The 511974-nt window shown below is 41.5% G+C and overlaps 4 protein-coding genes across 8 annotated transcripts; 1 reads left to right on the top strand and 3 right to left on the bottom strand.

Moving 5' to 3' along the window:
- Window positions 1-12160: 12160 nt before the first annotated feature.
- On the bottom strand, window positions 12161-37696 carry LOC127568017 (uncharacterized). The gene is given in 6 exon segments (XM_052011264.1): window positions 12161-14904; window positions 14907-15021; window positions 15023-15277; window positions 32342-32490; window positions 33764-33959; window positions 37607-37696. Coding segments are annotated over 6 exon segments (915 nt in total). The 3' UTR covers window positions 12161-14794.
- A 23305-nt stretch (window positions 37697-61001) lies between these two features.
- Window positions 61002-426437, bottom strand: LOC127568408 (regulator of G-protein signaling 7). Of its 4 annotated transcripts, none has more exons than XM_052012099.1 (17): window positions 426266-426437; window positions 425348-425453; window positions 216077-216173; window positions 162664-162738; window positions 128534-128640; window positions 121516-121567; window positions 113847-113911; window positions 104701-104777; window positions 101507-101588; window positions 82420-82494; window positions 81062-81160; window positions 80914-80975; window positions 79926-80036; window positions 75777-75902; window positions 70869-71055; window positions 68846-68935; window positions 61020-61206 (listed from the first exon to the last, which is right to left on the bottom strand). In XM_052012099.1, the coding sequence occupies exons 2-17, from the start codon at window positions 425429-425431 to the stop codon at window positions 61156-61158; spliced, it is 1440 nt and encodes a 479-aa protein (XP_051868059.1). In that variant the 5' UTR covers window positions 425432-425453; window positions 426266-426437; the 3' UTR covers window positions 61020-61155. The 4 variants fall into 4 exon arrangements, with proteins under 4 accessions (XP_051868060.1, XP_051868062.1, XP_051868059.1 ...); XM_052012101.1 differs by having other exon boundaries at window positions 162688-162738; XM_052012100.1 differs by lacking the exons at window positions 425348-425453; window positions 426266-426437 and adding an exon at window positions 216543-216627 and having other exon boundaries at window positions 61002-61208; window positions 68847-68935.
- Window positions 426438-462854: 36417 nt separating this feature from the next.
- Window positions 462855-483293, bottom strand: fh (fumarate hydratase). Its single transcript, XM_052013235.1, has 10 exons — window positions 483151-483293; window positions 478099-478233; window positions 476717-476827; window positions 474457-474633; window positions 473744-473926; window positions 471666-471831; window positions 470708-470911; window positions 469577-469704; window positions 467111-467264; window positions 462855-464661 (listed from the first exon to the last, which is right to left on the bottom strand). The coding sequence occupies exons 1-10, from the start codon at window positions 483268-483270 to the stop codon at window positions 464519-464521; spliced, it is 1521 nt and encodes a 506-aa protein (XP_051869195.1). The 5' UTR covers window positions 483271-483293; the 3' UTR covers window positions 462855-464518.
- LOC127568965 (kynurenine 3-monooxygenase) lies at window positions 483212-511560 on the top strand. Of its 2 annotated transcripts, none has more exons than XM_052013237.1 (15): window positions 483212-483340; window positions 487936-488005; window positions 491765-491862; window positions 495933-496022; window positions 498254-498302; window positions 498392-498479; window positions 500768-500933; window positions 501041-501112; window positions 502887-503008; window positions 505346-505493; window positions 506874-506931; window positions 507420-507502; window positions 508702-508803; window positions 508916-508975; window positions 510843-511560. In XM_052013237.1, exons 1-15 carry the CDS (start codon window positions 483269-483271, stop codon window positions 510969-510971), a joined length of 1407 nt encoding a protein of 468 aa, XP_051869197.1. In that variant the 5' UTR covers window positions 483212-483268; the 3' UTR covers window positions 510972-511560. The 2 variants fall into 2 exon arrangements, with proteins under 2 accessions (XP_051869197.1, XP_051869196.1); XM_052013236.1 differs by lacking the exon at window positions 483212-483340 and adding an exon at window positions 485362-485978.
- The last annotated feature ends 414 nt before the right edge of the window (window positions 511561-511974 follow it).

Raw genomic sequence — 511974 nt, 5'->3', positions numbered from 1 at the left:
TGCTGAAAGAATGGTGGAGGTAGAAACACTTGCTATGCTTAAGAAGTACCTGGATGCGTTCTTGAAGAGCAGACCAACAGCTGGGAAGTGGGATTAACCTAAAGTCCATTTTTGGCTGACATGGATATGGCAGCTGAATGAACTCTGGTGCTGTGAACTTCTGTTAATGTGACTCCACAGTCCAATTTGTTACATTGTAAGAGACATAAGTACATAAAGGATAAGAGCAGGAGTAGGCCATTTGGCCTGAAGGCACCACCATTCAACAAGATCAAGATTGGTCTTTTTCCAGCGTTATCCCATACCTCTTTGTTCCTTTAATATTCAGAAATCTATCAATCTCTGTTTAGAACAACCTCAATAGAGAATTCCAGAGATTCACTGAGAATCCACAGTGAGTTCATAAATTGGAACCAGAATTGGTTTGTTCATAGAAGGTAGTGGTGGAGAGGTGTTTTTTCTAACTGGAGGTCCGTGACCAATGGTGTTCCGCAAGGATTAGTGCTGGAACCTCTGTTGTTTGTAATATTTAATAGTGACTTGAATAAAAATGTAGGTGGTCTGATTAGTAAGTTTGTAGATGACAGGGAAAGTGGTGAAGTTGTGACTAGCAAGGAAGGTTGTCAAAGGATACAGCAGGATATAGATCAGTTGCAAATTTGGCAGAGAAATGCAGTTGGAGTTTAATCTTGACAGATGGGAGCTGTTACACTTTGGAAGGTCAAATACAAGAGGAAAGTACACAGTAAATGACACAACCCGGAGGATTAATGTACAGAGAGATCTTGGGATGCAAGTCCATAGCTTTGTGAAAGTGGCAACACATGTGGGTAGGTTGGTAAAGAAGGTGTATGACATGCCTACATTTATCAGTCAGGACATTGAGTATGAAAGTTGGCAAGTCGTGCTGTAGCTGTATGAAACTGTGGTTAGGCCACATTTTGGTGTTGGTATTGGTTTATTATTCTCACTCGTACTGAGGTACAGTGAAAAACTTGTCTTGCATACCGATCATACAGGTCAATTCACTACACAGTGCAGTTACATTGAGTGAGTACAGAGTGCATTGAGGTAATACAGGTAAAAACAATAACAGTACAGAGTAAAGTGTCACAGCTACAGAGGAAGTGCAGTGCAATAAGGTGCAAGGTCAAGAAAGTGCAGTGCATTGAGGTGCAAGGTCTGTGTGCATTCCTGGTTGCCACACTGTCGGAAGGAGGCCGGGGTGTTGGAGAGGGTGCAAAAGAGGTTCACTGGGGTGCTGCCTGGATTGGATAATATTAACTATAGGGAGAGGATTGTCAAACTTGGATTATTTTCTCTGGAGCTTCGGAGGCTGAGAGGCAACCTGATAGAAGTATATAAGATTATGGGGAAGAGAGGTGCAGGTAAATCTCTGTCTCACCCGAAAGGTCTGTTTGGGTCCTTGGATGGAGGTGGTGTAGGGGGCAGGTGTTGCACCTATGGCGGGGGCAGTGGAAAGTTCCTGAGGTGGGAGCGGGATGGGTGGGGGGGAGGAGTGAACGAGGGAGTCGCAGAGAAAGCGGTCCATGCGAAAGGCAGAAAGGGGTGGGGAGGGGAAGATATGCTTGGTAGTGGGGTCCCGTTGGAGATGGCGGAAGTGGCGGAGAATGATGTCGTGGATACATAGGCTGGTGTGATGAAATGTGAGGACAAGGGGGACCCTATCCCTGTTGGGTCTGGGAGGGGTGGAGGTGAGAGCATAGGTGAGGGAAATGGCAGAGATACGGGTGCGAGCTCTCTCCACCACAGTCGGGGAGAAGCCCCGGTTAGAAAAGAAGTTGGACATCTCGGATGTCCTGGAGTGGAAAGCCTCATCATGGGAGCAGATGCGGTGGAGGCAGAGAAATTGAGAAAAAGGGATAGCATCTTTCTTTTCAAGAGGACAGGGTGGGAGGAGCTGTAATCGAGGTAGCTGTGGACGTCAGTGGGTTTGTAGAAGATGTCAGTGGATAAGGAATCTCCTGAGATGGAGACGGAAAGATCGAGGAAAGAGAGAGAGGTGTCAGAGATAGTCCAAGTTAATTAGAGAGCTGGGTGAAGATTAGTGGCAAAATTGATTATGAGAGATATTGAGAGGGCAGATAGAGTCTTTCTCCCAGGGCGCAAATGTCAAATACTAGAGGGCATAGGTTTAAGGTGCGAGGAGGAAAGTTTAAAGGAGATTTGGAAGGCAAGTTTTATTTACACAGTGCCTGGAATGCACTGCTACGTGTTGGGGTGAGGGGTGTCTGGGATTGGTAGAAGCAGATACGATCGCAAAGTTTGGAAGGCATTTAGTCAGACACGTGAACAGGCAGATTCAGATGAGTTTAACTTGGCACCATGGTCCGTGCATACACAGTGGGTCAAAGGGCCTGTTCCTGTCCTGTATTGTGTTGTGTTTCTATGAAGAAATTTCTCATCTCAATCCTAAGTGGCCTACTCTTCATTTTGAAACTATGACCCCTGACTGCAAGCTCCTCAGTCAGGCGAAATATCCTTCCTGCATCCAGCACATTGAACCTCATGAGAACTTCATAAGTTTTAGTGAGATCCCCTCCCACTTTTCTAAACTCTAGAGAATACAGTGTCAGTTTACTCAATCTCTTCACATCTCTGTCATCCTTAGAGGTCGTCTGATGAATCTTTGCACTTCCTCTATAGCAAGTACAGGGATAATCCAATGACTCACTGACAACAAAAATCATCACATGCCCACAAGGTCCTGACTCTGCACTGAGCAGCATTACTATGTTAATGAAAACGATCCAGCGCTGGATCCAAGAACGCTCTCTGGAGAGCCAAAGGGACTGCTTGAGGGAGAATCAGGCACAGCTGACAGGTGTTAACCTTTCAACAACCAAGCCCTGTACCCAGAGTCCAACGGAGGAGGTCACATTTCTGCTTCCTCAGGTCGTGGGATTATTTTTGATCTTGTGCGGTCCACAGATACCCAGTCACTGATCCTTGTGCAATGTTTTGCCATTGATAGAGTAGGTTGTCTCCCTTATTTATCTGCTCAGAGCCATGGCAAGTAACCAGCAGCCTGTTTTATGAGAGCTCTGGGATGCAAGCCTTCAGAATTCCTTGCAGCCTTCCCGTCTCTGTGTGGTCTGTGGAGCCAATGTCAACTTCTTCTGTAGTTGATGATCCACCAGATCCAGACCATGACCTTGTTGGGGGAAGGGGTGGTCTGTCTAATGGGGTAATCACAAGTCCATCATAAAATCTCTTGGTCGAACAAATATTCATAGCACTTGAACAACAAATCTTGTTAAATTGCAGAGCGACACACAAAAAGCTGGAGGAACTCAGCGGGTCAGGCAACATCTATAGACGGAAATGGACAGTTGATGTTTCGGGTCGAGACCCTTCACCTGGACTGGACAGGAAGAGGGGAGGTAGCCATTATAAAAAGGTGGGGTGGAGGGAAGGGCTGGAGCGAGTGCTGGTGGGTGATAGGTGGATCCAGGTGAGGAAGGTGCAGAGTGGGAATGATGTAAGAAGCTCAGAGGTGATAGGTGCAAGTGACAAAGGACTGAAGAAGATGGAATCTGATAAGAGAGGACAGTGGACCATGGAATAAAGGGAAGGAGGGGAGGAGGGGAACCGGAGGGAGGAATGTGTGGGTGATGGGCAGATTGAGAGGGTGGGGGAGGGGAAGAGATGGGGTGATGGGCCGGTGGGATAAGGGATAAAAGGTGACAGAGGGGAGTGGTTTCCAGAAATTAGAGAAATCGATGTTCACGCTGTCAGGTTGGAGACTACAAGGCAGAATATGAGGCGCTGTTCCTCTAACCTGCGTCTAGTCTCAGCTTGGCAGTAGAGGAGGCCGTGGTCAGACATGTCAGTGTGGGAATGGGAAGTGGAATGAAAGTGGCTGGTCACCGGGAGACCCCAGTGGTACGCCAGACGAAGTGATCCCCCCAGTCTGCATCAGGTCTCACTGATGTAGAGGAGGCCGCACTGGGAGCACCGGATGCAATAAATGACACTGATGGATTCACGTGTGAAGGACTGCCTCACCTGGAAGGACTGTTTAGGGCCCTGAATGGTGGTGAGAGAGGAGGTGTAGATGTAACACTTAGCACGGTTGCAGGGATAGTTGCCTCGAGGGTAATCGGTGGGAAGGGACGAGTAGACAAGGGAGTCACAGAGAGAACGATCCCTATGGAAAGTGGAGAGGGGAGGGGAGGGAAGAGGAAGATATGCCTAGCGGTGGGATCCCATTGGAGATAGTGGAAGTTGCAGAGAATGATACGTTGGTTGCGTGGGTTCATGGGGTAGTAGGTGAAGACTAGGGGAACTCTATACCTGTAATGTCTGGGAGGGGATGGGGGGAACGCAGATGTATGGGAAGTCGAAGAAATCCGGGTGAGGGCTGCATCAATAACAGTTGGGGTGAAATCCCATCTTCTGAAAAAAAAGAGAAGACCTCGGATGTCCTGGAGTGGAAAGTCTCACCACAAGAACAGATGTGATGGAGACAGAGGAACTGAGGAAAGGGAATTGAGTCCTTACAAGAGACAGGGTGGGAAGAGGTATAACTGAGGTAATTGTGGGAGTCAGTGGGTTGTAGAAGATGTCCGTGGATAATCTGTCTCCCGAGATGGAGACCGAGGGATCAAGAATGGGGAGAGAGGTGTCGGAGATGGAGCGAGTGAGTTGAGGGCAGGGTGGAATTTGGCAGTGAAGCTGATGAAATTGATGAGCTCCTCATGGGCGCAGGAAGCAGCACCAATGAGGTCATCGATGTAGCGGAGAAAGAGTTGGGAGTGTTGCCGGTGTAGGTTTGGAACATGGATGCTCCACAGAGCCAACAAGAAGTAAGGCATAACTGGGGCCCATGCGGGCATCCACGGCTACACCTTTGGTCTGGAGAAAGTGTGAGGAGCCAAAAGAGAAGTTGTTGAGGGTAAGCACCAGCTCTGCCAGACGGAGGAGGGTGGTGGGGGACGGGAACTGGTTGGGTCTGTATCCAGAAAGAAATGGAGAGCCCTGAAGCCTTTCTGGTGGGAGATAGAAGTGTACAGGGACTGGATGTCCATGGTGAAAATGAAGCGGTTAGGGCCAGGGAACTGAAAGTTGTTGATGTGATGGAGAGCATGCGAGGTGTCACGGATGTACGTGGGAAGGGACTGGACCAAGGGGGACAAGATGGAGTTGAGATATGAGGATAAGTGTTTGGAAGGGCAGGAGCAGGCAGAAACAATGGGCCTACTGGGACAGTTTGGTTTGTGAATCTTGGGTTGGAGGTAGAAATGGGCAGCGCAGTGTTGGGGAACAATGAGATTGGAGGTTGTAGAGGGGACATCTCCGGAGGTGATGAGGTCAGTAATGGTGCGGGAGACAGTGGCCGATGCTTCTCAGTAGAGTCCTAGTTTGGGGTAAGTAAGAGGAGGTGTCTGAGTACAGTATCTGCAGTCTCTTGTGTTCCCTTGTTAAATCACAGCTGTGAAAGCAGGATTATATTCCATATTTTCCATCGACAAGCAGGGTTTTTACTTTTGAAGCAGATAAAGAGGTAGGATGGATTATTTTTTCCACTGACCGTTGGTAAAATAAAATTCTAGGTATCGGACATCTCTGCGGGTTTGCAATGGCAAAACATGAGAGAAAATCCCTTACATAGGGGATAAAACCAACAATTAACTTGAAGCATACTGATATGTGGGCATAGACACGTGACCCAGTCTCCTAATGGCATTAGAACCAATTAGAGAAGAAAGCATAGCATTTGTAATATGGCAATAATGTTTCTATGAGGAGACAATGGGGCTATAGTCACCTAGTTTCTAGTCGTGTGTATTTTGCAGCTGCCCCATTTATGTTATTTATGTTACTTGACATATAGGAAATTCCACATTCCACAGAAAATTTGATCATCCCAATGCATCCATAGCCTTGTAAAAGTCAAGGTTGAAATGCCTTACTCTACTCATCTGATATTCATTATGAGATAGGTACCACCATCTGAGAAAACAAACTTCAGCCAAATCAATTCACTCCAAATATACTGATTAAATAATGGCTGAGAGAGCTGGACGTACCGCAATGTTATGGGATTCAGGCTGAAGCATCTCAGAACCAGCAGTGCCACTAACCTAACAGGATGAAAAGCAAAGCAAATCTAATTCAACCAATTATCATCTCATCAGTCTACTCTCAATTATTATCAATTAGAAGGTGCGATCGGAAGTGGTCTCAAGTAACACTTACTCACTATATTCATTGTATAGGGTCTTGGTGAGACCTTAACAGGAGTACTGTGTACAATTTTGGTCTACTCACCCAAAAAAAAATGTACTTGCCATAGAGGTGACTAGACTGATTCCAGGGATGACAGGTTTGATATATGAGGAGAAATTTAATGGACTGGGACTGTGTTCTTTAGAGTTTAGAAGGATGAGAAGAGATATCATCCAAACTTTCAAAATTTTTAAAGGGTTTGACAGACTAAATGCAAGAAACATGTTTCCCCTGACCGAGGAGTCTAGGATTAGGGCCATAGTTGAAGAATAAGGCATAGATCATTTAAGACTGACAGTAGGAGACTTTTTTTTAACACAGAATTGGTGAACCTTTGGAATTATCTACTCCAGACACCGATGGGAACCCAGTTGTTACTGTTGTTCAAAACAACGATTGATAGATTTCTGTGCATTAAAGAATCAAGGATAAGGGATAGTGCTGGAAAATGGCACTGAGGTAGAAGACTATCCATGATCTTAGTGAATAATGGAGGAGGCTTGAAGGGATGTGTGACCTGCTTCTATTTCTTATGTTCTGAAGAGATAGTCCAAATGCCTATCCTTGGTTTAAATTACATTCCCATTCCAAGTATATCACCATCTATGTCCTGCTGGGTGACCCTTAAGCAGAAACTTAAACTGGGCCAGTCACACAAATACAATGGCCACAAGATCAAATACAACGCTGAGTATCCTGCAGCAGGTAACTCACCTCCTGACTCTCCAAAGTACTTACACAGTCTACAAAGCACAAATCAGTAGTGTGGTGCTGTGCTCTCCACATACTTGAACTAGCCACTGCTTTCAACACAACCCAGTAGAAAAGAGTCCACAACTTTGCACTCCACCCACTACCCAAAACATTCACTCTCCAAAACCAGTGCACCATGGTGTGTTCTGTATTATCCACTAAATGCTTTACAGTAACCCTTAAGTCTAAGGTCGCTACCAAACACAGACAACATGGTAACGCTACCACCAACAAATCTCTTACTCTCTTGACATGGAAACATATGACTATTCATTATCATAATTAAGTCTGTCAGAATTCCATGCCCAACACATGGATACTGATTTAAATGGCAGGTCACCACCACTTTCCCAAGAGCAGCTAGACATATGTGATAGTTGCTGGTCCTGCCAGCAATACCCTAATTCCACCACTATATAAAGGTTGCATAGAGGGGCAACCAGTAAAACTGCTGCATCCAGCAACTAGGTTCAATCTTAACCTCTGGTGCTGTCTGTGTGGAGTTTGCATGTTCTCCCTGTGACCACATGGGTTTTTTCCAGTTCCCTCCCACGTGCCAAACAAAGATGTGTGGGTTGGTAGTATAACTGACCACTTTAAGTTGCCCCAACTGTGTACGTGAGTGATAGGCTCTGGAGGAAGTTGATAGGAATGTGAGGAAAATGATATGGGAATAGTGTAGGATTAGTGTAAATAGATGCTTGATGGTTGGCTTGGACTTGTTGGGCGTAAGGGCCTGTTTTCATGCTGAATGAGAAAACAAACTTCAAACCCATGCCTTGATGTTTAATTAACATTTTTAGAGTAAAGACAAATATGCTGCAAATGTCTTTTTTGAGTTACAGTCCTGTCATAAAATCACCATTCAGAATAATCAAACATCAAGTTAAAACAACACTGAGAACACGCCAGTTTAAAATGTGGAACTTTATGTAAGAAGCCATTTTGTACTTGTGCACTCATCCATTAGAAAGCACTGATAACAATTGGATAACAACACAAGGTTTCTTCATATAGGTCTGAAAGCACTCTCAGACCCAGATGAATATAGATTATCACGATTCTCCTATTCACCATACAGTACTTGAAATGTAAAGCCACTTTATCCCAGGCATTTTTCGTGCTTACTTATGACCTTTAATTTGTTGTTATAGTTTAAATTAAAACTTCTTTAATTTACAACATTGTGTTTGTTTTATTTATTTTAATTATGCGGACCAACCTCGTTTACCTATCAAAGTGAATTTGGATAGGACTGAAAAGAAAAATGTGAGAGCTATGGAAAAACAACAATGAAATGAGACTAATTGGATAGCTATTCCAAAGCACGACAGAGCCACAATTAACTTTTTATGAGCTGTATGATTCCAGACGCATTAATCTGTTTTCCTTTACCAAAAACCAGTTCAGCGATCATTGTTTGAGCCACTAAATTCCATAATCACCCTTGTTGATCTTTTCTGTACCATCCCAATGTATTAATATCCTGTTTAGGATAAACTGCCAAGAATTTTCCACCATTTCAAAATACAGGATTGAAGCAACCTGTTGTGACTTGTACATAAGTGCCTTTAATATACATAGCAGTATGCGATAAGCATTGTTGAGTACCCAGTGATAGGGTACTTACAGCTACAGATACATAATCATCCTCAAATCCTGAGAGTTTTCCACTGTTTGCCAATGAAAACTTCCTCCTTTTCCTGTCCCATTCATACTAGATATAAAGAAGCAGACATTGACCAAGGCACAGGTCGATCCCAACAAACAATCTGCTGGAAGAATTCAGCGAGTCGAGCAGCATCTGTGAGAGTAAAGAATTGTTTCGAGTCAAAGCCCTGCATCAGGACTAAGAGTGGAGAGGCAAGGTGGCCAGTATAAAGAGGAGAAGGGGAGCTGCGAGACCTTATCTCACTGCTCCCCCTCTGTGGTTTCTACTGCTCTCTGGCTCTTCATGTTTCACACCACTCCCCTTCTCCTCTGAGATTATTTCACCCACTGGCTGCTTGAAAGTCAGCTCCAGTTTAACATGAGGAGCTCTTTATGTGTGCATTCATCATTGGGAAGTATTGGTAAGAGACAGGATATATCGCAGGGAAAGGGTGCAACAAGTCTACGGTTTAAGATGGTGAATTAGTCCACTGTTTCTCCAGTCCTTTGCTGAAGATGGTGACTCTGGGTGAGGTAATGGTTTGCAATCTGCTGCCAGCCAGAATACACCCACATTTGCTGCTGACCTATGTGGTAAATAGGAACTTATATTTTGCAGCTCCACCATTGTCAACCTATGTACCGAACGTGGCCTGATCCTCAACAGTGGGACCGTCTGCAGTGCCAGGCCTTGTGCAACAAAATGTAGTCATGTAGGCTGTGGGGCAGACGGGGGGTGGGGGTTGGTGCGGGGTGTGTGGCCCGACACATTGAAGGCATGCCAGTGGCTGTACGTCGTTAAGAGTTTGAGGAGATTTGATATGTCACCAAAGACTGTTAGACATTTCTATAGATGTACGGTGGAGAGCATCCTGACTGGTTGCATCACAGCCTGGTATGGACCCTCCAATGCACAGGATCGCAAGAGACTGCAGAGGGTTGTAGACTCAGCCAGCTCCATCATGGGCACAACCCTCCCCGCCATTGAGGACATCTTCAAGAGATGGTGCCTCAAGAAGGCAGCATCTATCATTAAGGATCCTCACCATCCGGGACATGACCTCTTCTCGTTACTACCATCAGGGAGGAGATACAGGAGCCTGAAAACCCAAACTCAGTGATTCAGGAACAGCTATTTCGTCTCCACCATCAGATTTCTGATAAATCCACAAACCCATGAACAATACCTCATTATTCCTTTTTTGCACTATTTGTTTATTTCTGTAATTAACAGATTTTTATGTCTTGCACTGTACTGCTGCCGCAAAACAACAAATTTCACGACATATGTCAGTGATAATAAACCCAATTCTGATTCTGAGCCCCACCCATAATCCAACTGAACAACCTTTGACGGCTGGCTAAGTCACACCCACATGCTTAACCAGCAATCAAACTTATCAAAAATTATGGATGTTTCTGAATTTCTCTGACCTTTTAAAGATTAATACAATTAATATATTTTTCACAAAACATAGACAAAAATAAAGTGCATAAAATACTTTTAACCTATTATGTTCAGCTGTGCTCAATTAATTCATCAAAAAATGTACATTGACTCAATAATTTCTATCTCCTTCTCTGATATTCTGCCACCAGACACATCTTCCCTTTCCCTCCTAGTTTTCCAAAGGGACTGTTCACTTTGTGACTCCCTAGTCTCCACTTCCACCTCCACTGATCCTTCTCTTCGTGGCACCTACCCATCAGACACAGGAGATAAAACACCCACCCTTTTTCCTCATACCTTCCCACCACTGAGGGACTGAAACAAGTCTTCAGGTGAAGCAGTGATTCACTTGCATTTCCTCCAACCATTTAATGTTCATGATGTGTTCCCCTCTACTTTGGAGAAACCAATCATAGATTGGGCAGCTGCCTTCTTGAACATCTCTCCTCAGTTCACGGGGTGATGCTGTCGTTTGTCACCTTAATTCTCCATCTCACTCCAATTCTCCATCTCACTCCCACAATGACTTCTCCATCTTTGGCCTCTTATTAAGTCCTAGGAACAACACCTCATCTTTTGTCTGGGCAAGTTGCAGCCCTTGGGACTCAATAGTGAAGTTAACAATTTCAAATAACCAGGCTTTTCTACTTGTGTTAGGTACTCCATCTGTAAAAGTGTCTCGGCTTTTCTCTCCACATAGACGCCACCTGATCTGCTGGGTACTTCCATCAGTCATTTTGCTTCAGACTTCAAGTGACTGCTGTTTACTGCTTCTCAGAGTTCCAGCTCGTTATTTTGTTTTTCTGCTCCCCTCTTTCTAACTTTTGTTTGTTAACTAGATTGCACTGAAAGCATTTGTGTTATCTGGACACCCTTGGTCTTCACCTGATTAAAGATATTCCCTTAGATCTTTCCACCCTCTCCCTCATTGCAAATGAAAATATATTTGTTTTCTTACTTTTCCAGTTCTGTTGAAGGCTCTTTGATCTGAAACATTAAATCTGTTTCTTGGTCCATAGATGCTGCCTGACCTGCTGAGTATTTCCAGCACTTTTTATTTTGCATTACCTTACACTTTCTTTGGTGTCTAGCAGCTATTCCTTTCCACTCAAATGAATGGAGCAACTGTTCCTGCATCAGGGCAGATTTTTCAGTGTAAATGCTGGATAAGTTCTGCAAGTTCCTGTTCTGCCACTGAGCTCCACGTTGGACTGCAGCCAGGAAAAAAAAAACAAAGAATGTCCTGTAAGTTTGGGATTTCAGTGTTTTAGCCCTGGAATCCCAAACCGATGAGCACTTACATGGAGAAATGGGAATCTTCTGTGTGGAAAGCAACTATTTTCCTGCAAGAGCAGTTCTATAGTTGTGTAGCCTATTTCTTCTCCTACGTCACATACTGTAGGTACCATTACTTGTATGAGAAACGTTAGCAAATAAAATGACATTACCCGACTGGAGTACACTTCACCAGAAAGCTCAGTGATAACTTCAAGCAGCACCCTCTCTTGTAAGTGTCTAGGCATTGCCCCTGTACATCACATGTGGTCCCTGGGGTAATTATCAAGGATTCAACAGTAATACTCTTAATAATCCTTGCTTCATTGAAGTGAATGAATTCAATGCACATAGAGGATTAAATCCTATATTTTTACATGGTGTGAATTTGAGGTGGTGACTTTGTCTCTAAATGACCAGGTTAACTGGTGCAGATATGCTGATTTCCAATCATATCAACTGATCGTAATGTATTCGATACAAGGAAATTCAAGGAAGCACAAAGGCCAAAAGGTCTAATAAAAATTAATAAAGGTGAATTTTATTCCATGAGTTCTGTACCAGGCTGTGTTAGAGAAAAGGAATTCACAAACGTCCGACATAGTTCATGTGATAAAAGGTTATCAAGCTGAAACATTAGCCTGGTTCTCTTTTCACAGATACTGACTGACTTGGTGCATATCTCTAGCATTCACTGTTTTTAATCACAAACTTGAGACTATGGACATTTTTTAAAATTCAAGAACTTCTTTATTATTTTCTTCTATATAATTTACAGAGTACCTATAAAATAATCATATTTCTCAGTGTGATAGCACTTCTTCATTTTAATAGTATCCATAAAACTTTGTAAGTTCTTCAAACCAGTACAAGGCAACCTTCTTTGTACATCATGAATCCCAACAGGAAGTTACATTGTTCAGATTAATAAAAAACTAAGAAACTTAACTCTTGGAACAAATCAAATTCAAGCAGATGCCTGTTATTCCTTGGGTATGATTATTATAAGTAGACAATGTACTTTCAAATGTAATGATAGGCATTGGCAGACTTCTTACACTTTGATGACTAGGTTGTCTGTGGGATTTGAAAGATGCACGTATTATCACTGAGCAAACAGAAAGGAAACAACTCAAGACTGTGGGAGTGATAGAAGTAGATCCTTTCTATCTATAGATGACTGGAATGCTACTCAATTGAAGACTTTGAATCTGAGACACAGAATGTTCAGAATCCAACCTCCATTAACATTGTGAGTACTATGATGTATCCTGTAATCTGTCTGGCTAACAGCTTATTCAATGATGCCATTTTGGCATGCCAAGTTCGATATTGTATCAAAAACTTGCAAACGAAAGGTTCAGGTCTTTACACAATAGCTATATCAGGATTGTTATCCAAAGCACATCAGGGAACTAAAGGAATTTTCTCATAAATGCCTCTATGTTGGTTTTAACATCAAATGACAGTTCAAGACTCCAACACTGATATCTCATTGTGGAACAATCCAGGAATGAATCTGTGCTGACGAAAGCATGAATAAAGTTAGCAGATGGTGAGAATGTCAAAATCCAAGGACTAAGGAAAATTAACTGCTGTTGGACAAGAAGAGAAGTGTTTTAAAAACATCATAAATCAGAATGTGAGGATCTGCCAAGATCAAATTAACTCCTGGGAAGTCATAACTAACTCTACGAGTGGATGAAGAACTATTGTCCATGCTGCAGTTCGAATGAAGGAAGCCAGAATTGGAGAAACCTGGCAAGTGGTCCAGAAAGACAGACAACAGTCGAAGCATTGAGAAGTTGTGATGGAGAACATGCAGGTACCAGCCACCACTGTTGAAGACCCAAGGCTGTTACTCAGCGTCCCAGTCAACAGAGTGGGATCATCAGTACCAAACCATAACCGCAGACAATGGTCAGCTCAGGCCCAGCACTTAGCTCATTGTTTTGGCATTCAATTATTAAATAGAATTGAACCATTGCACCAAGAGTTACAATCACACTACAACCGCCTCTGAACAATGTTTGATGAAATCTGCAAAACAAAAATGTACTTGCCTGTAAATGAACTGAACTGCTTCAATTAAAAAGCTTTTACTGTTACAACACATTTTGCTCATTATGTCTTTTGGATCCTAAGTGCTTAAAATCCTTTCATGTGTAAAATAGCAATGCAATAAATGGTTTTCCCCTTTGTTCTACATAATCTGCAGCAATACTTGGTGTATCTACATTGTAGTGAGAGGGCTTTAATTGAGCAAAAATATTTGTGGCACAAACTTTTCTCTTAATTAATACCATGTCCTTTCTGACTTAAGTTTCAACTTGCATTTCTATGTGATATTAAATGCAACAAAAGTATATAGTGGAATAACTACCTTCTATTACAATGAAGTATTATTGAGACCGCCATAACATGGGTCACTGTCACTTCTGAAACACCAGAACAAAATACTGTCCACATGCAGTTAAAAAAGATAGAATAAAGAATATACATCAATAACTGTACTAATTTACACTTTCATCATATATTAACAATAATCGTTTATAAAAGAAGAAAGGAAATATAATCCATTGTCAATTTAGTGCCTTTTCTATATTCAGCTCATTGAGATAATGTTTGAAAAGTGCCATTAATTCATACTTGCATGTACAAAATTATGGTCATGAATACTGAAATATAAAAGGCAAAAGGAGGAAAATAATAATTAAACAATGTTTTGAATAGTTAAATATATACTATTATCTTCAATGCAGTTTGATCAGAATAATCCCATGTAAAACATTGTTGAGAATTTGGATTTCTGGCAGTCCAGAGGTGCAGAGTACTGGCTCAGTCCCAGGCTCTATCTCTGTGCTCCAGGAGCACAGTTCATGTCTGTCCACAGTCTAAGCAGTTCAAATTCTCTTATCTGCATTTAACCATCAAAAAGTCTCCTATCTGTTTTGGCACCACATCCGTATCAAATCATGGGCAACAGCAGTGAGCAAAATGAAAGTGAAAATGTCCAGACTGTAAGAAAAAATCTTTAAAGATAGTCAGAATAGGGATGGCTGTATTTCAACAATTTGGAGTCTGCAACTTGGGTTTAGGGCAGCTTGTAATATTAGAATGGAATTTATTTTTAAACAAAATTTTGTCAGGAGGATTTTGCTCTCCTTTTTGTAACAAACAAGAATTTTTATAGTCATTCATGTTTGGATGACTAGGGTATCCAGCTCAATGCTCCCAACGAAGTACTGCTGGCCATGCTCAAACTAAAATGTTGCTCACACATTAGGGCAAGTTTTGTACAGTGTTTGCTTTCTACAGGTATTTATCTGATGGCTGTGTTGAAAGTCGGGTGTATTTCCTACTAACTAGGGAGGCTGTGATTGTTTATCTTATCTCACTGTTTGCTCCAGTCATTCACATTACTGACATACATTTGCACTGCTTGACTCGTTGGATTTTCTTGTGTCTAAAGGGAGGCTGCAGGTCAGGGCAGTTCAGCTTGACAGTCAGGGTAGTAAATTCTGTGGTTTACAGAAGGCGCAGGACTGGAAAGATTCTTGATCCCTTTTAACATGCCTGGGGATATAGAAGGAGTTGCATTGTCCATAGCAGAATCTGTTGATGACAGTTTGGCTCACACAAACCATCCTCATTAATGGTTTGCCTGAGGGGCTGGGTTTTACACCAGTCGCTCTTCAGGTACTTGCGCTCTGTCACCACCAGTGCCTCTTGACTGGACGCTAGGACATCGGGCCTCCGGTGCTGGCGCTTCTCCGAGCTGTTGGTGTTCCCTTGTAAAGAGGTGGAATGGCTCCAGGAGGCCGGTTTTTTTTCAATTCCACTGCCACCATTAATGTCCCAACCAGGAAAAGGAGGATGACAAACTTCTGACACATCCTACAGAAAAAAACACAGTTGAGAGTGAAGCCAGATTCCACAATTTAATTACCCATTTTATTAGCATTCCTTGACTTCTGACACAATAGGTGCGTTAGTGTCCTTACTTCAAAGGAAAATATAATCATTCCAATCAGCCTAGTCCAGTACTTGAATCGCGTTTCAATACTACCTTGTGCAATGTAAGTCCTAGGTTTCATGAACAGTGAAAGTTTATTTATCTGAGGTGGGTCCACCCCAGCCACCAATTCCAAGACACAAGAGTTCTGCAGATGCTGGAATCTGGAGCAATACACACAAAATGCTGGAGGAACTCATGGAGGGAAATAAACAGTTAATGTTTTGGGTTGAAACCCTTCATCAGGACTGCCTTAGAAATTCCAATTCCAATTCTTCTTCTACCCTATCTTAATGTTATACATCTAATGTAGAGTCTGCTTGGATATGAAACTAAAACCTCACCAGACAATGGCCAACTTGAACCCGAGCACCAGCAGTTCTGACTGTTTTCCATTTCTGACCTAACCTGGCCATCTCTGTCAATGTAACGCTTCTAACCATACTATTCAAACGTGGTAATGATCTGTATGATCAGTATGCAAGACAAGTTTTTCACTGTACCTCGGTACAAGTGACAATAATAAACCAATACCAATGTTAGGCAAATCATCCTAAGCTGGATAAAGTCTGCCCAATGTATCATTAAGATATCCAACTTGAGCAGAACTCACTGGTCTTGAGTCAGATCGCCAGACACTTGTCTAAAGCATGAGAACATAGGCAGGAATTTAATTTGACTGCATTTTCAGAGGCACATTCAATATCCACACGGATGCCCATGTCCTTCATGCACTTAAAAAGTTATTGAGGAGGCTTATATCCCTCAGGCCCACTCCCTCCATCAAAACCCCCATATGAACATGTCAATGCTAATTCTCTAGTTAAACCTTTGCCTTCCATTTGCACACCACTGGCAAACATGCCTCCAATCATCTGGGTTTTCAAGTTGTAAAACCCCTTGCCCAATCTATTTAGTTCTCTCTTTCAACTTTTAGGCAGCTAATTGAAAACTACATCTTCAGCCCAGTATTGGTCAGCTACACTAACCTCGGTGTTAGTTTTTGTCTGTGAAGTGTTTTGGCACATTAAATATCCGAATTGTTACTGTTCAGCAGGTAGCTGGAAGGTTACCTTCTAAAGCCCTCCCAGTGCTGCTCTGTAGCTGGCCTGATATGAAGTCTATCGGAATTTTTTTCCCACTACTCATCCAAGTGGAAAAAGGCAATCCTACCTCCTCATAATAGCGCACTATGTAGAACATATACCATTGAGAATTGTGAACCCAAATTCAAGGGCTGTGCTACCTGCCAGTTTGTTGTCCCTCATAGCAACAGCCAATACTATTTAAACCAACAGTCACCATTTAACAAGTCTCCTCACAGCCAGGAGGTGGCATATTTGAGTCCCCAGCCTGACTTTCACCTTGACTGTAGCATTCAATTGATATTTCTATTAACTTCTAGCCCCTCCACTAGATGGAGCCCTACACAGAGATGAGAGTTCCCACTTCGGGAGGGAAGGTTGACTTTGTTCCTATGATTCCATATGGACACCATATCCTTGACCGGTGCAATAAAGGAAAGATAGCAGCTGGCTTTCTGCTGACATCTCTGGTGTCAAGTACCATTAAAGGGAGAAAAATGTGGAAAAGTTTGAAGTGAGGAGTTTTATGTCACTCTTTTGCAAGTATGTGAATTGATGTCGCCTTACACATGAAGTATTCGAAGCTGTACTCCCACCTACTGCGAATTGAATTTCATCATTAATCTACAATTGGTCTCGTATTTCCCAATGAGCTGAAAGAAAATAAATGAGGTGTGTACCCATTAGATAAAACTGAATTGGTGAGAATTACTTTATGTAATATCATAGCTACAAGGCCAAGACTTCTGCTGCAGACCCAGACAAAACTGACAAGTCAATAAGATGTAAATAGGACATCTTGTTCTTGCTTCAAAAAGTGGGAAGAAATCTCATACTGGAAATCTGAAATAAAAATCAAGATGCTGGAAATACTCAGTAGGTCTGGCAGCATCTGTGGAGTGAGGAACAGAGTTAACATTTCAGGCTGATGACCTTTCATTAGAGTCCTAACAAAGGTCATTGACCTGAAAGGTGAGCTCTGATCTTCACTCCATAGATGCTTGCTGACCTGCTGAGTATCTCCAGCACTTTTGTTTTGTTCCTGCAGGTTAGACTCACAATGGAGCTTAGGAATTTATGCTTTAGTTCAAAAGACTTCACTGTGAAAGAAGGGAAGAATGCATGATAAAAGAAATGTGTGCAATAGTTTGGGAAGAGTCCAGCTTAATAGTTTGTGAACCAAAGAGCAGGTTTAAAAAGTCATTCATCTAATGGTTGCATTGAATGTTGGGGCTGGAATGGTCTTATCCTTTTAAGCTCTCTGCCCTTTATCCCTTATCCCAGTACAACATTTCCTGGAATGCTGGTCGCAAGTCCATTAATGACTGCTGGCCAGAATCATTGATTTGACTAAACCATTTACTAATGGCTTCTTAATAACAACACTGAAAGCAGCAGGACCACATTACAGTGACAGCTCCGCACTATGGACTCACACAGAGCTCTAGCTCGGGGCATGCTTTGTCCCAACCTCCACTCAAAGAATGTTAATAAAGAGTCAACTATCCTTAACTTTATTTTCATTGGAAAAGATTCCTTCATGCCAGTTACACCACAGTTTACCGGGTCAAAGTTTCCATTGCTTGTAAATTGACAAACTAAAACTACAGTTATGATTTACTTCTGTAAAAAAATCATCTGCTGAAACCCTCATCCCTGCCCTTTGTTACCTCTAGACGCTACTATTCCAGCAAATTCCTGAGTGGCCTACATTGTTCTTCATAATCTTGAGACCATTACCCCTCTTATTTTGGGCCTCTGTTCATGCACCCATCCCCCGAGTTTCATTTCTCTACCATTGGCTTCAGATGTCCTGAACGCAAGCTCTGAAATATCCTCCCTAAGCCTCTTTAACTTTCTTTCCTCTTTTGAAGTACACTGAAAAACCCAGCTCTTGAACAAACTTTGGTTCATCTTCTCTTCAAATATCTTTCTGTGTCTCGTCTTCATTTATAGGTTTGCTTGAATAACATGATGCACCTTAATATGTTTTTGTTCTATTAAGGTGCTAATTTAATTTTGCATCAAAGAAATTATAGTGCCTGATTCAGCAAGATTATTCAGTGAATAATAAATGGTCAATATACACTTGCTCTACCTTACTCTGCTATTGTGTATTGGTATTGGTTTATTATTGTCACTTGTACCGAGGTACAGTGAAAAATCTGTCTTGCATACCGATCGTACAGGTCAATTCATTACACAGTGTAGTTACATTGGGTTAGTACAGAGTGCATTGATGTAGTACAGGTAAAAACAATAACAGTACGGAGTAAAGCGTCACAGCTACAGAGAAAGTGCAGTGCAATAAAGTGCAAGGTCACAACAAGGTAGATCGTGAGGTCAGAGTCCATCTCATCGTATAAGGGAACCGTTCACAGTGGTGTAGAAGCTGTCCTTAAGTCTGGTGGTACGTGCAAGTAAAGCATGTATGCTGACTGTGCTCAGTACATTAATATAACATAGTTTATGTTCCACTAGTTAAAGTGGATAAAACTTTGTTGAAGGCAGATGATTCAAAATAAGTCCTGGGCATGTAGATAAACTAACACTGGAAAATAAAGATCTAATCATATAGGAAGTATATTCAGCGCAAAATAGAGCACAAATTTGAGTTGCACATTTAGAAATGGTGTTATAATTCAGTGAGCCTTATCTCTTGGGTTATCCCATGAGAACTGTGATTTTTAGCATTCATGAGATGAATAACAGGAAATACAAAAAGCCACTCAGAAGTGGAAAGTTGAGCTTGTGCATATATTGTGGCATTTTCTTGCCAATTACGTTACATTGTCCAAGTTTGGGCAGATGGTTGAAGACCCCCCCATTCAAATGACACAGCAGGCCTGCACCTACATTTCCTCTATTAACTCATAGAATTCAATATGTTCTCATTATTTCCCATGAATAAAAAGCAATCTGGATAAAATTATCTTAAATGCATGCTGTTCAATTCATTGCTGCTGTTAAATGTTGATGTCGTTGTAGTTCAACAATATCTTTATATAAACTTTCAGTAATTGAGTCTAATTCTAGAGACAAGCATTTAGGTTTCCTGAAGATGGTTATTTGTTTTATTTATTCATTTCTTGAGTCCTGGGCTAACATTCGGGCCAGAATTTATTCGACATTTATAATCGACACTGAGGAAGTGGTGGTGAGTTATCTTCTTCTGGTGAAAGTACTCCCACAATGCTGTTCAGTAGGGACTTCCAAGATTTAGACCCAATGATGATGGACAGCAGTATATTTTCCAGTCAGAATGTTGTGCAACTTAATGAGGGACATGCAGGTTTTCCCATCGCACCTTCTGCCTTTGACCATCTTGGTGGTGGAGATCACTGGCTTTGGAGTAAACCAGATATTTTGTAGATTATACACATTGCAGACACAGTGGATGGGATAGCACTTGACTGAGTTGCTTTGTCTTGCATAACCAAACCATACAGCACAAACAGGCCTTCGGCCCACCATAGTGTACTTTTCTTGTGTGTCATTAGAGTGGCAGTGGAGGGCAGCATGCTTCTGACATGTGCCTTGTGGATGGTAGAATGCCCTGGGGGGGGGGGGGGTGGTTCAGGAGCTGAGTCACTCATTTTGGAATACTCAGCTTGTAACCACAGTTTTATGTGGCTGGTCCAGTTGATATTTTTTTAAATAGTAAATCCCAGGATATTAATGAGGGTGGGGGTGGGGTGAGGGGGTTCTCAGTACTGTTAATGCCATTGAATGCCAAGGATGAGTGGTTAGACTCTCCTTTCAGAGATGATCGTTGCCTGACGCTTCTGTGAAATGAACGTTATGTATCACTTATTAGCCCCAGCCTGAACGTTGTCAAGGTCTTAAAGGCATGCAGGAATAAGATATTTATTTATTAGTCACATGTACATCGAAACACACAGCGAAACGCATCTTTTTGCGTTACTGAGAATGTGCTGGGGGCAGCCTGCAAGTGTCGCCACTCTTCCAGCGCCAACATAGCATGCCCACAGCTCCTCACCTGTACGGCTTTGGAATGTGGGAGGAAACCGGAGCACCCAGAGGAAACCCATGCAGACATGGGGAGAACGTAAAAACTCCTTACTGACAGCAGTGGGAATTGACATTTGCTGAGAAATTGCAAATGGAATTAACATAGTACAATCATCAATAAACATCCTAACTCTTGACTCTTTGATGGAAGTTTAGCTGAAGCTAAAGATAATTGAGGCTAGGACACTGTCCTAAGGGACTCCTGCAGAGATGTCCTGGCGCTGAGAAGATTGACCTTCAATGACAATATGTGACACATGACTCAAACCATTGGAATGGTTTCTCCTTGATTCCCATTGACTTCGATATTATCAGAGCTCCTTGATGCCACACTCAGTCAAATGCTGCCTTGGATGTCTAGGGCTGTCACTCTCAGCTCACCTCTGGAACTCAGCTCTTTGATCCATCTTTGGATTAAGACTGAGTAGAGATCTGTAACTGAATGGGACTGGTGAAATCCAAACTGGGCACGTGTGAGCAGATTATTGTTGAATAAGTGCTGCATGATAGCTCTATTGATGATTTCTTCCATTATTCTGCAGAACTTTGAAAATAAGCTAATTGGATTTCGATTGCTCTTTGTGAACAAGACGCACCTGGGCAATATTCCACATTGTGGGTAGATGCTAATGTTGTAACTGTACTGGGACAGCTTGAAAGCCATGTAGGCAGTTTTGGAACACAGGTTGTTAGTATAACAGCTAGGATATTTTCTGGTCCTATAGCCTTTATTGCATCCAGTATGATGGTGTACATATCAGCTGCTCCTAGTCATGGTGATTTGCCATTGATACAAGGAAATAAGGTGCATTCTTACTATTCTGCTTTGATGTAATTATGAGTCTTTTTACATGTGTCAGTGCACAGAATGACAGGAAGGTTTACAACAGTAAATTTTCTTCAATACAAGCTTCCAACCTCAGTGTCAAAGTGATGAGAGGTACCAGCAGGGAGGGGACAAGGAGGGTAGAGAGGTTTCCCTTCCAGATCCAGAAGAGGTTCTTCTCCTACTTACCTTCCAAACCAGGACCTGGTGTGCAGTTCAACAGTACATGAACTAAATGCTTTTAGTTTTTTCTCACTGGCTCATCATTCAGTCTATCGGTGGCACTGCCTCTGCCTGGGAAGTGTTTGTTTTTAGTATGTGATTTTCCATGCAATGTGGGTGAAGGGCAGACTGTGGTAAGCACTTAAAATGTGTTTTGCATACTATTACATCATGGAAATAGTCCATGAAGATCATGTACTGAGAATGTTATCACATGAGGTTTACCCTGTGGTTTATTTTATACTCAATTGAAGACATACACCTAAAATCTGACACTAAAGTGATGATATATCCCCTGAATTCACAATGACTTGAAGGTTATTTACAGACTTTGATTTTTCTCCCAAATTACTTCTATAATTTTGCCATCATACATCTTTAGATATAGTTTATTCCACCCTCTATTTAGCTACTAAATACCTTTGGAAATAATCTCACAGCAATGCTGGGTTGATGGGAATGTGGAAAGAATAAAAAATCAGATTAATGTTGATTAGTGTAAATGGATGGTTGATGGTCAGCGCAGATTCGGTGGGCCAAGGGCCTGTTTCTGTACTGTAATTCTCTATAATGCTATGACTTTATGACTCAATAACACAAAACTTGCACCCTTAACATAGTACTGATCTCAAAGTGCTTCACAGGAACATTGTCAAACAAAATTTGACTCTAAGCCACTTAAGAAGAGACTAGAACAGCTGACCAAAAATCCTGGCCATAGATGCAGTTTCTAGGGAGCGATTTTTAAGGAGGAAAGAGAGACTTAAGGAAAGAAAGATGACAGAGTTTAAGAGCCTAAGCAACCAAAGGCAGGGTCTAGTTATGCATTTGATTCTCCTCACATCTTTTTGGTGTTTTTCTTTTCTTTCTGCAAGATACTTAGTGATACTGAATTATGCAGAGAATTAGTCTGTAACTACGTAAGTTGTTGGTGTTGCCATAGCCCGTCCCATGAAAGGAATGATATTAGGATCATGAAACTGTACAGCACATTAACGGGCCAGTCAGCCCATCGTGTCCGTGCTGACCTTTTTGCCCATCTAACTGTTTCCCATTTGCCAGCATTAGGACCATAACCTTCTATGCCTTGCGTATTGTTTTAATTAGTTTTCTGCCCCAACAAATTCTTTTTTTGGGTTGTACCAGTGTACCTGTGGATGAAGGGATTAAGACTCAGAGTTCTATGATACTATGAAATATAAGGATGTTTATCAAGATGAACAGAACATGCAGTAGTTAATGAAAAGCCTCTGCCTCATATTTGGAAACCACAATATAATTTCTGATCATCTTCCTGTACAGGCATGCTTTACAGTGCCAATGACTCGGGTTCAAATCCGGCCGCTGTCTGTAAGGAGTTTGTACGTTCTCCCCGTGTCTGTGTGGGTTTCCTCCGGGTGCTCCGGTTCCACCCACATTCCAAAGATGTACAGGTTAGGAAGTTATGGGCATGCTATGTTGGCGCCGGAAGCGTGGCGACACTTGCGGGCTGCTCCCCAAAATCACTACGCAAAAGATGTATTTCACTGTGTGTTTCAATGTACATGTGACTAATAAAGATCTTATCTTATCTCTTATCTTATCCCAGCAAACATCAGGGACATCTTATAACATTACAGTGATTTCTGTATACACACTATTATTAATAGTCACCCTTATCTACTCTACTGCTTTATCTACTTTATGCTCAAGGCAATAAAAATCTAAGGCTTGACTCTTCTTGGATTTTGAGAAAAAAATCAAGATATCTCAGAAATCACTTTCATTAGTGGCATTGATAGTTTACGTGTGTCTATGCAGGAAAATGTGTTTGTGTGTTTGCTTAAACAGCCTAATGCTAATTATTTAGATTAGTCAATTGAACTGTTGGTTTTCTGAGATTGTTTGGGGTTGCTTTACATATCTTGCTGTAGCTTCACCCTCCTGCATTAATTCAGTCAATAACTGAATGGATACAATTGGACTAAGCTGGTTTACTAACATTTAAAACATGTTCAACACAATTCACAAACCAGTGCAAAATGAAACAAATATGTACTTTTAACATATTTGAATTTTGGCTTGAACCAAGACCACTTCCTACAGCCTTCTGATTTTCATCTGGTCCTATGAAGGACTCATGGATCTATGTCAGAAGACACCATAACTGATTTGGAGAACACGTGAAATATATCTAAATGAAGATTATTCTTTGCATTTTTCACACTTTCTGATTTATGTCTGCTCATCCCCTGACAAACTATCTTCAGTTGTACTGCAAGAGACACAGATTACTCTGTGCTGAATGAAACTGCAACAATGCTTAACTGAAGCAAAAGTCTGTTGTGTATCATTGAGCACTTAGGAGATAGAAACAGCCTTTTCTACTTAAGCATCACAACGTCAAGCAAACAATCCAAAACCTATCCACCAGGAAAATTCTACAATAAGCCCAAGCCCAAGTGTAATTAGTAAGGCGCTGCCCTGGATCTGAAATTTATGTAGATGTTATTGGCTATAGCACTTCAGTTATTGAGTAAGTAGATAAGAGCAAGCTGATCTCTTTGTTAAATCTAACCCATTTGTTAGCCAGCACTTTTTTATTAATTTATGTTGCTTGCAGGTTTACCACTGTTAAAATATAAGAGATTTAATTTGCAATCAGTCCTCCAACACTGATACACAATGGCTGCAGTGTGTACAATCTGTAAAATGCACTGCGGCAACTGACCAAGGCTCAACAGAAAGAAGCTCACACATCCACGACCACTAAGAGCTGTAAGGATCAGGACAGCAGGGGACGCCCACCTACAGCTTCCCTCCAATTCACATCGTATCCTGGCTTGGATATTATGTGAACTGCTGTTCCTTCTGGGCCTAAATCAAGGGATTTCCTTCCGAGTAGTACCGTGGAAGCATCTTCACACAACAGATTGCAAAGGTTCAAGAAGAGGACCTCTTTTGCAAGGGTAATCAAACATATGTATGCCTTACATGTTTTGCTTGAGAGTGACAACTGCATCCCATAAGAAGATTAACAAAATACAGAGTAGTTGCTTTTACATATAAAGTTATTATTTTGGTTGAATGCCAATGTGACTGCTTCACTCCCTGAAAATTTATAATCAGTGTTTTTATTCAATGAATAGGTAGCAAAGTTAGTTATTTAGACTGGATGGAACAATGTCACAGAAGATAGAGCTGCTGCCTCACAGTTCTAGTGACTCAGGTTCAATCCCGACATCCGGTACTGTCTGTGCATGTTCTCCCTGTGACCATAGGTTAGTTTCCTCCCACATCTCAAAGATTTGCTGGCTGGTAGTTAATTGCCAATTGTAAATTACCCCTAGTGTTGGGAGGTAAGAGAATCAGGGTGCTCGAAGGTAGAATGAGTCATAGGAAAATAGGATTGATAGCACTGCTTGGCACAAATTCTGTGGGCCAAATGGCCTCCTTCTATGCCATGAGGAAAAATGAGAAGAAAAAAAAGATTGAAATTTAAATCTGAAAACTAGAAGGGCAGCACAGGGGTTTAATGCTGCTGCCTCAGAGCTTCAGAGACCTGGGTCTCAATCCTGACCTTGGATTCCGTTGTGCTGAGTTTGCACATTCTCTCTGTGACTTCATGGGTTTCCTCAGTGTGCTCTGGTTTCTCCTAACACCCTAAAGGCCTGCTGGTGTGCTATTTGGCTACAGTAAAATACCTCTCAGTGTAGGTTATCTGCAAAATTTATCAAAGGGGGAGAGGATTGACATGTGTGAGAGGGAACAATTTGCAGAGATACAAGGTGAGTGGGAATGGTACTAATCGGATTGATTCCTTGGGAGCCAGCATGGATACCAATGAGCAGCAGAGCTGTTTTAAAAAGTGAGAGTATTAACTGTGTGAAAATGTATTTACAAATCTTTGTTTGTAGGCATTGAAAATCAACATGTCATTTTCATCATAACAATGTAACCACAAGTGATGTGTTTTAATAAGACTTATACCATTTCATTCTGTGTTCATTAAATCACTTCTTGAATTACATCCAAACATTCCTGCCTTCTAATTCCAAGTTGGAATTTTTACAATAAAAAGGGGCCCAGAGAGCAGCATCCAACTTCTTACTATATTAATTTTTTTTTTAAAGTACAAAATGCCTGGTGGAAGTGTCCTTCTCACCTGGGCTGCTTTAGGTGCTGAACCAAGCACTTTCCAAAGCAAGCTTCTGTAAAACTGCCCATCTGAACTCGGTGTGCTTGGGACCAGCCACCTGAGTCACGGGGTCACCTTTATGCCTTTACACACTTGAAATTGATTGGCAGCACCATGACTGAATCCATGGTACACTGGATGCTGGAATGGCGTGTGCAGTCTTTGGAAACTCTGCAGAGGAAATTCGGAGCATGGGCTTTTAGGTAAACAGGATAAAAATGAAAATCTAATGGATCAACAACTTTCTCACAGGATCTCGTAATCCAGGATCTACGGTGACACTGAGATGCGTGGGAATGGTACTGATAGGATTGATTCCTGGGAGCCAGCATGGATGCAATGGGCCAATGAGCTGCTGTGCTGTTCTGAGAAGGGAGAGTATTAACTGTGTAAAAACGTATTTACAAATCTTTGTTTATAGCCATTGAAAATCAATATTTATCAAGATATGATGCCAATCTTCAGATGTATTGTTCAGAATTACACTGATGCACTAGGCAATGGTTAATCTGGGTAAGAACATAATACCATTGTGTCTGTTACATCCAACAAACATCTACTTCAGTCCAATTTTGTTTCTTGTAATAACTCTTTGGACTGGGCCTTAATGAAGCATCAAAACAGGATCTTTGTTGCATCCTCTGCATTTGGTCAAGTGAATCTGCCACCAATGGTTCAGAAAGATGGATGCCAATCTCCCCTAAGTATCACAACCGTGAAAGCATTTATCATTATTTTGGCATGTGACCAGATTCAACCAGTCACATCATATTTCAGCACTCAACACATTTATCTTTCAATAACTTGGAGATGCCCTTCTTAAAGCTCCACAATTCCAAAACTCCTGACTCTGTATCATTACAGCTGATGTCAAATCCTAGAATATAGGGATGCTCTTCACCATAAGGAGAGTGACGATATGGAATGTGAAGACTCACCAAGCAAAATTCTGAAGGAGCACATCAGGAAGATGATGGTGACGAGTGATCATACAGAGTTGGATACCAGTGATCATGTTTACCTTGGAAAGTTAAGAAGTGGAACTTTGATGATTGTTGGTCAGCACCAGATAAAGTACTCATGAAGGCTTTCAGGTTGCTGTAATGATCCCACAGACTTATCATTGACATCTGGGAAAGGAAACCTGCCAGCAACAGGTGATATGGTCTAAGTGTGCTTCCAACCTTTTACTGTACAATTTCTTCCTCCTGGACCATGAAACAGCACAGCAAGTCAATCAATTTTGCGGACAATCTCTCTAAAATTAGAGGACCCATTATCACACCCACAGCAACTGAAAATGGTTAATAAATCCAGCTTTACCAGACTCATCTGCACTCCAAGGACAAATAGTTAGCTGAGGCTGTTGGTAATTCATTGACAACGAGTGGCATCCTGCTGAACACAGAGACTCCTCTTCATTCGTTCCTTCAATCCCTCACACCTTCCAACTTTTGTTTTTATTTGAAGTTTTTGCAGTTTACACATTACATTGCATTACCTCACATTGGACTTTTGGTTCTAGTTTCAGATAAGTTTTAATAAAGATACATTTGTGGGTACCAGTCATCCGAGCACCAATCATCCGAGCACACAGCCAATGGAAACAAAGTGCAGATAACCCAAGATCCATTTAATTGTATTAATCTTACATATCTAATCAGTGTTGAGCATCCATAATTTGTATCTACCTCACACTTATACAAGATACTTCATCAACAAGTAATTTTCTCAAATTTAGGAATAACTTGACTTCCATATATTTAAACAGCACATTGCATCCCACCATCCCATACCAAACTATTGATTATAGTTTTAGATCAACTTCAACAAAGAATAAAATGAGGATTGCATATATTATCACTGGAGAAGAAAGCATTCATGAACATTTTATTTCCTTAAGGGAAAATTTTGCCCATACCCTGTGCACAGACCTGTTTGTAAAAGGGAGTGGGAGGGATCGTAATCCCATTTTTGACTGATAAAAATTCACACAGTAGCTACAGATGTTTCCTGCTGTTTGTTTCAACATAGTATTGGGAAATTGCACACGTGGCTTCTAATTGTTTTCTTGACAGGATACTTGAGCATGTTATTGGATAACCTGTCAATCCATCAGCAGTAAGTAATGAATAGCATGGGATCTACCAGTTAGCGACAGTCCCAGGATTCCCTCATAACCAGGAGCCACTGCAATGTGCAGAAGCTGATTAGCTCAGCCATTTCACCAATGCAGTGTCAGTGTTACTGAGCTCCAGCTAATCAAACTACTGCACACCAGACACAGAAATGGTGGGTTAGTGGACATCAGGGATTTATTGGCCCATGTGTCATGGGACTGACAAAAGATTGGAGCTGGAGAAACCAGAGAGAATGGTGACTCCTGACACTAGATAAGCTACAAGCTAATGTAAGAAAATGGAAATAATAAAGCAATTATCTCCAGTTAATGAGCATTCCAAAAACCTAGATGTCATTGATGTAAATCAGACAACTCAGACTTGGCAGTTGTTAAATTGGTTTATTATTGCCATATGTACCGAAGTACAGTGAAAAACTCTGTTTTGCCTGCCATCCACACAGATCATTTCATTACAGCAGTACATCGAGATACAAGGGAAAAGCAATCACAAAATGCAAAATAAAGTGTTACAGTTACAGAGGAAGTGCAGTGCAGGCAGACAATAAGGTGCAAGGCCATGATGAGGTATATCGCTCCAGATTCCAGCATCTGCAGTCTCTTGTATCTCCAGACATGGCAGTATTTTATTGAACCCACCCCATCCCACCACCACCACCACTCACCAAAAACCATTTGCGAATTTGACTTATCTAACAAATAAGTGTGAATTGGCTGATGATGCAGTTAAAGTCATCTATAATGGGCTCCTTCAGTTTGTCCCATTACAACCAGTTCAACTCATGAGAGAAAGAATGTAAGTTGTCTTTCTTGTTAATATTTCACTGATATCTCTCTTTGGATAAAGTTTCAAGTCAGAGGAAGTGGGCAAGGTCCCTGTCTGACAGAATACAAGAAACAGTGGTGCAGATCATACTTGAAATATGTCTGTGCATGGGAGCGGGAAACTAACTAACGGGTTGCCACTCTGAGAGTGACACATCGATCGTTGGTATGAGTCTTGTGAAGTGAGGGCTGGGCGGAATGGAGCCCCTGTTCGTTGTACCAACAGCTCACTGAAGTAACACAGCACCGACAATGTCTCCATTACCAACAAATATTGTGCCTTCCTGACATCCCTTTGCTCACAAGTAAATCTCATTGAGATATCATTCAGTGGAAGAAAATGATAGATAGGGTATTTTGTGGGGAAGCTCTGACTTCAGCCCTGCTCTACCCAAACTGCAATCATTTGTCTGACTTAATGTCAAATTAGATGATGAGATATTGCCCGTCTTGTCTTTTGAAGGACTTCAGCAATGCTCAAGGTCAGTGCTTCATGGCCCTGGCTAAACTCAGGGGATTTGGGAAAATACTTTCCAATGAAAACTTGATAGTTAAAAGAGATCAGTGGAGTATGTGGGGGCGAGGTGCTGGCACTGTCAGTGGAGCTCAGTCAGATTTCTCCCTGCCACTTTGGTGTCTCTCTGCTGGATTCAGACTGAGTTGAGATGCGAGGGGTGACCATCTGGATGAGACTGAGAACAGGATGCTGGTCTAAGCTTCACATCTAGGCAACTTGCCCCATGTAACTGAGGCTTCAGTTTCATTTGTCCCAAATGGTGACTGGTGAAAAAGAGGTGAATTTACAGAATGCCCTTCCTCCCACCTCAAAGTACACAGCTGTTAGTGTGTTGTCACTGTTGTAGTGAAGTAAACATGACAGCAGTTCTTACACAGCAATCTCCCAAATCATTGGTATTGGTTCATTATTGTCACTTGTACCAAGGTACAGTGAAAAACTTGTCTTGCATACCAATCGTACAGGTCAATTCATTACACAGTGCAGTACATTGAGTTAGTATAGAATGCATTGAGGTAGTACAGTTAAAAACAATAGCAGTACAAAGTGTCACAGCTACTGAGGTAGTGCAGTGCAGGTAGACAATAAACTGCAAGGTCACAAGGTAGGTCGTGAGGTCAGAGTCCATCTCATTGCATTCAATAGTCTTATCACAGTGGGATAGAAGCTGTTCTTGAGCCTGGTGGTAACCTGGTTCATGTGATAATCTGATAATCATGTGATAATCTCATGTGATAATCTTGTCATGTGATAATCTGGGGACGCAAAATACTGGAATCTGGAGCAACAAACAATCTGCTGGAGGAACTCAGCAGGGCGAGCAGCACCCGTGGGAGGAAAATCCTTCCCCCCCACAGACGCTGCTCCACCTACTGAGTTCCTCCAGCAGATGGTATGTTGTTTTATCTGACAATCTGTTTGTTGAAGAATAAATGGTGGCGAAGGAGCCCGGGATCTTTAGTGATAGGCATCTATAGTTAGCACCTCGGACAGTGCAGCGCTTCCTCAGTACTGCACTAGGGCATCAAGCCGGATCTTACAGAATGGTTGCGGCACGGAAGGTGGCCGTTTGGCCAATTGAATCCGTCCTTGCCCCATGTAAGAGACAACCAGCTCGTTCCACTCCCAAACCCCTCCAAATTCTTTCAATCCTGATACTTACCCAGCTCCCGTGTGAAGCGACTGTTGAGTCCCTCTTCCCAGTACCGCTGTCAGCGCAGTTCAGACTCTGATCGCGGACAAAGTAAAACAATAATTCTCTTCGTTGCCAGTCGCTCCTATTCGTTTGTGCTCCAGTGCGTGAAGGTCTTCAGTTTAGAATTTAGATGCTGGAGCGACGGTCTTCCGGCCGCTTCTGCTCACCGTCCTCATTTGCCTTGCCAGACTTCACCGTCAACATAAGATCCCGGCTAGCCGTTCACATCAATGGTTTGCGCCGCCCTCCCCACACACCCCCTTGTGAGCGAACATGGGGCGCTGGTGGGTAAGGAGAGACTTCAGCACCGGTGGAGTCAGTGAGTTCACCCACCGGCCCCCTAGCGGCTGCGCCGGCCGTGTGTGAGCATCTTCCATCCGCATGGCCGGGCGGGGCGGATTATCAAAAAACCGCGCAACAAGTACTCTGCCAACTCACTGGAACATTAGAGGGGGAATTCTCTGCCGATCTCTCAGCATCACATCTAATCGTCTCTTCCACTCTTCGAGCCAACTTTCCTCTGCGCCGCTATCCCGCGGCAACAGCTACGAGTTACTATTTCTACGCGCTGATGTGAAGATTGACAAAGTTGGTGCGTTTCAAACCAGAGCGGACAGCGATTGTGAATAACACTGCACCATGGAAAAGGTGGGCGAGTGGTACTTAAACTGTGTGTGTGTGTGTGTGGTGACTCAGAAATGATACTGAGACCGACCTGCGTATCTGATATTCCCGTCTTTCGCTCAAAAGTGTCCCCTTTCCTCTGCTCGGCGCCGCACCCCAACTCTGTAAATGCATCATCATTCCGAATCCGTCTTATTCCAACCTGAGCTGACAGCTATTATTGGAAACAATCCCATTTAAAGAGGCATTTTCCAAAGTATAGGCTTGTCTAAGAAAGATCTTTCTCTATCCGCCAGGATACTTGGTGGATTCCACCCCTCTCCAGGAGGAGTGTCACAAGGCTCGGTAACCCGGGATCAGATAACAGCGTATTTCTACCAACGACTGATACAGGGTTCACAGGATGGGGAGATCGCTGTGAATTAACGTGTGTGCGCGACTGACACCTGGCCCGTATGTGTGTGTGTGTCTGTGTGTCTGTGTGTGTGTGTATAGATAGATAGATAGATAGATAGATAGATAGATAGATAGATAGATAGATAGATAGATAGATAAAACTTTATCCAGCTCTCTCAACCAAAGCCACTTGAGAGCTGTAATTTACTGATCCAATTTCAAGTTACTAAGATGCCACTTGAAAGAGCCAAGAAAGCGAGTCTGCGTGGGGGCGCACGTTAGAAGTGACCGACCCCGCGTGGGGAAGAGTATGCCACAGAGGTTAACCGCCCAGCCAAGTGTAGGGACGAATGCTTGGTCCATCCGTAGGGCAGCGAGTATCACAACTGAATGACAGAAATGTTACAGCACAGAAGGAAACCACTCTGTCCACCGAGTTCCCGCTGGCTCAGTAACGTCAGTCTCTCAATGCCCTCCGTTAAATAATTCTCTCCTGTGCCTCCCTATTTGTCTCGGAAAAGACACACGAGTCCATTCTGCGTCCACCACCCTACAGCCTGAATCCAGATCCTAATTACTCTCTGAATATTTTCCCTTACAGTCCCTTTGTCTCTTTTGCCCAATTTTTAAAATTTACTCCCCACACTCGTCCCTGGACCCTCACTATTGGGAACAGCTTTCTTCGATTTACCCTAACATATTCACAGTGTGTGAATGACACGCATCCTCTCCAAAAACGATGTGCTTTCCGAAAAGTATAACAACGTGCATGATTAGGCATCCTGCCTGAAAAATCATCCACTTTAATCTGTAAAACTCAGCGATGATCTGTATCAGCTCACAGGTCGGTTTGATATCGCAGCTTTTCGAATTACAAGTGCCTTGCCAATGTTTTAATTGTCCTTACCTGAAGAAGAGATGTTGGCCGGCCGCAGCTTTGGTATCTAAAACCGGGGATGTTGATCTGCAGCGAGGTTGTCAACAGTGAGCAGCCCTGTTGCCTGGAAGACTGAATCCCACATACACAAGTAGAGGTGAAGAGAGCTTCAGACTGCGCTGGTTGTATAGCCAGCGCCGTTTAGTCTCACTTCTAGTTGATCAGAGAGTCTGCATGTGGATGTTATCAGAATGTGGGGCTCGGATTGGCTGTGATCAAACACTCAGCCAAAAAAACAAATCACACACTCCTCTGACTAATATTACACAAGCAACAGCCCACGGTGCCGCGGAGGGAAATTCCTTCTCCGCGCTCTGCAGAGCACAAGCAAATCAGGCTGGGCTGCAGAGTGGCACAGTGATAGTATGCAGGTTGGCACAAACCCACAGCATGCCACCGCATCTGTCAAACAAAGGACCTCACGCAAGTGGCCCAGACTGACAGGCGGTGCTCACAGCAACACTAGGTCAGGACACAGACACTCGTTTGAAGCAGGATAGGCTCCAAGCTGGAGACAGACTCAAGGGGCACCGTGTCGGCCTTCGCTACTAAAATGGGAAAAACAGTATGCAAGATGGAATGAAGTAGTGTCACATATTTATCACGCCGTTCTTGACGGGGGGCGTTAAATTCCATTTGCACACCGAACCGTTTTTGAAGGGGATCGCCGCGCTACTCGGCAGCGCACTCTCAAATGTTTGGACGATCAATGTTAGTGTACAAGGCCAGAGATATCAATGGGATAAACTCACTTTCTCTTTCAGTGCCGCTAACAAGCACTTCGCATGCCTTAATTAGCCGCAGGATAACACTCCCCTCCACTGTGCTTCCGAAATATCGTTCCTCATCCATTTGCCGCTGTTTACGAATGGGCAATCAATTCACTGAAACGCGTAGCATTCTTAATAAACTCAGAGGGTAGGCGCGGGGGTTGGTTGTTCCCTTTCTGGCTGGGGTGTCTAGTATCGAGATTGACTGTCTCAGAGTAAGGGGTTTCCCATCTGGTGCAGAGATGGGGAGAAGGTAGCACTTCTTTGAACTCCCTGAGCAATCGGGTCGTGGAGGCACAATCGCTGAGTGCGTTCAAAACAGAGAACTGATAGATTTTGAGGCGTTCAGGGAATCAAGGGCGATAGTGACGCTGAGGTAAATGATCGGCCACGCTCTCATTGCAGGGTGCAGCCACTATCTCTTATGTTTTATTTCTTATGCCCCCGGACACTGTCTCAAATCACACCGGGGCAAATTGCCTTAGAATTGCTTTGTCACCCAAAGCACCCGGAGCCCTCCCTGACACGATGCCACGGGGTGGCAGGAGACAATAAGGAGGTGAGGCTCGCTTGATCGGGGGGCACTCAAGTTGACGCAGAGAATATGCCAAGCATCACTCACAATTCCTCAAAGCTTTGGCAAATTCGGTGAAGCTCGCTGGGTCCACATAGCGCTTGCGTGCAATGAACTGCTCTTCGTTGTCAATCACATGCTTATATTGGGGTTTGTTAAGATAACTCTTTTGGGCGCAAGCTTCATATGCTAACCAGAAATTATCTGTTAATGCAAAACATTGGAAGACGCTCACTGTAAACTTCTAGAATGTTTGGGAAAAAAAAGACGAACGGAATATAAAACAGGAATTGTTTTGAACTGAATTAGTCGCGGTTGCATTTTTTATGAATGTATTCTCCTAACTACATTTACAAATCAGATGCATGGGTGTTGATCCATCCGGCATTCATGTCACGTCTCAGTGTAAGTGCGCTAATGTTTAACACATCTTTCAGCAGGGGCCAGCGAATCCCGACCATATTTTACACACGGATCCTGCATCTTATCAACGGCAACGCTACTAAAAGTTGGACAAGCTCCTGGCGTGCAAGTAATTCCTTAAACCTTTTATTTGCGAGGCAAGAAAGAGAGAGAACAATCTTTTTCTAGAATTGGTATAGAAATGTGTTGGAAGTGACCATTATCCGTCCCGTTGGCTACTTGTCATCCTTGGCGTGTTACTTTGGAAATTCCGATTCAGTGGGAAGAAGCGTCCGTCCCTCGCCAACAAATAGCCAAACACTTGTACGAGGTGCTGACAGAACCTGGGCTTTCGTCTAGGTACTTGCACTTTCCGAAAAAAAAGCGGATCCTATACTGCCCTGTCCTCGGTCAGTTCTGGTTCAAGCGGCCTGTCATCTCCCAGAGCCCTAGGTGTATCTGATTCACGTCTGTTTGGAGGTTGCTTACAATTAAAGTGAATCAACGCCAATTGGTATCAGTGCAATCTGAGGAGGTCCTCAGAAGAAAGAAGCTCTGATAATTGATTTATAAATGATGCCTAAATTTGTTTACCGTTACGTGATTGCCCTCTTCTAACAAGCTGCTTTAACTGCTTTCCCCAATATGCCTGCTTCCTCGCCGTATGACGTCTTCTACAAGACGACCCCCATCCACATGGCACCATCACCAGCTGCACCACCCCCCCCCCCCACCCCGCCCCATATAACAGCGCTCTGGGAGCCCTGTCCTGTGTGACTCTTCTTTCCACGTGACTGTTTACACCTTCCGTATAACCCCTTGCTCTTCTATGATCTCCCCATTTCAATCTCTTCTTTCCCGTCTGACCATTTATATGACTTGTCACCTCACCGACTTCATACCTACCTCATAATCGTACGTCTCATTCTTGCCTGTGAGTGCTCATTCCCGTGTAGCCGCTGTCTCCACCGACATGTTTGCTCCGCCTCTCTCCCTCCTGTAGCTCTCTCCCAAGCGCCCGATACCTTTTTATTGTCTTTTCTTCCCCTGCATAAATTCTTCCTATCACTTAACCATTCTCTTATTTAATACAACTGATCTGTCCAGTTCCAGTTGATTTATGTGGCCGTTTACTCATTTATTCCTGCTCTCTTAATTTATGTGTGACCGGCTTCAGTCCTTTACAAATATTATCTTCCGTATAACTAATTGCTCCATTCGACATGACTGCATTCTCCGAGATGCTGCCCTCTCCCGCTTTACAGCCATGTCTCCTGTTTGGTAGTTCTTTTCTTGCACGATGTATTTTTCTCACATGGTTGCTGTTTTTATCCGCATGACCTATACTTTGTTTTGCCAATTCTTCTTCTGAATTAGTGTTTTTAGATAGTCAGTGAATACGGTCAGTGCAGGGAAGTGGCGCTGAGGTCAAGGGTCAACCATGATTTCATTGAACAGAAGATCAGCCACGGGGGCCGAATGGCCGTTTATGCTTCTGTTTTCTTTCTTGTGCCCTCCCAAAACACCATTTTCCCATGACTTATTTATTTTATGTGCTTGTTTTACCTAACAAGACCCATATGAATCTTCTCACCTCTTTCCTGATACTAACCGACTGCGTGTTTGCTGTTTTATACGCCAATGCTCTAGTATACGGATACGATAGGGTCTTTCAAGGGACTGTTAGACAGGTACGTGGAGCTGAGTAAAATAAAGGGCTATGGGTAAGCCTAGTAATTTCTAGGGTAGGGACATGTTAGGCACAGCTTTGTGGGCCGAAGGGCCTGAATTGTGCTGTAGATTTTCTATGTTCCATGTTCTATATGCCTTTCTCCTATATGTAGTCACTGTCACCTTACTGGTTTCCGTACGTGAGTGCTCTTTTTAAAACAAAGCAGAAGACTGGAAGAACTCAGCGGGTCAAGCAGCATCCGTGGAGGCGAAGTGTGTCCGCCGACGTTCCGGGTCGAGATCCTACATCAGGACTCCCTGTTCTCTCCCGTGTGGTATTTCACACTTTCATCATATCTCTTCCTTTTCCGTCTGATTATTGCTTCCGCTGGGACTTCTCTCTCCGATATGCTTGCTTTGCCTTCTCTGACAGGACTCTCTGAAGAGATGACTCCCTGCTGTGATGCATTACTCCTCTCCCGGAGGATTGCCCTGATCGACGCTGCCCTGGTCCACCACAATTGCCTTCTCCATTCTCAATACCAGCTCTTGTAGTATAACATTCTCCGGACTCACCCTCTTCTGGAGAACTCCTCTCTCTTGTCTAGTTTCTCTTTCTCTAACTGCTCCCACTTACACCATTATCCTAGCCCATTTTGCTCGGATTCATTTATATTATTCTGGATTCTCTTCTTACATTGATAACTCTTTCCAACTATCACCGACCTTGTTCCGTTTCTCAGAAATAATGATACCCCCCGGTCACATGTATATCGAAACACACAGTGAAATGCATCGTTTGCGTAGAATTTTCTGGGGGCAGCCCGCAAGTGTCGCCAAGTTTCCGGCGCCAAAATAACATGCCCACAACTTCCTAACCCGTACGTTTTTTTTGCAGGACATGGTCACTCAGGACATGGTCTAAAGATTAGAATTGGTGTTTTCAAAAGCAAGATTAGGAAACATTTCTCAGTAAGGAAGGTGATAGATGTCTGGAACAATCTTCCCCTCTGTCAACGTGGTGCTCTCTCCTTCACTCCTCTGATCGATCGCTTTGTTTAATTGACTTATGTGTATCCCTCCGACATTCACACCATTTATCCTACTCTCAATGTTTTTTCGGAACCATGTATTTGTCTCGCCCACCCCTGCTCTCCTCGACCCCCGGCTTTCTCTCTCTCCCTCCTTTTAATCTGGTCAGAGAATTCAGTCCTCCCTACAGGAGAGAAAAGTCCCATTAAATGAAAAACCCCCGCGACAATGTTGCACCCGGGGTTGATGTGGCCAATCACTCCCGCAGGTCAGAATGTTCCTTTGTGATTGGATCAACTACAGAATTAATCAAAGTGCTGGGGAGATTATCTTAATCTGATTCGCCGAGCGGATCCAAATGTTTGATGTAGAAAAGGGTGGGACAGAAACCGGCTGGTATCATGTGTGTGTGTGTGTGTGTGTGTGTGTGAGTGCGCGCATGTGTTAATGAAGAGATTGTTCCAAGGCTGCCTCGTTAATCTCAAATATTATCTGGAGCCCACAAGGTTTCTTCGGCTGATATTAATACCGGCTGATGTGTTGATTCTTGGAAAGTGGCGCCTGGTTTCAGTTATTCTAAGTGACTGTATAAACACAAAAGTAAAGAAGACGCAAATTTACAATCTCGCTCCTTCCCAGACGATGCCTTTCTCCAGATATTTATCTCTCACTTCAGTCTGTGTTTCTATTTCGGGTTTAAAGCAAACCAAAAGAGTACTGACTGTCTGATTGCACTGATAACAATTTGTTCTGCTCCAGTGGGAGAGAAAGGTGAACTGGACCGACCCATTCACGTTTCACTCGCGCTTTCAGCCGGTGTACCATATGTGAAGGGAAGGTTTTGTGCAAACGCATGGTCCATCGCCTGCCCTCCATCCGCCCGATGCCAATTTTGGGGAGAGGGTCTGCGGCAAGGCAATGTTTGGATTTCCTCCCATCCCGCCTTTTATAACCAAAAAATGCTGCCACTCGCTGGAATAAAGAGAAGTGACATTTAATCAAAGCGAACGGTTCAACTGGACAGCATCAATCCCGTTACTTAGGCAGCAGAAGTATAAACAAATCCGTCCTGATATTGCGAAGAATGCAACTGTGAATTCATTCCCACGTGTGCTATTAAAGATCTGTGGCCAGTGCCGGGTGCAATCTATAATTCCGGATAATTCAAAGATCTTAAGTAAATGGTCGATATTTAAAAGCGACCAGTCTGGAACTATAGCCTTAGAAACATTTATTCATATATGTTTCAAATGCAGAAAAGTTAGAAAAGTGCAACGCAGCAAAACCATCCCGGTGAGACGGCACTGACCAGAGTCAACTGCTAGATGTTATCCTACACCAGCTGATGCTATTTCTTCCTCGATCTCGCTGCCTTTGCCCGTTGCGAAACTCTTGCTTTTCTCTGAGTCTATATTTCAGAATTCAGCATGCGTTTTACGTTATCTTTGGAGGTTCGAATCTCGAGTGATTTCCCATCGGTGGTAGGACGCGCTACCTTCTGATGTTTTTAGCTTGTCTGGTGTAATTAACAGCGATCTGAGCTGTTTCAGGGTGAAATGTTATCAGTCAGTGGCAGGGAAAGTCATCGTGTGCAGCAGCTGCCCTCCGGCGCCCTCTGCCGTCACATCCAGTCAACTTCCCTCAGACTTTAACATTTACGTTGTGTCCTTTCCGGCTCTTCGCTCATGGATATTGGAACTTGGGAAGGGGTCACGTATCAAGTTTAAATCAACGTTCCCATTAATTGGTATATATCCCCAACTGTGCAATCCAAAAGATTTTGTTATTTGGGCTGGTATTATCACAGACATTTGTAGCACAGAAGACCTAACAATTGGCTGATAATAGAAACGTCTGAGATTGAGAACTATGCTGAGGTGCAAGACCCCAACAGTTTTATGAACTGTCTACAGTTTCCAGACAAAGATAAACTAATTAAAACAACATCTTATATATCTAGCATTAAAAACAATCGACAAAAACCAATCCATTGAAATAATTTTTAAATTCATTGTCAATTCCTCTTTAAATAAAAATCACAGCAGAGGTTTGTTACAAAGATAAACCAACTTTTATTTTAAATAAAGGAGAGATAAGGACATTTAAACTTCTTTGCAGCTTCCTCTGAAAACCATAATCCAGGACAGCAGGCCTGATCATGTGACTTCTGAGAGCTCTCCCACAGTGGTCTCTCAGTGACGTCAGATATCTTACACGTCTTCTCCTCCAAAAGTAATTTGTCATTTCCCTGAAATATATATATACAATGGGAGCAGACACTATGAAGCATGACCCGATCAGCCTTTGACTCCTGCTGCTGGAGCTACACCAAGTCTCTGCCTTGTAGCAACATATCCAATAAAAAGAACTTCTTGCCTCACAGAGATTCATTTTATCCTTTTTTAGCACAGTTGCCAGCTCATTGCACCGAAGCAGGAAAGCTCCTAGGTGTTTCTCTTGGTCTTCAATTGGTTCTTCCACTGTTTCTCCAAAATCTACAGCCACAAAATTGTCTGCAACAGCTTTTTTTTCTGCAAACACCACTGGTGCAGAGTTGATCACAAACGGCAGATGCTTCCAGAATGTGTGGATAAAGTGGTTAAATGCAACAATAGTTCAGCTAAACTCAAAGGTCAACAACCCATCTTGAACATCAAGAATTGTGAAGCCTTTAGTATCATCTAGGTGAGTACAGTAGCTGGACTTCACATCATTGCAGTTCTCTCTTGATAGCCATATTCAAGTCTTCAGGATCTAAAATGATACAAAGTAATCCATCCTCCTTAGTTATTGCTACCATTGAGTTAGTAATTGGAGATTTACCAGTATTTATTGGTAATTGGTTTAGTGTTACAGAATATGGTGTTACAGTTACCATTACAGAGAAAGTGCAGTGCAGGTAGACAATAAGGTGCAAGGGGCATGACAAGTTAGATTGATAGATCAAGAGTTCATCTTTATCATACAAAAGATCCATTCAAGAATCTTGTAAGAGCAGGATAGAAGCTATCCTTGAGCCTGTTACAAGCTTTTGTATCTTCTGCCAATAAAAGGAGGGAGAAGAGAAAATAATCAGGGTAGGAGGGGTCTTTGATTATGTTGGCTGCTTTCCTGAGGCAGCAAGAAGTTTAAGATTCAATGGAGGGGGAGGCTGGTTTTCGTGATGGACTGAGCTAAGTCCAGAACTCTCTGGAATTTCTTGCGGTCTTGGGCAGAGCCGTGATGCATCCAGATAGGATGTTTTCTATGGTGCATCTATAAAAGTTGATGAGGGTCAATGGAGATGCTGAATTTCGTTAGCCTTCTGTGGAAGTATAGGCGCTGGTGTGCTTTCTTGGCTGCGTACCTTGTTACCAATGATGTTGTCTGACAAGACCATCCAGGGTTTCCTTCAGATCCCATACAACAACTTGCACTGCACCTGCAGTTTAGTCAAGTCTGAATTTGTAGTTTCATAGAACCTCGAACCTAGAACAGTGCAGAACAGGAACAGGCCCTTCAACCCACAATGTCTGTGCCGACCACGATGCCAATTTAAACTAATCCCATCTGCCTGCACATGGTCTGTCTCTCCAGCCCCTGACTGTTCATCTGTCTGTCTAAATGCTTCCTAAACATTGGAATCATATCTGCTTCCATCACCTTCCCTGGCAGTGTGTTCCAGGCACCTACTGCTCTCTGGGCAAAAATCTCACCTCATAAATCTTCTTTAAATTTGTCCCTCTCATCTTTAAGCTATGCCCTCCTGGTATTTGACATTTCCTTTAAGTTGTCCAAATCATCAGTAAACTTATGAATTAAAATACTCCTTGCTTAGTGACATATGGTCATTTATCAGCACAGAATGTTTCTATTAATTGCAGCATTATTATTTGATAATATCTATGCCTAAACAAAATCATTCTTCCTGCAGAAGTCTTATATTATCAAAAAGCTTACAATTTAATGTCCACTTACAACCACCACATTAGCCTAAGAGTCATTCCTGCCCACTTAAAGGCGGGCCGGCTCTACCACAACCTTTAAACCACAACATTAAATAGTGACAAACTTAGTAGCGTAGTTTGCATAACATTACTTCATCTATTTAAAATCTCAGGTAGTTGCCTGACCCTTAGTGTAAAATGCTCCTCATCATTCAAATGAAATGCATTGACTCCACAGGCAACAAATCTGTTGTTTCCTTGAGTGTGTAAGTGAGTGATAGAGGCTGGGTGGGAGGTAGTTGATGAGAATGTGGAGAAAATAGTTTACGGCGGAAATTAGTGGGGGACAAAGTAGTAGACACTTGTTAGGCTGACATGGTCTCCCTTGCTGTCCCAAGGAAATATGGAAATATGAATGTTCCCACCAGTTCCTGTGCTTTATCTTAGTTTCCCCATTATCCAGAATTTGCAGTCAGCAGTGAAGCAATGGTGCCCACACCGACCTTGAAGAAAGATCCAAAAAAGGTCTGGTGACCCCTGTGGCGAGATCTGCTGCTGCTGTCTGGTGACAGTTCAAAGGGATCCATGGTGACCAGCTGCTGTAGTATCATTAAGCTGGTGGAGCATTTGATCACATTAAAGAATCCTCACAGACAGCATACCAGAGAACAAAAATAAAGCTTGGAGCTTGCACATATGACAACAGTACAATCTTAAATATTTGAAGTAAATGATGTTTTATTTTTAAATTCCCTTATATTTTAAGATATCCATGTGAGGGTATTACAATGTTTGTGCACAAATGTACTATATGTTTGCAAAGCAGTAGTTGTGGATTAATACCTCATTAAAGATAGTGTAATGCTATTACAGTGTCAACGACCCAGGTTCAATTCTGGCCACTGTCTGTAAGGAGTTAGTACGTTCTCCCCGTGTCTGCGTGGCTTCCTCCAGGTGCTCCGGTTCCTCCCACATTCCAAAAAGATGTACGGGTTAGGAAGTTGTGGGCATGCTATGTTGGCGCCGGAAGCGTGGCGCTATTTGTGGGCTGCCCCCCAGAACACTCTACGCAAAAGATGCATTTCACTGTGTGTTTAAATGTACATGTGACTAATAAAAGATAACATATCTTATGAGCATGACCAGTCCAAATCTGTCCTGAGGCCAAACACTCATCATTTTTTTTCCAAATCCAGCCTAAATGCCATAAATGTAACAGTCTTAAATCTGCTGTTCACCGGCCTGTAACATAGACCAGACTATCCTATTCGGGATAAAGTCAGCATGGCTGAAGTATGAATGTTTCACTAGAATGTACACCCACACCATTCTGAACCTACCTTATATAAACAGGTTGATCAGGCCTGGATTGGCTAATCAGACTGTCACTTAGACCTCTTGAAGCAGAGGATTATCTGACTATTTTACAGCAGGTCTAGTTCATAACCGGCTTAACATCATGACAGCTCAACTGCTTTCCCTTGGAGCACAGCACAGCCTGCGGTGGACCACTGAATCACTGACGGCAGATTCAGGATTCCACATTAAACAATGCACATATGGAAATCCCAAAGATACCCTCATTTTTGTTTAGTAATGACAGTGATGGGCATAACTTTCACTGGCATTTACTACCACAAACTCTGGAACTGTGCATCAGCAACCATGTGGTGATTTATTGCATAGTAGGCTAAAAGAAATATCTTATAGCTACTTTATAGGGTCACAAATATTACACAGAATATTTTTGTAAATTTGTTTGCTACTTTTTGAAGTTTCTCTGAGCTCACTGTAATGTGCAAAATACAGAAATGTTGTGGTAATAAACTGCTCAGATATCACAGCAGGCTTATTTGTTTGTTTGTCATTCATAGCCAAATGAAAATTGCTGTAAGTCTTTAAAAAATCTGGATCATCTGTTTCTTTTCTTTTTCTACCCTTCATTCCTTATTCTATCATTTAATTTCTTATTTTTATGCTATTTTTACCTAATAAACCCAGGTATATTAGGTATATTAGTAGACTTGGCAATGAAATGTAAAGTTTACTATATCTTAAGTGTCATATTACATCGGAAAATTAGAGTTACAGGATATAATTTAAATAAGTGTTCCATAATTTTAATTGAGTACAGGAAAATGCACCTAAGTGATTATTATTGAGGCTGATCTTTTGATTTTAATTGAAGTCCATGTGATTGGCATTGTCCATATACACAGAGATAAATTACAGCAAAGGGGTTGCTTTACATCACAGATCTGTTATCGCAGTTTAATAATCTAAAATGCTAAAGATCAAACTATTTATATTCTTACTTGAGCCTATCTACTCTGACTTGCTTTGGATTATAATTGAGCCTGCTTTATCTCAACATTTTGTGAGATCATGTAGACCCTAATAAACGTAACTTCTTAAAATTAATAGCAAAAGTTAGAACATAAAAAAGCATTTAACAAGATAAACCCTGTTAGAACAACACTACAGTATTTTGGCACAAGGATTTATAACTGGAAAACTTTTGCATCATTGAATTATGGCTTCCTTTTAATTGCTGCAGAGAAGTGTAGAGTAGGAGGCAGAGGTTATTGTTACTCAACTCCTGGATACAGGTTCAGGGCACTACTATCACTTCCTTGGCTTCTTCCCATCAGGATGAAGACCTGGCCAGTTGTATGCCCAGCTGTGTTAATATGTAGTGGTGCCAATGAAGTACACTAAGCAGGAAGAAGGATGTGGAGACACAAAAGGCTGTAGCTGCTGGAATCTGGAGCACAAAACACAAACTGCTGAGGATCTCAACCGCTCAGGCAATATCTGTGGAGGGAAATGGATAGTCGATGCTTCAGATCGAGACCTTTCATCTGGGCGAAAGAGTAGAAGGGAGAGATAGCGTGTGTAAAGAGGTGAGGGGAAGGTGTGGGGCAAGAGCTGGCAAGCGATAGGGGGATCTGTGTGAGGAGGGGTGATTGGGCAGATGGAGGAGGAACGGGTGGAAGTTGTGACAGAGGCTGCGAGGTGAGGATGGGTGGGAGGCAGCAAAGAACGGCAGATGATCTGCAGGATCTGATAGGAAAGAAAGGTGGAACATGAAGCAAAATAAGGGAGGTGGGGAGGACAGATGGGAACAGTGGGGAGAGGGGAGCCAATGGGAGGAGCGTGTGGGTCGATGGGCAGATGGAGGAGGTGGAGGAGGGGAAACAAACAGGGTAAAAGGGGGGCTGAGGGACGGGTTGGGTGTGTGTAGGATGAACTGGGTGGACCAGGAGAAGGGAGAATGGGAAAACAATGGGGAGCAGGTTACCTGAAATTGGAGAATTCAAAGTTCATGCCATTGGGTTGTAGACTACCCAGGTGGAATATGAGGTGCTGAATCTTCTGGTTTGCATTTGGCCTTAACCTGGCAGTGGAGGAGGCAGAGGGCAGACAGGTCGGTGTGGCAATGGGGAGGGGAATTAAAATGGCCGGCAACCAGGAGCTCCAGATGGCCATGGCAGATGGAGCACAGGTGCTCAGCAAAGCAGTCACCTAGTCTGTGCTGGGTCTCACCGATGTACGTCTCTGTTCCAATACCTTTCAATGTAACATTATTCATGACCTCCTTTGTCAACCACAGATTGTGCCTCTTTCTCATGGAATCCCTGTTTCTAAGTGGGATCAATCCCTGCTGAATGTTATGGACCAACTATTTGAATACCTGACAATGTTCATCTGTTGACCTGTCTCTTAGCTTATCTTCCCAGTCCATCTTAGACAACTCCACCTTCATACCATTATAATTGCCCTTATTTAAGTTGAAGACTGTGGTTATTGTCCTGTAGTGTTTACCCTCAATCTGCATCCGGAATTCTATCATATCACATTCGTTACCTCCGAGGGGGTCTTTACCCTAATTAATCCTTTCTCATTACTCATGACCAGATCTAAAATAGCCTGTTCCTGGGTAGGTTCAGTAACGTACCATTCTAAGAAGCAAGTCCTGACTCACTCTATGAATTCTTCTTTTATGTAGTATCCAAGTTCCCAGAAGTGGTATAACTTTCAGGTCCAGTGCTTTGGGTTTGCTTATTGAAGGGTGGATGTTCTAGGTACTGAGCTGTAAGTTGGGGAGGAGAAAATGCCTGTGTGTGATTTCTTTTCAAGGAAGAAGGCTGCTGTACACCAGCTACCATAATGGCATCCAAGGCAACTGAAGACCAGGCATCAGGATACCATGAAACAAAGCTGTTAACATGAGACAAGTCCTTGAAATGAGAGAATTAGACATATCATAAACCTGTAATATCTTAAAAGCTTAAGCATTGTCTATAGCATTGGCTGCAGGAGATAATCAAGCTGCATTAATGAAAGCTCTTTAACTTTTATCCATTTTTAAAATTCCTTCAGCTTATCTCCTCTTCCTAGCATTAAATTTGCCAATATTTCCTTTTAAGTGAGCACTAAAACAGTGAGGGTGATTCAAAAGTGTTTCATTGCCCATGAATTGGCCTTGGGTCATCCTGAAGTTGTGAAGCATATGCAATAAATGCAAGTTCTTTCCTTAAGAGGTTAATGGTAGGTTTGTGCTCACTCAGACTCAGTTCCACGGCCATGTGACCTTCCTCGCTCTGTGTCTACACTGCCATCTTGTTTCACTTTTCCCTCCTATATACTGGGCTTCCCCTTTTCCTATCTTCAGTCCTGAAGAAGGATCCTGACCCGAAACATTGACTGCTTGCTTTTCTCCATGGATACTGCCTGGCCTGCTGAGTTCCTCCAGCATCATCTTGTTTTTCGTCTAGATTCCAGCATCTGCAGTCCTTTGTTTCTCTAATGGTCGGCTTTTATGTTTTGATTCTGGGATAGTTTTGCCTCCATGGTGCACTTGCTTTCTCTCACTTTTCTTGTGAAAGTGAACAAAAGGATTACCAGGAATTACTGGCACAGAGGAAACCTGGAAACTCAGGCAATTACAAGTAAAAAGAAACATTGCTTATCATTTTAAATTAAACATTAAACCACGTCTTGAAAGGAGCAACAAATTTTCAAGAATGATTTTAAGACAGTACTTAAATTGTATCACACTCGTAAAGTTTGTAAGATCCTTCAGTTCCACCATTGTGACATTATGTGTTCAATGTTCAGGGATGAAGAAAATATTAGTTCTCCTTCTAACCTATTTCTGCATTTGAACCTCAGTGTTATACATCATTTCTTCATCTATTTCTGTTTTTTTTTTGCTTGTTTGGGCTTTATGTTGTAGAACCCGGGATTTAATTCCTTTGGCAGAAGAGTAGTTCTAGCAGATAATGTCGTCCAAATGAAAGGATTACTCCTTTTACAAATAACCTTGGCCTGAGGATAAAAGCAAGCAGCAAGACAGAGTTCTATGATTGGATGTTCTGTGCATCAAACCTGCTTAATAGCCAAGCAGGGTATTTTACAAAAGTTTCTTTATGCCTTGATTCCTTGATTCCAGCATCTGCAGAATTTCTTGTCAGTCCTGATGAAGGCTTTCGGCCCAAAACGTTGACTGTTTATTTCCCTCCATGGATGCTGCCTGACCTGCTGAGTTCCTCCAGCAGTTCTTGTGTGTTGCTCCAGATTCCAGCATCTGCAGATTATGTTGTGTCTCCTCTATGCCATAAATGTTTTTTACAGCTACTCTATATTTTGTTTAACTTAAAAGGCACAGGGCACCTATCAGAAGCATGATGAAATACCTCCCACTTGCCCAGATGAGTGCAATGTATAACTCGAAAGAAGCATGTTAGCATCCAGGACAAAAGTCAAATTGATCCTTGATTGGTTATAAAGCCTGAACTGAGAGTCTGATCATATTGGTTTCTCATTAAGATGAGGAGAATATGCTAAGAGAGGCACTTAGAAAGTTAAACTTATACTTTGTAGAAAATTAGAAGACTTAATTATCTTTTAAAACTTCAAGGTATAAAGTAAGGTTTGAGAAATCCAGTTAATACAGTGTGGGTCCAAACAGTGGTAGGTGATCTCTTTTGTGCTTCAAGAGCAAAAGATTTCTTCAGTAGAACCGGGAAATGAAACATCGTGGAACGAAGAATAAATGACTGAAGGGTGAAAACAATTTAGCAGAAATGAACTGTGGGGGAGATCCCAGGGCATCACCCGTCTGCGGGGAGAATAAAATGGGATTAGTGTAAAAGGGTGTTTGTTGGTTGCCACCGATTTGGTGGGTCAAAGGGCCTGTTTCCATGGTGTATGATTGTATGAAAAGTGCACTGTGACACAACAACCTATTCAAGGAGAAGCTGTGGATGCGTGGAGAGACAAGATACTTTTGCTGGCTATCATTTCTTACCTGTTCATAAGCTTTACTATTTGAAATTCATGTCATTAAACAGCAATTTTAATACCATATAGGTTGCTTTTCTATATGTATTCATTTGCATCTGGGTGCTCCAGTTTCCTCCCACATGCCAAAGACGTGCTGGTTGGTAGATTAGAGGTCCACTGTAAATTGCCTTAGTGTCAGTGGGTGGAGGAGAATCAGGGTGTATTGACGGACATTTGGGAGGGAATAAGTCACAGGGAAATAATTGGTGGAGTGGCAACGATGGGTATGCACTGACTAGATAGACTCGATGGTTTGAATGGCCTCCTTCTGGTGTCATCAGGAAGTAATAGAATATTTCAGTGACTTCCCTTCTGGAATATATTAAGATCACATGACCATCATTCTATTGTGGAACCAGCATAACTGCAGTCATCAGCACAGATGACCAACCTTGGAAGCCATGTGTAGGGCCAATAATGTTGTCAAGGATTCTAGCCAGAAATGGAAGACCACTTTTGCTCTTGTGTTTAAGGGTATGAATCATGGTAAATAGGTTTTAATGTGATAAATCTCATCTTCATTCAGCTGATGCATTAAAAACCAAGAAGTCAAGAAACTGATCTCCCTGATAACCTGATGACCCCCAACCAATAACAAGCATAGAGAATGTCCACAGCATCAGAACTATCCTGAAGTCCACCACGATTAACCTCTTTGGACAGACACTTGGCTTCTCCACATGAAAAAATGCAGGACCTGCTGACAATGACCAGTTTAAGAAGATCCAGAGCTAATTAATCACAAAGCTCTCTTGGACCAGGAACTTCACCACACCCCAAGGGAAAAGAAACAGGTCACTGTAAATTGCCCCTAATGTGTAGGGAAGTTGTAGAATCAGGGAGGCAATGATGGGAATGTGAGGAGATTGAAATGAGATTAGTATAGGATTAGAGTGGGTGGGTGCTTGGTGACTGGTGCAGACTCGAGAGGATGGAGGGCTGCTTCCTTGCTCTATGACTCTATAACTCCTTTGCGTTTCAGAAGGTGGCACACTCATCATCTTGCTCATTAAGTTAGCTATCTCCTGTATCTTGTGTCTCACTCAGGGTGGCATTGTTGATGTCAGAGCGTCTGAGTTCCTGGATGATGGTAGTAGAGTGACAGTTCTATCAATGTTGTTTTGTCCATGACAGTCCTTATGTTCCAGGTCCCAGAGTTCATATTGAGGATCGGCAGCTACCTGTAGGAGACTTCTAATGCAAAATGGCTGCTGCATTCAAAAATCACATGGGCTTAATAGGATGAGGTCTTGGTCCATGGAAAGTGGGAGACCAACCTCTGTATGGATATTAACACATAGACGCTAATGGAATTTGTCAACACTCACAGAGTGGGTTTAGACTCAGACACCACTGGGTCCTCCTTTCCCCCTCCCCCAACTCCCACCCAGCCTCCCCTTGAGCTCTTTCATTCTCAATTCTACCCATTCCTGAACCTCTGATGTCGCCCCATTTCTCTAACCTCCTCCCACCCCTTCTCAGGCTCCCTCCTCTAGCCCCTGCATTCCCCTTTCCCTGAACTAGGGAACTCACCCTCTTTTTTTTCCTGCAATTTACTGCTCTGTGTGGTAGCTGATGGCAGTGACCTTGGGTCAGTGGCTGGACACTGTGAAAGGACCAGCGGTGTGGCTGTGGGCATCGTGGGAGGGGAGGGAGATCACATTGTTTGGTGGATCTCTCCTGCATTTTGTGGAGAGGTAAATGGCAGTGTTATAACTGCTTCAGAGGAGCTGCCTCCCATCCTTCATCAGCTAACTAATCAACATATATCTTTTGTTCTTTTTTTGTTATCTAACTTTCCTTCTCAGCCATTCCTGGTGGATGCATGTTCTGCCTTCTCACGTCTCTCAGCCCAAGGATGTTCTCCTGAATTCATTGTAGAATGTACTAGAACATAGAACATAGAATACTACAGCACAGTACAGGCCCTTCGGCCCACAATGTTGTGCCACCATTTTATCCTGCTCTAAGATCTATCTGACCCTTCCCTCCCACGTAGCTCCCCATTTTTCTATTATTCACGTGTCTATCTAAAAGTCTCTTAAATGTCCCTTACGTATCTTCCCCGCAACCTCTGCTGGCAGTGTGTTCCATGCGCCCGCCACTCTCTGTGTAAAAAACTTACCTGTGACATCTCCCTTATATCTTCCTCCAATCACCTTAAAATTATGTCCCCTCGTGTTAGCCATTGTCACTCTGGGAAAAAGTCTCTGAGTGTCCACTTGATCTATGCCTCTTATCATCTTGTACACCTCTATCAAGTCACCTCTCATCCTCCTCTCCAAAGAGAAAAGCCCTAGCTCGCTCAACCTATCTAGTCAATAATGCTTACTTGTGGCATGCAGTTGTTCCTGACTTCTGAAAGCTGGCTAACCATTTCCTGAACGTGTAATGTAGGCTGTTACTTTAATGCAGTACTGTGGGAGCTCTGCATTGTCAGAGGTGTCATTTTGTTGAAGGAATCCTGCTTGCCCTTTCCGGTGGGTTTAGAAGATACTGTGCCACAAGCTGAAGAAGTGCAGGAAAACTCTGCCCAGTTCTCTTGCTAATATTTAATCCTTCAGCCCTAAGCAATCACCTCAAAACAGACTAATAGGATATCTCAAAAAGCAAAAGACTGCAGATGCTGTATATCTGAAATAAATGGAAAAAATGTTGGAAGTGTTCAGCAGGTCAGGCAGCATCTTTGGAGAGTGAAACAGAGTTAACACTTGAGGTCAATTTCCTTCCCAGTTCTGATGCAAGCTCATCAATCTCAAATGGTGACTATGTTTCTTCCTCAACAGATGCTGCCTGACCTGCCGAGAACTTCCAGCATTCTCTGTTTTTATTAACTGAATATTTGTCGCAATGCTGTCTATAAGGAATTATCTTCTGTGAGTTGCCCGCTAAGCTGGACTAAGTAACAGACGTGATTACACTTCAAAGGTAGTGCATTGGCTGTGAAATGCTTTGGCCTATACCATGGATGCAATCGTCTTTATCCTTGATGCTTCTAGCAAGTATTAAGCTATCTGTCATTCAATGTTACGCTGAAGTTGTGCTTTGAACAGATGTTGTTTGATTTGCAATCAAAATATTTTAGAACAGGTTGGAAAGAATGGTTCAAAGTGGGATAATTTAGGCATCATACATAAACATCGAAAATTAAATGTAAATGCTAATCAAATCTTCTAGAATAAGTCGGTAAATGAGAGATTTATCCAACAGTCTTCGACTAAATATTTCTAACATAACATAAGGATTATGTAGAATTTCCCTTTTTCACTTCTATGCCTTGGCAGATTTTGTTTTTGGGAGGTGGGGGGGGGGGTACTCCTGTTTGAGTGAGATAAACCTTGCAGCAGATCTAAGCCACAACTGAGCCAGCTGACATTATTGATCACCTGCATCAGACGTGTGATCCTTAACAGCCATATGACACCAAGTGACGCTTCCTGAATGTAAACGAGAAAAGGTAGAAGACGTGATCTTTGTACCACAGCCTCTTTAATCATCCATCCAGCAACTTGGTCAGTGGGGGGAACTGCAGGAAACAGTGAACGAAAACAGATTGTGCACTGAAACCATTAGACTTCTAAACCCTGCAGTTATCCTCGGGATAAATTCAGTAGCAGATTGAGCATACGTTGCTGAGTATTAAAAAAGTGGGTAATTGGGGGAACATGTTATGCTTGGAGTGGAATTCTGATTTGCATTTTGTATTTATGTGTTATGTCTGGGGAAGGAATTGCACTGAATTTGAGTGCATGGCTTGGCACGTTGGATCAAACTTGTGCTTTGATCAGAGGCACATTTATTTGAAGTTGACAGCACTGGCCTCCATTTGTGTTTGTACTAAGTGAGCTCGCAGCCTCCAGTGGCAGAACTACAATAATACATTGTAAAGTCTACACTGTGTCAGATAGCTGCTGTCTCAGGTACAGACAATTGGAAATGTTATAAATACCACATGAAACAATATAGATCATAAAGTCAGAGAGACAAAACCAGTGTATTGATTCTCAAACTGCTCCTGCTGGGAATAATGTTGTCAAGGACTCCAGCCAAAAATGGAAGAGCACGTTTGCTTCTGTGTTTTAGGATGTGAATCATGATAAATAGTTTCTAATGTGATAAATCTTATCTTTATTCGGCTTACTTCTGATGCATTTGAAACAAAAAGCCTCTTTAAAAATCATATGTTTTAAATGGTTTTATGTACATTGTCACTTACTGTTTCAATTTCAAATAATTAAGGAGAGGCTGTAAAGAGTCATGGTTAACAGCGAAGGAAAGATTTCATATGAACTGTTCTCCATATGAAATCTTAAAACCAAAGGAAATTTGTATTCCTTTGATGTAATCATTTCCTGTTACCTTCAAGGAGCCATTTCTGGAGTCATTCCAATGATGCAGATTACCGTGTTCTTGCTAATGCAGAATGCTGCAATCACGGAGTGTTTGAACTGAAAATATTTATTTGCCTTAATTTGAAGTGTCCATGGAGTAAAAAATCATCAGGATTTGAATAAGAATGGAAAAGAAGGTCAGATTAATCCCGAGGCAACTACTTGCTAGTATGTGATATGGATTTTAAGAATTGGTACACTGTTAATAGATTGGAAATCCAAGAGTAACTGGAACCCCAGTGGTTAATAGTTCTGGACTGAAGGATTAGAGGGGACTTGAGGAAAGAAATTTTCTCTGAGTGAGTGGTGGGGATCTGGAACACACTAACTGAGAAGTTGGTGGAGGCAGCATCCCTCTTCATGTTTAAAAACTACCACAACAGTAACTAAAAGTCTACAGAGAGTAGGGATTAACCTACAAAGTTCCTTTTCTGGATAAATGGCATCCTGTCTGAGCTGCAGAAACATAATATGTATGAGAACCCTTCAGTACAATTTTAAGAGGATTAGGGAAGAATAAAAGTGCAAGCATCACAACCATAACCCATATTTGCCTCCAAACCATCCAGTTCCAAAACTAGTGTTTGTTGGTTGTTGGAGGGGTACAACTGGAAGAAGGTAAGGAATAAGTCTGCTCTCCAGAGTGAGTTCATGATTAAATATTTTGATGCAGCTCTTGGTATCACACTATGCCAGAATAAATATTTAACACTTGAAGAGTGGCTTTCCCGAGAATGAGTTGGGCTTGTGGGCTAGGAGGAGCAAAAGAAGATCCTCTCCAACCCCTTGCATGGTAAATTGGTTCCGTACTTGTCAGGGGTCAAAGTAATTAAATTTCTAACTGGTATCGCCCTCTCTCAAACACAAGTAACATTGGTTGATCACTTGAATCGCCAAAGGATTGAAAGCTGTGGACCAAATGCTGGTAAATGGGTTTAATATAAATTGGTATTTGATGGTCACCATGGACGTGATGGGCTGAAGGACCAGTTTCGGTGGTGTATGACTCTATGTTTGTGCCAACTGATCGCTCCCAGTCTTTGTCCAATTTCCCTCTAATCTCCACAGGACCTTTGATCTCCCTTCTCCATGACCTCCAATAAACCTTCTAACCTCTGGACCTCCCAGAGATCTGTTTCCTCACCACATTTTTCATGCCTCTAGATTTTCCCTTCTCTGTTTTCTAACTAAAAGGTTATGCCATAGACCATTGCTGACCATCACCCCCCCCCCCCACCCCTTCCCCAGCACCTTGAAGGGAGAAAAACTGGATTCACATTATTCACATTTTCAGGTCCCTAAAAACCTCATAGCAACCCCTTCCATAAACAAGGGCAGCAATCAGTTCATGCATCACCTGCACTTATGGAGTCTTCTGCCTTTGCAGGTGGGAATTAAAATAATGTTAAGTGATATTCATCAATTTAAAAGCAAAACTTCTGAAGCTGTACAGCAACTTTTAACTAAGTAGTATCCCCAAAGCCTTCCCTCTTTTCCAAAGCCCAATCTCTTGATATTAATGGAATTTCAAATGAATGTTCACTGAATTTATTTTGGCAGCACAGTTGTGCAGCTGCTGAAGCAAGGGACCAATCCTGACCTTGGGCGCTGTCTGCGTGGATTTTGCATGTTCTCCCCATGACTGCATGGATATCCTCCAGACGCTTTGGTTTCCTCTCCTAGTGTGTAAGTGAGTGGTAGAATGGGGGCTGGGGGGGGGGGGGAGGTGGGGTGGTGGTGTTGATGACAATGAGAGGAGAATAAAAATATGCTTCAATGTAGGATTAGTGTAAATGGGTGGTTCATGAATGGCTCAGACTTGGTGGGACAAAGGACCTGTTTCCTTGCTCTATGACTCTATTGAGTCTACATCTCTAAGATATGAATCAGGAACAGGAAAAAGGCCTTTGGTCCTTCAAGACTGCTCCGCATTCAATGGCTGACCTGACTATAATGTCAGCTTCTGGTTCTTGTCTGCCCGTTGCATCCCTTCACCCTCTTGTTCACTCCAAGGCGTTGCTTCCAACACCCTTTGAGCAGGACATTTCTAAAGACTCATGGCCCTCTGAGAGGAAAAAACCTCATCTCTGTCTAAAATGGATGACTCCTTATTTTTAACAGCAATTCTTACAAATTCCTTGCTGCTGGGCATTTTTCTAAGAGATTCCTCCCTCCTTCCCTGCAATTTTCCCATGTACCCTCATCAACATTCACTATTTGAACAGACTCTTTCTTTAAAAAAATAATCCAACAGAAAAAAAAGACGTTAAAATTGGTCATAATTCTTTATAACTGCTTCGATTTAAAAGGGGTCCTGATGGCGCTACTCCCTCTTTAATATAAACTGTCTTGGTCCAATGCTTTCTATTTTTTATATTATATTCCGCCAATTTTGGTCTCATGTCAGACGATTGTCCCGTAAATGTACAATTTGCCATTAACACCAGTTTTATTGTGATCTGTTTGACAGTATATTAAACAGTTGTCCCACAGCTCCCTGGTTAATATCCACGTTTAATTAGAGTACACTGGCTCCTGTGTAAAAATGAGATGCTAAACTTTAAACTTAACACAGTTTGCTTGGAAAAAAGAGAAAATGTTTAGTCACAAAGAGATAGCATTAGAACAGTGATCATACCCAGGGCACTTGTGCGTTCTCTCGTTCCCAGGCTATGTGTTAATTTCACACTGGCACCTGATTAAAATGAGTCAGACTTGCAGCCAGCACTAATCAGACTATTCATTGGCTGCCTGCCCCTTTGGAGAGACTGGCTATCAGGGATATCTGATGCCTAAAATGGCAGCCAGTCTTAAAGGGGAGGTAGAGAAAAGCAAGTTGTAGGAATGCCCCAAGTTGTAAAATGACTTCAAACTCTACCATTGGAAGAGGTCACAGAGGTTATTGCCTGCATCCCAATGTCAGGAATATGGCTTTAATGTAGAAAAAAATTCAAACCTTCACAAGAGTCGTCAAAGTAAGATGGTTGTTCTCTCAGTGTCTCTTTCACGTCTTCACCACCCCCATTTTTATTGATCACAATATTTCCTCAGTTAGTTCCTTCTGCTTTCTTGCAATTACTTCAATGCACTTCACCTTTTCAATCAGACTCACTGCAATTGCTCACCTCTTACAAATGGCACGATGACTACTTGACTACAGACACATTCTGGACATAACTCACAAGATGGTCCTCAACATTCTCGCACCTTTTTTGGAATGAAGAAGTCATGCATGCTTTGAGATGAGAGGAGGCTGAGCTCCCCCACCCTCCTCCAAGCATATCCCTGCCAATTTCTGTGCTGTATTGCTCTATGACTCTAATGTCAATGCTTTAACTAATTTAAATGTATTAAAATTAATATATTGTTTATTTCTTGAGGAATATTCCTAGTGTTCCTAAATACTTATGATCATCAGGGACCTTCTAACTGAGCTGAAAGACCATCATGGTGATCTATGGCTCAGACCTCAGACCTAGCCATCACTGACAGCCTGCTCTGCTTTCCAAAATAGCCAGGCGGTTAGACCTCAGGGACCCAATGAGTTGTGTGGGCACAAAAAGTAAGTGCAGGAGGCAATGGAAAGGAACAGGGTAAGTCAAGGACTATTTGCCTCATTAACTCCATTTCCCTTTCCACAGATGCTCTGTGATTTGCTGGGTATTTCCAGCATCCTTTGTTTTTATTTTGGATTTTCAGCAGCTGCTGCAATTTACTTTTGTATTCTTTCATAATAAATTTTATTACTGCAAGATGAAAGCTTTCACAAGCTCACTTTTAACTATAAAACAAAAACAGAAAAAAGCTGGAAATACTCAGTGGGTCAGGCAGCATCAGCGGAGGAAGATAAAGATAACAGAGAAATAGAGTTAATATTTCAAGGCAATGACCACTCATCAGTTTTAATTGTGTTGTTCACTCTGAAAGACCAGAATATTGTTCAATGTGTATAGTTACAATGTGTTACAATTCTAAATATATTTATAGTAGTATTAACAACATAGACTACTTGAGGGAGCACTCAGAGGGAGCATCACCTAATAGTGTTGTTTGGTCAGATAACTAAATGATTGATTAATTGATTGAAACAGTGTTCCTTTTCCTTTAGTTGTAAGTAATGGATCAAAACTTTAAAGACTATTCAGAATAAACACTTTTTTTACAATGAGTTCTCTTTCGTATTTAAAAAGTGGATACCTTAATGGGATTTTTTTTGGAAAGTGAAGGCAATAAATTTTTATGTGACATTCTTGTGATGGCTTTTTATTATAATAAAGAAAATTTCTTGACAGTTGTCAACATTTGAAATGGACAAATAGAGAAACATTGTTTAATCTCTATCATCACTATTACTTTTTTGGAGATAAGCACCAAGTCTGTATTGAACCACTGGATTTTTTTAAGTACAATTGGATAGTATAATATACATTTACTTCAAAACTCTTGTTGTTCGAGTATAAAGAATATTATTATCAATCTATACAGCCACAAGTTAATCAGGAAGCAAATGTGTAGAATAATTTGGTACACATGTAATTACAACTAACTTGACAGTGAAGTAACTTCTAGAGTGCAAGTGTAGACCAAAGGGACTGAAACTTTTGTTTCACATTACTCGAGAGTGAAAATCTTTCTAACTCATGTCTTAGCAATCACTGCCTCAGAGTTCACACATCCCAATGCTGCATCGTTAAATATGGCGATAAGCAGGCATTCACAATTTTTTTTCACTAAAAGCGGAATTTTACCCTATCCAGTCACTGACCACTAAAACACAGAGTTCAAAAGTACAATTGGTGGAGTGCTGACAGTGTTGTCAGTTAAGCCTGGAAACTGAAAAAAAGAACACACTAGGAGTTACTTAAAAATCTCAACATATGGCACATGTGCAGCACAGCAGTCTGAATGAGGCCAGACAGATTGATAATAAGAGTGACAACATTGTTTGCTTCGGGGCCTTGTGGTCTCTTTACCAACCTTAAAGCTTCATAATAACCCAAAATGCCTGAACAAAAATGCACTTGCTGCGGTTTGCTTAGCTAAATTATGAAAAGCAGTGAACTCGCAATGTGTGAAATAGAGTCTGCATAGATAAGATTGCTACGATACCATTGCTGTACATAGAACTACTGAGACTGCATTAAACTGAAGGAATATGCTTGGAATAATAATTGCATTTATGAGTACAAAAGTTTCCAAAGTGATACATGATTGTATGCAAAGCTGTTGTAGGCAAACGAGCAAGTGGCTTTTAAAACCCATTTGCTGTGATTTGGAAAATTTTATCTTAATCCACTACAACCACAAAGACAATAAATTTCTACATTTTATTATTGTAATTCTATAAAGAGTAATCACATTTCCTAAAGAATTTGTAAGATATAGAAATGGTTCAGGCTCTCCTTATATGTTTAATCAGTGAAGATTTAATTATAGTTCTGAGTTAATTATGTTTTACATTTCTTGTAAGATGTTTTAATGACGTACACCCCTGTTAAACCAGGCTACTTCTACAAGTATAGTCTGTGACACAGTTCATAAGAAAGTTGCATTTTACTCTTTACGTAAACATTAAACAAATGTGAGCAACCGTAAAACAATTTGGCTTAAATATTTACTCAGTTGCTATTATTATCCTGATGATCAGTATGTTTCAGTAAAAAAAGAATGTGGATGCAGTGTCCCAATAAAAAGACGTAACTCTATAGTCATGACTCTATGACTATTCCAAGTTGATGTCAAAATCAGAGTCTAGGACATGTAACATGTAGGATCTTATCCTCAGCAGCAGAAAATCCATTCAAGATTTTATCCATCAAAATTGGTAAATAATAGACACTTTGCTATTTATCAATCTACATTAGCAAAAAAAGATAGCTTGGCATGAAATGGACATTTTGCACTTTATCTCTACTTCCATGCCAACTGCTGCTGAGTTAGAGGAGATGGAAGCCTTAGTATTTGAGTGAAGCACTGGTGTTTTCAGAAAGCATAACTCTGGAAATCTTCTCACTGAAGGTGACAACTGTGCCCAGTCCACTGTACCACTGAATGGCTGGCTGCACAGCAATATTTGAACAGAGGCCTCTTTCACATTATTCAGAATGTCAGAATAAGAGTGATCCTGGCAGAAGCAGACACTAACAGGATTGAATCACTTGATGTCACTCTCTTAGTAAGAAGTCTTTAGAGAAATGACTGAAAATAATAAAAATGAACTAAAAATGTTTTCAATCGATCTGGATAGGTTAAAATTTAGATAATTCATGCTCAGTGCATTGATTGATTGTCAGGTGGTGTTTTAAACAATGATTTGGAAAGAATGGAAGCTGAATTGGAACAACAAGAATGACTGGCAAAATCATCAGTCTTGCTTTCTGTGATTGGCATTGGATAGCTGTTTTATTGAGTTTCCTGGAGCAGGCAGGCTAACATACCTAACAGTGAGGTAAAAATCACTTCCAAGGAATGGACTGTAGACCAATGCATAATGTTGTTGCTGACTTAAAACTGATATTTGAGATTAAGGAGTTTCTGGAGGAATAAATAAAGCAGCCGGAAAGTAGGTCACACCTAAATGTTTTCTGTGGTGTCCGTGCTCTGCATGACATAAGGCTTTATACTTCCAGATGCTGGCTATCTGCAGAATCTGTAAAATTAGACACTTGTTTCAGTTGTTATGTCCTATTGACAGCTAATAAAACAGCATATTCCTTATTCATAGCTAAATAGGCATTCATGGGCTGTAATTCATGGGCATTCAGTATGCTTGTGGCTGCCAAAGTTAAACTCTCCCAATTCAGGTACAGCCCAGCTAAAAAAAGTTGTGTATCACTGGCTATCACCTGCTGCAAATATATGCCCGAACTGTAGCAGTGTGACATTACTAACCAACCTTGTAGTGAGATAGCCAAATAAATTCAAATTAGCCGTTTGCCCGAGCATGATAAACCATGATGACTGTTCAACTTAATTTTAATTCCAAGGTTGACAGGATACAGAGAGTGGAGATTTTAAGGATCAACTTGAAGATTCTGTGCTTACAGCAAGCATATTCTGGGCATACTGCCCGTGGCATTACACTCATTCAAATGAACAGATGGAAAATTATGCGTGCCTGCAATGTCCTGTGATGCATTCTCAGCAAGAGCCGAAAAGGCCTTTTTCATCGCTTGGTATATTTTGGATTTAAGCTCAAGTCCCAAAGGTGAAATGATACCTGGGCTAATTAATTATTCCCCATCCCCATTCAAACTGTAACACCTCTCCTCAACAACTGTGCTTTTAATATTAAATCAATGCTCCTGAAATCAATAGTTAAACAAACCATCTGGGTCATTGATGAGTAACCTTTATCTGTGCTTTTGATTTTCTTGAAATGATCAGATTAGTTGCAAAGCTCTTATACATTTTGACTCATATCTCTGGTTATTTCCAATTCCACTTATCCATCCCCTGACTGACAGAAAGCAAAATGGATCTTTTAGACTGTCTATAATCTAATGATTAAAATGTTGAGGGTGCCAGCAGCATAAAGGCTGAGTCAATAGAGGGAAGGGAGCGTGAGCTGGTTCATTAAATCAAGATAAATAAGTGGAAACAGAGAATGTAATATGGAAGACTCGGAAAATGAAAGTTTGTTTATCCTCATTTCGAAGCACTATCTGCACAATTATGTGTAGTGTTCTGCATCTGCAAGTAAACACCCTTGATATCAATGCAAACAGACCTAAGAGGTACAAATTTCTACCTTATTGTAAGTCTTAATTTAGGATTTCAAGGAGTATTTTTCATGATTGTTTTTTTATTCAACATATTATAGTAATATTAAATGAATCGTCAGATTCAGTGTGTTAAGTGAATGGGTTGTTTCATTAGATACATTGATCTGATGAGTTGCAGTGCATTTAGCAATGGTAGTATTTTTACCAGTGGAATAGATAAAGCCTTGCTCATTTCATAGGGCTTTCTTCTTGGATGATGAGAGATGGTTCTCATGGCAAATCGTTTTGTTTTTAAAGACTATTAAACCTGTTCTTGCACTTGTTTTTATTCTTTCTCTGGTGGGTCATCTCATTCTGAATGTCACATTACGTGCCTCTTTCCTCAGGTTATCATCTCCCTTTCTATCGAAGCCACATCCCTCCATGCCTTCTGTTTGTCAGTATTGGGACTTCAGCTGGTTTATTTGGATTTTTCTCCTGGGTGAAAACTGTACATTGAAATCTCTTATTTTATAGTCAGGTTGGTATTTTGTTTCCTTATTGATCACTTCTGTATTCACAGTGAACTACTGCAGAGACAGGGAGTTCTTTCAAACTTTCTATTGAGCAACCTTCACCACCTGCTGACTGCCTGTTGCATAGAATTAACAGGATAATTCTTTGCATCTTTTTTTTTGTTTTCAAGAATAAAAATGCCCTACTTGCAAATTGCAGATAGGGAAGAAGAAGGATAACTGGACCATGGATCTGAAAATGTTAAGAATTGCAGTCATCTCTTATAAAGGGGCTGCTGTACCTTAGTGATAGGATTTCCCTTACAACAGGCTTCCATCCTACATTGCTTTCAGCTGATCTGAGAAGTTCTTTCCTTTCAGTGAGTGAATTAGCAAGTACATGTTGAAGCGAAACTAAGATCCTTGAAATAAGCTAATATTCCTGCAAGAACTCTTTTCAGTGATTGTCACAACTTAGTGATTAAAATGCATGCCTGCTTTTCAGCATTACCTGCAACATACTTACATTTTCTTACAAAGAAAATATTAAAAAAACTCTGAACTACTTTAAACTCATTATATTTATTTTATTTTGACTTACCTAGTTATTAAGAAATAAACCTGAAATTTACAAAATATCTCTATGGTGCTAAGTGTTTTTTTTAATATTCTTCAAGCAAGATTGACTAGCCATTTGCAATATCATATAACTGCTTTGAATTTTTAAGAAATGAAACTCAATGACTTAATTAACATAATGGCTCTCATCTTGTGAAACAATATCAAAACAATGTAGTGAATAACCCAAATTAAATAAAACCACCTGAAAATAAATGAATGTGAAAAAATAAAGAGAAAAAGACAAACTTTAATAAATTTGGAATAAATAGTGAATTCATTGTATTGTATAAAAATAAGACAGAAAAACACTGAAAGTAGTAGCACAGATTACTTCCAACAAGGACATTCTAATACGCCCTTGTAATGGAATCTTTCTGTACTCATTGCCTTTTGTGGTGCAACATAACATTGGATTGTGGAAACAGCATATGTACCATGTACATAATAAACCTTTCTAATATTTCAGTGTATGATAATCATAATCATTATTGATTTTCTGAGTTAGTTTGGTGTATGAATTATATTCTGAGCTGGAGCTTTAATGTTATGATGAACCTTAACTTATTATCAATGGAGATACAACACACAACAGCTTGGTTGATATGGCACTGGATGAAGTAAACAGAAAAGATTTGGGGAACACTCGTCCCTCCCTTCCCACCCTCTCCATACATGTCTGCAATGTCTTTGTACACACGGAGAGGAAACAAAAGTCAGATCCTCATTCATGCAAAGAATGGTACAATGTCTTTTGGGTTCAGGATACACAGTGAATTATAGCTTTGAACAACTGATCAGGCCTGCTCCTCAGCTGAGGTGTGAGTGATCGCATCAGTAAGACTGCACCAGACTTGTCAACCGCTTCGAAGTGAGTGACTTTCCCTGTGCAAGAAGAGCAAAGGAGAATTTGCTGGTTAAACCAATGGCTATAGTATCCATTCACTTGCAGAAAATTGACTTCAAAACCAAATGAACCAACATCCTCATTGAATGCTTTACTGTAAACAGAAGATGAAAAAACTATTAAACACTACTCATGGCATACATGAAAGTCAGACAGGGTGACAGAATAATAAATCCCTATATTTACACTTTCCAATTACTGTATTGCACTAAACCTTCCTCTCAAAAATAAACATTAATCTCATTTGGCAATTGTAATAACCAACATCTCTGCATTCTAAATAATATTTTCATTATTAGAAGGTAGACTGCATTGCGCCTGCGATCTAGGATGGCTCCAAGCTAAGTAATAGAAAATGAGAATAAAGTGGGGACTCAGAACCAATGGGAAAGAAATTTAAATTGTCCTTAAGGTCTCCAACTATACAGCATGGCAATTTTAAATTTATTGTCGCAGGCATACATACACAGGGTATAAATGCCATGAAAATTAGCTTTTTGTAGCAACCGTACAGTACATTACAAATGTGACAAACATGTTAACATAAACTTAAATTAACATAAATTATACGAAACTTAAATGACAAAATAAATAAACATAACATTAGTGCATCACATATATAAAGTAATAAGACCAATATTACAATTAATATTAGTTCTCTAATCATGAAGCCTTTTGTTCTCATGTCTTTTCAGCACAATGATTATTAAAATGAATCAAATTGTCCCTGCCTTAACCTAATTTTTGGAGATCATTAATACCTGTGGGAGTTTGTTGCTTTCATTTCTTATAGGCAGGGGCTGGTGACTGCTCGGTACAACTTGCATCAGAGATTATTCATTAGCACTTTAGTTTCACCAATCAAACAAAGAAGTTTTAAAATAAGCTAAAACCTGTTGAAATTCTACAATGCAAGTTGGACACACTGCAGGGGCTGAGCTCTCTCAGATGTTAAAAGCCAATCCTGCAAAATGTCTGAGCGTTTTCTGTTGCCCTCTGGGGAGCAAAACCAGTCTCTAATTTTCAAAATCTCTGTCACCTCAAGAGCATCTGTAGTTCCACTAATTTCAGAAATGCATCCAGCAGGATATATTCATGTGCAATGAAGCTGGGTAATTGGTCACCTACCAAAGATAAATATAAAAAGCTTGGTGCAACTCTTACTTTCTGAAAAAAAAGCAGAAAATGCTGGCAATACTCAGCATTCGGGCAAAATCTGTGGAGAGAGAATCTGAGTTAATGTTCCAGATGGATGACCTTTCATCATAACTCTGATACTGAGCAATATTCTAATGAAAGGTCATTGGCATGCAAATGTTAACTCAGTTTCTCTCTCCACAGATGCTGTCTGACCAGCTGAGTATTTTCAGCATCTGCAGTATTTTGCTTTTGTCCTACTATATGAAAGTATTTACTTTGATTCTCTGACCTGTACCTTCCTGATGTATTATTTTCAGGTTTGTTTTGTAGCTAATGACTGGTTTGTATGTTGATTACCTTTTATTTGAAGCACCTGTTAGCCCATCTTCCTGTATAATCCATTGTCCTGTATGCCCCTCAGTCCTGCTTGGCCTACTCTCCTGTATACCTCAGGGTCCTGAATGTCCCTCAGTCTTGTGTGCTCTTTCGTGTTGGATGCCCCTCTGTACTGCATGCATTACTATCTGCATGCCCATACTTTATTTAGTAAAATATGTATATCAAACTAAAAACACATGGACTGAATAAAATGTTTGATTTCGCGGAAGTAATTAATTCTGATATGAAAGTTGTGTTACAGCAATGAGCACATACTACTTCCAGATTTATAAAAGGTGGACTATCCCAGTAAGATTCATCTTTAAACTAACATGTAGATCTATTAGCATTTGTGTCACTAGAATTACCTCAATTTGTAAATCAGAGAGTTCATAATCAAGACTTGCTAGTTTGGAAGAATAACTTTGCATAAGTTTAATTGGCTGACAATTACTCAGAATTTCTATTTCTAGATTCATAGAAATATAGGACACAACAAAAGGTGGCATTGCATTTGTTTCAGTCATAATCAGATGTTTTGGTCAAAATGAAAAAAATTATAGTGGTTTGAGCATATCCACAAATTGTATTATTTTCTGCTTTATTGAAAGCATTTTTTATATACAGAAGGCAGCAAGAGTGCAGACGTAAACGAGATATGTGGAATAAGAAAATAACGCATTGTATCAGAGGAACAAAGCTGCACTAAAAAGAATAAAAATATTCTTCTTATGCTCTGAAACTAAAGATATAATTTATTAAAATGGTCCACGGGTAAGAGCTTCATACTGAGGATCAGCTTAACCACATTGTTGGGAACGGAAGGATATTTACTCTACATTGACTCTGCTGATACCAGGCACGTAAAAGTAAATGTGTTTGGTTCCCCTCTCTGGCACCCATGTTCCTCTTCATGGCAAACACTATCATGATTCTAAAACCTTGACTGAAGCTGAGTGAATGGGTATTTATGGGACAGAGGATTTTGCAACTGGACAGTGTAGTTCTAGAACTAGCAGTCATCAGCTTCCATTCTCCACCTCTAATATATTTCCCATGACAAGCACAAGAAATTAGTGTTAAGCATTCATACTTCAACATTTTTTCCAATTATTACTCAGGGACAGAGACTTCCACAATCTGCATACAAATGTAAAGGATCGTGAGGGTGATCCATTTGAGCAGGAGAAGACTATATGACCCCTTTGAGCCTGCTTCACTATTTAATAAGATCATGATTGGTCTGATCTTTGCTTCAACTGTACATTGCTGCTTATTCCCAAAACTCCTAGCATTCCTTATGCTCCAAAAATCTAACTGGACCTTGAATATATTCAGTGTTTGTCTTCACAGTTCCCTCAGGTAGGAAATTCCAATGATTCAAGACTGTCTGAGAGAAGAAATTTGTCTTTCCATCTTTTTGATGCAGACCCTTTTGTTCACTCATGAGAAAATAGGAGCAGGAGTAGACCGGCAGACCCCTCAAGGGTGCCACACCATTCAATAAGATCATGGGTGATCTACTGCAGGCCTCAATGTGTTCCCTGTGTCAAATCCCCACAGCCCTCAGTCACTATTCTTTCAAAAATTTATTTACCTCCACTTCAAGAACTTCTAAAGAGCTATAATCCACAACTCTCTGGAGCAGGGTCAACATTTAGAGTCTTGTATCATTCAATAAGATAACCTGCCATGCCTTTTCTAAAGTTGCAAAATAACATCCCAACTTTTATATTCTATGCCATAACCTATGAAGGCACATGTGCCATAAGTCTTCCTCGCCACCCAATCTACTTGGGTTGCCATTTTCAGGGAACTATGGACTTGAATCCAAGCATTCCTTGCTCACATTGGTGTTCCCTCCAAACCATAGAAACCCACTCCAGCACTTGCTAGAACTGATAAGATGCATGTTTTTGGGGTCCCATACATAACTATATGACAAGAAGTGAAATGACGGTAAGCCAAATATAGGCATCAATTTCAATTGCATATTAGAAAGAGACTTAACATTTGTCCAAAATATAAGTTCCTTCTGCATGGATTTGAACTCTTTTAGATATAAATATTTAAAGACTTGAATGAGCAAAATCAACTATTCTTGGACAAGAGCTGGCAGGCACTGTTCGTTGTCTTCTACTTAACATTATCAAATATTTAGACCTTTACAAGTTCCAACGTAACGTGACATTCCATATCCTGTATTTCAATGTGGAGGTGTTCTTGGTGGGAGATCCGGCTACAACACTGTAGCCCTTATTCTCCAACCTGGGGCCTCTAAGTATTGGAGTTTAAAGATATATTCAGCCATCAGTCAGTACAGGCTAATGTTTTGGCAAGGAAAGACTGGAGTTCAAGAAAGTACATCAAGGATCGAATTGCACCAGCAAGCAAACAGAAAAAAACAATGTTAATGCTGAACTTGAAGTAATTCCAACCTACAACACTCATTTGGGATTGAATCATTTTGCAGTTACAAATTTTGATTTTTATTATTTATTAAATAGTCAGACAACTTCACTGCTAGAATGTTTGATAAAGCCATGGTGCTTTTCTTTACAAAAAACAAGTATCAGTAACATCAGACAAGATGACTTCCAAAGAAAGAGAAGCAACGGACTACAGATGCTGGAAGATGACTTTTAACAGTTGTGGATAAAGTGGATCTAATTGCGTAAGTTTCTCATGTGCAAATTGTGCATAAAAACAGGTCTACCTGGGTTGGATCATGGCATCATTTCCAGGTGAAACTGCACTCATTGGGAAGCTGGCCCATTCACTTCAATGTACGATTCACCTCAGCACGGCTGACGCATTCCCAGTGCCACTTGGGCACCTAATGCTATCACAAGTCATGCATAGCTCATATCCTGCCATACTACCATAAATCAAATCTCTTGGGTACAACCTATGACCTTCACTGAACATTAAGCAAATCAAGGACCAAATTGCCACTGAGACATCGGTTACTGTGATGCTGAAGTTTTGCACACAGTAGCTGCCAGCCTCATTCTTCAAAATAATGGAAACCGCATCAGTGGTGCTTCCTTCACACCTCACAGCCTTTTTCACATCTGAGCTCCATGCTGAGATCTCCATTCCCTTGATCATTCCACGCCTCATGGTGACTTGGGGCTATCCCGGCAGGGGTATGTCGTTAGAGCTGAAGACTCATTGGAGGAGGGGGAGGGAGGGGGCACTGGGGGAATCAAACACACAGGAGGTCACTGTGTCTCCCCTGGTCCTTGTTTCCTTTGCCTCCATGGAAGCCTTTAAAGCTGCTGTTCTGTAGCTGCCACAGGAGTTCCTTGAAGGTAGAATGCTCAAGCCCGTGACTGGTGCGACAAAGTTACTGAGATTTTCAAGAAGTTTCTGCTGGGAAACATACAGCTCCTGTTTTGGCGCATGGCTTTACACGCAAACGTCTATGGTGCTGCTTTTAGAACATAGAACATAGAACACTACAGTGCAGTATAGGCCCTTCGGCCCACAATGTTGTGCCGACATTTTATCCTGCTCTAAGATCTATCTAACTCTTCTCTTTCACATAGCCCCCTATTTTTCTATCATTCATGTGTCTATGAGCCTCTCAAATGTCCTTAATGTATCTGCCCCCACCACCTCTGCCGGCAGTGCGTTCCACGCACCCACCACTCTCTGTGTAAAAAACTTACCCCTGACATCCCCCTTATACCTTCCTACAATCACCTTAAAATTATGTCCTCTTGTGTTAGCCATTGTCGCCCTGGGAAAATGTCTCTGACCGTCCACTCGATCTACGCCTCTTATCACCTTGTATACCTCTATCAAGTCACCTCTCATCCTCCTTCTCTCCAAAGAGAAAATCCCTAGCTCGCTCAACCTATCCTCATAAGACATGCTTTCCAATCCAGGCAATATCCTGGTAAATGTCCTCTGCACCCTCTCTAAAGCTTCCACATCCTTCCTATAATAAGGTGACCAGAAATGAACACAATACTCCAAGTGCAGTCTAACCAGAGTTCGATAGAGCTGCAACATTACCTCGTGGCTCTTGAACTCAATACCCTGACTAATGAAGGCCAACACTCCATATGCCTTCTTAACAACCCTATCAACCTGCATGGCAACCTTGAGGGATCTATGGCCGTGGGCCCCAAGATCCCTCTGTTCGTCCACAATGCTAAGAGTCCTACCATTAACCTTGTATTCTGCCTTCAAATTCAATCTCTCGAAGTGTATCACTTCACACTTATCCGGGTTGAACTCCATCTACCACTTCTCAGCCCAGCTCTGCATTCTATCAATATCCTGTTGTAATCTACAGCAACCTTCTACGCTATTCACAACACCACCAACCTTTGTATCATCAGCAAACTTACTAACCCACCCTTCCACATCCTCATCCAAGTCACTTATAAAAATCACAAAGAGCAGGGGTCCCAGAACAGACCCCTGCGGAACACGACTGGTCACCGACCTCCAGGCAGAATATGCTCCATCTACCACCACCCTCTGTCTTCTATGGGTGAGTCAAGTCTGAATCTACACAGCCAAGTTTCCCAGGATTCCATGCCTCCTGACTTTCTAAATAAGTCTTCCATGAGGAACTTTATGGAAGGCTTATAATGTATTCTTGCTGATTAATGAATCCTACCCTGGGGTCCCACTAGCTGTTAGCATTTAGTGCAGCACATTTAAGTGGAATGTATCAAAAATGGGTGAAAGTCAATGTCTGGGACAATGCAAGACAAAGATCCTCTACCAACCTGCCCCTGACTGCACCACACTGTTCTCCAACAACTATGATTCATAGTGACACCCTGGAAAAAGTGGATCATTTCCCATATTACAGGGAAAGTAGACATCAACAGTGAAATTCATCACTGACTTCAATGGGTCAGCACAGCCGTTACTCAGTTGAGGAGACAGCTATTTGAAGATCAAGACCTTAGACCTTAGAACGTCACTGTCCTACTCTAGGACAACATCCCAGTGCTCGTTTCATTCCATCAGCGGTGTTGGGCAAGCCATGTTATTTGCAAGCCTGACACCAGACTCCTGAAACAGACACTTTATTCCAAGCTCGGTCACGGGAAGAAATTGCCAGGGGAACAGAGAAAAATATATGCAAGGAACTGCTCAAAACCTCCTTGGAAAAAATGCAACATCTCCACTCATTTCTGGGAATCTCTGGCCCAGGAGAAGGAGCATTTGGGATGTTAGTGAGAACCTCAAGACCGTGCTTTGGGAGCACACCGAAGTTCTGTGTAAGTGGGAGAAGAAGTGCACCACCTCACTAATTACTTTAGGGATCAGAATTATGAGTTACTGAAATGCGCATACTCAGAGGCCAAGTTCCAAGCAATTGTGGACTTGTTCACTGATATACATGAGAGGATGACCCTTACATTAAACAGCTGCAAGACAAAGGTCCCCTCCCAACCTATCTCTACTGGACCACACTGCCTTCTGATCGTAAAGTATCATGGCGACACTTTGGAAAACATGGAACCACTTCCCATATATCAGGAGACATCAGTCGATGAAGGTGGATATTAATGATGACATTCACCGTAACTTTAATATGCCAACATAGCCTATGGTCAATTGAAGAAAAGTGTGTATGAAGACCAAGATGTCAGACCTGGCACAAAGCTCATGATCTGAGACATAACTCTCCCAATAAGAACCTCACTCATAAAATAAGACAGAAGGTCCACCCTCAAGGCTATTGGACGCTCAGATGAAAAGGCATGGTGAACATTCTCAGCAAAGAAGACCAGACATTAATGCCAAAACGCTTTAGGATATTCCTTTTAATGCAGTATTGCTAAAGTTCTTTATTGAATTTGCTGTTTAGTGATCTCAATATTATTGAATATTGAAAAAGACTGACATAATTGTATTGCTACCACACAAAATGCAAGTTAAATTGATAAACAAATTATGAATCTGATTTAATTCACTAGCCAATGTTATGCGTGGCATTGTAAGTTCAAAGGTGATCTTCATTGCCTTTTTCACTGCTCCAATACCTACAGTACCACTTGTCCTGTATTTCCAGTATATCACTGAAGGCTTGTCAAGTGCAAACAAAACACGACTGTGAACAAGTACCTTTTTTTTAGCCTGGAGCAGCTCCTGATAGGCACTGGAACGTATGAAACGAGGGTAGGAATCACTCTTCATCAGTTTGTAAATGTGCTCCTGGAAGAATAAGTTGTCAGCTGTAAACTTAAGTTGGTTGTATTATGGAAGCACATTGATAATGAAGTCTAACAATGGGAACATAAGAATATAAGAAACATTCCCCCCTCCCCCATCTTCCCTGCAGTTTAACAAGATTCTTTTGTCTCCTTCCCAGTTCTGAAGAAGGGTTTTTGACCTGAAACGTTAACTCTGTTTACCTTCCCTCAGATGCTGCTTGACCTCCTGAGTATTTTCAGCACTTTCTATTTTTATCTTATATTTTCCTGTGCAATAATACTCGATGTCCAGCTCTGCTGCATCTGACCTAGGCACTGATTTTTTTTATTCTTCTGTAGTATGCAGGCATTGATGGCCATGCTAATATTTAATGACCATTCCTAATCTGATGCTGGGTTACCCTCTGGAGCCCCAGCAGTCCCCATGGTGAAGGAATTTATCTGGTGCTGTTAGATATTGAGCTTGACCCAATGGCATGTCAGAAATAGGATTTCACCTTGAACACAGTTGATTCCTTTTGTGCAAGTTGCACTGATGAATATCAATGTTCTATCTAACTTTCTATGTTTTTGCTCAGAAGATATGAGGGGTATAGATAGGGCGAACGCACACAGTCTTTTTCCCAGGGAAGGGGAACTAAAAACTAGAGGGCATCGGTTTAAGGTGAGAGGTGAAAGATTTAAAAGGGTCCTGAGGGGCAACTTCTTCAGGCAGAGGGTGGTGCATATATGGAATGAGCTGCCAGAGAAAGTGGTCGAGGCAGGTACAATGACAACATTTTTAAAATATTTGAATAAGTATCTGGATAGGAACGGTCTAGAGGGACATGAGTCAATCATGAACTAATGGGATTAACTTGGTGGGAACCATGGTTGGCATTGACAAGTTGGGCCAAAGGACCTGCTGCTATGCTGTACTACTCTGTGACAGTAAATATGTTGCAGTTGTGTAGCATTAATACTATTAGAACTCTAAAATAAAGGGCAGGTGAAAAAATAAAGGGAATGACTAATGGGATTGAGGGCTGAAGATCAGATGACAGAATTTGGTGAAATATTTCTCTTTGAACTTTAAACATTTATATTGGGTTGGAAGTTAGGCCACTATGGTTAATGTGGTGTTGATACAAGTTTATTTAACTGAATCGAATTTAATGTTACTTTAATGTTATAAGGCTTTTCATGTAGTTCTACAGCACAGAAACAAGTCCACTAAGTCTATTCCAACCATCATGCACCCATTTACATTAATCCTGCTCTAACCCATTTTATTCTCCCCAAAATCCCATCAATTTACCCCCAGATTCTACACCTACATACTGAGGGTCAACTAACCCACCAACCTGGACATCTTTAGAATGTGGGAGGAAACCGGGGCACCCAGAGGAAACCCACACAGTCACAGAGGGGATGTGCAAACTGCACACAGACAACACCTGAGGTCTCCATTGAACCTGGGTTACTGGATCCCTGAGGCAGCAACCCTACAACTGCGCCACTGTGCCACCCCATTTCCATTTTGTTTCTTCTTAAGCATTGATTGATCTTCCTCTCGGTTTTGGAGTACTTCATGTGTCAGGTGTCAATCTGCAGGCAAAGGAGTAAGTTGGCAATCTGCTCACTGGCCCCTGAATTGGCTGCTGAAAGATCTCTGAAGAGACACTTGTGGTGATTCATCTTTCCATTGCCTCGGTATGGGAAGATGGATGATGACACACTGACACTTTTCCATCATTTCCCTTCTTGTAGAAAGTATTTAGTTTCATAGTGCAGATAATAGTAAAAAGATTTTTTATAACTACGTACCTTCAGTGCACTTTGTGATGTCCAATAATGTTTTCCCTGGACACGTGCAGCTTATGTGAATGCACACGTGAATACAACAATTCTAAAAAAATGAGCTTTTTTTTGCATCAGCAGTATAACGTGCTCACCTGAGCATCTTCAAATGCGTATCTTCCTGGGTCTTTCACATTTTGTGTGGTCTTGTCGTAGCTTTTGGAGTCTACATTTATGGCACTAGGGGCTCCTGGGGCTAAAAACTCTTGCCAGATTTCTTGAACACGAGACGGCACCTCACGAATGGGCCTTTTCTTCAGGTCCAGGACAGCTAACCAGAACCTGTTCAAACGTCAACATACGCTCTGTTTATCATGGCTTGCATTACTAAATGTTATCAATTGTTAGCTAATGAGATAACATCAGAAATAGGAGGCCATTCAGCCCTTCAACCATGCTCCACCTTGCCACATGATCCTGGCTGATCATCCACTTCAGTAGCCTGTTCCCGCCCTTTCCTCATATCCTGGGATCCCTTTAGAATGAAGAAATAAATTTACCTTTTTTGGATTTATTTATTGACTTAGCCTTCACTGCCTTCTGTGGTAGATAATTCCACAGGTGCACCCCCGGGTGAAAGACATTTCTCCTGATCTCAGTTCTAAATCATATACTGTACCCCATATCCTGAGGCTGTGACCCAGGTCCGGGACTCCCCTCTTATTGGGACCATCCTCCTTGTACCTCATCTGTCTTGTCCTGTTAGAATTTTATAGGTTTCTGCGAGATTCCCTCTCGTCCTCACATCTCCACTGAATTATAAGCCTAACAGACCCAATTTTTCCTCAGATAGCTTTTTGACAAATGAGGAGGGAAACAGAAAGAGATAAACTCGAGGGGATTATTCCTGTGAAGATTCAACTGAAAATAAACCTCCGTGTAATTTCAGGCCAAAAGCTAATGACAGGGCCCATTGCCTAACCAAGAAAATATCAAGATGTCATGAAAGAGAACAAGGGCTTATGACAAGGATCCCATTGATGGCTATGTAGATCATTTGTAGGTATGGGCAGAGAAAGGCAGATGGAGTTTAATCCAGCCAAATGTGAGGTGTTACTCTTTGGGTGATCAATTGTAAAGGGACGGTACACTGTTAATAGCAAGAGCCCTAACAGTGTTGATGTACAGAGGGATCTTGGGGTCCAAGTCCATAGCTCCCTGAAAGTGACTGCACAGGTTGATAGGGTGATAAAGAAGGTGTATGGGGTATGCTTGTAGTTATTGGTCGAGGCATTCAGTTCAAGAGGCAGGAAGATATGTTCTATCAAACTCTATTTAGGCCGTATCTGGAGTATTGTATTCAGTTCTGGTCGTCCCATTATAGGAAGGGTGTGGAGGCTTTGGAGAGGGTGCATAAGAGGTTTACCAGCATGCTGCCTGGATTAAAGGGCATCTGCTATGATGAGAGGTTGAACAAACTTGGGTTGTTTTCTCTGGAGCAGCAGAGGCTAAAGGCAGACCTGATGGAAGTTTATAAAATTATGAGAGGCATAGATAGAGTAGACAGCTGGTATCTTTTTCCGGGGTTGAAATGTCTAATACTAGAGGGCATGCATTTAAGGTGAGAGGGGGTAAGTTCAAAGGAGATGTGCGGAGCAAGTTTTTTACGTAGAGAGTGGTGGGTGCCTGGAATGCACTGTCAGGGATGGTAGTGGAGGCAAATATGATGGAGGCATTTAAAAGGCTCTTAGATAGGCACATGGATGTGCAAAGAATGAAGGGATACGGACATTGTGTAGGCAGAAGGGATTAGTTTAGTTTGACACTTAATTACTACTTTAAGTTAGCTTGGCACAACATCATGGGCCAAAGGCCTGTTCCTGTGCTGTACCGTCCTAAGTTCTATGTAATAGAACATCATAGAAACTTATACTTGTATATTAAATAGTTTATAATCCACGCAGAAGAGTGATGTGTAGAAACCAAAGCAGACTGAGATGGAACAAGATAGAAAACATAAATTAAGAGATAATCAGCAATATATTATGAGGAAGAGCTGTCAGAATGTCGTTCAAGAGTACCAACTCTTACCAGATAATTTTCTGATCATGAGATGCCTCACCTGTAGTTTGTGTGCAAACAATGCATACCTGATCAAGACATAAAATGTACCCAAGAGGCTATTATGCCTCAACACCTCCAGCAAGCCCAATCACATGTACTTTGCCCTGTACATATGTTCCTTTATTTCCTTTCAATTGGCTGCTCAGCTAACCTATTCTTAAATAATAACTTGATCTCTGCTTCAGTCATTAATTCTGGACATGTATTCTTTGGTTTCATGACCAGCTGTCAAGAAAAAAGTCTTTCTCCTGCTTCCTGTCCTAAATAGCTTGTGTTTAATCTTGCATCTAATTTTTTGAGCATATACTGTATATTTCACCTTTAGGGTAAAAAAAGTGTCCCAAGGGACTTCACTGGAGGGTGATTAAACAAAACTTACTGGAAACAGTCTATCTCTATATACACATTACCTTATTTGTCTTATTTAATATTTCTCTATTAACAGCAGCCATTGTTGTTCCAATTTGGTCTTCATGTTCTGTTTCTTCAAGTAACACCTTCAATGGTCTAAACTACACCTTCTCATATACCACAGTAAGTTTAGTAAGTTCTCTATAACATCAGGATGCTTGCATGCTTCTTGTCAGCCCTGACTACTTTGCAGGATTATTTTAGCCTAATTAACTCACTAGTGTCTCCCTTTTGTTTATTATAATACTTCTCACCTATCTTTTGGCTGATTCTTGATATATCATATTCCCGATATCTCTTTTACAAATGGTAGAACAAAGTAACTACTGACTCACTCACCCTTCACCAACTCATTATTTCCCATTCTGCGGGATCCAAACCCCTATTGAACAAATCTGTTTTTCTGCTGGTCCCTCAAGGCAATCAATCCCAATGAATGAGATTGTGAAGTCAGTAGATTCATCCCTCTAGAGTGATGGTGATCAGGTTTTTGGTTTTGTAGTGCATGAACATGTATGCACAAGCATTTTCTTTATTTCCTCATGAGGGAAATATCTTTGAATTCTGGCAGCACAGCTGGTACAAGGGAGGTTCCAGAAGTTTTGATCTCACAGCAACAGCAGCAGGAAACAGCCCAACAGTTTCATGAAAACCCACCCCCAGCATTTCAACTCATGGAAAAGTCAAGGTGATATCGAACAACTGTTTGGTGCTTGATAACATCAAAGATCTAGATTAGGCTTGTTCTAAATTGAACTTAATGTGCATTAACACTATAATTCTGCTGAATATTCAGTTGATATCAGCATAGAACATAGAACAGTACAGCACAGGTACAGGCCCTTCAGCCCACACTGTTGTGCCGAACTAATTAAACAAGTAATTAAATGCCTAACTAAACTAATCCCTTCTACCTACACAATGTCCACTGTGTTACACCTGCACTGTGTAATGAATTGACCTGTACGATCGGTATGCAAGACAAGTTTTTCACTGTACCTCGGTACAAGTGACAATAATAAACCAATACCAATATCCCTCCATCCTTCACATATTCATGTGCCTAAGAGCCTCTTAAATGCCTCTATCGTATTTGCCTCCGCCATCACCCCGGCAGCATCTTCCAGGCACCCACCACTCTCTGTGTAAAAAAAATGCCCTGCACATCTCCTTTGAATTTACCCCTCTCACCTGAAATGCATGCCCTCTAGTATTAGACATTTCGACTCTGGGAAAAAGATACTGGTTTTCTATCTATGCCCCTCATCATTTTATAAACTTCTATCAGGTCTCCCCTCAGCTGCTGCCGCTCCATAGAAAATTTGTCCAACCTCTCCTTGTAGCACATGCCCTCTAGTCCAGTCAGCATCCTGATAAACATCTTCTGCACTCTCTCCAAAGCCTCCACATCCTTCCTATAATGGCACGACCAGAACTGAATCCAGATGCAGCCTAACCTGAGTTTTATAAAGCTGCATCATAACTTCCTGACTCTTGAACTCAGTGCCTTGACTAATAAAGGCAAGCATACCATATGCCTTCTTTACCACCCTATCGACCTGTGCAGTCACTTTCAGGGAGCTATGGACTTGGACCCCAAGATCCCACTCTACATCAACACTGTTAAGTGTCCTGCCATTAAAAGTGTATTGTCCCTTTACATTTGATCCCCCAAAGTGCAATACCTCACATTTGGCTGGATTAAACTCCATCTGCTTTATCTCCATCCATATCTGCAACTGATCTATATCCCTTTGTATCCTTTGGCAATCTTTTAAATTATCCACAACACCACCAATCCTTGTATCGCCTGCAAATTTACTAATCCATCCATCCACATCTTCATCCAGGTTATATCACAAACAGCAGAGGTCTCAGTACAGATCCCTGCAGAACATCGCTAGTCATGGACCTCCAGACGGAATAAGTCCCATTGACCACTACCCTCTGTCTTCTACGGGCAAGCCAATTCTGAATCCAAACGGCCAAGTCACCATGGATCCTGTGCATCTTAATCTTCCGGATGAGCCTACCATGAGGGCCCTTGTCAAACGCCTTACTAAAATCCATGTAGACCACATCCTGTGTTATCTCCCCGAAAAACTCAATCAAGTTGGTAGGACATGACTTGCCCTACACAAAGCCATGTTAACTCTCCCTAATTAGGCCATGGTGTTCCAAATGCTCATAAATCCTATCCTTAAGAATCCTCTCCAATAGCTTCTCCATCACTGATGTGAGACTCATCAGTCTATAGTTTCCAGGATTATCCCTATTTCCATTGTTGAATAACAAAATAACATTAGCTACTTGCCGGTCCTCTGGGACCTTGCCTGTGGCTACAGAGGACACAAAGCTCTTGGTCAAGGCCCCAGCAATCTCATCTCTTGCCTCTCTCAATAACCTGGGGTATATCCCATCAGGCCCTGGGGACTTCATGCAGGGTATGTGAGGATTTTACCAGATACATGAGCAGTCTTGATATTAGTTTGTTCACTTTTCCCTGGGAAGAATCGTACTGTACATACCGGAGGTTCTCAGAACTGAATTCAGACTCCACAAACTTAAGGAACTGTTCACGGCCAACAGGATCTTTTAAAACTTCATCAATGCAGAAACCCCATCGCTTTACCCTCTGTCCATATGGTTCCTTGCTGCAAACATAAGTATTAAAGGGTTTTAAGAGTTATTAACAGTAGCAGCAAGTTGCACTTGTGCATATGGGCTACAAGGAATTACAGGCATTATGCTATAATATCTCAAGGAACCTCAGTCAATGCACTACTTTGGAAACAGTCAATGCCGTAACCAGACTCTAACAGGAACCACAATGAAATGGATGATCACATTGAATTTCTTTCTTTTAGAAATTATTACTGGATGGTTATAAGGTTGCTATATTTACTACGTGGTTTTATTCATCTGGGAAAAGATATTACTGGTAAATCTGTATTTAAATGGATTGGGTTTATAAATGCAGTTTCAAACTGTTCCGTGTTCCTTATATTGACAAAAAATGTCTGCGCATCACTTCCTGTGCCTAGGCAAGCAGGAAGATAGCCAATGTAGAATCACTCAGTCTCATTACTCTTGCCTTTCCCTACACACGGGTAAATGTTTAATTTCCAAATATTTATCTGTTTCCCCCACTGCATCTAGTATGTCACAGCAACTCTGCGTGAAAAGAATTCTCTAACTTCTCCCTCTGATTTTATGGTGATGACCTTCATTTTATGCCCTCTGGTTATGAACTCACTGACTAATGGAGATATTTTCTTTTCCCCTTTTTTGAAAAACATTTCAACATTTTGAATAACCTTGTTAGGTCTCCTCATAACTTTCAATGATGTGTTGGAAATTCATCACTGGCTGATAGTGTTAAACAACATAAAACTTTGAATTGGTTCAATGGAACTGAATGCAGCATACTGACACAATGGTATATCCTGTTTAGTCCTACCAAATAAGGATGGATTTCCAGGTACCACACATTTTCCAGCCTCATCCGAGGTACTTTGGGTCTGGGAGAGGAAAAGAGCCACTGCCAAGAAACTGAGAGAACGAGTGTTGCTTAATGTAACTGAATTCTGGTCCACCATGAGGGGAAGAAACCTGAGGCTTGACAAAAGGGCAACTTTTCCTGAACTCTTAGTTCACATTGGTCTATATACATACCAAGATATTGGTGTTCATTCTCTCTTGACTGTGCCAAACTGCCACCCAATTGAGTGACATGCCCAAAAAATCAGGGAATTGGTGGAAAAAAATCATTATGGGGGGTTTAAACTAGAGCCTTGTCATCTAATTTTCCCTGAGTGGCTGTCAATTGCATGTGCCTGCAAACATTGTAATGCACTGACTACAGGGAACTGGCTCAGCTCTGAAAGAACCCTCTCCATAAAAGGCTGCCATGGAGGTGAGGGAAAATTGATGAGTGGGAGAGAGGAGACATAGCGCTCTCCTCTGTGGAAAGGACGTGACCCCATTCAGTCACATAATATGCGACATGGGCTCATCAAAGAACCAGTTATCATAGTACAGGCCACCCCAGGTAACAAACAGGTTCCATTTTTACAGACTTCCATAAGTCGATTTTGTCTTTTAAGTCAGAAAATACACAAAAATTACTCCATGTGGTAACTGTACCTCCACAGTATTGTAATGAATGGCATTAGGAGCACAAGACTGGTAAGAAAGAGCAATTACTAAATGTGGAGAGAGAGAGGAAACTCGTTCTGCCACTTGTAGGAATGAATGTATGTATGTACATCAGACTTTTGAATTTAATAATATTATGGGAGCTTGCTCGTATGCAGGGATGTTCATAAGTTGGGTGTTCGTAGCCTGTTTCTTGAACTAAGGTGCATAATGTAGAGATGCTGAGATCATTGTCACTGATGCTTGTGGCAAAATGAGTCTGGCAGAGGCTGTGGGCAAAACATCAATTCCCCTGTGGATTCGCATCTCTTTGTTGACTTCCTTGGGGGTTTACTCCTTGATTTACTGTGAGAATAAAATACAGATCACAGGTTTGCACCTTTAGCAGTCAATTTCTGTTGGTAAAAGTAGAAATGATGGCAATAGACTGTGATGCATATCTGATAGTTGGTGCACTTCAGACACAATAAGGTGAAGCGCAACCAGAACTGAAATTATGCATGAAATGGGTCCACTTTCCAGGCAACGATCTTTAACATAAAATAACCAACTTGCATTTTTATTCCTTTAAAGACTTATATATTAAGAAGTGAAACCTATTCATTAAGTGAGATTTGTTAATTCAAACAATCAACATCATTATTCTAGCTGCTAATTGGTAAAATTGGCACCATAGTGGCAAAATATACTGTCTTATTTAACATCCAGCTTCTTGTTGCCATATCCTTTAATGTCTTTTAATAAAACTTTTAAAATATTCTGGTTGTAGCCATGATATAAGCAATGATTAAGGATCAAATGCAGTCCATTCATTATTTGAATGTTGGATTGAGGACCCAGAAGTATTCCACAAATTCTAACCAAGGTTTAGGTGCTGAGATAACAGTGTAGGGATGGAGAGAAGTATGGAGGTAAACACTCATCTTTCCCTTTAAGGACCATTGCGTTATCCTTTGCGTCAAACAGGCCTCTAGGAAGTGGTCCCGGCAGCCTGACATTCTCTGCACAAAAGATTGGCACAGACTCTTTATCCTTTAAACAGTGCAACTATGCAACAACATTCCAGCAGCTATTGGAAGCTCTCCCTGTTATCTCAAAACCCATTTGATATTAAAATAGCAAACTAAAGTATCTGTATTTTGGAATCTCAGTGTCTGAACTTATCTAAACATGCATTCCACAGAGACACTTAGTGAGACAATTCTGGATCTCAATCTGCCTTTGGTGTTTTTTTTTCAAGATTAAACATTGCTACTTTCCACTGACAGGACTAAATACCTTGTTACTTTCCTTAACAAAATTTAGAGAAATTAAAGAACCTCTGATACATTTTTCATCCTAATATATAACAAGATGCATTGAATAGAACTTAATTAAACAAGTAAATTGGAGGCCAAAGATTGTGTCATTATTTTTTATAGTTGTAGCAGTATTACATATATTATGCAAAATAAAATTTAAATAACCCAGGGTCTGGGTCAATTAAACTAAACTGTCAACTTTGATACATTGACTATTTAAACTTTGTTGTAGTTTAACAAATGTTTGTAGTTCTTCATTGGGAGACAGAAAAGGAAGGTTACAAAAACTTGTTTTTATGTGCCTGGTTTGAAGTAATCTACACAATATAATTAACTCAACATGATACAGCTGCAAGATTTTAGGCATTTTTGCAATTTAACTGGACAAACAGGCTTTATAATCTAACACCTGTTGATATCCCTGCCTGATGTAAGCTGCACAGTTCCAGTGGAGGGCACTGGAGAGAGCATTTAAGGACTCAGAAATGGAGGTCAGTCTCTATCTATGACAATTCAACTTTCGTGCCTGATTCCTCCAGATTGCACACTAACTACATCAATGCAAAACATTATTATGCCCTGTTCTGAGAGTGAAATGGAACAATATCACTTACAGTCAATTTATTGAATTACAAAATATCTTCAAATGACGCGCAATAAAGAAAAAGTTAATGAGTGGTAATAAAAATGCTTAATTTACCATTTTGCAACAGTCGTTTTTCCCAGAAAATATCAAATCCCAGTTCCAATGAGAGCTTATATTTGAAGGAACTGACAACATTGAATGATTTGTATGGAGTTTAGACTGTGATACACATACAAAAATCTATCAAGTAAATATTCTATTTTTCAAAGTTATCAGCATTATATAAAAATTGAAAAAGTCTTTCCCTGACTTTCTATGCCAGCAAACTAAAGGAATCAACACAGACCGTCTCTGCTCGGCAGCAGTCTGACTCATTTTATCTAGTCAGTGTGCAATACAGGTAACGACGAGACAAGCCATTCTGCTGGTAAAGAATAAATAAAAACAAGGTATAACGTTGGACCAAAGGTCACTTAAAAATTTGAGTTTATCTACTTAACAACATTAAATGTATACTGCTCCTTTAAAAGCTGATGTATTCAAGTGTAGATGACAGACTTTTGGCAGCACAACCTATGGAATTTAAGGAATGCCTCCCATTTTCAAGTGGAAGAGGAAAAGTAAAGACAGACCTTGCTTCCAGCTCCCAGAAGGAAATATCATCAGATGTCCATGGGTTTGAAGGTTCAGGGCTTATGAGGAATGGATCAAATTCCATATACTGCTCTGTGTACCCTATCAGACTAAAGTCAAAATAAACAGCTGGTGAGATAAAAGCATGCTACATGTGTGATTATAACACCAAGAACTACATTTTCTAAATAAAGGGTTAATTGGTCTTCAAATACGGCAAATAAGAAACTCAAATCGAGATGACAGCTCCTGGAGTTTCTGTGAATATGATGGCAGAGACAAGTTAAACCTTTTCTTAATGATGTTCTTGTAGCACTATACAAATAATAGCACAACACATCTATGAATTGTGAATACCTTATCCATTCAACTTTGATGTGTGCAGACTTATAAGAATAGGAAAAGAAGGGAGTCAAAATATTTGTTTCCTGAGCTGCAGTACTGAAATCAAGGTTGTCAGAATGCTCTGTTGATTTGGAATGCGTGGATAGTATTTATATCGCAGTTTTTTTTACCTCCATAGTAAGTCTCAAAACCTTAACCAACTGGTTTGTGCAGACCAAAGAGAAGAGCTATGAATGACCAATCAGTTCTCCTTTGTAGTTTTGGTTACTAGATGTTGACCATGATTTTGATGGAACTCCCCTGCTCTGTTTGAAATTGTAACCTGATCTATTTTCTGCCCATCCAATGTAACTGCTGATCCAAAAGGTGCATCTTCTCACAATGCAACACTCCTTCACTGAAGTCTCAGTCTAACTAATATACTCAAGGTCCAGAGTGGAATTTATACCCAAGGCCTTTAAAAGATTACCAATTAATATTAATATAAAGGACCTATGGGTGCAGGTCTGATTCATGTATTTGACGTAATGGTCAAACATATGCATGCACGAACCAGGATTGGGAGATAATGCCTGGTACAGAGAGGACCGATATAAAACAAGGAAATATCAGCAAATCAAGAAATGGAAAATAGAAACCTACCTCTCTGCAACTTTTGACATTTTTAACCGATGCCTATCTAGCTGCATTTGCCAGAATTTTATCTGTAAAAGGAACATACATCAAAATAAACTCACAAAGTTGTAAAAGATTGATCTTATATAAATCACATCCAATCAATGTTACCAACCAGTTGATGTAGCTCTTCTACTGTTGGTTGCTTAGCTTCTGGCACAGGGGCATGGGTGGGACTGTGACCTCGGACATCGTTTTGTAGTCCATAGACAGACTAAACAATGGGATGGAAAATAGAACCATTAGGAAATGGAAGTCCCTGGCTTGTTTTACAGCTAGCTCATTTTGATTCACATAAGAACCTAAGAAATAGAAGCAGAAACCCTTTGTAAGGGGCACACCATTCAATGGGTCTTTTGTGCAGTTATAAAATATTTGCTTAATTTATCTGCCAGTTTCTGATTCCCCCAAATATTAATAGTTTGAAACAATTGGTAATCTAGAGTCATTTACAGCTGACTAGACAGGGATACTAGATGAAGTACAGCTTTAAGAAGCTGTCAGAAAGGTTCCAGGAAGTTTCATTACCTTCCTCGATCCAAGTAAAGCAGCAAAGCACTCTCAGATTAAGGGCCAATCCCGAGAAGAAATTACATTTGCTGTCTAGTATAATTTATGTATAGTCTATCAATAATTTATGTTCTGTGTGTTGTTTGTACCTATGTGCCTGTGATGCTGCTGCAAGAAAGATTTTCATTGTACCTGTACCTCACCATTCTTGTGCATATGACAATAAACTTGACTTGACTTGATATGTGACCACTCTTCACTTCCAGCTGAATGACAGGCTTGTTGAGCCTTCACACAATTACCGCATGGTATGTTGATGTCACAGCACTTCCTAATAGTATCATTATATTTTGCATTCAGTGAGTTCGAGAACCCAGCAACTTACATTCATCATTGGTTCTAACCTTACCAATTTTAACATAGCTGCTTGCAGTTTTATAACATGTCTAATGTAATAAATTATCCCAATAAACCATTTCTCCTACTTCATCTATCTGGCAGATCACAATCTGGAGCGTTTCCATAAAAAGTGCTTTTTTAACCGGACTAAAAGTTGCCTATCAGGAATACTGTCCATGGTGGGATATACACTTTATTGCTTCTCATTGCTTTGCCAGTGTGTTAGATTCAATATTGTATACCATGCTTTCTCAATGCATGAGTGGCACATGCACTGGGCTCTCCATCGGGCTGTCAGTAAACTGGATCTTACAATGCTCTGTCAACACATTTTGGCAATGGACTAGGTTCCAAAATATTCCACCAGTGCATAAGGTTTCATGTTGTTCTGCCAATACATTTGGTTGCACAATGCACTGTCGATATGTTGGATTTCACAATGTTCTGCCAATATACTGAATCCACAATATTTTGTCCCAGTACTTTATTTCACATCAGACCCTATGTTGCTCTTGTCAATATAGTGAATTTAACAATCTTCTGTTTTTTGAAAATATGTTTTACCTTTCTTGTTTTGTGAGGATTTCTCATTCGGGATGATTTCTTAATGTCCACTTCTGTAGTATTTACACATCCTGGCTAAAAACAAAACATGCATCATAATTTTAAGTCAATGCATATCTTTGCTTTCCATATCTACATGTCTTCTACCTAAGGTATAGCATAAAACTGTGTTGGAAAACGTTGCTCTCCAGCCCATAAAGGACATGAAAAAAAGCAAAACTTTGTACTAGTGATCTGAGACTTCAAATGTTCTTAAAATAGTTGTCTAATTATATAGCAAAAATGAAGCATGGATTTGTAAAATTACTTGATGAGCACTGGGACACAAAAATACTTTACAAGTCGCAGTATGGAACTATACATCAGTGTGCTACAGAATACATGCTGGGCCACCTTTTGTGTAATATTTATCCAATTCTTTTGTGTTGTAGAAATGACTTGACCCAAAGTAGATAATCAGCTAAAAAGGTACCATGACGTCAGGTTTTCCCAGAGAAAATGAGAAATGCCCAATAGGCTCCCAATGGAGAAAAACAGTTTATGAAAATAAAAGAAGATAAAATGTACTTCAAACATGTCAAGGCAATCTCACAGTCTAGAAATTGTACTGTGCACTGTGATACACAATAGACTTTCAAAAGGAAAACTGGCTGTACACTTATCACATTGATCTTGAAGTCTGCAATTTTGCTTCCAAGTATAAAAACTAAATCACAGGCTGCTTAGACGTGTGATGGCATCCAATAGCATAACTTCCATGAAATTCACACATGCAGGCATGGCAAGACAGAGAGCTCATTTGTGTGGAGGGTGGCCTTCATAACATTCATGGTATTTAAAGGGTAGCTGCTGTGGAGATTCCAGCCTGTGGTCTGGGGTCTGGAACCCACTTAAGGTAGGTTCCTGTTAAGTTAAAGCTTCATCCCACATTGCAACTCTCTCTCATATCCTTCTACTAACCCCCACAACATCATACCTCAACTTCAATGCACCCCACCCTGTACCATGGCCCTGATAAGATAGGATAAGATAAGATTTCTTTATTAGTCACATGTACATCGAAACACACAGTGAAATACATATTTTGCCTAGAGTGTTCTGGGGGCAGCCCACAAGTGTCGCCACACATGATGCCCCAAGCAGATAAAGATCCCAAGGAGTTGTGTATCGGGGAACACCCTCAATTTCCTCATGCAATCTTTGAGCTTCCAGGTCCCCACTGACTACTCCCCTGACCTCCTGACCTACTGCAGCCCAATTGCCTCCTTGTGCCTTTTACATATGGAGAAAGTGCTTTGGGTCCAGAGTGCAAAACAATTTTGCTACTCTTGCACAAACCATCCATCGGGGCATCTGGATGAGCCAGTTAATGTGTCTTTATCTTACCAAAGTACTTCTACGCCTGGATGTACATTATTGTCTGACGCAGACCATAGGAAACAGAAAGAAATGCATTCCCTTAGGCAACCCATTTAATCTTGCACACAAATGTAAGCAGGCTGGCTCCATTCTGTGTGTTTGTCTCTCTGTGCCTGCTTTCCAGCAAAGATTTGTGCCCAGCTGGTCATTTCATTTCCAAATGACACATCTGCTCTGTCCAGTCAACACCTTCAGGTGGCAGTGTGGCCTCGAACCCCAGCACAGTAGATTCTGTGACTGTGATCGTGCTGATGGCAGTGATCAATTTCTAAATTTAGATCATCAGCTAAACAGTAGGGGTTTTAGACATTCAGCATTAAATAACGAGCACGTTTTGTTTCGTGCAAGCTAAAAAAGTCAAAGAAAACAGTGAGAAATTTGCCAAGAGATCCAAAGTCAAAAACCTGACACTGGGGCACCAGCGCCATATTGAGGGAATGCTGTGCTGTTGGAGGTGCTGTCTTTAAGGTGAGGTGTAAGGCCAAGGCTCCATCTCCTCCCTCAGATGGATGCTATAGATCCTATGGTGGTATTTTTAAGCCCATGTGTTATAACTGGTGCACCATGGAAGAGATTATACATGCACAGGGTTGAAGGATGTTGGGAGCTTTGATGGGTGTTACATCAGCCAAGGCCTACTCACCAGATGCCTGGCGATGCCTCTTGGATGACTCCCAGATGCAGGTGGGTGAACCTACTTGGCCCTCCACACTGACACCAGCAGGTACAGCCAAGGGGCAAGCCCAATCCAATTCAGTTTGATGCTCATCTTGCCGCTGTTCTTGGGAGCTTGCTGTGCACAAAATGGCTACCACATTTCTTACGTTAAAGCTTACTACATTTCAAGAGTAAAACCCTCATGAATCTCCTGAAAGGGATACGAAAGATCCTACATAAAGTCATTTCTTCTGTGGTGGCAAGTGTTAAGTGTGTGTATCATCTCTTAGTTATATCCACCTTCAAACCTTTGGTTCAATGGACCTCCCCTGACTTCAGTGAAGCCGAATCTGCACAGGTGAATATAAACTGTGGTCCTTAGTCTCCCAAGAGCTGAGCACAGGTAATCAAAGACAAATTTTTCTCTACTTCATCTCATGGGCTGAACAGTAGAGCTTAATTATTGGTATTGGTTTATTATTGTCACTTGTACTGAGGTACAGTGAAAAGCTTGTCTTGCAAACCGATCGTACAGGTCAGTTCATTACACAGTGCAGTTACATTGAGTTAGTACAGAGTGCATTGATGTAGTACAGGTAAAAACAATAACAGTACAGAGTAAAGTGTCACAGCTACAGAGAAAGTGCAGTGCAATAACGTGCAAGGTCACAACAAGGTAGATCGTGAGGTCAATAGACAATAGACAATAGACAATAGGAGCAGAAGTAGGCCATTCGGCCCTTCGAGTCTGCACCGCCATTTTGAGATCATGGCTGATCCTCAACAATCAATATCCTGTTCCTGCCTTGTCCCCATATCCCTTGATTCCCCTATCTATAAGAAACCTATCAAGCTCCTTCTTGAAAGTGCCCAGCGAATTGGCCTCCGCTGCCCTCTGAGGCAGTGCATTCCACAAATTCACAACCCTCTGGGAGAAGAAGTTTTTCCTCACCTCTGTCCTAAATGGCCTAGCCCTTATTCTTAAATCATGCCCCCTGGTCCTGGACTTCCCCAACACCTGGAACATATTTCATGTCTCTATCTTGTCTAATCCCTTAATAATCCTGTATGTTTCAATCAGATCCCCTCTCAATCTTCTCAATTCCAGCGTGTACAATCCCAGTCTCTCCAACCTCTCGGCATAAGACAGTCCCGACATCCCCGGAATTAACCTCGTAAACCTACGCTGCACGCCCTCTATAGCCAGGATATCCTTCCTTAACCTTGGAGACCAAAACTGTACACAATACTCCAGGAATGGTCTCACCAGGGCCCTGTACAAATGCAAAAGAATCTCTTTGCTTTTGTACCCAATTCCCCTTGTAATACAGGCCAACATTCCATTAGCCTTCATCACTGCCTGCTGCACTTGCTCATTCACTTTCAGTGACTGATGAACAAGGACTCCTAGATCCCTTTGTATTTCCCCCTTACCTAACTCCACACCATTCAGATAATAATCCGCCTTCCTGTTCCTGCTCCCAAAGTGGATAACCTCACACTTATCCACATTAAACTTCATCTGCCAAGTATCTGCCCACTTACCCAACCTATCCTTGAATTCTCCTAACTTCCTCTACACATGTCGCACTGCCACCCAACTTTGTATCATCAGCAAACTTGCTAATGTTATTCACAATGCCTTCATCTAAATCATCAACATAGATCGTAAACAGCTGCAGTCCCAGCACCGAGCCCTGTGGCACCCCACTAGTCACGGCCTGCCATTCTGAGAAACATCCATCCACCCCTACCCTTTGTTTCCTATCCGCCAACCAGTTTTTTATCCATGTTAATACCTGCCCCCCAATTCCATGAGCCCTAATTTTACCCGCCAATCTCCTGTGCGGCACTTTATCAAATACCTTCTGAAAGTCGAGGTATACAACATCCACTGAATCTCCCTCGTCTATTTTCCTGGTTACGTCCTCAAAAAACTCCAGTAGATTAGTCAAGCATGATTTGCCCTTGGTAAATCCATGTTGACTCGACCCAATCCTATCATTGCTATCCAAATATGCCACTATTTCATCCTTAATAATGGACTCTAGCATCTTCCCCACCACAGATGTTAGGCTAACTGGACGATAGTTCCCCGTTTTCTCCCTCCCTCCTTTCTTAAAAAGTGGGATAACATTATCATAGTCTATCTCATTGTATAAGGGAATCGTTCAATAGTCTTATCACAGTGGGGTAGAAGCTGTCCTTAAGTCTGGTGGTACGTGCCCTCAGGCTCCTGGATCTTCTACCCGATGGATGAGGAGAGAAGAGAGAGTGCAGGTCAGAGAGCTTAAGTGCTTAATTCCACATTGCAAGGCATTTCAAGGCATTTTGAATTCACCTCTTGGTTCTCAATGCCTTTTACAATGTCTCTTTCACAAAGAGTACTCATTTTCTGTCCAATCACCACAGTGCTGTGAAATATTTTACACAAAGCTCCCCAGTCTGAGTCTTGGGGAAAGCTGGTTAGATCTCCAGGTAAATGTTTGATTCTTCTTACTGGAAGAACAGTGTCTGCATATTGGGTATAGGCAAGCAAAGGACATCTTTTGCCCACTTTGGAAGTCATGAACAAAGAGCCGTGAGGTGATGTTGCAGCTCTATAGAACCCTGGTTAGACCACTCTTGGAGTATTGTGTTCAGTTCTGGTCGCCACATTATAGGAAGGATGTGGAAGCTTTAGAGAGGATGCAGGGGACATTTACCAGGATATTGCCTGGATTGGAGAGCATGTCTTATTGAGGATAGGTTGAGTGAGCTAGGGCTTTTCTCTTTGAAGAGAAGGAGGATGAGAGGTGACTTGATAGAGGTGTACAAGATGATAAGAGGCATAGATAGAGCAGACAGTCAGAGACTTTTTTCCCAGGGCAACAATGGCTAACACAAGGGGACATAATTTTAAGGTGATTGGAGGAAGGTATAAGGGGGATGTCAGGGGTAAGTTTTTTACACAGAGAGTGGTGGGTGTGTGGAATGCACGGCCTGCAGAGGTTGTGGGGGCAGATACATTAGGGACATTTAAGAAACTCTTAAATAGACAAATGAATGATAGAAAAATGGGGAGCTATGTGGAAGGGACTGGTTTGATAGATCTTAGAGCGGGCTAAAATGTCGGCACAACATTGTGGGCCGAAGGGCCTGTACTGTGCTGTAGTGTTCTATGTTCTAAATCCTCTGCATGAGTAAATAAGGGACTTAACTTCAGCTATCAGTGTCATCTTATAAGGTGTGTCATGAGTCTCACTCAGGAAACCAGCCCAGTCCCTCACCTGTGACTGAGGTAACTTACCTGAATGTGGGAGCCAGTAGGCTCCCAACCTCACACAAGGTGATCCATTCTGCATATTCTGAATTCTGTTTTTTTTCCTTGATGTACTTATGTATGGAATGAACTGTCTAGATGGTACGCAAACAAAAGCTTTTCACTGTATCTTGGTACGTGTGATAATAATAGACAAATTACCAATTACCATTGGCACACCTTCCAAATATTCATTTACAGGAAAATCTAGACTCACTAACTTAACTCCAGTTGCAGCAACTTGGTGAATCAATGCTTTGATTTAAAGAAAACATTTGTTTGGAGGGACTTGAATCTGCTCCTTTCTCCATAGATGCTGCCTGACCTGCTGATTCTTTCCAGTATTTCTGCTTTGATATTCTCTGCAGCTCCTCTGCACACAATTGTAATGTCAGAAAATTACTTGAAATCTCTGAAAACTTGCCCTTAATGATGCAGTGCCTGGATTAATAACTTGCTGCTACCACATAGTGCAGTGCAACGATTGGATTCTATTTTTAGAAATGCTAAATGAATTGCTTGGCATTGCTTTGATTCTGTCCCAATAGATTCATTAAAGCCAAGAGACACAGTGGCTTGTAAATTCTTTGTCACTGGAAAATATAAAATATGAAAAACTGTATAAACTGTAAAAGTTAGCTGTGTGTTTTTTGTTGCTCTTAATAATAGGAGATTGGTTTATTGAAGATTATTCCTGTTTAATTTAAAATGTTAATTACAGTATTTAAGGTCAAATCAACACAAATTGAGAAAAACAACCCAAATAATTGAAGGCAATGTCCATCTATTATTTGTCATCACACACACATATAAACATTAGAATTATTTCTATTGTTGAGGGGCAATTATATTTTTATATTAAACATTTATTCACAACCATAGTGGCTTCCTCACTTTAAACTGATAATCTTTATGAAGGTTTTCCAATTGATCATAATTATTTTAGAAAGACCTGGTGAAATGCCAGAGGTCAAGCATACACTGGTTCCCTAGGGCTCTCACTGAAGTTGTGGCAGGAAATCAGACGACTTTCTTGTAGAAATTCTAGTTCTTAGAATATTCTTTCATATTAAAAACAGTCATGACCACATATGTGCTGACAACTTGTCCATTGAACTCTAAACATGTTATTAGTTGTATTAAGTGTCAAACACAATGTATGCATCAGTATTGGAACTTAAAAATGCTCCATTACTCACAGAAATTTTGTTCAAGAAAATTACTTATTCGCAAGCAAACAGTTTGCACGCAAGCTTTTTTTAATCTCTTGATGTCCAAGTGTGAATGGAATGCTGAGTTTTTCTTTCAGGGGCAATAAAGTAGTGAACTGGGATTATTGCTGAGGCACAACCAACACGTTCCTCAAAGGCATGTGAGGTGGGATGGTGAGTGGATTCCCATTGTCAAGATAGAGGCTGTCTGGATCGAGGTACCACATTAAATGTGATTAAATGTAGTTAAAGAGGAAGAGGATATGTAAAGATAAAAGCAGCATGAAGGCAGTATGCCAGGGGTTGGGGAGGGAGAAGGGTAGATGATAAAGTAGCAAGTGTTGTATTTTTCATTGCTGGAAAATCCAGCATTTATTGCCTGTTCCATTGCCCTTGAGAAGGTGGCGATGGGCTGCCTTCTTGAGCTGTTGCAGTCCTTCTGGTGGATGCTGTTTGGGAGAGAGTTCCAGGATTTACCCCAGACTCAGCGATGATGGGGAACAATGATATATTTCCAAATCAAGGTGGTGTGTGACTAACAGGGAAAAAAGCAATTGATGGTTCTCTCATGCACCTGCTGCCTTTCTTGATGGTAGAGGTGTGGGTTCGTTGGGGTCCTCAGGGAAGTAACTGGAGAATATTTTGTAAATGGTGTACACTGCAGCCACAATGTGGCAGTGATGGAAGGAATGAATGTTCAGAGTGATGGATGGGATGCCAATCAAGTGGCCTACTTTTTCCTGGATGGCACTCAGCAGTGTTGTTGGAGCTGCACTCATCCAGGGAAGTGGAAAGTATTCCTTCACTTGTATTTTTTGGATGCTGGAAAGGCTTTGGGTGTCAAGAGATGACTCACTTGCTGCAAGATACTCAGAATCTACGCTGCTCTTGCATCACAGAATTCATAAGGCAGGTCCAGTTTAGTTTCTGGTCAACGCTGATGTCAAGCATGTTGACGGCGGTGATGTCATTGAATGTCAAAGGTAGATGGTCATTGCCTAGCACTTTTACTGTGGGAATGTTTCTTACCACTTATTAGCCCATGTCTGCATATGGTATGGGTTTTGTTGTGTGCAGGCATGGGCTATTTCATTTGCTAAGTAGTTGTGAATGGAATTGAACATTGAGCAATCATCAGCAAGCATCTCCACTCCTGACATTATGGTGGAAGTAAGGCACACAAGAACACAAGAAAATAGAAACAGGGGTAATCCAATCTGCCCCTCAAGCCTGCCCCACCATTCATTATGACCATGGCTGATCTATGCTGGCCTCAACTCCTCTTCTGAGCTGGTTCTTTATAACCCTCAATTCCTATCAAATAGTTATCCGTCTCCACCTTAAATATATCTAATGATCTGGCCTCCACCATCCTCAGAGGCAGAGAACTCCAGCGATTCACTACCCTCTGAGAGAAGGAAGTTCTACACACCTCCGTTTTAAATGACCAGCCCCTTATTTTGTAGCTGTGCCCCTTGTTCATGACTCTCCCACTACTGGAAACATTTCAACATTTACCCAGTCAAGCCCCCGTAGGATCTTATGTTTGAATAAGGACACTCTTTTTTTCTTCTGAACTCTAAGGAATACAAACCAAAACTTTCTAGCCTCTCTTGATACAACAACCCTCTCATTCCTGGAATGAGCCTGATGAATCTCTTTTGGACTGTCTCCAGTGCTATTATTTCCCTTTTAGGTGACGGGGACCAAAGCTGTTCACAGTATTCCAGATGTAGCCTCAGCAACACTCTGTACAACTGCAACAAAACCTCCTTACTCTCAAATTCCAATCTCTTTGCAATAAAAGGCAATGTGTTGTTTGCTTTCTTGGCTACTTGTTGGACTTGCTTGCTAATGATGAAGGAGCTGAGGGTGGTCAGGTCTAGGACCCTGCCCTGTGGAACTTCTGCAATGATGTTATGGGGCCAGGTTGATTAACCTCCAACAACCATAACCGCCTTCATTGAGGCACGTCGTTGGAGTGTTTTCTTTAATATTCTCTTTGATACCACTCTTGGTAAAAGTTGTCAGTATTAAGGGCAGGCAGTGTCACCTCACCTCTGGAATTCAGCTCTTTGTTCCATATGTAGACAAGATCTGTGATGATGTCTGTAGCTGAGTGGTCTTGGCTAATCCCAAATTGGGAAGCAGCAAGCAGCGTGTTGGATAGTAAGTGCTGCACGATGGCACTGTCAATAACACATTTCGTCACTTTGCGATGACTGAGAATAGAGTGATTGGATGATAATTAACCGGATTGGATTTGTCCTGCTTTATGTGAAGAGAATCTATCTGGGCACATTGTCACATAGATGCTAGTAATGTAATTGCACTGGAACAGCTTGGCTACAGACACGGCTACCTCTGGAGCGCAAGTCCTCAGCATGCTGCCTGGTCTGCATGTTGTCTGGTCCCGTGGCCTTTAGTGTATCCAGTGGCCTCAGTTGTTTTTGTGCCGCTTGGTGCGATCAGTTCATTGCCACTACCTTGCTGCTGAATTTCAGGTTGTATTGTGGAGGCAGACTTAACTTGGACTATGTTATATTGCTTCATTTAATGATTCTTTAAAACATCATCCCTCCAGCTAAATGTGGTGAAGTGGCCATTTGTCAGCTTCTAATGAGCACCTTTCGAAATGGAGGTGGCTCCTTGCTTCCTTGTGCTGGGTTTTGAGATGACCTCGGCAATTGCTCATTCTACATCCAGTGCTGCTGTGAAGTGAATATATTAGCATGGGTGTACGTGACAAGTGGAGTGCATGTAATATGCTGTGCTGCTGGCTAAACATCCTCAGAGTCTGTCAACGGCAGCAGTTCCTGATGTTATATGATAACTCACAAGAGAAAGACATATTTGTAATGGCATTAGCAACATGTTCCTTCAAGCACATTTGACTTTCCAATGTAAGGCATACAATATCGCACACTAAATTTGTGAATGATACGAATGTTGGAATTTGCAGCTGGTTTGGAGCAGGTAATGTAAACAGCAAAGATGGGCAGTGATCTGCAACTTGCTGGAATTCTCCTGCATGGCATTCTCCAATGGGATCTTCTTTTTCCAGTTCCTCAATGGTGTGGACACTCCCTCATCGATTCTCCACTGACCTGCTGAGTAGTTCAAGTATCTTATTATCTATCCAGCAATGTGGAAAATTGGCCAGATATATTCTGTTTGCAAACAGCAGGTCAAATCCAATCCAGTTAATTATCATCTAATCAGCCTATTATTCACCTGCATTTTTTGTGGGGATCCCAATCCACTTCCCGTGCACTTGGACAGGGCCGGAAATAAACACGATGAGAGCACACAATTAAGTGTCATAGAATAATACAGCACGGAAACAGGCCCTTCAGCCCAACTTGTCCATGCTGACAAAGATGCCCATCTAAGCTAGTCCCTTTTGTCCGTGCTTGGTCCATATCCCTTTAAACCTTTCCTATCTATGTACCTATCCAAGTATCTTTTAAATGCAGTTATTGTACCTGCCACAACCACTTCCCCTGGAAGCTCGTTCCCTTATACATACCACCCTCTGCTTGAAGAAGTTGCCCCTCAGGTCCCTTTTAAATCTTTCCCTTTCACCTTAAACCTATGCCCTCTAGTTTTTGATTCCATTTCCCTGGGAAAAAAGACTGTGAACTCACCCTAACTATGCCCTTCAATGGTTGTGGTCCATCTGCAACTCCTTTACACAGTAATGAATAACAAGAATAACAATGTCATTAATGCAAGTGATAGGATTTAAATTATGGAATAAATATACAACAGTGGGATACTACTAAGAGAATACATTGAAGATAAGGCATTTCATTCAATTCAGCAATGCTACATAAAAGCATGAAAGCTATAATTAAGTCTGCCATTAAAAATCGTAGTGGTGTAGTGGCCCGGACCCGCAGGACTTGAACTGTCATCAGCGGCCGCGGGCACATGCGCCAGAGCGCGATGCGAACTAACTGTGACGTGGACTAACCGCGGGGCGGGCCTTCAGGCGGGGACCCCATGTCACGTCCGCCGGAGAGGCTCTCAGTTACTTTGGCGGGCACGCGCGCTTTGTTTCAGTCGGTGAAGTGTGCTCCAGTCCAGCCTCCGTGTTTCTGCGTTTTCTTTCCTACCACGCGCTGCGTTTGGCTACAGTGCATCTATTTACTATATCTTAGCTTTGCTTATAACCTGACTTGATGAATGTGTTTAAAAGTGCCTACAAAATTATCATATAATTTGGTAATTCATAATTAATTAACCATTTAACTCCTGTTCTGTGAAAGATACTAAGGTACATAACAACTTTAATTTTCTTTAATTTTCTGATCAACTTTGGTCATGCAGAGGGTCAACTATGTTCCAAAGCTATGATAATGAAGCTTGTAGGAGTTTAAACTAGTTGATCAATGCTATCAAGCCGCACTTCAGAAAAGGAACTCCTTATTGTTTCATCTCCAAACATGCTGCTAATTAATGAATTGTCCAAATTGTTCAATATTTATGCTAACATTGCAAATCATTATGTTGCTTCTTCCCAATGGATACAAGAACAATTGGAGCAAAAAGAAAATTGCAGCAGATGTAAATTTGAAACACAAAAAGAAAATGCTGGGAGCACTCAACATCATCAGTGTGCAAGGAAAGAGTCGACATTTATAGAACATAGAACAGTACAGCATAGGAACAGGCCCTTCGGTCCATGATGTCTGCGCTGAACATGATGCTGAATTAAATTAAATCTCTTCTGCCTGTACCCGATCCGTATCCCTCTATTACTTGATTGCTTGCATATTCATGTGCCTATCTAACAGCCAACACTATTGGATCTGCTTCCACCACTCCCATGGCAGCCCAGTCCAGGCACCCAACCAATGTCTGTGTAAAAAAGTTGCCCTGCACATCTGCTTTAAGCTTTCCCTCTCTCACCTTAAATGCATGTCCTCTTGTATTAGTATTTCAGATGAACCTTCATCAGAATTGGAAAAGTGAGAAGGCAAGCATATTTTAAGTTGCAGAAACTGGGGATGATATGGTGTGTGATAGAGTACAGATTAAAGTTGTCAAGGTAGCAATTACTTTAAAAGCTGCCATTCAAGGACATAGAACATTACAGCACAGTACAGGCTCTTCAGCCCACGATGTTGTGCCAACGTTTTATCCTACTCTAAGATCAATCTAACCCTTCTCTCCCACATAGCCCTTCATTTTTCTATCATTCATGTGCCTATCTCTTAAATGTCCCTAATGTATCTACCTCCACCACCTCTGCAGGCCATGTGTTCCATGCACTCAGCACTCTCTGTGTAAAAAACTTACCTCTGACATCCACCCCCACACCTTCCTCCAATCACCTTAAAATTATGCCCCCTTCGTGTTAGCCATTTTCACCCTTGGAAAATGTCTCTGACTGTCCACTCGATCTATGCCTCTTATCATCTTGTACACCTCTATCAAGTGCCCCAGCTTGCTCAACCTATTCTCATAAGACATGGTCTCCAATCCAGGCAACATCCTGGTAAATCTCCTCTGCACCCTCTCTAAAGCTTCCACATCCTTCCTACAATGAGGCGACTAGAACTGAAGACAATACTCCATGTGCTCTAACCAGACTTTCATAGAGCTGCAACATCACCTTGTGGCTCTTGAACTCAATACCCTGACTAATGAAGACTAACACACCATATGCCTTCTTAACAACCCTATCAACCTATGCGGCAACCTTGAGGGATCCATGGACGTGGGCCCCAAGATCCCTCTATTCCTCCACACTGCTCAGAGTCCTGCCATTAACCTCGTATTCTGCCTTCAAATTCAATCTTACAAAGTATATGACCACACTTATCTGGGTTGAATTCCATCTGCCACTTCTCAGCCCAGCTCTGCATGCTATCAATGTCCTGTTGTGACCTACAGCAACCTTCTGCACTATCCACAACACCACCTACCTTTGTGTCATCTGCAAACTTACTAACCCATCTTTCCACATCCACATCCAAGTCATTTATAAAAATCACAAAGAGCAGTGGTCCCAGAACAGATTCCTGCAGAATACACTCCATCTACAACCACCCTCTGTCTTCTATGGGTGAGTCAATTCTGAATCCACACAGCCAAGTTTCTCTGGATCCCATGCCTCCTGACTTTCTGAATGAGTCTTCCATGAGGAATCTTATCAGATGCCTTACTAAAATCCAGGTACACCACATCCACTGCTCTACCTTCATCAATGTGCTTTGTCACATCCTCAAAGAATTCAATTGGGCTCGTGAGGCACGACCTGCCCCTCACAGAGCCATGCTGACTGTCCCTAAACAGCCTATGCTTTAAGAAAAGAAAAATGAAACAAACTGAAACAGAAAAGTACAGCCACATCTCCGGAGTGAAAAAGGAGATTCCTGGAAACTGTTACATTCAACATTAAATCATAATGACTGTATCTAATCCAGGTAGAATATAAAATACTGATACTTAAGCTTACAGTGGGAGTCTTGCAGCAATATAGGAGGCAAAAGACAGAGAGCTGGGACAGAGAATTAAACTACAGGTGACTGGAAACTCAGAATCAGTCCTGTGGACTGAAGGGAGGTTTTCTGCAAAGCGGTCACTGAATTTGTGCTTGGTTTCCCCAACATGCAGGAAACCACATTTTGGGCACTGAGTACAATACAGTAAGCTGGTAGAAGTGTAAGTGATTGAATGCCACACTTGGAAGACCATTTGGGTCCCTGGATGGTGGGAATGAAAGAGGTAAGAGAGCAGATGTGCACCTCCTGTGGCTGTATGGAAAGGCATAAGAACATAAGAAATAGGGGCAGGAGTAGGCCCGTTGAACCTGCTCCACCATTCAATAAGATCATGGCTGATCTGGCCATGGACTCAGGTCCACTAACCTGCCTTTTTCCCATAACCCTGAGTTCTCCTACTATGCAAAAATTAGTGTAGAGGTTAGCGTAACACTTTACAGTGCCAGCGACCTGGGTTTAAACCCGGCCTCTGTCTGTAAGGAGTTTGTACATTCTCCCTGTGTCTCCGTGGGTTTCCTCCTCCGGGTGCTCCAGTTTCCTCCCACATTCCAAAGACATACGGGTTAGGAAGTTGTGGGCATGCTATGTTGGCGCCGGAAACGTGGTGACACTTGGGGGCTGCCCCCAGAACACTCTACGCAAAAAGATGTACTTCACTGTGTGTTTCAATGTACATGTGACTAATAAAGATATCTTAAATATATTTAATGAGGTGGCCTCTACTGCTTCCCTGGGCAGAGAATTCCACAGATTCACGACTTGTGAATTGTAAGAAGTGGAATAATAGGTTGATGTTAAGAGTGGATCAAGGAATTGCATAGAAAATGTTCCCTTCAGAGAGGAGAGCGGTAAGTATGTCTGGTGGCGAAATTTTGTTGGAGGTGGTGGGGTGGAAGCTGAGGACAGGAGGAACCCTATCCTTGTTCTGGCTGGGAGGAGAAGGGGTGAGAACAGAAGTGTGGGAAGTAGAGGAGTAACTGTTGGGAGCCCTCCCAATTATGGCAGAAGGAAAACCATTATTAAGAAAAAAGGAGGATATCTTAAAGTTGTTGGCTTGGAAAATCTCAATATCAGAACAGATATAAAGGAGAGAAAGAAACTGGGAGAATAGAATTGAGTCATTACAGGAAGGAGAGTGGGAAGAGGAGGAGTTGAGATAATTGGGCAAATTAGTGGGCATAATGGATACTATCCTCCGAGATGGAGATAAGGACGTCAAGAAAGGAAGAGTCAGGTATGGGCCACGAGAATGTGAGAGCAGGGTGGAAGTTGGCAGCCAAGGTACTGACATTTTTTTGAGGTGTGCTGAACATAGTCATCAATACAGTGGAAAAAAAGAGTTCAGAGAGGGGGCCTGAATAAGCCTGAAATAAGAACTGTTCCAGTTTAGCATAGTGACCAGCAAAGCCTGGGCCCATGCGAGTTCCCATGGCTTTGACTTGGAGAAAGTGAGTGGCATCGAAAGAGAGTGGTGGTAGAAGACGACTGGTTGGGTCTTTGTTCACAGAAGGGCCCTCAGACCATGGAGCAAAGAGATTTGATGTCCATGGTGAAAACAAGTCAGTTGGACCAGGCAAGGGGAAACTGTCAGAATAGCAGAAGCTATCAGGGATATCACAGATGTAAGTGGGAAGGGACTGGGCAAGGGAATAAGGCAAAGTTAGAGAAAGAAGAAATATATCCTGTGGGGCAAGAATGAAATGGGTAAGAAAGTGAAAATAAGGAGTGTGGTTAAATGACTTACATGTTTCCTGTGCCTGCTAAGCTGGGAAAAATCTCTTGTCATGAATGAGTATACCATACGACATCTTAAATTGTCTGGTTGGACATCTGCTCTTAACTTTCTGAAAATTTGCAGCCACAATGTGTGCTGCTCACTGTCCGATGATGAGCTTGCTTATCTCTTGACTGAATTCAACCCAACGGCACACGCCATGCCATGTTGTGTTAGGTTGGGGCGGGGTGGGGAGTGTGGAGTCAGGTTACAACCCTTGTGTAGGCTGATGGCATCGCTTCTTATGATTGAAATGAAAACCCTTGGTGATGTTTCACGCCGAGTCATTTTTTGCAGTCATTCAGCACCCCAAAAAAAGGACACAATTGGGAAGAGATGTCAGAGTTCCCATATCTGTCCCATTGGAGGAAATAGAAGGTTGAACAAATCTTTCAAATACTTCGATCAAATTTTTAAAACAGGGCCAGATTCACTTAATTTTTTTTTACTTGAAATGCCTTTGCTTGGCCGGTATTTGGGCAATCACTTATAAGGGCAATGTTCACCAAATTCACTTTCCCTCCCCTGGTCTCACCAACCACCTCCCTCCAGAGTCCGAGAATAAGCTGGCAGTCCCAGCAAAGGTAGTGGTTTCACACGGTTGAAGGACCCCCAGCTATTTAGCCATTGAGTTATGGTCGGACATTCTATCTGCCAGTGGCATTGCTAGGGACCAGCCTTGCCTTCAGGTGGGTGGTCAGTGATCAACTTGCCCCTCAGCTAGTCTGGCACACCTTCCAGCTGGGAGCATAGCTGAGTACCAACAGCTTCAGGGGTAACTGTCGGTCCGTGGGTTGGATGATCTGGTCCATTGTACATTAAAGGAAAGAATCAAAGTAATATAATAATCAATTCTTTAATAAAGACTCCAAACTTCCAGGTGATATATATTTTTGATGTACTTAAAGGTTCTTACTTTATATCCTTGACTTTGTGATGGAGTTAATAATGTTTTGCTTTTAAATATTTCAAGAGAATCCTGAAATTGTGCATCAAAAAGGAATTACAAATCTTTGGCGATACTTTGAAACTTTTAGCACTGGTTATTATTCTTACTTACAAGTCTACATTGGTCATTCCTCCCATAGGCAGATAAATTGCTTGCAGGAACATTATAATCATAGCATTTCTTACTGCTTTTGAAACCAAACATTTCCATTTAATATATATATATTTCTCAGAAACAAGCAATATTGCTCCCAAAAAATAACAAGTTACTGGTTATAATCATTGTTATCAGTCAGGATTCATCTTGAGTAAAATGTCCAGTAGGCATAGGAGGTGTAAGGCTATTTTATGTTCAATGAAAGGGATTTTTATTCATAAGTGAACATGCACTTTTAAGTTATGTTTTGACAAGGTTGGAGGAAGTGCTGGAAAAGATCAACAAGCTCAATTATTTGTCCCTAGCTTTTATTTTTAGATTCTTGGAACAACAAAGTAATTATTCCTGTTTCTACAGTCAGTTTCTGTGGTTCTAGTATTAATAGTTCAATGTGTTTATAAGGTACCTGAGCTGTTATTAAGCTGTCTTTTTAAATAAAAAGAAATTGTGCATATAATTAAAGTAATATTAATTATCATCAAACCTAGATATTTATGCTTTCTTTATGGAAAAAGTTAGGAATACAAGTCTCTTTGATACTGACTCAACATAACCTAGCAAACTACAATGGCCAAATGGGAATTTATTGAAAAAGCAACATTTGAATTCTACCAAGACTAATTTTATAATGTAGTCCAGACTGATGGGATGAAAATGGGAGTAGCATGGTAGCGTAGCGGTTAGCATAATGCTATTACAGCGCCAGCGATCGGGTTTCGATTCCCGCCGCTGTCTGTAAGGAGTTTGTACATTCTCCCCGTGACTGCATGGGTTTCCTCCGAATGCTCCAGTTTCCTCCCACATTCCAAAGACGCACAGGTTAGTAGGTTAACGTGGGTGTAATTGGGCTGCATGGGCTTGTTGGGCTGGAAGGGCCTGTTACCGTGATGTATAAGTAAAGTTTAGAGTTTAAAAATCTCACTTCCATCCCAGTTGAATGTATTCAAATGGAGATTTAGTGTGTCCTGCCCAAATCCAAGTGGGAAAAGCACATAGAACAAGACTACATATAATCCTCCATTAACTGGTGCTAAGCAAGCAATGGCATTCAGGTTGGCATGGATTATACTTTATTGGTGAAGTGATCCTTTTTTAAGACTGAACATACTTGTTGGCCATCCAGGTGAAATTTACAACACCCATATCATTCATTGTTCTTAATCCAGAGAGCTTCATATTGACACCAGGAACAAAACTCGGGAAAGCTCTCCATTCTGTAGTGTTGGTATAATTCAATTTGCTGCATAGAATTTACCAACATAATAAATAGTTGCATTAGTGGCTGACCTCCCTTGTTTTATCCTCTAAGCTTGAGGTTTTCCAAAACTCTGTGCCTGCCTCCTACCGCCTACTACAAAGCATCTTGAGGCAGTTCATTTTCATTTGGCAAGTAATGCAAAGACAGGAACATGAATTGGAATTTCAATTTTCAGCCTTATAATTGCAACAACTAAGCTCTGAAAGCCAATACTCTTGGGTGAAAAATCACTAAATATAAACTAGTAGATAGGCACTTAATAAATAACACTTGGCTCAAAGCTAATTATAAATAGCACTTACAGTTAATTTTCCTGAAATATAATGGTTCCTACTTTAAATTTTGACTTCTTGCCTTATAGACAGCAAACACAAAACACTGCACATTCCAAGAGAAATTTCCTGCACACTAAAACACATACCATTACAAAAGAATATTCATGAAATGAAAGCCTTGTATGTTACGGACAAGAACTCCAAATACCATCTCGTGAGATGCTGATGCACATTGATGCATGGTAGGCACAGCCAATGTGTGCCCATGCCCTGTCTTCCTTCTACATCTCTTCTGTTAAAACACATTGACTAAAGATTCACCCTTGCATCAAACTACATGTGAAAGTGGTGCTGTCAGGTGGACTGCATTTGCGTGATCTGGGACTGATGGGGAGTGATACTCTCATGGATGTGATTTGTGGAGCTGTTGAGTTGATGTACACACTATCTTTGCATCATTTTGGGAGCCATTCATAAATTGCAATGTCTCATTACAGCTGCAGTATTGAAAGTGATAGCTCTCAATTTCAAATGCTATTGGAAGTACTGGGAGGATCTGAGACGGGCCTGTTATCAACAGATGAGTGGACTGAATTGAAGATCATGGCAATAGAGGTGGACTTGCAGGTAAGGATTAAGAACCCTGGTAAAAATATGGAAAGTCTCACCTGAAATTATAAGTAGATATGTGGCCCATCATTCCAACTGAGTCAAGACCATCAAAGTCATCTCTAATAAACACCAGCAATAATGAAGTGAAGGTCCCTTTAAGGAGAGCTTGAGTTGGCCTGTTTCCTTCTTGTTAGGGTCTGCTTTACTGTTCAAGGCCATGTATCCATGTTACAGCCATAACATTGAATGTACATTTCCTGACTTCTGATATTATCCAGAATCCTTTATATTTAGGTTACACATACAGAAGGATGTGATCCAATGTGATATAATGCCCTGTGCATGCAATTAAGTCCCATTTGGATTCCACATTCAATTTTACATGTCAATTCCATTCTGTAGTGCATTAGCTACGTATTTTAAGCAATTACATTTCTGGGCCAGTGTCTGTTACTGGGTGGAATAATTGGGCACCTCAAATCTTCTTGATGATTTGTGCTATGGTTTGTTGTGCTTAATGGGAAGCATGCTATTATAACCCAATCACTTTGATCAACCTTAATCACAATTGCCTCGTTACATTTTCATGGGATTCGCAAAAGTGAACCACGAATCTAACTTCAAATAACCAAACTTATTTCACATAATTACACTTAGCAAAGTGACCTTCAAGGCATTTTGGAAGGCTTGTAAATCACAAATGCCCAATGAAGTGCTGATATTGTTAGTCACTATGACCCCCCCACAACTCCATCGCCAAATGCAGATATTCATGATTATTTAAGATGGCAATATAATCATAGGCAACTGCACACATTACAGCAATGCAAATGTTTCATCTCTAAAGCTACATTCTTGGAGACTATTTGTCTCAAAGTGAGTCTTTCCTGAGAGCTGCACAAAACCACGAACATCATTACATGAATTATCCATGGCTCATTTTCACATCCGGAGGTTACTTACCACAGGTCTGTGTACATCCCAGAATGCTCTTTCTTGACTATCAAGAATTTTTCTTTCAATTTTATCTCTTTTCTTATCAACTCTGAAAATTAAAGAAACGATACTTTAATCTATTTATCTTTGATGTTCAAATTACTTTTTATACAGAGAGTGGTTGATATGTGGAAGTTGCTGCCAGAGGAGGTGGTGGAGTCGGATACAATTACTATGTTTAGGAGACACTTTGACAGGCTCTTAAATAGGTAAGGCATAGAAGGATGTGGGGCCAATTCAGCAAATGGGATGAGCGTAGGTGGGCAAAATGTTCGGCACAGATGTAGTCGGCCAAAGGGCCCATTTCCTGTGCTGTATAACGTTATGACTTGATAACTATTTATATGTAGCACGTTGCTTAAAAAAAAGTTTGAAATGGAAGAATGGATGTTATTTTGGAATTAAAGCATTGATTTTTAGCTAAATCTTCAATACAGATAGTGGGAAAAGTGGTTTAGGAAGAGATCTCCTGAGTGCAGCTGTGTATTAGATCAAAGATTGACATCTCAAGGTGGGCAGGTGAACATGCATTAATCCAGATTAAGAGGGTGAGGGTCTGCATGTGTGCTTGGACTTGAAGATCTTGGAGTGCTTTGGCTGGGTCACAATTTGGAGAATATAAGAGTGATGGTGCACAGACATTTGCCTGGGAATAGACACATGATATAGGGATTCGGATTAGTTGGTGTGTGCATGAAAATTAGAGACATGGAGTCAACAGGAATGAGGAATTTACCTTTAGAACAGCAGAGATGCAGATGCGATTTACAGTAATGGCCGGTCATGTTCCAGATGTGGACGAAGGCAGCATTAGTTATGGGACAGCTATGGAGCTGAGATCCCTTCTTGGGTTGGATCAGTAGGGACCCAAAGATTGCAGGACATTGAAACCACAGACAACGAGGTTTATGAAGGTGGAGCCAGACACAGCACACATAAGAGATTCTGCGGATGCTGGAATCTGGAGCAACATGCACAAAGTGCTGGAGGAACTTAGCAGGTCAGGCAGCATCTATGGAGGGAAATGAACAGTCGATGTTTTGGGTCGAGACCCTTCATCAGGACTGGAAAGGAAGAGGGCAGAAGCCAGAATAAGAAGGTCAGGGGATGGGGAGGAGCACAGGCTGGCAGGTGATAGGTGAGTCCAGGTGAGAGGGGGAAGGTAGGTGGGTGGGGGAGGGGGGGATGTAAGAAGCTGAGAGGTGATACATGGAAGAGGCAAAGGGCTGAAGAAGAAGGAATCTGGAATAAAGGGAAGGAGTTGGGGAAATAGATGGGCAGGTCAGGAGGGCGGGGAGGGGAAAGAGAAAAGGGTGAGGGGGCCACAGGAATGAGGGAAGCCAAAGGGGGGGAAGGAGGGAGGGAAAAAAAGGGGGCAGGAAGAAGAGGGTAGGGATTACTGCAAGTTATAGAAGTCGATGTTGATGCCATCAGATTAGACACTACCAAGGCAGAATATGAGGTGTTGTTTCACCAACCTGCGTCTGGCCTCAACGTGGCAGTAGAGGAGGCCATGGATAGACATGTCAGTATGGGAGTGGGATGTGGAATTGAAGCAGTTGGCCACCAGGAGATCCTTGCTTTTGCGGCAGACGGAGCAAAGGTGCTCGACGAAGTGGTCACCCGATCTGCGTCGGGTCTCATCGATATAGAGGAGGCCGCACCAGGAGCACCAGATGCAATAAATGACACTGATGGATCCACAGGTGAAGCGCTGCTTCACCTGGAAGGGCTATTTAGGGCCTTGAATGGTGGTGAGGGAGGAGGTGTAAGGGCAGGTGTTGCACTTAGTGTGGTTGCAGGGATAAGTGCTGGGAGGGTCATCAGTGGGGAGGGACGTGGACAAGGGAGTTGCAGAGAGAGCAGACCCTATAGAAAGCGGAGAGAGGGGAGAGGGAAAGATGTGTCCGGTGGTGGGATCCCGTTGGAGGTGGCAGAAGTTGCGGAGAATGATGTGTTGATTGTGGAGGCTCATGGGGTGGTAGGTGAGGACAAGGGGAACTCTGTCCCTATTACGTTGGGGGAGGGATGGGGTGAGGGCAGACACACGGGAAATGGAGAAGATGCAGATGAGGGCAGCATTGATGGTGATGGTCCCAGACTGACACTCCCATACTGACATGTCTATCCATGGCCTCCTCTACTGCCACATTGAGGCCAGATTGAGGTTGGAGAACAACACCTCATATTACGCTTTAGTAGTCTCTAACCTGATGGCATCAACATCTATTTCTCTAACTTCTGGTAACCCCTCCCCTCTTCTTAGCCCCACCCTCCCTTTTTTCTGTCCCTCCCTTTGCCTTCCCTCATTCCTGTGGGGCCCTCATCCCTTCTCTTTCTCCTTCCCCCACCCTCATGACCTGCCCCACCTCTGTTCCCCACCTCCTTCCCCTTATTCCATGTTCCACCGCCCTCTCCTACCGGATTCCCTCTTCTTCAGCCCTTTGCCTCTTCTACCTATCCCTTCTCAGCTTCTTACATCTCCCCCCTCCCCCACCCACCTACCTTCCCCCCTCACCTGGACTCACCTATCACCTGCCAGCCTGTGCTCTTACCGCCTCCCCCAACCTTCTTATTCTGGCTTCTGCCCTCTTCCTTTCCAGTCCTGATGAAGGGTCTCAACCTGAAACGTCCACTGCTTATTTCCCTCCATAGATGCTGCCTGACCTGCTGAGTTCCTCCAGCACTTTGTAACAGTGGTGGCACAGTGGTGCAGCTATAGAGCTGCTGCCTCACCATGCCAGAGATCTGGGTTCGATCCTGACCTCGGATACTGTCTGTGTGGAGTTTGCACACACTCCCTGTGACTGTGTGGATTTCCTCCGGGTGCTCCAGTCTCCTCCCACATCCCAAAGGCATGCGACTCGGTAGGTTAATTGGCCATTGCAAGTTGTCCCTAGTGTGTGGGTGAGTGGGGGGGGGGGGGGGTCAGGGGGAATTTATAAGAATGTAGGGAGAATTAAAATGGGATTAATGTAGGATTAGTGTAAATGAGTGGTTGATGGTCGGTGCAGATTCGGTGAGCTGAAGAGCCCGTTTCCATGCTTTATCTCCCTATGACTCTCCAACCATTATATCTGTGCTAATGACAAATATTTCAGTGCTGGTGCCGAATATATTCAAGCTGATAACACCGTGAAAGGAAGCTGCATCACACTCACTTTGCTTGGGCTTCTGCTTGCATGAAGATAAATTCCCATTTTCGAGCAAATGCTCTTTGTAGACGAGCCAAACTCTCCTAGAATTTGAACATTCTATATTAAATTTGAGCAGCCAACATCCAAGACCATTAAAATACTGGAATAAGTACAGATGCTTCTGCGTCAGCCAATGAGTTGGAGGAAGGCAAGGTTAATGTCACGACTTTCAGAAAACAGGATTTACTTTACAGCAGATTCTATTTACTCAACAGAATCTACTTCAACTGAATCTCTAACAAAAAATTCACAACTGAAACTGTACTGAAAGCTGTCCAGATAAAAGTAGAATAACTTCATCAGCAAAACACCATCAGCAAAACACAATGAATGGAAGTCTATTACATCATAAAAATAGATTACATCCCCAGTAAACTCCAATCACAACCTGACAAAACTTTGTTCCTAACTAAGGTTAGAAGTCAGTAAGAACTGTTGATTCAGTGACAGAGGTTTGATCATAGCATGATAAATTGCCATGAAAGCAAATATTTTGGCTGCATAAAATGATGCCACATACTTCCCCATAAGTTACACACAAAAAAAAGTCCCAGTCACATCCAGAAGTATAGTCACCAGACAAGACTGAAAGAGGAATTTACCATTCATTCGAGCCAGGAGTTGGAGCATCACTCTGTAACTGTATTATACCTAAGGGAACATACCTATTCATTCACATGCCTAATTGATAGTCTTTACCGACTTACTTCAGATCTTGGTAATGAACAAGGCTTTGTCAGATTGTATGGTGGTAGGGGTGATGCTTGCATTGTAACAATTCTTTAACTACAGGCTGGGTTTCTCTGTTTCTCTGCCAGAGGTTCTGAAGGGAATTGCCCATTGGGAATTGCCCAACAGTGCATTGGTCCAGACTTTCACATCCCCGCACTGTACAGTGGATGTACAGAAGAGGCTGGAGGTCAGATTGCAGTGTGTCTGACCTTTATCTCCACTGCTGGACTCAGGTGACTTCTAATCACGGCAAGCTGGGGGTCTGGATAAACTTTGCATCTCACCCCTTAGCTTTCTGCCAACTATTGCTGATGTATCTGACAGGGCCCTATTCATTGAATGGTGTCACCATTCTTCATTGAAGAGGTAAGTGAAGCTTTTCTTCATCTTTTGAATTAAAATTTCTGTCTTTAATTAAATTACATGAAGTGATTTAAATATATTTTTTCAAAATTATTTTTAATTATTAAAAATTATTTAAATGTATTTCAACTGTTTATGTCTCTAATCATTGGAGACATTTAGAAACAACAGGAAAGTCTTTGCCAGCAGAAGCTGTCAGAAGGCCAGCACATTGGTCTGTGCAATACAGACTCTAGATACAATGGCTGAGGCCTGGTTGTGACGTGTAAATGACTCTGCTTTGGTAGATCAGTCATAGTATTGATTACTCCAGGAGTCACACAGTTGATAAGGGTAAGTGTGACCGTGGGGATCAAGTAGGAGCTGAACACATGGCAAGAGTCAGGATAAGCACAATCTGGCCTAATTAAATACATGACAATCTCATAACAAACCAGCTACAGTGCTGGTAGAGTCACAGCAGTGTTCCAGTCCCTGGCCCTGTAGTCTTAATGTTATCACAAAGTGCTGTATCTTAATGTACAAAAAAAACTGGAGGCTGAGTTTTGTCTTATCGTAAGGTTATTCATTTTCTTCAAGCCTGCTGAGTGCACGTGTCTGCATAATTCTTAAAGAGATTGACTAAAATGGTATCTGCCAAATATCAAAAGCACTATGACCTCTGCTGGCTTGACAGAGAAGAACTATCAACTATATATATATTAACTTAAATATAGACAAAACAGCATATCTCCTGTGAATATCTGTTGGAAGTTTGTGTTAAATTTTCAGGTTACAGTTTTTCCAAGTGTAAATGCCATGTTTTGTTTAATTACTGGAAGTCTTACAAGCATAGTCAATTAATCACAGAAGTCAGCAATAATTAAGGTTATTCACCTGATGTAAATTTAATACTGTCTCCTTCTCCTTGCACTTAAACTCCCATATTCACAAGCATCAAGCGCCCTATTCAAAGTCACCTGTCAACCTTCTTTGTCATGAGTTGTATTTCCACAGTCTTGATCACAAGCCCATGTCCATTCCCTTCCACGTATCTCTAACTGCCCATATCCCCCCACCAACACCATGTAACCTTACATCTACTGCAGAGAAATTACTCAAAATTGCTTTTTTCAAATTCCTATTTGCTTAGTCTTCGATTTTACATTCACCACGAGGCTTCTGCACTGTTTATCTTCTGAAATTCTCTCAGATCTTCAACTTTTACTCTCTCTTAGCCTGGGTATTTCCCCTAATATAGTGCCCAACTTGTCTTCCTGAATTCCAAAGGACACACATTTGTGTATTTCTGGCAGGTAACCGGTTAAGCCGCATTTCACCAGTCGTGACAGGATCACATTAGGTGCTGTTGAGCTTCAATCTCCTCTTCTGAAATCACAAACCACTCCACACTCATCCCAGAGAGCCAAATTGGGTCCTGGATCTCCTTCATTCCTTCTGTTCCTAAACCCTCACCTACTCATGATCTTACATCACTAAGGGGTGGCACAGTCGCACAGTCAGTAGAGCTGCTGCTTCTCAGCTCCAGTGACCCAAGTTCAATCCTGGCTGTGTGGAGTCGGCACATTCTCCCCGTGACTGCGTGGGTTTTTTCTCTGGGTCCTCACACATCCCAACGACATGCAGTTGGTAGGTTAATTGACCACTGTAAGTTGCGCCCAGTGTGTAGGTGAGTGATAGAATCTCATGGAGTTGATGGGAATTTGGGGAAAATAAGATAGGATTAGTGTAGGAATAGCATAAATGGGAGTTTGGAAGTTGGCACAAACTGGGTGAGTTAGAGGGCCTGATTCCATGCTGTACAACTCCAGGAGAGTGGAACCATACGTTCAGCTGCTTCTTTCTTACCTCTTATTCCCCTTTGCATCAAACTCTCCCCCAGACTCCTTTCCTTGTCCTTGATCTTGGAACGGTATCGTGGGTTTCATTCATAACTTCCCTATGTGCCCTCCAAAGTCATCACCTATAGCTTTAGGAATGCTGAAACCACAATAAAGAATTGGCTTTTGTCTCAGATTGCTTTGGATGTAGTTTCAAAGTCTGGCTTATGAATTCCTTGGCCTGATGATGAATACATCCATTCCCTTCTTAACTCAGCTGTACTGATCACCCGTTACAGTAGAGAACAGGACAGAAAAGATATTGGACTTTGAACCATAAGACTTAAAAATCCTGGATTCATTTTTGGAATATATTTCAGATTAACATAAATGTCCATGTTGGGTCAAGTCACAAGTAATTCTCAGTCCTGTGAAAAGCAACAGGTAAAGCTACTAATAACTTGTTAGGTTTGTTAGTATGGAGCACTGACCACAAACACTGTTTTGGCCACAGTTAAATGAGTTTATTTACCCATTGTAGAAAGGATGATAAAACTATAGAGAGAACATGCAAGTGTTAATTCACGAGCTTGAGAATGCAAGAGTGCAGTCTAGAGCTTCACTCCCAATTTTCAATGTTAAACACACTATCTAGTCACGTCCATGGATTGTACTCTGTCTCATTAATTAATTTTGAGGAAATAATTGTAATGAAGGGCCTGAGACATTTGAGCTATGTCAATGGAACAGAGAAAACAACTAGGAAATTTAATGAGGATGTTCCTCTGATTGAAAGGTTGGCGGGGAGGTATCATCAATTCAAAATTGCTACCAAAGTGGAAAGAAGGGAGTTTAAATAAAACCTCTTTTTACAAGAGGATTGTAGGTATTGGTATTGGCATTGGTTTATTATTGTCACTTGTACCGAGGTACAGTGAAAAACTTGTCTTACGAACTGATCTTACATTGAATGCTTTGTAACAGTCATTGATTTAGGCAGATACCATTATATTTTGGGGGGGATAATGCATAAAGCAAAGGAAGGTCTGGAGCCAATGAAAATAACAGGAGGGCAGCAGTAATTTTGTACTGTTCTAGCAATAATCCAGCTCACATTTATTGTATCAAAAGACCTTCTTCTATGCTGTTCACTTTCATTCTTCTGCAGATTAAAACATACTCAATTCCAGGGATCAAAAGGACATGATGAACAATTTGTGCTTTATGATGGTGGATGAATAGATCAGCTCCCCTGTTAAACCTTTGCTATTCTACCAGTCAGGATAGTTGGAATTAACTCCGTTAATGGTGTTTAGTGGTAAATTCTTCCTCAATTAAATGTAGAACAGGGGATTGAGATTAGAAGATCAGGTGAGTATGAGTCAGGTACATTCTGTGTCCAATTCCTTCTACTCGTGGTTTGTTTTGGTGCTTAACTCCTCACGCCATGGCCTCACTCTGATGGAAACTGATGGAAGGAATCTTTGCCACAATTCCTCAGTTCCAGAATACCCACATTTTCCAAATAAATGCTGTAACTATGGGAACACGCATGGGTCCAAGCAACCCCTCTCTCTTTGTGGGATACATGGAATAGTCTTTGCTTCAGTTTAACTCAGGCCCCCTCCATCAAATCTTTTTCTCCAGCACATTGACAACTGTATTTGCACTGCATTCATACAGAACTCAAACACTCCATAATTTTTGTTGTCAGTTTCCAAACCTGCTTTCACTTTTACATGGTCCCTTCCCTTTCTGGATTTATCTATCTCTATCTCAGGGGACAGATTATTAACAAACATCCATTACAACCCTACAGACTCACACAGCTTTTTTGACTTCTTCCCACCCTCCCTCCTGTGAGGATTCCACTTTATTCTCCCAGTTCCTTCAAATCTGTCATATCTGCTGTGATGATCAGCAGATATGATCTCTGACAATTTCCTTCTGTAGGAAACTTGCCGTTAAGGTGGAAAGAGTGCAGAGGAGATTTACGAGGATGTTGCCGGGACTCGAGGGACTGAGTTATGGAGAGAGGTTGAGCAGGTTGGGAATTTTTTCATTGGAGTGTAGGAGAATGAGAGGTGATCTTATAAAGGTGTATAAAGTTATGAGGGGCGTAGATAGGGTGAATGCATACAGTCTTTTTTCCAGAGTTGGTGAATCAAGAACTAGAGGGCATAGGTCTAAGATGAGAGGGGAGAAATTTAATAGGAACCTGAGGAGCGACTTTTTCACCCAGAGAGTGGTCAGTATTTGGAATGAGCTGCCAGAGGAAGTAGTTGAGGCAGGTACATTAACAACATTTTAAAAGTACTTGGACAGGTACTTGGATAGGAATGGATTAGTAGTTGGGCCAAACATGGGCAAATGGGACTAATTTAGATGAGAATATTGGTAAGCATGGACCAGTTGGGCCGAAGGGCATGTTTCCATGCTGTATGGCTCTATGAGTCTTTTCATACAGGTACCTTTGAGATGTATTGCTTTATCCATAACCATGGTCATTGCTCCACTGTTGTTGACAGAGTCCTTGACTGTGTCTCATCTATTCCCTGCACCTCTGCTCTCACCCCCTCTCCTTCTGGCCAGAACAAGGTTAGGTTTTCTCTGGTCCTCACCTACTATCCCAACAGCCTCGACTTTCAACAGATCACCCTTCATAATTTCCACCACCTCCAGTAAGATTCCACCACCAGACACATCTTTCCCCACTTTCTCTTTCAGCATCCTGAGGGGCTGTTCCCTTCACAATTCCCTGATCTGCTCTTCCAACTCCACCAATCAATCCTCTTGCCATGGAACAAGTGCAGGAGATGCAATACCTGCAACTTTGCTTCATCCTTCCCCCATTCCAGGGATCCAAACAGTCCTTCTAACTGAAGCAGAGATCCAGGTGCACATTTTCTAATCTAGTGCATTCAGTGTTCACAATGTGGATTCTTCTACCTTGCAGAAATTAGGCTGTGTGAGTACTTTGTGGAGCACATCCATTCAGTCAACATAGAACCATAGAACCATAGAACCATACAGCACAAAACAGCCCCTTCGGCCCACCATGTTGTGCCGTCCATCAAACCACCCTCACACTACCTAACCCCTTCCTCCCGCATATCCCCCCATCCCACACTCCTCCATATGCCTATCCAACAAGCTCTTGAACCTGTCCAATGTATCTGCCTCCACCACCACCCCAGGCAGTGCATTCCATGCACCAACCACTCTCTGGGTGAAAAACCTCCCCCTGACATCTCCCCTGAACCTCCCACCCATAACCTTAAAGCCATGCCCTCTCGTCTTGAGCATTGGTGCCCTGGGAAGGAGGCGCTGGCTGTCTACTCTATCTATTCCTCTCAATATTTTATATACCTCTATCATGTCTCCTCTCATCCTCCTCCTTTCCAGTGAATAAAGCCCTAGCACCTTAAGCCTCTCCTCATATTCAATACTCTCTAATCCAGGCAGCATCCTGGTAAATCTCCTCTGCACCCTCTCCAACGCCTCCACATCCTTCCTATAATGAGGCGACCAGAACTGAACACAGTACTCTAAAGTGTGGCCTAACTAGAGTTTTGTAAAGCTGCATCATCACCTCGCGGCTCTTAAACTCAATCCCGCGACTAATGAAAGCCAACATCCCATTGGCTTTCTTAACTGCTCTTTCCACCTGTGAGGCAACTTTCAATGAACTGTGAATATGAACCCCCAGATCCCTCTGCTCCTCCACACTGCCAAGTACCTTGCCATTTACCCAGTACTCTGCTCTGGAGTTTGTCCTTCCAAAGTGTACCACCTCACACTTCTCCGGATTGAACTCCATTTGCCACCTGTCAGCCCAGCTCTGCATCCTATCAAGATCCCTCTGTAAGCTCCGACAGCCCTCCACACTATCCACAGCACCACCGATCTTAGTGTCGTCCGCAAACTTACTAACCCAGCCCTCCACCCCCTCATCTAAGTCATCTATAAATATCACAAAAAGTAGAGGTCCCAGAACCGATCCCTGCTGGACACCACTAGTCACTACCTTCCAATCTGAGGGCACTCCTTCCACTACAACCCTCTGCTTTCTACATGCAAGCCAATTCCTAATCCACACAGCCAAGCTTCCTTGGATCCCTTGGCCTCTGACCTTCTGAAGAAGCCTACCATGAGGAACATTATCAAACGCCTTACTAAAATCCATGTAAACCACATCCACCGCACTGCCCTCATCAATCTTCCTGGTCACCTCCTCAAAGAACTCTATCAGGCTTGTGAGGCAAGATCTTCCCTTCACAAAGCCATGTTGGCTATCCCTAATCAGTCCATGATTCTCTAGGTGTTCATAAATCCTATCCCTTAGAATCCTTTCTAACAGCTTACCCACCACAGACGTGACACTCACCGGTCTATAATTCCCTGGCCTATCCCTATTACCTTTTTTGAACAAGGGGACAACATTCGCAACCCTCCAATCCTCCGGCACCATCCCCGTGGACAATGAGGACTCAAAGATCCTTACCAGCGGTTCAACAATCTGCTCCCTAGCCTCTCGAAGCACCCTGGGGAAAATCCCGTCAGGCCCCGGAGATTTATCTGTCTTAATATTATTTAACAACTTCAACACATCCTCTCTCTTGATATCTACAACCTCGAGAACATTACCCCTACCAGCACTCCCTTCCGTGTCATCAAGACCCCTCTCCCTGGTGAATACCGAAGAGAAGTACTCATTGAGAACTTCTCCCACTTCCGCCGCCTCCAGGCAAATTCTCCCACCTTTGTCCTTAATCGGACCTACCTTTACCCTAGCCATCCTCCTACCCTTCACGTACTTGAAAAAGGCCTTGGGATTTTCCTTAACCCTACTAGCCAATGTCTTTTCATGTCCCCTTCTAGCCCTCCTCAGCCCTTTCTTAAGTTCCTTCCTCGCTACCCTATATTCCTCACTGGCCCTGTCTGAACCTTGCTGCTTATACCTCATGTACGCTACCTTCTTCTCCCTAACAAGTCGTTCCACCTCTCTCGTCACCTGCGGTTCCTTCACCCTGCCATTCCTTCTCTGCCTCACCGGGACATATTTATCCCTAACATCCTGCATAAGATCCCTGAACATCGACCACATCTCCATGGTACATTTTCCTTCAAAAAGGACATCCCAATTCACACTCCCAAGTTCTCTCCTTATAGCCTCATAGCTCGCCCTTCCCCAATTAAAAATCCTCTTGTCCTCTCTGCACCTGTCCCTGTCCATGACAATTTTAAAGGTTATGGAGCAATGGTCACTGTCCCCCAAATGCTCACCCACCAATAGATCCTTCACCTGTCCCGGTTCATTTCCTAAAACTAGATCTAACATGGCATTCCCTCTAGTCGGCCTGTCAACATACTGCATCAGGAATCCCTCCTGGACACATTTAACAAATTCCGTCCCATCTAAACCTTTGGCACTAAGCAGGTTCCAGTCTATATTTGGGAAGTTGAAGTCTCCCATTATAACAACCCTGTTATTTTTGCTTCTTGACCTTACCCATCGACACTTTAAATCTGCATCCCATTCCTGCTCTGACATATCCTGCATTGTTTCAACAAGGTACACAACATTAGCTTGAGGAACAGCATTTCAACAACTTAAAACTGACTTATTTCCTCACTTTTCCAGTTCTGAGGGAGGGTCTCTGACCTGAATGGTTACTTCTGTTTCATTTTCCACAGAGACTATCTGACCTGTTGAGTGTTTACAATGTTTTCTGTTTTTATTTCATCTCACACTTTGGGGCTTAGTATTCAAAGCAACTTCACAATTCCTTTCGCTAAATGGTTGTGACATTAATTGTTAATTGGGTCCTGCTCCCTGCTGGAAGTGTTTGACCATTATTTTGACATGTCCTGTGTCTGGGTGGCTATTTGCAACAGTTTCAGGCCTTTGTTTGTAGTTTCTTTAATCAAGTTATGGGATCCCAGATGAGAAACAATCCAAAATCAATTAGCCCATGACTAATTTAACATGCGCTTCATAATTTGAGTAGTTGTCAGTCTATTACACTTTATAATTCAAACGCAAAACTACTTTGAAGGGTGAGAGGCATTTTCTAAAAGCTGGTATTTTAAGTACCTAAAGATGATGATACTCATTAGGTGAGTCACTCAGTGCTTATCCAAATAGTTAGTAAATTCTGTCCTTCAAGATAAATGAATCAGACAAGTACTCACAGCTTCATAATCCGCCAACTCCAACCGGGCTTTATTTTGCATTGTTCGCTTGCAGAGATAAACCGCTGGGAAAAGAAGCAAAATAATTATTGCTGCCTTCAAAAAGCAAAGAACCAACAAGATCATGAGTTAAACATAGCAAACTGTCATGATCAGGTGTGGACAGCATTAAAGAGTAGTGGAAGCAAATTTAATGAAATTTCTTAGACGAGAATTATATCTGCATTTGAAAGAGAAGATTTGCAGAGCTGTGGGGAGAAGCAGAGTAATGGAAATACTTAGCAATTTCCAGTAGGGGCACAATGGTCTAAAATTGTTAAAAATGAACTTATCATTGCGTATTCTAAACTAGGCTGCAAAATCATTGCCGACCTTGTCTCACAGGAGTCAATTGGGTATATTTACAATTATCAAAGGGACTTTGCTAGAACCATGAACATCATAATTGTTTTCTTTGAGATTTCTCGCACTTAACTGCTTTGGCAGAAAATCTGAATTTGAGATAGATGGGTGATAGGGATTGCCACTGATTGACTGGTTAATGTAGCTGATCTGGGAAGGGAATTCCTGATGAAGCTGCCTTGTAGTGTTGGCTTTGCCACTTACTAGACTGTGTATTTCAAAGTCAGAAGTTTGTGAGTTTAGTCTCAGAATGGAGCAATGGAAAAAAATAGAATTATGGAAATATTGCAGATGCTTGGCCCATCAAACCCGTGCTGGTTGAAGAGTGATCCAGTTAGTCCCATTCCCTAGTTCTCTCTCCATATCTCCACATCCCTGCGAACTTTACCTCTTCCATTCCTATTGAAAGCAGGCACTGAATCTGCTTCCAGGACTTTCAAACAGTGAATCTCCAAGCTCATTAATATGCAGCCTGATAAGTTTTGCCACACATCAATCCCGGTACTTCTGTCAATCGCCTTAAATCACAAGAAACATGAGCAGGAGTAAAGCATTATCCCTTGAGACAGCTTTGTCATTCAAGAAGATCATGGTCAATCTTCTCCCTCAACACCATTTCCCCTGATTCCATTAATATCGAAAATTGATCTCATTTCAGAATGTATTCAATAGCCGACACTCCACAACCCTCAGGGTTCAAGAATTGCAAAGATTCATTGCCCTCCTCATTTCTCCTGAAATTTCTCCTCATTTCATTTCTAACTGGCCTCCCCTTTATTCTGAGACAATCAAAGACAATCAGGAAAGAGACATACAGCACGGAAACAGGCCCTTTGGCCCACCAAGTCCATGTCATCTATCAAATACCTAATTACACCAATCCTATTTCGTTCTTCTTACATTCATTCCTATCAACATTCCCCTAGATTCTACCGCATGCCTACACCAGGGGCAATTTACAACAGCCAATTCACCTATCCACCTGCACATCTTTGAGATGTGGAGGAAATCAGAGCACGTGGAGGAAACCCAGATGATTACAAGGAGAACATGCAAACTCTACACACATAGCATTGGGGGTCAGGATTGAACACAGGTCCTTGGAGCTGGGAGGCAGCAGCTGTACCAGCTGTGCCATCGTGCCACCCATCTCTCTGCACCTCAGCCACCATCCAATCATCAACTAACATTTTCCAAAGTAAATTATCTGGTAATTTGCCGGGTGCTGGACTTTGATGTGCACAGTCTGCCAACTGCATTTCCTTGGGTAATCTCCACTTCAACGGCAATAGATTGGTTGCGACGTTCACTAGGGGGTTTTACAAATTTGAGAAGTGGTTTCTCAAAAGCAGATTCTTTCTTTGTTTTGAGAAAAAGTGCAATGGAGCTTCAACGCTTGGGACAGTATGTTCTATAGCTGCTATGCATCTGCCAAATTGGCAACAGGATATAAAATTGACCTAATTTAAGCTGGCAATCATGCTGTAGCATCTGGAAATGACATACTGTATCGATAGTTGAAATGTGGCTGATTGAACTGGAGAGAATTCTCTAATTCAATAGGTATCTTGTTCTCTTGTAACTCCTCTTGTCATTGCATTTAACAACTGTTGTTTGCTGCAGAAGAATCAAGATAATGAGGTCAAACTATATCACTGGAGAATATCTTAACCCATAAAATTCACTGAGTTTTGGGCCAAGGCAAATGCTCATCAACACTACAACTGTGTCCCTGCTTTTGTGGCCTGGGCCAGCTCCAGGTTTTTGCTGTGGCTTCATTGTTGCTGGGTCAAGATCCTGGAACTCCCTAGACTCCTACACTGTGTGGGCACCTTCACCAGAAGGACTGCTGTGGTTCGAGAAGGTGACTTCCCAAAAACCTCCACTAGGGCAATGATTGTTGAACCCACCAATGATGCCCACATTCCATGAATGAATATAAAAAAAACATTTGTTTAATTATTGATAAGTGATCCAGCTCTGATATTTACAGTAATAACAACAAACTTCAATTTTTCAACCACATTTTGTATTGCAATTACTTTGCAATCTTGGCGAATTGTAAAACTTACTACTTCTCTCCCTCATCTAATGGCCTCCAGCCATGCCGTACACAAGGGTTGAAAAAGCACCTTTTTAAGTAGTCTATGGGATGTGGGAGGAAATTGGAGCACCTGGAGGAAACCCATGTGATCACAAGGAGAACATGCTGCAAAACAAGTCATTAAGTCATACAGCATGGAAAAGGGCCCATTGACCCACTGTATCTGCATCAATCATCACACAGCCATTCACACTAATCTCATACTAATCCCATTTTATTCTCTCTACATTCCTATCAACTCCCTCTCATAGTCTATCACTCATCTAGACACAAGGGGGAATTTACAGAAGCCAATTAACCTACCAACCCACACATGTGGGAAGAAACCAGAATGCCCAGAGGAAAACCACCCAGTCACAAGGAGGACGTACAAATTTGACACAGGCAGATTAGAACCTGGGTGCTCAGCGCTGTGAGGCAGCAGCTCTACCAGCTGTACCACTGTGCCACCCAAGTGGAGGGGAAGACACTGCATCACTTATTTCTCCCATCTGAATGGTGTCAACAGACTTCAGCTGAATCATAAAAGATTATTTGGATTCTGACTGGCTTGCACATACAGAAACACCTCAGCGTGCTTGAGAGTGCCCAGACTTCACAGCTCCAGGTCAGAAGAACAAGGCTTAAAGATGCCCAGTTAGGTGCAGCAGTGCAGTGCTAAAGACTGTACGTTCTCCCCGTTCCTCTGGGTGCTCCGGTTTCCTCCCACATTCCAAAGACGTACAGGTTAGGTGCTATGGGCACATTACGTTGGCGCCGGAAGCATGGCGACACTTGTGGGCTGCCCCCAGAGCACAAGATGCATTTCACTGTGTGTTTCGATGTGTATGTGACTAATAAAGATATCTTGTCTTATATTACAGCAAAAACACTGGCTCAGACAAGATGGATTCAATGGATCATTTTCAGTGTGTGCTTTCTAAGGAGGATGCAACTTCAAGAGTACGCAAATAAATACTTTACAAACAAATAAGTATTTTTTTAAGTAGTCATAATTTTAATGTAGAAAATGCAGCAATCAAAATATGCACATCAAGATCCCACAAACGGCAATGTAGTAAATGAAAGCATGAATGTTGGCCAAGGCACCTGCAGAATTCCCTTGCTCGTCATCAGATGGAGCCATGAGGCCTGTTAAGGCATCTGAAATGGACAAAGGGATGTCCGTTTAATGTCCAGCTATAGTATTGTGCATCAGTGTAAGTTTGGATTAGATGTCTCCATGACTAGCAGATGCAGAGATAAGAAAGTTAGGATAAATAAATCATCTTCTTTGTTTTTAACAGCACCAAGGTATATCCATTGGCTTGCAGCTATATCACCTTAATAGGCAAGCAAATGGCAGAGCTCTCAACTATGTCTGTATCATTTCCCACACTTCTCATCCCCTCTCCTCCCACCCAGAACGAGGAAAGGGATCCCTTTGTCCTCACTCTACACCCCATCAGCCTCCACATTTGATGTAATTTCTGCAAACTTTAAGGTGAGGCCGTCATCTCCCCATTGCCTTTCCCTTCCTTACCACCACAGCCTTCCCTAGCAGCATTCGGAAACAGCTGGTCCTTCTGCAGTGCTCAGCTTCACTCTTCCACCTCCACTAACATGCATTTTCTCCTCAATCCACCCTCCCATTCAACTGCCCTTTTACCTCATCCCTTCCTACCACCCAGGGACCTAAACTGCGTCTAAACTATGCTACTGTAAATTCCCCCTCGTGTATAGATGAGTGATAAAATATGAGAGGAAGCTGACAATTCCAGTTTAGGCCACTGTTCATAGTGTGTCCTCCTCTGCTCCTTTCAGTGCACAAGGGTGACCCTGAGTTTCCAGTGTCTGTACCTCAATTCTCTCTGCATCCCCACTCTGACCTCTCTGTCTTTGCACTTCTACATTGGTTCAATGAAGTAAAAACAGAAATGGCTGGAAACACTTAGCAGGTCAGGCAACACGTATGGAAAGAGAAACAGTTTACCTTTCAGGTCCAGGATTCCTCATAAGAACTTTCTATCGATGCTGCCTGACCTGCTGAGTGTTTACAGCATTTTCTGTTTTTATTTCAGATTTCCAGCATCTACAGTTTTTTCATGTTCTTTTCCAGGTTCAATGAAGCCCAATGTCAGCTGGAAGAACAGCATCCCATCTTCCAACCTCGCACAATATAGCCCTCAGGACTTAACACTGAATACAATTTCAGTTACTCAGCCTTTCCAGTTCATATAAGAACTGGTGAGTCCTAAGGAAAGGTCATCAACCTGAAACATTAACTCTGCTTTCCTCTCCTCATAGACGTTGCCCGATCTACAGAATATGTACAGCATTCTCTGTCTTGTTATTTCAGATTTCTGAAACATTAACTCTGCTTTCCTCTCCTCATAGACGTTGCCCGATCTACAGAATATGTACAGCATTCTCTGTCTTGTTATTTCAGATTTCTGGCATCTGTAGTTTATGTTCTGCATTTTGGCACTTCGCAGACCTTTAACAAAAGTTATGTTGTCGAGACAAGGGAGGAGTGAAATTACTGCATCTGACAAAGCTCGTTTGCACATGCTGGGCAGGTTTGCATGCAGGTCTAGGCAGTAATCTGAGGTTCTGATTTTTTTTATTGTAATCTCTAAATCTTATCACTTCCACTTTTGCAGCAGGTTTGAGGCATTCTTATCTTTTAATTTATGTTAGGAAATGTTAATTTTTATGTTTTAATCTTGTTATCTCTTGCAAAATGACAAGTTTTTGGGAATTATTATGTAACATTAGAAGACTGTGGCAGTGGGGGAATAGGCGTGAACATCTGTCAGAAACAAGGGAACTCATTTAAAAATGATCACACAGAAATATCCCCGCTATCTCTTGGAGAAAGAACATCATGGGGTACAAAGGAATCTACTTATGCTAATTTGGAGTATGAATAATTAATTTTGTTTATCACTCAAAACAGACTCAGGAATTTTCAATATTTGTGCACTAACAAATTAATCGAGGTAGGCTTGCGTTAAGACAAGTGCCAGAGGAAGAAAGGGCTGAAATACTAATAATTTGTTAGTTCAATATTTTTAATTGACAAACCATAATATTACCTAGGAAAAGCTTCAAGCTTTGTTTCTGGTATTGAACTGAATTTTGGAAACTCAAGAAGACGCAAAGCCTCTATTCTAATGATGATAAATGGTGGTGAACTTCTGCATGTGAATGTTTGCTGCATTTGGCCAGGAGAACCAAATTAGTGGTTCCCAAACTATGGTGTGTGTGCCGCTGGGATATGCAAGACAGCTCTGTGCCAGGTACATGGAAGATACCGTGAAATAGTGGCTTATATTTCATCATGGTGTGAGGACATAAATACCTACATCAATTCTTATACCAATGTTCTTTTACCAGTAAAGGGTCTTCTCAGTTCCCTTTGGACTTTACAGCTCAAGTTTTCTTCACTTCCTCCTGTTCTTCTTGTGCCCCACTCAAGGCAGTGGTAGGGACTAGGTGCTTGCCCCTCCACTGAACTACCTTGACCTGTAGCTCGATTCTTCCTGTATGATTAACTGCTCTAATACTGGGTTTCATCAGGAGCCAGAACAATGGAGCTGCCTGCATAGCAGTTTAGTTATTCTTTCATTTTTCTGTGATCCTGGCATCGCTGACAAGGCCAACCTTATTTGCCCATTGCTAATTACCCTTGAGAATGTGGTTGTGAATCACACATTATGTAACCTTACTGAATCACTGCAGTCCTTATGGTGAAAGCCCATCCACAGTGCTATGGAGTAACGAGATTCAGGATTTAGACCGAGTGATGATGAAGGAACAGCAATTAGTTCCAAATCAGGATGACAGGTAATCTGGAATACAACCCGCAGATGATGGCATTCCCATGTGTCTGCTGCCCTTGTCCTTCTTGTTTTGATGGTGGGGATCTTGATGCAAAAAAGAGATGGATCATCTGTTCAGCACTTCTGGTTGAATACATTAGCCTTGCTTGAGGTACTTACATGCTGGGCCCCACCGTTGTAAAGGAGGGGGATATTCTTGGAGCCGACATCACCTCTGCTGCTTAAATTGTCCACTGATTCTCACAACTAGAAGTGGCAGGACTGCAGAGCTTTGACTTGGTTGGTTGTGAGATTGCCTAGCTCTTGTCTACTGCACTTTTTCCTGTTTATCCCGCACATGGTCCTGTGTTTCAGCTTCACAGAGTTGGCAACTATCTTTTAGGTTGTTTAACAAATGAACTGGGCAACGGCAGGATGTTGGGTGAGGCAGTATGATTAATAAATATGGTTTGTCAATACTAATTTATTTTAAACTAGGCAACAGCCTTTGAATTGATAAACAGTTTTGGAAGGTGATCAGAGAAAATCTGGAGCAGGTTTAACAATCCATCAACAACATTTAATCAGTTTCAAAAATGCATTTAAGGGGTAAAACTGCACAGTGCATGCTGGTGGAACTACCCAGGCAACTGGTAAATTTAGAAAGGCTATGTCATTAACAACAAGTCAGGACCTCTGAATTGCCTTGATTGAATGTGGTTTGCTCATCATCACCTCCCTATGTGGTGATTAGTTTACTTCTACCGTGAGACATAAATTAAAAGCAATTTCATTGCTGCATAATTAAATGAGTCAAAACTGAGCTGTATACAACATCACAGTTCATCTGCAAGTTGAAACGAACACAGAAAATGTTGGAAACATTCAGGTCAGTTAACATCTGTGAAAGGAGAAACAGAGTAAGCCTTTGATCTGAAATGTTAATTCTGCTTCTCTTATCACAAATGCTGCCTGACTTGCTGAGTGTTTTCAGTATTTTCTGTTTTTTGTTTCAGATTTCCAACATCTACAGTTATTTTGATTTTCATTGAATGGATAAATAGATATTCTATTTTGGAAGGTAAGTTTGATTTTCATAAGCTACCTGGTTGTGAGCTATTGCTTTCTTTGGGGACCAGAATACTAAGACTGGTTATGGAATTTGAAAAGTGTCACACTAAATTCAAAATTAACTGAGATATTTCTCTATAAAAATGATCAATCATAAGATATTTGAATAAAATGCTCTAATCTCCACCACTGAAATGGAACCATTGACCTGTATGACATTTTCAAGTAGACCAGCTACTGTTACATCTCTTATGCATATATTAAGGAAATACCTTATACAAGGACTAACCATAGTCAGTATTTTCTGGCTCCCAACAGTTGGATGGCCAAAAGTATGGTGTCTGTAAAAGAACAAAATGGCATGGAGAGTACATTTGTAGATCATTGCTTTCCTTTGAAAAAATATCAATAAATGTTCATTTTCATTTTTGAGTAATTTAAGATTTAACAAAACCTCATAAAGCACAAACGGTAATAAAATATGATGCTTCATTGGAATTTCATCCATGTGCTGAGAGCAACAGGCTCAAAATTTATCTGGGCCTGTTTTGGGGGAGACACAATCAGGGCATGACCTGACAGTCCAAAGACTTCCTTAAAAATGCACCTGGCCTAATTTCAATGCTTTAGATCAACTGACCAAATGCGTCGGCCAGACTGCTGCATTACCTCCTCCCAGGTATTTTGCCACTTGGCTCTGCTTTCAGATTTTGAAGCTCTAGATCTTTTGGTGCCTTTCATGCCTGGTTGACAGGTATGGTGTTTGATGAAGCCAGTTCACTATGAAGTGTGAAAGGCTTCTGGATCTCTTTGTTTCCAGATACTATAATCCTCTCAAACAGTCCCTCAATCCAAGTGACCCATTCCAATCTTTACCCACAATATTAGATGCACACTCATGGCCCATAACTGCAGTTGGCAACAGAACCCATGCTTCTCCGTGGCCTTTTCCCTCTGCCTCAACAGAAGATGGCTGGAGCATTTCCTCTGCATATCTTGGACTATTACAGACTGACTTGCTGCAGAATCAATGTACATGACCATTGCTCCCTTCTCAATCATTAACTTGACCTGAAAGGTACTATCCTAATCATGATCCCATTGTGTGCTGTCAATATTGTTCCTCATTCCACCTTCTCATTATCCAATTCTGCCATGTGGGTCTGTTCCATACCAATGCTCCCTTGCAATATGAGGCAAATGGGGACTTCAGTCATGGTAGTTACTTCCCTTGGGGATTTGGACTCCTGCTATATGCACTTATAGCACCAGGCCATTTTAAATAGGCACTGTGAAGCTGGGTGTAACCCATGAAAAGCAGTTAGCTGAACCGGACCAGCCACATAAAGATCATGGCTATAAGAGCAGGTCCCTTCAGTGAGTGACTCACCTTCTGACACCCCAAAGCCTTTCCATTACTGAGAAGGCACAGGTAAGGAAAGTGATGGAGAACTCTCCATTTGCCTGGATGAGTGCAGCACCAACAACTCTCAAGAACCGCATAATGTGCACCATTTATAAAATGCATTGCAGTTATTTGCTGCTCTTTTATGGTTCCCAGAGTGCAGTTATCCCACTTCCCAGCACAGCATGCGGTTTGTCTCAGTATATTCTCCAACAACATCTCCCAAACCTGTGAATCCAATCACCATGAGGGACTAGGGCAACCAATGCAAGGCAACACCACCACCTGCAGGTTTTCCTCCAAGCTGAACGCCATCTTGACTTGGAAATATGTCCTTCATTATCACAGGATCTAAGTCCTGGAACTCCTAATGCAACAGCATAGGGAGGGTATATTCACCTGGAGAACTGTTCAACTAAATGCTAACCACTGCTTTTTCAAGGACAATTAGGGATGGGCAGTAAATGGTCTTGCCTGTGAATTCCAGATCCCAAAAATAATTTTAAAAAATTAAGCTGGATTAAATTTAAATGCCCCTTTCTGTTAACTTTCTGTCCTTTTTATTCTAACCGCCATCCACTTTTCATAAAATTCAAAATTAAGGTAGTTCTTGAAGATACACTATTGATTCATATCTGAAACGAAATGTATTCTAGACTGAGATTGGATCATGGAGTGCGACATGCTATCCTAAAGGTCCCTGGTAATCGCTGAGGCAAAATAGAACAGTTATCCCAGAATAGACAGTACATTCAGAACACCAGTCTGGGAGAGGCAATTGTAATGTTGGCTCGAAATGAAGGGAAGGAACTACAGATGGAGCAGAAAGTGAAGACTTTCACTGCCATAATGAGCGTGATGCCTACAGAGTGTTACTGATGAGCCATTCACTGACGACAGAACATTTAGCCATGTGACCAATTAAGAGCAGTTTTTAAAGTTTCTTAATGTGCTATGAAGTAGACAGAATGCAATTAGCAACATTTTAAGGAATTTTAAATTACAAAATACACTTTACATTATTGAGGGGGGCTATTTGACCTGTTACCCATTGCCTGTTAATTTGCTCTGACAATGGAAGATATGGCAGCAGTTGTTCTGTTGCCTGAAATTGGTCACCACTTGTCCCTGTGCCAGGTTTTTTTGGTTCCCATAGTGCAGTTGTCCTTGGGATCCCACTTCCCAGCACAGCATTGGGTTGTCTCAGTATATTCCGTCTGTTGGATACAGTGAAAGTTAAAGAAAAATCTGCAGATGCTGGAAATCTAAAACACTAATGGAAAATGACGAGAATGCTCAGCAGGTCAGGCGGTATCTGTGGGAAGAGAAACAGAGTCAATGTTTAAGGTGACAAAGGGTCTCCGACCTGAAGTGTTGACTCTGTTTCTCTTCCCACAGATGCTGCCTGACCTGCTGAGTATTTCCAGCATTTCCTGTTTTTGTGCAGGACTCACAGGATGGCTTTGGTTGCTGATGAGGACCTGTACCCCTCCCTCCCCCACCCCACCAGACTCACGAGCTGTCAAAACTATCAATGTATCCGGAGGTCTTGAAATGCTTGTGAATGTCATTAGGAACAGACCCAGGGTCAGCTTTCCCGGCCAACTGAGTGCACCAGTTCTGGAATCCAGAACTTCCATAGGGATACACAAGTAAAACCCCACATCAGAGCTGGCACTTAGTGGGGGGAGGGGGTCCCTGTGGTTTTATCAAAGGGAAACATTGTCCATTCTTAATTAGCAATTATTGACCTGAAACAGTAACTCTTTCTTTCTCTACAGATGCTGCCTGCCGTGCTGAGTACTTCCTGCATTTTCTCTGTTATCTTTTTTTTTAGATTTGGATGTGGCTAACTGATGAATGTTAAACCTAACTAAAATGGTCAGCAACAAAAGGGCTAGATTGTGAGGAAAGAACCGCATGTATGTACCCTGGAGAAGATTAAGGGGTAATTTAACTTAGACTTTCAAGATATTCGGAGGAAGTTATAGCATTTCGTTTCATTCATTCATTTTTAGCATCTGAGCATCAGTGGCAAAGCCAGCATTTATTGCCCATCCCTAGCTATCCCATGGCAAGTGGGGGGTAAGCCACTGCCTTGAACTGCACAAGTAAGGTAGTCCCACAGCGTAGAGTTCCAGGATTTAGACCCTGTGACAGTGAAGGAACAACAAAAAGAATGGTTGGAGTGCGACTCGGAAGGAAACCTGCAGATGGCGCCTGCTTCCCTTGTCCTTTCCAGGAGTTCCAGGACTTACAACCAGTGATGATGAACGGTCAGTGATATATTTCCACATGAGGATGGTGTACAACTTGCAGGTAATGGTTTTCCCATGCACCCAAAGGCTTTTTCCTTCTTGGTGTTGAGGTCATGGGTTGGACGAGCCTAGATGGGAACTACAGTGCAGTTTGTCGATAGTACACACTGCAATACTGGTGGTGGAGAGAAAGAACATATAGAATTGTGGATGAATCAAGTGGGCTGCTTTGTCCTGGATGGTGTTAAGCTCCTTGTGCTTTTTTGCACTCATCCAGGCGAGTGAAAAGACTTTGCTCCTTTGTGGTGTCAGGAGGTAACTTGATCACCACAGGATATCCAGCCTCTGACTGCTCTCACAGCTACAGTATTGATGTGGCTGGTCCAGTTGAGTGAACAGACAAAATTTTTCTTCCTAGCAATGAGAGATAGGCCATTCAAGAGAGAAATTGAGAAAATCTTCTTCATGGAAAAGATGGTTCAGCCATAACTCAATCACACTTAATTAATAATATTGAAGATGAGACTTTTTTAACAGCCAAGGGTATCAAGGGATATAGAGTTGAGGCAAGTAATTGTGTTAGGATTGAAATCAGCCATTGGATAGTATAAGTCTAGAGGGGCTGAATGGCCTACTTCTATTCTTATAATTACCAGATTCACTCAGCTACAGATCTTTAAATTCTGAGCCATAGTTTGCCAATTTGCAACCTCACTGCGAATTTAAGCACATCACTGGGACAGGAGTGTGCATACCTTTGGGCTTGGAGGGCCATTTTCAAATAAGATTTAGAAGGCAGCAAGCCAAAATTGTTGTTGACACTTCTGTATCCATGGCACATGAGTGCATGGAAGCCACTGAACCTTTCCTGTAAAGGCAAGTTGTGTGCAAATCCCATTTAGACATCACTGATACAAAGATCTACTTTGCAAGACTGGATTTCTACTTACCAAGACTGGATTTTCAGAAGGCCTTTGACAAGGTGCCGCACATGAGGCTGCTAAACAAGATAGGAGCCCATGGTATTACAGGAAAGGTACTAGCATGGATAGAAGATTGGCTGACTGACAGAAGGCAGAGAGTGGGAATAAAGGGGGCCTTTTCTGGTTGGCTGCCGGTGACTAGTGGTGTTCCGCAGGGGCTGGTGTTGAGTCCGCTACTTTTCACGTTATATGTTAATGATCTGGATGATGGCTTTGTGGCCAAATTTGTGGATGATATAAAGAAAGATGGAGGGGCAGGAAGTGTGAGGAGGCAGGGAGTCTGCAGAAGGATTTGGATAGGTTGGGAGAATGGGCAAAGAAGTGTCAGATGAAATACAGCATAGGGAAGTGTATGGTCATGCACTTTGGTAGAAGGAATAAAGGTATAGATTATTTTCTAAACGGGGAGAGAATTCAGAAATTGGAGGTGCAAAGAGACTTGGGAGTCCTAGTGCAGGATTCCCTAAAGGTTAACTTGCAGGTTGAGTCAGTAGTAAGGAAGGCAAATGCAATGTTCGCATTCATTTCGAGAGGACTAGAATATAAAATCAAGGATGTAATGCTGAGGCTTTATAAGGCATTGGTCAGACTACATTTGGTGTATTGTGAACAGCTTTGGGCCCCATATCTAAGGATGGATGTGCTGGCATTGGAGCGGGTCCAGAGGAGGTTTACAAGAATGATCCCAGGAATGAAAGGGTTAATGTATGAGGAGCATTTGATGGCTCTGGGCCTGTACTCACTGGAGTTTAGAAGGATGAGGGGAGATCTCATTGAAACATACTGAATATTGAAAGTCCTGGATAGAGTGGACGTGGAGAGGATGTTTCCAGTAGTGAGAGAGTCCAGGACTAGAGGGCACAGCCTCAGAAGAGAAGGACGTCCCTTTAGAACAGAGATGAGGAGGAATTTCTTTAGCCAGAGGGTGGAGAATCTATGGAATTCATTGTCACAGACGGCTGTGGAGCCAAGTCACTGGGTATATTTAAAGTGCAGGTTGATAGGTTCTTGATTAGTAAGCATGTCAAAGGTTACAGGGAGAAGGCAGGAGAATGGGGTTGAGAGGGAAAAATAAATCAACCATGATTGAATGGCGGAGCGGACTCGATGGGTCGAATGACCTTATTCATGGTCTTGTGGTCTAAGTTTTGAAAGCCTGTCGAAAGTGGTCAAAAATGATCTCCATCCATTATTAGAACTTTACAAGGTTAAAGGAGCAAAGAATTAAAATGGATCAAAGCTTTTTGTTCATTTACGGAATAGCTGCTGAGGCCAGTTTTTTTTTTGCCTATCCATTACTGCTCAGAGACAAGGTGGTGGTGAGCTACCTTCTTGAACCATTGAAATCCTTCTGGAGAAAGCATTTCCACAGTATGGCTGGGCCGAGAGTTCCAAGCATTAGACACAATGACGAAGGAACAACAAGGATTCTGATAGGTGTGTTACCATAAAATACAAACTGACAGATCAATTAATCTTATTCAAGATACCCTGCTATGCACAGTCATTGGTTATGCCCTATTTTGAATGCAATAAAGATAATCTAACCCTCCCTGTCATTCCTGACCTGCCTGTTTCAAATGATTGACCACACCATACCCTTCCACTGTAGACCCATTTGGTGGGACCACTTTCTCTTGATTTCATCCTTATCTATCAAGCCTTTGCTGGAGAATCACCTTCAATAGTGATTTTCTCATTGGTAGGAACAAAACATTGGTCTTTGGTTCCTCGTACAAACTCTTTTCTCTTGTCATCAGCTCTACTCACTTCCCTGACAACCGTCTGAAACTGAACCAGACTGTTCTTAACCTTTGTGTTATATTTGACCCCAAATTATGCTTTGAAAAGTGGATCTGAGGAAGTCAGATCAGCTATAATTCTATTGAACAGTGGAGCAGGCTTTGGGAGCTGAGTTACCTCCTCCTGTCCTTATTTCTTATAGTCTTATGGACTTCATACATGGCTGTTAATATAGACCATTTAATTCCTCCTCTGTGACTTCACCTACTCCACCGTAGTCACTGCTCATCTCCTGCTGAAACCCTCACCAACGTACTCTGTCTCTGGAACTGACTATTCCAAAGCATTCCTAGGTGACCCCCTCCCCTCCACTTCTACTCTGTTGCCCATCCAAGCCTCTGTTCACCAAGATTTTACCTCTGATCAGCCTGTACTTGCTGATGGACCCTGGTTTCCAGTTAAGTAACATTTCAATTTTACAATACCCTTCCTTCCTTTCAAATTACACAATGGTCTCAGTTCTCCATATCTCAATAATCTCCTCCAGTCCTAAACCCTCCAGGATATCTGTGGTCTAATTCTGTCTATCTGAACATCCCCAAATTTAATTGCTCCATCATTGACAACCATGCCTTCAGTTGCCAAAGCTTCGGAATCCACACTTTTACTATCTCTATCTTTCTGCTTCTCTTTCTTCCTTTGGGATGCTTTATCTAACTTTTTGGTCATCTGCCAAGATATTGAATGTGACTCTTCACGTGATAATATCCTGGGACACTTCTGTTATGTTGAAAGCGCTTAATCATTGCAAGTTGTCATTGTAATTAAAAGTGCAGCAAATTTAACAGAGATTATAAATCAAATAAAAGAAAAAAAGGCTCAGTTTTGCATTTCGACAATAACTTTGCATCAGCCCACCTGGAATCTGTAGAAAGTTCCATCATCTTTCAGCGTCAGTACATGGTCTGAGATTGGGAAGAAATAGCCATGAGCTGCCATCAGTGTTCCAAGGTGCAGTGCTTCCACTGTTCACAGAACAACATGAGAAGTATTGAGATTTTACCAAGATTAAATGTTCATTAAGGTATAATTAACCTGCTGACAATTAAGTATTAGTATGCATATCATATTTCAATAGGTCTTAATAAATTTCACATAATGATAATGAATTGCAAATGCAGAATTATGAGTTAAATTTAAAAGAATTAATCTCAAATATCTCTAAATAACAGGAGAGAGAGTTTCTTGAGGAGGGTCTGGGCATGAGGAATGGGAGGAGAGGTAGCAATTACCATGACATTCAATAACAGGGACAGCCAACTTTTATCTTGGACCTGAATCAATGGGGCTGGGATAGTTTACATAATGCATAGCCCTGGAGGCTCAGATTATAGGTATGTTTACTACCCACACAAGGGGCAAAGCAGAACAACTATTACTCCTGGTGATAACACCAGTTATTAAGATGGTTCTTTGAATTAACATGGCACATACTTTAACTGTGACAGAAGCCCAAAAAATATTTCGGGAAACAATGGGCTACATTTTGTTCTTCTGAATACATAAGGTTGTTTGCTACATATGCCCTTATGAGACAGTATATAGCAGTCAAGAAACTCTAACAGTAGAAGCACATGGTCAAGTCTTGTATTTTGGCTGGGACATGCTTTCTAGTGCACTCCACTCTTTCAAAGGAAAGAGGCAAATTTATCAACAGTTAATGTTTTTATTTCATATCTTCATCAATGCACTGGATGTCACAATGCAGGAGTTCATTTTACCAGTTCAAGTACTCTTGACATTCATGCAGCATTCCCTCCCCTCTGTGACTTTGATTATTTGATCCAGGGATGCATTAGTGAATTCACTGACCCTGTGCACTGATTTATGCTTGTTTGCTATTTCCATTTGCTGATTATTCCTAAGTATTTTGGTGATACTGATGCATGGATATAAGAGGCTCATTAAGCATATAATTAATTTCAAAATCCAACAATACCATAAGCCATAAACCATTAAAAACAGTATTGTTATATACAGTACAGTTGACTTTTTAACAAGAGAAAATAAGAATGTAGACTGAGCTGATAACCTATTTTTTCATATAATTTCATCCTTATGATTGAGAAGGAGGCTATTTATCCCATCGAGTCTCTGTCAGCTCTCGGAGCAATCTCATCAATCCCATTACCCTCTTAATTCCTTATAACCTATTCTGTCATACATGCCCATTAACACCACCACCCGAAAATTCTTCTACCATCCATTTTCACTGGGAATAATTTACGGTAGTCAATTCAGCTAACAACCAGTACTTCTCTGGGATGTGGGAGGAAACCGAAGCGCGTGGAGAAAATCCATGCAGGGAGCTGCACTACCTGCTGCATCTGAGTGTCGCCCAATCATACAACAGTCATAGGTTGAAGAAGGTTTAGTCTGACCCGAGGAGTGAAACAACTGGCTTGCCACTGTTAGCTACCCAATGGCCAACCTGTTGGCAGAAGTCTGAAAGAAACCAGCTGGCTTGTCACCTCAAAAGGAAATGGAAACTCTTCATCAAATCAGAAGTCTTGCCCTTATTTTAGTCACTTGCCCCTATTTCAGGGCATAGCAGTGTCTGCAACCTACTACAAGGAAATCCTATCCCATGCTCACTGCTATTTTGAGTAACAGATCAGTGAGACAGGTCTTTATTCCTTGGAGTTTAGGAGAATAAAAGGTGACCTTATTCAAACAAATAATATCCTAAGTGGCAACAAACAAAAAAACAATCTGCTGGAGGAACTAGGCGGGTTGAGCAGCATCTGTTGGGGGAAAGGAACTGTTGACGTTTCAGTGTGAAACCCAGCATCAGGGCTCAAGGATCTGCAGTCACTTGTGTCTCCAAGATCCCATGGGGGCTTGACGGGGTAGATGTTGAGATGTTTCCACTAGTGGAAGAGTCATGAACAAGGGGACATAGCTGCAAAATAAGAGACCAATCGTTCAAAACGTAGAAATTTCTTCTCTCAGAGAGTAGGGAATCTCTGGAACTCTCTGCCCCCGAGGGTGGTGCAGGCTAGATCATTAGACATATATAGGGTGGAGACAGATAAATATTTGAAAGATCGAGGAATCAAGGGTTATGGGGAACCAACATAAATCAGCCATGATCATATTGAATGGTGGGGCAGGCTTGAGGCGCCAAGTGACTTCCTCTTGCTCTGATTGTCTTGTGTTCTGAACTCAACTTTCAACTCTGGAACTGAGGCAAACCATTGATGATAATGTGCAGACCTTTGGCGTGATTGATCAAGGTTTCCACGTAAGGAAGGAACAGTAGCCTCCAGGCTCTGACCATTTCAGACAGAGCTAGATAATTGCTCAACAATGGATATTGCTGTAATTGAAGTGAATGCAAAACTTCTGTAATAGATTTCACTAATCGAAAGTTCTCGGATTGCACCTTGGAACCCTAAAGCAGGATGGGGAGGATGACTCTCTGTTGCCATTGTGGTATTGCAGTACCAGATGTATCTTTCAAGCTGACCCTTCATGTACACATGCATAATTGATGCTGAGATGGGAGTGAAATGTCGGCAGAATGTCAATGCCAATTAAACAATTCAGATAAATAAACATGTGGGCACCATATGAGTTTATGAATTCAGTGGGGCAGGTGCAGGCAGAAACAATGGGCCTACTGGGGCAGTTAGGTTTGTGGATCTTGGTCAGGAGGTTGGAGGCTGTAGAGGGGAGATCTCCAGAGGTGATGAGGTCGGTGACGGTGCGGGAGACAGTGGCCTGATGCTCCTTAGTCAGGTCCTGGTTGAGGGGTAAGTAGGAGGAGGTGTCCGAGAGCTGCAGACTGGCTTCGGCAAGGTAGAGGTCAATCTGCCAGACTACAGCAGCACCACCCTTCTCTGTGGGTTTGATGGTGAGGTTAGGATTTGTACAGAGAAAGTGGAGAGCAGTGTATTTCAGACTGGGTGAGGTTGGAATAGGTGAGGGGAGTGGTGAAGTCGAGACGGTTAATGTCCCGTAGGCAGTTAGAGATGGAAAGATCCAGAGCAGGCAGAAGGCCAGAGAGGGGTGTTCAAGAAGAGACCCTTCAGTCTTTCAAGATCATTTTTCCCATTTACTCTTAACATGACCTCTGCTTAGACCATAAGACGATAAGACATAGAAGCAGGTTTAGGCTATTTGGCCCATTGAGTCTGCTTCGCCATTTAATCATGGCTGATTTATTACTCCCTCTCAGCCCTATTCTCCTTGATCCAGATGACTGCACTGTGCCATCAACAATAATGGATCTCATTCAAACGTGAACTCATTTGTCTGATGGAATGCTATTCCATGATCAGCCAATATTGCTGCATGTGTCAAACTGTTGGCTTAACTTTGTGTTGACAGTACAGGCCTTACTTTGCCTTTCCTTCAATGACTCCCATCTTGTGCCAGTCAAAAACATGAACTGCAACTTTTCTGGCTGTGTGCCTTGTAATTTTGTCCTTTGCAAGTGTTCCCTGTGTCCTATCACCAATGCTGCAAACCTTCAGATTGATTCTGAATGTATCTCTGCAGCTCACATCATCAAGTTAATCCCCTGGGATCATGCATATTTCATGATTGCTCTCAGGTAATTACAATATTGAAAATTCGTTCTTATGTGTCAACTTTTTGATCATGACCTGCTGTTTTTTCAGAAGCACCTCCCCTCCAATCTTCAGAAAATAGCCCGTAGATTATTTCCATCACTGCAGAATGTGCCTACCCCTGTTTCTAAGCAGGTATTTATAGAGACATTTTTTGAGAGTTAACCAAAAGACCATTAACTGGCTCTAAACCCACACTGTTCTGTGGAGGGAGTGTGTAAGGTAGACAATGGTCCAATAGCTTTAGGACTGTACGAACCTACAGACAAAGGGAATTTTACCACCATAAATGGAATGAAGTTTTAAGATAAGATGCCTTTATTAGTCACATGTACATTGAAACACACAGTGAAGTGCATCTTTTGCTAGAGTGTTCTGGGGGCAGCCCGCAAGTGGCGCCAACATAGCATGCCTACAACTTCATAACTCGTACATGTTTGGAATGTGGGAGGAAACCAGAGCTCCCAGAGGAAACACAAGCAGACAAGGGGAGAACGTACAAACTCCTTACAGACAGCAGCCAGAATTGAACCCAGGTCGCTGGCGCTGTAAAGCGTACGCTAACCGCTAAAGTTTTGAAGTTACCAGGACTTAGAAGCCCTCTGTCTAAAGTGGTATGTATCTTAGCTGTACATTTCTTGCTTAGTCTGGCAATTGTCCAAATATAACAGAACAATCTGACAACATTAGTGGCAGCAGCCAGAGGTGGAAACTATCAAACACAACTGATGACAATTCAGAAGGAAAAGAATGAATAATAAATTGCCCATTGACAGCTGGTGGCACAGTGTCAGCACAGTGAAAAGTTCCATGAACACAAGCCTGCTGAGATTTCCACTGCAGGGCAAACCTTGCTTCACAGCTGGTTCTGCTCCATGGTAACACGGAGGTGGAAAGGTTGCTTGCTGCAACAAACAGAATGAAAAAAAAACTAAGGGCCGAAATTGGCTGAAAACAGTGTTGTGCAGCATGTGATGTTTAACAAGCCCGTTTCACTTCCTGACTGCCAATGAGCAGCTTCCACTTTGGGAAATCTAATCAGAAATATGGTAGAAAGGAAGGTTGCTGTAACAATCCACATGTAAATCGGTTTATTCTGAAGCTCTGTGTTTATCATCAATTACCCTGAAGCATGATATAATCAGCAAAATAACTGTCATTTTATTAACTGCTTTCATTTTAGTGGTGTGCTACGCTCATGTGGTATAATCTCTAGTAAAATAGAGCCACATGCATTAATGTTGATTTACATATCAAATGAGTCTATGACAGAGGAAGTCTTTAAATAGTGAGCGTCCAGTGGATGGAGCTTGTACAGGAAGTCCCTGAGTAACGAATAGGTTCCGTTTTCACAGACATCCATTCGTTGATTTTGTTCATATGTTGGAAAACACACAAAATTCACTCCCCATGTAACCATATCCCCACAGTATTGTAAGAATGGTATGAAAAGCACATAAGGCTGATAAGAAAGAACAATTACTAAAACTGGAGAGAGAGAGAATAAACTAGTCTTGCCATTCGTAGGAACAAACGTACGTACGTGCGTCAGACTTTTGCATTTAGTAAGATTATGGGAGCTCGTTTGTGTGTAGGGGTGTCCATAAGTCAGATGTTCGTAGCCTAGGGACAGCCTGTAAGTAACGAGGTATAGCGAGTGGGCTCTGTAAATAGCAAATGTACCGCAGATGGAGTTTGTATATAGTAAGTATATCACGTGTGGGCTCTGTAAATTGTGAGTGCATAAGGGATGGGGTCTGTCAACAGCGAGTGCGTAGTGGGTGCCTTCTATAACGTAGCCAGTGGAGTCTAAGTAGTGAGTGTATAGCAGATGGGGTCTGTAATCAGTAAGTATAGAGTAAATGGGGTTTGTATATAGTGTATGTATATCAGGTGGAATTTATATATAGTGAGTGTATAGTGTTGGGGCTCTGTAAATGGTGAATGTATGAAGGGTGGTGTCTGTAAATAGCAAGTGTGTAGTAGGTGGATACTGTAAATAGCCAGTGGAGTCATTAAATAGTGAGTATATAGCCGGTGGGGTCTGCAAATAGAAAGTGTACAATGGGGGAGTCTGAAAAGCATGTGAATAGCGGATAGTGTCTGTAAATAGTGAGTACATAGCAAATAGAGTTTGCAAATAACAAGAGTATAGTGGGTGAATTCTGTAAATAGTGAGAGTCTAGCAGAACAGGTCTGTAAATAGTATAAAGTAGGTGGGAGCTGTGAATAACCAGTGTACGGCAGGTGGAGTCTGTAAAGACTGAGTGTATTGTGGGTTGCATCTGTAAATTTTGAGTGTGGAGGATGTGTCTTTAAGTATTGTGTTTTTACAGCATGGAGTCTATAAATAGCAAGTCCATAATGTGTGGGCTCTGTACTGTGGGTCAAGTTTGTAAATATAATTTGAGTACAAAATGGTGTCTGTAAATTATGAATGTAAGATATCTTTATTAGTCACATGTACATCAAAACACACAGTGAAATGCATCTTTTGCGTAGAGTGTTCTGGGGGCAGCCCGCAAGTGTCGCCACGCTTCTGGCGCCAACATAACATGCCCACAACTTCCTAACCCATATGTCTTTGGAATGTGGAAGGAAACTGGAGCACCCGGAGGAAACCCACGCAGACACGGGGAGAACGTACAAACTGCTTAGAGGGAGTGGAGTCTGCAAATAGCAGGAATTTTTCAGGTTGAGACATTAAGTTATAAGAGTACACTTGAGACGTCTGTAATAGCGAGTCTATGATGGTTGGAGTTGCAATAATCCCATTTGCCCACACCAATTCTGTATCCTACTATGCCTTACCTATTTAAGTGCCTCTCTAAATCTCACTGAAATGTAGTGATTGTATTTGATTCCACCATCTTCTCTGGCAGTGAGCTCCAGATATCAATCATTCTCTGTGGAAAAAAACTTTCCCCTCAAATACCTCAGTTTATCGACGTTACTTTGCACCCCATAAGTTATTGTACATGTCCTACCCCTATTTAACTTCACAAAGTGCACTTTGTCAGAATTAAATTCCATCTGCCAACTCTCCACCCAACTTTCCATCTGATCTATACCCTGCAGTAGCCTGAGACAACTTTCTTCACTGTCCACAGCTCCACCAAGTCACCTATCATTTGCAAACTTACTAAGGATAGCTCCTACATTCACATCCAAGTCATTAATTATATATCACAAACAACAAGGGCCCCAGCACAGATCCTGATAGCTCATCTAGCATTCTGCATCCAGAGGTAATAAGTGAGGGCAGTAGGCCAGCACAAGGTCTGAGTGTCAGGGTGGTAGGCTTGGTGAAGCAACATGATCTGGCCCAATGTATAGCAGGTAAGGTACATAAGTGGCGGGGTGTGTTAAGAGCACGGTATGGGCAGCAGGGGTCTATGAATAGAAGATGTATATCTAGAGGGATGTAGTACAGACAAGGTGTGAAGCCAGGGAGTTGTACAGCGAGAGGGTGTATAGCAGGAAATGTGTTGTGGACAGGGTGTATTACAGGCAGGGTGTAAGCCATGGAGATGTATAGTTAGTGCATAATGAGAGAGTGTATTCTGGGCAGGGTGTATTGTGGAAGGGTGGGAAGAAGCAGAGTGTATTGCTGGAGAATGTATTGCCAGATAATGAACAGGATGTATTGTGGGCAGGGTTTATAAGGAATTTATACTAACAAGTGATCAGTTTTGATGAAGAGTCCCAAACCTGAAACATTAACTCTTTCTCTTTCCACAGATGCTGCCTGACATATTGAGGTTTTCCAGCATTTTAGGTTTTTATTTCAGATTTCCAGCATCTGTAGTTTTCTGATTTTCATTCACAAACTGTTTTTTTAATGAGCTGAAACCGTGCAGCTTGTCAGCCCAGATCACTGGTAAACTTGCAATGTTTAATGCTGCAGCATTAATTTAAAGGATTATCTGGAGTCCATGGGTCGGAATCACAGCCTCTAGTAATGAGTTGCCACTTTTTCTGCTCATTAGGAATTCAGGATGACTGATCAGTCACATACACTGCTCCAGAGTGCAGCAAAATTGTCTGTCTCAGATACATTATCAGATTTCCAAGTATGTCACTCGGGATTGTTTCAATCCCAATCTTTCACTGCCAGGCCTACCAGCTCAATCCCAAAGATGCATTGCTTGCTCTTCTCTTTTACTTGTCAGATCTGCTATACATCCGTCTTAACCTGTTAAATGAAAATATCTTCCTCCGTCAGCGACAAGCATCCTCTGTAAAATTACTTTAGTCAGTCAGATCATTAACATCAATCTACATCTAATAAATATTCATAATTCACTAAACTGGTGAGACCACAATGTGTCGGTATTATACTGAGATTTATAGAACATGCTCACTGTGAATCCATAACAAATTAGTTTGCCCAGTGTTTCATCTAGTTTCACTGAGTTTGGGAAAAGCTACCATCACCTTGGCTCTAAGGACCAAGAATTCTGCTGCACAAAGTCCATTTTATCTGGCACATAGTGGTTTATTAAGCTCCCAATCTGGAGGCAGGATGTACTTCTGAAAGTGCTTCCTATATCATGAAGAAAAAAATTAGAACTATTTACTGACAGGGACCAGCTACCTAATCGTATTCTTAAAGGTATACTTACCCTATAAAGTACCCTTCTCCTTTGCTTTTGATTACCAATCTCCCTTTCCTGAGTTAGGAACTTAGTAGGATATGATCTTCCAGGGCTTTGGGCCTGAAGTTCAGCTTCAGTTTAGAATCCATATCCTTTTGGCATGAGAACATAGAACATAGAACAGTACAGCACAGGGACAATGCCTTTGGTTCATGATGTTTGTGCTGAACATGATGCCAAATTAAACTAAATCTCTGCTGCCTTAACATGATTCATATCCATCCATTCCTTGCATATTCAAGTGCTGGTCTAAAAGCCTCTTAAGCACCATAATGAGGCAGAGGATTGGAGTGTGAGATGAAGCATGTTAGGCTAGACAAGATTTCCCAAATAATTGGTGCTGTTGGTAATAGTGGGGCGGCTGGGGGAGTGCAAGTCATGCTTATGCATCAGACCACCATGTCCCATTCAGTCTAATCCTGCCCAAACCATTGGCCACATCAGAATCTACAGAACTGGAATGGAGGCAAGTCATTCTTGAGGGACTGCCCAAGAGATGATACTCTTCCCATTACAATGCACAGTTGGTTGGGTACATGCAGAATAAGGCCATGACAGAAAGTGCAATGAAAGTAACAGTCTTGGAATTGTTGTGTTGGAGCCCAGGGGGCCTGCAGGAGTACAGGAGCAAGACTTGACAAGGATTGGTGCTGAGGAGTTGTAAACTTTGTGATAGGAGCACTCTTAGAGAAATCAGAATGAGAAAATTAGAAGCAGACTCATGCAGAAATTGGATGTCATATTTTAACCAGCAGCAATACATCTGTGCAACAGATTCTATTAGTAATTAAAGCAGTGATGATTAACTCATTTTATAAAGATCCACATGACTAACCAGATAAGAACACAATTATAGGCATAAAGGATCAAACACACAGGTCTGTGCTACCTCAGTGACTCAACTGGATAAGGCAGAGAGGAACAGAGCCACACAGACACAGAACGTCACTGACTGAACCCAATCTATACCTTTCCTGTCTCAGCCGGGAGTGCTGGGAAAGTTAAAGAACTATAATTGGCCTCAGCAGCCCAGGCAACACCTAGATATCAAACCACATGCTGTTGCATATCAAAGGTAATTATGTTGGCTTCCAGGTTTAATTGCACCACTCCAGAAATCTGATCCTACGTGTCCTGTTGCAAACCGTGGTAATGATGCCTAATCCTGCCCAAGCCATTGGCTGCATCGGAAACTTCAGAACTAAAATGGAAGCAGGTCATTCTCAAGGAACTGAGAAGATTCTTGAGAAGTTCCTCACCCCATTGTAATACCTGTTTGGAGCTATAGTGGAGAGGTTACCAAAGCACATCTGTTGTCCTGTAATTGCAGGTAGAGTGACATTCATGGCACAAGATGTTTAAAAGATGTTTCTGACACAAGTAAGTTATTTCATCTTCAACTGATATTTCTGCACCAACAGCTACATTCATTACTCAGTTCATCCCCTTCCCTGCCCCACTATCACAATCACCTCACTAACCTACATTGATCTCTATCAACCAGTACCAAGGCCCTTTCATCCACATGTTTGACCTCACCTTCACACACCTAGGGCCATTGTAAGAATGGCATCCAACAATTTGCACCAAGCATGCACTGGCATTTACTCAAACCAGACTGCCAAGCCCAATGCTATGAAGTTGAAGTTGCAGTTTTCAGTCACAATCTCTTTAGTGAAGCACAGATGTCACATACATTGGACCTTGCTGAGGCTGAGGTAACAGAATTAATCCTTAAGTATCCTATGGCTTTTTGGGTGAGAAGCCTTCTTCTCTTCCTCTTTCTGGCAGCTTGTCCTCCTCAACATGGCCATTCTTCATTCTTACAATCATGAACAATTCCTTGTGGAAAACCTACTAGGTCTGACCTACCTGTTTCAGCAAATTCTCCTCAATGGCAAAGATCCTATCTCAGTACAAGCGCAGTTACTCTCTGTGGACTATTCAAACATTAGCTTTTTATAATATCTCCCAAATCACATGCACTCATGCCAGCACTAAGAAGAAATAATCCAGTAAATAACCATAGGTAGATCATCAACCCTTTAAGTAGTGTTGATAACTGGTGGGAGATAGCAATGGTGGGGAAAAACGGGGAGAGAGCAAGATTTCATTGTCCTTCATAGCTGAACCAGGTTAAGATAGCTGAACCATGGGTTTAGAATTGGCAGCACTGGTGTTAAGTCAGAATTATACACAGATTCACTTCATGATCTAAAATAAAAACAGAAAATGCTGGAAATATTTAGTAGGTCAGGCCACATCTGTGGGAAGATCACTACATAGAGTCATAGAGTTATACAACATAGAAACAGGCTCCTCGGCTTACCATGTCTATGCTGACCATCACACCTAGCTATACCGATCCCACTTCCCTGCTTTAATTCCAGATCCCTCTATGTCCTGCACATTCAAGTACATGTCAAGCTGCCTTGGTGAAGCAGCCAGCATAATTAAAGACCCCACCCACCCGGGTCATTCTCTCTTCTCTCCTCTTCCATCGGGTAGAAGATATAGGAGCCTGAGGGCATGTACCACCAGGTTTAAGGACAGCTTCTATCCTACTGTGATAAGACTATTGAAAGGTTCCCTTATACGATGAGATGGACTCTGACCTCACGATTTACCTTGTGACCTTGCAGCTTATTGTCTACCTGCAATGTACTTTCTCTGTAGCTGTGACACTTTACTCTGTACTGTTATTGTTTATACTTGTACTACCTCAATGCACTCTGTAATACCTCAATGTAACTGCACTGTGTAATGAATTGACCTGTACAATCAGTATGCAAGACAAGTTTTTCACTGTACCTCAGTACAAGTGACAATAATAAACCAATACTAATACCAATAAATGTTGCTACTGTGCCTGCCTCCACTACCTGCTCTGGCAGCTCATTCCACATATTAACTACTCTTTGTGTGAAAAATTTATCCCTCAGATCTTCTTTAAATCTCCTCCCCCTCACCTTAAACGATGCCCTCTAGTTTTAGACACCCCTACTATGGGAAACAGACACTGGCTATCTCCCCTATTTATGACTCTCATCATTTTATATACCTTTTTTATGTCACCCCTAAGCCTCCTTCACTCCAGGGAAAGCAGACCCAGCCTATCCTGATAACTCAAGCCCTCCAAAGAAGGCAACATCCTTGTGAATCTTTTCTGCAACTTAGCTTAACCATGTCCTTCCTATAGCCTGGTGATAAGAATTGCACACAATACTCCTCGTGCGGCCTAACCAATGTTTAGTACAACTTCACGATCAGTTTGCTCTGTCTGCCACTAGCAATCATTAGGGTCACACATACAAGCTTCCTTGTCAAGATGGCATGCTGAGCACCTCCTCTCGGAATTCTGCATGCACGTCACAGACCCGGGTTTCAAAACGATGGACTCAGCACAACCCAGTTTACTGCTCACAATGTCTGAAGGCATCTAAACCTTCAGGCAGGCACGGTAGTGTAGCAGTTATCATAACGCTATTACAGTGCCAGCGACCTGGGTTCAATTTTGGCCGCTGTCTGTAAGGAGTTTGTACATTCTCCCTGTGTCTGCGTGGGTTTCCTCCGGGTGCCCCGGTTTCCTCCCACATTCCAAAGACGTACAGGTTAGGAAATTGTGGGCATGCTATGTTGGCGCCAGAAGCGTGGCGACACTTGCAGGCTGCCCCCAGAATACCCTACGCAAAAGATTCATTTCACTGTGTGTTTTGATGTACATGTGACTAATAAAGATATCTTATCTTAAACCTGGTGACTGCAATCAAAGAACATATGCTTTTCGATGAGTAAAATCTGCTCTACATAGCAGGTTACTTTGCACTTGTACATTCAAACTGGGAAGGAGGGGTCTCATTTAGTGCATGAAGAAGAGGCCTTTGCTGGATAATGTGTACAGATAGATTCAGTCAGCAATGTTTGATGGTCAGACAGACATGACCATCAACAAATTGCCAAAGAAAAGTTGTAACAGTAGCACCAGAAGCACCTGGCTGACGTTCCTAATAAACTCATCACACCTACATCTGAGAGTTAATACTGGCTTCCAGCAGCAGTATTGCATCCACAGAGGTATGAAGTGAGCAGTCCATTAATGTGCCAAAATAGCCAGCATGCCTCTGGCACTTGAAATCAATCACTGAAACAACTTGAGGAAGTTTTTTTCCCCTTTTGGCATTTAAAGGCTTGTGTATCGCTGAGGAAAAAAATAATGGTGCAGATTACTTGGGAAAGCTTTTCATGTTTTGGCAAACATATAAAACATGAGTTTAAACAATGGTTTTAAATAAAGGACAGAAGGCAGGCAGTCTGTCAGAAACAGTCGAGATTAACTGATCTGGAAATGAGTCAAGATGCAGGGTCCTTGTTCAAGACATAAATTATATTGCACATTGCTGGGCTAATCATAAGTCTCCGTTACACAAAGATGTGCAATTAAATGCTCATTACCATTCAACGTGGTACTGCTCAAGGTAAAATTGCACCATTACTCATGGACTTGTGACTTGATGTTCAATAAATTGCGTGGATGGGAAACCATGAATCTTTGAAATAGGTGCTGAACCAAGCACACAGACCTATTTTGCGCCAGGAGAGTTAAAGATGAAAATTGTGCCTTTTATTATGAAGGACTTTTATTATTAGGCCATTCTGAAACTATGGTATTCCTTGAACAAACACTGGCAATGCAGTAGCTCACACCAGTGCTCGGCCTCCATTTTATTCAGGCCAGTGAGCTCTGGAGAGTTGCTCCACATCCCCAGTGAACCTAACATCAGTTTCAGGCTGCAGTGATGCCGATGGTTAGTCGTTGGGTACATGCTGAGAGGAGCAGGTTGGGATAGGCAAAAAGTAATTGGGAGGAGGCTGGATTGGATCCTCTGCTGAGATGTGAGGAGCACCCTTGCTCTTCCTGATTTCCTGGAAAGGTTTTAAAAAGCACACTCATTTCAGCAACTGAACGCTTGTTGGTGATTGGGAGGACTGGAGAGTTCTGTTCAAGTTCAAACTGCATTCCACTTATAGAGACACAGAAGACTGCAGGTGCTGGAATTTAGAACAATCTGCTGGAGGAACTCAGCCAGTCGAGCAGCATCTGTGGGAGGAAATGAATTGTTGATGTTTTGGGTCGAAACCCAGCATGCATCTCAACCTAATGAGTTCCTCTGGCAGATTGTTTGTTGCTCTGTTCCACTTGCTGCCGCTGAGTCTTCAAAAGGGATCCTGAGAACAAAAGAACATAAGAAACGGGAGAGCACCTCAGCCCTTTGAACCTACTCTGCCATTCAACAAACTCATGGCTGAGCTGATCTCAGTCTCAGCTACATTCCTGCCTGTTCTCCGTAACACATGGCTCCTCTGTAGACCAATAATCTGTCCATCTCAGCCTTAAATATATTCAAGAATTCAGGCTCCAATGCTCTTTGGAACAGTGAAATCCAAGAAGATTTGCAACCCTCTGAGAGAAGAAATTTCCCCTCATCTTCAACTTAACTGGGTGACTTAATAGGTTTTAGGTCCCTTAAATACACATTCAAATCTCAAGGCATCCAAAGTAGGTCTCACATAATTCACAGTGACACCAACTAACTCCAGCATGAATCTGGAGCAGGCAGTTCCTCTGCCTAATTGGTACGTTTTATGCCTAATTTCTGTGGGAACAGTATTACAGTGTAGTTCATTCAGCTGGTGGTGTTCTTGAATTGTTAAGAGTGTGTAGTGTGAAAGGTCATGGCTGTCACGTGACACCATTAAGCACATGGTCGAAAGCGACACCACTGTCAATCAAGGTCTGACTCCACCCACCATTAGTGCCCACTCTTGACCATTGGCTTCTGTACACACCTTTTGTACCTGGCCATGACCTATTGGACCTTTTGAATCACCTGGGCTGGCTCCACCCAGCTCTCCAGCACTGTAAAGAATGCCACATGTGCATGGCTCTCTCTCTTTTGATTGCTGCAGGAATCGAAACCACACTGAAGGGACCATTGGTAAGAGTGTGCACTTCCACAGGGGTTAGGAGCATCCTAAGTAGATTCCCAGTAGCGTAGAGCCAATGCTTGCACAGAGTCAGGGAGTTCAGACATTGTATTGCTTTTTCCCTGATCATTTGTAACCAGTTTGTTTTGTGTGTGTGTGTGTGTGTGTGTGTGTGTGTGTGTGTGTGTGTGTGTGTGTGTGTGTGAGTGTGTGTGTGTGTGCGCGTGCGCGCGTGTGTGTGCACGTGCGCGTCCGTGTGCATCTGTTCCCATTCATTCTGTCCTTGCATTTGTCTTTGTGAATAAATCATTTTTAAAACTCCAAAGACTATGCCCAGAGTCCTTGGCCTCTGAGATCTCAAAGAACCTTTTCTCACAACAGAGTGTTAAACAACCGTAATACAGATTGGGGGTGCTTTCAAAACTGTCACTCCAATGACTGTCAATAACAGAAGAGTTCTAATATAATTGTATCACTTTAATTGTGATGACATTTAAACTGAATAACCTTTGCAGCAGAATCTGGACCTTGCCACACACCTCACATGGGTGAAATGGAGCCCAATTTTGGGACCAATCCTCTACCTCCAGCATATATGGAAATTGAACTTAAAATGATCAACTAAAAACTACAGCAATACACAAAAAGTACTGGAGGAACTCAGTAGGTCAGGCAGCATCTATAGAGGGAAATAATCATTTCTCTCCATAGATGCTGCCTGACCTGCTGAGTTCCTCCAGCACTTTTTGGGTATTGCTCTAGGTTCTAGCATCTGCAGAATCTTTTGTGTCTCAGCTTAAAACTGCAATTGTTTAAGGGGTTGGGCAATCTTGAATAATGCAGGAAGAAGTGGCACTGACTATTGGACTGTTCCTTGCAAAGTCACATAATTCGAGCTGGATCTCCCACCAATGAATGCCTGCAGTTGTTGCAGGTGAGCAGTGCTAAGCCAAGCAGAAGCCTTGCAGTTTCCTACAGCCAGAAGGAAGGGTCAGAGACTTCATTTCAAGCATCTACTGGCAGCATTGACAGAAGACTAGGAGCAGACTGAACCTCCCAGTTCCAGCTAATGTATGACCTGGGAGAAAAGGCTTATACAAACTGTCACCACCTAATGTTGCTGGTGAGTGAAAAAGGTAAACACGGAACTTGCTTTATTATCCAGTACAAGTACTGCTCCAATGAAGCTCCCAGACTGATATTCTCTTGCAGGATAAAACAGTAAATGCTGGAAACACTCAGCAGTTCAGGCAGCATCTGTGGAAATAAAATCATGATTCTACATCCACAGATGCTGAATGTCCTGCTCAGTGCTTCCAGAATTTTCTGTCTTCATTTCAGATTTGCAGTGTCTGCAGTTTTTTAACCTTTCTTTCTTTTACATGGTTATATCTTAACAAGTTCTCAAATCAAAGCCCGTCCACACTTTTGAAATCAATACCAGTCAGTAATGTTTTCAAATGTACGGTATAATTATTACCTTGCCTTTGCTAATTGTTGCTGATGTTACACTATCAGTCAGCAATTGAGTCTTTCCTTTTGCTTCTACATTATCAGCAGGCACGGTAGTGTAGCGGTTAGTGTAATGTTATTACAGCGCAAGCGACCTGGGTTCAATTCTCGCCGCTGTCTGTAAGGAGTATGTACGTTCTCCCCGTGTCTGTGTGGGTTTCCTCCGGGTGCTCCGGTTTCCTCCCACATTCCAAAGACGTACGGGTTAGGAAGTTGTGGGCATGCTATGTTGGCGCCGGAAGCGTGGCGACACTTGCGGACTGCCCCCAGAACACTCTACGCAAAAGATGCACTTCACTGTGTGTTTCGATGTACATGTGACTAATAAAGATCATTATCATTATCATTTCCCTTTGGTGGTGCATTGCACTAGGTTTGACTTGACACAGGATTCCAGAAGCAATTCCCCAGCAGAATCCCGGCAAGACTGGGCCTTAATGTTTCACTTCATCGTGAGTTCAGCAATGAAGTACAGTGACATTAAACCTCCCAAATCTATCAGTAAGTTCAGAACTTTTGCAATTGACAGATGTGTGAAAGTTTGGAACTTACTATCATATAGAGGGCTAAATGCTTGCAGTTCTGTTGGAACTGCCAGCGTGTTCCAGCTCATTGCTTCGAGTCAATGACCTTTCATCAGAACAAGTTCTCCATTGTCATTACTCCAGCATCTACAGTTGGGATGCAGAGGAAGGAGGTGTGGGAGGGGAGAACAAAAGGGAAGGCCTGAATTGGGTGGATGGCAGGAGAGTCAGAATGAAAAAAGCAGTGACATTGCAAGGTGAAAGAAGATGGTAAAGGAAACAGTTTATTCAATATACCAGAAATGCCACAAATGCTGATTATCTGAAAAGTAATATGTCTGCTTTGAAGAGGAGAGATTGTTCCTTGAGCTTACAGTGGGCTTCTTTGGAAGAGCTGGATGAGAACTGGGACGTGAGTGTGGGAACTGGAGAGGGAGTGGAAGTGAGAGTGAGATTGAGATGTAAACTTCCAGTGAAGGACACTGAAAGCTCAGGATCATACCTGGAGACTGAATGGAAATAGATAGGTTTTTCAATATTAAAGAAATAAAGGGATATGGGGTTAGTGCAGGAAAATGACGCTGAGGTAAAACAATCAGCTACAATTTTATTGAATGACAGAGCAGGCAGGAGGAGCTGCAGGGGCTACTCCTGCTTCTACTTCCTGTCTTTCATGAAGAGGCTACCAAAACCGAGGATTCCTGTTCCTCTGGCTTATTTAAGACCTGGAGCACAACTGGAAGCCAAATAAACCTTTTGGAGAATCAACATAAAAAATACAACACAGAGGAGGTTTCTCGGTCCATTGTCCCTATGCTGCCTTATTTCAAACAGCTATCCAATTAATCCCACGTCCCTGCTCATTTCCCTCAGCTCTGCGGAGTATTTACGTAACTCCCTTTTGAAGGTTACTGCTTAATCTGCTTCTACCAGTCTATTGGGCAGTGCGTTCCAAATCATATTAACTCAATCCATAAAAAATATTTCTCTCATCTCAGCTCGGACTCTTCTGACATAATCTCTGGTTACCTATCTTTCTGTTATTGAAACAGTTTCTCACTTATCATGACATGTCATGATTCGGTAGGCTCTGTTAAATCTTCCTTTAACCACCTCCACTGTCAGAGGAACAACTCCAATCATTGTGGGGAGAGAACTCACCCTGACCTAGGAGAAAGGAATTAAATGATTTGCTTCTTTGTAGGTACAGGGATGGAATGTATCTTTCATCGATTTCTCATATTTCTCTATGACATATAAGGAAGCCACTTAGCCCATCAATTCGATGCCAGCTCTCAGACCAATCCCATCAGTCTCATTTCCCCACTAACCTCTTCTCTCTCACATTCCCATCGACTCCCTCCAATTCTCCTGACACTCACCCACACTAGGGCTAAATTGCAGTGGCCAATTATCCTATCACCTTTTGCTGGGCTTCTGCAAGATTTTTTTTGAAAGGGAAATGCGTCAACTCCATTCTGCAGGAGGAGGCAATCAGGAGTCTTGGGGAAGTGACTTGGGTTTTCACCCCATTCTCCACCACCCAACTTAAGGAGGGCAGTTACCAGATTTCTCTGTTGTAGCGGGCAGACACCAATGTCACAGAAAGGCTACAGCATGGAAGGAGGGAGCTCAGTCCACCAAAACCATGCAGGTTCTTTGCTGGAGTATTCAGCTAGTCCTACTCTGCTGTCCTCTCTCTATAGCCCTTTAGTTCTTTATTTCTACTTTAAAGTACTTATCCAGGGGCAGTGTCCTCCTGTTGACCCATTGCAAACTGTTTTGGGAACCTAAGTCACAAGTTGAGATCAGCTTCTGTGTAACTTAAAGGGGACATGCATATCCATGTCCAAAACCATGGGGTTCACCATATAGGGATGCTGGAATCTGGAGCAATACGCAAGAAGTGCTGGAGGAACTCAGCAGGTCAGGCAGCATCCATGGAGGGAAATAAACAGTCGATGTTTTGGGCTGAGACCCTTCATCGGGACTGGAAAGGAGGAGGGTAGAAGCCAGAATAAGAAGGTTGGGGGAGGGGGAGCAGCACACGCAGGCAGGGGATAGGTGAGTTCAGGTGATAGGCGAGTCCAGGTGAGAGGGAGAAGACAGTGGGTGGGGAGGGGGAGAAGATGTAAGAAGCTGAGAGGTGATAGGTAGAAGAAGCAAAGGGCTGAAGAAGAAGATTGGGTGACCGCTTCATCGAGCACCTTCGATCTGTCCGCCGCAACAGCCAGGACCTCCCGGTGGCCACCCACTTCAATTCCACATCCCCATACTGACACATCTATCCATGGCCTCCTCTACTGCCACATTGAGGCCAGATGCAGGTTGGAGGAACAACATTCCGCCTTGGGAGTCTTCAACCTTAACATCGATTTCTCTAACTTACAGTAACCCCAACTCTTCTTTTTCTCCCCCCCCCCAAACTCCTTTGTCTTCCCTTATTCCAGTGGCTCCCTTCCCCTGCCTTGATGACCTCCCCATCTCCTCTCCTCCCCCCCTCCATCCTTTATTCCATGGTCCACTGCCCTCTCCTACTGGATTCCTTCTTCTCTAGCGCATTGCCTCTTCTACCTATCACCTCTCAGCTTATTACATCATCCCCCTTCACCTGGACGCACTATCCTCCTGAACTCACCTATCCCCTGCCTGTGTGTGCTGCTCCCCCTCCCCCAACCTTCTTATTCTGGCTTCTGCCCTCCTCCTTTCCAGTCCTGATGAAGGGTCTCGGCCCGAAACATCGACTGTTTATTTCCCTCCATGTATGCTGCCTGACCTGCTGAGTTCCTCCAGCACTTTTTGTGTATTGGTTCACCATATGGATCTAGATAAAGGTGGAACCCCTTTATCTTCTCAACTTCTTACCGTGCATGCCTTTCAGGCTTCCCATCACTAGATGCCGGCCAATCTGATCTCCACCGAATTCCTACCACCTGATCAAGAACCTGACTCGTTCTCCATCTCAGTGCATTTGCGACCCTCTCCCAATGCCAGGACCCAATCCTTGAGGTCCCAATCCTCCCTCCGACTAAGGTTCCCTATCCCCAATGTGATCCCTGGCCTTATTCCTGTGACTTGAGTTCCTCCATTAGCTCTGCAATTTCAGTGTGCCTATCCCGCACACCTCTTACCAGTATGGCATCTAGCACAGATCCTGCCACATCAGATGCCATTTCCAGAACCAAAACAGCACTGGGAGCACCATGAAACATTCCCTGGATTTGAATTTTGCTCCCCAAATATTTTCAGTGACTGCTCTACTTTTGAATCTTGCATTTGAGCATGTATTTTCTAATTTAAATTAACATTCTGACCTTGCTCACCTACTTTTCCAGTGACCTGAAGCACAAAAGCAGGCGGACTATTTTAAAGGTTTGTACAAAGCTGGTTTACAATGTAGGAGTCTTTAAATCAATCAGACAAATGATGACCAATCTACAACGTACTTCATTTATAAAAGCAAATTAAGGAAGCCTTCTCCCCTTTGTAGCTTTTTTTCATGTATAACAATAAAACCAGATCTTAGAATATAAACATCAGAGTAACTGGCCCCCCAGCACTATCTCACCAGAGGACACTGTAATGCTGGCAGACGCCATATGATAGAAACACTCCTATATGCTTCTCCTACCATTATAGTGCCTGAAACGTACTGTAGAACTGTCCTTTCCTGAGATGAATTGCTTCATCCCCAATCGCAGCAAGGTCAAGCCACTGAGGAATGCAGGACTGATTTTTGATTGCGTTTATCTTGGCACATAACTTTCTTGACTGGAGAAAATGCTTAAATAAATGCTCTCTGAATGAAACTATTTGTCAGAAATAAGGATTTCTAAATTTATATCCAAGCTAGCTGTCAAATGGATAAAGCTGTTACTTGTGATTTATATTAAAGAAGATTTCTGATTTTATAAGAGGTACAGCAAGGTCATTCCACAGGTGCCACCAGTAATTTGATATGACTTCTTCTTTCAGAGCTCTTTGTGCAACAAGAGATGAAGATTTGTATTATTCTACAACACAGCAATCCCGGACCCAGTTCAGTCAAGAGGGAAGCCTACAGTGTAATCACAACGTATTGTTGCATCGGAGACGGTCTTGCTGACTTAAGAACATCAATTTGAAAAGGTTTCAACAACATTAATACCCATTTATCTATGTGCTTGCAGTCCAATCAAGATTATTATTCACAATATGATTGAAAGAATATAATTTTTCCACAAACATTTGATTTTCAATGGAACTAAAATTCCTGAAAATTATGAACTGCAAAATCTTGAAATCCTTAAGATAAACTTGGCTTGTGGTTGTAATTCTCCATCCCAGTCTGCTCTGAGCCCTCTGCCTTTGGCCTGTTCTAATGAAGCCCAATGCAGGCTCGGGGAAAATATCTCATCTTCTGATATGGCACAGTGCTGGCCTTATCTGAGGTAAAGGGCAAGGTCAAGCCACTGAGGAATGCAGGACTGATTTTTGATTGTGTTTATCTTGGTACATTTCCCTCTGGGCTGGAGAAAATTCTTAAATAAGTGCTCTCTGAATGAAATTATCCGTCAGAAAAAAAGTTTGAATTCAATAATTTTTGATAACCTGCCTTTCCAGTTTGTATCAAAACTACCTTTTTCCACATTTGAATATGCATTCATTTTAGAAGCAGGACCACTCAACCCCTCAAATTTATTTAACTGATTGGATTGCTCTGAGACCTGGCATAGACTTGAAGGGCTGAATAGCCTCCCTATATTGTCAAACAGAAATAGGAGAAATGGATGAAAATATATTCCTTCCCTGTACCTTCAAAGAAGCCAAATCATATATCCCTTTCTCCTAGGTTAGGGTGATAATTATTTAAATAGTGGCTGAGCTGATTTTAATCTCAACTCTGAATTCGGTCTATCTGTGGTAATCATTCACTTCCTGGATAATCAAGAATCAATGTATATCTGCCTTAAGCATATTCAAAGATTCTGCTTCTATCACTCTACTGAGGAATAGACTCATGAAATATATTGAGTCTACTGCGCCGGAAGAGTGGCGACACTTGCGGGCTGCCGCCAGCACTTTCTCAGTAACACAAAAAGATGCATTTCACTGTGTGTTTCGATGTACATGTGACTAATAAATAAGTATCTCAAAAAACATCTCATTTATTTCTTAAATAGATGACCCCCTTATTTTTTAAAACAGTGACCCCTAATTCTAGATTCTTCCACAAGAGGAAACAACTTCTCCATGTCCATCATGTTAAGACTCCTCAGGATTGTATTTTTCAATTAAGTCCCCTTCCACTCTTCAAAACTCCAAAAGGTACAGCTCTAGTCTGCCCAAATTTTCCTCATAAGACAACCTGCACATTTGAGGTACCAGTTTAGTAAGCTTTCACTGAACTGCTTCCTTAACTAAGGAGACTAATGCTGTAGATAGTACAGGCAGTCCCCAGATTAGGTAAGGATTCCATTCCTGAGAACTATCCATAAACTGATTTCTCCATAAGTCAGAAACTTCCATTTTCTATAGCTACCTATAATTGTATTGCTCTACATATACTTGCTATAGTTCTTTCATTTAATTGAATAAACACCTTAACACCCCCAGAATTAAACTAATGAAATATATACTGTATCCAGTCATTAATGAATACCATGAAACATTTTATTATTCTTATTACTAGCCTGAAAAATGCTTTAAAAATGCACAGGAGAATTTGTGTGAAGTTGGATTTCCATGAGTCAGGTCATTTGTAACCTGGGCAGTCTCTGTACTCCAAATGGCGTCTTACTAATGCAGTATAACCTGAAGCATAACCTATGGCAGCACGGTAGTGTAGCGGTTACCGTGATGCTATTACAGCGCCAGGGACCTGGGTTCAATTCTGTCGCTGTCTGTAAGGAGTTTGTACGCTCTCTTCGTGTGTCTGTGTGGGTTTCCTCCGGGTGCTCCGGTTTCCTCCCACATTCCAAAGATGTACGGGTTACGAGCTGTGGGCATGCTATGTGGCGCCCGGAAGTGTGGCGACATCTGTGGGCTTGCCCCCAGCACATTCTCAGTAACACAAAAAGGTGCATTTCACTGTGTGTTTCGATGTACATGTGACAAATAAATAAATATCTTATTTTATCTTAGTATAACCTCCTACTTTTGCATTCGATTCCCCTCGCAATAAATGCTAATTTTCTGCCTCTGTTAGTTTGCACACTAGCCTTTTGCAAATGACGCACAAGGACACCCAGATTCCTCTGCACCCCAGAGCTCTGCAATCTCTCACCACTAATCTAATAAGCATTGTCACTATTTTCCTGCCCAAATGGGCAAATTAATGCAAACAATACGTAGACAGGAAAATATACACACACACAGAAACACATGTGCACATACACGCATACTAACACATTTACACACAAACTCAGGCACCTCACACACACACATACATGCCCACATTCAAACATCTTCTGTACTACTTCAATGCACTCTGTACTAACCCAATGTAACTGCACTGTGTAATGAATTGATCTGTACAATCAGTATACAAGACAAGTTTTTCACTGTACCTCGGTACAAGTGACAATAATAAACCAATACCGATACTAATACCTTAGGTGGTTGGTCCTTCAGGATTGTGGATGACTGGCTTACATTCCAGGAGCAACAATACATATCGGATGAGGTTTATGTGGAATCCACAAGCCATGCCACAATTGGACTGGTATAGCCCGTGGATCCCACATTAACTCCAACAGATACCCATATTTGCTTCTGGAATAACTAAGACAATAAAAGGGCATTCATATCAAGTAGCATCTAGAGGCATCGGCAATGTCAGTGAAGGTTCACAATGACAGCAGAACTGAGAAGTAATAACCATCAGGAAAGCCTAATCAAGCTTAGATTCTTTTCTAATGGAATGAAAACTAGAGTTGCAGGGGGCTGGGATCCAGAGTGGCAGGGCAGCAAGTGGAGTGGCTGTGGGGAAAGTAGAGACAAGCAAAGACAGAAATCACAAGATCACAAGACAAGGGAGCAGAAGCAGGCCATTCGGCCCATCGAGTCTGCTCCAAGGAAAGGGAAATAGAAATGAGAAATGGGGAATGGGGGAAGAAGAAGAAGAAAAAAAAACTATTCTAATCCCAATTACCGGCCTTATCCCCATATCCCTTGATATCCTGACTATTTAGATATCTATCTATCTCCTCCTTGAACGCCCCCACTGATCTGGCTTCCACTGCTGTACGTGGCAAGGAGTTCCACAAATTCACCACCCTCTGGCTAAAGAAATTTTTCCTCATCTCTGTTTTGAAACTGTACCCTCTAATTCTAAGATTGTGCCCTCTGGTTCTGGACTCACCCACCAAGGGAAACAGCCTAGCCACATTTACTCTGTCCTTTCCTATCAATATTTTAAATGTCGCTATGAGGTCCCCTCTCATTCTTCTGTACTCCAGCGAGTACAGTCCAAGAGCCGACAAACGCTCCTCATACTTAAGCCCTTTCATTCCTGGAATCATCCTCGTAAAATCGATAGGTTGATTAGCATGGTGGGACTAATGTTCTGAGATACATCTATTTCAATGCGAGGAGTATTGTAGGTAAGTCAGATGAACTTAGAGCATGGATCAGCACATGGAATTATGATGTTGTAGCCATTAGTGAGACTTGGTTGCAGGAGGGGCAGGACTGGCAGCTCAATATTCCAGGGTTCCAATGTTTTAGATATGATAGAGGGGGAGGTATTAAAGGGGGAGGGGTGACATTACTCACCAGGAAAAATGTCACGGCAGTGCTCAGAGAGGACATACTGGAGGGCTTGTTTACTGAGGCAATATGGGTGGAAATGAGGAATAAGAAAGGGATGACCACGTTAATGGAACTATACTATAGACTTCCCAATAGTCAGTGGGATTTAGAGGAACAAATTTGTAGAGAGATTGCAGACAGTTGCAAGAAAAATAAGGTTGTGATAGTAGCTGATTTTAACTTTCCACATATTGACTGGGACTGCCATACTATACAGGGATTGGATGGGAGAGAGTTTGTCAAATGTGTTCAGGAAAGTTTCCTCAATCAATATGTAGAGGTCCCAACTAGAGAGAGCATGATATTGGATCTCCTCTTAGGGAATGAAACAGGAAGGTGACAGAAGAGTGCGTAGGGGAACACTTTGGATCTAGTGATCATAATTCCATTAGTTTCAAGATAATTATGGAGAAGGATAGGACTGGTCCTTGGGTTGAGGTTCCAAATTGGAGTAAGGCCAATTTTGATGGCATCAGAAGGGATCTGGCAGGTGTGGATTGGGATAGGCTGTTTTCTGGCAAAGAGCTGCTTGGTAAGTGGAAGGCTTTCAAAAGTGAAATACAGAGAGAACAGAATCTGTACGTTGCTGTTAGAATAAAAGGCAAGGCTAACAGGTTTAGGGAACCTTGATTATTGAGGGCTATTGAGGCCCTAGTAAAGAAAGAGGAGGTGCATATCAGGTAAAGGCAGTTAGGATCAAATGAGGCACTTGAGGAGTATAAAAAATGCAAGAGAACACAAGAGAGAAATCAGGAGGGCAAAAAGAGGACATGAGATTGCTCTGGCAGACAAGGTGAAAGAGAATCCTAAGGGCTACTATAGCTATATTAAGAGCAAAAGGACAGTAAGGAACAAAATTAGTCCTCTTGAAAATCAGCGTGGTCATCTATGCATGGAGCCAAAACAGATGGGGGAGATCTTAAATTTTTTTTTTGCATCTGTATTTACTCTAGAGACAGACTATAGAACTAAGGCAAAAGAGTAGTGAGGTCATGGACCGTATCCGGATTACGGAAGAGGAGGTGCTTGTTGTCTTGAGGCAAAGGTGGATAAATCCCCAGGGGCTGACAAGGTGTCTCCTCAGACCTTGTGGGATGCTAGTGCAGAAATTGCATGGGCCCTGGCAGAGATATTTAAAACGTCCCTAGCCACGGGTGAGGTGCCAGAGGCCTGGAGGATAGCTAATGTTGTTCTGTTGTTTAAGAAAAGCTCTAAGAATAAGCCAGGAAATTATAGGTCAGTAAGCCTCAAGTCAGTCATGGGTAAATTACTGGAAGGTATTCTGTGGGACAGGATATATAAGTATTTGGATTGACAGGGCTTGATTGGGGATAGTCAACATGGCTTTGTGTGTGGCAGGTCATGTCTAACCAATATCATAGAGTTTTTTGAAGAGCTTTACCAGGAAGGTGATCAAAGGAAGGACGTTGGACATTTGATAAGTTAAGATAAGATAAGATAAGATAAGATAAGATAAGATAAGATAAGATAAGATATCTTCATTAGTCACATATACATCGAAACATACAGTGAAATGCATCTTTTGTGTTGTGTTCTGGGGGCAGCCCACAAGTGTCGCCACACTTCTGGTGCCAACATAGCTTGCCTACGTGGACTTAAGCAAGGCCTTTGAGGACTTTATTCCCTGGAACACAGGAGAATGAGGGGAGATATTATAGAGGTATACAAAATAATGAGGGGTATAGATAGGGTGAATGCATGCAGGCTTTTCCCTGTCAGGTTGGATGAGACGTAGTTCTAGAGGACATAGGTTTAGTGTGAAGGGTGAAATATATAAGGGGAATCTGAGGAGGAACTTCTTCACTCAGAGGGTGGTGCGAGTGTGAAACAAGCTGCCAGCAGAAGTGGTAGATGCGGGGTTCAATTGTTAACATTTAAGAGAGGTTGGATAGGTACATGGATGGGAGGGGTTTGGAGGGATGTGGTCTGGGTACAGGTAGCTGGGACTAGGCACAAGATCAGGTCAGCATGGACTAGATGGGCCAAAGAGCCTGTTTCTGTGCTGCAGTACTCCATGACTCTCTGAAAAGAAAGACATGGGTTTACAAAATGCCTTTCACAATCTCAGAACTTTGCAAAACACTTATTTAATGAAACAGTTTGTGAAGTGTGATTACAGTTCAATGTAGGTATCAAGTAACACACAGCAAGGTCCCACACACAATGATGAGATAATGACAAAATAATCAAATTTAGTGATATTGGTTGAGATACAAATATTAGTCAGGAAGTAGAGGTACCTCCTGTTCTCTTCTCTTAAAAAAGTGCCAACGTATTATGCCATCTGAGGGAGTAGATGGAAGTTCATTTCATTTGAATGATGATCCCCTACTCATGTTCAATGTCTGTGGGATGTTATGTCACACCTAAATTTAGAGAAGATCCGTTGTTCAATTTCTGAATCTAATTTAGACTTTCAAACATTATGGGGATCTTTTTTGAACTATTTTTAAAACCTTTGATTTGGTGGCTAAAGTACAGATATTGGCTAATATTATTACGTTTAGGGTTTTTCTTTGTCCTTTTTTTACCAAACAGCTTCGGTCTGGGTAGTGGGTTTAGATTTTTTTAAATAAAATTATTCCAATTTAATTGTTATTAACTAATCATCATTTTTGTTTATCAATATGGGGTATTGTGACTTCAAGTATGACTTAACACAATGTATTTTGTAGTATTTTGTCTTTTTTTTATTCATGTGCGCTGTATTTTCCATGTGGAATCAATAAAAATATTGTAAAAAGAAAGAAAAAGAATGATGATGCTTCTTTGTACCAGAAGGATGTTTTTTTTCACCGTCTGTTACAATTTTTATGTATAATTTATATTCTGTGTTGTTGTCTGTACCTATGTGCCTGTGATGCTGCTGCAAGCAAGCTTTTCCTTGTACCTGTGCCTCACTGTAATTGTGCACATGACAATAAACTTGACTTGACTTGATGAAGCTGAGGAGGAGGGGCAGGGTGACAGTAAAGAGATCTTTAAAATTCTGAAGCACCACCCAATAAGGTGTGTCACATTACTTATCTTCTTTATGGTGTAGACACAGAAGGCACTCTCATGTGGGGGAAGCCAAAACTATGGGTTGTAAAAGCAGTATATCAAATAAGGAACAACACACAAAGGAGCTGGAGGAATTCAGTGAGTCAGGTAGCATCTATTGAGGGAAATGGACAGTCGACGTTTTGAGTTGACTGGAAAGAAAGAGGGGAACTAGTATAAAAAGGTGGGGGGAGGGGCGCAGCAAGTGCTGGCGGGTGATAGGTGGATCCAGGTGAGGGGGTGATAGGCAAATGAGGGAGGGGAGAGTGGGGATGATGTAAGAAGCTGGGAGGTGATAGGTGGAAGTGACAAAAGGCTGAAAGAGAAGGAATCTGACAGGATAGAACAGTGGACCACGGAATAAAGGCAAGGAGAGGAGAGGGATGGGAGGGAGGAATGGGTGGGTGATGGGCAGATGGAGAGGATGGGAGAGGGGAAAGAGAAAGGGTGATGGGGGCCAGTGGGATCAGAAAAAAATGGCAAGGGACAGAGGAGAGTGGTTACCAGAAGTGAGAGAAGTTGATGTTCATGCCATCAGGTTGGAGACTACTAAGGCAGAATATGAGGTGCTGTTCCTCTAATCTGCATCTAGCCTCGACTCAGCAGTGGAGAAGACCGTGGACAGGCACGTCGGTGTGGGAATGGGAAGTGGGATTAAAATGGCTGGTCACCGGGAGATTCCGGCTAGTATGGTGGACCAAGTGAGTGTGCTAGCTGAAGCGATCCCCCAATATGCTTTGGGTCTCACCGATTTAGAGGAGGCCGCACCGGGAGCACTGGATGCAATAAACAACACCGATGAATTCACATGTGAAGGACTGCCTCATCTGGAAGGGCTGTTTAAGGCCCTGAATGGTGGTGAGGGAGGAGGGGTAGGGGCAGGTGTAACACTTAGTGTGGTTGCAGGGATAAATGTCTGGAGGGAGATCGGTGGGGAGAGACAAGCGGTTAGACAGGTTTCTCTCGGAATGCTAGAGAAACCTCTTTAACCAGAGAATAATGCAGAACTTGCTACCATATGGAGGAGAAGAGATGGATAGAGATGTGCTTCTAAGGGAAATCATGCAAGAAATAGAAGAATATTATCATGTGGAGCATAGACACTGGCAGAGAACAGATGGTTAACTTCTGCCCTGTAAACTCTATGTAGTTTCTCTGTTCACTATTTCAGTGGTGTTAAAAATGTGTTTCAAATAGATAGATTAATCCTGCTGTTAATATATCAGATAGGAAAATTTGAGAGTTGGACCACTAATGACGCTGTTGTATTGTGTCTCTGGTCATGACTGTCTCGATACTTTATTGACCAATGTAAATAATTTCACTGAACCAAAGCTGACATAGTGATGAGATGTTCAACACTGATCCTGCATCCCTGCCCGTCATTTCTCCTTAAATCAGCATCAACACAGAAAGGCCTGTGTGAGTATTCACTTTACTAAGGTTTGGTTGTTATGTTTTTATACTCTTTTTCTTTTTCAATCTTTTTATTAGTTTCCAAATTAATATAGATTAATATATAACATCAATGTTTGTACATGTAATACAAACAGATCAGGATGATAATCATGGCATAGATAATCATAAAGAACAATAAAATATTAAAAAATTCTGTAGATCCAACGACCTCTTAGTAAATGAATATAATATAAAAGAAAGGAAAGAAAAAGATTTATCATATAAATAAAAAAAAGAAAGATAAAAAAAATCCCCAAATCAATAAGAAAAATTATAAACAATATATCAAACCAAACTAAACTAAACAGAAAGATTTCAAAAAAACAAACAAAATAAAGAAAAAAAAAGACTGTACTAAAATTTCTCAGTAGAAACAGAGCAATATCATGTCGTCAACTCCGTTCCTCTAAGTCGGAAAGTTATTGAAAGGGGATCTACATCAAGTGAAAATATTGAATAAATGGACTCCAAGTATCTTCAAATTTAAGCGAAGGATCAACAGTACCACTCCTAATTTTTTTCCAAGTTTAAACATGATAGTTTGAGAGAACCATTGAAAAGTAGTAGGGGGTATTGGATCCTTCCATTTAAGCAAAATGGATCGTTTGGCCATTAATGTAACAAAGGCAATCATATGGTTAGCGGAAGCAGATAAATGGCCAGACTCTATCCTTGGTAATCCAAAAATTGCAGTGATAGGGTGAGGTTGTAAATCAATCTTCAATACATTTGAAATAATGTTAAAAATGTCTTTCCAATATTTTTCCAGAAGAGGACAGGACCAAAGCATATGTGTCAAAGAAGCCACATTCGATTTACATCTGTCACATATAGGATTTATATGGTGATAAAAATGAGCTAGCTTATCTTTTGACATATGGGTCCTGTGAACTACCTTAAACTGTATCAAAGAGTGTCTGGCACACATTGAAGATGTATTGACTAGATGAAGAATTTTCTTCCAAGTCTCTGTAGGTAAATGTTTTTATACTCTACACTTCAAATAATTCAAAGTAGTTCACTGAATAAGCAACACTTTCTGAGCTGTTTGAAGGTTATAAGATACCATATAAATGAAAGTCTTGTTTTGACCAGATTATGTAAATTGTCAGAATACCTAAATTCCATCATATGTTGAACATTGCCTTTCATAAATTATACTGTCCATCATAATAAATACACGTTGAATTGAAATTTATAGACAGCATGAGTTTTAAATTCCTTAAAAATGAATGTCAAAAAATGTTTCAATTGAATGCCATTCCTCAAAGTCATAACCAAAAAATTCTGAAGCACGTTTTGTTCAAAGGGACAACATAATCATACTTGGTTTTCTGATTTCTTTTACATTTGTTTTGAATGGGATTCAGATCAATCTAAAGGTACCAAGTTCCTTGGTGTAATGGATTACATCTTATCACTATTTTTATTTAGTTGCTATTATTTGATGCTACTTTTCTGATACAGCATGGCAACAATAATTTAGTAACTAGTAGTGCTACATTAAATTCAGTACTTAAATAACCTGTTACTAAGGTAATGTATGTTACAAACAGAGACAATATGTTGATCAGCATTATTAGATCCCTGTGGCAACCAAGATTTTTCTTTGCTATACTTGCATTTATAAAATGCCTTATCAGTTTGCAGTGCACTTTAGACTACATTATTTTCTGAAGTACAGTGATTACTGCTCTGTGGGTGGATAAACATAGCATGAATCTACACCAAGAATATCCCATACCTACTCATGAGTTCACAAGCTAATTATTGGTAAAAATGAAACCTTTGAATAATGCCATAATGTTACTAATGTTCCACACCAGTTTTAAAAGCAGCTACAACAAAAATGCCCATGGGGATTTTGACTTAATGTCTCAAGTGAGGAAAAACATTGCATTTGTTCATCCCCTCAACAATCTTGCATTAGTGAAGAACCTTCAAAAGAGGTAAATGTCCCAAAGCACATCTACCAAAGAAGATTTTACATTGAGCTGTAGGGAGATATTAGGGAATGTGACTGAAAGTTTGATAAAGTGTCAGGAGAAAGGAGGGTCTGGAAGAAGGAAAGGGAGAAATTAGACCGTAAATCCAGAACTTAGAACTTGAGGGCATGGAATCCAATGGTGGAATGTCTAAATCCAGACCCTCAACTGGCTATAGCTGGTGGAGATTGCCAGCGAGGAGGAGATGATAACATCTCCTCCTCACTGACAATCAACATAGGTGCACCTCAAAGATGCATGCTTAGCCCACTGCTCTACTTTCTCTACACTCATGACTGTGTGACTAAGCACAGTTCAAACACAACCAATAAATTCGCAGATGACGCCATTGTTGTTGGTAAAATCTCAAATGGCAACGAGGAGGCATACAGGAATGAGATAGATCAGCTGGTTGAGTGGTGTCGCAACAACAACCTCACACTCCGTGTCAGCAAAACCAAGGAATTGAGTGTGGACTTCAGGAAGGGGAAGTCAGGAGAACATTCACTAGCCTTCATTGAGGATTCAGTGGTGGAAAGGGTGAGCAGCTTTAAGTTCCTGGGTGTCAACATCTCGGAGGATCTGTCCTGGTCCCAACACACTGATGCAGTCACATGGAAGGTACACAAGCAGCTGTACTTCGTTACGAGTTTGAGGAGATTTGGTATGTCACTAAAGACTCTTGCAAATTTCTACAGATATATGGTGGAAAGCATCTGACTGGTTGCATCGCTGCCTGTTATGGAGGCTCCAATGCACAGGATCACAAGAGACTGCAGATGATTGTAGACTCGGCCAGCTCCATCACGGGCACAACCCTCCCTACCATTGAGGACATCTTCAAGAGGTAGTGCCTCAAGAAGGCAGCATCTATTATTAAGAACCCTCACCATCCAGGACATGCCCTCTTCTCATTACTACCATCAGGGAGGAGATAAAGGAGCCTGATGACCCACACTCAACATTTCAAGAACAGCTTCTTCGCCTCCGTCAACAGATTTCTGAACAGTCCATAAACCATGAACACTACCTCATTATTCCTTTTTTTGCACTATTTATTTATTTTGTAATTTATAGTAATATTATGTCTTTGCACTATACTGCTACTGCAAAACAACAAATTTCACACCATATAAGACTGTGATAATAGACCTGATTCTGATTCTGAGTAATGGTTTGGAGGTTTGTAGGACAAATCTGCTACACGGGAATGTCAATTTTTAATATAAGCTTTAAAGTTGACTAGTGGCTCAATCACAAACCTTCTGATCCATGAAGAGAAAGGAGAGTGGCTAACACATAAAGTCAGAAATGTGAAGGCACATGATAGTGGGTATTGAGTGGGGTCAGGATTGCACTATTTTTCCCCTGTTCCAGCAGCCGTGTGGTTGTGCTGGGAGCTAATCAGAAGTGTAGCTAACGTTACCCAACTGCTCATTGGCTGAATGTCTACTTTAAGCAGGGGGAGACGGGAAACAATGGGGTGAGGAGTCAGGAAATAGATTCCCTCATTTCAATTTAAGGTTACCAGCACCTCTGAAAAAGGAAATGCACTATGTCTGGAGAAAAGAAGGATGTTTCAGAATGGTGGTAAGTGACTGCAGGGTCTCCAGAGATGAACCTGCACATTGTTGGAAATTCTGGCCCAGGAAGTTCGGCTCCCCCTGCAAAAATAAACCTCCATTCCTCATGGGGAAAGGATACTGAAAAATTTAAAACATAGACACATGGATCTCTTAGACAGACCCATGAATAATAGAGAAATGGAGGACTATGTGGGAGGGAAGGGTTCGATAGATATTAGAGCAAGATAAAATGTTGGCACAACATTGTGGACCGAAGGGCCTGTACTGCACTATAATGTTCTAATGTTCCAAAAAAAAATAGCTTATGACTGTAACTGCTAGGATTTCAAAAGATGTTTAATGATCTCACCAGAGTTATCAATGAAAGAATCCTACCTTCCACATTAATTACATTTGCACAGACACGACAAACAACATTGCCCTCTTCTTCAATTCTCTCGAAATCATTTCACCATAATTTCTGTCATCACACTCACAAACTCTGTACCCCCTTGTCTTACCCCCAAGGCAAGGGGGGCTTCACCTCCCACTGGTTCTCACCTTTCATACAATTTGGGTTAAAGGAGAATCAGAAGTGTGCAATAGACAACAAGAAGTGTCTCTTCAAACTTCAACCCATTTTTACAATTCTCCCTTCTATTTTATTCTATACACCATGCAGTGACAGCAGCCTTTCCCTTCCCCTGCTCTCTAATACGAAATAATAGCCTATTTTTCATTCCTGTCTTTTTAATTTTGGATATTAAATAGCAAGCCCCCTGCACATTGGAGGATCAGGGGTGCAGCAACAAAATATCAGTCACAGTCAACACTGACAGAGGCTCCTTGAGCTTCACGTCACTGGTGTACTATGGTTCAAAGCAGGGCCATAGAGGTCACCCAGGAAAGAGCTAGAGATGGCAGTGGAAGGGTCCCTGATGTTCTCCCTCAGTGACAGCATGTCTTCAGCCCCACTGCTGGTTGTCAGTGACTTTTCAGTTTCATGTCACTGAGCCCATGCTGAGATGCTGCAGTCTCTGGCCAGAGGCCAGAATTCTGGAATCCCAGCTATACGGTCGCTCGACACAGCCATGGAGGGCTAAGCAGCATTTCCAGTACCCGATGTGGACCCAATTGGGAAACAAATAAACATTTCTATCGAAGTCAATGGAACTGAAGTTCAGGAGCAAAATATTACACAGAACTATGGCTGCAGATGAAATGTTACCCCAGTATTTCAATTACCCCTGTCCAAATTTTTATCAGGTGTTGTAAGTCACACCTGTTGGGAATATCCCCACTGAGAAACCCAGAGACTTGCTGGCTTGAATGGAATAAAGACAGAGCAGAGAAAGGCACAGATGAATAAATAAGACAGGCAGCTATTAGTTGCAAACTAGCTGGACATTTTGATATCCATAACACCCTAATGGCAAAGATGCCAGGTGCAGGAGCACATGATGTGTGCAACTCACAGCATTGGAGGTAATAGCAGGTCTGTAATGTGGACAAAACCAAATGTTCTTGTGTCCTATGCTGCCCTTTCAATGGGGAAAGTGAAGTATGTGCTCCACTTGGCAATGAGAATTGGTTGGCTCCCTGATAGAATACTGCACAGTAAGCTGCAAGACATTGCGGGTATCACCTGCAGTAACCCCTGGGGTAAAGACCAAGGACATAATGACCAGGAAGGCATTGTGCCCTCTGGCCTGGATCAGGGCTCCAGTGGTGTCTGCACCAGCTAACACAACTAAGTGAAATTTCATATTATATGGAGATCTGTAAAATAATCCAGCTTCAAATGATTTAAATTACTTCATGCTTTTGTGAAATAAACGTTTTGCTCTACTTATCAGATTGTGCATAGATTTACCAGCTTGAATCTCAGTAATTGTACCTTGGTCTTCAATGTTCAGATTCTTCAATAGCCACTGGACAATATCTGCACCTGTCAAAACAAAACAGAAAAGAATGCTTGAATTAATGTTAACTAACTCAATCATGCCAATGGATTTCATATGGGAATATGACACAGAGTCACGCAGCAACTGTCTGCCTTGTATTTTTCAGCTTTGGTACATTAAAATATGATGTCCAAGCCAGATACTGTTTTTGTTAATTTTTCATCACCTGAAACATGACAAATGGTCAGAACACTTCTGTGTGGGTCTGACTTTGGGAATATAGTCTTTGGTTAAAGGGTCAGCCAGGAGAAATACCATTATGCAGGAAGTATAAATCTTTTGAACTCTTTATCTTTGAAGGCCATGGATGCTTAGTCATTGAATGTATTCAAGGCGGAGGTTGATAGGTGTTTGATCACTGTAATGAATCAAAGGGTATGAAGATTGGAAAGGAAAATGGATCTCAGAAACAGCAAGAACCATGATCGGGCTGACTGGCAGAGCCTACTCTGCCTTACCCCATTCTGGCTTGCTTTTCATATGTCTGCTGTTTGACCTCACAAAGATGGCCATTACTAGTCAAAAGAGAAAAGTTCAGGCACACAGATGTAAGGAACTAAATCTATTCTATATTTTAATACTATTTTTTAATCTTTTGATTTTTTTTAATACTTATAGAGTGAGATAGCGTGGAAACAGGCCCTTCTGCCCAACTTGTCCATGCCAACCAAGGTGCCTTCCTGAGCTAGTCCCATTTGCCTGCATTTGGCCCATATCCCTCAAAACCTTTCCATGTACCTGTCCAAGTGTTTTTTAAACATTGTATTGGGCTGGCACGGTAGTGCAGGGGTTAGCACAAAGTTATTACAGCCCCAGCGACCCAGGTTCAATTCCGGCTGCTGTCTGTAAGGAGTTTGTACGCTCTCCCCGTGTCTGTGTGGGTTTCCTCCGAGTACTCTGGTTTCCTCCCACATTCCAAGGGCGTACGGGTTAGGAAGTTGTGGGCATGCTATGTTGGCACTGGAAGTGTGGCAACACTTGTGGGCTGCCCCGCAGAACACTCTATGCAAAAGATGTATTTCACTGTATGTTTTGATGTACATGTGACTAATAATGAAATCTTATCTTATCTTGATTGTACTTGCCTCTACCACTTCCTCTGGCAGCTTGCTCCATATACCCACCACCTTCTGCATGAAAACCTGCCCCTCAGGTCCCCTTTAAATCTTTCCCATCTCACCTTAAACCTATTCCCTCTAGTTTTAGACCCCCCTACCCTGGGAAAAAGTCTGTGACCATTCACCTTATCTATTCCTTTCATGATTTTATAAACCTCTATAAGATCATCCCTCAGCCTCCTTTGCTCCAGGAAAAACAGACACAGCCTCTCCTTAGAACTCAAGCCCTCCAGTCCCAGCAACATCCTTGATATCTTTCCTGCCCCCTCTCAAGTTTAATCACATTCTTCCTATAACGTAGCGACCAACACTCCATACAGTACTCCAAAAGCAGTCTAACCAACATTTTGTACAGCTGGGACATGACGGCCCATTTCTTGTACTCTGCCCTGACCGAGGAAGGAAGGTGTGCTATATGCCATCCTCAGCACTTTATCTACCTGTTTTGCCACTTTCAGGGAAATAGGCACATATACCCCTGGGTCTCTGTTCTACAACATTCCCCGGGGCCCTGCCATTTACTGTGTATGTTCCTGCCCTGGTTTAACTTCCCAAAATGCATCAGTTTACACTTGTCTGAGTTAAATTCCACCTGCCATTTCTTTGCCCGTGTTCCCAGTTGATCGAGATCCTGTTTAACCTGCTTCACTATCCATTATACCACCAATTTTGATGTCATCTTCAGACTTACTAATCATGCCACCTACATTCTCAAGCAAATCGTTAATATATATGACAAACAACAGTGGACCCAGAACTCATCCCTGTGGCACACCACTGGTCCCAGGCCTCCAATCTGAAAAACAATCCTCCACTATCACTCTCTTCCTCCTACCACCAAGTCAATTTTGTTTCCAATTTGCTTGCTCACACTAGATATCATGTGATCTAACTTTTGGGACCAGCCTACCATGTGGGATCTTATTAAAGGCCTTGCTGAAGTCCATGTAGACAGCATCAACCACCCTGCCCTCATCAATCCTCTTGGTCACCTCTTCAAAAAACAATCAAATTAGCGAGATGCGATTTCCCATGCACAAAGCCATACTAACTATACCTGATCAGTCCTTGTCTTTCCAAATGCAGATAGATCCTGTCTTTCAGGATCCCCTTCAGTAATTTTCCCACCACTGGTGTTAGGCTCACCGGCCTGTAGTTCCATGGCTTGTAGTGAAGCCGTTCTTAAATAAAGGCACAACATTAGCCACTCTCCAGTCTTCTGGTACCACACCCACAGCTAACAAAGATACAAAGATCTCTGCCAGGACCCCAGTAATTTCTTCCTTTGCTTCCCACAACATCCTAGGATCCACTCGGTTAGGCCCCGGGGATTTATTCACCTTTATGCACTTCAAGACCATCAATTCATCCTCTTTCCCAATTTCTCGATCTCCCTGCATATTTGCTCCTCTAATGTCCTCTGACTATTGGGGGATCTATAGTACAATTCCATCAAAGTGATTACTCCTTATTTCTAAATTCTACCCATATAGCCTCACTGGGTGTTCCTCCAGGAATATCCTATCTAAAGCGATCTCCCTCGCTCCCTGTCCTGCTCCTGCCTGTCCTGCCTTCTGGACTTGGTCACTTTAACTTCTGTATTTCCTTCACCTTTGTCTTCAGCTATACTTCTACTCTGGCAGACTAAATTAAACTCCCGAATAACTCTAGCAAATCTCCCCACCAAGATATTGGTCCCCTCCAGTTCAAATCCAACTGGTCCCTCTTGTACAGGTCACCTCTGCCCCAGAAGAGATCACAATGGTCCAAGAACCTGAATCTTTCCCTCCTGCACCAGAAATTCAGCCACACATTCATTTGCCCAATTCTCCTGTTCTTATCCTGACCAACGCGTGGTACTGGGTGTAATCCTGAAGTTACAACCCTTGAAGTCCTGCTTTTTAACCTTCTGCCTAACTCCCTGTATTCACCCAGCAGGATGTCATCCTTTTGCTACCTATGTTGCCAGTACCAATGTGTATGATGCCATCTGGCTGATCACCTCCCCCTTGAGAATGTTCTGCAACCATTTGGAGATAAGATATCTTTACTAGTCACATGTACATCGAAATACACAGTGAAATGCATCTTTTGCATAGAGTGTTCTGGGGGCAGCCCCCAAGTGCCGCCACACTTCCAGCGCCAATATAGCATGCCCACAATTTCCGAACCCGTACGTCTTTGGAACGAGGGAGGAAACCGGAGCACCCGGAGGAAACCCACGCAGACGCGGGGAGAACGTACAAACTCCTTACAGGCGGTGGCCGGAATTGAACCCGGGTCGCTGGCGCTGTAATAGCCTTACTCTAACCGCTACACTACCGTGCCTGCCCCCGGGAGGAAACGTACCATCCTAGAGTCTCGTTTATGGCCACAGAACCTCCTGTCTGTCCCCCTAACTGTCGTCTCCACTCACTACGGCTATCCTTGACTCTCCCCACCCTCTCCTGCTGTGCATCAGAACAAGTCGTTGCGCCAGAGACCTAGCTGCTGCTGCTGCTGCTCTCCTCCAAAGGACCATCCCCACCCCTAATGGTATCCAAAACAATATACTGGTCAGTGAGGGGAATGGCCTCCTTGCCAAAGCCTCTCAAGACACTTACACCTCAAACACAGCACTTCAACCTCCAAACAGCCACTCTCAGAACTGCTGCTCCAAAATTTCCTCCAGACTTTTTCTAGACCTGAATTTAGCGTGCTTCTAATATCTGAATATCTTTTATATTTAAAATCTATTGCATTGTCAGGGAGTTTCAGGTGAAAATTTGGCACAGAAACACTCTCATTTCTCAGGATCAATAAAACTGTCATTAAATGGCTTGGTGCTTTATTGCTTTGTGAATACATCACCTGCCCGGTAATCCCAGAACTGTGCTGAAACAGCCTGGACCATGTATGATTACTTTTCTGCTGTGATGCCCATAAACTCTGTGCCTTCCTCATATTCAACAAATGAGCAGTCACTGATGAATCCTCCTAATTGGTACAATTACCTTTGTAATGTTTTCACTAATGAACATATATATTATTCAAAGAGGTAGTGTTTGATTTTGCAAGAGAAGACTCAAATTATTTACATGTTGGAGACTTTAGGTACGATTAAGACATTAGAGACATATTTAAGACATTTACGTGACCAAAGTTGTTTCAGATATAGGATGGTTTATGACTATTTATTCCTCTGCCAAGAGTAACAGATTGGAGTAGAAACAGAGCTTCTTCAGAAACAAGAACATTTTAAAGGTCCCATATTAATTTCAGCCAGTGTCATAATAACTTTACAATGACTATTGTAAAATACAACAGAAAGCAAATGTTAGGAGTGGGAGATGGCATTTTAGAACACCACCACTATCAACAGGCGTTTACTGTGGAAGGGAGGTCAGGAGACCAGAAAGTATTAAATACACAAGAGACAAGGCGCACACAAGCACAGGAAGGTGATTTATATCTCACTAGTGAAGCTCGGGAGCTAATTAGATATCCATCACTTGCCACTCTGTGAAATGCTGAAGCTGGAAACTGTTTTCACTTCTGCTTTTCTCATAGTTGTAGCAATTAGCTTTGGATGAAGTGAAATAAGAGTCTGCCATAGAGGTGGACTTAATCAAGATGTGTTAGGAATCTAAGCCAATCGTATTGGCTATTAATACTAGCATATAAGGCCCTACTCTAGATCATTTTAAAAGGCTTACTTGCATGATCTGAGAGGCTGATTACTATTACATGCAACAAAAAAATAAATCCTCAATGGTGGCAGCAAATAATTACAAAGTTAAGTGTACTTTGGAACATTAACAGGGGTACAAATATTGCTAGTGTAAGTCAGTGGTTTGGCCACAGCTAGAGCCCTATGTGTAGTGATGTGGTGCTCCATAATAGAAATGGCATTAAAGCTGTTTGACAAATTAAACTGCAATCCAACCTAATCCACTATCCATCTGCCCTTTCACTGTTGTTTGCAAACTTTGTGTGCATATACAAACATTACCACATTACTTACATTACAATGGAACATTTATGCTTGAAGAGTTCTTTATTGACATGAAAGAACTTTAGGATGTCATGAAAAGCATATTTATAAATACAGAACTACACTTTCCTTTTCCTGCCAATGACATTAATGTAACTTTAAATCTATAACAAGATGAAGTTTATTTCTGATAACTTGTCTGGATAAATTGTAGGTGGAATATTGGAGATCAAAATACAATACAAGAATACAAATGGAGAGCTGGGCTTCTCCAGGTTTAATATCCAACAGACTGGTCATAAGCTGTTGATTTTTTTTATATTTGAGAAGGTATTTAGATTTTGTTGACTGTAAACTCTGCTGCTTACATTATCCTAACAATGAAGCTTTAAATTATTGATTATGTAACATCCAAAGAACAAAGAAATGACTGTGTCCCAATATGCGACAAACACCACTTTTTCAGACGTGCCCCTTGCTGAGGAGAATAAAATCTCATAAATCTTGTCATTAATTTCAGAGGATTCCAGCGCCAATGATTATCCAGTCTCTATTGATTATGAAGCTGTTTCATCTTCAAGTATTCAACAGGACTGAATCTCTGAAAAAGTGATGGATAATAAATATCTTTGGAATATAAAATGTGGCCAAGTTTGACATTCCTATCAAGGTATTTTTTTCTTCGTTTATAGGACATGGTTGCTGTTAGCAAGGCTGGCATTTATTGGCCATTTCTATTTGACCCCAGAATAAGCTATTTAAAGGGTAGTTCAGAGTTGACCACATCTGGAGTCATCTATAGTGCAGACCAAGTAAGGATGGGTTTTTAAAAGAATCTAGCAACTTTATGATCACCATTAGAGACGCCAGCTTTTTATACTTGAAATTTTTAATCCAAAATTATCCTACAAAGGCACTCAACTTGTGCTGTACAACTTAAAGGACCTTCGTAGACAGAAGATCAAGTTCACAAATCAATGTTCGCAGTTCTATTTGTTTAACAATTACTTGTATTCCAAACCCAGCATCAGCAAGCTTAGTGACTAGGTGTAGCCACACTGGACTTGAATAGTGGGCACTCTTTCAGAACGTGTCTCTTGGGTTTTTTTGCAGGACGGCTGGAAGCAGTGAAACCCCTATTTATAAATACGAATGTACAAATTCAAGTAGTCCACCTTGGCCCCTCAAGCTTGCTCCATCATTCAATAAGATCATTGCCAATCTGATCTTGCCACCTCCAATCCACATTTCCACCTGCCCCTGGTAAGTTTTCACCGCCGCACATAACAAGAACCTTCCCAGTTATACAAGATATAAGATTTCTTTATTAGTCACATGTACATCGAAACACACAGTGAAATTGCGTAGTGTGTTCTGGGGGCAGCCCGCAAGTGTCGCCACACTTCCGGCACCAACATAGCATGCCCACAACTTCCTAACCTGTACGTCTTTGGAATGTGGGAGGAAACCAGAGCACTCGGAGGAAACCCACACAGACACGGGGAGAACATACAAACTCCTTACAGACAGTGGCCGGAATTGAACCCGGGTCACTGGTGCTGTAATAGCTTTACGCTAACCACTACACTACTGTACTGTAAAAATATTCATAGATGCCATTTATGATCAACAAATTAGCCACAGGTAAAAGAGGAGAACCTGGGAGAGAGTGGCTGATCACAGCAGTGGTAACTTATGACCACCAGGACAGGCAGGTCTTAAAAATAATGTTCATTGAAAATGCTGGAATCACGTAGCAGGACAGGAACCGACCTGAAACATTAACTCTGTTTCTCTTTCCATGGATGCTGCCTGACCTGTTGAGTGTTTTCAGTACTTTCTGTATTCATTTCAGATTCCCAGCATCTGCAGATTTTTTACTTTCATTAAATTGAAATTTAGCTGAAAGATCCCTCAGAAAAATCTTATGCCATAATCTGCAGCATGCTGAATGTTCATGAAGAAATAAATATGAAAGATCATTGTTGGACTGGAAAATGCTGGGAAATGACAGCAGTTCCTTGACAATCTGTTGGCATCTCTTAGTGCAGTTGTCACCAGTTCAGGATATCCGCAAGATCGTGAAAATCCTGAGCGTTCTAGGAACATTTCACTGAGGATTTGACAACTGCGCTTTTACCTTCGACTCCTTGTGGAGACTGGCACTGCAGCATGGATTTGCAGGTATTCCCTGGCAAGGATACTGAGGAATATTCCCACTGAACCTGTGCCAGGTCAGACCTGGTGCAGGAAGAGCAACTCCATTTATTTGAATGAAGATGAATAGCTGCAAGGGGCAACGATGAATATGGGCTAATTTGCAATTTTTTAATGAATTGTTTTCAGTTAATTGTTTTAAGTATTTTTATGATTTAATTCTCTATTTTATATTCCTCGTACAAAAGTAATAATTTTTCATCTTTTAATTTTTTTTATTTATTTGTAGTAGTCTTTGAATATTGCAGCAGGATCAAGGACATTGTAAACCATTCATAGTCCTTGATAAGCTTAATAGCTGGTAAAGCTTGGGAGTGTGTTTTAGGTGATGGTTAAAGTCTCCTTGAGCTATTTCATAGGACCGCTCGTTTTGCCCCTCCCTTCATGACAACATCATGTCATGGAAAGTCCAACCACCATCAATGATAGTCAAGACAGTCAGTTGACATAGGTAGATCCAGAAATGGTAAATTCATCTCCTTCTCAGGCAGTCCCTATCACGGCTTGGTATGGCAACTGCTTGGCCCAAGACAGTAAGAAATTGTGGAGAGTTGTAGACACAGCTCAGTCCATCGCGAAAACCAGCCTCCCCTACATCAACTCCGACTATACTTCTCGCTGCCTCAGAGAAGCAGCCAGCATAATCAAAGACCCCACCCACCCCAAACATTTTCTCTTCTCCCCCCTTTCATTGGGCATTAGATACAAACACGCACCACCAGGTTCAAGGACAGCTTTTATCCTGCTGCTATAAGACTTTTGAATGGACCTCTTGTACATTAAAGATGAACTCTTGTCTTCACAATATACCTTGTCATGGCCCTTGCACCTTATTGTCTACCTGTACTGCATTTTCTCTGTAACTGTAACCATGACACCATATTCTGCACTCTGTTACTGCTTTTTCCTTGTACTTATGTTTTGAAATGATCTGTATGGATGGCTTGCAAAGCTAAGTTTTTCACTGTATCTCGGTGCATGTGACAATAATAAACCAATACCCATACCCTCAAGATTGAGGATGACTTTCAATGGTGTTGAACAAGGCTGCAACAGTTTTTCCAGTCTTTCTCACTGCAATGCTGCAACTCATCTCCAACAATCTTCCCATGGGAGTTGGGGCAATTTTCAGAACTGATGAGAAAGTCTTCAACCTACAAGGGCTACATTTCGGAACCAAGGTCACCTAAACCTCAGCAGTCGAGATGCAGTATGTAGTCGATGCTTGCATTTGTGCACGGCTAGAGGCTGAGCTCCAAGCCATCGTCAACTTGTTTACTGCAACTCGTCACACCACGTAAGCCAGAAGTGAAAGTAGGCAGCTTGCTAATAAAGTTGTCTTATGAGGAAAGGTTGGACAGACTCTGCTTTTATCCAGTGGAGTTTAAGAGTGAGAGGTGCCTTGATTGAAACATACAAAATCCCGAGGGATTTTGACAGGGTGGATGTGGATAGGATGTGGGAGAATTGAGAACAAGGGGTCACTGTTTAAAAAAAATAAGAGGTTATCCATTTAAGAGATGAGGTGCAGGCACAGTAGCATAGTGGTTAGCATAACGCTTTTACAGCACCAGCGACCCAGGTTCAATTCCGGCCACTGCCTGTAAGGAGTTTGTACGTTCTCCCCGAGTCTGCGTGAGTTTCCTCTGGGTGCTCCGGTTTCCTTCCACATTCCAAAGACATATGGGTTAAGAAGTTGTGAGCATGCTATGTTGGCGCCAGAAGTGTGGTGAAACTTGCAGCCCGCAGAACACTCTATGCAAAAGATGCATTTCACTGTGTGTTTTGATGTACATGTGACTAATAAAGATATCTTAATTTTTACCCTGAGTGCCACGAATGTTTGGAATGCACCTTCTCAAAGGGCAAAGGAAGCAGAGTCATTGAATATTTTTAAGGCAGGAATAGATAGATTCTTAATGAGCAAGTGGATGAATAGGTACCAAGGGTAGGTGGGAATGCAGAGCTAGGGTTACAATCAGATCATCCATGATCTTATTGAATGGTGGAACAAGCTCCCTCAGGATCTCATATGTTTCAATCATGTCATCACTCACTGCATACGGAATACCTGCCTTCATTGGTCAAGGTGTTGAGTTTCAAAGCTGGGAAGTCATGTTGCAGCTGTATAAAACTTTGGTTAGGCTGCATTTGGAATACTGAGTGCAGTTTTGATCGTTGCATTACAGAAAAGATATGGAGGCTTTGGAGAGGGTGCAGAAGAGGTTCACCAGGATGTTGCTTGGATCAGAGAGTATTAGCCATAAAGAAAGATTAGACAAACTTGGATTGTTTTCTTTGGAATGTCGGGGGCTGAGGGGTCGACCTGATAGAAGTATATAAAATAATGAGAGATATAGATAGGGTAGATAGTCAGAGTCTTCCCAGGGTGGAAATGTCGTATACTAGAGGGCATAGCTGTAAGGTGAGAGGGGGAAAGCTTAAGGGAGATTTACAAGGCAAGCTTTTTACACAGCCAATGGTGAGTCCCTGGAATGCTCTGCCAGGGGAAGTGATGGAGGCAGATACCATAGTAACATTTAAGAGGCATTTAGACAGACACATGAACAGGCAGAAAATGGAGGGATATAGACTATGTGCAGGCAGATGGGATTAGTTTAGGTTGGCATAATGGTTGGGACAGACACTGTGGGCTGAATGGTCTGTTCTTGTGCTGTATTGTTCTATGTTCTATGTGTTCACTCTATTAAACTCCACTGGATACAAACATAGTCTGTCCATCCTTTCATCACAAGACAACTTCATAAGCAAGCTGCCTACATTCTCTGCTGGCCTACACAGTGTGATTGAAAGGTCATGTGATATACACCTTCCTGCTCCTGATTTGTAGGTCTGTGTGTAGCTGCTAACAGAAAATTCAGATCCAGTAAGAGATGACTAGAAGGTTTCTTTTTATTTGTTCTTGGGTAACAGAGACAAAGCTAAATTTATTGCTCCTCCCAAGGTGGCCTAGAAGGTGATGGACTGCTGCTTTAGATGTGGCTATACCATGAAGTACTGGGTGGGAAACTCCACAGGGAAGATTCAGACCTGGGTGACAATGAAGCAACACATGTCCAAATCTGTGACTGCATTTGTAAACTCCAAGTTATTGATCATATCCACCGCACCCATCACAATCCTCAAGTGCAGCTTTGGCTTCCTTTGCAATTGCGTCCAGCTTCTTCCACCACCCTCATCCCCCATCCCCCACGAGTGACTTCTGCATCCTTTTTTTATCCATTCCTCGTTCAACATACGGATGCTGCAGGCAAAGGCAGCATTTATTGCCCATCCCTAATTGCCTATGAGGTCGGTAGTGACCCATCAAGTTGAACCACTGCAGTCCATCCGGTGAAGTTGGGGATGGAGCTCTAGGACTTAGACCCAATGACATTAAAGGAGTGGCAACATATTTATGGGAAAGGATGGTGTGCAACTTTGAGGGGAACCTGCTGTTTGTGGTGCTTCCATGCACCTGTTACCCTTGCTCTTTAACTGCAGTACATTTTGTAGATAGTAAACACTGCTGTCACTGTGCACTGTTGGTGGAGGGAACAAGTGTCTTGGGTGATGGATGGCATGACAATTGATTGTACTACTTTGTCCTGGTTGGTATTGACCATCCTGAGAGTTGTTAGAGCTGCACTCATCCAGGCAAGTCACCTTCCACCGAATTTTGGTCACTTTCATGCACAGAGGTCTCATCAGATGTAAGGACCACCTTGGAATTTACACAGACTATTCCCACATAAATCAAAGACAAGATTTCCACAGGTTAGTTTTGAGTTTAACCCCACTTCAAGTCCAGGCACATTCCTTTGTCTGTATTCTTCTGGAGAAGGTACAACCGTTTGTCTTGCACTTCTAAGTGCAGATGCAGCAATGATTTATAGTTGCACGATTTCCTCACTGTTTCAGTTTCACGTTGACCTTTTAATGCATCCCAACATCTGATCTGCTTTACTCACTGCCTCTGAGCCTTAGTGCAAGGCTACAATTTATTGCCAATCAGGAGAACAGATCTTTCTCCTTTTATGGATGCATTTTTCTGTCCATGGTTGCCCTGAAGGATGCCAGAAAGTGACACTCGTAAAACTATGGCTTCACATATATATATTCTTCCAAAAGCTTCCATTTCTAAATATTAGACATCAGTTTAGCTCTGAAGATGACACATCAGTTTCAATAACCTCCCACATTATTGCACAGCAATTGAATGAGAAATGTTAGTGTTCATTTTAAATAATAGGCTGATCACTGAAATCATCATAATATTCACTTTGCTTTTTCTTTCTTTCTGACATATTTTTTTCTCATATATCCACACAGACTTTGTAATTCCCTTCTTTCTAATTAACACTACTTAATGAGCACAGGTAGAAAACTACCAGGTTCCAAGAATTAACCTAACCATATTTCATTTCCTGTAGTTTGCTCACAAGATTTGGTAACAAGATGAGATTTATTTATTTGCCAAAGCCCTCAAATGTGCGTATAATTACAATATCTGGAAATTATATAGCCACTATTGGATTTGCATTTGCTTTTCTCCTCTTGGGGGCTTAAAATCTTCAACCTGTTTTCTTCTTCCAAGCAAGATCATGAGCTCAGCTGCTGTTTGCAAATTCTGTATGTTCATGTGTATATCTCCATACTGATGGCAAAACTGGAAGTCTAAAGGGTTGAGACATAAGAGACTGCAGATGCTGGAATCTGGAGCAACGAACAACCTGCGGGAGGAACTCAGGTTAGGCAGCATCTGTAGAGGGAAATGAACGGTTGACATTTGGGATTGAGACCCTTCATCTGGACTAGATGGACTGTTTTATGATAATCCAGTACTTTTATGCTCATTGTTACTCCTAACTTTTTATTCCAGATGCATTTTACTACTTAAATCTAAATTCCCCGGTTGCTGACTAGCATTCAGATTCGTGTCCCTAGGTCAATGATGCACTAATTTAACCAGTATCTTACCACCCTACCTGATACTGTCTTTCAAAAATAATTCAATAAATATTTAAAGACAAATCATTTCCCAGGTTCTGGGGGAAGAGTGAAGGAATGGAAATGACCAGTTTGCTTGACAAAGAGCTCTTTCTGTTGGTCTACGATTCCAGTGGAAATATTGCATGATTACAAAATCAGTCATGAGAGGAAATCATCTTGATAAAGTGATTCCTTTCAAATATCAGGATAGCAGCATCTGTTCATGACCCTGTTAAATTAATGGATTGATATTGTGAAGACTGGCTGACAATTTAACAAGCCAAACAAGATATTAAAATCAGCTGGTAAATTATATGAACAACATCATACTGAGGTAGAAACACTGTAATGTCCCAGGCCCCACTTAAGACCACGGTGCAGTTGCTGCACTTAACATCGATATTCATGGCCAGCATGTTCTCATTTCTGCTCATTTGTTGTGATTCCTGCTGAAAGGGTAAACATCTCCTGTGGACAGAACTGCACCAGTTGTGGTGCTCTCTTAAATCTCGTAGTTTGCCAGTATCGTTTAATCTGGATGGATAAGGCAGTGCTTTTGAGATAGCATTTAAAAGGGTGCTTTAAAAGTACATAATTCATTGAAATAAAAGGCTGCAAACATTGATTAAGTAAAAATGATTACACAAATATTTCAACCTTAGGAATATAAGACCATCAGATATTCTGATCAAAATATCAAAAACAGAATAGATACCATTGTGTTTCATTGGGAATTTCAGAGACTTGTGTTCCTTATTATTTTGTGACCCTCATACCACAGTCATTATCCTGACATGGGAACTCCAGTTTTGATCAGTGGTGGGGCAAGGATCCAGTGTCAATGTTGTGGACATCAGACACTGTGTAATGTAGTCCTGAAAGTGTCAGTCCTCAAGGGAGGTCACAATTTCACCTGAAAATGATAGTTAACCCAATTTGCTTGGAATAAAATGAATCCCACAGCACTGAGAAAAACAAGAGCAATGCAATCCAATTTTGGGTCATCTGCACCTTGCAGATTGAAGATAGTTAAAAACTTTTTGACTTACTGATGTAACTCTGCAAGTACATTTTGTGGGAATGTACAAATTATATGATGGGCTCAGATTTTATTAAAGTAACATCATTGCATTGCCAGTTCATACATTGTTATCATAGGCAGAGCAATGTGCATATTGAAAACTAACCCTGTACAGATAATTAATAGTTGACTTGACTTCCCTCCTTTCCTAAGGTAATTTTTACACCTTTTTACTGAGGGTTTGTCTATTCAGTTATTCCCCAGTCAAGAAGGCAGATTCATCCTCTGAAATAAGAATTTGCTAATATGCATGTAGTATTCTTTCAGTCAGGAGACTGTTATGAATCTCTATTCAGAGATTTAATTTAGTGAAGGAAGTTCAGTTCTGTTTTTGCTGTGTGGAGCAGTTCAGCCTATATTATATATATCATTTTTAAAAAATAAGTCAGACTACAGTGAACGCTATTGTAAGTTTCCAGATTGAACCCTCTAATAGCTCAGTTACACTGCCCTGCTCTAAGAGGCCTTGCTCTTGGAGAATTGACAGTCAGGCTGCAAGATTAATGACTGTGATCTCATCACCACAAATTTATACAGGAGCAGTGCTCAGTCTGTTGCAAGGAAACTCTATCATCAATGTATGATACTGTTCCAATTTGTTTTTTTTAAATATGGGTGCAGCCGGGTAGACAGCAGTGGCCTTTTCTCAGTCTTAACCCTCCCATCTTCCCATTTTTTATTGCTCAGATTTGTCATTGCTATTTGATTTGTTTTGAGAAAATAGCCAATGATATAAATGTAAAAGACTGCGGCCTTCGTATATTCAGTTGATATTCCTTGCTAGCCTTCTGTTATGAAGTGTTAGAAATATCTTGAATGTAAAATAACGTCTGCACTTGGCATAAGACCAGTTACAATTTCTAATTTTACAGATTTAGTCACAACAGCAGATGCCTACCTCAGTTGGAAGCTTATTGAAACTTGACAACAGTTAATTACAATTCTTTGTTAAAAAAGCACATATTTAATTTTCACTTTCCCATTTGATTATGCGCAAAGTGGATTAGTTTAATAGAACATGTTTGGTTAACTCTTCACACAGATAGTCACAAGCTGCGACTGATTTTCATAGCAGACTTTGGTGTACAGGTAAGCACCAACCTTACTGTAATTGGCCGACTAACATATGTAACTATAAGCACCACAATTAAGTGTCAGTTATCTTCCTGCATGACGATCCATATGTCAAATTTTTGAGGAATGTTTGACTATGCAAAGGACATTAAAACTTACAGTTTTAGTGAATTATCTTTTTATAGGATAGCTTAAAAATGGAATATTTTTCCCATCATTTTAATACAGGCCCTGAGATATTAATTTTGAACAGGTTGATGCCTCTGTTGGATAACATGGAGTGAAATAAGTGCTTTACTGCCTCTTGGACAACCTAATATAAAAGCAACAGGAAAGGTGTAACATAATCTCACTAAGATACTTCCACAGATGACAGAGTGCATTAATGAAAGCAGCTTTGAAAAACTGAAGCCAAGAACTGCAAGAGATGACCTGATAGAAGTCTTCAATATTGTGAATGGTTATAAGACAATGAAAATAACAACAGCAATCCTTCAACAGATCCACAAATGACAACTTCATGCCAGTCAGGCTGGGCAGATGGGAAGGTGAGATTTACTCTCTGCTTATCTTACTTCTGGAATTTCTCAGCCTTGAACACTCTCCATGATAGCCTACTGCTGAACTGAACAGGCATTCGTTTGTTTCTGTGAACCCTTTCTACTAGCTGTTGGCCCCTGTCCATAATTCCTCTTTCCAAAACATAAGTACACTTTCCAGTTCAATTGCAAGTCACAAGGCCAGTTGGAGCAAAGGGGTAGGCACATCAGCATCTTGCACATCTTAATGGGACTGTGAGGGGCTTGCACTGAAATCTATAGAGCACATGCACAAGAGCAAGAGGAAAGAACAGATCAGGAACTGGTCATCAATTGGGTAGCATTTCCTTTCCTAGTGAGGGAATGAATGGATGAGACCTCTAGGGCACCACCTATGAAACACTGCTCACTGAGTTGGACTTCTAGCCAGGGAGCCTTAGCATGATGTAGGAGATTCTGCCTCCAAAGTTGTGTGAGGTCTTCACAAATCAAACCACTTGCCTTGTCGAATCTAACTCCAACAACACACAAGAAGCTTGGCAGCATCTGGGCGAAGGCAGCCTGCTTGATTGACACCTAATCCACCACACTATGGCTGCTGTGTGTACTAGCTGCATAATGCACTGCAATACCTTGCCAAGATTTGTTTGACAACAACTCCTGAAACAGCGACCTCTACTGACTTGAAGGACAAGGGCAGAGAGTTGTCCCTTCCAGCACCACTCAATCCAGGGTTGGAAATACATCATCATTCCTTCATTTTGCTGGGTCTAAATCTTGATCCTCTCCAGCCCAAAGTACTGTGGGGCTACCTTCATCAGCAGGACTGCAGCAGTTCAGAATGCAACTCACCATCACCTTTACAGGGGCAGTTAGAGTTGGGCAATCAATACTAATCTTTTCACCACTACCACAAAAACAACCAAAGAAAATATTCTGTGCAGTTAACTACAGAGGATGTAGTGGGGCCCTTTATGATGGAGGCTGAAGGAAGCTTAGACTATCAGGTCACTCCTGAATTGTTCATTGTGGAACAGTATCATGAGAGGATTGCATGTTATTCTCTCTGAGTAAGAGAACATGTCTGCTACCCTCCCACTCCATCCCTCATCCAGTGTATGTGACAGTGTCAGGAAGTCAGCCCAGCCAGATAGCCCAGCCATTGCTGAAATTCTGCCGTCCACAGCCAAGCCTCCAGGACAGCCCTTCTCAAAGTGGCACATCACAGCTAGTTTCAAGAGTCTGGATGAAAAACAGACTTCCACCTCCCATGTTTTAGAGACCTAAGTTTGTAGGAACAATGGATTAATCAAGGCAGTAACTAATGCAAGAACTGGAGTTCTGGCAACAAGGTGCCTTTTTATTTCTATATTTATTTTATAATTGATATCCCATCAGATACCAAATTCCTGTCCCTTGTTTCTCTGGACTGTATTGGTTGACTAGACCAAGTAGTATACCATATCCATGGCAACACTTAAGATTGACAGCATTCATCAGGAGAACAGGAGAACTGTACCTGATAGAAAAAGTGAGTGCACTGAAGATGATTTAATTAGAATATTCATTGATAATGAGAATTGCTGGAAGGTTCACAGGAATACTCAGTTCCCATTTCTCAATATCTTCCTCTATGGTTTGCCTTTGTGATTGACTCCTTTGCAACCAAAGTCACGAAGCAGATTGTGGTGATTCTGGAGACTCCCTTAGGGTTATACAACAGGATGCTGCCGACACTTCCAAATGGTTTAATAGGCTTTACCCAGTCAGAGGCTTGGGCTTAGCTCTCATTGCCTTCACTCACTGCATTTTCAAGCAGGTTACTGACTCATATCATATATTCAGGGGATACTCCCTGACCCAATGGTCTGGGTGGAAGAGAGAAGTGATTCAGGACTAGAGCTGGATAAAAACATCACTGTGAATGCCAGGACACTGAGCACAGATGTGCTTGTGTTGCACTTTATTACTCACCAGATGCTCTTTCAGTGAATGGCAGCTCCTACAGTTACTCTGGGATCTAGTGAGCTTCAGTGGGTGCTCATCTAGACACATCCTAAATGCTGTCAGTGACTCTGCTTCCACCACTCACTCAGGCAGGGCATTCCAGGTACTAACCACTCTCTGGGTGAAAAATAACCCCCTCAGATCCCCTCTAAACTTCTTACCCTTCACCCTAAATCCATGCTCTCTGGTCTTATTCATCACTAATATGGGGAAAGTTTCCTGCACTCTACCCTATCTATACCCCTCATAATTTCATACATCTCAATCATGTCCCCTCTTCACATCCTCCAGAACATAGAACAGTACAACACAGGAGAAGGCCCTTTGGCTCACAATGTTGTGCCGAACCAATTACATTAGTAATAAAATGCCCGACTAAACTAATCCCTTATGCCGACACAATGTCCATATCCTACCATTTCCCTCACATTCACGTGACTATCTAAGAGCTTCATGAACTCCCCTATTATATTTGCCTCCACCACCATCCTAGGCAGCCCATTCCAGGCACCTATCACTCTCTGTGTAAAAAACTTGCCCCGCACATCTCCTTTGAACATCCCCCCCCCCTCACCTTAAACGCATGCCCTCTGGTATTCGACATTTCAACCCTGGGGAAAAGATACTGGCTATCTACTCTATCTATGCCTCTCATAATCTTGCAAACCTCTATCAGATCTCCCCTCAGCCTCCACCGCTCCAGAGAAAACAACTGAAGTTTGTCCAACCTATCCTCATAGCACATGCCTTATAATCCAGGCAACATCCTGGTAAACCTCTTCTGCACCCTCTTCAAAGCCTCAACATCCTTCCTATACTGGGGGGACCAGAACTGAATGCAACACTCCAGGTGTGGCCTAACTAAAGGTTTATAAAGCTGCAGCGTAACCTCCTGACTCTTGAACTCATTGCCTTGATCAATGAAGGCAAGCATACCAAATGCTTTCTTTACCACCCTATCAACCTGTGTAGCCACTTTCAGGGAGCTATAAACTTGGACCCCAAGATCCCACTGCTCATCAACACCGTTAAGGGTCTTGCCATTAACAGTGTCCTGTCTCTTTACATTACAACTGACCTAACCTTTTTAGTCTCTCCTCTTAACTGAAATGCAACATCCTGGTGAATCTCCTCTGCACCCTGTCACATATCTTCCTATAGTGTGATGACTGGAACCACATGTAGTACACCAGCTGAGGTCTGACCAATATTTTTATTAAGTTGGAGCACAACCTCACTGCCCTTGTACTCAGTGTCCTGACTAATAATGTCCAGTATCCTATTTGCCTTTTTAACCATGTTATCTACCTGCTCTGACACTTCCAAGGATCTTTGGACTTGCACACCCAGGTCCCTCTGTTCCTCAATAGTCCCTCGGACCATACCTTTCACGGTGCATGTCCGAGCCTTATCTTTGCTCCTGAAATGCGTCACCTCACACATATCAGGAGTAAGCTCCATCTGCCATTTCTTAGCCCATTTTACCAACACATCGATATCACCCTGCAGCCTAAGACTGCCCTCCATACAGTCAACAACTCCACCAATCATTGGAGGTATTTAAAGAGGAAGTAGATAGAGTTTTGTAAGATCAGGAAATTGAGGGTAATAGGGAGGAGTTGAGGCCTGAGGCAGATCAGTCATGGTCATATTGAATGGCAGGGTAGGCTTGAGGGGGTGAGTGGCTCCAATTTGCATGTTCTTGTGTTCACCTTCTTGTCTTACAGTTGCAAGTTTCTGGACTCATTCTTCTAAGTCACCAATCCCAGAATGAGCAGTAAACCTATGCAGCCAGAGCAAATATTACCCAGGGCAGATATTGTGTCCTGCCTCCAAAAAAATAAAAATTCAACAATCAATGTGGTACGGCAGTAGTGGGGGCTGGATGAGATGGGGGTCAGGGGCTCAAGGTTAATCTTAAAAAGATACCACTTGCAAACAGTTCAACACAATTCATCCCAATGCATCAGCTGTTAAAAACTGTCATGGAGCTGGAACTGTCATTTGACAATCCTTTGCTACATGATCAGTTGTAAGGTTCTTTGAACTGTGGAGCCAGGATTCCCTGCAATACAGCAAGTCATTTTGATCTGTGTAATATTATCAAGGATTATTATTTGATTACAGCTTCATTTTTTGGTTTAAGTGAGCAAATTAAAGTCATAGAGGCAAAGCAATTTCCATTAATTTTGCATCAATTTATTGTCAGCACCAAAAGGTGCTTCATCAATTGAAACTCAGAAAATGAGAGCCATTAAAGCCTTTGTCTCCTGTACCAGAATATTCAGATTCTGACCATTGCTGGATATACATTGCAGGGGGAAATTGTGATATCCAAATTGATGCTTAATGTCCACAAGCTTTAATTCAAATTACAGAAGCTATTAAATAAGCCATTACCTCAGAGTTGAACTAAAGTGGTGTGCTGAGAAAGGATTTATTCTTTGACTGTTAAATATTCTTCTTTCTCATCATGCAGTCCCTCAAGATTTAGGATGACTTGTTTCCACTCTGGTTTTATTGCTTCTCCTGTGACCTTTGAGGCCAATATGGGAATCCCAGAGCCTTGCACAAGTGGGGCAGGAGCATGTAGCAGGTGGCTGAGGTGGCGTGCTCCTTTTGATGCTTACACAGGGCTTCTGCGTGCTCCCAGTGCATGGACTCAAGGTTCTCAGTGCTATACTGAATGCTGCTTTTCCATTTTGAGCAGTCATGGGCCAGAGATTTCCAAGTGCCTGTGTCAAAGAGGTTTTGAGCTCATCCTTGAATCTATTCCTCTGTCCTTGAATCTATTCCTCTTCCCATGATAGAGACTTGGACAACTGCAGCAATCCAGCTGTATTTTTACAAGACGACAACATAGCTCCAGTACAAAGAGGGTGTTACACTGCAATATCAACCAACAGCTTCATTCATTTATTTTGTGTAATGTAACAAGTTGGTTGAAATAGTTCATAGAGGGTTTTCATGCCAATGTGCTGATCAATATACAAGGGTACGAGCTCCCAAATAGCCTCAATGTGCCCAATCCCCAGTGCATCAAATGGCCAGGTTAAGGCTGGAAAATCATACTTGCACAAGCTTAAGGGACAAAGCTTGCTACAATTGTATTGGGCCTTCGTGAGTACACACCTGGAGAATTGTGAATAATTTTGGTCTTTTTACCAAAAAAGGTTTATTTGCCTTAGGGGAAGTGCAGTGCAATACAGATTCACCAGAGAGTTTCCTGGGATTGCAAGCCTGTCACATGAGGAGACATTGGGTGGACTTGGCTGCTTGGAAGAATGAGAGGAGACCTCATTGGTCGGGATATCAAAACCAAGGGGGCATAGGTTTAAGGTGAGGGTAAGGAGTTTTAAATGGGATCTGAAGGCTAAGTTTTTTTACACGGACAGTGATTGTTATCTGGAATTCACTGCTGCAGGAGGTGATGAAATTAGATAAAACTACTATGTTTAAGAGACATTTAGACACTTAAATTGGCAAGGCATAGAATGATGCAGTCATAATGTGCACAAATGAGATCAGTGCAGATGGACAAAATGGTCAGCATGAATGGTGGGCGAAAGAGGCCATTTTCTTTGCTGCACAACTCTATGATGATAAGATGAGAGGATGAGAAGATGAGATAAGAGAGAGAGAGAGAGATCTTTATTAGTCACATGTACATCGAAACACACAGTGAAATGCATCTTATGCGTAGAGTGTTCTGGGGGCAGCCCGCAAGTGTCGCTGCGCTTCCTGTGCCAACATAGCATGCCCACAACTTCCTAACCCGTACATCCTTGGAACGTGGGAAGAAACCGGAGCACCTGGAGGAAATCCACGCAGACATGGGGAGAACATACAAACTCATTATTGACAGTGGCTGGAATTGAACCCGGGACGCTGGTGCTGTAATAGCATTACACCAACCGCTACACGACTGTGCCTATGACTTTATGAAACGTACATAAATTTTACAGGGCTCAACAGGGTAAATACTGGGAGGACGTTTCCCCTGGTTAAGAAGTCTGGAACCAGGAGGTCACATTCTCAACATAAAGTAGGACTGAAATTAGGAGACATTTCTTCTCTCAGTGGGTGTTGAGTCTTTAGGATTCTCTATCCCAGAGGTATGCAGAGACTCAGTTATTGATTGCATTCAAAACTACGATCAATAGATGAGAAAGAGAAAAAGGACTGCAGATGCTGGAATCTAGATGAAAAACACTATGCTGCTAGAGGAACTCAGCAGAAGGGTCCTGACCTGAAAAGTTGACTGCCTGCTTTTCTCCACGGATGTTGTTTGGCCTGCTGAGTTCCTCCAGCATCACTGTGTTTAAGATCAACAGACTTTGGATATTAGAGGAATCAAGGGATATGGGATAGGGCAGGAAAGTAGTGTCAAGGTGCAAGATCAGCCATGATCTTTCTGCATGGCAGAACTTGCTCAAGAAGCAGAATAACCTACACTTAATCCTATTTCTTATTTCTTATTGTGATCTTAGGTCTGCTGAGCAAGAATGCAAAGCAACCTGGCACTTGCATTTCATCGTAACTTTGATAGGTCAATAGAATTTTAGATATCATAGAAGGGAATCAAAGGATTTGAAGTTAGTTCAGGAAAGTAGTGACAAGGTAACAAATCAGTCACGATCTTATTGAATGGTGGAGCAGGCAGGAGTCACTGCCTACTTTTCTATCTATGTTGTTAAGCCTTCAATGAAAATATACCAATGTCTTGTCACTGGAAAGGTTAAAGAAGAACACTGTTGCTCCATAGCCCTGTTTCTGAAGTATATTTTGCTTAGGATGGTTTCTCTCATGGAATTTGGTAGTTACTGGATGAGCCTCCTGAGGTCTAAACTATTGATCCAGAGATATAAGTTTAAATCCCACCTCAGGAGCTGGGGACTTCAAGCAAATAAATAAATCTGGAATAGAATCTAGTCTCAGTAACGGAGACCATGAAACTACGAAGTTCTCATGATAAAAAAGTCTTTCTATGATAGAAATCTGCTGCCTTTATCAGGTCTGGGTGATATGTGATTCCAGACCCACCACTGTGGTTGACTCTCGAGGGCCCCCTGTAATGGCCCAGATAGCCATTAAGTTCAAGGGACAATGACTTCCATTCTTACAAGTATGTTCGCAATCCATGAACAAATAAATAAAGTGCAAAATCAACAGGTTTGCTCAGTGATTCCTTTGATGGGGTGTTGCATTTCCACCACTCACTCACTCACTCTGAAAGCGTATTTTATTTCCTTGGTCAGAATTAAATGAAATCCTCTCCCTGAAATCCAATCTTATTCTGGCTAGTAAAAGTTAACTTAAATCAGGAGAAAGCATTTGGCAAGTAAAAGGTTACTTCCAAGTATTCATTCCAGTTCTGGATATCTTAAGTATGGATCAGGAATTTTTTTAGTTTTTTTGACAGATGGTGATATGTTTCCTAATAATTAATCTCATTTTCTTTTGTGTCTCTATGACTCCATTTTCCTATATCTTTCTCCAGTGGAGATTAGTTAAATATTTACGTACCTCTCCAACTGATTTTAGCATTTCCTATATTTCATGTGATTGGAACATAGGAGGTGATAAGACTTAAAGATGGAAAAAAAAACATTTTTTTTCTGGCCTCACTAGTTGACACCATAATACACTTGCCTCAGAATTCAAATCTGTTCACTGGTGCTAAACATACTATTGTAATTGCATCCGTTCATAGTTCACTGTCTCTAAAATTTACTTCATTGCCATCTGTAGGATATATTTTGGAAACAGATTAGAACATGCTGTCACCACTATAAAGTGCATTTAGCACTGCTAAATAACTTAGGCCATGGCTTGCATTCTAACTGTAGAAGGTAAAGTGATAGGGACAAACAAATTATATCTCAGCAGAGAGAAAATCAGTCCTTGACTGAAAACATCTCCATGTCGATTAGCGAATAAAATAGTTAAAAGTAAATTGAAGTAACAAATTGGTAGGAGGTTAGTAGTTAGTCAGCAAGCCCTAAGCTTCAGAATTCTCTCACTAACTCTCTCCAATTATCCACCTCTATTTTCACCTCTAAAACCCAACTCTTAGATTAAATGTTTGGTTGCCTGTCCTACTATTTGTGTTTGTGGCTCAGTGTCAGTTTTCCCTGACAATGTTTCTGAGGAGTGACTTGACACTTTTTTGTTACTGTGTCAAAGGCACTATATAAATGCAAGCTGCTGTTGCAGTAGTTCCACTAGCTGAATCCAATTAAAATGTTATCTCTTCAACCCATAGCAGTAGAAAATAGAAAAAAATCTGGAAGTTGGCAGAATTCTGTGTTCGATGATTCAGATTTACATAAGAGTATATTATTCTGTTAATCATAGTTTTAGTGATTGACTCCTACAATATTTGCATTTGTAATCATTTCTAGCAGTGTCCCAGCATATTGTAAAATGCTGTTTAGCATTCTCTTACTTGCAAGGTGTTTAAGCTGAGTGTATAATATGCATGATGTGCTTTATTATTCTATTGCGATATTAATGGCCACTGAGTAAAGTAAATCACCTACCATTCCAAAGGTTAGTCATCAGTCCACAAAGGAAAGTACTCTCACATCTACAAATTGGGCTGTAGAGAACCTGGTTTTCAGGAGTTAAGCAGCCTCTTGCTTTTGGTACATGGGGAATGAAGGGCACAATCATCATGAGCTGAAAGTGCTAGACCTGCTCTGATGGTAAAAGCAAAACGGTCAACATACAGAGCTCATGCTTGAAACTGTCATTAGCACTTTGCCAATAAAAATAAATCGTCCAACACCCATTGAAATCCACCCATGTGTTTCATTTATCTTGAGGCAGTTGGCTCTAGGAACCAGGTCTAGCCACAGACAAATAGGAGATCTTAAAAGAATGTTTTGAGGTTTGCAATGTAGTGGATTGACTGCTAACTGCTTGGATGTTGTGAGGATACGTTTCTTTAAAACAGAGCTGACAGGTTAAGTTTTTAAAAAAGTAATGAAGATGGAACTCAGGGGAGCAGGAATGTTGCAGTGGCATACCTCAGACTCCCAAAGGCAAAAGGTTCTAAAGCCAAGGTCAAAGTTATTTCAACATCTCCCCTCCAGGTCAATTCGAGGTTTTTGTGTCTTCCGAATGCCATTGCGCATGCTAGAAGCTTGATCACAGCGGCAAGGGTTGTAGCCGAACACCTCTCAGATCTGCCGCTGTGCTCTGATTTCCTCTTGTTTGAATTTAGTTACAGAGCTCCACATAAATTGAACAGACTAAAATGTCATTACAGAAATAGAAATACGTGACATAAAATACTGGGGTTTGAAACCAATTTGTAGAAAGTAAAGATTGGCATAATCAGTCCATCTGGAGCCTTAGTGATTCTAACAATAGGGCTGGGTTCCTCAGCAGGATTCAAAAAGTTCAGAAGAAAGAGAATAAATTTAACACGGATGGTAAGTGGAGCCTCTGGCCAGGAGTGACCTGACTGTCAATTTATATTCTCACAGGGAGGCTGTCGGCAGTTGGAGTGAAACTTAAGATCACAAAGACAACAACAGGGGACTGTAATAGACCACTTGGAAAAGGTAATGAAATACATATGGAAATGGAGTCATGGACTGGATGAATGTAATCGTGAAATGGTGAGTTGTACCTTGAAGTGTATTGGCTTAAACAAGAGCTGAAAGGAACTCTAAAAGGAGACCCATAATATGCAGATCACCGGAGCAGGCCATTTTGTCCAAAATAATTGTCATTGCTAGCCTTTCAACTAGACACTAGTTGAATCTCTGATCTTATGTCTTGCTCCAGCTCATTTTCTGATTTCATTATCCCAGAACCTGAGGTCAGGTTCCACAAACACAACCTCTCTGTCACCTCCCTCAATAATCCATGGCCTGTGCCTGCTCAATGTCCAGAATAGTTGAGGCATTCTTTCCTCCCATTAAACACTGGTAAGATCAAAGCCATCCATACTGACCCTGCCACATTCTCTGGGCCCTTCCATCCCATCTCTGAACACCACCGTACCTTGAACCAGGCTACTCCCAATCTCTGGACCCAGGAGCAGAGCACTTTACTCTTCATCACAGAGGCCTCCTAATTTCAGCACTGTAGTACTGCTTTCTCTGCCCCAGCTCACTCCACCTGATGCCCACTCCCACAATGACACATTTGAACTCTACAGAGGCCACTCAAGGGCTCACCTTCATCTTCCACAAACTTCAAACATCAAAGGTCTTATTGACCATATCCTTTGCTCCATTAAGAACCGCTCATCCTTCACTCTGCCCTCACTCATCTGCATTGCTTCTCTGTCCCCCAAGCAGCTTTAAGGTGGTCATCCTTAACCTCATGGCTTTGACTTATCTTAGTAACCTTCTCCTGCCCTGCAGTCAGCTAAGCACACCCTTTGACCTGTAACCTCAGTCTTCAATGTTTTCAGCTCTGGAATTGCTTTCATAAACCTGGCTCTCCAGCTTATTGTCAGCTTGGCCTTGGCATAGCCTGGCTGCACTAAAGGGTGGTCATGGAAGCTCAGGGAGGGAATGTGGGCACAACCCTTCTCTTCACCAATGGCAGCACAGACATTATATGGAACATTGTATCCACATTTATAGAGTCATAGAGTCATATGGCATAGAAACAGATCCTTCAGCCCAACTCATCCATCCAGACCAAGATGCCCAGCTAAGCTAGTCCCATTTACCCACGTTTGGCTCATATCCCTCTAACCTTTTCCTAACCTTTCCTAAACCTAACCTTTCCTAAACCTAAATTTTAGCCTGTAAGAGATCCATTCTGGACAGCAATGGCAGGAGGTCACCTGGGGTATGGGAACAGGTGCTGAAGAAACTATCAGGCATGAGGAATAGTGTCAAGGTAAAGCTGACCACAGTTAAGCATCTTCCCTTGTCTATGCATGAGAGATACATGCCACAACCAAAGCAAGCTGATTGTCAGTGACACAGCTTCGTCAGAACTGGCACAATAATTTGTCAGTTCCACACCTGCACTTCATCGTTTTTTTTACATTTTGCTTGAACTTTGCGGTTGGCACTTAAAGTGCTTTGCTGCTACCCAAGGCTGTTGCGTATTGTGGCAAAAATTCCACCTGAAAAGAATTCACCCTCGTGAGTCATCATTTCACATGGATGAGATGTAGGTTGAGTACCGGAGGTGTCGCTCTGCAATCCTCCAAGAGCCAAAAAGTGGCATGATTTGAATTGCTGGTGGGTGTGTTAAACCACATCCTAAATGGGTGGCAGCAATGTTGTAGGATTCGAGGCAGAAGAAGATATGTGCCAGCAAGAGATTGGTAAATGTGTGATGGCTCAATGGCAAGTGTGGCCTTCAGCAGGCTGTTTTCTTCAGCATGAAGGATTTGCTGATGTCCTCACACCAAGAGACTATTTCCATGTGCCACATTATCGGCATCAAGAGAAGGACAAGCTGTCTGTTACTGATATAGTCATTGGTGCTTGATGGTCCCCAGTATATCTGTGGCAACCATCAAGCACCCATTTACACTAATCCTACACTAATCCACTTTTATTCCCCCCACATTCCTATCAGGTCCTGCCATTCCTGCCAGGTTCTACCACTCACCTACACATTAGGGGCAATTTACAGTGGCCAATTAACCTAACGACCCATATTTTTTGGGATGTGGGAGGAAGCTGAAGCACCCAGAGGAAACTCATGCAGTCACAGGGAGAAAGTGCAAACTCCACACAGACAGCACCCAAGGTCGGGATCGATCCAAGGTCACTGGAGCTGTGAGGCAGCAGCTCTACTAGCTTCCCACTGTGCTGCTCAATCAGTGCCATTGTGCCACATTTCAAATGAAGCAATAAAACTGAAATTGGGAGCAGGTTTGAAAAGATCCAGTTATGGTGTATATGCCTGATTGCAAAATTCTGCAGAGAATTTGCCTGATATGTGCCTGATTGCAAAATTCTCTGTCATAAGTCACAAAGTGAGTATATAGAGTAATGCAAAGACACACATAAGACTGCCTTAAGATCTTTCAATATCGAAGCTGACAGCTGGCAAACCACAATCACAGAAATGACACAATAGCATCACATCTGGCAGTTTGGATTGAATGACTACGGGGCTGCTTGCCAAATACTTGGACTGCAAAGCAACACATTGACTTTCATGGAAAGGAAAATGTGGAGAGATTCATCGCAGGCAGCTGATTCATTTTTGCTCTGAATACCCCCAGTGGTAGTTCTAGGTAATGGGACCACTTATTGGAAAATGGTGATTTGATGAATTTGCTCATGTTCACACTACTAATAATTTAGCAATAAAGAGATGGAACAAGCTACGAATATACACAAATGCAAAATGAAATGCCACGACAGTTGGAAGCACAGAAGGTGTGAAAGAAACTTCTTTGCTGCATCTGCAACAATCAGATTTTTGAGGCACAAAAGGAGGCTCATGAGAATAAATGCAAATCAAGGAGAATAAAGCAAATGGACTGGCTGACACTGAACAACTTTTCATTGTTATTCATTGCGGAAGACAGGTGTATCCCGATCAAACTGTATTGGAGTCAATACCACATTTTATGTGGATCGAACAGTACAATTGGTGCTCACCATTTATGAAGGGATGGAGAGCGCAAACAAGAAATGATCAACCTGTTATCCAAATGTCAGTGGTGCGGAAGGTGCCAGAGTTTATAGTGAAGGATTTGATAACAGAACACTGGAAGTGACTAATAGGATTGAGCAGAGTTTTCATGGGTTTTTGAAAGGAAAATCATGTTTGACTGACCTACTGCAATTCTTGGAGGTTGTCTTGAATAAAATGGACAAGGGAGAACCAGTGGATGTTATCTTTGGCTATCTAGAAGGCATTTGATAAGGACGCCCTGTGGTTAGAACACACAGAGCTAAAGGTAATGTTCTATTGTGGATTAACAATTGATTATTGGACAGAAATGAAAAAGAAAAATAAATAGATCTTTCTTATGTTGGCAGGCTGTGACTAGTCAGGTATTGCAGGGATCAATGCTTGGACCACAGATATTCACGATCAATGTCAATTGACGCTATTACAGCGCCAGCGATCGGGGTTCGATTCCCGTTGCTGTCTGTAAGGAGTTTGTATGTTCTCCCATGTCTGCGTGGGTTTCCTCCAGGTGCTCCAGTTTCCTCCCACATTGCAAAAATGTACAGGTAGGATAATTGGGTTTAAAATGGGCGGCGCGGACTCGTTGGGCCAGAAGGGCCTGTTACCACGCTGTAAGTAAAATTGTAAAAAAAATTTTAATTTTAATTTGGCTGAATGAACCAAATGTCATATTTCCAGGTTTGTTGATGATAGGTTGGATAGTATTGTGAGTAGAGTGGAGGATGTAAAGAGGCTTCAAGGGGATTTAGACAAGCTCAGTGAGTGGGCAACAATATGACACTATGTGGAAAAGTGTGAAGTTACCAAATTGGTGCACAGAACAGAAAAACAGAATATATTTTAAATAGTGAAATTGAGTAACGTGGATACAGAGAGTGGTAGGTGCCTGGAATGGGTTACCAGGGGGTAATAGTGGAAGCAGGCAGTTTGGTGGAGTTTAAGAGGCTTTAAGATAGACACATGAATACAAAGGGAATGGAGGGATATGGATGATACACTAGAGAAGGACATTTGGTATAAATATGCCATCAAGACTGGAACAACATCTTGGGCTGAATGGCCTGTCCATGCTGTACTGTTCTATGTTCTATGAAAATGGAACTGAGGCATAAGAGCTAGCTCATGATGAATGGTTAGACCAGTTGAAAGCAGAGGTGGCTTTCTCCTGCTCCTTTTTCTTAGTTTTTCTGAGTAGTTAGCAAGGAAATAATGATTAAAAGATCTAGATAACTTCATCAACTATCTGCTCTCATTTAATGCCCCGAATATATTTTTTCAAGAAAAGAGAAATAATAAAGTTTCTTCTCTGCACTGGCCAACACTGAGAAGCTGAAAAATAGGTAATGTGATCTCATCCCTCAAGGCAAGAGTGGCTGTTGCTATAAATACAGAGTAAGTCAGCAAACTTCTGAAGAGTTTAACACATCAATGTGGCCTACATTAAGTCTGCAAATATTAATACATCATTTAACAGTTCTATTGCAGACTTGCGGACAAAAATCTAGGCCAGCACCATTACAGTACTGAGAGTGTGCTGTTCTATCAGGAGGATACAGGAAAAGGCAGTGTGGAAGTAAGAAATTTGAGGGTTTTGAAGATTGGAGGGTTTTGAAGATCGAGTTGATACTGTTCGACAGCTTGATTTTCAAATGCGAGGCTAATCTCTGGCCCCATCTGTTTTCTCAGATAGACAGAAAAGATCCTGCAGCACAAGTTAAAGGTGCTGTTGCCAATATTTATTATCATTCTACATTACTGAAAAGCAGTATTTAGTCAATTTCACATTGCTATTTGTGGGATCTTGCCGTGAACAAATTGGTTCCTAACTTACAACAGTAATTGCTTTTAAAAAAGTACTACTTTGATGGTAAAACACTTATTGATGGTAAAGCAATTTCAAATGTTTTGATGTGAAAGTGGCTATGTAGACACAAGCCTTTAATTTTCTTTCTATGGGGGTCATTAGCTTCCTCTATCTGGCAAAAATGATTCTCCTCCCTCTCCCCCAACCTCAGTCACCTCAACCCAACTGAGGTAGTTCTAACAAAGGGTCTTCAACCTGAAGCACTTGCTGTGTTTTCCTTCCCACAGATGTGGCCTCACTTACTATTTCCAGTATTTTCTGTTTTTATTTCAGATTTCCAGCATCTTTTATTTTTTTTATTTTCACTTTCATCTGGTCTCATTTCTCAGGTTGGTCACTTTTAACAAAATAATTTTTATAAATTTTCTCTTGTGTATTATATTAACTCTTCATGTGAGCAATATTTAGTAAACTCAGAGAAAAGAAAACTAACCTGCACATAGTCAAACCACTGATAGGAACATATGGCTGGAAGAAGCAGGCTGAAGTATGGCTAACACAAGGGGGCAACATTTTAAGGCGATTGGAGGAAGGTATAAGGGGGATGTCAGAGGTAAGTTTTTTACACAGAGAGTGGTGCATGCATGGAACGCACTGCAGGCAGATGTTGCGAGGGCAGATACATTAGGGACATGTAAGAGACTCTTAGATAGCCACGTGAATAATAAAGAAATGATAGAGGGCTATGTGGGAGGGAAGGGTTAGATAGATCTTAGAGCAGAATAAAATGTCGGCACAACATCATGGGCTGAAGGGCCTGTACTGTGCTGTAATGTTCTATGTTACATAGAACATTTTACTAAACATATTACATAGAACTTGAAATATTTGGTTTGAGATTACGGTGGAAAATATATCTACAAGGTTGCACATCCTTGGAGTTGGAGATCATGGAAACTTGCTCAAACTTAAAGTCCAGGCTAAGGCATCAGACCCACTGAAAACCTTCCAGACCTCTGCCCCCAACCATCCCAACATTTAGACGAAAGAAAGAAATACACTGTGGGAAAATGCAATAGCATTGTAATTAAATGTTAAGTATTATAAATCAGGTATGCTTGTATTCTGGTTATATGTTAGTTATAACTATATTCCATGAGAAATTTAAGTTAAATGTTAATGTATTTCTCAGAATTGTCTGCCCTTGCAAGAATTCAACATCTATTGCTCAAATTGCATTCCTCTTGGATGCTCCAGGTTTTGCAAATATACTCCCAACAATACTCAGCCAAACTCAATTTGTCAATGAAATCGATGGAAGCAAATTCCACAAGCAGGGTACAACATACTGTCATACTGTATGTTTAAAGTTACCAATTTGAGGATAAGTTTCTTCCAGGGAGGGATCTGATAACACAAGTCTGCAGCTGGAACCAACATTTATGATCCCTGGGGGTCAGTGGTAGATGCCACTTATCGGTTACAGGGAAGGATGGTTCCAGCAATTTAAGGAATACCAGGAATCGGAATCCCACGGACCGCTGTAGGATTGGTGGGAAAGCAAAACCTGCATTTACAACCTAGAACAAAAAGAAAGAGAAACTATATATTTGTCAAAGTTCTTGTAAGATGAGTTAAAAATAGAACTGAGTTAAAAAACTTAAAGGCTACATACCTGACAAGCCTGCCTTCTGAGGAGTCTAGAGAGGGGACACAAGAGACTGCAGATGCTGGAATTTGGTGCAGTCTAGTTCTGCTTACGTCATATCTCCATTAGATCCAGAAGTGAGTGTGTTCAAAATGCATTGGGCTTGGATTTGAAATGATTAACTCCTTATTTAACCCAATCTATTTCTTTATGGGAATTAAAATCACTTCCGATGTCTTTGGAGAGTGTAGTTGTCAACTATCTCATAACTGCCCATACTGGAATTCTGCAAAATTTACAATGGAAACAATGTTTTCACAGGACAACTCTGGAAAGCCACGAATGTCAATGGGCAAATTTCAGCTTTTATTGCTGAATTTGAGGAGCATTGTGTTCACTTGTGCTTATTATTTCATTGTTTATAATGTACATTTCACCAGTCTCCTTCACTCCTTTCCACGTGGTGCTGATTAATTATATATTTTCACTTTGGCTTGGTGCTTACTTGCATCAAGCAGTGTCTGATACTAACTGACATTTCAAGCTGTGTGCAAAAATTTCACATCAGCTTGTTTGTCAAGTTCTCTATTTCTGTTAATAATTCATTTGAAAAATTCAGTTATGATCACATTAATCATAATTAACATTATCAATAACGATGGCAATCCTTTACAGATCAGCGACAGGTTAACAATTCAGGTGGAACCATTTAGCAGGACTGGTTGAGCTTTAGTCGAGACATTAACCCATTTTTCCATATCAGATAACAATAGACATGCTCCATATCTTACAACTTACAATCAGTTTGTCACTTCCTCTTTTTGAAATCCTCTCAATTTATGGATGCACCCTTGTATGTTTCCCTAATCTTTCTTTCATTATTACTCACAGAGGTTTAAAAAAAATCCTTTATTACTCTGCAAAGGTTGAAAAAAGAAAGCCTTCAGTCATCACCTTCCCCCCACCCCATTGTAGACCAACACTCTTAAAATTCTGTTCTTTACAACCTCTCTCATTTTCCAAAGTTTCTTAAAGCATTTCTCTTAAAGTGCATCCATCACTCCCCTGTAAATCCCTTCCCAATTAACCCAGCATGGTATGTTCTGTTATGGTAAAGATTGTACAAATGTATGTGTTATGATGGCAGTGGCTGATTGGTGGTGAGTAATATCTCAGTGGGAGAGTTCAGATGACATATTATGAAAAACAGGATTGATAGTAAGTAGTTTATCTGTTTTGGATGATTAAGTTACAGACTTAAATTTGCTTTATATGTAATCTTTTTTTCTCTAATATACATACCGACTCAATAAACTGAAAGTGATGCTAAAGATTGAGAAGGTGTTGAATTCCATAAGTGAAAGGCTATGAAAGGTAGACGCTGCAACCATCAGGCTCCTTTGCACTTAAAGTGCAGCTAAAATTCCTTCTGACAGCTGGCAAGAGTTTAGGGAAGGGCCTCTCTAAAGCTCCTGGATGAAAATAATTAATCCCAAAGAGGATTCTCTGCCCGCTTATAATCATTTTCCAACTCCCTCCCCTATTCTGATTGGCCCCTTGAGTCGCTCTTCCAACTTCAGGCAGTCACTACAGATGTCGAAGTCCCATATTCATATCAGAAGAATAATGTTTAACCTCCTTCAGATGTTTTCCTTTATCTAGACTTTGTGAAAATGAAGGACGCTCATTATGGTCACATTGTTTTTGTTATGTGCCTTCCTCATCTCCTGTCGTTACACAACAGCTCATTAAATTCTATTTGGAAGAAGATTGGTAGATAACGACTAACAGTCTTTTCTCTTTCTCAGTTATAGCTAGCTTTCCGAATTTAGTTCACTCTTGACTTCTTACTGTTAGTCCTACTCCCCAAATTAATTGGAGAAGAAATGTGTTAATGTCTGCTGGGCATTTTAATGTAGGCTACTCATCAATGGAGGAACACAAAGAGGAGCAAATGATATAACCCATGCATGCCCTGGGATATTCAGTTCCCAGTCATGCCCAACTTGTCATAGAGCACAGAAACAAGCCTTTTGGCCCAACTCATCTATGCTGACAGTGATACCTACCTACGTGAATCCTATTTACCTGCATTAGGCCTGTATTCCGCTATTCCTGTTCTATCCAAGTACCTGTCCAAATGCCCTTTAAATGTAATTGTACCTGCCTCTACCACCTCCTCTGGCAGCTCGTTCCATATAGTCACCACCGTTTGTGTGAAAAATTCACCCCTCAGATTTCCTTTAAATTTCTCCCTTCTGAACTTAAACCTATGCCCTCTACTTTTAGATTCCCCTAACCTGTGAAAATGACTTTCCATCTATCTATGCCCCTCATATCTTATAAACCTCTACAGGGTCTCTGTAATAGCCATTATCTCACAATCTTAAAGCTAAATTTATGTTTCATGGTCATCTGTTTCTCTTCTTTTGGTGTGCACACTTCACTTTGGGTAACTATTCCCACCCTGTCCATAGATCGTAATGATGTATTTCTCACATCGTTTGATTTTATAACATTGGGCCAGAACCCACTGTGTGCACGTGGAGCACTGACTTGTATGAACTTACTATTTTATTGATCTGTTATTGTGAATCTGCACTCACAAGCTGTCTTTATCCTAAGCAGTAAAGCTTGTGCCTTGTATGTGTAGATACTGAAATATGATGGGGGCAGCCCAGAAAGAGCCCCAGCTGCCAAAGAGCTGAGGAAAGCCCTGCCAGCCGACTGTCAAATCAGTAATGAGATTTGATATTTTTTTAAATGTGTCTGACTTGCAGAAACTTTTAAAAAATAAAAAATCAATTAAAAACAAATGGAACAAATACCACTTTAATGTTAAAAGTAGCCAGCAACTTAAACACTTTAAAACTATTAAGAATACCTTTAAATAATTAAAAACATTTTTTAAAAATTACTTAATATCTTCATCACATGCAGGCATTTCTCTCCGCTGAAGTGCATGTATTTGTTATTCCTTACACAGGTTCAGTGGGCAAAATCCACATGTGTTTGACGCATCATTAGGAAATAACTGACAAAAAGCATCCAGCAATTTTGAGACATCAACTCTTCCATGAGAGTCGTGAATATGGTGCTACTCACGCAAAGAACTACTGCTGGTTGTGCACAGAAATACTGGCACTTCATCACAAGATTTAGCCTTTTGTTTTGTTTCTACTGATGCTCTCCATTAGCACTTTACTATATCCTTTGGGTCCAATGAATCAATATTCTTATTGCTCTTCCTGTATATACCCAGTTCGGCAGATTGACATCTGGTCAAAACTTGGCTCAGATGCCACCTGTGAATATCAAGTGCAGTTGGCTTGCTGCTTGGCGGAACAGATGATCTAGGCAGCAGAATAATGCCACTAAGGACCTCAGTGGCATTGCATATCACAAACATATATGTCCATAATTTTCATATCTCTAGCTTTATTGTTACAAAGCATATTTATGTTACTTTCTATTATAGTTTCTAGAACCAAACCTAAAGGTCGCTGTTTACAAATAAGTAGTTATTTGTTTAAGACATAGATGAGGCACATTTTTTTCTCTCACCGTGTTGTGAGTCTTTGGAACTTTCCCACAGAGTGGTGGAAGCAGACTCCTTAAATATTTTAAGGCAAAGGTAGATAGATTATTGATAAACTCAGAGATAAAAGATTAGCCAGAATAGACAGGAATGTGAAATTGAGATTACAATCAGATCAACCATGATCTTATTGAACGGTGATTCAGGTCTGAGTGGTCAGGTGGCCTATTCCTATTCCTAATTCCTATGTTTATATGTAACCTTTTTGCTCCTGGATTATTTATTAATTCTGTTCTCTGACCTGTGCTCTTATCAGTTTTTTAGCTTATAACACAATTATTTCCATAAATTCCCAGCCTCAAGAACCATAGAGAACCATAGGACACTACAGCAAAGAAAACAGGCCATTTGGCCCTTCTAGTCTCTGCCGAAACGAAGAAGACAACATCCATCATTAAAAATCCCCACCATTCGTGCCATGCCATCTTCTCACAGCTACCATCGGGCAGGAGGTACAGAAGTCTCAAGTTCCACAGCACCTGGTTCAAGAACAACAACTTCCCTTCAACCATTCAATTCTTGAACAAACCGGCACAACCCTAATCACTACAGTTCAGCAACCCTATGACCACTTTGATCACTTTGCATTAAAATAGACTTCTCTTTGTTCTAATTGTGTTCTTTCTTGTAAAAATACTGCATAATTTATGTTTAATTTATGTTTTTCTTGTGAATGTTGTTTATACGATGCTATCTGCCTGTGATGCCCCTGCAAGTAAGTTTTTCATTGCATGTACTTGAGCATATGACCTTGACTTTGACTTTAATTCAGAAAATGGTAAACTCATGCACAAACTAGCAATGATTATGTTTTTCATGAAAGAATGTTGATTGGATCAGTTTGTGTACCAATGCTATGGGACCTTGAACAACTCCCTAAACTCTTCAGAGCACTAATTCAACAATCATCTAAAGTTGAGCATCTTCAATAATGCAGCACTGCTCAGTTTTACACCACAGCCTCTGCATTGTTCATGCATCACAGTCAGCCAAGAATGTCGTCTTCCAACTCAGAGGTAGCAGAGGCATCACAATTGACTGACATGTCAGCAAGGCATGATGACACTACATTCACTGCCTCCATAAATCTCAAATACTTTTGCTGTCATCTCATACTTTTACATAATTAAACTGCCTGTGTTCAGAGTTTCCTTAAAAAAAATCAAACAAAAATGTATAGGTTGCACTGGATTACCTATGGACAACAAATGGAAGAAAATTTAATGGGGATGTTCATTCCCCTATAAAGGGAGACACTGCATCAAAATTGTAAAAGTAGAGAGTTTCCAGTTATACAGCAAAATTAAAGTACTGAGTTTATGTGTTCATTTCACAACTGTGGCTGCAGCTTTTGAGCCCCATTAGTGACTGACATTGTGACTCCATTAGTCACACATGGGATTAGATTCATTGTCTGTCAGCTAGGCTTGTCACCTCCACACTTGATGATCAGAAGCAGAAAAATAGGCAGGTAAAGTATTATCTGAACACTAAAATCAAAGCAATCAGGATATTCTGAATAGTTACAAGAAAGTTATAATTGAAGTTAAAAGAGAGGTTGAGAACAGGAAAAAAGAACAAAGTAAATAAAGAACTTTTTTTTATTTGTACTCTAATTTGGTCATTTCAAGTTGATGCTAAAGTCATAATTCTGTATCTATTGTTTGAGCAAGATTATTACTGAATTAGTGGCATTATATTCAGGATCCTATATGTTACCTGTAAGCAAACAAGGGATCAATGCAGACAGACGGGAGTTGATGGCGTGAAGCTTAACATTGTCTGAGAGTGCTGTCTTACTGTCAATCATAAGAACATCTAGAGGCAAAATGCATGTTGGGAACTTCATAGTGTTACCTTGTTAAATCTTTCAAGCTGACAGTTATACATCAGGGATCTTGAATAAACTCATGGCCAATTCTTCTCACATAATTGGGTTCCAACAAAGTATAGTCTTAAAGGCACTTCAAGCACCAAATGTTGACCTAAAAGCTCTACCATTCATACCTACACTACTATAATTACTGCATCTCTCCTGTCCCTTTGGTTTGGTAGAATTTTCATGGAGCATAGTTGGATTATTGAGCTCCTGTGTTCAGTAGCCTTTCATTAGTGGCCTCTTTCCTAGGTCTGCATATTTTCTAATTTCTTTTTATATTAGTAAAGAGTTTTTATGCATCAGGTACAAACTTAATGTTAAAACAAAAGGTGCAGCACAGAAGCTGGGAACATGGAGTGAAGAACGTAAAATATTTTCTTTCAAACTACTAAATATCTAATGTTTACATGACACTCCTGTCCAACTGTGTTCCCATTGGTTATGGCCTTACATTAACATTTAATATTGTGACGGTATGTGTTGAGATTCAAAATGGAAATAATGCATGTAAATAATCTTATATCCATTGGATTGTACAGTTGTAAATACAAAGCTTAATACATACATACAGACTTACATATTAGGGGCAGGCCCCTCAAACCTGCTCTGCCTTTTAATAAGATCGTAACCTCAACTCCTCACTCTAGTCTACCCATTGTAACCTTTCATTCCTCAAGTACCTATCTACCTTTGCCTTAAAAAATATTCAAGCATCCTGCTTTCACTGCACTTTGAGGAACAAAGTTCCAAAGACTGGTGACACTCTAAGAGAGAAAAAAAATCTTTTCCCTGTCTTAAATGTGCAATCCCATTTTGTTAAATAGGGACCCCTAGTTCTAGATTATGCCACAAAAGAAAACATCCTCTCTACATCCACCCTGTCAAGACCCCTCAGGATCTTATATGTTTTAGTTAAGATCCTTCTAACTCCTAAACTCTTACCAGTAGAAGCATAGTCTGTCAAACCTTTCTTCACATGAGAACCTTATTCATTCCAGGTATTAGTCTGGTAAACCTTCTCCGAACTTCTCACAGGCATCAACATCCTTCCATAAGTAAGAAGCCTAACATTGTACAGAGTACCTCAGATATAGTCTCATCAATGTCCTGCATAACTGAAGCATAACCTCTCTACTTCTGTATTCAATTCTCCTAACAATAACCAATAAAATACTGTTAACATTCCTAATTATTTGCAGTACCTGCACATTATCCTTTTGTGAGTAATGCATGTCAGACCTCTCCAATCTCTCACCATTCAGAAAAGATGGTTCATCTTAAATTTTCCTGGCAAAATGAACAATTTCACATTTTCCCAGTTTATATGATACGATATCTTTAGTAGTCACATGTACATTGAAACACACAGTGAAATGCATCTTTTGCATAGAGTGTTCTGGGGGCAGCCCACAAGTGTCGCCACGCTTCTGGCGCCAACATAGCATGCCAACAACTTCCTAACCATATGTCTTTGGAATGTGGGAGGAAACAAGAACACCTGGAGGAAACCCACGCAGACATGGGGAGAACGTACAAACTCCACTCTATTTGTAAGATCTCTGTCCACTCATTTAAACTATCCATATTCCTTTATAGTCTCCTTATGTCCTCTTCATAGCATACTTTCCTACTTGTTCTGCTATCGTCAGCTAATTTAGCAACCACACCTTCAGTGCATACATCTATGTCATCTACATAAGTTGTAAAAACCTGAGGCCCCAGCACCGATCCTTGTACACACCACTTGTTACATTTTGCCAACCAAAATAACCAACTCTTTATGCTCCTGTTTCCTGTTAACCGGTGAATCTTTTATCCATGCCAAAATGTTACCTCCTATACCATGAGCTTTTATTTTCTGCAATAATATTTGATGCAGCTCAGTATCCCTTGCAGAAACCTATAACTCTGGTTCTTTGTTACCCACAGCATATGAATGTGCATGGTGTAGGTGGTGAAGGGGCTTTGGGGATTCTGGAAGTGAATCATTCATAACACAAAGTAGAGTTTCAAGTCCACAGTGCCCCAACATGTCAATTGTGGGGGAATTCAGCTGTTGCAATGCCATTGAATATCACGGCATTCTCTTGTGAGAAATAGTTGCTATCTGGCAGTTGTACGGTGTCAAGGTTAGCAGCTAAAGCCCAGGTATGACCTGCTTCATTACCTGAGAAACTCTGAATGGAGTTGTACACTGCACAATATTCAGTGCTCAACTCTTCTTCTGATCAATTGGTTCATCTTCCTCCATGAAGAAATTCCAGCCAATTCCCTTGATCATCACGAAGGCATGAATTAAACATGCTGCTCATAGTTTTTATTCTGGAAAATTTCACGTAGGCACAAGATTCATATTTTTATCTAATTTTGCCTCTTATTCTTTTGCTTTGTCAACTCTTTTAGTATTTCTTTGCAAAGTTGAAGGAGTGAGGGATGGGGACAAGGGAGGTGAACAATGGTTAATTTTCTCTGCCTCACTGAGGCCAACAGTAGAGATGCTTCTGCTTTTTTGGCTGAAGTCAACTAACTTAGCACAGGACTGAGCTCTCATGTTGTCTTTATCTTCTCGGGAGTTACTTCAAAGGGTTTTAATATGATAAAAATACAAGCATGTCAGAGTTTGAACAGCAGGGAGTTGGCAGAGTGTGAATGGTAAATGTCAGAATATATGTCTATCGCCAACACAAACTCATGGAGCCCACTACTGTTTGTAACTCCTGCTATAAGCTTACATTTAAAATAATAGCAAGTTGCTTCTATGTAACACTTTAAATGCGGAGCAAGTTTCCCAGACACTTTTCAGGGGTAATTTAAAGCTGGAATCATTTCAGAAAGCATTGAAGCTGACTAACCTGAGGCAGTGTTTGGCATAGGTGAAAATTCTTACCTCACGCTGCTCAAAAGTTTAATCGACAACTTGTAGACTCATGTGCCTGAAAATTCAATTGGACAATGCTGTTTACTTTCCCAGTGTTACGAATTAAAAATTACAAAAATGTGAAAAACAATCATGATCGTTTCCAGATTATGCCATGTCACTCAAGCTGCTCAGCTGAGCACTTCTTGTTGTCAACCACACTTGTGACCCTGATTCAATTGCCTTATGGAAATTGCAGGGGAGTTTGGGCCATTTTCTAGAAAATCCCATCATTAAATGCTTTTGGGACTACATGGTCTCCCCAGCGCAATGTTTACATGCAGGGCAAGTAAATAACTTCATTCATGGGCCACCCCAGCATGCATTTAACCTGTCTCATAGAACATAGAACAATACAGCACAGGAACAAGCTCTTTGGCTCTTTGCGCTGAACTAATTAAACTAGTAATTAAACACCTAGCTAAACTAGTCCCTTCTGCCTACAAAATGTCCATATCTCTCCATTCTCTGCATATTCATGTGCCTATCTAAGAGCCTCTTAAGTGCCTCTATCATATTTGCCTCCATCACCACCCCAGGCAGAGTATTCCAGGCACCCACCACTCTGTGTAAAAAACTTCCCCAGAAAAACTCCTTTGAACTTAGCCCCTCTCACCTTAAATACACCCCTCTGGCATTAGACATTTCGACCCTGGGAAAAAGATGCCAGCTCTCTATTCTATCTATTCCTCTCATAATCTTATAGACTTCTATGAAGTCTCCCCTCAGCCTCCGCCGCTCCAGAGAAAACAACCCAAGTTTATCCAACCTTTCCTCATTGCACATGCTCTCTATTCTGGGCAGCATCCTGGTAAACCTATTTTGCACCCTCTCCAAAGCCTCTGCATCCTTCCTATAATGGGGCAACCGGATTTGAATGCAATACTCCAGATGCGGCCTAACCAGAGCTTGATGAAGCTACAACATAACGTCCTGACTCTTGAACTCAGTGCCTTGACCAATAAAGGCATATCTTTTCTCCTGACTTTCCACATTCATCGGTTGTCAGTCTGTATCGCCCCCAAATCCCAATCTCCAAAAGGAAACAGTTCTGCCCTGATCTCTTCCTGAACTTAAGTGCTGGTCTTATCCCAATTCTCCCAACACAAATCACTGGATTCATGGTCCTGATTCCATCCTCCCTACAATCACCATCACATCCTCCAAATATTGGCTCCAATTTGCAATACAGTTTGTGCTAGAATAGTGCCTTTAGATAGTGAATTGTCTCAGGGAAGTATCACATAACTATTATTGGGTAACATTTTATGCAGACTCTGATGAGAAGCTTTTGGAAATGGTGATAAAAAATGTGGTCAAAGAGGTGAGTTTTCAAAAGTGCCTTAAAGGTGGAGAGAGAGGTTGAGTGGGGAAGGAGTTTAGGGCCTAAAAAGCTGATGGTACCGATCTCAATCGAGTTATCAACCTTCCTACTTTGAGCAGTCAAGTGGTCAAGTGGTCTCCAGGGAGCTGGTGATGGCAGTGGGTGAGAAACAGTTTGCAAGATTTGTGCAGATGCTGTACCCTGGGTGTTATGGAGAGGCAAACTGTATCAGTTCAGTCCTGTGGATCCTCCGATTCAGGGCTGAAGCTTCACTGCTTCATAATTAACCATGTGCACAGTGATGTCAAACTCAGTTATAACCACCTAGGACCTCCATGAGTCCTGTTTCCTGGGGAGGAAAAGAGGGAGACAAAATGGGAAGGAGAAAGACAGAAAGAGAGACAGAGCAAGACAGAATCAAATTGTGGAGATGGAGAGAGAGATTCAAACTGGAAACTGAAGTAGAGAGAGGAAAGAGACTTGAACTGGGGATGAAAGGAGGGAAAGAGAGAGGGAGAAAAATATTGAGAAATGGACTGAAAAGGGGAAAAAGGAAGAGGCAGAAAGGTAGTGGCAAATTGGGGATGGAAAAGAGAGAGACACAAACTGGGGAGAGAGGGAGAGAGATGGACTCAAACTGGGGAGAGAGGGAGAGAGATGGACTCAAACTGGGGAAGGAGAAAGAGAGAGAGAGAGAGAGAGAGAGAGAGAGGCAAAGATTGGTATTGGTATTGGTTTATTATTGTCACTTGTACTGAGGTACAGTGAAAAACTTGTCTTACAAACCGACTGTACAGGTCAATTCATTACACAGTGCAGTTACATTGAGTTAATACAGAGTGCATTGATGTAGTACAGGTAAGAACAATAACAGTACAGAGTAAAGTGTCACAGCTGCAGAGGAAGTGCAGTGCAATAAGGTGCAAGGTCACAACAAGGTAGATCGTGAGGTCATAGTCCATCTCATTGTATAAGGGAACCATTCAATAGTCTTATCACAGTGGGGTAGAAGCTGTCCTTAAGTCTGGTGGTACGTGCCTTCAGGCTCCTGTATCTTCTACCTGATGGAAGAGGAGAGAAGAGACAATGTCCCGGGTGGGTGGAGTCTTTGATTATGCTGGCTGCTTCACCAAGACAACGAGAGGTAAAGACAGAGTCCAAGGGAGGCTGGTCTGTGATGTGCTGGGCTGTGTCCACAACTCTCTGCAGCTTCTTGCGGTCTTGGGCAGAACAGTTGCCATACCAAGCCGTGACACATCCAGATAGGATGCTTTCTATGGTGCATCAGTAAAAATTGGTGAGAGTCAAAGGGGACAAACCAAATTCCTTTAGACTCCTGAGGAAGTTGAGGTGCTGGTGAGCTTTCTTGGCCATGGCATCTATGTGATTTGACCAGAACAGGCTGTTGGTGATGTTCACTCCCAGGAACTTGAAGGTCTCAACCCTCTCAACCTCAGAACCATTGATTAAAATGAGAGAGGTGGCAAAAATACCATGAAAGAATGGGAGAAAGAAACCCATAATGGGGAGGGAAGAAAATTTCAGGTCACTTGTACGTTTTGCATGATGGGATGGCCCATGCTTGACCCAGACCGTGCCTCAGATTCGCACCCAATCCTCACAAAATTCCTGCAGCTCCTCTATTCTTTTGTAGCCCTGCAGTGTCCATTACACTGGAGGCCTCCATCCTGCAGCCCTTCAGCAAGGAAGAGTAGGCCATGAATGGTGACCAGGCCTCAGATGGTGAAGCCTGAAGCCCCACCCTCCATTATCCTGGATGCCTCTGACAACAGTTGCTATTCTCAAAGTTATGTTTCAATTTTTTTATATCGTTTCAATGATCAGGTGTTTAAAATCAGTTTCAGGGAGCTATAGACTTGCGCCCCAAGATCCCTCTGTACATCAATGCTCTTCAGTGTCCTGTCATTTACTGTACACTCTCCTCTTGCATTAGACCTGCCAAAATGCCACACCTCTGACTTGTCCAGATTAAACTCCATCTGTCATTTCAAATGTATGGCTTTGTGCAAGGGAGCTCATGTCTTATGAACCTGATTGAATTAAAGTTCAGCTTGGAGCAGAATCATAAGTCTCATTACCGGAGCTTTCAGAAATATTTTCTGTAGAGACATTATTTTCTTCAAAGCATTACCTGTCCTTAATTCCTAACCTTCTGAATTTTTTAAATTTTATGTGTAAATTATGTTATTCGCTTCACCATAAAGGACAATCCAAATATTTTATTCAATGTTGACTGATGCTCGGATATTCAGCAAGGTAAATGAACATACTGGGCAAATGCCAAGTGATCATAGCTCCAAGAACACATCAAACTAGAGTTGGCAACCCCAGCCATCAATGGTTATGAAGGAACTCATGGATGAGCAAGAGGCCAGGACTGGAGCAGCACAGATGGTTGTGGGGATGGGGGAGGTTATGGAAACAACTCACTACGGGGTGTGATATGCAAAACTAACGTAAAGGTTAACCACAGGAACTAGACTGAAGCAGTAGCAAATGCTACAGCTTTGGTTATTTGCACCTTGGGTTAGTTCACTCTGATGAGATTTTGAAAGTTAAAGGTTTTAATTAGACATATCACACATCATAATTACTATTTTCAAGCTGCTAAAAATCAATCTAATTCTTTCTAGGCGATTAGCAATCAGTTTGGAACAGACTCATCAGTCTCAGTACCAGACTTTTCAGTGATAATTTTTGATTGATTTGTATGGTGGAAACATCATAACTTCTGGCACATGGTTCATTATTGTTACATCGAATTATGTTCGCAATTAACATCTTTTGTTTCATTCATTTGATAACTGACAACACGGAGGTCTGTTTCAGCTCTTCAGGTCAGAGAGAAGTGATGTGGGATTTTTTCCTGAAATGCTGGATTTCTACTGGGGAGTTGGGTAGGTGGAACAGGTATTTGTAGGCTGCACCGTGGGTGTGAACACCTAAAGAAGGCTTTCATTCCTTGCAAATGCAACCACAGAGAGGGAACCAGTTAAATCACACAAACTAGCCTCCCCATCATTGCCTCTTTTCTGCACTTCCCGCTGCCTCAAGAAGGCAGACAACAAAACCAAGGACCTGTCCCACCCTGGTCGTTTTCTCTTCTCCCCTTTCCTGTCGGGCAAAAGATACAAAACCCGAAAAGCATGTATCAGCAGACTCAAGGACAGCTTCTATCCCACTGTTAACAATCTCTTGAATGGACCTATCATATGCTAGAGATGAATTCTTGATCTCCCCATCTGCCTCATTGTGGCTTTGCACTTAATTTGTTTACAACAAACGATCTACTGGAGGAACTCCAGATTCCAGCATCTGCAGCCTCTTGTGTCTCCACTTTATTTGTTTAGCTGCACTGCATTTTCTTTCCAGCTGCTACACTATATTCAGCATTCTGTTTTCTTTTTACCACCTTAATATAATTATGTATGGCATAATCTGCCTGGATGGCATGCAAACAAAAGTTTTTCACCGTATCATGGTGCACATGATAATATTAAACCAATACTAGTACCAGATCTGTGCCTGGTTTACAGGTAGCAATGATGCTGTTTTGATTCTGCATCAGTCTGTAATCCCACTGATGCTGGCTGCCCGTAGAGTAGGGAAGCCCACACGATTCCTGACAGAAACCCAGACACAGAGGTTGAGGAGAGCTGCAGGGAGAGCCACGTCCCAATGGAGCACTGATGAAACAGACCTTTACAATTCTACAACAATGGTCTAGACAGCTGTGGAGGCAATTTGCAACATGGCCCCAAGCAGTCTCAAAATTCACTGTCCTCCTCTATACTGGCTACCTCCCCTCTCCACGCTCAGTTCTGATGCAGGGTTTTGACACGAAGCGTCGATAATTCCTCCCCCCACCCCCCCCTCCCCCACAGATGCTGCATGACCCGTTGAGCTGCCCCAGCAGATTGTTTGCTGCTCCAGATTTCCAACATCTGCAGCCTGTTGTGTCTCAGAATTCACTATAATTTGATCAAAACTACACAGCTGTTGTACACAAAATGGGACAAGGCTTGGATCCATCAGAGGAAAGAAAAAGGCAAAGATCATAGGACATAGAACAGTACAGCACAGGAATAGTGCCTTCGGCCTACGACATCTACACCAAACACAATGCCAAATTAAACTAAATTCCTGTACATGATCCATCATCCCTACATCCATACATATTCATGTGTTTCTCTAACAACCTCTTGAACACCTCCATTGTATTTGCATCCACTACCACCCCTGGTTCCATGCACCCACCACTCGCTGTGTAAAAAACTTACCCACACATCTCTTTTCGACTTTTCCCCTCACATCTTAAATGCATGTCCTCTAGTATTTGACATTTCTACCCTGGGATAAAGATTCTGACTGTCTACTCTATCTATGCCTCTCATAATGTTATAACCTTCTATCAGGTCTCCCCTCAGACTCCAACACCCCAGAGTAAACAACCCAGATCTGTCCAACCTCTCCTTGTAGCTCATACCCTCAAATCCAGGCAGCATCCTGCACCCTTTCCAAAGCCTCTACATCCTTCCTGTAAGGTGGATGAGTGAGAAAGAAACTTGGAAATGGAGTTCCATTGATTAACATAACTAGGATGTCTCTAAATTTGTTCCAGAGATCCCACTTACCAGGAATATATTGTGAGGGGCATGAATCCCAGGTTAAGCAGTATGTCACATATTACCATACATGCAGCATGTCCAGTCAAATGAGAATTGTTCCTCCATTTGTGATTGTTTTGCCAAAGGCACTGGGTGGTTGGGATGACACAGTGCAGAAGTGTGGCTGTCGGAATGCCAGGATACTGTTGGATTGGATCCAGATGACAATCAATCACAACATGCGCGTGTGTGTGTGAGAGAGAGTGATTGAGTGAGTATGTGAAAAACAACAAGGTCTCGAGAGCAGATGGTATCCCTGCTGAAGTTCTAAAATTTGGCAGAGAGGAACTTTAGTCACAAATTCACAACCTTATCTTTCATGTCCGGAAAGAGTGGGGCATGCCAGGGACCTCAGAGATGTTGTCATCATGACCACCCTCAAGAAAGGAGATGTCCAATTGCAATTACTACAGAGGGGAAAAGCCTCCTCAACTGTCTCCTTCCCAAGGCTGAACAGCTGCTCCCCTGAACTGCAGACAGGATTCTGTCCATCTGCAGAAACAAGGGTCATGGTTTTCACAGTGCATTAACACCAAGGGAAATCCAGGGAGCAGCATTGCGTTCACAAGTACTTTGTCTCCAATCAAGAGGGACTGTGGAGCATCCTTCTCAAGTTTGGCCTCCCACAGAAAATGATCTTCATCTGATATCTGCTTCATGATGGTGTACAATCCATGATCTTAACCAACAGATGTAATCTCAGTGCAAACCGGTGTCAAGCAAGGACACATTATTACCCCAACACTTTTCTCAGTCTTTCTCACCACTATGTTGTGCATCACCTCAAACAGCTTCCTGCCTGGCAGACACAGTAGTGTAGTGGTTAGCATAACGCTATTACGGCTCCAGAGACCCGGGTTCAATTCTGGCTGCTGTCTGTAAGGAGTTTGTACATTCTCCCCGTGTCTGTGTGAGTTTCCTCTGGGTGTTCCGGTTTCCTCCCACATTCTAAAGACGTACAGGTTAGGAAGTTGTAGGCATGCTATGTTGGTGCCGGAAACCTGGTGACACTTACAGGCTGCCCCCTGAACACTCTATGCAAAAGATGCATTTCACTGTGTGTTTCGATGTACATGTGACTAATAAAGAGATCTTATCTTATCATTTTATCTGAGTGAGCAAAGCTATGGGACGTATGCTCCACCTATATTGTCTCCACTCCAAGACCAAGGTCACTCCAATTTCAGTCAGCAAGCTGACATAGGCAGACAGACAGGTGTAACCACCCTTTTGCAGGCAGACCTCTAAGTTATCCTTGACCATTTCACTGAAGGATAGGGGCTTTGCACTCAAACATCTGCAAGGGTTTTTTTTACCAACTTGCCCCTTCTATACAATACTGACCCCCAACAATCATTGTGGGCCAAAGGGCCCTTACTGTGCTGTACTGTTTTAATAAAGGTCCACAGCAAGATCCTGGAATTCCTGGACTGCTTCCCACATATTGAGATCTATCCCTCAGCAAGAGCAGACATCATTGAAGATGTTCACCATCGCCTTCAGCATTCGGCTGTCTGAGAAAATGGGTAAATCTTGGGGTCCAAGTCCACAGCTCCCTGAAAGTGGTGGCGCAAGTAGATAGGGTGTTTGCCTTCATCAGTTTGGGCATTGAGTATAAAAGTAAGGAAGTCATGTTGCAGCTGTTTGGATGTGGAACCTTCGGAAAGGGTACAGAAGTTGTTTACCAGGATGCTGCCTGGATTAGAGGGTATGAGGTATAAGGGGAGGTTGTTTTCTCTGGAGCCTCGGAGGCTGAGGGGAGACCTGATAGAAATTTATAAAATTATCAGAGGCTTAGATAGGGTAGACAGTCAGAATCTTTTTCTCAGGGTAGAAATGTCAAATACTGGAGGACGTTCATTGAAGGCGAGAGGGGGAAAGTTTAAAGGAGATGTGCAAGGCAAATTTTTTACACAGAGAGTGGTAGGTGCCTGGAATGTGCTGCCTGGGATGGTGGTGGAGGCAAATACGATAGGGGTGTTCGAGAACCTCTCAGACGGGCAAAAGAATGTGAGGGAAATAGTAGGATATGGACATTGTGTAGGCAGAAGGGATCAGTTTAATTGGGCATTTTATTACTAATGTAATTGGTTTGACACAGACATCGTGGGCCGAAGGGCCTGTTCCTGTGCTATACTGTTCTATGTTCTATAGAGATCAAGAACTCAAAATCAACAGAAAACTCATAGCCTACCAGGTAGCAGTGATCCCTGCTCATCTGTATGCTTCTGAAGCATAGACTGCCTCAAGCAGGCAACTCAAAACACTTCAGAGCTATCACCAACACTGTCTCCTCAAAATCCTCCAAATCCACTCAAAGAATAAAGAAACCAACATCAGTTTTATCTCCCTGGCCACCACTCCCAGCATGAAGGCCCTAATTACACTGAGATGGCAGGACACTTCGCTTATCAGACTTCCAAAGAAGCCACTCTAACCCAAGCCCCATTACCATCATGGGAATAGATCACCAAGTGAAAAGAAGAGATGATTCAAAGATGTGCTCAAAGCTTTCCTGAAAAGATGTAACGTCCCCAAGACTCCCTGTCCTGTGGCGCCTTCCCAAGCAACCAGAGGAGATGCGACACTGAGCATTCACCTCTTCCTCTCCCACCTTTGGGGACCCAAACAATCATTCCATGCGAAGCAGCGATTCACTTGCACTTGGTCCAATCTAGCGCAGTGCTTTCGGTTGTCAGTGTGGCCTGCTCTGAAATGGAGAAACCAAACGCAGCTTGGGTGATCGCTTTGCAGAGCATCTTTGCTCCATCTGCAGGAGTGATGCTGAGTGTCCTGTTGCATGCCACTTTAATTCTCACTGTCACTCCCTTTCCAACCGGACTGTGGCCTCCTCCACTGCCACATTGAGGTGCAATGTAAACAAGAGGAACAACATCTTATCTTCAGACTAGGAGTTTTGCAACTTTCTGAAATAAACACTGAATTTTCCATCTTCAGGTAAACTGCTCTCTTAGTGTTCCCAATATCATACCTACGTCTCTTTCTCACCCTGTTTCTTCTAAGTGCCTCGTTAATGGTCAGTACTCATGCTCCTTACCATTTGATCTGTCTTAACCTCTCTCCACATGGTGTTTTATCTCACATCTCAATCCTCCCTCAGTTCTGCTTTCAAATGTGGAAACCCTCCATTCATCCCCTGGTTTTGAGGAAGAGACCCTGATCTAAAACATTGACTGGTTTCTCTTTCCTTAGATGCTGCTTGACTGGCTGAATTCTTCCAGTACTTTTGATTTTGTTATCTATCAGTGCCTCATTGACCGGAGCCTCTAAAATCCTTCACGATAGAGAATTCCGAAGAGCCATTACCTTCTGTATGAAGAAAATTTTCCTCATCTCTGTCCTAAATGGCCTCCCCTTGTTCTGACCTGGTTCTTGACTCCTGAGCCACAGAAAAAAATTGCAGACATTTTAACCTGCTTCATTCTGAGGTTCCCACCTGCTTTAAGAAGGCCACTATCATCCCAGTACCTAAGAGAAACAAGGCAATGTGCCTCAATGACTACTGCCCAGTGGCTCTGACATCCACTATCATGAAGTGCTTCGAGAGTCTGGTCATGGCACGCATCAACTCCAGCCTCCCAGACAACCTCGACCTACTGCCGAAACACGTCTAGAGTGGATGCCATCTCCCTGGCCCTACATTCATCTCTGGAGCATCTGGACAGTAAAAACACCTATGTTAGACTGTTGTTTATTGACTACAGCTCCACCTTCAATACTATAATTCCAAGCAAACTCATCACCAAACTCCAAGACCTGGGACTCAACACCTCCCTTTGCAACTGGATCCTTGACTTCCTGACCAACAGACCATAATCAGTGAGGATAGGCAGCAACACCTCTGCCACAATTATTCTCAACACTGGTGCTCCACAAGGCTGTGTCCTCAGCCCCCTACTCCACTTCCTATACACTTATGACTAGGTGGCCAGATTCTGCTCTAACTACATTTGCAAATTTGCAGATGATACCACCATAGTGGGCTGTATCTCAATTAACGATGAGTCAGAGTACAGGAAGGAGATAGAGAGCTTAGTGACATGGTGTCATACAACAACCTTTCCCTCAATGTCAACAAAAGAGTTGGTCATTGACTTCAGGAAGGGGGGCAGTGTACATGCACCTGTCTACATCAATGGTGCTGAGGTTGAGAGGATTGAGAGCTTCAAGTTCCTAGGAGTGAAAATCACCAATAGCCTGTCCTGTTTCAACTACGTAGATGCCACGGCCAAGAAAGCTCACCAGTATCTCTACTTCTTCAGGAGGCTAAAGAAATTCGGCATGTCCCCTTTGACCTTCACCAATTTTTATTGATGCACCATAGAAAGCATCCTACCTGGATGCATCACAGCTTGGTGTGGCAACTGCTCTGCTTGTGACCTCAAGAAACTGCAGAGAGTTGTGGACACAGCTCAGCACCTCATGGAAACCAGTCTTCCCTCCATGGACTTTGTCTATACTTCTCACTGCCTCAGTAAAGCAGTCAGCATAATCAAAGACCCCACCCACCCAGGTCATTCTCTCTTCTCCCCTCTCCCATCGAGCAGAAGATAAAAAAGCCTGAAAGCACGTACCACCAGGCTCAAGGACAGCTTCTATCCCGCTGTTATAAGACTATTGAACGGTTCCCCAGTACGATAAAGTGGACTCTTAACCTCACAATCTACCTCGTTATGACATTGCACCTTTTTGTCTACCTGCACTGCACCTTCTCTGTAACTGTAGCACTTTATTCTGCATTCTGTTGTTGTTTTACCTTGTACTACCTCAATGCACTACGTAATGAATTAATCTGTATGAACGGTATGTAAGACAAGTTTTTCACTGTATCTTGGTCCATGTGACAATAATAAACCAACTTACCAATTTACCAATTTACCAGATCAAGCCCAATGAGAGTTTTGTAAGTTTCAATAAGATCACTTCTCATTCTTTGAAAATCAATAGAACACAGGCAGACTCAGTCTTTCACATGGCAAACCCACAATCCCAGAACCGGTCTAATGACTCTTCATTGCATTCCTGTTTTAGGCAAGGAGATTAAAACTGTGCACAATATTCCAACCCTATGTAATTGCAGTAAAACTTCTTCACTTCTGTACACCAATCCTTCCACAATAAAAGGCAACATTTGCCTTCCTGATTACTAGAGTCATAGAGTCATACAGCACGGAAACAGGCCCTTCGGCCCAACTGGTCCATGCCAACCACAGCATCCTCCCTGCTAGTCCCAGTTGTCTGCGTTCAGCACATAACCCTCTAAGCCCATCCCCTCCATGTACCTATCCAAATGCCTCTTAAATGTTGCAATTGTACCCGCCTCAACCACTTCTTCTGGCAGCTCATTCCAGGTACTCTCTACCCTCTGTGCAAAGAAGTTACCTCTCCGGTCTCTTTTAAATCTCTCCCCTCTTATCTTGTATCTGTACCCTCTATGGACTCTCCAGCCCTGGGAAAAAGACTATGACCATCCACCTTACCCATACCCCTCATGATTTTATAAACTTCTATGAGGTCATTTCTCATTCTCCTACACTCCAAGGAATAATAATCCAGTGTGGCCAACTTCTCCCTATAACGCAAGTCCTCCAGTCCAGGCAGCATCCTTGTAAATCTCTGCTGCACCCTCTCCAGCTTGTCAATGTCTTTCCTATAATAGGGTGACCAAATCTGTGCACAATACTCCAAGTGCAGCCTCACCAACGACTTATATAACCGCAACATAATGTCCCTACTCCGTAACTCGATGCCCTGACTGATGAAGGCCAGCACGCTAAATGCCTTCTTCACCACCCTGTCTACTTTTGCGTGGCTCCTTTCAGTGAACTGTGCACTTGTACTCCCAGATCCCCCTGTTACACAACACTCATCAGTGCCCTGCCATTCACTGTACATGTCCTACCCTGGTTTGACTGTCTAAAATGCATCACCTCACATTTATCTGAAATCCATTTGCCATTCCTCAGCCCATCTCCCTAACTGATCAAGATCTCTTTGCAATGCCCTGTAACCTGCTTCACTATCAACAAGACCCCCTAATTTAGTATCATCAGCAAACTTGCTAATCGTGCCATGTACATCCATAGCCAAATCATTTACATACATAATGAATAACAGAGGTCCCAACACTAACCCCTGGGGCACCCCACTAGTCACAGGCCTCCAGTCAGAGAATTGACCTTCAATCATCACCCTCTGCTTCCTATCATCGAGCCAATTTGGAATCCACCTGGCTAGCTCCCCTGAATCCCATGAAGCATCATCTTCCAGATCAGCCTGCCATGCGGGACCTTGTCAAGAGGCCTCACTAAGGTCCATATAGACAACATCCACTGCCCTACCTTCATCTATCCCCTTAGGTACCTCTTTGAAAAACTCCAAAAGATTTGTCAGACATGACTTCCCACGCACAAAACCATGCTGACTATTCCTGATCAGGCCTTGACAATCCGAGTAATGGTAACCTTGTCCCTCAGAATTCCCTCCAATAACTTCCCTACAACTGAAGTCAGACTCACCAGCCTGTAGTTCCCTGGCCTGTCTTTGTTACCCTTCTTGAACAATGGAGTAACATTGCCAGCCTCCAGTCTTCCGAAACTTCGCCAGTGGCTAACGATGAAGCAAATATCTCTACAAGGACCTCTGCGATTTCTTCCCTGGCCTCCCGTAACATCTGGGTGTGCACTTGGTCATTCCCTGGGGATTTGCCCACCTTAATGCACTTCAAGTCTGCAAATACCTCCTTCCTTGTAATATGCATACAATCCATAACCTCACTACTTATTACCCTCATTTCTCTGGCATCCATGATATTCTCCTCAGTAAACACTGAGGAGAAGTAGACATTAAAAATCTTGGCCATCTCCTGGTGCTCCACACATAGGCAGCCTTGATGGACTTTAAGAGGACCTAGTCTTTTGCTTGTCACCCTTTTACTGATAATATAACTGAAAAACCTTTTGGGATTATCTTTAACCCTGCCTGCCAAATCCACCTCATACCCTCTTTTTGCCCTCCTGATTTCCCTTTTAAGCCTTTTTATATCCTTCGAGGGATTTATTTGTACCCAGGTTTTGTACTGGCTACACCTGTTTGTTGGTGTTACTTGTGCACAAGGACACCTAGGCCCCTTAAATATCAACAGTTTGCAGTCTCTCACCATCTTCTTTTCTGCTTTGTGCACTAAAGTAGATGACCTCATATTTATCTTATTATATTCTATGATCCCCCCCCCCATCCCTTACTTAGCTTCTCCATTTCCCTTTGAAGCCCCTTTACATCTTCCTCTCCACTCGATGTGTGTACAGACCGACATATTCTTATTTGGACCACTGCATGCAGGCTTCAAAAACCTGGAATTCCCTCTGCTCCCTGGAATCCCCTGTAATTTTCACTGATTACCAAATACTCCAGATCAAATCTAGATTTCTCCAGCTCAAATCTGGATTGATCACAGGTGGGTAAGCATCTCACAGAACATTTTGCTTCCAAGATTCCAGCTGCCAATCATCTGCTAGATTGACACGGTACATCCGTTTTCCCCCAACACTCATTGGCCATTTGTTGGGGGTTTGAATAACTTAACTATTACATACTCGGAGTTACAGTGGGGACAGGGCAGGTGGGTGGGGTCAGTGGATTGCTATCCAGCCCAGGGTTGGCTGAACCCAAACCTTTTGAAGAATACTGATTAGTTTAAATTAGTCCGGTGCTCAATGTTGTCTGTGATGGCAGAATTCAGTAACTTCTCCACAATTGATGCTGAACTAACATTAACATGACTTAAATGATAAAATGAGTTTCTTACCAGAAAATACACTAGGGATCTTTGACAAAAAACTTTTGACTGTGCGGATTGGAATCCCATTTTTCTCTTCTTGCATTCGTGCTATGACATCTTCCATCTGCAACAAAATGAGAAGGAATGTTCATTGTGCTGTTTGTGCTTTGTGCTTTCTTTAAAATGAATTTTCAGGTGGCATTATTTTGTTATTTTTTAAGGTGGGGAATTGGCTTGCCTTCTCCACGTGATCTAACTTTATATTTGTCGTAAGGCTGTCCTTTGTCTAAAGGATCATTAGGATAAACCATGAAATTGTTAATAAAAAAGTTTATTATCCACAAGAAAATAAAACACCATTAAAATAAGCATTTTTGGTCTTTTCACAACTTGGAATTGCTTTAGCAATGATTTAAAAATCCTTTCTATCTCCCCAAACAGTGTATCACTTTCAAAAACAAATATCTGACTCAGTATACATGCTGATACATACACTCATTGCTTTGCTCTTTAAATATCTTTATGGATGCAACTTGTGATGTAGTACACGATTTTTCTCCTGGTCAGATCAGATATTCCAGAAACAAACTCTAAGGCAGCATCCAAGCAATGACAGAGTTGTGAGTGAGGAATCAGTGAGACCCGGGGAATTTAATGTCCTTTATTTGTTTGAACTACAGTGCTGGGCCAGTTGCTTGCCAATGTTTGGCTTCTTCAAGTACAACACCAGGACTGACTGACATTCTGTTTGTTTGCTTTCAGAGTCTTTAATGGAAACCAGTTACGTAGGTCTTCAGCCTGTCTGGAGCCAGGTTCTGCAAGTTGCTATGGCAATCTGTCGTTTTTGGTGTCTTTAATGATGTGTAATTCAACAGTCTTTCTTCATTCAGCCTGTCTGGAGCCGATTTTATTCTTTTATATAAAGCTTTTGTTTATCTTACCTATTTTTAAATACATCTCGAATCTTTATTCTGCAACTCACTCCAAGTCAAATAACGTGCTTATTTATCGAAATTGTCAGATTGTTTGCCCAACATCCAACATTGCATGAACAGAAAGGTCCTGCTACTAAACATTGAGAAGACCAAAGACATTGTCATCAACCCTACTATAAATTCCATTCCCCAGCCATCAACTCCAATCTCTGATGAGCGGTTGAAACTGAACCAGACTGTTAGTAACTGTGGCTTTTAGTTAATCATGGGACAAAATTCAGACCCCAACTCCAATCCATCACTAAAATGGCCTACCTCCATTTCACTAACTCACCTTAACTTAGCTGCTGCTAAAATCTTCAGTCAAGTCAATGCTACTACCAGAACTTGATCACTTCAATCCATGTCTGGGTCATCTTCCTCCCAATGTTTGAAAGTGTTCTAAACTCTCCTGCCTGTGTCCTAATTCGTACCAAGTCCAGTTCACCCATCAGCCCAGTGCATGCTGGTTTTGCATTGATTCCCAGTTAAACAGCGGCTCAAGTTTAAAATTCCCACCCTGGTTTTCAAATCTCCTCATAGTCTCACTCCTCCCAATTGCTAATCTCATTCAGCCCCATAACTTACTGAAACCTCTGTCCTCTTCCAACTCTGACCTCTTGAGCATTCTTGAACTACATCACAACACCAATGGGGGCCTGGTTTGCAGCTGCTAAGGTCCTATTCTGACAAAGGGTTCTAGACCTGAATAATTAACTCTTCCTCTCTCCACAGATGCTGCCTGACCCACTGAGAGTTTCCAGCAGTTTCTGTTTTTATTCCTGTGCTCTGGAATTTCCTAACATTACACTGGCACGAGAAAATTACATGCAGCTATAAATACTCTTGGCTCATGAAAAACTGATTTCAGTTTTGTTCTGAACACCTACATCTTTGCCTAAGCTTTTGGTCCTAAAATCTCCCTTGGGAGTTCAGTGATAAATCTTGTCCAACAGCACTCATGTGAAGAAACACTGGATGTTTTGCTGCATTGAAGGCACTTTATAAATGCACGTTGTTGTTGTTCTTATCCCTACTTACCAACATTTGTTATGATATCCTCTCTGAATTTCTTTCTCCCAACAATTCTAAGCTGTTTGATTCTTTGGTTCAAGGCTCAAGGCTATAAGTTTCAGAAATATCATGGTCCTTCACAATTCAACAAAGTATAAATGCTATTTTAAATGTTTATCAACCAACATAGAGCAAAATATTGCAAATAGGGGTCCACTAATTAAGAAGTTGAATTAGACTGAATAGTTTCATCCCAAAAACAAACTGGCCTGAAAAATACCAGAACACATAAAAGGTCCTTTGCTTTCAGCATACATGTTAGCACAGATTCTAGCTGAACAAAGGTTCATCCAGAGTTTCTCACTGCTCCCCAAGGCAAACAACTAGACTTCGGCAGCGTTATGTAAGGAAAGCAAGGTCAGCAATAATAGCTACATACATTTATGTAACATTACATTAACCTCTCCAGTTTGTGTTGAGGTAAGCATGCTTTATCAGTGACAATTCAAATCAGATTTTCATTGATAACAAAACTGAAATCCATTTTGCACTGCAAGAGACAAGAGCATTTACTGTAGTATGCAACTCTATCAAATGGCCATTATAATCGAGCTATTGGAGGAATTCAGCCAACTTGCAATCTTCAAAATATTTTATTTTCTTAGGCATTCCTTTGGCTGCAAGGATGACTTGCTTCCACTTTGTGGCTTTGTGGGTTCTGAGGTGATTGATGAGGTCAATGTGGGAACAGCAAACTCTTCAAAAGGTGGGGCATGAAGTGTCTGATGGGACAGGCAGAAAGGTATGCTCCTTTCACCATTTATGTGGGGCTTCTGAGTGTTCCCAACACATGGTCTAGAGGATCTCAGCATCACCCTGAATGTTCCCAGTTAAAACATTTCCTTGAAGCAAACTAACAATACTGCCAATACCCCATTCTCATAAACAATTGTACAATATAGTGAAAAATAGACTACCTCTTGCAATATTATTCAGAGCATCAGTTACAGGTTTCTTTTCTATCTATTGTTACAATAAGGTAAATATTCTGTTGTTATAACTTTTAACTTTGAGGTAAATATTCTGTTGTTGTAAATTTTCTGTTGTAAAGGGTGCAGAGGAGATTTACCAGGATGCTGACTGGGTTGGAGAGCATGTTGTATGAGGATAGGTTGAACGAGTTAGGGCTTTTCTCTTTGGAGAGAAGGAGGATGAGAGGTGACCTGATAGAGGTGTACAAGAAGATAAAAGGCATAGATTGAATGGACAGGCAGAGAATTTTCCCAGGGCGGAAATGGCTAACACACAGGGGCATAATTTTAAGGTGATTGGAGGAAAGTACAGGGGGATATCAGAGGTAAGTTTTTTACACAGAGAGTGGTATGCGCTGCCAGGGGTGCTGGTAGAGGCAGATACCTTAGGGACATTTAAGAGACTCTTAGATAGGCACATGGATGATAGGAGAATGGAGGGGTATGTGGGAGGGAAGGGTTAGATTGATCTTAGAGTAGGTTAAAAGGTCGGCACAACATTGTGGGCCAAAGGGCCTGTACTGTGCTGTAATGTTCTATTTTCAATATTCTCAATTTACATTTTTGGGAATGTTTTGCAACAGCAAAGGCAATGACAAAGCTTGAAATCTTGTAACATTGAATATAAAGAAATGTAATCATTATGTTAGGGAAATATTTCTTTCAATGGAGAATCCAGATCTGACATATCATTTTCCCTTGTACAATGCTGTCTACCTCTCAACTGTGCAAACTCAGGCTGCAGCCAAAATGAATAAGCTATTTTAGTTTGCATCAATATTGCTCCTGTCCTACAACAACAACTTGCATTTATAGTGAAACTGCATTTTGTCTTTAACAAAGATTACTATCTTGAAAGTAGATTTTGAAAGGAGAATTTGGTCATGGTAGCATTATATTTTATGTCACCTGTAATTCAGATGGTTGCACCCTTGGTTCTGGATTACAAAATCCCACTCCAGAGACCAAAATCTGGGCTGACACCTCAGTGCTACAATATTGTAGGTGCTCTGGAGGGATGTTAAATTAAATCTCTCCCACTTACTCAGATAGATATAAAAAATCCCATTCTAGTACTCTAAATAGCAGGATGTTCTGGCCAATATTTCTCCCTCAGTCAATGTTTCCAAAATAGAATATCGTTCATCATCATATTGTCTGTTATGATGACTGCCACATATCCTGCAGTTCAAAGTACTTCAACTGTTGTAAAGCACTCAGGAATGTTTAGGGAAGCAAAAGGCACAATGTAGTTACAAGACTCTCCTTCTCTCCTTTAGGAAGGCTGAGCTGGGCCTGGAAGCATGATGCTGACATGACTTCACCATAATGTAGTTTGCTTCTTGAGCACAAGCTTTTAAGATAAGCGCACATTTGTTAATAATATATTTACTCTGGTATTCAAAAGCATGTTTTTGGGTGGGGGGGGAGGGACTGGGGAGATGGAATTAGGTGGTTTTGGGGAGTGGAACTGGTAGAGGTTGCCAGTACCTTAGTGTGACCAGGAGGAGCCCTCTCAAAGGACGGTCAAAAGCATGAGTATCCAATTAACACCTGACTCTGTTGTAAATTTGATGTGTGAGTGGAGGTTTAATCATTCTGCCTGCATTCTACACTAATATTGCAGTGCATTTAGCACTTCTTTCACACTCAAAGCCCTAGTCAATCCAATGAATCTGTGTAACATTAGCATGTTTTTGAGTCAAGGTTGATGAAATCAATGAGAAAGGGAAAATGTACTATAAACAGCTTCCTAACTATATCCCATGGCATGATGGGAATACCCTCACCAGGAGGACTGCAGCAGTTCAGGAAAAGACTTTTGGACAGGTACATGGATAGGAAAGGTTTAGAGGAATATGGGTTAAATGTGGGCAAATGGGACTAGCTTGGATGGGCAAACTAGTCCCACTTAGTCTCCCGCACTTCACAAGCCAGCCTCTGTCTCTTCACAAACTGGTGAAGCTTCCGGCAACTCACCTCGTATAGTTTCTGGCATCTGATCAGAGGATGATGTTCTAATTATTCCAGATAAAAAATTAATATTTTCTGAGTGGATGCGAGAGAATTGGAATTGGAATTGGTTTATTATTGTCACATGTACTGAGGTACAGTGAAAAGCTTATCTTGAATACTGTTCATAATTGAGGTAGTACAAGGTAAAACAATAACAGAAAGCAGAATAAAGTGCAACAGCTACAGAGAAAGTGCAGTGCAGGTAGACAATAAGGTGCAATGTCATAACGAAGTAGATTGTGAGGTCAAGAGTCCACCTTATTGCACCAGGGAACCATTAAATAGTCTTATAACAGCGGGGTAGAAGCTGTCTTTGAACCTAGAGGTACATGCTTTCAGGCTTTTGTATCTTCTGCCTTATGGGAAAGGGAAGAGAGAATATTCAGGGTGGGTGGGGACTTTGATTACGCAGGCTGCTGTACCGAGGCAGTGAAAAGTATAGACAGAGTCCATGAAGTGGAGGTTGGTTTCCGTGATGTGCTGAGCTGTGTCTACAACTCTCTGCAGTTTCTTTTGCTCACAGACAGAGCAGTTGCCATTCTAAGCTGTGCTGCATCTGGATAGGATGCTTTCTATGGTGCATTAATAAAAATTGATGAGGGTCAAAGGGGACATGCCAAATTTCTTTAGCCTCTTGAGGAAGTAGAGGCGCTGGTGAGCTTTCGTAGCCATGGTGTCTATGTGGTTGGACCAGGACAGGTTATTGGTGATGTTCACTCCAAGGAACTTGAAGCTCTCAATCCTCTAAACCTCAGCACCATTGATGTAGACAGAGCATGTGCACCGCCCCTCTTTCTCGTTGCCTTGGTGTAGCAGCCAGCATAATCAAAGACCCCACCCACCCGAGACATTCTCTCTTCTCTACTCTTCCATCGGGTAGAAGATACAGGAGCCTGAGGGCACATACCACCAGTCTTAAGGACAGCTTCTATCCCACTGTGATAAGACTATTGAACGGTTCCCCTGTACAATGAGATGGACTATGACCTCATGATCTACCCTGTTGTGACCTTGCACCTTATTGCACTGCACTTTTTCTGTAGCTGTGACACTTTACTCTGTACTGTTATTGTTTTTACCTGTACTACATCAATGCACTCTGTACTAACTCAATGTAACTGCACTGTGTAATGAATTAACCTGTACGATTGGTTTGTAAGATAAGCTTTTCACTGTACCTCGGTACAAGTGACAATAATAAACCAATACCAATACCAATACCAATGACCAACTTTTTTGTTTTGCTGACATTGAGGGAAAGGATGTTGTCATGACACGATGTTACTAAGCTCTCTATTTCCTTCCTGTACTCCGACTCATTGTTATTTGAGATACGGCCCACTATAGTAGAATCATATGCAAACTTATAGATGGAGTTAGAGCAGAATCTGGCCATGCAGTCCTGAGTGTATAGGGAGTAGAGTAGGGGGCTGAGGGCGCAGCCTTGTGGAGGAACAGTGTTGAGAATAATCGAAGGATCCAGTTGCGGAGGGAGGTGTTGACTCCCAGGTCTTGGAGTTTGGTGATGAGTTTGCTTGGAATTATAGTATGGAAATATGACTCTTGGATCAAACCTTCCAATCAGGTTATGATAAAGGCAGCCATCATCAACAGTTTACTTGGCTAAAACTAAGCTTATCCGTCCCTCTTCCTGGTCAGCATGTCGTGTTTCTTCTCTCAGTCGTCAATTTAGATTAATATATTGGTTCTCAACTACAGTGGCAGAGACTGATCTGTACAGTTTAAGTGCCCAACAGTGGCTTGGACCCAGTTTTTGTGGTAAGATTGGGCCAGGTTAACATCAGATGCAAGGAGATAAAATTGACTTTAATATGTCTATAAAGTATCTAATAGAGGCTGCCAGATGATCTAACCCAGGTGTTCTGTACTAAGGCCATCTACCTCGATAGAATAGTTGCACTAAATTCAGGATCAGCATGGAGTCCAGGATGACCAAGGACAGGAAGTTCGGCTTGAGTTGAAAAACACAATGGCCTGGGCAGGCAAAAGGCCCACTCAATATTGTCCCTTGGCCTCATTTACAACAGACTACAGATGCCTACTGGACCAGGTCACTCATCAGCAGGGCCAATTAGAACTTTCAAGGTAAACATCTTCAGGTGGGTCTTGTATTGGGGTGTTGGCTGGTGACACTGGGTTGGGAGGAGTAGAAGATGAGGAATCAGGAGGGAGATAGATGAATGTGAGTGGACAATTACTGGCCAGGAAGGTGGAGCATCTCAAGACAAGGAGTTAAGAACCCTAGAGCACTGGCAGGCAATGATACAGAGAGATTACCAAAGGGGCAGAAATGGGGATCATGAGTTGCTGGTGGGAACTGAATTTCATTGATTCCTGAGTTCCCATCTCATCAATGTGCCCAAAGATACCTGTGCTTTCAATATAAAAAATTGAACAGTGTGCAAAATATATCATGTTGAAGTAAGACATGAGCCCAGCGATTGCAATACCTCTCATTGGAAAACAAGGCACTCTTAGCAGCTGTCTGCCTGAAAACCCTGCCAAATCTCCTTTCAATCAATTTACAAATGAGTCCACCATCACCTTCTCCCATTTACTCTACAGGCAGCCTACTGTGTTGTGTGCAGCCGGATTGATCTGCAATTATTTAAACACTCAACTACTCTACAGACCAAAAAGTGTTCTGCCAGCAAGCCAGTGAGATCAATTTCCCTCTGTATCTCTGCTGCATCTGCAGCTGGTCAGGCTGACAACTCTGCTTCGACAGAGAAAACACAGAAACATCAGAATGAGGAGCAGGGGCAGGCCATTCAGCTCCTTGCACTTGTTCCGTCATTTGAGAAGATTATAGCTGATCTTCTACCTCAACTTATGTCTTATGAGGATAGGTTGAGCGGGCTAGGGCTTTTCTCTTTGGAGAGAAGGAGAATGAGAGGTGACTTGATAGCGGTGTACAAGTTGATACGAGGCATAGATCGAGTGGACAGTCAGAGACTTTTTCCCCAGGCCGACAATGGGTAACAGGAGGGGACATAATTTTAAGGTGATTGGAGGAAGATATAAGGGAGATGTCAGGGGTACGTTTCTTACACAGAGAGTGGTGGGTGCGTGGAACGCACTGCTGGCAGAGGTTGTGGGGGCAGATACATTAGGGACATTTAAGAGACTCTTAGATAGACACATGAATGATAGAGAAATGGAGGGGTATGTGGGAGGGAAGGGTTAGGTAGATCTTAGAGCAGGTTAAAATGTTGGTACAACATTGTGGGCCGAAGGGCCTGTACTGTACTGTAATGCTCTATGTTCTATTAACTTTATTTCCCTGCCCTCTCACCTGAGAGGTTCTAACCAACTAACTCTGGACTGGGAGGAATCAAAAGAGAATCTTGGTGAAGGATCTCGACCCGAAATATCGACTATTTTCCTCCACAGATGCTGCCTGACCCGTTGAGTCCCTCCCGCAGTTTGTTTCGTTTGCTCCAGAGTCCAGCATCAACAGTCTCTTTTGTCACCATTGAAATCTTAAACTACTTGGTAAACAGGCAAATATTGGCTGCTGTTAAGGATCCATGGCAGCTTCCAGACTTTAGAGTGGGATCATGGCATCACTCATTGCTAAAGGCAGTTCAATGGGAATAAAACTTCTCGAGGCAGTTTGGTTCAACAGCGTGACAGAGTCATAGAGTCATAGAGCAATGCAGTACAGATACAGGTCCTTTGGCCCAATGAGTCTGTGCCGACCACTGTGCCCATCCTGATAGTCCCAATTTTCTCCAAGCCCCACTCCTCCATGTACCTATCCAAGTGCTTCTTAAGTGCTTCTATTGTGTCTTCCTCAACCACTTCCTCTGGCAGTTCATTCCATATACTCACCATCCTCTGCGTGAAAAAGTTGCCCCTCAGGTCCCTTTTAAATCTTTCCCCTCTCACCCTAAACCAATTTCCTTTAGTTTTGGACTAGGTTGGGGAAAAGGCTGTTATCATTCACCTTATCCATGCCTCTCATAATTTTAAACATTTCTATAAGGTTGTCCCTCATTCCCTAGGTTCCAAAGAATAAAGACCTAGCCTGGCCAACCTCTCCCTAGAACTCAGGCCCTCTAGTCCTGGCAACATCCTCGTACATCTTTTCTGCAGTCTTTCCAGTTTAACCACATCCTTCCTATAACAGGGTGATCAAAACTGTACACAGTACCCCAAGTGCAGCCTCAGCAACAAACTTACACAATTTTGATATCTCATAATGGAAATTGTGAATCCATGAGTTACAGTCATAGAGCGATACAGCACGGATACAGGCCCTTTGGCCCAATCAGTCCATGTCGACCATGGTGCCCACCCATCTAGTCCCAATTTCCTGTGTTCAGCCCATATCTCTCTCAGCCCCACCCTTGCATGTACCTATCAAAGTGCTTCTTAAATGACACCATTGTACCTGCCTCAAACACTTCCTCTGACAGCTTGTTACATATACTCACCACCATCTGCGTGGAAAAATTGACCCTCAGAGCCCATTTAAATTTTTCCCCTTTCACCCTAAATCTATGCCTCCCAGTTTTGGATTGCCCTACCCTGGGGAAAAGACTGTTACCATTCACCTTATCTATGCTTCTCTTAATTTTAAGCATTTCTATAAGGTTGCCACTCATTCTCCTACGTTCCAAGGAATAAAGACCCAGCCTGGCCAACCTCTCCCTATAACTCAGGCCCTCTAGTCCTGGCAACATTCTCATACATCTTCTCTACACCCTTTTTAGTTTAACCACGTCTTTTCTATAACAGGGTAACCAAAACTGTACACAGTACTCCAAGTGCGGCCTCACCAAAAACTTGTACAACTGCAACGTAATGTCCCAACTCCTATACTCAATGCTCTGACTGATGAAGGCCAGCTGTCTATCTGTGACACCACTTCCAATGAACTATGCACTCTTACTCCTAGGTCCCTCTGTTCCATTACACTCCCTAGTGTCCTACCATTCATAGTAAAGTCCTATGCTGGTTTGACTTTCCAAAATACATCACCTCACACATTTCTGTAATGAAATCCATTTACCACTCCTCAGCCCACTTCCCTAACTGATGAAGATCCCCTGTAATCTGTGATTACCTTCTTCACTATCAACACCACCTCCTAACTTCATGTCATCCGCAAACTTACTGATCAAGCCTTGTGTATCTGCATCCAAATCATTTATATAAATAATGAATAACAAGGGTCCCAGCACCAATCCCTGCAGCACACCACTGGTATGGAGAACCTCATACAAGAAAATGCATCAGCTGTTGGGTTTTAAGAATGAGAAATTTGAAATTTATACAAGGCCTAAAAATATCTGAAGAGAAACAAACCATTAAAAAAAACTCTTTTGTAAAGAGGAAAACCTCTCATGTGAAAACAAAGCAAAAACAATTCCTGGAGCGGGAATTTACTTGCTTAAATTGACTAAAGGACATCATTCAATGTCACACGTAATACCATGCCGATGATGGAGCAAAAAAGAACTAAGAATGACTCAAGGTTTTGAACAAAATAAGATCTATAAATACAATAAGGTTTGCTAAGAACTAACTGGTCAAGACAACACTTCCTTAAGAGAAAATGCCTGACTATTTCCTTCCTGCATGGAAAACTATTGGTTGAGTAAAAATATTAAAACAAAGAGGATAAAATAGAAAGGCTACCAAACTGTTCCATTTGGTAATCTTTTCAAAATGTGGAGTTTGCATTGAAAAATGTGGTGTTCATAACATACCATGAAACCATCCTCCTGAATTTCAAGCTCAGACAGAATTAAATTGTGTAAAATCCATAAAGAGAAGAACTCATTAAAGGTGACCTCAATTAATTTCCAAATGCCCCTCATATTATGCAGTTGACTATTTATAAAGCTCTGTTTATACTCAGTCTCCTAAATGATGGTGAATATTCCTGACACCTTCATTTACAATTGCACAGCATAGGGCAAAAAAAAATTGCCAAGCTTTAATGCACCTGCTCAAGCTTTTTCTCCAAGCAAGAAATGCTCCAGAATTCAAATTTAGTTCAATTTAATTGTAGCAATGCTTTGATGGGTAGACAATTGTAATCTTCTGGGAAATGTTAACTCCTTTACAGCTTTAGATGCCCTGCCTCTGACTCCCACCTTAAGTCAGAGGGGATATCATCCTTGCCAATACAGGGAGTCAAATGTACCGGGTGACGAGTGAGTTTGGTATTGGTTTATTATTGTCACTTGTACCAAGGTACAGTGAAAAACTTGTCTTGCATACCGATTGTACCAAGGTACAGTGAAAAACTTGTCTTGCATACCAATCGTACAGGTCAATTCATTACACAGTGCAGTTACTTTGGGTTAGTACAGAGTGCATTGGTAAAAACAAGAACAGTGCAGAGTAAAGTGTCACAGCTACAATAACGTGAAATAATGTGCAAGGTCACAACAAGGTAGATCGTGAGGTCATAGTCCACCTCATCATAGGAAGGTGGGGGGTTATGCGTGTCCACAGCCCACAGCCCACAGCAAGGTAACCAAGGAAATGGTCTCCAATTAAGTGCTGGAGAGGGGAATTAGTAAGGTGGGGTTCAGGGAAGGAGAGAGGGAGAGAGGGAGGAGATGTGGGAAAGTCCCAGAAAACACAAAAAGGCCAGCATAGCTCTGCTTTTGACACTTCTTGCTGTCACTAGATTTTGAGGGCATCCTTTAGACTGCATAGCCCCTAGTCTATACCGCAGTCGCAATTCCAGGTACATCCTGCTGGTAGTATCGGGCAGTGGCTTTCCCATTGAAACATGGCTCCTGTTCCTCCAATACATCCCATGGCTGGTTTCAGAAATGTTAAAACCAGGGAGGGGGAAAGGGATGAAGAGTAGCAGAAATGTTCTGGGAAGGTGACACAAAACCACACGTGTTACCTAATGCCTGCAACACCGGCTATGGTAAGTAAACAATTGGTAATTTCAATGTGGGAGGCAGGGCAGTTCTCAAATTATTTTTTACCGCCCCCCCCCAACAAATTTACCACTGGAAAACAATTAAAAAATGAAATGGTTCCACAGATGACACTGCCTCCTTTTCTGCTGCTTCTAATATCGTGAGTTCCAAACTGCACAGAATGGTACTTTTTGCATGTTGTGTAAATATGTATTATAGTTTCCGTGGTGTTATCTAGAATAGTCAGCTACTTGCTTTAAGTGGCAGACTGAACAAAAGGGGCCTTTGTCCTGATTGTTGCGGAGACATCAAGAGATTTGAAGGAGTTCAGCTCAGAGGTCATAATTGTAATTTCAACTCAAACAATCTTGCATTGGTGACATGTATGATTCAACTCTCAATGGGCGTAGCATATACAAGTGTGAGCGAACCTCTAAGAACTGAGCTTCGCTTGAATAAACTGTTGTACCAGACACTGCTGTTTAGCGTGAGAACGGCTGTCTTCAATAAGAGGTGCTCTGTTGTTAGCTCTGTTTAATCTAACTAACAGGGTTTGTAGCATAACTAAAGAAATGCATAGACATTGGATGGCATTAGATCGGCTGCCTTGGAAACACACATTTCTTCTTTCCAGGGCACTGCACTTGACTTGTTTATCAGTTGCCCTCGGAACTCCTTCCCCAACACTTGTGTGAACAGGCTGAATAGAAGGGATCTGCATTCCTTGGTGGAGAAGTCAAAAACGAACAGGAATAGATTTAAGGTAACTGGTGGAGGCAGAGGAAGAAAGTGTTTATACTCAGGAGTAGATATAGCCTGGGAAGCCCTGCCTGAAAGGGTGCTGGAGGGCAAAATCCATAATCATATTTTTTTTAAATATCTGGATGAGGATTAATGTGTAGTAGCCCATGCATCAATGAACTGAGCAGTGAAATTGATAGTCTGTTTGGCTCATTTTGGCTGGCATGGATATGATGGGCCAAAAGGCCTCAGCTATATTCAACAGTGATCACCCTTCTAGATCCGTATATATGTTGCTTGTGCCTGTTTCCAAAGTGTTTTAGGAGGTTTTTCTTGCTTTAAGGACACAATATAAATGAATAGTGGGTGTGAACTGTTAATGGCTTTAAGTGTTATTATGGGCACTTCAACTTTAAGACTATTTCTGCCTCCTGCATTGCTGATAAAAGCATATATTCAGCTACTGCTAATTGCATCACACATGCTGTGGCATTAATGAGCAGAATGGCACCATGCAGCTTGTTAAAATCATTAAAGCTGCATGACTCTCTGTCTCCTTTTATATATAAAAAATTCACAAGCATGCTGTAAAATAATTAAGTCCCAAAGAAAGGAAGAACACAACAGTGTTTTACTCGTGGATCAATTGATCGTGTATGTGCTAGCAAAATGGAGGAAACAGTGAACTTGTGTAAGAAAGCTGATTAAAGAGATCGGAGGTGCTCCTTTCGACATGTCAGGTGTTAAGCACTTCAGGTAGTGCTGTAGCAACAACTGCAGCCAGATCCTGTTGAGCTGTCAAGATTATTTTCAGTTCCAGCTAATTTAGTCCTGTTGGATGCAACCATTCAGATCTGGACCGACCACACTAACAAATGAAAATAGCCCGTGTAAATGAGATGGCTTGATGTCCCAGTGGTGGTTAGCGGAGAAAATGAAAAATAACCCTAACATCGCACACACCAGTAAGAAGTGTAAATTTTCCAGTTACTGGGCTGGAGCTCTGGGATTGTAACATCATCATCTTCATTCTCACTGAAGTCACCTTTGGCTGGCCTTGCTGGGTTTGAGGAGAGCAGCCTAATTAATTATGCATCACAAGCTCTCAGTCTGTATTGGTCCAGTCTCCAGGAGCTTCCTGACAACTTTACAAAGCTGCAACTGCTGTTTAAATAGGCAATTTAATTCTTCCTGGGCACAGACTTGGAAATGACTTGGTTGAGTTACAGAGCAGCTTTATTTGGTAATGATTGCGTAAGGTAAATAAATATAGTATTGTGTCCTGGGCCAGCCTCTCAACCTGGGGCTCTGTCCAGGGTGGATAACATAGAATCAATAGCCTGTTCAAAGTCAAATGGATGAGGGGGAGCAGGTTAATGAAATGTGTCATATGTTAAAGTTAGGAAATATTCCAACATGCCAAGGAAAGTGAACAAATGATGCATGCCACAAAGAATTTCATCTCCTCCACTTAACCCTAATTGAGCTTGTTAAAAATGTTCTTTGCAAATTTCACATTTCTGCCCATAATGCAGCAATCTTTTAACTGTCACTAAAATTGGACCTATTTTCCCCTTAAGTGGTAAACCCATAAACCAGCTTTACAGTACAACTTATTTGCAAGATACGTATTCATGTTCTCGCAAGTAAGTCAGGGTGCAGAGTGGACACTTTAGTTTTCAGCTAATCTTTGGATCTCCGCCGTTTCAATAGGTGCTTGTTTGCAGGAGAAGGCAGTGAAAACCCAGAATTAAAACTGAGTGAACTTGAACAGGCCACTGTCAACATCATAAAGCATAGAAAGCATCCTATCTGGATGTATCACGGCTTGGTATGGCAACTGTTCTGCCTAGGACCACAAGAAACTGCAGAGAGCTGTGGACACAGCCCAGCACGTCACAAAAACCAGCACCCCCTCCTTGGACTCTGTCTTTACCTCTTGCTGCCTTGGCAAAGCAGCCAGCATAATCAAAGACCCCACCCACCTGGGTCATTCTCTCTTCTCTCCTCTTCCATCAGGTAGAAGATACAGGAGCCTGAGGGCACATACCACAAGGCTTGAGGACAGCTTCTATCCCACAGTGATAAGACTATTGAACGGTTCCCTTATACGATGATATGGACTATGACCTCATGATCTACCTTGTTGTGACCTTGCACCTTATTGCACTGCACTTTCTCTGTAGCTGTGACACTTGACTCTGTACTGTCATTGCTTTTACCTGTACTACATCAATGCACTCTGTACTAACTCAATGTAACTGCACCGTGTAATGAATTGACTTGTACGATTGGTATGCAAAACAAGTTTTTCACTGTAACTCGGTACAAGTGACAATAATAAACCAATATCAATACCAATAAAGACGGAAAGCAGAGAGGAAGTGGGACAGCTGGAGTTAGAGGTTCCCCCTAAACTTCACAGCTCGTATCGGTTTTACATGATGACCTTTCTTTTCATATTTATGGACTTTCAAAGGGATAAATTGCCTCGATCGTTGTCTTGTTGCTTCTATGATAGAGTGAATCAATGGTACCCATTACATTAGGCTCATCAGTACAGGAGTAGACAATGCTGACGAAGAAAGTGCAGGAATGTGATGGAATCGTGTTTGGTTGACCTTAGTTGTAATCCATGAAAAGAAGATGCCTCCAGGCCAATGATTCTTGATGCAGTTTGAGAGTGAACAAATCCCCCAAGCAATCCCTGTGACATCTGCAATGGAACCTGGGCCACTGAGGCTGAATGTTATTCTGTTAATCCCCCATCTTAATATTCATCAGATATAATTAACACAGTCACCATGAATTCAATAGAACAAATGTGAATCTATGCCTGAACGTGCTGAATATGTGGCAGATGGACCTATGGCAGATTCAGTGCTCCTTCCATTGGACACAGTAGTTCATGTCTTAGATATAGGAGCCTAAGGGCACATACCACCAGGCTTAAAGACAGCTTCTACCCCACTGTGATAAGACTATTGAACAGTTCCCTTAAAAGATGAGATGGACTATGACCACACGATCTACCTTGTTGTGACCTTGCACCTTATTGCACTGCACTTTCTCTGTAGCTGTGACACTTTACTCTGTACTGTTATTGTTTTTACCTGTACTACATCAATGCACTCTGTACTAACTCAATGTAACTGCACTGTGTAATGAATTGACCTGTACGATCGGTATGCAAGACAAGTTTTCACTGTATCTCGGTACAAGTGAGAATAATAAACCAATACCAATACCAATATCCCATTCAGTCATGAGAGTGCAACAATTATTGGTATTGGTATTGGTTTATTATTGTCATTTGTACCGAGGTACAAAGAAAAACTTGTCTTGCAAACCGATCGTACGGGTCAATTCATTACACAGTGCAGTTACATTGAGTTAATACAGAGTGCATAGATATAGACTTTGTCAAATAAAGACTTTAACCTGCATAGCCATCACAAGCAGAGCTACAGAAAGCTCTCAATAATGGATTTGGGTACAACTCATTTCCATATTTCCTTATGACATAGAAGGAGGCCATTCCAGCCCATCCACCTATGCCAGCTCACAGAGTAATCTTATTCCCCCACTAATTTTCTCAGGAACCTATCCTCCCCAAGTTTCAATCAACTGGCTCCTCCACAGATTCTACCATTCACCTGCACACTATAGGCAATTTTCAGTGGCCAATTAATCTACCAATTTGCACGTCTTTGGGATGTGGGAGGAAACCGGAAAGCCTGGATGAAACCCATATATCACATCTGCAGTGTGTGCAGAATGTGCAAACTCCACACAGACACCACCAGAGGTTAGGATTGATTCTACATTGCTGGAGCTGTGAGGTAGCAACTCTACCTGCTACATCACTATGCTGCCTTCATTATAGCACCACAGTCCGTAAATAATGCAAAGGAGTCATCAGTGATATAGTGGATGTCTCCAGATGACCTGAATTGCAAGGTTGGGCTTTATTTGTCTTAAAATGATAGCATCATGTGTGTGGTTGGGGAAATGCACATTCACCTGTACCGTGAAGTCCTATGAGTTTTATAGAACATAGAACATTGCAGCATAGTACAGGCCCTTCAGCCCACAATGTTGTGCCGACATTTTATCCCGCTCTAATATCCATCTAACCATTCCCTCCCACATAGCCCTCCATTTTTCTATCATTCATGTGACTATCTAAGAGTCTCTTAAATGTTCCCAATGTATCTGCCCCCACAACCTCTGCTGGCAGTGCGTTCCACACACCCACCGCTCTCTGTGTAAAAAAAATTACCTCTAACATCCCCCTTAAAACTTCCTCCAATCACCTTACAATTATGCTCCCTCGTGTTAGCCATTTTTGCCTGGGGGAAAAGTCTCTGACTGTCCACTCTATCTATGCCTCTTATCATCTTGTACACCTCTATCAAGTCACCTCTCATCCTCCTTCTCTCCAAAGAGAAAAGCCCTAGCTCACTCAACCTATCCTCATAAGACATGCTCTCCAATCCAGGCAGCATCCTGGTAAATCTCCTCTGCACCCTCCCTAAAGTTTCCACATCCTTCCTATAATGATGCGACCAGAACTGAACACAATACTCCAAGTGTGGTCTAACCAGAGTTCTACAGAGCTGCAACATTACCTCGCGGTTCTTGAACTCAATACTCTGACTAATGAAGGCCAACACATCATACGCCTTCTTAACAACCCTATCGATCTGCGTGGCAACCTTGATGGATCTATAGACGCGGACCCCAAGATCCCTCTGTTTCTCCTCACTGCTAAGAGTCTTGCCATTAACCTTGTATTCTGCCTTCAAATTCAAAAATTCAAAATTCTTTGAGTCATTAACAAGATCTGGGCAAAGCCAGCATTTATTGCCCATCCCTAATTGCCCTTGGGAAAGTGTTGGTGTGCCCCCTTCTTAATTTGTTGTGATCCTTCTGATAAACATACTCCCATGGTGCTATTGGGTAGACAGTTCCATGATTTAGTCCCAAAGATAATGAAGGATGAGTGATAAATTTCCAATTCAGGATATTGTGTGACTTGGAGGGATCCTGCAGGGGGGTGGCGTACCCTTACATTTGCTGGCCACGTCCTTGTTCATCGAGGTTATGGGCTTGGGAAATGCTGTTGGAGCTGCCTAGGTGAGTAACTGCAATACATTTTGTAGATGGCCTGCGCTGGTGGTGGAGGGAATGAATGTTTAGTTGAAACACCAGGCAAGTGGATTGCCTTGTCCTGGATTGGGTAGTCATTTATGCAAGGGCACATAAGGGTATATCTGCATCATCCACAGTTTCCTGGGCCTTGGGAAATGCTGCATCTTGAGAAAATCCTCAGACTCTCTCCTGTCCTGCCTGCAGGAGAATCTGCTTTCTGTTTAGTACGTGAGATCAGCTTTACTGCTTTATGAATCTGTGTATTTGGGCACTGCATACAGACTGATGGGACCATTATCCACACTGGAACTTTAGACGATCATTGCCTTCAGTTTTGATGATTGGTATTTGATGAAGATCTTGAAGAATTTGCACATCTCTGCTGCCCTTTCACGCAGTGAATCCAAGTACCTGGATTGTCCAGATTATTCCACTGGGGCACACACAGTCAGTTGGTAAGAGAGACAAATAGGCAAGACTGTTTCTCCTGCACTCTCTAATTCCTTCTGTAGTGCATGTAAATAAATTACATATATGAATGCCTTTTATGTATAGTGCATGCATGCATGCACACAGGTACCGTGTGAATGGTTGGATGAATAAACCACAGTACACATTCTGGCAGCTCTCTGCGTCTTTTTGTCTTTCCCTGTACATTCTGCATTGCATAGGTAAGTAGTAAGGAACATGTACAAATGCACATACATTAAACCTTGGCCTTCTTTGTTAAAAACATAAGAAATAGAAGAGGGGTAAACTATTCAGCCTTGTGTCTCTGCTACCGTTCAATGACACCATGGCTGATCCTTTACTTCAGGACTTGCCTCTTGTACAAATCCCACAGTTTCCTTCATATCCAAGAATCTACTTCTCTCTGTTTTGAATATACTCAGAGACTGACCCTCTGCACCCTGCTTTGGTAGAGAATTCTAAAGATTCACTCTATTCCAGGTGAAGAAATTTCTTCTCTTCTCTGTCCTGAATGCTGACCCCTTACTTTGAGACAGTTACCCCGGTTCAAGACACCCCATCCAGGGAAAACATCATCCTTGTATCTAACCCATCAAACACTGTAAGAATCCTGTCAGCTTCAATGAGATCACCTCTTATTCTTCCAAGCTCCCGACTACTAGACCAATCTAGTTAATCTCTCTCATTAATCTATTCACTCAGAAAAAAGTTCCCAAATTGAATCTCTCATGGGAGACTTGCAAATGAAGCTAGAATCCTCCAAGAAAATATTATGTAACCAAAGATCAATCAAAAAAAAACTGTGAGTCCTTAACAATGAAATGAAGCTCACCAATTCCAGTGTAAAAGTTCTGCTCCACAGCTGTTTTATTCCGACATAAGTTAAATCAGCCAATTTTAGAATGTAAGTAATGGCTTTACAGTGCCTTTTCAGTCTATATTTCACATCTGAGTCACTGCACCATAGCTAGTTTGAGAACATCCTATCCATAATTCATTTCAGATTGAATTTAGAGTAAAATTTAAATGAGATGTAGAATTGGCATATCCTAAGCCACGTATTTTGACCACTCACCCAGAAAGATCTGCCAAGTAAATATCACAACAACCCTGTAGAATTTCATGGCCATAGGTATAAGAATAAAGATCCACTGTCGATCACATTAGTTTGCTGAGCAAGGTCTACAACTTTTAAAATACTTACAAAAACTTATAAAAGTTAAGGGCCAGGGTGACCATGGCAGCCACAAGCTCTGCTTTCTATGTGAAGGTTGGGATGAGGACGCAGAAGAGAACAGCTTGATAACAACCTTTCTCATGGAGTAAGTGCACCTCAGTCTCATCGAAGAAGTGCACATGCAAGTGCTGCAGTAGGTATTTTCTCCTGCATTGTCACAAAGAGAAAATAGAAGCAGGAGTAAGCTACACTCTGCTTCAAGCCTGCTCTGATCTGGTGCCTCAAGCCCATTTTCCTGCTCAGTCCCCTTTTCTTGGATTCCTTCTGAGTCCATGAAAGGTTTAGAGGGATATTGGCCAAAGGCAGGCAAATGGGACTCACTCAGGTAGACAACTCAGTCGGCATGGACAAGTTGGGCCGAAGGGCCTGTTTCCATGTTGTATAACTCAATGAGTCTATGCATATATTCAAGGAGGAGATTATCAAGCACTTGAACTGCAGTGGAGTCAAAGGTGGGAAGATGGCATTGAGGCCAATCAGGTGCGTTGAATGCTGGAACAGATTCGAGGGGCTGACTGGCCTCCTCCTGTTCTTTTTTCTCATGCTCTTGGTGTCCAAACTTCCATTGATCTCGACCTTAAATATAGATAACAACTCTATTCACAGGTCTTTGGGCAGAGCATTCCAATGATTTAAAATGTTCTCTATAAAGAAATTTCTCCTCACCTCATCTTAAATGGTTGACCTCTCATCCTGAGACTCTGCCCACTAGTTGTGGACTCTCTAATGGGTGGAAATATCCCCCCCACCCCATCCTCCCACTCCCAGTTGTTCCCACTTTGCCTGTAATCACCTCTCTCCCTGTTGTTATCCAGGACCTAAGACAGACCCAACGAACTGCCCAAGATTGCCATGTAATTGCTGTTGCATTGAGACTGCAGATGCTGTAATCTGAAGTAAAAAAACAAACTGCTGGAGGAACTCAGCGGGTCAGACAGCAAGTGTGAAGGCAAAGGGATAGTCAAGTTTCAGGTTGACACCCTGCATCGGGCTGACACAACACACTAAGATGTTGTAGTCTGGAGGAAAAAGCAAACTGCTGGAGGAAATAAGTAGGTCAGGTTGAAGCCTTGACTATCGCTTTGTCTCCACGGATGCTGTCTGACCCACTGAAATCTTCCAGCAGTTCACTTTATGTGCTGTTGCATGAAACTTTTGGGCTGTTTGCTGAGGTTGTCCTGTTGACTACAATAAAACTTCAACAATCTGGCATCCTTGGGACTTGGGTGGTGACGGACTGGCAGATTTTCCAGACAATTGGATAGTGCTCCCATTAATACCTCAACTCACTTTTCTAGTTTCAACATAGTAGTATAATGAACAAATATTATAAATTTTATAATAAAGTTTCCAGCGAACCAATGAATTTAAAGGAGGGTGGGAAGCAGCAGGAGATGAGCCAGAATCTGAACCATTGAGATTTCCAAACAATGGGATAGTTGATTATTGGAGTTTTACTGTACTGGCAAAATATTCTTCTCAGCGGCCAGAGATCAAACAAAAAAAAACCACATGTTAACCAATGTACATTGTAACTGATCCCCTTATACAGTGCTAGTGAAGGATTCTTTGTTTCTGTTAGCACCACAAATTCATGTGCAAGTTTATTGCACAGTGCGACACATGGTGGAGTTGTCCGATATCAGAACAGAGCAGCCACATCTGATACAACCCACAGCACGCTCCCAGCTTGTGGGGGCTGAGTGCCATAATGGATGCTTAGGTCTATTTTAACACACTCAGCACCCACTAATTTAATCACTTTGAGCTTCCACATTCCTTTAATAACACAAAAAAAATCATCAGATGTCTTCCTCATAGATAATAATTAAGTTTTTTTTAACTCCATGAAATGCTGTTCCAGACGTATATTAGTATGCTGGTTAAGTTATTGAATGAGCAGCCAGAGTTCTGTTAACCCATTGACATGAGTTAGAATCCAACCCTTGTGAATGGAAAAATTAAACATCAGTAATTAAATAAATGGGGAATTTCAGAATTTTCTATCCTGGCTGTGGGTGCTCAGTCACCACGTAAAAATCCATCTGGTTCACTAATTGCTTCAGGTAAGAAAACCTGTTGACCTACATGTGACTCTTTCCCTTCAATGCGCTTCTCTGTCTCCTTGGCTCAGGGGCAATAAGTGCTGGTGTTGCCAAGGATATTCATAAAGATCCAGTTATTGAATCAATGCTTTATTTTCCTCCCATGATTGGATTCTTTTAACATGGCTTTAATCAGACCTTAACAAAAAGGGTTCAGTGGCAGTAGGCTATCAGGCTCTGAAGCTGTTCCAGGCAGCATCCTATAAGACATCTGGGAAGTGAGGTTCAACTGGGGATGGGATATATATTTGTTTCTGCAGAATAACCCAATGCAAATTGTTGGTGTGGAAAATCAAAGTCGGTAGCTGACCTCTATACTAATTCTCCTAAGAATGACTTATGATTTAAAATGTTGCTTTCCCTAGCAATTAAATTCCTCATCCAATCAGAACACACACATCTCAACCTGACTGGAGCTGACAAAAGGCAAAATAAATAATTAGTTTAAATTTAGATGCTGCTTGTTCTTGAATTTTATTAAATAGAGAAAGCTAAAATTACATTTGCTGAAGTCTTGGTTTATGAACCACTGTGTTGCAAGGTCCCAGCGGTAAGTCACATCCTCCTACAATCCTTTTTTAATGTCAGAACAGGAAGTTAGTGTGCTATTTGCACCCAGTGGCGATAATAAGCTGGGTCTGATTGCTTCCACTGGGACCTTCTTTAATTAGCTGTGTAAGCGACTGGCAAGCAAACAAAATCAAACTGTGTTACCTGTTCCTGGAGGCATTGTGAACATGGTAGCAGGCAGATATAAGGGAAGGAGCAAGGTCGTCCTTTTTTCCATTGTTAGCCCTCTCCTGAACGCTGGCAGTTTGAGCACTTCCAAACCATGACCAGTGTGGGTTTGCAAGTTATTTGCAAGTTATTAACAATTTGCATGTTATTTCATCTCCAACAGGCTTTCAATGTAAGGATGGAGCTGATGGGGCTTTACATGAAGCCAAAGAATGGTATCGGGAAATATAGATGCGGGGTTTGATCAGGGTCTTGATGACTTTTCAATAGGATCCTGATGCAGGGTTTTGACCCAAAATGTTGACAATTCCTTTCCTCTCACAGACACTGCTCAACCTGCTGAGTTCCTCCAGCAGATTTTTTATTGCTCGGGAAATATACGGTAGGTATGGACTTTGGAGGAGACAGTTTAATCAAAGACGAATGAAAAGCCAGAGAGATCGATGGCAGGCCAGCAGATTGAAAGATCAGAGGGACCGAGGGTGCTTTTTTTTGAGGGAGATATTTGGGGAGGGAGGTATTCAGTACCTGAATAGAGGAAACTATTTACAATGGCAGCTAACAGAAGGACTAGAGAAGAGCAGCGGCTTACTGACCTCCGACTCACCAGACTTTGGAAGAATGAGAGGTGATCTCATTAAGATCCAAGGCTGAGAGAGATCAACAGGGCAGATGCTGAGAGAGAGCTTCGTCCTGGAGAACATGGATCTAGAGGATTTTGATCTCTGGATAGGGAGTTTGCCATTTAGGGCCAAGCTGGATTGCTGCACCCAGATTGAGCATAGGCTCAAAGGAGAGAATGGCCATGAGGAATTGTTGGCATGGTTGTAAATCTTTGTAATTCTCTCACTCAGAGGGCTGCAGATGCTCTGCCACTGCAATCAAGGCCGAGATCCAAAGAGTTTTCGGCAGAGGGCATAGCTGCTGATGAGGAAAATAAACCTGAGGTATATCAGCCATGACCTTATTGAACAGGAGGAGTCATAATGTGTTCTGCTATTTCTTATGCTTGTTGGGAAATACATCAAGAGATTAGGGGCTGGACAAAATGAGATCAGAAAGGCCATGGGAGACAGCAAAGAAGCAAAATAAAGAGCTGATTTCAGGGCTGAGCCTAGGATGAATCTTGAGAGGAATTTTATGTGGGGAAGGAGTCATCTGCCTCTTGGGCTCCCAAGCCTGTGGAAACTATAAAAATTTAGCAAGGGTGGGAAATAATAGGGGACTTCTTAGGGGCAAGGCCATCGAACACTGAGCTTGAACAGAATTATACTTGCAGAAACATCACACCAAACAGAGATCCAATGGCTAGGCAGTTGGTTTTGAAGGGAGAGTGGTAAATGGCTTGGAAGAGAGCTTTTCTTAATGGTTAAAATGAAATAGGACCATGGGACTGGTAATGGATGCTGGAAGAGGATCAGAATGTTCCCGTCTTCCACCACAGCCTTGGGAGGAGAGTATCCATACGACAGTAAGACCAGCAGTATGACTGTGTATACAGACAGGATGAGTTACATGGAAGGAGTGATTAAGGGAGGAAGTGAAATTGGAGTGAAGGGAGTAAAATGGGAAATTTGAGATGGGGCTTGGAGAGAGAACAAGGATCTTAAAGAAGAACAAAGAGGGTTAGAGCAAGTTCTCGAGGGAGAAGGCAGAGGCAAAACTGAGAAAAATAAAGGTGTGCAGGATTTACCTCACTACACCAAACAACTCATCCAAACCTAAGCATGCAGAAGTCCAAGAAGAGCATATGTGTTCATCAGTATTTACAGATAACAGGAAGCAATGTCACTGCATTAAAAGCTAGCTTCAAAAATGAGACCGGTTGAAGAGCAAGGATAGATGCTGTCAGAATAAATCAAAATTTATTGTTTTCTCATTGCTCACTGTCCACATTTGAAAGAATTATTCAAAAACAAAATCTGCTTTTGAATAATTCTTTCAAAATCAGAGCAGTTGAACTAACTGGGGAAGATGGAGATTCTTAAGAAAAAGTGAGTAAAAAAGGTTTTACCAAAGGGAAAAGATGTACTGGGACATAATTAACCTTCTTTGGAATTGACTACCATTGCTTCCGGTAACGTTTTAATCCCTCGGAAATCCCCTTCAGAACCTGCACCAATTCTCAGCATGGTGGAACTGGGCATTTTCCTGAATTGGTCCGGGAGTACTCCTGGCTACTTCCCCTTAGTCCTCTGTTGCAATGGCAAGAATGGGCAGAAGCATTGCCCCCACTCCACCAGTTCTAAGTTTGGGATGCAGTATTCCCCAGGCATCAACCCCAGAGATGTGGCTTCTGCCAGTATTCTTGTTCCCTCGAGGGTAATCTATTCCAGTTCTCACCCCAGGAGCTTCAGTACATTTATTTTTCCTTAAAATTATCTTTTTGAGGCAAGCTAGGGGTGAAGCTTTATTTCCTTCAAGGCTGGTTCCAGCTATTTCACTTGAGATAAGAGGAAAATTACCAAGTGTGACAGCATTAATTGATTTTATCTGGACCTTTCTGTCCCCTGAGCTATAGGCAGTTTTTAGAAAGAAAGTAAGGAGTTTGGTTGGCATGGTGATGAGTTTTACTTTCTTTAAGAGTTCACAGACAAATGATCTTACAACAGTGTGCAACTGCGATCTGTGATGAAAGCTGTTGAGTTGTTTGTGGATTTGGACTAGCATCCAATGCATTTTCTAACTTTGAAAGCTATTTTGAGATTGCTCACATACCACCTTTAATGCAGCTCCATTTGTTACAATTCAGTAATTTGGGGAATATTGTACAACACCAGGTTGGTGTCTGTCAAAAAATAGGGACACTTTTGACAATTTCAATATCAAATCTTTCAATTGGTTATGGGAACCGAAAATGCTAGAGATTCTCAAGATTTCAGGCAGCAAGTGTGCAGAGAGAAACTGAGTCAATGACCTGCAGGAGGCTCAGTCACTGAGTATATTTAGTTCTGATGTAACATCAAAAACCTCAACATTAAATCTGTTTCCTTTCCACTGATGTGATGTGCTGATTGTCCCCAGCATTTTTGTTTTTATTTCAGATTTGCAGCATCTACAATTTTTTTGCCTTTCTTTTAATTGATTCGTGATTTTTAAGCAATTGATCAATTTTTGCTACATGGAGACACAAGAGACTGCAGCTGCTGGAATCTGGAGCAACATAAATACATTGGAGAAACCCAGCAGGTCAGGCGTCATCTGTGGAGGGAAATGGACAGTCGAGACCCTTCATCTGGACTGAAAGAAAGAGGGTTGATAGCCGGTATAAAAAGGTGCAGGGAAGGGGTGGAGCAAGAGCTGGCGGGTGATAGGTGGATCCAGGTGAGGGAGGTGATAGGCAGATGAGGGTGGGAATGATGTCAAAAGCTGGGAAGTGATAGGTGGAAGTGATAAAGGGCTGAAGATGATGGACTATGATAGAGGAGGATAGTGGAACATGGAATAAATGGAATGGAGGACCAGGTTCAGCACGACTCACTGATGATGGACCTTGTCCTTTCCTCACCCATAATACAATATAATTCATTATATTGTCAGGTTAATTCCATTCCATTTCAACATCCAGCGCTAAGGGTGAAGTTCACTCCAAGACATTTGGCAATAACTTAAATTTGCATGTAACTAATACACACCATTCACCTATCATTGCAACAAAAGAACATAAGAAATGGACATAGGAATAGGACATTCAGCGCCACTTTCAATAAAATCATAGCTAATCTATTACTTCATTTCCATTGCTACTCTAACTCCATGTTCCTTGATTTCCTTAATATCCAAAAATCAATCAATCTCTGCCTTGCAGCAACTAAAGCCTCTAGGGGCCCTGCAGGTAGAGAACTTGAAAGATTCATTGCGTTCTGTGTGAAGAAACTTCTCATCTCAGCCTGGAATGGTCAGTTGTTTATTTCAGACCTTGACCGCTGATGTTTATTTGATGATCTGATCCCTAGACACCCAACCACAAAAAAAAACACTGCGTCTACCCTGTCAAGCACAAGTCTCTTAAGTATTTTGTATATTTCAAGAGATCACTCCTTATTCTTCTAAACTCTGTAGTATAGTTCCAGTGTGCTTCATCTCTCCTAATAAGACAATCGCTCTATCCCAGGAACAAATCTGGTGAGGCTTCATTGCACGCCCTTGATATCAAATATATCCTTCATTCAGTAGGGATACCAGACCTGTACACAATATTCCAGATGTAGTCTCACCAGAACTCCATATAATTGAAATAGGATGTCTTTGCTCAAATCCTCTTGCAGTAAAGTATTATTTCCCTTCCTAATTACTTGCTGTACCTGCAACTTCACTCTGAACACTTTTAAAAGATATACTGTATTTCTATTTTTTCTACCAAAGTGGATGAACTCTTATTTTTCTACATCCTATTTCATCTTCAGTGTCCTCATCCATTCATTTAGCCCATCCATAGCACCTTGAAGGATCTCTACATACTCCTCATCACTCACACTGCCACCCAGGTACTTGGCTGGAACTTGTCCCCCTCATCCAAATCATTTGGCAAAGATTGTGAACAACTAGGGCCCCAGCACTGATCCCTTTGGCACCTACTAGCCCTTGTATGATAAGATGAACGCTTGACTTCACCATCTACCTCATCATGGCCTTGCTCTTTACTGTCTGCCTGCACTGCACTTTCTCTGTAACTGTAACACCTTATTCTGCATTCTGCTATTGTTTTCCCTTGTACCTCCTCAGTGTACTAATGTGATGAAATGATCTGTATAGATGGCATGCAGAACAAATGAGCCATTTATTCTTGCTACCTGTTTTCTGTCCATTAATCAATCTTCAGCCCATTGCAGGATATTAGCCCTAATTCCATGTGCTCTAACTTTGCATAATAACACATCACGTGGCACCTTATTGAAGATCTTCTGAAACGCCAAATATATCACACCCAGGTTTGCCGGCTAAGTCTCAAAAAGCATTAACAGATTTGTCAAACATGATTTCCTTTTCATAAGTCAATGTTGATTGCCCAATCCTATTTAGTGTTTTGTATGTCCTTTGTTACCACTTCCTTAATAATATATTATAGCAGTTTTCCTACTATTGATATCAAGCTAACTGGATTGTAGCTCTCCACTTTTTCTCTCCTTCCTTTCTTCAAAGAGCTACATTTGTTAGCTTCGAATATGTGGGAAATAATGGATTTTTGAAGGTGTCACCCTTTGTATCCACAATCTCTACAGCCAGTCTTTCAAAAACTTGGGATGCACATCATTAGGTCCTGCAGATTTATCAATCCTATTACTTCCTCCACTACTTTATCTTTATCTAACACTTATTTCCTTCAGCTCCTCATTTGCTCTGGACTTGTTATTGTCCACCACTTCCAGAAGGATTTTTGTGTCTTCTTCCATAAAGACAGACAAAATATTTTTTTAATTTCTCCACTATTTCCTATTCCCCTATAATTTCTCTCTTCTTAACCTGTAAATGACCGATATTAACATTTGCCTATCTTTTTTTCTTTTTACATGAAGCTATCAGGAATGAATAAATGCTGACCTTGCCAGTAATATCCACATCCTTTGAATGAATCAAATACTAGAGCTGGCTGCACCACAGGAATCACATGCATTAGTTGGAATTGGCATCCTGCCTACTAAGGAGGAATTATAGAAATGTTATGACACCCAAGAAGCCTTTCAACCCAGTGTGTCTTTGCTGGCAACAGTGATGGTGGGGAGGGTGTTAATCATACATTGTGATCCTTGTGGAATTTATCAAAATTAGTGACCTCTCCTCTTAGAAGATATATTTTGACACTGCTACCACTATGATTTTGATTGTGAAACAGTTCACACAGTAATATTATGATGGATTTCAATATTGGTTTGAAAACATTTTAGTGAGCTTGCTACTATAGGCAACCTATTTGAAGCATGGCTACATTGCACAAAATGGTCCGTTTTCAAGGTATAGAACAAATTAACTTGTAGGATGTAAACCTATTGTTGAGCAATAATTCTTGCCACTATCAAAGATCATATCAGAGGTAAATCTCTCTCCAATCCCAAAGTTAACTGACAGAGTGTTTAAACTGTATCCTCTTTGGATCAACTTTCATGATTAGTTTTTGCTTGGCCTGATGACATAACCTCAAGAGTGAATATGTGAACAAATTAGCGATCTCATGTTCACAATCTATTACACACACTCTCCAACCTTCTGTACAGTAATCAGCCTTCTTGGCAACTATGCCCATTATAAAAAAAAAGTTAACTCTGTTTCTCTTCCCACAGATGCAGCTTGACTTCTGAGTATTCCCAGCATTTTCTGTTTTTATGTTAGATTTCCAGCAACTGAAGTTTTTTTGTTTCCCATTCTAACTGCTTTTGGCCTCATCAACTGAAGTGGCATTCCCAAGAAGAATTACAGTGTACGCATGGACAACAAACACACAGGCTGCTTGTTACTGGAGAAACTCAATAGATCCAGCAATATAATTAGTCAATGAGATCAACCCTCATGCTGAGACTTGATTGTTACGGCCTGGTTACGCCACTGGGTGTCAGCGTATCCAAATGACAAAGAACTGATTTCACTATAAGTCACGTTCACTGGTCAGTGTTTCATAGTAGTGTGGCCTCACTTGTTTTACATCCATGTAAAGAAATCTAAATATTTATGCCTTTAGTAAGTTCTGTAAGTTCACGGCAGTTATAGATATGATAGCACAGAATCACTTCTACGCCAAGAACTGATTCAGAAATGACAGCTTATTGTAACATCTTTATGTTCATGTTGCTATAACTACCTGGTTAAACCAAAATTATTACCCTAAATTCAAATGAATTTATTTTGATTCATTTATTAAACACAATACGGCCACAGCTAAGAATGCTCACCAGCGCCTCTACTTCTTCAGGAGGCTGAAGAAATTTGGCATGTCCCCCTTGACACTCACCAACTTTTATCGATGCACCATAGAAAGCATCCTATCTGGATGCATCATGGCTTGATATAGCAACTGCTCTGCCCAGGACCGCAAGAAACTGCAGAGAGTTGTGGACACAGCTCAGCACATCACGGAAACCAGCCTCCCCTCCATGGATTCTGTCTATACCTCGCGCTGCCTTGGTGAAGCAGCCAGCATAATCAAAGACCCCACCCACCTGGGTCATTCTCTCTTCTCTCCTCTCCCATCAGGCAGCAGATACAGGAGCCTGAGGGCACATACCACTAGGCTCAAGGACAACTTCTATATCACTGTGATAAGACTATTGAACGGTTCCCTTATACGATGAGATGGACTCTTGACCTCACAATCTACCTTGTTTGACCTTGCACCTTATTGTCTACCTGCATGCACTTCCCTGTAGCTGTGACACTTTACTCTGTATTTTGTTATTGTTTTTACCCTGTACTACCTCAATGCACTGTTGCAATGAATTGATCTGTACCAACGGTGTGCAAGACAAGTTTTTCACTGTACCTCGGTACAAGTGACAATAAACCAATAAACCCATACCAATACGATAAAAACAAATCCACGGGCATCAGCAATTTTAGTCTAACTTGAAGAATAAAGAATAAAGGAATAAAGAACTTAATATTTATATATGACCTTTCACAACCTCAGCTCCTGCTAGAGCAGCTCAACAGCAATGAAGTCATACAATCATAGAATCATACAGCACAGAAACAGGTCCTTTGGCCCATTCTGCCCATGCCTACCATCATGTACAATAATCAATCCCATTTTCCAGCACTTGGCCCATAATCTGCCACGTTTTAGCAATTCAAGTGCTCGTCCAGATACTTCTTAAAGTATCCGCCTCTACCACTCAGTCAGGCAAGTTACTCTGAAGTGTAGTTACTGCTATGGTATAAAGAAACACAGCAGCCATTTTGTGCAAGGTCACTAAAATATAGCCACGCAATCAGTGACAAAATTAAAGTGATTTAATGTCTTGAATCTTGACTAGGAGGTCATACCACTACTTTTTGCAATAGTACCATGGGATCTTTTACATCGGCTGAAAGGACCTGTGGGACCTTGGTTTAACATCTTATCCAGGAGGCAGTATACCACTCCCTCAGTGCAGCACAGCACTCTCCATTAATGACTGGGCACTCGAACCTCCGGTGTGGGGCTTGAAGTCATGAGGTAAGAACACCCTCACTGAGCCAAGACTGACACCTCAAGAGAGTTCTACAGATAAGCTCTTTACTGATAAAGATGTCATGGTGAATCACAAATCCCACGGTACTTGCAAATGTGGTTTATAGGGAGACTGGAGAAGGATCAGGGAGAAGTCATTAACTATCATTCACCAAACAACGCTCACAGGACTGGATTTATTCCACAAGAAAAGGAGAGTGAGAAAAGGCACGATCATTATCTTTAAAGTGATGAAAGCTGTGAACCAGCCACAACTTCGTCTGACATTACCAATGGTGAGTTAGATTGTCAAGTCAGATTGGGAGCAGGGTGACACTTCCTCAGTTAATGGAGCATATTTTTAGTGATGCACATCAATCACGCAGAGGAAACCAAAAATATCCACCTGCAATTTAAGGCAGGCAGCAAGGAGGCGGGGAAGACAAGTGGCCTTGAAATTGTTGTGTGAAAATCCTGTCGGTCTCCTGCTGGTGTTATAGCAGCAGACCAATCGAAGCTCTATAAAATTTCAGGTCCTGGAACTGATAAATCAGAATTACATTTCATCCAGCAGGAAGCCAAATGGATATGGATGTTAACTGCCTTCTCTCTGCCTATGCCTCTTCCTACAATTACTGAGACAGAAGTTTACTATCACCAAAACACTACTTTCAGAGTTAATCTATCTTATCCCTGATGTTTTTCACTTTGGCAATGTCCTACCCTTCAGCTTGAGTTCTCGATAATGAAAACAAACTATTTCAGTTTATCTACAAGTAAAGAACAGCAAGCGCAATTACTAATTACTAATCCTCAATAAGAGTGGGGTTTATTTTTCTCTAATACAGCATATAGTTGGAAAAATATATTCACCTTTTTAAAGGTATCAATCTTCTGGTTAAGACAAATATGTGTTTATAAGATAAGCAAAAAGACATATGATTAAAGAACACTGGAACAAATAAGAGCAGGCATAGACTGTAAGGCCCCTTGCACTGTTCCTAAAATCAATAAGGTCATGGCTTCATGGCTTCATGGCTGATCTGATCTTGGCCTCAGCTCCACTTTCCTGCCCAATGTCCATAACATATAGTTCAAAAATCTGTCTATATAAGCCTTTTATATATTCAATGACTCAGCTCCCAAAGCTCTTTGGGGTCAAGAATTCCAAAGATCCCTGAGCCTCTGAAAGGGGAACTTTCTTCTCATATTGAAGTACATGCTGATTACAACAAAGAAGGAAGCCATTCAGCCCATCAAGTCAATGTCAGCTCCTAGTAGAGTCGATTTCCCCCTCACCCAGTTTGCTGGTAGCCCTGCAACTTTCTTTCACATGCCTCATCAGTCTCCCCTTTCTTTTGATTCTTTTGTCACTTACCTACACTCAGGGCAAGACAATAAACCTACCAGCATGTCATCGGGGCATAGGTGGAAACTGGATCCCCTGTGGGAAACTCATGTGGTCACAGGGAGAATGTGCAAACTCCACATGGAAAACACATGATGTTAGGACCAAATTTAGATCCCCTGAGCTGTTGACAGCAGCCGTGACAGCTGAGCACTGTGCACTCATCTCCACCTTAAAAGGCTGATACCTTACTCTGAAACTATGCTCCCTTAGATCTACATTCACCCATGAGCAGAAATATCCTCTCGGCATATACCCAAACAATTCCCCCCCTGTATCTTAATGGCTTCAATAAAGTCACCTCCTACTCTCCTAAACTCCAAAGAGCATAGCCCCAACCTCAAAGGATAAAACTTTCATCCCTAGTGAAACAGGGACATCATGGAAGAGCAACAGGAGAGAACGAAATAACGAAAGACCAGATAAGGCAATGAGAGAACCTGTTTTAAGCAGGGTACAGGCGACCCTTGCATTACGGAGGGGTTGCATTCCTAGAAAGCTGTCTGTATTGCAGTTTTCCATAAGGCGAGCCCCTCTCTCCCACTGAATCCCATGTTATAAGTGGAGATGTGTTGCTACAGGTTGTTTCTCTCTTGTATATAGCCATCTTGTTGGAGATGACAAAGTGACCCACCACCGCTATTTAACAGCTGAGGCCAATGTTAAACTTGGGATGGACAAGACGTGTGAATTAGGAAGTGGGGATATCAGGGAAATGGATGGGATTTGAGGATCAAGGTTCATGGGGGAGCGACGGTGTACAAGGAGTTTGGAGGGTGTGGTACATGGTTAAAGTATGGTGACTGTGGAAGTGGAGTAAAGGCAGAGGGATTGCTTTAAGGAGCCAGTGTATGAGCTGGCCATGGCTACTGAGGCCCCCCATAATGCAGCACGTCAGAGAAAATGACTCATAGATGAAGAGTGCGGCAGCACTGCACTCTGAGACATCTGCTCACATGTCCTCAGTTTGAAGACAGGGTGGCAAAGGATGGACTCGGCTGTGACTGCCAAATCTATCAACGCGGTGATCTCATATCCAAATCTTATTGCCCCACAGTATTGAGTGACTAAAATTAAAATTGACAATATTTGTTATTTCTTTTGCAATTTGTGTTTGTTTATTTATTTATTTGGGAATGGTATCATTCTCCTGGCAACACTAAGAAAATGGCATCATTCTCCAGCAATGCTCTTGGAATGACATCATCCTCCTGGCAACAGTGGGGAGTGACATCATTATGTTGGCAATGCTGGGAAATTACATCATCCTCCTGGCAACACTAGGAGAATAACATCACTCTCATTTAGCACAGTGCTGGGAGAAATTTGGTCACGGGGGTCTGAGATATGCCTGCCTTTAGGCAATCGTAGCTCAACCAAGTTTTAGTAAGGCTGCTTGCTCTAAAACTGCTTGATTCAAGGGGGCCTCCCACTTCTGCGAAGCCTTTAATTTATCTACTTGCCAGCTCACCTTCAGGTTCCTCTCATCCACACTCAAACTCCACCCCACTGCTGTACCAGTCCTGAGAAACCCACCCCAACCTCATCATCCAAATCCACTCTCAAAATCCACCCACCACTCACTTAACCCATGGGCCTTGATCACCTTCACCCCCTCACCCATGCCCCAGTCAGCCAAACCACCCCTCTCAAGCCCAGCTCACCTCCGACTTCCTTCCCTCTTGCCAATCACAGGTGCCTAACTCACCAATCAGTCCATCCCTCACTCTGTCCTTCCTTCCAATCCACGATCTATCCCCTCCCCACACTTCACCTGTCTCCCTCATGGACCATCAGACCGGTCCGAAACTGACTTCTCCTTTGCAGGTGCTACACTGTTGCAGCAAACATAGGCTTTTCTCAGTGTAAGGCTGATCCAGTCTTGCTTTTGGAACTAGGAGCCATTGAATTTGCAAGCAGCAGGCCCACAATCAAAATAACCATTGGCTTACCACACGACACACTGATTAACAAGCTTCTTTAGGCACCCATGAATACTTAGGCCACACTGAACTAAGTATTAAACATGAATTCAGTCTTGCTTCTACTTAGATTATAAATACATATACTCTCGTTAACTTCTCTCCCAATTTGCCATCAGCAGAATTGGTCCAGTGTAGTTCAAAGATGAATAAAACTGTGAGTTTATTAACCACTTCACAATAGCTTTCAGCTACTTAGTTTTCTTCATCTATTACCTACTTGTCCACACAAGTGATTTCAAAGTAAATCATTCTATGTGAAGTGCTTTGGGACATTACTGAGACACGCAATCAGATGCTAGAGGTGTACAAGTTTTGTTCTTTTAGAAACTTGCCTGTGATCTTGTCTTAATACTCAGGTTCTGAATGACCTTGTGAAAATATATTTCATAGCATGCCCCATCAGGGTATAATGTAAACCTGTTTAGAGAATCAAGACTCTCTCCTCCCAATCTCTAGAGTCCTAATTCTAAAAGAACCATGGGAAAAAGATAAATATACACTCCTCCCTGATTGTTGCCAATACCTTTCCCAATCAGTCTTTGTTACAAAATAAATGGAATGAAGATTCCTCATTGACCTGAAACAGAGCACCAAAGTGACAGCATGATAAAACTTAAGAACAAATGAAATAAGAAAGAGAAGTAGGTCAAACAACCCCTCGAGCCTACTCTGCCATTCAATAACATTACGGCTTAATGAGTTCTTCAAGTTATCTAATCCCCAAGTCCTTTGATTCATAGTGCCCAAAAATGTATCGGTCTCAGGCTTGAATATTATCCTCTCTCAGGTAGAGAAATCCAAAGATTCATAATGCTCTGTATAAGGAAATATTTCCTCACCTCTTTTTCTTGAGACTAATCCCTGCCAGTTCCAGATGCAAATTTAGGGTTTAACCTTTAAAGGTTGTCAAATAGAAAGATGAATTAAAATTAATACTCAGAATCAGAGCTTTGTATTTCAAGACCAACACTTCACTGCTACAGCTATACCATTCACACCACACAATGGATTGTGCAGACACATCCAACATTCCTGTAGTACAACAGTGACTGCACTTCAAAAATGCTGCATTGTAAAACGCTTTGGGAAGTCCTGAGGCCATGAACACAGTAATATAAAAGCACGTGTTTTTTTCGTAAGCAGAATATTCTTTATAAGCAACAACAGAAGGAGTATGCAAGAGTCACATTTTTTTGTGTGTTTCTTGTGCCATCCAAACATTTAGTGTTTTTTTCTAATATACCTATTATTCTTACACAGCAGTTTAAGAACAACTTAAACTGGCCATGAAAACTGCGATACCACCAACATAAATGATAGTTGTCGGTATATTGGTCAAGGTGAAGAAGGTGTGAATTAATATTTAAAGTTATGCATGTAATGGAGTTTGAAGCTAATCTCCTATGCTTTGAAATTACTGTTGACACAGTCAATGAATCTCAATTCATAAATTATTAATATCGCACAGTGCTGAATTGCAACTATGAATAAAATAAATAAGAGCCAATAACCACTGAGCTCAATGAGTGATGAGCCAATTACAATTGCAGCGTCTCTGGTATCCTGTAGCTGAGTGCCATATGGCATCTGCTTTGTAGAGCTTGTGTGGTGATGGAGTCCCTTCCAAGTAACCATGAACAGTGCTGAACCAAATATGGCCTCTGTAATGAAGGTTTTCATGCCTTATGAACACAAATAAAGATTTTATTAGCACAATTTCTCACAGTCAGTTTGCTGTGACCACAATCTCTCCTCTGGTGCTTTATTTCTAGCTGCTGGGAAATGAGGTTGACGGATTGTGAAAACAGGCCTAACACCTACTGAATAAGTGGCAGCAAAATTAGAAGTCAGGAAAAGCATGTGTAGGAATTAGCACGGAAGGACAACAAAGCAATGGTTGGCTCACACAATCGGAGCTCAAGGTGACTAAGGAGGCAAGAAAATGTTTAGACAAGCTAAGAAGTTGCAGGCAATCATGAGGTGATAATGATGGGGGATTTAAGCATCTCAGAGGCAACGTGACAATGAAAAAAGGACAGAATTATAAAAAGCTCACAGAGCCAATAAGTGCAGTTTAACAAACTTTGTGAACAAGGAAACTGTGTACTAATAACATGAAGAACTAATGTTTTAATTTACAGTATTTACAATCTTTCTTTTTATTAAATGATTTAGTACTTAGTTTATAACAATATATCAGGAACATGTAAAAAAGTACTGTAATCATTTAAATTCTTGTGTTAATTACAGTTCAGTTCAGTGTTCTCAATAGTGATGCCAGGCTATTCTCAAGATTTGGAGACACAAGAGACTGCAGATGCTGGTATCTGAAGCAACAAACAATCTGCTGGAGGAACTAAAGACTGGTGCAGGGTTTCGATCCAAAACATTAACAATTCCTTTCTGCCCCCACACAATGCTGCTCGACCCACTGAGTTCCTCCAGTATATTGTTTGTTATTCTCAAACTTTCATTGACTGGACAGAGGAGAAACAAACAGCAACAACAATGAATCATCCACCACAAAATCAGAGATGGAGATTGAATTCCAAGAATTGAATTACAAAGGGGGATTAGAGACAAATTGCATTCCTTGACACAAGAGATTCTGCAGATGCTGGAATCTAGAGCAACGCACACAAAATGCTGGAGGAACTCAACAGGTCAGGTAGCATTTATGGAGGGAAATGAACAGTCGACGTTTCGGGTTGAGACCCTTCATCAGGAACTTGATTTTTTTTTACACAGAGACTGGTGGGTGCCTGGAATGCACTGCCAGGGGTTGTGGTGGAGGCACATACAATAGAGTCATTTAAGAAGCTCTTAGATAGGCACGTGAATATGCGGAGATTGGAAGGATATAGACCATGTGCAGACGAAAGGGATTAGGTGTCATTAGCTAAATTAGATCAGCACAACATTGTGGGCCGAAGGGCCTGTTCTTGTGCTGTACTGCTCTATGTTCTACTTTAACAGCTCCTTTCCCCACTCGTTTCAGGTTCTTGAACAGACCTGAAAAACCTTAACACTGTCTTGGACTATATTTCTTTTCTCTCTCTCAATTTTGCACTAGTGTCATTATGTGTATTTTGTTGTTTATTTTGCATATGTGTATGTATAGTTTATGTTCATTTATGTTTATGTTAACTTATGTAGTGTACTGTGCAGCTTCTGCAAAAAGCTAATTTTCATGGTATTTATATCCTGTGTATGTATGCCAATGACAACAATAAATTTGAACTAATTGAAGGCCAATAGCTGATCGTTGGGGCATTCCATTAGTTACCTCATTCCACCCTGAAATAGGCCTGTTTATTCTGAGTCTCTATCTCATTACCAATTTTCAATCCATGCTAACGCACTTCCCCAATTACCACGAGATCTTATGCAGTACCTTGTCAAATGCCTTCTGAAAATCCAAATACACTACATCTACAGATTCCTCTTTATCACCTCTGCATGTTATACCTTTGAAGAAATTTGTCATGCATGGTGTAACTTTGATGAAATCATGTTGACTCGGTTTGATTACATTAAGCTTCTCTAAATGACTAGCTATTTCTTCCTTGATTATGAACTCTAGCATCTTGCTATGAACAGGTGTTAAGCTAACCAACCTATAGTTGCCCACTTTTTGTCTTAAACAATGGGGTCATGTTTGCAGCTTTCCAGTCCACTGGTACCTTCCTGGATCTCAGCGAGATTTAAAAAACTTTATCTAATGGCTCCACTACCTCTGCAGCCACTTCCTTTAAAACCCTCGATACAAGTCATCAGGACCTGGAGACTTATTTGTTTTTAGTCCCATTAGTTTTTCCAGTACTTTTATCCTTATGACAGTGAATTGTTACAAGTTGTTCCCTCCCTCCAATTTGAACCAAACCCATCAGAAATCTCTGGGATGTTTGCAGTGTCCTTCACCATGAAGCTGATAAAACGGACAGATTTACCCGAAATGTCGACTGTTTATTTCTCTCCATAGGTGCTGCCTGACCTGCTGAGTTCCTCCAGCATTTTGTGTGTGTTGCTCCAGATCCCAGCATCTGCAGAATCTCGTGTGACAGATTTAACTTATCAGCCATTTCCCTGTTTCCTGTTATTAATACCCCAGTCTTGTTCAGTGTACCTTCGCTCCCCTCTTGTTTTACATAGGTCCATAAAATTCCTTGCTGTTTGTTTTGATATTACATTCCAGTTTTCACTAATAATCAAATTTCTCCATCCTTATTAACTTTTCAATCTGTTGCTATAGGTTCTTATAAAATTCCCAATCTTCTAGTCTACCACGAGCCCTTGCCACTTAATATGCTCCGGTCTTTGACTTAATATTGTCCTTGACCTCCTTTATTAATCACGTATGGTTCATCTTTTTCATGGGATCCCCATTTCTAATTTGGTTAAATTTCTGCTGAGCATTATGAACTAGATGCTTAAATATCTGCCACTGCTCATCCACAGACCAATCCCTAGTTGTCTAATTACCCTATCCAAACAACTCTAAATTTATAACATAGCAATCGCTCTAAGTTAAGTTGAGGACATTGGTTACGGACCCTGGGCATTCACCCTTAAACTGAAGCTGGAATTCTACCATGTTATGATAAATACTCCCTCACAGATCCTTCCTCACAATATCTTCATTAATCTACCACTATGTGTTGTATTAATCCTACTTGAATTTAAATTACCCAGCATGGAGGGATTTGAATTTACGTATGCAGATCAATTGTCCAAGCCTCTCGAGGCATTCTAGTAAAATAAGTATCATGCTACCTACTTGTGTGGCATATGTCAGCAATAGTTCTGTTTCTGTGATGGGAAAGGTTGATTTCTAGGCTTTCAGTCATAAGAAGATAGCAGCTATAAAAAGTTAATCATCTGTATTTTTAGAAATATTTGAAGAACAGCATGATACATGATCCAGCATTGCATCAGGTTCTTGCTACTGACATCACACTCAGGAAGAGTGCATCATCCCCCACGTTATTGGTAATGAGAATGAATACATTTAGTGCTCTTTGCTGTAGCGACAGTGAGTGGGGAAATACAACATGAGTCACGACTGTTTCACAACAGCACCTACAGAACACAGTAAATTGTTGCTTTAACCTGGCTTCATTACAATGCTCTTTAAGGACTCTGTCCTCTTTTGTGTCGTGAATGTTGCCTGTTATTGACTGAGCTAAGTGAAAAAATGGGCTACAAGCTGGTTAAACATCACTGTTTTAAAGTGATAGCCAATGGATGTGTTTAGCTAATGAATAAATGTCATGCTTCTTGTTGATTATTGCTTCCAATTTCCAGTATTCCATCATTGAATTTGGGGAGTGTGGATGCCAGGAGATATAGCTTAGTTAATTAAATGTACAACACTCACTGCACCAATGAGCTGATGAAAGTAAATGGTTGAAACTGAATAGAAATGGAAACAACTTGATTTCCAACGTGTGTGGAAATTGTCATGGCCCTAGAAATGTTAAGAGTGAAATCTGTCTTCAATAGCTAAGAGTGTACAAGAATGTTGGCTTTTGGTTATTCTCACTTCCAATACATTCATTTGCAGTTCTATAAGAGGTTGTCCTTTCAAGAGAGGCTCAATAGGTTGGGTCTGTATTCTTTGGAGTTTAGAAGAATGATCAGTGATCTTATTGAAACATACAGATTCTAAGGGGGCATGACAGGATAGGTGTCAGGATGTTTTCACTAATGAGAGAATCTCAAATGAGGGAACATAGTTTCAATATAAGGAGCCGATCATTTAAAACTGAGGTATATAGAAACTTCTTCTCACAGAGGGTGATGCATTCCTAGAATTCTCTGCCTCAGATATTTGTGGAAGCTGGCTCATTAGAAGAATTTAAAGTGGAAGTAGATAATTTTCTAGAAGGTCAGGCAATTGAGGGCTATGGGAGATCTGGCACAAAGAATGACTTGAGGCCTGGGGTAGATCAGCCATGTTCATATTGAATGATTGGCAGATTTGAAGGACCAAGTGTCCAGCTCCTGCTGCTATTTTATTGTGTTCTTGTGAAGCCAGCACAGAAGATTATTAGCAGAGAGACTAAATAAGATTAAATTAGGCTTGAAGGGAATGGAAGAGTTAGGTGGAGTTTGCCAGTGTTATTCCAGTCCTCCAGGGACCACACCTGGACCCACTTCATTTCAATGTATTGATGATCTGGATGTTAACATACAAAAATGAGGAGTAAAAATTTGCAGGCTATATCAATGTGAGATATACTATTAATTATATAGGCAGCTGTAAAGAGTTCATGGTTAGATGATGCACTGGTGGAAGAGGAGGCAGATGGAATGCTTATCAGGAAAGGTAAGGTGATGCAATTTTGGTGGAATGGTGGATATTCCCAGTAAAACTGGGGGCCAAGTCAAAGAGCCGGGGATCTGGGAGTAAATGGAGAAGGTTTGGGACAAAAGGCAGGAGAATCTAATGACACAGAAAACTGCTGTGACAGATCTCTGATAGACTTTGTGCCTGAAACAGAGACTACATTAGTTATGTAATTCATTTGGATAGATTAATGAAGAAATGGAATAGAATGGGTATGTGACAAGGTGATTAATTGTGGTTATGACTAATTCTTCAAGTTAAATAATTGGAGTCATTACTATATGTTTCTTTGAATCTACCATATTCCTTCTTTTATTCACATTGATAACTACTCCAATTTTAGGCTTTTTATTGATTGATGTGGCTTATGCAACCAACATCCAAAATTTACTAGCAGCCTTCAGTAGTTCTTTTTTGTAACACATTGATTACTAGGGAGTAATTTCAACACAACCCATTGGCCCAGGAACAAGTATGATCAGGAATGGGAGTTTCACATCCTAGCCAATATTATTCTCTATTTGCTTCAACGGATGTGGTGTAAAGCCAACATTACCTGATCCTAACCCTTCTTTTGACCTGTGACCCAGTTTAGAGTTACCCCTGTTGCAGCCTTTTTCACTGAGGTTCCTGTGGACCTGCTCCTCCGATCTCTGATCCCATTCTAAAAGTGAGGGGAATTAAGTGTGAGTGACATCAAAGTTAAACTAGTGCTAGTTAAGGAATTAGAACACACAACTCCATAGAATGGTGTAGCACAGGAGGAGGCCCTGCAGCTCACCATGTCTGGACCAACCAACCATGATGCCATTCTAACTAATACCATTTGCCTGCACATGGTCTGTAACCCTTTATTCCCTGCCTCTAAATGCCTCTTAAACATTGCTGTTGTATCTATCTCTACCACCTTCCTTGGCAGCACACTCCAAGCACCTATCACTCTCTGCATAAAACACTTGCCTCGCAAATCTCTTTTAAACTTTCCAATTCTCATCTTAAACTTATGTGGTCAGTATTTCACATTTCCAACCTGGGAAAAAGACTTTGACAATCTACCCTATCTGTGCCTCTAAGAATTTTATGTACTTTGATCATGTCGCATCTCAGCCTCCGATGCTCCACAGAAAACAATCCAAGTTTGCCCATCCTCTACTTATAGCAAGAGAAACAAAGGACTGCAGATGCTTGAATCTAGAAGAAAAACACAATGATGCTGGAGGAACTCAGCAGGCCAGGCATCATCCGTGGAGAAAAGCAGGCGGTCAACGTCTTGGGTCAGGACCCTTCTTCAGAACTGAAGATAGGAAGAGGGGAAGCCCAATATATAGGAGGGAAAAGCAGAGCAGTGATAGGTGGACAAAAGAGGGGAAGCAGGGTGGGCACAGGGTGGTGACAGGTAGATGCAGGTAAGAGATAGTTATAGGCAGGTGTGGGGGAGGAGGGGAGAGCAGATCCACCGGGGGATGGGTCAAAGGTAAGGAGAGAAAGGAAAAAAAAATGGTAGTAAAAAGAGATAGGCTAGGAAAGGGAAGAAGAGAAGTAGCATGGTTGGGGGGGAAGGGAGTTACTTAAAGTGGGAGAATTCAATGCTCATGTCGTTAGGCTGCAAGGTTCCAAGATGGAAAATGAGGTGCTGTTCCCCATTTTTTTTCCCTTTCTCTCCTTACCTTTGACCTGGTGGATCTGCTCTGACCTCCTTGTGAATTGTGTAGGAAGGCAGAATTGAAGTGTAGGATTAGCCCATAATCTTACTGCATGACAGAGAAGGCCTGATGTACTAAGTGGTCCGCTCCTAATCATAATTAAAATGTTCTGATTTATAGTTTGCAATATTGGCTCTGGTGTGAAACCAAAACCATTTCACTAGGTTAAGCTTACTGTAAATTTTGCTATGACATATCATCAATTTCCTTAAATTTTAACTTCGAGGTGAGAAGCAGCATAACAATTCATGCCAGACTTGATTCAATTTGTGTACTTCTCAAGGTAACAATATGATACGAGCTATAACCAAACCATCCTTAATTACCTGTCTGCTCCCACACCAACTCATGATGTTAGCAGATTCAAGGGTGTGACAAGCATGAACATGTTGAGAGAAAAATAGCTGAAAAGGCAATATAAAAACAGCTGGCATATGTTTAACAGCTGCCCTAGTTTCACAATTTTCTTTGTTAATAGACTTTATTTCAAGGCAAATCTGTGCCAAACGGAGCTCTTGCAGAATCTAGAATTTAAAAAAAAAGTGAGTCTCAGTAACAGTGACCATAAAACTGTCAGATTATTGTTGTAATAATTGTCATGTTCACTAACGCCCTTTGGAAAGAAAATCTGCTGTTCTTAAACAGTCTGGCCTATCTCGAGACCCACAGCAAAGCAGTTGATTCTTAACTGGCTTCTAAAACAGCCTGGCGCATCACTCAGTTATATCCCTATCCCTATATTAAAACCTGGCTTTGAACAAAGCATGAATTTCAGACACAAAGAATATCTCATACTGTGAATTATCTTGAAATGCAGTGACAGTTGTCACGTGGACAGCTGTTTTGCACTTGGCAGGAATGCAAAAAGACAATGACAAAAATAACCATTTAATCTATTCCTGGTTGTGTTGAAGCACTTACAGCACTTCGCATCCCTGAAGGTCTGTTAGCCCTGCTCTGCTGCTGGAAATGCATTTGAGTGAAACTTTGGTCCATCTATGATCATTGGCACAGACCATATCCCAAATTATTAACTTACTTGGTATTGGTATATTATTGTCACTTGTACCGAGGTACAGTGAAAAACTTGTATATCGTTCATACAGATCAATTCATCACACAGTGCATTGAGGTACTACAGGGTAAAAACAATACAGAATACAGAGTAAAATGTCACAGCTATATGGAAGTGCATTGCAGGTAGACAATAAGGTGCAAGGCCATAACAAGGTAGATTGTGAGGTCAAGAGTCCATCTCATCATTTCAGGGAACCGTTCAATATTCTTATCACAGAGGGGTAGAAGCTGTCCTTGAGCCTGGTGGTATGTGCCCTCAGGCTCCTGTATCTTCTGCCTGATGGGAGAGGAGAGAAGAGAGAATGACCCGGGTGGGTGGGGTCTTTGTTTATGCTGGTTGTTTCACCAAGGCAGTGAGAGGTATAGACAGAGTCCATGGAGGGGAGGCTGGTTTCCTACTTTCGTACCTATTTTCCATTATACCTCTGGTGCTTAGGGCAGTGACTAAGTTCTTCTACCCTTGTATGTTTCTGGTAAATATTTCAATGTATCCCCACTTGTGCCCCAGATTTTCAGCTTGGTTTCCATCCCTCTGCACCACCTTATTTTCAGACAGCCACATATTCGCCAGACTTCTAGTGTGTGACTTATTGTTATTCCAGTGATGGGACCAGCTTCCATCCGAAGCACTTAAAGCCACAGCTCCTGGTAATGACGGTGCTCAATCTTCTGAACTGAATATGTAGGTCTTCTTTTGAGAATGATTTGGACCAAAAGATAAGGAGCACTTTTCTGAGGCGGATTATAAAGTTTCAATTAAATACTCTGTCATTCTCCAGCATTCTACACTGTTTTGAAAGTGTGCAACTCTTGGAATTTAAGATGGTACAGGTGTATGGTAAGGAGCAAGAGCATTAGAGGGGATATAAGGAAGAATTTTTTCCCCAGCAGGTGACTGGAATTTAGTAGGCACTGCCTGAGACAGTGGTGGAGACAGATTCACTTACAACATTCAAGTATCTGGACGAGCACTTGAATTGCTGAGGAATAGAAGGGTACATACCAGGTGCTGGCAAATGGGATAGGTGTAGATGGGTACTTGATCGTCAGCACGGACATGGTGGCCTAAAGGTCTATTTCTGTGCTGTATGACTCCATGACTCTAATTTGAGGTTGATTTTAGTGATGTATGTTGATGATTTCCAGCTCACATTTAAATTCCTGTAGCTGTTCTTGGCTTTATTGGCTTTGTTCTGGATGTCCTGGCTTGATCCATCATCCTGAATACGTGGAATTTTCTGCATCTCATGTCCATGCTGGTGAGGGTGTGGCGATGTTAAAGGTTGCAGTTAACTTTGAGTCCAATTTTCCAGCTGAATGCATTGGGTTAGGTAGTTTTTTCCTATATGCATTGATGGGTACATAATAAGAAAGTGAAGGCAAGGTCAAGGTCTCCAAGGAGTGAGAAAGATGTGCATCTGATAGCTTTTGGTATCTTTTTCTGTTGTACTCTATATTGTAACATTGAAGACAATTGTAAATGTGACACACTGCGATGCACTTCTGTTTTGACTTCAAAACTGAGCTCACTGATCAACACTGCATTTAAATTTGGAGCAGAAACTTTTGATGCTGTTGATTACATAGCAGGGAATTCCATCTGCAGAGAGAACATGCAACAAGCCAGTTTTACAAATGTTGTCAAAAGCCTCCTCAAAAGTCTATGAGGTTTACGTAGGGCTGCATTCATATTCGGAGCATATTCTGTTTTGTAGAGGAAAGGTCCGGTCTGTGAATCCATCGCTCTTTCCATAAAACAGTTTGCTCATTTCTGAGAAGGCTATCTTATGGTAGACTATAAACGTACACAATGCCTTGCATAGAACAGAAGGTAGTGATATACAACCATGTGGTGCTCCTTTGTTAGGCAATTTCATTTTAACCTCACTGGTCCTTTCATTTGGTACATTTTCTCTTCCCCACATTAATGTGAATAAAGGCTCTGGGATAGATGCTGCTAACAGGATTTACATTGAACAACTCTGCCTTCAAGTTGTCCTAGCTTGGATCTTTCTTCTGTCTTGAAGAATTTGATAACTGGGAGGATTTCTTCCGTTGTTGGTGTATATATGCTGAGATCAAGATCTTCTTCTATTTCCCAGAACTTTGTTTCTTCTTTAGGTGACTCCTTGTGCAGCAATTCTTTGAAGAATTCAGTCCAGTTCCTTTCTTATTCTTTTCCTGATGTTAATAGGTGCCCTTGTATATCCCTGATGAGTATATTTGTTGATATCAGCTGTTTGCTGCTGATAAGCCATACCTTTTTTACTGGTGATTCTTTGTTCATCTCAGGCAGTGATAGCCACTGCTTGTGTTGCCAGGTTATCAACGCAATGTTGTTTGTCTGTTCTAACAAGGTGTCTGACCTCCTGATGTACCTTGCTGTTCTGCTTGTGATATTTGTCCTTTAACTGCTGGGATTTTTTATTTAAAGTCATTTTCTTCAGAGTTCCTCCGGTTTCTATGGTGCTCCAGGTATTGGGTGTAATTAACTCCTTCCTTTTTGTTTGCCTGTAGCCCATACAGGCTTCCATACTCTGTTTGCAGATAGTTGCAACTTTGATCCACTTTTTGTTGATTTCCTAATCTACCTCCACTGTACTCTTCATCAAAGATCTGCATGTGCCTGTAAACCTGTTCTTTAACTGCAGAATGAAGAATTTCTGTATTTAATGGGACTTCAGCATGCCAGTGTGTGACATCCGTGTCCTTTGTAGGTGAACCTACACGTCTCAGTTTTAGCACTGAGAGCTGGCACAAGGTTGTGGCTGCTACCAACATCTGCTCCCCTTCTCACTTTTACATTGGTATTAATCATCATCTGGTCAGTCATCATCACCATGTCAGCCTGTGAATTCTACAATGCTGAAATAACATTTTAACGACTACTAGATTATCCACATCGCAGAGATCAACCAGCCTCTCTCTGCTTTTATTCATGATGGTACAACCATGTTTTCCCATCATTCTGTTGTTATCTGTGCTGTCCTTACCTTGGCATTCAATCTTCCATAACAATTATTAGGTCATGGTGTGGTGCTCTCTCTAACTCCTCCTGTATTGTGAGATAGACTTGCTCTTTTGGATCAGGGTGATGTTGCTTGGTTCTCCTTCAGTCTCGTTCTCATGCTGCTGATGGGCTTCTACTCAAGCATGGATGATTCCATTCCCTTCTTCAGAAGGATGGCAACATACATGTGGTCTTATCCATCATCCTGTCCAAAGTAGAGTTTCTCCCAGTGTTGCTATTAATCTTCCAGATCCTGTCATTGACTTCACTGACATTTAAGCTGCACAAGCTGTAGTTTCATCTCTACTGTGATCTGAATAAGCATTCCTGTCCTGTGCATTGTCAGTATAACTGCACCTCCAAAAATTCACCACACTCTAAATGAAGACATTTCTCCTTTTCGCAGTCCTAAATGGCCTAATTCCTCATTCTGATACTGTGACCCCTGCTTCTCGGTCCTCAACCGGGGGAATCATGCATCCTGCATCCAACCTATTGAGCCCTCTAGGAAATGTGTTAGTTTCATTGAGATCACCTTTCCTTCTTCTCAGCTCTAGAGAATCCAGGCATAGTCTACTTAAACTCACCAGCCTGGTGAACTTTTGCTGCACTCCCTTCTAAGGCAAATAAGGCAAGGAGATCAAAACTTAATGTGATCTCACAATGTAATAAGACCTCTACTATTGTACTTAAATCCTCTTGCAATTATGGTCAACATACCATTTGTCCTCCTGACTGCTTTTGGTACCTGCACACTGGCTTTCCTACTATTCTGGAAATCAAATGTGATTATTTGAGTCCTGATGCAGGGCCTCATCCAGAAATGTTAGCCATCCCTCTGCCTCCACAGATGCTGTTCGATGCACTGATTTCCTCCAGCCATTTGATTTTTGCTCCAGATTCCAGCATCTGCAATCTCCTGTGTCTCCACCTTCATTATTTTCTCTGCATTGTTTCCTAATAGTTCCAGTTTCACAGTGAAGATTGCCAAAATCCCATGCCAACACTGAGGAAAATTAGATAACATTGGAAGTTTACACAGTTCAATACTCATGTTTTGAGCATTAAAGACTATACAGTACGGCCCTCATAGAGATTGTATCAGCACCATTAAACTGCATGATTTGTGATGGGGCTGTCCTTGGTGTCTGTTCCCCACATGGTGGGACAGTTTGCATGTTCTAATGGTCCCCAGGGTCAGTGCTGTGGGGCTCTTTGATCCTGGTTGGTTCAAACCTGCTGAATTTGTCTGATCAGGAAGAGCCAGACAAAATGGACACCCTTGTCCTCCGCGTTGTGAGTCTCACTCTCTAAGTATTTTATTGTTCTATTTAATCTCTTCTTTCATTCTTTATTTCACTGTTTTGATATACGACATGATACGATTTTGAACTAGATTGTGATAGTGACAAAGGTAATCCATCTCTCCTCATCCTTCTTAGTTGTCCACATATGGTTGATCAGACCACTCCACTCCAATGTATCCACATCATCATCTTGCTGGCTGTGACCACACACACTTGGTCCTACACTAATCAGTTACTGCCGGAGAATCACCTGCAATGGCTTTTATTCCCACTCTTCACATTTTAAAAAGAGTCTGCAAGGATCTGCCTTTGCCGCTGCTGTTTCATGCCAACCTGGTGCTCTTTAGATACATCAGGTTCATACACAGCAACAGTTTCCAGTTACACTGACTATATCCAGATCTAACTCAAAACCACCTCCCTCCACCCCTCCACAATTTGCGGATACTTGTCTGACATTAGGGGTTGCTGACACAGAAATTTCTTCCAACTAAATATGGGAAGGGCCCAAGCTATCGTCTCTGGTCTCTGCCATAAATTTTGGTCCCTCACCTCCGATTCCATTCTTTGCCCTGGTGACTATCTATAGCTAATAACCTTGGTGTTATATTCGACCCAAAATGACTGAGGACCACAGATCTATACCATTGTTGAGAGTACCCAGTTTAACTAATTTGATACTGCCTGACCCACCTCAACTGCTACCAAGTTCCTTGAACACACCATTGTTACTGATAGATTTGGGCTTCCATGATCTACCCTTTATAATTCTGAGGCTATGCCCATGTCCTAACTTAGAACAAGTCCCATTTGCCCAACCACAATGGCTCGTGACTCTTGCCTCAATTTTAAAGCCTTTATCCATGTTCAAATCCCTCCATAGCCTCTACTTCTCTCCCTCTAGAAGCGCCTCAGGACTTCCACAGCTCTGAGAAATCAGCACTTGTCCAGTTCTGCACCCTTGATCAGATTCAGATTTAACCACTCCAGCATTGACAATTATGTCTTCAGTTGCTGAGATCGAAAACCTTGAAATTCCCTCACGAAACCTCTAAACTCTTTCCCCAAGATAAGGAAATGATAGGCAGGTCCACTAAAACTTACTCCTATGGCCAAGCCTTTGATCATCACACCCCTTACGTGGCTCAGTGTCAACTTTTCACATTACATTTCATACTAAAATTGTTTTCTCCATTAAATGTGAATAAAAACTTGTAGCTGTTGCAAGAAGTTGAATAAAATAAATAGCAATGGTGCAGTTCTTGTACATTGGAGCTGCTCCAAGTCAATGATAATAATGACTATCCCAATGATTCTGGAAGGGAGCCACGGACAGACAAAAAAATCCACTCACCTGCTTTCCCACCAAATGGGACTCAACATTCAATATTTTTTTTCTCAAGCGTTAATTCTGAAGAAATCTTGCCTTAACAATCTCTGCTTCCTTTTACCTCTCTAGCAGTCCTGTTTTACTTTTATACTTCTTCCATGTTTTTCTCTGTATTTCAAATGTCTGCACGCCTTTCCCTTTTTTGTTTGAATTATTTTATTTCTATTTAAGTTCTCCTTGATTTCTTATTTCACTCCTCTCTACCCTGAAAGTAATCCTCATTATTTATGGCTTACCTTTTACTGAAATCAAACAAATATCAAATGACATCGCCACACATTTCACTGGTGGTGACATCTACTGTCATCTTCCTACAATTACATACAAGATCTGTCATTAGTCATGCTGTGCTACTCCAAATCTAATTAAAAGTGCAGACAAAGTAAAACGCAGCCCTTTTAGACCGATGAATAGAACAATAACATTTCTCTTGCTATTGTATTTGGTGAATCGTGTTTAACTCGATTTGAGTCCTTTGATGAAGTAGGTGATGATGGCAGTCTGGTTGATGTTCTGTGTACTGACTTTCAAAAGGTGCTTGTCAGTGTAACATTATAATAGAATTTAATAGAATAAACTTAAGCCTATGGGATGAAAGGCTCTGTAGGATATAATATTGGTTAAGCTGCAGAAAACAGAGTGCTGGTGAATGCTTGCTTCTGAGATAGGACAGAATTGTACAGTCATGCCCTCGGGCTGGGATGTAACTGCTCTTTATGTATTGATGACCTGGATTTGGGTCTGCAGGACTTAATTTTAAAGTATGCCAATGACACAGAACCATGAAAGATTGAAATGTATTAACAGTGATGAAGCTAGTAACAATTTTCAGAGAAAGTGGTTTAAAAGGACATGCATGATTAAATTAATGCAGAAAAGAGAGATAATTCATTTTATTAGGCAGTGTGAGGAGAAGCTATTATAAATGCAATTATATAACTTTCAAGGGGTGTCAGGGCTTTACGTACACAAGATGGAAGATAGCAGGATATGCTGAGAAACCAGTTAAAAAGGCAAAGGGGAGGGGGTGTTGTTAGCTTTATAAATAAATATACACAGCACAAAAGCATATTTATGCTTAATATTGCTGGAGAGGAACTTCAGTCACAAGTTCACAACCTTGTCTCCCACATCTGGAAAGAGGTGAACATGTCAGGAGACTGCAGAGACTTTTGAATGGTGACCACCTTCAAAAAAGAAAACACCCCAGTGCGGTAACTGAGAAGTGTCCCTCATCTGCGACAGGGAAAATAATCAATAGGGTCCTCCTCAACAGCCTCATCCCAGTGACTGAAAACCTCTTTCCTGAATCACACTGTGGATTCTGTCCTTCCATAGGCATGATCTCCACTGTGCATGAGCTCCAAGAGACATACGTGTGGTGATTACTGAACTCATGAAAGCCTTTGGCCCTGTCAATCTAGAAGAACTGTGGAGCATCCTTTAAATATTTGGCTGCCTGCCAAAATATTTCTCCATCTTGTGTGTGCTTCATGATAGCAAGCAGGATGTGGTGTTAACCAACTGGTCTATTCTGGACTGACATTAAGCATCATTGCCCCAGCACTTTTCGTATCTTACTCATTGCAACACTGCATCTCTCCTTCAATAAACTTCCTGCTGGAGTGGAGCTAATTTACAGGACAGTCTGAAGGTCACCCTAACTTCAGTTACCAAACAACAGTACTGGGGAACCAAGTGTCTAATGGCAGTGAGGAACTTAAGTAATTTGTGACACTAAAGAGAAAGCACCGGATACACAACAGGGACAAAAAGACAACAGACGTCCTTGACCTCAGCGTCTGCATCCCAGGGCTCCAAAAGAGGTAGCTGCAGAGATGGCAGATGCATTAGTAATGATCTTCCAAAATTTCCTAGATTTGGGAAATCCCAAGAAAAATTGGAAGGTTGCAAATGCACCACAATTATTCCAGTGAGGGAGGAAGACAAATGTAGGTACTAAAGACAATTGGCCAGTTAAGACTAGTCAGTAAATGCTGGAGTTCAGGAAAAGTTAACAGGGCACTGAAAAATGAAGGAATATCATAATTGATAAATCAAACAATATTTTTGAGAATGTAACAAGCGGGACAGGGAAGGGGAATTGGTAGGTGTCATCCACCTGGATTTTCAGAAGGCATTTGATAAGGTACCAACTTCTACAGAAAGGGCAGGTGGATGGGTTGTTTATGAGGTGGTGTGCTCCTTCTGGTACCTTTGCTGGGTTTCTGCACCCCCAGTGCATGGCCACGGGGTTCTCAATACCATCTTGAATGCTCCTTTTCCACTTTGAATGGTGATGGGCCAGATCTTCCTAAGAACCCCAAGAATGGAGATGTTGCCCTTCTTCAGGAAAGCTTTGAGTATCCAAACCTTTGAGTTCCTAGAGCTACAGAATTTACATACGATGCTTACATTTATGCACTCTAAGAAACCATTGACACATAAGCAGGGAAGCAGTTCAGAGGCTGGGTATCCAATGGTGAATGATTTACTCCCTGACACCATCCAGGCACAAAAAGCTTGACACCATCTAGGACAAAGCAGCCTGCTTGATTGGTACCTCCTAAACTACTTCAAAACATTCATCCTCTCCACCACCGGCACACAGTGGCTGCAGTCTGTACCGTTCACAGTATGCATTGTAGTTACATGCCCCAGCTCTTCTTACAGCACCTCCTAAACCTGTGAGGTCTACCGCAAAGGTGAACAAGAGCTTCAGGCATTGGGTTCAACTTCCAGAGCTTCCTATACAATAGTGCTGTGGGAGCACCTTCACTGGACAGTTCGTGGTGGCTCACTACCACTTTCCCAATTGCAATTAAAATAAGATAATGTAGCGGCTGCTACCGCGATGCGAAAGTAAGACACTAGTTGATGAGTTGCAGAACAAAACTGATTTATTTTCCCACCTTGCATGGGCCTTTTAAGGGGAACGGTTCCCACCCACCGAAAACGGAAATGACAGATGTGCTACGTCATCAAACTTTTCCCGCGTGCGGGTTCTCCCCGTCGCTTGGGGAAGACAAAGGCCCAGCGTCATCTTGGGCCTCGCCGCTCCAATGACGCATGACCTGACCGCCGAGCCAGTTCGCTTGCTCGAAAGGTGAGTTGCTACACAACCCCCCCCAGAACTGGCAATGCGGTCCCCAAGGTTCGTGGGCTGTGCTAGCCATTGCTTAGGAGGTCGGCCTCTGCGTCGCAGTGTTGGGACCTCGACTGGTTGTTGTAGATCTATATGGGCCAGTTTGAGGCGGTCCGTCGTGAAGACTTCTTCCTTGCCCCCAGTATCCAAAATAAAGGTGGACCCATTATTCCTGATGACCCGGAACGGCCCCTCATATGGTTGTTGCAACGGTGCCCGGGGTGTGCCCCGCGAATGAAAACGAACTTACAGTCTTATAGTTCCTTGGGCTCACAGGATGGGGCTTGACCATGCCACGAAGTGGGAATCAGTGCCAAGCTGCCGAGCCTCTCGCGCAGTCTTTCCAGGACTGCTGTGGGTTGCTCCTCTTGCCCCCGAAGGGCAGGTATGAACTCCCCTGGGACAACCAGGGGCGCACAGTACACGAGTTAAGCTCACGAAGCATGGAGATCTTCCTTGGGGGCTGTGCGTATGCCAAGTAGGACCCAAGGCAGTTCGTCAACCCAGTTAGGACCTTTCAGGCGGGCCATCAGGGCTGATTTCAGATGGCGGTGGAAACATTCTACCAACCCGTTTGATTGAGGGTGGTAGGCCGTGGTGGTATGCAGCTGCATCCCTAGCATGTTCGCTAATGCAGACCATAGGCTGGTGGTAAACTGGGCACCCCTGTCTGAAGTGACGTGGGCCGGAACACCAAAACACGAGATCCAAGTTGTGAGCAGCGCCCGGGCGCAGGAATCAGTCATGATGTCAGATAGAGGGGTTACCTCTGGCCACCTCGTGAACCGGTCCACAATGTTAAGGAGGTACCAGGCTCCTCTTGAAATTGGCAGGGGACCAACGAGGTCGACGTGGATGTGGTCGAACCTTCTACAGGTAGGCTCGAACTGCTTTGGTGGGACCTTGGTGTGTCATTGGATTTTTGATGTCTGGCAGTGCGGACAAGTCCTGGCCCACTCACTGACCTGTTTGCACAGGCCGTGCCAGATGAACTTGCTGGCGACCAGTCGGACAGTTGATCTGATGGACGGGTGCGCCGACCCATGTACTGAGTCGAAAACGCATTTCCACCTGGCTGCAGGAACTATAGGGCGGGGCTGACCTGTTGCGACATCGCAAAGGAGGGTCTGCTGACCTGGACTGACTAAGAAATCTTGGAGCTGCAGGCCCGAGACTGCGGTTCTGTAGCTAGGCAGCTTGTCGTCGGCTTGCTGTGCGTCAGCCAGGGCCGTGTAGTCTACACCCAGGGACAGGCTGTGGATGGTCAGTCTGGATACCTTTCTGGAGACATGTTGGATATCTGTTGTGAATTCGGAAATGTAGGACAAATGTTGCTGCTGATGAGGTGACCAGGGATCGGAGACCTTGGGGAAGGCAAAAGACAAAGGCTTATGGTCAGTGAAAGCAGTGAAAGGCCTGCCTTCTAAAAAGTACCAGAAATGCCGGATTGCCAGGTACAGTGCTAGAAGTTCCCAATCAAAAGTGCTGTATTTCAGTTCGGGTGGTCTAAGGTGCCTGCTGAAAAACGCCAAGGGTTGCCAATGGCCTTCGATTAGTTGTTCTAGTACCCCACAGACCGCGGTGTTGGATGCGTCCACCCTGAGGGCAGTTGGGACATCTGTCCTAGGGTGCACCAGAATCGCGGCGCCTGCCAGGGCATCCTTGGCCTTAACGAAGGCAGCCGCGGCCTCGTCGTTCCAGGTAATGTCCTTGTCCTTGCCAGACATCAGCAAGAACAAAGAGCGCATGATACGGGCTGCTGCAGGGATGAATCGATGGTAAAAGTTGACCATCCCCACGAATTCTTGCAGGCCTTTGACCATGCTGGGATGGGCAAAATGGCAGATAGCATCTACCTTGGTGGGTAGGGGTGTTGTTCCTTCGCTGGCAATTCTGTAGCCGCGGAAATCGATAGAGTTGAGTCCGAATTGGCACTTGTCTGGGTTGATAGTGAGGCTGAAATCACTGAGACGGGAGTACAGTTGGCGGAGATGGGAAAGGTGTTCTTGGCGGTCACGGCTGGCAATTTGTATGTCATCTAAATAAATGAACACGAAGTCCAGGTCGCGGCCTACCGCGTCCATCAGCCACTGGAAGGTCTGCGCGGTGTTCTTAAGGCCAAATGGCATTCGAAGGAATTCAAAGAGGCTGAATGGAGTGGTGAGCGCAGTTTTGGGGATGTCATCAGGGTGGACCGGGATTTTGTGGTATCCCTGGACAAGGTCCACCTTGGAGAAGATGTGGGCCCCATGTAGGTTCGCCGCAAAGTCCTGGATGTGAGGGACAGGGTAGCGGTCTGGGGTGGTGGCGCCATTCAGCCTGCGGTAGTCGCCGGTGGCTTTGGGGACCATGTGCAGGGGGGAGACCCAGGGGCTGTCTGACCTGTGAACGATCTCCAGCTCCTCCATGTGGCGGAACTCTTCCTTTGCCAGGCAGAGCTTGTCTGGAGGTAGTCGTTGTGCTCGGGCATGAAGGGGTGGCCCTGTGGTAATGATGTGATGCCGCACCCCGTGTTTGGGCATCGAATTTGTAAACTGAGGTGCCAAAACTGATGGGAAATCAGCTAGGAGCTTGGAGAACTCGTTGCCAGACAGGGAAACAGAGTCCAGGCGCGGGGCTGGTAGGCTGGTTTCTCCCAGGGAGTAGATTTGGAAAGTTCTGGAGTGCACTAGCTGCTTCCCTCGCAGGTCAACTAACAGGCTGTGGGCCCGAAGGAAATCGGTTCTCAGGAGTGGCTGGGTGACGGCGGCAAGGGTAAAGTTCCAGGTAAAACGGCTGTCACCAAATTGTAATTGAACTGTTAGTATCGTTGTGCCGTTTGCAGCTTTGAGTGCGGGACCCTGTTGCCTTGCTACGAGCGTCGCGGCTGGTCGGGGGCAAAACACTGACCTCTGCTCCAGTATCAACGAGGAAACGACGCCCGGACTGCTTGTCCCAAACGAATAGGAGGCTGTGTTGGTGGCCAGCCGCCGTAGCCATCAGCGGCAGCTGGCCCCGGCGTTTCCCTGAAACTTGCAGGGTGGGTGGCATCGACAGGCCTCCGAGCCCCACCTCTGATGGTAGAAACACAGCTGGTTGCCAGTGTCGTCGTCTGTATTTCTGGGGTGTGGTCTCTCGGTTGTTGGGACTGGTTTAGGTAGGCGTTGGGCCCGCGGTCTGGTGATTTGGCCGACGGACGACCCGTTCTCGTGTTTGGCCTTCCACAGGACATCTGCCCAGGTGGCTACCTCACGTGGGTTGCTGAAATCGGCATCGGCCAACAGCAGGTGAATGTCATCAGGTAGCTGTTCAAGGAAGGCCTGTTCGAACAGCAGGCAGGGATTGTGTCCCTCAGCCAAGGCTGACATCTCGTTCACCAGAGCTAATGGGGATCTGTCCCCCAGGCCGTTGAGATGAAGCAGGCGGACGGCGCGCTCGTGACGGGAGAGGCCGAAGGTGTGAATAAGAAGGTCTTTGAAAGCCAGATACTTGCCTTCCTCCGGAGGAGACTGGCTGAAGTCTCCAACCTGGGTGGCTGTCTCCTGGTCCAGGGAGCTGACCACGTGGTAGTACCGTGTGGAGTCAGAGGTGATCTGCCGAAGTTGGAATTGTGCTTCGGCCTGGTCAAACCAGACACGGGGCCGAAGCATCCAAAAAGTGGGCAGCTTGCGTGCCACTGCGTTGGCTGCTGTGTTGTCGTCCATTGTGTGGGACCAAAGTCCGTTTGGACCGTCGGGGTCACCAATGTAGTGGCTGCTACCGCGATGCAAAAGTAAGACACTAGTCGATGAGTTGCAGAACAAAACTGATTTATTTTCCCACCTTGCATGGGCCTTTTAAGAGGAATGGTCCTGCCCACCGAAAATGGAAATGACGTATGCTCTACGTCATCAAACTTTTCCTGCGTGTGGGTTCTCCCCGTCGCTCTGCAAAGACGAAGGCCCAGCGCCATCTTGGGCCTCGCTGCTCCAACGACCCGCGACCCGACTGCCGAGCCAGTTCGCTTGCTCAGACGGTGAGTCGTTACAATAAGATGTCTTTATTAGTCACATATACGTTGAAACACACAGTGAAATACATCTTTCTGCGTGGTGTTCTGGGGGTAGCCCGAAACTGTCGCCACGCTTCCGGTGCCAACATAAAATGCCCACAACTTCCGAACGTGTATGTCTTTGGAATGTGGGAGGAAACCGGAGCACCCGGAGGAAACCCACGCAGACACAGGGAGAACGGACAAACTCCTTACAGACAGTAGCCGGATTTGAAACGGGGTCGCTGGCGCTGTAAAGCGTTATGCTAACCGCTACACTACCGTGCCTGCAATAATTGCTGGCCTTGCCAGTGTCACCCCCTTCTCTCAAAAAGTTATGAAAAGATGATTGCCATGGTGCTTTTTAAATTGTCAGAAATTTACTCTTCTATATCCCTGGAGTGGGCCAGGAGAGGTGACTCCACATAGCAAGATTGGGATCCATTTCTGTCTCCACATGGAATCCAGTGATAGATTGTGGCAATCAGTGCAGTGTGATCAGTCACTCAGTACGTCTTGGGTTCACAGTGAGGACTTACATTGAAGCAGCTCCACACTGGCAGCTCCTTTCCAAACCTCTAGCCGCAGCAAGTCAGATTCACTCCAAAGCAGAATGTCTGTACTGTTTCAAAGCATTGTCCTAGAATTGTGTAGAAGTCCCAGAGTGGAGCCTACAATCTTTTAATTCAGAGGTTATTAAGAACAGAGCCACAGTAAACTATAATCACTGTAGTCACAGGTGGCCTTAATAATTGGAAAGAGATAGGCAGAAGTCGAGATTGAGAAAAGGAGTATCAGCCAGCTTCTAGTGAAATCCTCAGCAAGCCAATACACTTCCTCTACACCCAAGGGACTTGCTTGGAAGGAAATGTAGCCAATTTATTTACATGTTGGATACATGCCAAATTAATCTAGCAACACTCCGACACTGAACACCAGATTAAATGATTGTACAAAATTTGATTTCAACCTTGTTCTACGCATTTGTTTTCCGTCATTTGCAACCACACTGATAACTGCAACAGTCAGTGGCACTGAAAGGAAAAATATATATAAAAAGACAGTGTGGGCCCAGAGACACACAGATATGCTCTGGAACCTTAAGGACTGTTTTTTTTTAAATTGGAAGGCTCCCTGAATGACAGCCTGGCTGCATTGCGGGTTTTGCCACACAATCTCTATTGCTATTTTCTTGCTTTGGTATTGCCTCCCCCTTTGCAGTCCCCTGCTCCCCACCTGTGTAATCGCCTCCAGTCCAACAATGCCTTGCCACGATCCCTCGTTTCATTTGACGCTTGTCCTTTATCCATCCATTTTCCTTTCACCAGCTAGAGGCTATTCACTTGGTTGCCTGTGCCCTTTGCTCTAGATTTCCTGCCCAACAGCTCCTCACCTCAGTCCCCTCATCCCAAGCCTTTGTTAATTCTTGTTCATTTAACAAAGCATTTAGTCACCCCACTGAATATCTATTTCTTGAGCTCTAAATAAATTTTGTAGTTTTATCTGCATTAAACTTAGTTCTAAACTGGAAGAAAATTACTTTTCAAAATGATGGATGTCAGATTCTTGGAGACTCATGCTGTTCTCCTCAAAATACAAGGTCCTCCTGATGTTCAAGGCCACCACACAAATGTTTCTCTCCTGCTGGGACAGTGTAAGTAAATGCCAATTTGTTCAGAGCAACCCATCTTTATCCACCTTCTCAGAGCAACATTGCCAAAGCTGCATCCAGGCTATTTTTGAACAAAGACTGACATTTTGTACCTCATTACTTCTGCACTGCAGTGCGCACCTGCTTAATGTGTGGCTGATTTGATTTTAACAGCTGCAGCTTAGCAGTACTACCCCTAGCTACAGTCAGTGAACTCCAGCTACAAGATTAATCGAGGCTCACTTACCCTCTCAAATATGCCAGAAGATCAGCCATTGCTGATTTTGTTGATCTAACAGCACCAGGTGCTATGGGCCCACACCTCAGTGATTGCCAGCTTTGGAAAATATATCCACTGGTTTTATTTTTGCAATTTTGTGGGGAGGAGTTGCATCAGATTTTAGCACATTTGCACAAAGATCGTGGCACAGGATGAAGGAACAAAGCCTAACTTGACTGATGATGCAGTGATATTATAAGATTTCTCTCATTGCTGGATTACAGAGAGGGAAACTATGCAGTAGGACTCCAATTCCAAAAAGCAGCCATCATTAAAATCTGGCAAGTCGTACTTGTTTCCAGTAATATGCAATACTATTCAGTATCAAGACAGATGGTTTTAGAATGCTAGCGTTATCTTCTTCATAAAATGCACCATGGCAATATATGATAATACATTTTAGGGACTTCTAGTAAATGAATAGATTACAAGCAGATAAAACCCATTATTTTGTAAACCTATCAGATTGTCATTATCGTTTACCAGGCTAATTCTTCCTTCCCTCATTTACAGAAGCTGGAAGCTTTGTCCTACTTTTTGCTTTTGAGCATTACCAAATTTTATCAGTGAAGTTTTGAAGGTTTAAAGATTCCTAGTATGATGGCAGAGTGGTTAGGAGGCCTGGATGTGAGTTTGAATCCTAACACCACAGCTGGAGAATTTGGCTTCAGTTAATTAAATGAGTCTAAAATAAATGCCAGAATCAGTAATAGTGACGTCAAAACTATCAGACTCTTGTAAAAATCTATCTGGCTCACTAATTTTCTTCAGGATTGGAAATCTTCCATTTTTACCTTGTCTGGCCCTTATGTGACACCAAGAACACTAACATGGAGAGATGTGAAATGACCTAGCCAATCACTTAGTTCAAGGGCAATTAGGAATGGAGCAAAAATGTTAGTTTTGGTAGCAACATCTGTATCTCGTAAACAAATCAAAACTAGTCGAGTTACCTGAAACTGTTGAATTCAGTAATGAGTCCAATACTGAGTTGAAAGGCCTAGATAGAGTGGACGTGGAGAAGATGTTTCAGTAGTGGGAGAGTCCAGGACCAAAGGGCACAGCCTCAAAATAAAAAGACATCCCTTTAGAATAGAGATGAGGAGGAATTTCTTTAGCCAGAGAGTGGTGAATCTGTGGAATTCATTGCCGCAGAGGGCTGTAGAGGCCATTGAGTATATTTAAAGAGGGGGTTGATAGGTTCTTGATTAGTAAGGGGGTCAAAGGTTACAGGGAGAAAGCAGGAGAATGGGGTTGGGAGGGAAAAATAAGTCAGCCATGATCGAATGGTGGTGCAGACTTGATGGGCTGAGTGGCCTAATTCTGCTCCTATGTCTTATGGTCTTATGTGTCCAAAGGTCAGATGACATACTGTTCCTCAAGCTTATTCTGGGCTTCACTGGAGGGCAAATGTGCAGAGGTCATAGGGCAAGTGGGATGGAGAATTAAAGTGACAGACAACCCTAAGTTTTGATCACCCTTGAGGACTGGCAAAGTTGTTTCTCAGATAACAAACCCTTCCTTTTAAGTCAGAGCTGGACATGCCAAGTAGGAGGGAGACACAAGAGACTGCAGATGCTGTAATCTGGAGCAAACTACTGGAGGAACTCAGCAGGTCACGCTATTTTTTGCTCTTGCATTGCAATTTTGGGCAGTTTGCTGAGGCTATCCTGTCCTGTACAGTAAAACTTCAATAATCTGGCATCCTTGGGCCTTGGGTGATGCTGCACTAGTAGAGCTTCCAGACTATTGGACAGTACTCCCACTATTACCCCAACTCAGCTTTTTAGATGCAAAACAGTTGTATAATAAATAAATATTATACAGTCATATAATAAAGTTTCCAGTGAACCAAATTAATTTGAGAGCAGGAAGCAGCAGAAGGTGATCCAGAATCCAAATTATTAGGATTTCTAGACTGATTTTAGGAATGATTCAGCGTCACAACCTGAAACATCGAATATCCCTTTGCCTCCGCAGATGAGCCTGACCCACTGAGTTCCTCCAGCAGTTTGCTTTTTATCTCCAGTAAAATCATCTACCTGTAATATTGACTCTGTTTTAGCATCTCTGTAACTGCTTCCTTGCCTGTTGAGTTTGTCCAGACCAATCAGCTGTGATCAGCAAGCAATCTTCACCATTCTCACAGTTGTGTCACCTGGATTCTCTCAGTCTCTACCCTATTGCAGACAGTGCCTTTGTTCTCTCCATCTTTCCCCTCTTTGCTTTCTCATTTTTCCAGTTCTTATGAAAGGTCATTGACCTCTGTTTCTGTCCCTGCAGATACTGTCTGATCAACTGAGTGTTTCCAGCATTTTCTGCTTCTATTTTAGATTTCCAGCATCTGATTTTTTTTTGCTTTTTGGACTTCATATTAATAATAAACCAAAGAAATGTAAGAGGACTTAAATTTATTGCTACTAATATTCAAATGATGTGTTAATATTTTCATATTTAGGGCTCATGCATGCATTCAAAATAAGTACCTTGACAAACTGAATAGCTTGGTGAAGCCAGTTCATGGATTGCCAAAGGAAGAAGTAAAGTTATCTCAGTTAGAGACAAGAATCCGTAGCAGTTATGTTAGGGTGCTGCTTATTAAAAGTGATCTAGGTACTACTTCATCCACTCCAACTAAAATTGTTGCAGTCAAGGACAAGAATTCTAAATTTTCACATCAATTCTCATGGGCATATACAGAGTGTTTCTCACCTGTCAAAAAGATCACCAGCTACCATGACTGATGTTGAAACAGGCAAGTTATCCAGAATGAAAAATATGACCCAGAGGAGCTTCAAATTTCAGCTGTAACCCTTTTCTGTATTTGAAAATAATTTTGACTGTGATTTTCCAGTGGTTTTTGGCTAGAGATATAGTGCCAAACACCTGGAATGTTGCTGGTGTCTATAAACGGAGAACAAATAACTACAGGACAGTCAGTCTGACATCAGCAACTGTTCTGAGGGAGGGCTTCAATCAACATTTAGAGAGGCACAGATTAATGATGGGAAGTCAAGATGGATTTGCTCAGGAAGGATCGTGTGTGATTAACTTAAGTTTTGGAGTTGGTAACATTGAGTACTGATCAGGCCAGAGCAGTTAATGTAATATACATGGATTTTAGCAAGACATTTAACGAAGTTGCACTTCATTAACCAAGGAAGTAAAAACCCATGAGGCAAAAGGGAAAGAGACATAACTGGCTCAGCGGTAGAAATATTTGATGGGAAGTTAATGACTGAAGGGTGTAAGCAGAGAGGTTCCGTGGAGTCCAGTACTAGACACCTTGCTTTTTGTGATATATGTCAATGATTTGGACTCAAATGTAGGAGCTTGCTGATGATATTACAATTGTCAGTGTAGTTAATAGTAAGAAAGAAAGTCCCAGAATACTGTGTGATATCAATGGACTGGTGACTGTTTAAGAGAGTAGAAAAATGAATAATAGATTTCAATCTGGAGAGACGTGCATTCAAGCGTTTGAGGAGAGCAAACAAAGCTAAGGAATATATTATAAATGGTGGGATGCCAAGAAGTATGGAGGAACAGTGGGATCTTGCAGTGCATTGTCATATATCCCCAAAGTTAGCAGGTCAGGTGGATAAGGTGGTTAAGAAGGCAAACAAGAGTCTTGCCTTTATTGGCCGTGGTACAGAATACAAGAGCAGGGAGGTTATGCTGTGACTATATAAAACATTAGTCAGGCCACAACTAGAGTACTGTTTAGTGCACAAAAAAAATGCAAGCAGCATTTCAATCTTCATGCCGCAAATTCTTATCTCTACCGAGATAACTGCACACTTTCTCCTTAGGCAATGCTTAAGTTTGCTTCACCAAGCTATTTAGTTACCATGACAATGCTCCATATAGTATATACAATGCACCTGTTTTGAATGCATTCATGATCCATGAATATAGAAATATTACCTCTGGTCACCACATTACAGGAAGATATAATGGCACAAGAGAGGGTGCAGTGGAGATTTATGAGGATGTTACCAGGGTTATTGAATCATACTTATGGAGCGACTGGGTCAGTCAGGGTTGATTTCCGTAGAATAACGGAAATTAAGGGCAGATTTAACTGAAGTGTATAAATTTAAGAGTATAGAAAGGAACTATTTCCCTTACAAAGAGATCAGTAACTAGGGGCTGTAGATTTAAATTTAGTTTAAAATGATCAGATGAGTGTTGCAAAATAATCACCATTCAATGAGTGGTGTGGGTCCACAACTCACTGTCTGAATGGATGGCACAACCCCTCTCCAAGTTTAAAAAGTACCTGATCAGTACTTGAAAAGCCATAAACTGCAGTGCCACAGACCAAGAGATGAAAGCGTAAATGAAAAACACGATGATGCTAGAGGAACTCAGCAGGCCAGGCAGCATCCGTGGAGAAAAGCAGGTGGTCAACGTTTCGGGTCAGGACCCTTCTTCAGGACTGAAGATAGGAAAAGGGGAAGCCCAATATGTAGGAGGTAAAAGCAGTGCAATAATAGGTGGATAAAAGAGGGGAGGCGGGGTGGGCACAGGGTGGTGATAGGTAGATGCACGCAAGAGATAGTGATAGGCAGGTGTGGAAGAGGGGAGAGCAGATCCACTGGGGGATGGGTCAAAGGTAAGAAGAGAGAGGAAAAACAAAATGGGGGCTAGGAAAGGGAAGAAGAGAAGAAGCATGGTGGGGGTGTGGGGGTTGTGGGGAAGGGGGGTGGGGATTACCTAAAGTGGGAGAATTCAATATTCATGCCGTTAGGCTGCAAGGTTCCAAGCCTAAAGTCCAGTTTTGCTCAGGATGGGTAGAATAGGCTGATCGGCTTCACTTTGTGCCAGAAGTTTCCATGATACTATGATTCTGACATCAACAACTGATAATAATCTAATGAAGTTATGATAAGGAATACATTCTTCATTGACGATGCTCTATTTTTGCACATCATTAATGAATTTAGAACATGAAACCTAGTTGAGTTTATGCCGGTCAGTGTCTGACAAGTAAAACAACTGAACTTTGTCACTGATTGTAGTGGCATTTAGTCATGCGGAAAGTGAGTAGTCACTTTTCAGAGATTCACTTTATATTAAGAGGTAGCACATTTGAAGTGCAGAATGCGATGAATTTATAACCTGACCTTTAGTCTGATAGAATATAACACATCTAATGAAGATCAAATAGTGACATTGAAAATGTCCCCATACGTCAGAAGAGAGAGGCAAAGGATCTCTGTATGGTCCTGCATCTCACCGCTTTTATCTATCTATTCGGCAGCTAAAAGGCATCCTCAGGTTGTGTGATCATTGGTGCTGAATACGTATTATCTTTCTGCCCCCAGTCTGCCACCCAGAATTGTGCCCAATTCCTTGCACTTACTTGAGCAGGATGCACAGGGCTGATCTCAGTGGCCCTCCCCAGGCTGGTATCTGTGAAGCCCGCATTCCTTGAATGAAAATATTAGATAAAGGTGTAGATGGCAGCTGGACCTCAGACGGAATCAGCTAAAGCTCCCCCTGCACCCTCCAATCTCCTACACACCCCTCCTCCCCAGAGCTGCCCCAAGAGGACTTGCTAGGATAAACTTGGAATTGAGCAATAGCTTCTGTCTGTCCTCAAATATCTCTGAAATTCAGAGATGTATTAAGACTATTAAAATTAACATAATTTTTAAAAGTTATTTAATATGTTAAAAATAAAGTTAATTAAGAAAATGTTAAAATATTTCAAATTCATTAAAACGTTCATCTAAAGTGTGAAATAACTTAAAGCAAATATACCACCCCATTCCAAAGGCTGAGAATCCCATTTAAATGAATAGGTCTCCCACCCTACATCAGGTCTGGCTGACATGACATCAGGGAGGTTATTCTCCAGGGTGATATTTGACAATCCCAGCGTGACTGGTTCAGCCGAGACACAAGAGACTGCAGATGCTGGAATCTGCAGCGACAAGCAACCTCCTGGAGGAACTCAATGGGTCAAGCAGCATCTGTGGAGGGGAAAGGAATTGTCGATGTTTCAGGTTGAAACCCTGCATCAGTCCTGAATTCCTCCAGCAGATTGTCTGTGACTGGTTCAACCCTTGGACTTCACGTGGATTCCAAAGACAGAACACGGTAAAGATGGAGAGGCGCCTGTCAATTAGTAAGTCCCAGAGTTACAGAAGGTCCAACTAGGTCTGGGACTTCCACATTGTTGATCATTGAACACAGTCAACAAGATTCAACTCTTAGTGTTGAAATCTACCAATGGGTATACACATTTCACTGCCTTTGAGTTTAAAATCTTAACTTTGTTGGAAGATTCCCTTTAATGGTAACTCAAATAAAAGACATTACATACTTGCTTCTAATTTAAGATAACTACCATACCAATTAAAGTCTCCAAATTTGAAGCCCAACAGTGTTTAACAATAGATACATAAATAACCTGCTTGTGTTATACAACAGTAAAGATTATTACCTGCTTGCCTATCTGAAGAGCAAATTACAGAAGATGCAAGAGTTATTACCTTTAAAATATTTTACTGAAATCATCTGTGGCAGCTCTGAAAAGCTGAAAATCAAGCTATATTCTTGGACATTTGATTTTGATAGTGGTAATTGTTTGCAAGGTTTCCAAACCCCCCATGGTAATTTATTGAACAGCAGCTGGATAAGATTCTGGTTAGTATCTAATAACGCAAATTATCACATTACCTCTGAGAAGTGAGAAAGAATCAAGACAGCCTATCATTAAAATTGAAAAAGCAATGTTTTGAAGCAAAGCTAGTTTTCCATTAAGTTTAGAAGGACTATGTTGGAACACCTTTTCTGGTGTACCTTGCTGTCTACTGTGTAGTCTAATCATCTAACCTCAAAAGACATTCCATAAAGAAGCTAGGTTATTTCCTTTAGCTTAAAATTTTAACACTGGTAGTTAGAACTTTCAGATCTGCAATTTTCTGCCTCAACCTCATTGCTTCTTTACCTATCTTTTCCTCTTTAAGATACTTCTTAAAACCTAATTTTTGTTCGTCTATGCTAATAACGTTTCACATAGCTCAAAGTCAAATTTTGTTTGATGGTGCCACAGTGAAGTCTTCGTTGCAGATGCTGTTCAGATATAAGTAGTGGCTTGTGTTAATATGCAACTGTTGGGGATGAACATTCTACTGATCAAGATCCTACAGCCACCAAGATTTACCACATAACTCACATTCCTGTTTTCAAACCCATCCATGACCTTGTCCCTCCCCAGATCTGTAACTTTCTCCAGCTCCACAACACTCTGAGATCTCTGTGCTCCTCCATTTCTGGCTCTTTGCGCCTCCTAAATTTCCACTGCTTCCCTGTTGGTGACTATTCCTTCAGATCTCCAGGGTCCAAGATCTGGAATTGTCTCCCTAAAGCTCTACACCTCTCTACTTTGCTTTCCTTAAAAAAATGTCTGTCTATCTGGCCTACTACTTCGATCCGTGGCTCAGTATTAAATTTGTTGTGAGGGTCCCATGGAAAGGCTTGGGTTGTTATTTTTAATGCATTAAGGTTCTTCTATGATGCAAGTTGCTGTCATAAAATACGTCACTACAAAGACCCAGCAGAGAGCCACAAAAGAATTCTGCCATGCTGTGTAAGCCTACCTGAATGATGTCACTGAAAACAACATGGCTCCATGGACTAAACCATCTCTGTGGGATAACATACTTGTACTATCATCACCACTTACAACTACTGGTGCTAATGTCACAATTTATTTGCATTATATTAATTATAGCTTTAATAGATGAGTGCTGGTTGGCAATGATTTTAAATTGGCCTCGTTGATTAAGCCAAACTGTTATTGTCTATTTTTATGAAGATGTTAAGATTTGGCAAGGCAAAATAACTAATCCTAGTTCTTTATTACACTTGTTCAATATCCCTTCACAGAGATATATGAATCCATGCTGATGCATTAAATATTTTAAGCCATCAGTGATTTTTCAAAACAAAATATTACAGTATATGATGCACATATTTGATAATACACTTAATGTGAATTTTTGCACAATGCAACACTTAAAAAAGATAATTGTCTCCATCCAAGATTCCTTTCAAACTTGTACAGTAAGAACAAAGGCAACTGAAGTAATCAGGACAGGACAAGAAATTAATCATATCTGAAGCAACACACAGCTTTTCTAGTTAAAAGCTAGGAAGGCAACTGGATGTGCCTTCTGAGGAAAACAAAATACCAAGTGAGGTTTATTGTTGTTTGGAAAATTTTCATTTAAAACAAAATCAAAAATTAACTTAAAATGATGGAAATTAGAAGTCTGTTTCATCCCCAACATATTGTAATTAATGTCACATCACATTTCTTGCCATGGTCATTAACTTTTTAATATATTATACCTGCGCCTTCTCCCCAATCTCTTACCGACTTCACTCTATTGCTGTCATTCTGTAACTCCTCTTTATCTGGCTGCCAATTCCTTCTATTCATTCAATTCAACATCTTTCCCTTTGATTGACGACTGACTCACCCCCATTTGTGACACAGATACCAACTCCATCAGTCTTCTAACTGCAGGCATGTTCCCCAAACCTCTGTCTCTTCCCTCCCACTGTTGAAATAAAAATAGAAGCAGCAAAAGGCCATTTGGTCTCCCCTAGCCTGCTCTGCCATTTTATAAATGTGTATTGATGGAATCATAGAGCAATACAGCACGGATACAGGCCTTTTGCCCAACCACTCCATGCCGAGTATGGTGCCCACCCAGCTAGTCCCAATTTCCTGCATTCGGCCCATATCCCTCTAAGCCCTGCCCCTCCATCTTTTACCTCAGCCTCACAACATCAGAGACCCAGGTTCAATCTGACCTGTAGTGCTGTCTGTGTGGAGTTTGCCTGTTCTCCTCGTGACCGCAGGGATGCTCCACTGTTCTCCCACATCCCAAGATTGTGCAGGTTGGTAGGTTAACTGGCCACTCTAAATTGTCCCCAGTGTATAGGTGAGTTGTGGAACCCAGGTAAGTTGACGAGAACGTGGGGAGAATAAAAATGGGATTAATGTACGATTAGTAGAAATGGGTGTGTGGTTGATGGTCAGTGTGGACTGGGTGGTAGTGGGGGGGTGGGGAAGGGAAGCTGAATCATCTGTTTCCATGCTGTTTCTCCCATGATTCTATGACTCTCTCCACTTTCTTGCACTAACCCCAAGTCTCTTGATTCCTCCAATATCTCAAAATCTATTGACCTACTTGGAATACACTGAGCGACTAAGCCTCCATGGCCCTCTTGGGTAGAGAATTTCAAAGATGTACCACCTTCTGGGTGAAGAAATTTCTTCTCATCTCTGTCCTGCACAGCCTTTATTTTGAGGTCATGTCCTCATGGTTCAACACACCCCTTGCACCTACCCTGTCAGACTCCATAAGACTTTTGTAGCTTTCAATGAGATCACCTCTCATTCTCCTAAATTCAGGAGAGTACAGGCACAGTCTCTCTGTCTCTCCTCATTCAACAAACTCACCAGACTCGTACTTAATCTGTCAAACCTTTGCTGCACTCCCTTTATTTCAAGCATATCCTTCCTTATGTAGGGAGACCAGGACTGCACACAATCTGCAGTCTCACCAGGACCCTGTATAATTGGAGCAGGATAATCTTCTTGCAAGTAAGGATAACATACTGTTTTTCTAATTATATGCTGTATCTGTGCATTAACTTCAATGACTCACCTGCAAGGACACACAGGTCCCACTTAGTACCATCACCTCTGTCTCTCATTATTTAAAAAATCCTTCACTTTAATACTTTCTCTATCAAAGCAAATTCCAGCATTTTCCCTGCTGCTGATGTCAAGGTACAGCTCCATAGGTCCCTGCTTTCTCTCTCTCTCTCTCCTTTCTTAAAAAGTGGGGTTACACCTGCCACCTTATAATTTGTGAGAAAAGTAGCTGGATCCATGGTATTTATGGAACCTATGATGTCCTTCCTAAAATCCACCCATTTGGCCAAGCTCTCATTAGCTTTGACTCAAACTTCATTTCTTATCTGTTGGTAATTGGCCTTCCCCAGTGCACTACCTCACAATCCTCTGGACTAAATTCTGCACCTAACCAGCAAATTTTCTTTCTCACCAATGACAACACTCCCAAGTTTAGTACCTTCTGCAAATTTCTTAATTATGGGCTTAACATTTTAAGTCTAAATTATTAATGTACACCACAAAAGCATTGGATCGAGGCCTGAGCCTAGGAAAACCTCCCCAACATATAGTCCTTCAGTCAATAAAACTATCCTTCACGACCCTTTACATTTAATTTAAACATTGATGGTTTCAATAATCACCAATGAAAACCACATCCTGAGAAAACAATGGAATTAAGCAGAAAATAAATTGAAAGATAGGAGTAATAGTTTGATTTTTGATAAGCTATCGCTGACTCTAAATATTTTTGACAGATAATTAGACAAGCAATTAGTGTAATACATCTAATATTTACCATCTAGACCTTCAAATGTATATAAAAGGAAATTATAAGAAATGAAAAAGTTGCATGGCTTTGATAACAGACAATGTAAATGCACCAGAATAATAGTCAATTTCAGAAGTTTTCAGGTCACTTGACACAATAATTAAAATAACTCAACTAATTATTCTGGTCTACAATGCAATTATGTTCTGGAAAGTTTTAAATAGGCTTTTACCCTGCAGGTACACAGATTGACTACCAGGGACTTTGTATTAATGTAGATAATTAAGAAAAAAAGCTTCCTTTGAAACATTGACAAGTCAATTAAACAAAATAAAAGGCAAAACAGGATAAAGTACCACAATAAGAATAACAACCTTGTTTGTTCACACTTTTTAATTCAGTATCAGATAATTGCTCCTAGCCAATGTGTACCGGTTTCCACAAGATACGTTCAGGTTCAAGGACATAAGGCTCAGGGACAGCTTTTATCCCGCAGTTATAGGACTATTGAACGAACCTCTTGTACGATAAGATGGACTCTTGACTTCATAATCTATCTCGTCATTGCCCTTCGCCTTATTGTCTGCCTGCACTGCACTTTCTCTGTAACTGTAACACTATATTCTGCATTCTGTTATTGTTTTTTCCTTGTACTACCTCGATGTACTGATGTAATGAAATGATCTGTATTGTTACGGACTCAGTGAAAGTCCCTTTAAGATAGAGAGTGTGTGTGTATGTGTGTGTGGGGCGTGCTTACGTCAATAGAAGATAAAGGACGTAATGACGTTGTTGAAGAAGTTAGAAGAAGAAGAAGAGAGAGAGAAGGGAGAGAGACACCAGCCTGCTATTTTTCTCTATCGATGGATGAGAAACAATAACTGTGTCTGCCACTGAAATCCATGTATGGAAGTTGGAAGTAATCCGGTGGAGTTCACTTTGTTGCTGACCTGTAGAAGGAAACAGGTATTTGTGTGTGGACGACCATGATTCGGATGTTTTTCGGGGTGAGGAAGTCACTACCCAGTAAACACTGAAGTGTCACTTGGGTTCCATCGTGGAACATTTGGATTTCGTATTTACTCTCTCTATGTTTCTCTACGTCTACGTCTTATCTTCAGACAACGGTGGTTGTTGAAGAAGCCCTTGCTCATGTTTCACCTTATGGCTTGCAGAACTGAACTTTAAGAACCATTCCTGAACTGGGAGTTCTGGACTTTGCCACACCACACACACACACACACACACACACACACACACACACACACACACACACACACAAGCACACACACAAAGAGTTTACTTTTTGGGGTTAACGTTCAAGGTTTAACATTTTTGAATTCTAACATACTAACATTTTTACTCTTATTTTACGTATTATCATAAGTAGTGATTAATAAAATAGTTTTTAACACTGAATCATGCTCAGTGTGGTTCTTTTGTTGCTGGTTCGTGACAAAATGGATGTCATGCAAAACAACATTTTTCACTGTACCTCGGTACATGTGACAATAATAAACCAATTGACCAATTTACCAGGTATCCTAACCTGCACTAGGCATTGCCCTGAGCGTGAGCCGAGAACTCAGTGCCAAAGAACAGCCTCAATTATGAACAAACATATCTGAGAATTACCTGGGTTGGGGTTAACTCTAGGGCAGGGGTCTGGTATAGTCGCCAAATACAGTCAGCCCAGCATAATGGACAAGAACCAAAATCCCCTGGGTTTGAAATGCCGGTACACTGTTCTTTCTTCTTGCTAAAGCTAATTTCCAATGGAGTTTTAATTGTGGAACTTCCAAATACTTATCATAGCACGCTAAGTATTGAAGGATGGACTTAACATAGACTGATCACTAGATATTAAAATTAAAATTATGAATTATAAACCAAGGTTGATGGATTGCAAGGCTGGTTGCCTAAGGATACAGAGGAACATTGATCAGCTAGAAAGTTGGGCGGAGCAGTATTAGATGGAATTTAATCCATATAAGTGTGAGGTATTTTGGATTGTCACTAGCCAGTACTAGCCACGTCATGTACAGTGAACAGCAGGGACCTTCAAAGTGTTTATGTACAGAGGACCTTGGGGTGCAGCTCCCTGAAAGTGGCAACACTGGTGGATAGGGTATTGAAGAAGGTGTTTAGCTTGCTTGCCTTCATAGGCAGGAATATTGAGTATAAGAGTTGGTATATCATGTTGCAGCTATACAAGAGATTAGTCAGGCCACACTTGGAATACTGTGTGCAGTTCTGGTCACCGCACTATAGAAAGGATGTGGTAGCAATAGAAAGGATTCAAAAGAGATTCACCAGGATGTTCCCTGGAAAGGAGGGCTTTGGTTACAAGGAGAACATGGATAGGACAGGATTCTTCTCACTGGAGCACAGGAGGATGAGGGGTAACTTTATAGATGTTTATTAAATTATGAGGGGCATAGATAGGGTTGACAGTCAGTCTTTTTCCAAGAACTAGGGAGTCTAAAACTAGAGGACATTGGTTTAAAATCAAAGGGGAAATATTTAAAAGAGATCTGAGGGACAAGTTTTTCATGCGGAGGATGGTGGGTATATGGATGGTGGCTAGAGGAGCTGGTAGAGGCAGGTACAATCACAGTGTTTAAAAAGTAGTTAAACAGGTATATAGATAGGAAAGGGATAAAGAGATATGGGCCAAATGCAGGAAAATGGGATTAGCATAGTTATGCATCTTGGTTGGCATGGACAAGTCAGGCCTAGGGGCCCATTTCTATGCTGTATGAATCTCTCTATCTATCTCAATCTCTATCTCTGTCTCTAAGTCTATCAATATCTATAGTCCTTATGCATAAGGACTGACAGAAATTATGCCTCAGCATAAATATGCATAAGGGTCATCACTCCTATACAAAGCTGTCATAATTTAGCATCAAAATTTTTCCTATTGGCAATGAAAAAGATCCTTTAAAAGCACAGACGATTGTCCATATATCCAGGACAACCTTCTCATTGACAGTACTCTGAGGAAGACAATCTTCACATTCTTGAAGTGGCTATCAAATGATTATATTACCATAATGTGAAATTCAGGTGACATAAATCCATTTTTATCATCCAGAATTTGTTTATCTTGGATTAAAGTGGACAGTGGGTGGTTTGCAACCTATCAGGGACAAATTTAAAGCAAAGAGACCAAAAAATGTGGCAGAACTCAGATGTCTTTTGAGTGGTGTTCAGTTTAATTAAGATTTTTACCAGATTTAGCAAACAGAATGATGATCAACAGATGGCAAACATCTTATTCAAATGACTACATCATTGAGTATTGGTTTCCCAAATAAAGCACAATCACAGATGCTTTATCCAGGCTATCGCATGGAGGCTCTGACATAGGTAAGGAAAACATAATTTTCACCTGACAACCAGTGAATGATGAGTTTCTAGTCATAGCTACTGACATTTTTGAGACAATATTTCTGAAATGAGTTCACAAGCACATTCTCAAAGAATGGACCGATTCAGGTTAAATTTGCAAATGTGGCTTTACACCTATTTTACAACAGAAGATTTAAATTGTACACTGATTAAGCATGTATAAAGTGGAAATATTGTGGTTATCACCAAAAGTCCTGAGAAAATAATTCTTAGATGAAAGGTACACAGTGTTTACTGGCACTGTGTTTATGAAAGTTATTGATGGTAGCTTCATATACCAGTCAGGAATTGACAGAAAATCTTGAAGATTTAGTATCAGCATGTACAGCTTGTCAAAAATGTAGAACAAAGACACCCCTACAAATGGGTAGGTGGCCAAGGCAACTATTTCAGAGGACCCACATCAATGTCTGTCATTCTGCTAACAATAAATTCCTAGTCTTTTCAATTATCATTCTAAATGGATCAAAGATCGACACACACAACATAATGCATAATTGAAGAACTGAGATGAATTTGCATAAGTCAATGTACTCCTGGTGTCAGAAAATGGATCTTGGTCCAAGTCTATACATTTGAATGTTTCATGTGGAGGAATAGTATCAACCACACATTAATTTCTCCATACCTCTCAAGAGAACTTTGAAGAGACAAGATTTCCAAGATTGTTCAATCCTAACTTTGGCTCATTGTTTAGCTAATTTCCAATGCAAATATTATTATAAATATTATAGCTAAACAATGGCATTTTTCACCACAGGCTTCACTCAGCAGCCCTAGTGGATGCACTGCAAGCTGCATGCGTGTTTGATTTTATTAGAGATCAGCTTGGAGGAGAGACTATGGGGACAACAGTCAAAACAAAAGCAAAATAATTATTCATATCCTTATAACTCATCGGGTATAGGCCAAGACAAGCATTCAAGCAACATGATAATGTGGAAGTGCTAAAACCAATGGACAAGCACCACATGCAGAAGCAATATCTTGCTTGAATTGGAGGAAAGGCCAGAAGTGTTGGTAAAATGAATGCAGCAAGAGATATACCAGGAAACCTTAGACATTTTTGTGATGATGAATTTATTTCAGAAGTGAATCTAGAACCAATCACTGAAGAGGAGTCAGTAGCCACCAGTAAGTTATGTCAGATGTCACCCATTCTTCATATCAAGAAACTACGATCCAGAGACCCAAACACAGGTCAGAAGGCCCAAGTGTCTGAGAAAGCCAGTTAATGACCTGAGGCTGTAATTGTTGTCCATATGTGAAACTTTCTTCCAAAGATAGAAAACAATTTGCTACTTTTGTATGTAAATGTGTAAATGAGTCAAGTCTATAATTGTACATGTAAAGGAAATATATGCGATTATTTTTACAGCCTTCAATAAAGAGGTAGCACATTTTCTGAAGATCTTAGTATCTTCTGGATGTTTTCCACTGCTGCCTTCATCAGCTCTGCAGTACTAGCTCACGGACCACTTCCCAAAACACTGCTCACCACAGCCCCATCTCCTCCACACTCCTCACCCACCTTCCATCCCCCTGCCACCCCAGCCTATCCCACCAACGCAACTTGAATAAGTTCATAGATAACAAGTGGTGTGTGAGTATCTTGCCATTGGAATTGTTAAATGCCTACTGTAAGCCCCTCACTTGTATCAAACAGCCATATGATTCAAGATGGCTAATCACTGCCTTCTAAAGACTAAAGCACCTGGGCAATAAATATTGCAAAGGGAAGCATTTCACATTTTAACTAATTCAACATCTAACTTATAAACTGGTGGCTCCTCTTTTTTTAAACAACAATGAGAGACTTGTTGAGGAATGAATTCACTTTTCTGGTTGGGATATCTGTTTCTCCAGGAAGCAAGAGTAACAAATTGAGGAGACTCCCAACCACGTTCAAGCCAAATCTGATTTGCTTTGCATTCAGGAAGAACAGCAAGTTCACTATTCATTGCAAATTGCCTTCCCTGACTAAAGCATAGACAATTCAAGGCAAATAAAGTATTCTCTTTGATCTCTGATCAGTTGGCTTAGCTGACCAGAAGTATAGAGGATTCTGTGACAGTAGTAAAATCAGTCTCATTTCTGCCAGGTTATTGAATAGGAAATAGAGCAGGAATACTTCAACCACTTTGCTGTTCTGTTAGAAGATGAGGATTCACACAGAGAAATGGTAAGACATTAGAGAGTTGTCTTTGGAAGCAGATCTCAAGAAGCAGTGCTTATTTTCAGAAATGGAGGGAAATTAATGGCAAAAGGAAAACAAAATATAAAATGGTAAATTGCTTATAATTATTGCTAAACTGTTTCTTATTTGTTGTATAATGTTTTGTAATTTTACTTGCCCTTTTCAATTTAGTTCATGATTGTTGAGACAGTTTTAATGCTGTTTGCCTTGATTTGAATAATCTCAAGATTAGCCTATGAAAGAGAATCCAACCTACGAGATTCTGAAAGTAGGGTTATTTGGGATAAATTATAAATGCAGTACATAAATTAGCATATTTAAAAATGAAAATAGAAATAATGAATGCATCTATCCTCGATTATTACAGATTTTATGGATACTCACTTCATTATTTAAAGTGTAGCCTATGGCAAAAAGAATGGATAATTATCTTTTGATCTTTTTGCTAACATTAAGATTGAAATGGACTTCACTGGGACCAAAGAAGAAAACAGATTTGAAATTCAGCTGCTTTCTGGCAAACAGAATCTGCAGTTTGCTTGTTGCCGAGGACAAGCACCAGTTAAGTGTGACGTTCATACCCCTGACATCTCAGATGCAATTGCTTAAAATATATAGAACAATGACAGAACCGCCATGGTCTGTGCTGACATTTATCCTCCGTGTGACCCTCCTTCACCTCTTACTTTACCTAACCCATCAACATAACTCCTTCCTCCCTCAGATAGTTCCCCAGCTTCCCCTTAACTGCATCAGTGTAGTTTGCTTCAGCTTCTTTCATTTGCATTCTGACAATTTTCTGGGTAAAGGATACCTTGTCAGATAATATAAGCAAGGTAATACAGATATTTACACAGATTTGAATCACATACCAACCAGGATCTAAAGGTAATATTAAGCTCTCAGCTTCATCTTTTCCATTGATGAATGCAACTCTCAACCAGCATCACCAAAATAGCATTATTTAATTGGTCATTCAGTCATTGGCTCGTAATAAAACACTACTAGGGGACAATGGCTGTTGTCTTTCCACTAGCAAGTCACTGCATTTCATGGGTAAACTATTATGTGAAGCACTTCAAGCTATTTCAACTGATGAAAGATGCTGATGACCAATGGTCCCTACCTCCCACCATCACCGCTATCATCCCTTCCCCACTAAAAACTTACATTGGGTCTAAGGCAACTGAATGAGCATTGTTCACTTTCTTAATTAAGAGTGTGCTGACTGGTGCGCAAGACCTGATCTGAGGGTATGGGACGGCCACTGACCATAGGCCTATTCAGGCCAATGCTGAGTGTCCTGGTAGTGGAAGCATTGGAGTCCAGACTGTGAGGTAATGCAGAGAGATGCTGGGGGCCACTGCTTTGAGTGGTGGTGGGGTACACCGTGATTGCCCCAAGGATCTGGCCATGGATGGAGAAAGTGGCAGGGATGAGGAGCAGGGAGATGGGAGTATTCCAGAGAGGTTCTTAGTGGATGAGAGATTGGTGCCTGGACTCAGGAAAATGAAGGACTGGGAGTCTGGAATCAAGATGAGTGGAGGATGGATGTGTGATTTCACTGCAGAAAGGGGTCCCAAAACATAAAAAGGAATAAGAGACTTAAGTGAGTTCCTGATGAGGGGTGTGCTGGGATGATGGTCACTATCAATCCAACATGGTCCAAGTTTTCCCACAATGTTCCAGAAGGAACAATGCACAGGGAATGATGTCATCTCATGCATCCCAACTCAAATATCTGAGGGCACGAGGATGACTCGTACTGGAAGCTCCTGGTTGAATTTCTGGAGTGTTGTGAAATGACCTGGCAACAGTCATTATTGTGCTTCACTCTGGAAATACTTAGTTTTCAATGAGTAACATCGAAGAAACAGGATTATGTGGTTGCATTTCCCTTTTGCTATGTGTAATACAATTGTTTTACATAATATCAGAGTAATTGTTCATCCAGTTAATTAGTGTTTAAATTATGAAATTTCCACAGAGTGAATGCTATTAATTATCTGGATCTCTATGCACTCCATCACAGTTTCACACTTTAACTATTATTCAGAATACCATCTCGTCCTCCATACCATCTTGCACTTATCCCCCATCCCCCCTTGCCCCTCCTCAAGCCCTATTCTCAGCACCGCACAGTCTCCCCTGCATCCCTGTCGCTCCCACACACACACATTTTCTTACCACCTCTTAATTGAACAGTTTTTATGGTCTACCATTCCATTGCTTCAGGCTACTCTCTGTCACCTCGCCAACTGGTGATTCAATGTGATTGGGCAATGGATGTTGGGAAGACCATATGAACACTGGAGGCATCCCAACTCGTCCTGTTCTCATTATACAAAAGATTTCTATCACCACTAGCAATCTTAGTATATGCTTTCCCATCCACCCCTATCCCCCACTGCACCCTGTTCCCCAACACAACCACTTTCCAGCCTAGGAACGCTCTCACTAAAAGTAACTCTCTGCGGAACTTCCTTGTCTCTTTTGTATTGGCAGCCCCTTTACCTCTGGGCTATCATTAGCCATAATTATAGATTTTACAATGGAAATTACAAACCTATTTCTTAAACAACAAGCAGACTTCATGCCAAGAAGAGAATATCAGGCCAGATTTTGTAGCAGTAATTACAGCAAAATTGCCAACATTTACCATCATTATGCCATGAAACTGACAGAAACTTTGAGACTTCCACACATCGTTTAAAGTGGTAATCCCAAATTTGTTGTTCTTAATTCAGTACACCTCCACAGTCTGTTCTATGCATCCTTCTCCCCTGTAATAAAGGGAAATCACTGGAACTGATGTGAATTTAAGCTGCTTATGAACCAGTTTTACTGTACAATGCCCTGAAAGACTTGTGCTTTGTGGCATGAAGTCTGTGAGACTTGATTGGTACGCAAAGGCATCATTACTGCTCAGCAAGCTATCAGGCAATAGAAACACTAATTTTAGAAATATATAGTGATTTCTTCATGAAAGTTTTTCAAAGTATAAATAAGTTTACAATAATAGATTGGTGAGACTGCTATGGGAACTGACATTGACTCAATGGGTTGAAGAGCCTCCTAAGTCATAATAAATTATGAAAATGTAAAAAGCATAATTCATTGAAGGAAAATTAATATTAACTAAAATGAAGCAATTAATTTAAAACCTTCACTTTGCCTTTTTAGTAAAGATCAGCCAGCCCTGTTCAGTTCTGCAGGCGGGTAAGTCTAGAACTTGCTGATACATGCACTGCAACCAGCCAATGCTTCTCTACTGAGCTGCCAGCTGAAGAGGAACATGATCTGGCACAATATCTAAAAGTGGGTTTACTGTAGCAGATAACTATATGAGAGGATATCAGAACAGGTAATCTCAGGGCAGTAAATTTTACAGTAATTGAGCATGAAACAACTTCACTATTATCCCCCTCGTGTCCTGTTATTTTGGGGGAAGCTTCAAAGGGACACAGAGCTCTCCTCACTCTACTAAATAACAGTAAGAAGGTTAGATATGTTGGAAGAATGCAGGTGGTAATGGCCTCACCTTTTCATTACTGTAGCCTTCTGTTTTCTAGTTCTATTCAGAGTACTTCCCACCAGAGAGATACCCATGAAGATTGGCCCTGCATTCTACTGAAGTCAGCATGCACAGTTATTGTAATGTGCTTAATCCAAGACCAGAGAGATTCAAGTGATGCACGAATAAGGGTAACTTTGACCCAACAACAAATGCAGAACTTCTCACGAAATGGGTTCTGAAGTCCTGTCTTTAGATTAAAGTCATGCCTGGATGCCCATAAACTGATCTGTCCTAGTAAATTTATCCAAAGTGAAGTTGGATTGTACATCAACTAATTCCCTCTGGAGAAGGAAATGTCCTCTCCTTACCCTTAACTCTAACATCTCCCTGGAATGGCTTAGCAAATCGTTATAAACATGAACAAGCAGCATGGGAGGGCATCATCACCTCATTCTCTGCACCGGCTCAAGTCATGATAGAAATAGCCCATCAGTATGTTCTCTTTGCTCTGGGGCTGGAGTCACATGTAGCCCAGACTCGGTAACCATGGCGAATTTCCATCTTGATGGACATCAGATGTAATTCTACAATATTCTGGTAGTTTTGTGATCATAGAGCAACACAGTGGCACTGCTTGTACAGTTGCAGCTTCACAGCTACAGTGACCCAGGTTCAGTCCTGACTTCTGGTGCTGTCTGTGCAGAGTTTTAATATTCTCCCTGTGACCTTGTGGGTTTCATTCAAGTGCTCCAGCTTCCTCCCGCATCCCAAAATTTTGGGTTGGTAGGTTAATTGGCCACTGTAAATTATCCCCCCATGTTTAGTGTGTGGTAGAATCTCAGGGGTTGCGGGAGAAGTTGATGGGAATGTGGGGAAAACAAAATGGGCTAGAGTGGGATTAGTGTAAAAATGGGTGGTTGATGATTGACACAGACCTGGAGGGTCAAAGGGCACATTTCCATGCTGTATATATCTATAACTATCAACAGATTATTTGATTACTTGAATTTAAATTCCACTTGATAAGAAATAGACCAGGTCTTTAAATTCTTGTCCAGTAACTTAGCCACAAAGCTATCATTTGGCCAAAATAAAAACAGAAAAAATGCTGGAAATGCTCAACAGATCAGGCCACAACTGTGGGAAGACAAAAAGCGTTCTGATGGACTGTCTGCAATCTAAAACATTAACTCTGTTTCTCTTCTCACAGATATATGGTCTGACCTGCTGAGTATTTCCAGCACTTTCTGCTTTTATTTTAAGATAAGATTTCTTTATTAGTCACATGTACATCGAAACACACAGTGAAATGCATCTTTTTGCATAGAGTGTACTGGGGGCAGCCCGCAAGTATCGCCACGCTTCCGGCACCAACATAGAATGTTCACAACTTCCTAACCTGTACGTCTTTGGAATGTGGGAGGAAACCGGAGCACCCGGAGGAAACCCACACAGACACGGGGAGAACATACAAACTCCTTACAGACGGCGGCCGGAATTGAACCCGGGTCGCTGGCGTTGTAATAGCATTACGCTAACCAGCATCTGTTAATCTTTGACATTTATTATCGTACCACCAGGCTCAAGGGCAGTTTCTATTCCACTTTTATAAGTACATTGAACAGTTCCCTGGTATGATAAGATGGGCTCTTGACCTCACAATCTACCTTGTGCCTTATTGTCTACTTGCACTGCACTTTCTCTGTAACTGTAACACTTTATTCTATATTTTGTTATTGTTTTACCTTGTGCTACCTCAATGCACTATGTAATGAACTGATCTGTATGAATAGTATGCAAGACAAGTTTTTCACTGTACCTCAGTACATATAATAATAAACCAATTTACTAATTTACCAATATGGCCAAGTGTGAAATGACAAAAAGCTTTGTTACACAATGAGCCATGAGGATTTGAAATGCATTGCCTGATAAGAGTATGATTGCTTTCAAAAGGTAATTGGATAAATATTTGAAGGAGAAAACATTCCAGGAAAATTGAATGGTTTGAAAGAGCCAGCAGAGGCTTGAGGGGCTCGATAACTTCTTGTTTTGTATTATTCTATAATTCCATATATGGACAGAGAGAGAAATCAAACAGCAGATAGCTAACATTTTTGTTCAGAAACAGAAGAACTAACAAATCTGAAGCCTTGAAGCAGTATCTTTAAGAAATTTCTTGAAAGTTCCAGTGTTCTGTAAACTGACTCACAAAAACATCAGTAGTCTATGGGTAACAATTTGTTCTTGTTACCGTTGGCAACCAGTCAAGTGGTATTTCATTAGGAAAACTCTTTTCTCTCAAAGAGATAGCAAATCCAGGATGGATGCAAAGTTAAACAAGGTAGTAAACTTAATTTTAATGAATTTTTTTTAAGAACCCATGTCATAATTTATATTAGATTTAAATTTCCTCAATGTACAAGATATTAAATGATGTAACTACTAAGCTAGGATTATCATTTTAGTTTCAAACTACAAATGGTAATAAGAGTTCAAATAGGCAAGTTCCAAATTCCATGCCATTCCTTCATGGACAGATACACCATCTGCTTTGCAGAGAATTCTGCAAAGTCTCAAGGCCCTTTCCCCAATTTACAATGAATTACCTGATCTCAGGTTGTGCAAATGTAATAGACAAAGAAAAAAAAGCTTGCATTTATACAGCACCTTTCATAACCTCCAAAAGTCCCATGGCACTCTTCAGCCAATGAACCACATTTTGCCATGTGGTTGCTACTGCAATGGAAGCAATCAGGCAAACAATTTGCTTGCTGCAAGCTTCTAAAAACAGCAGTGAGATCTTGATCAGATTCACTGACTTTAATAATATTGTTGAGAGCATTGAGGAAAACTCCCCATCTTTCCTTTAAAATGTGCCATAAGATCTTTTCCTTCTCTGAGGGTCACTTTTTAATGCCTCATCCAAAAGTGGCACTTTCAAGAGTGTATCACTCCCTCAGTACTACGCTTGCAAGGTATCAGCCTATGCTCAGTCCTCTCAGAACAGCCACAACCTCCTGACTCCGAGGCAAGCATGCTTCCTCATCAGGGCTAATGTGTGCACAATTTGTTTAGTGCTTCTTGTCTGGAGGGGCAAGGCAAAGATAATGACCCCCATCTGCTTTCTAACAATCTGTTCTACAAAATTTATGTCAATGCGCACTATGGGTGTTAACAGTGAGGTCAGATGCAATCTTACAATCAAATAGGCTGATGAAATGCACTCATAGTCGAGACTCACACAAGAAATCAATTTTTAAAATCCAGTGCAGATAAACTACTATACCCTCCATCATCCTTAAAATATTACAGCATTTCCTTGACAGTTTTCATGACAACAAACTTGAGAACACAAATTGAGTTTGATGAGTTTACACTGCAGTGAAAGATTCAATGTAGGTTGAGCTACGTTAAGTGTAATTAAAGAGTTCCCTGAAGCAATGAGTGTGATGTTTTTCACTGGAGTACGGGTAGTTATTTTACAATAGACATTTACAAGGAATTAAGCAAAAATAAAATCTCCACATTTGTACACAAGGTTACATGAAGATCCTCGGAGAAAATAATTAAAATATAACTGATAATTTAGTATTATACATAAGCATGCAAATGGTGAGCAGGACTTTGCCACTTGGCCCCTCAGTCCTGTTCCGCTACTTAATAAGGCCACGGCTGATCTGATTGTTACCTCAACTCCTCATTCCCAACTACCCATGATAAACTTACACCATCTTGCTTATCAAGAACCTACCTTAAAAATATTCAAAGGCTCTGCCTCCAGCACCCTTTGAGGAGAGTTCCAAAGGGTCACAATACTTTGAAAGAAAAAAAATGCTTCACCTCTGTGTTTAATATGCAGCCCCTTATTTTTAAACAGTGAGCTCTAGTTCTTGATTGTCCCACAAGAGGAAGCCACCTCTCACTCTTCTAAACTCAGTGATTACAAGCCGAGCCTGGCCAACCTTTCCTTGTAAGACAATATGCCTGTTCCAGGAATTAGTTCAGTAAATCTTCTCTGAACTGTCTCCAACACATTAACCTCCTTCCTTATATGAGACTTAGACTGTAAGTATTCCAGATGTGGTCTTATCAATACTCCATACCATTGAGGCATAATCTCCCTATTTTTTATTCAACTCCTCTATCAATGAACAATAATGCTCTGAAATTGAAAACAAAAAGCTGCATATGCTAGAAATCTGGAACATAAATGCAAATACTGGAAAACACTCAGGCAGCATCTCTGCAAGAGAAGTAGAGTTAGTGTTTCAGTTCAAAAACTCTTCATCAAAAGAGTATTCCAGATGAACAGTAACATTCTGTTAGGTTTCCTCAGTACTTGCTTTACCTGCCTTTTGCAAACTGCATACTAGGCAGCCAGAACCCTCTGTATCTCAGAGCTCTGGAATTTCTCATTTAAATAATATGCTTCTTTTTTACTTCTCTTGTCGAAATGGCCAGTTTCACGTTTTCCCACATTATAGTCCAATTGCCAGATCTTTGCCCATTCACTTAACCTCTCTATATCCTTTGTGGCCTCTTTGGGGCCACAAGGCAGGTGCGGTAGTGTAGCGGTTAGCATAACACTATTATAGCGCCAGCGACCCGGGTTCAATTCCGGCTGCTCTCTGTAAGGAGTTTGTACATTCTCCCCGTGTCTGCTATGGTTTCCTCCCACATTCCAAAGGTGTACGGGTTAGGAAGTTGTGGGCATGCTATGTTGGTGCCGGAAGTGTGGCGACACTTGTGGGCTGCCCCCAGAACGCTCTATGCAAAAGATGCATTCACTGTGTGTTTCGATGTACATGTGACTAATAAAGATATCTTATAAAATCTATCAAAATCTTATGTCTTCTTCACAACTTATTCTCCTGCCTATCTTTGTGCCATCAGCAAACTTAGCAACCATACCCGTCATGCCTTCATCCAAGTCATTCATATAAATTGTAAGAAGTTGAGACCCCAGCACAGATCCCTGTGACACACCAAATGTTACATCTTGCCAACCAAAACAAAAGCATTATACCCACACTCTGCTTCCTGCAGCCAGACAACATTCTATCCATGCCAATGCCAAGTGTAGAGTACCTAAGTTTGCTGATGACACTGGAATGAGTGGAAAAGCAAATTGTGCAGAGGATGCGGAGAGTCTGCAGAGAGATATAGATAGGTTAAGTGAGTGGGCAAGGGTCTGGCAGATGGAGTACAACGTTGGTAAATGTGAGGTCATCCACTTTGGAAGGAAAAATAGAAGATCAGATTATTATTTAAATGGTGAAAGATTGCAGCACGCTGTTGTGCAGAGGGACTTGGGAGTGCTTGTGCATGAATAACAAAAGGTTGGTTTGCAGATGCAACAGGTCATGAAGAAGGCAAATGAAATGTTGACCTTCATTGGTAGAGGGATTGAATTTGAGAGCAGGGAGGTTATGCAACTTTACAGGGTACTGGTGAGGCCGCACCTGGAGTACTGCGTAAAGTTCTGGTCTCCTTACTGGAGGAAAGATATACTGGCTTTGGAGGTGGTGCAGAGGAGGCTCACCAGGTTGATTCTGGAGATGAGGGGGTTAGCCTGTGAGGAGAGATTGAGTCACCTGGGACTATACTTGCTGGAATTCAGAAGAATGAGAGGGGATCTTATAGAGACATAAAATTATGGAAGGGATAGACAAGATAGAGATAGGAAAGTTGTATCCACTGGTAGGTGGTACTAGAGCTAGAGGACATGGCCTCAAGATTCGTGGGAATAGATTTAGGATGGAGGTGAGGAGGAATGGTTTTTCCCAGAGAGTGGTGGATCTATGGAATTCTCTGCTCAGGGAAGCGGTGGAGGCTACCTCATTAAATATATTTCAGACACATTTAGATAGATTTTTGCATATTAGAGACATTAAGGGTTATGGGAAAAAGGCAGGTAGGTGGAGCTGAGTCCATGGTCAGGTTAGCCATGATCTTATTGAACGGTGGAACAGGCTCGACGGGCTAGATGGCCTACTCCTGCTCCTAGTTCTTATGTTCTTATGTTTAAAAGACATTCATACAGGTACATAGATAGGAAAGGGTTAGAGGGATATGGGCCAAACACAGGCAAATGAGACTAGGTCAGGTGGGCAACATGGTCAGCATGGATGAATTAGGCCAAAGAGGCTGTTTCTGTGCTGTACAACTCTGACACAGCTCCAGCACTTTGTTCACTACCACTTCCCTAATGATTACAATTTTCCTGGGTTCCTTCTTCCCTTCAAAATACTTACTTATAACTACTTCTGGGATGTTACTTGTATCTTGCATAGTGACGAATGATGCAAAATATCTGTTTAATTCAACTACCATCTCCTTGTTTTCCTGTATTAATTCCCTCAGCTCACTGTCCAAAGGACCAGTACTCATTTTGTGAACTATTTTCTTTTTCAAGTATTGATAAAATCTCTTAGCATCTGCTTTTATATTTCCAGCAAGCTTTAACTCACACCCTATTAATGCTATATTATTCTTTGCATTTTTTTATATTCTGCCCAATTTTCTGACAACAGTCCCTGACTCCCCTGACCCGCCACCATCTAGTGCCTTACTCATTATTGTATAATCATTGTTATTTCCCCTTCCCATATAATTTGTCCTGCATAAAATAAAAGCCAGGAATATTTCCTTACCATCAGGGGCATAAATGTCTTGTCGGGGATCTTCACTTTGGTATTGGTATTGGTATTGGTTTATTATTGTTGCTTGTACTGAGGTACAGTGAAAAACTTGTCTTGCATACCATTCGTACAGATCAATTCATTACACAGTTCATTGAGGTGGTACAGGGTAAAAACAATAACAGAATACAGAGTAATCAGAATCAGAATCATTACCACTGATTTCCATATCTGCACTGCCAACATCTAAAAAAGGGCTTCCGGTCATAGTATCTTAAAGCCAAGATCATGAGGAACAAAGGTACTGAGGGCTAAGTTGGTAGGGATGGACAATGATGGGTGGAAGGAAGCCTCAGTGGTCATAAACAGTGGCATGTGTACTGTGTATGGTTCTAGGAACTCACTCTAGAAACCTCATTGCAAAGGTCAATGGGAGCAATGTTCTGAGATGATCGTCTCCCACAGCTTCCCAGAGTGAAGAACAAACTGCTGGAGAAACTTAGCAGGTTAGGCAGCATCTGTGGAGGCAGAGAGATGGTCGAAGTTTCAGATTGAGACCATGCATCAGAACCTCCACAGATGCTGCCTGACCCGCAAAGTACCTTCAGCAGTTTGATTTTTGCTCCAGGTTCAAGCATCTGCAGACTCTTGTGTCTCCCAGAGGTTCCTCTCCAAGTCACAGATCATCGTGACTTTGACATACAACAGTCTTTATTAGTACTGGGTCAGTGCCCTGTGGTTGTCCAACTCTGTGATCACCTCCATCACAAGGACAACAGCAGGTCAGATAGACAGCCCATTCAGCATCTTCTCAGGGGCACTGAGATTGCCAATGCATGTGGCTTTGTCATTATTGGTCACATCAGAGAAGAAATCTTAAAGAACTGATTTAAGTTAGGCACACCAGGCACCGAGTATGTGTTCTACTGGATATGTCAAGACCAAACGATTCAGTGCCACTCAGTGACAGTAAATATACTATATTATAGCAGCTCAAATCTCCCGAAAATCATTCCCATTGACTCAATGACAAGGGATGGATTGCTAGCCCAACAGTGCTCCCAAATGTGGTTCAGTGAGTCTAGTGTGGTGGACAGTGGGATTCTAATTGATCAATCATTTGGAGGGCACATCAGAAGAGGGTGGAAACTGCATGTTTGGCATGAAGAACAGAAGGAAACTAATAATTCAACAATTTCCCGAGAGAGAACGAGGCGAGTGAGCAAATTATGTGTTTATCAGATCAGTGAATTAAGTATCAAAGACAGAAGGGATCCCACTTCCTTAGCTATTTATGGACCTGGGAGCAGGCCAATGAGACTGTTTTAATAGATGCAGCTGGCTTTCACTATTGCTGACAGCTTTTTATTTGTTGTAAAGTGCATGTGGCTGAGAAATAAATAGTTCTGCTCCAGTTGTTACCTGAAACAATTGAATAAATCACAGCCTCAGCCTAGCTCTTTCCAAATGAGGGAAGCAACAGTATATCACATGATGCTAATAGTCACATTTGTCATATCTTTAAAAACTGTGTCAGACTTGAGGAAGACTGCTACTTGTCCTCTTTTGCTACTGAGAAAATGAGAAGCAATCACAGGCAAATTGATCTTATAGCAGTGATCTTCAGGATAGCACGCAGAATTGACATTGCAGAAATGGGCCATTCTGCTAAATGCTTTATGCTGGTGTGTATCTAAACCCTTGCCACTATGATTCAAATTCTCATAACTTATTTCTGCTTTTTTTTTACCTATAACATGGAAGGAGGCCATTCAGCCCATCGAGTCCATGCCAGCTCTCAGAGCAATCCCATTCCCCCACATATTTTATAGTAACCTATTCTTCCTCATAGTTGCATCAAATCCATCCAACCTACACTGGGAATAATTTACAATGGCCAATTAACCTACCATCGACCATGCTGATGGAATGTGGGAAGACCTGGGGAAACCACACATGTCACTGGGATCTCAAGCTATCACCATAATTTTCTATTTCTTTCTATTTCCTTTGTTCTTTTTTTCCCATGAATATATCCATTGTAACGACTCACCGTCCGGGCGAGCAAACCGGCTCGGCAGTTGGGTCGCACGGCGTCGGAGTGGCAAGGCCCAAGATGGCGGTGGGCCTTCGTCTTCCCCAAGCAACGGGGAGAACCTGCGCGCGGGAAAGACTTGATGACGTAGCATATACGTCATTGCCGGTTGCATTGGGTGGGAACACTCTCCCTTAAAGGGCCCGCGGCAGGTGGGAAAATAAACCAGTTCTTGTTTGGCAATCCTTCGACTAGCGTCTTGTTTCATTTCGCGGTAGCAACCACTACCTTGGTGACCCCGACGGTCCAAACGGATTTTGGACCTGCAAAATGGACGGCAACGCAGCATCCAACGCAGTGGCACTCAAGCTGCCCACCTTTTGGATGCTTTGTCCCAGCGTCTGGTTTCACCAGGCCGAAGCGCAATTCCACCTTCGCCAGATCACCTCCGACTCCACAAAGCACTACCATGTGGTCAGCTCTCTGGACCAGGAGACAGCCGCCCAGGTCAGTGATTTCATCCAGTCCCCTCCGGAGGAACATAAGTACCCGGCTTTCAAAGACCTTCTGATTCGGACCTTCGGCCTCTCCCGTCGTGAGCGCACCACCCGCCTGCTTCATCTCAATAGCCTGGGGGACAGATCCCCATCCGCGCTAATGAATGAGATGCTGGCATTGGTCGAGGGGCACAAGCCCTGCCTAATGTTCGAACAGGCCTTCCTCGAACGACTACCCGATGACATTCACCTGCTGTTGGCCGACGCTGATTTCAACAACCCTCGTGAGGTGGCGGCCTGAGCAGACGTCTTGTGGAAGGTCAAAAGCGAGCACGGTTCATCCGTCAGCCAAATCGCCAGGCCGTGAGCCCAACGCCCACCTGAACCAGTCCCAGCAACTGGGCGACCACACCCCAGAAACACAGATGACGACACTGCCAACCAACTGTGTTTCTACTATCAGAGGTGGGGCGCGGAGGCCCGTCGATGCCGCGCACCCTGCAAGTCAGGGAAACGCCAGCGCCAGCCGCTGCTAACAGCTACGGCGGCTGGCCACTGACAAAGCCTCCTATTTGTTCGGGACAAGCTGTCCGGGCGGCGTTTCCTCGTCGATACTGGAGCGGAGGTCAGTATTTTGCCCAGACCGGCCGCGACACTCGTAACAGGCAACAAGGTCTGGTACTCAATGCCGCAAACGGCACAACGATATGGACTTTCGGTACCCGTACACTTCAGTTACAATTTGGCGGCAGGCATTTCACCTGGACCTTCACCCTCGCCACTGTCGCCCGACCACTCCTGGGAGCTGATTTCCTTCGCACCCACAACCTGTTAGTCGACCTGCGAGGGAAACGGTTAGTCCACTCCACAACCTTCCAGACCTACCCCCTGGGAGAAACCAGCCTACCAGCCCCACGCTTGGACTCCATTTTCCTGTCCGGCAACAAGTTCACCAAGCTCCTAGCTGAATTCCCGTCAGTTTTGGCACCTCAATTTACGAATTCTATGCCCAAACACGGGGTCCAACACCACATCATCACCACGGGGCCACCACTTCATGCCCGAGCTCGACGACTACCTCCAGACAAGCTTTGCCTGGCAAAGGAAGAATTCCGTCGCATGGAGGAGCTGGGGATTGTTCGCAGGTCAGACAGCCCCTGGGCCTCCCCCTTGCACATGGTCCCCAAAGCCACCGACGGGTGGCAGCCCTGAGGCGACTACCACAGGCTGAATGACGCCACCATCCCGGACCGCTATCCCATCCCTCACATCCAGGACTTTGCAGCGAACCTACATGGGGTCTGCATCTTTTCCAAGGTGGACCTCGTTCGGGGATACCACCAAATCCTGGTCCATCCAGATGACGTCCCCAAAACTGCAATTATCACCCCATTCGGCCTTTTCAAATTCCTTCGAATGCCATTCAGCCTTAAGAATGCCGCGTAGACCTTCCAGCAGCTGATGGATGCGGTAGGCCGAGATCTGGACTTCGTGTTCATTTACTTAGATGACATACTAATCGCCAGCCGTGACCACCAAGAACACCTTTCCCACCTCTGCCAGCTGTATTCCCGTCTCCGTGATTTCAGCCTCACAATCAACCCGGCCAAGTGCCAATTCGGGCTTGACTCTATTGATTTCCTCGGCCACAGAATCACCAGCGACGGAGCAACACCCCTACCAGCCAAGGTGGACGCTATCTGCCATTTTGCCCACCCCAGCACGGTCAAAGGCCTACAGGAATTCCTGGGGATGGTCAACATTTACCATCGGTTCATCCCTGCAGCAGCCCCTATCCTGCGCCCTTTGTTCTCGCTGATGGCTGGTACAGGCAAGGAACGACAAGGCTGCGGCTGCCTTTGTTAAGGCCAAGGATGTCCTAGCAAATGCCACGATGCTTGTACACCCTAGGACAGACGTCCCAACCGCCCTCACGGTGGACGCGTCCAACACCACGGTTGGTGGGGTACTGGAACAACTAATCGAAGGCAGTTGGCAACCCTTAGCATTTTTCAGCAGGCACCTTAGACCACCCGAACTGAAATACAGCGCTTTTGATCGGGAACTTCTTGTGCTGTACCTGGCGGTCCGGCATTTCCAGTACTTTTTGGAAGGCAGGCCTTTCACCGCCTACACTGATCATAAGCCTTTGCCCTTCGCCTTCTCCAAAGCCTCTGATCCCTGGTCAGCTCGTCAGCAGAGACATTTGTCCTATATTTCGGAATTCACAACGGATGTCCAACATGTCTCTGGGAAGGACAATGTCGTTGCTGACGAACTTTCCAGACCAACCATCCACAGCTTGTCCCTGGGTATCAACTACAAGGCCCTGGCTGCCGCACAGCAAGCCGACGACGAACTGCCCAGCTACAAAACCGCAATCTCGGGCCTGCAGCTCCGAGATTTCTTGGTTAGTCCTGGTCAGCAGACCATCCTTTGTGACATGGCAACAGGTCAACCCTGCTCTATAGTTCCTGCAGCCTGGCGGAAATGCGTTTTCGACTCGGTACATGGGTTGGCGCACCCGTCCATCAGATCAACTGTCCGACTGGTCGCCAGCAAGTTCATCTGGCATGGCCTGCGCAAACGGGTCAGGGAGTGGGCCAGGAATTGTCAGCACTGCCAGACATCGAAAATCCAACGACACACCAAGGTTCCGCCACAGCAATTCGAGCCTACCCGTAGAAGGTTCGACCACATCCACGTCGACCTCGTAGGCCCTCTGCCGGTTTCAAGAGGGGCTCGGTACCTCCTTATCATCGTGGACCGGTTCACGAGGTGGCCAAAGGCAACCCCTCTATCTGACATCATGACTGATTCCTGTGCCCGGGCGCTGCTCACAACTTGGATCTCACGTTTTGGTGTTCCAGTTCACATCACTTCAGACAGAGGCACACAATTTACCTCCAGCCTCTGGTCTGCATTAGCAAACGTGGCTGGGGACGCAGCTGCACACCACCACGGCCTGCCACCCTCAATCAAACGGGTTAGTGGAACGTTTTCACCGCCATCTGAAATCAGCCTTGATGGCCCGCCTGAAGGGTCCTAACTGGGTTGACGAACTGCTTTGGGTCCTGCTCGGCATACGCACTGCCCCCAAAGAAGACCTCCGCGCTTCATCAGCTGAGCTTGTGTACGGGGAGCCCCTAGTTGTCCCAGGGGATTTCATACCTGCCCTTCGAGACCAAGGGGAACAACCCCCAGCAGTCCTACAAAGACTGCGTGAGAAGCTCGGCAACTTGGCCCTGATCCCCACCTCGCAGCACGGTCAAGCCCCATCCTGTCAGCCCAAAGAACTACGAGACTGTAAGTTTGTTTTCGTTCGCAGAGGCACACCTCGGGAGCCGTTGTAATGACCATATGAGGGACCATTCCGAGTCATCAGGAATAATGGATCCACCTTTATTTTGGACGTTGGGGGCAGGGAACAGGTTTTCATGACGGACTGCCTCAAACCGGCCCATTTAGATCTGCAACAACCGGTCAAGGTTTCAACGCCGCGACGCAGAGGCCGACCCCCTAAGTGGCGGCTGGCACAGCCCGCGGACCTTGGGGACTGTATCGCTGGTTCTTGGGGGGGGGGGGGGGGGGGTTGTGTAGCGACTCACCGTCCAGGTGAACGGACCGGCTCGGCAGTCGGGTCACATGGCGTCGGAGCGGCGAGGCCCAAGATGGCGGCGGGCCTTCGTCTTCCCCGAGCAACGGGGAGAACCCGTACGCGGGAAAGTCTTGATGACATAACATATATGTCATTGCCGGTTGCATTGGGCGGGAACACTCTCCCTTAAAGGGCCGGCGGAAGGCGGGAAAATAAACCAGATCTTGTTTGGCAATCCTTCGACTAGCGTCTTGTTTTATTTCACGGTAGCAACCGCTACACCATGTTATTTGCCTCAACCGTGAGCCACACATCCATGGCTCAATTTTTGATCTCCTTCACGGCCATAGAAATGTATGGTGTAATAGGAGGCCATTCAGTCCATCCTGTCAATGCCAGGCAAAATAAGAAGGGATATTCCCAAATCTTAGATCATAGAAATCATTGGCAAAAATTCCAAGTTCCAGCTCTTCAAGTGCTTATCCAGTGCTCATTAAATGTGCTGGGGGTTTCTGCCTCCATGCAGTGTGTTCCAGAGCCCCACCAAATTTCTTCAATAAAATATTTCTTCAACTCCCTTCTAGTCCTTTTACCAATTACCATAAGATTCCTTGAAACAGAATTAGATCCTTTTCATTCACCTCATCAATGCCTCTCATAATTTTATGCCATTTGGTTAAATTTCCTCACATGGGACATAGAACAGTCCAGCACAGGAAGAGGCTCTTTGGCCCATCACATCTGCACCAGCCATGATGTCTCCTTTGATCTGGAGAAAACAACCCTGTTCTTCATCATAGTTATAATTCTCAAGCCATGGCAGTCTCTCTGTAAATCTTTTTTGCATGCTCTCTAGTGTTATAACATGCTTCCCATGGAAACGTGACCAGAGCTGTACACAGGACTCCTGCTGTGGCCTAATTAATGTTTTCCACAGTTCTAACACACTCTCCCTTGTTTTTCCCACAAGTGGAAACACCTCCATGTGTGCTCACTGAACCCCTTCAAAATTCTGGAAACCTCGGTCAGGTCATTTTCTCTTTCCTAGAGAAGTAATTCCCCAGCTCACTCAGTCTTTACTACAACCACTCAGTTCCTGAATTAGATTGGGAAGTTGCAGTCCATCTCTATGTCTTAGGGATCTTTATGAAAAATGAGATTAGATGTTAAAAGGGCAGCTACGACTAATCTGCAGAATAATATCTATCATTTTATGTTATAATGGTCCTGTCCTTATAAAATGGTATATCGTCACTCTGTGAGCAGTAGCATCAGAGACTTGTTGGTTATGTAGAAGATAGCACAGCTAAGAGCTGGACTATGAATCTCTCAGGAGATATACTTCAGATTGGAAATAAGACTTAATAACAGGAGCAGCAGGACAGACTGGCCCTAAAGCTTCACCAGCTGCCCACTGCTACTTTTGAAACCCACTTATACGCTTCCATCAAATTAATAACCAATGCAAGATGTGACCACAGGAAATCACTGGCTAGAAATTCTAGCACACCCTAAAGGTACTCAAGAGTAGGAAACAGAATACCTACATTTTTCGAAAGCACTGGGGGAGAGAACTCTTGTCATGTCTATAACTTCTTGTCTGAGACAATGTTCAGGAGCAAAAGTGTGGGTAGAGATTTGAGGTTGTCAGTAGTTACGCAGTCAAGGCACTTCAATTTAGCGAGTAGGGTTGTACAAAAGATTGGGGAGTTTTTGGGGAATCAATGTGGTGATGGGTTGCAAGTACATAGATAAATAATTCACTTAGCAGAATCTTCCATTCTGACACACTAGCCATACGATCAGATTGCTAATGACAGAAACCCCAGGACAACATAATCCAAGTTCCATTGTCCAAAAGAAAGTGGTCCAGGGATGACAACATCCCTTGTGACCTTGACACGTTATGATCGTAATGCTGACTGATGTCAACAAGTGTCTGGACAAGCTTCCTGGATGGTGTGATACAACCCAGAATTGATCACAACTGCAATAAATACCTGGTAAAGGCAACTGTCAACACCAAAGTGAATAAAGGAGTCAATGAAATCTAATTTCTGGGGTCACATGATTGTTATCATGGACCTCATATTATTTTCATAAAACTTGTTTCATGTTTTCTACTCTGGTAGTTGTCTGTACTGGTTGCTATTTGGATTCAAAAATGACAAAACCCCAGCGAGGATACACAGCTGGATGGAATCTGCACAGAACAGGGAATCAACCTGCATCTCCGCTCAAGAAAATAAATAAAACTGGCTTTGAAAACAACCATAATCGCTTCAATTCTCAGTCATTGCCTGTCGGTTCAGTGTCCTTGCAGAAGCAGCATCTATCAATGGCTTCCTTTGTTTGTCTCTGTAAAGCTGTGCAAAGTCATAATGTGATCAGATGCAAAGCCCAGAGTCGCTGTTGACTCTAAGTGGCAGCTGTTAGAGATGAATGGTTCTCATTTATCGGAGTACTGTGCAAACTGAATTTATTCTTTCAAGTGCCAAGTGTCTAATTATTGTTTTTGTTTAATTTTTGGGGGTTTGTTTGTCATAACATTTAAAATGCAACAGACTACCAACTGTCACTCTGCAAACTTGGTAAAGATGGATGTATTGATAAAATTATTTGCGAAGAATAATTCCTAAATACTTGAATAATTGATAAGAATAATTTGACCTATATTAAGAGATTTCTTTCCTGTCCATGTCTACTTTCCACAATGCTTACTTTGCAGAATCTCTTACAGTAGATTGACATTTGAATTGTTAGGGGCTCCCACGCTTCATAATGTATTTTCAGTATTATATTGCGATTCTGCTGCATGCAAGTTGTTCATTCTACCATACCTCACCGTACTTGTGCACTTGACAATAAACTCAACTTGACTTGAATGTAGGGTGTTTAGAAATAATCAGAGTTTCAGCTATCATACTTGGGGTCCTTCAGTATATCTCCACAACCCAACAGCATCAAGTGTGGCCCACTTCCAATGTTTCCCAAATCCCTCTTTGACTTCAACTTTTAATATGACATTGGAGTCTAGGACAGGAAAGCAATCTTGGGAGAGCTGGCTCTCTGCCCTGTGAGGGGGTCAGAAGCTGGGATAGCACACAGTTGTACCTGCACTATGCTCAACAGCTGCTAGTCCAGTCCAGCAAACAGATAACAAAAAGCTGTATTAAAACTGCACTAATCACTCCTGTAGAGGATTGAATGCATTCCATTTTCAGACATAACAGTGCAACTAGTACAACTGCTTCCTCACACAGCTCCTGCAGCCTAGGTTCAATCCTGACCTTGGGTGCTGTCTGTGTGGACTTTGCATCTTCTCTGTCTGATCGTGTAGGTTTCCTCCGGGTGCTCCTATTTCCTCCCACATCCCAAAAAATGTGCGGGTTGGCAGGTTGATTGACCACTGTAAATTGCCCCTAGTGTGAAGGTGAGTGGTAGAATCTGGGGGGAGTTAATGGGATTGTGGGGATAATAAAATGAGATAGGGTAGGATTAGTGATAGTCAGCACAGACTTCATGGACCTCTTTCTGTGCTGTATCTATGAATCCATGATCTATAATGACATCTCCCAGAGTTGAAGCCTTCTAGAGCCAACTTTTACTAATGCTGACATTATATCAAGGCTGTTGAAGCCACTGGGGTTGCACCTCAGAGGAGCACAGGAGTAATGGAGCTAGTCAATCCCCGGAGAAGATGAGAACTGCTGGTGGATCATTCATACGACAAGATCATTATTCTGCAAAAATATGAGATAATGCATTTGGGAAGGGCAAACAAAGCAGGGAATACACAAATAATATCTGGTACTAGGAAGTGTGGAGGAAGGGGGTAGTTTCAGAGTGCCTCTGCACAAATCCCTGAAGATAGCAAGGCAGCGGTCAAGATACATGCCCTTATTGGCCAAGACACAGAATACAATAGCAGGGAGGTCAGACTAGAACTGCATAAAACATTGGTTAGGCCATATCTAGTCTTCTATGGACAGTCCTGGTGATCACACTACAAGATGTAGTTGCACAGAATGCAGTAAACCATAATGATAGACATGGTAGTGTAGCGGTTAGCTAAACTCTATTACAGCGCCAGCGACCCAGGTTCAATTCCAGTCACTGTCTGTAAGGAGTTTGTACGTTCTCCCCTTGTCTGCGTGGGTTTGCTCCGGATGCTCCGGTTTCCGCCCACATTCCAAAGACGTACAGGTTAGCAAGTTGTGGGCATGCTGTGTTGGTGCCGGAAGCGTGGCGACACTTGCGGGCTGCCCCCAGAACACTACGCAAAAAAAGATGCATTTCACTGTGTGTTTCGATGTACATATGACTAATAAAGATATCTTATCTTAATACAGCTTACTTTCTTAATGCCGCATTGGAGGAAACTCCCAGGCATTCAAGTCAACAGAATCCTTCACTTCACACCCAGGGTGTGCTCTATTTGGTTCTTCAAGATCCCATAGATTGATCAGGTATGTGGAATTATGCAGGTGCCATTAAATTGTGGTATCCCTTATCCTCCTAACACTTCTGAAATTAAATTATCAAGCAACATTAAGCAAATTTGTAAAATAGCTTATGGACACAAGAAGAAAAGAGGTTGAGATGGGAATGACGCTGTTAAGTGACAGATAAGGTTAAACCACAGGTAACAACAGAGAGATAGCAGAAATATTAAATCATTATTTTGTTTTAGCATTCAACAAGGAAGTAGAATAAGTGGACATGACACTGGACAATGAGTTGAGTGATGAAATAGGTGCATCTAAAGTAGAAAGAGGGCAGATATGAGATAAATCAATCCAACACAAAGTTGATAAAACCCCTGGAATACAGCCATACATTTTAAAAAAGATAGCAAGGAGATTACTTATATATAATTTGTTGGCAAAAGGTGCAGTGCCAAAGGACTAATGGATAGCTATTGAAATACCTGTTCATAAGAGGGATAGAATATATTCAGGAAATTATAGACCAGTCATCTTTAAAGTGGCAGTAGAAAAAACAGTGCAATCTCTATTAAAAGTGACAACTCAAGGTCACCTCGAAATGAAAAGTATGATAATAAATCGTCAGCATGGATTTCAAAAGGAAAATTTTGCTAGATCAACCACTTTTTTGAAGAGGTAACAGAGAAAGCAAACAATAGTAATGCAATTGATCCAGATTTTCAAAAAGCCTTCAATGAAAAGCCCAATGGGAGTACGATTAGAAGATTTGGTGGTGGTGTGGATAGCAAGGAAAATTGTTTAAGATAGTTCAGATGAAAAATCAGGCAGAGCATTGGCAGATGGAATCTAATCCCAACAAGTGTGAGCAAAATCATTTTGGGAAGTCAAATAGTTGTAGCACATGTACAGTAAATAGAAGGACACGAAGGAATGTTAATGTATAGAGGGACCTGGGGATTCAGATCCATAGTAAGATAAGATATCTTCATTAGTCACATGTACATCGAAACACACAGTGAAATGTGTCTTTTGCGTAGAGTGTTCTGGGGGCAGCCTGCAAGTGTCGCCACACTTCCAGCACCAACATTGCATGCCCGCAGCTTCTAACCCATACGTCTTTGGAATGTGGGAGGAAACCAGAGCACCCAGAGGAAACCCACGCAGACACAGGGAGAACGTACAAACTCCTTACACACAGCGACCGGAATTGAACCTGGGTCACAGGTGCTGCAATAGCGTTACGCTAACTGCTACGCTACCATCCCTGAAATTGGTAACACAGGTCGATAGAGTGATGAGGAAGGCATATGGCATGCTTCTCCAGTCCAGATGAAGGGTCTCGACCCGAAACGTCGACTGTCCATCTCCATCCGTAGATGTTGCCTGACCTGCTGGGTTCCTCCAGCTTCATTATGTGTTGCTCCAAACTTCCAGCATCTGCAGACTCTTGTGTCTCCGTATGGCAAGCTTGCCTCAACAGGTTGGGGCATAGAACATAAAAGCTGGGACATTAGATGGCAACTTTACAAAACACTGCTTAGGCCACAGTTGGAGTATAGTGTGCAGTTCTGGTCACCATGCAACAGGAAGCGTGTAGCTGCATCAACGCAACTGCGGAGGAGATTCACCAGGACGGTGCCTGGGTTGGTGACTTCACTTATGGGGAGAGACTAGAGAGCAGGAATTGTTTTCTCTGGAGCGAATGAGGCTCAGTCGTGACCTGAAAGAGGTATATAAAATTATAGAGGCATTGACAGGGTAGATAGTCAGAATTATTTTCTGATGGTAGGGTTATCAAAAACAAGAGGACATAGCTTTAAAGTGAAAGGAAGGAGTTTTAAAGGGGCCCTGATGGGAAAGGTTGATATCTAAAATGCACTGCCAGAAGAGGTAGTGGAATCAGATACAAGCTAATTGACCAACCTCCTATGTGGTATCTTATGGAAAGGCTTGTGAAAATCTAAAATTATTATCCACAGATCTCCTCTCTGAGATATATCCTCAAAGAACACCAATAGATTAATTAAACATGATTTTTCTTTCATAAATTGACTCTCCTCAATCATGTTTTTATTTTCTGATCTTATCCAGTTCATGCCATTAAGAGGCATTTGGACAGGCATTTGAATAGGCAAGGTCAAAAAGGATACAGACCTAATGCAGGCAAAGGGATTGGTGCAGATAGGCTAAAGATCAGCATGGATGTTATGGGCTGAAGGGCCTGTTTCTGTGCTGCACAACTCTATGACTCTATAATCAGAATCAGGTTTATTATCACTGACATATGTCATGAAATTCGTTGTTTTGCAGCATTAACATTAATTAATGTCAGAGAATGCAGAATCAGGGGATAGATAGCTATAATTAGCTTCAAGGCACAAATCAGAGAATGGGGGAAGCTTTTCACAGTGGAAGAAATGATTTTCCACAAAGATCAGTGTTGTTCAAAATTTCCAGAAATTAGTTAGACTTTGAAATCAAAAACAAAATTCTGAAATTTAAAGATGATCCCAAATTGGAGGGAAAAGTCAATACCAAGGAGAATGGTACAAAAATAGCACCGTGAAGTTCAACACAGATACATGCACAACCAAAACAGAAAATGATGGAAACACTCAGCAGGCCAGGCAGTATCTGTGCAAAGGGTTAATATTTTAGGTTGAAGACCCTTCGTCAGAAAAGCGTTTCCACCATTTCAGGGTTTTGTTCCTGTACACTCAGTTTTTTGCTTCAATTACAGGTAAATGTGAGGTAGTTCATTTTAATAAACTGGGAAGTTCAAAATTTTCAGTTATGAGTTAGACATTGAAATCAAAAACAAAATTCCCAAATTTAAAGATGATCCCAAATTGGAGGGAAATGTCAATACCAAAGAGAACAACAGAACTGCTACCATTATGTTGGGAAGTTATGCTAAATCTGTATCAAACCTTGGAGAAACTATATTTGGAGTATCATGGGCAGTCCTGGTCATCCTATTGTATACAGGATATTGAGAAGAGTGCAGAGAAAATTTACAAGGATGATACCTGAAAGGTAAGGGCATATGTATCAAGAAAGGACAAATAGACTGGGTCTCTTTACTCTTGAGAAAGGAAGATCTTTACATTTCATAGAGGAGATGCAGAGGGTATGTGTTTACTTGTGGGGAGTCACCAAGGAACCCAATAGGAAAGCTAGAAGGAAATTCTTTACCCATAAAGCAGTAAGAATGTAGAACTCACTGCCACAGAGAATGGTTGAATCAAATAGTATTGATGAGAGTAGACAAAAGGGGGAAAAGAATAGAAAGTAAGCTGATAGTTTTAGATGAAGAATGGCTCAGGTGAATGATATAGGTGCTGGCATAAACTGGATAAGATCAGAAAATAGTAACATGATTGAGGAGAGTCAATTCATGAAAGATTAATCTATTGGTGTTCTTTAAGGATTTATCTCGGAGAGGAAATCTATGGATGATAATTTTAGATTTTCACAAGGCTTTCAATAAGGTCCCACATAGGAGGTTGGTCAATTAGCTTGCAGCACCTGGAATTGAGGATAACATACTTGTGTGGGTTAACAGTTTGTTATCAGGTCGAGAACAAAGACTTTGAATAAATGGGTCCTTCTCAGATTGGTAACAGGGATCAATGGTTGGGCCCCAACTATTCATTATCTAGATCATGACTTGGCTGAGGGAACAAATATGGTATGTATAAGTTTGATGGTGACATAAAACTAAGCAGACATGTGACTGGTGATGAGGATACAAAGAGGCTTTAAGGGGATTTAGACAAGCTAAATGAGTGGGCAACAACATGGTAGATGGGTGCAATGTGGAAAAGTATAATGTTATCTACCTCGTTAGGAAGAACAGAAATGCTGAGTATTTTTAGGTGGTGAGAGATTGGGAACCTTTGATGTTCAGAGGGACCTGGGTGGCAATAGGTCATTGAAAACTAAAATGCAGATGCAGCAACAATTGATCCCTGTTACCAATCTGAGAAGGACCCATTTATTCAAACTCTTTGTTCTCGACCTGATAAATAGTATGTTGGCCTTTTGGTGCAAGAGGTAAAGAGACAAGAGTCAAGGTGCCTTACTACAATGACAGAGGGCACTGAAATGAGGAGAAATATCTTCATTCTAAGGGTGGGGGACTTTTGGGATTCTCTACCAAAAATAGCTGTGATGACTAAGTTGTTGATTGTATTCAAAACAGAGATTAATAAATGTCTGGATATTGGAGGGATCAAGGGCTATGGTGTTAGGGCAGGAAAATGGTGCTAAGGTAGAAGATTGGCCATGAACTTGTTGAGTGGCAGAGATTAATGGCCTACTCCTGTGGTTATCTCTTCTGTTTTTATGTTATGCTCTTAATAGCCTGCTTCTGTGCTGGATATCCTATGTAAAGCAATGTGAAACTGAAAAGTGTGCTTGTGTCCAGGCTGGGCAAAGCAAATGGATGTAGAACTCTGCTGTGCAGACAAGATTATGTCTTGTATTGTCATGCATTCTTTAGAGAGATTTAGCTCTAAGTTACATTTCTGTGTCAAGTTCCTCAATGATGGTTTGCAGGTTGGGATCCATGAAATGATGGAATTTCCTTCTCCATATGCATGCTAGATTCTGCTCTCAAAGTGCAAACACCAGCTGGCCCTGCAGGCAACTTTCTTGAAGAGCGGCAGATGAGCGATGCTGTGAAGTTTTGCTAACAATCAAGTGAAAGAGTGGAGCCCCCTCCTTTCTCACCTGCTCCATCCATCACCTTGCTATCTTGCTGCAGTTTTCCCAGGGCAGATATTTTAAAGACTGCACTTTAACCTACCCAGAAGATTCTATATTTATATTTATAACAATCACCATTCCAATAAACAGGCCATGCAAACTTCCATATAAACACCTTTCCAGTTCACCAGCCAATGCAAATCTTTTTCCACTGGCATAAAGGTGGTTGTGGTTACCATGTGGAAAGTCTTATATCTAATTTAACCTTCTAACGAACAACACATCTCAAGACAGATAAGTTGATTTCCTTGCCACACTTCTGTCTTGTAGTCTTTGCTAAATTGTATATTACTTTACCATTTAGCAGAGAAATTGAGAAGAAATGAAAAAGGTAGATTAAATGTTATCTCTATATATGAAACATTAAATAAATAACCTGTGTGCCTGTAGTTTTGGGTTGGGCGGGAAAGTGATTTACTTAGCATGAGTAATTATAGGGTTTCTGCTGCCATCTGCCATGTTCAGTCCTGACAGGCGAAGAGCAAACATAAGCAAAAGCTTTATTTAAGTGGCCCTTTGATTTAACATGACACTGCACAGAAAAGAAAAAGAAAGCAATCTGTTGCATAGTCAGCAAGGTGAAGATCAGTTGGAATCATCTCCACTCTAAAGATGTGCTCTTTTAGTACAAAGATATAAACTTGGCATTAGTAATGAAGATGTTCTTAAATAAAAACTCAAGATGCTGGAAATACTCAGCAAGTCAGGCAGCATCTAAGGAGAGGGAATCGTAGTTAACCTTTCAAGTCAATGGCCTTTCATTGAAAGGAATCATGGGAAAATCATTGGCCTGAAAATTGGACTGGAACCTCCCAAATGGAACCTGACTATTTAAACAGAACTAAGTCTAAGATGTTTGATTTCTGATGCACAGCATATCTGTCAGTTCCAAGCAGGGTCCAGCAGTGGAGCCCAGCCTCGTGGCAACTCCCAAGTAATTACACTCGGACTACACTTCGATCTTGCATCAGGTTGTTGCTAGCGCAGAGTTAGAATTTCCTTTGATTACCATAAGTGAAGTAGGTCTGTGGATCGGAAGGCAAAGGCAAAGGTAATTTCAATTGTTTTATTATTTTGCTTTAGTTTGGGTTTTAATTAGTTTTATATGTTTTTGAGTGTTTAAAATTAATTTTATTTTAATTGTTTTGGATAACTCTTTTATGTGTCCCCGCCAACTTGACAACAATTAAAGGTAGAGCCAGGCTTTGTCAGCTCTCTGATCCTTCACTAGTGCTTCAGGGGCTGGTCATTTAAAATTGGATGCATGGAGATCTCTTGCCGAGAGCAATGAATCTCTGGAGTTCTCTCACCCAGCGCGTTGTAGAGACTGGCTCGTTAGAAGTATTAAAAGTGGAGGTCGACACATTCTTAAACGATTGGTGGAACTGGGGGCAATAGGGATCTGGCACAGAGGAGGAATTGAGGCCTGGGGAAGATCAGCCATGATCATATTGAATGACAGGGCAGGCTTGAGGGACGTGGTGGTCCACTCCTGCTCCTATTTTCTTGTGTCCTTCTGTCCCTGCATGTACTGCCAGAGATTGTGTGGCCATCCAGACCACACCATTGGAGTTCAGTATCCTTCAGGACCTCTGAATCTGGATCAAGTACGTGCACACATGGGAAGAATGCAGGCAGCAGTTCTTGGCAGGGAACCAGGCCAGCAAGATTTGGCCAAGTAACTCTGTTTCTCTCCCCACAGATGCAACCTGATTTTCCGAACATTTCTTCTTTTCATATTGAATTTTCAGCATCGGCCATATCTCTGCTTCTGATTATTCACATTCCTAAAAAATATCCAGTGATATGTCAAGCAAAGCACTATTCGGCATGAATTCAACAAGTACAATTACCTGAAAACAGGGAATCTTGATCTCTAGCTCACCATATTTTTCAGCAAGGGTGTGGGCCTATTTTCCAGTGATTTTTTTTCCATGTGATTAGAAATCCCCTCAGAAACAGACTCACCAAAGCATTGCAAAAGCATCCCACCACCTAAGTAGAAATAGTGGCAATTTCCAACAGGAACATGCGGTGCCCACAGAGCTCAGGACATAACCCTGTCCTAAGCACAACCTATACCTAAATGTGAAATCAATTCTGCACAATCATTTCATTAGATCAATTAGACATGTTACAACTAAATTTAATTTATTAACCTACAAAATTTATTTTGCAACAATGGAATTAGATCATTACAACAGAGCAATATTAAAATTCCAGATGCATTTTTATCATGTTATTTTAACTTCTGGTCAATATACTAATTTTGCAACTTCAAAGGATCATTTACAACAAAAAATATAACACTTAGTATAAAATGTTTGATAAAATAATATTTGCTGTTGCCTTATTTGTTAAATGCCCTTTGTTACTAAGTTCCCCCTGCATGAAATAACAATCCACCTCTTGCAAATATGTCAGCACAATGTTGAATTCAAAAGTTTCCCTATTCGTTATGCTTTCAAGATTGTTTCTCCTCTATTTTCCCATGCTATCTCTGTGATCTGTCTCTGTTATCTTTCATTCAGTTTATTTACAATGACAGAACTGCTGCCATTTACTTTATTTTTTTGACAACTGCATTTGTTCTGTGAGCTTTACCTCCATGGAGAATGGAAACTTTTCAGTGCACAATATAAGAATTAAACTCTGCAGCATATTTAGTGAAAAAGAATTAATTGTGGTTTATATTTAGCATAAATAGTTTGTTTAATTTGAACAAATAGCAGACATACTGAGCAACTATTTGCCTTTGTTTTTAAAGAAGGTGAAAGTGATTGGAAATGTAGAACCACAAGTGATATATTAGAACCATTTCTTTGTTGGTTGCAGGGCTCAGGATGCTGAAATCTTACAATCTGAACCCTTGTTATCCTGAAAAAATGGGTGTTCCGATAAGGCAGCATTGCTGTTGATGGAAGGCAAAAGGGGTCAGAATATAGGGCATGTGATAATAGAAAGGTAAGGCAGTTGGTGAGTAATGAGCTATGTTTCAACTTACTGTAGATGTAGATCAGCCTCTGTAAGGAAAACACCAGGTGGCCCTGGACAGATAAAACCCAGGACAGATAAAATGGTGCGGCGAAAGAATTAGGGAAGGAGCTGAACAGATGTTCTGCAAGGAACTGGAGTGATTCCTTCTCAGCTGAATTGACTCTCTGATTCAATTTAAATAGAAATTTTAATAAATTTTCCAAACCAGTGAAAGCAGTATTTTCCTAAAGCCAAAGGAGGACTTTCATCAGCAGGTTATCCAGCACAGACAAAATGGGGAGTAACGCTTTCAATGGAATAGGAGAATAACTTGCACATGATAAAGAAAGATTGCAAATGGAGTAAAGGAGCATAGGGACCTCAGCACGTAAGATACACAGGTCATTGAGACAAGGGCCCAAGGACATAAGGTGCAGAAGGCAAATAGAATCCATGGTTTTCAAACTTGAGCCACAAAATACAGATGGATCTAATGGAGACACAAGAGACTGCAGATGCTGTAATCTGGAGCAAAAAACAAACAGCTGGAGGAACTCAGCAGGTTGAACAGCATCTGTGGAAGGAAAGGAATTGTCAATGTTTCGGGTCAAGACCCTGCATCAGGACTCTGATGATGCAGAGTTTCAGCCTGAAAATTCAAAAATTCCTTTCCCTCCACATGCTGCTTGACCCGCTGAGTTCCTCCAGCTGTTTGTTTTTTGCGGGATGAGCTAATGCTGGATTTGTACTTTACCTTGCAAGGGTTACTGATCCCACAAGAAGCTAAGCCTCCTTTTAAATGCTGCTTCAGCAAGATACAAAAACTTGCCCTTTGGCATGTAATCTCCTTTTCATAACTTTTTGTCTGTTCATTTTGGTTTGGCCGACCTCTCCACTCTCCTGAGAAATATATCTTATACAATGGTCATACCATAAATCAGACTGGTGAGTTGAGGTACCCAATGTTCTAACCTGTGTCCATGATCAGCAAACAATGGCACCTCCATCAGAGCCTCATAAAATTGTATCTGTGATGGTAGAGTCAAAATAGCCCAGAGAGAGGCCATTCAGCCTATTAAGTCTAAGCTGACTGCTATATTGTAATCTATTTGGTCCTTTCTCCTGCTATCCCCATAGCACTGCATGTGTTGCCCTCAAATGCCAATCAATTTCATTTTTAAACCATGGTATGCAGATTGTTCCAAGACCCTGCCACAAGCTGTATAAAAAGGTTCTTCCTCACATCTCACTGCCAAAGTCAATGCCAATCATCAAGCACCCATTTACACTAATCATATACTAATCCTATAATGGTCTCCCCATGTACCCATGAATTCTCTCTAGATTAGACCATAAGACATAGGAGCAGAGTTAGGCCATTCGGCCATCGAGTCTGCTCTGCCATTCGATCATGGCTGATTTATTTTTCCCTCTCAACCCCTTTCTCCTGCCTTCTCTCTGTAACCTTTGACTGCCTTACTGATCAAGAACCTATCAACCTCCGCTTTAAATATACCCAGTGACGTGGCCTCCACAGCTGTGTGTGGCAATGAATTCCACAGATTCACCACTCTCTAGCTAAAGTAATTCCTCCTCATCTCTGTTCTAAGGGGACGTCCTTCAATTCTGAGGCTGTGCCCTCTGGTCCTAGACTCTCCCACTACTGGAAACCTCCTCTCCTCGTGCACTCCATCCAGGCCTTTCAATATTTGGCAGGTTTCAATGAGATCCCCCTTCATCCTTCTAAACTCCAGTGAGTACAGGCCCAGAACCATCAAACGCTCCTCATATGTTAACCCTTTCATCCCCTGGACCATTCTTGTAAACCTCCTCTGGACCCTCTCCAACACAGCACTTCCTTCCTTAGGGGCCCAAAACTGCTCACAATACTTCAAATGTGGTCTGACCAACGCCTTATAAAGCTTTAGCATTATTCCCTTGCTTTTATATTCTACTCCTCTCGAAATGAATGCTAACACTGCATTTGTCTTCCTTACAACCGACTCGACCTGCAAGTTAGCATTTAGGGAATCCTGCACTAGGACTCCCAAGTCCCTTTGTACCTCCGATTTCTGAATTTGCTCCCCATTTAGAACTCTACTACTCACTACTAGAGGCAATTTACTGCAGCCAATTAACCTGGCAACCCTCACATCTTTGGCATGTGGGAAGAAATTGGAGCACCTGGGAGAAAGCCATAGTCATAGTGTGACACAAGCAGCATTGGAGGTCAGGACCTTGAACCTGGGTCGCTGGAGCTATGAGGCAACAGCTCTACTAGCTGGAGACACAAAAGACTGCAGATGCTGGAATCTGAAGCAACAAACAGTCTGCTGGAGGAACTCAACGGGTCAAGCAGCATCTGTGAGAGGAAAGGAATTGTCAATGTTTCAGGTCAAAACCCTTCATGCACTCCTGATGCAGGGTTGCAACCCGAAATGTCGACAATTCCTTTCCTCCCACAGATGCTGCTCGACCCACTGAGTTCCTCCAGCAGATTGTTTGTACCTCTACTAACTGAAACACTATGCTGCCCCCTCACCAAAAACTAAATCTACATCCTCAGTCCTTGTGCCATCAACTAATGGCAGCAGTTTCTCTTTGCCTACCTTATATAAACATGCCATCATCTTGTACACTCCAGCAGATCTCCCTTCAACCTCCTTTACTTCAAAGAACTCAACCCTAGCTTCTCCAAGCTAACCTCACATTGCTCATCCCCAGTACCCTCCTGAACCTCTCATCCTCAGATGCTGGCTCTTGATGCAATCTCAGCATTTTCTGTTTTAACTCCTACTTAGTGCTATTAGTATTAAAAGTCAAGGTCTAGGGTTTCACATTTGAAATCCTGGCTGATGAATACTGAGGGGGCTGATTACAACTGCTGCCAGGTTGATGCAGTGAACCATTTCGCTTAGCCATGCTCTCAGGGATTTTGCTTCGTAGTCAGCTCAGAATAACCTCTCAAATCTAGGACAAGGTGAAATGTTGCAGAATGAATTATTGTTTTGTTCAAATTCTAGCTCTGCTCTTCGGATCCAGGTCAGAAAGCGGAAGAGCATTACCTGTCTCACTCTACAGCTAATAAACAGATGGTATTATTTTATTTGTGTTCAACATTTTAAATTACTAATCTTAATTTGAAGTTAACAGAACAATTTTGTTTTAAATTATTGTTCTCAGAATGTGCAGCCAGGTTGCATTTACAACCCACTGAGAGACCATAAGACAAAGGAGCAGAAGTTGGCCATTCGGCCCATCGAGTCTGCTCCGCCATTCTATCATGAGCTGATCCATTCTCCCATTTAGCCCCACTCCCCCGCCTTCTCACCATAACCTTTGATGGCCTGGCTACTAGGATACCTATCAATCTCTGCCTTAAATACACCCAATGATTTACAGGCGCCACTGGATTTCTTTTTAATAGCCATGTCATCTGTGGGACACTGGTGTGGAATTCCTGTGAAATGTAACAGAAAAGGTCACTTAGGCAGCCCTCTGAGGCTGACAAAATAGAGTAGAACCTGCAATGTGATCTTGATCTGTGTACAGATCAGCATGGATTACAGGTTGTGGATGAAGGCAACTCTTCTCACTGACGACTTCCAACTAAGCCCACGTGGGTCGAGAGCTTTTCTGAATATCCAGCTCTTGGTTGCTTTTCTGTCTATGATATGAGACAGGTGGTGGCTATTGGTGTGATCAAGGTAAGTTACTAAGGAAGAAATTGCTGCAAAAAGCACCAGGGCTGCCAAAAAAGTATTAAATAAGAACTGAGTATCACCATTGGTCAACAAGCTTCAGAAAACCCTGAGACTACACCAAAATGTTTGTGCTGTGCTTTGGAGAGATTTTAGGAGGTGTCCCCTGCCCTCTGTCAGGGGAGTGTTGCCCAAATTTATGGGCACTTCTTTGAGACTTTTGCAGTCCCCTTATTCCTCAGCCAGGTTAGATTAAAATAGTTCAGGATATTAAAATAATTTAAAGATTTTCTGTATGGCACTGATGTGGAAAATAGGAAATAACCACTTTTAATAGGGCTGATTCCTCTGCCACATTTATTTTCCCTTTAAATCACTTTACTTCACCAGTTTTTATTTAAAACAAGAGGGACATATAATATTACACCACAGGTCAAGGATACTTCAGAAAGTTGGTGCAAAAATTGGAACTAATGTAAAAAATAGCTGTGAAAGCTTCTGAACTTAAAAAAAAATAGCTCATCAATGATCCTCAGAGAAAGAGGATTTGGCCATACAGCAACTGGGGTGAAGAAAGAATGCTGCCTTATCCATATCGCTCACATTACAAAAACAGATCAAATGAAAGTTTATCACAGGTTATCTGGAACCAGCTGCCAGAGAAGGAGGTAGAGGCAGATACAATTACAACATTCCAAAGGCACTTGGACAGGTACTTAGATAGGAAAGGCGTAGAGGGATATGGCCCTAAAGCAGGCAAATGGGACCAGTGAATGGGATCAGCATTACAGTTGGCATAGACGAGGTGGGCCCAAAGGGTCCAATTTGTGTTGTAAGGTCCTATGATTCTATGAAGTGCGTCATAGTGAAAATATCAAGATAATAAAACTTAAACATAAAACAATAAAGCAGCATGTTGCATTAACATCTTTGAACCCCAACGTCCATTCCAACTTAATGGTTAGGAATGATAATGACAACTTCTCAATACTCAGTTGTCTGTCTTAATCCTTCTCACTGAACCAACAAAACACTTTCACCTGAAAGTTGGGTGAATTACCAGAGCACCACACAGCACTCCATTATCTGTCCATTGTCTGGTTCATTTTGCAGACCAGACGTTGACAAAAGTCAGGCCAATGAAGTTAAGAAAATATTTTTAAATGTTAATCTCATTCTCAAGCAAACAAACAGGTGAATGAATTGCATGCACCTTAAAAACCTGTGACAGTCTAAAATGGGAATACATTAGAAATAAAAATGTAACCAAGTTACTCTGAAAAATCTTTAGACAGAAAGAAAAAGAGAAATGCTGGAAAATCCATTGAGTATTATCTTCTATTTCTTTAATTCTGGTACTTTAAAATCAGCCTACACATTATGAGAACTGAAGTGTATGATCTTTGCATTATCTCATATCAAAATAAACAATGGTCAACTTTTCATTTTCATCATTTGACATTTACACATGCAGGTACATAAGGATTTGCTTTCCACTGTGCCAAGATAGCCACAATAAACTGTCTGTATTCAGAAAGCTCTCCAGGCTTGAGGGCATTTATTTTTCAATTTAATTACTTCCATCTGCTCTTGAAATATAAAGTATACTTGCACATATATCAAATACAGCGTCAAATGCCTACTGGCAGTTCATCTTTGTCAACAAACAGAGATAAATTTCAGAGAAAAATGGAAAACTGGCATATATATGGTTTTAACATGCAAGGCAAAGCTGATTTTGACGGTGGATTTCTTGCCACTTCTTTTTTGTACATTTCCTGGTAAGTCTGAACTCTGCAAAATTTCTTCCAGGCCTCTGAGGTCAAGGAGTATTTTTAATTTGTTCTTGTGGTGGGCAAGCACAGGAGAGGGTACACGGACTGACATCCTTGTTTGCCCAGTGAAAATGGAGTTGGGTCTTTTCCTTAGATGCAGGCGCTCTGCTACTGGAGCTACCATGTTAGGGAATCCCAATACATTGGTCCAGTGAAGAATAAACAGTGTATGTTCAAGTCAGGATCAAGCCGGATCTACCAGGTCAGGATCAGACCGGATCTACCAGTCAGGATCAGGCTGGATTTACCAGGTCAGGATCTAGCCACACCTACCAAAGACCAACACACTGCCCAGGACCTTGGGAACATGCTGCTTCTTTCAGCATGCTTCAGGGTCTAACACCTGGCAAGTAGGTGACCAGCTCAATGGTTAAAGGTGATAAAGACAGCTCTAAATCACCTTTTACCAACTGACCATCCAACTCTCAGGTCAAGGCAGCAGTCACTTTCACTCATAGGCACAGCAGTTAGTGCAGCTGCCTCATTGCTCCAGTGACCTGGGTTCGATTCTGACCTCCAGTGCTGTCTTTGTAGAATTTCCATGTCCTCCCCGTAATGGTGAGCTTTCATTGGGGTTCCTTCCACATCCTAATGATGTGCTGACAGGTAAATTAGCTACAGTAACTTGTGTGAGTGAGTGGTAAGAGAATCAAGAGGAAATGATAAACGTGTGAAAGAGGTTAAACTGAGACCTCATTATCTCTGTGGGATAAAAGCACAAACTTCCTGTAGAAAATTGTAACCAGTTAGCAGGCAGTTGCAATAAGCTATTAGGAAGGCAACTGGTTTATTAGCCTTTGTTGCAAGAGTTTAGAAATAGGAAAGTACTGTTACGATTGTCAAGCATACAGATAAGGCCACAGCTGGAATGTTGTGCACAGTTCTGGTCCCTTCATTTAAGAAAGGACATACTGGCATTGGAGGCAGTCCTACAGAGATTCACTTGGCTAATTGCTGGGATGAGAGGGTTGTCTATCATGAGTGGCTAAAGAAACTGGATCTATATTCCCCAGGGTTTAGGAGAATAAGAGTAGACTTATTGAAACATGTAATATCCTGAGGGAACATGACAGGGTAGATGTTGAGATGTTTCCGCAAGTGTTACAATCTCAAACGAGGGAACAAAGAGATTAAGGGGCGGTCATTTAAAACAGAGGTGCATGGGAACTTCTTCTTGCAAAGGGTGGTGAGCCTCTGGAATTCTCTAGCCCAGAGGACGAAAGAGGCTAGAACAGCTTCTTCCCCTCCACCATCAGGTTTCTGAACAGTCTATGAACCCATGAACACAACCTCATTATTCTTCTTTGGTACTATTTATTTAATTTTGTAAGTTACAGTAATTTTTCTGTCTTGCACTGTTCCGCTGCCGCAAAACAACAAATTTCATGACATATGTCAGTGATAATAAACCTGATTCTGATTCTGATTTATTAGCAGTATTCAGGGAGGAGGAAGATAAACTTTTGAAAGAACAAGGAAAAAGAGATGAGCTCTGGGCAGATCAGCCATGATTAGGTTCAACTGAGAGGCAGGCTTGAGGAGTTAGTGGCCCACCCCTGCTCCTGTTTTCTTATGTTCTTATAACAAAAAAATGTTGATACTAAGAAGACCCTCTCCTTTGTACCCAATTTAGCCCCCAAATAAACATATTCTTCACTTCACTTTATAAAGTTCCTGAAACATTAACACACATTAATACACATTAATAAACACATTAAATTCCAAACTGGAGATCAAACTCTGAGACCTAGGACTCAACACGTCCCTCTATAACTGGATCCTTGACTTTCTGACCAACAGACCGCAGTCAGTGAGGATAGGCAGCAATAGCTCCAGCATGATTACTCTCAACACTGGTGCCCCACAAGGTTGCATCCTCAGCCCTGTACTCTACTCCCTATACACTCGTGACTGCGTGGCCAGATTCTGCTCTAACTCATTCTACAAGTTTGCAGATGATACCACCGTAGTAGGCCATATCTCAAATAATGATGAGTCGGAGTACAGGAAGGAAATAGAGAGCCTAGTGACATGGTGTCATGATAACAACCTTTCCCTCAATGTCAGAAAAACAAAATAGCTGGTCATTGACTTCAGGAAAGGAGGTGGTGCACATGCTCCTGTCTACATCAACGGTGCTGAGGTCAATAAGGTTGAGAGTTTCAAGTTCCTTGGAGTGAACATCACCAACAGCCTGTCCTGGTCAAATCACGTAGATGCCATGGCCAAGAAAGCTCACCAGTGCCTCTACTTCCTCAGGAGGCTAAAAATATTTGGCAGGTCCCCTTTGACACTCACTGATGCACCATTGAAAGCATCCTATCTGGATGCATCATAGCTTGGTATTGCAACTGCTCTGCCCAGGACCGCAAGAAACTGCAGAGAGTTGTGGACCCAGCCCAGTGCGTCATGGAAACCGGCCTCCCCTCCATGGACTCTGTCTATACTTCTCGCTGCCTTGGTGAAGCAGCCAGCATGATCAAAGACCCCACCCACCTGGGAGAAGATACAGGGGCCTGAGGGCATGTACCACCAGGCTCAAGGACAACTTCTATCCCACAGTGATAAGACTATTGAATGGTCTCCTTATACAATGAGATGGACTATGACCTCACAATCTACCTCAATCAATTCAAAGATTTATGAAGCAATAAAAGACTTTAAGAATTGGGTTTCTTCAGTACATCGAGACTGTACTGACCCCTTTGTCTATTCTCTCCACATTTCCATCAACTCCCACCAGATTCTACCACTCACCAATGCCCTGAGAGCAAATTACAGTGGCCAGTTAACCTATCTACAAACCTGATACATCAAGCAAACTGCTGGAGGAACTCAGCAGGTCAGGTGGCACCTGTGAAGGGAAATGGACAGTCGACATTTCAGCTTGAGACCCTTAATCAGTCTAGATGCAGGATCTTGACCTGAATGTAGCTTATTCATTTCCCTCCATAGATGCTGCCTGACCCGTTGAGTTCCTTCAGCAGTTTGTTTTTTTTTGCTTCAGATTCCAGCATCAACAGTCTCTTGTGTCTCCACCGACAAAGCTGCATGTCTTTGGGATTTTGGAGGAAACTGGATCAAGCCTCCAAACAGTCAGAGGGAAAAGCTACAAGTTCCACACACACAGCACCAGAGTTCAGGCTTGAACCCAGGTCACTGGAGCTGTAAGTCAGCAGCTCTACCAGCTTTTTAAGATATCTTTATTAGTCACATGCACTTCGAACCACCACTGTGCCACTACTAAAGATTTATGATTTACCATATTCTACCTCAGGACACAGGAAGGAAGAATATACTTTCCACAGAGGCATGCAATGTAAATTAATTCCTGAACTGAGAGGGCTGTCCTATGGAGAGAAATTTAGTCAGTTGGATCTAAACTCTCTAAGATTTACAAGAAGATTTATTGAAGCGTAAATGATTCTGAGTGGTACTAAAACAAAGAGATACTGAGAGGCTATTTCCACTGCTGCAGAATCAAGAACCAGACGATCGGCCTTTTAAGACTTGGATAAGCTAATTCTTCAGGATTGGGAATTTGTGGAATTCACTTTCCCAGAAGACTGTGAATGTTCAGTCACTGAATATATTAGACTGAGATCAAAAGAAATCTAAAGGTGTGAGAATTGGGCAGTAATGTGGACTTCAAGCATGGAAACAGCCATGGTCTAATGAAGGAGCAGGTACAAATAGCTTCATGTATATTCCTGTTTATATTCCCATATTCTGATATAAATTAGCAATGAGTTAAACTGATGAAAATGTTATATCATATCATATTTGTCTGAAAATTCTCAGCACAGTTGAGAAAATAAGCAAAGAAAAATGAATAAACTTGTATTTTTAAGGCTTTCACATGAAACAGCACACCGCGCTTTTACAGTGGCTATGTTTTAATGACAGTCCACAGAGCACAATGATGGACGTCACAGCTGCATATTAAGAGTGAGCAGGCTGCAACTGCAAGATAAGACATTGAGGGGAGGCCAGGGGAAACAATGAGCAAAAAAATATTCAGAGTTTGCCGATTCATCTTGTACCCAACAAAAGCACAATTTCAAACAGGTTAAAGATGCACATAAGTTAGAAAACCTCATTTGTATAATCAGTGTGGGGCAATGGTTTCATCTCACTGGAACAAGTGAACCATCAACTTGCTGTTTATCAGCATTAGCTGCACAGACTATAAGAAGAAATAGAAAAAAATAATCGGCATAGCTTTCGTGCAGGGAGGCTATTAAATCAGTGGTGAACAGATATTGCAAAATCCTTAACTAAGAGATCCGAACAAAAGTGAAAACAACATGCCTTTCAATACTGTTGATTAATTGCTTTTCCATGCCAGGAAAGTGAATCATCCTACTTATTAAATCAGAGCGTACGTTGTGAAGAGAACATTGCACTCCATCTGGTTGGTCCCAAAGTTCAAGCTGTGTCATATTCTCATCATCCTTAATCACTTACTCTGCCAAACCTCCATCCAATTTCTTCTGTAATTTGTCAACATTGTCCACTTCCATCTTATTTAAAAGTAGTCCGTTTACATATGCATCCTCTGCCATGCAAGGCAGTGAAATGTACACTCTCTTCTTTCTCAATTTGGGAGCTTGTTCCTCTTCACTCACCCACCACCTCCACACCCCTTACCTCTCTTCTCCAGCTCATGTTGAGGCAGGGTGGTGGAGGGACAAGGCTAGCGATTCATCAGCACTGTAAGGCTGACTTAAACAAGTGGTGTGCAGCAGGCCAACAAGTGCTTTTCTCAAAAACCTGCCTTGGGTACATTCTGCAGCACACAAAGCCCAAAGCCATGGACTCAGGCCTACATGCTCAATGCAGTGAAAATTTGCTATTTATGCTCCACCACTGTTAAGTGGTAAAGGGAAAAAAAGATAGGTAGAGGGAGGGAGGGCACAGGATGGGAGTGGTACCTTGGTGGTCGAGTTATACCATCGTGACGAGTGACTGCAATCAGCTGCAGGCATACCGAGCGGGAAAGTGAGGGCAGTCATAATTCAGTGGGGAGGACAGGATGGTGGGGGAGCAGTCACAATTCAGGTGGGAGGGGAGGGGGGTTGGGGGCAGTCAATATTCGGAAGGATTGCTTGGTGTGGGGGGTGGGTCAGCATTCTGTTGGGAGTGAGAGATCATGATCTGAAATTTCAGAATTTGTGATCCAGAGCATGTCCATTCCTTTTCCTAAGGACACCTCTCCATAGGAGCTGAAAATTCCCAGACAAAACTTCTTACCATCTCTTTATCAGCTTTGTGGATCCCAGACACATTCTTGGGTTGGGACAAGAAATTCTGACTCAGGGCTTGCAGTAATCTTCACACCTGATTTTGCCTCCTTTTTATTTTAACCACTACCCTGCCTAATTTCAAACAATATAGCAAAGTAAAATCTAATCATAAATTCTTGATCCATTTTTGTGGTTTGTGATTATTCTCCTGAATACTATTGAGGTTCATTTATCTATAGCCTAGAATTGAGAATATCACTGCTCACAGCTGATGTTGTGCATCCAAGGTATTAATTTAACTGTCCTTAGCTTCACTCCCTCTAGTGCCCTATAATCCCACTGTAGTGGTCATAGCAACACAAGGGATGTCATTGACTTTGACAAGTTCTCTATGATTTCCTGGCATGTATCCTCTGTGGCTATGGCTATCCTACCCACTTGACCCATCATTCCCACTGACATCTTGGGTGAATTTATATTTCCTTCTGTAAAACTATGGCTCTGTCAAATAGCTTCCACAGAAAATATCATTAGTTCAAATATCATTTACCATGTTTCTATCCACTGATATTATTTCAAGGTAACATTTTCCTTTTTTACAATCTTCTTTTACTTGATGGCACATTACATTGTAAACATATCTAGTTGTATTTAATTGGATTTTGTAAAGTAAATACATTTTACTGCCAAATGACGGGACATGAAGATCATTGTGAATATATGTTTGAAAAGGCCATATTGTTCAGATCCAATTCATTACTAAGGAGATAGCTACTGCATCAAATGAACTGTGTGGGCTTTTATTCTGCTTGCTTTTCCCAACTTGTATCCCTTAATAATTAGCAAAATTATATTTCTTAAAGCCCTGACTTTAAGGCTTTATTATTAGCTTGAGGCTAGGCAAATAGGAACTGCAGATCAGCACAATACTGAATGAGAATCATGCAATACATTCACTCCCTGGCCTCTCATTCGCAGTGAAACTTCCAGTGTTAGATCAGAACCATTGAGCCAGTAAGCCTTCATTTCACTCCCAGTATTCATTCTTAGGTAAGGGGACCAGACCGGGATTCAGTCTTCTAGGTGTGGTCGCTCCAGAACCTTCCATAATTTCAGCAAGACATCTTTACTCTTGCACTCAAATCCTCTTACAATAAAAGCCAATATTTGCATGCCTTTTTACTTGCTTACTGTACCTACACATTAACCTTCAGTGATTGTCATGCATGCACACCCAGGTCTCACTGAACACCAATACTTATCAATCTTTTATGTTCTAAAGATTGTTCTACTTTTCTACATTTGTGAATAACCTCACAATTTTCCACATTATATTCTAGCTACCATGTACTCATCCACTCAGTTAACTTGTTAATATCCCCCTGAAGCCTCTCCTCAGAACCCACCACCAACCAGCTTAGTATCATCAACAAAGTTAGATATATTGCACTTGATCCATTAATTAAAGCCATTGAACTATGCAGATATGAAATGACAAATTACATCAGTTTTTTTACTAGTCAAATCCTTTACCCTAGTAATAAATCATCAGCCTTATTAGATCCCAAACTAGTGACAGCATCAAGAATTCAGGGATGGGCAATTCTGCTATTGCAATACAACAGGACAACTGAGTACAGCACTTTTGAGCAGAACACAACTGACAGCTCCTGTCACAGCTACCAAAAGAAAACTCTGATGCTGGAAATGAAAATGTTAAATGGGGTTGATGATGACTTTACAGTGATTGCATCTGAAATAGCAGACAAGGCCCAAAAAGGATCTGGAGACCTTGAAAAGATGGCCAGTATTTGATCAAAGTGCAGATGGGAAAATGAAGTGTTTCCACAATCTTTGTAATGAGATGTCACGTGAGTGAGGGTTGCATCAGATGGGGTCATAGACTGGTAATACATACTGGCGTAAGAGAAAAGATTTTGGCCAAACTTCACCTTGAATGGACAGGAAAAGTCACCATGAAAGCAACTCCAAGAACTTTTGTTTGCAGGCTCAGCTTGGAATAATTGGTAAGTTAATGCAATTCTTGCTAAAGATGTAAGAACAAGACACCAAAAACTCCTTTGCAGTCATGTTCATAGGTAATTGGATCTGTTCAAAGACTAGACCTGTGAAAATGGAAATGACAATTTCCTTTCTCTTGGTACTGGTTGACAGTCACTCAAAGTGGATTGAAGTTTGGGTTTGTGTACCACTATTGATTATGGCATAGATGGCTTAGGTCTTTGCATGTCATGTTTTATCTGAAAATTGTTTCTGACAATTGTCCCCAATCTGTTCTGTTTGCATACTTCATGAAAGAGAACAAGATAAAACATATTCTCGTTCCTTCATATCATCCACCTTCAAATGGAGGAACCAATAGATCAATCAGCATAGTTAAGGAAGTTTTCAAGAAGCAAATGCTATACAGGGTATTCAAAACTCAGTGTGAAACATTGCTTGGACAAGCTCTTGCTGGAGCACTCCAGCACTTGTTAAACATCTTACGAACTCTTTATGAAATGAAGATTAAGAATTTGCTTGAGCTTTGTCCGACTAAATTTGGCTTCCAAAGTTGAAGAGTGTTTGTGACAAGAATATCAGTGTGGAATTCATGTGAAAGAATAGAGCTTTCATGCAAGGTAAGTACATTTGTAATATGAGACCATAAGAAACAGAAGCATTTGACCCCTATGTCTGCTCCACCATTCAATAAGATGATGGCTGGTCTTTTATCTCTGCACCACTAACTCCATGTTCTTATATCTACTGGCTCTTAGCGCACCTACCAAGCTGAGCTCATATGCATGGAAGTAGGAATCGGAGTAGAGTCTCACAAAACCAAGGGATATTTGGTGAAAATGATGTCAGAACTTGAAGTGCATGTTTCAACCAAGTCAGGAATGAAGGACCAAATCCAACCAATGAGAAAATAATCTTCCTTGCGTTCCCAGAATCCAAAAGTCTAAATGTGGATTTCACTCCAAAATATGTGAGTAGATCAGAAAGATGCAGGAAAACAATTACTAGACTTTATTTACAGTTGTTGTTCATTGAATGCATAATATTACCTGTATCCTACCATTTGCAAAACAAAATAGGGAAGCAGGGATAATGTTTTTTTTAAGTATAGAACATGCTGTTCTGTGTGTACGTGCACACATATGTTCATAATGTAGCCAGATTGCACAGCAGTACCATTTTGTGTGCTTCCTTTTTAACAGTATTTTATGGATCCTCAGCTTGTACCAAGTTTTGGAGTCTTAACATGTAAGTACTTCAAGGGTGCCAACTTGTACATAAACATCTTCTTCTTTGGACAAATTTACATTGCGTCTGTGCACGGTGATGTGTCCACAGGCACAGTGGTGTAGCAGTTAGCATAACACTATTACAGCACCAGCGACCCGGGTTCAATTCCAGCTGCTGTCTGTAAAGAGTTTGTATGTTCTCCACGTGTCTGTGTGGGTTTCCTCCGGGTGCTCAGGTTTTCTCCCACATTCCAAGGACGTATGAGTTAGGAAGTTGTGGGCATGCTATGCTGGCGCTGGAAGCGTGGCGACACTTGCAGGCTGCCCCCAGAACACTCTATGCAAAAAGATGCATTTCACTGTGTGTTTCGATGTACATGTGACTAATAAAGATATCTTATCTTATGCATAGCACACTCAAAGAACCTGCATCAGGTTAGACCTGGCATGAGTTGTTCTCCTTCACTTCCACCTATTTTTATTGGGCAGAAGAGGTGTAAAGATTAACATAAGTGTCAGTTTTTGTTTAATTTACCAGATATTTTTAAACATATTCTTATTTAGTTTTATGCCTTTCTTTTTATTTTCTATTTTTTTTAAAAAGGTTTGATTAACTGCAAATATTTTGGGAGCCATTTTTTAGATGTTTCAGATACATTCATGCTGTTTTGGCAGTTTTGACATGTAGCGTTCCCTGGAGCAGTCTATGGCCAATCCACCAAGGCTACAGCCAGCTTCGTCCAAAATACTCCCATTGGGAGATCACACAATGCTAAGTGTGGACTTAATTTATGGAGCAGTGTGTCTTCCTACTATTTGCAAAATCCCAATCAAGGTATCACACTGCAATTCCTCTGTTGTTGTAAAAAAGAAAAAAAGAACTTTCCAGGAATTTAAGGTTTCAAGATAACAAACTGTTGGAGAAACAGCTACCCTTCAGCTTTCTATGCATGGGCAACTCCATGATTCTTCAATTGGTCTCACTGGTATTGAAACAATATCTTAGTTTCAAGATTAAGGGGTGGTCAGTTAAAAAATGAGGTGAATGGGAACTTCTCACAGAAGGTGGCAAATCTCTGAAATTCTCCATCCTAGAGGGTGGCGGAGGCTACTTCATTGGGGGTATTTAAAGAAGTAGATAAATTGTTCAACGATTGGGGAATTGAATCAGATTCAGAATCAGGTTTATTATCACTGACATGTGTGGTGAAATTTGTTGCTTTGCGGCAGCAGTACAGTGCAAGATATAAAAATTACTATAAGTTACAAAATAGTGCAAAAGAGGAATAATGAGGTAATGTGATGAAATGATCTGTATGGATGGCATGCAAAATACAGTCTTTCACTGTACCTCGGTACATGTGACAATAATAAGCCAATTTACTAATTTACTATTGTGAACATGAAAGCAATTACCAAAAGTCAAAACCAGAATCAGATGTATTATCACTGACATATGACGTGAAATTTGTTATTTTGCAGCAGCAGTACAGTGCAAAGACATAAAAATCTAAAAATTACAAAAATGAATAAATAGTGTAAAAAAAGGAATAAGGAGGTAGTGTTCATGGATTCATGGACCATTCAGAAATCTGACGGCGAAGAACCTATTCCTGAAATGTTGAGTGTGAGCCTTCAGGCTCCTGTACCTCCTCCCCGCTGGTAGTAACGAGTAGAGAGCATGTCCAGGGTGGTGAGGGTCCTTAATGATGGATGCTGCCTTCTTGAGGAACCACCTCTTGAAGATGTCCTCGACGGCGGGGAGGGCTGTGCATGTGATGGAGCTGGCTGAGTCTACAACCATCTGCAGCCTCTTTCAGTCCTGCGTGTTGGAGTCTCCATACCAGTTGGTACTGCAACCAGTCAGAATGCTCTCCACCGTAAGGCTGTAGAAATTTGTAAGAGTCTTTGGTGATAAGGTTATGGGGTAACAACGCAGAAGAGAAGAGGAGGTTGGGGCAGATCAGTAATGACCACATTGAATGGCAGGGCAGGCTTGAGGAGCTGAAGGACCTATTCCTGCTCCTATTTTTTTTATGTTCTTATGTTGATCTTGAAATGCTCATCTCAAAATAAACCTCACCTTTGAACCAGCATTGACAATGACATTGGAATATTGTACACAAAGTAGGCAAGGTATGACATTTATTCCCATTGGGTTAATGTCTGCTAGAGCCGATTGTTATTCTTAGCATTTAAGTTTCAAAGATAAATGGCCTTGCAAAGAGTATTTGACACACTGGAGAAAATCTGCAAATACTGGAAAACCAGATTAAACATGGAGAAATTTGGAACTGTGCAGCAGACCATCAATACCGGAATGAGAAAGAAAGCTTAATGCCATGGGATTGATCATTTGGTTGGATCTAAATGAGCTGCACATCCTGAATGTTAGCATTTTGTGTTTCATACAAAACCCTTATTAAAACAACTTGATGATAGGTTCTGTTGAATGGTATACCCCCCCAACATGTTGATTTAATTTTATTCGCTCAGTGTGCACTTTTCAATATTTCGAGACACTAATTTAAATCTACATTTACTAATTATCTGTGGAATTTTGAGATACAATTGATGAATCTGCCCAGGTGGAACTAAAGTTGCTGTTGAATTCTCATTTCCTCTTCATGTGATATGCATCCGAGCCCTGTCAAATTTTCTCTCACATGCAATATATTGTTCAAGATCCCCACTGTGATATGACTAGTCAGCTCCCAGATTTTATTATAAAGTCAGCTGCAGCAAGCAAAGAATAGAAGTTAAACGATATAATTTCTATTCACTTGGTTTCTTTTGTTTTTGGATCTCTTTTTCATTTTTACTTGAGAACAGGAGTGTGCATGTGCCCAGAAAGAATTTTCATTTATATAGTCTTCTCCACATCCCATAGAGATCTTAAAATGCATTTAAGCCAATAACATCCATTAGCCATAGAGTTATACAGTACAGAAACAGGCTTTTCGGCCCGACTCATCCATGTCGAACAAGATGCCTATCTACTCTAATCCCATTTGCCCACATCCTTCTATTCTTTTCCTATCCACACACCTATCTGAATGCTTTTTAAACACCATGATTGTACCTGCCTCTACCACCTTCTCTGGCAGCTTGTTCTGTATACCTACCACCGTCTCTGTGAAAAACTTGCCCCTCAGATCTCCGTTAAATATTTCCCCTCTCACCTTAAAACTATATCCTCTAGTATTAGACTCCCCTACTCTTGGAAAAAGACTGTGACTATCTACCCTATATATGCCCCTCATAACTTTATAAACCTCTATAAGGTCACCTCTCAGCCTCCTGCACTCCAGTGAGAACAAACCACCTACCTAATCTCTCCTTGCAACTAAAGTCCTCATTCCAGGTAACAATCTGGTGCATTTCTTCTGCACTCTTTCTAGCACTACCACATCCTTTCTATAGTGTGGTGACCAGAACTGCACCCAGTATTGCAGGTATTGCATAACCAATGTCTTGTACAGCTGCAATATGACGTCCCAATTCTTATACTCAATACCCCTGCCTATAAAGGCAAGCAAGTTAAATGCCTGCTTCGTTACTATATCATTCTGTGTCGTCATTTTCATTGGAGCTAAGAACTTGTACCCCACAGTCCCTCTATGCATCAATATTTCTCATGTCCCTACCATTTACTGTGTACATCTGGACAGTATTAGATGACCCAAAATGTATTACCTCCACATTCCATCTGCCACCACTCTGCCTAACTTTCCAGCAGATCTATGCCCGTCTGTATCCTTAAGCAATCATCTTCACTATCTACAACTCCACCAACCTTCATGCCATCAGCAAGCACTTTTTTAAAAATGTTATTGCATGTATGTAGAAGAAATGCAGGATTAATGAGTGATCTTACAAAAAATGGATCCTCTGGGGAAGAGTAATCATAACATGAGAGAATTTCACATTCGGTTTAGAAGTGAAAAACGTGGGTCTGAAACCAATTTCTCAAAGCTAAATAAAGGGAATTACAAAGGTATGCAGGAAAATTTGGCTGAAGTAAACTAGGAAAATAGATTAAAAAATAAGATGGTAGATAAGCAGTGGAAAACATTTCAGGAGATATTACGTAATTAGTTTGGCACAACATCATGGGTTGCAGGGTCTGTTCCTGTGCTGTCCTGTTCTATGTTCTCTATAATTCTCAAAGATATTCAATTCCTGTGAGACAAAAGATTCTACATGGAGGATGATTCATCAGTGGCCCAATAAGAAGTAAAAGGCGGCATCAAATTGAAAGGAAAGGCATATAATGTTGAAAAGATTAGTTGTCCAAAAGACTGGGGAATTTTTTAGAAACCAGCAAAGGATGACAGAAATAAAGAAGGAGAAAATAGATTGAGAATAAGTTAGCAAGAAGTATAAATGCAGGCAGTAAGTATATAGAGATGAAGTGAGTAGCAGGTCCTTTATCGAATGAGTCTGAGCAATCAACTTACACTGGTAAGTGAAAGAAATGGCAGAAACTTTGAACAAGTGTTTTGTCCCTGTCTTCACAGTAAATGATGCTAAAAGCATCTCAGTAAAGGAAAAAATCCGGAGACAAAGGGATGCAGGAACTTTAAACAATCATAATCATTAGAAAAACATACTAGGCAAACTATTTAGACAAACAGCTGACAAGTCCCTTGGGCCTGATGGTGTGTATCCAAATTCTTAAAAGAATTAGCTTTAAAATTGTGAAGAAATTGGTTATGATCCTCCAAAATTACCGAGATTCTGGAAAAATACAAGTGACACTTTTGTTCCAGAAAGGAGCAAGAACATATTCCATCTCCCCTCGGGCAGAAGGTACAAAAGCCTGAAAGCACTTACCACCAAGTTCAAGGACAGCTTCTATCATATGACTATTGAATGATCCCCTAATATGATAAGGTGGACTGTTCGCCTCACAGTTTACCTCGTTATCACCTTGCACCTTATTGTCTGCCTGCTCTGCACTCTCTCTGTAACTGTAACACTTTATTCTGCATTCTGTTATAGATTTTCCCTTGTACTACCTCTATGCACTGATGTGATGAAATGGTCTGCATGGATGGCATGCAAAACAAAGTTTTCACTGTACCTTGGTACATGTGACAATAATAAACCAATTTACCAATTTACATAGAACTGTACAGCACAGGAACAGGCTCTTTGACCCACCATGTCTGTGCCGAGCATGATGCCTATCTAAATAATCCCATTTACCTGCACATGGTCTGTATCCCCCTATCCCCTGTTCATATGCCAGTCTAAGTGCCTCTTAAATGTTGCTATCGTATCATACTGCTTCTACCACTTCCCTTGGCAGCATGTAAAAAACTTGCGTCACAAATCTCCTTTAAACTTTCCCCCTCTCACCTTAGATCTATGCCCTTAAGTATTTGACATTTCCACCCTTTGAGAGAGACTCTGACTATCTGGCCTATCTATGCCTCTCATAATTTAATACACTTCAATCAGGTCACCCCTGAGGGTCCGAAGCTCCAGGGAAAACAACCCGAGGGAGAAAGAAAGCAGGAACCTAAAGGCCAGTTAGCCTGACAATGGTCATTGAAACAATAGGAAATCATAATACAATCAGACAGAGTCAATGCGATTTTATGAAAGGGAAACTGGGCTTTAACAAATCTACAAAGTTTTTTTAGGATGCAACAAGTAGTGTGGATATTGGAGAACACATAGATGTAGTGCATTTGTACTTCCAAAGGGCAAATGCTAATTTGACATGTAAAACAGGCTGCACAGATACAAGTTCATGTTATTGAGTGTAACGTTTTCACATGTGTAGAGAACTAGTTAATTAACAGAAAACAAGGAGTCATGATAAAGGAATGTTTTTTAGGCTTGCTAGCTGGTGAGGCACAGAGATCAGTGCTGGAATCTCAACTATTTACAATCTATGTCAATGACTGATGAAGGGACTGAGTATTTGTATTGTCTGTGGGCATACTTGCAGACAATGCAAAGGTAGACCAAAAAGCAAATTGTAAGGCGTACACAAAGAATCTCCAGAGGGGTAGAGACAAATTAAGTAGTTCCGTAAAAATTTGACAGATCTAATATAATGTGTGGACATATGAGGTTATCCACTTTGGTAGAAAGAAAAGAAAGCTGAATTGTTTAAATTGAGAGAGGCTACACTCAAGGACTTGGGCATACATCAAGTAGAAAGTCAGCATGCAGGAAGGCAAATAGAATGTTGGCCTTACTTGCGAGGATAATGGAGTATAAAATAGGGAAGCCTTGCTCAATCTTTGCAGGGTGTTGGTGAGACCACATGTGGAGAAATGGTTTAATACACCACTTTGGTCACTATGTGATTGGTACTGGCAGAATTCTTAAAATCTCTCTTCCAGTGGTTTTCAGAAACCGTTTGAAAAACTGAGAACTGCCTTCTCATTCTTCTAATTTCAAGACAGTATAAGCCCGGTTAAGCAGATGACAAATCTGACATCCCAGGAATCAGTCTGGTGAACTTTTACTACACTCTCTCAAGAGCAAACATACTATTTCTTAGACAAGGAGACTAGATTGGTACATAATAGTTCAGATGTAGTTGCAAACATACTATTTCTTAGACAAGGAGACTAGATTGGTACATAATAGTTCAGATGTAGGTTCACTAATGCTATATATAATTGCAGCCAGATATCTATTGCCTTCAGTTCTGGTCGTCCCATTAAAGGAGGGATGTTGAGGCTTTGGAGAGGGTGCAGAAGGGGTTTACCAGGACACTGCCTGGATTAGAGGGCATGTGCTATAACGAGAGCTTGGACAAACTTGGGTTGTTTTCTCTGGAGCGGCGGAGGCTGAGGGGAGATCTGATAGAGGTTTATAAGATTATGAGAGGCATAGAGTAGACAGCCAATATGTTTTTCCCAGGGTTGAAATGTCTAATACGAGAGGGCATGCATTTAAGGTGAGAGGGGGTTAGTTGAAAGGAGATGAGCAGGGCAAGTTTTTTTTTACACAGAGACTGGTGGGTGCCTGGAATGCGCTGCCTGCGATGGTGGTGGAGGCAAATATGATAGGGGCGTTCAAGAGTCTCTTAGATAGGCACATGCATGTGAGGGAAATGGTAGGATATGGACATTGTTTTGACAGAGGGATGAGTTTAGTTGGGCATTTGACAACTAATTTAGTTAGTTCAGCACAACATTGTGGGCCAGAGGGCCTGTTTCTGTGGTACTGTTTTATGGTCTAGTCCCCTCATCACTTATCTACTGAAGTGGATAACCTCACATTTTCCCCCATTATATTCCATCTGCCATGTCCTTAGTTATTTGCTTAACCTCTCAGTATCCTTCTTACAGCCTACACTGCTACCTAACTTAGTACCATCAACATGAAACCTTTACTGGTTAGAATAGGGACAGCCAGGGCCTCAAGATCAACCCCTACAACATCCCACAAGTCACACCCTCTCAAACTGAAAATGATCTGGTTATTCCTATTCTATCCTCAATACATGCCAGTACATTATCCCCAATACCACACACTCAGGTTTTGCTTCATAATTTATTGTGTGTTGCCTTTTCAAAGGCCTTTCCAAAGTCCAAGTCTACCACATTCACCAGTTCCCCTCTTTCTATTCTGCTAGTTACAACCTCAAAAACCTTTAACAGATTTCACTTCAACAATCTAAGTTGACTGCCCAATAACATAATTATTTTCTAAATTAACTGAATTATCTAAATTTATTTTTCCAAATGGATTCTTGCTTTGAAATCTCACTTCCTTTCCCTTTTACTCTTTCGTCTCACAAGGTCTCCTGGTGACTCATACCAGAACTGAACAAGGTGCGCGGAGGTGCACAGGAACATTGGGATAAACCACTTCCTGCCTTCCTGTCAGGGACGTACCTCAGAAGGGTCACAAGACTGAATTGTGGATGTGGAGGTGTTTATGATCTATAGATGTGGCTGGATATCAGCCCCAGAAAGGTGTCTGATATGATCAAGGATGTATCTAGGGCTATTGGTTAAGGCAAGAAGAGTGATGCAGACTGTGAGGTGACTTTATGGATAATCTCCTGGGATGATGACATGTGTTTTGAGAAGCCATCAAGTTTTCTTAAAACTTAGACATTCAAGATTTCTGTAATGTATCTTAAATATTGAGTGCTATGTGTTCAGATGGACTTCACTAATGTGAGTCTTATCCAACCACAGGATCATCAGGGGTTGAGAAACTTATCGCAACAATTTCTCCAGGAGAAGGAGGCAGGAAATGCTTCCAGCTATACAGGTAGGAGACCAAGCCCAAGCACTTGGTGTCGAGAAAAATGCTGACGCAATGGGAGACCTTTTTACCTAACCTTAAATATTAACTCTGCACTCTACCCCATTGGAGATCCATATAAACACAGGTGCTCACTTTAATGAAGACATAGTGTTACATTTGAAGCTAAACCCATGTGGGACATACTTCATCATAACAGGTATCTTTTATAGGTAAAGTAGGTACTGCAGATAAATATTGACAGTTTTACAATGGACTTGATGACTGGAAAAGCCTGATTAGGAATCTGTGATTATTTTTAGGAATCTACTCCACATCTTATGACCTGACCATTGTATTTAATCATTAGTCAAAAAAATTGAAAGGAACAATATTGCTATCCATGCTGCTTATGGTTTTAATCATGAAAGCACCTTATAAACGTTCAGGCTTCCACCACCTATTCAAACTAATTTAAACCATCCCTAACAGCAGCAGCAAATTTCCTATAATCATATTAGTCCTGATCCTGTTGACATGCAGATCATTTTGTATGGGTTCCACCTATTCTGATCTGGTCCCAAAATCCCAGCAACCTAAACCCCTCCTGCACAATCTCTTCAACCACACAATCATCTTCATTTTCCCTTACTTCTGTATTCACAACCTCATGGCACAGTAGTGTAGTGGTTAGCGTAACACTATTACAGCGCCAGCGACCTGGGTTCAATTCCCGCCGCTGTCTGTAAGGAGTTTGTATGTTCTCCCCGTGTCTGCATGGGTTTCCTCCGGATGCTCCGGTTTCCTCCCACATTCCAAAGACATACGGGTTAGGAAGTTGTGGCAACACTTGTGGGCTGCCCCCAGAACACTCTACGCAAAAGATGCACTTCACTGTGTGTTTCTATGTACATGTGACTAAGAGAGATATCTTATCTTATTAATCCTGAGATTACTATTTTTAGGTCCTGTCTTATATGCTCTTTCCTGGCTTCCTGTAATCCTTTCGTAGAATCTTATCCTTCTTTCCATCTATTTCTTTGTAAACCAATGTAAACTACTATCAACTATTCACCAACCATTTCCTGCGACATCTGTGGCAAAATCTACAGGTCCCACATTGGCCTCATCAGTCACCTCAGAACCCACAGAACTGAAGCCATCCTCCATCCTGAACGAGTCCATCAGAAGAAATCGCCCCTTCTGGGTGTTCATCCTCCCCCCCTCACAATGGTCTACAGCTACTCTGAGACATCTTGACCCAGCACTAGAGACAATGTACCATCGTGGAATCATGCACCAAGCCACAGAAAGAGCATCATGTGAAAAAACACTCAAAGATTAATGCTCGTTATTTTAAAAATCATGGAATTGTTTACCGTCTTCCTATGTAAGGAGACACCACACATATAACATTAATTTGTCAAGGGCAGAGAGGTTATTCAGCAGTAATTATGACATAATACACAGTTAAATATTAAACTAAACCACGGGATTAGTGTTTGTGGTTGGGGTTTGCCATGAATGAAAATGGTGCAGTAATAGGTGAAGTTCACATCAGTTCTTTGACTTGGTGGGTGATTACACTCGTGAGGGCAACAGCTTCACATGCTATGGAGCGTCAGAGTATTAGTGGATCTCAACATTTACTGTGCATGTGCATACTCCAAAAATCAGTCTAACCACCAGTTGCAGGCCACATTTTGTGACCATACAGTGACAGAAAATTGTCATCCTTCACTATTAAAGTTGAGGTTTTAAAGACCTTCTGAAGGACTGCATTTAAACATTCTATCTTGCTCTGGAAATCTGTTCATTCTTCGCAATTACTCTGTAAAAACTCCCTTAAGTACTGCACTGTGAACTGTTATTTATGTAAAAGTATTAGTACCATGAAAGCCTCTGAACAGAAGCAGCCTGTGGGAACAAAAAATGTTCCCTCAATCCATTCATTCCTATTAAATAAACAGCATGAACTTGATCAGCAGCAATTTGAGTCCGTGTTAGGGTCTGAAATGTGAAGAAATTTCCCAATCATTCACACTGCTGCTGTCAATTCAACTCTACTTTGTTAACAAGATTTGTTTCGGCAGACGTTGCTTCTGTCATGTTGTTCGGATGAAAGACGAACATCTACCGAAACAAATCTTCTACTCCCAGCTTAAAGTAGGGAAACGTAAAAGAGGCGGACAACGGAAGAGATTCAAAGACGTCTTAAAAGCCAACATGAAGAAATGTAACATCGACATCAACCATTGGGAAACCAATGCCAAGGACAGGAAACTCTGGCAAACCATCATCTGAGAAGGAACAGCAACCTTCGAAGCCAACAGATGTGCAGAATTAGGGGAAAAGAGAAGAAAATGGAAAGAGAGGCAGCAACAATCAAAGCCCAATCTGCCATCTGTAACCACCTGTCCTGAATGCGGAAGAACTTTCAGAGCCAAGATTGGACTCATAAGCCACTTGAGAGCCCATAAATAGATCAATGGAACGAAGACCATCATCCTCCACCTCGAGGGATAGCCACAACGACGACTTTGTTAACACCTTCAGATCAATATTTAGCCTGTCTGTATTTTCATCTCTTAATCTATGCTTCTCCTCCAAGCTACAAAGGCACAGTCTTCTATCATTCCTCCTTCCATTCTCAATGCATCAAAACTAAGTCTTGAAGTTTAGAATTTATTACCCCTCTCAGGCTTGCTTTTGGTTTTTCAGATACCACTGATTCATGGTTTACTGTGTCCTCTCTTTCCTATGATTCTTGACACCACATAATTTAAAAGTAACTATCTTCTTAGTTATCTGGTAATTTAGTTACAATTTTTTGATTTGGAGAAAGTTGAATTAAAGAAATTACAGGGGCACAATTGAGAGATTGATCTAAAATAGCACCATTTTAGTTAAATAAAAGTTAGATATTTAGTCATCCCTAAATCTTTGTGACAGACTGGCAAATCTCATCAAAACCATCACCTAAAACACCAAGATATAGTTCATGGAAGTAAAGGTCAACATGGTCTGTTTTCTTGCTCGCTTAAGCAGCCCAGATGTCTTCACATCACATAACCAGAGAGAACACCATGAAACCTTGAACACTGAAGAACTGTACCACAGTAGGACAAGGTCCTTAAAGGCCTACAACTATGTAGTGTATATAATTAACAGATATATATGAATGATGTATACGTATGATCTTTAAACATATGTATTCAAATGCTTTTTTAAATTAAATTAAATTTTATTTACAGCATGGTAACAGGCCCTTCCAGCCCAATGGGTCCGTGCCGCCCATTTTAAACCCAAATTAACCTACCCATACGTCTTTGCGATGTGGGAGGAAACTGGAGCACCTGGAAGAAACCCACGCAGACACGGGAGAATGTACAAACTCCTTACAGACAGCGACGGGAATCGAAACCTGATCGCTGGCGCTGCAATAGCATCGCGCTAACCATTACACTACCGTGCCGCCCCAAAGAAGTGTGGTGAATAAACATACTGCTTATCTTTGAGCAGCTGTGTCCCTTCATATTCCTCTGTGTTGTCTGGGTTTGAAGTCAGAGACTAAATTGCCTCTTTATCCTAATTCTCATGAACAGTCTCAGACCTGAAATGTTAACTGTTTCTCCTGCCTGATTTGCTGAGATTTTCTGGTGTTTTCTCTTTTATCATTGCAAATTGGTGATGAGGATAGAAGATCAAACTAAAATGCGAATCATAGGTCAGATTTGGATTGGGAGATTTGAAAAGAGATGAGCATCTGTGTGTGTGCTTGTGAGTTTCACCTTGCAAGAGTCTAAAGGAGGCACATTTGCAATTGTTACCAGTTGATTGGCTGATTAACAGCAGCAAATAAAAGGAAGGTAGGTATAAGGGGAGTGGCTGTTTTGGAAGTCACCATTGTTGAAGTGGGCTAGTGTTAGAGTGGGAGATGAGGTTTTGGCTCAAAAGGTTTAGGTAAGTCTCTGGTAAGTTCCTTTCTTTCTTGCTTTGGTGTTTCCTTTAGTGCCAGGCCAGAGCAGTGAGAATGGCTCCAGGGTCAGTGGTGTGTTCATCTTGCAAGATGTGGGAGTTCTGGGAGACATCCAGTCTCCCTGATAACTACATCTGCACAAGGTGCATCCAGCTGCAGCTCCTTACAGACCGTGTTAGGGAACTGGAGATGCAGCTGGATGACCTTTAACTCCTATGGGATAATGAGGAGTTCATAGAAGCTACAGGGAGGCAGTCACTCTAAAGCTGCAGGAGGGAGGTAGCTGGGTGACCGTCAGGAGAAGGATGGTGGATAGGCAGGGAGTGCAGAATGCATATGTGGCTGTTCCTCTCAATAACAGGTAGACTGCTTTGGATACTGTTGGGGGGTGGGGGAGGGAAGGAGAGCAGTAGTGATAGGGGATTCCATAGTAAGGAGGGCAGACAGGAGATTCTGTGGACATGAAAGAGACTCTTGGATGGTATGTTGCCAGGGTCAGGGATGTCTTGGATTGGGCCCACAGTATTCTGAAGGGGGAGGGTGAACAGCTAGAGGATGTGGTACATATTCCTACCAATGACATAGTTAGGAAAAGAGATGAGGTCCTGAAGAGGGAATATAGGGTGTTAGGTAGGAAGCTGAAAAGCAGGACCTCAATGGTAGTGATTGCTGCCTGTGCCATGTGCCAGGGAGGGTAAGAATAGGATGATTTGGCAGATGAATGCATGGCTGAGGAGTTGGTGCAGGGGGCAGGGTTTCAGATTTGTTGATCATTGGTATCTCTTCTGGGGAAGGTACAACCTGTACAAAAGGGATGGGTTACACCTGAACTGGAGGGGAACCCATGCTCGTGCAGGCAGGTTTGCTAGAACTGTTGGGGAGGGTTTAAACTATTTTGACGGGGATGGGAACCTGAGCGATCAGTCAGAGGTTAGTGCATTTAGTGTACAAGTAGATGCAGAGTGTAGAAAGACTGAGGAAGGATAGGCATTTGAAAGGGCAAAATTGCAGTCAGTTCGATGGGCTGAAGTGTCTAATGTGAGAAGTATCAAGAACAAGACTGATGTACAGAAGGATGATGAGCATGGGTAAGTATGTGGAACTATGACGTGGTGGCCATTAGACACTTGGCTGTTGCAAGGGCAGGAATGGCTGCTGGATATTCTAGGGTTTAGATGTTTCAAAAGGGACAGGGATGAGGGTAAAAGAGGTGGGGGAGTGGCTTTGCTGATCAGGGACAGTGTCACAGCTGTAGAAAGGGAGAATGTCCTGGAAGGATCATCTATTGAGTCAGAGCGGGTGGAAGTCAGAAACAAAGGGAGCAATCACACTATTGGGAGTATTCTACAGATCCTTCAATAGCAGCAGAGACACTGAGAAGCAGATCGGGAGGCAGATTTTGGAGAGTTGCAAAAATAACAGGGTTGTTGTCATGGGTGATTTCAACTTCCCTAATATTGATTAGCACCTCCTTAATGTAAAGGGGATAGATGGGGCAGTTTGTTAGGTGTGTCCAGGAAGGATTCCTGACACAGCATGTGGACAGGCTCTCTAAAGGAGAGGCCATTCTGGACCTGGTACTAGGCAATGACCCTGATTGGGTTTCAGACTTCTTGGTGGGAGAACATTTTGGAGACAGTGACCATAACTCCTTGACCTTCTCCATAGCCTTGGAGATGGATAGGAGCAGATGATATTGGAAAGTACTTAACTGGGGGAGGGGGAAGTATAATGCTATTAGGCAGGAACTTGGGAATGTAAATTGGGAACAGTTCTTGAAAGTGCACAGCAGAAATGTGGATGTTTGGGGAATACTTGCATGGGGTTCTGTATAGGTTTGTCCCATTGAGGCAGGGTAAGGATGGTAGAGTGAAGGAACAGTGGTTGACAAGAGACATAGGGAAGCTTCTTTCTTCCTCTTGACAAGATATCCTAAGGTTTAGAAAGCATGGATCAGACAGGGCTCTGGAGAGTTACAAGGTAGCCAGGAGGGAGTTTAAGAATGGACTTAGGAGAACTAGAAGGGGGCATGAGAAGGCCTTGGTGAGTAGGATTAAGGAAAATCCCAAGGCATTCTACATCTGAAGAATAGGAGAATGACTAGAGTGAGGGTAGGACTGATCAGGGATATAAGAGTAAACATATGCCTGGAGTCAGAAGAGGTAGGGGAGGTCTTTAATGAATACTTTGCTTCAGTATTCACCAGAGACCTTGACATTTGAGGATGGCGTACGACAGGCTGATATGCTAGAGCATGTCGATGTGAGGAAAGAAAAAAATTAGGATAGATAAGTCACTGGGGCTGGCTGGGATATATCCAAGGTTATTATGGGAAGCAAGGGAAGAGATTGCTTTGCCTTTAGTGATGATCTTTGAATCCTCACTGGCCACAGGAGTAGTGCCAGATGATTGGAGGGTGGCAAATGTTGTTCCTTCCTTTAAGAAAGGGAGTAGGGATAACCATGGGAATTACAGACCAGTGAGTCTTACTTCAGTGGTAGGCAAATTACTGGAGAAGATTCTTAAAGACAAGATTTATGGGCATTTGGAGAAGCATAGGCTGATTAGGAACAGTCAGCATAGCTTTGTGAGGGGCTGGTCATGCCTCAAGCCTGATTGAATTCTGAGGATGTGACAAAGCACATTGAAGGTAAAGCAGTGGATGTGCTGTACATGGATTTTAGTAAGGTATTTGATAAAGTTCCTCATGGAAGGCTCATTCAGAAAGTCAGGAGGCATGGGATCCAGGGAAATTTGGCTGTGTGGATTTAGAATTGGCTCACCCATAGAAGACAGTGGTGGTAGATGGAGTGTATTCTGCCTGGAGGTTGATGACCAGTGTTGTTCTGCAGGGATCTGTTCTGGGACCCCTGCTCTTTGTGATTTTTTTTAATATATATAAATGACTTGGATGAGAATGTGAAACAATCGTTAGTAAGTTTGCTGATGATAAAGGTTGCTGGTGTTGTGGATAGTGTAGAAGGTTACTGTAGATTACAACAGGATATTGATAGAATGCTGGGCTGGGAAGTAGCAGGTGGATAAGTGAAGTGATACACTTCAGGAGATCGAATTTGAAGGCAGAATGCAAGGTTAATGGCAGGACTCTTAGTGTGGAAGAACAGAGGGATCTTGGGGTCCCATCCATAGATCCCTCAAGGTTGCTGTGCAAGTTAGTAGGGTTGTTAAGAAGGCGTATGGAGTGTTGGGCTTCATTGGTTGGGGTATTGAGTTCAAGAGCTGCAAGGTGATGTTGCAGCTCTATAGAAGTCTGGTTAGACCACTTGGAGTATTGTGTTCAGTTCTGGTTGCCTCATGATAGGAAGGATGTGGAAGCTTTAGAGGATGCTGCCTGGATTGGAGAACATGTCTTATGAGGACCAGTTGAGTGAGTTAGGGCTCTTCTCTTTGGCGAGGAGGAGGATGAGACATGAATTGGTAGAGGTGTACAAGATAAGAGGCATAGATCAAGTGGACAGTCAGACTTTTCCCAGGGCAAAAATGGCTAACACAAGGGGACATAATTTTAAGGTGATTGGAGGAAGGTATAAGTGGGATGGCAAAGGTAAGTTTTGTTTTAGAGTGGTGGGTGTGTGGAATGCACTGCCAGCAGAAGTTGTGGGGGCAGATACATTAGGGATATTTAAGAGACTCTTAGAAAACTACATGGATGAGAGAAATGGAGGGTTATATGGGAGGGAAGGGTTAGATAGTTATTAGAGCAGGATAAAATGTCAGCACAACATTGTGGGCTGGTGGGCCTGTGCTGTAATGTTCTAAAGAACAAAAAAAAGTGAGTTTATTTCCAAATGTAGGTGAACAGTTTAGAGATTAGTCCAAGTCCATAATAAATATTGCATTATGAAAAAAGTTACTAGCACAGAAGAAAGAACATAGTGTATAATAGTCCTCAAGCAAAAATCTTGATACTGTAAGAGCAAGAACAGGGCAAACTGGCTGCTCAGACCCAAGTTGGTTACACTTGAAACTTTGGTGTATATGATTGACTACTTTTCAATTTATGCCCAGAACACATGGAAGTGTTTCTTTGAAGAAAACAGTGTAAATTGAAGCAGATTGTGAGAATGTGTCTGCACTAAATGCTACAAGGAAGTACAAGAAGGCTATCCTTTGAAGTGAAATGGGTTCCAAAATGTACACTATGTGAGCAAATGGAAGGTGAAAGATTTTGTTCAATGGAGTGGTACAAGTGTTCCAGGATTTTCAATGCTAAACATTAGAAATTGTGGACAGCTACAAGTTTGGAAGTAGGAATCAGGTCAGATGAAACAGTCAGCAAATCCTTCCGTGAAGGACTTGTAGAGGCACCATAACTGACATATTATTTGACCACATACTGTATGACAGGTTTGTGGTTTAATTGCTAAGCAAATTCAGTTATTAGTCACAATCTCTCATTTTGTCTTGGGTGCAGAATTGGGGCAGCTGTGAAGGTTGCATTGCAAAATGCTAAAGGATTTTGCCCAATGCAAAGTACAAATATAACTGCAGTTTATAGTCATACAGCAGTAGCAAACTCTTGAGTTCCGAAACAGAAGTCAATATGTGTGTGAGCTGCACAAATAGCTGCTGTAGACAAAAATAGAAGCCATCCACATATGCACATCAATTCAAAATGGCATACCTGTCAGAATAATATGGTACATATCCTCAGCATTAAATTCCAAAGCCTAGATTGCCAACTGATGCAATTCTAGTTGTGTGTCATCACAACAAGATGCTGCAGGGAAAGGGCTCCATTGTCAAAGCCAAGGTGATCAATGAGCTCAGCATTTCTGCCACTGGCAGCAGAATGACTTGAAGACAAATGTATGGTTAAACTGTTTATCCATCCAGCAGCATTTTGCTCTGTTTAAGGAAAGACACATCTTAGTAAGTTCATCCAAGTACCACTGATGAAGGGTACAGTGAACTATATTCAAATTGTGTACTGAAAACCTTGGGGCCAGATGAAATGTTTATAGCACATGAGGGTCAACAAACAGAACTGCTCATGGTTGTAGCTCATGGTCTTACTAATTGACCAATAATGAAGAGCAAGGATTGGCTCAGAAAATTAATTATAATGGAAATTTACATTTCAACATACTATTGGAAAGTGTGCAGAAATGTTCCTGGATACTCATGGGTTTTACAGATTATAATACCCACATCCATGACAAGCCTTGATCTGTCCCATGTCCACTGAAAAGCCCAATGGAGGAAGAGTTGGACAGATTAGAATGGAACTGAATTTTAGTAAAGAAAGCCACCATGACTGAGCAATACTAACCATAGTGCCACCTCAGACAGACAAGGCTGATCAACTCTGGTGACAACAAAGCAGTGTTCATTACTCCTCAGGATTTATACAGTTGGCAGAAGCCAATTTTAATCAGATGAGTTTTTGTATCAACATAATACAATGTAAGCTCAAGAGGAAGTGCCCATTTGTACAGTAAAGGTAGTTAAAGTAGAGGAAATACATTACAACCAAACAAAGTAAAAGTTTGGTAGGCAAGGAAACCAGAAAACATTGCAGAATTGATGGCATTCCTATGCATGCACAGTACTATGCTAGATTTTAGCCACATCTTGTAACAGTACTGGCATTACATCAGATAATAAAACTAGAATTGGGACAAAGAACAGCAAATGACAAAAGATTTCTGTGAGAAGAGTGAGGAAGTTTGGGCAGTGAGTCTTTGTTAATTAACCAAGTTACAGCACATATATTAAAGCATGCCATGAATCAAATTATCATTTAGGAGCTGCTGTCTGTCATGGAATGAATGATAGTCAAGCAAAAACAACTGTCTGCAACAGACAGTGACCATGAGTGAGAGAAACAATACTTGCATTGAGAAACAGACATTAAGGAATATTTTTAATGAAAGAGTTAGATAAATTAGAACGGGACAGAGTTCGAGTAATCACAAGCCACAATCACTAACTATAAGCCTTTATTTAGCAATTCTTGTGCCCATGTTGGCAGTACTGACAATTATTGTGTTGAGGGTGCAACTGTAGGTCATTCACCCATCTAAACGTGATTACACAATCCAACATAGGAGTCAAAACAAAATCTGACTGCTGACACAAGAGACTGCAGATGCTGGGATCTGGGGCACAAGCAGGTTACCTACTACGAGAAATTATACACAGTGTGAAATAAAAATAGTAAACAATGATTTCCAATTGCAGCAGTGGAGACAGTCAAAGCACAAAAAGGGTAGCATTCTAAAATGAATGAAAAAAATAAAACCTTAAAACTGATGGACTGAAGCAGACAAATATCCAGATGAACACCTGAGACTATACTGAGATGAACACCTGAGATGATATTAAGCTCTCCATAGAGTGTTAAGTGCAATAAAGAGTTGTTTATACCAAATATATTGAAGAGACAGGTCTTAGAAAGCTTCACAGTGTTCATTTTGGCATTGGACCCTTGACCTCACAATCTACTTTGTCATGACCTTGCACCTTATTGTCTGCCTGCACTGCACTTTCTCTGTAACTGTAACACTTCATTTTACATTGTTATTGCTTTTCCCTTGTACTACCTCAATGTACTGATGTGATGAAATGATCTGTATGGATGGCATGCAAAAGCAAGTTTTCACTGTACTTCAGTATGTGACAATAATAAACAAATTTACTATTGTGAACATAAAAGCAATTACCAAAAGTCAAAACCAGAATCAGATGTATTATCACTGACATGATGTGAAATTTGTTGTTTTGCAGCAGCAGTACAGTGCAAAGACAAAAAATCTATAAATTACAAAAATAAATAGTGCAAAAAAAAAAGGAATAAGGAGGTAGTGTTCATGGATCATTCAGAAATCTGACGTCAGAGGGGAAGAAGCTGTTCCTGAATCATTAAGTTTAAGTCTTCAGGCTCGTGTTCCTCCTCCCTGATGCTAGAAACGAGAAGAGGCCATTGCCCCGGATGGTGAGGGTCCTTAATGATGGATGCTGCTGCCTTGAGGCACTGCATCTTGAAGATGTTCCCGTTGGTGGGGAGGGTTGTGTCCCTGATGGAGCTGGCTGAGTCTATCAGCCTCTGCAGTCTCTTGTGATCCTGTGCATTGGAGCCTCCATACTGGGTTGTGATGCAACCAGCCAGAATGCTCTTCACCATACATCTATAGAAATTTGAGTTTTTGGTGGCATACCAAATCTCCTCAAACTCCTAACGAAGTAGAGCCACTGGTGTGTCCAATAAGTCTTGCTTATTGGCCAGGATAAGATAAAGATCTTGAAGAGTTGGTAGATACGAGTGTTACCTTTATAAACTTGGAGGTGACCTTTCCAGTAGACAAGGATTACCATGTGAAGGAGATTGTTAACTTCTTAGTATGCATAGATAACGTGTTTTGCCTCCATCCTTTTAGAATGATTAACAGCAGAACCTACTATTGAATTTATACTCATTTCTCACGTCATGGCTTACAAGAAAAACTAGCCTTAAATAACTGAAAGAGAGGAAGTTAAGGCAGAAGCTAATTTATAAAGTCATGGAAAAATACAGCATGGCAACCAGACCTCAGCCCACTGAGTCCATGCTAATCATCAGGTCCCCATTTTGACTATTATCCTACCCTGACCAATTTTATTCCTCCCACTGTCCCATCAACTCCCCCCAGATTCTACCACTCACCTACATACTAGGGGCAATTTACAGTGGCTAATTAACCTACCAATCCACACATCTTTAGCGTGTGGGAAGGAATTAGAGCACCCAGAAGAAACCCATGTGATCACAGGGAGAACATGCAAACTCCACACAGAGAGCACCAGGGATGAGGATTGAACCCACGTCACTGGAGCTGTGAGACAGCAGTTCTACTCTTCTAGCTGTGCCACTGTGTTGCCCAGAGGTGAGGTGGGAAGCTAATTCAATCTAAGGAAAGAAACAATTTAAACAACATAATAGAGTCTGTGTGTTAACACCACCTACCAAATCTGATGTCTGGAAAAGGAATCTGAGCAATAGTTGAAATGTGCAATGTTTTGTGAAAACAGGAGATCAAATTAAAAGTGTACACATAAATTACCATTCTTGTTAGTGAGCGACAAGGGAATATCAAAGAGTTATGTGATTGTATATTCCAAACGTTGATCCAGTGGAGATTGTGGCAGAAACAATGCAAGATTCCATAGAACAGAGTCAAGAAGTGGATATGATCTGTGACACAAGTGTACAACTACAGTTTAAAGTCAAGGAGCAGTGGTGAAAGCTGAGGTTCCAAGAAAAGCAATTGAGACAAGTGTGAATACCTGCAGGAACTGCAAAAGAAGTCACCAATCACATGGATGCCAATTAAAAATGTCAAAATGTTTGAACTGTGTTTATCCAAGGATGGTTATGTGAACATTCTTTTGGAGACACAAGAGATTGCAGATGTTGGAATCTGGAGCAACAAGCAATCTGCTGGAGGAACTCAGCGGGTCGAGCAGCTTCTGTGAGAGGAAAGGAATTGTCAACGATTTGGGTCAAAACCCTGCATCAGGTCTCAGTGCTGGGTTTCTGCAGGGTCCTGATGCAGGGTTTCGACCCAAAACATTGACGACTACTTTCTTCCCACAGATGCTGCTCAAACCACTGAGTTCCTCCAGCAGATTGCGTGTTGAACAACGTTCTTTTCTCAGTGGTTTCCATTACTAGGCAAGAGTCTGTTTGGGTCCAGCATTCACTGGACTTGGAGGTGGTGGTGTTGAGGGCAAGAGCTGTTCCAAATGAAATCTCATGTGACATACATTTTATGTATCTGAAATAAAAATACAAAATGCTGGAAACACTCAGCAGGTCAGGCAGCATCTGTGGAAAGAGAATCAGAATTAAAGTTTGATTCTGAGACCTTTGATCAGAATCAGTATTTTAAATATTTGTCTTGGGATGTGGGCAGCATTGTTAAAATATTTATTTTCTATTTATTTTTCTTGGGGGTGTAAATATTAGTCATCTATGACATAAGGGATTAGAATAGTATGCTGTACAGAACAAAATGTATAAAGGTATTGTACCTTTCCTGGTTTCTGTTTCAGCTTTTGACTAAATTACTTATTGTAAATGAGGGATTGAAACTTAAATTCCACATTTATTTATAATTGAGCATGCGAGGTGCCTAATAGGTGCAAGATGTACTGGTAGGAAAGCAAAGGAAGATAGAGTGGAGGTGGAATAATATGAGAAATTTAACAACTTTATTGCAAATTACTACCTTGCTGAAGAATGCAGAATAAATACTCGCCTGGAGTGAAATGAATTGTGGAAAAATACCAGAGATCAAATGTGTTTATGCAGGCACAAAGTCTCTATTATGCAGTAATTCAGACCAGAGAGTGGAAGTACCTTTTTACAATAAAAACAGAAAATGCTGGAAACACTCAGCAGACCAAAGAGTATCTGTAGAAGGAGAAACAGAGTTAATGGTTCAGGTTGGAGGTCCTTCCTCAGAGCTGGTAAAAAGAGATTTAAAAAGATATTTTTAAGTTGTAGAGAAGCTGGGGAGACAGATGGATAGGACAGAGGAAATATCTACGATAGGACGAGACCAGGTTTGGATGAATTAATGTGGCAGTTAGTAGGTGATTAACAGAAAATATAGAACAGTACAGCAAGGAATCAGGCCCTTTTGCTCACAATGTCTGTGCTGAACATGATGTCAAATTAAACTAAATCTCTTCTGCCTGCACATGATCCATATCCCTCCACTCCCTGTATATTCATGTCTCTGTCTAAAAGCCTCTTAAATACCACTGTCATATCAACTTCCACCACTAACCCTGGCAGCCTGTTTCAGGCACCAACCACTCTCTGTTTAAAAAATTTGCCCCGCACATGCCCTTTAAACTTTTCCCCTCCCACTTTAAATGAATGTCCTCTAGTATTTGACATTTCTGTACTGGGAGAAAGATTCTGACTGTCTACCCTACCTATGTCTCTCACAATTTTATAAACTCATATCAGGTCTCCCCTCAGCCTCCAACACTCCAGAGCAAAACAACCCAAGTTTGTCCAGCCCCTAATTATGCTTTAATTTTGCTTTTTTGTCTGTGTTATGTGTTGCTAATAGCTGTGAGACATTCCCTGCATGTCAGAATGTACAAATGCAAAGAGAGAAACTATTATTACAGATTGATGATTTACTGTAGAATTACCCAGTTCTATTACAACAGAACTAAAGTTTGAGAATTCAGTTTTATGTCCAGAAAGCTGTCATAAGTGTAGATGGAAGATGAAGTGTTGTTGCACGAGAGCACGAGGAAATAGGTGCAGAAGTAGACTACTCACCCCTTCAAGCCTGCCTCACAATTCAACATGATCATAGCTAATCAGATCTTGAGCATGTAACTATGTTGCTGTTCACTGCCACCAAAATGTTGCCGCTGTCCAGCGCCATCTCACTCTGATCCCCATCTTCTCGCAGCTACCATCGGTCAGGAGGTACGGAAGCCTGAAGTCCCACACCAACAGGTTTAAGAATAGCTACTTCCCTTCAACCATTCGGCTCTTGAACCAACAATCTTAATCACTGCCTTAGTTTAGCAACACTATGACCACTTTGCACTGCAATGGACTTTTTTTTGTTCTAATTGTGTTTTTTCGTGTAAAAATTGTGTATAATTTATGTTTGTGTTTCTCTTGTGAATGTTGTGTATCTGATGCTATGTGCCTGTGATGCTGCTGCAAATAAGTTTTTCATTTCACCTGGGCATACATGTACTTGTGCATATGACAATAAACTCAACTTTGAATGACCAGATGGAGTGCAATCCAGAGAAGTGTGAGGTGGTACACTTTGGAAAGACAAACTCCAGGGCAGAGTACTGGGTAAATGGCAAGGTACTTGGCAGTTTGGAGGAGCAGAGGGATCTGGGGGTTCATATTCACAGTTCATTGAAAGTTGCCTCACAGGTGGAAAGAGCAGTTAAGAAGGCCAATGGGATGTTGGCTTTCATAAGTCCTGGGATTGAGTTTAAGAGCCGCGAGGTGATGATGCAGCTTTACAAAACTCTAGTTAGGCCACACTTAGAGTACTGTGTTCAGTTCTGGTCGCCTCATTATAGAAAGGATGTGGAGGCGTTGGAGAGGGTGCAGTGGAGATTTACCAGGATGCTGCCTGGTTTAGAGAGTATTGAATATGAGGAGAGGCTTAAGGTGCTAGGGCTTTATTCACTGGAAAGGAGGAGGATGAGAGGTGACATGATAGCGGTATATAAAATATTGAGAGGAATAGATAGAGTAGACAGTCAGTGCCTCCTTCCCAGGGCACCAATGCTCAAGACGAGAGGGCATGGCTTTAAGGTTATGGGTGGGAGGTTCAGGGGAGATGTCGGGGGAGGTTTTTCACCCAGAGAGTGGTTGGTGCATGGAATGCACTGCCTGGGGTGGTGGTGGAGGCAGATACATTGGACAGGTTCAAGAGCTTGTTGGATAGGCATATGGAGGAGTGTGGGATGGGGGGATATGCGGGAGGAAGGGGTTAGGTAGTGTGAGGGTGGTTTGATGGACGGCACAACATGGTGGGCCAAAGGGCCTGTTTTGTGCTGTATGGTTCTATGGTTCCCCAGGCCTCATGTCCTCTTCAGTGGCAACTCCTTCAATTCCCTAAAAATGTATCTACTTCCTGCAGACCTAATGCAGGTGAATGGGATTACTGTAGAAAGGTACAACGGATGGCAATGGACATGTGGGTCTGAAGAACCTCCTCCTGTACTGTATGACTCTATGACTCTTTAAATGCCCCCACATTAAGCCTCATTCTAGCAAAGCAGGAGGCCATCAATAGATAGGTCAGAGTGGACGTGTGATGGAGAATTAAATGGAGAAATGGAGTGTAGAAGAAATCACATTGTGAACACTGAATGCAGTACACAGATTGCAAAAAGTGCCAGTGAATCGTTGCTTCATTTGGAAAAATCCTAGGCTTCCTGGATGGTGGAAAGAAAAGAGGTGAAAGGACAATTGGATTTCATTTTTACATGTGAAAATATGAAAAAATAATTCACAAGGTAGCGTGTAAAATTATTCATTTTCATGGTATTGCTATTTTTAACATATTTCCCAGTGTAATAACCATTTGCTCGTGGCTCTGTCACTCCACTCATAAGTAGAAATGTGAAAAGTAAGAGCTTGAAATCTGTCCTCTTGCATACACTAAATGTGAGATGTAGTAATTTCATGTACTTCTGTAGTAACATATTAAAGTCACTAGAACTGAATTTCAGAAGGGAGTTCAACCTTCATACTTTATTTTGTGTTAGTGCATACAATAGAGAATACATTTTTGCCCTATAGAAATGTTTTATGTTTACAAATTTCCCTATGTTTCTTTCTTTTGTTTAAGTCATTGACACTAATGGCTACATTTAGCAAGGGTGGCCCCTATTCCTTCCATTTGCTAGGTATCAACTTGTATGAAAGAATCGACTATGATATTGGTTCTCAGACAGCATTTGTGTCTAATGAGGCTGTAGCTCAATAACATGACCTTACCAAATTTACCCCTTGCTTTCAAGACTAATTAGCAGACTGGCACACCGTGACAAGCCAGGGACAAGGAAAGGGAAATACACCATTGCCCATCAGATACAGGTATTACATTAGATGTGAGCTCCAGTCTCCACTCATAAGGACCGTCCAAACAAGAGCAAGTTTCAAACCCTACGCTGTCAGCCTGAGAGCCAAAAGCCCATTCCATATGCACGCAGGTCTCTGGTGGAATTATCCAATTAGCTAAATTACAATCACGCCACTAAACTACATCAGACGTCATGCTTGTTTCCTACTTATGCTCCCACCAGATGCTCCTCTCATATCATAAGCCAACAACTACTTGCATAAGCAGGCCACTGTTCACTTTACGAGCTGGAATGTGACTTCATAAAGCCAGGAATTGATAACGCAGTCAGTGATCTGATCCAATAATTCCAGTTCCCTCTCCACAGGTGCTGTTTCCAGCATTCTGGTAATGCTGTGGCAGTAGTCAGAAACCTTTGTGACTTTAGATGAGTCCTCTTTATCTTTGAATAGTAAAAGATTAAACAAACCACTTGGTTTAGGCCAGAAACCGTAAGTCAGCTTCACTAAACATAAAGGTTAAGTTATGTTTCAAATTTCAACTCTGCTCCTCTGCAAAAATAAAAATATTAAGAAATATAATGTTTACTTAATTATTGATCTTACTGTGCTTGGATCAACATCAGTAATACAAAATTAACACTTTTGACTACCCATAGTCAATGAGCCTCTAAGCGCCACCTGTGTAGACCTATACACAGGCAGCAGCAAACCTAGCTTGATCTCAGTATGTGAGAGACTCCATGCCTCATGGTACTGAATCACTCAGGAACTATTTACTTTTTTATTATTACCTCCCTGCTGTGAGAAGGAAACTTTCTGGGACTAACTAAAAAAACTATGTTTGGAAAATGGCAGCACTCCAATCACTCAGCAGGGATGCTTCCATAAAAAAATTCCCATTAATGTGTGACAAAATCTCGTTATACTTTTAAGTGGCCTTCCAGTGTAATCCAGTTTTAATTGGGTTGTCCTCTAAGGATTGCCCACGATCCCTGACATTCAGTATAGTGCTTCTTTTTTTGTTGTTATGTTTAAAAACTTGAAGGCCATATGAAAATACCAGCCAGATTTCAATGGGGAAAGTTGGGGTGAGGGTGGGGTACATGCCAGCTTCAAGATGTGTGACGATCTCAGACTGTCAGGAACATCGAGGAGAAGTTGATCTTAATGGCCTGGCTTTACCTCCTAGAGTTCATTCTGAGTATCACCTGAGACAGGTGTAATCCATTAGTTGCGCAGTGACCAAGAGTGTCAAAGAGCCACAATGGAGGTGGACAAGAACGCCACCATCAGTGAATTGATGGGCTGGGATCAGACAGGGACTGGGGCCATTTCCTTCTGAGCGCCAAAGGTGCAACAATTATAATACTCCCCCAGTCTGCGTCTCCTTTGACCCATGACCCCCCAGCTCCCAACAAATTTGACCTGACAAAGAATTGCTACTTCCCACTCCCCAGCCTCTGGCTAAAGTTGGAGCCAAGTGCCGATTACGTCATCATGATTGCATCGTATTTAAAGAAGGTCCCCACTGACTTCAAAAGAGCAGGTAAGCATCAGGCCACAGCAGAAAGACAGTAGGATTATTCCGTGAATTAAAATCAGAGCTCTCAGAGGAACTATAGACAACTGGGACGGGAGGGGATGGCTTTGAACATTTCAAAAATAATCACCTCAACCCCAACCCACCTACTCCCAGTTTTAAAGGGGGGCAGATTTGCAATTGGGAGGCCAACATGTTCTTCAGATGAGGGCCTGTCACTTTAATAAAGAGGTGCAGGCCTCAAATTTTACCCATAATGTTTAATTCTCAGGGCTCAGAAAAATCAACTGTGCTGCCTGGGACCACAAGAAACTGCAGAGAGTTGTGGACACAACTCAGCACATCATGGAAACCAGCCTCCCCTCCAAGGACTCTGTCTATACTTCTCGCTGCTTCAGTAATGCAGCTAACATAATCAAAGACCCCATCCATCCCCTCTCTCATCTGCCTGAAACCACGTACTACCAAGCTCAAGGACAGCTTCTATCCTGCTGTTATAAGACTACTGAATGGTTCCCTAGTACGATAAGATGGACTCTTGACTTCACAATCTACTTCATTATGACCTTGAACCTTATTGTCTACCTGCACTGCACTTTCTCCGTAGCTGTGACATTTTATTCTGCATTCTGCATTCTGCATTGTTTTACCTTGTACTATCTCAATCCACTGTGTAATGAGTTGATCTGTATGAACGGTATGCAAGACAAGTTTTCACTGTACCTCGGTACATGTGACAATAATATTTCCAATTCCAATTAGCATTAGAAGGGAAATGAGACTGACAAATGCAGCAATTAAGGGCTTTCCCAGCACCATTTATTGGACAGAAACAGCTGGACTACATCAACATATCTCCCTCCCAGCCAACCATACCACATCCCTACAATCAGCCAACCCACTACCAGTGCTCCCATAGCCCAATCTCCCCAAATGCATGGAGTCATACCACATGGAAACAGATTCTTCGGCCCACCAGATTCATGCCGTCAGGCACCTCTCCTACACTAATTCCTCTTTCATTCTCTGCACATTCCCATCAACTCCTACCACTGACCTATACACTAGGGGCAACTTACTGTGGGCAATTAATCTGCATGTCTTTGGGATGTAGGAGGAAACTGGAGCACCCAAGATGGAAATCCGTCTGGTCACAGGGAGAACATGAAAACTCCACACTGACAACACCAGACATCAGAATCAAACTTGGGTCACTGATGATGTGGAGCAGCAGCTTCACCAGCAGCACCATTGTACACCCTTGCCCTTTCTGATCACCCTCTCCCTTCAGAATCGTTTACAGCATCACTCATTTCCATTTCCCCACTGCAGCCTCTCTGCACAAACCCACCATGTAGCAGTGAGTCAGTCTCTCAATCTAGCAGCCAGGATACAGACTAAAAAAATTTGGATTTCCAGGTTTATCTGCTTTTCCTTCAGATACTGAAGCTTATTTCTGGAAGCTTATGAATACTTGCCAAAACTTACCTAAAAATCAACTGGAAAATACTTTGCTGAGGACAATGTTCTACACTAACAGATTAATTCAGCAAGGTTATTTTTGTAACAAAGATATTATCCCAGAATAAAGATTAAGTTCATGTAGATGCACAGAACTAAATTTTAAAAAAAATCTTCCAAGTGTGCATGTATTGAGTTAAAAATGATTTGCTATTATTATTCTACTTAAATCTAAAGTAGTCTCAAATTACCATAGTTTGCAAATTTATTGAAATGTTCAGTAAATAATCAATATTTGTCCAAGCTCTCCTGCATATACACAGCAAGAATAGCTCCACTAAAGCCTTTCATTAATTCTGTCACATGCTGTGGCCTAACAGATGTTAGCACAGATTTTTCATATCTGAATGCTAAAAGCAGACAATTAGGCAATTATGAATACCAATTTATTCATCCAGTTTTTGACCTTTCAAAAGAATTCTTTTAATTAAAACAGGAAGGTGCAATTAATTTAAAATAAACTTTGCTTTTCACGTACTGTTCAAACATTTTATGTGAGAATGAGAGCAAGGTTACTGGAACTTTCAAGGGTTCGGGCTCCACGGTAAATAAACCAGTCACAATGAACATGTGGCATAATCAACGTTAATCTCAAATGAATAAATCCCCAAGTTTAGATTGTCTTCAGAATGAAAATAAATTTGCTGCCTGTAATGCGCTGTCCATATTCAGCTCCAACATACAAATGAATTGTAGACTTACAAGAACTGCTGAAGACATCCTGTGCCAAAATGATGAGGCTTCATGCTACAGCAGCTAAAAGCCCTGCCCATGACACTGCTAAAAATATTGGCAGCTCTCAAAGCTACATCTCAGGCTCAGCCAGCTGACAAATTTGTCTTACACTTTGAAAACTTCTCACATTCAGAAACATTCATAAACTATTTAAAAAATGTCAAAATGGCTGTCGCATTTCCTACATTTATAAAAGGGCTACAATTTAAGAGAATTTCACTGATTGAAAAGAGCTATTGAATATTTTAAAAGTGCTATATAAATGCAAATCGTTATTTTCATTACAGCAAAATCAATTTGAATAATGATATTTTACTTGCTATACTTTATTACCATTATTGCCTTGACATTGTTATGCTTTGAATCATTTTCAGAACACTACTACTAATGAAGTAAGATTATACTGATTTACTTGGAACAGTGATTATTACTGTTATCCTTTTATTGTTCTCCCCATTTCCGGTCCATTTTTGTTGTGATGGATTATCAATGGAAGTGCAGAGAGCATTGATGACTTGGCTCATGTGATGTTGTTTAACCCTAATTGTACAAAATTGCTACAAATTAGCCTTGTTTTAAGTGGGCACCAGTTTGAAAGGATAACAATGCAGAGTCAAAGATCCTTGTCATCATTTCAGAAATACTTCGACAGACAGGAGCACACTCTGAATTTTCTTGGACTGATTATATAGAAATTAAGCATCTTTTCCAGGTTTTATTTGGACCTTCAACAGCAATGACCTCTATGTGTTGATGTACAGCTTAGAGTGACAAGAATACCTCACAAGCTAGAGACCTTCCAAAACAAGTGACCATGGAAGATCGTCAGAATATTCCAACCAACAAGAATATCATACCAAGAACCAGGAATTACATTAGAGCATGGATGCAAAACCTATTAAGCAACATGTAAAGGAGGAAGTAGAGATGGTTTGGACAAGTGTACCTAACACTGACAGCCACACTGCCTTGGACAGTCCCATGCTGGACAGCAGACAGGAACCATAAAAGGGACTGTCCCAAGGAGGTGCACCGAAGAACAGCAAAAAGATGACAGTGTGTTCCCAGATGCGAGGCACCATTAACAGACAAACCACAGACCAACATCACGGAGGTTCCCTTGTGAAATCTTCATGTGCCATAAGAAATTCAAAGAGGAGTGAATGAATGAATGGCCCATGAGTTAATTGCATGTTCTGATGTGAATATATGAAGCTATTTCCAATTCCGTGAGTCAGTTGTTGCAATGGAAGCCCAGACTGTATGGAAGATAACTACACCCAGTGCAACATCTAGGGTTAGCTTAATTGTAAGAAATACCCAAAGTGAGCCTCGGACTTTGAGGGCACCAGGCTGCTAACAGAAAAACATGAACAGAATACAAACATATAAAGCAAAGAAGCATTATAGAGCATTGATAATTAATTTTAACTTTCCTTTTACACTCACAGTAATGTAGTGGTTAGCGTAAAACTATTACAGCACCAGTGGCCTGGGTTCAATTCCGGCCGCTGTCTGTAAGGAGTTTGTATGTTCTCCCCGTGTCTGCATGGGTTTCCTCTGGGTGCTCCGGTTTGCTCCCACATTCTAAAGACGTACAGGTTAGGAAGTTGTGGGCACACTACATTGGTGCTGGAAGCATAGCGACACTTGCGGGCAATCCCCCAGAACATTCCACGCAAAGATGCATTTCACTGTGTGTTTCGATGTGCATGTGACTAATAAAGAAATCTTATCTTATCTTAATCTACATCTTATTTGGGCAGACCCAATAACAGTACAACTGCCACAGGCAGACAGCTTGTTTATTACTGACTGACACTATGAAAAGAAAACTGCAGGTTAACTTTAAGTGCTAAATGCTAACCACCACACTTAAATAAATTCTATAAAGAGGTAAAAAAACATCTAAAAAATACCTGCATTAACCAAAATCTTAATTTTCATACCCTGAAGAAATACTTTTCCAGGGAACTGGACTCAGTTATTCCACATAGTTGATGGGGAGACGGGTGTGTAGGGGTGGTAAAAAGGGTGACTTATGCACATTCAATATTCAGTACTCTAAGCACCACTTCCTGCTGTCTGAATCATCTTGTTTGCTCATATTTTATTAAACTTCACATAAAATAATAAAATTGTAAAACATACCACAACAGCCTGCACGTGCCCAATAGCTGCTACCATACTTAATGCTAGTCTCAGTGCAGCAATCAGGAAAACAACACCTGTTTTAAAGCTATGCTAATCTTTCCTGGAGAGGATCGATTATAATCCATAGTGTGGCACAGTCATGTAGCTAGTCGTGGTGCAGCTCTGGTGACGGCACCAGAGACCTGAATTCAATTCAGTGCTGACCGTGTGGAGCTTCACATTCTCCCTGTGACCACATTGGTTTCCTCTGGGTGCTCCGCTTTCCTCCCACATCCCAAAGAGGTGCAATTTGGTAGGTTAAAATTTCCCCAAGTGTGTAAGAATCTAGGGGGTGGGGGATGAGAATGTGGGGAGATTAATAGAGGATTAGTGTAATTGGTTGGTTGATGGTCGGCACAGACTTGGTGGGCTGAAGGCCCGTTTCTGTGCTGCATTTCTCTGTGTCTCTCTATGACATGGGTATTATTGAAGAAACTTTATTTTATTTTCATTATTAAAGAAAGGTATTTCACTATAAATGAAGACCCCAAAAAGAGAACTTCATTTTATTTTCATTATTAAAGAAAGGTATTTCACTATAAATGAAGACCCCAAAAAGAGAAATTATTAAAATATTTTACATCCAATTATTACTGTATTTATTGACAAATGAGTGACCAAAAGTTAGAACCTACACTTCCAGTTTTGAAGTTCTTATTACAAATTATATGCTTATTCTGCACATTTCTTAACATGATAACTGTATTATAATATAATCTAACAAAGTTATTAATGCGTTCCTATAGTGTGTTGCTCTTCATCCTTGTATTAACTGTTCCTTGCAATCTGGTGTTACCCAGAAATTCTGAAAAGAACTTCCCAGTTCCATATTCCAAATGCTTTGTTGAAATGGTGAACAACAAATAAGCCTGGCACTGATCTTTGTGAAACATTACCTCCTAAATTTTCCCAGGACCATCCTGGCCCATCACGAGTTTTGACCACCAAACTAAACAATAGCTTCAGATGGCAGTCAATGTCAGGATATGCAAATGAAGACCATGTCTTAAAATCTCCTAGGCTTAACGCTCCTGGTGTGGCATATTACACTTCTGGTTTTCACCCCAAAATTTAAGCTGAAAGATCCAGAATGCATCTTCTTGAGGATCCACTAATGGAGTAGGCTGAAAAGCTTCCAGTTATTTCCACTCTAAAGATTTATTTGCATGCTTAACTTGAGGCCATAACCTTTGTCATCCACTATTGATATAATCCCCTCATCATTGGTATCATCTCCCTTCCCAGCTTTAAAAGAACATTAGAAGCAATAGCAGAAGGATGCCATCCTCAAAACTGCTCCACACCTCAATATCTTCAGGAATGAGCCCCTACCTGAACTACACTTTACTGCCTGTTAACCATAACCTTGTTTCTCTTACACTCCATAATCTGCCTTTCTCTGCCTTGAATATATTCAATGACACCCCCTCCTCTATGGGGTAAAGTTCATCAAAGTTTCTCGATCCTCTGAGGGAAGAAATTCCTTCTCATCAATATAAATAAAGAAAACCCTTGTGGCCTATTTCTGCTCCCATTTCTTATTAATCCCTCTCAGAATCTTATTTTGCTTATTCCATTAGCCCTTTTGATTCATTTTTAACAACAGACCACATTTTAGTGATCCCTATGTGCAGACCCCTAAATCTTTCTTGTCCTCCACCAACTGCCCCTAGATCTTCACCCGATATAATACTTGAATTTATCATTTATCATTTTACAATGTCTTCACTCTTAACTTCATTTGCCCCACTTTCAACTGGTCACATCCCGAGTGGGTGAAATTGTCAAGTAAGTGTGAGGTTGTTCACTGTCACAGAAATAGAACTGACACTGTATTTTGGGCATATGAGGGTGTGAAGGGCATTTCTAGAATTAAACACTTCCCTGTGGTTATGACCTATTTTCTCAGCATAGATTGATACAAAAAAGCTGTGCTGTGAGGAAGGATGAGGTGGTATGACATTTTAGAAGAGTGAGAGGTGATCTGGATTCTGAAAGACATTGACAGGATGGATGCTGAGAGATCGGTGGAACAAACAACTATACAAATTAGGAGCCTAGGGTAGGTCACTTGGCCTCTCAACCCTATTCTGCCATTCAATAAGACCATGGCTGATCTGACCATAACCTCAACTGTGCATGTCCACATAACCCCTTTCAGCTTTCACGCTTCCTTTGTTTATCAAATATTTTTCTGCTTCTGCCTTACAAATATTCAAAGACATCTCCCATCATTGAAGAAGAGTTAAAATAAACTCATGATCCTCTGAGAAAAAAAACTCATCTAATTTCTGTTTTAAATGGGTGACCCTTTATTTTTAAAGAGTAACCCATAGTTTAGATTCTCCCACAACAGGAAACAACCTCTCCACATCTACCCTGTCAATACCAACTGGGAACCTACATGTTTCAATCAAATCCATTCTCACTTTTCTAATCACCAGTGAACGCAAGCTTAACTTGTCCAATACTTTCTAATAACACAACCCTCCCAATCCACATATCAGTCCAGTAAGCATTCTCTTAACAATAACAGCTTTCCTAATGGCTTGCTGATCTGGCACATTGGCCTTTCAGAGAGATTACAGATCTCAGAGCTCTACAATCTCTCACCATTGAGATAATATGCTACTTTTTTATTCTTCCTTCCAAAATGGACAATTTCACATTTTCCCACAGTATCATCCATTTGCCAGACCTTGTCCACTCACCTAACCTCTCTATAAACCTTTGTAGCCTCCTTATAGAGTCATACAGCATGGAAACAGGCCCTTTGGCCCAACTCATCCATGATAACCAAGATTCCACCTAAGTTAGTCCCATCCACCTGCATTTGATCCCTCTGCCTCTAAACCTTTAGTACCTGTCCAATTGCCTTTTAAATGCCTCAACCACTTCCTCTGGCAGCTCATTCCATATACTGACCACCCTCTGGGTAAAAAAGTTGCCCCTCAGGTTCCTACTAAATCTCTCCCCTCTCACCCTAAACCTATGTCCTCTCATTCTTGATTCCCCAACCCTGGGAAAAAGACTGTGCATACTGTTCCTATCTCTGCCCTTCATGATTTTATACACCTCTACAATATCACTCCCTATTCTCCTACACTCCAATGAAGAATTATGTCCTCTTCAAAACTTACTACCTACCTTTAGCATATCAGCAAATTTAGTGACCGTAGCTTGTTGCCTTCATTTGAGAGATTTGTATAAATTATAAAAAGTGAAGCCCCGTCATTGATCCCTGTGGCACACCACTCATTACATCTTGCCAACAGAAAAAGACATATTTACGCCCACACTTTGTTTCCTGTTAGCCAGGCATTTTTCTAAATGTTCAGACCTCTTTCTGTCACAAGTGATTTAATTTCTTTTCGCTGAAAGCTGACTAAATGCTCACAACATAACACCACAGATTTTTAACTGAAATATTATATACCACACACAGTGTCAATCCTCCAACGCATATGGATGTGCTTATAGTAATCTAGTATTGTCTGCCCTTAACTCGTGCATATTAGTTAGTATCAGCAGCAAACATCTGTCATTTCCCTGCCACCTACAAATACCTTAAACAGTAGCGAAAATGCTAAAAAGCAAAAGGTCCTATTTAGAATGACAAGTAGAATTTATGTAATTTTAACTCGGTTAAACAGCCAAAGCTACTTCCCAGGAATGGTTATCATGTGAAATTTGACATAACAAGATATTGGGATGAATAACCCAAAACTTCTTCTCAGGAGGAGAGAAAGGCAGACATTGAGGGAAGAATTTCCAGAGTTTAAGGTTTTGGCAGCTGAAAATATGATTGGCAATGGTAGAGCAATGAATACAGAGGAGCATGAAGACCTCAGAGACTTGAAGGGCTGGAGGAGATTACAGAGAAACAGAGAGCAAGACTATGGAGGGATATGAAAACGAGAACCACAATGTTAAAGGACTGCAGGGTTACCACATGGGAATCACAAAGTGATTGTACTCCAGCTGGATCCATTGCTAAATATAATCTCAGTGCACCATCCTGGTGACTATTGAAAAGAAACAAACAAACTTATCAACCACAACCTTCATTTCTGGATATTAAAAAACTGCAGATGCCAGAAATCTAAAATAAAAGCAGAAAATGCAGGAAATATTCAACAGATCTGGCAGCAGTTACAGAGAGTGAAACTGAGTTAACATTTCAGGTTAGTAACCCCTCTTCCTCTCTGCAACCTAAAACGTACCAGCTCTCTTACTTTTCTTTAATTCTTCATCCTACTCCCACTCTGACCTCTCTGTCATTGGCCTCCAACAAAGCCCAATATAAGCTCATGAAATAGCACCATCTGGACATGTTGCAGCCTTTAGGACTCAATACTGAATTCAACAATTTCAGATAACCAGCATTTCATGTTTGTGTCAGAACTGGCCAGTTGTAATGCAAGGCCATCTACCTTATCTCAGTTTCCCCTTCTCCACAGATCCAGCTTTGTTGGTTGTTTTAGATTTCCAGCACCTACTGTGTTTTGCATTTCACAATTTCGGGATATTCACTTGCTTTTTTTTCTCTCCATCTTAAAGGATTGTGACAACTTTGGTCTCCAACCAAGCACAGATGTTCCCTCTCTTATCTCCTCTCCTCCCCCTCCTTGCAACTTTTAGCACACCTTCCCACATTTTCCTAGGGTTGGGGAATCAAGAACTAGAGGGCACAGATTTAAGGTGAGAGGGGAGAGGTTTAATAGGAACCTGAGAGGCAACTTTTTCACCCAGAAGGTGGTCAGTACATGGAATGAGCTGCCAGAGGAAGTGCTTGAGGTAGGCACATTTACAACATTTGAAAGGTACATGGGTGGGAAAGGTTTAAAGGGATATGGGCCAAACGTGGGCAAATGGGATTGGCTTAGATGGGAATCTTGGTCAGCATGGACTAGTTGGGCCGAAGGGTTCATTTCTGTGCTGTATGACTCCATGACTTGCTTTCTCACTCTTCCACTTCTGACGAAGGGTCATTGACCTGTTTTTCTCTCCCCACTGAATACTGCCTGCCTGACCTTCTGAGTATTACTAGCACTCTCTATATTTACTTCCTTGCTAAGATCTCTCTCTCTTTCTCTCTCTCTCATTCTCTCTCTCTCTCCCTCTCAGTTGTCATTTACAGAGGCCCTAATGTTTGCCTCATGCATCGAACTAATGTGACTGCTGATAACTGATGTGCCTTATCGCCCTTTTCAAAGAAAGGAACTGCATTAAGCCTCCCTGTCACACACTCCTGTGAGCTGTTGGATAAGGGCAAAGAGCTCACAAACCACCTATGTTAACTCCTTGAGAACCATCAGGTGACTATCAGTGATCTTATCCATTTAAAGGCTCCTTATTCCACAGCATGGAGCTAACTGGCTGAAGACATGGATGGATATGCACAAATGACCCAAAACGAACAACTTAGAGTTCAGGGTAAAGGCGTTAACTCTGGAAATGACCAAGCATCCCAGCAAGAGCAAAGTTATGAAGGAATATAAACATTAAGATGAGAATTTTCAATCAGGCATATGGAAAACAATTTAGACCTGGATAGCTGTGTGTAAAACAGCAACCACTCAACTGGTTTCCAGCACCTCATCAGGAGAGCTTATTATAACATTGTCAGGCCAGCAGGAAAGGGGCGAAGAGTGATTAAAATGCCAGTTTCATCACATCAGTCCATTGCAAACTGATCCTGCCTGTAACTGAATTGTTTATTGAATTTTTGGCTGCAACTGTACATTTAATACTAGCACACTGGTGCCCTGGTACTTACTGAATGATTGATGTTGTGGTTCTCTGGGTGCCAAAGGGAAACCTTGGATTGCCTCTGCCACTTCTCCATTCTGAATTGTTCTCTTCTCTGAACCACCTCTGCCTATCTGCATCACCACCCATCTCAGTGCCGGGAAATATTACCTCTCATTCCCAGTGGTATCTACTGACACATGATTGGTAGGAGCACATCACCTGACATACTTACCTGCATATACTTCACCAATCGTGTCCTGATGTTGCTGAGTGATTGAAGTGCAGAGTGACCAATTAGGTCAGACCAGATTTACCAGTCACAGATTTTTGTAGCAAGCAAACTTGTCCCCAGAAACAGTTAGGAGAACCTGATTCCCAAACCTATAGTAGGGCCAAGATTATGGATAAAGGATGAGTGGAAAATGCATCTGTCACTGAAAATATAGTTCTGCAATCCTAAACATTTCTACCTGTCACTCTGTGTATGGGAAGACCCACAAGAAGTAAATGTCAACCATCTTGATAAATGTAATTCATATACATTTCAGCACATGAAAACTTTTCATAGTGTTTCTTTATGAAGGTTTAGCTTAGATGGTTTTATTAAACACACATTAGTGTTTGTTCACCTGCTCTTATAAGTAGAGATTGGGGAATATTGAAGGATGTACTTTACAACCTGGCAATCATGTTATGCCATATTTGCCAGTCAGTTAAACATGCAGATAGAAAGAGCAACCTGTTTTAATTATTGTTGGCATTTTAATTATTGCTAGAACATAGGGAGAAGGAAATGTATTGAAAATAAACACTTTATAGATTTGTTTAAATAAAGTAGATTTCAAAGGCTATGTGAGGATGTTAATGAGAGGGACACGAGGTCAAGATAAAGGGGTGAAGTTCATCTAATTATTGTTTCAGGTTTTGTTGTGAGGAGTAAATACTGGGAGGTGCTTGTTTTAGGGAAAAATGTTACTGGGGAAATCAGTATCATACTTCAACATGCCAAAATATCAGATCAGAATTGATCAGTGATAAAGTGCCACACCACAGCAACTTCAGACAATTTTCTTGCACCACTAAAGTACTCACTAAAATTCAGCTGTTCGTACAAATGTCCTTCAGGAAATATGCCAAATGCTCCCATTTATTATGACAGTTACTTATTATACTTATGAAGCTATTGGACTTTGCGGAGTACCTGTGTTCCCGAACTTCCAGTAGTTCTTCATCCCACTCTCACTCTGACCTAACGCAACAAACAATCTGCTGGAGGAACTCAGCGGGTCGAGCAGCATCTCTCAGGGGGAAAAGAATGGTCAACGTTTCGAGTTGAAACCCTGCATCAGGAGTCCTTTCCCTCCACAGATGCGGATCGACCCACTGAATTCCTCCAGCAGATTGTGTGTTGCTCCAGATTACAGCATCTGCAGTCTCTTATGTCTCACTGTGACCTATTTGCCTGCACTGTCACAGCAAAACCCAATATAAGCTTGAGGCACAATCTGAGCACATTTTATCCTTCTGGACTTAATATTGAATTCTCCAACTTCAGGTAACTTTTTTTGTTTGGCCATTTCTGACATTTTGGCTCAGTTTTTCTTTCTCCAATAGTGCAGCCTTGTCCCACAGTCCTGCGATTAGCAACACACCTTATTGTGCTATGTGCAATGCACTTCCCTGTAGCTGTGACACTTTACTCTGTATTCTGTTATTGTTTTTACCCTGTACTCCCTCAATGCACTGTGTAATGAATTGATCTGTATGAAAGGTATGCAGGATAAGTTATTCACTGTACCTCAGTGCAAGTGACAATAATAAACCAATACCAATACCAAACATAATACAGACAAAGAAGTGTAATCACCCACTAACTGCCCCAATTATTCATTTGACATAGTCTCACGTTATCACAGACATTCCCTTTATCCTATACATCTCTCATGTATCTTTCTCTGCAAATTAAGATTGCCTCTTTTATCTCTCTTTCCGTCTGACCTGAAACATTTCTCTTTTCACAGATACTGTTTGACCCGCTGAGTGTTTCTAGCATTTTCTGTCTTTATATCATGGAACTTACAGGTTTGTTTCAGCAAAACCAGACAGGAAGCTGCCTAAGAACATGATCGTCTTGGCAAGTCAATGCATTATAACCTGAAAGCAGCTGCAGTTGAGTAGGAACAATTATTTCAGTAGGATCGATTACTTATAAACTTGGACCTTGCTTTAATTGTTCATGGCTGCTTTTGCCTATGGTCCAGCAATGGCTCTATTCCAAATATAAAGGGAAAACACGAGGACACGAGGGCCTAGAAAGAGTGGACGTGGAGAAGATATTTCCATTTGTAGGAGAGTCTAGCATCTGAGGGCACAGCCGCAGAATAAAGGGACATCCCTTTAAAACTGAGATGAGGAGGAAGTTCTTTAGCCAGAGGGTGGTGAATCTGTAGAACTCATTGCCACAGAGGGCTGTGGAGGCCAAGTCATTGGGTATATTTAAGGCAGAGATCGCTAGTTTCTTCATTTGTAAAGGGGTTAAGGGTTACGGAAAGAAAGCAGGAGAATGGGATTCAAAAAAAGTCAGCCATGATTGAATGGTGGAGCAAACCTGATGGGCCAAATGGCCCAATGCTGCTCCTATATCTTCTGGTCTTATGGACATGAGAATTATGAGCAAGAGTGGGCATTTGTCCCTTCAAGCCTGCTCCAGTATTTATTAAGATCATGGCTGATCTTGACAAGCATTTGAAATGTACTTCTGTGACTGTGAAGTGCTTTGAGACATTCTACAATCATGACCAAAGCTATTCAAATAGAGGTTATCTCTTTTATCGGGAAACAGTAATGAGGTAATTTTGATACTTGGAATCAAATCAGGGCATTTTGAAGGAAAGCACACAGAAATAAATGCTTTTGTTCATAAAATAACAAACCAAGGAAGAGGAGACATATTCCAAATGTTTCAAGAAAAAAATAGAAAATGCAGATTAATAAAAGGTTATTTAATTTGGATTCTGGTTTCAACAGAAATCAGATGACATGGGAATAATTTGAGCAAATGTGATTTTTTTACTCCTCTTCAAGAATAATGAATACGTAAAATTAACCTGTAGGAACAGGAGTTAATGCTATCTTGCTTAATCCTTTAGCAAAGAAGTTGGTAATTGACCAGTTAAGAATATTGTGAAGAACAGGTAAATTGGATGGCTGAGTTAATTGCGGAGCATTTTGGCCATGGTGATGCTTGAAGCATGGAAAAATAATCTGGGAAATATAGTCCGGATTTAATAATGTCAGCTAATAAAATCGGATTAATATTTTAGAGTTCAGTGTGAATGCCTTTGGGGTAAAACTATACAAACATTATCTTCTGAGAGATGTAATTGGTAGAATGTTACTTTTTCAAGAAAATTGAATGGATTGTAGAGACTGTGACAATCAAATGTTATTGATGAATTGCACACTGATATTCTGTTGTCCTCAGTAGCCTTGTGGGAGAGTGTTAAGCCATTCTACAGATCCCTCATCATCACTTTAATGGGGCTGAAGACTAATATTAGTTTATTCGCAGCACTGCAATGTCCAGCTCCACTCACATCTCCACTTATTCCAATAGCCCTCCTCATCCTTATTGTGCAGCATCCAGACCTTGAGGAGAAGGGATGATGATTGCTTCAATTACTTTACCCCAGCATTCAGGAGCTGCGATCCTTCTTGAATTGATGTTCTCTAGAGACCTGAACACAAAAATCCAGACTGACACTTCTTTCGGATAAGAAGTTGAACTGTGGTCTCAGGTGACTGTATATGTTCTCTCTTTCAATTACTTTGAAAAAGAGCAAAGGGAGTTATGTCCCGTACCTTGGCTAATATTTATCTTGTAATCAGCATCACAAAAAAAATTACTTGGTGATTATCAACTTCGACTGTGTAGGAGATTGCTCTGTACAAATTGATTGCTGCATTTCCTAATACAATGTTGACTAAATACTTCATTGACTAGAAAGCACCTGATCCACCTAAAGCTGTGGTTGGTGCTGTATAATTACAAATCCTTCTTTCTTTCTTTCTCATGGAGAAGGTATAGCTGTTGTAAGAATAAGGTGGCCATAGGAGTTACTGTGATGAGTAATCTACGGCACTGGGAGTTTCTGCATTCAGCGTATCCTGCCTGTTCTGGGCACATGCCCAGCTGCAATATTAGATGCAGATGCAGTGGGAGAAGATGAAGTCTTGGCTTCCCAAACACAAGCGCATGCATTGAAGGACTCACACATTGCACGCCAGCTATTGTTTTCATCACAACACCTTGATAGTAGTCAGTACGCAGTAGATAGTTCTCCATTTCCTGGGATAAATTTTGGGGGTTGGTTCATTGCTTGCCCCAGGGATCTCATCTGGGGACTCTAAGGTGGTTTGTCAGTTGAGAGTAGATGGGGTAAGGTGGTGGCAGAGATTGGCTTTTTTCCACCAAGAGTTAAACCCAAGCTGCTACAGTCCTGGGGAAAATCTGAAGAGTGTCCAGGACGATCACTTGACTTGATCTCAGGTCACCTCAGTGGAAGAAATCAAGAGTACAGAGGTGCACGGTATTCATTTGGAGGAGAGAAGCTGCTTCTTAAGGAGCTCTGTCATCTAGATCAGAGCAAATAGCACGGGACATCTTAGGAGCCAGACTCAATGATCAGCCCTCCACCATTACTGCACTGTGACTTAGTATAAATTGATGCAGTTATTGGTTTGCAGGACCAATTTAGACAGGGGAGGGAGCATTTGATTTATAAGTATAATTAATTCTTAGCCAGCTTGATCACTGCTATGATGATACAATAGTTGCTATAGTTTTACCTGCAATGCACTTCAAATAATAGAAATAATTTTAGGGCAATTTATGTGGTGGATCTGTTATAAAGGCCCATGGCATGTGATTAATATTGTGTGAGTGATCTAACTTCTCATATAATGAGGTCATGAGTAGTTATAGTCCAGGCTATGTGTAGCTATAAATCATATCCCACCACTCTTCACGATGTTTTTTTGTGTTTTTGCCCTGTGTTACAAATTAATCAGCTGAACACTTGGGTGAATAAATAAAAAAGATCAATTTAATGGTACACTGACTTCCTGTGATGATTGGTTGCATTGAACCTGGAGGCAAGGTGAGTGCTAATTAGTCTGTTGTCATGTGACAGGAGATTTATGGAAATGTTTACACTACTTCGAACAGTACCTATAAATTACTTTCAAAGGAAAACTCGATCCAACAATTAGTGTGTAGTTAGTCATATTTTGTGGAGATAACATTATCCAGTATTGTGTTGCTTGCAGTCAGCTAGGTCCCATCGTGATTAGTCATGAATGCTGATTAGGTTTTCCCTAACTGAAAGGAAGTAAAGGTGGCAAAAGTAAAAGGGATGATATAGTTTATCTTTATCACATTTACTGAGTCCTAAGGCTTTCAAATAGGCCTCAGGGAATAGCTATAGCTCAAGAGTTCCTGCTCAAAATCTGCATGTTACTTCTGCGGCATAATCCCAGAAATTGCAGAAGATAGATTCTTTAACCAAGCCCCCATACACCCCAGCTCCCTTTGTTTTTCTCACCTGCACAGTCTGAAATCAGCAGAACCAAGATGGAAATTCCAAGGAACTCTAAGAACAGGAACAAGGTCCACATATGTGATCTCTAAAATTTCCCATGGTCTTGACTACTTCTCCATAAGAATTCATTGAGTCACTTACTTCTAGTCTGTCTCCTTTGGCATTGTACAAGGTGAGTGACAAACAGGGGTAGCTGTGGCTTGGTTGCAGCACACTCCTTTCTATATCATGAATTCAAGTCCAGCTTCAGAAATTTGAGCACAAGATCTAGGCTAATGCTTCAGTCCAGTTTTCACTGTCAGAGGTGCCATCTTTTGAATGCCTCTTGGGCTCATGCCTATGTTGCTCTTTGAAACTAAAAGGGAAATCTTTCTCAACACTTATCCCTTAATCAATATCACACAAACAATCTAACTGGTACTTACGGTACTGCTGCTCACAAATTGGCCACCGTCTTTCTTCACATTATGACATTGTTCGCACTTCAAAACATTTAACTGGCTGTAAACTATTCAGCTTGACCTGAGGTCACAAAAGGTATTTTAAAGATGCAAGCTCTCTTTGTCATTAGAAAACATACATCATTATGGTTTTGTACTACAATCTAATAAATATTTATGCTTTTGGTACAAGATAATAGATCACTGCCATGTTCATTTCAATTGTACATGACCCAAAAGGTGTAAATGTAAAATAAATCTAATTCACATAAGCTTTTTATATGGAACTATCTATGAGTGTCCTTGACAGAAGTAGTGCTGAGGCTTTGTTTTATGACTTAGATATTGAATTTGATCATTTAATTTGTTTTATGACAGCAGATCCTTCTGTAGAGTTCCAAGGTTGCCTAATTTAATTATTCCTCTGCTAGATTATTTTCCTTTTTCCATCTGCCTAACAGTGGCCTGCATTTACACAAAGAGCAGCTGTGCCACATAAAGCAAGAAAGATCAGGGCTCAATTCCCCAGATCCGCAGAATTGACTGGGCCATTGAGCAGGACCCCTGGACTTGAATGGGGAATATCAGACAAGGAACCACTCCTGATTGCATTCCCGCTGGAAGCAAATCCATGGAGATCAGTTGAGGACAGAATCAGGTCAGTGCAACCAAAGACTCTGCAGGCACTCAGTATCACGGTATGAAGGTATTAGGGACTGTGAACAAATGAAGCGATGAAAAGCAGCAAGACAAAAATAGTAAGTCCAAATGGTTCATTAACATTCTTTCAACTCTAAACAAAACATGCTTGTCTATTTTTCTTACAACTAAACATAATTTTATTGAATAAATACTATTTATTCACTGATATTTATTATGATCTTCAACAAGCTAGAAAAATAAGTACAAAGAAATTCAGAAAAACAGTATTAACATTTTTGCTTTAGCTGCATAGCTGAGAAGCTCGTATGTATTTATGATGTCATATCTAAGTAATAATTCACTAGTGCTGACAAGGGGTTAAGAAAAGGTCAGTGAAAATTGACAAATTACTCTAGAATATCGTTACCAACCTTCATTTTACTATCAACACTGATATTTGTTTCTTACCAGCTGTAAGGGCCGTATATCCAAATGAAAACCTTTGATACAGTTCATTACAAATACAATTTGATGAAAGACACAGAATTTGGAAATTGTCATATACTTGTCAAAAAGCAATTATGCCCCAAGGTTATTCATTAATAAACAATTTGTTTAGTTGGAAAACAAAATCCCATATTAAGTGTCCCATATAGGGATCCACTGGGGACTTTGATTTTTCTTTGGTATGAGCATTGTTGGAAAGGCAACATTCATTGTCCCTCCATAGTTATCATGAAGATATTAGGGACAATTAACAAGAAACTGTTGTATAGAATTTAGAACAACCAGTAGTAGATATAATAAATTACCCAGAGCCAATTTTTGAGTGCGTGTGCACAAGATGTATCCATATAATGGACATCAAGACAAGATTAATACAGCAATTTTCAATGCTTAGTCAAAGCAGCAACCAGAAACCATTGTCAGAAGGTTGGATCTATCGAATAAAATGATCCACTACGAATGATTTTTCATAACATACCAGCTGATTTCCCCTGGTCATGGACATGGTGTGAAATTCTACTGTCACATTTTTTAATTGGAATGGGATGCTAGTGAGGCCAAAATTCAGAAAAAGCTGTATGGCCTTTCTCTTACCTGAGGCCTATCCACTGGTATTTTTGAGTAGACCTTGAGAAAACCATCATTGCACTAGCACCCTCTCATGGTCATAGGTTGAGAGCTAGCAAACCCACCACAAACAGAAAAGAGCCCTGGACCTATGAAGCAGATCGAACAGCAATGCCACTTTCATCCAGGTTTACACTGCTGCCCAGACGCCAGAGCTTATACTGGGACTACCTGGGTAAACCCATGTTAGTGCCAATTCCAGTGCTGGCTCTGGCCTAAACTAGCTGTGCCATCTTCCACCCAGCCTCTGGGAGCTGTGGCTGTCCCTGTCCTGTCATGCTCGATGGCTCATGGGTGGGAAGCCTATCCCCAACCAGGTACTGGGCTAAACTTTGACCAAGCTCAGTAGCTCCCAAAAGATCAGCTGCCAGGAGAAGGAAAAGTAGCTCTTTTTAAGCACTACTTTCAATGTTTTTTAATTGATTTTCAATATGCAAATGTGTTTTTAAGCATTTAACATACAAATTAATATTTTTAATTTTAACTGCTCTTAAGATGTTTTTAAAAGTCTTGTGTCCCTGATATTCACATTAAGTAACATTCTCATCTTTGTCATAGAATCACAGAGAGATACAGCACAGAAACAGGCCCTTCGGCCCACCATAGTGACCATTAACTGTCCACTTACAAGATAAGTGTACGGCAGCACAGTAGCGTAGCGGTTAGTGCGACGCTATTACAGCGCCAGCGATCGGGGTTTGATTCCCGTCGCTGTCTGTAAGGAGTTTGTACATTCTCCCGTGTCTGCATGGGTTTCCGCCAGGTGCTCCGGTTTACTCCCATATTCTAAAGATGTATGGGTAGGTTAATTTGGGGTTTGCCGGAAGGGCCTGTTACCACACTGTAAGTAAAATGTAAAAAATTTTTTAAAATTTAATAAGAAAAGATATCTTTATTAGTCACATGTACATCGAAACACATAGTGAAATGCATCTTTGGCGTAGAGTGTTCTGGGGGCAGCCCACAAGTGTCGCCACGCTTCCGGCACCACCATAGCATGCCCACAACTTCCTAACCCTAACTTCCTAACTCTTTGGAATGTGAGAGGAAACTGGAGCACCTGGAAGAAACCCACGCAGACACGTGGAGAATGTATAAACTCCTTACAGACAGCGGCGGGAATTGAACCCGGGTCGCTGGCGCTGTAATAGTGTTACGCTAACTGCTACACTCATCCTACATTAATCCTGGTTTATTCTCCCCACCTTCTCAACATAACTCCCAGATTCTACTTCTCACCAACACACAAGGGGCAATTTACAGAGTCCAATTAACCGACCTACTTGCACGTGCTTGGGAATGTGGAAGGAAACCAGAGTACCCGGAGGAAACTTGAATGTCACGGACTTTCATAGAGTTATACAGCACAAAAACAGGCCCTTCAGCCCAGCTCGTCCATACCTGAACTGATCCCATTTGCCTGCATTTGGCCCATTTCCCTCTACACCATTCCTATCCATGTATCCGTCCAAATATTTTTCAAAACATTGTAATTGTACCCGCCTCTCCCACATCCTCTGGCAGCTCATTCCATATACCCACCACCCTCTGTGTGAAAAAGTTGCCACTCTGATCCCCTTTAAATCTTTCTGCCCTCACCTATGCCTTCTAGTTTTAGATTCCCCTGCCCTGGGAAAAAGACTTTGCCTATCTACCTTATCTATGCCCCTCATAATTTTATAAACCTATATAAGCCTCCTTCGCTCCAGTGAAAACGGTCCCAGGATATCCATTTAATTCAAGTCCTCCAGTCTAGGCAAAATTCCTGTGAATCTTTTCTGTACCCTCTCTAGAGTAATCACATCCTTTCTGTAGCGTGGCGACCAGAACTGCACACAATGCTCCAACTGTGGCCTAACCAATGTTTTGGACAACTGTAATATGACATCGCAGCTCTTGTACTCAATGCCACGGCTGATGAAGACAAATATGCCATAAGCCTTTTCATCAGACTGTTTAATTGTGTTGCCATTTTCAGGGAACTATGTATTTGTATGTAATGTCTCTTTGTTCTCCATACTCCACAGGGCCCAGTCATTCACTGTGTATGTCCTGAACTGGTTTAACTTCTCAAAATGCATCACTTCACACTTGTATGATTTAACCTCCATCTGCTATTCCTTTGCCCACTTTCCTAGTCGATCAACATCCTACTGTAACCTTAGACAACCTTCTTCACTGTCCACTATACCACCAATTTTGGTGTCACCTGAAAACTTACTAATCACGCCACCTACATTCTCATCCAAATCAAACATCAGATAACCCAGCACTGATCCCTCTGGCACACAACTGGTCACAAGCCTCCAATCTGGAAAATAATCCTCCAATATCACCCTCTGCCTCCTGCTGCCAAGTCAATTGTGTATCCATTAGCTAGCTCATCCTGGATCATATGTGTTCTGACCAACTGGACCAGCCTACCCTGCAGGACCTTGTCAAAGGCCTTGCTGAAGTCTATGTAGATAACATCTACCACCGTCACCTCAACAATCCTCTTGGTTACTTCTTCAAAAAGCTCATTTAGAAATTTAAGGGGGCAAATATTCATTTGCCTGGTTCACTGGTGGCCTACCCCTGGCTTGTGCTGATTGTTCCAGAGCCTGCAATCTCCACACAGACAGGGGTCGGGAAGGAACCCAGGTCTTTGGTGCTGTGAGGTGGCAGTTCTTGTAGTTTCTGCTTCACAGTGCCTACTTTGACAATTGATGAACATGAGGGTAGGGTTTCACTGGCTGTCAAAGCCATCCTGTCTGTGCAGCAGTCTGCCTGGGCTGGACCACGACAAAGTGCTGGGAATCGGGCTCCCAGTGGGAGACTGTGTTGGAGGCCACATTGGAATAATTGTCATAATACAGGGGCAGGCAGCCGGTGATCCAGGCAAATGAAGATTTGCTCTGTTGAATTTGTGTCTATCATCCCTGCTTCTCTCAATCACCCCACTAATGCAACCAAGGTCTTTCAGTCATTATATTTAATTCATTATCTTACTCCCTCCCAATGTTCCAATTGCGGTAGTGGTTCTCTCAAATATTAATATTCCTGCTCACATTTGCTATTGCATATCTAGTAAACAATGTCACATTTATGTTCGCATTCCAATAAAACAAATAAGTCGGTGTGATCAATGTCAATACACTAAAGGATCCAATCAAAGTATTATAATTTCACCAGTAGAATGCAGGATATTTATGAATAAGTTCTGTGTGTAAATTAATCTTAATCATTTACGGAGTCTGGTAATCAAGTCTGATTGACAGGCAGCATTACCAAATCATCTCCACTGTAGACACTGTAGCAATGTAACTAAATGCAGCCTTATATTTTATGCAAGGCAACTGTCACGTTATTATGCAAAACAGCCTTTATTACTGAGGGACAGGAAATATGTTTATACTTGCACTTGCAAATTCTTGATTTACCACAAGGTCACTGTATACGACTTAACAAGAAGGGACAAAAATATATAAAGTCAAGCCTCACGAGATCACAGCCTCATCATTGCCTATTCAAAATTGTCAGTGATCCAGAAGCTGATATTCATTCTCTTTGCCTGAGAATAGCCTGAGTTTGGAGAAAAATTAACTAGATGAAGCATGGTGATCAAAATTATCCAAAGAAAAATAAGGAGAATTTTCAACTGCCTCCATTTTAAGAGGATTAGTTTTCATGCTTGTCTGACTTCAAAATGTGATGTAATGCGCTTACTTTTTTCATGTTATTTTAATAGCTAACCTTTGCTTTTAACTTTCAAGCCTCACCTCAGTTGACACAGAGGATGCTAAATGATACAGATATGGTGAATCATAAGGGAGGAGATTTCTCTTTGTTTCTGAGCAGGAAGTGTGTGCAAGCACATTGGCCTTCAGTCATACTTACCTTTGAACATTTGGTTCTAAGTTGTGCTGGTGAATGCAACCAAGTTTGAATGTACTCACATACATCTGCATTATGAATCAAAGACTATTTTTCTCCTACAGGAACATCCAGCAGAGGTGATCATTTAACCGTTGCATAAGTGGTGAGTCTTTGCAGAAGTTCTTCAACTCATCCCAATTCCCTGCTCTTTCCCCACAGCCCAACAAAATTTCCCCTTCAAGCATTTATCCAATTCCCATCCCCCACACTGCATCTTCATCAAAATTCAATGCATGAGCATTAAGATTACATTTGCTTCGGCTTAAACAGCAAATGGATTTTGAGATGTGCATTAGCCTGCAACTGAAGACAACTGGCTTGATTGAAGGATGAAAACTAGGTCAATTCTCTCAATCAAATTGCCATCCTCAATTACACCCCATTTTACTCCCACTGAAAGCATCATTGCAATTTGAAGATAATTTTCATAACTCTGATTTGCTTTGTTTTCTAACACTTGAACAAAATGCACTTTGAAAGCTAGAAAATATTTAACTATGTTCTTCAAACCGCTAGCCTTCAAACAGATAAGAAGCAGCTCTGCTAGTTTAGGAGAGCTTTACCTCTTCTTCCTGAGCTTACGCTGCTACATCTTTCATTAATAAACTGAGCACCAGCAAAAATTGTTGCCCGAAACTTGGTAAAAATCCATTCGTACTCTGATTGAATTGACTGCTGAACTGCACTGGTTCGCAAACACTACAACTCTAATTTAAAATGGCCCAACTTGTGTCTCACCCTTCCCTCTCTCTATAAAAGCCTCTAGCTATTCTACCAACTCTGGTCTATCTCTTTGTTCTGCTATTCATGCGTTGCTTTATTGCTTTCCTTCTGGGATTCCCTAAATCCCTCTGCTCTCTCCTTCACTTACCTTCTATAAGAATGATCTGATGATTTGTATTTATGTACATCCTGATGGAAAGGTAAATATTGGTCACAATAACAGGATAATTCCCTTGTTCTTCTTCAACAAAGAAATGGGATACAAGCATGAGAAACAGAAGCAGACATAGGCTGATCTGACCTCCCATCTGCTCCACTATTCCATAATATTATGGCTGATTTTTTCACTTCAGCGCCACTTACCAGCAGTAATCCCATAATTCTTTGATTCCCTTAACACCCAAAAGCCTGTCAGTCTCTGTCATAAACATGTTAACAACTGGGCCTCCGCAGCCACCTTGAGTGAAGAAATTTCTTATCTCGACCCTGAATGGCTGTCGTCTTATTTTGAGTCTGGAACTCATGGTTCTAGACACCCAACAAGCTGAAAGTCATCCCCATATTTACCCTGAAAAAGCTCTGTAAGAATTTTGTTTCATTGAAATCATCCCTGAGCTCAAGATAATGATAGCTATGTTCATCTTTAACAAAGGTCCATTGTCCAGCTGGGAGGGCATCTACGGTTTTAGTAACCACTCTGAAAGCATCCATCCAAAGCTGCAATGAAGTTTAATTCAAATTACCATAGAACCATAGAACAATACAGCACAGTACAGGCCCTTCGGCCCATCATGTTGTGCCAACCTTTAAACCACGCCTAAGACTATCTAACCCCTTCCTCACACATATCCCTCTATTTTAAATTCCTCCATATGCTTATCTAACAATCTCTTGAACTTGACCAACGTATCAGCCTCCACCACCACCCCAGGCAGTACATTCCATGCATCAACCACTCTCTGGATGAAAAACCTCCCTCTGATATCTCCCTTGAACTTCCCAACCATTACCTTAAAGCCATGTCCTCTTGTATTGAGCATTGGTGCCCTGGGAAAGAGGCGCTGGTTGTCTACTCTATCTATTCCTCTTAATATTTTGTATACCTCTATCATGTCTCCCCTTATCATCCTTCCCTTCAATGAGTAAAGCCCTAGCTCCTTTAGTCTCTCCTCATAATCCATACTCTCTAATCCAGGCAGCATCCTGGTAAATCTCCTCTGCACCCTTTCCAATGCCTCCACATCCTTCCTATAATGAGGCGACCAGAATTGGATACAGTACTCCAAGTGTGGTCTAACCAGAGTTTTGTAGACCTGCATCATTACCCCACGGCTCTTAAACTGGATCCCATGATTTATGAAAGCTAACACCCCATAAGCTTTCTTAACTACCCTATCCACCTGTGAGGCAACTTTCAGTGATCTGTGGATATGAACCCCCAGACCCCTCTGCTCCTCCACACTACCTAGAATCCTGCCATTAACCTTATAGTCCGCTTTGGAGTTAGTCCTTCCAAAGTGTACTGCCTCACACTTCTCCGGATTAAACTCCATCTGCCACTTCTCAGCCCAACTCTGCATCCTATCAATATCCCTCTGTAAGCTTCAACAGCCCTCCACACTATCCACAACACTACCGACCTTTGTGTCGTCTGCAAACTTGCTAACCCTCCCTTCCACCCCTCATCTAAGTCATTAATAAATATCACAAAAAATAGAGGTCCCAGAACTGATCCCTGTGGGACACCACTAGTGACAGCCCTCCAATCTGAATGCACTCCCTCCACCACAACTCTCTGCTTTCTACAGGCAAGCCAATTCTGAATCCACACGGCCAAGTCTCCCTGGATCTCTTGCCTTCTGACCTTCTGAAGAAGCCTACCACGTGGAACCTTGTCAAACGCCTTACTAAAATCCATGTAGACCATAGCTACTGCACTACCCTCATCAATCTTCCTGGTCACCTCCTCAAGAACCCTATCAGGCTTGTGAGGTAAGATCTTGCCTTCACAAAGCCATGCTGGCTGTCCCTAATCAGTCCATGATTCTGTAAATGCTCATAGATCCTTTCTCTTAGAAACCTTTATAACAGCTTGCCCACCACAGATGTAAGGCTCACTGGTCTGTAATTCCCTGGACTATCCCTACTACATTTTTTGAATAAGGGGACAACATTTGCCACCCTCCAATCCTCCGGTATCATTCCCGTGGACAACGAGGACTCAAAGATCCTGGCCAACATTTCAGCAATCTCCTCCCTCACCTCGCAAAGCAGCCTGGGGAATATTCTGTCAGGCCCTGGGGACTTATTTGTCCTAATATTTTCTAACAGCTCCAACACATCCTCTCTCTTGATATCTACATGCTCTAGAACATTAACCTTACCAACACTGTCCTCAGCATCATCAAGACCCCTCTCCTTGGTGAATACTGAAGAGAAGTATTCATTGAGAACTTCACCCACTTCCACAGCTTCCAGGCACATCTTCCCACCTTTGTCTCTAATTGGACCTACCTTTACTCTCGTCATCCTTCTGCTCTTCACGTACGAGAAAAAAGCCTTGGGATTCTCCTTAACCCTACTCACCAAAGCCTTTTCATGTCCCCTTCTTGCTCTCCTCAGCCCCTTCTTAAGTTCCTTCCTTGCTACTCTGTATTCCTTACAAGCCCTATCTGATCCTTGCTGCTTACACCTTATGCATGTTGCCTTCTTCTTCGTAACTAGTTGTTCCACCTCTCGTGTCACTCATGATTCCTTCACCCTGCCATTCTTTCTCTGCCTCACCGGGACAAATTTATCCCTAACATCCTGCAAGAGATCCCTGAACATTGACCACATCTTCATAGTACATTTCCCTTCAAAAATGTCATCCCAATTTACACTCTCAAGTTCTAGCCTTATAGCCTCATAATTTGCCTTTCCCCAATTAAATATCTTCCCATCCTCTTTGCTCCTATTCTTGTCCATGACAATGCTAAAGGTTATGGAGCAGTGGTCACTGTCCCCCAAATGCTCACCCACTGAGAGATCTGTCACCTGACCTGGTTCATTACCGAATACTAGATCTAATATGGCATTCCCTCTAGTCGGTCTGTCAACATACTGTGATACAAATTGATACAACAGAACCTGAACCTACATCTCCTAACACAAGGGAAAGGCTGCTAACTACCTGGCCATACCTGGCAGACAAAAGCCAGCAATTTTAAGACCTCTTCTTAGTCATTTATCTCATCAAATATTTGTTGCAGGAATCCTAAATAAGTTCTAATGTTATGAATTTCTGAGCTGCTGTGCAAATAATTACTTAGTCCTTGGTTATTAAATATGAAGCAGAACAATCAATTTCTTCCAATGTTTTAGCTCGTTTATTGACATCAGCGCTTCTGAATTCAGGAACCAACATTAAACTGCTGACTGCCAGTGGTTGGCTAATAGTTATGTAACAGCCATTGATTCTCAGGTGTTGTCTCACATGAAGTTACAACATTGGTGCGTGCAGTCCTGTAAACTAGGTTGAAAATTTAAGATATTTAATCTTAATTGTTAAGTCAATAAAGTCAATCTTAAAAAATAAGTTGTATCCACAAATCCTTCAGATAATTTGTCCACAATCAAGAGCATAAGGTTTTCCTTGTGTTTAAAACCTTTCTGGTTTTATCTGCTGAACAAGACTGTCGGATAAAGTAATGTGAAATGAACCAGAGCAGATTAGTGAAGCAAGCAGCAGAGAACAGCATTCACTGTGTAATAAGATATAAGGTAATGATTGAGAGAGAGATAAGTGGTATAAAGGCCACAGTAATTGATTGGAGCAAAGTCAACCATAAGGCTTCCATTAAATTCTGTAGCCACAGGAGTAACAAAAGGAGAATTAAGATTCGGCAAAGAGCACAAAAGGAAAAGAGAGTTAAACTCACATGTTCTGACATTGAATTTTCAGAATACTGAACACATACGTCCCTTTACCTTTCACTAAAAAGGCTCACAAAAGAAATGTCAATAGTAAAAGCTGTCAAGAGGAATATTGTAACAATTAAGATAAACAGTGGATTCTAATCATATTAACCACAGGAACACAAGGAAGCAAAAGAGAATGTCTACCATCCTTTTCATTTAAAAGTATCTTCTAACTTCACTCTTGAAATGGCCTGGCTCCAATTATTGGACTATGTTTTCTTGTCCTGAATTCTCTAATCAGAAAATTAGTTTCTCTCTCTAACTACCCTATCACACCCCCATCATATCCGAAAAACTTCAAGTAAGTCATCACTTTAACTTCCAAATTTAAGGCAATATTACCATGTTCTGTGTAATTAAAACAGAATTAATGTTACCAGTTGATGCCTTTTCAACAATGTTCCAGCTAGGGACCTGTCTTAAACATGCATGGCCATAGATGGTTCAGTGGCAACGGGAACTCCCATGGTACTATTTAAATGGATCAGCTACTTACAGCTGATTGGTTTCTTCCTGCAGTTGCTGAGATTGTGCAAGCATATTTTGCTTTCTATTGTTGGTTCAAGCTGCAGAAGACCATGAGAGGTCATCAAACTGAAGTGTTAACATTGTTTCTCCATGGATGCTGACTGGCCTGTTGAGTATTTCCAGCACTTTCTGGTTTTATTTCAGATTTCTAGTTTTTTAATATTCTATTGTTTGCGTTAACTCTCTTCACAATCTAACCATCGTATTCAAGGTATCATTCTGGTAAATCCATGCCACATTCTGTTTATGCCCAATATATTGTTCATGAAATGTGGTGCCCAGTGGTGTTTACAGTATTCAGCCGTAATGTAATGAAGGTTCGATGTACCAGATGCCTAGTTTCTAGCTCCTTGTACAATAGACCTCGAGATATAATGGTAGTGATTTCATTCGCCTTTTTGATTGCTTTCAGTCCATTTTTAATGATCTGCATGCAAGTGTTCATGTCTCTTTGAATCTTTCCTGCATTCAGCTTTTCAACACTGAGGAAGTACTCTACACTATCCTGTTTAGCTAAAAATTGGATGTGCTCACATGTGCTGAGACTGGAATCCAGGGTTTGTATATCCGCCCCCCCCAACCCACCACCCCCCCCACCCCCATTACAATCATCCTGGTTTAAAGCTTCCATCTTCACTTTGCTATCAAGGTACTGCTGTGCTAACCTAGTGTGAAGCTCTGTGCCTTAATACTGAAAACATTGTGCCCAGGGCATTCAGTCTGCATGTTGATATCTAGCACTGTGTGCGCGATTGTTAGTCTAACCAGAGTATGTACAAACTCCAGGTACACATTCTAATCCATTGGTCTGCTACCAATTTAAGATTGCAGAAAAAGTGTCGTGTTAATCTGGCATATAATCTGGACCAACAGAATTATTATCATGAAATCTTATAAAAGTTGTCATCCAAACAGTGCACTGTTTTGTTCCCCTTATTGAAGAAAGGATTGGCTGGCATTGGAGGCCATCCATAAGAAATTCAACAGGCTAATTTCTCGGGATGAAAGGGTTGTCCTATCATGAGTACCTAAAGAAACTGGATAAAATAAGGTATCTTCATTAGTCACATGTACATCGAAACACAGTGAAATGCATCTTTTGCGTAGAGTGTTCTGGGGGACAGCCCGCAAGCGTCGCCACGCTTCTGGCACCAACATAGCATGCCCACAACTTCCTAACCCGTACGTCTTTGGAATGTGGAAGGAAACCGGATCACCCAGAGGAAACCCACACAGTCATGGGGAGAACGAACAAACTCCTTACAGACAGTGGCCGGAATTGAACCCGGGTCGCTGGCACTGTAATAGCGTTACACTAACCGCTACACTACCATGCTGCCTATAATCTTTGGAATTTAGAAGAATGATGGATGATATGATCCTGATGGGGTATGACAGGATTGATGTCGAGATGGAGACACAAGAAAGTGCAGATGCTGGAACTAGGAGCAAAAAACAAACTAGTGGAGGAACTCAGGGAGTCAGGCAGCATCTGTGGAGGGAAATGGACGGTTGACAATACAGGTCGAGACCTTTCATCTGGACTGAAAGATAGCCAGTATAAAGAGGTGAGGGGAAGGGGTAGAGCAAGAGCTGGCAAATGATAGGTAGATCCGGGTGAGAAGGGGTGCCAGGCAGATGGAGGAGGGAAGAGTGGAAATGGAAACTAAGGCTGGGAGGTGATCGGTGAAGGCAACAAAACGGCTGTAGATGATGGAATCTGATAGGGAAGAAGGGGAGCATGGGACCAAATGAGGGAAGTGGGGTGGTCAGATGGAAACAGTAGGGGGAATGTGTGGGTAATGGGCAGATAAAGTGAATGGAGGAGGGGAAAGAAATAGGTTGATGGGGTGCTGGGGGTTGGGTGTGTGTAGGAGGAACTAGGTAGGTCAGGAGGAGAGAGGAAAGGGACAGAGGGGAAGCAGGTTACCTATAAATGTTCATTCTGTTGGGTTGTAGACTACCCAGGCAGAATATGAGTTGCTGCTCCTCTAGCTTGAGTTTAGTGAGATGTTTTCATTAGTGGGAGAATCTTGAACTAAGGGGGCAGTCATTTAAAACTGAGGGTGCTTCAGAATTTCTTCTAACAGAAGCTGATAAATCTCTGCAAGTCTCTATCCCAAAGGGTTACAGAGGCTAAATCACTGGAATTTTTGAAAGATCAGGGAACTGAGAACAATGGGAAACTGGCCCAGAAGAGATGAAGCCTGGGGCAGGTCAGCCATGTGGGTAGCAGGGCAGGCTTGAGGGGCCAAGTGGCCTCCTTCTGCTTCTCTGGTCTTCAGTTATTTCGTTCTTATGTTCAATATAATAACTACAGTGATACTATGAATTTTGGAGTTGCTATCCAGATTATGCTCTTTACTTAAGGGCTTGCAAGAGCAGTAAGCTCAAGTCAAACTTCCTTCATAAAATATGGTGCTCAGAATCAGACACAGTATTCCAACTGAGGTAGAACGAGAGAAAATAGATTCATTGCAACTCTTTGCCACAACTAAAGCACACAATCCTAATGCCTTTTTAAACCATCTACTGCCTTCAAAGCCTTGTATACAAACACCCCCAGTTCCCTCTGTCTCTCGAGTATAAAAATAGAAAATGCTGGAAATACTTTGTGGGTTAGGCAGCATGTGTGAAAAGAGAAACAAGGATAACATTTCAGGTCAATGATCTTTCTTCAGAACCCTACTAAGCTGCTAAGTATTCCTGCACTTTCCAATTTTTATTTCAGATTTCCAACATCCAGTTTTTATACTTTACTCTCTGCCTTTCTGTTCTTCCCTTACTTTTATGATTGTGCCTTTTATCTTGCATTCTCTTACCTTATTCTTTCCACAAAATCATTTACCTTGATCTGCTCTGCATTGAATTAGATCTGGCATGCAACCTGTCTGTTCCGACAGTCTGTCTGTGTCCTCCTGAAGTCCAATGCCATCTTGGGTATTGTTGCTAATTTCCAAGTTTTGTGTAAGAGACCTGCTTTGAAATTGTATCCTGCTCCCCAATTTCAAGTTATTAATGCCCATTGAAAAACAGTCTTGTTCTGAATCTCAATAAACACCAGTGAATGAGCTACAAGATGAAGTGGTTGAGGCAGGTACAGTTACAACATTTAGAAGACATTTGGACAGGTACATGGATAGGAAAGGTTTTAAAGGACATTAGCCAAATGCAAGCAAATGGGACCAGCTCAGGTAGGCACCTCGATTGGCATGGATGCATTGGACTGAAGGGTCTGTTTCCATGTTGTATAACTCTATGACTCCATACACATCGAAAAACATTTATTCATCATAATGCTGCCTTCTGTCCCTTAGCCAATTCTGTACCAATGCTGCTACATTCCCTTTTATGCCTTGCAATTTTTCTGACAAGATTCTAATGTAGCACTTTATTAAACATCTTTTGAAACTTCATTCACACATCAACCACATTGCTCTTGTCAATCCTTTATATTGCCTCATCAAAAAAGCCAATCCAGTTAATCAAACATGATCTGCCATTAATAAAGTCATGCTGAAATATGCCAGCTTTCCTCCATTATTCATTACTTGCCCAAGTGATTGTTACTTTTTTCTCTCTGGATTATATTACTGTTGCTTTCCTAGCACCAATGTTGAACTGTGTGCTGTATGATTTCTCGGTTTACCCTTCACCCCTTCTTAAGGACAGTTCCTCCCAGCATTTCTCTGTCTGGTATTTCTAATCCTTCCAAAACCACTCATGTACATAACCATAACTGAGCTACCTGAATGAATTCCACCAGGCACATACTGGGCGGTACAGTGATGCAGTAGTTAGTTGCTGCTACCACACAGCTCCAACGACTAGGGTTCAATTCTAGCTGAGGGTGCTGTTTGCGTGGAGTTTGCATGTTCTCCCTGCGACTGCGTGGGTTTTCCCTGGGTGCTCCAGTTTCCTCCCACATCCCAAAGACATTCAGGTTGGGTAGGTTAATTAACTACTCTGAACACCACACCCAAGTGTGGGTGGGTGGCAGAAGATTCAGGGGGAGTTGATGGACATTTGAGAGAGATTATGTTACGAAGAAGAATGTGGGGGACTTGATGAGAATGCCCCGGGAGCTGGCATAAACTTGATGGGCTGAATGTCCTCCTTCTATGTTGTAATGTGAAAAATACATCACAAATGGCACCTCACTCTGCTGCTCCTTCTGTCTGCTCTGCTGTGTGACAGTGACTCCACAATCCTGTTAGCAGTAACCGCTGCATGCTCCGTATTCCTGCTTAAGTTCATCTCCCTGGAGTACATCACATGACTGCTACCATTACTGACAACAGACGATTTCCTAGGCAAGGCTTTTATCATCGGAATGGTTAGAAATCCAAAGTCCAATTGGCATGCCCTTTATTAATATTAAAACAAATTACCGTAACAGCCCATTTAAGGTGGTTACTTCTGCAACATCTTGAAACATGGGTCAAAATACATATTTTAGTATTGTTTATTCCTTCAATAAGATACATTTCCTAATCATTTTCTCCATCTTTCTGCTGCAATGCAGCTGAATATTGTGTGGAAAAGATAGGAAAATATTGGTTGCCATGCACAGCCTTACTGACACCCTCACATTTCGTAAACTCTCCTCTGTGCTGTTTAGGGCCTCATGACGTTCAAGTCCTCGTTTCTCTGTGTGAGATTTCCAAGCAGACATGATAGTGGTGTTTAAGAGGCATTTAGACAGACACATGAACATTCAGGGAATGGAGGGATATGGATCATGTGCAGGCAGATGGGATTAGTTTCACTTGGCATCATACACAGATATTGTGGGCTGAAGGGTCTGTTCCTGTGCTGGTCTATAGTCCATGTTCTATTTCCCTCAGGGCAAAGCTGCTTTCCTGTGTCTCCAGATCCCTCCATGGTGTCGCCCCCCTCTCTTTCTCTGTGTTCTCCTCCAGCCCCACAACCATCTGAAATCTCTGTTATGACACCTCTGACCTCTTGTGCATCCCCACTTTTAAGCTCCCCACCCTTACAACCATACTTTTATCTGGAACAGCCCCTAAGCTCATAAATTATTGACCCAACCCTCCCCCTACCCCTACTTCTCTACTTCTCTCCATTCTTTCAAGGTGCTCCTTAAATCCAATATTTCACACCCATTATTTGCGGTCTCCTTGTCTCATTTGGCTTGGGGGCCAAACATTTTACAACCCAGAAAGTAGCAGTTTCCCCAGTGTCCCACAATATTAACTCTCCCTCAACAACATCATAAAAACTTATCACTGGTCATTTTCACATTGGTGATTGCGGGATCTTGTGGTGCACAAATTGGCTACCACAGTTCTGCACAACAATTTGATCATTGGCTGTGTAGCTCAGCTGCTTGGAATGTCCTATATGAAACACACTATAGTAGAGCAAGACTTTCACTCTTGGGACATGCGTCGACATTAAAAACACAACTATACATTTGTTTGTCTGTATGGGGGACAGTGCCACAGCTGAAGACATTAAAATCTTCTTGGAGGCAGCAGAACAGCTTTATATTCTTTTGCAATTACTGGACCATCTCCAACCACTACTTCCCCATCCTCCAACTCCCAAACCCCTTCACCCATCCCCATCTTCCACCTCTGCAACCCCATCCCCAATATCTTTCCCCATCCCCAACTCTTACCTGCCCAAACCTCGTCCCTTTCCCCAATCCCCAATCCCTTTCCCCATCCCCAATTCCCCCATCCCCAACCCCCTACCTCCCCACTCCCAACCACCATTCCTCTTTCCTTCAATCCCCCCCAATCCCAACCACATACGCATGCACGCGTGCACGCGCACGCACACACACACACACACACACACACACACACACACACACACACACACACGCACACACACACACACACACACGCACACACACACACACACCCATCAGGATATACAGCTTCCCTCACTGTAAATGAATTGAAGCCAAGTCACATGGCATGGCTTTACTGGCAACAACTGAGAAAGAAACCATGCACTCAGACACAGGAAGGTTCTCTGTTACAGCCCACACGACGGTTGCACTTGTCACTGCTAACTATGTCTAACTTCCTGCCCTGAGTCTGTGCCTCCTGTATGGTGCTAAATCATGAATGAAGATCTCATGTCTTGGATTCTCCAGCTCTCGATAAGTCGGCCTGGTGAAATCCAAGAACCATTCAGCAGAGGCATCATTAGTTGGTCTGTATTTCACAAAGCAACCTCTTTTAAAATTACTTTGTAAAGGCAGCTCAACTGTAACTGATTTTGCTGACATGCACCCACATCGAGTGGCACAGAGGCACAGATGCAGGGTCTCCCTCACAGTGCCAGCGAACCAGGTTCAATTGTGATCCCCAGTGCTGACTGTGTGGAGTTTGCCCATTGTTCCTTTCACCACGTGGGTTTCCTCGGGGTGCTCCTGTGTCCTTCCACATCCCAAATATGTGCGAGTTGGTAGATTAAATTACCCTTGCCATGTAGGTCAGTGGTAGAATTCATGGGATAGGTAAGTCGATGGAATGTAGGGAAAATAAAATGAGTTATGGTAGGATTGGTATAAAAATGGGGCTTGATGGTCGGCATGGACTCGATGGGCTGAAGGGCCTGTTTCTGCGCTGCATCTCTCTATGACTCTAATGCTGCTATTGTAGAGAATCAAAGAGAAATGTCAGAGCACTACAAAGTCACCACAAACACTGAGTAAACAAGTCCAATGACTGTATGAGTGATTCCTTCCTGAAGCCTTAGCCTCCTAAAAACAATCAAATATTTTGATTGATAAAGGTTTTAGTGACTGCTATTAATCTCTTGCTGATGGTGTTGTGGCTTTTCCTAAAGGAAAGTGCTCTTATTGAGGCTGTCAGTACTGCCATAACAATGGAAGCCAGATAACCTAATATTTGGAGGTCTGCTCAGGAATAATAAGAAAATCTGACACTAACCCAATTCATACATGAGTACTTGCAATTTTTCCCATACCCAATCCGTCATTACCGTGAGGATAACAATTTGGGACATGTTATTGACCTGCTTGAGGAGAAGAGGGCAAATACTGATCAAGAACAGAGAACACATTGCATAATACTAAACAAATCACCCTGATTTGGTGAAAGTTCCAAGCTGCCACAGCACAGCTTGACCCAGCCCAAACATAAATCTTTTTTTCAGAAAATCCACCTCACCCAACCTGAGCCCACAACATATAGTCTGATCCCATTGGGTTCAGGTCAGGGAAGAAGGGTCTAGTCACACTTTCAGAGTGGTTTGACTAGATTCATATCATCACATCTAGCAGTGCATATGATGGCCCAAGTCTCCATCTAAAACTGTTTGAAATGTGTCCCTGTTGCAATTCAATTTGAATAATGCTTAAAAAAGCAAAATATTACAGCTGGTAGATAGCTCTAACGAAAGGTCATCGACCTGAAACATTCGCTTCTCTCACCTGAGATATTAGGTGATAGCTGAGTATTTCTGGCATTTTCCACCTTTATTCTGTAAAATGATTCTAATTTTAAAACATACGAAGAATTAAAAAATCTTGCTTTTCCCTCTCTCAGAGCTGTCTTATACAAAACTGTGTGGAAAACCTGACCCAAAAAGTGGACAGTGTGCCGCGGTGCTCCTTCTTTGGTCTGTAAAGTTGTCCACCCAGTAACCTGTCCCATCAGTCATGTTATAGAGTCATGATGCCTTCTAAATTCATTCGATTGAAATTAGTGGACCTCATTGCAGAGGCAGAATAAAATGCACTGGTGTGACTAGACACCACATTTAGTGCTACTGTCCAGGCTTTGAATTTCTAAACACTAAAGTGTTCTGTAGATAATGAACAAAATATAATTTGTTTCTGTTCAGCAACACATTAAAACAAATATAATACATTTATACTGCTCATTTTCTCAGGGGTGAATATACTTGGGCCTTTGTATCAAGATACTGCAGCCAGAGATTATATTTTAAGATAAAATAAGAACAGATATCTTTATTAATCACATGTACATCAAAACACACAGTGAAATGCATCTTTTGTGTAAAGTGTTCTGGAGGCAGCCTGCAAGTGTCACCACGCTTCTGGCACCAACATAGCATGCCAACAGCTTCCTAACTCGTACGCCTTTGGAATGTGGGAGGAGACCGGAGCACCCGGAGGAAACCCGCGCAAACAAGGGGAGAACATACAAACTCCTTAACAGACAGCAGCGGAAACTGAACTCGGGTCGCTGGCGCTGTAATAACATTATGCTAACCGCTACACTACCATGCCTTTGGTCTTTCTTGCTATTGTGCCACTTTGGTCAATAATTCCTCCTGTTCAGCCCTCAGAAGCCAAAGCTTTAGCTTTTGAGGTAATGCATTATTTTGCCTATGTTCTAACAGCTATCATATGATGCAGCTCATAAGAACAAAGGTAAATACACCAGATGTCACCCTATCCCAAAGCACCAAATGCAACTCCAACCAATGCAGCACACCCCTGACCAATATCTGCTCCCATGAGTACACTGAGCTGCACAGTGGCGCAGGTAGTAGAGCCACCACCTCACAATGCCAGAGACCAGGATCCTCCCTGTGACTGCAGGTGCTCCAGTGTGCTCCCACATTTCAAAGATGTGCAGGTTGATAGCTCAATTGGCCACGGTAAATTGCCGCTAGTGTGTAGATGATTGGTAGGATATAGAGGGAGTTGATGAGTACATGGGGAGAACATATAATGTAGGATTGGTGTAAATGTGTGGTTGATGGTTGGCGCGAACTCGGTGGGCTGAAGGGTCTGTTTCCCTGCTATATGACACTAAGACATCAGGAATTATTCTCACAGCTAGAATGAATCAAAACTATAGTTCAACAGAATGCTAATAATGAAATGCAATGTCCACAATGTCCAAAGGAACTTCTCCTGCTAAATTTTTCATAATGTTAATGGATACAGAAAAGTGTAGATATCTGAAGAAGGGTCATTGAACCAGAGTCCTAATTCTGCTTCTCTTTTTCTGGTAATTACTGACCTCTCAGATTAGATCATTCCTGTCTACCCTGTCTAGGTCCCTCATACTGTCCAGATGAAGGGTCTCAACCAGAAACGTTGACTGCCCATTTCCCTCCATAGGTGCTGACTGACCTGCTTAGTTCCTCCAGTGCTTTGTGTGAAGGTCCCTCATAATCTTATAAAGATCAATTAAATCTCTCCTCAACCTTTTTTGTTCCAAAGAAAACAACTCCAGCCTATCCAATCTCTCATCACTCAAATTCTCCAGTCCTTGCAACATAAATTTCCTCTCCACCTTATTTTATGCCACACACCCTTCCCGTAGTGTGGTGACTAGTCCAGCAATGGCCTAACCATGTTATACTCCCTTATCAGGACCTCCCCAAGATTACAACCTTGGGTAATTAAGGCAAGTATCCTGTCTGCTCTCTGAACCACTTATCTACCAATCCTTGTACTGGAGAAAAGACAATTTTAGAAATCAATTTTATTAATCAAATTGTGAAGCAAAAGAACATCAAAGTACAAAATCTTCTATGGGCACAGGCTTGTAATTTGATGCTTTTCTCATCATAAATGCAAGACATCAATATAAAACACTCCAAATCTCCAATACCTTTGCATAAAGATGATGGAAACTGATTCCTTTACAAGATTCATAGATTCAGCCAATTAAATAATCAAGTCATTGATTTGATGTCATTATAGAAAATGATCATTGAACAATGGTTAAAAAAAACAAGGAATCTAATGAAATAATCATGGAACTTGCCTTAAACTTTATCTCCTTGCAGACTATGTCCAACACAGCATGGAGACAGGTGCTTTGGCCCACCTTGTCCATCCTGCCCATCAAGCACCGATCTGTACTAATTCCATTTTGCAGCATTCAGCCCATAGCTTTCCATGCCATGGGGTTTCAGGTTCTCATCCAAGCAATTCTTCAATGTTGTAAGAGTACCTGTCTCCACCACCACCACCCATGCAGTATGTTCCTGATTTCAACCATCGTCAGGGTGAAAGGATTCTTGCCCAAATATTCTACACAGTCTCTTACCCTTACCTTAAATCTTTGCTGATGCAAACAACTGCAGATGCTGGAACATGGAGCAAAAAAGCAAACTGCAAGAGGAACTCAACGGGTCAGGCAGCATTTGTGAAGGAAAATTATCAGTCTACATTTTGGGTCGAGAACCTTCATCAGGATTGAAAGATAGAGGCCAGATAGCCAGTGTAAAATGGTGTGAGGAAACAGTAACCTGACTTGTACACACTATGCCTAACTATTGTTTGATAAAGTTGTACCATAATCTCCCTGTTTTTATATACTATGCCCTCATATGCCTACTTAATAATTTGCACACAGAAAGATCCCACAAACAGCAATATATTCATTATTTTGGTAAAGCTTCAGAGATGCAAAATGAACAATAAATATTGGCTGGGGTACTGGGTATTGTTCATCAGCACCTCTTCAATTATTCCATAGGACCTTTCACATCCACCTGAGAGTGGAGGTAGGTGCTCAATTTAACATCTTATCTCAAAGGTGGCTTCTCTAAAAGTGCAGCTTGTGAAAAAAGGATATACTTGCTTTAAAGAGCGTACAGCAAAGATTCACCACAGAACTGAAATGAGGAGGAATTTCTTCAGCCAGAGGGTGGTGAATCTGTGGAATTCGTTGCCACAGACAGCTATGGAGGCTAAGTCATCGGATGTATTTGAGGCAGAGATTGATGTTCTTGATTGGTAAAGGAGTTAAGAGTTACAGGGAGAAGGCAGGAGAATGGAGTTGAAAAGAAACATCAGCCATGATTGAATGGCAGAGTAGACTCTGTGGGTCAAATGGCCTAATTCTGCTCGTATATCTTACGGTCTAATGGTCTACATTGGTTCCTGGGATTGGAAGTCTGAAATATGAGCAGAGATTAAGTAGTGCTCTATTCTCTAGCATTTGGAATGAGAGGTGATCCAATTGAAATGTACAAAATTCTTAGTGGACTCACCAACAAAGTTGATGAGAGTAAGATGTTTTCTGTAACTAAACAGTCTGGAACTCGGGGCCATAGTCAGAATAAGGAGTAAACCATTTTGGAATGAGATGAGAAGAAATTTCTTCACTCACAGGGTAGTACATTTATAGAATTCTCCAGTCTGCAGGGCAGTAGAGGTTCAGCCACTGAGTGCATTCAGAACTGAGATTGATAGGCAGGCACGGTAGTGTAGTGGTTAGCATAACACTATTACAGCACCAGCAACCTGGGTTCAGTTCCAGTCACTGTCTGTAAGGAGTTTGTACATTCTCCCCATGACTGCGTGGGTCTCCTCTGGGTGCTCCGGTTTCCTCCCACATTCCAGTGACGTACAGGTTAGGAAGTTGTGGGCATGCTATGTTGGCTCCGGAAGCGTGGCGACACTTGTGGGCTGCCCCACAACACTCTACGCAGAAGATGCATTTCACTGTGTGTTTCGATGTACATGTGACTAATAAGGTATCTTATCTAGTTTTCTGAATATTAGCAGAATCAAAGGATAAAGGAAAATGGTATTTGAGATATCTCTTATTGAATGACAGGGCAAGCTCAAGGGGTTGAATGGTCTAATACTTTTCTTACTTACTTTGTTCTCATGCAGCACTCATGCATCAGCCAAGATGTATTTGTCTGAGTGTCTCCACTGGATCTGTCTCACAACCTTTGGACTCAGAAGCAGGAGCGCTGTCAATTGAGCCAAAGGTGGTAGTGTCCTAAAAAGCATTACACCTCTCCATCCACTTCTATGGACAAGCTTTTGATCACCCAACCCAATATTATCTTTTTGATTGATTATCCCTCTATGTTGCACGTGGGATGTATTTCTATGTACTAAATGTTACATGTGTCATAAATCAGTGGTCCCACGTGTAAACAAGTGGAAATGTAAAAATCAATTTCCAAAGTACTAGCAAAATTCCCCACAATCTGATTGAATGAAAATTGATTTTGATTTATTCTGTCACCAAAACTCGGTGGTAATTCTTATGATTCAAATAGGGCTATACATAAATCATAAAGAAAAAACTGGTTTGAGAATATGAAGGATTCAGAGTTAAAAGGTTCCTGTTAGCAATATTTATGTATGGTTCTGAATTATACTAATGGCTGCATAATTTCTATGTTGTATTCATTGGCTTTCCAGTTGTTTCTGAATTCTGATTCTGTTATTTTTTGAAATAACACAGAGAGGGTTTTTAACACAGAGAGTGGTGGTTGCCTGGAATGCACTGTCGGGGGTGATGGTAGGGACCGATACGATAGGGTCACTTAAAAGACTATTAGACAGGCACATGGACAAAAGAAAAATAGAGGGTTATGGGAGGTGAAGTAGAGAGAGGGGATAGACTGAATGGGGACAAGGTTTATATAGGTTGGTACATTATCATGGGCTGAAGGCTCCGTACTGTGCTGTATTGTTCTATTTTTCTAGATTTTTTTGTCATTTCAAGGCATAAAACAGCATGTCTATTTTTACTAGCACATACAATTTAGAAAGTTTAATTAATGTTATACCAAGTAATTTGATTTAATCAAGAACTATTGTAAATTGAATTTAAAGAAAACACATTAGCAGGAATTCTGTCATTTGACAATAAGGCTTTGGGATGAAGAAAGATTTATGTGGACACTCAATGCCTTAGGAAATAGCCATGAAAGTGATTCATCATCATTGTAGTTTGAGCAGAAAAGCAGCAAAGCTCTCCCTGGAATAACTGTATCACTCTACCAGAAGAGTAGGCATTGATAAAATGGGACAACTGGTTTCATCTATACCGTTCCATCCTGTTATGAAATGTGACCTGTAAGGTACAAAATTCCTCAGTTCTGTAGCACAGTTGCATGGAATACCAATGGAAAGATTAGCTACCTCTTACATGGTGCAATTTTTCTTAGAATAAGACCCACATGTTCCTACAGCCCAACCATACTTCCACTAGTTCTTCAGTTTCATTTTCAGAGGGCAGCTGACATGAATCACAAACCACAGAGTAAAAACTCCTTGGAAATATACGACCTTCCTCAAACATGCTGCCCAGAATTAGACATCTCATCCAGAAAAGTGTTTAAAAAATAGGTTTTGCCAAGGTTCCTTTTTTCTGCGCTTTTTTTGAATATAAAGAACTTACATTTATTTGACATCTTTGACAACTTCAGGATGTATTAAAGTGGGTTACCATCAACTGAGTGCTTCTGAAGAGCAGCCACTATTGTTAACAGAGGCAGCGAATTTGCAAATAGCACTTAGCTCAAACAGCAATCTAATAAGTGACCAGAAATCTGTTTTATGTGTTTATTGAGCAAAACAATTATACCCAGGGAGAGACCCCTAGACTCCTTTAATTAATTCCATGACATCTTTTACACCTATTTGAATGGGCAGACTGGGCCTTAGTTTGCTCTCATGTTCACAAGATGTGTCTCCCAAAAATGAAGGGCTCTTTCAGCATCACAATGACATTCAGTCTGGAATATATTGAGCTTAATCTTATGACCTTTCCTCTCAATATTATTAATGAGATAAGACTGACTTCCAAACAGAGATGACAAGAAAGATACTGCCTGGTTAATGAGAAGAGCTTCCTGAGAAAGCAAAAGTTAGTATAGTTGGAATACTTCACATTTAAATGTTATGACCATATACCACTAAAACAACAAATACTGATTGTAGTGGTTAAATTGGTAACAAATCAAAGTCATTCTGTGTAAAACACAGTATATTAAAATCAAATCAAGCTGAACAGTGTATCTACATTTAACTGTGTTACAATAAATATTGAACGGTTCAGCTGTGTTATTTAATGACTATTATGAACTTAGATACACACAGCCTTATTCATAGTAAAATACTATTCTATATATAGACCTTTACCCCTCACTGTTTGAAAGTCTAGCCCAAGTGTTAGAGTGTGTGCTAATGTCGCAAGCATGGTAAATGTACTCCTACCAAATACAGTTTTCTCTCACTATTCTGTCCATTAAAGCCCATAAGCTAACAACATTATCTGTCCAGGAACTTGATTGGATGAGCCACATGATTACTCCAATGTGTGCCTTTCACAAAATGTACTTCATTCGCTCACTTAGAGCTATTGTGATAGTGCCACCCAAACCTGCAGCCTCATGAACACCAAATGCAGCAGGCACATGGGAACACCCCCACTCGCAGGTTCCAGTCCAAGTCATGTACAGGGTTGTTGGATCAAATCCTGGAACTCCCCTCTCAAAAGCACAGTGGGAGTACTTTCACCAGAAGGACTGAGGCAGTTTAAGAAGGCAGCTCCACGCTGCCTCTTCAGTGGCTTTAAGGGATGGGCAATAAATGTGATACCCTCATTTAAAAGTTACGGGATGTTATGTCATACTTGAATCTACAGAAGATTCGCTGTTCAGTTTTTGAATCTATCCTAGACTTTCAAACCCTGTGGGGACCCTTTTTGAATTATTTTCAAAATCTCTGATTTGGGGACTAAAATGCAGATATTGGCTGACATTGTCACATTTTTTAAGGTTTTTCCTTGCTGTTTCTTCTATCTAACAGCTTCGGGTTTTGGTAGTGGGGGTAGTTTTTTTTTGTAATAAAATATTTCAATTTTTTCTTTCCTTATTAACTAACTACTATATGTGATTATTGATTTAAAGTATTGTAATCCTAAGTACGACTTATTACAATGTATTCAGTAGTATTTTTACTTTCTTTTTTGATGCATGTACTCTGTATTTTTTCATGGATTTAATAAAAATATTGTAAAGAGGGAAATTTAGAAAAATGCAAAAAAAATTCTGCTTTTCATCTCAAACATTTACAAATCCTTTTCTGAAACCTTGCTTGACAAATAAGAATGATTAATCAAATGACTGACTGTGTGAAGTTCCTCAGTTCCTACTGGCCTAAATGGTTCAGGAAGAGATTCATATATTTCCTTACACAAAAGTAGGCCATTTCATCCAGTTGAGTCTATGCCAGTTTACAGAATAACCCCATTCCCCTGCTAATTTTCTCTGTAACCTATTCTACCCGCACTTACATCAATTTCCCCCAGACTCTACTACTCACCTACATTCCAAAGGCAATTTATAGTGGCAAATTAATCCACTTACTTACATATCTTTGAGATGTGGGAGGAAACCAGAGCACCTGGGGAAACCCATGTGGTGACAGAGAGAACATACAAACTCCACAAGAGAGCACTGGAGATAAAGACTGAACCCAGGTCACTGGAACTGTGAGGCAACCACTCTACGACTGACCTTTCTCTTCTATAGAAAATGCCAAATCATGAAGTGACCTATTCCCATATCAGGGAAGTTAAGGGAATTTGTAATGAGGTTAGTCCAGGAAAGTGGGACTGAGATAAAAGATCAAAAGATAAAAGATATCAAATGATGAAGCAGACATAAAGGGCTACAAGGAGAGGATGGACAATCTTGGATTGTTTTCTCTGGGGTGTCAGAGGCTAAGGGAGTGACTTGATAGAAGTCTATAAAATTAAGAGAGGCAAAGATACAGTAGACAATCAGAGTCTTTTTCCCAGGGGCGAAATGTCAAATACTAGAGAGCATAGGTTAAGGTGAGAGGGGGAAAGTCTAAAGGAGACATATTTAGGAGAGGCAAGTTTTTTTTCCACACACAGTAGTAGGTGCCTGGAACCCACTGCCAGGGGAGGTGTTGGAAGCAGATACAATAGCAATGTTTAAGAGGCATTTAGACAGACACATGAACAGGCAGGGATTACAGACCATGTACAGGCAGATGGGCTTAAATTGGCATTGTGATCTGTGCAGGCTTGGTGGGTCAAAGGGTCTGCTCCTGTGCTGTACAGTTCTATCTTCTGTGGAAACTAAATTCCAATAAAATCTTTAAGAGCTAACTATATGTTTTAATCAAGAAAATGACAACCCAAGTCAAACACTTCCTGCAACGTGTTGTACTTATGTATCAGGAAATTGAATTTTTAAATGGAATACAAATTCATTGAAAGCATAAAAATTAAAACACTACCATTGTTTAATTTTAATTTCTGTATTCACAGTAAATAAGATAAAGACACTCTGTTGTAATGTCAGGAACATTTTTAGTTTTACATTTATTTAAATAATCGATCTATTTAAGGATCTATCCTGGGCTCAACACATTGATGCAATCACAAAGAAGGCACACCAGCGGCTTTACTTCGTTAGCAGTTTGGGAAGATTCAGTATGTCAGCAAAGACTCTTGCAAATTTCTATAAATGTACAGTGGAGAGCATTATGACTGGTTGCATCATAGTCTGGAATGGAGGCTCCATTGCACAGGATTGCAAGAGGCTGCAGAGGGTTATAGACTCAGCCAGCTCCATCACGGGCACAACCCTCCCCACCATCAAGGACATCTTCAAGAGCTGGTGCCTCAAGAAGGTGGTATCCATCACCATCTGGGACATGCCCTCTTCTCATTATTACCATCGGGGAGGAGGTACAGGAGCCTGAAGACTCACACTCAACGATTGAGGAACAGCTTCTTCCCCTGCACCATCAGATTTCTGAACAGTCCATGAACCCATGAACACTCTCTCGTTATTCTTTTTTTCTGCACTATTCATTAATTTTTGTAATTTATAGTAATTTTATGTATTTGCACTGTACTACTGCTGCAAAACAACAATTTTCACATCAGGTAAATCAGTGACAATAAATCTGATTCTGTTTCTGATTCTGATAAAAGTGAATCGGAAAGTAGTTGCTTATAACATACCTGAACAGATTTATTTATTATTGATTGTAAAAGCATCATTTTTAGTTGGGTTTAACATTTACATTTTTGACAAATAACAACATCATGAAAAGAACTCATCTCAACTTTTGACTGTACACAGACAATACATTGGCAAATATGTGAACCTATCAAATGTTTTGGTGTGGAGTTACTTGGGAACAGGATGTTCAGCCTTTAAGCCTCAAGGAGCCATTTCTTTTCATTTACCCAACGGTTATCAACACAGATAAATGCTACAGGTAATGAAATGACAAAAGCTGACATTATTATATGCAGTGGGATTAAAATTCATGATTACCATACAATATCCCCCTGTCATAGTATTCAGAACCCTAACATAATAATAATCATCATGAACAGGGCATAGGATTAAAGCACCATAATTAAGGATTCACTTCGACATTGAAGAATCAGTGTCCTAGGGCAGAAAGACAAAATACAATTTATTTCACAGTATTGAAATAACTATCACATTATGAGACTTTTAAAAATAATTACTGTATTGTCTAAAAATTGTACTGTGATGTCCCTGTTAGCCTTTCTCTTCATAGAATGAACTACATCATTCAATGTTCTCTTTGGCAGAGCTCTCCATATCTGTAATTTCTCCCTTTAGAAAACTGAGGTTATAAGTGAATGTCACTGATGTTAGCAGGTAAATATAACATGTCCATCGGGAATTCCTCCTTTTATCACTTTAATGATGACATTAATCTGTTCATTAGCTTTCAACCACTCATCCCACCAGCAGTAATTTCAAGTCACTCTCATCTATCTACAAACACTTCATTAGGATTTATTAATTTTTATCATTAAGAATATCAATCTACTATCAGAGTTGATTTTTTTTCCCAATATACCTTCGCCACACAATGAAGTGCCAGATAGAAATGTAATTTGTTTGTTTGTTTCTAGAACCTTGCATTCTTTTGCAAAAATTATTATCTTACTTTTAGAAGATAATCAGATGGTCTTATAGATTCGCTTTTATAAAATGATAGAATGGTTGTGGCACAGAAGGAGATCATTTGGCCCATCGTGTTCATGCCAGCTTCCTACCAGAGTAACTCTCTAGTTCCACCTGCTGGCCCTTTCTCTGTACCTTTGGAAATTTTAGATGTTGACCAGTTGTGACAGTGGAAGCTTTCAGGATCGTTCTACCCTTTGTTTTGTTTAAGTTTTTAATGTTATGCTTTCTTTACTAACTATCAGTACTTGTAACGTTTTGTCAATAAAACTGCATAGAATTGCATTTAGTTCACGTGTACGTACAAAATGTTACTCTTTTGTCACTGAACTAATATAGGAATAAGGGCACAAAGCAAGTGGCAGTGTATCAAATAAAGCTGAAACATTCGATTAAAGCAATAATTTGACACACTGCACAACTATCACCATGATGGGTCAGCGTTTTAATGCCAGAGCACATTGTAAAATAGGATGGAAGAAAATTAGTACAACTCCAAAATCTCTCATAAACAGCATCTAGCAGGGTGCTGCAATGTGAGCACTGCCATATTATGTCCTCACATACACTTTTGACATAAAGAAAGCCATTCAGACCATTGAGCCCGTGCCAGAGAGCAATTCCAACAATCCTATTCCCTCACTTAGTTCTCTCACATGCCCATCAACTCCACCCTGACTCTCCTACCTCCCCCCCAGACTAGGGGTAACTTACGGGAGCTAATTAGCCTACCAGCCAGCACATCTTTGGGATGTGGAAAGAAACCGGAGCACCCAAGGAAACCAATGTGGTCACAGGGAGGGCATGCAAACTCCACACAGACAGCACTGGAGTTGCGAGGCAGCAACATTACCTGGAGTAACACTTCCAACTTTCCAGGTGAGACAGTAAACCAAAGTTGCAGCTAATCACTATTGTGCCGAATTATCCCTTCTGCCTTGGAGAACATTTATTCCTTAGTTAACATTTCTGGAAAAAACAGATTGTCCAGACATTGCTTTTTGTGGGAGCTCGATGTGCGCAAATAGGCTACGACTCTGCCTACGTTTGATACGTACTTCTTTGACTGTAAATGCAAGTCTTTCTCTAATCTGAGTTCTTGATTCTATTCTATCTGTCATGTGGAGCTAACAGCTGGAAAATGCTGATGACCTCACCAAGATTTTGGAAGCTGAGTTAATCCAAGCAACGGCTGTTGACTTCCTCGGTACTGGTTAGAATTACAACTGGAAAAGTATTTGGTGGGTGATGTTACAGTTTATCTACAGTAAAAAGGCACCAAGGACAGGGTTTTTTTTAGGAAGCAATGTAAGGGCCATGATCTAAACCATAACCAGAGCATTTTAAAACAAGTAAGGCTACTTCTGTTTGCATATACAATCAGTTCTAGGTAATGGTAGAATATACCCTGATTAAAGGAACACTTTCATCAGCTGAAGTGTGTTGCAAGGTTCTTTAGTTCTTGATTACAGCCACTGGAAAGGTCAGGATTAAAGTGTCTGATTAGCTGTGAGCAAAAGATTGAACAATGAACCTAACACTAATGTTGTCAAAGCAATTAACTGATCACATGCATTTCTGACATTTCCAACAATAATACAATGTCAAAATGGAGTACAAAAAAACAGCCAATTTTACACCTTTATAAGTCATTGGTTACAACATTAGAACATTATTGTCAGTTTTTAGTTTCTTACTGCAAGACTGACCTCAAGGTTACACCAAGGTATGGATGAGTATTACCGAAGAGAAGAATACCCAACGAACACTACCTTATTATTCCTTTTGCTTCTTGCAGTATTTTTTAATTTGTAATTTATAGATTTTATGTCTTTGCACTGTACTGCTGCTGCAAAACAACAAAGTTCATGTCATATGTCAGTGATAATAAATCTGATCCTGATTCTGATTCTGAAGAAACTGGTGCTTAAACATTGGATTCACATTATTTTAGTGTGCTGAACAAGTACTGCATATAGTGCTAACACCATATTGGGTCCCCTGCAAATATTCATCAAATTGTACAAAAACAAATATTAAAAGCGGTGCAATGGCAGTTTGCACACAGAATTATGCATCTGTTAGTGAAACTTGTGCAGTTCCTGTCGTGAGATGCAAGAATATAGATAATGTTGTCCCTTTGTTTAAGAAGGGTAGTAGGAATAAGCCAGGTAATTATAGGACGGTGAGACATAAGTCAGTGGTAGAGAAATTACTGGAGAAGATCCTAAGGGATATGATTTATGTATATTTGGAAAGGTAGAGGCTGATCAAGGATAGTCCGCACAGCTCTGCGTGGAGCAAATCCAGCCTCACTAATTTGATTGAGTTTTTTGAGGAGGTAACTAAATAGAATGATGAAGGCAGAATGGTAGACATTGTCTATATGGACTTCAATAAGGTGTTTGACAAGGTCCCACGTAGTAGGCTGGTCCAGAAAGAATCTGAGGCAAGCTGGCTAGCTGGATCCAAAATTGGCTTGGCGATAGAAAGTAGAGGGTAGTCGTGGAAGGATGCTTTTCTGAGTGGAGATCTGTGACCTGTAGTGTACAAAGGGATCATTGCTGGGACCCTGGTTATTTGTGACTTGGATGTAAATGTAGGAGGTACGATTAGTAGGTTTGCAGGTGACACAAAGGTTATTGCTGTTGTAGATACCAAGGAAGGTTGCCTAAGGCTACAGCAGGATATAGATCAGATGGAAAGTTGGACAGAGCGTTGCCTGATGGAATTTAATCCCAACAAGTATGAGGTGCTGCATTTTGGGAAGTCAGATTGGAGGAGGATATAAACAGTAAATGGTAGGGCACAAAGGAATGTTGATGAACAGAGGGACTTGGGGTTCAGATCCGTAGTTCTCTGAAAGTGGCAACACAGACAGATAGGGTCATGAAGAAGGCGAATGGCACGCTTGTCTTCGGAGCTCAGGGTGTAGAATATGAAAGTTGGGACATTGTGTTGCAACCTCATAAATCAATGGTTAGACCTCACTTGGAGTATTTTGTGCACTTCTGGTCACCACACTATAGGAAGTATGTAGTTGCGCTGGAGAGAGTGCAGAGAAGATTCACCAGGATATTGTTAGGATTGGAGGACTTTAGTTATGAGGAGAGATTCATTAAGCTGAGTTTGTTTTCCCTGGAGTGAAAGAGACTGAGAGGTGGCCTGATAGAGGTATATAAAATTATATGAGGCATAGACAGGATAGATCGTCAGAATACTCTTCCCATGCCAGGGTTATCAAAGACAAAAGATCATAGGTTTAAAGTGTAAGCAAGGAGTTATAAAGGGGATTTGAGAGACAATTTTTTTACACAAAGAGTGGTTGATATTCGGAACCCAATGCCAGGTGAAGTGGTGGAGCCAGATATAATCACTATGTTTAAGAATCATTTAGACAGGCACATAAGGCATAAAAAGATACAGACCTAATGCAGACAAAGGGGATCAGTATAGATAGGCAAAAATGTTGTGGTGGGCCAAGGCCTGTTTCTGTGTTGTACAACGCTATGACTCTAAGAGCTTGCAGCAGCTGTGTCACCCTGACTGTTTGGAAGTGAGTCAGAGCTTAATGTAATGCATCCACTTTACAACTGCAGAAAAGGCTGTCATACAGGTGAGGGAAACCTGTGTGACTGGGCACACAAACCCCCTCCCCCCTGCCCCACCACCCCGACACAATCATCTGGCCCTAATGACACCTGTGCACAGGTGGTCCCAAATCACTGTGGGGTGCTAAATGATCAAGGTAGATGGTGGGATGGAGTTCAGAACTGAGCTGAGTAAAACTGCAGCGACTAGTACAGGGAGAACCACGAATGGCACGAAGAAAATTTGGAATCACCAGGCCATTTTCCCAGTGGCTACAATTTCACCTGGAAGTAATTGCTTGTACGATTAACCCTGCGTAAGATCACTTCAGTTTATTATTTGTGCAAATGTACCAACATGGTCACAATTTCTAGGCCCAGGGGCTATAGCATTAAAACAGAAAAGGTTGAGATAAAGATGTACAAAATAAGAAAGGATTACGATGAGGCAAATTAAGAAGAATTATCTCCGAAAGTCAGTGATTCTCAAACTAGAACACGTCTGTTTAAAACTCTCAGCAAAGGGTTAAGTTACAAGTCAATGCCTTCTTTTACATAAGTGGTTGGATATGGAATTTTCCAACATAGTCAACAATATTTCATAAGTTTTTAAAGGGAAGAGAATAACAATTTGAGAAAGAGAAGGTTGAAAGAAGATTGAAAAAGATCTGGGGACTTTACTGAAATAAACATCTCTTTCAGCTTTGTTCATTATTGTGATTCTAAATTAAAACAGAATGGGAAAATAACTTGGAAAACATGTGTTGCTGTAGATATAATGTCACTGTGAAAGAAATCTTCTTTAAAAGTCAACATGATGCCATCTGAGGAGACTCTGTAGATCACAACATTCCAGGGTCTATAAGCTCACTGATCTTAAATAAATGATCTCTCAGTAGTGTTGGATGACACACAAACAAAATCTTTTCACTGTACTTCAGTACATTTGACAATTAAAATGAACCAAAACCAAATCCTAACCACACCCCCAATAAAGTAATAACATAACTTTCTCTGATTAGATAATAAATGAAGTTTTTAAGTCTTTTCCAAGTATGAGCAACGTCTAATCGCCTTCTTCCTCACTGATATTTTTGCCTTCATAGTCCCTCTGAGTTCAAATGAAACCATTGGATCTAATCTAATGCTAAAACTATATTAGCAGAACTTAAGTTCCTTGTTCCCTCAAACATACCTTTCCCAACAATTCCGGCTTTCCATTAATGCTCAACTTAATATAAGGATTCACTAGCATTGCTACTTTTAAGGATATTCTTTGAATATGCAACACAGATTCCCTGGGTCAGATTTCTATATGACAAAGTAGAAAGTCATTTTGTCCCATTGAGTCCATGTCAGCTCATCAGAGCAACCCATTTCCCCATTAATTTCCCCTGTAATCTATTATTTCCATGTTCCCATCAATTCACTACCAAATTCTGCCAGTAACCTACACACAATGGGCAATGTACAGTGGCCAATTAACGTACCAACCAGCACCCAAGAGAAACCCACATAGTCACAGAGAAAATGTGCAAACTCCACACAGACACTACCAACGTCAGGATTGAACTCAGGCTGTTGGAGCTGGAAGGTAGCTGCTCTATTAGTTGCACCATTACGTCATCCCAGAGATAAGAGTCTATATTAGATAACTGAATGTAGAAATTTGACACATGCCTTTGTGGCATGTGTCAAACAGATGAAACAGCAATGCATGTACAGTATTCTTTGCTACTGACATATAGCTTAATAGATGTCAGTGAAGCCAAATTTTGCATGTTCAGTACTTGTGATCAAAAACAAATTTTATGATCTTTATTTCACCTTTAAACTTTCAGGACCATAACCTTTTGCATCTTTCCCACTTTAATCAATGTTCTCATGGATAAAGCTTCTTGTGAGTTCCTGTATCTCCAAATATGCAAATTATACTTCCCTCCCCCCTCCTTAATGTTCTCTGGAACAGAGAGTGCTACCTAGTGAGATCAAAGACTAAAAAGGAAACTTAGAAATTCAACATTAGATTAGACGCAGAAAGAGTACTAAAGAGATGGAAAGATTTGAAGGAAAGGAATATGAAGAAAACAGCAAAGAAATTCTAAAACACATTCCATAACAAATAAAATTCTCCACTTTAGTTCATTCCCATTACCAGAATAAATGACACTTACCACAACAAGGAAAGGGATTTTAGACTTGAAATGACTCAATTTCTGCAGCAATATTAATTTATATTGTGCAATTACAAAACCTTCATGCCATTCAATGCCAGATTCCATTTCCATGAAGCGAACAGCAAATTTCCGATTGCTACACCTAATTGCATCTCTGTCCTCGCATAAATTTGCTGTGGCATTTGCACATAAATGATGCCAAGCACTATTAACTTCACCATTATTTTGACAGCAGTTTAATGCTATCATTGTGCTGTGTGTCTTAGGGTGGAATTTACACTGGGAGTTTGGGGTCACTATATACTGGACCATCTGAGCTGTTTCCTCATTAATATAAAACAGAACTTGTGCAAATAAATGTATTTTTGTAACACACCAACACTTACAAATCATCAAGCTGCTCTTGATCAGTCACAAGTGCCATTTCTTGACATCAGAGTACACTGTTCATGAATAAACAGGTGCCTGCAACATGTTTCAGCAACTAGTTTCCATGGCAATATTTCATCAATCAAAGCAAAGTACTTTCTAAGCTTTTCCTAAAAAAATTTACAATTTATTTTCTGAATAAAATATAAAGTATTGCTCATAGAGGGGAAATTTTGTACCGAATAAGCTGTGGCCATGTAGAATCAGACTTTTCCATCTACTGTTAACACCTACATGTAAGCTAATCAGATGAATGCTAGGACACACTTGTGGTTAAAATTGATGAGTTTGCTTCTATCATAAGACAATCTTTTGACTCCACTGCTGAAGAGTTCAGAAAATTGAACAACCAAACCAGTTTCGCAATGCCTTCACTGGACTGGAACAACATGAATCTTAATTCCAGATTGGAAAAGGAGACTCTAGACCATAAATAAAGTAATTTAACGTCTTTTAAAGTGAAAGGTATTTCAAAAGTTGGTTTGCAGTGGTAATACTACAACAGTTTAGTGGTTAAGTTACTAGTGTTAAGATCTTATTGATCTGGTTTGACTCCCAACATGGTAAGTAGGAAAATTAAATTAACTAATTAAATACATTTGCAATAAATAGCTAGTGTCTGTAATCATGACCAGCAAACCACTGCCTTATTCACTTTGTTAATTTGGGAAGGAAATCTGCCATCCCTATTCTGTCCTATATGTGACCCCAGATCCTCAACAATGTGACTGACACTTACTGTAATTCTGGAAAGGTCCAGCATGCAACTAAGTGCAGGAGAAAATAGGGAAAGGCAATAAATGCTAGCCTACATTGTGTGAACAAACAATGATGTAAATAACACATTTTAAACTTGTTGTTACTTAAAAGCTTTAAGCCCTTATTTTAGTCATGTGAACTTATGGTGCCAGGAATAAAGATCTCATGATCTCTATAGAACTCTGATTAGGCCGCATTTAGAGTATTGCATGCAGTTCTGGTCACCTCACTATAGGAAGGATATTGAGGCTTTAGAGAGGGTGCAGAGGAGGTTTACTAGGATGCTGCCTGGATTAGAAGGCATGTGCTATCAGGAGAGGCTGGACAAACTTGGGCTCTTTTCTCTGGAGCAGCAGAGGCTGAGGGGTGATCTGTTGGAAGTGTATAAAATTATGAGGGGCATAGATAGGGTGGACAAGCAATATCCTTTTCCCATTATTGAGTAATCCAATACCAGACGGCATGCATATAAGGTGAGAGGGGGTAGGTTCAGAACAGACGTGAGGGGTACATTTTTTACTGAGAGAGTGGTGGATGCCTGGAATGCATTGCCTGATAGGGTGGTGGAGGCAAATTCATTGGGGGCTTTTAAGAGGGGCTTGGATGGGCACATGAATGAGAGGAAAATAGCGGGATATGGGCATTCTGTAGGTAGGAGGGATTAGCGATGTCTGCACAACATTGTGGGCCGAAGGGCCTGTTCTGTGCTGTACTGTTCTATGTTCTATGACAGCTAAGCAGCTTTCCACTTTGTTGTAGAATTTATTTCAGCAACAGTATATGCATTAAATAGTCAGCGGCACTCTTGGGAGTTAACAGAGATGACTGATTAAATATTAGCTTTATGACCAACCTTCAGGTGATGACCAACCTCATCTTGAGGTGAGTTGCTTGCAAGCAATTCACCAGTAAATATGCACATGGTAAAAATCACTCCCCAGTTCTGCACATTCAAATATTAGTTTTTAAGAACTGAACCTTCCCTGGAGGATTCATTTTAAATAGAGAAACATATCTTGCCATGCAGCACAGAGTCAGGCTGACCACAGAGTCAGGTTGACCACAGAGTCATAAGCTGAGTTCCTGGGCTGATGAATTTCAGCAGTTTTGGACTTTGATGGTGCTGACTTAAGATTGGTTAAAAGATCAGACAATCACTTCTTATCTTGAATCAGACCAGATTGCCACTGGTGAGAGAATACTGCTATTTTGTGGATAGTAGGTAAAGAAAGATTATTTTAAAATCAGTTACTATAGAAAACCTGATAAATTTTGCACTGGCTCAGCCTTCCACATCCATCAACAACCACTATCGCTCTCTTGGCTAGAGCTATGATACCTGATTCATTAGCTCCTCCTTCCCAGCCTTCCAGGGCCCCTAACACTCCTTAAAGGTGAAGCAGTGATATGCTTGTGCTGCTTCTAATTTAAAATGTTGTATTCACTGCTCACAATATGGTTACCTTTGTGCTGAGGAAATAAAACACAGGATGGGCTACTGCTTTGCAGAACACTGTTGTTCATGTGACAAGAGTGATTGCAAGCTTCCATCACTTTAATTTGTAATCCCATTCCCATTCCGACCTCTCTGTCTTGCTCTAAGAAAGATCAACTTAAGCTCAAGGAGCAGCACCTTATCTTCTGACTAGGCACATTACAGCCTTCCAGTTTCAGCCCTGCGAATTCTTTCAAGTACATACAGTTCCATTTTGATTGACAGAACTGAATCTGTCTTCATAATTCTCCAGATTCTAACCGTACACTTTGTAAATAAGTTTTTCCTCACGTCATTTTTGGTTCTTTTGCCACTCATCTTCATTCTGTCCTCTGGTTCTTGATGCTTTCACCAGTAAGAACAGTTTCTCTCTATCTTCCCTTTTTAAATGCTTCAGGATTTTACATCCTACTATTAGGTTCCCTCACAATCTTTTCTGTTTCAAAGAGAACAAATCCCAGCTTTTTCAGTCCACCCATTTGACTATACTTTCTCTCATCCTGGAATCATTCTATTAGATTTCTTCTGCACACTCATTACAGCCTTTACATTTTTCTTAAAGCGTGATGCCCATAAGTGGCACAGTACTTGAACTATGTCTACAGCAGTGTTTTATAAAGGTTCATCATGACTTTCTTGCTCTTGTACATGCAGTGACATTTCTGCCCATGTTCAAGCAGGATCTCTAAGCATTGCTGCTGATCTACCATTCAAGATAAACACTAGGAATATCTATGCTACAAAATATGGCAATTGATAACACTGGCTCCCAGATCTTTTTTGTTTTATTTTCCAAATGACTTTGGAGATAACATAGCTAGTGCAAACTCAGGTATTTCTTGTGTTAGAGGATTGCTGAAACTTGAATATTCGTGCATGTGGGAAAGTAGAATGAAAATGCAGAGAAAAAAGTAGCATTAAACACAGTATTGTCCAATATGTTGGGTACCAGGCAAAAAGGATTAATTGGGATTCCAGGTATGGTTAATTATGCCTTTGATTCCACAATGGAAAAGGGAAATGGACATGATCCTTGGACATGTCATCGCACTACTCATATATCCATGTGTGCTTAAACCTTGTGGTATTTGTTGGCAGTATATTAAGAAAAGGTGGAGTATTACACAGTGAATGGTTTGATTCTAGCATGCACTACCTGGGGCAGTAATGAGGGCAGACAGTAGTATTCAATATAAACCTGGAGAAACTTCTGAAAGGTAAGGATTTGCAAGGGTATGGGAAGAGTGCAGAGATGGATAAGACTAACTAGATTTTCTTACATAGAGACAGTACAGTTTCAATGGGCCAAATAATCTCCTTCCATGCTGTAACCATACTGTGATTCCATGATTCTGTGTGTGTGTGTGTGTGTGTGTGTGTGTGTGTGTGTGTGTGTGTGTGTGTGTGTGTGTATGTGTGTGTGTGTGTGTGTGTGTGTGTGTGTGTGTGTATGTGTGTGTGTGTTCTTTTCATCATTGTGTACACATTACTTGTCCAGTTATTACCTCCTACCTATTTATTAAAATACTGAACTGCAGCACTGTAATGCAGTAAGTGGAACGGACATGATGGTCAGCCTGACCAATCCGATTTACCACTCCAAGCAGGGACAGGTCTGCCTTGTCTTAGCCTGCAGACCACACTCCTTAAAATTCTTAACTATGGCTTGTAGCTTTTGAACAAAATCTGGAAGATGCACTGGCCTGATAAGTTTGTTCCTTAAGTCCAAACCTCAGTGAAACAGAAAAGCTGCAGCATCTCACAGTGGATAGTGACTAATTTTGATTAAGTAATTATTAAATTATATTATTCTCCATTCTGTAGGGCAAAATTTCAACCAAAATCAGTGTCCCATAAGTCCGCCTGCGACTAATGGACAACACTGATGTAGAACAAAAGACTGATCAGATAATAGAACTACATTTATGCTCCTACTTAGACAGGTTAAACTTGAAAATCTGTATCACCATGCCCACAGCACTAAGGTTCAATTTTCTTTATTGGTTTACACACCAGATAAGATATTAAAGACTTGGATGAAGCCTAATCTTTCTTGGGTTGACCATCAGTTATAATAAGAAGCTAAATTGCTAAGAAAAAATAGCTATGAATTTTGATTTAGTGCAAGTGCCGTATTGAGTACAATGAAAAACTTGCTTACAGCAGCATCACAGGCACATGGGTTCAGACAACACACTATCCATAAATAAATTATAAATAATTTATACATAATACTGGAAGGATCGTACCACCTCCCATCAACACTGCCAGATATCTCCTGTCCCATTTGTGGAATAGTCCATGTTTCCCATGTTGCCCTAATTACCCTTCCCACAACCTACAACACCAGAAAGAAAGCAAGTCATCCTGAAGAGGAAAGGACAAATTGACTGACAAGTCTTGCATCACTGGGGGAAGAGGTCCCCTAGTGGTCAGTGCGAGATGTGTCAAAATATAACAGCAAGACCCGGTGATGTGCAGAACTCTAAATTGATAACAAGAACTGATTGTGGTGTAACTGGTTTGGACAAGTCTCCTCCAGCACTTCAGGATGAGCAGGTTTGCACAGCGTTATTAAAGTAGATACTCATTGAATGCAGACATGAAGGAACAGAAAATAATCCAGGAACATATGCTGAGGTGTGCTTGCACAACCAGAAATAAGTTAAATTGCTCACATTATGTTAAAGCTACTTTACTAATTATGAACACTAGAAAATTGCTGGCTCCTTCTTCATGAAACAAATATATTTCCTCTTTTTATTAATGCTTCCCTCTTTTTATCTACTGCTCAAGTAAGTCAATTTGAACCAATCTCAATTAACAATTTCCCTGATCAGATGGATGTCAGCTCATAACATCAATGTACTTTGCACACACAAGGATTATCATACACTCTGCAGTATATCTAAACTGTATCAGATAGTTATGGATTGCCACATTTTGCACATCAATTGACAAATTGAAAAAAAAGATCATTTTTAGGTGAGGATGTGCAAGCTGTAGTGTTGATTTAGATAATGTTTTTCTCTTGTTTCCAAAGATATTAAATTATAACTCCTATTTGAGTAGTTCATGCTGAATCAAAACAGTATACATGTAAGATAATGCACAACATGCATCTCTATGCATCTCTAAAGAACTCTGGTTAGGCCGCATTTAGAGTATTGCGTGCAATTCAGGTCACCTCACTATAGGAAGGATGTCGAGGCTTTAGAGAGGGTGCAGAGGAGGTTTACTAGGATGCTGCCTGGATTAGAGGACATGGGCTATCAGGAAAGGCTGGACAAACTTGGGATCTTTTCTCTGGAGCAGTGGAGGCTGAGGGGTGATCTGTTGGAAGTGTATAAGATTATGAGGAGCATAGATAGGGTGGACAAGCAATATCTTTTCCCCATTATTAAGCAATCCAATACCAGAGGGCATGCACTTAAGGTGAGGGGGTAGGTTCAGAACAGATGTGAGGGGTATTTTTTTACTGAAATTCTCCATGCCTTATTGAAGCTGGATGGATGTTCCTTCAGATGTTGAATTCCTTAAAGGGGAGGTATGAATAAAGACCAATGTGGTCTTTGACAAATACGATGGTTACCTTGGAATCTGTCTCAAAGCCAAAAATATGAAATGTAGAAAAAGGGAAAAAAACTGGTTAAGAAATTAAGGAAGGCAGTAAAGACCTTCTTAAAGGTCAATCATTATACCATTGTGCAATATCGTAGCAGATGAATAGAAATGAAAATTGTTTTCCTTCCATTCACTATGGGGATTAAACTCTGAAAGGATGGCCAATGTCAACACAGGTAGGTGGACTCATTGAAAATGTTTGGTGTAAGACTGAGGAGGATTACAGAAGATGAAGACACATCCCGCTCCTGATGGCAAGCCCAATGTGAATCCCGCTGGTGGCCCTGAAATGTCTTCTGTTGGAAAGCCCAACACAGCTGTGCAAGAAAACTGAATTTGATATCATGAACAAAAATATTCACTAAGGACATCAGATGAATCTTGAACTCCTTTATCATAACTCCTTACCTTGGAACTGCTGGGGTTTTGTCAGCCTAGGCATAGAAATTAATGTATTGCCAGGTTTGGCTCACTGAACTGTTTAACATCAATCAATTTGACTCTATTAGCATTTACACTACAAATCTCCCAAACGGATCTGCAAAAGCTACTGAGTGACTGAATTAACCTTTCCTTGCAATTATCAAAGTATAAATCCGACAACAAAATTATGAGTTGAAAGGTCTTTATTTACCTTAGAATCATGGTTGTGAAGTCTTAACTATTGAATATGCAAGTAAATAGGAGAGGGGGAAAATTATTGAAATTAGTAACAATACCACAATGACATTCCATTTACAATGCAGCAATTCAGTAGTACCTTGTTGCCGACTATAAATTTGCAGCCAAGGACAATGTCAGAGATTGATATAAAGTGGTCAGATTAATTTATGTTCAGACTCCTTGGATAGATACCCATACTCATTACAGAGCCTGAATATCAAGCATATTGAAATAACCTATATGACTACATCCTTATGATCTGCTGCAGGTGAACACTTTGCCATTCAGCTCAGCTTCTTCAGATGGAGGGATTTATCTTTCTGAGATGTCGGCATGATCATTAATAGAAGCACCACACAAGATGCTGGAGGAACTCAGCGGGTCAGGCAGCATCTGTGGAGGGAAATGGACAGTCAACAATGGACAGTCAATGGCCATCTCCCTCCACAGATATAGTCTGACCGCTGAGTTCCTCTAGCATTGTGTATTGCTCCAGGTTCCAGCATCTACAGTCTCTTGTGTCTCCATTAGTAGAAACACTACCTGTTTATTTTGGGTAAAATCACCCTCTTTGACAGTAAGTGCATCTGGACTAGATGATTTAAGTCTCACCTCCCTCTGAGAATTTCATGTAAGTGACGCATTTACAGCTGACCTTAACGTATGCAACCTCTCTCATTCAAGTGGGGATGTACTTTTAAATTTTACAGACAACCTATCAAACAAATATTCCTATGGTTTCCTGTACAAAATCAACTATGGGAAATGTTAATAGAAATGACAACTAAACTAAGAACTGAAGACCAAAAATTAAAGTCTGAATATTAGTGCTTAAAACCCTACCTCGTTTGTCTCTAACTTCCAAGGAAATCTATACACTTCTAGTGACCAACCTGAATGAAATATCTCCAGTAGTAGTCCAGGCCTTTCTGTCACAGAGTAGACAGACTCCAAATGAATCATTCACAGATGCAAATCACCTTGCTCCAGTAGCAGGCCAGGCTCTTCTGTCACAGAGTAGACAGACTCCAAATGAATCATGCATCACCTTGTTACTGTCTACCCTCTCAGGTCATTGATAACAAAGGGCTGCACAGCAGACCCCCTAAATTTGTATTGGTATTGGTTTATTATTGTCACTTGTACCGAGGTACAGTGAAAAACTTGTCTTGCATGCCGATCGTACAGGTCAATTCATTACACAGTGCAGTTACATTGAGTTAGTACAGAGTGTATTGGTGTAGTACAGGTAAAAACAATAACAATACAGACTCCAAGTGTCATATTCTGCCCCTATTAGCATTCCATCTTTGAACCTATGGCAGTGATGGTTTATTTCCCATCCCTGACAAGGAATATTTGTAATTCTTGTTCAATTAGCGCTGTCCCTTTCTTCTCCGTACAGTCAATTTGAACACAAACTCTAATTTGAGGACATAGCTAATTCAATGCTCAAGGAATTTCTCCTACAAGTTTTTCACAGGATGTCCCAGGAAAGATTTCAAAGTTAATTTATTTGTTTCTCACCTTCAGAAGAAGAGAGGGAATTGCAAGAGCTGTGTCATTATCTCAGGATTAAAAGGGGTGTTCACCAGAGACTTTACATTTCTGATAATAAGGAAAACTTTGAAAAATGATGAAAAATAATTGAAACTCTCACTAACTTTCATAGTTTATTTATATACACATATTTAATTGCACATTTTAGTGAAAATTGTTAAATTGAATGTGATTTATTATTGAAATTAAACATTACACAGGAAATGGTTTACAGAAAACTAATGGCAAATGATCACTTTAAATTCCAATATATCTGTAACATCCTTCATTATATACAGTAGGCCTTAATTGTATAATGAAGGGACGTATTTTAAAGAAAATACTCTAACAACAAATATAAATGCATCCTCATATATGGCCATCTTGCCATCACCATTTGCCAGCCATGGAACTGCATTCATTTGATTCATTTGACAATAACATTGTCAGGATGCCATCTGCTGGGACCACTGTGGCCCTGGCAGTAAAGTGGGCTTTGCACATATCTTATTCAAGTGCAGACTGTGTGGTTCCATGCAAAGCACAGCTGGATTAGCAAAAGGCAAACAATTAAAAAGCTTTTCAGCTGCTTGAGAAGTATAAAGGCAGCATTACTCTTGGCCTACTTCCTTCCTAATGTTGCCACTTGTGATATTAGGTTTCTAAAAAATCATTGTCAAGTAATTTGTAAGAACACATCTATTTACTTGACAGTCATGAAATTCTACAAAGAAAGTATTATTAATGACTTCTTATAAAAAGAAGAAAATAAGTCTCTTATTCCTCTCTGTTATTGTCAACATTTGGTTCATGTTAATGACTGACAGTCAACACACCTACAAGTGATTCACCTGGTACTCCGAGCAGCGATACTGGGTTTTATCATATTGACTGATGACTGAAATATAGTTTCCGTACAATGGAATGTCACTCAGTGTTTTTCTCTGGTAAATTGTTGGTGTAAACAGTCACATGTTAAGGCCGAAACACTTTAAATGCAAATCACACTGTGCAGTATTCTTTTATAGAATTAAGCATAATATAAACATTTAATCATTCTTTTGCCTTCTTAACAATGAACACAGTGCCTGTAATAAAAAAGATAACTATAGGCAATAGTATGCTGAAAGGAATCAGATATACCAGGGATTATTTGAGACTAGGCTACAGAAAAATCAGGACTGGGAATTAAACAATACAGAATCTAATACATTTTGAAAAGATAGTGAGGGGAAAGGAGCAGATGGAGTAACTGTGCCTGAAAAGATAGCATAATGTCAGCAGAAAAAATGACACAGGTATCAATAAGGCAGAAATACAATCCATATGGACAGAAATGAAAGATAATAAAAGATTAATCACATTAATGGGGATGAGGTCTATCTATAGATCTCAAAACAGTGGGAGGGGAAAAAGAAACCAAACAATGTGTGCAGGATTCCTTTCTAACCCATTATGTAAGATTTCCAACAAGGGTGTAATTATCACTGGATCTAGTGATGAGGAATGCAACAGAGCAAGTATGGGAAATAGAAGTAACAACTCGACAAGGAGAAAATCACAGAGGAAGGAAATCTGAAATTAAAACAGAAAATATTGGAAATGCTCATCTAATCTATGACCTTTCATCAGAACTGGGAAAAGGTATAAACTGAAGATGTTTGAAGCTGCAGGGAAGGGAGAGGCAGAGAGCACAAAAGGAATGGATGTGATAAGCTATGCAGCAAAAGAAAGTGAATGCTTTCTATTGACATTACGGCAACTGAACACGGTGTCTTGTGATAAAGAATGGCATGTTACAGCCCTCAGGTCCCAACACTGAAATCGACAAATTCAGATAGCCTGATTTTCCAATTTGTATCAGAAGAGGACAATTCTAATGGAAGGTCATCAGCTGTACCATTAACTCAATTTTTCTCTCTCGACAGATGCTGCCGACCTGCTGAGCATTTTTGATATTCCCTTATATCTTATTTCCAGGCACTGTAGCATTTTTTCTCCTCCCCCACCCTCTGTCCTCATCCATCTCCCTCCACTCCCATCATCTCCAGACAGACCAGCTGTAATTAACAAACCTTCACCACCCTTTCAGCAGCAACTGTATCAGTTGCTCTCCCTTGCTCTCCAAATTGTCACTGACATTCCTTTTCACCTCTCCAGCCCTTCCCTGCAATTCAAAACATGTTTGATTTCTAACATTCAACCTAAAACATCACCTTTGTTTCTCTCTATAGAAGCTGCTTGATCAGCTGAACATTTCTTTTTTTGTACATTTAGACAATGGTAGCTTAGGATATTAATTGAAAATGACAAAAGGCAGAGGTGTTACTGTAGAGAAGGTAATCGTAAGGAATGAGTTAACCTGTAAGAATGCTCCATGCAAAACGGCTGGTTATCTGCATTCTGCAGTTTAGCAAGTCTCACATTTCTATGTACAAGTGGTCAAATGCGGATGTTTGAGATGACCTGGAGGTCAGTTGCTGGCATGTTGGTCCTCCTGCCCAACTGCTAGACCCAGCAATGCACCCAGCAATGAAACGCTGATGTGCTGATACAAGCACTTCACTTCCAGCCCTAAATTTTGCACCAGGGCTGGCTGGTGTAAGTTAACCACCAGCATGTCTTTGGGATGTGGGAGGGAACCAGAGCCACAAAACCCACCTCGTCATAGGGAGGAAATACAAACTCCACAATGTCAGCACCTGAGGTCAGGATCAAAGAGGGTAGCATGTTGTAGATGGGCTGAAGGACTTCCTCTTGAGTTAAGTAATTAAGTAACTTTCTGCATAGGATCAGGAGTACACCAATGAGGCACTCATTAACATAGTTCACAGACTTTTCTTTAATGTCAGGTTCTTGCTTTTGCCTTTTTTCTATTGATAGTGTCTCGTAAGTGTTTAGCTTGTTCTTCTTTTACCAGAATATGTTTTTCTTGTTTTGATCCTGACCCTAGGTGTTATCTGTGTGGAGTTTAGTACATAGTCCCTGTCATGGTGTGGGTTTATGAAAGGTGCTCCAGTTTCCTCCCACCTATTAAACTGGCATGAGTCAGGATCAAACCCGTATCCATGAAGCTGTGAGGCAGCAGCTCCAGCTGCTGGATCACCATGCTGAAAGAAAAGCATGATAAGGGAGACCGTGAAGAGATTAGATGAGGTTAAAATAAAAGTCTCAGGATAGCAAAAAGGAACTACAAAATTAAACTGTCAGGGTGCAGAGAATAACAGTAATATTTGAATAAAAAAGGAAAATCAGGACAGGATTGGGGATGGGACAGAGAAATAGGAAGGGAAATTAAATAATTATTTTGCTTCAGTATTCACCACAAAGACAGATTGGAAGAATATATCAGAGGATGGGATTTAAAATTAAGAAAAGCAATCCTAAGTAAACTAATCAAACTCAAAGAACAACATAAAACATAGAACATAGAACAGTACAGCACAGACCCTTCAGCCCACAATGTCTCTGCTGACCATGATGCCAAAAAGGATAGAACTCATAGTCCAAAGGAAATAAATGTCACATTATATAAGAATTCAGGCAAGATATAAGAGAAACACTATTACACATTGTTAATACTTTGTTATACAATGGTATAGCACCAGAAAATCAGTGGATAGATAACACCTGGTTTAAGAAGAGAGATGGAACTTGTCCGGGAAACGAGAGGGCAGTCATTACAACATTATTTGGGAAGTAAAATAATGAAATCTCTATTAAAATTTTAAAAGGAGAGATAGTCAGGAACCAAAATACAATAACGAATAATTGACATATATCTCAGCAGGAAAAGTCTTGGTTGATCAACTTCATAGAATTCTCAGAAGCAATAAGAGAGAGAGTATTTAAGGATAGTGCAGTAGATGTCATTCTTCCAGAATTCAAATAGGTCTTTGAATATGTAGAACAGATAAATGAATGCCAGTGTGTGCAGCGCAGGTATCTATTCAAAAGATGGATATGTAGCTGGTTTCAAGATAGAAAAGGGAGGGTGGAGAAGGAGGATAGTCATTCAAAGTTGCAAAAGTTGGGTTGTGTGGATCTCCCATGTCTGAGACTACTGCTGTTCACAATTTAGGTTTAAAAAATTAGACGATCGAATCAAAATCAAAATTTCTGAAATTATGAATGACACCAAATTTGGAAGGTGGGTTTAGCAAAATAGGCATTAAATAATGAAGAGGATTAAAACAAATCATAATATGGCGCAAGTGAATCTTTAGAAAGGCATAAAATTGGCAACTAAAAACTTAAGATAAGTAAGCATAAGAAAATTAAAAGGTCACAAAGTAATTGGAAAATAAGAATCTAAATAGGGCAAAGTGGGTAGGCATAGGCATTTAAAGTTGACTCTTTCTGCAGGGGCACTTTAAACACACATGTATTATCAGGACCTCTGGTGTTCATTGATTATTGAATGATCACACAACAAGATAAAAAGTAGAAGCTGGGGTAAGCCATTCAGCCCTCAATCTGTTCCCCCATGGAACAAGATGAGAGGTAATCTTTCACCTCAGCACCACATGCCTGTACTAGTCCATACTCCTTGATTCCCTTAACATCCAAAAGTCTACCAGTTTTTGGTCATAGCAAATGAACTCCACACTGCACAGTGTGGAGATGTTTCTACTTATCTCAGTCCTGAATGCCTGACCCCTTATTTTGAGACCATGATCTCTGTCTCTCGAGACACATCATCTACCCTGTAAGAATTATGTGGATTTCACCTCTCATTCTGGATTCTGGAGTGCATGGGCCCAGTCAGATTAATCTCTACTCGTAAGACAATCCTCCCAACCCAGGAATCAATCTAGTGAAGCTTTGATGGAGACCCTCTATCACAAATATATTCTTAGATAATGAAGCCAAGTCTGCATAAAATATTCCATGTGAAACTTCCCATAAATCCTTTCAATATATCTGAAAGGGTTGTAGGCTATTTGCATTTCTAAATCTTTCTGTACCTCCATGTTCCCTCTGATCACTCCCATGGGAATCTGTGTTCCAAGGGAAATGCCTACTAATACACCCATGTCTGGGATCGGCCGATTCCTGAAGAGTCCACATAGCCAGGAAAAACTCCTTCAGCAGCAGCCATATCACTCCCTGCAGATTTTAGCAAACTTAGAGCACCAAAAATTTGTACAACACTCAGTGGAAATTAATAGCAAATAATCTGAAAATAGTTGGTGATCTCTTTAACCAGCAGTGTCACTGGGGGTCTGCTCTTCTGATGGAACACATACTCAGCTAGGTTAGAAAAGGTTAACAACCTGAACACTTGAGCTCCAAAATGGCAGTGCAGGTTTTATTTCAACAGACTCATGCCACAAATGTCTCTACATATACAATTTATGCCACTTTGCAACCAATTCAATTTCTGTCGCACCTATAATCACTTGTGACAAAAATGGAACAGCTAATCTAGAGGCTATCAATGTTAGATTGGTACTGAGAGATCATATCGGGAGTGTTAAGAATGTGGAAGCTGCTGCCAGAGGGAACGACTGAGACAAACAGTGTGGATTGATTTGAGAGGTGACTGAATAATGAAAGGAATAGGGGATTATGCTGATAGAGATAGATGAGGAAAGGCAGGTGTAGGCTTGCGTAGGGATTGTTCAGCTGAATGTTTGTTCTAAGTAATTCAATGCATTGACTAATTCAAAAACAAAACAATAAACTGATGGCAATTCATTTTATATGGACATGCAAAGCCACACAACATGTGCACTTCCCATAGCTACAATGGCTCATTTTCTATGATCCACTCAGGAATACCAGCATAATTCATAGTGAAGCAAATGTTAAACATGGTTATAATATCAGCAAATTTTGGAATGACTTAGAAGTTAAAACAGCATCTGTGGAGAGTAAAACTGAGTTAACATTTCAAGCTGTTGAAACCTTCTTCTGAAAGATCAAGAACCTGAAACATTAATTCTGTTTCTCTCTCCACAAATGCTGCCTGACCTGCAGAATATTTCCAGGATTTACTATTTTATTTTATTCAGCCTGCAGGTATTTGTTTTCTTCCTGCTAATCAGGATGAATTTAGGAAGAATATTACACCCCCTTAGACAGGTAATATCACTCTCAAGGTTGTCTGTACTCAGCATACTGCCAAACAAGCCTTGCAGACTTGGATCTTAAGTGTAACTATTGTGAAGTATCAATGCATGCAAACAGAAATGCATTAAATGAGTAATATTCCTAGTGTTGGGAAAGTCCTTATTTTCCACTTTACTGTGCAGCCAAGCAGCAGCTGATCTTTGAACCAATGCCACAGCCACCTCACCCTGCTATATTTTACTTATCTTGTTTTCAAAAGTGGCTGAAAAATCTTGCCCTTTAATCTTTCTTTCTCAATTATGTTGTTTCCTTGCACCCAATTTCTCCTTACCCCTCCGAGATTTTTTTCTATATAAAGTCTGTTAAGTAAATACAACTTGTTAAAATTACGTTTCAGGACGTTTGCTTTATCTGAAATTTATTTCCCTTAAAGGATACTTAACATAATTCAAAAATACTTAAGTTAATCAATGAAAACGCACTCAGGTGTAAAAATGCCTTGGTAACTAGGAAGAATATTTTCCACTCAGGACAATGATAAAGGCATGTCTTAATTAGCCCAAACTGTAAGCCTATGTAAGTAAAACGGTGCTCCGAACATCGCGTCAGGTTATGTAATTCATGAGGCGCACAGACAGAAGTCTTCCATTATCACGAGCACGTTATTGACCATCGGTCCGCTGCGGTAACACTTGGACAGGCTCACTTCTTGCATATTCCAGTAGCACACCTGCTGGCTCTACGCGGCTTAGTGGGCATATGGCGAGATGAAGAGCTGTGCCAGGTCTGACTCAGAGTTGCTCTGCAACCTGGCTACCTGTCAATCCAGTACTGTCGCTGGAACGCCAGTGTGCCCAGCCCGGGAGGTTTGCATCTCCCTCCACAAGCAACCTCCAGTGGGGCACACCGCAGTGGGGCTCCTTTTAAAAAAATAAGGTATCTTTTCTCACAGCTGTTCACAGCGGCAATAAACGGCATGCTGCTCAAATCGATCCATGGGCGGCGAGAGCCGCTGGAAATCCGGGAGTCGGGTTGCCCTGGGCTCCACTGCCGGGATTCGAACCACCCACTCCCGCTGACTGGTAGAGGAGCCACAGAACTGCACAAACCCTAAACAATGCTCTGGATGCTGTGGCTTCAGCGAGGCGTTACATCCTCTGCCACAAGTCCCTCTCTCTCGCTCTCTCTCTCTCTCTGTCTCTGTCTGTCTCTCTCTCTCTCTCTCTCTCTCTCTCTCCACACACACACACACGCTCTCTCTCTCACACACACACATACACACACATTCACTCACTCACTCGCCTACCTTTCTGTACACCAGCATGTTGGGCGATTCGTCCGCCGTTCCGTTGTTACTCGCGTTTTGTCCATAATTATTTCCTTGCGCCATAGCAAGATGTGCCTTGGGATTCCTGAATTCTCACCAAAGGGAGAAAACAATAGGATCTTTATTTAAAATGTCATTTTATATCTATATATATAAAATATACAGTATATCTAATATATTATATATATATATTAAGAATGCTGACAATCGTCGAGCTTGTAATAAATGAAAGAGCAGCAACATGTCAAATGCGGTCACAGCAAAGGGCAACGCAACCCGGGGGAGAGGTGGGGGGGGCCACCTGAGGTAAACTTAGATCCTAAATCATTAATGATTTTGTGAGGGCGGATTTAGCGGGCAGCAACACCACAACTGCAAATGCGATCCTCACCCTGATTCCTGACAGTAAAGGCAATGCTTGTTGAAGGAAATGGAAAGCGCGAAGGGACAAACCAAACGAGTGCTCTATAATGCAGCAGATCGCAAAACATATCATCAAAATTGCACTGTAAGTGTTCATTCGCTGCACGCTGCCCATGTTTCCTCGCCACCTATATTTGCAGATTTGCTGGTCCTGTCGTTCACATCGCGAGTGCATACGGCAGGGTGCATTGGTCTAGTGGGTTGTTTTGCGCTGGACGATACATGCAACCCATGCGGTACACTTAGGCTGTTCCCCCAGCACCGAAAGGCACTTGGGTTCCTTCGCACAGTGAGCCCGAGTCAGGCAGCGCGTTCAGCACCATAGACAGCGACCAAAACATGTTGGAAAGCAAGCACTCTACGAGGGACAATAAATGCAAACAACCCCAGCACCGGGCGTCGCTGTCAAATGCTTCGATTCCCTTTATCTCTCCCTTTTTTCCAAGATTTGGATAACGAGCCGCTTGCATTTACCTCAAGCACAGCACACTGCACGATAACAGCCAAAAGTCCTGATCTCTGCAACGCTTCCACCCGATCCCGGCCTCAGACAATTCATTTGCGATTTGCAGCGAGGCTCCGAGAGGGCAAGGCTTTTTTTTTCTCTCCCTCCCTCTGTCAGCCTTATTTCTGGAGATGTTGCAGCCCGCGCTCCCTGCTGGGCACGCGCTTCCCCCCCCCCCCCCCCCCCCCCCCACCACCACCACCACCACCACCACCAACCTCCCGCGCGCGTTCTCGGGACGCACGGGCGCGCGCAATGCGAGCCACCCAACTAACAATCAGCACGCGCTCCAGGGTTCCGGGTTCGGCGGCGGCGGCGGCTCCGGGGCAAAGAGCACGTCCCGTCCCCTGCCAGAGTTGCTTTCCTAAAGCTACAGTCAGATGACTGGAGGTGATGGATGAGGTTTCGTTAGGAATGCAAGTTGTTGATGTAAAACTGTCTCTGTAACTTCCTTCAGCCGTGCAACGCTCCAAGATTATTTTTTGCTCTGCCAGTTCTGGCCTCTTGATCGTCCTTGCAGAGGATGTACAACTGTAACCTGCTGAATATTCCTAGTAATTTTGTTTGTTTTGATAAACCTGAATAGCAGTTGAAATGATCCACAAGATAACCAATATAGGAAACTAGAGTTCCTTCCCCAAACCACTGCAGTTCTCTTTCAGTTTTTAAAGCTCTCTTGAGACCTATCCCCTTGACCGAGACCAATGTACTCCAACAACTCCTAAATGAGAGGGATCTAGGTGTTCTTGTGCATGAATCACAAAAAGTCAGCAGGCAGAACTATAAATAGTTAGAACGGCAAAGGGCATGTTGATCTTTATTGCAAAGAGGTTGGTTTAAGATTAGGGAGGTTTTGTCACAGTTGTACTGGGCTACACCCAGATTACTGTGTACAGCTCTGGTCCCCTTACATAAAAAATGGGTGCTGTCGCACTTGGGACACTCCAACAGCGATTCACTGGGTTAAATCCTGGGGTGGGAGGATTGTCTTATCAAGACAGAACCATAGAACCATACAGCACAAAACAGGCCCTTCGGCCCACCATGTTGTGCTGTCCACCAAACCACCCTCACACTATCTAACCCTTTCCTCCCACGTATCCCTCTATCTCACATTCCTCCATATGCCTATCCAACAAACTCTTGAACTTGTCCAATGTATTTGCCTCCACCACCACCCCAGGCAGTGCATTCCATGCACCAACCACTCTCTGGGCGAAAAACCTCCCCCTGACATTTCCTCTGAACCTCCCACCCATAACCTTAAAGCCATGCCCTCTTGTCTTGAGCATTGGTGCCCTGGGAAGGCTTGGTAGTTTTTTTTATTCTTTGGAGCTGACCTGACTATTTAAACATACAAAATCCTAAAGGGTTTGACAGGGCAGAAGTTGAGAAGTTTTCACTTCTTGAAGAGCCATGAACAAGGGGGTACATCATTTAAAACTGAGGTGCGTAGAAATTCCTTTTCTCAGAGGGCAGAGAATCTCTGGAATTCTCAGCTCCCTGAGAGTGGTGGAGACCAGATCATTAGATATAATTAAGGTGGAGACAGATAACTATTTGAACAATTGGGGAATTGTGGGTTATAAGGCCTGCATAGATTAGTCATGATCATATCAAATGGCAGGGCAGGGGTAAGGAGCTTAGTGGTCAACCCTTGCAGCTACCTGTATTTTCTTGAGTTCTTGTGTTATATCTACCATGTACCGTCTTTAGTTTAACAATGCTGCTGTGAAAAACCAGGTTATGTTTCACTATGTTTTATAAATAATAGTTATTTTGTGGATCATTTTAAGTGATGTTTCTCAGTGTAAGTCGAGTGCTATTCAGGTTTGTGGAAAAAAACACAAAAATACTGTGAACATTCAACAGGTTAAGGAGAAAGAATCAAAATTGATGTTTCCTTAGAACTGGTGAGAGTGAGTTAGATATGTAACAAATTTGAAGCAAGTACAGTGGCAGTGAAGGGGATGAGGAAAGAACAGAAGGGATGATCTGTTGCAGCAACAATTGGCTGGAGGAACTCAGTGGGTCATGCAACATCTGTGGGAGGAAAGGAATTGTCGATGTTTCAGGTTGAAACCTTGCATTAGGACTCAATGATCTGTTAACATTAGCAGGCAGAAAGTGACACGGACAATAATGGTACAAGACAGTATGAGCCCAGAAAGGCAAAATGCAATTGAGTCAGAGATAGCTCTATCCATTCAAAATACCATCTCTTTCTTTCTGCCCTCACTCCCTCCCCTCATTATGTGGTCCTTAAAGTACCCAAGAAACACCTCTTCATTTTCTATAAGATGCTATTGGATCTTTCTAACCTCAAACTTTGTTTCTCATCCATTTACTTAAAAAAGATCTTTCCCTCATTGTGCCATCCATTGGACTTAGCACTGCTGAAACGATCAAAGTTTGGAGATTTCTCTTTAGTCATGTTCTCCTGTTGTACACATACTACTGGAAGTTCTCTTGGTTACATGAAGGATATGTTCAGTGTTGCAGAGGAGGTTCACCGGGTTGATTCCAGAGATGAGGGGTTTAGCTTATGAGGAGAGATTGAGTCGCCTGGGATTCTCTTGGAATTCAGAAGAATGAGAGGGGATCTTACAGAAACACATAAAATTATGAAAGGGATAGATTAGATGGAGGCAGGAAGATTCTTTCTACTGGTAGGTGAGACTAGAACCAGGGGACATAGCCTCAAGATTCAGGGGAATAAATTTAGGATGGAGATGAAAAGAAACTGCTTTTCCCAGAGAGTCGTGAATCTGGAATTCTCTGCCTAGGGAAGCAGGACTCAGTGAAAGTCCCTTTAAGATAGAGAGTGTGTGTGTATGTGTGTGTGGGGCGTGCTTACGTCAATAGAAGATAAAGGACGTAATGACGTTGTTGAAGAAGTAAGAAGAAGAAGAAGAAGAGAGAGAGAGAAGGGAGAGAGACACCAGCCTGCTTGTTTTCTCTATCGATGGATGAGAAACAATAACTGTGTTTGCCACTGAAATCCATGTATGGAAGTTGGAAGTAATCCGGTGGAGTTCACTTTGTTGCTGACCTGTAGAAGGAAACAGGTATTTGTATGTGGATGACCACGGTTCGGATGCTTTTCGGGGTGAGGAAGTCACTACCGAGTAAACACTGAAGTGTCGTTTGGGTTCCATCGTGGAACATTTGGATTTCGTATGTACTCTCTCTATGTTTTTCTACATCTACATCTTATCTTCAGACAACGGTGGTTGTTGAAGAAGCCCTTGCTCATGTTTCACCTTATGGCTTGCGGAACTGAACTTTAAGAACCATTCAGGAACTGGGAGTTTTGGACTTTGTCACACACACACACGAAGAGTTTAGTTTTGGGGTTAACGTTCGAGGTTTAACATTTTTGAATTCTAACATACTAACATTTTTTTTTTAACTTTTATTTTACGTATTATCATAAGTAGTGATTAATAAAATAGTTTTTAACACTGAATCATGCTCAGTGTGTTTCTTTTGTTGCTGGTTTGTGACAACCTCATTAAAATATATTTAAGATACAGTTAGATAGATGTTTGCATAGTAAGGGAATAAAGGGCTTTGGCGATAAGGCAGGTCGGTGGATCTGAGTCCACAGCCAGATCAGCCATGATCTTATTGAATGGTGGAGCAGGCTTAATGGGCCAGATGGCCAACTCCTGCTCCTATTTCTTATGTTCTTATGTTATGTTCTTCTGTTCCAGTCAACCTGTTGCATTTTTTTAATTGTCATTGAGAATCTGGTACTGGCTCAGGTCTCTGAACCACTGAAGTCCTTATGGTTCAAGTATGCCCACTAAGCTGTTAGGGAGGGCATTCCAGAATTTAGACCCTACAGTGATGAAGGAATCTTGATCCATGTCCAAGTCAGGACATGGTGCCGCTGGGAAAACCTGCAGGTGTACCTGTGCCTTTGAAGCCCTTAACATTTTTTGTGATAGCTAAGAATAAGCTATCACAAACTCAGATGCTTAGGAATTTCTTCTTGCACAGGGTGGTGAACCTCTGGAATTCCCTATCCTGAGGGGTTGAAAGATGAATTGAAAGAGGTATTTAAAGAGGAGGTCAATACAGTTTTGAAACATCAAAGAATTGAGGACAATGGGAAAGTGCCACAAGAGGAGCTGAGGCTTGGGGCCAATCAGCCATGACCATATTGAATGGTGGGGCAGGCTTGAGGGGCCAGGTGGCCCCATCCTGATCTTGTGTTCTTGTGATAGAGGTAGCAGGTCGTGCCTGAGTAGCCTTTGCAAGTTACTGCAGATGGCACACAATGCACCATGGTGTGCCATTGATGGAAAGAATGAGTTTTGATGGTGGTGGGTGAGGTGCTTTGATCTGGATGATATTGAGCCTCTTGAGTGCTGTTGTTGGAACTCCATTCGTCCATGCAGGTGGAGATTAATCCCCCACGCACATAACTTTGCATATGATAGGAAGGTTTAGTGGTGTCAGGAGGTTAGTAACTGTGGAATACAAAGCCTCTGATCTGTTCTTGTAACCACAGTATTTATGTGACTGGAACAGTTGACTTTTTGGCTATTCGTGACCTTTGAGGAGATTGATGGTGGGGAACAGCAAAGTAATGCCATTAAGTATCAAGGTGCTCAGTTTGAAAGCTGTAGTCTGTAATGCCACGGTTAGGCTCTTGTACATCAAGTCGTTAAATGTGTGAAAGCCTGGTAAGATAATCAATTTGCTCAATATAGTGAATGTTGTAGGTCCTGGTAATGTTTGTAGAACACAGAGGGTCTCAGAGCTATATTTATGGATAAGATTATAACTGTTTTGCCAATTTAAGTGACATTCAACTTTGAAAACATAAAGTAGGATGGGTGATATTTGAGTAAATGCAGATGTGTTGAAATATCTATTGGTGGGAGAGTCATAATGCTTAGAATTGACTGCTCATTGGATGTCATGATCAGAACTGGTTCTAACAAAACATGCATTGCAATATTCAATCTGCAATATTTCTGGCATTCAGAAGACCAGAATATGATAGGGATTCTAATGTAATTGAAACAGTTCTTTGTGAAATATTATTGGCACTAGCAGATCTCCACTGGCATCGTTTATGGGTGGTAACTAAAGACATTTGAACTTGATTTTTATTCTGAGTGGAAACCAGGCAGGTAGAAGTTGGTATAATTGCATTGCTGAGCTATTTTAAAGCCAAGATTCCTTTATATTTGATTTGCAAATGATAGGTGGATGAAATTAAAGTCAACAGAAATGAAAATCAAGAGTAGTTGAAGTCCTTCTGTTGAAGTTCAGTTTTGCTGCCCTGGTCTTTTTCTCTTTTGGCTTAATATATGAACATACAGGCATATAAAATGGGAATAGGAATCATCACTTGCCTGTCCAAGCCTGCTCCACTATTATACAACTCCTCTTTGTATTTGTTCAATGTTTCAATGACATCAGAAGGTGCAAAATCTCACCAATGATTTCTGAATTTTATGAATGAGCAAGAAATTCCAAGAATAAAACAACAATCCTTCAAAATCCTGTTCCCATAAAAGGGATGAGCTAGAAGCATGGAATACCTGGAATGAGTAGGCAAGTAGCCTTGAATTAAATCCACATAAATTCATGGCAGGACAGGGGAGTTAGTTTTTTTATTGTTATTTACTTTGACATGGAGAGAGAACTGAAGCAGCCTTAAAACAATATGATGGAAATGACAAAAGAATTAAAGAATTTTACCCATTGCAGACTTACTTAGCAGAGAAGAGCTTGTTCAGCCCATCATGCATGTGCCAGCTCTTTGAAAGAGCTATCTGATTACTTCTCATGCTTCCACTATGCCCTGCAAATTCACCCTATCCGATTCTCTTTGGTGGCATCTAATTCCATCAGCTTGTTAGGTGGAGCAGGCGCAGTGGTGTAGCGGTTAGCGCAACGCTATTACAGCGCCAGCCACTGTCTGTGAGGAGTTTGTACATTCTCCCCGTGTGTGCATGGGTTTCCTCTGGGCGCTCCGGTTTCCTCCCACATTCCAAAGATGTACGGGTCAGGAAGTTGTGGGCACGCTATGTTGGTGCCGGAAGCGTGGCGACACTTGCGGGCTGCCCCCAGAACATTCTATGCAAAGATGCATTTCACTGTGTGTTTCGATGTACATGTGACTGATAAAGAAATCTTATCTTATCTTAGAAATACGCCAGAGTGTGAACAATAAAAAGAAGCAGAAAGAAAGAAAGAGTTTGAAATGTTGCCACAATTGTAATGTGGGAAATAACACAGCCATTTTTTAAATTCATTCAAAGGATGTGGGCTTCGCAGACCGAGCCAGCATTTGACTTCCCATCCCTCTTTCCCTTGAGAAGGTGGTGGTGAGCTGCTTTCTTGAACCACTGCTGTCCTTGAGGGAGCTCCAGGATGGTGTGTGGCTTGGAGGGCAACTTCCAGGTGGTGGTGCTCCCGTGCTTTTGCTGCCCTTGACATTCTAGCTGGTAGAGGCCGTGGGTTTGGAAGGTGCTGTCTAAGGCGTCTTGGTGAGTTGCTGCAGTGCATCCTGTACAAGCTGCTGCTACTGTGGATCACTGGTGAAGTGGTTGTGGATGGGGTGCCTATCATGCCGGCTGTTATGATATGATATTAAGCTTTTTGAGTACTGTTGAAGCTGCCCTCATCCAGGCAAGTGGAGAGTGTTCCATCACACTCCTGACTTGAGCCTTGTAGATGGTGGACAGGCTTTGGGGAGATAGGAGGTGAGTTATTCACTGCAAGGTTCCTAGCCTCTGACTTGCTCTTGTAGCCACAATGAGTTCATGGCTACTCCAGTTCAGTTTCTCGTCAATGCTAATCCCAAGGTCTCAAAAATTGGTCACAGCAAACTCCCACAGGTGGTAGTGTGATAATAACTAATGAATTTATATTTGTGATGTTGGTTGTGCGACAAACGTAAGAGGGAAACTTTTCAAAATGCAATCTGATTGCATGAAAGGTTAAGGACTCAAGCAAAATAGGGCAGTTCCCACAGTGCAGCACTCCTTCAGTCCCACGCTGGAGTGAAAATACAATCAGTGCCTGATTTTAACTCCAGGCAGTTTGGGGCAGTTGTGTAGCCGGGTGAGTTTGAAACGCAACTGCTGCGCCAGTAAACAAACAATTGGCTCACATCGGCAAACTTTCCATCCAAACACCAATACAATAATAAACACAACCTGTGCCATGCCAAAGGGTTACTTAGAACAGGAGTGCAACTCTAAGACCAGCGTGCATTCAGATGTGGCAGATGGAATGGCAGAGCAAGAAACTGATTCATCGTAATGCACAAGCCAACCTCTTTGAACCCTCCCTGGGTGTCCTGTTGGACGAGCCAATGGGAGTGGATACCTAACTATCTTGTGGATCAGGCACGTGGAAAGTTTGCTGAGAACCTCAGCTCCATCAGTCCCAGGGTTTGGATGCAATGCAGGAAGTGTCTAAATAACCTCACAAGAATTCTAAGGCTGACCTCAACCACAAACATTTAACCTCAGAGGAAAGTGAGGTATTTATAAGCAACTGCAGATAGTAGAGAAAAGTTGTGTTGCAATTGAACTCAAAATACACCTGCTTACAGGCATTTAATCTTATATCAATAAAGAGATTGAGCAAGTTATGGACTGCTCTGCATTTGCAGCAGTTACTAACAAGGCATGTGAAATAATGTAATACTACTGCAATTACAAGGCATCATAGTATTACAATGAAAACTACCACAAGAAATACATACAAAAAAGATATTTCTTACACTGTCAAACTAACAAATGATGATTTCCAATCATTTTGTCTACTTGAAAAATGTATGATGTGGGTATATTATGTCAAGAAATTAGCTAATGGTGCTCTCAGTTAAAGCAGTTAAACTGACACCCCACTGTAACACATGCAATTTTGCCTGTTATCACCCTTTTCAGGATTGTATCATGTAACTAAATGGTCTCTAGCCTGCAAAATGGACATTAGAAGTTCCAGAGGTAGGTTTGCGTCAAGTTTTGATGAGGAGTTTTGTTGAGCTCCTCATGTCTCACATGTATCATTCTGTACACTTTGAGGGGAGCTCGTCAGAGGCTGAGAACTCACCGTACACACGTACAGCACATTAACTATCCAGGATGGCTGGTTTTTCACACATTCCCCACCTTATCTGCAGAATTGGTGCTCAGTTTCCACATCTGAAACATACAGTATGTAAGTAGGCAGCCTGATGCCTACATCATAAAATTGGGCTGCCTTGGACGCTGCCAACAGAATGTGACAGACGAAGTGGCCAATTAGGTTACTACAGGGCACACAGCATCCGTGATCAAAAGCAGTGATAAGGAATCTGCAAGAAATTTGTCAGAAAAATTGCAAGCAGAGCAGTCGATGGATGGATATTAAAGAGAAGCTGTTCTGATTGAAGAAGGTTTGGAAGACGAGCAGCTCAAGAACCAGTGCCAGGTCTATTTCGTATTTGGATTTATATTAGGATCTACATTCTCCCCGTGTCTGCGTGGGTTTCCTCCGGGTGCTCCGGTTTCCTCCCACATTCTAAAGACGTACGGGTTAGGAAGTTGTGGGCATGCTATGATGCATGGCGACACGTGCGGGCTGCACCCAGAACACTCTACGCAAAAGATGTATTTCACTGTGTGTTTCAATGTACATGTGACTAATAAAGATCTTATCATATATGTCGAAAACACAATATTGAAATCTCATGATAGCAGAAAGGAGGAGGAAAGACTTCATAAAGTTACAGTAGGTTTCCGGAAAAGATAGACAAAACTTTATGTGGATAGCTTTGAGATATATTGAAAGAACTAGCAGGAAAGGTGATATACAGTTAATAGAAAAAGGCTGAAAAATATGGTTGAACAGTGGGACAGGCGTTCCGATACATAAGATAGGTTTTGTCTTTAACAATTTGGCAGAACACAATATCCATTCTTTGGAGAAATGACCTTTTATTGATTTCAGTGTAACTGCAGGTAAATAAAGCCATGAAAAGGGCAACAGCATCTTGATTATTACAAACTGGGAGCTAGTTTCAAGTATGAAGAAAATAAATTGTAACAAAACATTGAAAATTGTGAAACTACACTATTTTTACTGAATCCATAGAACTGAGAGGAAGTTCAGAAGATATTTTTAAACACATTTATGGGATCTGTACTGTGATTGGGGAAAGAGAGAATTAGAAAACATGTTTTTACATGAAGAGTTAATGTGTCAATAGTGATTTTTTGTTTCATAACTAGATTATATTCATAATAAAAAATATGCAAAGGAAGAACAGTGCAAAGAAATGTTTACGTTCACAGTCGTTACATTCAGTAGTGTAAACTATTAAAAAAAACATAGCATTCCCTTACAGACATCTCACTGTGCTGGCAGACCAATAAGTTTCGGGCAGACCAAAGGGCATCCTTCACCAAATTGATGACCTTCCAGCAGCTCTTGATGTCTGTCTTGGTGTGTGTCAATGCAGCATGTGATGCTTTCTCAATGAGAGTGTTAATAGGAGTCTTAATGCCTAATGATTTGCACTGTACTGAATGATATTTCTTGAAAGTAATTAGACTTTAGTTTCCAGTTATACAAAAGAGCAAAGTAAGACAAACTGATCCATCCAACTGATACAGCCCACCACCTACTCAGTAGATTTCTGCCCCATACATATTACCATTACTGAAGCACTGAATCATTGAATAGTACAATGAAGAAGTCCATTCATTTTATGTTGAAGTGCAATCTTGTTAATCCTACATGACAGCTGTTTCTAATGGACCCGGACATTTTTCATTTGTTTATGCAAGTCTCTTTTGAAGGGTACTATTAATATTCACCATCCCATCAGGCAGGGCATTACAAATTGTAAACATGTTGCCTTAATTATTTTTGTGTAGCCTTGGGATTTTTTGCCAACCAACTTCAATCTGTGATTTCTGGCTATTGGCCAACCATTGGAACCATTTTGACATGGAAATTCACCCTTGTTTGCATGCACTAAACATAGAGAATCATGGTTTTCTACTTTGCTTCCAAAATTCATGCTCATGTTCACTTCCAAAACGTGGTATGATGTATCAAAAATTGCATTGCAAATCTGTATATTGCATGTAAATGGCAGATACCAGTGATTCTGGGGATGCATTGAGATGATCCATCCTTCTCAACAATGCTGTGAGGTCTGGAACAACTTAGCACTTTTGGAAAGGGAGTCCAGGAAGCTGTCTTTGTGAAGTTTTCTTAGGGGATCGTTTTAGCATCTTTTTGTAAAGCCATTTTTTTCCACAGTGCAGAACACACTCTGGGTGCCTGTAATGTATGTACAGGCACCCAGAATGTACATACATTGCAGGCACCCAGAATATCTGTTTTTATTGATTGGAGGCTTCTTCCCTCTGTCACCTGATTCATTGGATGCATCATATAGAAAAGAAGTGCATGGAGGATGTGAATAAATTGTTTATATTCCATTAGCTTTTTTTCTATTTCATTCCCCCTTTTTATCAATTTTCTTTGGAGCACGAAAGCAGGATGGAGCAATTTAAATTGACGTGAAAATAGAGAATCAGGAAATTGACAAAATAAGTGCAAATCAGTGTCAGCTCTGAGCATTAGGTATACTTTAGATGTCAATATTTCTTGTATGGAAAGGCTTCGACTGCCATCCTTGTTATTCATGCACCACAAAGGCATTCACAGTGGAATTGAGGTCAACATATGTTGCAACAGACATGTTAAGTTCTCATTATTCCATACAAAGCATCATTGATCTTTCTTTCATCAGGTGGGAGGCAAATGAGAGAGTCTGTCATTCAGTCCCACTTCATGAAAAATCTACCCCTGCACCCCTCACCCATCTGATTGCATTGTGAATGATTCCAAACCAATTGCTACCAAATCATGATGGCCTGGAAAATGGATCTCACTGTTCAATCCATAAAGGATCTTTGGTGCACGTTTGACCTCTGTAAATAAATGCAGGCTAATCCTGCGACTTGTGAAGTAAAAAAAATGGATCTCACTGTTCGATCCATAAAGGATCTTTGGTGCACGTTTGACCTCTGTAAATAAATGCAGGCTAATCCTGCGACTTGTGAAGTAAAAAAAAAATGGATCTCACTGTTCGATCCATAAAGGATCTTTGGTGCACGTTTGACCTCTGTAAATAAATGCAGGCTAATCCTGCGACTTGTGAAGTAAAAAAAATGGATCTCACTGTTCGATCCATAAAGGATCTTTGGTGCACGTTTGACCTCTGTAAATAAATGCAGGCTAATCCTGCGACTTGTGAAGTAAAAAAAAAATGGATCTCACTGTTCGATCCATAAAGGGTCTTGAGTGCTCATTTGACCTCTGCAGGCTAATCCTGTATCTTGGTACAGTAAAACACTGATAATCCGGCACCCTTGAGAATTTAGTATTGCTGTACTGGCAGATTTCCTGTGAATTTGAAAGGAGAATGGGATCGGGACCCCGTAGAGTTTAAAGGGGGCGTGGGATCAGAGCCGAGAAATTGGAAAGTGGATTGGTAGAGTTTTACTGTATTGTTACTTTTCCTGACATCAGTTTGAACTTGCCTCTTCCTGTCTGGTCTAACTTGAGCCAGTGCTCTGAGTCATCTTTATTGTTGCTTAGTTTGTCATATTATCGCATCAGCCGCTTGTCATTCTCATGATCAAAGTGTTCAATATTTTGTCAAACTGTTTTCACCATCTGTTTCTTCAACACCAGAAATCAGTGCTAGCTTCACCACTCCTGTGCCTAGGTACCGTCTTTATACCTCTGTAACTTCATTGAGCTTCATCATTTTCAGCACGGGATTTAACTGACTGATAGTGAAATGTTCTGTTTCCTCTACTGGTTGCTGGCCAACAACAATTGGATTTGGTGGAGAAGAATGTAGTGTGTGGAGACATAGGGAATCACTTTGCACAATGATCTCGAACTGATTCTGCTTGGCACTTCCCCTAATATTCATCATTCAACATGAGCTTATAGTGCCAATCCACATGCATTAAATATGCTCCTCATCTTTATTATAACATCATGAGGTCAGACTGTGCCAGATGTGGCTGGCAGTTCCCAAGAGTTTAGCCTTTCACAGGTAAGTAGGCCCCAGACCTACACAGGCCTTGTGTAAGCCTGGGCAAGCTAAATGACAGATGCAGGTGTAGGTTTGGAATTCCCATTCACTTAAATAGGGTTTTACAACCTTGAGATTAGGAGGAAGAAAGGTAAGATATTTACTTTTGGCTCATTTTACTTTATTTAATGATTTCAATTATTTCAATGTTTTAATGTGTCTTCAATATATTTTAATTTTTTTATTATTTGTGGTCATTTTAATTATTTTTAAAAGTCTGAATATCAGTGAAAATCTTCTTAAAAATGTCAGTCAGCTTTGTCTGGAGATGGGGATATGAAGCCAATTGTTGCTCAAGCCTTGCTGCCCAACTCCCAGTGTGGAGAATCAGCTTGTCAACACATCCACATCAGATCTAGCAAAGCGCAAGTGGACAGGAGGTACAGATGGCGAGTCTGGGGTGGGGTGGGAGGGGGGTGCAGCTGAATCCAGTTTAATGCAGCCCCACATCTTCCTGGCCCTTTCAAACCTTCCACCTGGAGATTAATCTGGCCATTCACAATGCGAGTCCAAAGCCATATGTAGAGAGTGCTCCAGGGAAATGGAGGCATCATTTGACAAAACAATTTCTTATTCATTGTGTGTTTACCTTTAAAATAGCCCAGTCACAGAATTAATTAAATTAATTGATACAATATAAAAGAGTGATACTAGAGAATGAACAACCAGAAAGCCAGATTGCCTACACACCATGAATGTCAATACTCAAAGGTCCTAATGTAGCCTGAATATTTGTGAGTGATTGCTCCCACCAGCTCCAGATCAGTACAGAAGCAGATGTAGAATGATGCCATCTACTCTACAGGTCTCCACAGACAATTTTCTCCATAGGGATAGACTGACAATTGCTGTCAGCATAATGTCAATCCTTCTAAACTAGCATGGGCTGAACATGTAACCTGAGCCAATTTCCTGATCGGAGCCCCAGCAATGAAATAATGGATGCATTGTTAACTGGGGAAAGCACTTACAAATCCTTTACAGTGTAAGAGAAACATCAGCACGGGAGGATTGAAGAGCTTCATGGAAACCTGGTGGGCACTGTTGGTGCCTTGCTGACTGGTGAGGAAATATTGCAGCCCCAGAAGCAGAAAGGGCTCCCATTCCATCAGTGTGCAGCTGGTCCCACAGAGCCTCCATGATGCTTTTTTTCTGAGCTAATTACCTACAGCAGGCTTTTGACATTAAACACAAACTGAAAGGATGGCTCCTAAGAGACCGAAGCTTTCCTCATCAGTTCTTCCCACAGATTACTCTATGGCAGACATGGAGTGAAGCAATGTACAAATGCAAAGGGGCTCATAAATTAAATGCTGGCTCTGTCAGAGACATCTACAGCTATAATTTCTCCAAACCAGATTACTGACATCTTGAAGTATTGCTTAAGGTACATTAACAAATTGAAGAGAGTTTACAAAGCAGCATCAACAGTGTCTCCACAATCACATTTGCTTGCATTAGCACATATGAAGAAGAGATGAAAGGTCTTGACCCGAAACATCGACTGACCATTTCTCTCCATAGATGCTGCCTGACCCACTGAGATCCTCCAGCATTTTGTGTGTTGCTCCAGATTCCAGCATCTGCAGTCTGTCTCCATATTTACTTGCATGTCTGGCATACAATTTTCCACCACAAGACAGTCTAGTCACCTCCAACCAAAGACAGAAGGAGATGCAAACACTGACTAAAAGAACCAAAGCAGAAATACCCATGAAACAAGAATGACTTGCAATTATTTGGTGCCTTTATAGCAGTGAAATGTCACAAATTTCTCTCTGAGCAACATAGGGAGGAACTCAGACAGATTTAAAGAGGTATGTTTTAGGGAATGACAAAGGTAGAAAGAAAGAGATGGCAAAGTTTAAAGAAGAAATTCCAAAGCCAAGGGTTCGGACAGCTGGAAGTAAGGCTGTCAAATGTGGAGCCAATTACAATCAGGGATATACCAGATTTGCACTAAAATGCACTTTGTTTTTTTGTTTTAATTGTAATCTTTCTTGTAAAAATTGTGTATAATTTATGTTTAATTTATGTTTTTCCTGTCAATGTTGCTTATATGATGCTATGTGTCTGTGATGCTGATGCAAGCAAGTTCTTCTTTGCACCTGTGCATACATGTACTTGTGTATATGACAATAAACTTGACTTTGACTTTGCCAGAACTGGAGTGGTGGAGAGATCTTGGAGAGTTCATAGAATCATATAGCACAGAAATGGGCCCTTTGGTCCAACCTGTCCATGCCGATCATTGTACCCATCTATACTAATCCCATTTACCAGCACTTGATCCATAGCCTTTTATGAATTAGCAATATAGGGCCAGAGAAGATTATAGAGCAAGGGACAAGACCACAGAGGGCTTTGAAAACAAGGATGAGAATTTAAAATGAAGGCAGATCAAGTCAAGGAGCCAATCCAGGTCAGTAGGTCTAGGGGTCATAAATGAATGGGACAGTGTGAGTTAGGATACAGGCACAGAGTTATGGATTAGTTTTATTTTATGTAGGGTTAAAGACTGGCGGCTGGTGAGGAATAGTCATATTTTGAGGTAAAAAAGACAATGAGATAAATACAGTTGTAGAATCAAAATGATGCAGAGGGGGAAATTGCTATGCTTGGTGGGAGATAGCCAGAAACTCAATTTGGGAAGGTACAACAGCAAAATTGGGAAATGTTTCAATCTTAATCTATTACTAGGAAGAGGGAAGGAGCCTACACCTGGGAACACAGTTTGTAATTGGGATTGAACACAATGATTTCAACCTTTCCAATATTTAGTCAAAGGAAGTGTCTAATCATCCTGTGCTGGATGTTAGGTATACAGTGTGAACTTCACAGACTGTGGAGGATTCAAAAGAATGAGTGATATGCTGGGGCTGCCTGTCATCAGTATATATGTAGAATATGACATATTTTCAGATGATATCACTGGCATCTTGTTCTCACTTCTCCAATCATGCCCAGGTCCTTCGATAGTTCAAGGTTATTTGTGAATAGGAATGTCTAAATAACAATAAAAATCAGTTTGTGATAAACATTTTCAATTCAGTAAAAACTAGAACACACAACTGAAACAACTGGTATGATGCAAACCTCTAAGAAGAAAGAAAGCTGCTGGCATTAAAGTGAAAATGTAAGAAAATACATGAATCAATGAGACAATCTGCCAAGAATATATTCTATTTGTCTGAAACAGTAACTACTAAGACAATTTAATAATGATGGTGAGACTCTTAGCATTATTTATGTATTCATGAAGCACATTTTCCTTGACTGTACGTAAGATACATGAAAGTGCAATCTTCTATTTATGCATGAGGCTGTTGGCAGATGGAATAAATAACATTCATTACACATGGCGAAATGTGGATGCATCTTGCAATTAACAACTGCATTTTGATTTAAGAAGATAGATGACTGGTGCATTGAAAAATGATCGGCAATGTATCCCAACATGCGTGGAAAGGCCAGGCAACTTGGAAATAAACTGGACTGTCTTTCCCAAAAAAAAAATCACTTTGGATCAGAATGACATAGGTTTGACTTCTTGGCCTCACCTGATGGAAATGTGGGCAGGCATGGTAGTGTAGTGTTTAGCATAAATGCAATTAATTGTAACTGTGCAGATGTTTATTCTATGTAGATTTGTGGTAATATACAGAGACCAACACCAGTCACTCTCACTTTCATCTGTAATGGATTTTTATCCGCCTTTAACTTTAAAATGAGCCAATAAATCAGAGCTAATTTAAAATAAATAAGTTTTTCCACATTGGTAAGTGAAGTGAATCTCTTCACCTAACTTATTGAGAAATGGAAAATGATAACCTGACAGGTCCAGAGGATAATAGAAGTTCATAGAGGGCAAATACAAAATTACATTTTCATCGATCTTAAGAAATATCAACCACAATGGATTGTCTAAAGATAGTGTCAAAAGGTAATAATAGATGTGCCAAAGTGCACACAACATCAGAGACAAAGCTAGGGAATAATCTTTTGCAATTGAAGAAAAACTGAAGCAAATTGAGGATGTCAAACCTCAATATCACACTTCATTGCCAAGAAAGTAATGTCTGTTATCAGCTGAACTTGTAAATAAGCATCAGCTCAACAGTGCAGTCCACTCTAATCTGAATGGTGACAATATTTAGTGTAATCTTGTAAATACATGGGTGTAATGCCTAGTATCCTTGATTACTTATATTGTAAATTAATACATGACATTGGCTCCTACTGTGCAAAAGGCAAAAGCTGATATTGATCTGACATTGTTGCAAATGAATTTCCTGGGATATCTAAACAACCATAAATATCTATAAAACTGCATAATATTTCACGTCATGAAGTATTTTCCTACTCTCTTTGTACTTTGTCCTGCAATATACAGTCTGTCCATCATGGTTTACAAGTTCCTATGGGGATTTTTACTCAGTGGCGGTATAGTAGTTAAATTGCAGGATTTATAAGCCAGAGATCTGGATTCAAATCCCATCATAATAGTTGTGGAATTTAAATTCAGTTAATAATCTGGAATTATAATTCTTAAAAAACATATGGGTAATAATGACCGCAAAACTACTGGATTGGTGTATAACCCATTTGGTTCATTAATGTATTTCAGGGGAACAAATCAACTTTTCTTTCCTGAGTCTGATCTGGACTCCAGATTTAATGTGGTGACTCGATTCAAGGTCATTTTGGGTAGGCAATAAATGCCAGACTAGTCAGCAAATCTCAGATCCTAAAAATTCATCAGTTTTTCATCCCCATAATTTCATAGCTTTGTCCGTGATCTTAACCTGAGGAAGCCAAGTAGTTGAAAAAGGTAACAGAAAAAAAATGACATAAATTAGTTAGCATCTCTGTGATACCAAGCTTTGGTTGTAACCTGACAATTTCAGAGTTAAGACAACTGGAGGGGATAAGGAGTTCAATTCTATATTATTATTAAATATTGTAGGACAGCCCGATAACAATTCTTGACAATGGAGGAGCAATTTAATGGAGGATCGACATGAGGAGTTTCAGTAAAAGCAGGGAAAGTGAAAACAGAGAGACAGTGATTGCTGACTAGACCTGTATCTTGTGCAGAAATATGAAGTCAAAAGAGTCTTCCAATAAATAGAAGTAATATTCAGCACAGTAAGTAATAAACAGTAATACCCAGCAATATTATTCTTAAAAAAACTCCAGCCCTATGAATGCAACATCACAGTAGAACTGGAAATACCTTTAACAATTTGTTTCCATAAACATTATCAATTTTATCATAACAGAGAAGCACACTACAAAGGTCTGATTCATTAACAAATCATACTGTTCCCACAACAATCAACAATTAATATGCTGAGCAATTTTATTGCACTGAACAAATGACTGTCATTGAGCCTTTCATATATAACAAGTAAGTCTGATTTTTAACTGTGAAATGACATGCTTCATGTCTTAATAGATTGGTGTTGATGTAAATTCAAAGCTTTAAATTTTTTTTTGGACACTTGTTTTGATTGGCTAAATCTAAATACTTTTTAGTCATCTCAATAGACCTATGATGTTATTGAAATCTTTATTTTCAGATATGTTCAAAATAGATTGGAAACCTCATCAATAAACAGATGTAGTCACTGTTCCGTTGTCTGTAACAGATGTCCAAAGAGGATATTCCTGCTGATTCTTTCTCAACTTAATTAAAATCAGTGCCATGGGACAAGCTGAAATGTTATTTGCGGCTGGAGGAAGAAGGTGATTTTCACACAGAGACTGAAAATTGACAAATTTGGTATAGAAACTGATCGCAGTCTTCTGTGATATTGCCCACCTAGGGCTGAAAGTTAAATAGGAATAGTGGAACAGAACTAACATTTTGGGTTGGAGACCCTTCATCAGAAATTGGACCTGAAATGTTAACAGTTTCTCTTTCCACAAATGCTGCCTCACCCACTGAATGATTCCAGATTTTGTGTGTTTATTTCAGATTTCTAGCTTTGCAGTTTTTTTTATTTTCATTTATAAGAGTAATGTTCTTGGCTTTCACTGTGTATTATTTACTATGCTAAATATCACTTCCATTTACAGGAAGGCTCTTCTAACTAGACATCCCTGCGCAAGTTGCTGTTCAAAATTTGCTGTTGGAGAGGTGCTTTGCTTATATCACCCTAGCCCTTCAAAGTACAAAACACAAACTGCACAAGACTCCTTACTCACCTGGTAATCGTACATGGAACTTGAAACTGCCAGCAGACTTTCACTTGGGAATCTGGCGCAGTTGTTTTATTGTTCACAGTTTGGAGATAAAACCTCCATACTATAGATCAGCTATGACCATATTGAGTGGAAGGGCAGGCTTGAGGGGCCTGGGGACTGAGTGCTACTCCTACTTTCCTGTGTTAGAACATAGAACATAGAACACTACAGCACAGTACAGGCCGTTCAGCCCACAATGTTGTGCCGACATTTAATCCTACTCTAAGATCTATCTAACCCTTCCCTCCCACATAGCCGCCTATTTTTCTATTGTTCATGTGTCTAAGAGTCTCTTAAATATCCCTAATGTATCTGCCCCCACAACCCCTGCCGGCAGTGCGTTCCACACACCCACCACTCTCTGTGTAAAAAACTTACCCCTGACATCACCCTTTATACATTCCTCCAATCACCTTAAAATTATGTCCCCTCATGTTCTTATGGTTATGTGCATGGACTAAGAACTTGCACATGAACTTTGGAATGAGTATAATTTGTAACACAAACCAAAACTGATGAATACAGCAAACTGAAGAGTTTGCTACTGAAATGTATCATGGAGAAATTAGATCACATTGGATATTTATCAATTGGTATGATTTATTTTCAAGCTATACCAGAACTTTATCCAGGTCAATAGCAGAAAACCTATAGCTTCTCTTCTTCGCTCACAGCAGAAACCTGACACATTAAGAGCTAATGCCACCCACTCAGATTGATCTGAAAATGCAAATCCTGCTTATTAAGTCAAAACCTGAGTTTTAAATTCCACCTCCATTGCATCACCAGCAACACTCATATTCAACTGCTGTGTATGTCAATTTGGATTTGGGCACATTAATGGAGCATACCCATACCTAGCTTTACTATTGACAGTACATAAGAACAAGAGTAAAATTCTGCTGTGATTACTTTCTAGATGATGACTGCTTTGCAGAGTAACTTCCAAATCCATTCTTATGAGAAGCTCAGAACATCTAGTTTATTAAAAGCAAAGCTGACCTAGTAACTCAGTTTGTATGTACAGTAATTATACTCTACATTTGTACAGTAGTTCATAAGTTAACTAATATTTTATTGCTTCCCATTACTACCAATCCCTTGTTGGTTTTGGATTGTAAATTTAGGGTAATTGACACTGAGAACGGAAATAAGTATACTGTGAATGAATTGTACTTTGAAGTTTCATTAACAATGATAGGAAAGGTATAGGATTTATTGTTCACTGAGAATATCCAGTTAATGTGAAATGGTTATCAAGGGCATTTCATCGTGAATTGGAAGATTATTTTAATCCCATACAATTGATTGCTAAGGCCATATCTGGAATCTGATGTGCAATGTTGCTTTCAAGGAGGTATTGAGTGTTCAGGAAAGGATAATAAGGATGATCCTTGGGCTTAAAGGTATGCATTATAAAGAGAGTCTTGTGAACCTGAGAAGAAGTATGATGAAATTCATAGTGGTGAGAAATTTGAATAATATTAATCTAAATAATTGATTTAACTTAGACTGTGAGTACAGATTGAAGAACTTGAACAGCAAGTCAAATAACACTGGAAATTTACAGATAAATTACAATGCCTTAAATAACATAAGGGATTTACATAACAGAAGAAACAGTTTTTTAGCTAAATCAGTTAGTATATATGAAAAGCACAATGATGCTGAAGGGACTCAGCAGGCCAGGCAGCATCCGTGGAGAAAAGCAGGCGGTCAACGTTTTGGTTCAGGACCCTTCTTCGGGACCTCATGTTTTTCATCTAGATTCCAGCATCTGCAGTACTTTATTTCTCTGGTTGGTATATATCTTCTACACAATTGTCAGAATCCCTGCTCTGTCCAGATACTGATTGTGCAATTAGGTGCACAGATCCATGTTCTTATATTTTACTAATAAAAATATTTAGATTTATGGAGGTTGTGTGGAGAATTAACGTTATTATAGTTGTTAAGTTAATTTCCTTAGATCCTGTGCGAATTTCACTTTGTTCACACACCTTCTCTATAGCTCTGCTTGTCCAGATATTACAGGTACATGTTTTTTTTAAATTTTATCTTGCTTGAAAACTCCTTCCAATAATTGGTGCATCCATACTGCACAGAACTAATCCTATTAAATATGGCTACAATAGACCAGTGAACAACACACTATCTGCTCCTAACTACAGTAACTTGTTTACCAAAGGTATCTATCTATCATTTGCAATGGCCTTTATAAACTTTCAGAGGCAGAATGCAATGCATTGACATTGCTATATGACATATTTAGCAAAACCAAATGCTGATGAATTTCAGGGCACTAAACCTTTTAACGTTTTCTGATTCTCGTAAGACACCATCAGCCTGAAATATCAATTCTCAACATAAAGGCAGCTTGACCTGATGAGCATTTCTAACATATTCTTTCATTCTAGGTTTTCAGCATTTGTTTTGTATTTCATATTTCCTTGCAACATAAAAGGAGGCCACTCTGTCCATCATCTCTGCTGGCTCTCTTGAGTTATGAGGAGAGACGGGACAGGCTGGGTCTGTTTTCCCTGGAGTGAAGAAAGCTGAGATGTGACCCTGTGGAGGTTTATAAAATCATCAGGGTCATAGACAAGATGAATGGTCACAGCCTTTTCCCCAGGGTAGGGGAGTCTAAAACTAGAGGGTGTAGTTTTAAGGTGAGGGGGGAAAGATTTAAAAGGGACCTGAAGGGAAACTTTTTCAAACAGAAGGTGGTGTGTATATGGAACAAGTTGCCAGAGAAAGTGGTCAAGATTGGTACAATTACAGTGTTAAAAGACATTTAGACAGGTACATTGATAGGAAATGTTCAGAAGAATATTGACCAAGTGCAGGCAAGTGGAACTAACTCAGATAGGCAGCTTGGTTGCCATGGATGAGTTGGGCCGAAGGGCCTGTTTCCATGCTGTATAACTCTATGACTCTACGTATCTCATTCCCCCACTTCCGTCTCTGTAAAATATTCTCCCATTAACACCACCCCACCCCACCCTCCCGATTCTCCTGGCACCCACTTACACCAGGGGCAACTTACAGTAGCCAATTAAATTAAAACAGATAGCACATCTTTGGGATGTAGGAGGAAACTGAAGCCACCCAGGGGAAGCCCATGTGGTCACAGGGAGAATATGCAAACTCCACACAGACAACATGGGAATCAGAATTGAACTGCGTCACTGAAGTTGTAAGACAGCTGCACTACCTGCAGCACTGCTGTGCTATCCTTTGTGGGTATATTCATAATGGTGTGAAGAGAGAAAAAGAAGTCAGTATTAGGGTAGAAGAGAAGTATGTTCACTGCCTTTCTGAGGCCAGTTTTCACGTTTCCTTAATGCCCAAAACAAATGGATGTACTCACTTCAGTTACATAATGCATGGCAGGGTTTCATTCATGACCTTTGAAATTCATCTTTGGCACTTGCCAAATGTCCAAACTACTACTGACCAATTATCATAGTACATGTTCAGTGTTAAGGACCTCAGACAACATTACTCCACATGTCTATGTATGCACTAGATCCTTCTGAAAATTGACTAATTAATTGACTTCAGATTTCTGTGATAAATAATGTGAAGAAGATTAAAACTAGAAGCCTGAAATAAAAGGAAATTACTAGAAATGTTAAATAAGATAGACTGAACCTTAAAAGACAAACAACTTAGGTCAGGCCAATCAAACAAATTCATCTGGGATCCTGTGTGAAGCGTTTGAATATCAGTTTCTAATGCTGAATAAACAGCTGTGTACTCCCAGCGTTTTCAACAATAACTGAAGAACAATAGCCTGGTGGTCCAGATACATTTTCAGATCATGACTGACCACTTTTGTGGTGCTCTGCCAGATGGAGTAGGATGTCCAATGACTAAATACACTACTGACTTCCGTTTTAAAATAAATTCAAGCCAGCAGTTGTCTCTGAAGGCATCTGGATTTCCACTCTAGTGAGATGACTATGACATTGCTGTGCCCCTATCAGATTCTTACATGTCTTGTCCATACAGAACAAGGCTGTACAAAATCACAGAGAAGATGAAGATAGATAAAAGACATAAGTCATGCTAAAACTGTTTATTGGTTACACAAATATAGTTCTTTTCCTTTCCTGGACAAGAATCTGTGACGAGAATGAGACCGGAGCTTTGGTGCAGCAAGGATCAGTATAATCCTACTGCTTCTTTTTCTTTTAATCTTTTGCCTGGATTTCCTTTGGCTGAAGCTGCTGCAAGACACACAAAATGTCTTAGAGTCATAGAGTTATACAGAATGGAAACGGGCCCTTTGACCCAACTGGTATTGGTATTGGTTTATTATTGTCGCTTGTACCGAGGTACAGTGAAAAACTTGTCTTGCATACCGATCGTACAGGTTAATTCATTACACAGTGCAGTTACATTGGGTTAGTACAGAGTGCATTGATGTAGTACAGGTAAAAACAATAACAGTACAGAGTAAAGTGCCACAGCTACAGAGAAAGTGGGATTTCCATCTGTGCTAGTCCCATTTGGCCCATATCACTCCAAACCTTTCCTATCCATGTACCTGTCCAAGTACCTCTTAAATGTTATTAATGTATCTGCTTCAATCACATCCTCTGGCAGCTGATTCTATATACTGACCACCCTCTGGTGAAGACCACCTTTTTCTGTTCTAATGGATTTCAATTCTCTATCTTGAAGAAATTTGGATATATTTTCCTTCTCTCATTTATTACCTTATTCCTAGATGGAGCTAAATCACACTCTTCTTGGATTGCAACTTCAGGATATCTAATGTACATAATCCATTGAATTATAGGCTGTGATATTAGGTGGATATTTCATGAGAATGGTATTCAGTTTGTGTTGTTTGTGACATGTATAAATGATTTGGACAAAAATGTAGGTGGACTGATTAAAATGTTTGCAGATGACACAAAAATTAGCAGAGTTGTGAATAGTGAGGATGGTTGTCAAAGGATACGAGATATAGAACAGTTGGAAATATGGGCTGAGAAATGGCAGATGGAGTTTAATCCAGACAAGTGCGAGGTGTTGCACTTTGGGAGGTCAAATGTAAGAGGAAAGTATATCGTAAATGGCAGGACCCTTAGGAGCATTGTTGTACAGAGGGATCGTGGGGAGCAAGACCGTGGCTTCCTGAAAATGGCAACACAAGTTGATAGGTTTGGTAAAGAAGGCATACGGCATATTTGCTTTCTTCAGTCAGGGCACTGAGTCTAAAAGTCAGTAAGTCATGTTGCAGCTGTATAAAACTTTGGTTAGACCGCATTTGGGGTACTGTGTGCAGTTCTGGTCACCACGTTACAGGAAGGATGTGGAGGCTTTGGAGAGGGTGCAGAACAGGTTCACCAGGATGTTGCCTGGATTAAAGATTATTAGCTATAAGAAGTGATTGGGCAAACTTGGATTGCTTTCTCTGGAGCACTGGAGGCTGAGGGCCTGACTTGACAGAAGTATATAAAATTATGAGAGGCATTGATTGGGTAGATAGTCAGAGCCTTTTTCCCATGGTGGAAGTTCAAATACTAGAGGGCATTGCTTCAAGGTGGGAAGGGGAATGTTTAAAGAGGACTTAAAGGCAAGTTTTTGTTTACACAGAGAGTGGTATGCGCCTGGAACATGTTGCCAGTGGAAGTGATGTCAGCAGATACGATAGCAACATTTAAGAGGCATTTAGACAGCCACGTGAATAGGCAAGGAATGGAGGGACGTGGAGAATGTGCAGGCAGATGTTCAATCTGCACCTCTAATCATTGTGTGTCAATTCATATTCAAATATGTCAAGCACAAAAAATGCCTGTAGAAATGTCTTTAAAACTGCCTATGTAGATACACCTGTGAAAATGACTGTTGATACACCTGTAAAATGCCCATTGATATGTATTAAATGCCAGATATGCCTGTAGAATTGCTCGTACATATGCCTGCAGATGCACCTATAAAAACCTCCGTAGATATCTGTAAAAATGCTTGATGTGCATGTACATATGCCTGTAACTACACATGTGAAAATGCCTGTTGATATGCCTAAAATATCTAAAATGTCCCTGTAAAAACAATCGTATACATGCCTGCACTCATGCCTGTGAAAATACCTGTAGATCTGCAGTTACTTTATGTCCTTGTAAAATACAGATATCATTGAATGAAAATTGCTTGTATATTTGGCAACAACAAAGAGATTTTATGTCAAGCACTTGTTTCAAAATTGCTTATTAGCTTGGCAATAGAAAGATGACTGGTCAGACAAATGTCATTTGACCTGTAGAGTAATTCTGGAGCTACTTAGTAAATTTGTATGCAATCTGTATTAGAAGTTGATAAGTGACTTATTGAAAAATAAGCTACTTCATGTGTTGCTGAGCTTGAAAGTTTTGCAGCATAATTGGCAATGCCTCCAGTGACAATTGTTTGGAATATAACCTCTTCTGGCCGATGTACTATTTAATAGCCAAGTGATCTTCTGCTGTTTGGGTTATGTAGGTTTTTATCAACAATCTTAAAGTTCCTCATGTGTCCCTCTGATCCTGAACTGTCTGACTATTATGTCAATGTCTTACTGTCATGTCTGATGATTTCTATAATTAGAATTCTGTTGACGTCAAGGCTGGATCCATAGCTCAGGTATTTTGGATAGTAAAGGCACCTGTTTAGTTCCAAAATGGCCGCTTGTGAGTTGGGTCAGATGTGTTGGTGTCAGTGAGCATTTGTGAAGATGGTGGAAGTTTTTCACCTGCACTTCCTTTGTGTTTGGTTCAATTCATGGGCCAAAGGATCAGCGAACCTATCCAAGGATCTAATGTCCCAGTTTTCATCTCCATTTCCTATCAACATTTTGATCATTGTAATAGAGGAAGTAAGGACTAGAGACACATAGAACAATCTTTTGGTGTGAATGCCTGATCCTTCATTCATGCCTCGGAATAACAAGGTTGTGAAATGGAACCTTAATTCAGAAATAAAAACAGAAAAAGGTTAGAAAACTCAACAGCAACTGTGAAAAGAGAAACAGTTGATATTTAAGGGTGAAGACCCTTCATCAGAACTGAGAAAGAAGGAAAGCAAGCTAGTCTAGGTAACAGAGAAGATGGAGGGGGGCAGGAATGGGGGGGCAAAGGAAATATCTGTAATACAGTGAAATGATGCAGCCAATGAACGGACAGCTAAGCTCCTTTGTCTGTGTGATGTGTTACCAATGTTGTGTAGTCTGGCTGATGTGTGGTTTGGGTGATGTTGTACAGAAGTATCTCCACTGCTCTGCTTCAAGAGAACGTCATGGAGCTTTTACACCCACGTGAGACGGTGCCTTAGTTTGAGATCGCATCCAGAAGGTGGTATGTCAGACAATGCAGTATTCCCTCAGTGGTGCATTGGACTGTCATCCTGGCCTTTTGAACCAAAGCCTCTGGGTTGGTTCTTTGTCCTGAAACCCTGTAACACAGAGGTGAGTGTGTTAACAAATGAGCCATAGCTAACACAGTGCAGCTAATAATTATGTGTTATCTACATAGGAACAGGAGAGATCACTTGGAAGGTAAGCTAGTGTGGCATGCAGGACAGTGAAGATGGTGGGTTTGCAAAATCAACATTACCTTAAGGCCAATATCCAAGTAACCTTTTTAACTCTTTTGGTTTTCTGTGTTCATTGTCATGTTACATGGAAAATGATCTATTTTAACAGCAAGGACAACTTTATTATTAATGTGTATTACAGAAGTACAGCAACCCAATTTGTCTGATAGATTTGCTTCCATCTAAATGTGCTGTACGTGTACATGTGCAAAACTGCAAGTAACAAGGCCAGAAGAATCACAAGTGATCAACACAAATCAAATGAATGTGCATTAGAAATGGTCTCATGGGCTATCAGTAGAGATGCTATTAAATCTATCCCTAGGCAACCTCATGGGGCTTACTTCCATTTGTTCTTCATAAACATCTTCCACTGCAATGGAATCAATGGCTGCAGTTTCTTCAGCGAATGAAAAAGCTGAACAAAGGCTGGGTTCCAGTAATGCACTTAGCTGCTCGTTCCATGTTATAATGTAAGGAGTAAGGATTTAAAATATAACTCTTTTCTGTAATAATGGAGCCCAAAATAACAATGTTTATATTTTAATACTGATGGAATGCTGCACATTCTAAATCAGTCATCTTTAATGTTATTAAAACCCTTACTTTGAACAGAGGCATGCAGCTATCTCAATCATCTCCTATTTGAATATCAAAAGGAAAATAAACTCTCTGCACCTACAAATTAGTTTTGTGACCATGCTTTATACAATTTAAAATAGCACAAAAATAATCCCCAATCCAATCTACACATAAACAAATTCAGAATCAGCTGTTAGAAGGTGGTTACTCAACAGCTTTGAGAATGACTACTAGTCGTAGATGAACAATATATACAGTATATATAAATGGGGACCTGTATCTTATATTTTGCATCATCCAGAAACACATTTGTCAATGAATAGGTTATTTACTAAGCATTTATGTTTAGAGTTCTGTCTTGCAAAAAGGCAGTATAGATTTGATTGCATATTTTGAAAGAATAAAATGGAACAAAAAATATAAAATTTGTAAAAATGCCTGTCCAACAGTAGCCTTTAGAAAGTGGTACTGATTTTACAAACAACATTAAAGATAACCAAAGAGGTACTAAAAGGTTTTGTTCAAAGCAGTCTGTAGCTGATGAGTGATCCTTACAATTGGATATAATTAGCATGGCAAGGGAAATCTGAACATTGTGTAACTGCACACAAATTCTCTTGGTTACAGAATTTTGCAATGTAGATTGCAATAAAAATGTAAACAGCAATAATAATAAGCAATGGAAATTAATTTGAATTACATGATGCCACTGAAAGTTCATTTCTGCTCACCGATACCTAGACAATAGTTTCCTTATAATACTTATGCATTATTTAAAGCATTTAAGTTTTGTGTGTGCCAAAGCAGAAATAGATCACAAGGTAAACATGATGCGTCAGATTTCTGGAGCATTTCCCAGTAAAGATCCAAAGGAAAATAAAAATTAAATTATGTGCACATTATGTGATTCTTTATTTGCGGACCCAAAGTGAATGCACACTACACTGGTAACAAACTGGAAAATCAATTAACAGTAATATTGTCAAAAATAGAATTCTGCTTCTTGTTCTGACAATATGCAGGTGAATAGCATTCCCATATACAATAAGACTCTGCTGATCTAGCATGCTCAGGACTTTGGTGATGCTGGATTACCAGATTTTCCAGATTATTGGACGTTACCCAAACATATTTCTGCTTCACCTTTTTTGTTAAACAAGTCATAAAGTTTCCACTAAAACTGGTAAGTTTAAAAAGTCGGGGGAGGGGGGTGGGGGGGAAATATGAACACTCCCGTTCTTGATTCCAGTTGCAAACTGACTCACATTTCTGACCCCATCTCAGCCTCCACTCTGACCCACAGTCTGGAGCAAGCCCCATCTACACTCTGGATCCCTGGTGCTTGCTACACACCCTGCTTGTACTGTGGACCCCCAGCTCACTAATGAGTGAGCCTGATGCTGTACAATTAGGATTTCTGATCCATCAGATGCCGGATTATCAGAGTTTTACTGTATCTGTATTTGATAAAAAAACAATAATAGAAAATAAGGTAAGAGATCTTTATTAGTCACATGTACGTTGAAACACACAGTGAAATGCATCTTTTGCAATGAGTGTTCTGGAGGAAGCCTGCAAGTGTCGCCACGCTTCCAGCACCAACATAACACGCCCACAACTTCCTAACCCGTACGTCTTTGGAATGTGGGAGGAAACCGGAGCACCCGGAAAAACTCTTCAGAGATAATGTACAAGAAGAATGCTATATCCTTTAAAGCATCTTTTAAACAAAATGGCATTTGGTTTATTTTAAGGTACTTCTATGTACCTTAAAGTTGTCAACAGAATGGTTTGTCCTGCAAACGTCAGATGTGGATATGGATGTTTCTAATCATGTTTTTTTTTGCACTAGTCTTATTTTGCACTAATATCTTGTTTTGCACAGTCTTTTTCTTCACTGTCTTGTATAATTATGTTTATGTCCCATGTGTGCCTGAATCTATGTGCCTGTGATGCTGCTGGAAACAAGTTTTTCATTGTACCTGTACCGCACCATACTTGTGCACATGACAATAAACTTGACTTGGCTTCTCATTTTTTATCAACGATTATAGAAACATAGAAAACCTACAGCACAATTCAGGCCCTTCAGCCCACAAAGCTGAGCCAAACATGTCCCTTCCTTAAAAATTACTAGGCTTACCCATAGCCCTCTACTTTCCTCAGCTCCATGTACCTATCCAAAAGTCTCTCAAAAGACCCTATCATATCCGCTTCAACCACCGTTGCCGGCAGCCCATTCCACGCACGTTTACTAAATGGTATTATGTTTATTAGAAATTTTGAAGAAAGCATTGTTTATTTTTTATCTCAACTACATAATTTTTATTGAAAATATGTTTTCTAAACTCTTAAGGGACGTACGGGTTAGGAAGTTGTGGGCGTGCTATGTTGGCACCGGAAGCGTGGCGACACTTGCAGGCTGCTCCCAGAACACTTTATGCAAAAAGATCCATGTCACTGTGTGTTTCAATGTACATGTGACTAATAAAGATATCTTATCTTATATATATTTGGAATTCCCATTGCTTGCCATTGGTATTTCAAACACAATTCGCCCATAATTGGCCTATGCAAAAGATGGCATAACTTCAAATGCAAATTACACTAGGCACAGATTCAGAGTTCTTACAATTCTTTTGCACTAGTTTGAAAAATATTGCATGGGACACTATGTGGCCAGGTTTGCAGAGGATAAAATGAATCATTAAGCCTGGTTTCTGCAAATTACACTTGTTTACCAGTGTTTGAGGAAATTTTATGTTTTTAAGGTCTGAGAATCTGGATACCAGTGGAACATGAAAATAGGTCTGTATAGTTCTCTTGTGAGTCATTTTCAATTATTAAAATATTACCCACTGGTGGTGAGCTGGTTAAAATTGGTTATCTCTTGTTATAAACTCATTTGTATTTGTATTAATAAAGCTTCTTTAGGTTATTACACTTAATCTTAAAAAATAAATTCATGATTCTACTTAAGTTCAAAAATATGAAAGAGTTTGAGCTATAGCAAATTAGTCACTTTGCAACATGCAGTTTTGACCTTGACAATTGTCCAAAGTGGAAACTTGTAGCCTAAGCATGCTGTTCACTTGTTAACTCATAAGTTTTTATCATAAATTTAAACTACTGCCTCAGAAGAGCTATGATTAAACTATTTGTTCACTCTGGAACCACTCCACTTCTTGGCTTATTTTACATAACCATCAATCTCCTTGTGATCTGATTGGTTTGTTGTTTTATTTAGGTACTTCACAAAACATTAGCTACAGTGTAAAAATTGCTGTGGCTGAAATTAAATTAGCTAATCCCCTTGTGCTTTTCCATGGATAATTTGCACTTGTATTCAATCAACTATTTACTGATCACTCTCAAGGAACTCCAATCAATAATATGCACATTACTTCTGTGTTACTTCAGTTTTACATTTTACCCTGTAATTTGTGCATCAGGTTGCAAAGTGGATCGTAGAGTTTAGCTTTTTTTAATTTTTGTTAATTGATAAAAAATAACAATGCCTGATTTTCTTCACTAATGTTTATTTTACAAGTTCTTTTAAAGTACCACTTCTGCAAGATTTTATTTATTCAAACTGATATTTTCGATTAGATTGTTCATATTGTTAATTGCTGGTGCAAAATGCATAGCAACCAATGAAATTCTCTACACTACACTCAAGTGCAGCCAATAAAAGATCTCCCAGTTTCTCAGTGGCAGCAATTATGGGCATCAAGCCTCAGACCAGCATTGGACTGGATTAAACATGCTTCCCATCTGAGCCACCATTTAGTGATACCTGCTCACAACTATATTTCTCTGCTGGCCCTTTACTACTACAAGAGATAGGTAGTAAAGGGCTACCAGAGAACCTATTCAATGTGTTGCATCATTCAGTTTCAAATGTTTATCTACAAATCCGTTAAGGCGCAATTGATTTTGGCTGCACTTTGACAAATATCATTCCTTGCCCCAGCAATGACATGCAAAATAAATTCTCAAACTCTTGCAGGGCAGGGAGGGTGGGGGAATGTTGGGGGTTGTTTGGGGGTTGGCAGAGGGGGTGGGGGAATGTTGGGGATTGTTGAGGGGATGTTGGGACATCAGGGGAAGGAGGAGAGTAAGGTAGGGGGGTTGGGTGAGGGGGGAGAGAATGGGGTGAAGAGGGGGGGTGAGGGAGGGAGGGAGGTGGGGACTGGGAATCAATGGGAGGAGGAGGAGTGGGTAACGGAGGAGGGGAGGGTGGGGGATTGCGAGCGGGAAAAAAGGGGTAATACATTTTTACAATTATATCTCGGATGCCATTTGAATTGCAATGGTGGAAAAGTATTCAACACTTGAGAACTGAAATTAATAGTGTCATAATTGTACAGGACTGATTTGACACCGAAGCAGCTCAAAATTACATTAAATATTTTGAATTATTTATTCGCTATAATGCAGAAAATTACAGTATAGCATCATTGCTGAGTCATTTCAGCAATATCATGCAGTTTCCAGGTTTAATTCTGTGATTAATGACACCTTTGCAGATCAAGTTAATACGAAGCTGAATAATTCAAAAATATTAATGATGCAGTCTTCAACAGCTCTCAAACCTGTGCTAACTGGAGCCACTTCTAAGTGAATTAATGGTATTATCATGGCAAATCAATTTAAGTTAATTTATTCTCTCTAACTTACCCCTGCAAGACCAAAAGCAGACTACTGTGGTATCTGAATCCAGTAAAGGATAAGAATAGCACTACATTAATGGATGTGCCACCATTTGGAAGACATGAGGCCCCATTACTCTTTGGAGGTGGGGGGAGGGGTCCTCATGTCACAACAATACTTGTGTTCTAATACAACTTCAAAGGTGCTGCATTGACTGCATTGAAAATCAGCAATTAATTACTGAGAAGCATGAATAAAACTTACCCAAAAGTAAATGCTAAATTCCACATTTTACTGAATTACATATTCAATCTCCCAATAAAACCTACTTCTCTACATTAATGATACCAAAATGATCAACTGGTAATCTTGGGAATTATTGCTACTGATCTATGCATGGCACAGATACATAATGGCTTTGCAATGCACTGTTCTACTCACCTCTCATGGAGGAGTATGAAATTGCTTTCTCTTAAAAATGATTCAACTACATAGATAAAAGACTGATAGATATTCCTGCGTAAAAACATGGACATCAATGGTCTTGTACATGTCGAGTGAATGAATTGCACATACATCACACTGCACTTACACTTTATTATCTTAAGACCTGCTATAACTGCACTCTGTAAAAGTATATTAATTAAAAGCTAAGTCCTGCAAGAACAAGTTTAACATGATAGTGTGGCGACTCACCGTCCAGTCGGGTGAACCGGCTCGGCAGTCGGGTCGCGCGGCGTCGGAGCGACGAGGCCCAAGATGGCGGCGGGCCTCGTCTTTCCGAGCGACGGGGAGAACCCGCGCGCGGGAAAGTCCTGATGACGTAGGACTTACATCATTGCCGGTTGTTTTGGGCGGGAACATTCTCCCTTAAAGGGCCCGCGCAAGGCGGGAAAATAAACCAGTTCTGTTTGGCAATCCTCCGAGTAGAGTCTTGTTTTATTCCGCGGTAGCAACCGCTACATTGGTGACCCCGACGGTCCAAATGGCTTTTGGACCTGCAAAATGGACGACAGCGCAGCAGCCAACGCAGTGGCCCTCAAGCTGCCCACCTTTTGGACACTTCGGCCCAGCGTCTGGTTTGACCAGGTCGAAGCGCAATTCCACCTTCGGCAGATCACCTCCGACTCCACGAAGTACTACCATGTGGTTAGCTCTCTGGACCAGGAGACAGCCGCCCAGGTTGGAGACTTCATCCAGTCGCCTCCAGAGGAAGATAAGTACCCGGCTTTCAAAGACCTTTTGATCCAGACCTTCGGCCTCTCCCGTCGTGAGCGCGCCGTCCGCCTGCTTCATCTGGATGGCCTGGGGGACAGATCCCCATCTGCCCTAATGAATGAGATGCTGGCATTGGCCGAGGGACACAAGCCATGCCTGATGTTCGAACAGGCCTTCCTCGAACAGCTCCCCGATGACATCCACTTGTTGTTAGCTGACGCCGACTTCAGCAACCCCTGTGAGGTGGCCGCCCGGGCAGATGTCCTGTGGAGGGCCAAGCGCGAGAGCGGTTCGTCCGTCAGTCAAATCACCAGGCCGCGAGCCCAACGCCCGCCTCGCCCGGCCCCAGCAACCGAGCAGCCATGCCCCAGGAACGCAGATGATGACACGGGTGACCAGCCGTGCTCCTACCATCAGAGGTGGGGTGCGGAGGCCCATCGATGCCGCCCACCCTGCAAGTTTCAGGGAAATGCCAGGGCCAGCCGCCGCTGATGGCTACGGCGGCTGGCCGCCGACAGAGCCTCCTCTTCGTTCAGGACAAGAAATCTGGACGGCGTTTCCTCGTTGATACTGGAGCGGAGGTCAGTATTTTGCCCCCGACAGGCCGCGACACTCGTGACAGGCCACCAGGTCCTCTACTCAATGCCGCCAACGGTACAACGATACGGTCTTTCGGCACCCGTACGCTTCAATTACACTTTGGCGGCAGCCATTTTACCTGGACCTTTACCCTTGCCACCGTCACCCGACCACTCCTAGGAGCCGATTTCCTTCGGGCCCACAACCTGTTAGTCGACCTGCGAAGGAAGCGGTTAGTCCACTCTAGCACTCTCCGGACCTATCCCCTGGGAGAAATCAGCCCACCAGCCCCACGCCTGGACTCCATTTCCCTTTCTGGCGACGATTTCGCCAAGCTCCTAGCCGAATTCCCATCGATTTTGGCACCTTCGTTTACAAATTCTAGGCCCACACACGGGGTACGACACCACATCATTACCACAGGGCCACCCCTTCATGCCCGAGCACGACGATTACCTCCAGACAAGCTCCGCCTGGCAAAGGAAGAGTTCCGTCACATGGAGGAGCTAGGGATTGTTCGCAGGTCAGACAGCCCCTGGGCCTCCCCCCTGCACATGGTCCCCAAAGCCACCGGAGGGTGGAGGCCCTGCAGCGACTACCGCAGGCTGAATGACGCCACCACCCCGGACCGCTATCCCATCCCTCACATCCAGGACTTCGCAGCAAACTTACACGGGGCCCGCATCTTTTCCAAAGTGGACCTCGTTAGGGGATACCACCAAATCCCGGTCCATCCGAATGACGTCCCCAAAACTGCGATTATCACCCCATTCGGCCTGTTCGAATTCCTTCGGATGCCGTTCGGCCTTAAGAACGCCGCGCAGACCTTCCAGCGGCTGATGGACGCGGTAGGCCGAGACCTGAACTTCGTGTTCATTTACTTGGACGACATACTGATCGCCAGCCGTAACCGCCAGGAACACCTTTCCCACCTCCGCCAGCTGTATTCCCGCCTCCGCGATTTCGGCCTCACGATCAACCCGTCCAAGTGCCAATTCGGACTTGACTCTATCGATTTCCTCGGCCACAAAATCACCAGCGACGGGGCAACACCCCTACCCGCCAAGGTGGATGCTATCTGCCATTTTGCCCACCCCGACACAGTCAAAGGCCTACAGGAATTCCTTGGGATGGTCAACTTTTACCATCGTTTCATCCCTGCAGCAGCCCGTATCGTGCGCCCTCTGTTCTCGCTGCTGGCTGGTAAGGGCAAGGACATCATCTGGACTGACGAGGCTGCGGCTGCTTTCGTTAAGGCCAAAGATGCCCTGGCAGACGCCACGATGCTGGTACACCCCAGGACTGACGTCCCGACTGCCCTCACGGTAGACGCGTCCAACACCGTGGTGGGTGGGGTACTGGAACAGCTACTCGAAGGCCGCTGGCGACCCTTGGCATTTTTCAGCAAGCACCTTAGACTGCCCGAACTGAAGTACAGCGCTTTTGATCGGGAACCTCTAGCGCTGTACCTGGCGGTCCGGCATTTCCGATACTTTCTAGAAGGCAGGCCTTTCACCGCTTTCACCGATCATAAGCCTCTGTCCTTTGCCTTCTCCAAAGTCTCCGATCCCTGGTCAGCTCGTCAGCAGAGACATTTATCCTACATTTCCGAGTTCACAACTGACATCCAACATGTCTCCGGAAAGGATAATGTCGTTGCTGATGCACTTTCCAGACCAACCATCCACAACCTATCCTTGGGTGTCGACTACACGGCCCTAGCTGACGCACAGCAAGCCGACGACGAACTGCCCAGCTACAGAACTGCAGTCTCGGGTCTGCAGCTCCGAGATTTCTTGGTTGGTCCAGGTCAACGGACCCTACTTTGCGACGTTGCGACTGGTCAGCCCCGCCCTATAGTCCCTGCAGCCTGGCGGAGACGCGTTTTTGACTCGGTACATGGGTTGGCGCACCCGTCCATCAGATCTACTGTCCGACTGGTCGCCAGCAAGTTTGTCTGGCATGGCCTGCGCAAACAGGTCAGTGAGTGGGCCAGGACTTGTCCGCACTGCCAGACGTCAAAAATCCAGCGACACACCAAGGTCCCACCACAGCAGTTCGAGCCTACCCGTAGGAGGTTCGACCACATACACGTCGACCTCGTGGGCCCTCTGCCGGTCTCAAGAGGAGCCCGGTACCTCCTTACCATCGTGGACCGGTTCACGAGGTGGCCTGAGGCAACCCCCCTGACTGACATCACAACTGATTCCTGCGCCCGGGCGCTGCTCACAACTTGGGTCTCACGTTTTGGCGTTCCGGCCCACATCACTTCAGACAGAGGCACCCAATTCACTTCCAGTCTCTGGGCTGCATTAGCGAACCTGCTAGGGACGCAGCTGCACACCACCACGGCCTACCATCCTCAATCAAACGGGTTGGTGGAACGTTTTCACCGCCATCTGAAATCGGCCTTGATGGCCCGCCTGAAGGGTCCTAACTGGGTTGACGAGCTGCCTTGGGTCCTGCTCAGCATATGCACTGCCCCCAAAGAAGACCTCTGCACTTCGTCAGCTGAGCTTGTATATGGGGCGCCACTAGTTGTCCCCAGGGATTTCATACCTGCCCTTCGGGACCAAGGGGAACAACCCCCAGCAGTCCTACAAAGACTGCGCGAGAAGCTTGGCGCCTTGACCCCGATTCCCACCTCACGGCACGGTCACGCCCCATCCTGCCAGCCCAAGGAACTACGGGACTGTAAGTTTGTTTTTGTTCGCAGAGGCACACCTCGGGCGCCATTGCAACGACCATATGAGGGACCGTTCCGAGTCATACGGAATAACGGATCCACTTTTATTTTGGACATTGGAGGCAGGGAACAGGTTTTCACGGCGGACCGCCTCAAACCGGCCCATTTGGATCTGCAACAGCCTGTCGAGGTTGCCACGCCGCGACGCAGAGGCCGCCCCCCTAAGTGGCAGCTGGCACAGCCCATGGACCTTGGGGACTGTATCGCCAGTTCTGGGGGGGGTTGTGTGGCGACTGACCGTCTAGTCGGGTGAACCGGCTCGGCAGTCGGGTCGCGCGGCGTCGGAGCGACGAGGCCCAAGATGGCGGCGGGCCTCGTCTTTCCGTGCGACGGGGAGAACCCGCGTGCGGGAAAGTCCTGATGACATAGGACTTACGTCATTGCCGGTTGTTTTGGGCGGGAACATTCTCCCTTAAAGGGCCCGCGCAAGGCGGGAAAATAAACCAGTTCTGTTTGGCAATCCTCCGAGTAGAGTCTTGTTTTATTCCGCGGTAGCAACCGCTACAATAGCATTATATTGGAATGGTACAAGGTTGTAGAGCATGGAGCTCTAGCATTGGATGCCATGTATAGTAGGATACTGGCTCACACCAGGAATTTTATCCATATGGTGAATTCTGTTTTGCAATCTCTACATTTGGAAGTGAGAAAATATAGTGCTAGGCTCTACATTGTTCTACTATTTACTAATAGCTAGAAAGGCAGTCAGTGTCTAAAAACCAAATGTCCCTTTTGGTTTTGGAAGCTGAACAACACAGAGATAAAAGGAAGTTATGGGGAAGTATAACCAACAACACTCACAATGGGCCATTTATTAAACTTTATTTCTCAAAATATAACAGATCAAGTTCTATAGCAATCACACTGTTTGCAAATGTTGAGTACAATACATTGCTCAGATGTTTAAGTTACCTCTCACCTTCTGTTATATTTCTGTAAAATATGTTTGGAACTTATTTCCAATACTCAATTTCTATTTAATGAATGTGGCAAGGTTTCATCAGTAAGTTACATCACCTGTAATATGTCTCCTTGGCTGTAATATTTCACATTGAACTTGGTTCAGTGACATTTTATCATGCAGGATGCAAAATGGTCAACCCACAAGAACATCAGAGAACCACAGAGGCCATGGAATATGGGACTAATGGCAAAAGGCTGGGCTGTGATACTCAATCAGGTCAAGCCAGATGCTAAAGAATATTATACTGCATTCTGAACCTGTGTTCAACAGTTAGGTAATTTGACTTCCAAATTTAATGTGTGTGATTGCTAAAAATTTTCTGATGCAGTAGCCAAATAAAAGTCACAATGTGTGGTTGCTGTGACATTGAGGATGCAGACATAGTGTTAAGGTTAGACAGGGAAAGAAAGAGCGGAGCAAGATAGCAACCATCAGAAACCAGTGCAATTCGTAAGATATGGGGCAAAAGAGATCAAAAGTCAATAGAGACTTTGTGGCAAGAGAGCAAGGATTAACAGGTTCCACTGTTTGTCTGATGGATTCCTGGAGATGGCAGAAGAGCAGGGCAGGGAATTAGACAGGTATTACGGAGCCGTCTGAGGGACACTGGGTCCAACAGCCTTGTTTCGTGGAATATGATTTCATGATGGTGTTTATTTTATGTATTGTTTGTGTTGGTTACAATCTCTTTATATTATCCCTAGGCAAAAGGAAAAAAAAAATAGAAATTTGGTTGGTTTCCTTTTTCTAAACATTGGAAAATACAGGGCACATTGGAATAGTTATAGGAATAAAAAAAGCACACCCTAGATCCAACCTACACAATGTTCAATTCTGCCTGTACTTTCCTCACAATGCCATTGCCAAGGATACAAGGAGCATGTGTGTGATGCTACATGTCCAGTATGCTACAATCAGGCCACTTTGAGGCAGTTCAGTATGCAGGTCCAAAAAGAAACCCCAAACTATTTTAATTTGCCAACTTTGGATGGTTTGAACAGATTCTTGCCAATCAGGTGATTTGGGCACATTACATCCTTATCCCTTTGTTATTGGAGAGTCAGGTAGGTTCTTGTTGTCAGGTCAGGAGCATACATTACAAGTGTGGTATGGTAACTCAAGGGTTGAAATCTGCTACAAATTTAGTTCCCTTGAAGTCAATGAAAGCAATTTCAGAAGCGGAGTTTATCACATTTACCGCAGACAATGTACAAGTTCTACATCTGTTGGCTGTGATGAAATGCAGTGCACAGGGCAGAAGACCCAACTCCAGATGGACTTCTTCAATTAGCAGCACCGACTGCAGCAGTCAAAATATTGAATACTATCTCAAGTCATGTGTTTCTCCTCTTTACACCACCCCCATCATCAGTCTTAAAATAGTACACTCACCATAATATTTTCCATGCTAACAAAAATTGCACAGAAGAACAGTAATTAGGAGTTTTGCAAAACATTTATTTCCCAGTATTATGAAACAATTGGAGTCAAAGTACTGGTAAAAATTACTTAGGGCCCAGCATTTCATGTGGTTTGACCCACTGTTCAAACTCCTCTGCAGTAAGGAATCCCAACTTGACTGCCATTTCTTTTAATGTTGTGCCTTCCTTGTGGGCTGCTTTGGCAATCTTCGCTGCTTTGTCGTAACCTGTTTACAACAAGAAATTAAAACCATCATTCCTTGGTTATGAACAGTCCAGACTTACAACAATTTCCTGGCAAGCAGTGTATCACATCTCTCCACAAATGCAATCCACATAAATGTGCTCCATTCTTAGCTCTCTATACATGAAGCTTGCTAAAACAACGATGTAAAATTTGCTAGTCAAAAATGTACACTAGCTGCTGTGGAAGGAATCTAACTTACTGGCCTACTGCTCAGGAAACGTACAGAGCAAGACCAGTGAATCAGAACGTGAAAAAGGCACAACCAAGTCAATCAACCTGCAAACATGTGCAGACGAGTGTCAAAGTTAAGACAGCCAATCTATAGATCAGCAGAAAGTAGCCCCGCATTGTCACATTTAATTAGGTAATGATTCAGACTCTCCATCACTAACCCTATGTATTCCCATCAGAGGTATAGGCAGGGTGATGGGAAGGAAATAGCACTTAATCACTTTAATCTAAATCCTACTTTTCTGGATTTGCCTTAAATTAAACTGAAGTCAAATGATAAGTTTAGGATTTCTCAGTATTAGTTCCAAAGCCCAAGAATTACACATGTGCAAGGAAACCTCCCACAGATTACCATCCATCCAACCTCCCTCTGCTGATTGATCCGCATTCTCCATGTTATGCACCACTTGGAGATGACATTGAGGGTAGGAGAGGCACAGAATAAACACTCAGAGTAGTGAACTTCAACATCCTTCACTCAATGACTTGGTTTTACAATCTAAGGTGGTTAAGGCCTGAAGGACATAGTTACCAGACTGGGCGTAGGGCTGATTGTGAGACAACCAATGCCATGGAATAGCATGTGGCTCTCATCCTCACCAATCGGACAGTCATATTAGAGTCTCCCCACATCAGCAATGTAAAGTGCCCATGCCATTTGTCATTGTGAAGATGGAGTCTCACCTTTCCACCGACAACCTCTAATACAACATTCAGCGCTACTACCATAAGTGCCATAAGATTAAGTACACAATCAGCAACTCAAAAATGATCATGCGAGATACCATTAGATATCAGCAGCCGAATGGTACACCACTACTCTCCAACCAGTTGGCCCAGCATCATTCTCACTCCTCCACAGGTAGAAAGGTACATTCTACTCTCTCTAACCAATTGGCCCAGCACTGCCCTCACTCCTCCAGTTGTGTAAAATCAGAGGAGCAATGAGGGGCATTGTCAAGCAAATATGGAGCAAAACCAAATGCAGCTGTGGACAGTTGGCAGACAATTAAGAGATTAAAATGAAGCGAGAGTATCAGGAACATCCCCACTGACGGCAAGTGAATGCGAGGGAGGTCTGCAACATTCATAACTATCCTCATCCAGAACCGTCACAAGGCTGAATGTTCTCAACCTTGTCCTGGGGTCCAGTATCACCCAAGAAAGCCGTCAGCCTACTCCATTGATCCTGCATGACACTGAGAAAGAGTTAAGCTCACCGAACCCAGCAGAAGGTTAGAGACCCCAACAACACCTCAGTTGTGGTACACAGGCCTGTGTTACTGCACTAGCCCCACAGTTCCAACCGAGATCGTTGGTGTTCTGGTTCAGCTAATTGGTTCAGTGCTTCAGTGCTACTTTATTACTCCTGTAGAAGCCTCTATTTCTGTTCATTATGAAATCGAGGAAAACACAGGAAGCTAAGAATTTTGTTTTTTGGGGTGATGGCATTACAGACAAAACCAGTATTTACTACCTTTGATAAATAGGTGATGAGCAAGAAATACAGGCCTTACCAGCAATGCCTACATCCCAAAAAATGAACAGGAAACATTGCTTAACATCCTATGCATTCTTTTATTTCATATTGAACAGAAGTAGAGACTGATAGTACAGGAGGCAATAAACCATTCCAATCTACATTTCTCTCCATTGACAATGGAGCTGTAGCTTCCAAGACTCCACTTTCAGTTAACAAAGTGTTAAATGAAAATGTCCAGATCAGCTGAGCTACTATCTTCAGTCCTCTTTCAAGGCAACAGCCTGTTATTTTTCAATGCGGGGCACAACAACAGACCCAAAATGCTTAGAATTTCCACACTGAAAGTGCTATTTATTTTTAAGTCTGCAGTGCTATTCAACAACTGCTGGAAACCTTTCACTTGTTCTCTCAATTTGAGTCAAAAGAGATTCTTTTCTGTGAAGGTCAAGGCCTTCTTTCAAAGATAAGAGATGATTTTGTTTTGTCTTTTATTTTTACCCAGCATTACATGGTGACATGCTAGGCTTTTGGTACACAGAGTAAGCAAAATAACATTTGAAAATCAGTCCTGGAGTCATGTACCATGCAGGGACAGTCAACCACAGCAGGAGTATTGATCTCACATACTTCACTCTGGTTATAACTCGCACTCAGCAGCTTCCCAAATCGAAGACAAGAAGAAATAACATCAACAATTTACTATCTATTCTCTTACCAATATGTGGGTTAAGTGCTGTCACCAGCATTAATGACTCATTCATTAACTTGTTAATCCTTTCAGTGTTGGCTTGAATTCCCACCACGCAGTTGTCTGTGAAGGAGACACATGAATCTCCAATCAATTGTGCTGAATTCAGCACATTTTTAATCTGGAAGAGAAAGGCAAAATATATCAAATTATCTTGGAGATTAGAACATACAGTTAATACGAAAAGCTGAACATTAGTCAGGCTTTGTGACCGTAATGAGAAATAATAATTCCCCCTGCCTTATCCCCAACCCAATGATCATATGCTTGCATAGGGCAGGACAGATTAAGAGAGAGATCTATTCTTATTTGAAGTAAGAACTTTTAAGAATCACCCACTCAGTCCAGGACCCAATTCAATGCTCTTTACTATGCAGACCAGTTTTTGTTTTCTAAAGCAACATTCATGAAGCTAAATTTCATACACTTCTATAGCCCTTTATCAAAATAAGGAATGCATTCCAGAAACTGGTGTAATTGTAGAATATGCTATCACATGGAATTGTTGAGAGAGTACAAGGAGGAAGCTAGGTTAGGAAAATGGGCAAGAAGAGAAGGAAGATATGATTTAGGCCAAGAGAGAATAAACAAATGGGGTGAGGCTCGTGCGGACAGAAACGCCAGCACTGGCCAAAGAGATGTTTCTAAACTACAAATGTTAACAATTCAAATGCTTATTTCTCATGGCTGGAAAAGGGCTATGTTATTTAAATAATACATTTAAATACCAGCAAACTCGAGTGAAAATACCAACCCTTAACAAAGTGCCATCGATGTGAACACAGAGGGTAGGGGGAGGAAGAAATTAAGTAAAGAAATATGCATTTATGGTCTCTCAACATTATACTTACCAAAATGGTTCTTCTGAAATGAAGTGACCATTGTAATGTATGAAAAAGCACAACCAAATTGGATACAGTAAAGGTCACACAAACAGCTCCACTATAAATTACCCTATCACGTGTTCCTCTTGCAGTGGGGATTAAATAATATCTCTTGTTAGGACACTCGGGTACATCTTTGGTGCTCTTGTTTGCCACAGCTCTTCCAAACACATCAGGACCTTATTGCTTGTAATATATTAGCATGAATTTTGTTTTGTCTCCTAAAATATGGAGTGTAACATATTGCTAATTTTAAGAAGGTGCAGAATTAGGGAAATTTTTAACTTTTTGGGTGGCGAAGGCCTTCGGTTCGACATATCTGAAAGATGGATGAGTGGACATGACAGGAGAAGAAGCTACGTAGCATTATTACAAGTCCTGGCGCCAGTAGCCATTTGAACTCTCTGTTTGGTATTGGTATTGGTTTATTATTGTCACTTGTACCGAGGTACAATGAAAAACTTGTCTTGCATACCATTCATACAGATTAATTCATTACACAGTGCAATGAGGTAGTTTAGGGTAAAACAATACAGAATGCAAAATACAGTGTTACGGTTACAGAGAAAGTGCAGTGCAGGTAGACAATAAAGTGCAAGGTCATAACAAGGTAGATTGTGAGGTCAAGAGTCCAAATTATCATATTAGGGAACCGTTCAATAGTCTTATAACAGTGGGATAGAAGCTGTCCTTGAGCCTGGTGGTTTCAGGCTTTTGTATCTTCTGCCTGATGGGAAGGGGAGAGGGGGAAGAGAGAACGTCCAGGGTGGGTGGGGACTTTGATTATGCTGGCTGCTTTACTGAGGCAGCTAGACAAAGTCCATGGAGGGGAGGCCGGTTTCCGTGATGTGCTGAGCTGTGTCCACAACTCTCTGCAGTTTCTTGCGGTTACGAGCAGAGCAGTTGCCATACCAAGCCGTGATGCATCCAGATAGGATGTTTTCTACGGTGCATCGATAAAAGCTGGTAAATGTCAAGAGGGACATGCCAAATTGCCTTAGCTTCCTGAGAAAGTAGAGGCACTCATGAGCTTTCTTGGCCGTGGCGTCTACGTCGTTGGACCAGGACAGGTTATTGCTGATGTTCACTCCTTGGAGCTTGAAGCTCTCAACCCTCCCGACCTCAGCACCGTTGATGTAGACAGGTGCATGTGCCCCACCTTCCTTCCTGAAGACAATGACCAGCTCTTTTGTTTTGCTGACATTGAGGGAAAGGGGAATGTGGTTTCCTCCTCCCCACCCATACTATTAAATTTCCCTGGTCCTGCACCATCTTAAAGTCAGCAATACATTACGGTCTATAATTCTGGGAGACAAGACAAAATCTGCACTACTATATGACAGGAAATAAACTTAGAGACTAATAAATTATTTAAACATATATACACACAAAGATATATACATCAACTACAACTGCAGTTAGAAGACAACCAACCAACATTACATAGGCACTTGGTGAATGCCATTAATGCATTATAATTTCACAAAGGACTCATGCGCTGACAAACAGCAAATTCCTTCAAAAAAAATTAGTCTTTCATTATCCTTACCATCATGGGCTTGAAAACGTTCAACTCAAAGTGGCCATTACTTCCTCCAACAGTAATGGCGACATGATTTCCCATAACCTGTGCAGCTACCATGGTAACAGCTTCACATTGGGTGGGGTTTACCTTACCTTTCAAAGCACAGAAAACATTTTGTGAAAAGCAAAGTCATATGTTAACAGAAATTTAGATTTTATACAAACCATTGTTTTATTTTAAATTGCAAAAACACAACAGCTAAAAAAAAAGTCCATTAAGTAAATGAGGTGAAACTGTCTCTGATAAACATGTACATTATCCTGTTTTATCACAGCTTTTGCTGTGGTTCCCTAAAACTCGAAGGATTCACATTTCCCCAAATTGCAGATGGCCATGGAACCTTGAAATTAAAGTCTGAGTCCTTCCAGACTAAAAGAAATGGAATTAAAAATTATTGCATATTACGTCACAAGTCCCAGCCAGAATGCCAATGATTGGACAATTCCTGTCAAATACCTCTGTAAAGAACTGGGGCTGATTTTACATAGACATCAATGTAGATTTCTTGGTCTTGTCACATTGACCATAGAACAGTACAGCACAGAACAGGCCCTTTGGCCGACAATGTTATGCTGAATGAATGGAACTAGTAATTTAATGCCTAACTAAACTAATCCCTTCTGTATACCCTACGTCCATATCCCTCCATTCTCCTCACATTCATGTGCTTATCTAAGAGCCTGTTAAATACTTCTGTCTCCACTACCAACCCTGGCAGTGCATTCCAGGCACCCACCATTGTCTGTGAAAAACTTGCCCTGCACATCTACTTTGAACTTACCCTTTCTCACCTTAAATGCATGCCCTCTAGTATTAGACATTTGGACCCTGGGAAAAAGATACTAGCTGTCTACTTGTTCTGCTAAAGTCCATGATTCAATTGTGATTTGTTGCAGTCATAGGTTTGGCCCTAAAGATAGAAATTTGCTCTTTTGCATCACTTTGGTAAACTAAGCCTGTTGCAATCAAGCTCAACTTGTAAACTTTTCATCCTATGACTCCATGCCTTAAAAAAGCAACATAGCCACATGTACAATCTGTAAAACAGCAACATCTGTCAGGCTCTCTTCCATAGAGTGCAGGCCATAGAATTACCTGGCATGATGCTGCTCCCTGGCTCGTTCTCAGGCAGAATGAGTTCCCCCAAACCCGAGCGAGGTCCAGAGCCCAGAAAACGAATATCATTGGCCACCTTCATCAAACTGCACGCAACAACATTCATGGCACCGCTCAGTTCGACCAGGGCATCGTGCGCAGCAAGTGCTTCAAACTTATTGGGCGCGGTTACAAACGGTAAACCTGAAAACAAAGGCCGCGTTATTTTTTAGTCGTCATTTGCTGCAGCTTAGTGCTTATTGATTGAGGAATGAACACGCAATCTAGCATGTGTTGAATGCAACCCACTGCTGGTGTAAATGGAGGAAGGCACAGACTACAAAAGGTCTTTCCTAGCATTTGACAGTTTAATCCCACCACACAGAAGTACGACTAATCAAAGTGAGATGGGTTTTATTTTACTGTGAGCGAGAGCTGCAGCAATTTTCATTTTATTGCAAGATAGCTAGAGAAATGGAATTAAAAAAGCAAACAGAGGAAAAAGGAATACTTAAGTATGCAAAAATTGTGCTTGTGTATATATAGAAAAAGCACTTTCCTTATCTTGTTTAAACTCCATTATTTCAAAATACATGAGCTGAAGTGGTATGGCAGGGTGTGCCCAATGATTAATTATATTAGTATGGATTGCTGTTACACAATATACACTGTACAAGGAAGAAGAGTCCTCATGTAGGATGCATGACAAGTCAGTCACCATTCAAAACAGGAAGAGCAACTAATGTTTTGGAAAACCCTGAAAGCATTTTTAGGGTTTTATTTTAGGTCATCAAGATTTGTGATTTTTTTCCCCCAGCTCTGTGCAATGACCAGCATTGGATCTGTTCCCTTCATAATTGTGTTTGCAAGTAAAAGACAGTAACATTTGAACATTATAAATAATAATTGAATTATTACTAATAGCTAAAGCAGAGTACTGTTTAGTGCATGGTCTGACCTGTGAACTCTGAAACTTTGGCAGCCACCTTCTCCGCGAACCCTATCCGCGTGTTCAATCCAGTTCCCACTGCAGTCCCACCAGCCGCTAGCTGATATATCCTTGGCATTGCAGCCTTAATCCGTTCCATGCCATATTTTATCTGCTGTACGTAGCCACTAAATTCCTAAATTGAATGAACACCAAAAGCTGTGAAATCCAATCAATATCTTAAAAGGTAACTGAAGCAGCTTGAAAGAAATATTTTGCAGCAGGGTACCATGGTCACAGTAATCTGAAAAGAATTGTTTTATGGAGACCATGTCAGCAAGTTAACCTTTTATTTTAGAGACATGTTCCAAATCAACCTAAATTTATGGCATGAAGGCTGCCTTTCGCTTGGCCAATCTCAATTCATTTCCTAATATGGGACAGAGCAGAAAGTCAGCAATGATTTTCCACAAATAAACAGTTTCACTCAAAGAAGCTGCAACACTGCTGATGCTTGGGGGAGGGAGGGCAGCAGCAGGGAGGTTTGTGGAGAAATGGGGGTGAAATAAAACTTACCACAGCCACGTTGGATTTCAATGTAAACCCAGATTGATGAAGCTTTGCATCTGACTATGCGTAACTTTAAGTATTTGATTACAACCCTTGTCTGAACTGAAAAGTGTTTGATTCTCTATGGATGCTCTACCTGCCTAATGAACACAGAAGTTTTAAAATATCTTCTTCTTTCATCATTTATCACCACTAAATGCAGCTCATCCAACACACACCCAGCTGGACTCTGAAGATTCAATTCAAAAAAACTCTGCTGCCACATCTGGATCTGTACTGGCCCCCAGCTTCGATGTTAAAATTCTCAACATCTTTTTCAAATTCTTCCAAGGCCTTGCTCCTCCCTTTACCTGAAGCCTTCCCCAGGCCTACAATGTGTTGAGTTCTCTCCACTCCTCTAGTTCTGGTCTTGAGCACCTTGCCCAGGAATACCCAGGCCCTTCTTAAAGGTGTCTACTCTGCTGTCCTTCTTTTAACAGTGATCTAAATTTACCTCTTTTGACCATGATTTTGGACAATTGCCTCAACAACATCTTATGGGGCCTGTGTCAAATTTTGTTCAATAATGTTCCTTCATTTCACCTTGCAACATTAAAGATTTTATATTAATGCAATTTGTTAGCATTGTTCCCAACTCATTTTTATGTACCATCTACAAATACCTGTATTCAATGACAGTTATAGAATGAAAAGGTGGTCTCAAAAGCCATGGTCCTCAAACGTTAGCCACATGTAACTAGTTGGGAATCCAGGTATGAAGAATTGCATTTTTGATAATTATTTAAGTAGAGAAGAAACTCTTGCCGGACATGTTTTCAAATCTCAATTACATAATGTGTACTGTATATGATTAACTTAACCTTACTGTTCTTTGGTTGGGATGATGAAAGCAGGATGGTCCTCCCTCAGCTTTCTTTCCTCAAGAGAACTGAAGCACAGCCTGTTTGCCCTTTCCTGATCTGTACAGTCTCACATTTCTGGTATCAATCTCCTCAGTCCTCTCTGCACCCTCACCAACACTTGATATCCATTTTATAAAACAGTGACCAAAGCAATATACAGTATTTCAATTACAACATAACCAAGGTTCAATACAGGTTTAGTACAGCTTCCACACACTTTACATTCAATCTCTCTGGAAAGAAACCCTAGTGCTTGGTTTGCCTTTCTAATGGTGTTATTAATCTGAACAAACACTCTGATGGACAAAATTTATAGACTACAGAGGAACTGTGTGTGATATATTCCTGTCTGAATTTGAAACCTTGATGAAAGCGGTCTTGGGATTGTACACCTATTCAACTTACTTTACATCTTTGTCAAGTAAATATAACATGAAGTATCTGAACTCTGTGCAAGGTATTTGATATGAAGATTGCTGCAAATGGACAGTTTTCCTTCCATCATTCCAACCATATTCCACACAAGCTTCCTTTCTCAACTGTGTTATCCAATTTTTGAGATATTAAGCCTTTTCATATTTCTCTCTATTTTTTTTGTTAAACATTAATTGTGAGATTTCATAGAACAAAACCCACCTGCCCTAACGACAGCGGTACTGCATCCTGCGTATGTGTACGGCCAATCTTGATGATGTCTGCAAATTCCTTGGCCTTAGCGTCAAGAGCATCATGGAGCTTCTGCAAACCAGGCAGGAGCACCTCATGGACCTCTTTAGCAGCAGCAATATGCATGGCTGTTGGGAATGTATCATTGGAACTCTGGCAACAAGGAAAAGAAGGGATTGAGAGATCAAGACGAACTCAACACTTAAACTAAAATATTACCATTTTATAAGCCGCATTTTAAAATAACTTACAACTAAAGACTGCATGTATAATTCCCAACTTATTTTTAAATAAATGCAATCATATTAACATCATGGGAGTTGCATTTTTGAAAATATCACAAGATATTAAAATTATTCAAGAAAAACCTTCATATGCTGGAAATCTTAAATAAAAGATGCCAGAAACATTCAGCAAGTCAGGCAACATCTGTGGAAAGAGAAACTGAGTTAACATATCAAATCTGAGACCCTCTAACATTAACCCTGTTTCATGTTCCACAGATACTGCCTGACCTGCTGAGTATTTCCAGCATTCTTATCTTTTGTAATGAAATTATTTCCTATTACGTAGAAGATAACATTCAGATACAACAGTCACATTGTAAACCCCTGTTGCTCATTTTATGGACCATTAAAAGAAAAAAAGTTTCAAAGAGATGGAACTGTGGCCTTGACTAGTACCTGGCTCTTGTTTACATGATCATTGGGATGGACAGGATCCTTGCTGCCCAGTTTACCTCCAAGAATCTGAATTGCTCTGTTGCTGATCACTTCATTCACATTCATGTTAGTTTGTGTTCCAGATCCAGTCTGCCATACGACCAGAGGAAAGTGATCATCCAATTTTCCAGCAATCACCTGCAATGACATATAACACCTCACTTTAAGGTTCTTGAAATACGTTGACAAGACGCCTCCAACTTTTATTCAGTCTTAGTAACAAAGAATATCAGAAAAGTTGCTCTTACCATTACAATACGATGAGCAGAATGTTGCACAAGTTCTAACGCTATGTACCTGTGATGCTACTACAAGTAAGGTTTTCATTGCACCTGTGCAGACGTACTTGTGCATATGACAATAAACTCGACTTTGACTACAAGGACCAGGCCTGGAAACCCATCCATCCAGATCCATCACCACAACCAATCCTGAATTGTGTTCATTTTCCTGCCCAAATCCATTTGTCTTTTTAAATAATGTTATGCTGTGCAGTAATATCTAATATTATAATCTGAGCTATGAATCAAACTTCTATATTAAACTAAGCTGCGTATTTTTATCTTATTGCATTGTCCTGCTGTATGACTTGAAAATGCCACCCACTGGCCGGACCATAGTATGGCAACAATAGTGATTAGAGCATCATTACAGAGGAAGTAAAGGAGGAGGAAATAAATTACTAGTTATCACATTTATCTTTTTTTTCCCTTAAATATATATTCTGCAATGATGGTACCATGGACCAATAATTAAATTCTTCCATGGGATTTCTCTTGAGATTGTAGGCAGGCCTTGAGGCACAACTGATCAACAAAGGCACCTTAGAAAATATGAAACACATTTTGAGACTAAAACATACTGGAATGGTGACTTGGATTCATTATCAGTAGTTCAGTATTCACTACATGCTTACTGTCTAAACTTCAATTAAATATAATCCAAGACCCCAAACACCTACCATATAAAATGATCATTGCCAAAGAATGTACAGGCCCTCCGCAGGGTTATGAACACCTGACTTATATACAGTCCATGCACAAGAGCGAACATTTGGGAGACCGGCGGGATGGATTTGCTGGCTGCTGCGGGGCTGCAGGCATCTGATGCCGGGTGGGAACTCAGTTTGCGGCAACACCGTTTCATCCCGCAGAGAAATCTGAATGGTTGAGTTAAATGCTCTGGTTTAACTGCACGTCAGCCTTGGTTGGCCAGTGTTTTTATTTAAATATGTTGCTGGGTGGCCACATTTCCGACTTACGAACTGTTTGGGTTACAAACAGTTCTCAGGAACGGAACCCTGTTGTGACCTGAGGAGGACCTGTAATTTGTTTAACTTGGTAATGAGAAATGACTGATCTGCACAACACTCAAATGATTTAAAGCATCATGTCACGTCTGTTTAATAATAGCAGAACAGGCAGCACTTATAACCAGAGAAATCCAGTGTTAGTGTTTGTTCAGTCCAAGGAAGGCACAATATTAACATGGGTTTAAATCTGTTTCACAAGACTAATGTTGCAATTGTGTTCTGTATAATTTCTCTTTAATGTCATTTTCTGAAAAACATTTATGAGTCAGCAAAATTCAAACATATGACTAAATTTAATTTTACAGGGCCATGAATCAAGGTGATCTGTGAAGCAGACACAAAATAGTGACATCTTCAAGAGATGGCAAAAGTCAGTGTTGCTATAGTAGGATTTTCACCCACTTCCAATTTCATTGTGAATGAAGTAAAGGTACTTAAATGCCACATAACTTCCGAAGTCTAGTATGCATTCTCTCATAATACTTGGTACATAACACTTGGTTTAACATAATGCATAGAGCCCTACAGTGAGAGTATGGTCGAAGCAAACTGCTCTGAGTCAATGTGCAGTTATGCAACTCGGTGAAGGAACGTCAGTGTGGAGCAGCTTTCTGAGTATACGCCCGCAAGCTCCCAGCCATGAAGGTAGTAGATAGCAAAGTAATAATTTGTCTTCCCTTTCAATCCATTTTCAAAATGTTTTGCTTCTTACAAGTTTGCTAGGAGCTCCTGCAATGCCACTTTAGGTCTCCTCTGTTCACTGATCTTGTTCTAGTTAAATGGTTGCTTCCTTTCAACCCCACTAGATTCTGCCATCACCTCTCCAGTCTACCAACTCAGCTTAGATGGCTTTCTTCCTTCCACTAGTCATGAAGGTTCCACAATACACGTTATATATCATCACACTACCTCATCTGCTGCCTTCATAATACCATTTGCAATCTTTAGGTCCAAGCCATAGTCCATATTCACTTCTGCAGCAGCTCTTTTCAATATGCCAAATGCTTTTATCACTTGGATCTGTGAACAGAAACAAGGGAAGCAACATCAAATATCACTCTTTCCCACCCCGCCCCAACTCCCCAACAGAGAGGTTTTGTCAAAATAATGTATTTGGAAAATGTACATTGATTGAATCATATAGAATGCAATTTCCATATGCTATATTTATATATTTCTGACAGATCGTACAATCTATTTCGCTGTTACAGACATTGCAAACAAGACCTGCTGATGTTGTACTGGACAAAACTGTGATTACACTGGTCACTGCATCCCTGTGTTTGCTGGTTTCCAACAATTAGGAATCTCTCAGTGCCACAGTCACTAGAATCAGAATAGCATTTAAATGAAGACAAATGAAAAAATTAAATGCTTTAGAATTTAGAATCAGATTTAGAATTAGTACAAGAGTAAACGTATCTTTCAATTACAAGGACCTTTGTTGACAATGAACCTGGAGTACACTATATGGTTTTGTTCTCCTTCCCTAAAGAAAAGGATACACTTCCCACAGAGGGAGTGCAATGGAGATTCACCACACTGGTTCCTGGGATGGGTTTGACAATATGAGGAGAGAGTGGGTATAGTAGGTCTGTAGATGATGAGAGGGAATATTGAAACTTACAGAATTCCAGGCTGGATGCAGGGAAAATGTTTCCTTTGGCTCAGAAGAATCCCTTTTCTTGAAGACTCCACCATTGTATTCATTCAAAAGAGATACTGAGAGATTTCTGGATATCAGTGTGAACAGTGGATATGGGAATAGTGTAGGAAAATGGAGCTAAGGTACATCAGCCCTCATCTTGATGAATGGCAGAGCATATTTTAAGGGCCAGATGAAGATCTACTCCTGCTTCTAATTCTTATGTTATTCAATTATGTTCTTTAACTTTGGTGAAATTATTTGTCACGTAAGTGCGAAGCAAACTGTTGCTAACATTTTACACCTGTCACGAAATTTCTAAAATTGTTTTTTTATGGTATTTAATTGCATAATGCAATTGGAAAAATTCTCTCAGGAGGATGTCAGTTTCAACCTCCAAAAATTCTTGTCCAAGTCAATTCCTGCCACTATTCTGGCATTTTCTTTAAATTAGTTATAATTCTACCCAATTATTGATTAGCCAGAGACTTGCAAAATGTAACCACTTTGCTAAACTTTTGACCAAGCAAATTGGGAAATAAAACAAAGCTCCTGCAATAGAACATGAGATAAACTGTGGTGAAGTTTCTGATGCTTGAAAGCATAAGAATTTTCCTTTAAAATCAAGTAGTTGTCCATTACTTACTGGCATCCTCTCAGATGCCCCTCCGATTTTAAAGTTCATCATTGATCTCACTGTCTGAGCTCCATAGTATCGGTCATTTGGCACCTTCAGTTCACCAAAAGTATCGTACTCGATTCTGTATCCGTCAGAACTTGCCTGCAAAAATCAAAAGGTCAACTGTATCAATTTCTTCAGTAATCACATAAAAGTGATTGTGTCATTTTCAAATTAAATCTCAAACTCCATTGGACATAAAGCAGTCCGAAACATTGGAGATTGTGGGCAAAATTTCATAAATGACATGGAGGTTACAGTACAGAAGAAGGCCAATCAGCCTATCAAGTCTGTACCAGCTCTATGCAAGAGCACTCCAACTGGTCCCACTCCCCTGCCCTCTCCTCAAGGTCATGAAATGTGTTCCCTTTGAAGTACTTATCCAGTTTCCTTTTGAATTTGAAAATTTAGATTATCTTTTTAGATTAATTGCAAACAAGTTGTCTGATTGTGGCCTCTTAATACAACTTCCATTTATTTGACATCATTAAATTTATAAGATATCCCAAGACATTTTACAGAAGCATCACTTGACTTGGGCCACATAATCAAGCATTAGGATAGGTGACCAACAACTTGGTCAGAAGCTATGGAATCAGGTTACAGTTCAGTCACGATATCACTGAGTGGGTTGACTAACTCAAGAGGCTAAATCTACAACTCTTATCTTCCTGGGTAGATTTTGAAAGATATCATGGAGGAGAAAATGGAGGCACAAAACATTAGGTAAGGGAGAGGTTTCCAATACAGAAGTGTCAATTAATTAAGTATATCATTATAAACAGTGTACACCGACCACACTATGTGACCCAGTGAGTTGCAACGAGGATGTTTGCTGGAAGCACATTCAACCCACAAAATTATTTTACTCAGAAACAGGGTCATTTAAACAACAGAATAAGTGAGAGTTTACAACAGAAACTCCCAAGAAAATAAAAGTATAAGCTCTCCTGAAAACACTGTTGTGATTGGAGGATAACATAAACCAATCTCAGGCATGTGGTTACCAGGCTTGACTGACAAGAGAATTACCCACTCTGGCTAGGAATGTCAGTCCGCTATCTTAACAATCACCTGGACAATCATTCTTCCCTTCAAAATGTTTAACTATTTATTCTATACCCTTTTCTAATGTCTAGATTGAGGTGTGAAACCACTATTTCTTTCTTTAATGGCTTTAACTGGATCTCGACCAACATTGAAACTGGACAGACCAGGTTTGTTCTCCTTGGAGCAGAGAAGGCTGAAGGTGGATCTGATAGAGGTACACAAAATGATGAAGGGCATAGATGGGGTGGAGAGTGAGAAACAATTCCTCAACACTATGCCCACATTCAATGAAAATAGACTTTTTTTTCTAATTGTTTTCTTTCTTGTAAAATTATACATAAAGTACACACAATTTTATGTTTTTCTTGTGAATGCTACATGCTCCTGATGCTGTTGCAAGTAAGTTTTTCATTGCACCTGCGCATACATGTACTTGTGCACATGACAATAAACTCAACGACTTTGACAAAATGTATAAAGCAAGAGGGCATAGGTTTAAGACGAGGAGTGAAAGGGTTACAGGGGATATGAGGAAGATTTTTTTCACCCAAAAGGTGACTGCAATGTGGAATACTGAAAGAGCGGGGGAGGCATGTAATGACACAACATTAGAAATTATCTGAACGAGCACTTGAATTACCACAGTATAGAAAGCTCTGGATTGAGCACTGCAAATGGGATTGATAGATGGGTACTTGATGATCAGCATAGGCGAAGAGCCTGTTTTGTTTTTAAATGTTGTATGACACTATGACTCAAGATTATATGGAAGTAATGATTCCAAAACATCAGTTGTAATGTCTTCGTGATGCACAGTACTTAAAAATTTCATCATAAGTAGGAACATGTATAATACCTAATATTTTAAAAACATACTACATGAATTTAGACAACTGTTTCAGTTTGAGATTCAAAGGGCAGAATAGGACACCCAGTATCTTTTAACAAAATTGCTCTTTAATTTGACCTTGAGGAATTGTTGAAGGCTGATGAAGCAGATTTTATTCTCTGGAATAGACTTTGTGCAGGTTAAATTACACCAGAGCTGAGCCAATTTGTGAGCCACTCCACGAATAAGTAATGCACAAACAAGGGTCTTGAAATCACAGACAAATTGCACTCCCACAGAAAATTATTCCCACAACTAGATGTCTCAGAATCAGATTTATTGTCACTGACTTATATGTCGTGAAATTTGTTGTTTTGCGGCAGTATGGTGCAAAGGTATAAAATTACTATCACTGTTTAGACAATAAAGTGCTGATGTATGATACAAAGAGATCCCCTCTTCTGGGGTGATACAAATTGTAGCCCTAATTTGATTATATCCATGTTAAATAATTGCCGAGTCCACTGAACACAATAAAGGTTAAGAAACCCGAGAATAAGTTGACAGGAGGGCCAAGACTTGTTGCCAAAGTTAACTGCTCTGCTTTCCAAGCTATTTCAGTCAGCTCCGACACTGGATACCGGTGACCCAGCAGAAGCAGGTGGGTTTCCTTTCCTATCTTCAGAACTTGTGTAGAGATTATCTATTCTACTGGTCAGAAATAGCCCTAAATGATGTCATTTTTAGTTTCCTGGAGAGAAATGACCTCATTCATCCCAGACTCCAGGATATAGTCCCAAAATATTAATGTATTTTTTGTTTGACTTACTTGGATTAATTTCAAACTCTTCAACATAGGTTGACCTTACTGTTTCTATTAAATGTTGAGAACTAACACCTCTATTCTAGGCTATGGCTATTAAGACGGAAACCAAAGGTTCCTTCATTAATTATTAAGTTTTCTATTGTTAGCAAAGTTCTACATCTTGAAAATGTAAAGCAAAATTATTTTCTCTTAATTGATTTGATTAACATATTTTTGACAACTTTTAAAGACACAGCCTGAATATATTTTCAGTTTCCCTTTAGTTGCAAAAAGGGTACTTCTCTGCATTTCACTAATTTAACTGAATTTGATTGTTTAAAAACAAAAACTAAAACCTAAAAACTAAAACAAAAACCAAAAACAAGGGACATTTAAGAGACTCTTAGACACGTGAATGATAGAGAAATGAAGGGCTATGTGGGAGGGAAGGATTAGATAGATGTTAGAGCAGGATAAAATGTCAGCACAACATCGTGGGCCGAAGGGCCTGTACTGTGCTGTAATGTTCTATTTACTAAAGTGGGCGTTGGAGTTAAGCTAGCAACCGTAGGGAAAACAATGAAATCCATTCAGAACTTAAAATAAGATACTATCAGTTGCCTAGATTTTATATAAAGGCAGAATTGTATCATTAATCTAATATACTCTTAACATTTGGCAATGCTATATGAAGTTACAAGGGCAAATGGAATTTAAAAGAAATATAAAATATTACAGCCACCAGTTCCTCACTGCTGATAAAACCATTCAGTGGTGGCAACACACATATTGGATCTGCACAGAAGGTCAGTCTTGAGCCCACATATATGCATCTAGTTGAACCTCCGAATTCTCCAGCTTTTATTCCTGTCATTCCACTTCTTGAATGCCTTTATACATTTCAACAGACTGATTTATATACTTTGGGACATCTTGAAAGGAATGTGAAAGGACCCATATAAATATTTTTTCTAACAATATTTGATCTTTCAAATTTCACATGACCTAGTTCTGAATTATGTTTGAAAAAAATAATTGGAGTAGTGGATTACTGATTATTTTTTTAACTGTTCCAAATAAAACTTTGGTTTTCAAATAATTATTCACTCACAGATAGTCTCATAAGCAAGTGGCCTCTATTGTTTAAAGACACAAGGACAATAGCCGTGGTGAACCCCCTTCACCTACATATTCCTTTTCTGACTTTGAAGTGTCACTGCTTCTCCTTCATTGCTCCTACGAAAGCAGGGGACTCCCTAAACAACACCATTATGGGAGTAACTTCAACAGATGCACTGTAGTGTTCAAGGCAGTGGCTAACCCGAGGGAAATTTGCACAAGCATTCAATGCCAGCCTTGGCAGTGACATTTCATAAATGAAACACCCACACTTCATTAATGAAAAACCCACCGAATGGCCTTCCAAGGGCAATCACCATGATATAATCCACAATAATTTTAAAAAGGACGGTGATAAATATCCTGCAGTGGGAAAATTTGTTTTTAAAAGTTAAATCATTTGAGTGGAGAGATTAAGTCGATGATTGTCCAGAGCAGCTACAGACAAATTCCACATACATTTATATGTGTGGTTCTGCAACAATTTAAACGTGGTAAACAAACCATTGAATAATAACCAATAGCTGTACAGGTATCCAGCAACGATACTACCGCCGACAAAGATCCAACCTACTACAAAAGAAAGATGTCTGCCTCCTGTACTTTCTACATGAACTCCTTCGCTACTTTCAAAGAAGGATTTTGTGACAACAGAAGCAAAATTGCAATCCATTTGCTTAACAGTCGGAAAGGCAGCTGCACATAACAGCTTGCAACCTATGTTTCTGTGGTTCACGATTCTTATTCAAAAGATACGGGGATTAACAAGTTTGGGAGCAGCACAGGCCTGCCGGGTTTCCCGATTTCCGTGCACGGTCTGCTTTAACAGCAAAGCAAACAAAACCGAACAGATTTTCTTTGGGAAATGTTCATTAAAAGGAAACTGAGAAGCATAAGAAGTTGCAAAAGTGCAGCTGCCTGTCTTCAGCGTGACCCTGCCGAGCGACACTGCTGCAGGGCTCCCAGTGACCTTGTCCGATTGGAACGTTGTCCGGAGGAACCCGGGCAACCCGCGCCTGACTGACAGGAGAATCCCCCGCATGGCAAGCGAAGGGGTGTGTGCACCGAAAAGGCAACGTTTTAACAGCAACGCTCTTCGGGCCGATTGCAAGCGGAGCTGCTGTTTCCTAATCCGGTGTACTGCAGGAAAGGCCGCACAGCGTGTGCGTCCCTGTCTGCTTTGGTTCAGAGGTTTACTTAACATTATCGCACTCACCATCCTTTTACCGATGGCAACAGCAGCAGCCGGGAGCGAGTTTTTTGCAAATAGTTGACAGCCCTGTGTCACTCGGAGTTTGCGGTGGACACACTGGAGGTTTCGGACAAAGCGGAACATGGTGAAGAGGAGGGCGGGGAGGAACCAAGGGCAGAGTGGGAAAGGCCGCCAGAGGGAGTTGTGGAACGAGGTAAAAGCATGTAGCAATTGCAATCAGACATCTCATTTTACATTTGGGAGTTTAGTGCTGCTTAAGTATCTGAAAAGAATCCTTAAAATTTGCATTCTTTGTCATGTTTTAAACTTTTATTATTTTTGGTGTCTAAATTTTGAAAATGTTGTTAAGGTTTTGAAGCATTACCTATTGACAAAACTCCAAGGTAAATTTACAGAATCTCGGAGTTGATAACATCCAGAACAAGAGTTATTTTGATACGAGATGTGCAGAAAAAGTTTATTTTTTCCTCCAAAAGGGAGTCACATACACCACAAAACGGCTTAGTAGGTCCAATACCAGTAATCATAAAGCAAAATAAAACTGCAGCTATTGTAAATCTGAAACCAAAAAAAATATGTTGGAAATACTCAGCAGCTCAGGCAGTTTTAATTTAATTTACTTTCTCCAAGTCAAAGGTGTAGCGATAGGAACCCACATATGTCTATCCTTTGTGGAATTTGTGATAAATCCCAGTTTAAGCCTCACTCAGGACCTTTATCTAGCCTTTTTACCCCAATTATGACTGTACTGATGCTGCTTCCTGTTCAAATGTTCCGTCACCTTTGCTATCAATTTCCACCCTGCTCTCATGTGATCCATTTCTGACTCTATGCTTTCTTCCTCTCGGGTTTAGGTCTAATACAAACCCACAGACTCCCACAGTTATATTGACTATATCTCTTGTCACCCAGCTTCTTCTAAGCACTCCATTCTCTCCATTTCCTGGCTGCATCGCATCTCTTCTGATGATGCGGCTTTCCACACCAGTGTTTCTGAGATGCCTTCCAACTTCTTTTTCCACCGGAGTAGATAGGGTTCTTATCCATGTGTGTTCCATTTCCCACACTTCTGCTCAACATCTCACCTATCCAGTAAGGATAGGGGTCCTCTTATCCTCACCCACCTGTTAACCTACCTCCATTGTCAGCCAATCAGATTCCATAATCTTCGATGAGATGGCACCTAAATCCCCTCTCACCCCTTCAGCATTCCAAAGGCATTGGTCCCACCACAACTCACTGGTCCATTCTTCCACCCACCATAATGCACTTTCCATATCATGTTAAAAAATCCCTTCCAAATCAAATGTTGAGCTCAATAATTCTGCTGAATATTTCAAACATTTTCTGTGTACAAGTTTCCGGCATCTGCAATATTTTCCTTCAGTTGGAGTATGTAACCAAGGTGAAATTCTGCACCTATGTCTGGTGGATGTTGGAAGCTTTGACTTCCATAGGATACTGAGAATATTTCCCTCAATAAATGGGAAAAAAAATCCTTCAATGTCAACAAGACTATTTTGACTATTTCTGTTCTTGGAGAAAGTAATGTATTTTAAAATTACGTAGTCCATGGGAACAAGATATCCTGGTCATCAGTTGGAAACAGGCTCATGTTGAAATGTAACATGTTTTAAGAGTGGTAAGGAGCTTCAGATGCTTGCTGAAAATAAAAAAAAACGTGGATGTTGGAAAGCTGAAATAAAATGTTTGCTGCCTGGCTTATTGACTGATTCAGGGTAAGAGACTAATCTATGTGAATAGACAGGTGAAAATTCACATCTTACTAATTAGTCATTTTAACTATTAGGTCAATTAAGGATTATATTCTGCCTCAACATGATGAGAGAGATTGCACATTCCCCACCTCCTCCCCCACATTTTTTTAAATAAACAAAGCCATAAGGACATATAGACACTTTTCTCCATGGCAGAGGTGTTCAAAGCCAGAATGCATAAGTTGAGGAGCAGGAAATTTAGAGATCTGAGGAAGAATTCGTTTCACTGAGAGAGTGGACACAATATGGCACGCACTGCCTGAGAAGGTGGTGGAGGCAGATGCTCTGACAACATTGAAGAAGCATCTGGACGCTCACTTGAATCGCCCTGGTATAGTGGGCTGTGAACCAAATGCTGATAAATGGGATTGGTATAGATGGAACTTTATGGTTTTCACAGACACGATGGGCCGAAGGATCTATTTACGTGCTGTGTGACTCTGTGATTCTACGTTTCAGTGATGTGGAAACAGAACCGCAGGGAACAAATTAACAAACCCAAAGAAACGTTAAGAATTTCCTTCAACTGTTTTCTTCGTGTTAAGAGTTGTCGTTCCTGTTTTGTATCAGGTGTCTGCACGACTGGTTATTCCCATAGATGCCGGCTGACCAAAGCGTTGACAGGGTTTTCTCGGCAGGTTTGTCAAATTTCTAAAAATCCAATATTAGTCTGTGGTGCTAGGAGGATCAGGCGAGCCAACGGCAAGACCTGACCGCTCGAAATTGGGAGAGAGAAGCAGCTGGTGTTTAATGCAACACTGTACTTCTTGTCTATGGCCGCCAGTTGGTGCCCTCCAAGAGAAGCACTCGTTTGGGTAAATTAACTTTTAGCCAATGACGTTTGGAGTCGGAGATTACACACTCTCTTCTGTGGAGTTGAACCCGATTGGATTGTCAATCGCAGTCAATGTGGATGAAAGTTCAGAGAGATCTGCGCAACTTGTGTGAAGAAAGTAGGAGACGTGTTCTGTCTGCAAGATGTCATCACGACCGAGTCCCCAAAACTACGAGAGTGAAAAAACAAAGAAAGTCGTGATTGTTGGAGGTGGCTTGGTAAGGTTCAGATAGTTTTAAATAGTGTTACAACTTTAATATCAGGATTAGACCCTTGCTAGCAAAGCACGGGACTCGAACTCGAATCGCATCCTATGAAAACCAATGCAAAGATGTTTAAAAGGGGACCGAATTTTACAAATCATGTCTATAATTTGAGAAAAAGTGTAAAATACCAGTGCAGCCTTAAATAACTGAAAAGAGGTTTTAGAGATTAGAGTTTTTAATCGTTATTATAAGCCTGGACCATGAGTTATTTATCCTATGGGATTTTTTAAAAGAACTAAATACGTTCCATAAAAAGTTACTAGTAATCATTATGGTGCAGGGCAGAGACTGGTATCAATCAAGTACTAAATGACAATTTTATATTGAGTAGAATTTGAATCTGCTTTTGACATAAGCCAATTGGAGCCCGATTCCTCTTCGCTGGACTAAACCAATATTTTTGAATTATTGAAAGTCCTAAAGCTGCAGATGCTGGAAATCTGAAATTAAAAACCGAAAACGCTGGAAACACTCAGCAGATCGGGCTGTATATGTGGAAAGAGAAACAGAGTTAAGGTTTCAATGCAAAGACCCTCAGAACTAGGAAAGAGAGAAAATGAGTTAATTTTAAATTGCAGAGAGGATAAAAGTGGAATGAATAGGACAAAGGGAATATCTCTGATACGTTGAGGGGGGCAGGTCCTGTGGTTCTGCATTTCATAACTTTTATGTTCCTTTGTCAGTGTTCTTGCTCTGCAGTTGCCCTCGATTCATTGCTTCTGTGTTCCTTTGTTCAGATTTTCTTTCCCTCTCTGACTGCCCCCAAGAACCCATGGGGCAAAGTACCTTGTTTACAGCCTATCCCCATGACAACTCTGGCCACATCAGAGATATTCCCTTTGCCCTATCCATCCCACCCCCACCCTCTCTGCAACTTAAAATCAACTTGTTTTCTTTCCCAGTTCCAAGAAAAGGGCTTTGACCTGAAACATTAACTCTGTATATCTTTCTACAAATACTGCCTGATCTAAGTTTTTCTAGCATGTTCTGTTTTTACATGAAATGATTGGGGTTGTTTAATCCTATAATGACTGTAAACAAATGATTTTTATGCCAGCCTGTGTCCATTAAGGGTAATATTATTCATACAACACCTGTGCTGTCTCTCCATTTACTTGGCATGCCATTTCTCTCGAATTTCAATGTCCTACTGACAGTGAGGTAGGAGTGATCTCTAGGATAGAGCCCTAGAGATCACTCCTACCTCACCGTCCTCCTCCATTTATATTAGGTATTAAGGTCCTTAAAATTGTTTGCTGAATTAAAAATAACCTGCAGTTTGGGCAGATTTAATGGTAGGTACACAGTTGTTTGTAAGCGCTAAAGGAACAGATCTTGCTTGTCAAGATTATCATGTAATGAAAATATAGACAATTGGATCGTATTAACTTAGAACATGGGGCTTGCAGTCATCTTTTAGACATTGATTCACCAATATTTTTTAAGATTTACAATTCAACTCACGATAATCTGCATGATTAACAATTAACCAGTTTACTTGTCAGTTAGGTGCTTTCCTAGTCATGATCTTCCATTTTTTGCCCTCTCCCCATTTAGACCACGCACTAACTTCACAGGCAGGTAGGTGCCTGGCTTTTGCCAGTAGCATTTCACTGTAGCAGCCAGGTAGCTCTTATTTCACGCTTGCATCAATGTTCTCTTATGTGGAGAAGGTCGTGGTGTCAATGAAACCAGGTAAGAGTGTGCCCAGGTGTCATGAAAGGCAGTCAAAATAAAGTTCTGCAGTCATCCACTAGTGACTTCAATTAATGTTCTAATTTCTCTCCCAATTTATTTCTTCTTCAAGCTGTTTCCTGACAAAAAATATTGCTCTCACAAGTGATGAGGGGAATGCATGTTAATGTGCTCTTTATTTGCAGAGAAACAAATTGTATTTTCTGTTCCCCAGGTTGGTGCTTTAAATGCCTGTTTCTTCGCAAAGCGGGGCTTCCAGGTGGAAGTTTATGAAGCACGGAAAGGTAGGATTCACTAATATATATTTTGCTTTGCTGTATTCAGCCAAACACATTTCAGTTTGCTGTGTTGTCTTATTTACAGATCAGAAATATTCGTCAAGTATTCAATTGTTAAATAATTGAAGTACTTGAATATTTATGTTTAACATACTAAAAATTGGTGTAAACTGTAATTCCTGTCCTCATTTCCGTGCTTCCAGTGTAGTGATTTTGGAATCATCCATTTATTTTAATGTTTAACATCTTTAATTAAAATAATCCTATCCAGAGATCTATTTGTTTCCTCTTTATACCAATTAAATGATTTAAAATTGATATTACAAATTTGCGGATGATACCACTGCAGTGGGACATATCTCAAATAACGATGACTCAGGGTACAGGAAGAGATAGAGAGCTTAGTGACATGGTGTCATGACAACAGCCTTTCCCTCATTGTCAGCAAAACAAAAGAGTTGGTCCTTGACTTTACGAAGGGGGTTGGTACACTTGCTCCTGTCTACATCAATTGTGTTGAGGTCAAGAGAGTTGAAAGCTTCAAGTTCCTAGGAGTGAACATCACCAATAGCTTGTCCTAGTCCAACCATGTAGATGCCACGGCCAAGAAGGCTTACCAGCACCACTACTTCCTCAGGAGGCTAAAGAAATTTGGCATGTCCTCTTTGACACTCACCAATTTTTTTTATCGATGCAGCATAGAAAGTATCTTATCTGGATGCATCACGTCTTGGTATGGCAACTGTTCTGCCCATGACCATGAGAAACTGCAGATAGTTGTGGACACAGCTCAGCACATCACGGAAACCAGCCTCTCCTCCATGGACCCTGTCTATACTTCTCGCTGCCTCAGTAAAGCAGCCAGCATAATCAAAGACCCCACCCACCCTGGACATTCTCTCTTCTACCATCTACCATTGGGCAGAAGATACAAAAGCCTGAAAGCATCCCTAGTATGATGAGATGGACTCTTGACATCACAATCTGCCTCATTATGGCCTTGCACCTTATTGTCTACCTGCACTGCACTTTCTCTGTAGTTGTGACACTTTATTCAGCATTCTGTATTGCTTTCCATTGTACTATCTCTGTACTGTGCAATGAATTGATCTGCATATACGGTTTATCACTGTACCTCGGTAGAAGTGACAGTAAATTTTCCAATTCCAATGTCTTTAACAAAAGACATTTCTTTTGCTTTTAATTTCAAGGGGCAGAAATTCACCTTTTAGTTGCCTGTGGCAAGTGGGTGTTATTGATGTTGACTTTCTTTTCTATTCCTCTTTTGATATCTGGTTCATTTAAAATCTATCCAACCAAATCTTTGGGCAAAGTACAATTTGTAGATGGAGGAGGGGTGGGAACAGGTTCTGGCTGTGAACGTAAAGGGACGATGCCTTTGTTGGATGTGACCTGGCTATGATAGGAGTTGTATGATTAAATCAAGTGACAACAGAAAATAAGCACTGGAAGGGGTGCTCGGAGTGATTATGTAAAAATCTGAGGAGAATAGAAGGAAAATGCACCACGGTTATTTGTGCATTTTGAGCAGGGGTGACTTAGATAGAAATCTAGTTGGAAAGTTCCAAGAATGGAATCCTGTTACTCTGTTAAAAGGCAAGGAGAATTAAATTAAAGTTCCTTGGAGCTATCCAGACCTGGAAATGGTACTACTGGATGGAAAATTGTAATTCTACTTTGGATTGTTGTGAGGTTAAATGTCTCCAGAATTCCACTAAAATTTGTTTAATTTCCCACCTCTTGTTTTGAAATGGTACTGATCTGACAGCTAACTAATGTCACTGCATAACTAATGGGGTCAGAGTGGCTGATTCTGCTCGAGAATCTTTATTGTTAAAAACATTTTGTATTTAGTTTAATATTATGCATGGGTATCAAATCCTTTTCAACAGTTACATCAATATAATCTGGTGACTAAATTTGATAAATATCTCAAGATCAACAGTTTTATTATCTCATAAGGTTCCTCATGGTAGGCTTCTTCAGAAGGTCAGCGGCCAAGGGATCCAGGGAAGCTTGGCTGTGTGGATTAGGAATTGGCTTGCCTGTAGAAAGCAGAAGGTTGTGGTGGAAGGAGTGCCCTCAGATTGGAGGGCAGTGACTAGTGGTGTCCCGCGGGGATCAGTTCTGGGACCTCTACTTTTTGTGATATTTATAGATGACTTAGATGAGGGGGTGGAAGGCTGGGTTAGTAAGTTTGCGGACAACACTAAGATCGGCGGTGTTGTGGATAGTGTGGAGGGCTGTCGGAGCTTACAGAGGAATATTGATAGGATGCAGAGCTGGGCTGACAAGTGGCAGATGGAGTTCAATCCAGAGAAGTGTGAGGTGGTACACTTTGGAAGGACAAACTCCAGGGCAGAGTACAGGGTAAATGACAAGGTACTTGGCAGTGTGGAGGAGCAGAGGGATCTGGGGGTTTATATTCACAGTTCACTGAAAGTTGCCTCGCAGGTGGATAGAGCAGTTAAGAAGGCCTATGGGATGTTAGCTTTCATAAATCGTGGGATTGAGTTTAAGAGCTGCAAAGTGATGATGCAGCTTTACAAAACTCTAGTTGGACCACACTTAGAGTACTGTGTTCAGTTCTGGTCGCCGCATTATAGGAAGGATGTGGAGGCGTTGGAGAGGGTGCAGAAGAGATTTACCAGGATGCTGCCTGGATTAGAGCGTATGGAATATGAGGAAAGGCTTAAAGGTGTTAGGGCTTTATTCACTGGAAAGGAGGAGGATGAGAGGAGACATGATAGAGGTATATAAAATATTGAGAGGAATAGGTAGACAGCCAGCGCCTCCTTCCCAGGGCACCAATGCTCAAGACGAGAGGGCATGGCTTTAAGGTTATTGGTGGGAGGTTCAGGGGAGATGTCAGGGGGAGGTTTTTCACCCAGAGAGTGGTTGGTGCATGGAATGCTCTGCCTGGGGTGGTGGTGGAGGCAGAGACATTGGACAGGTTCAAGAGTTTGTTGGATAGGCATATGGAGGAATGTGAGATAGAGGGATATGCAGGAGGAAAGGGTTAGATAGCGTGAGGATGGTTTGATGGATGGCACAACATGGTGGGCCGAAGGGCCTGTTTTGTGTTGTATGGTTCTATGGTTTTTACAGATTTGGCACAAAGCAGAAGGGTTCTAGATTCCAATCTACTTGGTTATTAAATTATCAAAGCTAGCAACTGGCCCTGCTGCCTTTTGTGATAAGCTGGAGAAAAGTTAATCTTGATTGCTGATTACAACAGTGATCCATGCTTGATAGTGCATGTCTGGGCCGCAAGGGTGAAATTAGCCTTTGTAGTGACATCACCACAGCTGAAGGGCCCAAGAAAGCTCATCACCTGAGTTCAATGATGAAAACTGCTCAAATAAAATGATACAAGGCTACTAGAGCTTAAGCAACTAAACCCCAGCATGAAACATATAACACTGGGATATTGCTGCTTTCAAACTAACTGGCATTTATAGAATTTTGCAATGCTAAATGTGACCATTCAACCCATTATACTTGTGCAACCTCTGGGAAAAACTATCCAATTAGAATCGCTCGTCTGCTCTTCTCTCTAACCTTGCACATTTTCCCATTTCAATTCTTGAAAGTTATTATTGATTCTTACACCAGTCCTTCAGACAGTGAATTTCAGAGTATTTCTTGAGGATCCTGCAGTTGAGGGTAGCTAATGGATAGTGATGTATTTATGAGAGGAGTATTTCTGAACACACTTACCATCTCCCATTCCCTTTCTGACAGATATTCGAACTGCTAAAGATGTAAGGGGAAGAAGTATCAATCTTGCCTTGTCTCACAGAGGTCGGCAGGCTCTGAAAGCTGTTGGAATGGAAGACCGGGTATGGTGAAGCTGTAGATTTTCTCATGAAGTTGATGGAATGAAATAGTCTGAACATATTTTCTTCTTTATTTTAAATAGAAGATTAATTGCCTTGTTTATAAATACAATTTGTTGAACCAGAATTAATTTAATGCATTTTCATAGCATTGAAGCAAACAGTTTCAAGCTGATGAATTCTGTGTTAGGAATTTAAAATGGGTGCTAATAGAGTTTGTCATGACTCCAATGATACTGCAGGAACAGGTTGGTCCGAGACATGGACATGTCAGTGGATATTTGAATTGTAAATAGCAGAAGCATTTATTGCAAACTTTCAAGCATCATTGGATACAGGAGTGTTGCTGGAGGAGTTGAGGATTACCAATGATATACCATTATTCAAGAAGGGGATAACTGAGGGTAACTCAGCCAAACCATGGGACTGGGCAGCTTTAGAAATTGTTATGAGCAACAAAATAAACTTTCACCTCTAAAGGCATGTGGCATCAGGAATTTGTAAAAGGCAAAATTGTGTTTGTTTGTGGATAACCAGAAAAACTGATTATATTTGGAGTTTTGGGAACTACTGAACAAAGTCCTGATGAAGGGTTTTAGCCCAAAACATCGACTGTTTATTTCCCTTCATAGATGCTGCCTGATCTGCGGAGTTCCTCCAGCATTTTGTGTGTGGTGCTACATACAAGTCTTTTAGAGTAAGAGTAAAGTGATGTGGAAGAGAGATAGATGGGGGTTGAGTAGGGAGATCAGACCCACACTCTATTGTTCAGACTTTGGTACATGACAGTGGAGATTCCCAAGAGCCAGTTTGGGGTCAGTTTACTCTTGTTTCAGTTTTAACAAATGATCTAAAAGAGATTTGGAGAGAAGCAGTAAAACATTTGCATATAATGCAAAGCTTGGTAAAGCAATGGATTGTGATGAAGATAGTTGCAGATTTCAGGATATTGAAACAGTGAGAACATGGCAGATGGAATTCAATGAAAGGGAGTGTGAATTAGTACAGTTAGGAGAGCTAATATAGATATACAATGCCCTCTTAATTCCACTGCACATTGAATGGTGCCCTACACGTGATAAACAGTTGATGATGTGCCACTGCTTTTTTGTTGTTGGCCTGCTTCTATAAAGTTAAATAGCAACTGACAAAATTTCACTGTGAAAGTCCTACCTTGATTTGATTCACAGTGAATGGCAGGGCCCTGGGAAATGTTGTAGAACAGAGGGACCTTGGAGTACAAGTACATTATTCCCTGACAGTGGAGTCATATGTAAACAGGGTGGTGAAGAAGGCTTTTGGCACGCTGGCCTTCATCAGTCATGGCACTGGGTATAAAAGTTGGGAGATCATGGTGTGGTTGTACGGGACATTGGTGAGGCCACATTTGGAGTATTGTGTTCAGCTTTGGTTGTCCTGTTATAGGAAAGATGTCATTAAACTGGAAAGAGTGCAAAAAAAAGATTTATAAGGATGCTTCCAGGACTTGAGGGACCGAGTTATAGGGAGAGGTTGGACAGGTTTGGACTTTATTCCTTGGAGCACAAGAGACTGAGAGGTAATCTTATAGAGGTGTATAAAATCGTGAGGGACATAGATAGGGTGAATGCACTCAGTCTTCTTCCCATGGTTGGGGAATCAAGAACTAGAGGTAAATGGGTTTAAGGTGAGAGGGGGAAGATCTAATAGGAACTTGAGAGGCAACATTTACACAGAGGGTGGAATGTATGTGGAATGAGCTTCCAGAGGCAGGTACAATAACAACTCTTAAAAAAACAGTTGGACAAGTACATGGATTGGAAAGGTTTGGAAATTTATGGGCCAAACACTGGCAAATGGGACTAATTTGGATAGGGCATCTTGGTCGCCGTAGACCAGTTGGACCAAAGGGCCTATTTCCATGCTGTATAACTCTATGAACTGAAATTCAAATACTTGGATGCAGTGAATAGATCGGTGTTTACCATCTTCAGATGTAATGTGTGCTGCCTGGGGCCAAAGTTGGGGAGAGAGGGCTGACAATTGCAGGTACTCCTGGGATAGTGTGATCCAATTTGCCCTCAGTGTTCCAAAGTGAGTGTTATATAGAGACTGATGTCATCCGATGCACATCTGCTGTAAAAATTGCATCCTCCTTGGCCAGGGTTGTGGATGACTTGCTTCATCTCCAGTTTTATGGATTCTGAGATGGCTGCTAAGGCTAATGTAGGGTTCATAGACACTTCCACAGCAGGGGCAGGGGATGTGGACCTGAAGTGTTTGGGAGGTTCAGTGCTCCTTCTGTTTTTTGCTTGGCCTTTATGTGCTCCTGCTGCAGAGACTTGAGGTGTTCAACTCCTTCCTGAACCCTCCTTATTCTGAATGGGCCAGGGATTCCCACAAGTTGGTGAGGAAGTTTTTTTTTCTTCCCCCCTCCCCCCAGGGATGTTCTGAAATCCTTGGGAATGTCCATTCACCGGGTAATCTCTTGCTGTGACAACTCCGTGTAGGCTGCCTGTTTTGGGGGATTCAGTGTCGGCATGTGAGCGATGTGGCTTGCCCATCGGAACTGGCTGAGTGTAATTCAATCCTTGCTGCTGGGGTTGTTCACCTGGGAGAGGACACTGATGTAGGTTCACTGATCCTGCCAAAAGATTTGGAGGATTTTGTGGTGTCTGCATTGGTGGTACCTGTCTAATGCTTTGAGGTGCCTGCTGTCGGAAGAGAACAGTAGGGAAGGGATCTCTCATGGTCCATCACCTTGGTGTTGAGTTTGATCTGGATGTTTAAACACTATTTGCCCAAGATGGCCAGAGAGTGTGCTGACACACTGGAAGCAGTGCCGTTCATTTGTTACCTTGCTCTCCAACCCAAATTGTTCAGACATGCGTAAAAACATTTCAGACAACTTAAGTAATGAAGCATGATTTCAAATTTTAAAAACCTTTTAGTGCTAAAAATCAATTAAAGGCATCTAGATTAAACTTTTTTTTAAAAATCACACTTGCTTACACTTTTCAATCAAAGTTCGCAACCCCAGCCAAATGAATGGGGTTGTGCTGTATCCAGACCTGGCATTATGCTGCGGGGCCAGATGCAAAGTGCATTCAGCACCCCTCACCAATTTCCCAACACTCACCACCAACCCCACTGCCACAAAACAGCTCAGTACGTTTGCACTTGGTCCCTTAAGTCTGTCCAGAGATGCAGCAGAATGTCAGATCAGTCAGCATCTGACCTGCAGCTGATTCCTGACTTGTGCGTTGTACGGTGGGAATTAACTGACCTGTGTGCTTCAGTTAGCCGGCTGAAGGGCAGCACGATCCAGCCATTATAAAAAACATTCTTGATGTAAGTGTTGGTTGGGTCATGTATCCATTGGTGACCACAACATTTTTGAAGAGTCATGGAACTAGTTAAGGTAGTATAGCGGTTAGCGTAACACTATTACAGTGCCAGCAACCCAGGTTCAATTCCCACCACTGTCTGTAAGGAGTTTGTATGTTCTCCCCGCCTCTGCGTGGGTTTCCTCTGGGTGCTCCGGATTCCTCCCACATTCCAAAGACGTATGGGTTAGGAAGTTGTGGGCATGCTATGTTGGCGCCGGAAGCATGGCGACACTTGTGGGCTGCCCTCAGGACAGTCTGCGCAAAAATGCATTTCACTGTGTTTCGATGTACATGTGACTAATAAAGATATCTTGTCTTAAATTGCTATACTGAATGACATTTGAGCCCACAATCAGGGTTAAAACACTATGATGCTGGAGGAACTGAGAAGACCAGGCAGCATCTGTGCTTTTCTGTACGGATGCTGCCTGGCCTGCAGCGTTCCTCCAGCATCATCGTGTTTTTCATCTAGATTCCAGCATCTGCAGTCCTTTGTTTCTCCACAATCAGTGTTGTTGTGTTGAATGTTGGTGTTACTTGTGAAAGCTGTCATCCTGAATCATTGTCTTTGTTTCTCTCACCACAGATGCTGCTGATTATGTCTGGCATTTTTTGTATTATTAAGTGTAATAACATCTTTTCAATTTTTTTTACTGTCTTGCAAACCTCTCATTTCTTAACTTCTTCAAATGCAATTCCTCTAAGGTCGTTTCCAAGGGCATTCCCATGAACGCCAGGATGATCCATTCTCTTTCGGGCAAGAAGTCCTCACTTCCTTATGGAAAAACAGGCCAGGTGAATTTTGTGTCTTGAAAGGTATCACTCCGCTGTGACACCACCAATATTACAGGGAAGTTCTTGAATGCTTTTGTGTTTTTTTTAAATAGCTGCAGCTGAGAAAAGACATCAACTGCCTAAGACCCAGTGCAATTATTTGCAACAAATATGAAGGAGATTCATTAAAGGGGAAAATATGAAGGGGAAAAATTAATTTTAGAGCAGGAAACATGAGGTGAAATCAGAGCCCCTGGTGAGGAGTAAATGGTAGAAGGGCTAGAGGGACAATTCCAGACCACTTTCAGTTGCTGGGTTCTTGCGTTGGTGCCACCTTCAAAGGGAGATGCTTTCTGAGCACCAACAATTCATGGAGTGTGTGCTAGCAACCCTAATTCTGAGTTTATCTGAGCTGATCACTGACCATGTCTACAGTGAAAGTTGCAATTGTTTATCAGGCATCAAAAGCAGCAGCATAACTGAATGATCCAAAAATAGAACAGAGAATGCAAAAGAGTCGAGAATTTTCTTCACATTTCCGTCATCTGCAGCAGTTTGATTTTTTGTAATGATGTTGAAATGTTGGGCTCTGTCATTGATTGTGCTCTCAATGTATTAGGAAACTACATAGTCAGATAGGGCCCTGATGCAGGATATCATGATCATGCCAAGGCCCGACAATCCAACCCTAGACAGATGGCAGGTCATATTCAGAGTGCCAGGCAGCAGAGATGCAGGAGGGAGATGATATGGATTGTGAATTATTTCTCAGTGATTCATTATCCACATGCTCCCACCCAAATGACCCATGAAAGGCTGGAGAATGAGCTCCTGAACTATGGCCACATGGGAACTTCTCAAACACCCAGCTCCTTCACCCACATCTCTACTTGCAGCACAGAATTTAAAATGAGTAACAGACCCTCGTTATTTGTATAACGAAAGGGAAGTAGTGAGTAGGAAACTCTGATGTAAAAACTTACAATTGTACACACTTAAAAATTGGAGTTTTATGTTATGGATGGAGTTTATTTGTTGATTGACCCCTCACTGGTTCAAACTGCATTTGCAAACATGGTAGAGAAATGTTTAGTAGAGGTCTACCAGAGTATAAAATTACAACCTAACCAAACCCAACCACAGTCATGGTATTTATAATATTTTCCCAACCCAACCTGACTCTGTGTTAATATCACAATCTAAAGTGTGCTAGCAACACTGAGTTGAATAAAGTACTCATTTGGGCCTTGGTAGCATTGGCCATCCTAATCCAAACCAGAACATTTCATCAGAATATGCACCTGATCCCTAAAGGACAGATATAATTGTGTCCCATGATTTTGGGTCAGGTAGGCAGGCTCTACTATGGAGGTAGAGGAGCAAATTATTGAGAACAGGATGGGGTATTGCTTCTAACAAATGTAAAATCAACTGGCTTGGGTCATTCTCTCTTCTCCCCTCTCCCATAGGCAGAAGATACAGGAGCCTGAGGGCACATACCACCAGGCTTAAGGACAGCTTCTATCCCACTGTGATAAGACTATTGAATGGTTTCCTTATACAATAAGATGGACACTTGACCTCACAATCTACCTTGTTATGACCTTGCACCTTATTGTCTACCTGCAATGCACTTTCCTGTAGCTGTGACACTTTACTCTGTATTCTGTTGTTGTTTTTACCTTGTCCTACCTCAATGCACTGTGTAATGAATTGATCTGTGCGAACGGTATGCAAGACAAGATTTTTTTCCGCTGTACCTTGGTACAAGTGACAAAACTAAACCAATACCAATACTGAGTACCAGTGATCTCCACGTTACGGCCATTTGGGTAACGGAAATTCGCCCTTGCAGAGCTCCCAAGTCACTACCCAGCAATTTGATAAGCGTAATAAAAATATTCTCTGTGGAATTTTTTTGGGGGGAAAAAGATAAATAAATCAACACAATTAACTTTTTTTAATGAACTTGTGTTTCTTGACAAGTGCGCAGATGATGTGACTTCAAGTTGCAGAAAATAGTGATACAGCCATACCCCCCAACCTGTATGAAATTCTTCTTCCCCTGTTCTGCCTTCTGGTAATTTGTGTCAAATTGCAAAACCAATGTTTTAATATGTATGCATTTTTGGACTAGGCAGTTGTTCTCGGTAGTAACCTTGCTAAACACACGAGTGAATCTCTGTAGCAACCATGTTTGTACTGTTGCTGTATCTGGGAATTATATATAAATTTGCCTCTTTGCTTTTCAGTATATCCTGTCAGTGGACAGAGCAAAGTTAAACCAAATATTGTTATCTGGTGAGTTAGCTTCCAAACTTCTTCCAAATTTGCTTTGTTCCATTTTGGCATCCTGCTGAAGTGTGTTTAATATGTTTGATTTTTTTCAGCTGCTAGCCAGTACCCAAATGTTAAGTTAAACTTTGAAGAGAAGTTGCAACACTACAGTGTGGAGAAGGGGTTGCTGACCTTTATCAGGTAACCTTCTTTTGCAGTTCACCTGCATTTGGGGAAAACCCAAATTCAAGTTCTGTTTACACTGCAGCATGAGATAAGATAGGTATGTGGATTGCAGAACCATTGAGCACAGAACTGTAAGAAGTGTTGACAAGGGAAGTGAGGAATTAAATGACATAAGCAATGAAAGCTGTTCTAGGTTCCAAGCTTCGGTTTGGTTTGATCTGACCAATTGCTTTTTGGCCTTGGGAGTTCCAACAAAGCTGTTGCTGCTGAGGATGCGTGTGGGGTGTGCACATTTGCTATGTGTGCACAGAAGTGGGGTGTGTGTGTGTGTATACACGTGTCCATGTGCCCATATGTAAAATGTCAGTCCACATTTGCATCATTGATGCTACAGACTCTGCTTGGCAGCTTTGTGTCTTTAAATCAGAATAAGTTCCTGCAGCCAGCAAGTTGCAGTGTAAGCCATTTCTGACCGTTTCCCTTCACAAAATAATTTCTTCTACTCTCTTCTGCATGCTCTTCCCTGTTTGACTCGTTTCCTGCTCATTTTCCACCTAATTATAATCCTTATAATGATGGCACAGGTGGTGTTGCTGCCCTGAATTGCTATTGGAATATATGAGGCACTGAGTCATTTCAGAATGATGCAAGGCAGAAGATTGGGTATTAAGATTGACGTGAGTACATGTAGAGCTTAACTACAGTTGGAGTTTGGGGAAGTTTTTGGATTGCTTCTGATTACCTCCATATGTGGCCAGTAGGGCTCAGTCATACTGACCAACATTTCTTATGAAGTCTTGTGCCTTTATCCGGATGTTATTTATGACAGTGGCTGAAACTCCCCCTGTGATGGCACCCTGTGCCTCTATTAAATACAGTTGTAAAACACACCAGACAATGCCCTTGCATAACAGTTATACTTTAATCATGATAGATTCAAACAACTCAAAGACTCACTACATGGTTTCAAACAAGACTTATTGACTCCTTAGTTTCACAACTCCTTTATATACTTGCACAACTCTTTAGTTTACTTTCACAACTTCCAAAACCCACTACATGTATTGGGATATTACCCACTCTTGATGAACCTGGTTGGGGTTCGATCTTGGCAGGTTCCTCTCTGAGTCCCTGACTCGGGGTTGTCTTCAATGGTTGGTCTCCGGAGTCGCTGCTGCTGGTCATCTTAGAAGGCACCGTTTGTACATTCCTCACATACCTTCCAAACATTGCTTGGTTCTTTATTGCCTTTATGCATTCTTAAGTCTAATCCTTATCCATATGAGTATGTTTCCTTAACTTCATCAAATTGCTGCTAGTGCCATCTTACAATTATTTTAACTATTTGGTTCCTAAATTACCAGAGTGTATATTTGAACTTTTGTAATCTTCCAAATGTCCTTTCCACAGGATTTCAGGTCCCAGACACCACCATCTGTTTGTCCTGTCTTTCAGGTAGCTCACAGTGGGATGTTTACAATGGGATAGGCCACAGAGCTATAAAGCTCTCTCCACTATGTTCTCAGTTGAGATTGACCAGGCATTGAGTACATGACCTTCCTTCACTGTGCTCTGTGGTTTACAACATCTCTTCTGAGGCAGTAGAGTATGATAGGATACTTGACGTTGCTCTGGCTGCTACACACCTGCTAACACTGCCCCACTCCCCATGATCCCCAGATTCTGACTATAACTTCTGCTTTCTTGGATTGTCTTTGCCTGCAACTTCCCGGTGCCTCACATCTGCCTTGTTTTGCTTCAACTCCATTTATTTGCGTTATTTAAATTAGCAATCTGGCTTTCAACTGGTTGAGCAGTATATTAGTTGCATTTTCCAATGGTCATTCAGCTGTGTGCTTTTATATATCCACAGGGCCTACTGGCAAAAATATGACTTTATGGTTTGTGTTATTTTTAAAAGTAAGGATTTCAAATTCCTTTCACAGCCTGCCTGCAAGCTAAAATTTATTCCTTTTTTAGTAATTGTATGGTAGATGCCTTTTAAAATGATCCTTGCTGCTACAATTATCGTGTAATTTGATCATAGTTTGGAATGAATCGTGTAGAGTTAACAAGAGTTTAAACCATGTTGACAAGTGAAGTGCAGAATACAAGAGATCATGTAAGGATCAGCCACTCCTCTCCTTCGGTTGTAATTTACCTTCTCGTTCTTGACACAATGGCAGCTGGAGTATATATTTTTTAACAAGTTTTCCCATTGGAAGTTGAGAAACATTTAGAATTGAAGTTGCCCAGGCTTATTGTAATGTACAGAAAAATGATTGGTTTTGTGTTCACTCCAGACCCGATAGCTCCACCTTTGAAGTTTCACATGATCTTGTTGTTGGATGCGATGGAGCTTTTTCAACTGTAAGGAAACAATTCATGCGACAACCCAGATTTGATTACAGCCACGTTTACATTCCTCATGGTTACATGGAGCTTACAATGCCTCCTAAAAATGGTGGTGTAAGGATTAGTTTTAATAAATCCATTTTATTTTTTAAAATTTCTTTTGTACTTATTTTTCTCTGTCTGAAAAGGTCAATGTTAAAAATCAGAATGCTTTCTTCTAGTTTGCAATGGAACCCAATTTTCTTCACATATGGCCCAGAAACACCTTTATGATGATTGCCTTGCCTAACTTGGTGAGTATTACCCACTTCTTTAACAGCATGTCCTGGTACCTCTGCTGGATTATATCCCTTTTTGGCTGAGGCCCTGTTTGGATATTGGAAGATTGGAGCTGAAGTTGTGTTGGACTTCTGCCAGTCTCCCAGTGTGAGCTGAATAAACTGATAACTGTTTGCATGAGGGTATGGTAGCATAGTGACTAAATATTCAGAGGACTAAACTGGGGACGTGTTTGAAATCCACTATGACACTGGGTAGAATTGAAATTCAAGTAATTAAATAAAACTGACTTGGGGAAAAACAATCTAGTATCAACTGTGAACAAACCACTGGATTGTTGTAAATACCCATCTGGCTCACAAATGAGGAGATCTGCCATCCCTGCCCATTCTGCTTCATATGTGACTCCATACCCACAGCAATGTGATTGACCCTTAACTACTTTCCAAAATGGACCAATAAATTATTTTGCCCAATGGGTACTAAATGCTGAATCACTGAAAAGTTCCACATCCCAGAAATAAATAGAATAAAAAAAGAATTTCTTGTTATCAGTATTAAACTAGCTTTTTATTTTTGCTGTGTGGCATTGTGAAATTCTCTAAATGTACCAGATAACTCGGAAAGGCCTAGAGATAAGGTTGAAAAATATCCATTTACACTCTACAGTCAAGAGTTCTGCTTTTATCCCACTAAATTTACATTTGCTTTTAGGAGGATCTGCCAAAAATTCTGGGGGATTTGTCTCCTTATTCTGTCATTGCAGATTAACAAAGTAATCGTAATGGGTGTATTTTTCTTTTCCCTCAATAACCTCATAATTCTGTTGGATCATCTCTCAAATGGGCCAAGGGCTTAGAAGATGGAATCCGAAGAGCCTGTTCCACCCTAAATTCCCCCTGTTTTTATATCTGTACCTATTTGTATGTCTCATGACCTTGATTTTCTGTATTACTCCTAACACTTTAATGTCTTCTTTGTATCTGGGTGACTGGAATATATCCAAGGTATGGACTGAGCAGAGCCTGATACAATACCTTGCTCTCACTCTCATGTTGCGGATGGTCTGCACCAGAAGTGCACTTCACAGTATTGGTGAAGGCAAAGATAGAAGGGTCTGTTCTTCTAACCGCAACAGGCATTAGGCCTTACATTTTGTAAACAAGGGACATAATTGCAATCCGAGATGTTCTCTGCAAATTGAGTCTTTCACAAATGTAGCTGATACACATACTGACATCAGTCTAGTTCATAGTGTGCCTGTTCTCTATTAATATGTGTGCAAATCCTTCTCCTGCATCACTTGAAAGGGTATTCTTTTGGACTAAAAGCAAGAATTGAAGTTCTAATTTTGCTTTAATTCCAGCAATGGTTTTCTTGTCTATAAAATGAATACAGAAATTACTGAATCACCTTTGGAGACAGAAAGTCATAATTTCATAAATCAGAAAATTGTAAACTAATAATGGTAAAACAGCACCCTCTTTGAATTATCAGTAGTTATTGGAAATGGTGACGACATACAACTGATCCTACAGTAGCCTACAAGATGTTTTGATTGGACCATCTACATGACAAGATTTTTAAGCTTGGACAGAGAGAGATCGGGTACTTCACCATCAAAGAAAAGGGAATTGGATGGAAAGTTGGTTGGTTCTACACTCCCTTGCAACTAGCTTGAGAGGTCTGGAAACACGTATTCATTTCAGAAGGGCCCTTTTTTTTGTTTTACTCCAAAGTGCAGCAAGTTTTTAAACTACCATATTATTTTCTTTGTTGCCTGGACAGAACAAGTCATTCACGTGCACTCTCTTCATGCCTTTTGAAGAATTTGAGAAGCTCACGACAGGAGATGAAGTGCTTCAGTTTTTCAAGAAATACTTTCCAGATTCCATACCTCTGATAGGAATGTAAGGACCTTTTTTTAATCAAGATAATTGCTCATCAGATTTCCTACCTACCAAGTTGTTGTGGAACCACAGAATGGTTACAACACAGAAGAACACAGCAATTTGGTCTGTTAAGATTCTACCATCCCTATGTAAGAACAATCAAACTTGTCCAACTCCCCTGCAAATTCTTTCAGTTCAGATACTTATCCAGCTTCCTTTGAATGCTACAATTGAATCTGCCTCCACTATTACTCCTCGCAGTGCAAAGATGTGGGGAATTTGGAAGAGTACAGAAGAGGTTTACCAGGATGCTACATGGATTAGACTATATTAGCTATAAGGAGAGGTTGGACAAATTTGGATTGTTTTCTCTGGATCTTCGGAGGCTGAGGGAAGACCTGATAAAAGTTTATATTTAAAAAAAAGTATGAAAGGTATGGATAACGTAGACAGTCAGGATCTTTTTCCCAGGGTAGAAATACTAGAGGACATGCATTTAAGGTGAGAGGGGGAAAGTTTGAAGAAGATGTACAGGGCAAGCTTTTTTTTTACAGAGAGGTAAGTGCCTGGAACGGGCTGCCAGGGATAGTGGCGGAAGCCAATACAATAGTGGCATTTAAGAGGCTTTTGGATAGACACCATTAATATGGAGAGATATGGATCATGTGGCAGGCAGAAGAGATTTAGTTTAATTTGGCATAGTGCAAATTCAGTGCAGACATCGTGGGCTAAAGAGCCTGTTCCCATGCTGTACTGTTCTATTTTCTATTCTAGATCCTAACCATTTGCTGCATAAAAACTCTCTTCCTCCAGTCACTGTTGGTTCATTTGCCAACCACCTTTAGTTTATGCCCCTTAGTTCTTGGCCCATAAATGGGAGCAGCTTAACTGCTTCCTTGTGTTTTCAAATACCTTTTATCAGATCTCTCCACAACCTGTTCCTAGAAACACAATTCCAGCTACTTCATTCTGTCCACACAACTGAAGTCCCTCATTCCTGGAATCATTTTGGTAAATCTCTTCTGCACCCTCTCAAAGCCTTCACGTCTTTCCTCTGGCTTCTTACCTTCTCTCGATCTAACTGCTGATGAGATATTCACTGCATTGATTTTCATACTCCCCTCACTCACTCTAAACTACTGCCCTCTGAATTTGCAGCACTCATTATTCGTGAACCACGGCTTCCCCTCTGCCATAATGGATGAGCCCTTGATTGTATCTCATCTATTTCCCACATTTCTGATCTCACCCCTTCTCCTCCTGGATAGAGCAAGAACAGATTTCCCCTGGTCCTTGCCTTCCATCCCATCAACCTCCACGTTCAATAGATTATCCTTCATAATTTCTGCCAGCTCCAGCCAGATTCCACCACTGGACACCTTATTACACTCCCCTTTCCTTTCGGCACTCTGAAGGGAATACTCTCTTTGCGATCCCCTGGTCCACTTTTCTGTTAAGGCCTACGACTCCCCATCATATGGCATTTCCCCATTGCAACCACAGAAGATGCAACACTTGTCCTTTAACTTCTTCCCTTTCAGACCACTTTTCTGTGGTTCATCAGATTATCCCTAAACCATTTTGTTTTTGAAGAAGTGTGAAACACCTGCCATTTCCTGCAGTGGAGTACTCTACATGATTTTTCTCTAAACCTTTAATTATGATCGATGTTTCCTAGATGCTCCCCCATTGGTACTTGCTACATTTGGCCTGGCTCATTTCCAGAGCCAAGTCCAGTAAGGTTGCCCTCCTCCTTGGGCTAAAAACATTTTAATCAAGAAGGTTTTCCTAAACACACTCCTGAATGGTGCCAAGATTGTAGTGCAATCTGAAGTAATTCAAAAAGAAATGCTGAAGGAACAATAATGGAATAACCAAGAGGGGTAACCCAAGAGTCTGAGAATGTGGCAGCGCCACCAATAGGGGACGCAGAAGAAGCATTGGTTCAAAATTTGACAATCTATTCTATTTGCTTGTTTTGTATATGGCACAAGTTTTTTTTTCCATCAATTTATTTTCCACCCATTTGCAACCTTTAAATACTCTTGCACATCCACTGGGCAAAAAGTTAAAATTTGTTTTACTAAAATATCAGAGGTCCTGCTATGATAAAACTAGTGAAATGTAGTTGTCAAATGAATAAATCCTGAATCACTGAAGTAAAGAGAACACATGGATTCATAATTCAATTTAATTCCTTTCTGGGGAGGGAACTGGCTGAGGGATGAAATGGGTGGATGGGAAGGTGAATTTAAACAAAGCAGGAGAATGCAAGGATCTTTAGTCACTTGTTTGACTTTTATGTTCACTATTGTAAAAGGTTGTGGATGACTGAAGCGTGACTTTGTTTTCCAGTGAAGCACTGAAGCGGGATTATTTCCGTTTGCCAGCCCAAGCAATGATCTCTGTGAAGTGTTCCTCCTTTCACATCGGGGCCAAGTGTGTGCTAATGGGAGATGCAGCTCATGCAGTAGTTCCCTTTTATGGGCAAGGCATGAATGCTGTAAGTGCTGAGGACCTAATGTTTTCTGATCTTCCATTATACTTACTGCAACTGGTTTAAATGCTGAATATTCATTTGTTCCTCAAATCCTTTGTTACTTCTGTTTAAGATTTTGATGGTTTGAAAAGTTTTGTAAACTTAAGCATTTTGCCAAACTTTTCACTAAGTGCAGCATCAGGTATGACCAACTAAGTTATAAAGGAAAACATTGGTTGGGCTACAGATAGAGCTTTACACCAAATTTTGGTTGTCACATTTTAGGAAGCATATGGAGGCCCGAGAGAGGATGCAGAAATGATTTACGAGCCTTGAATGGTCCTACCTGGATGACTCCCACTGTGATAAATCAAATGATCTTCACTATTTTGTACCTTCCACTAACTGTCTGAACATGTTTCATTACTTCAGTCGGGATAATTCTGTCCTAAGGTCATAATGAAATTCTATTCTAGTCAATAGTACTGAGATTTATGCTAATCCAATATGCCTTTCAGTCCCCATAATTAGTTCAACTTCCCCTTTTATGATGTATGTTTTAATTTTGGCTTTAGTGCTTTTATTTCCACAAGAAGTTAATAATTGTTTCCCTGCAAAACCTTATCTTTAACTGTTGAATTCCACTTAAACATCATCACTCACACTAAGTAGTTTTACAAAATCATCAGAGATGCTTCAGTGAAAATCTGTCCTGGGGGAATTATTGCAACTGAGAAGATTCCTCGCTATGCAAGGGTTTAGAAATAGCAAGGGTAAGCTTTTAGTGACAGTGGAATGGCTCTGACAAGACACAGATTTGCTTTTTTACGTAATTTCTTAGAAAAACTCTTATCTCTGATTCTGAAACCATTGCAAATAAATCCCCATATCATTGGATTATTATATCAGTTCCATTTTTCTGTCTATGGCTGGCACCATGTGAGGTACAGCGCGGCATGGTGGTTTAAATTATGACTCATTGTTCCCTGCAAGGAAAATGTTTTATCTTTCATGCCAAGCTACGGAAATAATAATCACAAGAGCAGTTCAAAGACAAAATCCAGGCATGAAAAATTAGATTGATTTTGATCACTTTGTGTAGGAAAAGTCCATGAGAATAATTTAATGAATTTCTAATGTTCTGCACAGAACTTGCAATGAGCAAAGATGTTTTGTTTTACGAGGCATCTTCAGTTATTAGTTTGAACTGGAAAGTAAATTGACCCATATAGTTATCAGTGTAGGCATCTTTACCCCTTCCGTTTGATGTAGGAAATCACCTAAAATGGTGTATTGAAGAACATGGAACGTTCTCGCCCACAAAGGTGAGCATATGAAGAGGGAAATCTGCTTCTCTAATGGAAGTATCAATAACTTTTAAGTCTTTTTTTTTCCTCTCTCCAGGGTTTTGAAGATTGCATTGTCTTTGATGAATTATTGGACCAGTTCAACAATGACCTGTGTGAGTCTATAAATCCTGTGGAGATTGTAATGTTGCGATGTCATTATTACCTTTCTCCTGTAACACCATTAGTACAAACATTCTAGAAACTGCTAGCTTCTCACTTGCATTAATTTTATATGAGGTACCCTGGAATTTCACTCAGCACTTCCACCCGAGGGCATTGCAGAAGTTTTAGGCTGCTAAAATCAGCAGCTGGAAAAACTTGAAGCATGTTTCCAAAACTAAATTCCTAAAGTGTCCATCCGCAACCTGCGAGTCTGGAAATATAAAAATTTGGATGTACACACCTGTACTTTAATTTAGATGGGTAAATGACCTGTTTGAATTCAATCATAATGCATTCAACCCTCTCATTTTGTTAATTCAGCAACCTGCTCACTTATACAGAAAATGTGTCATCAATAAACAGACTTTTTACATTTTATTCAAATGACAAATTGATGTTTTGAGGAGCTTTTTGAAATTTGTGCATTTCTACATTACAGCTAAATGTCTTCCTGAATTTTCAAGGCTGCGTGTACCTGATGACCATGCTATAAGCGATCTGGCTATGTACAACTACGTAGAGGTAGGTAGCAAATAGTTTCAAGGATTCTATTTACAATAAATACTTACTGGTTTGGATGACAAGATTCCTAGTGGGGAGTCTGGATTGTCTTGCTTCCCGAGCTTTCCACTTTCTAATTGTTGACCTAGACTGATTCCCATCAGATCAGAGATAAATCAGCAACTACAGTCCTCTGTGCAATAAGCCCCTGATTTTACTCATTATTGCTGGGGATGGTTAGTCGATCGAGGCAAAGTTTGTTCAAGAGCAACTTAATTCTAGTTCAGGCTTGAGGATTCGTTAGCTCCTCCTGTGGAGACTGGGGGGAATGTAGCTTCTGAATACTGGCTTCATTTGTCAGAAAGCATGAAAAGATGAGGGATTTTATTCAGTCTCTCATTTCTCACCAGCTGTCAGCTACAAAAATCTGTGATAAGGTCTAGAAACACAAGCCAACTGACTATTTTAGCATGAGGCTCTCTATGGATGGGGCCACCTAGTATTTTATAAATCGACCTACCAACATTGTGGGCAATGCAGTGGCACAGCTGGTAGAGCTGCTGCCTTACACTCCAGTGACTGGGGTTCATTCCTGACCTCCGGTGCTGTGTGGAGTTTGCTCATTCTCCCTGTGACCTTGATCAAGGTTTTCTCCCACGTCCCAAAGATTAGTGGGTTGGTAGGTTAATTGGCCACTGTAAGTTGCCCCTTGCAGAGCGTGGTGGTAGAATTGATGAGAATGTGGGGAGAAAAGGTTATAGGGCAAATGAACGGCGGAATTGGATTGCTCTGTGAGCTTGCTTTGACTTGAATGGCCTCCTATGTTGTATGGAAATATGACATTACTTACCAGAGTCCTGTGAGCTGAGGACACCATCTGGACAAACTTTGCAGATCACCAGTTGTGAAAGAGCTAGAAATCAGCCAGTTCCCATCCTGGACATCGTCAAGGACTTGCAGAGGAGATTGTGGAACGAGGAGGAACATTCATTCTGCACCTTCACCAATTCCTCCTCTTCCCTCGTCCTCTTGGACTTGACAATGAAATTCAAAAGATCTACAAGACACTTTCTAACTGGCACTCTGCTAGTTAAACTCAACTAACACCCAATACATTTAGGTGGAAAATGTTCTTTTGACTACTTCACTCATTCGTTCTTCAGTTTTTGATTAAGGTTGAAAAATGATTTGAAATGCATTTTTTGTCATCTTACTTTCAGATGCGTAAGCATGTGAACTCAAAATGGTTTGTTTTCCGTAAATATGTGGATAATTTCCTCCACTTCTGTATGCCAAACACCATTGTGCCATTGTACACCATGGTGAGATAAGTTTTACTTCTCAGACTCTGTATATTATACAAGATACAATTCATAATGAATGGAGCAACCACCCCAGTTTAAATTCTTTCCATTGCTCTTGCTTTTGTTTTAGGTGACTTTTACTAGAATACGTTACCACAAGGTGATAAAACGGCACAAATGGCAGTCCAAGGTATCGGGCTTTAACTCTTTTTAAATTGACTTGCATTCTGAAAATCGAGGGATAATACAATAATAAGCAGGAGTTCCATTTTTACAATTAAAATTATTCTGTAGAAATTCGGTATACATGGACAGGGATGTGTGGCCATTGTATTCCTGTAGCTGATTGTTGGTGATATTCCAAAAAAACAAAGTTTAATGAATGGAGCTACACTAAACGTTTTTGCCTCACTTGCCAATTTCACACCAGTTGAAGGCAAGTGAACAAATGTGGTTTGTTTTCCATTCTGGTGAAATCAATAAGAAAGTGGAGAAGTAGGAAATTGCCCAGGTATGTCCTGCCCACAGATCAGGACAAATCCAACCCAGCCAATTACTGCCCCACTAGTCTATTCCTAATCATCAAAGTGATAGGGATAATCGATGGTGCTATCAAGTGGCACCTGCTTAGCAACAACCCGCTCACTTTGCGTTAGGCCAAAAGCACTTGGTTCCTGACCTCATTATAGCCTCAGTCCAAATGTGGACACAAAAAAGCTGAACTGTAGAGGTGAAGTGAGAGTAACTACCCTTGACATCAAGACAGCATTTGATCAAGTATGGCATCAAGGAGCCCTGGCTAAAGTGGATTCAATGGGAATCTGGGGGTGGGGGGGGGAGCCCTCAACTGTTTAGAATCTTTCTTGGCACAAAGGAGGATAGTTGTGGTGATTGAAGGTCAATCATCTCATACGTGAGACATCTCTGCAGGAGCTCCTCGGGGTAGTCTCCTAGGCCCAGCCATCTTCGGTTGTTTTATCAATGACCTTCCTTCAATCATATGGTCAGAAATAGGGATGTTTATTGATGATTGCACAATATTCAGCATAATTTGCAATTTCTTAGATAATAGTCCACATCCAAATGCAGCAAGATGTGAATGATATCCAGGCCTGAGCTGATATGTGGCAAGTAACATTTACACCACAAAAATGTCTGGCAATGATGTCCAACTAGAAAATCCAGCTATCACCCCCTGACATTCAATGGCATTACCATCACTGAATCCATCACTAGCAATATGCTGGGGATTACCATTGACCAGAAGCTGAACTGGAGTAGCCATGTACACAATGTGGCTATGAGAGCAGGTTGGAGACTAGGAATCCTGCGGCAAGTAACTCGCCTCCTAACTCCCCAAAGTCTGTCTGCCACCTATAAGGCTCGTGTTAGAAATGCGATGGAATACTCTCCACTTGCCTGGATAAGTGCAGCACTGCAACACTCTACACCATACAGGACATAGCAGCCTGCTTGATAGGCACCATATCTACAAACATTCACTCACTCCACCACCGATCCACAGTAACAGCAGTTTGTACCATCTACAGGATGCACTGCAGCAATTCACCAAGGCTCCTTAGGCAGCACCTTCCAAAACCCACAACCTCTACCAGTTAGCAGGACAAGGATAGCAAAAGCATGGGAGCACCACCAATTGGAAGTTGCTTCCAGGCCAGATATCATCCTGACTTTGAAATATCTCACTGTTCCTTCATCAGTGCTGGGTCAAAATCCTGCAACCTCCCTTCCTAGCAGCATTGTGAGTATACCCACACCTTAAGGACTGTAGCAGTTCAAGGTGGCAATTCACCACCACCTTCTCAAGGGCAGTTAGAGATGGGCTCATCCCATGAATCCCACATACTGAGTGACAAATTCTACACACACTTCATTGTCCACCAGGTTGATCTCATGACAAGGTCGAATCCTGGAACTATCAATGTTTATTCTCCATTGGAACTAAAAGGGATGTTGCTGGCAGTGTGATTCCTGCCAAAATGTTATCCCATTGTATAAGGCTATACTGATAACAAAGCCCCTTCTTTTCCTTGCAGGTAATCAATTCCATGTTGTTTGTTATGGGAGTATTGGCAACAATAACAGGAGCAGTGATGCTCTTCAACTACTTGCCCAAGTCGCTTCTCACCCTGGAGCTGTACAACTGGAATTTTGGCTTTAAGTAATCAAATGAGAAACAAAATGCTGGTTTGTAAAACAAAAAAAAGTGAAGTCATTACTTTCTGTGTACAGGCAAGTCCAAATTAAGGTCTGGTAGAAAATACACACTGCCCACAAATTTTTAGCACTGCCTGTAATAAGTACATTTTAATCATTACACCAACCTTGTTCTGCCTTTCTTACTGCTATCAAACTTTGTGTTTGGCAGGAGAAGTGGGTCTGGTTTTTGGGTAGCTCCAGCCCACTATTAACAGTGCAGCCAGCTTATCATCTTCTCCTTGTCCTGGTCCAAGAAACCATATTCCTTCACAAACTAGATAGGATCCTTAGATCTGAAAGGTGTGGCCCTCTGCTGTAGGTAGAATGCCACTGATCACCTAATTCAAGAAGGTGGCAGATGCTATGGCTGCCAAATTAAGTTAGGTTGTTACAAATTGGCTTACCCTTATCCTGTCTGAACTGTTCAAATAACGACCCCAGCAATCAAGCTTAAAACAAAAAGAAATGCTAGTTAAGATTTCAATTAAAGAACATTTTCTGACTGAGCAAAGCAAATATGACTGAAAAATAAAACCTACTGTTTAATCCTTGGAACACGTTTGGACACTTTTACTTGACAAAATGCTACCACCAAGCAACTGAAATCCCTCACTCCTGAACAACTAGAGATTAGATAGAACAAACTATGCCTCGAATATATGCATCAAACTCTCACACAAAACAAAACACTGGATAGAAATTGTATGGAATGGCAGTGGAGTGGATCACGAGTCTGAAACTGACAGATTTTCCTCATGTTGACTTAACAGTGCAAAGAAAGGAAGTAACAGTCACAATTATGCAAGACCGTGCTTGTATTTTTAATGACACAGAACAAGGTCATTTGTTCCATCAGGTTTATGCCAGCTCCCAGCAGAGCAATCCCATTAATCAAACTTTTTCCTTGTACCACTGCAACTTAATCTTTTCTACATGTGCCCATCAGTTTCATTTGATTCACTTTGCCAT

The sequence above is a fragment of the Pristis pectinata genome, chromosome 3 (assembly GCF_009764475.1).
Source record: "Pristis pectinata isolate sPriPec2 chromosome 3, sPriPec2.1.pri, whole genome shotgun sequence".
Classification (NCBI taxonomy): Eukaryota; Metazoa; Chordata; class Chondrichthyes; order Rhinopristiformes; family Pristidae; genus Pristis; species Pristis pectinata.
This window is presented reverse-complemented; position numbering and strand designations above follow the sequence as displayed.

Coding starts and splice junctions, on each gene's coding strand:
- LOC127568408 (XM_052012099.1), bottom strand. CDS start 425,431: ATGGCGCAAGGAAATAATTATGGACAAAACGCGAGTAACAACGGAACG. Junction 82,495..101,506: donor GGGATGTACACAGACCTGTG/GTAAGTAACCTC, acceptor TTTTGTTTTTAG/CCAGGATGTGTAAATACTAC. Junction 71,056..75,776: donor TTCAGTTCTGAGAACCTCCG/GTATGTACAGTA, acceptor ACGTTTGAACAG/GTTCTGGTTAGCTGTCCTGG.
- fh (XM_052013235.1), bottom strand. CDS start 483,270: ATGTTCCGCTTTGTCCGAAACCTCCAGTGTGTCCACCGCAAACTCCGA. Junction 474,634..476,716: donor TTATGAAGGCAGCAGATGAG/GTAGTGTGATGA, acceptor ATGTCATTGCAG/GTGATTGCTGGAAAATTGGA. Junction 473,927..474,456: donor ATCATGTAAACAAGAGCCAG/GTACTAGTCAAG, acceptor CCTTGTTGCCAG/AGTTCCAATGATACATTCCC.
- LOC127568965 (XM_052013236.1), top strand. CDS start 485,904: ATGTCATCACGACCGAGTCCCCAAAACTACGAGAGTGAAAAAACAAAG. Junction 496,023..498,253: donor CTTATGGAAAAACAGGCCAG/GTGAATTTTGTG, acceptor TTTGCTTTTCAG/TATATCCTGTCAGTGGACAG. Junction 507,503..508,701: donor CTATGTACAACTACGTAGAG/GTAGGTAGCAAA, acceptor TCTTACTTTCAG/ATGCGTAAGCATGTGAACTC.